General features: G+C 42.2%; 1 protein-coding gene and 1 long non-coding RNA gene across 3 annotated transcripts; both read left to right on the top strand.

Annotated features, from left to right (window-relative positions):
* Window positions 1-205,284: 205,284 nt before the first annotated feature.
* On the top strand, window positions 205,285-537,453 carry nebl (nebulette). 2 transcript variants are annotated; one of them, XM_060825573.1, is made up of 7 exons: window positions 205,285-205,464; window positions 206,204-206,298; window positions 340,800-340,884; window positions 410,051-410,158; window positions 488,070-488,244; window positions 527,296-527,411; window positions 536,270-537,453. In XM_060825573.1, exons 1-7 carry the CDS (start codon window positions 205,396-205,398, stop codon window positions 536,444-536,446), a joined length of 825 nt encoding a protein of 274 aa, XP_060681556.1. In that variant the 5' UTR covers window positions 205,285-205,395; the 3' UTR covers window positions 536,447-537,453. The 2 variants fall into 2 exon arrangements, with proteins under 2 accessions (XP_060681556.1, XP_060681555.1); XM_060825572.1 differs by having other exon boundaries at window positions 527,296-527,420.
* Window positions 450,154-463,438, top strand: LOC132816116 (uncharacterized). The gene is made up of 3 exons (XR_009644747.1): window positions 450,154-450,217; window positions 450,723-450,799; window positions 463,364-463,438. It is a non-coding gene; the product is annotated as an uncharacterized LOC132816116 (long non-coding RNA).
* Window positions 537,454-576,716: the final 39,263 nt, after the last annotated feature.

Below are 576,716 nucleotides of genomic sequence, written 5' to 3'. Positions count from 1 at the left end.
AAGAAGTAATCAATTATAGCAGTAAGGAGGGATGACATTTTAGAAAGATCATCAAACCACACCATAGGGGTAGAAGTGAAAACAAAATACAGGAGAAAATATGCCGGTGGGTTTGTTCTGTCGGCCACTAAACAGGGAGAGATAGAGAATCAAATAAATAATCAAACTTCGAGGAAGTATAAGAATATTAAGGCAGGAATAATAATGGATTTTAACAACCTAAATATTAATCAGGATAGGATAATATAAAGAAATGTAGATGCTGGAGATCTGAAACAAAACAGAAATTTAGCAGTCTGGGAGCATCTGTGGGAAAAAAGCAGAGTTTAATTTTCAAGTCCAGTAACTCTTCAACAGAACATTAACTAGGATAGCTTTTAATGTGCAAGGTAGGGAGGGAACAAAAGTCTTAAATTGTAACCAGGAGAACTTTTTAGCCAGTACATAAAATGCCCAAACATTGATGGGACAGCTCTGGATCTAACATTTGGAAATGAGCCCAGGCAGGTGGCCAGCATATGTTTCAGGGAGTATTTTGGAGATAATGACTATAATTCAGTTAGGTTTAGGAGCATTATCAAAAAGGATAAGGAGGGGCTGGAAATAAAAGTTCTAAACTGGGAAAGGGCTAATTTTAAGATTAAGATATGGTTTAGACCAAGTGAACTGGGAACAGCTACTAGCAGATAAAATTCTGTCAGAGCAAGAGCAGGGATCCAGGGAGGAAATGGTCAGAGTACAGACCAAATGTGTTCCTGTAAAGAGAAAATGTGGGACTGAGATGGAGAACCATAGATGTCAAGGGACATGAAGGTTCAGATTAAGAAAAAAGGTAACACTTATGCCAGATACTGAGGGGTCAGTATGCTGAATCCCTAGAGGAGGATAAAATGTGCAAAAAAGAAAACCAGGAAAGCTAAGAGAGTGCACAAGAAAGCATATGTAAGTAGGTTAAAGGAAAACCTGAAGTATTTTAAAAGTATATAAAGAGCTAGACATTAAATAGGGAAAGTACAGAGCCCATTAGGGATGATAAGGTATTGTAGGGATTGACCCAGAAGAGGTGAGCACAGCCCTGATGAATATGTGGTGTTGATCTTCACAATGGAAAAGCACGATGCAGGTAGATACATCTGGGTGGAGGGCAGTGAAGTGTTAGAGAAGAAATTAGCGGAGAGAGACAGATAGAGAGAGAGAGGAGATATCGAATTCCATGAGCATCAATTACTGCATTGTTTTGGAACTTTGGAGAAAAAAAAGTCAAAACAACAGCACTTTTAAAAGGGAGAGGAACAGACAAAGGAAGCACATGGTGAGGTCAGTGCAGGAGAGAGAGAGAGATCGAGAGAGAAAGAAACCTACACTAACTGACACAGCAGTGAACCTGCACAGTTACTGTGTTTGCTGTTGAATTCATGTATCACTGGACATCGGAGTGCACCTGGGAAAATTAACAAACAGTGAAATTCACAACTAACCTTGGAGGAACCTGTTTGGGAGAGGTCACAGCACTAAGACAGTTAAGTGAATATTTTAAGTGAGGCCTTAGAGTAAGTCTGATGTAGTGAGTAGAGTTGGTTCTTTCTTGACTATATGTTATATTGAGGTATGTCTCTTGATTAAACTTAAAAATATAAGCCATAAGTATTAAGTTAGCCTGGAGCAGTGTTTTGTAGAAGAATAAGAAAGTGCTATTTTATGGGTCTGTAGACTGAAAGAAGTAAAAATGGCCCTTGGTAGAGTGATATGCTCTTCTTGTTGGATGTGGGAGTTTAGGGAGGGTTTACATGTTACTGAGGATTATATCTGCAATAAATGCCATTGGTTGCGAATTCTATCAGATTGAATGGATCAGTTGGAGAGACAGTTAGAGACAATGAGGAATTTACAAGAACAAGGGGTTGTGATGGATGGCAGTTTTTGGAAGGGAGAAAAGTTGCAGATATAGTCACATAGATGGGTTAACTTCAGGAAAGCTAAGAGAGGTAGGCAGGAAGTACAGGAGTCTTCTGTGGCTATCGCCACTTCAAACAAGTATGCTTTTTTAGAAAATGTAGGTGATGAATTCTCAGGGGAATGTGGCACAAACAGCCAAGTTTCTGGTATTGAGACTAGCTCTAACGCAATGAAGGTTACATCGGGTTCCAAGAGATGGATTGTGTTAGGGGACTGTCTAGTGTGAGGTACAGACAGACGTTTCTGTGGCCAGCAGTATAAGATCAGAATGGTGTGTTGTTTCCCTGGTGCCAGGATCAAGGATATCACAGAGATGGTGCAGAATGTTCTCAAGGGGTAGAGGGACCAGCAGGAGGTCATTGTACACATTGCAATCAATGACATGGGAAGGGAAAAGGATGAGATTCTGAAGGGAGAACACAGAGAGTTGGGCAGGAATTTAACAATGAGGTCTTCAAGAGTAGTAATATCTGGATTACTCGCAGTGCTGCGGGCTAGTGAGGGTAAGAACAGGAGGATAGAACGGATGAATGCATGGCTAAGGAGCTGGTGTATGGGAGAAGGATTCACATTTTTGGATCATTGGAATCTCTTCCGAGGTTCGCACCTGAATTAGAAGGGGATTAATACACTGGCAGAGAGATTTGCTAGAGCGCTCAGCACGATTTAAACTAGTAAGGTGGGGGGTTGGGACCCAGGGAGATAGTGAAGAAAGAGACATTGATGTTGGGCAAGTTGTTGGAGGGAATCCTAAGGGACAGGATGTACATGTATTTGGAAAGGCAAGGACTGATTAGGGATAGTAAACATGGTTTTGTGTGGAGGAAATCATGTCTTACAAGATTAATTGAGTTTTTTGAAGAAGTAACAAAGAGGATTGATGAGGACAGAGAGATGGACATGATATATATAGATTTCATTAAGGCGTTCGACTAGGTTCCCCATGGGAGACTGGTTAGCAAGGTTAGATCTCATGGAATACAATGAGAACTAGCCATTTGGATACAGAACTGGCTCAAAGGTAGAAGACAGAGGGTGGTGCTGGAGGGTTGTTTTCAAACTAGAGACCTGTGACCAGTCGAGTGCTACAAGGATTGGTCCTGAGTCCACTACTTTTCATCATTTATATAAGGCTGCAGTAGCGGGTACAGTAGATTCTTTCTTGATTATATGTTTTGGAGATAAGTCTCTTGATTAAATTTAAAATATAAGCCATAGCTATTAATTTAACCTGAAGCAGTGTTTGTAGAGGAATAAGACAGTGTTATTTTCTGGGTCTGTAGATTGTGAAGAAGCAAAAATGGCCTTTGCAGTGATATGTACTTCTTGTCAGATTTGGGAGTTTAAAGAGAGTTTACGGGTTACTGCGGATTATATCTGCCATAAATGCTGTTGGATGCAAATCTTTTCAGATCGAGTGGATCGGTCGGAGAGACAGTTAGAAGCGATGAGGAATTTGCAACAGCAACAGTATGTGATGGATGGCAGTTATAGGAACGGGGGAAAGTCTCAGATACAGTCACATAGATGGGTTAACTCCAGGAACGGTAAGAGAGGTCGTCAGCTAGAGCAGGAGTCTTTTGTGGATATGCCCATTTGAAACAGGTATGCTGTTTTGGAAAATGTACGGGGTGATGGAAGTCATGTGTCAGGTACAGACAGGATAGATCGAGTGAATCCTTAGAAGAGTATAAAGAAAGTAGGAGTATATTTAAGAGGGAAATCAGGAGGGCAAAACGGGGACATGAGATAGCTTTGGCAAATAGAATTAAGGAGAATCCAAAGGGCTTTTACAAATATATTAAGGACAAAAGGGTAACTAGGGAGAGAATAGGGCCCCTCAAAGATCAGCAAGGCGGCCTTTATGTGCAGCCACAGAAAATGGGGGAGATACTAAATGAATATTTTGCATCAGTATTTACTGTGGAAAAAGATGACAAGCAACATGAATTTGACTGGGACAACACCACTATTATAGGGCAAGCCAAACAGAGAACAGCCAGGGAATTCCTAGAGGCATGGCACTCATCTACAGATTCTATCAACAAACACATCTACCTGGACCCAATATACCGGCCACTGCAGTGGACAGCTGGAACTGACAACCGGAAGCGGCAGAGACAAACCATTATAAATGCCGGAGGAAATACCACAGAAGCGCTTCACAGGAGGCTCCCGGGCACTGAAGATGTCACCTAGACAGGGGACGAAACGTTAGCAACACAAATTCCCAGCTCAGCGAAAACAACCACAACAACCATAATTCTATTTGTTTTAAAATAGTGATGGAAAAGGATAGACCTAGATCTAAAAGTTGAAGTTCTAAATTGGAGAAAGGCCAATTTTGACGGTATTAGGCAAGAACTTTCAAAAGCTGATTGGAGGCAGATGTTCACAGGTAAAGGGACGGCTGGAAAATGGGAAGCCTTCAGAAATGAGATAACAAGAATCCAGAGAAAGTATATTCCTGTCAGGGTGAAAGGGAAGGCTGGTAGGTATAGGGAATGCTGGATGACTAAAGAAATTGAGAGTTTGGTTAAGAAAAAGAAGGAAGCGTATGTCAGGTACAGACAGGATAAATCGAGTGAATCCTTAGAAGAGTATAAAGAAAGTAGGAGTATACTTAAGAGGGAAATCAGGAGGGCAAAACGGGGACATGAGATAGCTTTGGCAAATAGAATTAAGGAGAATCCAAAGGGCTTTTACAAATATATTAAGGACAAAAGGGTAACTAGGGAGAGAATAGGGCCCCTCAAAGATCAGCAAGGCGGCCTTTATGTGCAGCCACAGAAAATGGGGGAGATACTAAATGAATATTTTGCATCAGTATTTACTGTGGAAAAAGATATGGAAGATATAGACTGTAGGTAAATAAATGGTGACATCTTGCAAAATGTGCAGATTACAGAGAAAGAAGTGCTGAATGTCTTGAAACGGTTAAAGGTGGATAAATCCCCAGGACCTGATCAGGTGTATCTGAGAACTCTGTGGGAAGCTAGAGAAGTGATTGCTGGGCCTCTTGCTGAGATATTTGTATCATTGATAGTCACAGGTGAGGTGCCAGAAGACTGGAGGTTGGCAAATGTGGTGCCACTGTTTAAGAAGGGCGGTAAAGACAAGCCAGGGAACTATAGACCGGTGAGCCTGACCTCGGTGGTGGGCAAGTTGTTGGAGGGAACCCTGAGGGACAGAATGTACATGTATTTGGAAAGGCAAGGACTGATTCGGGATATTCAACATGGCTTTGTGCATGGGAAGTCATGTCTCACAAACTTGAATAAGTTTTTTGAAGAAGTAACACAGACCATTGATGATGGCAGAGCAGTAGATGTGCTCTATATGGACTTCAGTAAGGCGTTCGACAAGGTTCCCCATGGGAGACTAATTAGCAAGGTTAGATCTCATGGAATACAAGGAGAACTAGCCATTTGGATACAGAACTGGCTCAAAGGTAGAAGACAGAGGGTGGTGGTAGAGGGTTGTTTTTTAGACTGGAACCCTGTGACCAGTGGAATGCCACAAGGATCGGTGCTGGGCCCTCTACTTTTTGTCATTTACATAAATGATTTGGATGCAAGCATAAGTGGTACAGTTAGTAAGTTTGCAGATGACACCAAAATTGGAGGTGTAGTGGACAGCGAAGAGGGTTACCTCAGATTACAACAGGTTCTGGACCAGATGGGCCAATGGGCTGAGAATTGGCAGATGGAGTTTAATTCAGATATAAGTGAGGTGCTGCATTTTGGGAAAGCAAATCTTAGCAGGACTTAATGGTCAGGTCCTAGGGAGTGTTGCTGAAGAAAGATACCTTGGAGTGCAGGTTCACAGCTCCTTGAAAGTGGAGTCGCAAGTAGATAGGATAGCGAAGAAGGCGTTTGGTATGCTTTCCTGTATTGGTCCTAGTATTGAGTACAGGAGCTGGGAGGTTATGTTGCGGCTGTACAGGACATTGGTTAGGCCACTGTTGGAATATTGCGTGCAATTCTGGTCTCCTTTCTATCGAAAAGATGTTGTGATACTCGAAAGGGTTCAGAAAAGATTTATAAGGTTGTTGCCAGGGTTGGAGGATCTGAGCTACAGGGAGAGGCTGAACAGGCTGGTGCTGTTTTCCCTGGAGTGTCGGAGGCTGAGGGGTGACCTTATAAAGGTTTACAAAATTATGAGGGGCATGGATAGGATAAATAGACAAAGTCTTTTCCCTGGGGTCGGGGAGTCCAGAACTAGAGGGCATAGGTTTAGGGTGAGAGGGGTAAGATATAAAAGAGATCTAAGGGCAACCTTTTCACGCAGAGGGTGGTACATGTATGGAATGAGCTGCCAGAGGATGTGATGGAAACTGGTACAATTGCAACATTTAAGAGGCATTTGGATGGGTATATGAATAGGAAAGGTTTGGAGGGATATGGGTCGGGCGCTGGCAGGTGGGACTAGATTGGGTTGGGATATCTGGTCGGCATGGACGAGTTGGACCGAACGGTCTGTTTCCATGCTATACATCTCTATGACTCTATGACTGTAAATGATTTGGATGTGAGAATAAGACATATAGTTAGTAAGTTTGCAGATGACACCAAAATTGGAGGTGTAGTGGATAGCGAAGAAGGTTACCTCAGATTACAATGGGATCTTGATCAGATGGACCAATGGGCTGAGAAGTGGCAGATGGAGTACAATTCAGATAAATGCGAAGTGCTGCATTTTGGGAAAGCAAATCTTAGCAGGACTTATACACTTAATGGAAAGGTTCTAGGGAGTGTTGCTGAACAAAGAGACGTTGGAGTGCAGGTTCATAGCTCCTTGAAAGTGGAGTCGCAGGTAGATAGAATAATGAAAAAGATGTTTGGTATGCTTCCCTTTATTGGTCAGAGTATTGAGTACAGGAGTTGCGGCTGTACAGGACATTGGTTAGGCCACTGTTGGAATATTGCATGCAATTCTGGTCTCCTTCCTATCGGAAAGATGTTGTGAAACTTGAAAGGGTTCAGAAAAGATTTACAAGGCTGTTTCCAGAGTTGGAGGATTTGAGCTAAAGGGAGAGGATGAACAGGCTGGGGTTGTTTTCCCTGGAGCGTCAGAGGCTGAGGTTTGACCTCCCGAACTCCTCTATATTGGTGAGACAGGCCGCTTACTTGCGGAACGCTTCAGAGAACACCTCTGGGCCGCCCGAACTCCTCTATATTGGTGAGACAGGCCGCTTACTTGCGGAACGCTTCAGAGAACACCTCTGGGCCGCCCGAACCAACCAACCCAATCACCCCGTGGCTCAACACTTTAACTCCCCCTCCCACTCCACCGAGGACATGCAGGTCCTTGGACTCCTCCACCGGCAGAACACAACTACACGACGGCTGGAGGAGGAGCGCCTCATCTTCCGCCTGGGAACCCTCCAACCACAAGGTATGAATTCAGATTTCTCCAGCTTCCTCATTTCCCCTCCCCCCACCTTGTCTCAGTCGGTTCCCTCAACTCAGCACCGCCCTCCTAACCTGCAATCCTCTTCCTGACCTCTCCGCCCCCACCCCACTCCGGCCTATCACCCTCACCTTGACCTCCTTCCACCTATCCCACCTCCATCGCCCCTCCCCCTAGTCCCTCCTCCCTACCTTTTATCTCAGCCGGCTTGGCTCTCTCTCTCTTATTCCTGATGAAGGGCTTATGCTCGAAACGTCGAATTCTCTATTCCTGAGATGCTGCCTAACCTGCTGTGCTTTGACCAGCAACACATTTGCAGCTGTGATCTCCAGCATCTGCAGACCTCATTTTTTACTTATCGAGGTTTATAAAATCATGAGGGGCGTGATTAGGATAAATAGACAAAATCTCTTCCCTTGGGTGGGGGAGTCCACAATTAGAGGGCATAGGTTTACAGTGAGAGGAGAAAGATATAAAAGAGACCTAAGGGGCAATATTTTCACGCAGAGGGTGGTATATGTATGGAATGAGCTGCCAGAGGAAGTGGTAGAGTCTAGTACAACTGCAACATTTAAGAGACATCTGGATGGGTATATGAATAGGAAGGGTTTGGAGGGATATAGGCTGGGTTCTGGCAGGTAGGACTGGATTGGGTTGGGATATCTGGTTGGCATGGAGGGGTTGCACTGAAGAGTCTGTTTCTGTGCTGTACATCTCTATGACTCTCTGACTCTAAGTTGGCATGTCTCGCAACTGAATGACTCTCATGTTGTCTTATTATTAATCAAGGGACAAAAGGATAGACCAGGAAATTACAGGCCAGACGTACAAACTCAGTGGTGGGGAGGTTAGTAGAAAGAAATCTAAGGAACAGAATATTGGCTTGAAGAGGGATGCAAGAATCAGAATGGATTTCCAGTCATAGAGGTTTATAGCCTTTCAGTCCAACTTGCCCATGCTGCCCAGTTTTCACAATTAATTTTGTCCCATTTGCCTGTGTTTGGTCCATATCCCTCCACAACTGTTCCATCTGTGCACCTGTCCAAATGTTTCTTAAATGACAAAATTGTAGTTGCCTCCACCAATACCTTTGGGAGACCATTCCAGACACTCGCCACTCTCGGGACCGTTTTGTATCTCTTTCCCCTCACCTTAAACCCTCTAGTTTTAGACTCCCCTACCATGGGAAAAAGCTGTTGGCTATCTATCTTATTTATCCCTCTCATGATTTTAGACCTGTTTAATGCCACCCCTCTCTCTCCTGCACTCCAGGGAGAAAAGTTCCAGCATATCCAGCTTCTCTTTGTAACTCAAACCTTCCGGTCCAGGTAGCATCCTAGTCAATCTTTTCTGCATTCTTTCTAGTTTAGTTATATCCTTTCTATAGTAGGGTGATCAGAACTGCATGCATTACTCCAAATGTGGCCTCACTAGCATCTTATACAGCTGCAACAAGATGTCCCAACTCTTGTACTAAGTGCGCTGTCAGACGAGGCGAGACTGCCATAAGCCTTCTTCATCACCATGTCTACTGGTGACATCACTTTCAAGGAACTATGAACCCATAACTCTAGATCTCCTTGTTTGATAACACTTTCCAGGACCCTACCATTAACTGTGTACGCTCTGCCCTGGTTTGATCTACCAATGCAACACCTTGCATTGAACTAAATTAAGCTCTATTTGCCTCAGCCCACGGACTTAGTTGATCAAGATCTCACTATATTCCCAGATAACCTTCTATTTTGTTTAGAGATGGTCATGTTTTACAGGTTAATTTAAGTTTTTGAGGTGGTAACTAGGAGTTTTGATGAGAGTAATATAGTTGATGTGGTCTACATGAACTTTAGCAAAGCTGTTGGTAAGGTCCTTTATTGCAGACTGGACAAGGAAATAAAAACACATGGGATACAAGGTGGAGTAGTGCCTTCGATCGAAAATTGTTGGTGAGGTATAAAGCAAGGGATGATAATAGAGGGAATTGATTGAAAACCTGTTTCCATTGTGGTTCCACAGGGCTAGGTGCAAGGGCCTATGCAATTTGTGGTGTACATTAATGATTGGACTTAAATATAGGGGGAATGACCAAGAAGTTTGCAGATGACATGGAAATTGGCAGGGTGGTAAATAGTGAGGTGGATAGCTATAACTGTCACATTGACAGTGCTCTGGAAAATGGAATTCAATCAGAAAGTGTGAGCTAATGTACTTGGGAGGGCTAACAAAGCAAGATGCATGGTAGGATCCTGAAATATACTGGATTAGAAGACCTTGCTTATTCATAGATCCCTGAAGGTAGCAGGGCAGGTAGATAAACTGGTTAAGAAGGTATGTGGGATTTAGTTGTTTAGGATCGAATAAAAGAGCAAGCTTTGCTGGAACTGTATAAAACACTGGATAGGTCACCACCAGAGCACTGCATGTAATTCTGGTCACCACATTACAGGAAGGATGTGATTGTATTAGAGAGGGTGCAGAGAGACATGCCAGGATACTGCCTCTGGGCTATGAGGGAAGATTAAATAGGCTGGTTTTCCTTGGAGCAGCAAAGGCTGAGAAGGGATCGGACAGAAGTGTAGAAGATTATAATGGGTATGAGTAGGATAGATAGGAGGACTCATTTTCCATTCAGAGTATGTCAATAGCTGGGAGATTTAAGGTAAGAGATGTTGAAGATGAAGAAGGGAGTTGAGGAGAATGTTTTTCAGCCAGGGGCTGGTGGGGGTCTAAACTCACTGCCTGAAATAGAGTGGTTGAGTCAGAAACCTTCATAACATTTAAGCTGTGTTTAGATATTTACATGTTGTCTTAGCCTCCACGACTATGGACCAAGGGTTTGAAATTGGGATTAGTGGAGGAAGATCTTTGTTGACTAACATGGACCAAATGGCCTCTTTCTATGCTGTAAATGTCTGTGTGTCTATGAGTTTTCTTTATTCAGTCTCTGTTTCTTTTACCTATTTTCATTGAAGCTCAGTAGGAATTCAGTTAGTTCTCTAATTTATGGCAACTTGTAATAATGGATAGAACATTGCATTGACCCTTAACATCACAAAATTCTTATTGTTTCTGGACACTCCAGCCCTCAGCCTTTTATTTCAGTCACTGTATGTTTTATTTGGATTTTAGATTTTGTTTATTTATTTAGCAAATACATATCCCTAGAGCCATGTAATAGCCTTTTTATTTGTCTAGTTTAAGGCAATTAGTGTGTCACTTAGTGTGTAGACTGGACATTTCCCACTTATGTACAGCATTATTTGTTTCTCTACACAAGTGCATAAAGGAGTTTTACTGAGGTGATAGGAGTGGAGGTAGTTGTGTAAGTTCACTGGTTTCTCCTGAACCTGTTTCGCAAGGTCAACTATCACTGAGATTATTCAAAGTCTGTCAGTCAACAGATGGATTTAGGATTATAACGTGTCAAACATATTCTACTCAAAACATTTACTTATTCTCACAGATGCTCCCAGCCTTCTTGTGCATATTTTCCAGAATTCTTTTTTATTAGTTACTCAGAATTCACGGTATTTTGCTTTTACTTCAGTGTGTACTTAGACCACCTTAATCACTCAGAAAACTCATTCTTGTTTATTATTAGGAGCTCTTTAACAATACCAAAAGAAGAAGGAATTGCTTTCATGTATCCTTAACAAAACATCTTCTATCCAACATTCTTGAGTAAGGTTAACTTTATAATATCAAGTTTATGTAATGAAAAACATTTTCACAAAATTTAAACCCTAACAAACTTAATGATAGCGGTATTGCGATAATCTCTCAGAATCTGGATTTTAGCCATAAAACAATAAAGTAATAAAAATCTAAAATGCTACATATTAAATCTTTCATATATTTAGAACCTACATAACTTTTATCCTACCATTCCTGACATACAATATAGAACACTCAGAAAACAGGAAGCAGTATGGACATGATTCATAAGCTTGGTCTCTAGTGTCAGGAGTTTAAGCTAAGAAGAAGATTGGAAAGTAGTGGCAGTGGGTCAGCCATCCCTTTTGTATTTTGCTGCTTTTACTTCTCATTGAGACCACTTGTTTTTATATAGCTCATTGCAGATGCTCACTATCAAACTTCATGATGGCATAATTACCAACAGTGGGAGTTACCAGAAGATGCCACTGAAACTGAGGTCTCCTATTCACTTCTACATGCTGTTTTGCAATGGGCAAGGGAGGCTAAAATCTGGGAGCAGATCAATATCTTCTGGTTGGTCTTTGCTATGACAATGGATCAGACCCTGAAACATTTATAAAATGATTTATTTTAAATTCCAAAATGCATTGTTTTTAGAAAAGAGCTCTGCAATAGAAAAGTTGTGGATTTAACTGTCTGTCAAGGTCCTGTGTGGAGCTCATCAATATTACTCATGTAAATGACCTGGGAACCTTCAAACAAGAGAAAACTTAAGAAGAATCTTAAGAATGATAGAGTGAACTAGCTCTCTTGGCAGAAAACCATTTCTTGTAGGCTTTATCCTGCAGGAATATACAAAAAAAATTAAAAAGCCAGATTCCATTCCACTGGAGTGAACTAGTGGGACTGTACACTCTTGCATTTACCACACAAACTGGAGAAATTACTGGAGAAACTGAGCAGGTCTGGCAACATCTATGGAGAGAAATCAATTAATGTTTCGAGTCTAGTGACCCTTCTTCAGAATTTATTACATGATAATATGTTGCAAACTGGTGAGTTTCTCTAGCAATATCTGATTTTGTTTCAGATCTTTAGATTTGATACGATTCCCTACAGTGTGGAAACAGGTCCCTTGGCCCAACAAGTCCACATCGAGCCTCCGAAAAGTAACCCATCCAGACCCATTCCCCTAACCAATGTACCTAACACTATGGGCAATTTAGCACAGCCAACTAACTTAACCTGCACATCTTTGGATTGGGGGAGGAAACCCACGCAGACACAGGGAGAATGTGCAAACTCCACACAGACAGTCGGCCAAGGCAGGAATTGAACCCAGGTCCCTGGCGCTGTGAGGCAGCAGTGCTAACCACTGAGCCACTGTGCCGCCCTTTACAGCCACTGTCATCTATTATATTACCACAATGTAATATTCTGGATTTGAGTATTATTGTGCTATGAAGGCCACAGTCAATAAACTATCCCATAGTTACCTCTGTGTTTCAGGTAAAGACTCTCCCTAATTCTGAGTGCTGTCAATCAGTTTGAAAAAGAATCAGGGCAAAAGAACTTCAATCAGCCTACAAAACCCAAATCTCAAAAATCATCTGCTTAGCTCCAAACATAAATGCCATATATATATAAGTGTTTATATATCTGCAATTTTTTTTTTAAGATTAGATTAGACTTACAGTGTGGAAACAGGCCCTTCGGCCCAACAAGTCCACACCGACCCGCCGAAGCGCAACCCACCCATACCCCTACATTTACCCCTTACCTAACACTACGGGCAATTTAGCATGGCCAATTCACCTGACCCGCACATCTTTGGACTGTGGGAGGAAACCGGAGCACCCGGAGGAAACCCACGCAGACACGGGGAGAACGTGCAAACTCCACACAGTCAGTCGCCTGAGTTGGGAATTGAACCCGGGTCTCAGGCGCTGTGAGGCAGCAGTGCTAACCACTGTGCCACCGTGCCGCCCACAAATTGATGAACAGTTCTGTGATTGACGTATACATTTTTTAAAATCCTTAATCTTTTTGGACTCACCTCTTAATTCTAATCTGTGTGTATGTGTGGTGTGTTACTAATTCTCTCTGCTGAATCAAATCACTCCGTTAATTCAAGGAAGTCTGGTTAAATTGGCTCCTTTTAAAACACAAGTTTATTTAGATCGGAAAGAAAAGTATCCATGTGTTGCACGGTGGTTTGTCTTGCTGCCTTACAAGGCGAGGAACCCAGGTTTGATTCCACCTTTGGGTAACTGTCTACATTTAGAGTTTGCACAATCTTCCCATGTCTGTGTGGGTTTCCTCCCACAGTCCAGAGATGTATAGGTGGGTGGATTGGCCATGCTAAAACGCCCATAGTCATCCAGGGACATGCAGGCCAGGTGGATTAGCCATGGGAAATGTATGGTTACAGGTAAGGTAAGGGGATGGGTTTGAGCGGGATGCTTTCTGGAGGGTTGGTGTGGACTTAATGGGCTGAATGGCCTGCTTCCACACTGTAGGGATTCTATAATGGAGGGGATACTTTTCAAACTACACTTGTTGCAACCAAATGTAAGGATGGGTGAATAAAGGAGGGGAGCCAGTTCATCCCTCTCACATGGGAGCTTAACAGTTTAGTGTATTCCATCTGAACTACAATGACTTGGGAAACCTTGCCGCAGGACTGGTCATAGTAATTTTAAGGTTAGAATAAAGTGATTTTGTGTAAAATTTGCAATAATAATTTAAATATTACAACACATTTTGTGCATTTGTTAAATACAGATATTATTCCACAACTTTGTTCTGAAAGATGTGATGTCTGTTTATTTTACCAGCATGAAATGTCTAATCAGCCTAATCCAGACCAGAAAGGACATGATAAAAGGGAACTAATTGTATATGTCCATTATGATATCTCAAGTTACAATTTAATAACTGGACCTTGATCTTCCTCTGCTACTTCTTCCTGTAGTGGGTGGAAAATGTATTGAAAACAGCAAGAGGGCAGTGGTGTGGCCTTCTGCTATCTCACCATCCTGATACTGAATGTACTTTGTCCCTGCTGAAGAATGCAGCCATCATCCTCCTCTGCACAGAAGGGAAGTAGGACCCAGCAAGCTGTCCATTTTCCTACTTTCTTCTATGTTTCTATATTTGGAACTGATCCAAGCCCTGTTATGAAACAGCAGTAAAGAATGTATAATGAGCCAGGCCTGAGAACAAAGACATCCATTAGTCTCTTTAAACATCTGCATCCAAGGGAAAACATTGTCTGATTGACAGCTTTTTCATCTGAGGTCTATTCTGTTAGTGGCACAACATGAAGCTTTCACAGTTTCGCCGATTGATATTCTAAATATCTCAAAGATTAACACATTTATAGCAAAGATTTGTTGTGAACTTAATATTTTGTTTCAAAAATTAGAAGTTATGAATCTATGCCTCAATGTTTCTCTAACTGATGAGGTCAGAGCCTTTTTAGGGAGACAAGATCCCATGGTGGGAATATTCCCTAATATTAACCCTCAGTTCCTGATCTTTTTAAGCCTTGTTCTTAGCCAAGGCATAAAATCTATCTTTTTGTTTCATAGTCTTGAATTCTTCTGAATCTCCAACTTTGAGCTCCCTCCTGTTTTGTTGCCGTAGCAACAATCCCACTTCAGTGTGCCAATGGTGGTCTCTAGTCTATTGACACGGCACTGTTCTCATTGTATATTTAATAACTTTTAATATTGGGCTGAGGTCATGGTTGGGTCAAATTCACAGATGTATGATCTGATTCAACATTCTTCAACCAATTCCTAAGATAGCTGCAGATCAGTGATGTCTTACAGCTCAGCAGAGCAGATTATCCAAACTTTGATAGTTTATTGCATTCTGCGGAGCATCTACACATTTTAAAATCACATGTACGATTGTTTGAGCATGAGGGCTGGCTGATTCGGATAGAGTTTTCTTCCCCAAAAGATAACAGCTGATTGCAGACGCATTTCTGCAGCATGCCAGGACACCTGTCTGAGCAGACATCCAAATAGCAAGGAAGGTTACGAAGCCCACCATGATGAAGCCAAACTAGAATTTTAGAGATCAATAATTTTATGGTAAAGTGTAAACATTTTACAAAAGCTCCCAAACTATGTGAAAGGTATCATAGACATCTGATGCAAGTCTTCCTAAAATTAAATGTACTCTATTGTCAATAACTGTTCAGGACTGTGGTCATGCACAGCCTTACTGGAGTGGATGCTTCCACATTTAATGCCATGTCCTTCTTGGCAATAAAATGACAGCTAAATACTTTACAGCTGAAATATCTTACTTCACTTAAAGTCACTTAAAGTAAGACCTGGTGAGATTCTAATTCTGTCAGGTGAGGCTGATTAATGTTGTACTCAGCAAGTTGCTGATCATCTGTGATTTATCTCAAATACTTTATTGGAACATCTTATCTAGATTCCTCAGGCTTGATGTGTCTATTCAGGTAGTTGCTGTAGTTAGACTGATGACACAGAATGCTGTGTACTAATACATTTGTTACACCAGGAGGCTGGTCCTTCAGGTTATCTACAGAAAGCGATGACCAATGTATGTTAGAATTGTTTCCACAGGACATTTCTTTTAGACACTATTTATATAAGTAACATGTGTATTATGATCACAAGCAGGAACATATATAATGGGAGTGAAAAAGAATACTGATTGCTCCAGCCATCAACTTGTCAGTGACTTCGAGCTTCAGCCTGATTCACTGCCTGAGTTTTCCTCTGCCTCAGAATATTCACCATGAGTCTGTTCAAAGAAACACATTTTTTCACTCCCTTCTTCTATTTGTTTCTGTTCACATTGCTGGGCACACACAGAATTATAGAACAGCACACGCAGAAGGCCATTCAGTCTATTGTGCACATGTGCCAGTTCTTTGAAAGAGCGTCTTTCCTTTAAAAATGAGGTAAAGTTGATGCAAGTTTGAAAAGAAATCACCTGCGTACACCCTCTATCTTTTGCTTGTTAGAAAATAAATGACTCACCTTCCAAAATCTTAATTTTACAAGGATCCAGTTTGAAATGACAATGGTAAAATGCTATGGTATAGGATGCATACTTGCCCAGAACAGTTTTCCGAGGGGGAAGCATATAACCTCAGCTCTGGTGTAAACTTTATGGCCTACATACTCTGCCCATGATTTTAGGAAAGACGGCATGTCCTTAATTCGACAGACTTCCTGAGTCTATTAAACTTTATTTCATCTGTTCCTTTGTCCTTTGGGCACTGGACACATCTTTAACTCATTAGGACAGATCTTTCGAAGCTGAGTGTGCACTTCTCCAGAGGGGAAAGTACTATGGAAACCTTTTTTTCCCCTGCCCTTATTTTAGAAGCACCTTCATTTGGGGTATCAGTGACTTGCAACATTTTGCAGATGTCTCATAAGTGTCATTGTTTGCAGCTAAACAAGTAATACACACTCCATTTAGTCAGCAGTCGTTGCACTTTAAGGATTGCCAAAGTGCACAATTTCCTGACCTGACTGCAGGCAGTGAGCTCCTGCTGACAGGCCCAATCCGAGCAGGGAGTTTCCTATTAGTAAATAATGGCAACTTGGGAAATCATGAGAGATTGACCCCCTCCGTGCTTTCACTAAGTGTGGTTTCAACCGCTGTTCTCTCGTCCCAATATTTCAACGCCGGGACATATCAAAAATAACTGTACATCTCTGCAATAAATCAAACCAAGGCAAACCAGGAGTGTAGAAAATTGAATTTTTTAAAAAAGATTGCATATTCAGATATCCAATGAGTTGAAAGGGCTAGATTTTCCTGTGGCAGGATTACCACACTGTGATCTTGTTCTGACCCTGCTTCATTTCCTGGGTCAGCTTAGTTTTAATACGGAGTACAGGCTTGCAGCATTATTTGCATCCTCAACTACAGGCTCACCTCTGTGGGGGAAGAAGAAAATCTAATGCAGATGCAACAGCTTAAAATACAGGCCAGCAAGTTTGAGCGAGCCAAAGGCCTTCATATTAGTATTTTGCTCTTAAAAGGTGACATAGCTTACATTGAAAGAATAAGAACTGCCTGAGATAGTGGACCCAGAATCCACAAATCTCTGACCCATTTCAAGGAAAAGAACCCCGTAACTCTTGGACAAACATGTGAGGAAGCAGGGAAATCGGCAGAGAGGAGTGGGTCGAATTGGCCATGATACACCTACAGTTCCTGTTGCTCAATTAAAACTTCAATTGCAACATATTATAAATGTTTAAGCTTACTCTTTTCTTCTGAAAGTGCATGTATTTATTTAACCCCTCTTCTTTTCTTGTCACAATGGAGTATATCAATTAACATTGGGAACAGGAAGAACTGTTCTGAAGAAAAATCATTGGACTCGAAACATTAACTCTGTTTCTCTTTCTGCAGATGCTGCCAGACTTTTTCCAGCACTGTCTTTATTCTGAGAACTCACCAGTTTCTCCACCTTCTGATACATCCAATTTGCTGATCCAAGTATATGTTTGCTGCGAACATGAATTGCTATGAAATAATAGCCAGAAGTCTCACACAGGCAAGAAACAGTTAGTGAGGAAGTGGGCAACATACCCGGTAAAACATCAATTGAAAAATGAACAAGTGGAGCTGGAGTTGAAAGATGGAGATGCAATTTCTCCTGGCCATTGGCTCAGGAGGCATCAGGACTCAAACATCAGAGTGACGCTCCTACTTCTACAAGAGTAGTTAACTTCAAAGGATCTTTGACTCATATTCCCTGCACTGATCACTTGTTGAAGCCCCTGTCCCCGGGGAGGTATTCATTTGGTCAATGTTACAGATTCTTGGCCCTCTGTCATCACGTACTGGACATTTTCGCTCTGAAATAGCGTTGGAGCTTTCCACTGGAGTGGAAGAACTTTGTTAGAAGACTGATATGACTCTAATTATAATATTGTATACTTAAAGTCAGAAAATCTAGTGAGAAATAGACACAATCCTTCAATATGGCTCCGGAACTCACGTGACTGTCCTTGTAGATTTACTTCATCCAAAACAGCAGACAGGCTGATGTGTTAATTCAGCATCAACCACAAAGGGAGACATTTAGAATCCAATTAACCCTTGTCCAACACAACAAATCCTTAATAAAAGTGTGAAAACTTGAAGTTTGAGAGAGAAAAAAAAAGACCTCAGAGAATTTCAGTATAATTTTCTTTGCTATTTGAATAGGTATCAAAGTAGTCCTGTGATTGTGGAGTATTTTATCAACATCTTTTAAAAGTTCATGTACATGACAACAACATTATCCTCATTAATCCACTGATCTCCTCAGATTACTTAAACACTAATTGGAACTTTATGGGTTTGCAAGTTGGAGAAGAACTTTTTTAGAATCATTGAATGGTTCCAGCACAGATCAAGGCCACTTGTCCTGTCATGTCCTTGCCAACTCTCTGCAATAATAATTCTCTTGTCCTTTCTGCATAGCCCAGCATGTGTTTCTCTTCAGATACTTAAGCAACTATCTTTTGAAAACCACAATGAATCTGCCTCCATCATAACTTTTAAGGTTGTGCATCCCAGATTCCAACCACTCGCTAATTGAATAAGTACTTCCTCGTGCCACTCATTTTTAATTGCCAACCACCTTAAATTAGTCCTCTGGTTCTCCATTAACCCTTCTGCCAATGGAAGCAGGAGTTTTAGCTAACCTGTCTAGATCCTCTATAATCTTGAACATTTCTATCAAATCTCAACTGTCAATAAAGAGAACACTTTTGCTTCTTGAATTTAATGTCACAACTGAAAACTCATACCTGAAACTATTTTCATAAATATTTTCTGTGCTTGCTTGCTTGCTCGCTCTCAAGCCTGCAGAGCCCTGATCAAGTGGCAATGCCCTGAATTGGACAAAATACTTTGAAGATCAAGCCAGTCCAGTGCAGTCTTTTCAAATACTTTCTCAACATGCCCTGCCATCTTTAAAGATTTGTGCACATATGCCATCTCTTCCAGCAACCATTTTGGACTTATATTCTTTACATTACCTTTCCCAATTCTTCCTCCCTAAAATTATCACCTGCACCATTCTGCATTGAAATTAATCTGCTTGGTGTTGTCGCATTAACTGATTCTATAGCCTTTTGAAATCTACCAATATCTTTCCTGCAATTCACAATACTTCCAGGTTTGGCTCTGGTGTGAATTTTGAAGTTGTGCTCTGTATATCCAAGTCTAGCTTATAAATATATATGACAAGAAAAGTGACCAGGTGAATTGGCTATGCTAAATTGCCCATAATGTTAGGTGCATTAGTCACGGGGAATGGGTCTGGATGGGTTACTCTCCGGAGGGTCAGTGTGGATTTGTTGGGCCGAAGGGCCTGTTTCCACACTGTAAATAATCTAATCATAATCTAAAACTAGAGGGCATAGGTTTAGGGTGAGAGGTGAAAGGTTTAAAAGCAACCTAAGGGGCAACTTTTTCATGCAGAGGGTGTTGTGTGTATGGAATGAGCTTCTAGAGGAGGTGGTGAAAGCTGGTGCAATTACATTTAAAAGGCACCTGGATGAGTATATGAATAGGAAGGGTTTAGAGGGATAGAGGCCAAATGCTGGAAAATAGGACCAGAATAATATAGAGTATCTAGCCAGCATGGACGAGTTGGACAGAAGGGTCTGTTTACATGCTATATAACTGTATGACTATGACTCCAATATAGCAGCCATTTCATGTTTGATCTGCATAACCAAAGCAAAAAGTTACCATTTTAGGCAAAACTGCCCAGGAAGGATTCTGAGTTCTCAGCTAAAATGAGAGATCAAGCAAAAAAGATTTCAGAGATTACAAAAAGTTCTGTGAATGAGCCAAGGCCATTCTGTAAATGCCATGACCACAGAGCAAGTGAGGAACTCATAATCCCATAATGAAGAGATCTGAGCACTCTAGCCCTGTCACATCCAAACATGACAAGTGGTGGACAATCAGACAACTTATTGGAGCAGGAGGCTCTACAAATATCTTCAACGCTCAAAGATGAGGGAGCTCAGTAAATACAAATTCTGAAGCATTTGTAATGATGTGGAGGTGCCAATGTTGAACTGGGGCAGGCAAAGTAAAAAATCACATGATTACGGGTCCAACAGGTTTATTTGAAACTGCAAGCTTTTGGAGCTCCTTCTTCAGGCAGCAAGTGAGAGAGAATACATCAGACACAGAATTTATATGTCAAAGATCAAAGGATCATTCAACTCGTGAATGTATTGAGCAAACTTAGATGGCTATTAAGTCTTTAACCAGTTAGAATGCAGGTGCAGGTTTCGATTGATTAATATGTAAATCCCAGGATTTCTTTCAAGTCACTGTCCCAAGATAACTTCAGGTTTTATCAGAATAAAGGTGACACCTCAGATCAGACAATGCATTTTAAGTGTGATGCTTCATGTCTGTTTGAATCTCATCCTGGAGCCAGAGTAGTTTTATTTCCAAAGTAGGAATTCATAAAATGCCACATTGAATGACTGGTTACAGTTTGTGCACTTTTTGAACAAAACAGAAATGTACCCAAATAAAAATCTACAAATGTAAAGATTTATATGTGAGTGAGAGCGTGAGAGTGAGAGTTAGACAGTGCGTGTGAACTTGAGAGAGAGTCTGCACAAGTATGAGGGTGCACGCGCTTATGAGAGAGTGTGAGAGACAGTATTTGAGCAAGAGTGTGTGTGTGTCATGTGTCCACGTGTATGAGTGTATGTGTAAGAGTATATAGTGTAATGGGGTCAACTGTAGTGTGACACGAACCCAAGATCCCAGTTGAGGCCATCCTCATGGGTACCATACTTGGCTATCAGCCTCTGTTCGCCAAATATGCATTTTTGTGAGTCCCAAAGTTCACCATGGAGGACAGTCACCCAAAGATTCGAGGCCAAATGTCCTTAACCACTGAAGTGTTTCCCCACTGAGATTGTTGCATGGTGTCCATTCATCCATTGTCATAGCACCTGCTTGGTGTCACCAATCTACCATGTCTTGGGGCATTCTTGTCTGCAGTGGATGAGATAGACAACGTTGGCTGAATTTTATGAGTACCTGTCTTGCACAGGTTGCCACGACAGGGTTGTACAGTGTTGTGGCCGATGTTGTCCTGAAGGCTGAGTGGTTTGCTGTGAACAATGATCTGTTTAAGGTTTAGCGGTTATTTAAAAGGTGAGAAATGGAGGCGTAGTGAAGGGCTTTGCGAGGTCCTCATCCTCACCGATAAAGCTGGCTGTGAAGATCATAGCATAGTTTCTCTGCTCCCAGGAAGTACTGGACAACGAAGGGTACCCTATTGGTTGCATCCGGTGTCTGTCTTCTGAGGAGGTTGTTATGGCTTTTCACTGTGGCACTTTGGAACTGCTGATCGATGATGGCATCCCTGAACACCTTCAGGTATTTGCTGTGTTCCCCCTCATCCAAGTAGATCCTGTGTTTGCAGAGGGCTTACCTGTAGGGGATGGCTGTTTTAAGTTTAGGGTGGAAGCTAGAGAAGTGCAGCATCGTGAGGTTATCTGTGGGCTTGCAGTAGAGTGAAGTACTGGAGATGCATGTGTCCAATAATGAGACTGATTTTAAAGAGTAGTCCATGGTAAGTCTGGGTGAAACTGGGATTTACATATTAATCAATCGAAACCTCCACCACCATTCTAATTGATTAAAGACTTAATAGTTTGTTCAATATATTTGCATAAATTGTATGACCCTTTGATCTTTTACTTATAAATTCTGTGTCCAATGTATTCTCTCTTATCAGCTGCCTGAGGAAGGAGCAGCCCCTACAAAAGCTTACGTTTTCAAATAAACTTGTTGGACTATAACCCAGCGTTGTGTGATTTTTGACCAAGTATTTGTAATCATCTTCCATCAGAAGTGCTGAGTGAATGTTCCATCTTGGTCTCCTCCAGAGGTCCCGAGCATCACACAGGCCAGTCATCAGGTAATTCTCTTCACTGCACATGATATGAAGAAAAAGTTAATAGCACTGGATAGGTAAAGGCTGTGGGCCTGGCAACATTCCAACAGAACTGAAGATCCGTGCTCCAAAACTGCCCCTAGCCAAGTTGATTCAGTAAAGCGGGAGAAAGTGAGGACTGCAGATGCTGGAGATTAGAATCGAGAGTCTGGTGCTGGAAAAGCACAGCAGGTCAGGCAGCATTCAAGGAGCAGGAAAATTGACATTTCAGGCATAAGCTGTTCATCAGGAAAGGTCCAGTAAATTCAGTAAAGCTACAATGCAAGTATTGACTCAAATGTGGAAATTTGCCCAGGTATGTCCTGAACAGTAAAAATTGAGTCCGCTCTCAATTATCAGGAAAGTGATGGAGGGTTTCATTAACAGAGTTATTACACAGCACTTACTTAGCAATAACCTACTCAGTCACACTCAGTTCGGGTTCCTCCATAGCCACTCAGTTCCTAATCTAATTACAGGGCATGGGTCAAATTGCAGAAGTGAGGTGAGTGACTGCCCTTGACATCAATGCTGTGTTTGACCGTATGTGGCATCAAGGAGCCCTAGCAGAACTGGAGTCAGTGGGAAAACTTTGTGCTTCATATGATGCCAACCAGTAAAGGACAATGACTGTGGCTTTTGGACTCATCTCAGTCCAGAACATCTCTGCAGGAGTTCTTCCAATCAATCTGCTCAGATGTTATTACAGTACACACTACTGGAGCAGGTGGGACTTGAACCGAAGCCTCCTGACGTAGAAGCAGAGACACTATTGCTGCACCACAGAGTGCTGCAGTTCTTTAGATTAGATTAGATTAGATTACAGTGTGGAAACAGGCCCAACAAGTCCACACCGACCCGCCGAAGCGTAAACCAACTATACCCCTATATTTACCCCTTACCTAACACTACAGGCAATTTAGCATGGCCAATTCACCTGAACCTGCACATCTTTGGACTGTGGGAGGAAACCGGAGCACCTGGAGGAAACCCACGCAGACACAGGGAGAACGTGCAAACTCCCCACAGTCAGTCACCTGAGGCAGGAATTGAACCCGGGTCTCTGGCGCTGTGAGGCAGCAGTGCTAACCACTGTGCCACTGTGCCGCCAGTTCTTCTGGATAGTTTTTAGCTGCTTTAATGATTTCTGTCCATCATAAGGTCAGAAATGGATATATATATTTTCTGCTAATTGCATAATGTTCATCATCATTCATGATTCTTCAGATATGGAAGGTCCTCAGATATGGAAGATCATATCAAAATACAGGGCAATATCTTTTTTTTTGGGCTGACCATTAGCAAGTAACATTCACACCACAAAAATGCCAGGCAATGACATCTCCAGCAACAACCTAAACATTGAATATCAAGGGGTATTGGCATTACCATTGCTGAATCCTCCACTATCAACATCCTCCAACTACCATTGACAAGTCAGTGAACTGGATGAGTCATATAAATATCATGACTGCTTGACCAGGTCAGAGTCAAGGAATCCTACAGCAAATAATAATCTTGTATCCAAGATCTGTTCATCATCTACAAGACAAATCATCAGTGTGATGCAAAACTCCACGCTTACCTGGATGAGTGCAGCCCCAACATCACAAGACGCTTGACATCATCCGGGACAAAATAGTCCACCTGATTGGCACCACATCCACAAATATCCACTTCCTCTATCACCGCTTAGCACCACTGTGTACCAACTCCTACATACACTGCACAAATTGCCCAAGGCTCTTTTGACACACTTTCCAAAGTCAAGACCCTTATATCTAGAAGGACAAGGACAGCAGCAATGCGGGAACACCATTACCTGCAAGGTCTTCTCCAAGCCACTCACCATCTTGACTTAGAAATGTATTGCCATTTCTTCAGTTTCACTAGTCACACTCCTGAACCTCCATCCCTAACTACAACAAATGGGCAGCAGCGAATCAAGAGAGTTGCTCACCACCACATCTCTAGAACAACTAGGCTCAGGCAATAAATGCTGGCCCAGCCAACTTATTCAACACCCCAGGAATTAAAAACAAACAATGATTATTCTCTCTCTGCCTCACTATCTTCCAAAGTCTCTTCTCTCAGAAGAATACACCTGTACAAGCAACCAACTGTTTGTTCAGCAACAGATGCCATCACAGTTGCTGAATCTGACTTCAAATTTTCAAAACCTTCACCTCAAAAGAGAAGTCTTATAACAATCTGATCTTTTCATATTTGTCCCTTTTATCTCCAAGTGTAATCTTTATCTATTATAGCTAATTACAACACCTGTTTCCAACTAGTAACATGCAGCAATAAGTATATAATCTAACTTTGTGTTAGAGACCAAACGTTTGCTGCTAGTTATTTTTAAAATGGGAGAACTCAAAAAGCTAAAAAGGGAATTAAACAATTTGTACAAATTCATAATTCATGGACCACTTTGAAGACTCGCAATGTTGTGGTTATGACAAAACCAATGCGCATTCCTAACGACTACGAATGCAAAGTCTGGGGATTCAATTGATAGACACATGCAGGAACTTAACGATCAGAATTTTTCTCGGTTTTGCTGTGTACCTGCTACCTCCAAACAGCAGTTAGAGATAACCTGCCTTCTTAACGAATTAAAGAAAACATAATACTTTGCTATAAATGAAATTATGTCCCAGATAGATTAGATTAAACAAATCCTCAGGTAGATGTTATGAACCCTAAAACAGAGCATGAGAGAACCCATAGTGAACAGCAGATTTTCTCCTGCAAAACCCACATTAACGAGAGTGGGATTTAAACACTCCTTGTTGAGCTGAAGTGTTACACTCAGTGAAAGCAGACAGTCTAGCAAAAATAAATGTGGTTGTAGTCACAGAAACTACGATTAAAACTCTCCATCTTCGTCAGACTGTCAAACACCTCACTTAGGCCCAATGTAGTGTCTACTACCAATGGCTGCTTTTTGCCAATGGCAATGTTCAGTTTCTTTGAGGGATTTGAGCGTAAAGGCAGGTAATCCAAAGCTTGCGCACCATTGACCCTTATTAACACATATTTAAATGACCTAATTTGGATTTGGAAAACTATGAGGCAGTTCAATGAATGAATCCTTGTTTGGTAAATGACTTCTGTCACACTTTCCAGCCTCACTCGCTTACTTGTCCTGATTATATTACTGAAATTATTGTCACATGCAGCGTGACAACTCTCTACCATTCATTGCAAAACTCCAATTTGTCTCCACGTACAAATGTAGGGTACCCTGCTTCTACAACAGCTCCGTATGCACAGCAAAATCATAAAGCAGTTACTACAAAAGGTTAATTAGTGCCTGGGTGAATTTGCAAGATTGTGGTCTTGTCATCTGTCATTCTATACCTTGCAGCATATGAACCAGAGGTACATTAAAAAACAAGTGAGGTATTGAATCTTGAACACTGAGTTTGATATGACTGGGGAGTCTGAACCAATGGGATCAGATTAATCAAACTGGTAGTTATTACTGAAAACCTCATTAGGAGCATGTAAAACTAGCAGTCACTTAATGTATTGCCACTTTTACTCGGGTGGGGAATTATGGATTGTGCACATATCCAGAAAAGGCAAAAGTGAGGACTGCAATTGCTGGAGATCAGAGTGGTATTGGAAAAACACATCAGGTCAGGCAGCATCCAGGAACAGGAAAATTGATGTTTTGGGCAAAAGCCCTTCATCAGGAATGGAGGCGGGGAGCCTCCAGGGTGGAGAGATAATTGGGGTAGCGGGGGGCTGGGGAGAAGGTAGCAAAGAGTATAATAGGTGAATGATGGTGGGGATGGATGTGATAGGTCAGAGGGGAAGGTGGGGGAAGGTAGCAAAGAGTACAATAGGTGAATGTAGGAGAGACTCACTGAGATTCTTGTGGCGAGAGGAGGAGAACTTCTTCAAGGTAGGCATCCTTGCAAGAGATTCTTGATGAAGGGTTTTTGCCCAAAATGTCAATTGTCCTGCTCCTCAGATACTGCCTGACCTGCTGGGCTTTTCCAGTGCCACTCTGATCTAAACTCTGGTTTCCAGCATCTCACTTTGGTTTCCAGCATCCAGAAAAGTTGAGCAGTAATCTTTCCTACTAAAACAGTACTCATACTGTCACCTGTGGTCTTCTCTACATCAGGGAGATCCAATGTAAACTGAGGGAATGGCTTGCTGAGTATGGCAGACAGGCCTATTGGACCTCCCAGTCACCGCCCACTTTAATTCCCCTTCCCACTCCCTTTCTGACATGACCATCCTTGGCCTCTTCCATTACCACAATGAACCAAACCACAAATTGGATGAACAACAACTCATCTTCCGCCTGGGCAGCCTACAGCCCAGATGTCTCAACATCAAGTTCTCCAATTTCAAATAACCCCCTCCCCAGCCCCTCCATTCACTGTTCCCTGCCACCAACTAGATTCACTCCTTCCACTGACCAATCATGTCATACCCCCTACCTGTCTTCACCAATCCCACTTCACCACCTTGCCCCCACCACCCCCTTTATCTGCAGCTCCCCATACCCACCCCCCGTCCTGAAGAAGGGTTATATCTGAAACATTGACTTCTCCACCTCCTGATGCTGCCTGACTTGATGTGTTCTTACAGCCTACTGCTTGTCCAGTGTGGATTCCAGCATCTGCAGGTTTTTTTCATCTCTAACTTTCTTTGTAGTATTGGCTGAGAATCCAGTTGGCTGGTTTTTGCTTATTGGATTGGTTGATATATTTTAAGTGGAGTAAACAATTTGCTACTAGGTAAATAACATCCTGATTTATTCAATACAGGAACTTTTATGCTTAATATTTAAAAAATTCCTTAAAACCTTTGCACTATGTTAGTTGACAGTATGTTTTTGTTCCATCGATTACGCATTCGGCATGGTTGTCTGTAGAACATATTTGTTCTACACTGTCATCCCAGTAGTATAATTTGAGATTTTGTAGCTCTCCTTTTACTTCGCTGCATTCTGACAATTTAACTTCTCACCAGATATAAATGGTGTCATGACCATCAGTCAGAAACCTCAAGATGCTTTTGACATTTTTAATGTATTTCCAAAGCTTCCATGCAATAATCTTCACATTGCAGTTGTTTTATGTTTGGAACCATAACATAGCTGTTACATTAAAAAGAGTGATCTAGATACTTTTCAAATCCAGTGATTTCAAATGCTGCAAAGAGCCCTCTGTTGTTCTGATCCCAGTTGATGTTATTACTAGACAAGTCAGATCCCAGACTGAAATCTATGTAATGGATTTTATTTTTAATGAGGTGATCATTCACAGAAATACAAACAACAAAACTGAAGTTTATCATGCAAAATAAAAGAATAATATGAAATAAACTTTATAAAGCACGAGTTCAAATAGTTTAAAACACACGGTGAAATACTAATTAATACACATTAATCCCAACAATACTCCTTTACAGAAAGGATTCACTTCTCAGTTACATTTGTGGAATTTAACTTCAATGATATTTCAATTCCTGGCTCTGAATCTCTGCTAGCTTCGTCCTTGAGTTTTCATACACCTGACCTTCAGCATTCTCAGCTTTAACCAAATATTTTTAATCTGGAACCTTCAAACTAAACTCCTTACACAGAGTAACTAATTTTATTAATATTTCTAAAGTATCTCCCTTTTTCAGGACTTGCTGCCTTACACATCCAGCTTTAATGAAGATTTCTCCAAATCCAAAAAAATTCAAGCAATGTGTTTTTCCTTTAAACTAAAATAAATTCCATAACTAGCTCCCTGAAACCTAATGCACAACTATTTACTCTGATCACTCAATACTCTGACAAAAGAAACTATACAAATTATTCTCCAGAAAATCTCTCCAGTAATGTTTCCATGGCTGCAAAAATACCAACAAGTTAGTCATTCAACCCCTTCAAAGATACACAAAATCCAAATGCCACAATTTCAAAATCCAGGACAAAGGCCATGCCAAATTATCCATAGTGTCCATAGGTGCATTAGTCAGTGGGAAATGGGTCTGGGTGGGTTACTGGGTGGGTGTGGACTTGTTGGGCCGAAGGGCCTGTTTCCACATTGTAGGGAATCTAATCAACCAAAAAAAAATTAAAATGTTAAAAATCATGGAGTCAATATAAGCTAACTATCTCAAAAGCATTCTCATTACATTTGTAAAGCCCTGCTTCATTGCTATTCATAACAAATCAGTAGTCTGTTTATATCCGCTTGCTTCAGTGCATGTGATATCTTAACATCACACATCTGTGTCCATTCTTTGTAATTGTGAATGAAAATCATTTCAAGATTTCACCAGTATAGCAATAAGCAATGTGTAGTGCATTTGAATATAAATGGTGTAGGAGCACAAGAAGGGCCGCTCTGAAATGTGGCCCAACTTTGTCTCCACAGATGCTGCCAGAGTTTCTCCAGGAACTTCTGCTTTTGTTTTAGGAGCATAAACCAGTTAATAAGAGCATGGTAGATTGAACCTTTGATCTGAACTTCACCTTCCTGTCTGCTACCCATAATCCTCAACTCCCTTGCCCATTAAAAATCTACTTAACTCAATCTTCAATAAACTGGCCAGCTCTCATTGAATCACATGTGATCTAACCTTACTACCCAGCGAGTCTATTACACAGCATCTTGTCAGGAGCCTTGCTAAAATTTCAACATGGGCTTATGGATAAATATTCCAATTTCTCCACAGTTCAAACAATTAAGACAGTGAGTAATAACAACTCTGCCCCTAAAGCCTTCCATACAGTAATAACTGAGAGTGAAAAATGATTTGCTCATCTCAGTCATAAGAGGGAAATATCTCATTCTCAAACTGGTCCTCTCGTTCTTGCCTCTCCCACAAGAGGAAATTTAGAAACATGGAATATAGAAGCAGAAGTATGCTGTTCAGCCTCCAAGTCCTTGACATCTTTAGCCTATTGAAGTCTATTTTATTCCTTAAACATATTCAAGATGATGAGAGGCATAAATAGACTGACGAGTCAGAGGCATTTTCCTAGAGCAGAAATGGCTATGACAAGCAGGCATGATTTTAAGGTGATTGGAGGAAGGTTTAGGGGAGATTTCCAAGTTAAGTTCTTTACACAGAGTGGTGGGTGCATGGAATGCTCTGCCAGCGGTGGTAACAGAGTCAGATACATTAGGGACATTTAAGTGACTCTTGGATAGGTACTAGTAGAGATAGTACAATGGAAGGTATGCAAGTTTGTTTGATCTTCAAGTAGAATAAAAAATCAGCACAGCATGAGGGACTGAAGGGCTATGTACTGTGCTATGTCCTATGTATATTTAGTGACTAGGCCTCCACAGTCCCCTGTTAGAGAACCTTACAGGTTCACCCACTTCTCAGTGAAACAATTTCTCCTTATCTCAGTCTGAACCTTGTCGAAGGAATCGTCCTGTGATTACACTATTGCTTTGAGATATATTTTGTCCTTTTTTTAAAAAGAGAAGTTGAATCAGAGGTTTTGAGGCATCTCTTCCAAGCCAATGAAGTAAACAACTTGTGAGGCCTTGGACTTTTAAAAAAATGTTGGAACAATAGAAGCAGAACAAATGAGTGGGTCACAATTTGAGTAATGCTGCCCAGAGTGTGCCGGGTTTGGACAAAACAGCATAAACGTAAGACTGCACCATCTGATACATCCAGAGACTGCAAAATGGTAAAAAAAAGACAGTTAAGGGCAGCATTTGTAGCACAATGGATGAATTGAATAGCCATCACAAGGTTGCATTCTGATCACTGAACCAACATCTAGGGGCTAGAGTAGAGTGGTGCTGGAAAAACACAGCTGGTCAGGCACCTTCCAAGGAGCAGGAAAATCAAAGTTTCAGGCAAAAGCCCTTCATCAGAACGAACTTTCAGTAGTTGCTGGCATCTTGAGGCTAGATGTGGAAGATGTGATTCCTCTGTTATAGCTAAAAGCTTGAGTTCCCTTCCTACTTTGGGAATTGCACGTGAAACAATCTATTTAACTAAACAGTTACTGCTTAGTAATTTAAAAAATCTATTATTCTGTTAAGTTTGCAATGGAGTTACATTATTCCAAATCTTCCATCTTTTGATTTTAATTTAACTATAGTCTAAGTAGAAGATGTGCTTTGTTTCAAACCTGGTAGTTTGATGAATCCATTTGCTGCCAGAACACAATGCCTTACATTTGCCTTTAAAAATAAGGAAAAGTGGGGTCTAGACAATCCTAACTATTTTGAGGGGTTTGATCTGGTCCATAACACTTGCCAATGTGCTATAGCGAGAAATTTTTGAGAATTGCGTACGATATTGAATGAAGCCTTCCTCATCATCAAGACTGACAAGTTACATTTTCCAGGATTAGTGGTGCTGGAAGAGCACAGCAGTTCAGGCAGCATCTGAGGATCAGTAAAATCGACGTTTCGGGCAAAAGCCCTTCATCAGGAGTACAGGCAGAGAGTCTGAAGGGTGGAGAGATAAGTGAGGGGGGGGGGGGGTGGGTTGGGGAGAAAGTAGCATAGAGTACAATAGGTGGGTGGGGTTATCTACCCACCTTCATAACCAGCACTCCTCAAACATTCCAGTAGATTCCCGCGGCTTCTGGAACTGTTCATACGCCATTAGCCATGCGGCTGGTGCAGCTGCCACCCCCAAGCTGATTGATGTCACTTCCGCCCCCATCATGGCCTTTCCCACAGCCACTTCTGAACCCTCACAATTCCTCATGTACCACATGTGACGTCACTTCCGCCCCTCACATCATCGCTGATATCACATGCTCAGTGACGTCCATCCCCCCACTGCCGTGTTTGTCACCACTTCCGCCCCCACCAACACCACTCACCTGCATTCTGCTGACATGTCCCCCACAGATCCCACTGTCACCATCCCCGACCCCCAGAACCCTGAGGGGAACACCACACCTGCTCATGTCTCCACCCCCATTCCCCCACCACCACACCCATTCCAGTTACAGGCTCCGCCCCCACTGCCAGCTCCACACCCACACCGGGTCCCAGCTCCCAGCCCTGCCGAGTTTTCACCTTCCCTCTGGACCTCCACCTCAGGACGAACGATCAGTCCTCAGCAAAGGACTCACCTTCATCCCCCTCCGTCCACGTATCAATGAATTTTATACACGCCGTGACATCGAACAATTCTCCGCCTCCGCCTCCGAGCTTACTTTACAATCAGGATTCCTGTTCACCTTCCGAGGACCCCTTCGCCCACCTCCAACACACTGCACCCACCTGGACACCCCGTACTGGCCTATTATCCGCCCTCGACCTCTTCATTTCCAACTGCCGCCGGGACATTAACCGCCTCAACCTGTCTACCCCCCTCCCCCACTCCAACCTCTCACCCTCACAACGCGCTGCCCTCCAATCCCTCTGCTCCAGTCCCAACCTCGCCATCAAACCAGCAGATAAAGGGGGCGCAGAGGTAGTCTGGCGCACTGACCTCTACACTGCTGAAGCCAAACGCCAATTCGAAGACACCTCTTCCTTATGCCCCCTCGACCATGACCCCACCCCCCATCACCAAACCATCATCTCCCAAACCATACAGAACCTCATCACCTCAGGAGATCTCCCACCCACAGCTTCCAACCTCATAGTCCGGGAACCCCGCACTGCCCGGTTCTACCTCCTTCCCAAGATCCACAAGCCTGACCACCCTGGCCAACCCATTGTCTCAGCATGCTCCTGCCCCACTGAATTCATCTCTACCTACCTCAACACTGTCCTATCCCTCCTAGTCCAGGAACTCCCCACATATGTTTGAGACACCACCCACGCCCTCCACCTCCTCCAAGACTTCCGTTTCCCTGGCCCCCAACGCCTCATCTTCACCATGGATATCCAGTCCCTCTACACCTCCATCCACCATGACCAGGGCCTCCAAGCCATCTGTTTCTTCCTCTCCAGACGTCCACAACAGTACCTTCCCACTGACACTCTCATTTGTTTGGCCGAACTGGTCCTCACCCTTAATTTCGCCTTTGAATCTTCCCACTTCCTCCAGACCAAAGGGTTAGCCACGGGCACCCGTATGGGCCCCAGCTATGTCTGTCTCTTTGTTGGCTACATAGATCAGCCGATCTTCCGTAATTACACTGGCACCACTCCCCACCTCTTCCTCCGCTACATTGATGACTGCATTGGCGCCACCTCGTGCTCCCGTGAGGAGGTTGAGCAATTCATCAACTTCACCAACACATTCCACTCTGACCTTAAATTTATCTGGACCATCTCTGACACCATCCTCCCCTTCCTGGACCTCTGAATCTCCATTAATGACAACTGACTTGACACTGACATTTTTTACAAACCCACCGACTCTCACAGCTACCTGGATTACACCTCTTCCCACCCTACCTCTGCAAAAATGCTATCCCGTATTCCCAATTCCTCCGTCTCCACCGTATCTGCTGCCAGGAGGACCAGTTCCAACACAGAACACACCAGATGGCTTCCTTCTTTAGAGACCGCAATATCCCTTCACACGTGGTTAAAGATGCCCTCCAACGCATCTCGTCTACATCCTGCACCTCCGCCCTCAGACCCCACCCCTCTAACCGTAACAAGGACAGAACGCCCCTGGTGCTCACCTTCCAACCTACCAACCTTCACATAAACCAAATCATCCGCCGACATTTCCACCACCTCCAAACAGCCCCCACCACCAGGGATATATTTCCCTCCCCACTCCTTTCCTCCTTCCGCAAAGACTGATCCCTCTGTGACTACCTGGTCAGGTCCACGTCCCCCTACAACCCACCCTCCCATCCTGGCACCTTCCCCTGCCAACGCAGGAATTGCAAAACCTGCACCCACACCTCCTCCCTCACCTCCATCCAAGGCCCTAAAAGAGCCTTCCACATCCATCAAGTTTCACCTGCACATCCACCAATATCATTTACTGTATCCGTTGCTCCTGATGCGGTCTCCTCTACATTGGGGAGAGTGGATGCCTCCTAGCAGAGCACCTTAGGGAACATCTCTGGGACACCCGCACCAATCAACCACAGCGCCCTGTGGCCCAACATTTCAACACCCCCCCTCACTCTGCTGAGGACATGGAGGTCCTGAGCCTCCTTCATTACTGCTCCCTCACCACCCGACGCCTGGAGGAAAAATGCCCCATCTTCCGCCTCAGAACACTTCAACCTCAGGGCATCAATGTGGACTTCACCAGTTTCCTCATTTCCCTTCCCCCACCTCACCCCAGTTCCAAACTTCCAGCTCAGCACTGTCCCCGTGACTTGTCCTACCTGCCTATCTTCTTTTCCACCTATCCACTCCACCCTCCTCCCTGACCTATCACCTTCATCCCCACCCCACTCAACTATTGTACTCCTGTCATGTATCTCTCCACCCTTCAGGCTCTCTGCCTTTATTCCTGATGAAGGGATTTTGCCCGAAATGTCGATTTTACTGCTTCTCAGATGCTGCCTGAACTGCTGTGCTCTTCCAGCACCACTAATCCAGAAGCTGGTTTCCAGCATCTGCAGTCATTGTTTTTACCAAGTTACATTTTCCAACCAAATCCCAGATCATAGGAGAGCTACAGTCAGAACTCCAGAGGTGGATGAGAATGAGAGTAGGGATGGGCTGGCCAGGGATATCAGCTAGAAAGGGACAGAGGCTCGGTGGGGTGGGGGGAGGAGGAGGAGGAAATGGGTGGGGGTTACCTGATAACCAGGCTGAACCTGGGAGCCATGGTGCCTGGTGCACCCTGAATTGCCTTCCATGAAATTTGATTCTAAGTGTTCCGTTTGAATGGGAAATGGCTGTGACTATTCCAAGTGGATAGAGTCAGTCCACTTTTTCTTAGGCTCCACTGGTGATGTCCTTCACACCAATCATGCATTTGCAAACAATGGAACACCACAAAAGTACTTCATTCATAGAACTGCGAACAGACAGACGTCACCCACATTTTCCTAGTTTACTGTAATTTCATGTCAAATACCTTTTAAGATTCAGGACCCAGCTTTTGTCAGCCTACAACCACATCTCTGTAATGACTATCAGGTTATGTTTGTTTCTCTGTCCTAACAATTGATCCATTTTGCTACAAATGCTGCCCTTAACTCTATCTTTTTGTCATTTTGCAATCTCTGGCTTTATCGGCTGGTGCAGTCTTAAGTTTAAGCTACTTTGTCCAAACCTGACACGCTCTGGGCATCATTCCTCAAATTGCTGCTCTAATTCCTCACTATTTTTCATGTTTAATTCATAGCCCCCTTTCCCGACTAATTAACGAGGATATCAGAAGGATTTAAAAGGGTGTGCGAGCTGTTTCAGAGATGCTGCTGACCTACTAAGGAGCATAGTCAGTGTGAGGGAGACTTTGCCTCAGTGAGACAGAGACCGAGTGAGTAGATTTGAGAACTTGGTTGAAAATGGACATTTGGGGAGAGAGAGACTTGATGAAAGATTTGTTGCACAGTGTAAACTTTACAGAGAGACATGAAAGGGTTAAGTTAAGCAGCAGAGGTGCAGTATCATGAACTGCAATGTGACATGAGTGCTGGGATAGGAGCTGATTGGTGAATAAGACTGAGTATTTCTAGTCTTTAAAGTAAGAGGCCTTTAATTTGTATTGAGGTCCCTAGGTCTTTCTTTGTCTTGGAAATAGCTTGTTAACTTTAAGATTGATGCTACTGTAAAAGATAATTACAATAAAGTGTAAACAGCAGTGGTACTAGAATAATTAACTAGTAAATAAATTAAAATATGATAAAGAATATTCTATTTTATCATGTGTGCTCAAGTACAAACCATAGGAATACTGGGAAAAGTTTACAATGTCACCTCTTATGGTACAAAGTACTTAGGTACAAATCTTAGATACAAAAAAAGGAATAAAAAGAAAAGAAGTTGCATTATCTTAGTGATTCACAGTACAAGTGAGAAATAAGAGGCATAGATGTACAGCATGGAAACACACCCTTTGGTCCAACTCATCCATGCCAACCAGATATCTAATCTAATCTAGTCCCATTTGCCAGCACTTAGCTCATAGCCCTCCAAACCCTTCCTATTCATATACCCATCCATGTGCCTTTTGAGTGTTGCAATTGTACCAGCCTCCAGCACTGCCTCTGGCAGCTCATTCCACACATGTACCACCCTCTGAGTGAAAAAGTTGTCCCTTTGGTCCCTTTTATAATCTTTCCCCTTTCACCCTAAAACAAGGCCCTCTACTTCTGCAGTCACACACCCCAGGGAAAAGACTGTCTATTTATCCCATCCATGCCCCTCATGGTTTTATATACTTCTATGAGGTCACCCCTCAGTCTCCAATGTTCCAGGGAAAACAGTCCCAGCCTATTCTGCATCTCCCTAAAACTCAAATCCTCCAACCCTGGCAAAATCCTTTTAAATCTTTTCTGAACCCTTTCAAGTTTCACAACATCCTTCCAATAGGAAGGAGACCAAATTTGTCTTTCCAAAATGCTACCCCTCTCATTTATCTGAATTAAACTCCATCTGCCAGTCCTCAGACCATTGGCCCGTCTGATCAAGATCCCATTGTACTCTGGAGGTATCCTTCTTTGTTGTCCACTATGCCTCCAATTTTGATGTCACCTGCAAACTTACTAACTATACTTTTTATGTTCACATCCAAATCATTTATATAAATGAAGAAAAGTAGTGGACCCAGCACCGATCCTTGTGGCACTCCACTGGTCACAGGCCTCCAGTCTGAAAAACAACCCTCCACCACCACCCTGTCTTCTACATTTGAGCCAGTTCTGTATCCAAATGCCTAGTTCTCCCTGTATTCCATGAAATCTAAGCTTGCTAACCAGTCTCCTATGGGGAATTTTGTCAAGCACCTTACGGAAGTCCACATAGATCACATTTATTACTCTACCTTCAGCAATCCTCTTTGTTACTTCTTCATGAACTTGATTGAGTTTTTGAGATATGATTTCCCATGTGCAAAGTTATGCTAACCATCCCTAATTAGTCCTTGCCTTTCCAAATACATGTACATCCTGTCCCTCAGGATTCTCTCCAACAACTTGCCCACCACTGTCAGGGTCACTGATCTATAGTTCCCTGGCTTTTCCTTACCACCTTTCTTAGTTAAAAAGGATAAACATGACTGTGATGGTAGAGTGGGTATGCGTTCCTGCTGCAAGGGTTCAGAGTGGGTCATGCGTTCCTGCTGCAACATGTGGGAACAACTGAGCACTTGGGTGGACACATCTGTAACAAGTATTTGTTGCTGAAGGAACTTTGGATCCAAAGTAAAGAGTTATCGAGTCAGTTATACAGCACAGTACCAAACCCTTCAGTCCAACTCATTCACACTGACCAGATATCCTAAACTGATCTAGTTCCATTTGCCAAATATTGGCCCATATCTCTTAAACCCTTCCTATTCATGTACCTATTTGGATGCCTTTTAAATGCTGTAATTATACCCACCTCCACCACTTCCTCTGGCAGCTTGTTCCATACACACCATCCTGTGAGAAAAATGTTGCCCCTCAGTTCCCTTTTAACTCTTGCCCCTCTCTTTGATCCTATGCCCTCTCGTTCTGGACTCATCCAACCTGGGTAAAAGACCTTAACTATTCATCCTATTCACACCAGTCATGATTTTATAAACCTCTAAAGCCACCCCTCATTCTACGACGATCCAGGGAAAACAGCCCCAGTCTATTCAGCCTCTCCCTAAAGCTCAAATCCTCTAATCCCAGTAACACCCTTGTGAAACATGACAGGGTTGAGAAGAGATTTACAATGTCCTTCCTGTAGTAGAGAGAGACCAAGACTGAACACAGTATTCAAACAAAAAAGTGTCCCCCCATTGTCCTGTATAGCCACAACATGAAATCCCAACTCCTAACCTCATTGCACTGACTAATAAGGGTAACCATATCAAACACCTTCACTATACTGCATCTGCACCCCATCCCAGGTCTCTCTGTTCAGCAACACTCCTCAGAGCTCTACCATTGACTGGTTAAATCCTGTCCTGGTTTATCTTTATAAAATGCAACACCTCACATTTATTTAATTTAAATCTCATCTGCCACTCCTCAGCCCATTGGCTCATCTGATCAAGCTCCTGTCGTACTCAGAGGTAACCTTCTTCATTGTCTACATCACCAATTTTGGTATCATTGTCAAACTTACTAACACTACCTCATATATTCCCATCCAAATTATTTATATAAAAGGAAAAGCAGTGAACCCAGCATTGATCCATGTGGCACACCAGTGGTCACAGGCCTTCAGTTTGAAAAATGACCCTCCATCACCACTGTTTCTTACCTTCAAGAAAATTTTGTATCCATTTGGCTAGCTTACCCTTTATTCAATGAGATCTAGCCTTGCTAAGATGTTTGCCATACAGAATTTTGTTAATTGCCTTGCTGAAGTCCATACAGACAATACCCACCACACTACCTTAATCAACCTTCTTTGTTCCCTCTTCAAAAAAACTCAGTCAAGCTAGTAGACTTGACCTCCCAAGGAAGGTGCCATGTTGACTATCCCTTATCAGTCCTTGCCTTTCCAAACGCATACAAATCTGGTTGTTCAGAGTCCCCTCCAACAACTTACCCACCACTGACATCAGGCTCACTGGTCTGTAGTTCTCTGGTTTTTCCTTACCACTTTTCATTAAAAACAAAATGGCTCATTAGCCACCCTCCAGTCTTCCAGCACCTTATCTGTGAATGTCTATAATACAAACATCTCAGTAACAAGCCCAACAACCTCTTTCCACAACATTCTGGGATATACTTGAACATATTCCAGGTATTAAAACACAATGACAACCAACACCTCCTCTTCTGTAATACTGACTTTTTAAAAAGATAGCAGTGTTTATTCCCATAGCTTCAATGTCCTACTCCAGCGTAGGTACTGCTGCAAAATATTTGTTATTATCTCCCCCATCTCTTGCAGTTCCACACAAAGGCAACCTTTAAGGGGAGCAGGAATTCCTGATGAAGGGAAATGCCCAAAACATCAACTATCTTGCCCCTCTGATGCTACCTGACTACTGTGCTTTTTCAGCACCGCACTTTTCTACTGACTCTCCAGCATCTGTAGTCCACACTTTCTCCTGATCTTTTAAGGGCCCTTTTCTCTCCCGAGTTACTCTTTTGCCCTTAATGTATTTGTAGAATCCTTTTGAATTCTCCTTAACACAATTTATCAAAGCCATCTCACATACCCTTTTTGTCCTTCTGATCTCCCTCTTAAGTCTATTCTTACAGTCTGTACACTCCTCTAGGAATTCATCTCAGTCTCAGTTATCTATATCTGACATATACCTTCTTCTTTTTGACCTTGACCAGAGCCTCAATTTCTCAATTCATCCAGCATTCCCGACACCCGCTAGCCTTGCTGATCTCACAAACAGGAACATACTATCTCTGAACTCTCATAATTTCATTTTTAAAGGCCTCCCACTTGCCAACTGTCCCTTAAACTGAGAACAGCCTCCCCCAATCAACTTTTGAAAGTTTGTTGCCTAATACTGTCCAAGTGCTTTACTCCAAATTAGAATTTGAACTTTTGGATCAGATCCATCTTTTCCATACTGTAATGATTGGAACCAGGTGGACCTAATTAACGGTGAGGTTCTTGATGGGGTTGTTAACCTGGGCCAATTAGGATTGTCCTGGCTGACCAATGTAACCAGATTGGAAGCAAAAAAACAGATTAGAATCTCATTAGTTGAGGATTGATTCTGAGTTGGTTAGCTACAACCAGTGTAGTATACAGTAGTAAATAAAGGGTAGTTTACTAATGGGATATTGCTACCAAAATAACTGTACAAAGGACAATGGGAGAAAACAGGATGTGCTAGAAGAACATTTGGTTGTAACTGTCATCTTGGAGTTGGGCTGAGCACTTCTGGCATCATGTTCTATTTGGGTAGCTTGACTCATTTGGTACTGTGACAAAGACTGGGCCCATACATGGAAAGTATGTGATTATTTTCTTTGGGTAAATAATACTGGAGCAGATGAAAGGTATTGAGCAATTCTTACTGCTTTTGGACCTCCAGCATTTTTGGTTATAAGGGGCTTAACTTTCCCAGAAGCACTAAACATTAAAACCTTTGAAAGGTTGATGGAGTTGATTTAAGGAATGTTATGACCTCCTAATCCTGAGGTGTATTGGTTTGTCTGTTAAAGAACAAGGAAAATCTGGATTGGGATTTTTGAGGTTGTGATGATTGGTAGTGGCATGTCATTTTAGGTTAACCCTAAATGAGATGCTGAGAGAATGTTTGGAATATGGGTTTAATGATGTAGCAATGCAGAAGTGCCTACTAGCTGAAACCTAATTGGACTTCAAACAGGCACTGTAGCTGGCCTTGTCATTAGAAAATGTAAGTGGAGCATGGGAACTACAGAACATTCCAAGTGGACACCCTCCCCTCTGAGCTTGTGGAACACCACTGGAGTGTAGACAATTGCAGAGCCTAGTACAGGGCATATCCTGAGCAGTGGGATCTTAGGCCAACCTACAACAAAGCTGAGCCTCAGCCAAGCAGCTATACAGTTCTTCAGGATCTGAGCTGGCAAGCCATTGTAGTTTCTGCTGGTATGTGGATTCGAGATAGCAAAGTAATCCCACAAGGTCTGCCTTGAGAAAGAAAACTTGTAGGCCACTACCCAGGAGTGTGTGCACCCTGGAAATTCCCTCTACATGTGGGTTGGAACAAACACATAGCTTACGAACACACCCAAATTAGAGGCAATTTAAAATTAATGTTTGGTTAAATGGTCACCCAGTTCCCATAGAGGTCAATACCAGTGCAGCTGTCTGTGGTTTCAGAATCTGTCTTTAATAAGATTTGCTCGGGATACTAACTTTTAATCTTGTGAAAAACCTCAGCCAGACTGAGAATGTATGCAGGATATCATTGCAAATGAAGGGTATGACTTCAATTCTGATCTCTTATGAAAATCAGTTTGGTATAGTTACCACTGATGGTAGTAGGAGGCTTTGGCCTAAACCTATTGGTTGATAAAGATACACCTTGATCAGCTCAACATTTTTCGACTGGAAAACTACTGTGTCAGTGAAGTCCAGGTGAAGCACCCAGGATTTTTCAGGAAGGGCTTGGGACTATCAAAGAGGCTAAAGTTAATTTGCATAGTAATAGAGATATACCACATGGAAGCAGACCCTTTGGTCAAACTCATCCATCCCTACCAGCTATCCTAATCTAGTCCCATTTGCCACCCATTTGGCCTGTATCCCTTGAAACCCTTCTTATTCATATACCCATCAAGATATTTTACAAATGCCATATTGTACCAGCCTCCACCACTTACTCTGGTAGTTCATTCCATATGCACACCACTCTGTGCAGAAAAAGTTGCCCCTTAGGTCCCTTTATATATCTTTCCACTCTCACGCTAAATCTAAGCCCTCTCGTTCTGGACTTCCCCCACCCAAGGGAAAAGACTTTGCCTATTTATCCTATCCATGGAACTCATGATTTTATACACCTCTGAGGTCATCCCTCAGCCTCTGATGCTCCAGGGAAAACACCCTATTCAGCCTCACTCTAAAATTCAATCCTCCAACCCTGGCAACATCCTTGTCAATTTTTTCTGAACCCTTTCAAGTTTCACATCATCTTTCCGATAGGAAGAAGACCAGAATTGCATGCAATATTCCAAAAATGGCCTAACTGATATCCTGTACAGCCGCAACATGACCTCTCAACACCTATACATAATATTCTGACCAATAAAGGAAAGCATACCAAATGCTGTCTTCACTATCCTATCTACTTGTGACTCTACTTTCAAGGAGTTATGAACCTGCACTCCAAGGTTTTTTTGTTCAGTGACAATCCCTAAGACCTTACCATTAAGTGTATAAAGTCCTGCTCTGATTTGATTTTCCAAAATGCAACACTTTGCATTTATCTAAATTAAACTCCATCTACCACTCCTCAGCCCATTGGCCCATCTGATCAAGATCCCATTATAATCTAAGGTGACCTTCTTCGCTGTCCACTACACCTCCAAGTTTGGTGTCATCAGCAAACTTATTAACTAACCTCTTATGCTCACATACAAATCATTTATATAAATGATGAAAAGTAATTGACTCAGCACCGATCCTTGTGGCACAACAAAGGTCACAGGCCTCCAATCTGAAAAGCAACCGTCCACTACCACCCTCTGACTTCTACCTTGGTGCTTGTTCTGTACCCGAATGGCGAATTCTACCTTTATTCCATGAGATCTAACCTTGTTAACCAGTCAAACATCAGCAACCTTGTCAAACATCTTACTGAAGTCGATATAGATCACGTCCACACTCTGCGCGCGTCAATCCTCTTTGTTACTTCTTTTAAAAAACTCAGTTTGTGAGATGTGATTTCCCATGCACAAAGCCATGCTGACTTTCCCTAATCAGTCCTTGTCTTTTCAAATACATGTAAATCTTGTCCCTTAGGATTCCCTCCAACAACTTGCCCACCGCCAATGTCAGTCTCACCGGTGTATAGTTCTTGGCTTTTCCTTACCCCCTTCCTTAATTAGTGGTACCATGTTAGCTAACATCCAGTCTTCTGACATCTCACCTGTGACTGTCGATGATACAAATATCTCAACAAGGGGCCCAACAATCATTCCCCTAGCTTCCCACTGTTCTAGGGTATACCTGATCAGATCCTGGGGATTTATCTACTTTTATGCGTTTTAAGACATCCAGCGCCATCACCTCAGTAATATGGATGTCACCATCTATTTCCCCACATTCTATACCTTTCATGTCCATCTCCACAGTAAACACTGATGCAAAATACTCATTTAGTATTTCCCCATCTCCTGCAGCTCCACAAATAGGCTGCCTTGCTGATCTTTGAGGGGCCCTATTCTCTCTTCCTAGTTACCCTCTTGACCTTAATATATTTGTAAAATCCCTTTGGATTCTCCTTAACCCTATTTGCCAAAGCTAACTCATATCCCCTTTTTGTCCTCCTGATTTCCCTCTTAATTATACTCGTACTGTCTTTATACTCTAAGGATTCACTCGATCTCGCCAGTCTATACCTGACTTATGTTTCCTTCTTTTTATGTTGACTAGAAAGCAATTGGATGATTTTGCAAGGCCTGCCCAGTGCCCATTGCCTTGTGAGCAAAAGCAGAGGTGGAAATCAGGAGGCTGGAGGGCGAAGGAATCATCAAACCAGTGTAGTTTGCAGCATGGGCAGCACTGGTTGTACCGAGTGTGAAGCCTGACAGCTCGGTTCATCTTTTGTGGGGACTTGAAGCAAACAGGAAACCACTTCTCACTGCTGGGTAAATACCTGATCCCTCACAAAGAGGACTTGTACGCAAAGTTGGTGGGGAGAGGCTGTCCTTTACAAAGCTAGCCATGAGCTATACCTACCTGCAATTGCAACTAGATAAGGAGTCCCAGAAAGGTGCTACAATTGACACCTGATTTGGATTTATAACAATATACATGACTGCCATTTGGAGTATCATCATTCTGCACCTTTTTTCCAGCAGACCATGGAGAACATTTTTACAAGGGCTAGCCCAGGTTGCCATTTATCTGGATAACATACTAATGACTAGGAAGATCAATAAAGAGTGCTTGGGGAGCTTAGTGTTTAAACGTTTCTCCCAGATAGGTGTACACCTTTGATGGAAAAAATGCGTGTTGCAGGTATCCCAAGTGACCTACTTGGGTTACAGAGTTGATAAAGTCAAGTTACACCCGTTGGAAGAGAAAGTGAGAGTGATCAGAGGGGCCCTGGCTCCCATGTCTGTACAGGAGTTTAGCTCTTTCCTTGGGTTAGTGAAATATTATGGAAAAGTCATACGAAACCCAGCCTTGCATCTTGGCACCCTTACATCTGCTACTCAAGAAGGGTCAGCCTTGGAAATGGTCCCGAAGCCAAGAAGCAGTCTTTTTGGGAAGTGAAAAAGCAACTATCGTTTATCTAAGGTGTTGGTCCACTCCAACTGGATCTGAAGTGAGAGCTAATACTGACATGCAATGCTTCCCTGCACAGTACTGGGGTATTGTTGGCTCATTGGCGGCCCAACAGAAAGGAATACCTGGTAGTGCATGCTTCCTGGACTTTGGCTGTTGACGAACACAAACATGCCCAAATACAGAAGGAAGGCTTGGTGGTCATTGATTTGTTTGATTTTATTTATTGTTGCATGTACCAAAGTACAGTGGAAAGCTTTGTTTATGAGCAGTACAGGTAGATCATAGGAAGCAAGGCTGTACAGAACAAAAAAAATTAGACTGAGGCGTACAGGTAACACTGAGGAAGTTCCACCAGATGGGATTTTGTTATTGCAACAGATTGCAAATCCCTGCTTGGGCTACTGAAGGAACAAAGGCAGTGCCACCCATAGCTTATGATAGAATTTAGCTTTGGGCTCTTATTCTTGTGTACAAGTTAGAACATGATCCAGGAAGCCAAGCCTTGAGCAACCTCCCATTGGCAGATATTCCACCTATGGTGCCCCCTAGCAGAGAATTTTAGTTTTGAACTTCCTGGATGTGTTTCTTGGGTTACAGAGTTGACAATATCTGACTGTGAACACAAAGATCCTGTCCTAGCAAAATGGAAACATCTGAAGGTAATGGGGGAAACAGAAGATCATTGCAACCAGGACTGAAATCTTTCTGGACCTGGTGAGACCAGATTGTTGGCATATTACTGTGGGGAGCAAGAATGATTGATTGTCCTGAGTAAAGGTCACTACCAGATTCTGGCCAAACTCCACCATGGTCATCTGGAGCAGGAAGCTCTCTGGTGGCCAGGGTTAGATGCTAATATAGCTACATTGATGGGGCAGTACCCAGAGTGCCAACAATGACAAAAATTGCCCACAGCAGGCCCGCATTCATGGGCATGCTGGGCAAACATTGGACTCAGTTATATGTTGAGTATGCTCGTCATTTCATGGGCTCAATGTTCCTGATCAACGTGCACACCCACTCACTGGTTGGACGTGTGTAAAGTTGGTTTGTCAAACTCTGCGATGACAATCAAGAAGCTGTGAGCATTGTTGTCCATACACTGATTCCTGGATGTATTGGTAAGGAACAGTAGGACATCATTTACCAGCAGAAATTTGAATATCTCCTGAAGTCCAATGACATTCAGCACATACTGACAGCTCTTGACCACCCATCATCCAATGTTCTAGTGGAAAGAGTGATCCAAATGTTGAAGGCAGGCTTTTTGAAGCCACCTGATACCAAGCTGTTCTGGTTCCTGTTTGATTTGAAGGACCATCTCGCATGCAACTGAACTGCTGATGTGGAGAAGACTCCGCACCAGGTTAAACCTGATATTCCCAGAGCTGTGGGGCAAGGATGAATGCCAACACTGGTTACGTGCCTTCTCTGAGCCACAGTGACAGTTTAATTCAGGGTTTGAAGTTTGGGGCCAGAATATTAGAAATGGTCCTTTATTGGTAGAAGGAAAGGTTGATGCAAAGTTAGGGTAGGTAAGGTGATCATGAACAAATACAAGGATCACTTGAAAGCTGTTATCTCTCAAATAGGGCAGGAGCAAAACATACCTGGTCCCTTAGAACAGCCCAAAGGCATGGTAGAACCCACAGGTGCTCCCCTTCTGTCTAATGTTGAAGAAATCTGAGTCCAAAATGGATGCAGCCTTGATACTGTTTCCACCAGAAGAGGAGAAGGTGACTCTTTGAGACAGTCTATACATAAGAGATGGGCCACTGTCCAATACATGCCACCTCTGTCTGAATCAGATTATGAGGAGCCAGATGGGAGGTAAGCGTTACAAGACAGCAGGCCAACATGCCTGGATTTGGGTGGTGGGAGGAAAAGAGGGAGGGATGTCGTGAATGGAACTAGGTGGGCTTTGTTAACTGAGGTTCCTGATTTGGGGTTGTTACCCTGAGCTAATCAGGAAAGCCTTGGCTGACCAATGTAACCAGGTGCTTAGAATGTCCTCCTTTTTGAGGACCTACTGAGCTGGCTGGCTGGTTCACAGCCAGTGTATTGCACACTAGTAAATAAAAGGTGACTTGCTGATGGAACAACAGTCTTTGTGTAATTATTTTACAGTCCTGTTCTAAAACTAATAGAATTATGATCGTTTGCCCCAAATTGCTGTCCCACTGATGCCTCAGGTACTTACCCTGCCATATTTCTAAAAGAAGGTCAAGTTATACTCCTCCCCTTGTATGCACATCCACATACACATACACATATCTTTAAATGATTGTGGGAGAAATGGGAGCAGCTCTAATCAGAAGGATTTCATTTGAACCTTGCAGAGACTAGTGTCCTGCTGAATTGAATAATTACAGGTATAGAGAAGCTTTAATCTATGAGAGTGGAGAATGGATACATGGGCTTACTAAGCAAAAGGTGTGGTCTACCTGCACTTAAATACCTTCTTGTTCCATGGGTGCCAGGGTCAGTTCACACACCTCTTTGCAGTCCTCCTGTCATTCATATGAGCAACAAAACCTTTTGGTTAGTAAGCCCATGTATCCACTCTCCAGAACATCCCCCTTATAGATGAAAGCCACATCCATTATGCTCATTATTAATATATGTTCATTATTGATATTAAGATATTAACGATATTAAGAGTGGGCACAGCAAGGGACAGAATCAGCAAATATAAAAAAGTTGCAATGACTTTTACTGATGATTCCACTTGCTGAAGACTCCACTATATCCTAGATGTAACCATTCACCAGAAATTGAACTGGAGCAGCCAAGTAAACACTATAGCTACAAGAGCAGGTCAAAGCCTAGGAATCCTGCAGTAATTAAGTCACCTCCTGACGTCTGTCCATTATCTATGAAGCACAAGTCAGTAATGTAATGGAATGATCTACAGATACGTGTACTTCAATGGATGCAGGTATTCAAGTCCAAAGATGTGGAGGTTAGATAGATTGGCCATGCTAGATTGCCCTGTAATATCCAGGGATGTGCGGGATAAGTGGGTTAAGCCATGGGAAAAATTTAGTTATGGGATGCATGGATCTCAGTGGGATTCTGTGCAGAGGGTTGGTGCAGACTCAATGGACCAAATGGCCTCTTTCTGCACTGTAGGGATTCTAATGCTGCCATTGTTTAACACCAAGAAGCTTAACACCATCTTGGACACCACACACTAATTCAACTTTCACTCCATTCAGCACTGATGTACAGTGCTAACGGTGAGTCATCCACAATGGTGCACTGCTGGTTCTTTCAATAATACCTACCAATCCAGTGATTATGGGCTTTGAAATTCTACTTTTTAAATTTAAACTTAGCTGTTTTACTAGTCCTGTCTTTGTCATTGGTTTCCAAATAGATGTCAAAAACTAGATCCTCACCCTCCCACATCAGGTTTCTCACCAGGTGACGCAACACCTGGCACTGGACAGGTAACATAACCTTTGCATTCCTTCTCCTGGCTATGGAGAAATATGTTTGTTCTTCTGTCCACTACCATTGCTAACTTCCTAGAACAATCATTATAGAATCCCTACAGTGCGGAAGCAGGCCTATCAGCCCATTGAGTTTACACTAACCCTCCAAAGAGCATCCCATCCAGACCCACCTCCTACTCTATCCCCTTAACTTTACATTTCCCATGGCTGAATCACCTAGCCTGCATATCCCTGGACACTACAGGGCAATTTAGTATGGCCAATCCACCTAACTCCCTTTTCTCTACCTGCACTTAAATACCTTCCTGATCCATGGTGCCAGGGTCAGTTCATGCATCCTCTTTGCAATCCTCCCATCATCCATATAAGCTTCAAGAACTTCAAATTTGCTGGACAATAGACAATAGACAATAGGTGCAGGAGTAGGCTATTCAGCCCTTCGATCCTGCACCGCCATTCAATATGATCATGGCTGATCTTTCCTAATCAGTATCCGCTTCCTGCCTTATCTCCATAACCCTTGATTCCACTACCTTGGAGAGCTCTATCCAACTCTTTCTTAAATGAATCCAGAGACCAGGCCTCCACTGCCCTCTGGGATAGAGCATTCCATACAGTCACCACTCTCTGGGTGAAGAAGTTTCTCCTCACCTCTGTCCTAAATGGTCTACCCCGTATTTTTAAGCTGTGTCCTCTGGTTTGGCACTCACCCAGCAGCGGAAACATGTTTCCTGCTGCCAGAGTGTCCAATCCTTTCATAATCTTATATTTCTCAATCATATCCCCTCTCAGTCTTCTAAACTCAAGGGTATACAAGCCCAGTCGCTTCAGTCTTTCAGTGTAAGGTAATCCCTCCATTCCAGGAATTGACCTTGTGAACCTACGCTGCACTCCCTCAATAGCCAGAATGTCTTTCCTCATATTTGGAGACCAGAACTGCACACAGTACTCCAGGTGTGGTCTCACCAGGGCCCTGTACAGCTGCAGAAGCACCTCTTTGCTTCTATACTCAATCCCTCTTGTTATGAAGGCCAGCATGCTATTAGCCTTCTTCACTACCTGCTGTACCTGCATGCTTGCCTTCATTGACTGGTGTACAAGAACACCCAGATCTCTCTGTACTGCCCCTTTACCTAAATTAATTCCATTGAGGTAGTAATCTGCCTTCCTGTTCTTGCCACCAAAGTGGATAACCATACATTTATCCATATTAAACTGCATCTGCCATGCATCTGCCCACTCACCTAACTTGTCCAGGTCACCCTGTAATCTCCTAACATCCTCATCACATTTCACCCTGCCACCCAGCTTTGTATCATCAGCAAATTTGCTAATGTTATTGCTGATACCATCTTCTATATCATTAACATATATTGTAAAAAGCTGCGGTCCCAGCACGGATCCCTGCGGTACCCCACTGGTCACTGGCTGCCATTCCGAAATGGAGCCGTTTATCACTACCCTTTGTTTCCTATCAGCCAACCAATTTTCAATCCAATCTAGTACTTTGCCCCCAATACCATGCGCTCGAAGTTTACTCACTAACCTTCTATGTGGAACTTTATCAAAAGCTTTCTGAAAGTCCAGATACACTACATCTACTGGATCTCCCTCATCCATCTTCAGAGTGACATCCTCAAAAAATTCAAGAAGATTAGTCAAGCACGATTTCCCCTTCATAAATCCATGCTGACTCTGTCCTATCCTGTTACTAGTATCCAGATGTGCCGTAATCTCATCCTTTATAATCGACTTTCTCATCTTTCCCACCACTGAGGTCAGACTAACTGGTCTATAATTTCCTGCTTTCTCTCTCCCATCTTTCTTAAAAAGTGGTATAACATTAGCCACTCTCCAATCCTCAGGAACCGATCCCAAATCTATCGAATTCTGGAAAATAATCACCAACGCATCCACGATTTCCCGAGCCACCTCCTTCAGTACCCTGGGACGTAGACCATCAGGCCCTGGAGACTTATCAACCTTCAGACCTAACAGTCTCTCCAACACCAAATCCTGGCAAATACAGATTCCCTTAAGTTCAGGTCCTTCAGCCACTGATACCTCAGGGAGATTGCTTGTGTCTTCCCCAGTGAACACAGATCTGAAGTATCCATTTAATTCTTCTGCCATTTCTTTGTTCCCCGTAATATATTCCCCTGTTTCTATCTTCAAAGGCCCAATTTTAGTCCTAACCATTTTTTTTGCCTTGCACATACTTGAAAAAGCTTTTACTATCCTCCTTTATATTATTGGCCAGTTTACCTTCGTACCTCATTTTTCCTCTGAGTATTTCCTTCTTAGTAATCCTCTGTTGTTCTTTAAAAGCTTCCCAGTCCTCTGTTTTCCCACTTATCTTTGCTATGCTATACTTTTTCTTTTTTAACTTTATAAGTTTCTTAACTTCCCTCGTCAGCCATAGCCACCCATGCCTCCTCCTGGGATCTTTCTTCCTTTTAGGAATGAACTGATCCTGCAACTTCTGCATTATACACAGAAATATCCGCCATTGTTCCACCACGGTCATTCCTGGTAAGGCATTGCACCATTGAACTTTGGCCAGCTCCTCCCTCATAACTCCATAGTTCCCTTTATTCAACAGAAGTACTGTCACTTCCGAATGTACCCTCTCCCTCTCAAATTGCAGATTGAAACTTAATGAATTATGGTCACTACTTCCCAATGGCTCCTTCACTTCGAGGTCACTGACCAATTCTGGTTCATTACACAATACTAGATCCAGAATTGCCTTCTCCCTGGTCGGCTCCAGCACCAGCTGCTCTAAGAATCCATCTCTGAGGCACTCCACAAAGTCTCTTTCTTGAGGTCCAATACCATCCTGATTCTCCCAGTCTACCTGCACGTTAAAATCCCCCATAACAACTGTAGTAACATCTTTACCACAGGCCAATTTCAGCTCCTGATTCATCTTACATCTGACATCCAGATTACTGTTTGGGGGCCTGTAGATGACTCCCAAGAGGGTCTTTTTACCCTTAGTATTTCGCAGCTCTATCCACACTGACTCTACATCCCCTGACTCTAGGTCCCCCCGCGCAAGGGACTGAATATCCTCCCTTACCAACAAGGCCACTCCACCCCCTCTGCCCGTCAGTCTGTCCTTACGATAGCACGTGTAGCCTTGAATATTCATTTCCCAGGCCCTGTCCACTTGAAGCCACGTCTCAGTTATCCCCACAATATCGTATCTGCCAATTTCCAAAAGAGACTCAAGCTCATCCATCTTATTTCTAATGCTTTGTGCGTTCATATACAGTATTTTTAATTTGTTACTGCTCTCACCCTTCCCATCAATCCCTATTTCACTCAACCTTACAGCATGAACCTTTTCTGAATTTTTTGCCTCATTGATACAGTTGTCTTTCTTGACTTCTCTTGTTCTAACTTTCCCTTCAATTTCCTTTTTATACATCCAGTTTGTCCCCTCCCCCCCTCAGACAACCACTGAGTACTGAGGGTCCTATATGTTTCCATTCTTAATCCCCATATCTGCCTTCCTTATAGTCACATCCTCCTGTTCCTGCCCACTGGACAAATCAGAAGGCCATCTCCTAAGGGGTGTGATTATCATCTGGAATAAAGTATCCAGGGATGAAGGACTTCAGTTAGTTAGAAAGATTGCAGAAGCTGGGCCTATTCTCATTGAAAATGGTTGAAGGAATTTTGATGATTATATATTTAAGATCTATTTTTATATTAATGTTTGTGCTTGAAAATTCTGCTTATTTTTGTAAATTTGTCAAAATGTTAAACTTCTAATAAAAATATCTATTAAAAAAAGAAAATGGTTGAAGGTTGATTTGATAGAGGTATTCTAAATCTTGATGGATCTGGACAGATTGAGTGCAACTGCTCCTATTGGTTAAAAAAAACTGAGAAATAGCGCTGCCTATTTGATGTAATTGGTTTAAGAAACAATTGCAGCATTAGAATCCCTACAGTACAGAAAGAAACCATTTGGTCCATTGAGTCTGCACCAACCCTCTGCACAGAATCCCACTGAGACCCATGCATCCCGTAACTAAATTTTTCCCATGGCTTAACCCACTTATCCTGCACATCCCTGGACATTACAGGACAATCTAGCATGGCCAATCTATCTAACCTCCGCATCTTTAGACTGGGATGAAGTAAAGAAACCAATGCAGACATGGGCAGATTTACAATTTCCACACATAGCCACTCGAGGCTGGTATCAAACCCAAGTCTCTGGTGCTGTGAGGCAGCAGTGCTAACCACTGAGCCACTGTGTTGGCCCTTTTCATTTACATGCAACAAGCCTGAGTGTGGTAGAGTCAGTGTCAATTACATCGTTGAAAAGGGAATTGGATTAATATCAGAAAATGGAAAATATATCCAGTTGCAGGAAAGATCAAGGAAGTAGTACAAGCTAAATTTGTTTTGATGGCCAGCACAGATATGATATGCTAAATGGCCTTTTCCAGCATAAACATTTGAAAATGTTATGATTAAGAAGATTTTGAACAACTTGTAGTTTAGTTGCTGATTACTTTCTCTTGATTCTGTTTAAGTTTGTCAAAGAGGAGTTTGAGGAGTTTGTTGATTGGCAGGTCCATGGAGGGTGATGATTCTGTACAGGGGGACATTTAGATGTAATTGTAAGCACTGTGTCACTCCAATTGTTCTCAGTCCTGAGTGTCACAGTAGTAATCTTCCGCGGGTTGCAGCGAGAGAGAGATGGTGCAGAAGCAGCCAATAAATCAGCAGGCTGCCCACATAGGAGGGGGAGGGGAAAGATAAGCTCATTGTGATGATCTTATCTGCCCAGGGTCTTCCAGGAGCATTTTTCACATCTCCAGATATGGCAAGAACAATATGTTCACCTTATGCAATCCACAAATGTTTACAGAATTCTGCCCAATCTTGAGCGTAGGCTTCTGAACTGGATGGGATTGGCACTGTTATTGCTGTGGCTCTGGTTTGTGGATGAGTATGATGTGGTGAGTATAAGTGTGCAAGCCTATTTGCAAAGAAACGTACAAGAAGTTATAGTCACTGTTGTCACTTGAGCACAGATATTAAACTCTGGCATATTGCAGCCAGTTCGTTTGGACTGTACTGCTGGCATTGAAAGCTGTGGCAAGTTTCTCCTGCCTCTGGGTCTTCTGCTCCACTTAGGGAAGTGGGTTGCTGTGCACATACAACCTGCACCAAGGCCTCCAGCATTCCAGATCACTGAACCTTGTTCCTAACCTCTGGCCTGTAACACCATTTATCAAGGACTTCTCTCTTCTTTATTTCCACTTCTGTCACTTCTGCCCCTGTTCAGCTAGAATGCACCTTGTTTTTAATTAGGGACAGCATGAAGTTGGAGTGCTTCCTCTGTTGTTTTAAATGGACAGGAATTTAGCATGCATTGTAACCCTGGCTTCTAAATTTGGGGGATTTCTAATTTTGTCCAAAGTGCTTCAGTAGGATTTGGAGTCTCTACCAGTTTTTGTTTCAATGTAGGCATGGTACATACTCAATAGTTCAGAGTGTAATTTCTCCAGGTTTTAATGCCTTTTGTCAGGTGAGGCTCAGTGGCAATCCTCTGACACTGACGTCATAAAACCTATGGAGCACAGGCCATGCTATAGAAATTTGAACACATAATTCAAGCTGACATTCCAGTGTAGAACTGAGGGAATGTTAAACAGTAAGAAACGCAGTCTTTCAAATGAAATGTGAAACTAAGGCTTTCCTGTCTAACTTCTGAAAAAAATTCCATGGCATTATTCAAAGAAAAGTAGAATGATTTTTTGATGCACACATTTCCCTTGAACCAAAACAACTGAAATTTGTTATTTGATTCCTTTTTGTCATTACTGTTTGTGGAACTTGGTGTGAAAACTAGCTGTCGTGTTTCTCCAAATTGAGTGTTTACACTTGAAAAATAATTAATTGCCTTCTGAGTGTTCCAGGAATATAGCAGGGTTGTGAAAGGAGCTACCTAAGTGCAAGAACTTCCTTTTGTGAAGATTTTTACAATCAATAACTGCTGACTCAGTGACTCCAAATATGCATTCACCCTTTACTAAGTGTCGATTCAACTCTTCTCCAATTTTAGAGACTTTTTCAGAAATCATTTTTTGAATTTGCACTACTCTGTCTTCTATCAATAGGTTGTCACCAACAAGATGGTCAAATATTATCATGTAGGTGGATTTGTTAGGTATTTCTTCAATAGTCAAGAATTAGAAACAGTACCAAAGGGAAGCCATAAGTATATGTACCTCCCATCAGCAATACTAATTGTCCATCACTCAGGACTGACATACTTAGAAACCCATCATCATACTGCATACAGCAGTGCTAAACTTCCCAATAAATACATTATACTGATTCCCGATATTGTCTTTTGGGAAATGAGCAAATGAGATGAATGGGAAGAATTGTATCCCCATTCCAAACGGTCACTAATTAACCATGCTGGTTGGTCAACCATCGAGCATGCTGGAGTGCACTAAGCTTTCCTGATTAGGTTTTGGATCATAGAGCTCCACCACAGAGGAATATCATCTTGGAACTAACTCCCTCCTGCTCCCACAGTTCTTTATTCTGTTTTTTTAAAAAAATTGGGTCATGGAATCTTACAGCACAGAGACAGACCCTTCGGTTCAACTCATCCATGCCAACCAAGTTTCCCAAACTAAACTCATGCCATTTGGCTAATATCCTTCTAAACCCTTCCTGTACCTGTAAACTGCACTTACCACTTCCTCTGTCATTCCACAGGCAAATCGCCCTCCCTGTGAAAATGTTGCCCCTCAGGACCCTATTAAATCTTCCTCCTCTCAACTTAACATTCAACCTCTCTAGTTTTGAACTCTCAATCCTAGGGAAAATCTTATCCAATAACTGCAAAATATTTTACCAGCTACATTTTACAGTATTCTGAATATATGAGATGAAAATTGCAATTTATTAGTTTTGTCTTACTTATACATTTTTAAGCACTTCTGACACTAGAGCTCAGAATTTTTAATAATATATAAACTCCTCTGGAAAAATAGTATATCTCCTCACAATTCTTGCCCTGACTTTTTTAGGAATTTATAAGGTCAGTTTCATTTGAAACCACCTTCAAATTCCAGTTACCTCCCTCTTAAAAGTCTTAAGTATTTTCAAACCTTAACATGAATATTGATGATATCGTGAGGTGCCATCCTCTGGAAATGTTCCTTCACTCATAATCACATCCACTGACTCCCCCTGATCAATTCCACTTGTTATATCCTTGAAGAAGCCCAGTAGATTTGTCAAGCATGATTTCTCTTCTGTGGATCCATGCTGACTGCGTCTGATTGCACCACCGATTTCTATAAAATCTCTGATGGGCTCCAGCATCTTCCCCATTACTGATGTCAGACACACAGGTCTATATTTCCCTGTTTTCTCTCCATCTCCCTTTATAAATAGTGGGGTTATATTAGGTAATCTTCAATCTGTAGGAACTGATCCAGAGTCTTAAGAATCCTGGAAGATTACCTTCAATGCATCCACTATTTCTAGGACCACTTCCTTTGGAATGTAGATTATCAGGCCCTGCGAATTATAAAACTTCAACCCCATTAATTTCTCTAACACCATTTCTCTGCTTAGAGATTTGTATCTGTTCCCCTCTCTCTCATGAAACCCTGTGTTCCCCATCATTTCTGTTAAGTTATTTGTGTCCTCCTTTATGAAGTCAGAAGTGAATTATAAATTTAGTTTGTCAGCCATTTTCTTTGTTCCCCATTGTAAATTCCCTCATTTCTGACTAAGGGATTTTCGTTTGTTTTTACCAATCTTTTTCTCTTTAAATACAAATGGAAACATTTACAGTCAGTTCTTATATTCCCTCCAAGCTTCCTTTATTTTCTCCTTGATCTATTCCTTGGTCTTCCGTTCTGAGGAAGGGTCACCGCACTGGAAATTTTAACTTTTCTCTCCACAGATGCTGCCAGTCCTGCTGAATCTTCCCAGCAATTTATATTTTTGTTTCTGATTTACAACAACCAAAGTTCTATTGGTTTTTCCTTGGTCCTCCTTTTCTGACCTCTAAACTGTTTCCAATTCTCATATCTATTATGTTATCTTGCAAATTAGTCTGCCTCTCTTTTGTGTCTAGTGCTATCTCTAATTTCACTGGTATTTGGTCACTTTTCTTTTTGCACTCTTGCAAATGATGGGAATAAACAATTTTTGTTGTTTTCCAGTGGCTGTTTAAATTCAGCTAGAAGTTGTATGTGAAATACAGTCCTAAAAATATCATTGTAATTTGTCTGTCTTCATACGATTAACACAAATGGGGAAGGCCATTGGACCCGGCCTAATTTTTCCATTCAGGATGCCCTACAATCCCCATCATTATATTCTAGATTTTAGAATCTATATTACTGTATCCATTTCATACATCGATCACACTTTTTATGACTAAGAATTTATTGATTCATCCTAAATGTGCCTTGAATAATTTTAATCCTAGGTCTTCTTTTTCTACCTTCACAATTTACTTCACAAAAATATTCTGGTTCAACCTTTTCCATATTGGTAACTCTCTGTATACAGTACCTTTATAATATCACTTCTCAGATACTTTATAAGTAGAAGAGTTAAAACGTAGAGTCAGACAGCATGGAAACACATCCCTCGGTCTAACTAGTCCATGCCGAACATGTTCCCAAACTAAACTAATCCCACCTGCCTGCATTTGGCTATATTTTTGCAAACCTTTCCTATTCATGAACTTATTCAAATGTCTTTTAAATGCTGTAATTGTACCCACATCCACCACTTTCTCTGGCAGTTCGTTCAAACATGAACCACTCTGTATAAAAAAAGTTGCCCCTCATGTGCTTTCAAAATCCTTCTACTCTCACCTTAAAACTATGCCCATTAGTTTTGAACTCCTCTACCACAGGGAAAAAACCCATGTCATTAGCTTTATCCATGCCTCTCATGATTTTACAAATCTCAATAAGATCGCCCCTCAATCTCATACTCTCCAGTACAAAACGTCACAGCCTTTCCAGTCTTTTTTTATACCTCAAGCCCTCCGTTCCAAGCAATATTCTGGAAAATCCTTTCTGAACCCTCTCCAGTTTAATAATATCCTTCCTATGACAGGGTGACCCAGAACCACACAGTACTCCAGGAGCGACCTCACCAACATCCTGTACAACCTCAACTCATATTTAGTCAGAGGACTGAGCAGTGAAGGCAAGTGTACCAAACACCTTCTTAAACACCCTATTTATCTGTCACACAAATTTTAAAAAGTTATGTACCCAAACTCCTAGGTCTCTCTATTCTACAAAAATACCCAGGTCCAATCACTATAAGTCCTGTCCTCGATTGTATTACTAGAATGGAAAATCTCACATTTATCCAAATTAAACTCCATCTGCATCTCCTTCGCCCATTGACCCAATTGATCACAACCACTTTGTAATCTTCGATAACCTTCTTCACTGTTCACTATAACAACAATTTTGGTGTCATCTGCAAACTTACTAACCAAACTTATTTTCATCCAATTCATTTATATAAATGGCCCCCAGAACTAGGCCCTCTACTGGTCCCTGGGGAACACTGTTGGTCACAGGCTTTCAGTCTGAGAAACAACCCTCCACACACACCCGTTATTTCCTGTTGTCAGCCACTCTTGTATCCAACTGGCAAGCTCACCCTGAATCCCATGTGATCTAACTTTATTAATTAGTCAAAAGCTTTACCAAAGTCCAAGAAAAGAAAATCTTCTGCTCTGCCCTCATCAATCTTTGTAGATCATTGCATGTAAATCTTTCGGAATCACCTCCAATATTTTATCCACCACTGATGTCAGACTCTCAGGTCTGTAGTTTTCAGCCTTCTCCTTACAGCCTTTCTTAAACAATGGCACGACATTAGTCACCTTCCAGTCACCTGGCATCTCATCTGTAATTATAGATGATAGAAATATTTCTGCTAGGGGCCTTGCAATTTCCTCCCCAACTTCCCACAACATCCTGGGATACACCTGATCAGGTGCTGGAGATTTATCTACCTTTCACATTTTCTAAGACCCTCAGCACTTCCTCTTCTGTAATTTGAACTGTTTTCAAAACATTGATATTTATTTCCCTGAGTTCTCTAGCGTCCATTTTTTTCTCAACACTAAAAGCAGACATGAAACATTCATTTACTATCTCTCCCACCTCCTGAGATTTAACACAAAGACCACTTCGTTGATTTTTAAGGGGTCCTGTTCTCTCTGTAGTTGCTTTCTTGCTCTCAATGTGTATGTAGAATCTTTCTGAATTATCTTTAACCTTATCAGACAAGGTTGTCGCAGATCTCTTCTTTGCCTTCCTAACTTTCTTCTTAAAAAACGCCCCAGCACTCATAGAATCATGCAGCATAGAAACAGACCTTTCAGTCCAACCAGTCCATGCCAACCATAATTCCAAACTAAACTGATCGCACCTGCCTGTGCTTAGTCCACATCCCTCCAAATATGTCTTATTCGTGTACTTATCTAAATGTCTTTTAAACTTTTGTAACTATACCCACATGTACCACTTCCTCTGAAAGTTCATTTCACACATGAACCGCACTGACTTTTCAGAACAATTGCCCGTTGTGTCTTGTTAAAATCTTTCTCCTCTCATCTTAAAAAAATCTGCCTGACAAAAAGTGAGGACTGCAGATGCTGGAGAGTTAGAGTCAAAAAGGGTAGTGCTGGAAAAGCACAGCAGGTCAGGCAGCATCCAAGGAGCGGGAGAGTCGATGATTCGGGCATAAGCCCTTCCAAAACGTTGACTCTCCTGCTCTTTGGATGCTGATTGACCTACTGTGCTTTTCCAGCATTACCCTTTTCAACTTAAAAAAATGTGTTTGTGTCTTTAAATCTATAAATTTATACTCTTCAAGAGATCCAGTTGATCTATATCTAATGTATGATTCTTTTTTATTCTTGACTGTAACCTCAATATCTTTATTAATCCATTGTTTCCTAATCTGATCAGCCTTACCTTCACTCTAATGAGAATATAATGCTTTTGAACACTCATTTTCACACTCTTGAAGGCCTCCCACTTGTCAGTTGTCCCTTCACTTGCTATCAGTCTACTCCAATCAACTTTTGAAAGTTCTTGTTTCATATCCTTAAAATTTGCCTTACCTTAATTAGAACTTTAACTTTTCTGGAAGACTTATTCTTTTCCATAACAGTTTAAACTAATGCTATTATGATCACTAGTCCCAGAGTGTTCCCCTATTAATACTTCAGTCATGTGCCCTGCCTTATTTTGTAAGGGAAGGTCCGGATTTACTTCTTCTCAAGTTGATAAGAAAATTGATAAAAAACATTTTTTTAAACGCATTTAACAAATTCTTCCAAACCTTTAGCACTATGCCTGTCCCAGTCAATATTTCGAAAATGAAAATCACCTACTATTACAATCTTATTTTTACGTATTTTTGAGATCTCTACATATTTGCTTCTCAATTTCCCTCTGATTATTGGGGGCGGGGGGGGGGGGGGGGGGGGGTGGGGGGGTGGGAGGGGGCTACAATACAGTCCCATCGAGGCAATTGTCCCTTTCTTATTTCTAATTTCAACCCACATATTTTCACTAAATGATCCCTCCAAAATAGCTTCTATAGTAATGTTTTCCTTAATCAAATGCCCCTCCTCTCCTCTTTCTATCCTTCCCATAACATTGAAAATCCTGGAACATTGAGCTGCCAGTACTGTCCTTTCCTCTGCCAAGTTTCTCCAATAACGATGATGTCCCAGCCCCGGGTTTCCATTATGCGCTGAGTTTATCAGCTTTACCGGTGTGACCTCTTGCATTGAATTAAATGCAGTTTAATTCTTCAGAGCTATTACATTCTCTGACTTTCCTTTGTATGTCTTTTCTCGTTAACTTGCTCTTTTCTGATTCAGAACCTTCTTCATCTTTCTTTCTACTTTCAATGTTACTTACAAAGCCCCCATCCCCCTCTCTAAAAGTTTACTGGCTCCTGAAGTAGAACTAGCGAATCTCCAGGATTTTGGTCCCTTTCTAGTTCAGGTGAAACCCAACCTTTGAACAGGTCTTTTCTGTCCCAGAAGGGATCTGAATGATACAAGAAGCCCCGCATTACACCACCTCTTCAGCCCTGATTTCTCTCCTATCTTTTTTATTAATCCTCTCATTAGAATTTGGCATCATAATCTCTGGTTTACTTCCTACTTTTGATGTTTTGATATTTAACCTTCTATCAAACCTCTTACATTTACTCTACAATGCTTTAACCCTTTCCTGAACTAGGCCTTTCCTACCAACTTCCTCCTTACACTCCCCATTGACAATATGCTTCAAATGTTTCGAGACATCCTTAAACCTGGCACCATGAAAGCAACATACTACTCACGATTCACGCTCACTGCTGCAAAATGTCCTGCCAGTGCCCCTGACAGGACAGTCCCCTATAACAATTATTCTCTTAAATCTTGACATACCCCATTTAACATAACATTCATTCTTGGTGCCCAAGATCTGACTACCACTTCCGTTTTCCTCTGAGACTATCTCTTTCAACAGTATCCAAAACAGACTAGCTGTTTGAGAGAGGAATAGCCGTAGGAGACTTCTGAACTACCTTCTTACCTTTCCTGATGGTCAATCATCACATCTATCACACTGATCCTGCTGTGTAATCACTTCTCTAACTCTACAAAGTCATCACCTTGTGTCTCTTGTATGCCCTCAGTGACATTAAGTCTAAAAAGAAGATGCACCTCAATAGCACCTCATATATAAAAAAACTATCTTTCCTAACCCACAGATTTAATATTAAGTATGCAAAAAAAATCAATAAATTAAGAATATCAATATCAAAAACAAATCAAACACTGAACTGAACAAACGAAAAAATGAATCCTCTTCAAATAGTTCAACATTCAGCTTTGCTAACCTTTTCTCATAACTCAGAACTCTAATACTAAGGCTTAGTCTCTTGATTGCTGAAAATGTGTTGCTGGAAAAGCGCAGCAGGTCAGGCAGCATCCAAGGAACAGGAAATTCGACGTTTCGGGCATAAGCCCTTCATCAGGAATGATTACTGATTCCCAAATATGTTGCTTCTACTACTTTAAGTGTATCTTGTGTTTATCTTGATATCGGTCACTGCACTCCAGGACAGCTAACTGCAGGATAAGAGAAAGATGTGCATTTATATTGTGCTTTTAATGCCCACCATTTGTCTCAAAGCACTTTACAGCCAATTAAGTGCTTTTCCAGGTGTGTCACTATTGTAAATGCAGAAAACCCAGAGTGATCCCACAGTACTGTAACAGGAGTGCCAGTATTTATATTTGTACTCAAGCCCCAGACTGGGATTTGAATGCTGAATCTTATGACTCAGAGGTAAGAGTGCTACAATTGAGCCACAGTTGTCACAGAACCACAAAATATTTACAGTCCAGGAAGAGGCCATTCAGCCCATTGTGTTTGTACTGGTTTTCCGAGCATTTTAACTTAATGCTGATCTCCAGCCTTTAACCCTCTAACCCTGAACATTGTTTCTATTTAAATAAAAATTAATGCTGTATGTTATTTCATTGTGATCTAAAGGAAGCAGCATAGCAGAAAACAATTGGTGCTTTCGACTGCCATGTGCAATTAAAAAAAGGACAGGTTTGGGAGCATTTCACCCAGAATGAACTCAATGCTAAGATCATCTCACCTCGTAGTCGTTGACAGGATCATATCTGTGCGAGTCCTTAGACGCAGGTCAACTTTGGGTCTTCGGCATGGTGACCCTTTAAATTGAAGCCTCCAAAAAGCACCCTCTGACAAATGGAGGAGGTACGAAAACCTCTGTCTCTACAATCTGGTGAGGCTGGTAATGACTGGTGAACACAGTTTAACCTGCCTGCCCTTCCTCTGTTGATCTTTCAATCTCTTTCTCAAAAAAACACACAAGATTTCCATGGTAACGCTCATTGTGCTATTGTTATGGTGATGACTGAAAAATGGCTGTGCCTGAACAATAGTCCCCAAAGCATCAGAGAATCTGAGTAGCAAAACAGGATAAAATGTATTCAAGCGCTGCAATTCCAAGGAAATCTTGATTTTAATCATTTTACAAAGCTTTTCAGAGCTATTTAGAAGTAATGTTATCTGGCCTAAAACATGAAATAGCACTCAGCCAGCATGTTGTTGGACTTGAGGCTATCTGGAGTCACTGACTTCATTTGTAAGGATTTTCCTGTGAACGGATGAGGCCTTTTTGTTCACCTCAAACTTAAAATGGGACAATATGGCTATCTGCCCCTAATTCTAATTCACTTTACTCACCTGGAATCAATATGTCAAATAAGTTGCTGTTAAGGTATTGAAAATAAACTACCTGAAAGCTGCATTTTTTTTGCTTCTGCATTCAGGACCTCAATGTTAGCATACTAACTTTTTTTCTAGACTGGCTTATTTCTTCAGCCTTGAGTTGAAACATGTATATTCAAAATGCATAGCACTAAATGTCCATTCTGAAACTGATACAGAGTTATATTTGTTACCACCAGATCTGGGTGAGGTTCCAGATGGGGTACCTCAAAATCATCAAACTCCTGGATGAGGAAGGATGAACTGGCTCCCTTCTATATTCATCAGGTCACTTGGTTTGTTGCAACATGGTTAATTTCCAAAAGATTTTCTCCCTTGTGGATACCTTTCTCGCAGGCCACATGAGTTTATTTTAAAATGTGCCAATTTAAGCAAACTTGCTTGAATTAATAAAAAATAACTTATTGCTCACTAAACATGAAAAGAAATAGTAACCCAACACAATAGATTAAGAATAAGTGAGCACAAAAGTATATACATTTTAAAAGGTTATTGAGGCTGCTCCCAGATTCATTTGTGAAAAATATATCATTGTGGCAATTGCAATAGATTTTGTTGGTAGCATTGACATTAATAGTTTAACAGGGAGGAGAAAGTGATGCTGGAGATCAGAGCTGAAAATGTGTTGCTGGAAAAGCGCAGCAGGTCAGGCAGCATCCAAGGAATAGGAAATTCGACGTTTCGGGCATAAGCCATTAATAGTTTAACAGTCAATTTTAAGAGTCTTGACTTTGCAGATTGACTGAAAGTATTTTCTCCCAGTTCCTTTTGACAACGATTGAGTGAGAGCCTTTTCTCTTTCTTTGCTTGCATTGCAGGGGTGTTTAATTTCTGTTCTCAAAACTGTAACCTTCACAGCATGAGGATGTTTGGTCACTAACATACACACAAATCAAGGTTGCTTTTAACCCCTGCTCCTGTGTGTGCTTGGAAGAGGAAACCACAAAGATGTCTCTTACCCAGACTTCTGTCTTTTTAAAAAATGTTCACAGTCTGTGATACTCAAATGTTATTATAGTTAAGTTTACATTGTAGTCCACATTTAAAGTTTTTGTTGAGACTTCAGCTGTAAGAGTCCAGAGTCTCTGTCTCTTCAGATAGTTTTCAATTTGCATCCATTGTTATTTGTTTGACTGTTGCAATCCTCTTTTAAAGTATTAGCTTGGAGCAGAACTTCAACATGTTCATAGGTGATCCAGAGTTATCATCCCTGGCTATGGCATATTGTCTCTCATTGAGTCTCAGACTCTGAAGAATGGAATCTTTTTCTATCCTTTTACCGTCATGGATGAAGTCAGTTCCTGCATTCCAGTTGTGTTTTTAGCTGATTTTATTCAGAAATGTATTTCCACTAGTCGATCTCCCATACCACTGTTCATGGGGAATCAAGATCATGTCAAGTGGGTTGTGGGGCAAGAGATAATTCGACCATGACCATGAATGAAGGTAAGGAGAGAGATGGAATTAGAGCAGAGATCAGAGAAGGATGGGAAGAGGCGGTTGTAGTTTCCAGAATGTGATCAGAAAATCCAGCCAGCAAAATGGAGATGCCAAATTTCAGAACATGGGAGGGATATCAAGGATGAAATAAAACACATTGGGAGGTGGAATGCCCAGAAATAAAAAAATCTGACTGGTGGGAGGTGCTATGCTTTAGGAAGGAAAATCCAAATAGCAGATGCCAAAAGAGAGGAAATTCAGCTAGAGGAACGGGGCAATGCTAAGAACCAAAAATTGATGGTTAATGGGACAATCAAGACTTAAAAATATGAACCAGACGTGCAAGTGTATGGAGGGGAAGGGGGAATCCAGCTAATAGAAGGAGGTATGTGGTACAGAAAGACTCTGGAGTCTTATGGAGATCAAAGCATTGATATTCACTGTTGCACATTTATTGTATGCAAGATGTTTGTCATAGGATCATTGTTTACTGGGAACGATTGTGAAGCAATAATTAATTACCATGACAAAATGCCCATAAATCATCCACTTTCACTTTGAATACATGTAAAAAAATTTGGAATTCTCAAATGGGATACACACACACACACGCACACAAATATATATATAAACTGTTACGATGTTGGTGCATGCGTGGACAATTGCTGGATTGCTGGGAGTTTTTTAGTGCAGACATCAGTGACGTCCTGAAAGCATTATCTTGCTATTTAAAGATAATGACATTTCTGCAGTGACTCAAAGTGTCTCAATAATAGCATTTTAGGTATGCTGCCATATAGCAGAATGGTGGGGGTTGAGGCAGATGCTGAGAGGGCATGTGTGGTTACTCGAGTGGAATGTTGGGAGGATGTGTGCATAGAAATCACACTCTGCAGGAGATTTATATTGCATTGAATGCCCCCTTTGTATTTGATTTAGAAAAATTATAGGTGGGTATACAAATGAAAAAAAAATCAGTTGTATTGCTTTATCCTATAAACCGCAATTGCAATCATAGCTACAATCAGCAGTATAACAACCTGCAAGTAATTGTGTTTCACAAAAAAGCTGAACTTGTTATGAAGACCAGAGAAAGCGAAGTAATATGTTGCTGTTTTAGTTTTTATAGTTCTTCTCATGGAATTCTTACCAGAATTATTTTCAAATGCTAATGCTCAAGATTGGGAAGTAATCATTCTCAAGGACAAAACTAGTAGTTGCCAAAGTACTAATGACCATTTTGTAAGAAATGATCTCAGCAACAAGTGTTCAACAGTCACACCTTTTCAAGGGAATTTTTTTTTGTAAATACAGTAAGTACTGAGGAACAGATTATAAGTGTACTTTGTGTTTACAGGAATTTTAGTAGTTTTTGCTGTCAATCAATAGCGGTTTTGCAACAAAATAGGGACAGTAGCCCGAACTTTCATATGACAATGTATGTTGAAACTTTTAAACAAGTATTGCAAAATCTTAGAGAAATTTTGGTATCTACAGTATCATTTCAAAGCTCAGGCCTTATGAACTATCTGAATCCATTAAACTAATCCTGCAAATGAAATGGGAACTTCTTCCTTTGTACTATTACCTGTAAAAGTGTTCATGAAACTTGTAGAAACAAATAAGACCAAGACATGTGAAGCATCTTTTATCTTCAATTGGAATGTAGTTAAAAGGCAGAATAGTTTCTGCATTTCTCTATATGTAGGAATGCTCCTTTTATTTTCTACCACTTAGCTGGGTCTTTTAACAGAAAACGTTTGGAATTTTCTCTATTCATGGGCAATGAAGTAAAATGCCACTTTACTTTGTTCAATTTCAGCAGATAATAGAATCATGTAAACATGAAGAATTTGTCAACACAGCCTGAAACATATAAATCTGGTTGTATAGGAGCTTCGTAGATGCAGTGGGTCAGCACAATTTCCTTTCATCTCTGTGACAGGCATTTGAATCCAGCTCTCACTAATGGGGCTGAGAAAGTTTCCTCCCCTCTCACTGGCAGAAGGGGTCAAGTTGCAGGATTTCAAGCAGTTTCAAACCAGTGTCTGAGTTCACAGCTAAAATTGGCCATAATTTGTCGTAATTCGTCTCTAATTGGCACTTTCGTGTAGACACCACAATAGTAGCTATGTGGGAGATGAACATTTCAAGCAAGGTAGTTGGAGCATCTACTTTTGGGAGTAAAGAGAAGATAAGGCATATGAGAGAGGATATGTAGCCATGAAGACACTTTAGATACTTTTGGTTTATATGGAATCACGAGCATCTTGTTTTCACCTCACCTGAACATTTCTATTAGATGTAGGCAGAGGCATGTACTATATGCAAACATATACATAACATTCCCTTTGGTAGGCGAATTAGCTTGACTTTAATTTGCCAGTTCAAATGGTTATGTCAACAGAAAGAAGAGTGAGATGGTGATATTTGGTTGCCTATTTTTTCCGTCACTAAAAACCACTAGTGTCTGCCTCTCTACCAGAGTGGCAGCTCCTTTTCGTTTTGCTGCTCCTCCAGCTCTCTGCTCCCTCAGACCACCCACAGCTTCTTGCTGCTCTTCAGCTGTGTTGTAACTTCTTGTGCCCGATAGGTTTCTGGTGGCTGTTCCTGCATTTGAATGGCTACTTACAGTGCTGACCCACAACTTTCAAAAGCTTTTCCAGTCTTCTCATAGCTTCTTGCCACTTATACCTCTCTTCTGATGGCTGCTTGCTTTACAGCATTTCTGTCCAGCCCCATTTCTCCCTGGGCAGCTCATAGCTTGTCAGGGTCTCGAGACTGCTCCTTCCTCATCCCAGCTTTCTCAGAGCTGCTTGGCTTTCTCTCTGCCCTCCTTTGGTTGTTTGCCAGTTGCCAAGCTGCGTGGAGGCTGCTTGAAGGAAAATAAGCCCAGTCTGCTGACTTGGGACAGCGATGAGGACTTTTTAGTTCAGTCAGAGGTTTGTGAGTCTTTGGAATTCCCTTCCTCAAAAGGCAGCGGATGCAGAATTTTAAAATATTTTTAAGGCCGAAGTAGATTCTTGATTACCAGGAAGATGAAAGATTATCGGGGAATTGCAGGAATGTAGAGCTGAAGTTTAAATCAGATCAGCCATGATCTTATTGAGTGGCAGAGCAGGTTCAAAGGGCCGAATGGCCTACTCCTCTTCCTTGTTTGCATGTTCATATGGCATTGACGTGGACACCATAGCGCTCATGACCAAACTTCACAAGTGGTGGATGGTTAGTGGGTGTGATTTGGAGAAATGACAACTAAGAAGGAGTAAAGGAAAGCTGTGTACACTTAAGTTGTAATTGAATAGTATTTTATGGACTTTTCAAATTTGCTGGCAAGTGCATGGGGCTGGAAAGTCCACCAAATTACTAAAGGTTGGTGCAGCTAGGGATTCCAGGCCTGAAGCTGCTTGTGTGCATCCTGCAAAGGCACCCAAAGTCTCCTCCATTACTGGTCAGCAGCCTTTCACCAGCCATTTTGCAGACCCTGCTCTGATACTGAGTGGGAAAGGGAGATCGGTCAAAGAAACACAGCAAACATCCGCTGAGGGAATGGACTAAAGTGATTTATTGACTTTTCTCTGCAATGTGGCATAAATTCATTCGGAACATTTATTTGCTGGTAGGTTTAATTTTTGTACTATAGCCAACTGGACAATGTGATGATCAGCAGCAAGGAGTGGTAGGTTTGGGGCTTCTGGTGAATGGACAATCGGAGTTGTGATTACTGGTATGAGGCTTGAATGACTTCTTCACAGTAAGCATAGACAGAAAGCAAATATCTGGATTGCATTATCTGGTCCAATTCTTCCTCTCACTCTTCCCATGGGTCTGATCTTCTTCCTCCTCATAATTCTGCTTCTCAGCAGTTCAATGTATAATTAATGGCAAGGGGTGCCTCCTGTTGATGTTGATAACACCCAACATCAAAAAAGTGACATGTGTAGTCAATGGCATCCAGGATGATGAAGTAACGTCATGCTCGCTCTGTCCACTTTTCTCTGGGAGGAAATGAAATGCAATTACTGCGCTTTGAACTGGGGGTCTTCTGTAACAGCAGACAGCAACTTACAGTAGGCTGTAAATATCTCGAGTTGCTGCCTGGAGGAAGCTATGGCCATACATGGCTGCAGTCACCTTCAGAGGCACTGGCAATGTGATCCTCACCCTACTCAAGCTGTCTGTCTCAGGTGACATATTTTAATGAGGCTTTCCCTACGGAACCATAAATATCTTACACAATATTCCTCACTGATGTCCAGATATAAGAATTGTTCCCTGAACTCAGTTCTAGCCCCTGCTGAGAGGCCATTATCCACTCTTCCTCTCCCTTTACTAGCAGCTTGTTCTTTTATAATTTCTCACATAAAGAGACCAAAACTGCGAACAGTCTCCAAGTGTAGAGAGTGAGGTGCTGGAAAAACACAGCATAAGCCCTTCATCGAAATGTCGATTCTCCTGCTCCTCGGATGCTGCCTGACCTGCTGTGTTTTCCAGCACCACACTCTGGACTCTGATCTCCAGCATCTGCAATCCTCACTTTCTTCTAATCTCCAAGAGTAGTCTCTCAAAGGTGTTGTAACAGCTTTGGTAAGGTACCCTTACTCCTGTATGCAAACCCTTTTGCAATGAAGGTCAATATGCTCTTTATCTTCCTCATTGTTGGCTGCACCTGCATGTTTGCTTTCAGTAACTGGTTGACAAAGGCAATGGACCCACATTTGTCATTGCAAATCCTTTTCTTTTCACATGCCTATAGAAGGTTTTGCAATCTGCATTTAGATTTCTTACTATTTTTCATTCATATTCTATTCTTTTTGCTTTTGGCCCTCCTTTGGAATTCTAAAATTCTCCCAATCCAAAGGCTTGCAACATTCATGGCAACTTTATGAGTCTCCCCCTTTGATCTAAAACCATCTTTATTTTCTCTTGTTCACCATGACCCTCTTATTTTTTCCTGTTGGGTACTTTTGCTTTAAAGGAATGTATGTTTTTCAAAAATCAAACGTTAATTCATTAATTACAAGCCATTGCCTTTCAATTATCAAACTTTTAAATTTGTTTTTTCAATTCACAGCAGCCATCTTCCTCCATATATCTCAATAATTTCCTCTGTTTAGATTTAACATCCTAGTCTTAGATTGAATAACATTTTTTCAAACGTAATGGAAAATTCTATTATACTAATATCATAATTATCTCAAGTTTATTTTACAATAAGATTATTAGTTAGCCCTTTTTCATTGCATAATACCACTTGGGGAGTCTCCTCGGCACCCTCTGCAGTGCTATCAGATCCCTCCTACAATGTTGATTCCAGAACTGCACACAAAATGCTAGCTGTGGCCAAACCAACATTTTACAAAGTTTTGGCATAACCTCCCTGCTCTTAAATTCCATGTTAAAAACAAGGACTGCAGATGCTGGAAACCAGATTCTAGATTTGAGTGGTGCTGGAAAAGCACAGCAGTTCAGGCAGCATCCGAGGTGCAGGACCAGAGTATCCCATGTGCAGAGGGTGCTGAGGAGACTCATCAAGTTGTTGCTTAGACTAGAGAGTTTTCGGTATGAAGAGAGATTGGATAGACTGGGCTTATTTTCCTTATGTAGACAAGCGGAAGGCTGGAAAAACACAGCAAGCCAGGGAGTTCAGGAGGTAGAGAAATCACTGTTTTGGGTGTAACCCTTCTTCAGGACCCTTTTTCCTTATAGCAGAGGAGATTGAGAGGAGACATCATTGAGATATATATAATTATGTGGGGCATAGATAGTGGAAAGAAACTTTTTCTTTTGATGGAGGAATCAATGACCAGTGAGTATAGATTTAAGGCAAAGGGAAGAAGGTTTAGAGAAAATGTGAGGAAAAGCTTTTTCACCCAGAGGGTGTTGGGAATCCAGGACTCACTGCCTATCAGGGTGATAGGGGCAGGAACCCTCCTAACTTTTAAGAGGAATTTAGATATGCACACAAGGCTATGGGCCAAGAGTTGGAAAATGGGATTCAAATAGTTAAGTGGTCATTTTTGATGAGCTCAGACTTGATTGGTTGAAGGACCTTTTCTCTATGTTATGGACATCCACGACTCGGACTAGCAGATAGAATGCTAGAATCGATTATTAATGGCATGAATACAGGCAAATGGAAAATCATAATACAATTATGCAGTTTATGCAGATTTATGAGAGTGAAATTGTATTTGACAAACTTTAGTTCAATGCTGTAACTAGTAAGATGGATAAGGGGGAACCAGGGAATTTAATGGACTTTTACGCACCAAAAGTTGCCACACAAGAGGTCATTCCACAAAATAAGGACTCAGTGGATTGGGGATAACATATTTGGATGGATTGAGAGTTGAATGCAGGAGACAGCATACACAGTAGGAATAAACAGGAGTATTTAAGAATAGTGTGTTGTAGCTAATGGGTTACCACAAGGTGTTATACTTGGGTTTCAGCTATTTGCAATCTATATTAATGATTTAGATGAGGGGACTGAGTGTAACCTATCCAAATCCATGACACCACCAAGTTAGTTGGGAAAGCAAGTGGTAAGGAGGATGTAGAGAGATTGTAGATGGATTTAGACATTCTGAGTGAATGTACAAGAAGAAGGTAGTTGGGATACAATGTGACAAAACCTGAACTTATTGATTTTTGGAGGAAAAGTTGAATAAAGAATTTTTTTTGATAGTGAGAGACAGGAAAATGTTTTTATTGAGATGGATCATAGGTTTCCATGTACATGAATCACAAAGTTATTGAGCAGCTATAGCAAGCAATCAAGAAGGGAAGCTTGTTACAAATGGGTTACAGTAGGAGGGTAAAATAGTCTTATTAGGTAAAGGGTGGACCACACCAGGGGGACTTGTACTTTTGGTCGCCTTCTCTAAGGAAGGATATACTCTTCCTAGACTGAAGACAATGAAGGTTTAATCAATTGATTTCTGAGATGAGGGCATTTAATTATGTGGAGAAGTGAGTTGACTGGGGGCTATATTCCCTTGAGCTTAGATGAATGAGAGGCGATCTAATTGGTCAGGAGATTGACAGGGTAGCTGCTGAGAATGTTTCACCTGGCAAGGAAAATCTAGAGGATGGGAATGCAGTCTCTGAATAAGGATTCAGCTGCTAGGGAATGACATGAGGAGCAATTTCTTTATTCAGCTGGTTGCAATCTTTTCAATTCTGTACGCCTGAAAACTGTGGATGCCTGGACACTGAGTATGTTCAAAATAGAGTTCAATTGATTTTAGCACCACAAGAAGTAAGGGCTATGAAGAAAATGCATGAAGGTGGAGCTGAGGCAGAAGTTGTCACCATGGTCTTGGTGAACAGTTGGAGAAGACTGAAAGGGCCAAATGGCCTCCACCTGCTTACATTTCTCATGTTTTTGACTTAGGTTATTTTATTGATTTGTATCACTTTGCTATTTGTACTGTATGAATTGTGCTGCTATCACAAGGGTAGAAATTAATTTACCAGTGCACTACCACTACCACATATGCTTCAAAATACATATAATGCAGAGGCTGTGAAAATCTACAGGAAAATGCGATAAGCAAATTGCATTGTTTTCCATTAGCATAAATGTTTGACATGACCAGATACAAATCCAAATCCTGTCAGAATCTCCATGGTGAGAAGTTTCGAACTGAGCATATAAATACAAAGGATTTACCTACAAATAATAGTTTGCAGTGAAAGGTTATTGAAATTAATGGTTACTTTGTGAATCTGATTTTTTTTAAATAGCTCAGCTCAAAGTTTAAATTCATTGCTTCACTTTTCTATTGTTCAAGATCATGAAACTTCTGCCTCAGCTCTACCTTCATGCATTATCTTTGTCAATATTAGCTAATTTTTAAAATTTGATCTGATGGAAAGAAACTAAATGTACAAATATTGTGAATATTTATCAGCGAATTGTTTTTTTTAAAGGTTATATCAGTAAATTAAATAAAATCCTTCCTAAAGTCTTAAAATTGCCATGAGTTTGTGCCATAATCCCATGCTGTCAAATTACCCGTACACTCTGTGGGAGAAAGTCACAAAAGCTTTTAGACAAAATCATCTTGCACAACAGGATTCAAATGCAGCAGTGTTTACTACATTTCAATGGTGATTTAATAGTGATATGTGACAGGAGAAAGAAGTGTTCATTCTCTATAAATAATTTGTCATGCAACTGAGAATATGGGCCAATTTACTTACACAAATATTAACATCTCTCTCTTCCTGAAGAAACCCCTCCTTACATTCAGGGTTAATTAAAATTGATAAATGAATAACACAAAACTGAAAGCAACTCTGCACATTGATGCAGCACCGTTTATGGCCTTCAGCATAGTTTTACATAAGTACCTTGCTGACAGTGTTTGAAAGATGACTGAGTGCTTTTTAATTATCAGCAATATGTGTAAATAACAGTTGAAGGTTTTAAATCTTTTTCAGATGCAATTCTTTTTCTGATCCTGCTACATTGGTTCCCTTCATCTTCGTACTTAACCATTTGTTACAAATACAATTGCAATTATTGGACCATTTCAGGTTAATGGAAAGGATGTTCAACATTTTTGAGCATTATGTTCAATGCTTATGATGCAACAATTTGTGAGTAGCCCATGTCTCGTTTGTAAAGTATTTCCCAGAGACCAACTGTCATATAATATTTAAGAATGTCCTATCCACTGAATTGCAACTGCTAAACAAAATTGGTAATTTATTCAATCCATATGGTGGCACAGTGGCTCAGTGGTTAGCATTGCTGCCTCACAGCAGCAGGGACCCAGGTTTGATTCCCACCTCGGGCGACTGTCTGTATGCAGTTTGCACATTCTGCTCATGTCTGTGCAGGTTTCCTTGGGTGCTCTGGTTTCCTCCTAGAGTCCAGAGATGTGCAGGTCAAGTGAATTGGCCATGCTAAATTACTCATAGTGTTATGTGCATTAGTCAGTGGTAAATAGAGGGTAGGGGAATGGGTCTGGGTGGGTTACTCTTCAGAGAGCTGGTGTGGACTTGTTGGGCCGAAGGGCCTGTTTCCATGCTGTAGGGAATCTAATATAATCTAATATCCCTCCTTCAAGTTGCCTTCAAAAATAATATGTAATTCAATATGAATTGAAATACAAAACAATGTAAATAGCGAAGGGAAATAAACAGAGCAGAAGATTCTAAGTTAAAGTACAACAACTGAGAGAGTTCTGAAGATACTATGGAAACCAAAACGAAAACATTTTAGCAAATGTCATCTCTTTTCAGGAGGCTAAATGGCCTTATATGCCTTTGGTATCTCAAGGAGGAAGCGTAAACTCATTTTGAACCAGTTTTTTTTTTACAAATGCCAGCAAAAAAGCAGGTTTTGAGCACTTTGCATAATCAAATAAGCCTCTTTGAATCTACCTTCACAATATTGGGTTACACTGAATACAGTTGCTGTAGTACAGCTTATTGGATCTGCAAGCTTCTTAAAGGGGCTCTATGGGCTATCACTCAAAAGATAAGTGATCCTTCTAATCTCACATTAAACCCACATCATTCATTTGTCCACACAAATCACAATCTCTACTTCTCTACACCTGGATTGGCATCACTAACCAACCTGGTACATATGTGTTTCCAGGATGGCAGAAAACCTGCTCCTCATCAATCCACATTCAATAAGAAAATAAAACTTAGCTGCTTCATTGACCTCCAATGGTCTCATTCAAGACTGGTTAAGTCACTATAGACCAATATAAATCAAATGTACCACACATGGTTCATACCAAGTGAGTTTTTGATCAACTTGTCTCTGGGACCTTCAACGGGGCACAGATCTCTGTTTAATCTCAAGGGGCTTAATGTGTTTCTTAGTTGAGTTACTTGATCACTTAGAAGTTTAACAATTGGCACGCCTCTGAGGGATTGGAAATGGAAGGTTGTAGCCAGAGGTTTATGTCACAATGTGCATTTTGAAATAAAATGTCCAACAGAGACCAATTTCTCACTGCCAGTTTTGTGATATCTTAGCGAATCAATACCACAACCTCCATTGGCTTTCTATTATTGTTGGGTATTGACCCCAAGTTTGTCATCACTTTGTGCACTGTGACCTTTCTTGGTCTTGAGCTATAAATTCAGGGCGCTGTGAAGTGCCTCTGGAATTTGGACTGAACTTGTGCCTCGTGTTAGTGGCGGATGAAATTCTGGTTGTTGGAGGGGGTTAGCGGGAAGGGGTTCGGGGGGGATGGTGAGGCTGAATAGGTATCTCTGTAGGCAAAGCTGTACACTTTTTTGTATTCATTCATGGGATATGGGCTTCGCTGGCTGGCCAGGATTTATTACCTGTCCCTAATTGAAAAAGTGGTGGTAAGCTGCCTCTTGAACTGCCGTAGTCCATGTGTTGTAAGTTGACCCAGAATGCCCTGAGGGAGGAAATTCCAGGCTTTTGACTCAGTGACAGTGAAGCGATAGTGATATACTTCCAAGTCAGGGTAGTGAGTGGCTTGGAAGGGAACTTGGAGGGGAACATGATGGTGTTCCCATGTATCTGTTGCCCTTGTCCTTCTAAATAGAAATGGTCGATGGTTTGGAAGATGCTGGAGTTAATGTAAGCAAATCCAGATAGAATTTAGCAACTTTATAAAATAGTTTTGTCTGTCTTGGGAGTAGGAATGACAGTGCATTATTCCAATTACTTCACATTTAGGACCAGATCCACCCTTTGCATCTCATTTTTTTCGGGCAGGGAAGGGAGATCGCACTTTCAGCTGCTGTACCTCCAGGTGCAAAACTAAGCAGGTGTCATCTTTGAGTTTTGTGCCATCACAGAAGAATACCTTCTGAGAATTGTGGAATACTCAAACTCAGTTGCTCTGTCATCAAAATGAACATTATGCTGATTTGGAAACACATTCCAACTGTTCATTCAATTTTGCAACTCTTTCAAAGATAAATTTTCTACAATTGAATTTAAACAAATGGACATTCCATTTACACAATGACTTTATGCAATAACTGGCTGTGTTCCGCAGACCAGAAATTGGCTGTCACCTGCTGGCTATAGGAAATTAGCCTCAGCATTCTGGAATCTGGGGAGGGGAACTGACTACTGCTCCCATTGATATATTATTAAAGACAGAACTTGTATCTGTATGGCACCTTGCCACAACTAAGGAAATCCAATGAAATATTTTGTGAAGCTCAGTCACTGCTATATAAATGAATGTAGCAGCCATCATGCACACAGCAAGGTTCCACAGATAACAATGACATGAATGACCAGTTTACAAAAAGCACAGTTTTGGGAAACTCCTTTTAATATTGTGCTTTTTTAAAATTCTAGACTGCTTGCTGAGAATTTGACAATTTATAACTATTCATGACAAGCAATGGTGCAAAAGGGAGAATGGTCAAAGTGAAATACTTGCAACAACAGCAAACTACAATAAAAATACCATCCCAATGCTCACTGACACACATCACTGAAGTGAAGCGACATATATTAACCCTTTTGGGTACTTGATCTCATTTGGAATTTGCACATGCACTCACTGTCAATAATGATTCTTCTGCAAATACCAGAAATATAAAACAAAATAAATGAAACATTCATCTGCCTTTCGTATTAACAGAAGCTGACAAACCTGCTGTGTATTTCCAACATTTTTTATTCCTTAACAGTAATGGGCAGAATATCTGATTATCACATTTCTCTGTGAACTTATTACAATAAGCAACACTAATATAGACATCATATTTCTGCAATGAAATCTTTCTAATCCAGTGCAATTAATTGAAGGGACTAACCTTAAAAGACGTAAAATTGTGTTCAGTTTAACTTGAATCCATTGTTTAAATACTGGGCCTAAACTTGGGTATAGCCCAATGTTTTGTTTTTAAAATTCTCATCCCCATCATAACATACGTAGCTTAATTTAAAGTACTTTGAAAATTTATTGTAGGACAGCAGATACACATATTTTCAACTTTGTCCTTGATGGGAGCACATATATTTATGGACACCAAGAACTGAAAAACATGCATTTAAATGTGACTGGTTTGCGAAGGATTTATTAAGTGATTGCTGGGGACAGCAAAATCAAGATTCAAGAAGACTATTTTCTGTTTTCAAAGAAACAAGTGACTTTGGAAAGCAACACCCAGCAAAGCTTTAGACTGAGATAAGGGTGGTGTGATATTGCTGTCTTCGTTGAGTGAATAAACTGAAACATCATAATGGGCTTATGCTGCTGTCTCCTGGAAACAACCTCTGGACTGAGGTAGAGGATGTATTTTATTCAATGAACACCTTGATGATGTGGGCAGTGACAATACTGTCTCTGTCAGTTTGTAGGACTTAGTGAAGCAGTTTGGAAAGAACTGAAGTTTCAAATAGCGGGAATCTGAACCATTTCTCATTTGATTTTGAAATCTGGTCTGAAGGTTTCCCATCATTCTGTGACCAACAGCACCATGGGCTCATTAACAAAAAAACTAAAGGAACTATTGGAAAGTCACTTCATTCTGCTCTTTTATTAAGATTCTTAATCCGTATGGTTTTCCCTAGTTTCCCACTTGTAATTGCCCCACGAGCTGGTTTATGTATGACCTTGTCAGGTGTCTGTATGAATGTGTGTTGGCAATTAAGTGAGATATAGTTCAATTCACATAGTAGCTTAGTTGATACCCAGTTTGCTATTTGTTTGAAAACCAGGTTTATCTGCAATAATTGTATTATCTTTGAGTTCATTGAAAAGCCTGGGGAAAGTCTTTTGTTCTCATTAACAGAGATAAAGAGAAACAAATTGATCATTTTTGGTGTTTGAAAAAGGTATTAATATTTTGGCACAGCTCATGGTTGAGCAGGGCTTGAGCTGCAGCACAGAGTCATGGTACCCTATTTAGTATGAAGACTGTATAATTAGGAGAGGGTGCATTCATAACTTGTAATTATCTGCTCTCATAGAAGCAAAAACATATAGCATAGAAGAAGGCATTTGGTATATTGCATCCATACTGTTACTAACTCTACAGTTGCACTACTTTCCGTAATTGCACTTTCTTGCCTTTTCCCCTCAACTTTTTTTTAGTAACGTAAAGATAATGTTGCCATCGTCCTACCAGACTATAGGGCTGTTCTCTCAGAGAAAGATGACAAATAGTGGTTTAACATGAAGGTTGCTGCACAGTAAATTTGGTAATATTCATTTGGTTTGCAATGTGGGCAGCACCGTGGTTAGCACTGCTGCCACACAGCACCAGTGACCCAGGTTCAATTCCTGCCTTAGGTGATTGACTGTGTGGAGTTTGCACATTCTCCCAGTGTCTGCGTGGGTTTCCTCCAGGTGCTCCGGTTTCCTCCCACAGTCCAAAGATGTGCAGGTTCAGGTGAATTGGCCATGCTAAATTGCCTGTAGTGTTAGGTGAAGGGATAAATGTAGGGGAATGGGTCTGGGTGGGTTGTGGGTCGGTGTGGACTTTTTGGGCTGAAGGGCCTGTTTCCACACTGTAAGTAATCTAATCTAAAAGTAATCTAATCTAACCTAAAAATCTACCAAAACAAATTAAATGTAATATTGTGACATTCTTATTTCATTAACATTAACTATTCATTCCCTGATAATATCGCAAAATGTTTCTGCTAATAGCAGTTGCAACTTATGATCACAAATATTCAATATCAATATTCTGGGATTATCAGTTATCAGAAACTGAACAAGACTGGCCACATAAATTTCCAAAGATCCTTAGAAAGCACCTTAGAATCCCATGACAACTTCCATCTAGAAGGACAAGGACAGCAGATGCATGGCAAGACCAACAGCAACAAGTACCCCTTGAAGCCACTCATTATCCTGACTTGGAAATATATCACTATTCTTTCAGTGTTGCTGGGATAAAATCCTGGAATTCCCTCCCTAAGGGCATTCTGAGTCAACCTACAGCACATAGACTGCAGCCGTTCAAGAAAACAGCTCACCACCAGCTTCTTAAGTGCAATTATGGATGAGCAATAAATGCTGGCTTAGCCAGTGAAGGCCACATCTCCTGAATATATGTACTTTAACCCATTGTTACAACAATATAAATTGGAAGGCAGGATAACATTATCTAACTCTTCTGGAAATATAGCAGTTTTTCTCCTTCATTTGGATGAGTAGTTTCTAAACTATCCAAACTCTCCAGGATTCTTTCCTTATGTCGGAAATTGGCATTGACTTACTGGGGGTCACTTAAACATGAGGGGTGTTGGGCTAGGTATTCTCTAGGTGAACAATTTCCTTTTTACAAGGTCTTGGTGAGACCTGCCATTGTGTTTGTGCAAGTATTCCTGGTCAGAACAGATGTATTTATAGACCAAATGGTGGACGGGTTGGAGAGGGGGTGGGGGGTTTGGATGTAGGAGATGATCACCAGAATGATATCGCAACATAAATTAGAAGGCCAATTTGCATAAATATGGTTAAAGGTGTTTGATGGTTGATTACATTGAAATCTTGTCAATGATTCAGAGATTCAAGAGACTAGATAATAATAAACATTTTCTTTCTGGTTAGGACCCTCTCAGAATACGGCGTAATCTTAAAAGCAGAACACTTTGACTGTGAAATTAGGAATCAACTTTTCAAAAAATTTATAATGAAGATCTATAGCTCGCACTCCAATGAGCCATTGTGACTAGTCATCTGAAATTTCAAGACTAAGGCTAATTGATTTTTATTTGATAAGGTTATCAGACTATAAAATAAAGATGGATTAATTGGTTTGGGGTACCAGACATGATCTAATTAATTGGGGAAACTGAAGTGTTCATTTGTTCTACCTTTGGTAATGTGTGTCCAATTACAATCAATACTCATGGTGCTTGATTGGATGTGGACTCAGGAAAGTAAAGAAACTGTAGTAAGAGCTGGAAGCTGGAGCTATTGCTGCAGTTTACACTGCATTGATGAAGTCACACCTGGAATATTGTGCGCAGTTTTGATCTTATCTGAGGAATGGCGTACTTGCTAGAAAGGGAGTGTAGTGAAGGTTTACCAAATTGATTTCTGGATTGGCAGGACTGATGCGTGAGGAATTAGAGATTGAATCAATTAGAATTATATTCACAAGAATTTAGAAGAATGAGGGTGATTTCAGAAACCTCTAAAATTCTAACAGAATTAAACAGAATAGATGCAGGAAGGATGTTCCCGATGATAGGGGAGTCCAGAACCAGAGGGTCCTACTATAAGGGTAAGTGTTAAATTTTTTAGGACTATGATGAGAGAAATTTCTTCACCCAGAGAGTGGTCAGTTAAGGAATTCACTACCATAGCAAGTGATTGAGGTTAAAACATTATTCATTTTAAAGAAGGAAGTAGATACAACTCTTGTGGCTAAAGAGACCAAGGGATATGGAGGAAGATGGCATTAGGATATTCAGCTTGATGATCAGCCATGATTTAGAGAGTGAATGGTCTCCTCTGCTCTTATCTTCTGATCTTCCATGTTTCTGTGTAAAAGAATGGAATAGATCTTTAAAGGCACTGTAAATAAAACCTGTTGCACATCTAGAAACACACTGGTAATCAGAATGATGCAGAAGAGTTTATATCTGCTGACTCCTGCGCCCTTCCTTTCTTTATTAGGAGATCCATCTATTCAGCTGGAACAGAGGATTAGGGAGTAAGTGTTCAGCGTATTAAGACTTCCTGCCATTCAATACAGTCAAGCTGATCGATGCCCTTTACTCACTCCATTCCCATAATTGTTTATGCCATTAGCAATCAGCAATTTATCAATTTCTACCCTGAACATACGCAAAATCGGAGCTTTCAAGGACCTTTGTGGCAGAGAATTCCAAAGATTCAAAACCCTCTGAGTTAAAAGAAAAATTCATTTTGCATCAAAGCAAATTTCCCTTATTTGAAATGGTGCCTCCTGGTTCTAGACTCTCCAACTTAGGAAAACATCTTACCTGCACCTACCTTGTAATATTTTGCAGATTTCAAAAACAAAATCACCTTTCATGCTTCTAAACTTAAGGGAATCCTGACCAAGTTTGCCCAATTTCTATTCACAGGACAGTCCCACCGTCTAAGGGACAAGTCTGGTGACTCTTCGGTGCACTCACTGCATGCAGTAATCTCTTTCCCGAGACAAGACGACCAAAATTACACTTGATATGGTCCAATCAAGCTCTTACCAATTCAATTCAAGCAAGTCTGGATTCCACCAGGGTCACTCAGCCTCTGACCTCATTACAGCCTTAGTTCAAACATTTGTGAGGTGAGAATGACAGCCCTTGACATCAAGGTCACATCTGATTGAGTGTAACATCAAGGATTTAGATTTAGATTTAGATTTTAGATTACCTACAGTGTGGAAACAAGTTCACACAAGTTCATAGCCCAACACTTCACACCGATCATCTGAAGAGAAACCAACCCCCCTATACTTACCCCTGAAAGGCTGCCCAGAGGGATGATGAGGTGTTGTTCCTCCAATTTGCAGTTTGGATCATTGTGGCAATATTGGAGGCCAAGGATGGTCATGTCAGAAATGGAGTGGTTGAGGGAACTGAACTGGGCTGCAGGCCTGGCTGAAATGCTTGGTGAACTGTTCCCTAAGTTTATGTTTGGTCCCCCCCTGCCCCCCCCACCTGATGCAGTAAACTAGATTGGACAAAAGGCAGTGAACCTTTGTCTCACTTGGAAGGACTGTTTGGGGCCCAGGATGGAGGTGAGGAGCGTGGTGTAGCAGCGGGTTTTGTATCTTCTCTAGTTGCAGGGGAAAGTACCGGAGGTTCGGGGGGGGTTTGTGGGGAGATTAGCACAAACCAAGGGCTGTCGATGGGAACTGTCCTTGCAGAAGGCAGAGAAGGGTTGGTGGGGAGGGATGGGGGAAAATGTTCTTAGTGGTGGGGTCTATTTCGAGTTGGCAGAAATGTTTAAGGATGATGTGTTGGATGCGGAGACTGATGGGGTGGTAGATGAGAACAAGGGGACTCTGTCTTTATTGCATTGGGGGGGGTTTAGAGTAGTGGAATGGGGAATGGAGGTGGTGCGGTGGAAGGCTGTCTGGATGACAGAGAGGTGAAAAGCACGTTTGAAATAGGTGGATATCTGGGATGCTTGGGGTGGAATGTCTCCTCGTCCAAGCAGATGCAGCAGAGATGGAGGATTTAAGAGAATGGGAGGATATTGGGTGTGAGGGGGAGTAGCCCAGGTAGTTATGGGAGTCTGTGGGTTTGTAGTAAATGTCCATCTGGAGACTGTTGCTGGAAATGGAAATGAAGAGGTCAAGAAAGGGGTGGGTGCTGTCTGAGATTGACCAAGTGAATTTGAGAGCGGGGTGGAAGTTGTGGGTGAAGTTGATGAACGGCTCTAGTTCAGCCCGGGTGCAGGATGCTGCACCAATGCAGTCATCGATCTAACAGCATAAGAGTTGGGGCACGGTGCCTGTGTATGTACTGACGAGGGACTGTTCGACATAGCTAACAAAGAGGCAGGTATAGCTAGGGCCGATCGAGTGCCCTTGGCCACTCCCTAGGTTTGAAGGAAATAGGAGGAGTTAAATGAAAAGTTGTTGAGGTGAGGACCACTTTGGCGAGGCGGAGGAAGGTCAATTGGAGAGGAAGAAGCGGAGGGCCTGGAGGCCATCCTTTTGGGACATGGATGTGTATAAGGACTGCATGTCGAGAGTGAAGAGAAAGCGCAGGGGCCGGTGAATGGGGTGCTGCTGAAGAGATGGAGGGCATGTTGGTGTTGCAGATGTAGATGGGAAGTGCCTGAGGCAAGGGGAGAGGATGGAGTCGAGGTAGGATGAGATGAGTTCGGTGGGGTAGGAGTCTGCCGAGATGATGGGCTGGCCAGGATGCAGATCGAACTGGGCAGTGCGGAGCTGGGGCGATGAGATTTTAGGCAGTGGAGGGGATATCACCAGAGGCAATGAGAGTAAGGACAGTGCATGTGATTTGGGCATGATGGGTCGCAGTGGGGTCATGGGCATGGGGGAGGTAGAACATGATGTTGGAGAGTTGGCGTTCGGCCTCTGCAACATAAAGATACATTCTCCAGACTACCACTGCCCCATCTTCGTCAGCAGTTTTGATGGTAAACTGGTGCGGAGAGAGTGGAACGCTGCACCTTCAGAGGGGGCGATGTTGGAGTCTGCAATGAAAAGGTCAAGGGGAGTTACAAGGTTGGCGGTTGGAGGGATGGTGTGGTGACCAAATGGAGGCAGATGGTTGAAGGTGGGAGAAGGGGTCTTCAGAGGGAGGTTGGGTGTTTTTGTCAAAAAAGGAGTGGAGGTGGTGAAAGATGAGCTCCACATCATGGTGGTGTGGAATGTGTTGAGGTGGGGGTGGAGGGGTACAAATGTGATTCATCAGTATCTGAGGCAGTCATGAATGTCGCTGAACATTGTGCAATCATCAGCAAACATCCTCACGTCTGACCTTATGACGGAAGGAATGCCGTTGATGAAGCAGCTGACGGTGGTTGGCACTAGGAGACTATCTGGAGGGATTCCTGCGGAGATGACCTGGAGCTGAGATGACTGACCTCCAACAATCCCAACCATCTTGCATCATGCCAGGTATAACACCAGCCAGAGAAAAAGTTTGCCCCAGATTCCCATTGATACCAATTTTGCTCAGGCTGGGGGTGGCACGATGGCTCAGTGGTTAGCACTGCTGCCTCACAGTGCCAGGGACCTGGGTTCAATTCCCACCTCGGGCAACTTCTGTGTGGAGTTTGCACATTCTCCCTGTGTCTGCGTGGGTTTCCTCCTGGTGTTCTGGTTTCCTCCCACAGTCCAAAGATGTGCAGCTTAGGAGCTAAATTGCCCATAATGTTAGGTGGATTAGTCAGAGGGAAATGGGTCTGTGTGGGTTATTCTTCAGAGGGTCGGTGTGGACTTGTTGGGCCAGAGGGCCTGCTTCAGCACTGTAGGAAATTCTAATCTAATCAGATAACTGGGATGCATCACCAAGTTGTAATACTGAATGTCAGAGTGTGAGTGACGGATAAGTGAATAAAGAGAAAATGTCCTCATATTGTCCTGTGCCATCTCCAATGCTGCTTGTGCTCTCTCTCTTTCTCTCTCTCTCTGACAAAATCTTCTCCTGTCTGGTATTATCATTCCTGCTGCATGCCTGTTTCTCCTGCAAGAGGAGTTGAAAGTGGTCAACATGTACCAAGTCTAAATAAATTAAAGGTGGATATGTCAAGTTAGCATTCTCTGCTTGATGACAGAAAGGAGTGACAAGCCCAAAAGGGGGAGTAAATGTAAGAGGAGCACCTGCCAAAGAACACCTCCACTGGGAGCACTGACAGAATTCCAGGCAGCGGCTGCTGCTAAGTATTGGTGCCTGCAATCCCCTACTGACAAAAGGCTTCCTCCTGCTAAGCTGACATTCTTTCCGCACATATTGTCACGTTTCTCATGACATAGCAATCCGCTGGTCTAATTTAAATTAAATAAGTGAGGATGCCCTTTGCTTTGGACATGCAGCTCGTGGCCTCCTTACCACTCGCCAGCTAAACTACAAAATCTTTTGCTTTGTTACTTCTTCTGAAATTGCTGTCCTATGTCTTGTTGCTGTTGCTTCTGCCAGCTCAGCTCTTGGCCCGAATGTCTCTGAATGACTGGGAGGGACTGACAAAATTATCAGAAAATCCAGCAAGGCCCAGAGATTCGAATGAAGTTTCTGGCTGGAGTCCAGTAATAACTTGTTGCTCCATGTCTCATGGGTCAGCTGATTGAATGTTAACCCAGCTGGCAGATAGGGTACAGCATCCTGTCCGGAACAGCAGCATAGGACAGCTGATGACCCTTTGGTTGGATGGGGGGAGAGGCCTCAGTCAGGAGGGAGGAGGTCAAAGACTTCCTTCAGGGCCTCTCTGCTACCTCTGGCTGAACAGGATCTCATTATTTGGAAACTGGGGGAGAAGCAATGAAATTCAAACTGGTTCCCAATTGCATTTTGTGAGCTTGTCGTGCCCACTGTAGAGTACTCAGATGTCCCAAGCCTGCTGTTGTAACAATGGGAAGATGTGTGTATTCGAGATATGTTCATCTTAACTTGTAATTCCCTCCACCCTTTAATATTTAATATTTAGGCCAACATACCCTCACAGGTATTTTGTGACAGCATCTCCCCCTGTCCAGATCATAGCTCTGTTGTTTCTGCTGGCCCAGTTCTGCTTGCAGTCTGTCAAAGTTTAACTAAATCACATTGATCATTGGTTAAAATGTTCTAATTTTCATTTCTGATCTATTCTTTACACAGTATCCAACAACACTGAGATAACATTTTATAGTTCACATGACTGTGGGACAGTCTTCAGAGACAATCTTATAAACTCAGAGACAATCTTATAAGCTATAGCAGATAACAAGAAGTTAGCACTTCATTTTCTGATTTGATTGTTGAACACAGAATAAAAAGGCAAAGTGGGAAATACAAAGAATACCAACTCTCAACCAATCATTAAACCCAATCAGTAATTTATGGAAGCTCAATATACTATTTAGTTGGCAAGACTTTCGTTATGATCAGTTTCTGATTAATTTTAACTATCTTGTGATTTATTTTGTAAATCAAAGGGTGAGATGTTATCTGGAGAAATTAATCATTTTCTATTTGAAGCATTGAATATTTGTAGCAAACCCTTCTGGGTAACGTATTAGAATGTTTCAACAAAAATTAAAATATAACCCATGGTGTACTGGCTACTTGATTGCAAATTCATGATTTAGAAATTAAAATTAAAAGTAAAAGACTGTAGATATAGGAACTCCGAACTAAAATTGAGGTAAATAAAACTTACCCACCAGGTTAATCAGCATCTGTAAAGATAAAAGACAGATTATGATACTTCAGGAGTGCACCCTTCATTAGACTGAAGTTAACATTTGTATGATGTTCAGGGCATTCATCTGATATCCTATATCCTCTGCTTTAGCACAGGTGGAATAAGACCTTTTCTTACTGGGAGAAAGAAGAGAAATGCCAGAACAACACATTCCTTTTAGGTTTTCTTTTGCAAATTTTCTTTGAAAAGCTACTACAATTGTTGCCAGGAATACTGGCTACAGAGAATGAAACTAGACAAGGTTTCCTGCTCTTGAGAGTTCAGTGACCCCTGTTGATAAACATGCGCATGGCTGTTTCCTCAACCTCTGTAACTTGTACTCCTTCATTGCATTCCATGTTTACAATCCTTTGTTTCTGGTCTCCTGTGTATCATTTTCTTCATTTGTTAAAAATCACACAACACCAGGTTATAGTCCAACAGGTTTAATTGGAAACACAAGCTTTCGGAGCGCTGCTCCTTCATCAACCACCTGATGAAATAACAGTACTTTGAAAACTAGTGCTTCCAATTAAACCTGTTGGACTATAACCTGGTGTTGTGTGAGTTTTAACTTTGTACACCCAAGTCTAACACCGGCATCTCCAAATCATTTCTTCCTTTGCACCATGTCTGGTCGCATGTCTTCAGTCAGCTTACAGTTTGGAAGTGCTTTCCCACACCCATGTCCCCCTCTCAGTCTTTTCTGACCAAGACTCAGCAGTTTTGAGGATTTACACTGTTAGGATTTACACTGCATGGACCTGACCTCCAGGTAAGGTTGATGCTAGCACCTCAGGAAAATAATGGCGGTTTGCATTGGCTATGTCATTTAAAATCAGCCAGAATCTCTTAAAAGGGACACAAACAGAAAATGCTGCAGAAACAACCAGGTTTGGCAGCATATGTAGAGAGAAAAACAGAGTTACTGTTTCAATTCCTGTGACATCTTCAGAACTCAATGCAATGCGTTCTCCTCAATGTAGGAGCACTAAGATAGATAAACAATCTCAGAGTATATATTCTTATTTTTTCTGTTCAAGTTAGACGCAAGCAGAATTGAGATTTTGTATTTTTAAAACTTTCCTGATTTCATCTTGATAATTTAATATTTGTATTGAAATGAGAGCAAGTCTTATCCAGGGATGTGTTTATGAATGGCAATCAGAGTACTGTTGATTAAACTGTCCTGTGAGGGACCTGCTAGCTAGGGGTACTGGTGGTTGAAGCTGCCCAGTCAGCTCCTTTTCTTCATGTTGTTCCTGCTTCAGCTGCTTCTCCAACTCCACCACTCCACCTCGTGCTCTTCTTGTTGACTAGATAATGGTATAGACTGGGACCTCATGATCACATCAAACAGCAGATGTCAAAACATTTGGATATCTGGATACTAATCCCTTTTTATTTCGACGTGTTAAATTGTTTAAGTCTGGTATGTAAAACCTGTGGGCTGAATCTTAGTTTTTCTTTCACTAAGTCTGAGTTGTATCTAATTTTCTGGACAGTGAGTCACCATGGGGCTAAATGAGTTCTCTTGCTGTATCTTATCAAATCGCCACATTACTTACCTAGCTTTGGTGTCCATCTCATCCAATTTTCACTCTCTCTTTCCAAGTGCTATTCCCAGAACAACTTGCCACTCAATGGATAACAGCTGAAAGACCAGCATCCTTTGCAACTGCATCATCTTTAAACGTCTGTAATGCTCCTGATCAAGCACTGTTAGTCTGGAGGTGACCTGCACATTGGAAAACAGGAAGAAACCTACAACAAACAGCTCTCTGGAGGAATGTCCAGCATTGCAGGAAGAACGTCAATGTCCTTCACTATTCTGCCAACATAAATGCCACTCACACTTATTCGATCTCTGTTTTTGCACCCACCTCCCACCAAAGGCTATACTCTACCAGCCTCACAAATGTCGACAAGGTGTTCCCTCACTTGCTCAAACCCCCACTCATCCTGCATCCTCTCTTGCCAACTGTCATTCAGCTCCTCATCCTTCATGGGAAGAGGACTGTGACTCTGACTGCCCTGAGTAGGTCCTGGACATGTATTGAATACAGACCTTGACTTGACTGAGGTTTGTTGATGACCGTGACTAGTCTCCTTCCTTTGTGTGTCTGCTAAATGGTGGGAAAACCTGAAGGAATATGACCCTCAATAAAACAAAGAGCAAAGGGTCACTGAACTTGAAATGTTAATTCTGTTTTCCTCTCCACAGATGCTACCATACAAAGGTTCTACAACATTTTCTGTCTTTCCTGAAGAAATAAGAGTCTGTCATCTCTGCCTAAGGTGCAAAACAGTGATGACCTGAGCAGGTAGGTTCAGAGTGAGTGAGCACTACGTCACTGAGCAAAGAGCCCAGGGATGGATGCAGCCTGACCCAGTCAATGAGCTGGATATCTATCCCTGAGCACACTGTGTCCTTACTGTAGCATTACAATGATACTCACTTGTGCAGCCTGAGGTGAACCATTTAAATGCAGAAGTATCCTGAAGTGGGTTGGAGATATGTCATGAAGGTTCTCATACACTGGCACATGTTAGATGCCAATGTCATTGGATGTGGGATGCCTGTAGCTGGTGCCAATGCAGTGTGCTGAAAAATGTCGATACCAGGTGTCAAACATAGAGGTCGCTTGGAGAAGCTGGTGAGGTGATACTGCCAGGTGGTTTCATTGTTGAATTTTCTTGAATCCAAGCCTGTTTGGCAAGTATGGGAAGGTGGGATTCTGAATATTAATGTGGTGAGCAGGGCCATTATCAAATCATTTCACAAAGAGTAATCCCCCTTTATTGGTTACTCGCTACTGTAAGTGAGAACCTTGCCTTGTAGCTTGTGAAAAGCATAAAAATCGGCAAGAAATGCTCCCAATGTTGAGGTGGTCCTCACGCACTTGTGACCCAATTCTGCTTCACATCTTGCCATTGCCCACTTTCCTTAGACCCCAATAAGATTCTGCCCAGAGTGGTCAATTGTCATGCTTCTCTCTCCCGCCCCTCACATCATCGCTGATGTCACATGCTCAGTGACTTCCGCCACCTCTACTGCCGTGCCTGCCACCACTTTCGCCCCCACCAACACCACTTACCTGCATTTTGCTGACACGCCCCCCCCCCACCACCACAGATCCCACTGTCACCATTCCCAGCCCCAGAACCCTGAGGGGAACACTACCCCTGCTCATGACTCCACCCCATTCCCCCTACTATCACACCCACTCCAGTTACCGGCACCGCCCCCACTCTCAGCTCCACACCCACACCAGATCCCAGCTCCCAGCCCTGCCGAGTTTTCACCATCCTTCCAGACCTCCCCCTCACTGAGGATGAACGATCAGTCCTCAGCAAAGGACTCACCTTCATCCCCCTCCGTCCACACATCAATGAATTTAATACATGCCGTGATGTCGAACACTTCTGCTGCCTCCGCCTCCAAGCTTACTTTCACAATCAAGACTCCCGCCCACCTTCCGAGGACCCCTTCGCCCACCTCCAACACACTGCATCCACCTGGACAGTCCACGCTGGCCTATTACCTGCCCTTGACCTCTTCATTTCCAACCTGCCACAGGGACATTAACCGTCTCAACCTGTCTAGCCCCCTCCCCCACTCCAACCTCCCACCCTCGCAATGTGCAGCCCTCCAATCCCTCTGCTCCAATCCTGAACTCACCATCAAGCCAGCAGATAAAGGGGGCGCAGTGGTAGTCTGGCACACTGACCTCTACACCGCTGAAGCCAAATGTCCACTCGAGGACACCTCTTCCTACCACCCCCTTGACCATGACCCCACCCCCCCATCACAAACCATCATTTCCCAGACCATACAGAACCTCATCACCTCAGGAGATCTCCCACCCACAACTTCCAACCTCATAGTCCGGGAACCCCGCACTGCCCGGTTCTACTTCCTTCCCAAGATCCACAAGCCTGACCACCCTGGCCGACCGATTGTTTCGGGTAAAAAATGAGGTCTGCAGATGCTGGAGATCACAGTTGAAAATGTGTTGCTGGTTAAAGCACAGCAGGTCAGGCAGCATCCAAGGAATAGGAAATTCGACATTTCGGGCATAAGCCCTTCATCAGGAATGAGGAGAGGGTGCCAGGCAGGCTGGCACCCTCTCCTCATTCCTGATGAAGGGCTTATGCCCGAAATGTCGAATTTCCTATTCCTTGGATGCTGCCTGACCTGCTGTGCTTTAACCAGCAACACATTTTCAACTGTGATCTCCAGCATCTGCAGACCTCATTTTTTACCCGAAGATTTTAACCTACTGCGAATCCTCTTACAAGGATGCCTTCCTTGAAGAAGCTCTCTTCCTCCCTCTACAAGGATTTCAGTGAGTCTCTCTCTCACTGCACCCCCCAGGTCATCTCCTCTGCACAGAAACTCTTCAGCCACGTTCTACCTCCTTCCACCTATCACATCTCCATCGCCCCTCCCCCAAGTCCCTCCTCCCTACCTTTTATCTTAGCCTGCCGCGACCGATTGTTTCAGCATGCTCCTGCCCCACTGAACTCATCTCTACCTACCTCGACATTGTCCTATCCCCCCAGTCCAGGAACTCCCCACATATGTTCGAGACACCACCCATGCCCTCCACCTCCTCCATTTCCCCGGCCCCCAACGCCTCACCTTCACCATGGATATCCAATCCTCTACACCTCCATCCGCCATGATCAGGGCCTCTAAGCCCTCCGTTTTTTCCTCTCCCGACGTCCCCAACAGTATCCTTCCACCGACACTGTCATTCTGGGGGCTGGGAATGTTGACAGTGGGATCTGTGAGGGGGTGTATCAGCAAAGTGCAGGCCGAATTGGTCCTCACTCTTAACAATTTCTCCTTTGAATCCCCACACTTCCTCTAGACCAAAGGGGTAGCCACGGGCACCCGTATGGGCCCCAGCTATGTCTGTCTCTTTGTTGGCTACGTAGAACAGTCGATCTTCCGTAATTACACCGGCACCACTCCCCACCTCTTCCTCCGCTACATTGATGACTGCATTGGCGCCACCTCGTGCTCCCGTGAGGAGGTTGAGCAATTCATCAACTTCACCAACACATTCCACCCTGACCTTAAATTTACCTGGACCATCTCTGACACCTCCCTCCCCTTCCTGGACCTCTCCATCTCCATTAATGATGACCGACTTGACACTGACATTTTTTACAAACCCATCAACTCCCACAGCTACCTGGATTACACCTCTTCCCACCCTATCTCTTGCAAAAATGCCATCCCGTATTCCAAATTCCTCCACCCCCTGCGTAACTGCTCCCATGAGGACCAATTCCACCATAGAACACACCAGATGACCTCCTTCTTTAGAGACCACAATTTCCCTTCTCACGTGGGTAAAGATGCCCTCCAACACATCTCATCCACATCCTGCACCTCCGCCCTCAGACCACACCCCTCCAACTGTAACAAGGACAGAATGCCCCGGTGCTCACCTTCCACCCTACCAACCTTTGCATAACCAAATCATCCGCCGACATTTCCACCGCCTCCAAAAAGACCCCATCACCAGGGATATATTTCCCTCCCCAACCCTTTCCACCTTCCGCTAAGACCGTTCCCTTCGTGACTACCTGGTCAGGTCCACGCCTCCCTACAACCCACCCTCCCATCCTGGCACCTTCCCCTGCCACCGCAAGAACTGTAAAACCTGCGTCCACACCTCCTCCCTCACCTCTATCCAAGGCCCTAAAGGAGCCTTCCACATTCATCAAAGTTTTACCTGTACATCCACCAAATCATTTATTGTATCCATTGCTCCCGATACGGTCTCCCCTACATTGGGGAGGCTGGGCGCCTCCTAGCAGAGCGCTTTAGGGAACATCTCTGGGACAGCCGCACCAATCAACCACACCGCCCTGTGGCCCAACATTTCAACTCCCCCTCCCACTCTGCCGAGGACATGGAGGTCCTGGGCCTCCTTCACCGCCGCTCCCTCACCACCAGACGCCTGGAGGAAGAACGCCTCATCTTCCACCTCGGAACACTTCGACCCTAGGGCATCAATGTGGACTTCAACAGTTTCCTCATTTCCCCTTGCCCACTCACCCTAGTTCCAAACTTCCAGCTCAGCACTGTCCCCGTGACTTATCCTACCTGACTCTCTTCTTTTCCACCTATCCACTCCACCCTCCTCTCTGACCTATCACCTTCATCCCCTCCCCCACTCACCTATTGTACTCTATGCTACTTTCTCCCCACCCCCACCCTCCTCTAGCTTATCTCTCCACCCTTCAGGCTCTCTGTCTTTATTCCTGATGAAGGGCTTTTGCCCAAAACATCGATTTTCCTGTTCCTCGGATGCTGCCTGAACTGCTGTGCTCTTCCAGCACCACTAATCCAGAATGCTTCTTTCTCTGTTTATCTGTGTAGAAATGCAATAGTTCATCCAAGTATAGACAGTCTGGTAGGCTCCCACATACAATGATCGACTGAAAGTGATGTGATACTATTGAGGTTCACATGCTGCAAGAATGTGGAGCTATGGAAGACCAGCAATAATTTCCGTGTTGGTATTTAACCATTCAAATAGGGCAGCTGGAAGATCCCTACTGCCTGTAATGGTCACAAGTTGCTGAGTTAATTCATCATGTGATGAGTTTTTTTAAGATTAGATTACTTACAGTGTGGAAACAGGCCCTTCGGCCCAACAAGTCCACACCGATCCGCCGAAGCGCAATCCACCCATACCCCTTCGTTTACCCCTTAACTAACAGTACGGGCAATTTAGCATGGCCAATTCACCTGACCCGCACATCTTTGGACTGTGGGAGGAAACCGGAGCACCCGGAGGAAACCCACGCAGACACGAGGAGAACGTGCAAACTCCACACAGTCAGTTGCCTGAGTCGGGAACTGAACCCGGGTCTCAGGCGCTGTGAGGCAGCAGTGCTAACCACTGTGCCACCGTGCCGCCCACAGTTGTATGCCAAGGTAGCTGATTTCACAAAAGGATCCGACAACACATTTAAGATTTCTGTTCACGTATTTTAATTACTGTGATGGATATGAACACAATTCTAGTGTGTACTGTGCATGGCTTGGGATGAGTATAGTCTAATTTGAAGGGCAGTGCACATCTTGTGTGAAACAGCGCATGATTGTATTGCTGGCCTCATTGGTGTTTGGCTTCCTATTTACAGGCGTAAACTCTGTAAAACAATTACAGTACTAAAATGTTAGTCAGAGCACAATTTGTTAATCAACATTTCCGCTGCCGAAGTATTGGCTCTTACCATGGCTTGCGGAGAACGTTGGGTCTGCTACGTTAAAAGCACTACACAAATGTAAGTTATTGTTGTCAAGGGAGAAGAAAGGAGAAACAAAGGGATTTTGGTAAAGATATTTAAACAAATAGGTTATGACACATTAGATGTAATTTCACAAAATATCTTGGAGAATTGTGAAGAGAGCTCACAATTCCCAGTACAAACTCCCAGTGGCTGAAACTGCACACTGACGTGCAATTTAATAAAATTACTCCAGTTATGTACACAAACTTTGATCTTGACTGGATTGCTGGAGATGGGCGCTCAACTTTTGCAGAGTTCCCACTGAGCATTGCAATGTAAATGAGAGAAGTGCAACTCTGCATAATGTCATCAAGTGGAATCAGAGCAAGGATACCAGAGTAGCAGCTTCTATCAATATAAACAAGAACCAGTTTGATGTTAAGACTACCTAGTGTGAATAGTATTATTCCTTCTGCTCATGATAACCGGAACAATTATCTTAACTGACTCCCTGGAGAGAATAATGTTTTCGCTCTTTGACTTGATGACAAGAATGATTACTTAGCTGACTGCATTTACAAGCTCAGTTCACCTCTGCCATAAGAAACATGCTGGAGGCAAAAGGGAGGAATCTCTGATCAATTAAACAAAACTACTTGAGATTAAATAAATAAATATAAAAGCTACTTATAATTAAACTCGAAGACATGGTTGTGTTATCTCTAATCGGATCTTTCTGACCCTAAACATGAAATTCTTGGGGAAAATGTGTGACACCCAGGAGAATGGAGGAACACAGCTCACTGAGTTTAAGGGGCCCTTGTTGCTGAAGGTGGAGGAGGGGAAAAGGGCAATCAATTTAGTGTGGACTGCAAATAAGATTACCAGGAGTGCTCGCACTCACAACAGATTTTAATTCTTTCCCACTTACACTGTAGTGGGTGTTAACTGTGAGTCATGAAATAATGAACTTGCTATTGAGATATTTTTTCTTAGGGTTGTCTGGTAAAGATTTGTTATAATTCCAGTTAGGTTAATCCAAACTGTCAAATTCCCAGATGCAGAAGGGTGACTTGGCTTCACTCTCTATTCACCCAGTTGGGCTGCAAAAAGGTGATTGTATAAAGGATCACCATCCTTGCGGATACATCTATGCCAGACCAAGCACATTTATTAAAACAATGTCCATAGCACTATGGGGTTCTGATCCATCAATAAGCCCTGCAAGATGGAAAAATTATATAATCATTTCATTACCAGAGGTGAAAAAGATAATATATAAAACAGCAAACACAGTTATCAATGCACTTAGCTTCAGTCAATTTAATTTAGACCCAGTCTTCATTTCTAACTGGTCTTTGAGTTCTGGAAAGGGCACATGCCATCATATTTAATTTCCCAGCAATGTGAGTAACTGTTAAATAGTATGGTTGAAGAAACAAACTCCAATGTAATAACCTTGCTTTCTGGGCTTTAAACCTCTCTACAAAAGTTCACTAGTAGCTCAGTAATTTAAGAATAATCTATTCTGGGTTCAACTTCCTGAGGAAGGCAGCTCTGAATGCTACATCACTCACATCACCGGCTATATGAAATGCTGATTTAAAGTTTGGAACTGCAGGCACAGGCTCACTTGTTGAAAAGTTGTTTGGCATTTTTTAGTCTATGTTGGCTTTGTTTTTTCTTACACTAGGTTTGTCAACATTACGCTACTGTGTTGAAGTTTGGGAGGAACATTATGTAGAACCTATGTAATCCCAAAAAATCCAAGATTTCCCATTTTGTTGTGGGAATAGGGAGCAGTACAACCTCTGTAGCTGTAGATAGTACTTTCCCTGAACCACTACATGTCCTAGAAAGATCACTTGGGCTTCAGCAGACTAGTTGTTCACAAGGTTGACCACGAGATCAATTGACTGTATTTCTGGAAGATAGTTTTCAGTTGCTCTATATGTGTATCCCAGAAGTTGCTGTACACAGGATGTTGGCTGAAAATGTGTTGCTGGAAAAACGCAGCAGGTCAGGCAGCATCCAAGGAGCAGGAGAATCGACGTTTCGGGCATGAGCCCTTCTTCAGAAATGAGGAAATTGTGTCCAGCAGGCTAAGATAAAAGATAGGGAGGAGTGACTTGGTGGAGGGGTGTTGGAAATGCGATAGGTGGAAGGAGGTAAAGGTGAGGGTGATAGGCCGGGGAGGGGGTGGGGGTGGAGAGGTCAGGAAGAAGATTGCAGGTTAGGAAGGTGGTGCTGAGTTTGAGGGATTTGACTGAGACAAGGTGGGGGGAGGGGAAATGAGGAAACTGGAGAAATCTGAGTTCATCCCTTGTGGTTGGAGGGTTCCCAGGCGGAAGATGAGGCGCTCTTCCTCCAGCCGTCGTGTAGCTATGGTCTGGCGATGGAGGAGTCCAAGGATCTGCATGTCCTTGGTGGAGTGAAAGGGGGAGTTGAAGTGTTGAGCCCACGGGGTGGTTGGGTTGGTTGGTCCGGGTGTCCCAGAGGTGTTCTCTGAAACATTCCGCAAGTAGGCGGCCTCTCTCCCCAATATAGAGGAGGCCACAGTGGGTGCAGCGGATGCAGTAAATGATGTGTGTGGAGGTGCAGGTGAATTTGTGGCGGATATGGAAGGATCCCTTGGGGCCTTGGAGGGAAGTAAGGGAGGAGGTGTGGGCGCAAGTTTTGCATTTCTTGCGGTTGCAAGGGAAGGTGCCAGGAGTGGAGGTTGGGTTGGTGGGGGGTGTGGACCTGACGAGGGAGTCACAGAGGGAGTGGTCTTTTCAGAACGCTGATAGGGGAGGGGAGGGAAATATATCTCTGGTGGGTGGGGTCCATTTGGAGGTGGCGGAAATGATGACGGATGATACGATATATATGGAGGTTGGTGGGGTGGTAGGTAGGGATGGGAGGAGGTGTAGTCTAGGTAGCTTTGGGAGTTCGTTGGTTTATAGTAAATGTCCATGTTGATTCGGTCACCTGAGATAGAAATGGAAAGGTCTAGGAAGGGGAAGGAGGAGTCTGAGACGGTCCAGGTAAATTTGAGGTCGGGGTGGAAGGTGTTGGTAACGTGGATGAACTGTTCAACCTCCTCATGGGAGCATGAGGCAGCGCCGATACAGTCACAGGATGTTGTCAAGTTAAACTATTCTGTTGAAAGGTGGCTGGGCATTTTGGAATCTAAATTGAATGGCTTGACACAGCTATAACCCATCTAGAGTTAGAAAGGTGGAAATTGTCTTTGTGTGGACAGTTGAGGAGACCTGCCTGAAGCTACACGATGTACGAGCAGGTGTAAGTCATTCAGCAAAACTGCCATTTAATGGGACCATGGCTGATCTGATAACCCTTGACGCCACCTCCTTGCCTGTTCCCCATAACCTTTATTGATCAAAAATCATGTCAATATCAACCTTGAATATACTTAATGACTCACCCTCCACAGCCTTCCATGAGAAAGAATTCCAGAGATCCACTAATTCCATCTCTGTTTCAAATGGGCAAACTCTTATTCCGAGATTATACTTTCTGGTCATAGATTCTCCTACTGGGGGGAGCAATCTCTCACCATCTACCAGATCCTGAAAAACATTATGTTTCAATAAGGCGCTGGCCCTATTAAACTTCTTCTCAGAAGAAAATCCCTCCATCCCTCTATTGGCCAGTTGCCAATGCCAGTATATCTTTCCTTCGTCAAGGGAATCAAACTGGTTCCCAGTGTTCTAGTTGTGGTTTAGTTAGTGCATTTATGGTTTTGGCAAGACTTCTCTATTTTTACACTCCTGTTCCTTTGAAATAAAGGGCAACATTCCACATGTCTTTAATATGACCTGCTGAACTTACATTCTAGCTTTTTGTGATCTGTGCATGAGGTCTCCAAATCCCCTTGTCCTAAAGCTTCCTGCAGTCTTTCTCCCTTTAAAAAATATTAATCTCCAGTATTCTTCCCACCTTTTGAGAAAGGGAATTCCAAAGACACACAACCTTCTGAGAGTCATAGAGTCACAGAGATGTACAGCACAGAAACAGATCCTTCGGTCCAACTCTTCCATGCTGACCAGATATCCCAACCTAATCTAGTTCCATTTGCCAGCACTTGAGAAAAAAAGTTTCCTCATCTCTTTCTTAAATGGGCAATCCCTTATTTTTAAACAATGACCTGTGGTTCTAGATTCTCCCACACGAGAAAACATCCTTTCCATCTCCATCTGGTCAAGTCCCCTTAGGATTCTGTATATTTCAAATAAATCACTAAACTCTGGAGGATACAGGTGTAGACTGTCTAGCCTTTCCTCATAAGGTAATCATTCATTCCAGATACTAATCTCATAAACATTTCTGAACCGTTTCCAATAAATTGGTGTTATCTACAAGTATGCTGACCAGCTCTGTACACAATAATCCAGATGCAGTCTCATTAGTGCACTGTATAAATAAAGATTAATGTCGCTATCTTTACATTCAATTCCCCTCGCAATAAAACTTAACATCGTATTAGCTTTCCTGATTGCTTACTGTACCTTCATATTAACCTTCTAAGATTCATGCACTGGGACATCCAGATCTCACTGCATTTCAGAGCTTTGCAACATCTCACTACTTGGACAGTAGGACTTGAGTACAGGAGCAGGAATATCTTGCTGGGATATTACACAGGGCCTGAGTAAGACTAAACCTGGAATATTGTAGCAGTTTTGGTCTCCATATCCGAGGAATGACATTCTTGCTGCAAAGGAAGTGCAGCGAAAGTTTACCAAACTGATTCCTGGGATGCCCGGATTGATGAATGAAGAAAGATTGGATTAATTAGGATTATATTTGTTGGAGTTCTGAAGAATGTAGGGGGGATCTCATTGAAACCTATAAATTCTAACAGAAGTGGACAGGGTAAATGCAGAAAGAATGTTCCCAATAGTGATGATCCAGAACCAGGGGTCATGATTTAAGGATATGGGGTAGATCATTTCGGACTGAGATGAGATTTCTTCAGCCAGAAAGTGGTGAGTGTGTGGGGGGGGTGCTATCACAGAAATCATTCCAGGCCTAAACATTGTATTAATTCAGGAAGGAGTTGGATACAGTAATTGGGACTAAAGAGATCGAAGGGAATGGGGAAAAGTAGGAACAGGCTATGACTCTGATTAAATTTTTTTAAATCGTAAGTACAAAATTAGCCTGGAACACTTGTTTTCAGGGCAAAAAGGCAGTGCTATTTTCTGGGTCTGTAGATTGTGAAGGATCAAAGATGGCCTTTAATAGAGTGATATGCTCTTCCTGTCGGATGTGGGAGTTTAGGGAGAGTTTCCATGTTACTGATGATTATGTCTGCAGTAAAGGTGTTTCGTTGCAAATCCTATCAGATCACATGGATCAGTTGGAGTGACAGTTAGAGGCAGTGAGGAATTTACAAGAGCTAGGGAGTGTGATAGATGGCAGTTATAGGAAGGGAGAAAAGCTGCAGATACACAGTCAGGGAGATGGGTTAACTCCAGGAAAGGTAGGAGAGGTAGGCAGGCAGTACAGGATATCTGTACTGGCTATCCCCTGCTCAAACAAGTGTGGGAAATATAGGGGATGATGGACTCTCAGGGGAATGTAGCATAAACAGCCAAGTTTCTGGTTTTTTAGATTGACTCTAATGCAATGAGGTGTACGTCGGGTTCCAAGAGATCAGTTGTGTAAAGGGGACTCTCTAGTCCAAGGCACAGAAAGATGTTTCTGCAGCCAGCAGTGAAAATCAGAATGGTGTGTTGCATCCCTGGTGTCAGGATCAAGGATATCTCAGAGAGGGTGCAGAATGTTCTCAAAGAAGAGAGGGACCAGCAGGAGGTCATTGTACACATTGGAACTATGACATAGGAAGGGAAAAGGATAAGATTCTGAAGAGAGAATGTAGGAAGTTAGGCAGAAGTTTAAAAAGGAGGTCCTCGAGGTTAGTAATATCTGGATTACTCCTGGTGAAATGAGCTAGTGAAGGTAGGAATAGGAGGATAGAGCAGATGAATGCATGGCTGAGGAGTTGGTGTATGGCGAAGGGTTCACATTTTTGGATCCTTGGAAGCTGTTTTGGTGTAGAAGTGACCTGGATCAATTGCACCTAAATTGGAAGGGGACTAATATACCAACAGGGAGATTTGCTAGAACTGCTCAGGAGGATTTAAACTAATAAGGTCGGGTGGTGGGACCCAGGGAGATAGTGAGGACAGACATCAATCTGAGACTGGTACAGTTGGGAAAAGGAGTGAGTCAAACAGTCAGGGCAGACAGGAACAAAGTAGAAAACAAAGTAGGAATGATAAATTAAACTGCATTTCCTTCAATGCAAGAGGCCAAACAGGGAAGACAGATGAACTCAGGACATGGTCAGGTACATGGGACTGGGATATCATAGCTGTTACAGAAATGTGGCTCAGGGATGGGCAGGACTGGCAGCTTAATGTTCCAGGATACAAATGCTATAGCAAGGATAGAAAGGGGGACAAGAGAGGGGTGGGGGAGTAGGGATTTTGATAAGGGATAGCATTATAGCTGTACTGAGGGAAGATATCCTTGGGAATACATCCGGGGAGGTTATTTGTGTGGAACTGAGAAATAAGAAAGGGATGATCACCTTATTGGGATTGTATCATAGACCCCCTCAATAGTCAGCGGGAAATTGACAAATTTGAAAGGAGATCTCAGTTATCTGTAAGAATAATAAGGTGGTTATAGTACTGTGTTAAAAGTTTAGATGGAGAGGAATTTGTTAAGTGTGTACAAGAAAGTTTTCTGATTCAGTATGTGGATGTACCGACTAGAGATGGTGTAAAACTTGACCTACTCTTGGGAAATAAGGCAGGGCAGGTGACTGAGGTGTCAGTGGGGGAGCACTTTGGGGCCAGCGACCATAATTCTATTAGTTTGAAAATAGTGATGGAAAAGGATAGATCTAAAAAGTTAAAGTTCTAAATTGGAGAAAGGCTAATTTTGACGGTATTAGGCAAGATCTTTCAAAAGCAGATTGGGGGCGGATATTTGCAGGTAAAGGGACAGCTTGAAAATGGGAAGCCTTCAGAAATGAGAGAGTGAGAGTCCAAAGATAGTTTATCCTGTAAGGGTGAAAGGAAAGGCTGGTTGATGTAGGGAATGCTGGACGACTAGACAAATTGAGGTTTTGGTTAAGAAAAAGAAGGAAGCATATGTCACAAATAGACAGGGGAGATTGAGTGAATCCTTAGAAGATTATAAAGGCAGTAGGAGTATACTTAAGAGGGAAATCAGGAGGCCAAAAAGAGATCATGAAATAGCTTTGGCAAATAGGGTTAAGGAGAACCAAAAGGTTTTTACAAATACATTAAGGACAAAAGGGTAACCAGGGAGAGAATAGGGTCCCTCAAAGATCAGCAAGACAGCATATGTGTGGAGCCTCAGGAGATGGGTGAGATTCCAAACGATTATCTTGCATCAGTGTTTACTGTGGAGAAGGACATGGGAGGTATAGAATGTGGGGAAATAGATGGTGACATCTTGAAAAATGTCCATATTACAGAGGAGGAAGTGCCGGATGTCTTGAAATGCGTAAAACAGGATAAATCCCCAGGACCTGATCAGGTGTACCCTAGAACTCTATGGGAAGCCAGGGAAGTGATTGCTGCATTCCTTGCTGAGATATTTGTATCATCGATAGTCACAGGTGAAGTGCTGGAAGACTGAAGGTTGGTGAATGTGGTGCCACTGTTAAAGAAAGGTGGTAAGGAAAATCCAGGGAACTATAGAGCAGGGAGCCTGACGTTGGTGGTGGGGAATTTGTTGGAGGGAGTCCTGAGGGACAGGATGTACATCTATTTGGAAAGACAAGGACTGATTAGGGATAGTCAACATGGCTTTGTGCATGGGAGGTCATGTCTTACAAACCTGATTGAGTTTTTTGAAGAAGTAACAGAGAGGATTGATGAGGGCAGAGCAGTAGATGTGATCTATATGGACTTCAGTAAGGTGTTCGACAAGGTTCCCCATGGGAGACTGGTTAGCAAGGTTAGATCTCATGGAATATAGGGAGAACTAGCCATTTGGATACAGAAGTGGCTCAAAGGTAGAAGACAGAGGGTGGTGGTAGATGGTTGCTTTCAGACTGGAGGCCTGTGACCAAAGGTGTGCCACAAGGTGCTGGGTCCACTGCTTTTCATCACTTATATAAACGATTTGGACATGAACATAGAAGCTATAGTTAGTAAGTTTGCAGATAACACCAAAATTGGAGGTGTAGTGGACAGCAAACAAGGTTACCTCAGATTATAATGGGATCTTGATCTGATTGGCCAATGGGTTGAGGAGGGGTTTAATTTAGAGAAATGTGAGGTGCTACATTTTGAGAAAGCAAATCAGAGCAGGACTTATACACTGAATGGTAAGATCCTACTGAGTGTAGCTGAACAAAGAGACCTTGGAGTGCAGGTTCATAATCCCTTGAAAGTAGAGTTGCAGCAAGATAGGGTAGTGATGAAGGTATTTGATATGCTTTTCTATTGGTCAGAGCATTGAGTATCGGAATTGGGAGTTTGTGCTGCAACTATATAGGACGTTGGTTAGACCACTTTTGGAATATTGTGTGCAGTTTTGGTCTCCTTCCTATCGGAAACATGTTGTGAAACTTGAAAGGGTTTACCAGGATGTTGCTAGAGTTGGAGGATTTGAGCTATATGGGGTGAATAGGTTGAAGCTGTTTTCCTTGAAGTGTCAGAGGCTGAGAGGTGACCTTACAGAGTTTTATAAAATCATGATGGGGAGGGATAGAGTAAATAAACTAGGTCTTTTCCCTTGGGTGGGGAAGTCCAGAACAAGAGGGCATAGGTTCAGAGTGATAGGGGAAAGATATGAAAGGTACTTAAGAAACAACTTTTCACATAGAGAGTGGTGTGTGTATGAAATGAGCTGCCAGAGGAAGTGGTGGAGGCTGATACAATTACAGCATTTGAAAGGCATTTGGATGGGTATATGAATAGGAAGGATTTAGAGGGATATTGGCCAAGTACTGGCAAATGGAACTAGATTAGTTTAGGGTATCTGGTCCAATGGACGAGTTGGAACTGAAGGGTCTATTTCCGTGCTGTAAATTTCTATGTCTCTGACTCTATGGTTGATCAGGCATGATCCTATTGAATAGCAAAGCAGGCTTGAAGGGCTGAATGGCCTACTCCTGCTCCTATTTTTTCTGTTTCTATATTATCATTGTCTTCTGGAAATCTAAGTTCAATACAACCACTGGTTGCCCTTTATACTTCTTCAACGAAATTAGTTAGACACGGTTTTCCTTTGACAAAACTATACTGGGTCTGCCCGATTATCTTGAACTTATCCACATACCTTGCTGTAATGTCTTTAAGAATGGCTTCTAATATTCTTCCAATGACAGACTATTTTCTCAAAAATCTATCATTGATCTACAAAAATAATTTACATCACATATTGACGACTTTGATGAAGAAAGTGAATGTACTGTAGCCAAATTTGTGGATGACACAAAAATAAATTGGAAGGCAAACAGTGACGATGACACAGATGATCTGCAGAGGGCTGTAGACAAGTTATGTAAAAGGGCAAAAACTTGGCAGATGAATATAATAGGGGAATATGATGTTATACACTCTGTTAAAAGGATAGAGGAGGTGAATGTTACTTAAATAGAGAAGGAATGCAGAAAGCTACATTACAGATGGAATTAGAACATAGAACATAGAAAAGTACAGTACAGAATAGCCCTTTGGCCCATGATGTTGTGCTGAGGGTTAATCAATAAAATAACTTAACCTACTCACCCCTCAACTCACTGCTGTCCAGCAGTCGCTTAAATGTCCCTAATGACTCTGCTTCCACCACCACCACTGGCAACGCATTCCATGCATTCACAACTCTCTGCGTAAAGAACTTCCTCTGACATCCCCTCTATACCTTTTTCCTATTATCTTAAAACTATGACCCCTCTAACCAGTCAATCCTGCCCTGGAGAAAAGACTCTGGCTATTGACTCTATTCATTCCTCTCATTATCTTGTATACCTTGATCAGGTCTCCTCTCTTCCTCCTCCTCCCCAGAGAGAAAAGTCCAAGCTTATTCAACCTTTCTTCATAAGGCAAGCCCGCCAGTCCACACATCATCCAGGTAAACCTTCTTTGCACCCTCTCCAAAGCCTCTGTATCTTTCCTATAGTAGGGTGACCAGAACTGGACACAATATTCCAAGTGTGGTCTCACCAGGGACTTGTAGAGCAGTAGCAAAATGTTAAACTTGATTCCCCTGTTAATGAAAGTCAAAACATCATATGCTTTCTTAACATCCCTATCCACTTGGGTGGCAACTTTGAGAGATCTATGTACTTGCACACCCAGATCTCTCTGTTCCTCCACTCTGTCAAGAATCCTGTCTTTAATCGTACATTCAGCATTCACGTTCGACCATCCAAAATGTATCACTTCGCATTTATCCAGGTTGAACTCCATATGCCATTTCTCAGCCCAGCTCTGCATCCTGTCTATGTCGTGCTGCAGCCTGCAGTAGCCCTCTATACTATTGATGACACCTCCAACCTTTTTGTCATGCAAATTTATTAACCTACCCCTCAACCAAGTCATTTATAAAAACTACAAAGAGCAGAGGCCCAAGGACAAAGCCCTGCGGGACCCCACTCAACACTGACCTCCAGGCAGAATACTTTCTTTCTACAACCACTTTCTGCCTCTGTCAGTCAACCAGTTCTGAACCCAGATAACCAAATCTCCATGTATCCCATACGTCCTGACTCTATGAATGAGCCTACCATGGGGAACCTTATCAAATGCCTTGATGATGTCCATATACACCATATCCACTGCTCGACCTTCAACGACCTGTCTTGTCATCTCCTCAAAGAACTCAATAAGATTTGTGAGGCATGACCTGCCCCTCACAAAGCCATGCTGACTGCCTTTAATCACACTATGCTTTGCCAAATAGTCATAAATCCTATCTCTCAGAATTCTTTCCAAAACTTTGCTGACCACAGACGCAAGACTGACTGGTCTGTAATTGCCAGGGATTTCCCTAATACTCTTCTTGAAAAGAGGAACAACATTCGCCTCCTTCCAATCCTCCAGTAAGTTGGATGTCTTTGTCCAAATTCAGTGGGTAATAGGGAAGGCAAATAGAATGTTGGCCTTTATTTCGAAGGGAATTGGAGTTTAAAAGTAGGAAGGTTTTGCCTAAATTACATAAGGCACTAGCTAGACCATAGCTGGAGTACTGTAAACAGGTTTGGGCCCCTCACCTAAGAAAGACATACTGGCATTGGAAGCAGTCCAGAGACAAGTTATTTGACTAATATTCAGTAAGGAGAGACTGTCTTATGAGGAGTGTTTAAGATTGGACCTGTATTTGCTGGAATATGAAAGAATAAGAGGCGACTTTATTAAAGTACATAGATTTTCAGAGGAATTAACTGAGTGGATGTGGAGAGGTTGTTTCCTTTTGTACGAGAATCTAGTACCAGTGGGCATCATCGCAGAATAAGCGGTCACACAGTTTCATGGAGTAATTTCTTCAAGTGGAAAGTTTTAAATCTGTAGAGTTCTTTACCACAGAGGGCTGTAGAGGCTGGATATTTAAGTTTGAGATAGATTTTTAATCAGTAATGGAATCAAGAGTTTTGGGGAAAAGTATGAAAGTGGAGTTGAGAATTATCAGATTAGCAATGTTGAATGACGAAGACCCAGTGGGTTGAATGGCCTATATCTGCTCTACATCCTGGAGTCTTATGGTCTAACTGTCTTTTCTGCTAATCACTTTTCCAAGTCCACTCCAGCCACCTCTTCCTTCATTCCTGTGTTGTTGCCCCTTTTCACCCTCAATTAAATTTTGCACAGTTGTTTCTGATCCACATTTCCCACTCTTAAACTGAATGCTAAATTCTACCCTGTTGTCGTCACTGTTTCCAAGGGCACCTTCCACTGTGAGGTCATTTCTTAAAACTTTCTCATTCCATGTTACCAGTTGTAAATTAACCCTTGAGTAAATCCACCTTGATAGTGAAGGTTGCTTTATTGACCCAACACTATTTTTGTAGTTTTCCAACTGAGCTGTCAGGGAGAAGTCAGCTCAGGTGAGCTGTTCAGAGACTAGCTGATTAAAGCTTATAGGACCTACTTCTATATTCAACCCAGGTAGAGCTGGACTATTGCAGCTTGACTTGTTTCTGCAGAATGCAGTGTGTCATCTCATTGCATCTGCTCTCTGCTCAGACCCTAAGTGGGATGCACCTAGGCCATTTAGGACTAAGACAAGGGGAGATTTCTTTACCCAGGGAGTGGTGAGCCTGTGGAATTCCCAGCTACAGAAAGTGATTGATACCAAAACATTGAATGTTTTCAATTAGCCTCCTTAGGGCTAAAGGGATGGAAAAGTATGAGGTGAAGTCAGCAACAGAGTACTGGATTGAATGATTAGCCATGATCATATTTAATGGTGGACAACACTCAAAGGGATGGACAATATACTCCTGCTCCGACCTTCTACATTTCTAAAATTTTATAAGGAATTTAAGTTTGTTAGTATTTCTATATTGGTTCGTCAGGTAACTGATAATTCATTGTGGGCTTCACCCACATCTCTTTTGCTGCCCATATCCTCTTAGTAAGTGGCAATTGGACTGACTGTTACTTGCTTATCCCATTCTTGACAGTGATATTGTTTTATCATGTGTGCGTGCTGCAGACTTGGCTTTTTCTCCAATCTGAGGTCCCAATCAGATAATTCATAGCCTCAGCTTCTTGGCTACTGTATATGGCCACTGAACTGGGCTTTTAAGGGTACACTTGATATTGAAAAGGGCACGAACACAGGGTCTTCTGGCTGAATGGTTCTGCTGCTGGCATGTTTGCCTTCTTTCATTTCACCACATTCTGGAGATTTCCGAGTGTTGGCTGGTCACTTCACAGACTCTTATGAGAGTAACTCTCATAATATCTCAAAACAAATTCTAACACGGAGACTTCTTTCCTCTGTTTTGAAATCTTCTCCTTGTGTAGATTCAGAGCCTCACTTGGCGCCCATAAACTAATTCAAATGGAGTAAACTCAGTGGATTCACTGGGTGAGGTCCTGAAAAAGAAAATCTACTCCTGTATCCCAGTCGTGGGTGGTATGTGTGTGATAGTATGCCCTGATCAATCTTTTTTGGGCTCTGGCAGTACTGTTCTAGTGCTCCCTGTGACTAGGACTCATGTGCCATAACTGACAACTGGGTCACATATACGTTATGTGTGACTTCTTGGAATATCTTGGACAATATCTGGATATCTTGAGTTTTGATCTGACTCAATATTGGTGGGTGGACCCTATTACAAAATCAAATTTTGTAAGTTTGATTTTCAGGGGTGCAGCCTCTGGCAAAGGGTGGTAAGGAAATATTTGTATCCCCCTTTTGATCTCAGGAAGGGAACCACACAGTTCACTACCACCATCCTGAATGGTTCCCAAAAGCCAGCTTGGGAATCGTAGGAACGAGTCTTATAAGCCATAAGACCAGAAGAAATAGGAATATGAGTAGGCCATTTGGCCCCATAACCCTTCTCTGCTATTCAATAGGATATGGCTGATCCAACATTCCTTACTTCCACTTTCCTGCCCTTTTCCCAAACCCTTCTTCCCCCTGCTGATCAAGAATCTTTCTAACTCAGCCTTAAATATACACAAGAACTTTGCGTCCACAGCTCTCTGTGGCAAGGAGTTCTCGAGACTCTCAACACTCAGAGATAAAATTTCTCCTCATCTCAGTCTTAAAATAATGCCTTTTTATTCTGAGACTATGCTTTCTGGTTCTGGACTCTCCCATGAAGGGAAACACCTCTCAGCATTTACCCTGTCATGCCCCTTAAGTATCCTATATGTTTCAATGAGATCACCTCCCATTCTTCTGAACTCCAGTGGGTAGAGTCACAACCTTATTAGCCTTTGCTCATAGAACAGTCCCTCCATCCCAGGGATCATCCTAATGAAACTTCTCTCCAGTGATATAATATCTTTCCTGAAAAGGGGGACCAAAACTTCTCATAGTACTTCAGAGGTAGACTCACCAGTACCTTGTACAGTTGCAGTAAGACTTCCCTACTCTTACACTCCAGCCCACTTGAAATAAAAGCCAAACTTCCATCAGCCTTCCTGGTCTTATTGCAGATTAGGGATTTCTCAAAAACTCTGCAAAACATTATTACATCAACGTGACCAGTACAAATATGGCTGATGTGGGTTGGGGTTTTGCATATGCCCAGTTCTCGGAAGTTTGTGAGTTTGTCTCAATGTTTCCCTATAGTATCAACGTGGTGGGTCACTGTCCACTTTCACACTTGCAAGTTTGTGAGGCTGCCTGCCTTTCCTCATCAGTTAAAGCTCACACAACACCAGGTTATAATCCACCAGGTTTATTTGGAAGCACTAGCTTTTGGAGCGCTGCTCCTTCATCAGGTGGTTGTGGAGAATAAGATCATGCTCACAGAATTTATAGCCAAAGGAGTCCTGGTCATGGAGATGTGATACAGTAAACAATCCTAGATTAAAATTCTCATCCTTTATAATGGGATATGCTCTTTCAGTTCTTTGATATGTAAATCCCAGAACTTCATCTAAATTACAATACAATTAAATTACAATAGGTGTGAAGTCTGTCTGTGTCCCAATGCTATGTCAGACTGACAAATCTTCTGTACAGGTTTATAGAGTTTTACATGGATTCATGCAGTTTTGAGCAAAATAAAATGTAATTCTACAAAAATTCACCCCATAAGTTTATGTGTGTGCACATGTAGGAGTGACAGATTGTGTGTGTGTGTGTGTTAATGTATGTTTGTGTCTAAGCTTGGTTAAGTGTGTGTGTGAGGTTGCATGTGTCAGTGTGAGTGCAGGGCGTGTATGTGTGTGCATATGCAAGAGAGAGGGTGTGTGTGTGTGTGTGTGTGTGTGTTGTGTGTCACTTGTAGTGTGACATGAATCAAAGGTCCTGTTTGAGGCCTTTCTTGAGAATGCAATTTAGAAGTTCTGGGATTGACATATCAAAGAGCAGAAACCAACATATCCCATTATAAAAAAATGAAAGCTTTAATCTAGGATTGTTTACTGTATCACATCTCCATGACACTGGACTCCTTTGGCTATAAATTCTGTGAGCATGATCTTATTCACCACAACCACCTGATGAAAGAGGGTGCTCTGAAAGCTAGTGCTTCCAAATAAACCTGTTGGACTATAATCTGGTGTGTTGTGTGATTGTTAACTTTGTCCACCCCAGTCAAACATTGGCTCCTCCAAATCATTTCCTTATTAGCATCTCATTTCTAATACAGTAGTGTTTAGGGATTGCTTCTGCCTCAGCCTCATTGTGAGCAGTCTGAAATGATGTTTTTAGCAGTTCAATAGTTTTCATGGTTTTAAACCATTTGATGTACATTATGCAAAATACTAAAATGTCCCCAAAAATGGCTTTCTGTTGGTGAGGGCATAGGGCTGTGGAAATAGTTAGCCCTCTCATTATCTTCCTATTACTTTTCTTTCTCTCTCTGAAGTTTCCCTGACATTCACAGATGCAACGTTCCTTAGGTCCCATGCAGGACTTTGCCAGACAGCACTGAATTTATATCCGCAGTCTTTATCATGTCAGCAGCAGTCCCAGCTTAAAAAAACTCTTCTTGGAATTATAAGTTCAAAATGGTAAAAAAAACTTTAGCATTTTAACCCGTCATCATGGCACTGCTGATACTGGGGAAACTCTGGGTTAAATTTATTAGAAATACTGTGATTTACAGGAGGTAGTTGGCACTCATCTGAGAACAGTCATTAAACAACAATAATATTGAAAATGAGTAATGCTTGAGTGAGGAAAACAGAGATTTAGGATTAGCAGACAAATGTTCAGTAATCATAATGGCAGTCAGGTGCTATACTCTACCCCTACTGTTGTGATGACTAGGCTCAAGGCCACTTATAACTTTTGTGCTCTTTAACCAAACTCCAAGACTTGACCCATTGAGTCCTGGTTGCTGGTAACTGAGGCAATGGCCTTGATTTTCCTCCCTTTTATCACTCGCTTTGTGGTAGGTTTGGATTGGCAGAGAGAGAGCAAAATGAGTTGGGGGAGGCCTGGTGCTGAACACTGCCTCTAAAAAATAATTACCATTTTCTTCCATGCACAATACGGGCAGCCTACAGTGGAGCTGCATTTCGCACCCTGCTTGGAAATTCAGTTTACATGCCTGGCTTCAGTGAAATGTTTCATTTCTCTCCTTTAATGCCTGTGGCCCACCCCTGTGAATGAATACCTGTGTAAAAGAAATACTGGTGGTTGCTAGGCAGTCGTAACCAGGTGGAACCATAGCTAAAGGCCATCTACTGAGGATATTTTTTTAACAGTAAAACATTGCTGCTCAATATACTGCTGCTTTGTGCAACTTCAACCTGCTAATAGATTCAGCATTGCTCCTGGTGCTGTGTCCCCTCAATTTTTTTCATTTGAATACATTCACCACAGGAGACTATGGTGTTTCCTTTGCGCATTTCCTTTTATCCCTGTTATGAGGAGCAAGAAGAGGAGGATTAGGAGGAACAATAGGGAGATGCCAGGTTAATCAAGCAGCATTGCTTGGCTTACTGGCAGCACTCTTGCCTCTGAGTTAGAAGGCCATGGGTTCAAATTCCACTCCAAAGACTTGAGCACATAATCTAGGTTGACACTTAAGCACAGAACTAAGAACGTCATATTGTCACAGTTGCTGTCTTTTGAATGTAAAAGATCGCCTGGTACTATTTGAAGGGAAGTGGGGAGTTCTCCTGGTGTCCTAGCTGACATTTATCCTGCAACAATCAACACGAAAGCAGATTAACTAATAATTCACCCTATTACTGTTTATGGGACCTTGCTGTGTGCAAATTGGATGCTCTGTTAAATCTAGTTAGCAACTGTGACTACACTTGAACATAAAGCATTCATTGTGAAGCACTTCAGAACTACCTAAGGGCAGGAATAGTTTAATATAAATGCAAATTGTTTTGTATAGTCAGCATTTATTCCCCACCCACAGGTAATCACACCTGCAGTGACAGTAAAATTTGCCACAGTGATCAATTTTCATGCATTTTTGTCACGTACGTGCTCTGATTTCAAGCAGCATCAGATGAATTTTATAAAGTGTAACTGAAGCAGAGGGCTGAATTTTAATTTTTTTTGGCTAAGAGTGGGTTATGTTTAGCTTTTTTGGAGGGGATTTTGCTGCAAAGTCTAAAGGATTTCTTGCTGTATCTTACCAAACTGGCTTCATCAATTAGTTACCCACCTCCCATGTTGTCCCTTATATCGGGTGCAGCATTGAAGTCCACAATCGTCCTGTAAATGGTCTGAATATGTGCCATGGAGGTTCTTAGATGCTGGCACATGTTGCATGCCAATGTCTATGGATGTGGGATGCGGGTGGCTGGTGTGCATGGAGCTTTCTTTGAGATGTTGGTGTTCCATTTCCAACATTGGAGGTCCTTCAGAGCAAATAGTGAGTTAAAGTCACCAGGCACACACAGTCACAGTCTAAGGATATGTGGTTAACCCCTTAAAACTGAGATTAGGAGCAATTTTGTCACCCAGACCATGATGAGCCTATGGAATGTACTGCCACAGGAAGCAGTTGAGGCCAAAACATTGTATGATTTCAAGAAGGAGTTAGATGGAGCATTTGGGACAAAAGAGATCAATGGATATGGGGGAGGTGGAGACAGGTTACTGAGTTGGACGATTAAGCATGATCATAATGATTAGTGGAGCTGGCTCAAAGACCTGAAGAGTAAAAAGTGAGGTCTGCAGATGCTGGAGATCAGAGCTGAAAATGTGTTGCGCAGCAGGTCAGGCAACATCCAAGGAACAGGAAATTCGAAATTTCGGGCATTAGCCCTTCATCAGGAATCAGGAAGGGCTTATGCCCGAAACATCAAATTTCCTGTTCCTTGGATGCTGCCTGACCTGCTGCGCTTTAACCAGCAACACATTTTCAGCTCAAAGACCTGAAGGCCTACTGTTGCTCCTATTTTCTATGTTTCTACAATTTCCATGTCTAGGTTTCTCAATCTCTAGCTTGTTTGGCCTGTTTGGTAAAATACGAAGCTGAATATTTACTGAGGCAAATTATGCCATTAACAAGGTGTTTAACAAAAAAATGGTACCCCTTAGTTTACAGCTCACTGTTGCCTAGCGAGAAACTTATCATGCTGCTTGTCATAAGCAGAAAAATGGTGAAGAATTTTTCCAACAGTGAAGTAGATCTCGCAGGTTGTCTTGCACAATTCTGACACAAATCTTTCTACATCCTGTGTCTCTCAGACTCCTATAAGATTCCACCCAGTGTTGTGAAGGCTGCCTTGTTCATTTACTTACATACACATTTTTTTGTGTGATTTTAAAAAATATATACTTTTATTGAAATATTACAAGTACAAAACAATACAATTCAAAACAGTACAAAAAAAGGCAAATAAAAAAAATCCCCGACCCATCCTCATATACAAATGTATAAACATATATAGAAAAATATAGATTAAAAGAAAAACCCAAACTGGCTATTTAAATAAATAACCAACAACAAACTAATAAATAGTAGTAACACAGTCCACCCAATCAAAACGCTCATACGTTCACAGTTCCTCCTCCCTGGATATTGGACTCGTAAACCACAGTCATTACAGCTATATAAAAGCCCTTGTTAGTGTGGCAGATAAATCTGTGTCAAGGTATTCCAAAAAGGGCTGCCATGTCTTGTAAAAATTCGAATATGCTCCATAACAATCTTCTGCCAACCCAACAGGCCTGGAGGTTTTCAGATATCCAACCTCGCAAGATATTCTTTCTTGCACAGAACGTGAGAATATTGAAAGGTTTTTTCTTATGCGAGTCTGCAGGAAATACAATGGATCGGCCCAAAAGGAGAGAAAGGGTCCTTTCCCACCCTTACACCCAAATTCCTCTCCATTGCACCCACCAGAGCATTCCAATATGTTTGAAGCCTATCGCAAGACCAAAGACAATGGGTAAGAGTACCCCTATAGACCTTGCACTTGGGACATGTTGAAGATACCCCTGCTTTAAATTTTGACAAACAGTCCGGAGCCAAGTGAACCCTGTGGAGAATCTTCAACTGTAAAGCATGGGTCCTATTGCAAATTGATATCTTCCTTGCATTCTCCCAAATAGCCTCCCATGCCTCTCAGGAGACTTCAAAATCCAGCTCTCTTTCCCACATCCTGCCGAGTCGATCAAACTCATTTGAGGTGGCACCCCCCAATTGATGATATAAAGTACTAACAGAGAGTGTACTCTTGCACTTAGAGAGGGAGGTGCTATGTCGGATTTGCAGGGATCAGTCAAAAGTGTGGTCCTTTTTTGAATAAAATCCCTAACTTGAAAAAAACAGAAGAGGTCTCTATTAGATAATTCGTCTTTTCGTACTAACTGACCGATGGCCATCATTATGTCTCCTTCAAATAAATCGCCCATGCAAGTCACATCCCTAGCAGCCCAATGTTTAAATCCTGAATCTATCATTCCCAGTTGAAAACCTGGCATACCCACTAAAGGTGTAAGCGAAGATATTTTGCCGATATTACCTTCCCTCTGCCGAATTGCCCTCCATGCTTTAACAGTATTGATGACTATTTGGTTATGGCAATATTCCCTACCTGTCCTCATGTTGTCCAAAAACAGCAAATTGGTAAGGGGGCACCTTGCCTGGGAGGCTTCGATATCTAGCCATACTGAGAAAGGATCTCCACAAACCAATCACTCACATAGGTCAAAGGTGAGCAAATTTGGTAATTTTTAATGTCTGGAAGGTCCACACCCCACAATCTGTGAGGCAGTTACAGTTTGGCTAATTTAATGAGGGGCCACTTATGATGCCAAATAAAGGAGGTAAACCAGCCGTTCAGCCTCCTGAATGCTTATTGAAATCAGGGGGAAGCGTCCATATAGGGTATAGCAAACGAGGGAGAATATTCAATTTAATAAGCGCAATCTGACCTAACCACGAAACTGGAAGTGCCTCGCATGTTTGAAGATCTTGTTTAATTTTTCCAAATAATTGGATAAAGTTGGCTTTGAACAGTTGATCCAGAACTGGAGTAATGAATATTCCTAAATACACAAAATCCCCTTGTGATCACCTAAATGGGAATCTATAGTTGCCCTCAACAGCCAGCTCCTTTGTAAGACCACCCATAGGCATAGAGTCTGATTTAGCAAAATTAATCTTATACCCTGAAAGTGCCAAACGCGTGAATGCGTTGTATTCAGGTGAGGCACTGAAACTGCTCGATTTGTCAAAAAAATTAGGACATTGTCTGCATACAGCGAGATCTTATGTAATTTTGACCCCACTTCTGGAGCTGATATATTGGGCTCCCCATGAATGGCCTCTGCCAATAGTTCACTCACCAACGTATAAAGCAATGGTGAAAGGGGACAGCCCTGCTGGCTGCCCTAAAAAATATTAAAATTGCTTGATCGTACCCCGTTGGTGATGACCACTGCGAGTGGGCCGCCGTAGAGAACCTTCACCCATCTTATGAAGACTTCGCCCAAACCAGACTGCTCCACAGTATAGAAAAGGTACAGCCACTCAACCCAGTCAAATGCCTTCTCTGTATCTAGAGAAATCACCAATCCCTGTATTGACTGCTATTGGCATGCTTGAATTACGTTGAATAGCCTCCTAACATTATTGGAGGATCTGCGACCCTTTATAAAACCCATCCGATCCTCTTTAATAATAAATGGTAACACAGTCTTCAGCCTTAACACGAGAGTCTTAGAGAGGATTTTAAAGTTCACATTTAAGAGCCAGATGGGCCTGTATGAAGCACAGTCTTCAGGGCCCTTCCTTTTTTCGAGGATAAGTGAAATATTGCCCTCTCTCAGAGATGGTGGGAGACAATCATGACTGTATGAATCATTAAACATTTTCAGCACAGGCCTGACAGTATACTTATAAATTCCTTATAGAATTCACTGGAAAGTCCATCAGGACTGGGCACCTTTCCACTCTGAAGCTGCCTCACAGCTTCCTGCACATCTTGCTCTGATAACAGGGCACTAAGAAAGGACTGTTTTTCGGAAGTCACACCCGGGATCTTCAGATCTCTAAGAAAGGATTCCATTTTGGACTGCCCCTCCTCACAATCCTCAGATTGGTATAACTTAGAATAAAATCTCTGGAACGCCATATTAATTTTTTTAGAATCACGTTAGGTTCCCAGATCCTTTCCTAATCCTCGTAATGGTTTGTGGGGCACTTCTCTTTCTGGCAAGATATGCTAAGTATTTGCCTGGCTTGTCACCATGCTCGTATAACCTTTGCTTTGCAAAAGCCAGCTCCTTCTTTGCCGTCTGCGTGAGCACAGAATTTAGTGCAGATTGTAGTGCCATAATCCTCAGTAGTTTGACCAATGAGTGTCTGTCAAAGTCGGCCTTCTCAGCTGCCTTCAACCATGCTTCAAGGAGACGTTGCTGCTCACCCTTCTGCCGCTTCCTACTGGTGGAATATGAAATAACTAACCCCCCAGCATAGGCTTTGGCAGTTTCCCAAACTTATTATCCTTGAGGATAAAGGGATCCATTCGCCAGTACCTCAAACCCACTGTATCGTCTTTAGTCTTAACCATAAGGTACACTGGAGCATGATCAGAGATGGTAATATTATCAATCGTACAAGATACCACCAAATCCAGGGTTACCGCAGGGGTCAGAGAAAAATCAATCCTGGTGTGACGTCTGTGCGGATTGGAGAAAAACATAAAATCCATACCTGTAGGGTGGAGACGCCTCCATATGTCCACCAACCCTAATTTCCCACAAAGACCCTCTAACTGTTTAGTTTGTACAAAGGGTATCGAGGGATATTTGGGCAACCTGTCTACTGTGGGATCCATGAGAGAGTTAAAATCTCCCCCTATAATGATGTGCCAGGACTCAAGACTTATCAGTTTAGAAAAAGGATCTACCAAAAATTTGAGGGGATGAGCTGGATTCATAGAGTCATAGAGATGTACAGCATGGAAACAGACCCTTCGGTCCAACCCGTCCATGCCGACCAGATATCCCAACCCAATCTAGTCCCACCTGCCAGCATCCGGCCCATATCCCTCCAAACCCTTCCTGTTCATATACCCATCCAAATGTCTCTTAAATGCTGCAATTGTACCAGCCTCCACCACTTCCTCTGGCAGCTCATTCCATACATGGACCACCCTCTGCATGAAAAAACTGCCCCTTAGGTCTCTTTTTTTATCTTTCCCCTCTCACCCTAAACCTATGCCCTCTAGTTCTGGACTCCCCAACTCCAGGGAAAAGACTTTGTCTATTAATCCTATCCATGCCCCTCATAATTTTGTAAACCTATATAATGTCACCTTCAGCCTCCGCCGCTCCAGGGAAAACAGCGTCAGTCTGTTCAGCCTCTCCCTATAGCTCAAATCTTCCAACCCTGACAACATCCTTGTAAATTTTTTCTGAACCCTTTCAAGGTTCACAACATCTTTCTGATAGGAAGGAGACCAGAATTGCACGCAATATTCCAACAGTGGCCTAACCAATTTCCCGTACAGCCGCAACATAACCTCCCAACTCCTGTACTCAATACTCTGACCAATAACAGAAAGCATACCAAACACTTTCTTCACTATCCTATCTATCTGTGACTCCACTTTCAAGGAACTATGAACCTGCACTCCAAGGTCTCTTTGTTCAGCAACATTCCCTAGGACCTTACCATTAAGTGTATAAGTCCTGCTAAGATTTGATTTCCCAAAATGCAGCACCTTGCATTTATCTGAATTAAACTCCATCTGCCACTTCTCAGCCCATTGGCCCATCTGGTCCAGATCCTGTTGTAATCTGAGGTAACCCTCTTCGCTGTCCACTATACCTCCAATTTTGGTGTCATCTGCAAACATACTAACTGTACCTCTTATGCTCACATCTAAATCATTTATGTAAATGACAAAAAGTAGAGGACCCAGCACCAATCCTTGTGGCATTCCACTGGTCACAGGCTTCCAGTCTGAAAAACAACCCTCCACCACCACCCTCTGTCTTCTACCTTTGAGCCAGTTCTGTATCCAAATGGCTAGTTCTCCCTGTATTCCATGAGATCTAACCTTGCTAATCAGTCTATTTCCCTACAGTCTATATCTTCCATATCCTTTTCCACAGTAAATACTGATGCAAAATATTCATTTAGTATCTCCCCCAGTTTCTGTGGTCCACACAAAGGCTGCCTTGCTGATCTTTGAGGAGCCTTATTCTCTCCCTAGTTACCCTTTTGTCCTTAATATATTTGTAAAAATCCTTTGGATTCTCCTTAATTCTATTTGCCAGAGCTATATCGTCCCCTTTTTGCCCTCCTGATTTCCCTCTTAAGTAAACTTCCTTTATACTCTTCTAAGGATTCACGTGATCTATCCTATCTATACCTGACATATGCTTCCTTCTTTTCCTTAACCAAACCCTCAATTTCTTTAGTTATTCAGCATTCCCTATAACTACCAGCCTTCCCTTTCACTCTGACAGGAGGGCAATTAACATTTAAAACACCATATTCTTCTCCATTTATCAAGGCTTTAAGAATTACAAACCTCCCGTGTGTGTCTCTAACACATTCCAACAACTTAAATGGGAGATTCTTCCTCCCCAATATGGTCACTCCCCTACTTCTGGTATTAAATGATGAAAAATAAACTCGGTCAAAGCCATTTTGCCGTAATTTCAGATGCTCCTTGTCATCTAAATGTGTCTCCTGTAACAAAGCAATATCCACCTTCTCCTTTCTAAGATTCAAGAGTACCTTCTTCCTCTTAATTGATGAATGATATCCCTTGATATTCCAGGTACACCATTTAATCAAATCATTAGTCATAATCTTCTGCAATAACACTTAAATTCCAGAAAGGAGGAACCCGAACCACAAACTGTTGAGCCTTAGCGTCCCATGAGCCACCAAATATAAAAACTACATAAACTAAAACCACTACATTAAACAAACCTACAAAACTATTGAGAAGTAAAAACAACAAAAACCAAAAAACAAACCAACGTATAATGTGCCAACAATGCTGAGTAGGGGAACTCACCCCCTGCTCAGAGGGGGCAACTACCCATCCCAAACTGCCCATAAGTAGGCATCTAACCATCCCAACCACCTTCACTTCTCCCAGCTAGAGCCGCACCACAAACACAAGCAGAAAAGAATAAACACCCCATAGAATACCAATATGAATAAAAAACATATTTTTTTAACAAAGGGGAATAAATACCCCACCCATCTTTTGATATATCCTAACTTACAAATTGAAAATGTACATCTCAACCGCTGCCAAACATAATTTAAATCAAATTATTATCAATAGAGGGAAAAAAAGAAAAATAAAGCTCCAACTGGACTTTCTCTGTTTCTTTGACAAAGTGATAAACACATATGCAAACCATACTATTTATACATACTGCAATTGTTCACATTAGGTTAGTTTGTCCACAAAGTGGACATATGGCCTTCTCCACCATGTCAAAGAGATGCATGGATCCATCTTAGATGATCTGAAGCACTGCTGGAAGCCTCAGGAGTACTGAATCCCAAACCCCCTCAGTCTTTTCTTGACACTGTTGTAAGACTTTCATTTCTAGTTCACCGCTGCTGAGAAGTCCTGAAAGAACATGATCTTAGTGCCCTCATAAATTAGGGCCTTCGGAACCTTCCCCTGGACTCTGAAAGTCTCATGACTCTCTCCTTATCCCAGTAATGATGGAAGCGTACCAGGAGAGGACGGGGACGTTGACCCAGACCCGATCTCCACGCTGAGACCCAGTGAGCGCTCTCTATCCTCAATCCTCTCAAGCCAGTCTCCAAGTCAAGGAATTTCAGCAGCCAGTCCTCAACAAATTCCGCAGGCCGCTCACCTTCCTTACCCTCAGGCAGACCAATGATCCGAACGTTTTTTCTCTTGTCTCTGTTCTCAAGATCATCCACTTGGTCACACAAATTAAGAACCTGCAAGTCTTCAGGGCTTGGATCTCATCCTTGGATGAACTGGCATCAGCTTCTGCCACTGTGACCCTGTGCTCCACCTCATCCGTCCTCTTCTCCAGGTCTCCCTGCTGCTTCTCATGCTTCTGCAGCATGAGAGAGAGAGATTGGAGCCAGCTTCTCTTCAATCTGTTTCCCCAGCATCTCGCAAGCTTTCGAGAGCTGGTTCACCAAGTCCTGGAGAGTAATCGGCTCCGAGGCCGCTGCAGGCTGAGCTGCCGGCCTGGCCTCAGATGCACCTCCTCCCCTGTTCGGCATCTCTGGACAGCTGGAAACACAGGTAAGTTAATTTTTAGAAGTTTCTTGGGACTCCACAATCTTTCTGGAGTCCCAAGATATTGCGATGGCCTGGGTTGGGCGGGTTAAAGGATCATCCCACCTGTTCTGTGATGCGGAGCTCTGCAGTGCGATCTCTCAGGTCACCGCCATCTTGGAACCCCCCTCACATATGCATTTTAATGCTCGTAGAATATCCTTTACTGTCATGTGTACTCCAATACAGAAGTACAGGATTACAGTGAAAAGGTTTTACAATGGCGGTCTTTTATAGTGCCATCTTAGTACCTGGGTACAAATTTTGGATACAAAAGAGGAATAAAAGGAAAAGTATTAGAAACAAAATAGTTATAACAGAGTTAAAGGAGTGACATTACAGTCTGGTAAAGAATTTCAAATAGCAGCAGCTCAGCATGTGGTCTGACTGTTCGTGCTAGGCCCCAGTCCAACAACTGTTCCGTTCCATTCCAGGTCTTCAGTCCACTCTGCACCAGCACTCAGCTGCACCAAAGGACATTGTGCTGCTCCGGGATCCGGTTTCCTCTCGTGCTACTCCAGGATTTCTAAAAAGAGAATATAGAAAACAAAAGCACAGGCAGAGCACAGGACCTCTAGATGGAGTGACCAATTCTGCTGCCATCTTGCCAGAAGACTTATGTGAAAAGGTTTGCAAATTTATTGAGTGGATGAGGTTCCTCTGTTGAAAGGTACAGTCAACAAAACTCATGGCTTTGTATGGATGCTTTCCACAAAGACAAATGGCTAAAGTGGGAGTGCATTCCCAAACCAGACATATAACAGCCTGAAATAGTCAGGTCCACAGAATTGAACCTTATTGTCTCAGGCTTCTTCACCAGCATTCCTTTGCATGTTCTGTTCCACCAGCAGGACAGACCCACCAAATATGTCACTGTCGCAGTTTACACGTGAGAGGAAGGATACCAGAGGACTGGAAAATAGGTAATGTGACACCTCTGTTAAATAAGGGAGGGAGTCAGAAGATGGGAAATTATAGGCCGGTTAGCTGAACCTCTTTCTTTGGTAAGTTTGTAGAGATCATTTTTAATGAGGTGCTGGTGTTGGACTGGGGTGTAAAAAGGTAAAAAATCACACAACAGCAGGTTATAGTCCAATAGGTTTATTTGGAAGCACTAGTTTTCGGAGCGCTGATCCTTCATCAAGTGGTGGAGCAGTATAAGATTGTAAGACACAGAATTTATAGCAAATGTTTACAATGCGATGTAACTGCAACTTTTCTTGAAAAAGACTGTTTGCTAAGTCTCTTACTTTTAGGATGACCATGTTGGTTCCAGTTCTGAAGAAATTGAAATCAACATGGTCATTCCAAAAGATGACAGACTTAACAAACAATCCAGGTCTTTTTCAATATATAATTTCAGTTACATGACACTGTAAACATTTGCTATAAATTCTGCATCTTACGATCTTATACTCCACAACCACCTGATGAAGGCGCAGCGCTCCAAAAGCTAGTGCTTCCAAATGAACCTGTTGGATTATAAGCTGGTGTTGTGTGATTTTTAACATTATTAAGGATGAAATTGCAGAGCACTTGGAACTGCATGATAAAATAGTCTGTTGGGACCATAACTATCTACATTATACATTAATGGTCTGAATAAAGGAATTGAGGGATTTTTGCTCATTTTGCAGATGGGTTTTGAAATGCATAGAAGTGGATAAATCCCCAGGATCTGATCAGTTGTACCCTAGAACTCTGTGGGAAGCTAGGGAAATGATTGCTGGGCCCACTGCTGAGAAATTTGTATCATCGATAGTCACAGGTGAGGTGCCGGAGAACTGGAGGTTGGCAAACGTGGTGCCACTATTTAAGAAAGGTGATAAGGAAAAGCCAGGGAACTATAGACTGGTAAGCCTGACATCAGTGGTGGGCAAGTTATTGGAGGGAATCCTAAGGGACAGGATTTACATGTTTTTGGAAAGGCAAGGACTGATTAGGGATAGTCAGCATGGCTTTCTTCGTGGGAAATCACATCTCATGAACTGATTAAGTTTTTTGAAGAAGTAACAACGAGGATTGATGAGGCTACAGCAGTAGACGTGATCTATATGGATGTCAGCAAGGTGTTCGACAAAGTTCCTCATGGTAGACTGGTTAGCAAAGTTAGATCGCATGCAATACAGGGAGAACTAGCCTGTTAGGTACAGAGCAGGCTCGAAGGTAGAAGATAGAGGGTAGTGATGGAGGGTTGCTTTTCAGACTGGAGGCCTGTGACCAGTGGTGTACCACAAGGATCGGTGCTGGGTCCACTGCTTTTCGTCATTTATATAAATGATTTGGATGTGAGCATAAAAGGTATAGTTAGTAAGTTTGTAGATGACACCAAAATTGGAGGTGTATTGGACAGGGAAGAAGGTTACCTCAAAGTATAATAGGATCTTGATCAGATGGGCCAATGGGTTGAGGAGTGTCAGATGGAGTTTAATTGAGCTAAATGCGAGGTTTGGAAAGGCAAATCAGAGCAGGACTTAAACACTTAACGGCAAGGTCCTGGGGAGTGTTGCTGAACAAAGACACTTTGGAGTGCAGATTCATAGTTCCTTGAAAGTGGAGTCTCAGGTAGATAGGATAGTGAAGAAGATGTTTGATATGCTTTTCTTTATTGGTCAGAGCATTGAGTATAGGAGTTGGGAAGTCATGTTGTAGCTATGCAGGACATTGGTTAGACCACTGTTGGAATATTGCGTGTAATTCTGGTTTCCCTCGTTTTGGAAGAATGTTATGAAACTTGAAAGGGTTTAGAAAAGATTTACAAGGATGTTGCCAGGGTTGAAGGATTTGAGCTATAGGGAGAGGCTGAATAGGCTAGGGCTACTTTCCCTGGAGCATCGGAGGCTGAGTGGTGATCTTACAGAAGTTTATAAAATCATGATGGGCATGGTTAGTATAAATAGACAAGATCCTTTCCCTGGGGTAGGTGAGTCCAGAACCAGAGGGCATAACTTCAAGGTAAGAGGGGAAAGATATAAAAGGGACCTAAGGGGCAACTTTTTCATGCAGAGGGTGGTGTGTGTATGGAATGAGCTACCAGAGGAAGTGGTGGCGGCTGGTACAATTACAAGATTCAGAAGGCATTTGGAGGGGTATATGAATAGGAAGGGTTTAGAGGGATTATGGGCCGGATGCTGGAAAATGGGACTCGATTTGATTAAGTTATCTGGTCGGTATGGATGGGTTGGACCGAAAGGTCTGTTTCCATGCTGGACATCTCTATGACTCTATGACACAAAGATATGTGGAGGGACTGATAGTGTTGAATAGTGTAAGGTTATGTCCTTTGTTTGGAAAAATAGAGGCATAGACTATTTTTCCAAATAGGGAAAGGCTCTGGAAATCTGAAGCACAAAGGGACTTGGGAGTCATAGTTCAAGACACTGTTAACATTAGCATGTAGGTTCAGTTGGCTATTGGAAAGGCAATTGCAATGGTAGCATTTATTTCAAGTGGGCTGGAATACAATAGCAGAGATGTATTACTGTGACTCTGTAAACTCTGGTCAGAACACATTTGGAATATTATGAGCAGCTATGGGCATTGTATTTGAGGAAGCAAGTTTTGGCATTGGAGGGAATCCAGAGGAAGCTTGCAAGAATGATCCTGGGGATGAAGGGCTTGTCGTATAAGAAGCAGTCAAGAACTTTAGAACTCTGGGTCTATATTCGATGCATTCTATATGGGAGAAGGGGGATCTGATTGAAACATTACAGAATCCTGAGAGGCCTAGATACTGTTGACTTGGAGAAGATGTTTCCATTAGTAGAAGAGAGGACCTGGCCTCAGAGTGAAGGGATGATCCTTTAGAACTGAGATGAGGAGGAATTTCTTGAGCCAGAATCTGTGTTGAATCTGTGGAACTGATTATTGCAGAAGGCTGTGGAGGCCAAGTCATTGAATGTACTTGAGCCAGAGATAGACATAGATAGATCGGTTGAGTGAGTGGTCAAAATCTTGGCAGCTGGAGTTAATGTAAAGTGTAAGGTCAGAGATAGACGGACAGGTTCTTGGTTGGTAAGGGGAACAAGGGTTTTGGGAGAAGGCAGGAGAATGGGATCGAGAATGATGGAACAGACTTGATGGGCCTAATTATCCTCCAATGTCTTCTGGTCTAAACTCTAAAGAATAAAGACTTAATTTGTTTAGCTGTTTTTGATAAGAATATCTTTTCATCACAGGAATCAGCCTAACCTTCTTCACTATCCTATCTACCTGCGACTCAACTTTCAAGGAGCAATGAACCTGCACACCAAGGTCTCTTTGTTCAGCAACACTCCTCAGGACCTTACCATTAAGTGTACAACTGCTGCTAAGATTTGCTTTCCCAAAATGTAGCAACATGCATATATCTAAATTAAACTTCATCTGCCACTCCTCAGCTGATCGAGATCCTGTTGTAATCTGAGGTAACCTTCTTCTCTGTCCACTACACCTCCTTCTTAACACCAGATTATTCTTTTTGAACGTTATGAAATATCAGCTTAAATGTTTGCCTCTGCTCATCTACTGACTTAATCTATTTTCCTAACCACTTTAGACAATTCTTTCTTCATAACTCTGTAATTATCCTTATTTAAGTTGAGGGCATTGGTTTGAAATCTGAGTTGTTCGCTCTCAAACTTAATTTGAAATTCTGCCATGTTATGGTTGTTACTCCCTAGACAATAATTAATTATGAGCTCTCATATAATTCCCATGTCATTACACATTACTAGAGCCTAAAAATGGGTAGGATATTAACATACTGCTCTAAGAAATAATCCCTGATGGACTCTACAAACTTGTCTTCTGTGTTGCCCTTGCCCAGTCAAAATGCAGATTAAAATTACTCTTGACCACTGTTGTGCCCTTCGAACATGCCTTCATTATTTCCTAATGTTTGTTTTGTCCTACAATGAGACAACTCATCAGGGGTCTATAGACTACCCCCCATTTGTGCATTTTTTCCCTTGCAATCCTTTCTTCCACTCAAAATGATTCCACGTAATGGTCTATTGCACCAAGTCACTACTCACCACCAAAATCGTACTTTCCTTTATTATCAACATTACCACAGTTCCTTTTCCTTTTTGCCTATTTTTCTGGAATGACAAGTATCCTTGAACATTGAATTTTCCGTCCTGGTCTCCCTGCACTCACATCTCTGTAATAACTATCAAGTCATATTCATCTATTTCTATTTGTAATGTCAACTCAATTGTCTTATTAAAAATGCTCCAAGAATTCAGATAAAGAGCCTGAAGCTTTGACCTTTGTGGGCGGCACGGTGGCACAGTGGTTAGCACTGCTGCCTCACAGCGCCTGAAGACCCGGGTCAATTCCCGACTCAGGCGACTGACTGTGTGGAGTTTGCACGTTCTCCCCGTGTCTGCGTGGGTTTCCTCCGGGGGCTCCGGTTTCCTCCCACAGTCCAAAGATGTGCGGGTCAGGTGAATTGGCCATGCTAAATTGCCCGTAGTGTTAGGTAAGGGGTAATGTAGGGGTATGGGTGGGTTTCGCTTCGGCGGGTCGGTGTGGACTTGTTGGGCCGAAGGGCCTGTTTCCACACTGTAAGTCTAATCTAAGTCTAATCTAATAAAGATGTGCAGGTTAGGTGGCGTGGATGTGCCAAATTACCCAAACGTCCAGGCACATGCAGGTTATGTGGGATAGCCATACTAAAAGCCCTTCGCAGGGTTATGAGAATGGGGGATGAGGGGAATGGGTCTGGATGGGATGTTCTTCAGAGGTCAATGCAGACTCGATGGGCTCAATGGCCTCTTTCTGCACAGTAGGGAATCTATGTTCTAAGTTTATTACTTATTATTCTGACTAATTTATACTGCACTCTCCTGTTTATATTTTCAGTCCCTTCTTGTGACATTTTAATTGTCCTTTGCTTCTTCACTATCCTGTCCTTCTGCTCTCAGTTCTCTTTGATTCTTTAAACATCCCTTCAATTGAACCCTTACCCTCACTGATTAGTTTAAAGCCCTACTTACAACTTTAGTTCTTTAATTCACCAGGATACTCATCCCAAAATGGTTCATATGAAGTCCATCTTAGTGGAACAGCTCTGTCTTTCCCAATTCTGCTGCCATGGCCTCAAACACCAATCTTTGAACCATGTATTTCCCTCTCTAAACTTATTTACCATATGTCTATTTGTATGCAACTTTCACTTCATTCACTAACGGTGTTTGGTGTGCACTATCCGCAATATGCATCTCATTTACGCACCAAGACTCCTTCAAAAGCACCTTCCTCACTCATGAACTTTATCATTTATTAAGACAAGGACAGCAGATACATGGAAGCACCACCACGTCAGAGTTCCCCTCCAAGTTACACACCATCATGACTTGGAAATACATCATTGTTCCTTCACTGTCACTAGGCCAAAATCCTACAACTCCCCTAACAGCACTTGGGACAAAATGGAGACCTGCATTATGTTCAACAAATACTTCATAACATGATGCCAATTGTGATAATTATGCTCATAATAAATAGTTCAGTGCTCATGTATTTGGTCAAATATGTTTATCATAGCTTCTACACAGACATACTATGTTAGCCTATTGCTGGAAATAATGTTATTTCACCTTGGTTAATACAAAACACTGATTCATGTCTGGCACTCAAGGACAATTTTTCAGTTAGAAAAAAAAGTTCTTAAAAAACTGACCTTGATTTTCATCTCTATTAGTCAATGTGGGCAAGAAGCATATAAGTTCAGAGCTGACATTGTGTTAACACCCACATATCCAACTTCAATTATTTATTTGAATATTTTGTTAAAATAAAGCATTATACTGAAAAATCAGATTAACCAAAGCAAAGGGAGTTATGTTTATGGAAGTAAATGTTGAAATGCTTTATGCATTGTACTGGTTGTCCACTTCTTTAATGATTAACATATAGAATGAATCTCGAACAGTACAAAAATTGCAAAATAATTTAGCATTTCCAAACCCAGCACTGTTAAAAAGGGAACTGCAGTGAATATTTGTAACCATCTAGTTTTCATTATTTAGGTATGCATATTTCTTTCAGGGGTACTGTCATATTGCCTTGTCTATTGTTCATAGCAAAGTTATTATTACAAGTTCACATGAAGACCACATTTACTGTCATGTTAAAAGTAATGAATACAGGACTTCATCTTCTAAAATTTGGAAGATTTATTCTTACAGCTCCAAACTTAACTTTGAAAAATAAGAAATTCCATGTGAAATAGATTTGCCAAGAAAAAGAAGATTGCATTTAATGGATACTGACTGATCTTCTGTACTTTTGTTCATGTGATACTCAATATCTCATTCCAAGATGAAAGCCAGCAAAGCAGGAGGCCATGAGCCAAGCAGTAGTGGTGGGGAACAAAGCGAGTAGTGGGATAGTCTAAAATTAAAACCACTGGTTCTTGAAAGAAGTAAACGTTGGTTTGTTTATAGCACAAGGGGCCTGAAGAGCTCTGATGGCAGTTGAGGGAAAATAATTTGCTCCCAAATCTCATTTTGTAATCAGAAATATGTATGTCAAAGGAAAACTTTTTTTGATTAAGTTGACTTTGTATGGCCAGGCTGATATTCAGCTTTGGCTGAGTTTTGGGCTGACATTCCATTTGCAAGCTGAACTGGAAAACTCACTCAGTGGTACAAAAATCAGGCCTAGGCTACTTTCACTCCCTGAACTCAAGAATAAGAGTTCACTCTCACCCAGAAAAAGTACCCGCTGACATCTGAAAACTCAATTAAGGAGGAGATACATGAAAGGCTCCACAAGAGAGGGAAGGGGGAATATTTCTGCAGCCCTCAGGGGAATTGGATTAAGGGGCCCAGAGGAACATTCTTTATCATCCTGACCCAACAAAAGAATGGCTCAGAGTAGCACCTGGTGAATGAACAACTTGAGCAAACGTAACATCCACCCACTGGGTTTCTGCCAAGCAGGTAGGGATAAATTTGCCTCCTACCTGTCTTCAGGAGAATGAGGTCTAATTCTTTTAAATAGATACCAGCTTCATCTGCTACCAGTGCATATCAGAAATTTCTGTGTACAGCACAAATGGTTTTCTTTCCACTCATTTAATGGATGGAAAATTGTAGCCAATATGCCTATGGCTTGCTAATATATAACTATAACAAATGATGCTACCAACACTATACTTGGAATGTGGCTTACTAGCAATTAACAAGAGGAAACTGGTCTGCTTTTATTCACCTAAGTACCTGCAGCTGGGCTTTCTGCTCTGATTAAAGCTTCCTTAATATCCTCCTGTCTGGGCAGCTGGTGCATTTTTCACAGCATGCCTCTTTATATCAACTGGTGAGGATATATCTTGGTGCACTTTTTCAAATAAACGAGGTGTTTCCAGCTTCAGCAGGTCCAGCACACTGCGTTGACACTGTCACTAACTCTTTCCATGTTTGCTATTTGCAACGTGACATTATCTTCTGGCCGGTCACCTTAAAAATGCATGTTCTGTGCTGCATTACCAAGGATATGAGAGCCTGCAGGGTTTTGACTGTGAAATATGTTTTGAGTTGCTGTTCAACAGCTGCTATTGCCGACAGGTATTGCTCATTGCTCAGCTGTTGTAATGAACTTTCAGCCTTTAAATACCGGTTAAGTGCCTAATAATTGCTACTTAGGAGCACCCATTGTGTAAACATTCGCTGTAGAAAAAGTTCATAAGCAACGCTGGAACGGGTCATGCTGGAAGCACTTCACACAAAAATAGGAAGTAGCTAAAGGTTTATGACTGGAAATAGCATTTTAAGTTAGTTATGGGCTCAATGCATTTCTTGTGTATGGAAAGTAATTTTAATGGCAAATTTATGAAGGTGTTCACTGAGGAGAACAGAAATTGAAATAAACTGAGAGGGATGCAGTCCAGATTTATTGAATGCTGATTGCATTGGCAATGCATTTATTAAATGTGGACTTTGTATGTGGAGAGAACAAATACAAATATATCAAACTTCAATAATGGATGAGAACCAGATAAATTCTGTTCTGGATGACTATTCCTTATCCTCCAGTATTTCTCTACTAGGTTATTATTTAGTGACTCTAAGCAACGTTGACAATTTATTTCAAGAATTCTTCCCCACAAATATCAATTTGTATAAGCAAGACCCAAAAATGTTAATATTGATAAGGATAGGCGCTACCTAAAAATCAGAAACAAAGCTAGGTCAAAAACTGTGAAAGATAAAAACATTTCCCAGTGTTTCCCATTACTATCACTTCTCACAATGGTTTGGATCACTGAACATTCAGAGAGATGAGTCCATGTGGTGGTATCATGCTGTTGGAAATGAAGGAAATTAGAAAGTGTAACACAGATTGATTAAACTTTAAAATGTTAAAATCTTTGAATTGATGTTGAGCATTTTTCAAATTGTTTGATGTTCAAGGGAGAGAAATCCATTTTTTTGCTGCATGTTGATGTTCCTCACATAAAATAAGTTGTAGGGGCTTTTTAACTTCAAATTTAATCTAGTGTGCAATTTTAATGTTGCACTTTACACTTATCGACTAGGCTTACTTTCCTCTTGTTTTGTTGAATTGTGAATGCTCACTGTAGAATTTGTGGGAAGGTTTCTCTTTTTATGACTGGGTCAAAGAGGCTTTTTAGTTTACAATGGTAATAAAGAGTGCTAAAATTTATGCTGACGACCAATATTTAAGACCGGCATGGGTTCATATTTTGTGCTCGTACATGCACTGGAAGTTACATTAGTACATAGGCCTGTTTACAGACAAAAGGAACATGTACATAGACTGCATCTATTTCAATGTAACAAAACAGTTCGTGGCTATTCTCTGATTCATTTTTCAGGGCAATGCCTTGACCAATCAGAGTCAAACAATCTGATTTAAACAATATTTCACAGTTGCCTGTCAGTCATCATCCTCTATGGCAACATCTCTATCAATCATAGTCCACTTGGCAATGTATCAGTGCTCTTTTCTCATACTGTATAAGATATTAAGGACCCCTTAGACTGGTATTTCTTGCGAATTGTCCTGATCAGAAAGAGGAGAAAAGCTTTGACACCATGTGTCTTTTTCGGTAATGTTCAAGTTTTTGCTTGTGCAAACAATATTAGTGAATATTTATACAATCATATACGTAATTACATTTACCATGACCCCAAGTCACTGAACTCTCTGTCTTCAAAAATTCAGGCAGTTTGGAGATTTCATAATTCTCCAGAACATTTTCTCTACAGACTTGGTCTTTAACATGAAGACCTTACCCTTTCCTGGTCTGTACATCATCTTTCCATTGGAGGATCTTTTATCTTTTGGATATCATTCACCCAGGAGGCTGTCCCTGACAAACCAGGTGGCTGGTCTATTACCTTACCTAGAGGATCTTACATTCCTGAATGTCTTTTACAGAGGAACATTTTCTTGCCAAATTAGGTAGTTGCCTCATAACAACAAGAAGAAAATGAAGACTGCTGATGCTGGAGATCAGAGTCGAGAGTGTGGTGCTGGAAAAGCACAACAGGTCAGGCAACATCCGAGGAATGAGGCTCATGCCCAAAATGTCAATTCTCCTGCTCCTCGGATGCTGCCTGACCTACTGTGCTTTTCCAGCACCACACTCTCACCTTATACAACATTTAGGAGACTTTAATCTCATGAGTTTTCATCATGGAAGAAAACTCCTTGATGGGAACAAATAAATTCTTCTTTGCAATAACCTGGATTTCCGAGCCAAGTAACTTATTCTTTTTGATTTCATCCTGTATCTGGTAGCACTGGTCTGCATTACATGCCATTCATATGCACCTCACAGCTATTTTGTATAAGAAGATCTTTATTCTCAGTTTGCTGGTAGATCTGCATTGAAGTATGTAACTCTTCACCTCGACATATTGATTAGGTTGGACATCTTCATTCACCCTCTGTGATTGTTGTACTGATGTACCAGACATTGTCTCTTTGGTAGTCAAGGTATTGGAGAATTGCTGCTCAGTTAGCATTACCTCCGACACTGGTATGGATAATTCCGCTTTGGATGATGGAAAATTCCAATCATTCTGATGAATATGTATTGAATCTTCATTTGACATTAAATTCAAATCTGTCAATAGTTTGCTGCCTGGAAGACATTTGTTAAAAAAAATCCCAATGTGCTTCACTGGGTAGTACAGCTCATTTTTGTTTTCAGTGTTTGGTTCTGCTCACACACTTTGCTGATTTCTATCAACTGAAGGTCCTTCAGAGAGGAGAGGAATGAATTAAGCACTTACACTACTCTTGTATAGTAATAGATTTACCTCCGATGACAGTATGTGACCAGTTTCTTCAGTCAACATTAGTAATCTCGCTTCTTTTGGGCTTCCTCAGTGAGTCTTGGAAGCCCCAATGAAATCGTGTACAGCTAGCCCCCGACTGGTCAGACAACAATGGTTTGTTTCTGATCTAGTTATCCTCTGACTAAAGATTTTTCAAATAGACTTAGCGTAACTTGATTTCTCTCAACCTGTACATTGTCTCTTGGAACTAGTTGAACACCTTTAGCTCTGATGTGGAGGTGCCGGTCTTGGATTTCAAGGAGGTTGATAGAGGCTCAACAGTGAAAAGTGCTGATTGTAAATCTTCCATAAATTCACAACTGTCTTACACCCTTTGTGTGCACCCTTTGTAGCATACTTTCAGCCTGAGAGTTAAGTCGCCTCTACCGAGCAGTTTCAATTGATTCATTGATTTATTGTCACGTGTACTGAACTACAGTGAAAAACTTTGTTTATGAGCAGTACAGGCAGACCATAGTAAGCAATGATGTACAGATTAGAGGTAGTAAAAAGACTTAAACATACAGGTTACATTGCATAGGGTGTGCACTATCTCTCTGGGATGTAACTTCTGTTTCTTCATGTATGGTGGTCAATCTTATAAGATAATGACCTTCACCCCATTTTATGATTAAACTTAATGAGTTAGTTAGATTACCAATTTCCCCTAGCAATGCATTGGGTATTTTCTGTAATCTTGGTGGTTCTACCACATTTATACCTTTGTTTGAGTAGCCATTTGACTTTTTGGTGCTTTCAAACTTTGTCATACTTCTGCATGTGGAAATGACATATAGGATTATAGATATAGAAACTTTCCTTCAACGTAGCTGGGCACCGCTTTTGCTTGTCGGGCATTTTGGTTCCACAGTGATGACATTGACCCTTATTATCTGTTGTCTGGCCAACTCTTTTTGCTGGCTTGTCACATGTAGCTTTAGGAGAGAGTGAGGACTGCAGATGCTGGAGATCAGAATGGAGAGTGCTTTTCCAGCACCACACTCTTGACATGTGTCTTTAGCGTGTTTATAACTTATTGAGTGCATGTTTTCTTTTATTTATTCACAGGATGAGGGCATCACTCACATTTACACATCCATTCCTAATCACCCAGAAGGTATTTAAGAGTCAGCCACATTGCTGTGGCTCTGGAGTCATATCTGGACCAGACCAGGTGAGGATGGCAGTTTCCTTCCCAAAAAGACATTAGAGAAACAGATGGGTTTTCCATGATTGACAATAGATTTATGGTCATCATTAGACACTTTATTCCAAACCTTTATTAATTCAATTTCCACCCTCTCTGTGTTTCTGAGTTTCTGGAATAATAGTCTAGTGAGAATACCACAAGGCTATTGCCTCCCCACATATATGTTCTGTCATTCTCCTTTGATAAGGCTGCTCTCTTCTCTCAGGATGTGTTTGTGATTCTTCTTAGCTTCATCTTCCAGTACAATCTGAATAGCTTTGTCCAAAGTCAATATTCTTTCAACTATAATCACTCTTATCACTAATTCTGATAACAGTTCTGCCTTTTATGAATTCTGACTCAATATATAGATAGGAGAAAGTGGTAGTTTGGCACACCAACCTCAACATCAGGCACCAATTTGCGGACACCTCTTCTTACTGTCCCCTCGACCATGACCTCACCTCCCATCAGCAAACCATCATCTCCCAGACCATTCTCAACCTCATCACCTCAGGGGATCTCTCACCCACACCCTCCAACCTCATAGTCCGGGAACCTAGTACCGCCCAGTTCTACCTCCTACCCAAAATTCACAAACCGATTGGCCCGGTTGACCCATCGTCTCGGCCTGCTCCCGCCCCACCGAACTTATCGCTGCATACATCAACACCATCCTGTCCCCCTTGGTCTAGGAACTCCCACCTATGTTTGGGCCACCACCCATGCCCTCCATCTCCTCCATGACTTTCATTTATCTGGCCCCCCAGTGCTTCTTCCCCATGGACATCCAGTCCCTGTACACATCCATCCGGCATGACGGAGGCCTCCATGCCCTCTGTTTCTTACTCTCATGCCGACCCTATTAGTGCCCTTCCCTTGACGCTCTTATTCAATTGGCTGAACAGGCTATCACCCTCAATAATTTATTCTTTGCATACTCCCACTTCCTCCAGGCCAAAAGTGTAGCCATGGGCACCAGCATGGGCCCCAGCTATGCCTGCCTCTTTGTCGGATACATGGAATGGTCCATCTTTCACAGTTACACCGGCACCATTCCCCACCTTTTCCTCTACTACACCGATGACTGTATCGGCACCACCTCGTGCTCCCACGAGGAGGTTGAACAGTTGATCAACTTCATGAACACCTTCCACATTGACCTCAAGTTCACCTGGGCCATCCTGGGCACCCCCTCCCCTTCCTGGACCTCTCCATCTCCACTTCTGGCGACCAACTCAACATGGACATCTACTTCAAACTCACCGATTCTCACAACTACCTGGACTCCCACCCTGCCTCCTGTAAAAACACTATCCCTTATTTCCAATTCCTCTGCCTCTGCTCCCAGGAGGACCAATTCCACCACAGGGCATCCCAGATGGCCTCCTTCTTCAAAGATTGCAATTTCCCCTCCCATGTGGTCGACGATGCCCTCTAGTGCATCTCCTCCAATTGCCGCACCTCCACCTTTGAACATCACCCCTCCACCACAACAAGGACAATCTACCTTTGAACCCCAGTCCTCCAATTGCAACTCTCTCGTCCTCACCTTCCACCCCACCAACCTCCGTATACATCACATCATCCTCTGCCATTTCTACCACCTACAAACAGACCCCACCACCAGGGATCTATTTCCCACCATACCCCTATCTATGTTCTGGAGAGATCATTCCCTCTGCGACTCCCTTGTCAGGTCCATGCCCCACCAACCCACCCTCTACTCCCGGCACCTTCCCCTGTCACCACAAGAAGTGCAAAACCTGTATCTCCACCTCCCCCCTTACCTCCTTCCAAGGCCCCAAAGGATTCTTCCACATCCGACAGAGATTTACCTGTACTTCCAAACACCTCATCTACTGTGTCCATTGCTCTCAATGTGTTCTCCTCTACATTGGGGATACAGGATGCCAATTTGCAGAATGTTTCAGAGAACATCTCTGGGACACACCCACCAATCAACTCCACCGCCCGGTGGCCGAACACTTCAACTCCCCCTCCTACTCCTTTAAGGATATGCAAATCCTTGGCCTCCTCCACTGCCAAACTCTAGCCACCCGACGCCTAGAAGAAGAACGCCTCATGTTCACCTTTGGGACCCTTCAACCAAACAGGACTAATGTGGATTTCACCAGTTTCCTCATTTCCCCTTTCCCGACGTTATCCCAGATTGAAACCTTCCGACTCAGCACTGCCCTCTTGAACTGTTCTACCTCTCCATCTTCTTTCCCACCTATCCGCTCCACCCTCCTCTCCAACCTATCACCTTCACCCCCACCTTCACCTACCTATTGCGTTCCCAGTTACCTTCTCCCCACAGCCCCACTCCCCTCCTATTTATCTCTCAGTCCCCTTGGGCCACAAGCCTTATTGCTGATGAAGGGCTTATGCTCAAAAAGACGATTCTCCTGCTCCTCGGCTGATGCCTGACCAGCTGTGCTTTTCCAGCACCGCACTCTTTGACTCTCAATATGTAGATAGGCTGACTAGAAGGGAGGCCACATTGGATTTGTTGCCTGGCAACAAACCAGGTCAGGTGTCAAATTTCTCGGTAGGAGAGCATTTTGGTGATATTGATCACAACTCCCTGACCTTTACTATACTCAAGGAGAGGGATAGGAGCAGACGGTATGGGAAAGTATTTAATTGGGAGAGGGGGAATTACAATGCTATTAGGCAGGAACTATAGCACCTAAACTGGGAAGAGATGTTCTCAGGGAAATGCACGACAGAAATGTCAAGGTTGTTTAGGAAGCACCTACTAGTAGTGCTGGACAGGCTTGTCCCACTGAGGCATAACAACCTTGGGTGACAAGGGATGTGGAGAAGGAAAGAAGGGCTTCAGAGGGTTACAAGGTAGCCAGGAAGGAACTGAAGAATGGACTTAGGAGAGCTAGAAAGGGGCATGAAAAAGCTTTAGTGGGTGGGATTAAAGAAAACCCTAAGGCATTCTACGCTTATATGAGGAGCAAGAGGATGGCCAGAGTGAGGGTAGGGCTGATCAGGATTATTGGAGGGAACTTGCACCTGGAGTCAGAGGAGGTAGAGGAGGTTCTTAATGATTACTTTCCTTCAGTATTCAGTACTGAGAAGGACCTTGATATTTCTGAGGACAGTATGAAACAGGCTGATATGCTCGAACAGATTGATGTCAGGAAGGAGGATGTGCTGAAAAATTTGAAAATCATAAGGTTAGATAAATCCCCTTAGCCAGACAGGATATTCTCTAGGTAGGCCAGATGGGATATACTCTAGGTTACTACAGGAAGCAAGGGAAGAGATTGCCACGTCTTTGGCGATGAGCTTTGTGTCCTCATTGTCCACTGGAGTAGTGCCAGATGATTGGAAGGTGGTAAATGTTCTTCCCTTGTTTAAGAAAGGGAATACAAATAATCATGGAAATTACAGACTAGTCAGTCTTACTTTGGTGGGCAAGATATTGGAGAGGATTCTGAGAGACAGGATTTATGATTACTTGGAAAACCATAGTTTGATTAGAGCTAATCAGCATGGCTTTGTGAGGGGCAGGTCATGCCTCACAAGCCTTACTGAATTATTTAAAGATGTGACAAAACACATTGAAGGTAGAGCAGTGGATGTGGTGCACATGGATTTTAGCAAGACTTTTGATAAGGTTTCTCATGGTAGGCTCATTCAGAAAGTAAGGAGGCATGGGATACAGGGAAATCTGGCTGCCTGGATACAGAATTGGCTGCCCCATAGAAGTCTGGCTGTCAGTTCGGAAATGATCTTGATGTATGGTAACGTGACTAGTCCTTTGGGTTGTGGCATGTCCTCATTTCTGTTGTCTTTCCCTTAGGCATCTGTTGATGAAATTGCGAGGATATCTGTTTTTGGCGAATACAATGTAGAGGTGTTCTTCTTCCTCTTTTTGCAGTTCAGGTGAGCTGCAGTGTGTTGTGGCCCTTTTGAACAGTGTCGTAATGCAATTTCTTTAGTGTGTGTTGGGGTGGTTGCTTTTGTAGTTTGACTGCTACGATCACTAGGACTCATAACAGCACACAAACCAACAGCCACTCTCAGACAACAACTCACCAGGACAAAGGACCCGATACCCAGCATGAGCAAAACCAACGTAATGTACAAGATCCCATGCAAGGACTGCAAAAAACACTACATAGGACAAACAGGAAGACAGCTAACGATCTGCATCCATGAACACCAACTAGCCGCGAAACTACATGACCAGCTATCCTTAGTAGTCACACACGCAGATGACAAGCAACATGAATTCGACTGGGACAACACTACTATTATAGGGCAAGCCAAACAAAGAACAGCCAGGGAATTCCTAGAGGCATGGCACTCATCCACAGATTCAATCAACAAATATATCGACCTGGACCCAGTATACCGGCCACTGCAGCGGACAGCTGGAACTGATAACCAGAAGCAGCAGATACAAACCACTATAAATGCCGGAGGAAACATCCCAGAAGTGCTTCACAGGAGGCTCCCAAGCACTGAGGAAGACAGGGGACGAAATGTCTGCAACACAAATTCCCAGCTCGGTGAACAGAACCAGATATTTCTAGTACCTTGTCCCTGTCACCTCTCTGTGATATTACCAGTACCTTGTCCCTGTCACCTCTCTGTGATATTACCAGTACCTTCGGCCTGTCACAGCTCTGTGATATTACCAGTACCTTGTCCCTATCACCTGTCTATGATATTTCCAGTACCTTGTCCCTGTCATCTCGCTGTGATATTACCAGTACCTTCGTCCTCTCACCTCTCTGTAGTATTACCAGAACCTTCGCCCTATCACCTCTCTGTGATATTACCAGTACCTTGTCCCGATCACAGCTCTGTGATATTTCGAGTACCTTCTCCTTGTCACAGCTCTGTGATATTACCAGTACCTTGTCCCTATCACCTCTCTGTGATATTTCCAGTACCTTCTCCCTGTCTCAGCTCTGTGATATCACCAGTACCTTGTCCCTATCACCTCTCTGATATTTCCAGTACCTTCTCCCTGTCTCAGCTCTGTGATATCACCAGTACCTTGTCCCGATCACAGCTCTGTGATATTGCCAGTACCTTGTCCCTATCACCTCTCTGTGATATTAACAGTACCGTTGCCCTATCACAGCACTGTGATATTACCAGTACCTTCAGCCTGTCACCTCTCTGTGGTATTACCAGTACCTTCGTCCTAACACAGCTCTGTTGTATTACCAGTACCTTCGGCCTGTCACAGCTCTGTGATAATACCAGTACCTTCGGCCTGTCACAGCTCTGTGATAATACCAGTACCTTCGGCCTATCACAGCTCTGTGATATTACCTTCTCCCTGCTGCAAATAGAAGCAGGAGCAACTCCAGCAGCAGCAGGTTCACCTCTGGTATCAGAGCACCAGCTGCCTTCTCCTCCACAGGACAGAGGGAATGGCCTTTTCACTGGTTAAAGGAAGCAAGAGCTCTGAAACACTTGGCTCTCCTTCCACATCTGAGCGCCAGTGTCTCAGGAGGTTGAGGCTGCTGATTCCCACTGCCTTCTGGAACTTGGCAATCTTTCTAATGGAGCAGGTGGCCTTCCATTTTCATTGGCTAAGACGACAGCCACTGCCGGTTGTCTACACTTCCCTGTCCTCTCTAGCACACTCTGGGATTCCACCTATTGTCAAGATTGTCTGCTCTCTGCTTGGGGGGACAGGAGGAATTGAGGTGAGAGTGTACGTGTAGAGAGGAGGGAAGGAGAACATTTGATGGGGCAAGGGTGCAAAAGTGAGATCAGTAGGTGTGAGATCTAGAGGTTGTTGTTCTGATCAGGGTACAAGGAGAGAGGGAGACAGACAGAGAGCGCAAGAGAATTGAGTGGAGTTGGAATGTACATTGGCCTGAGTAGTATTGTGCACAAGAATACTGGCCACGTCTGCTTTCCTGCTTTGTGTAGTCCTGCATGCACTGGCTCAGAGTCCCTAGTTCTGCTGCTGACTCCCTTGTGTGTCCTTGGTTGGAGAGGTTTATCTCTTCCTCTTGCACTTGCTCACCTCACTTCAGCCTCGGCCTGGAGAAGAGACATGATTGAGGTATATAAAACTAAGGAAGGAACTTTTCCCCTTGGTGGAAGGATCACTCACTAGAGGCCATGGATTTAAGGTAATGGGCAGCAACTTTAGTGGGGATGTGAGGGAAACTTATTTTAACTCAGAGGATGTTGGGAATCTACACACACTGCATACACTACTTTCAGACACCAATTATTACTATATGCCTTATAAGCACATAAAATATACAATTGCAGTATTCTGCAATGCACATTTAAACTCCAGTGATTTAGATATACAAATGTCAGCAGCAAGTTAACCTGAGGCTCTGAGAGGCTGCAGGAGCAGAGCATGTGTTGTGGATCCAGCTATTGCTTGTGGTAATTATAGCCGGCTCCTGGTGGGTCCTCCAACGTGGTGAGCTGCTTCGGCAACTTCTTCAGCACCGGGGTGGGTTCTGGGTCCACGATTCCTACGGCCCGCGATTCCTTACAGCAGTTTTCGGTGTCATGTTTCCTTGACCTCAGGAGCACTGGAACTGTGAATTGAACTAAGATGGACTTTGTCTTAATTTTTCTTCTTCTATAATATTCATAATTTGTTATTAAAGTGACACTGGAGTGTGGCAACTTAAACTTTATCAAAAAACAATAGGTGACAATACCTTACCATTCTATTCTGTAACAACATTTACAAAGTATTTAGATGTACGCTTGCAATGTGTGGCACGGTGGTTAGCACTGCTGCTTACAGTACCAGAGACCTGGGTTCAATTCCTGCCTCAGGTGACTGACTGACTGTGTGGAGTTTGCATGTTCTCCCTGTGTCTGTGTGGGTTTCCTCCCACAGTCCAAAGATGTGCAGGTTAGGTGAATTGGCCATGCTAAATTGCCTGTAGTGTTAGGAAAGGGGTAAATGTGTAGGGGTATGGGTGGGTGGTGGGTTGGCGTGGACTTGTTGGGCCGAAGGGCCTGTTTCCACACTGTAAGTAATCTAATCTAATGCCAAGGTTCTGAGCCCAGTGCTGGGGAATGGGATTAGAATAGTTAGTGGGTTTATTTTGAAGGTGCATACTCGATGGGCTGAAGAGCCTTGCCTGCAATATACATCTCTAAAGGCTGGAGGTTGGAGCAGCTTTCTTACGTGGGAACAGAATTCAAGGCACTTTGAGAAATGGTCAAGGAGCTGGTCTGATTTGACGGAATGGGAATGCTGCAGCAAAATATTTCATAAAACAGATCACACATTTTCGCTTCAGCATTTCCCGAGCTGACGTCATGATGCCTCCAGCTTCATATCACAGTCCATGACATATCTCCACCAAGTGGTCGGGCTTGCAAATGCGTGGAGAATGAAGGCATTTTCTTTTGCTTTTCCCTTATTTATTCACACTATGTGTAAGTCAATTATGAAACGTTAGTCTGTCACATAGTGTTAGTTTAATCGTTAGTTACTTAATTACCTTGGAAACCTTTTATCTCAGCGCCATCTACAGGTATATTTTTATAATGGGTTTTCTCAGGTGGATTGGAACTGAGATGAACCTGTTCAGGAAGGAGTTTTGGTTTTGTCTGCACATTTCTCAAATGGGACTCTTTAAATATGCACAATGGGTTTCAAAAGGATTCCTGTGGCCTCATATGAGCAGCATGGGAAGTGCCAGAGGAGCTGCAGTGGGGCTGTTGCTGTAATACTCGAAGAGGTGTGCACAGCATTAACGGGGCAGAAACATTTCAGAAGATGGCGACTGCTGCCATCTTGTAGGTCACAGCATAAGCCCTAGGTGCCAAGTTTGAAAGCAAGCAGCAGCTGATCACAACCCTCTCTCCAGTGAACAATTCCAGAACTATGGTCACCGAACTTAGGGTCAAGAGTGTAGTGTTGGAAAAGCACAGCAGGTCAGGCAGCATCCGAGGAGCAGGAGAATCGGCGTTTCGGGCATAAGCCCTTCATCAGGAATAGACTTATGCCTGAAATTTCCAGCACTACACTCTTGACTCTGGTCTCCAGTCCTCACTTCCTCACCATTTCTGAGGGCCAACTATCACCTTCCCTATGTTGGCTCCAAGAAGTAAGACCATAAGACATAGGAGTGGAAGTAAGGCCATTCGGCCCATCGAGTCCACTCCGCTAAAGATTAGATTCCCTACTGTATAGAAACAGGCCCTTCAGCCCTCTGAAGAGTAACCCACCCAAACCCGTTCCCCTACAATTGGATTTTGGGAGGAAACCAGAGCAAACTCCACACAGACTATCAGCTGAGGCTGGAATCGAACCAGGGTCCCTCATACTATGAGATAGCTGTGTTAACCATTGAGCCACCGTACCAACCAAGTAGTGGCGATGATGGTGTTGTAGAAGTGTGTGAGGGTCCGAAAAGGTTAATGCTAAGGATTGCCCAAGCATCATCCACTCTGATGATGTCCTGTCAGCTTAGTATCCCAAGTAGACAGACAAGAGGCTGGAAGAACACAGCAAGCCAGGTAGCATCAGGAAGTGGAGAAGTCGATGTTTTGGGTGTAACCCTTCTTCAAGACTGGGGGTGGGTATAGGGGGAACTGCAATAAAGGAGGTGACAGGAGTAAGGTGGTGAAGGGGGATAGGTGAGGACAGATAGAGGGTACGATCTAGTTGGTCAAAACAAACTTGCTGCTACAGCCATGTGATGTTCCTCAGCTGCTGTTTTCGCAACCATCTCATCCCTCATGGCCTACAGGTACATTTTAAAGCCTTCAAATTTGGATCCACCTTTGATGCTCCATACTTGCCACATACCAAGCAGGTCATGTAGACCCTGACCCCTGATTGAAGATGGTGGCAGCAAATCGACCTCTTAGTGTACACTACCACAGATTACTCATACGACGTGATGAACCATGGTATAGAGCTCAAACAACAACTGAGTGAAGTTGCAAACTTTAAAAAGTTTGTGTGGTGCTATCAGCACACATAATTAAAATGAAATGAAGCAGATGAATCTTTTCAAGTTCTCAGCATCTTTTGGAAGTTGCACATTTGGCAAGTGGGCCTTGCTTTGTGTCACCAGTTGAATGAAGCAGGTACGAATGAAGCAGCAGAGAGTGATGCTAATGGGGTTGGCGGAAGAGTGAAACCAGAATCGCTGTTTGGGTGGTCACTTGATAGGAGATCTTATTTACTATATTTCCCAACATAAGCTTATATGATCTTTTTTGGAATCTAGAAAGTTGGACAAAATCAGCAACATATTCCTTCTGAATTTCTTTTGTGCTTGACCTGTTCAATAAAATGCACATTATCTTTTAATTATATTGCATGGTCATGGTCATGGTCATGCGTGTGCAATAACTTAATAGGAACAACTTGAGGTGACCTATACTATACCTTCTGGACTGCTGTCCAGTATGACGTGGTAATCGTAAGGTGTAATAACCAATCATTCATCAAGGAATGATTAACTCTGTATGTTAGTTCTTTAAAACAGTAAAACACATGTGAAGTTATAAAGCAGATACTGTAGCAAACCAACTGGTCTCATTTTGTATAGTTTGCAGGGCGAAAGCAGACTAATTGGAAGGTAGAATTGCAACATTGTATGAACACAGGGCATGGACGCCTTAAAGCTAAACTCTCTTAAAGACAATTTACATATATGACCATATTTATCAATGCATTTGAACTATGGTAGGAAGGCTAGCAACCAGAAGAAGCAGATTTCAAGCAATTGGCACAATAAGGACAATATTGTTACATGCACAGTCATATGCAAATGACATTCAAGCAGAAGTAGGGCATTTGGACTTTCAAGGCTTCTTACCACAACAATATCATGGCTGATCTGCTAGTGTTCTGAAGTTCACATTTCAATTTATCCCTGAAAATCTTTTATTCCTTGCCCAACAAAAATCTATCCACATCTGCCTTCTGGTAGAAGTTTACAAAATCCAGATGGAAATTTACAAAATTATAAGAGGCATGAATAGAATGGACAGCCAGAGTCTTTCTCTCAGGGTAGAAATAAAATGTCAATTGCTAGAGGATATAGGTTTAAGGTAAAAGGCGAAAAGTTTAAAGGAGATGTGAGTCGCAATTTTTTACATGGAGGGTCAAATGTGCTCCCAAAGGAGGTGGTCAAACCAGATGCAATAGCAATGTTTAAGAGGCATCTTTGCAGATACATGAATAGGCAGGGAGCAGAGGAATGCAGGTCGTGTAGAGACAAAAGGCTTTTGTTTAGAAAGGCATCATACGTACATGCAGGCTTGATGGGGATGAAGGGCCTGTTCCTGTGCTGTACTATTCTTTGTTCTGAAAAATATTTAATGAACCTTCCTCCAGCACCTTCTCAGCAGAGAGTTCAAAAATCAAACAATAATCTGAGAGAAAGAAAAGTTCCCTCAACTCTGTCCTAAAAGGGCCACCTTTCATTTTAAAACAGTGTCCCCTGGTTCTGGACTGACCCAAAAAAAGAAACATTCATTCTACATCCAACTTGACAAGACCATTCAGAATTAAAAAAACTTTAATCAAATTAGCCTCACTCTTCTACATACCAGTGGAAATGTGTTGCTGGTCAAAGCACAGCAGGCCAGGCAGCATCTCAGGAATAGAGAATTCGACGTTTCGAGCATAAGCCCTTCATCATTATTCCTGATGAAGGGCTTATGCTCGAAACGTCGAATTCTCTATTCCTGAGATGCTGCCTGGCCTGCTGTGCTTTGACCAGCAACACATTTGCAGCTGTGATCTCCAGCATCTGCAGACCTCATTTTTTACATACCAGTGGAATCAGCCCTGACTACCCAACCTTTCCTTATAAGACAATCCATTTCATTCCAGGTATCAGTCTAGTAAACTTGATGTACCTCCAGCATACTTAAATCCGCCCGTACATAAGGGGGCAAAACTGCACACAGTGTTTCAGATATTGCTCTTTATAGTGAAATGAAACATATTTAATTTTCTGTTCAATTCATCTCACAAAAAGGATAGCATCCCATTTGTCTTCTTAACTTCTTGCTAAACCTGTCAACTAATGTTTTGTGACTCATGTACTCGAGTAACTACATCCTTCAGCACTTAGGATTTGGCAGTCATTCCTAGTCTTATTGCTGTTTAAATAAGATGTTTTTATTTTTCTGCTAAAGTGATCAATTTCACATTTTCCCATATTATACTCCATGTGCCAGATTTTTTCCCACTCACTCATCTTACCTATATTTGTGGGCATCCTTATTATGCCATCTTTCCCATCTTGCTGGCACTTGCAAATTTAGTTACCATATCTTTGATATACCCACCTAAGTCATTGATATAAATTGTAAGAAGTTCAGAGTCCAGCACAGACCCTTGTGGAACTACACCTGTCATGTTATGCCAATTAAAAAAAAAAATAATGAATTCTCTCTGTTTTATGCCAATTAGCTTCCATTCATGCTGGATAGTCTACTTAAAATGCCTTGCCCTTGACAGGTATCAAGCTAACTGGCCAATTGATCTTGTTACTGCTCCTCTCCTCTTGAGTTAAGAGATTATATTTGTTACTTTGCAGAGTATTGAAACCTTTCCAAAACCAAAAAACCTTTGGAAAATTAACACCACTGTAACTATCAATTAATTAGCCACTTCTCCAAGACCCTTGGATGAGGCGTTTCTGGACATGCGGATTTATTAGCTCTAACAGTTTGCACAGTACCACTTCCCTAGACGATAGGAGCCATTCTTTTAAAACAAGTTCATCAAGTTGTGATTTTGAGGATGCTGTCTGAAAGGATGGTAGAAGCAGTTGTAACAGTTAACTATTCTTAAAGAGCCTGTTCATGCAGAGTGGGCCTAAGGCCCTCGTTCTACATGAAACTTATTTTTAATCAACCTGTTTGAACATACTTCCAGGGCAGGTGGTACTTGAAACTGGACCTTCCGAACAGAGGTAGGGACACCACACTGCATCATAAGCACTCTCCTTTTTGGCTTGCAAGATTCTCTAATAGATAATGAAATTTGATGAGGACCAGTCCAAAGATCAGTAAGACTCCCCTCAGACAATCTTTCATCCAGAAAACTTTGCATTCATTCAAACCTTGTGTTTACCATTTTGTGTTTACTATCAAACACCGTACTGCAACCATATCTGCTCATTTTCCAAGCTAGCTTTCTTTGAGATAACTATTGGAAATCTGACTGAAATCTAACTATTTAACATTTACGTTCTTCCCATGTCTTTTATGAACTTAACAAAAATTCAATTAAATTGCTTTATATAAATTCCCTTTGTAAATCCATGATAAGTTCTACCAAATCGCTTATTGCCCCCAAGTTCTTTGTCGATTCTGCAGAAGAGTCATACTGGATTGGAATATTAACTCGGTTCCTTTCTCCACGGATCCTGCCAGACCTGCTGAGTGTCTTTTGTTTGTTTTATTTCAAGTCACCAGCATCGACAAAATTTTGCTTTTATTTACTATGTTATTATGTTTTTCGTAATTGATTCTATTGGAGGCAATTCATCTCTCTTCCTGTCCTTCCCTCAGATCTCTCTTAAATAAAACACTATAATTGATGTTTTCAAGCGCCCACCCAGTTTTAACAAATCCCAATGTATTTTTGCCACTGTTTAGTCTTGAATTCACTTAGAATCCTAGTATGAGTAACATCTAACACTGGTGTTTTTTTTCTACTTAGAATTCATTCACCTATCCAGACTCTAATTGAATGTTATTAAATATCGCAATCTGCTGGTACTTGAACATCGTTTTGTCCAGAACTAAACATTTGTAGATTCTTTCACTTGCATCTATATATTCTCTAATTGAGAGACCTACTTCAAAAGTTGGGGAGTCTGTGTATTTGTGTTTTTGCCTCTTCTATATTTTCTCCTCTTCCCTAAAGAATTTTGTCAAATCATGTCAGTTGTCATATTCTCCCAAAACTGTTAGTCCCAGTCTCTGCATGCAGTGAAATCAATTTCAGACTGGCTGCTTTACTGCCTGTCCTGCTTTGCTCGAGGGACTGCAAGTAATCTAGGTCTGTAAGCTGATTACAGTTATCAACAAGTGCCTGAATTTTCCAAACTGCAATCTTGATTTCCTTTCCCGTCCTGGGAATTTTTTTTAAATGGTGACCTGTGCAATGTGGAGGTTATGTGATTGTATTTATTGACATGAGGAGAAAGTGAGGACTGCAGATGCTGGAGATCAGAGCTGAAAAATGTGTTGCTGGAAAAGCGCAGCAGGTCAGGCAGCATCCAAGGAGCAGGAGAATCGACGTTTCGGGCATAAGCCCTTCTTCAGGACATCAATGGACAATAATTGTTTGGTTTTGAAATCTTGTGTCTCAACCTGGAAAACCCAACCAGTTAATGACAAATATCTGTGAGTTAAGCAGACTTACAAATATGGTACTACGACATTTATTAATGGAGTATATATGTAGGTACTGATACTATGACAAGTGTTTGAATACACAATAAATTAAGGCATCATTTAAAACTTCTCTCTGCAAAACTTGGCTCCATGGTATTATTGTTGCTACGAAAGGTGGACATTAGAAGATGGCTGCTTTCAGTCACATTTTGCTTGACCTCCTCAACACTCTGTGAGTGGGCATGCAATGTCACGCCATGCCTACATTGGTAGCATTCAGAATGGGCATCAAGTAACTTCTTGTTTTTCTTATTTGTCATCTCTTCTTAATCTGTTTCCACATCCAGCTTTCCATAACTGAGTTCATCCTTCTCTATTGCAATCATAACATCACCACCTAACAGAGCCACCATCTCTTCTCCCACCTCCCCCAGCAACACCCTCTACCCTCCCCAGACCACAGCCAGCTTTTTCCAAGCTTTACTCCATCCTAAATGTCCTGTACCTATTAAGATTCAGGTCCCAATCCATGTCATCCTTCAGCAATGTCTCTGTCAGGCTACCAGATCAAACTTACTTATCACTCTTTGAGCTCTCAGGTCACCTGTTTGTTTAAAATACAATGCACATTCAGATAAAGAGTCTTTAAATTTATCCTTTTATTATTTTTGTTTCCTCAGGTGTATCTGTTGATATAATCTCAGAATTGTACCATCTGTCTTTTCCTGTAAAGGTCTGAATTAATTATTTCCAGAATTAAAATCCTTCCCTTTGCCTTGTTTCTACCCTTTCTTTAAACTATATGTTCTCAAGTTTGATCCCATAACCAACTATTTAGTTTATAGTCCCCACGACTTCCCTATTTATGCAGTTCACAAGAACACTGAACCCAGCATGTTCAGATGGAGATTGGTCCAGTGCCACAGCACCCACTTTGCCTGGTACTGGTGTTAGTGCCCTGTGAACCAGAACCCACTTCTCCCATGCCAGTCTGTGAGCCATCTCCCATCACTCGATCTGATTTCCTCTATTGTCATGATCTGGTGGAACTAGTGAGCTGCAATTCAAGTCTCACTAATTTACAGGTCATCACGAGGGTCAAATATGACACACCAAGTTCATCAGAGCACAAAAAACAAAGCGTTATTTATTATAACAAACTAATCCTCTTAAAAGTGGCAAGAGTAGATTATTAATTGTTGTAGACTGCATGTCTTTTAAGACCTAGCTCTCTCACATTCATTCACACGGAAGGCAGACAGAGCGATGTGATAAACAGTCTTTTTAAAGGCATGATGGATAATAATATAGGCAAAAAACAGAAAGTCTGTAGATTAAAGTCCAAGCCAAATGGGAAAACGAGATGATTTTCTCACAATTTTGTTTTCATTTTTGGAAATGATATCACATTGTTGACTGACGATCCTTGATTTGGCAGCTGGTTAATTGGACTTCGGTTTTTGCTTGAATTAATAGTTTTCTTTCTTTTTGCAAAGTCTTTGAATGATTTCTTCTCAATTACAAAGACTGGTTTAAAGGCTTTCTGGAGGTCTGCTTTCCAAATGCTCCTCCCATGGCGATAAACCGTAGTTCAACCAATCCAAACCATGTTGCTAGGCAGCTATGCATTTCCATCCCAAAGACACCAGGTGCTGGCATGTCACTAAGGTTCACAATCCAACCTTTTCTTTGAGTAACCAGTATGCAACCATACAGTTCCACTTCTCTTAGAGTCATAATAAAACCATTCATTCTCAGCAGTAAAACAGTCCAAGCTCCCATTTTTTTCCCAGTTTATATTTCCAACTAAAATCTGTGTAGCCCATGTTGGAACCATACACTATGTTAATTTGTGCATGCAGGCTCAGATAATAATCCAGGGTTTATGAGCTTAGAGGCTCTGCTTTCTAATTTGGGGCCAAGCTCCTCATTACTGATTATGCAGCACCTCTTTCTGTTTCCTTCGTATATTGTTGATGCTCACACGGACCACAATAACTTAATCCTACCCTCCAAATATAAGTTCCTCTCCTGTCCCGAGCAGATGTTCTTGATCCGAACAGCAGGCTGGAAACACAGGCTGGACTCGTGCTCTTCGCTGTAGAGGATAGTGTCAATCCCCCTCACTGTGTACTGGCCCCTACTGCCTCCACATTCCTTTCCACTCACTCCATTAAGTGACTTCCTATACCATAGTGTGTTTGCTCATCTATTCTATGGTTTTCCCCCTCTCATCTAAACAACTGAAAGAACCTAAAACCTGGACAACTGAGAAGGCTGAAGTTCCTGCTGTCCTCCCCTTGGGGTCCCCTTATATGTCTCACTTACAGTCACACTCTCCAGTCCTTTAACACTGACCAAATTAGAAAACCCTATTCGAATGCTCCTGGCATAAAGAATCCAGCTAACTTTCCCTGTCCCTGAGGAGTCAATGTCTGTCATTCAGTCTCCAGCTAATACACACTGAGCTGAAACTTCAAATATTTAGCATTGACATGCTTGCCTGGATCACAATGCCATGTCAGAGTTCCCATGTGTTGTAGCTGTCACACATCATCTGTCCTGCTATCCCTAACATAACCTGAGGGTGGAATCTGACAGGAGCCTGAAAGATATGGGCAATGCAGGGATTAGTGGCAGAATCTTTGAGAAGTCTGATGAGTTCTATCTCAACATCAGGAGCAACTCGCTGCATATTTAATCCATTTGCAGAACAGTGAAGTGAGATTCTCGTTAGGCAGCCACAAGATGCCAGTTAAGTCTGATTATTGCTTACTCAGCGCCTTTTAATGCTACAACTTGTCTCATTGATATTTAACTTCTGATCTAACCAAATGCACCAAGAAGTTGAGAATTCTCAAGAAGGAAGTCAGCGTGGATACCTCATGACTACTGTTCACCAGTGGCTGCAAGGAGCCACCATGTTGCTCAGTACCAAACAGCATTTCATGGCATTAGCTATGGGCATGAACTGCATGCAACACTTACCCACAGACATTGGCATGTGAGATTTGCCAATCCTGTCTTGATCTTTATGGCACCTCTCCAATCCACTTGCAGGACACTTATGAAACACCAAATAAGAGCACTAGCAACTGGTATTGAAAGCAGTAAGGACAGGCACCAAGCTCATGGATTACTCCAGGCTGCATCTCAAGGTTGCTTGCTATCTTAGTGCCTCCTTACATGCTGACAGCATCCTTGCATCACCTTACCATGCCTGTTAGTGCATTGGTATTTCAGCCAATACTAAAGTTTCTCAGTACTGTCACACATTGCTCTTCTGCATAGATCCAGAGACTTGTTGCTTGTCAGGCTTGTCAGTAGACATCTCTTTTGAGGGGGAAGGATGTCTTGCTTTGTGGTATGCCAAGATGTCAATTCAACATCTACAGCATGTGCCAACTGACTGTACATCAAACTCATTGCACTAATATTTAATGAAGGAAAGTAAATGGGAGCCCGTCCTCAGTCTGACTGAGACGTTGCTGCATTCGGTTGCATTGGGTGGGGGGGGGGGGGGGGGGGGGGGGGGGGGGGGATCCTGGTACCATCCATCATGGACTAGACACAGTCAGTCATCCTCTCATGTTAGGGGATATGTCCAAATACAGTCCAAGGAGAGCACAAAGGTCAGACTGATGGGTCCAGTCCACGTAGTCGCAGGAATTGTACCTTGTCAGTTGGGAAGCTACAACCACAGGGTCCAAGGGCTGGTCAGTCACAACCAAGGAAATATTGCCTCTAATATTATCTTTCAGTGCACAGATCTCCAAATTCTCTGGATGGTATTGACTTCTGTAACCAGAAACCAAGTCTTTGTTGTGGGGATTGGCGTGCAGTGAACTTCGAATGAACCTTGGAGGAGTTTCGGAGGAGCCTTGGAGTGGATTTGTGGCTTAGAGGGAAGTTTGGGCAAGAAGCTGCTCATCAAAGAGGACTGGGCATGTCAATCCTGGGGATTTTGCATTGATAGCTGAGGACAGGTGCCTATATGGGCAGCAGTGGGTTCCAAAAGGGATGGGAGAGTCAAGACTTGGATGTAGCAGGTGCAAGCATATACATAGGTGGGGACAAGGACGGGAAAATCAAGGAGAATGGTGGGTGTGTTGTGCGGAACACCGGCAGAGAGAATGGTAAAATGCAGGGGGAAGGGTGTAGTTATTGGCAGTTATTGGTCTCCAGGCATTGAGGAGCAGGATGGGTATCATCAAAGTGTAATGCTACAGTTCAGGTTGCATAGAGGATGGCTGCAGGTGAGATTCTATGTGGTAATTCTCCACATTGAGGTGAAAGTGGGCTCATGTGGGATAAATGGTGACATGGTGGCTATGAGTCTTGGGAGTACCTGAGGACCCGATGGAACCTAGTGCGAACTACATTCCTTACCCTCCTTTGCCATTCTTTCAAGGTGAAATACAACAAAGCTGCCGACTTCACTGTTTGGAGGTGTGAGTACTATTGCACCGGATATGGTCGATTCCTTGCAAGCTCCTGTGTGCAGATCTAAGTTTCCTATTTCCTACAATTATTGTACACTCTTTAAATTTAATAGACCTATTATTTACTATCTATGCTACTTAACTCTGTGATCTGCCTGTATTGCTCACAAGACAAAACTTTTCACTGTGCCTTGGTACACGTGACAATAAATTCAATTCAATTCAATTCATCGGCAGTATATGGCATCACTTTCTTTCTGAGAGCTAAGAACCTGTTTTGCTCTTTATATTCTCAAATGAAATCATTTCCAGCAAGAGTTTATACCCAGCAGCTATTGGGCTGCTGGTCACTGTAACTAGATTGCTAAAGTAGTGACATGTGGATGCAGCATGATCAAGATGAAGGCAAGCCCAGAACCAGCAGCAAAGGCTGACCTCACACAATGTCCCTCATGATGTGTGGGTTCTGCAGGAGGATCAGAAATTTTTTGCCATAGACTCCATTTCCTGGAGATGAGTGATCCAAATGAATCAGGAGCCTGATGGAACAATGCCAGATGCTGGAGCAGGACCTGAGGGTTGTAGGAAGAGAGGCCATCCTCTACCAGTGACTATGACATTAACAGACACTTTGAACTTCTATGTGACTGGCCTCTTCCAGGGAGTGATAGCTAACTAATGTGGGATCTCTGTAACACATCAAGGCCACACCAGTTTGTTTAGAACCCCTATTACAAGGTCAGTGCTGCAGCCCAGGCAATGGGATTCAGGAACATAACAGTGATTCTCCCAGGTACTGGATGCCATCGACTGCACACAAGTGGCACTGAAAGGGTTGTATCACAATGCAGAGGGAATTCAACAATAGGAGGGGTTCCATTCGAGGTATGTGCCCACTACCCTGGCAACTACCAGGACTCCTATCTCATGGACCTGGTGTGTTGAGTGTCCAAGTACGTTACGAAGATGGTTACAGGGAGGTAAGGGCTATCTGCTTTGTCCGTGGCTCATTGCACCATTGCACAGCCTCCTGACTGATATGGAACATGGATATCATGCTGCCCATTATTTGACCAGGCCCATGGTGGAGCAGACAGTAGGGCTTGGATAAGGCTGATAGGGCCCTTCAGTATAGCCTGGACAGAGTATGCTGCACCACCCTGTTATGCTGTGCTGTGCTCTGCACAATTGGAGCAGGCGAGGTGAGGTGATGTAATAGATGTTGAGCAACTGGGGGAGAGAGATCAGTTTCCTGAAGAGGAGGAGAAGGATAAAGTCACAGGGGAGGAGGTAGCTGTCCTTGTCCATGATAGAGTTGACCTGTGTTAAGGGCTTTAAGCCAGACTCGATCGGATTGACACTTTGTTCCAGTTGATGAGACCTGGGTGCAGAAGACCAATGGAATGTTAATATGTTAAAAACTGAAAGAACTGGGGATACTGTATAAATCAGAAACAAAAACAGAAATTACTAGAAAAGCTCAGCAGGTCTGAGAAAAGTTCACTGGACCCGAAACATTAACTTTAATTTCTCTTTACAGATGCTGCCGGACCTGCTGAGCTTTTCCAGCAATTTCTGTTTTTGTTTCTGAATGTTAACATGTTGTTGGTTATCGTTCAGCATTCGGTTTGCATTGTGGGGGTAAACTGGAGTCTCCAAGGATTTTGTTTCTGTTTGTTTGTGCCAACTGTAATAAAAGCTCATGTTTGGATTTGTCTGATTGTTTTACTGGGTGCAATATTCCCTTGCTGGACAATGACAAGATGGATCGACAGTGGGCATTGATAATTAAGTCACACTGAGTGACTTAGAGAGGGTGTTTAGTCAGGATGTAGTTAAAGGACAGGTACATTGTGTGGCCTAGTTGTAATGTATGAGGGAGTGTTAGCCATGCCAGCTATGTGCCATGAATACTGTGGCTACTTTTCCATTGTGTTGCTGGTGAGTGTCAGTGCCAGATTGCCAATGCTTGTCTGGGTGAACAGCCGCTTCTCAAAAGTGGCATAAGGGATGCTAGTCTTTTAGTTGATATTGCTGAATGGTGAGTTGTTAAGGGAATGATCTGAATTAAGGCGGAGCTAAAGTCCGACAAAAGGATCACCATAACGGGCTGAATTAATAGCTAATGAGGTGGGTTTGGTGAGAAATGTCAAGTAAACTCGCTAACCCCCTGGCCAAAAACTGCAAAAAACCCAACGTGTCTTACATATAGACAACAAAAAATAACGTACAGCCCTATGTAATGACTTAATTTTTTAAAAATGGAATTTTGCTTGCATTTTTATATATTTTATTAACTTTAAGACCAGTTGCTATACAATTCTGAACCTTACAAATAGAATAACTTTGGTTACTTTCCAGCTACTCACCAACTCATGTTTTTCTTCTCCTGGAGTAAGAGCCAAGTCCTGGAGGCTGGAAAAGTTAGAATAAGCCAAAAAACAAAGGAGCTCTTCTTTCCCTTTCTCCCCTAACTCTCTTAATCAGCAGAAGGCTTGCATGTTGCCTACCTCATTTCGATTTTCTTGAAATTTCTTAGCCCAACAATATGTGTAGTCAAATTTTAGCCTCATGTCTTTGAGTCAGAAGAGATAAAAGGTCAGAGAGAGAAGTTAATTTTCACCTTGGGAAAATATTAGATCAATCAGTGAAATAATTAAAATGGATACAGTGCATTTAAAAATTCCAGAATGTGTGTAAACTGCTGGACATAGTAGCTGTCAGTTTGTCAAATATTAAGATTGCACAGCCTCATTTTCTATCAACGTTTTGTTGGCTAGCTTGTAAATTTGGACAGAAAATGTCCCAATCTTGCTCACAAACTGGCCAGCTTCTGCCATTTCATTCTATAGTCTTTTGACTACCTTTCATTCCAAACATCATGTGAATAACCATTACTATAACTTTGAAATGTTTTGTGCAGTTCATTATTGTGTACAAGTATGGATGCATAGATGCTCTAAATAAATGTGCACACATGCTCAAAGGGGATGGGGTTATGAGGGGGCTGGGTCCAGGTGGGATGCTCTTTGGAGGGTTAGTGTTGACTCAATGGGCCAAATGGCTTCTTTTTGTACTGTAGGGATTTAATAATTCTGTGATTCAGTGAATATTGAGGTTGTTCTGCATTCAGTGTACCATTTTCAGATGATGCTTTAAACGGAGATATTAGCCTAAATTTTCTGTCCCAAGGTGGGCAGTGGGAGTCAGGAAAGCCCCCATGTACAATCATGGCCCCATGCCAGGCTACTGGAACTTCCATATCCATTTACCCACTGTATAGAAGCAATAAACCTTCCAGTGTATTAAAAATGCTTCAAAGAATCATTGATGGGCCTTTACTATGTTAAAAAAAACTTTATATTATAGGCCAATAAAAGTGTCAAATATCCAGATTTTTTTAAAGTTACAGGTACTGAAATTGCAAGTACTTGAAACCTCTTAAACCTGTGTAAATGAACATTTTGTTTTTAAATCTTTTTTCTATGCATCCAACTGTCGCTATAGGGTTCATTAGGCAGAATTTTTCCCTCCCTAGAGTGCCTTGAGAAATGGCAAGGAAGTTGAAAAAATGCAGAAACAATGAAAAAAAATCAGATTTTCGATATCAAGCAAATGTTTGCAATTTTCCCCATAAGTCTTAAATGGTGACTTCAAAATCTCACTCTGGGTGGTAACTACCTTATTTATGTATATTTGCATTGCATTAACTCCACAACACATCTTATTCATATGCTACTTCTAATTCTCCTCTCTTTCCCTGAAAAACTAGACAGGGCAAACTCTTTCCATTTAAGTTACAGAGGGTGCCTGATAGCTGCAACTCATTGATTGCTTCTTTTGTCGATACATAGATCGGGTTGACAGTCAGAATCTTGTGTTTAGATCAGAGTGGTGCTGGAAAAGCACAGCAGGTCAGGCAGCATCCGCAGAGCAGGAAAATTGACATTTCGGGTAAAAGCCCTTTATCAGGGCTGTTTCCTGATGAAGGGCTTTTGCCCAAAACATTGATTATCCTGCTCCTCGGTTGCTGCCTGACCTGCTGTGCTTTTCCAGCACCACTCTGATCTAAACTCTGGTTTCCAGCATCTGCAGTCCTCACTTTTGCCTAGTCAGAATCTTGCATAGATAGAATTGACAGTCAAAATCCTTTTCCCATGTTTGGAATGTCTAAAACAGGAGGGCAGGCACTTAAGGTGAGAAGGGGAAAGTTCAAAGGAGACAAGAGGGGCAGGTTTTTACACAAAGGTTGATAGGAGTATGGAACTCGCTGTCAGGGGTGGTAGTGGAGGCACGATAGGGGCATTTAAGAGATTTTTAGATAAGCACATAAACACAGAAGGAATGGAGGGAAAGGGACCAAAGGCAAGCAGAAGGGATTAGTTTAATTTGGCATCATGTTCAGCACAACATCGAGGGCTGAAGGGCCCGTTCCTGTATGATACAGTTCCTTCTTCTACGTTCTACATTTTATGTAACTTCTTGCTCCATGGATGCCATCCTCCTCAACTCTCTATCCGCACAAGTCAGCACTGGCAAGCTACCAGCCTCACCATATCACTGTGCCTTTACTCAGACCAACTTATATGATTTCAGGTCTTCAACACTCTGCTTTGGAATTCAGTGACACCTCCAATATGCATGCTAGTACAAGGTTGCTTTCTACATGGAGGTATACAAGAGTCTCATACATCTGCGCAGGATGGATCTTATGTCTCTAATTTTGCTATCTGAGGGCTCACTCAGCTTGCATTCACTGGGAGGCTGCCAACTGCACATTGCAGTCTTCGTGCACAATCACTGATGTAGCCTTTGTGTAGGTTGCATTTGTTTCAGCACACACAGCCTCCAGTGCTTCTGGGACTTGCATTGCTTTATAGCACTGCAGGAGATGCAGGCAGCTTGCCAGTGTGTGGAGCACTGGATTTGTGGCTGCATGGCACTAAGCGACATCAATGTTATATTTGCAACTTCCACTAGCAGTTTCCACAATAAGCCCACCACATGTGCTTCAAGCAAGTGGGCCAATGTGGAAGTCAAAGAGGAGTAGTATTTAGTGGGGCCATGAGGGACTATGTCAGTCAGGGGGTGCTGCCACAATCCTCAAATGGATATCAATATCAGAGGCTGAAAGTATGTATGAGGCTCTTAGAGAAATGATTGTTTTAGAGGGAATTTAAGTGCCCATTATCTTCCTTAATAAGAATCCATGTTGACAGTTAAAGGGTTGCAACTGCTAGACAGATACCAATAATGGCTGATAATTTTGATCTAATTCACAAAACTGCTTCCATTTTTTACCATCATCCCAGTTAAATTTGAAAGAGATAGGAAATGGGAGAGTGTAAGGATGGGAAGGAGCCAAGTTAAGGACTGGAGAGCATGGAATGCTCCAACTTCTCCTCAGAAGGGAAAGGTTTCTGGGAGAAAGTGAAAGTAGGAAGCCAGAGTTTTACCAAAGTGGAAAGGTGCAGCACATTTCTTTCAGAATGCTAGGAATCTTGAGGAAAACCCATGGGACTTAGTGAAGTTTGGAAGATTCGATCAGAAAAAGAAACCCTCAAGAGAAAGGGCGCAGAGCTGATTGTATCGATACCAACTATTAGGAGACCAGAGAAAAAAAATACTTTGAGTGCAGATGATGTAGATGGGATGGATGAGAGAGATCAAGGGAGTAAAGGGAAGTTAACCCCTTTTTCTTCAAGGAAGTATCCAACTACATAACTACATGAAGGGATTCAAGAGCTACTCAAACTCTCTCATTGGAGAAGAATTTAGATCCTCCCCTAAGAGTTCAATGAAAGCCAAAGAGTAGGTAAAAGGGAAAGATGGGGAGTATGGGAAAGGCAGGTTGTGAGAGGGAGACAACAATTTACAGAGTGATATTGAATGGTTAAGTAAATAACAAAACATTAATTATGTCACCTAATATGTGGAACCTTATCAAACACTTTCTGGAAATCCATATATATGTCTGCTGCTTCTCCTTTATCTGTCCTGCTTGTTATGTCCTCAAATAATTCTATTTAATTTGTCCAGCATGATTTCCCCTTCATGAAGTCATGCTGACTCGACTGGATCATCATATGTATTTCCAAATGTTCTGCTTTTACATCCTTTATAATAGACTCAAAACAAAATTTTAGCAAAACAAAATATTAAGATAATTACCTACAGTTATCGATTGTTTTTAAGCAAAAGTGTTACATTGACTGTTTTCCATTTCCCTTGGATTTTTCCACAATCTTTAGATGATTACCAGTCCATTTACTATCTCTATAGCCATGTTTCTCAGTATCTTAGGAAGCATCCCATCAGGTTCATGGAACTTAACGGTCTCTAGCTCCATTAGTTTCCTTAATACATTTTCCCTAGTGATGGTTATTGTACATATTTCCTCTCCTTTGCCCCTCAATTATTTAGTACACGTAGAATGCTATTTGCATCTTGCACTGTGAACATTAAGGCAAAATATTTATTTACCTCTGCTGTCATTTCCTGGTTCCCCATTATTAGTTCTCTCCCTGCATAGATGTTAGTCTCAGTCATTCCATGAAGAAACCCCTCCATTATGTTCAAGCCCCATTTTCTCCAGAACTGGTTACCCAGAACATTTCCACAGTGCAAGACTAGACTGGGCTGGTTTTACCTAATTAACTAATCAGCTACTCTTCAGTAGTACTTGTTTACCCTGCCTAAGCCTGGAAGAGACTTGCTTTGCTTTCTTGCCTAACTGTAATTCTTAGATTGAAGCAACTATAACAAGGTCAGCCAGGTGGACATCATAGTTAACAGGTTAACAGCTGCAACCTGGGAGGCCTTGGCTGACAGATATAAACTGGAGTGTCAGAGCTTCTCTTCACTGTGAGAGCTGGCTCTGATGAAGCTGGACTAATGTCAAGTACTATGTGTAAGTAAAGGGTGACTTGGTGATGGGATACTGACCTTTGTGAAGTTATTTTATAGCCAATTTAAAAAAAAAATGATCAGATGTCAGCTACAGACCACACCTTCAGAGAGATCTTGACACATCATAACTCACCATGAACTGAATTTCACTTCAAAAATATTTTGTGGACAGTGAAGCACTTTGAGATGCTCTGAGTTCATGAAAGACTTGTAACTGCACATGTTTGTTATTGGAGGCTGGTTCACCCATTCTTAATGCTTGGTTTCATCTCTTTATCTATTAATGAATGGCCTATGATTTACTTTAAAAATGTTTACATTTTTCCCAGAAATGTTTATCTCTAAGAAACCATCCATCTCCTATGATGATTGTTGCAGAGCATGACAAGAGTCTATATTTCTTCAGGATCAGTGGTGCTGGAAGAGCACAGCAGTTCAGGCAGCATCCAATGAGCAGCGAAATCGACGTTTCGGGCAAAAGCTCTTCATCAGGAATAAAGGGCTTTTGCCCGAAACGTCGATTTTGCTGCTCGTTGGATGCTGCCTGAAGTGCTGTGCTCTTCCAGCACCACTGATCCAGAATCTGGTTTCCAGCATCTGCAGTCATTGTTTTTACGTCTATATTTCTTCTTCTAACCTTAGTAGTTTAATTCTCTCCCAAAGACCCACCACTTCACCTCATCTATCCCTCGATAGCTTTACTCCATTCAGGTGCTTAATGCTTCCTGCACTATCAAAGATGGAAATATCAGAAATTGACACAAATTACTTGTCCCAGACTTCAGCATAACTCCAAACACATTGCTCATTAAAAGATTTCCTCTTTCAGGGATGTACAAGAGTTTCAATAATATTAGACAGAACGCAGTCAAACCACAAAATGATGACAAATGACTGTTCAGGTAATGAAATTGTAAAAAGAACTCTAGTTCCCTCAGAAATAAATCTCTAACCTCAAAGTGCAAAAAAATCCCATTTTTAAAATCCCCTGTACAAAATTGATTATGCAATGTTCAAATACGGTAGCAATTTGGTTTTGATTTTATTCACTGGAAATAGCAAACTTTTATATTGCACTCAGCATCAGCCTCACTCATGAAATATATTGAAAACAACTGTTGGTCATTAAATAATTCTTTAGATAAATTATTCAGTCATCCAGTTTTGTCTTTATTGGATTGAGGCTATTCTCTAAGGCACAATAGCAAAGAGACTATGTGTAGACATTTATCTGCAGTCACTACAGTCAAAACATCTGCTAGTAATTGAATATTATATTTCTTTCATATACATTTTTTGCCTGACTCTAATAATGCTGCATTTTTTTCCTAATGAGTACTGTGCAAACTATTAGAATATCATTATGTCCTTCAGTATCTAGCCTTTTAATCTGAATACAATATCAAGCATGTCATGTTATAGGTTTGGTGGTTACTTGCCAAGGGGCAAAATCAAACAGGGCAATTTTCTTAGTTGCTTTTTTGGCATATTGGGTTGAATTTTGTAGGAAATGAAGTGACGTGGCAAGATTAGTGGCAGGATTGGATGGAAGTCTGGCAAGGCCTATCTTGATGTCTGGAGAATCTCACTACATCTTTTATGCTTTTCCAAGCAGCGAGTGAGTTAGTTGTTTGAGAGTGCAAAGTAGCCAGTGAAGGAGCCATTATTGCTTGTTATACACCTTGTAATGGTCCAACTCACCTCATGAGTATTCAGCTTCTTATCTTCCCAAAAGTTTGACATTGAGAAATTTCGACATGGAAATCAGAGTGGGCACATGGAAACTTCAGCTCACTGCTTTCTCTAAAGAACCTCCACACCACTTAGGACCAAACAGCATCTCAGGTCATACCCACAGGCAACAGAAACACAGACTCCTTCATCCATGGACGCTAGTATCTGGGGGCATGGGTTGGGCGAAGGGGGGGGGGGGGGGGGGGGGGGGTTGGAGGTTGGTGGTGTGAGAGGGGGTGTGGGGCAGTGTAAAACTAACATGGTCGGGAGATGTCCAAGTATCAGAAATTGGTCTGGGTACCTCTCATTTGAGGCTGTCCAGTTCAGCCACAGTTACACCAAGTTTGTTTTATGTTGTCAACAGAGGGGTGAGGAAGAGCAAATAGCACAGATTATGAGGCTGCTCAGAGAGCAAAGAACAAAGGCAATGGTAATGATGGTAAAGGAGTGATAAAGATGTAAAATAGGTGCAAATGCTAGCTGTGAAAGGGAGAAGATGGATTCATTTTGTTGAAAAGTCAAGCCAACAAAATGCAAACAAGACACAACCAGTGGAAGGTAGGGGATACAAGAAAAATAGAAATGGAGGTCATAATTTGACGTTGTGGAAATTAATATTGAGTCCTAGAAGTTGTGAAGTGCCTGAGAGAAAAATGAGGCATGGTTCATGTCGCTGATGTTGAGCTTCATTGGAAGACCACAGCAGGCCAAGAATGGATAATGTTAATGTGAGAACAAAGAACTCTTCCTGTTCCTCTACCTCCTTGATCAAGATTTTCAGGCATCTCTCAGAAAAAAATGTGAGAACAAGGAATTCTTCCTGTTCCTCCACCTCCTTGATCAAGATTTTCAGGCATCTCTCAGAGAATTGCAGTGCCATCTTCCCCTTCTCAGACACCTTCAGAAACCATCCCTTTGGGAATCCTCATCTAACTGCAATTGCGAGTACGCATGGCTCATGTCCAGCTTTGTGAGGGATAGCTCCCTTGCCAGCTTTGTGTATAAATCCTCTATCCAAGGAATTGGATATTTATCCAGCTGCAAAAAACAGTTTATCATTTGTTAAAAATCCCGACAGAGGTGAACTGACCAGTTGGACTTCACAATCAGAATAACCAGTGTGTCCCATTCAGCATACTGGATTGGATTGATGGTTCTTTTGCTTTCCAACCTCCTGATTTCTGCTTCTACTTTTTCCCACAAAGCAAATGGCACTGGGCAGGCCTTGCAGAATTGCAGAATTGCTTCTGGTTAATGTGCAGTGTGTCCTTGTTCCCTTTGATAGTCCCTTCACCTTGCTGAAAAATTTCTAAGTATTTGCTTAGGACTTCATTCATTGAGCTAATCTCGGTGAATCTTTCTCAACTAATCTTGCCCCCTCAAAGTTGGGCCAAGCCTTTTTCCACAATCAGTGGTAACTGAACCAACAGCTTCTCATAAGAGACGCGGAAGCAAAGTTGTACTCTTAATCTGTAAAGGATCCCCCAGTACAGGTTCTCAGCCTGACCAAGGTCCTACACATACTTAAGGGTTAGAGTCTGGACTGAATTTTGATATAAACTGATTCTGCCATCATGAAAAGGTTGTGCCAGTATCAAACTCCATTAGACCAGGGTGACCATTTAACCATGCTCTTATTTTGATTGGTTCTGATTTGAATGTTCCTAAGCAATTTAACTGTTCCAGATCAGATATAGGTGGATTTTGAAATATGTGCACTCTTCTGGATACCAGCCTATAAGCTCTCTTACTCAGTTGAGTTCTAGTGGGACTTTTTGCTATCTCAAATCTATATAGTGGCAGCAATTACACTGGGAACTGTACTCCAGTACATCTATATTGCTAAGCATGAGTTCAGACTCATAGATACCTGTAATTGGAGTGTACATATGTAGAGCCCAGGAGCTTAATAAAAGTTCATCAAATTAATGAGTTCTGCTTGACCCAAATTTTATTTATTTCATGGGAATGAATGTAAGAATAATATACATAGGCAGAAGCATAGAAAATAGAAATAAGGGTAGCCCATTTGGCCATTTGAGTTTCTTCTGCCATTTAGTATGATTATGGCTGATCTTCCAACTCTGTACTCTGTTCTCATTTTCTTCCCATAACTTTTGATCCCTTTGTCCCAAAAAACTATATTTAACTCATTCTTGAAAACATTCAATGTTTTGGCCTGAACTGCTTTCTGTGACAGAGAATTCTACAGGTTCCTCACTCTCTGAGTGAAGAGATTTCTCCTCATTTCAGTCCTAAACAATGACCCCTGGTTTCGTACTCCCTGGTCATCAGGAACATCCTTCCTGCATTTAACCTGTCCAGGCCTGTTAGAATTTTATAGGTTTCTATAATATCCTCACTCATCTTTATAAACCTGAGTGAATATAATCCTAACCAATCCCTTCATACATCAGTCCTGCCAAACCAGGAATCAGTCTGGTTAACCAACCTTGCAATCCCTCCAAAGTCAGAGCATCTTTCTTCTGATAAGGAGACTAAAACTGCACACGATACTGCAGATGTTGCCTCACCAAGGTCCTGTACAATTACAGCAAGCCAGCCCTATACTTGAATCTTTTTGCTTTGAAGACCAATATGTCATTCACCTTCATCACCATCTGCTGCATCTGCATTCTTACTATCAGTGACTGGTAAATGAGGACATCAAGTCTCATTGTACCACTTCCTTTTCCAATCTATTGCCATTCTGATAATAATTACCCTTGCTGGTTTCCTACCAAATTGCATAACCTCACATTTATCTACATTATAGATCATCTACCATGGATTTGCCCACTCACTGAACTCAGTGTGCCAAAATCACACCGAAGCATCTCTGTATCCTCATCACCATTCATCCTCCTACCCAGCTTTGTGTTGCATGCAAAAGTGGAACTATTACATTTAGTTTCCTCATCTATAGTGTGGTAGCTTCATAATACCAAGGGCATTGCCTTGCCATCACATTAGTTTAATGTAGAAGATTTTAGCTGTTTGCACAAAAAACTCTGACAAGCAACAATGCAATAATCATCCAGATAATGTGTTTTAGTCATGGCAATTAAGGGGAAAGTAACACCAGTACAATGCTTTGCTGTGTTTTTAATATAGTGTTATGCGGCATTTATTCACCAATCTGAACTAACAGATATCTATTTCAAACAAAAACACTCCTTCACTACTATAGTGAATGTCACCCTGGAATCCATGTTTAACTGAGAGACCTGACCCCATAATTTTTAGTCAGCAAAACTGACACCCACCACTTGTTTTTATTGACTTCTGTAAAGCATTTTTGTCTATTCAGTGCTTGATGTGTTGTTGTCCTTTACACATGCTGAGATATTTGTATCATCGATAGTCACAGGTGAGGTGCCGGAAGACTGTAGGTTGGCAAATGTGGTGCCACCGTTTAAGAAAGGCGGTAAAGACAAGCCAGGGAACTATAGACCGGTGAGCCTGACCTCGCTGATGGGCAAGTTGTTGGAGGGAATCCTGAGGGACAGGATGCATATGTATTTGGAAAGGCATGGACTGATTTGGGATAGTCAGCATGGCATTGTGTGTGGGAAATCATGTCTCACAAACTTGATTGAGTTTTTGAAGAAGTAACAAAGAAGATTGATGAGGGCAGAGGATTGGATGTGATCTATATGGGCTTCAGTAAGGCATTCAACAAGGTTCCCCATAGGAGACTGATTAGCAAGGTTAGATCTCACGGAATACAGAGAGAACTAGCCATTTGGATACAGAACTGGCTCAAAGGTAGAAGACAGATGGTGGTGGAGGGTTGTTTTTTTCAGACTGGAGACCTATGACCAGTGGAGTGCCACAAGGATTGGTGCTGGGTCCTCGACTTTTTGTTATTTACATAGATGATTTGGATGGGAGCATAAGAGGTACAGTTCGTAAGTTTGCAGATGACACCAAAATTGGAGGTGTAGTGGAGGTGTAGTGGACAGGGAAGAGGGTTACCTCAGATTACAACAGGATCTTGACCAGATCCTGGGCTGAAGAGTGGCAGATGGAATTTAATTCAGATAAATGCGAGGTGCTGAATTTTGGGAAAGTAAATCTTAGCAGGACTTATAAACTTAATGGTAAGGTCCTAGGGAATGTTACTGAATAAAGAGACCTTGGAGTGTAGGTTCATAGCTCCTTGAAAGTGGAGTCACAGGTAGATAGGATAGTGAAGGACAAGTTTGGTATGCTTTCCTTTATTGGTCAGAGTATTGAGTACAGGAGTTGGGAGGTCATGTTGCGGCTGTTCAGGATATTGGTTAGGCCACTGTTGGAATACTGCATGCAATTCTGGTCTCCTTCCTATCGGAAAGATGTTGTGAAACTTGAAAGGGTTCAGAAAAGATTTACAAGGATGTTGCCAGGGTTGGAGGATTTGAGCTAAAGGGAGAGGCTGAACAGGCTGGGGCTGTTTTCCCTGGAGTGTCGGAGGCTGAGGGGTGACTTAATAGAGATTTACGAAATTACGAGAGTCATTGATAGGGTAAATAGGGAAAGTCTTTTCCCTGGGTTGTGGGAGTCCAGAACTAGAGGGCATAGATTTAGGGTGAGAGGGGAAAGATATAAAAGAGACCTATGGGCAACGTTTTCACGCAGAGGGTGGTACATGTATGGAATGAGCTGCCAGAGGAAGTAGTGGAGGCTGGTACAACTGCAACATTTAAGAGGCATTCTGAAATAAGAACAGAAACTACTGTAAATATCAGGTCAGGCAGCATCTATGGAGAAGGAAACAAGATTAACGTTTCAATTGATAGTCTTATCAGAACTGAAGAATGGTTGGAGATGTAACTGATTTTAAGCAAATAAAAAAGGGGTGGAGGATAGTTAAAAGACCAAAAGAGAACATCTGCAACAGGGTGGAAGGTCGGAATTAAGTCTTAGTATTATTTTCTGAATCATAGCATTTTTTTTTGTTTATTTCAATGCCTGAAATATGTTTGAACAAAAAACTGCGTAAGCTTTACTTACTGAAGTACAATATTTCAGATTTCTGTCAAAATGTCTTGACGAAAGCATTTTTGAGACATCTTACAATATTTCATGTTAGCCTATTGTCATTCTATGTTTTCTTCCAGAGAGATTTGGAAATGTAAAGCTTATGCTCGCCCAGCAGATGGCATAAAGGAAGCAATGTATTTATATTATAATCACAGTATGGCTGACATCAAGTGAACTACCACTGAGGTCACATCTGTGAGAAAATAACTGGAAGAAGTGAAATCAACAAAATACTGCCCTTCTTGACTTTATACGTTGAAATATCATTTTTCAGTTTCCCTATACCTTTATGAAACAATGTTTCTGGAGTCATTGTACACTATACTGATGCCATGACATTTTGAGAGTGACTGAAGATGAGATGGGTACCTGTATCCTGGAACATCAAATATCATCTGTCCTATCAGTTTAGACCTGTCTGGTCTGGAACCTATGCCATAATGCAATTTATTCATTTCTCCTTGGAAAAAAATTGGAATTCTTTTTATAATAAAAATGTACAAGGATGTATATAGATAATATCCCTATATATTCAATAACTGCCTTGCTATGTTTACGACATGGCTAGGTCTATTCCTTATATAATTATCACAATTTGGTGATGTAGCTTCACTCTGTGGTATACTATTTCTCATTGCAAATGGATGTGTATAATTTCTCATTGAAATGCAATGTCTGGCAGGATATCTTCAGTGATTCAAACAGAAAATGCTGTCAGCATTTGCAGAGAGTGAGGCAGAGTTAATGTTTTGAGTCCAATATGGCTCTTCTTCAGAAGTGATATCTATCGTATTTTCATCATCTGGTGTGATGGGTGATCGACAAGTAGTTCAGATATGTCATCTATTTCTTCACATGACTTGATTATCACTCATTCCACGTCAAATGATCTAGATTAGATGTGCCATCTTTCCACAAACCCAGGAGTCCATATTTTGTCTTGGTTCAAATTGGGATAGCTATCTGCATGCGCATTATAACAATGTGTCCTATGCAGTTGTTGGTTAATGAGAGTGTGGGAGGGAAGAATCATATGAATCTGTCTCCTGAACATGAGACACACTGGTGAGAATAAACTGTTGTATAGAACAGTTAGCTAGAGGAATAGCAAATAGATTTGACATAGCTATCTCAAAGTCTTGGCAAGTCCCTTTGCATAGAATGATCATGGATTTTACAGTATCGAAAGTCAATTCTGTGAGGCTGTTTGACTGGGGATAGTGAAGAGAAGATTCAAGATGTGTTGAGCACCTCAGTTCCTGCACATCTTCAAAGGGACGCTATAGTGTACTGCCAACATAATTTGTTGAGATATGTTGAACACACTGAATATGGTGCACAATATGTCAACTATTTGATTTGTTGCACAGAAGGGAATTTATTGAAATAATCAGTCATTGGAATATAATTTTCTCCTTGAACATTGAACATCCACTTACAGTCAGGACACCGCCCATACTCTCCACCTCTTAGGTTACTTACAGTGTGGAAACAGGCCCTTCGGCCCAACAAGTCCACACTGACCCTCCGAAGAACAACCCACCCAGATACATTCCTCTACATTTACCTTCACCTAACACTACGGTCAATTTAGCATGGCCAATTCACCTAACCTGCACATTTTTGGACTGTGGGAGGGAACCGGAGCACCCAGAGGAAACCCACACAGACACAGAGAGAATGTGTAATCTCCACACAGACAGTTACCTGAGGTGGGAATTGAACCCTGGTATTTGGCGCTGTGAGGCAGCAGTGCTAACCACTGTGCCATCATGCGGCCCATAGGACTTTTGTTTCCCTGGTCCCCAATGCCTCATCTTTGCTTGACCATGGACATCTAGTCACTGTACACATCCATCTGCCAAGCCCTCCATTGCTTCCTCTCACACCAACCCTATCAGTACCCTTTCGCTCATTCATTTGGCTGAACTGGTCCTCACCCTCAACAATTTCTCCTTTGAATCCTCCCACTTCCTCCAGATCAAAGAGGTAACCATGGGTGCCCACGTGGGCCCCGGCTATGCCTGTCTCTTCGCCAGGAATGTGAAACAGTCCATCTTTTGCAACTAACCTGCACCATTTCCTTTTCCTCTGCTACATCAATAACTGCAGCAGTGCCACCTCATGCTCCCACAAGGAGGTTGAACAGTTTATCATCTTCACTAACATCTTCCACCCCAACCTCAAATTCACCTGGACCATCTCGGACACCTCCCTTTCCATCCTGGACCTCTCCATCTCCATTTCCGACAACCGACTCAATACGGACATCTACTACAAACTCACTGACTCCCACATCTACCTGGACTGCAACTCCTTCCAGCCTGCCTTCTGTAAAAATGCTATCCCTTATTTTCAATTCCTCCGCCTCCACTGCATCTGCTCCCAGGAGGACCAGTGGCAATGTGGAGGAACAGAGGGATCTTGGTGTTCAAGTGCATAGGTTCCTCAAAGTTGCCACCCAAGTGAATAGGGTTGTTAAGAAAATATATGGTGTTTTGGCATCCTTCTTCAAAGACCACAAATTCCCCTCCCATGTGGTCGACGATGCCCTCCAGCATGTCTCCTCCACTTCCCACACCTTGAACCTCACCCCTCCAATTGCAACAAGGACAGAACCCCCCCACACCACCTACCCCGCCTCCCCCCCCAGTCCTCACCTTCCACTTCATAAACTCTGGATACATTGCATCACCCTCCGCCATTTCTGCCACCTACAAACAGACCCCACCACCAGGCATATATTTCCCTTCTCACCCCTATCTGTATTTTGGAGAGACCATTCCCTCTGCAACTCCTTGTTAGGTCCACAGCCCCACCCCACTAAATCCATCCTATACTCACGGCACTTTCCCCCACCACCACAAGTTCAAAACCTGCACCCACACCTCCCACCTTATCTCCGTCCAAGGCCCCAAACGATCCTCCCACATCTGACAGCGATTTACCCTGTACTTCCACACATGTCAACTACTGCATCTGTTGCTCCCGGTGTGGTCTCTTCTACATTGGGGAGACGGAACGCCAACTTGCCGAACGTTTCAGAGAACATCTCTGGGACACACCCACAAAACAACTCCACCACCCTGTGGCTGAACACTTTTAACTCCCCCTCCCACTCAGCCAAGACATACAAGTCCTGTGCCTCCTCCACTACCACTCCCGAACCACCCGACACCTGGAGGAAGAACACCTCATCTTCCGCCTTGGGACCCTCCAACCACATGGGATCAATGTGGATTTCACCAGTTTCCTCATTTTCCTTCCCCCACGTTATCCCAGATCCAACCTTCCAACTCGGCACCACCCTCTTGAAGAGCCTACTTGTCCATCTTTCTTCCCACCTATCCGCTCCACCCTTCTCTCTGACCTATCACCTTCACCCCCACCTTCATCTACCAATCACATTCCCAGCTATTTTTCCCCCAGCCCCACCCCTCTTCCCATTTATCTCTCAGCCTCTTTCTGCCACAAGCCTCATCCTGATGAAGCTGAAAATGTGTTGCTGGTTAAAGCACAGCAGGTTAGGCAGCATCCAAGGAACAGGAAATTCAACGTTTTGGGCCAGAGCTCTTCATCAGGAATGAAGGGCTCTGGCCTGAAACGTCGAATTTCCTATTCCTTGGATGCTGCCTAACCTGCTGTGCTTTAACCAGCAACACATTTTCAGCTCTGATCTCCAGCATCTGCAGGCCTCACTTTTTACTCATCCTGATGAAGGGCTTATGCTAAAAATGTTGTTTCTCCTGCACCTCTGATGCTGCCTGACCAGTTGTGCTTTTCCAGCACCACACTCTTCAGCATCTGCAGTCCTCACTTTCTCCATGGGAATTATCAGTCACAATCCCTCACCATGGATCAGAAGAAATCTTGTGTGGAAGATCAATCGTTGAGCTTGATGGAATTGATCGATATCCTTATTAATGTCAAGCCAATATATAAATCCGTGTGCCATTCTGTTTCTTTTACCTATGTGACTGAGACACAGTCTAGACATCTTGACATAGAGCTTCAGGAATTATGACTTGTTCCTCTTTGAATATTACATTTTTGGAAACTCCTAACTCATCTCTGAATGACTAAAGCAATCTTGTGTGGATCTTTTTATGCATTATTCAGTTGTCTTGGATTTAAACATCCAAATATTGTGCCTTCTTTCTACAAAACATAGAAGCTGCACTAATAGGTATGATGCTCAAGGTTTTGAATGATGTTGTTTTGTAACATGGAATCAAGTCTAGGCGGAGGATTCCCTGAACGCGAATGATGCATTTATAAGGAGGGCCAATGCTGGATTGAGGCTTATCTCCCAGTTGTAGCTTATCACCTTTAAATTGATGATCACATCACAGTGATCTGGATAAAGGTTAGTCAGGTCATTGGAGCTGCAGTCAACAGTCTTTGTTGTTACAACTGATGGATTTGTTACCTTGTGGATTGTGATAATATACAGATCAATGTATAATGATACAATAATAAGGGCTTCATCCATTTTGCCAATGTAGAATGTTTTGGGTTACCACCCCAGGAAGTTGTGTTGGCATGTAAAATAAGATCATGCCAAAGTTTGGGATTTCAGAATTATTGTAAGGTGTGAGCATACCTTGTTTAGACTACATTGTTCCAGTTTCCTGGACACATTGCATGCAAAATGCTTTGAGGGATAATATTTACATTGACACCAGTGTCAATTTTATCATATTTTGTGTTGTCCAACACGTTTTGGGTATAACTCTTTGAATATGGGTAAAGGGTTTAGCTTTTCTGAAAGCATCCATATGGTGTGCCAACCTTATTACATGTGCTGTCTGACTGGGACCTGCAAACATATCATTGTAGTACCTACTGGACTTCATTAACGTGTTTACAAGGCAGATGGGTTACCGTCAGGGATGGAAAGGGAACCGGCAGACAGTGCAGGGATCCCCTGTGGCCACTCCTCTCAATAACAAGCATACCATTTGGATGCTGTTGGGGGGGATGAATTACCAAGGGTAAGCCATGGGGTACAGGTTTCTGGCACAGAGTATGTCCCTGTTGCTCAGAAGGGAAGGAGGGAGAGGAGCAGAGCATTAGTCATTGGGGATTCCATAGTTAGGGGACAGATAGGACGTTCTGTGGGAACAAGAGAGATTCAGGTTCCAGGGTTCGTGATGTCTCGGTTTGTGTTTTCAGGATCGTTGAGGGACAACCCCAAGTCATGGTTCACATAGGCACTAACAACATAGGTAGGAAGAGAGATGGGGATTTAAGGCAGAAATTCAGGGAGCTCGAGTGAAAGCTTAGAGCTAGAACAAACAGGGTTGCTTCTGGCAAACTCACACAGACAGTTGCCCAAAGCAGGAATCGAACCCAGGTCCTATGAGGCAGCAGTGCTAACCACTGAGCCACCGTGCCGTCCCGTGGTTGACTCTCTTTCATATGCTGCAGTAGGAGCATTGTGTTGCACTTTGAGTTTCTTTGGACAATTAGACATTCTAAATGTTTAAGCCCAATAACCTCTTTATAGACTAAAGATTGCTTGTCATGAAATCCTGGACACTGTCTTGAGAGGTGAAATAACCCACACTTCATACAATATTTTGGTATTTGCTATCCTTGTTAATTCTGCATTAAAGTCTGGTTGAAGATTTGTAGCTTGGGTGTCCGTTGTTGTGGTTCTGTTCGCCGAGCTGGAAGTTTTTGCTGCAAACGTTTCGTTCCCTGGCTAGGGAACATCATCAGTGCTATTGGAGCCTCCTGTGAAGCGCTGCTTTGATGTTTCTTCCGGTATTTATAGTGGTTTGTTCTTGCCGCTTCCGGGTGTCAGTTTCAGCTGTAGTAGTTTGTATGTGGGGTCCAGGTCGATGTGTCTGTTGATGGATGTTCTTGCCGTTTCCGGGTGTCAGTTTCAGCTGTAGTGGTTTGTATATGGGGTCCAGGTCTATGTGTCTGTTAATGGAGTTTGTGGATGAATGCCATGCCTCTAGGAATTCCCTGGCTGTTCTCTGTCTGTGCCACCCGGAAGCGGCAAGAACAAACCACTATAAATACCGGAAGAAACATCAAAGCAGCGCTTCACAGGAGGCTCCAATAGCACTGATGATGTTCCCTAGCCAGGGAACGAAACGTTTGCAGCAAAAACTTCCAGCTCGGCGAACAGAACCACAACAATTCTGCATTAGTTTTAAGCACTTGCAAATACTGTCAGCCTTCTACAAGTGCTTCAAACTAGTGACCTTCTTGTCACAGTGTCTATGATAAATTCTTTGTGTTGTTCAGAAGTTTTTACTGAAGGATTTGATGAGGATAATGGAAAAGCATAGTCTCTTTTACCTATCATTTATCTTCAGTGAAATTTCACTCCACACCTTTCTGCTCAAGCCCAGAGAGAGAGAAAAACAATTGGGTAGACCAAGGAATGGGTAAACATCAGCCTGGGAGAATCAATAGATGCTCCCGGGGACCATTATTGACTGACAATGGGTTGCTTGTGGTAGCAGCCCATGTGATGACAAGACCAGGTGTATGAACTTGGGGTAACAACATGGGAGAAGATGCTCAGGTCTGAAAATTATTGGATTCCATATTGAGTCCCGAAAGCTGCAGGATTCCCAGAATTTGTTGTTCATCCCAAATTGCTTTTAAGAAGGTAGTGGTGGGCTGTCTTTTACAAGCACTGCAATCCATTTTGTGTAAGAATAGCCATAATACTGCTGTCCAGCATTGACAATTCTTTGTTTTTTTTTCATATTTAGACCTGTCTTATTGAAGATGGTCATTGTTAGTTACATGTGTGGATGAATGTCACTTGCCATATATCAGTCTTGGAGGACATGCTAAAAGAATGGTCATGTCACTCAACTCATAATTCAGAGGTCCAGGCTAATGCTGTTGGGATGTGGGTTCCAATTGCACTATTGCGGCTGGTGAAATGTAAATTAACTTAACGAATCTGGAAGCCTAGTCCCATCAACTATTATAAAAACCCATCTATTTCACCAATGTCCTTTAGGGAAACTGCTGACCTTGTCAATGTGTGACTCCAGACCCACAATATGACTTTTCTGTGACTCTTTGAAATGCTCTAACAAGTCATTTAATTTTTTTTACATGTAACCAAATCTGGTAAGGACAGCAATTTCCTTCCCTGCGGGGCATTTTCCTAATGACAATCAGAAAGGATATTTTCATTCCTCATTTTATAACATTTGCCTCTATATCCTGAGGACTCCCTCACTTTTTAAAAATCTGGCATGGGATGTGAGCGTTGCAACCAAGGCAAGCATTTGTTATGATCCTGATTTGTCCTTGAACTGAGTGGCTTGCTAGACCACTTCAGAAGACAGTTAAGAATCATCCACAATGTTGCAAATTTGTAGTGAGATGCAGGCCAGATTTGGTAAGGATGTCAAATTTCCTTCCCTAAAGGAAATTTCTGAACCAGATGGCTTTTGACAACAATTCACAGTAGTTGCTATGGTTACTGAGACCGTTTTATATATTCCAAAATTTAGATTTCACTTCCTGCCATCATACGATTTGAACCCAAGCTGCACAACCATGAATATTCACTCTTTCCATGACCATTGTACAGGAGCATCTACAAGCTGCACTGGGGAAGGTCACCAGGCTCCTTAGAGAGCACCTTCCAAACCCACAACTACTACTATCTGAATGGACAAGGGCAGCAGGTATGCAAGTACCTCTCCAAACCACACGCCATCCTACTATGGAAATAAATCACTTTTCCTTTACTGCTGCTTGGCCAAAATCATGGAACTCCACCCTTAACAGCATTATGGATGCAGCTACAAAAAATGGACTGCAGTGATTGTAAAAGATACTTCACCACTACCTTCTTAAGGGCAATGAGGGATGAACAATAAACACTGGCCAGCCAGTGAAATCTAAATCCCTGAATAAATATTTAAAAAGTTGTTGAGTTATGGCTGACCACTAGAGTGTTATTTACTTTTAAGAGTCCTGCTGATGATATCATTATATTATGGCATGTGACCTGATGATACAAAGGTATCAGACTCCAGCTTACTGGAGCCACTTACAGCATGAGGAAAGCAGGCAGTAGTTTAATCTGAATTGCTCACTACTGGTCCATGCACAGAAGGGTCTACAATTGTAATGTATGTAAACATCGGCAGTTACAAGAAATGTTTTTGAAGCCTCAACTCCTCTTAGACTTGGATCGTCATACAGTTCTCTTGTATATTCTAGCCTTTACGCAGGAAGTATAAACAAACTGGATGATTTATATCTCAGTTCAAAGTGAAATGAAAATGTCTGGTGCACATGGAAAAAATAAATGAAACCGTTTTACAATAATTTAAAATTAATCTTGGCATATTTTATTTGATTATGCACAATGCTTTTTTGTACAAACTACTATGCACATACTTTGACAGATTAACTTTTCCACTAATGTTATGTATGCACACAGTATACAAAAATAAGGACAAAGAAAATGCCTAGGGCCAGCTTAAAGTTGCCAAGTCCAATTATACAAGGGAATTGACATCAATGGCACTATGCTTGAAGTCAAATTTGTCTTGTTGCACACTTTCCACACAACGAGGAAGAGAAAACAAATTTGTTTAAGTCGAATATAAGAGTTTCCAGGAATGGCCGAATAGAAGCTGAATCGCATGCAAAAACGATTCACATGTTTATCAATAATTGGATGCTTTAAAGAACTGAACATGTGCTTAGTTTCTTTGTATCATCTGCACCATCATTTTGAAAAAAACTTTAAGAATTCCAGAAGTTTCACTTTAATTGAGAAAATAATTGTTTGTTTTTTTTTCCACACGATTTAAATATTTGTTATCTGAAGTATTACCTTGATCACCCCTATATCTTCAGATGCTCAGCGTATCCTTCTTACAATTAATTGATCAAGGTTGCATACAGTTCTGCAGATGCCTGATCAACAACTTATTTGGCAACAATATAATGAATTCGAATTATACACTTGTCATTCCAGTACAGCCCTGTACTTGATTGATATTCTCAGCGATGTTAAATATATGTTGACAGTTTCAAGGAGTTTTCTCAAACCTTTCACTTGATTGTTCTGTAACTTTAAGACACTTTCCTTTTTTTGGCTTCATGGTCTTGCATTGAAGACAAATTTTTCAAACTGTACGAAGGTGCAAGGTTCAAATACCAGCAAAAAATCAATAAGGACCAAGAAGGAAAATGGGATATTGAGACATTTTGAGCACTTTCCACAGGAAGGATAAGAAAAGAGAGGTATGTAAACAATGCGTTTTAAATTGCCATTTTACTCAGACCGTAAGAGATACTGGACATGAGATGTGCAAGAATTTTAGATAGAAATATTTGAACAAAACCTTCAATCATTAGATGTATGGAAACTTTAGGTGACCTTTAATCCAGAAAAAAAACGCATGTTGTGGTCCAGCAAATAAGATAATGGTTTCACAGAGATTTAAAACCTGATATACTGCTCTGATTTAAAGAGGAGTGTTTGTGTTAATGAGCTATGCCTTGAAGATGTGCTTACACAATGACCAGAGATAGTAGTTAATTTGACCTGTCACGGCAGGTTCAAGAATTCAAAGAAAATAAACAAAAACACCCATCTTTTTAAAGCGCCTCTATGATTTCCATATGTTTTTCACTGCAGTCTCCAGGAGATTAATCTTTAATTCCTGTTGACTCCAGGACAATTTTGGAGGGTTAGTAAGCCTAGGTTAGAGTTAACAAAAACAAGATTTATATTCAGGATCAGTGAGGTCACACAATGAAGCCTATCTTACAGGGGCAAAAGTCAATGTGGGCAGAACCAGAAGGCTGAGTTGGAAATGTTCGGCTGTGTGGGATAGAGCAGCTTCTTATTTTTCTGGTTTCAAGAGAAAGTTAAATGGTCTATGTGATTTTGAGTACAGCTGTCAATATACATTCACTCACTTCTGTAGTAACAAGAAATTAAAGATTTATATCTGTCCTCGTTCCTCTTAAACGTTTTGGTTCACCGACTGAAAGATTGAAACAGTGCACATCAGGACATATGTAAAAAACGCAGTTCAGATTACACAAGCACGATTGTTACACCATCAAATTGGTGGCATTTGCCAGTGCATGCAAACTGCTGAAGTTGAGACATTGGGACTGCTTATGGGAACGATCGATCAGCAATCTGGACCTGCGGAAATTCATAGCAGAGTGAATACTTTTGAGATTAATGAAATTTAATAGTGGGAGATGTGGAATTGTCTACTGATTCACAAAGTCAAGATTAGAGTGGTGTTGGAAAAGCATAGCAGGTCAGGCGAGAGAATTGACATTTCGGGCAAATGCCCTTCATCAGGAATGAAGCTGATCAGGTTACCACCCGACGCCTGGAGGAAGAATGCCTCACATTCCGCCCCAGGACACTGCAACCACCAGGTCAGGTCCACGCCCCCTAACAATCCACCCTCCCCTCCTGGCACCTTTCCCTGCCACCGCAGAAATTGCAAAACCTGTGCCCACACCTCCTCCCTCACCTCCATCCAAGGCCCCAAAGGAGCCTTCCACATCCATCAAAGATTCACCTGCACTTCCACACATGCCATTTACTGCATCCGTTGCTCCCGATGCGATCTCCTCTACACTGGGGAGACTGGATGCCCACTCGCAGAGCAATTTAGGGAACATCTCCGGGACACCCGCACCAATCAACCCCAGCGCCCCGTGACCCAACATTTCAACTCCCCCTCCCACTCTGCCGAGGACATGGAGGTCCTGGGCCTCCTTCACCGCCGCTCCCTCACCACCCGATGCCTGGAGGAAGAATGCCTCATCTTCCACCTCGGAACACTTCAACCCCAGGGCATCAATGTGGACTTCACCAGTTTCCTCATTTCACTTTCCCCCATCTTACCCTAGTTCCAACCTTCCAGCTCAGCACCATCCGCATGACCTGTCCCACCTGTCAATCTTCCTTCCCACCTATCCGCTCCACCCTCCTCTCCCACCTATCACCTTCACCCCCACCTCCATCCACTATTGCACTCTCAGCTACCTTCCTCCCAACTCCAATCCACTTCCATTTATCTCTCCACCCCTGAGGCTCCTAGCCTCATTTGTAATGAAGGGCTTTTGCCCAAAATGCCGATTTTCCTGCTCCTCAGATGCTGCCTGACCTGCTGTGTTTTTCCAGCACCACTCTAATCTTGACTCTGATCTCCCGCATCTGCAGTACTTCCTTTCACCTACTGATTCACAAATACTTATTTCACACTATTGCACAAAGTCAAGAGTTAGCTCGGGAGTCTGGGCATAATGATAGGAATTCTCGCAGCCCCTGAACAACATGGGCAATGGTGAGTCAGTTGTGAAGATATGGTGAGATTGGAAAAATGAGATTCTTGAGAGAAAACATAAGTCTGATTTTCCATCTAAGATTTTAACAGTGCAACATGCCTCTTATTAATAAGTGACATGAAGCTTATTTGCATGCATTAACTTCTCATTATTATTATTCCATTCATTTATATGCAATTTGCTAATCTTTAACATGGTGGTGAGAAACCAAATGCCAATAATTCAACAACATGGAATTCAGAGCAGGAACATGGAGGCTCCAACTCACTGGTTGCTCCCTTGGTCCTCCATCATAGCCAGCATCCTTCATCTATCAGCATCAGATACACCAGTCTCAGTACAACATTATGGCACATCTCCAGCTCACTTAGAATATGTTTCTCCACTTCAATAGGTTAAAGGAGAAGACTTATTGTGAAGGCCACATATTTTTATTTTTCTGTACTTGCCCATTCTGAAATGGAAAAGGACTGTTTCAAAACCTAGACCTGTGAAAAAAATTGAAAACAAGTTATTGGAACTCTTTGTGAGTTGTCTTTACACTGCTGCTTTGAAAGCAGGGGGACTGAGATAAGTCAGTAGACCAGGTGATGTATGTGCAAAGACAGATTCAACCAGCAACAGATAGCTGAATGGTTGTTTGCAGTTGGAGATGAAAAAGGTAATCAGCCTAATGACAACCCTGATTGGTTTCTGAACAGCTGAACAGTAAGTATGACCCTGGGAGTGGTGGAGTTTGAGAGTCAGCACACTTTCCCAAATAGTTCTTAACATGAGATTGGGGTGCACGTCCAGGATTATTTTGAAACAGAGACAATGAGGATTTGGTTGTGGCATTAGTAAATGATAAAAGTAAAGAAACACTAGGTTCTGTACTCCAACTAAGAAATGGCACTGGAAATTGCAAATGATTTGCTGTAGCTGACAGAATTGTCCATAAAAATCTAAAGTGAGCTACAAAAAAGCAGGTACTGGTACTGCCCAGCTATCAGAAGGGCATTTTGCAATTAGCACATGTAATTCCTATTGTGAGCATTGGGAAAATGGAAAATGCAAGCATTGATCAACAGATATTTTATATTGCCTAGTCTTCGTAAAAACATAATGCAGTTCTGTAAAACATGCCGTACACAATAGGCAGTAGAAAATTTCAACATGTAATTAAACCAACACATTTGATACCTATAGTAGTCTTTGAAGAGCCATTCACATGACGAATAGTTTGTATAGGACTACACCGAAAATAAAAGCAAGACAACAGTATATCCATAGCATTATGGATATGACAATCCAATTTTTCAGAATTTATTTCTTTCAGGACTATTACATCTAAGCTAGTGGTGAGAAAGTTAATTTAGCTTTTTAAATTTGTCATGGATTACCAATCTAGATACAATCAACTTTATATCATATATCATCAATAAAGTGATGGAAGTACCATCCACAGTGCTATCAAGAAAAATTTCCTCACAATAACCTGCTCAGTGACACCCAGTTTGGATTCTGCCAGGACGTGCCCTTAACTCCTGACCTCATTACAACCTGGTTTCAAAAATGGACAAAAGAGCTGATTTCCAGAGGTGAGGTGAGCGTGACAGCCCTTGACATCAAGGCTGCATCTGACCAATTGTGGGATTAAAAGGCCCTAGAAAACTGGAATCAATAGGAAGCAGGGGGCAAACTCTTTGCTGGTTGGAGTCATATCTGGCATATGGGAAGATGGTTGTGGTTGTTGCAGGTCAGTCATCCCAATGCCAGGACATCTTTGCAGGCATACCTCATAGTGGTCTCCTGGCCCCAACCATCATCAGCTGCTTCATCAATGACTTTCCCTCCATCATAAGGTCAGAAGTACAATTGTACAATATTTGTGACTCCTCAGATACCGACGTAGTTCATATTCAAATAATAAAAGACCTGGACAATATCCAGGCTGAAAATTGACAAGTAACATTCACACCACATAAGTGTTAAGTAGTTACCATCTCCAATAAGAGCAATCTAACAATTGCCTCTTGACATTCAATGCTTCACCATCATTGAACACCCCACAATCAACATCCTGAAGGTTACTATTGACCAGAAGTCAGTAGCGCTTATCACATAAATTCAGTGGCTTCAAAAGCAGGTCAGAGACTAGGAATACCGTGGTAGGTAGCTCACCTCCTGACTCCTCAAAGCCTGTGCATGATTAACACAAGGCATAAGTCAGGAGTGTGATGGAATACACCCCACTTGCCTGGATGAGCGCAGCCCCAACAACGGTCAAGAAACTTGACATGATCCAGGACAAAGCGGCCCGCTTGACTGGCACTACATCCACAAGAATCCACTCCCTCTATCACCAGTGCTCAGTACCAGTAGTGTGTACTGTCCATAAGATGCACTGCTGAAATTTGACAAAGATTCTCTATGCTTTCAGAAGTTATTTCTTTCAGGACTATTACCGCTAAGCTAGTGGTGAGAAAGTTAACTCAGCCTTTGAAATTTGTTATGGATTACTAATTAAGATACAATCAACGTTATATCATATATCATCAATAAAGTGATATAAGTACCATCCACAGCAGCACCTTCTAAACACACAACTACTCCCATCTAGAAAGATAAGAGGCAGAGATAGCATGTAAACTTCAACAGTTCAAGAAGATGGCTTACCACCATCTTAACAAGGGTAACTAGGTTTGGGCAATGAATACTGAAGAATAAATACATGGAAACATCACCACTTGCAAGTTCATCTCCAATCCACTCTCTATCCTGACTTGGAAATCCTGGAAATCCCTCCCTAAGGGCATTGTGTGTCTACATACATTACATGGACTACAGCAGTTCTAGAAGGCAGCTCACCACTATGCAATTGCAACTAGGGGCAGGTGTTAAAAAATGCTGGCCAGCCAGCAATGTCCACCTTCCATGCGTAAATGGAAAACAATCTAATGTTTTATTGAACATAAGGAGCAGTTTGGGTAGAAAACAAATTGAAGTCAACTGTGTATCAAGCGCAAACACAGGAAGCTTTGGAGAGATATGATCAAGCTCTCAAAACCATGATTAAGGCATGTATTGATGTATTCATGAAAATCCACAGGATTGCAAACAAAGGATTAGATCTCTCACTATTTGTTCCAGAGATTCCCCAAATGAATTAACTGAGTTTAGACCTTTTGAATTGAATTATGGCCATGAGATTAGAGGTCGATTAAAATTTATTACAGAAAAGTCGAGTGAATCCTTAGAAGAGTATAAAGGCAGTAGAAGTATGTTTAAGAGGGAAATCAGGAGGGCAAAAAGGGGACATGAGATAGTGTTGGCAAATAGGGCTAAGGTGAATCCAAAGGGATTTTATAAGTACGTTAAGGACAAGAGGGTAACGAGGGAGAGAATAGGACTGCTCAAACATCAGCAAGGCAGCCTTTGTGTGGAACCATAAAAGATGGGGGAGATACTAAATGAGTATTTTGCATCAGTGTTTACTGTGGAGAAGGACATAGAAGGTATAGAATGTAGGGAAATAGATGGTGACATCTTGAAAAATGTCCATATTATAGAGGAGGAGGTGCTGGATGTCTTGAAACACATAAAGGTGAATAAATCCTCAGGACCTGATCAAGTGTACCCTAGAACTCTGTGGGAAGCTAGGGAAGCAATTGTTGGGCCCCTTGCTGAGATATTTAGATCATCGACAGTCACAGGTGAGGTGCTGGAAGACTGGAGTTTGGCTAATGTGGTGCCACTACTTAAGAAAGGTGGTGGGAGATCCAAGATGGCGACTGTCTGAGTGGTCTGTTGTGCTGGGCTCTGTGCCATACCCCTTGGCAAGGTAGACCTTTACCCCACCCTTGTTAACCACTCCTGGGAGAAAAACTGATAATAAAACATTACTGAACATCTGGAGCTGCTAGAATTGTGATTTGACAGCTCTGAGATCAGGATGAAGGCGCATAAAGGAAAAGGGGCGAAAGGAGTACAGCAAGTGGGGCACTCCCCTACTGTGTCGGGGGTGCCCGTAGCCATTGCTCAAATTCCCGGGGCAGCCCCTTTGGACTTAATGGGGCAGCATCATTTACTCTCGGAGAGATTGATGGAGCCAATATCTGCCATGCTGAAAAAGCAGAAGCAGGAGATTCAAACACCGGACTGGAGAGTAGAAGCTGTGGAGCAGAGGACCGCAGCATCAGAGACCATGGCGGAGGTCTCAGGAGCAAGGATCCGCACACTGGAAGACCAGGTTCAGGTCCTTCAAAACAAGTGGATGACCTGGAAAACAAATGTAGAAGAAAATACTTATGGCTTGCAGGTCTCCCAGTGTGCAAGGAAGGCAAGGACCTCAATGGTTTCATGGAGAAGTGGTTCCCGGGGCTAGAGTTGGAGTCGGGCCTGGTGAGTGTGGCGCGGGCCTTCGGATTGCAATGCATGGGTCTGGATTGGATCCGTGCCACCGCCCCCGCCCGGTCCTACTACGACTCCAGCACTATAAAGAAAAACAGTTAGTGATTGAAACAGCAAGAAGACTGGGAAGAGATCCATAGGCTTTAATATACAAAGGCTCAAGAATAATGTTTTTTCAAGACTTCTCAGGAACTCTAATTAAGAAAAGAAAGGAATTTGATGTAGTTAAGAGAAAATTAAGGGATCTGAACATTCAATATTTCTTGAGGTACCCAGCAGCGTTGCGTTTCGCTCACGGAGAGACGATATATAATTTTGATTCAGCAGAAAAGGCAAAGGACTTTGTGAACTCTGAAATAAAGGACTCGGGTCGGGAGTGGGGGAGGGGCACCGTTATGGATAATGGTACAGCTTTTGTTTACTTTTGCTGCCCCTTTTTATCTGCTCTCTCCCCTTTTTGTGGTTATTGGTTTTATAGATTTTGTTCAGCCTTGGTGTAAAACCTGATTAATTTATCATTTCAGTTGGTTGGTTATTGTTTACGGTTTATTTTGCTGCTGTCCTTTTGTTTTTGGATTGGGGGTGGCTGTACCTGTGGTTAAGATGAATGGAGAAGGGGTGTGGAGGGGGGAGGGTGGGCGTCCATTGTTAACTAGGTAAAAACAAGGACCGCAGATGCTGGAAACCAGAGTCTAGATTAGAGTGGTGCTGGAAAAGCACAGCAGGTCAGGCAGCATCCGAGGAGCAGGAAAAGTGACGTTTCAGGCAAAAGCCCTTCATCAAGAATAGAGGCAGGGTGCCTGCAGAGTGGAGAGATAAATGAGAGGGGGGTGGGGATAGGGAGAAAGTAGCATAGAGTACAACAGGTGAGTGGGGGTGGGGATGGAGGTGATAGGCCAGAGAGGTGGGTGGGGGAAGGTAGCAAAGAGTACAATGGGTGAATGGGGGTCAGGAATCCTCTTGCAAGGATGCCTGTCTGAAGAAGGTTTCCTCCTCTCTCTATAAGAATCTCAGTGAATCTCTCTCTCACAGCAAACCCCAATTCACCTCCTCTGCCCTGAAGCTCTTCAACCATGTCCTGAAACAGACTCGCTACCACAGCCACATTTGCTTCATGACCTGTCCTACCTGCCTATCTTCCTTCCCACCTATCCACTCCACCCTCCTCTCTGACCTATCACCTTTATCCCCATCCCCATTCACCCATTGTACTCTTTGCTATCTTCCCCCACCCTCCTCACTGACCTATCACCTCCATTCCCACCCCCAGTCAACTATTGTATTCTGTGCTACTTTCTCCCCACCTCCACCCTCCTCTCATTTATCTCTCCACCTTTCAGGCACCCTCCCTCTATTCCCAATGAAGGGCTTTTGCCCGAAACATTGATTTTCCTGCTCCTCGGATGCTGCCTGACCTGCTGTGCTCAGTCCATTGTTAACTTGCAGGAATGTAAATAACATGTTCTCTTTGTCTGTGAATTGCCTGGGACTGGGGCAGAGCCTCAGCTGGACAGAACCAGGATGGTTGCAAGGATTGGGAGGATTGGCCCCTCTGGGCAAGGGTGGAGATCTCTAGTGAATTGGGGTTTATTTGGGTGTTTGTTTAAGTTAAATGTAGTGGTTAGGTTTTTAAGTTGTAAGTGGTTGTTATAGGGGTAGTTTTTAGATTTTATGGAGTTAATGTCTTTTTTGCTCCCGCACCTCAGATAAGCACCTCTTGGGGAACCACAGGCTGCCCTGGGTGACTGTGGCTAGTTATTTGTTCAGGTGGTGCACCTGGAATATAAAAGGGAGCCATTCCCCCATTAAAAGAAAGAAGATGCTGTCAAGCCTTAGGAAGGAAAGTGTTGACATTGCCCTGCTGCAGGAGATGCATTTAGCTGATAAAGAATATCTGAAGCTGCAGCAGGGAGGTTATGATAGGGTATTCTTCTCCTCCATTAGCTCCAAGTGTAGAGGAGTGGCTGTACTGGTAAGAAGGAACCTCCCATTCCCGGTAACTGAGCAAATTAAGGACAAACATGGATAGTTCATCATTCTTAAAGCTCTAATACACAGAGAAGAGTATCGCGTCCTGAATGTTTATTGTCCCCTGGCGCATCCTCTTAAATTTCTAATTGATGCAGTTGCTAAATTAATGAATCTTTGGGTACGCTGCACGATCATAGGAGGAGATTTTAACCACCTAATGGATCCTGGTGTAGACAGGATGCTAAGGGCCCTGGCAGGTATGCCCGTACAATCTAAACAGTTGGTGGACATGTGTGAGGATTTGGGTTTCATGGATGTGTGGAGGTATGTCCACCCTAATGGAAGAAACTTTACTCTTTATTTCAACTCACACAAGTGCCAAACACAAATTGACATGTTCCTTATGCCATTGGATTGTTTGGACAGAACATTGGCTTGCAAAATTGAGAATATAACTATCTCGGGCCATGCGCCAGTGTAGGAGATGTTAAAACCAAGAGTGGTAGAATGGAAGCACAGGACTGGTGCATTCACCCATTCCTCTTGAGTACATTACAACAGAGTTCAGGACCTTCTAGGACTCAACTCTGGTACGGCCAGTAATCCGGCAATACTTCAGGAGGCCACTAAGGCATACTTACGAGGCCTAATCATTTCATATTCAGTGACTAGAAGGAGGCAGAGGGAGGAGCAGCAACGGATGTTGGACACCCGGCTGAAGGTAGCTGAGTAAGTATATTATAATAGGCCTTCATTGGTCAAGCTGCAGCGGTCATGGCTCCCCGGCTGCTCTTGACTCATTGCACACACAGGTGGCAAAAAAAAGAAGTCTCATTTGCTAAACAAAAATTGTTTGAATTTGGAGATAAGCCAGGTAGATATCTGGCATATTTGGCTAGAAAGAAAAATGCTTCCCAATCCATTAGGTCTGTTACAGAGAAGGCTGGAACAGTTACCCGTGAGTTGATAAAGGTCAATGTTAGATTTAGGGAATACTTTGTAGAGTTATACCGGTTGGAGGGCAGCGAGGATGGTGCAGTGAGAATGCAGTCCTTTTTTAGGAACCAGGACTTCCCCAGTATAAACACAGAACAGGTCTCCCTGTTAAGTGCACCCATGATGATACAAGAGGTGCAGGAAGCAATATAGCATCTCCAGGGTGGCGAAGCACTGGGGCCAGATGGATTCCCAAGTGAGTTTTATAAGGAATTCATAAATGTTTTGGTGGAGCTATTTTTGAGGATGTATAGCTATTCATATACACAGGATTGTCTTCCGCTCCCTCTTAGAGAGGCTAATATCTCCCTCATTTTAAAGAAGGGAAAAGATCCTGAAGAATGTGCTTCATTCAGACCAATTTCATTATTGAATGTAGACTTTAAAATTCTGTTAAAGCTGCTGGCCCTGAGGTAGGAAAACGTATTGTCCCATATTATAAAAGAAGATCTAATGGGTTTTATCAAGGGCCATAGCTCTTATCAAGGGCCATATCAGGAGGGTAAAAAGTGAGTTCTGCAGATGCTGGAGATCAGAGCTGAAAATATGTTGCTGGAAAAGCGCAGCAGGTCAGGCAGCATCCAAGGAACAGGAGAATTGACGTTTCGGGCATAAGTTTCCTGAGATGCAGAAAAGGTGTTTGATTGGATAGCGTGGCTGTACCTGTTTGGGGTCCTAGAGCGCTTTGGTGCCTTTGCCAGATGGGTGGCAGTGTTGTATAATGACCCTAATGCAGCAGTCATCACAAATGACACTAAGTCAGACAACTTTAATATTGGAAGAGGTGGTCAACAGAGGTGTCCTTTATCACTGCTGTTATTTACCTTGGCAACTGAGCAATTAGCCGAGGCTATCAGGAGAGATCCTGAAATAGTGGTGCCAGGGGTGGGAATGGGGTAACATAAGATCACCCTATACACTTTAGTTCTTGGCCAATCTGGAGGAGTCTCTTTCTCAATTCATTCAAACAATCAATTTATTTGGCAGTTTTGGAGGATACAGGATCAACTTCACAAAATCCGAAACCATGCCGGTGGGTGGATTCATGGAGGTGCCTGACCTGAAGAATGGAATGCAGTTCCCATTTAGATGGTCGTCAAAAGGTTTTTGTATTTGGGAATTTTTATTCCCCTTGCCTTCCACCAGCTGTATAAAGCTAACTACGTACAAGTACTGGAGAGGATAAAACAGGATTTGAAGCAGTGGGAGAGATTACCATTATCACGGTTAGGCCAAATAGCCCTGCTTAAAATGATGTTCTTTGTCGCCTTTTGTACCCCATGAGAATGCTCCCGTTGTTGCCACCCAGATGAATGTTACGGAGGCTCAATGGTTGGCTACGGTCCTTTATTTGGTGTTGCAGGCGCCCCCTAATTAAATTTACTGGATTGCAGCTTCCGCAGGATGAGGTCGGGTGGACCTTTCAGACTTGAAGAGGTAACAAATAAGTGCCCTGTTGGCATATGTGGGTGACTGGCTAGTGGGGGAATTGGCATTGATTTGGCTTGATGTTGAAGCCTCGCAATTGAGATGTCCGCTGGTTAATCTATTATTCATGGATGAAATGAAATCTGTGATCGAGCAGTGTAAGAGCCCAATCATTTTAAATATGGTGAAAGCTTGGAGAATAATGAGGCAAGACAAGGGCAATTGGCTGAAGCCCTCGCCGGTTACCCCGTTGGCAGGAGCCCAAGAATTTACATCTAGGGCAATGGGCTCCGACTTTAAGCTATGGGAGAATAAGGGAATCTCTTGTTGAGGAGATTTATTTGAGGGGGAGGTCTTGATGTCATTTAGCCAAATAAGTCAGAAATATGGATTGTCTAACGGGGACCTTTTCCAGTACTTTCAGATAAGGGATTATATACAGAGGAAGAACACGCCCTTGGCTCAGCCTTACAAATAAGACGTGGAGAAAAGAGTTTTCTGGTGCACGGGCGCTCTTTCAGTTAGTAGTCTGTATCATTTACAGAAGGGATGTGCCTTAGGAGATGTGGAGAGACTCTGTAGGACTTAGAGTTGGGAACGAGGAGAGGATAGTTCATTGGAAACATGGGAAGATATATGGGAAAATGTAAAGAAAATCTCAGTATGTGACAAAGCACAGCCATTCAACTGAAGATTTTTCACAGGGCTCAGGTGGCGCCAGAGAGGCAGCTAAGTTCAAGAGAGGAATGTCTCCAGGGTGTCCCAAATGTAAAATTAGTACAGCCACTCTTTCACACTGCTTTTGGTCATGTTGCAAGATCCGGAGATACTGGAGTGCCATGGTAAGGGAGCTGAAGGAAATCGTAGGAATTGAAGCCAACGTGGACCTGGTATTTCTTCTTCTGGGGTTGCCCTCTCTGGGGGAACATGGGAAAATACTGTGTAACATTCTTATCCACTGTGCGAGGAAGAACATTTTAATGAATTGGACGTTGGAAAACCCCCCAGATCTATGGGGTGGTGTAGGCTGGTGATAGAGCATCTCCCCCAAGACTACCTCACAACTATGGTGCACCACAAAATGGAACAGTTTTATAAGATGTAGTGACCCATTCTAAATTATATTGATGCAGACTTATTGGCAATATCAATTAGGGCTGTGGTATATCTGCGGGAATTAGTTTGGGCGCCTGTGGAGCTCTGAGAGGGAGAAGTTGGTGGGAAAAAGAAATACGGGTACAATGACTGGTGCTCCCAGGGGTGGAAGCTTCAATGAAGGTGTGGTGAGTTAAATAGGATAAAGTAATGCGATATAATTTAAATTAAGTTACTTTGAATTCAGCTTAATTTAATTTTTATTTAATTTAATTGTAGTTTTGTTTAAGTAGATATGTTTGTTCTGGTATAAAAGTAAGTAGTTTATTATTAATAGTATTGTGATATGACATTGTTGTACTACCTCCATCTTCTTGTATTTTTTTATATATGTAAAAGATTTGAAAAAGGCTTTAATAAAAATATTTATTTAAAAAGGGTGGTAAGGAAAAGCCAGGGAACTGTTGACCGGTTGAGCCTGATACCTGTGGTGGGCAGGTTGTTATATGATATCCTGAGGGATATGATTTTCATATATTTGGAAAGGCAAGGACTTATTAGTGATAGTCAACATGGCTTTGTCCATGGGACATCATGTCTCACAATCTTGGCTGACCCTTTTGAAGAAATAACGAAGAGAATTGATGAGGGCAAAGTGGTGCACATGATCTCTATGGATTTCAGTAAGGCATTTGGAGTCAAGAATGTGGTACTGGAAAAGATAGCAGGTCAGGCAGCATCCGAGGAGCAGGTCCAAAGCCCTTCAGTAGGAAAGCATTTTGCTTTTGCCCGAAATGTCGATTCTCCTGCTCCTCAGATGCTGCCTGACTTGCTGTGCTTTTCTAGCCCCACACTCTCAACTCTAATCTCCAGCATCTGCAATCCTCACTTTCACCCTTCAGTTAGGCGTTTGACAAGGTTCCTCATGGTAGACTGATTAATAAATTTAGATCACATGGAATATGGGAGAACTAGCCATTTGGATACAAAACTGGATCAAAGGTAGAAGACAGAGAGTGGTGGTAGAGGATTGCTTTTCAGACTGGAGGCCTGTGAGCAGTGGTGTGCCACAAGGATCGGTTTTGGGTCCACTGTTTTTTGTCATTTATATTAATGATTTAAATGTGAACATAGGAGGTATAGTTAATAAGTTTGCAAACGACGCTAAAATTGATGGTGTTCTGGACAGGGAAGAAGGTTACCCAAGAGTATAACAGGGTCTTGATCAGACAGTCCAATGAGCTGAGGAGAGGGAGCTGGAGTTTAATTCAGATAGTTGTGAGATGCTGCATTTTGGAAAAGCAAATCAGGGTCGGACTTATACACTTAATGCAAAGGCAAAAGTGAGGACTGCAGATGTTGGAGATCAGAGACAAGATTAGAGTGGTGTTGGAAAAATGCAGCAGATCAGGCAGCATCCGAGGAGCAGGAAAATTGACGTTTCGGATAGCTAAGGTACTTAATGCTAAAGTCCTAGGGAGTGTTGTTGAACAAAGACACTTTGGAGTGCAGGTTCATAGTTCCTTGAAAGTGGAGTCTCAGGTAGATAGAATAGTGAACAAGGCATTTGGTATGCTTTCCTTTATTGGTCAGTGCATTGAGTCTAAAAGTTGGGAGGTCATATTGCAGCTGTACAGGACACTGGTGAGGCCACTTTTGGAATATTGCGTGCAATACTGGTCTCCCTGCGATAGGAAGGAAGTTGTGAAACTTGACGGGGTTCAGAAAAGACTTACAAGGATGTTGCCAGGGTTGGAGGGTTTGAGCTATAGGGAGAGGCTAAATAGACTGGGGCTATTTTTCCTGGAGCATTGGAGCCTGAAGGGTGACCTTATAAAGGTTTATAAAATCATGAGAAGCATGGATAGAGTAAATAAACAAGGTCTTTACCCCAGGTTGAGGGAGTCCAAAACTAGAGGGCATAGGTTTCAGGTGAGAGGGGAAAGATATAAAAGAGACCTAAGGGACAACATTTTCATGCAGAGTGTGGTGCGTGTATGAAATGAGCTGCCAGAGGAAGTTTCAAGAGTGTTTTGCTGGAAAAGCACAGCAGGTCAGGCTGCATCCGAGGAGTAGGAGAATCGACGTTTCGAGCAAAAGCCCTTCATCAGGAATGAGACTGATTAGGTTACCACCCGGTGGTACAGGGTCCTGGGGCGGAATGTGGGGCGTTCTTCCTCCAGGCGTCGAGTGGTAACCTGATCAGCTTCATTCCTGATGAAGGGCATATGCCCGAAATGTCGATTCTCCTGCTCCTCGGATGCAGCCTGACCTGCTGTGCTTTTCCAGCAAAACACTCCCGACTCTGATCTCCAGCATCTGCAGTCCTCACTTTCTCCTGCCAGACGAAGTGGTGGAGGCTGGTAAAATTACAAGATTTAAGAGGCATCTGGATGGGTATATGAACAGGAAGAGTTCAGGCTGGCAAATGGGACTAGATTAACATAAGATATCTGGTCAGCATGGATGAGTTGGACCGAAGGATCTGTTTCCATGCTGCACATCTCTGTGTCTCAGCAGAGCCAATAAGGGGACCAGTGGACACGGTGTGTTGCAAATTTGTTATGGAAACATGGGCGTTATCAGCAGGATGCCAGACTGCCTTTGAAAAGCTGAAGGCAATCGTAATAAATGAAACTGTGTTTTCCACCCCTGGTTTTTCCCGTCCTTTTAAAATGGTGAATGATGTTCATGAAAACAAAAAAAAACTGTGGCTGCTGGAAATGACAAACAAAAACAGAAATTACTAGAAGACCTCAGCAGGTTCGGCAGCATCTGTGGAGACAAAGCTGAGTTATTATTTTGTGTCTAGAACCCCCTTCTTCAGAATGATGAATCAGCAATAGAGAAGCAGGTGGGGTTCTTTTTTAAGGAATTAAGGCTTTTGATAAAGTTCCACACAAGAAGTTAGAAAACAACATCAAAGCACATGGGATTGGGGATGATATATCAGCATTAGTTGAAGATTGTTTAACAGGCAGGAAGTGGAGAGTAGGGATCAGGTTGGCAGGCTACTACCAATGGACTACCGAAAAGGATTAATCCTTGTTCTCAATCCATATCAACGATTTGAATATTGGAAAATGGAACTGTAATATTTTGAAATTTGCAGATGATATAAAACTGCTGGGAATGTGAATTGGGTGGAAATGCTAAGAAGCTTTAAGGAGATTTCTACAAAGTAGGTGGACTAGGGCATGGTAGATGGACAATAACCTGGATATGCATACAGTTTGATAGATGGAATGTAGATGCAGAGTACTTCCTAAAGAAAGAAAATCAAGTACTAATGTCCAAAGGGACCTGGTATCCTTGTTCTTGTCACTGAAAGTGAACATGCAGGTGCAACAAGAAAGTTGAAAGGTGAATGGCATGTTAAGCTTTATCACAAGAAGATTTAGCATGGCAACAAAGAATTTATGCTTCACTTGTATAGTACATATTGTGTGCTGTTCCGGTTCCCTTGCCTCAGGAAGGAAATACCTGCCATAGAGGGAGTCAGGTTCACCAGGCTGGTTACAGCCTTACAAACTGAAATTGTGAAGACTGGGCCTGTATTCCTGGAGTCTAAAAGAATGAGGGGCTATCTCATAGAAACTTACAAAATATTTCAAGAGATACAGTAGATGCAGAAGGATGTTCCCTTGACTGTGGCTTTTAGATCCTGGGAACACAGTCTCTAAATAAAAGGCAAAACATTTCATGTTGAGATGAGTGGGAACTTGACCAGCTCAGATGGTGATGAATCTTTGGGATTTTTTTATTCCAGGGCGCTGTGCAAGATCAGTCATTAAATATGTTCAGGATAGAGATTGATGAATTTTTAGTTACCAGTGATGTCAAGGAATATACAGGTGGCATGGGAATTTGACATTAAGGTAGATGATCAGCCATGATTTAAAATGGCAGAGCAGAAGAATGGCCTACTCCTCTTCTGAGTGAAAAATGAAAGCTATTTTAAAATCACTATTTTAAGCTGAGAATTTAGATGTTTTTCTACATTTTTCTAAATTTTACTGCTTCATGTTTTTCCTAGGTGCCTGACTGCTAAGATAAAATTAGTAATTAACTGTTGAAAATATGATGATTTTATATCCACCTAACTTTAGGTGAAAAGTTCAACCTGTAATTATGATGCATGCAGCTAGAGGGCATCAGCACAAACAAAATGTAAACTGAGTTCAGTGGCTAAACTGAACATAATTTTCACTGTTTTTCTGCAGCTTATTAATTTTTTTCTGATAGTTTTTATTCAGGTCATACATATTACTTACATGGGTGCGTTGTAATACAGTGCTCTATATCAAGAACAATAGCGAATTCTAGCAGAGTAGGCCATTAGATTCAGCATAACTGCACAAATACCAATTCATTGCTTCTAATGTGTTTTCTCTTTCCTTGCATCCTTTAATATTTCTTGCATTCAAATCAGTTTTCTGTTAAGTAAAGGGTCACTTTCTTGAGCTTTTCACCCTTGACTACATGCAAAGATTAGGAAAATGGATAAAGGTTTAAAGCTCTGGGATCTCTGCCCCTTATTCGTTGCCAGAAGACTTACAGGGCTTTGCTGTTTGGAAGGGTGTGGTGCTCACAAGCTTGGTACAGCAATACCTTTAGTTGGATGGCCCAGGAGAAGACATCCATCAAGGAGATATCGCAGGTCCCTGTCCTTTGATGAGATTCGTAAGGGTTAGGGTCGGGCTACAGATTTACAGTTTATAACAACACTGCATTTAAATTGCATTTCTTATTGGGCCAACTACTGGAAAATGGGTTTAGAATAGTTACGTTATTGTTTTGACTGGCACAGACTCAATTGGCTGAAGGACCTTTTTCTATGCTGTAGACCTCTGTGACTCTATGATTCTAACGTTAGGATCTTCCGATGGTCAACAGTCAACAGGAGTTTGGAAGGGAAATAGTTTGTTAGCCTTTATCACAAGAGCATTTGAGTACAGCAATAAAAAAACTTTGCTTCAGTTGTATTGAACCCCAGTGGACAGCTGTAACCCAGACAGGACTGTAAGCAGACCTAAGTCTTCAGCATCTTTCAACCAATTTGTTTTTGTTTCAGATCTTCAGCATCCGCAGTTCTTTGTTTTACTCTCATGTGGGACTTTCTCAAAAGCTCTTTGAAAATTCAAATAGACAACATCCACTAGCTCTCCCAATCTATTCTACAAGTTATGTCCTTAAGAAACTCCAATAGGTTTGTGAAACACAATTTCCCTTTCAAAAATCCATACTAAGTTTGTGTAATCCTGTTGATATTTTCTAAGTGTCATGTCAGCACATCCTTTGAGCTCAAAGGAGAGACTAGAAAAACTCGGGTGGATTTCTTTGGAGCAGCAGAGGCTGAGGGGAGACTTGATGGAAATCCAGAAAATTATGAGATGTATAATCCAAAGATGTGCAGGTTGGGTGCATTAGTCGGGGTAGGGGAATGGGTCTGGGTGGGTTACTCTTCAGAGAGCTGAAGGGCCTGTTTCCATTCAGTAGTGCGCGGTGGTTCAGTGGTTAGCACTGCAGCCTCACAGCACCAGGGACCCAGCTTCGATTCCAGACTCAGGCGACTGTGTGGAGTTTGCACATTTGCCCTGTGTCTGTGTGGGTCTCCACCGGGTGTTCCAGTTTCCTCTCACAGTCCAAAAATGTGCGGGTCAGGTGAATTGGCCATGCTAAATTGCCCATAGTGTTGGGTGCATTAGTCAGAGGGAAATGCTCTGGGCGGGTTACTCTTTGGAGGGACGGTGTGGACTTGTTGGGCTTGTTTCCACACTGTAGGGAATCTAGTCTAATCTAATAGGTGGGTTGACAGTCAGAATCTTTCAGGCGAAAGTGAGGACTGCAGATGCTGGAAACCAGAGTTTAAATTGGAGTGGTGCTGGAAAAGCACAACAGTTCAGGCAGTATATGAGGAGCAGGAAAATTGACATTTCGGGCAAAAGCCTTTCACCAGGAATGGAGGAAGGGAGCCTCCAGGGTGGAGAGATAAATGGGGGTGAGGGGGTGGGGCTGGGAAGAAGGTAGCAAAGAGTACAGTAGGTGAATAAGGGTGGGGATGAAGGTGATAGGTCAGAGAGAAGGGTCAAGTGGATAGGTGGGAAGGGAGATTGGCAGGTGGGACAGGTCATGTGGATGGTGCTGAGCTGGAAGGTTGGAACAGGGGTAAGATGGGGGGAGGGGAAATGAGGAAATTGATGCCCTGGGGTTGAAGTATATAACATTTTAGATTAGATTACTTACAGTGTGGAAACAGGCCCTTCGGCCCAACAAGTCCACACCGACCTGCCAAAGCGCAACCCACCCATACCCTTACATTTACCTCTTACCTAACACTACGGGCAATTTAGCATGGCCAATTCATCTTTGGACTGTGGGAGGAAACCGGAGCACCCGGAGGAAACCCACACAGACACGGGGAGAACGTGCAAACTCCACACAGTCAGTCGCCTGAGTCGGGAATTGAACCCGAGTCTCAGGCGCTGTGAGGAAGCTGTGCTAGCCCACAAAGTGTTCTGAGGCGGAAGATGAATCGTTCTTCCTCCACATGTCGGGTGGTGAGGGAGCAGCGGTGGAGAAGGCCCAGGTCCTGCATGCCCTCGGCAGAGTGGGTGGGGGTGTTGAAATGTTGGGCCACGGGGCGGTGGGGTTGATTGGTCTGGGTGTCCCAGAGATGTTCCCTAAAGTGCTCTGCGAGGAGGCGCCCAGTCTCCCCAATGTAGAGGAAACCGCATCGGGAGCAACGGATACAATAAATGACATTGGTGGATGTGCAGGTGAAACTTTGATGGATGTGGAAGGCTCATTGGGACCTTGGATGGAGGTGAGGTGGGAGGTGTGGGCACAGGTTTTGCAATTCCTGCGGTGGCAGTGGAAGGTGCCAGGACGGGAGGGTGGGTTGTTGGGGGGCGTGGACCTGACCAGGTAGTCATGGAGGGAACAGTCTTTGCAGAAGGTGGAGAGGGGTGGGGAGGGAAATATATCTCTTTTGGTGGGGTCCATTTGGAGGTGGCGGAAATGTCGCCAGATGATGTGGTTATTGCGAAGGTTGGTAGGGTGGAAAGGGAGGACCAGGGGGGTTCTGTCCTTGTTATGGTTGGAAGGGTGGGGTTTGAGGGCGGAGGTGTGGGATGTGGATGAGATGCATTGGAGGGCATCTTTAACCACGTGGGAAGAGAATTTGCGATCTCTAAAGAAGGAGGCCATCTGGTGTGTTCTGTGGTGGAACTGGTCCTCCTGGGAGCAGATACGGTGGAGGCGGAGGAACTGGGAATACGGGATGGCATTTTTGCAGGAGGTACGGTGGGAAGAGGTGTAATCCAGGTAGCTGTGGGAGTTGGTGGATTTGTAAAAAATGTCAGTGTCAAGTGGAGATGGAGAGGCTCAGGAAGGGGAGGGAAGTGTCAGAGATGGTCCAGGTCCAGTCAGAATCTTTTCCCTAAGAGTTAAAATATCTAATACTAGGGGGCATGCATTTAAGGTGAGAGAGAGCAAATTCAAAGGAGATGTGAGGGGCAAGTTTTACACAGAGAGTGGTAGGAGTCTGAAACATGCTGCCAGGAGTGTAGTGGAGGCAGATGTGACAGGGTCATTTAAGGGACTTTTAGATAAATTTCTCAATCCCGTTCTTCCGCTTTCTCCACGTAACCCTTGATCCTCAAGAACCTATCTGTCTCAGTCTTAAGAATGGAGAAATATGGACCAAGGGTAGGTAGAAAGGATTAGTTTAATTTGGTGTCATGTTTGGCACAAAATCATGGGCCAAATGGCCCATTCCTGTGCTGTACAGTTCTATGTTCTATGTCCTTTATAGTAGACTCCACCATTCCCCTACTGCTGATGGTAGGTGAACTAGTTTGTAATTGCTGAGTTTCTCCCTTGCCTCTTTTTTAAACAGTGGGATTATATTTGCTATTTTCCAATCTGTTAGGAGTGTTCCAGAGTTTTGGAAGATGACAACCAATGTATCCACAATTTCTAAGGCCTCCTCCTTAATACCATAAGATGTTGATGATCGGGCCCTGGGATTTATCAGTTTTCAGTGTCATTAATTTTTCCGGCATATATTTTCACTAATACTAATTTGCTTCAGTTGCTCCTTCCCAATAGACCTTTGCTCCCCCAGCATTCCTGGGAAGTTATTTTGTCTTCTCTGAAGACAAAACTAAAATAGTTGTTTAATTGCTTTATCATTTCCTTATTCTCTATTTTCAATTCTCCTATTTCAGACTGTAAGAGGCTTACATTTGTCTTCCCTAATGTTTTTTATGCATACTTAAAGAAGTGGAAAGTAGGCAATCATATGTTCCTTGAAAGTTTATTCTGATGCTATTATTCCCTTTTTTTTTAAATACTGGGTCCTCCTTTACTCAATTCTAAACTGCTCTTAGTCTTTAGACTTGCTACATTTCTAGCAACTTCATAGAAATTCTCTTTAGATTCAGTACAACCCTTAAGTTCTTTTAATAGGGGTGGTTTGGCCACATTTGCAAGTGTGTTCTTTCACCTGAAAAGAATGTATAACTAATGTAATGAATGCATTCATTCATTCACTAATAGCTATTGCCTGTCCAACATTATGCCTTTTAAAGACGTTACCCAGTGTTCTCACTGAACTCATACCTCACACCTTTGTAGCTTCTTTGATTAAATTTAAGGTCTTAATTCTGGATATACAATTTCACTTTAACTTTCTCTCCCAATGAAGAATTCTATCACGCTATACTTACTTGTTCCTAAAGCACCTCTCACAACAAGATAATTTATTATCGACTTCGCATTGCTCAAAACCAAATTGAGGTTAGCCTGTCCCCTTGTTGATTCTTCCATGAACTAGTCTAAAAAGAGCCATCTTGTACATAAGACCATAAAACCATAAGACAAAGGAGCAGTCTGCTCTGCCATTGAATCATGGCTGATAAGTTTCACAACCCCATTCTCCCATTTTCTCCCTGTAACCCTGGATCCACTTGATACTCAAGAACCTAACAATCTCTGTCTTAAATATATTCAATGACCTGGCCTCCACAGCCTGCTGTGGCAATGAATTCCATAGAATCACCACTCTCTGGCTGAAGAAGTTTCTCCTTATCTCCATTCTGAAGGGTCTTCCTTTTATTCTAAGACTATGCCCTCAGGTCCTAGTTTTTCCTACCAATGGAAACATCCTCCCAATATCTACTCTGTCCAGGCCATTCAGTATTCTGTATGTTTCAATTAGATTCCCCCTCATCTTTCTAAACTTCATTGAGTATTGACCAGAGTCCTCAAGCGTTCCCCATACGGTAAGCTTTTCATTCTTGGGACCATTCTCGTGAGCATTCTTGTACAGTATCCAAAAATTCATCATTGCTAATTGGTTTGTTCATTCTATATGTAGATTAGAATCACTCATGATCACTGTAGCACCTTATTGCATTCATCTCTAATTTCTTGTTTAAAGCCATCCTCTATCTTATTATTACTTTTTGGAGACCTGTAAACAACTTCCACTAATGTTTTCAGTGGCTCTTGTTGGTTCCTTGATCCCCCAGGAGTTATTCAACATCTAGATTTTCTGTGCTAATATCCTTTCTCATTATTCTATTGTTCACTAACAAGATCACCCAATTACCTTTCCTTTTTGCTTGTCCTTCCTAAAGATTGAATAAACTTTAATGTTCAGTTCCCAGTCTTGGTCACCCTGCAACCACATCTCTGTAATCACAATCACACCCTACCAGGGGTTATATTTCAGTTCTGTGGAAGGGTCACCAGACCCGAAATGTTAATTCTGATTTCTCTCATTAGATGCTGCCAAATATGCGTAGCTTTTCCAGCAATTTGTGTTTGTGTTTGTGATTGTATTTCAGCACATGCTTTGCAATCTTTAAATTTATGCTAAATCTAAATAGTTTGGTTTATTCTAGGTTGTGTTCATTTCTTTTATGCAATAAACTCCTGTTTTACTGTTAATGTGAATTGTGTGTTTGTTCTTTGATGAAAGAACAGTTCACTAAGACCAAGTTTCAGTTTGGCATCAGAGTTGTCCAACAATAACATCAGCTGGGATCACAACAAACTGTACAGTAAAGATACTCGCCTTATTTACCAAGGTGGCCACTCATTCTGAACTGCCTCCCTGGCCCACTTAATGGGCTTCTGTTTTCCCCACAATGTCATGTTTCATATGACACAAAAAGCTCAGCCCAATTGCCATTAAAGAACTAAATCAGTACATAATCCAATCAGCATAGAGTAAGCACAGGCATAGAGGTATTGTCAATGTCTTAATAATCTAGCACTCTGTGTCTTGAATTCAAATCTCACCATTTCAATTTATATTTTTTTATAAAATCTAGTCTAATGGTAACCATGAAAGTGTCAGTTGTTGTAAAATCCAATCTAGTTCATCAATGCTCTTTAGGGAAGGATAACCTGCGTGTCCTCATGTGGTTTGAATGGCATGTGACTCTGAGCTCTCAGCAAGTTGGTTGACTCTTAACTACCCACTGAAGTAATGTACAAAGGCACTCAGTTCAAATGCAGTTAAGGACAAATACTGATGAGACTCACCTTCCATGGCAGGGTGTGGACAAATCTTCCAAGTGTGCTGGTGTGTGAGGACCTCCATTTTGGATCCAAGACATACAAATCACAAAATTTTCTTTAAAGCAAGATACAAGGAGCTGTAGAAGAACAAAAGCAGATATACAAACAAAAACACACTGAAAGCTCATGGCACACTCACAAAATGTCATCTGAATAAAGAATGAAAGGGTTGTCTTTATGTCCTCTTGAATTTAAAGTGTTGAGAAACGATCTGACAAAGGCTTTAAAAATGGCAAAAGGAATTCAATCGGATGTTAGACAATTCCTCATAGATAATAAAAACTCTTTCTTCGTGTGAGGATTCCAGAAGAGGAGGGCCTTAAATCTTAAATTGATAGTTGAGTCATTCAGGAGTCAAAGCGGAAATCTGGGATTCTCTCCGCAAAAGCATATGGTTACAGAGTCAATTTAAATTTTCAAAACAGATTGACAGCTTTTAATTAAGATGGGTATCAAGGTATAGGGATTAAAATCTAGCTAATTATATTTATCATATATAGCGTGATCAATTTGAATGGTAGAACAAACTTGGGAAGTGAAAGTGAAAATAAAACTATCCTGCACTTTCTGTTTGGCAAAATGCACAAAAAAGGATTCATCTGCACGTAAATACACCTGCTGCCTGTCTTCCCATGACAAAAATCAAGGGCACAACAATGTCTGCATTCCTTAAAGTTTGGCACTGTGATTTGACATAATCAGCAATTCCAATGTCATTTTTTTTATGCTGAAGTCCAAATCGCAATTAATGAAAAACAAAATAACATCCAACACAGATTCCAAGGGTGTGCATCAATTCAAAATACCCGCTTACTTTTACTTTGATTTTTTTTTCTACGCCCTCTGTCTTATTGTCCAGCTACTTTGGCGTTAATTCCATGTTGTTAATTTTTGCGGTAAACCTGATATGTGGCACTTTATAAGGCAAATTCTGAAGCTCGACAGATAAAATATCTCTTGAAATCCCTTTGTGATCTCATTTTTAAAAATCAATTAACTTTGTCTTCAAAGTTACAGATTAAGTACCAGCAATTTACCTGGATAGATTTCCTTCATAAGTGTTGATTCCCATGATAGAATGCAGGACTGTGAAGCATTATGAAACTACCAGGGCAACTGGAACACTTCTAAAACACCAACTATTTGCAGAATTTCAGTGTCAAAAATAAATGCCAACTAATTCCAAGAAAATAATCCAGGCAACGAACCAAGTTAAATTAATTTGGCAGGATGGTTTCGTGTAATTCAGTAGGAAACATTCTTCCCAGAGCATTTTTAATTCACACCTCCACCCGCTTCCATCACCCAGGATCCTAAACACTTCTTTCAAGTGAAACATATATTTGTATGTACTTCTTTTAATTTGGATAATATAGTCATTGCTAGTGACATCATTTTCTCTAAAATGAAAGCTCCATCTTTGCAAAACTATTCTGCTCACCCAGGCCAGCAGAAGCTGCAACATTTTAATATTGGCTCACCTCTGATCTCTCTGTCTTTGACCTCCTACACAAGTCCTATAAAGCTCAATGTAAGCTTGAGGAATAGGATCTCAACATTTGTTTGGGTACTTGAGTGAAGAGTTTTGGTCGTGGTAATATCACTGGACTAATAATTCTTAGAGTCATAGAGATGTACAGCTCCGAAACAGACCCTTCAATCCAACTCATCCATGCTGTCCAGATATCCTAAATTAATCTAGTCCCACATCCCTCTAAACTCTTTCTATTCATCTACCCATCCTGGTGCCTTTTAAATCTTATAATTGTACCAGCCTCCATCACTTCTTCTGGCAACTCATTCCATACATGCACCACCCTCTGCGTGAAAACATTGCCCCTTAGGTCCCTTTCAAATCTTTCCCTTCTCATCTATGCCCTCTTGTTCAGGACTCCCCCACCCCAGGGAAAAGACTATGTCTATTTATCCTATCCATGCCCCTCATGATTTTGTAAACCTCTGTAAGGTCATCCCTCAGCCTCCGACGCTCCAGGGAAAACAGCCCCAGCCTGTTCAGCCTCTCTCTCTCGCTCAAATCCTCCAAACCTGGCAACATCCTTAAAAATCTTTTCTGAACCCTGTCAGGTTTCACAACATCCTTCTGATAGGAGAGAGACCAAAATTTCACACGATATTACAACCAATGTCACATGACCTCCCAACTCCTATACTTTGAGATAACCTTCTTTGCTGTCCAATACACCTCCAATTTTGGTGTCATTTGTAAACTTACTAACTAAAGCTCCTATATTCACACCCAAATCATTTATATAAATGTTGAAATATAGTGGACCCAGCACTGATCCTTCTGGCACACCACTGGTCACGATCCTTGTGGCACACCACTGGTCACAGGCCTCCAGTCTGAACCCTCCAACACCACGCTCTAACTTTGAGCCAGTTTTATATCCAAATGGCTAGTTCTACCTGAATTCCATGTGATCTAACTGCGCTCACGAATTTACCATGAAGAACCTTGTTGAATGCCTTACTGAAGTCCAATAGATAACGTCCACCACACTGTCCTCATCATCCTCTTCATAACCTCTTCAAAAAACTTCTTCAAGTTAGTTCATGTGCCACAGTATCAAATGTTGTCTCATAACATTTTTGAGAAGTTCCTTTGGGATGTTTTACCATTTTAAAGGTGACCTACAGGGTTGGTATTGCTCTTCCCTCAGATTGTGTTGGATTTCTGACACAACTTGCAACATAAGAACACAAAATTCTCATTCTGCACAGTCTCCCCGTGTTTGTGTAGGTTTCCTCTGGGTCATCAAGTTTCCTTCCAAAGTCCAAAGATGTGCGGGTTAGGTGGATTGGCCATGCTAAATTGTCCCATAGCATCCAGGGATGTGCAGGCTAGGTGGGTTAGACATGGAAAATGCAGGGTGACAGGGATAGCATTGCAGGATGTATCTGGCTAGGATGCTCTTCGTAGAGTGGACTCGCTGGGCTGAATGGCCTGTTTCCACACTTTAGAAAAGAACACAAGACTTAGGAGTAGGTGTAGGCCATCTGGTCAATTGAGCCTGTTCTGCCATTCAATAAACTAGTGTTTTTGTGGACTCAGCACCACTTACCTGCCTGCTCACCCTAACCCTTAATTGCTTTACTGTTCAAAAATCAATCTATCGTTGCATCAAAACGTTTAACGAGATAACCTCAACTGCTTCACTGGGCAGGGAATTCCACTGATTCACAGTCCTTTGGGAGAAGAAGTTCCTCCTCAACTCAGTCCTAAATCTGTTACTCCTCATTTTGAGGCTATGTCCCTTAGTTCTAGTTTTTTTTAAACATGTGTAATGCACCCTAATGCATCTGCAAGACCAAGAAGGTCAACCAACTCATTCACGTACAGTCAGTTTGCTACGACTGCAACCAACCAGGATGCAGCAAGGTCTCACCACCAGTCAACAGCAGGCAGTCACCTTAAGCAATGGGGCAGAGATCAAATATCAGCCAGTCACTTCTCTGCCGATAAAGAGGTGAACAGTAATTCAAACAATTGGAAAGGGTTGGGGGGCAGCACAGGGGAAGGGGAAGGATTTGGGGTTTCTGTTACTCTATTGATGTCTCAGGTCTGGTTGATGCAGACTTTCAGAAGTGCCATTAATTAACAAGCAATACACCTTAAACACCTGGAATAATGCTTAAATGTGCAAAGTGAGACTCCTATGCTGGTTATGGGACATTGACTTCATCTTTTTGTGTACAATCCTAAATGGTCTTGATAGGATACAATGTGGAACCTTTCGGAAGGATGTTGTGAAACTTGAAGGGATTCATAAAAAGATTTTCAAGGATGTTGCCTGGAGGATTTGAACAATGGGAAGAGGTTGAATATGTTGGGGCTGTTTTCCCTGGAGTGTCGGAGGCTGAGGAGTGACCTTACAGAGGTCTATAAAAACATGAGGGGCATGGATAGGATAAATAAACAAAGTCTTTTTCCTGGGGTGTAGCGTTCTCCCGACTCAGTGTGGTGCTCTCTCTGCCTGATGTATTGCTATTTTGGCTTGGTGTGGCACTGTCTTGACTTGATGTAGTGTTTTCCCAGCTCTCTTGGCCCAGTATGATGGTGTCTTGGCAGCCTGGTGTGACAGTCTTTCAGCCCAGCATGGCCTCAATGTGGACTCCAAGTCTTGAGATAGTTTCAGAGGCATCTCCCAACCGTAAGAGCTCGAGGTGAAGCACAGTGCAGTCTGGAGTCAAGGCCCAATATGGACTGAGTTGGAAGGACTGTTATTCTGAACTCCTTATTTCTTTACTTTTCTAATTTTTTTCCCCTAAGAATTTGTACTTAAGAATTTGTGGCTAGGTATTTTTGTATCTAAGGTAAGGCCATAAGTAGCAACTTGTAAACTTTTCACTGTACTCATTTGACTATGTCATAATAAAGCTAATCTTGAAGAAGCCAATTGTGAGACTATAAATGAGGCAGTAAGTCTTGCTTCGGACATACACGGCCAATATGTTCCTTGAAGTGCTTGGAGTAGAAGTCTTGCTTCCCCTGAACCACAAGTAATCTATTAGATTAGATTAGACTTACAGTGTGGAAACAGGCCCTTCGGCCCAACAAGTCCACACCGACCCGCTGAAGCGCAACCCACCCATACCCCTACATTTACCCCTTACCTAACACTACTGGCAATTTAGCCAATTCACCTGACCCGCACATCTTTGGACTGTGGGAGGAAACCGGAGCACCCGGAGGAAACCCTCGTAGACACGGGGAGAGCGTGCAAACTCCACACAGTCTGTCGTCTGAGTCGGGAATTGAACCCGGGTCTCAGGCACTGTGAGGCAGCAGTGCTAACCACTGTGCCACCGTGCCGCCTATTGTTTTAAACTTCCTATACTGGACCTCTTCTGTTCCTCAGTGGTGCCTCTAACAGTCTTTTTTTGTCTGGAGTGCAGGCATACTATACTCTCCTGATCAGGTCTCTGGTTAAAGGAACACATCAGGCCCTGACAACAATCCTGCATCTTCACAGAGAACTCCACCACTTGAGTAGATGAGCATGTTGCAGGCTCTTGGACTGAGTTGGGAATGGAGATGGCTCATTTAAACCATCTGGTGCATTAAACTAAGTTTGGTTCCAGCATTTCTGGTGCTATAGCACTATTTGAATGCTGCACTAAATAATGCATTCACCTCTCTGGAATTCCACAACCTTCTGGTTCAGAGGTAAGACTGTGAAGGCTAATATTTCTCTCAGTTCTCAATTCTTCAAAATGCTTGATGATATACTGTTTCAAAGATTATTAGACTGCTTCTCCCTCTGACTAACCAGTCACTTTACCTTCATGTAATGGGTACTCCTACGAGAACAGTAGGGCAGCCATACAGCTCCCAGATAGTAAGTCAGATGTCAGGATATAAGCACGACTGAAGTGAATTCAGAACAATTATTTGTTATTCATATAACATTAAAATGATAAGGCTGCATAGTTTTAAACAAAAGAGGGAGTTGCTGTAAATTGAACTTGAGCTGAGCTTTAAATGGGTCAATTAATTTAATTTGTGCCACAACAGTCTATAGGAAAAGTATAATCATCATACGAGATGACTAATGTGACAGCAAAATAGAATATTTAACACTGTTGGTACTGGATCTTGATTGATGGTTATCACCACTCTGCACAGATCAGACTCTTGTCTGCAATGAAGCCAAACAGTCAGCAGCAATCTCTTTGTAAGAAGTTAATGATCATTAGAAGGTTGACCAAACGCCAAGCAAAGTGAAGTCTTGATATGGCAAGATGATTTTTTCTTTAAACCAAGCAGCTATCAAATCTCTGCTTCTCAACAGATACTGCTAGACCTGTTGAGCTTATAGCACTTTCTGTTTTTATCTTAGAACTTTAGCATCTACAGTGTTTTGCTTATGGGTTAGCCATCAGCTGCTTATAGCAATTTTGGAAACAGTAAAATACAAAGTCATTCCAGCACCATGCAAAATCATTCTAACAAGCCTAAACCAGTTCTGCAAGCTGTCTGGACTCAAAAGAAAATGCTTTGTCTAATTATCACTTGGGATTATTAAATTATTGGTTTTAAGGAGACTTTAAAAAGATTAACTTCGTTAACCATTCAATTCATTATAAAATGATAACCTTGCTTCAGTCTCTGTGGATTTCATCACATTGATGGATGAAATTTAAAGCAATCTATGAAATCATCGCATCTATTCCATATATTTGCATGTGTAGAAAGAGAGCTCTTGTAATGCAGTGGTGTCCCACCCTCTGGGTCAGAAGGTAGAGGTTCAAGTTTGACCTTCTGAGTTGTGTGTCATTACATGTCTGATCAAGCTGAATAAAACAGCTACAGCTTAAGGAGGAAGAAGTGACATCCACTCTCAGTCCACTCATCATGTCCCAAAGAATGGCAGTGAAATTAAGTCACAACTATTACATAGGCAAACAGTGAAGTCAGCATAGCAGTATTCCAGTAACTACTGGAACTACTACAGAAACTTGAAGAACTACTATTTCCATTAACTGGGTAGCACGGTGGCTCACAGCACCAGGGACCTGGGTTCAATTCTACTCTTGGGTGAATGTCTGTGGAGAGTTTGCTTATTCTCCGTGTCTGAGTTTCCTTCAGGTGGACCAGTTTCTTCCTGTAGTTCAAATATGAGCAGGTTAGGTGGATTGACCATGCTCAATTGTCCTGTGGTGTCTAGGGATGTGCAGAATAGGTGGAGTAGGCACAGGAAATGCAGGATTGGGTCTGGGTGAGATGCTCTTTGGAGGGTTGGTGTGGACTAGATGGGCTGAATGGCCTGCTTCCATACTGTTGGGATTCTACGCAAAATAAAAAGAACATCAGCTAATTGGTGTTTGTGAAAAGACAGTGGCCAGGACAGAGGAGATCAATCAAATAGGCCTTTTTCTACACTGTGTTATTGTCCACTACCTGTGGTGGTGAGAATAATGGCAAGCATGATTGGCCAATTGTTTTTACCAAAATGACATTTTAATTTAAATTTTATAAGTTTAATTTGAATTTATTCATGTGATGTGGTTAACAATGGCTAGGCCAGCCTATATTGCCTATCCTTATGTGCCCAGTGGGCTATAAGCATCAGCCACATAGCTGTTGGTCTAGAGTCACATGTGCGCCAGGCCAGGTAAGGACAAAAGATTTCCATGAGTTCAGAATAAAATATACATAAATCACACCTGAGACAAACTTATTGTGATCTGATTCCAAGATTCCAGAAGCGGCATTAAACTTTTATATTCTGAAATAATGAGCAAAGTGGGTGAGATCATGTCATTCAACAGGGAAGCATACATTTCTACACTGGGGATTGCATGCAAGATTCCACAGAATTTCTGAAGGACAATTAAAGTAAAATTAAGGTCTAGGTGAGGAATCAAGGCCTGTTATGTCCAATTGGTGGACCCCATCTATGAACCTTATTGGAGTTGGTGTGAAACAATTCATGAATCTACACACTCCAAGAGGGAAAAAAATCTGTCACATGTTTTCTGTGCAGTTGGCACTCAGCCATGTGCTTGCTGTATACTACATTTCTTAAATTTTGAATTGTTTTTCTATTTGATTTATCTACTTTTATCTTAAAATGTGCTTCGAATGCATTCATCTTTATGCAGTCAAAACTGTGTGAACAAACCCGATCATGGACCAATGTTATTTGCTAAAGCAGTCACTTCCACCTGCCTGCTGTTTCACTGGCTCTCTCTGCAGCTTGAACATGTCACCTATGGTTGAGCACAGAAGCACAACTTCTGCGTGGGGGTTCAGCTGGTGCCTGGTCTTTGAAAGTCTCTGAGGGATAGAGATGTCAAGCATTTCTTGCTCCATTGGTTGTAGACATAGGCGCTCACCAGATTGTGTCCCTGGATCTAATCTAGACACAGTATCCACTAAGGTTGTCATTGTGCTAGTGGAAGGTGCAGGTGAATGACTTGCCATTCACAATCTTTCTCCTTTGAAGTGATTGGGCAGTCATTTCCCGACTTCTGGGGTTGCCAGTTCTTGACTTGCAGAGGGTAACGGGACATCTAGCTGGTCTTTGAACATGGGAACTCTGACCTCAAAAGGTTCTCAAAGTAGCGAGACATTCTGGCTCACTCATCACATGTGATTCCCCAAAAGACTTGAGCAACATCTTGTTTATATCGAGAAAGCTGAGAAGCATGTGATTATGTGTGCTAACCCTGGGCATTGGTAGATATGACACCATCTGAGATGCTGGCTGCCATACTTTAGTTTCAAAATAGAAATCCTCAGCCTCAGTGGTATGGTCATTAGTATTTTTGTTTATTTTCCCAGTCTTAGCTTACATAGAAATTTATTTCTATCTACTTATGAGACATGGACATCTGGTTCCTATGATTATGTTGTGGCCACTATTTCTTTATTAGTTTCTGATGAACATATTGGTTACCTGCTACTTTCATTTCCTTAAGTCAAGCAATGTTACTTCCCTTGCTTGACTGAAATTGTATGGACCTCAGAACCAGCCCTGGAAGCATTCTAAAATAAACATTTTCAACTCTGAACAGATGCTTTACATTTATTCCGGTTTATCTCATGGATTGTTAAAATCAGGCAAATGATTGCCTTGTCTTCTGAGATAATTTTTTATGTTTTTGCATCTTTCCCCTTCTATCTTATCTGCACAGCTTGGTGATCTGTGCTGTATTCAAAGAATTGCTGTAAATCATGCAAATGCCTTGTAGATTGTAGACAGCCATTAGGGAACAGGCTGAGTCACTCACTGCAGAAAACTCAGCTTCTAACCTGTTTGAGCAGTGACAGTATTTATATGGTTATCCGAGCTGAGTTTAGGATTAAAGCTGAGCCCCAGACAGTTAAAGATGTGGAATGTCATGGTGGTAATGCCATTGAATATCAAGGGTTAGTGGTTTAACCCTCTCTTGTTGGAGATAGTTCTTGTCTGGAAGTTTTGAATGCAAGCATCACTTAGTATTTATTATATCAAAGTCTGGATATTTTCCAGGTCTTACTGCATGCAAGTGTGATCTGTTATGAGAATAAGGAACAGATCAGGCAATTCAGCCCCTCAAGCTTGGTCTGTCATGATCAAGGCTGAGCTAATCTCAGTCTCAACTTCACTTTCCTACTTGCTCTCCATAACACTTTGATCCATTACCAATTAAAAATCTGTCCATCTCCACCTTAAATTTATTCAATGTCCTGGTATCCATGGTACTCTGGGTAGTGGATTCCACTGATTCATGACCCTTTGAGAGAGGTAATTTATCCTCATCTTTATTTTAAGTCTGCTACCTGTTATCCTAAATCTCTAACCTCTTATTATTGATTACCCCACATGAGGAAACATCCTCTTTGTATCTACTTTCTCAGTCCCTTTCAGCATCTAATATGTCTGAAATAAATCTCATCTCATTCTTTTAAATTTCAATGATTAAAGGCCTAAACTGCCCAATCTCTCCATGAGATGGAGATGCCAGTGTTGGACTGGGCGAAGGAGCAACGCTCCAAAAACTAATGCTTCCAAATAAATGTTGGACTATAACCCTTGTATTGCGAAATTTTTAATTCTCTTCATGAGATAAAGCTTTCATCTCTGGAATCAATCTGGTGAACCTCCTCTGAACTGCCTCCAATGCAACTACATTCTTCCTCAAGTAAGAGGTATATAATACTCCAGGTGCAGTCTTACTAATGCTTTGTACAGTTGCAGCAACACTTCCCTGCTCCTTTATTCCATTCGCAATAAATATCAAAATTTCATTTGCTTTCCTTACTACTTGCTGGACTTAGAGTCATAAAGAATGGAAATAGACCCTTCAGTCCACCTTGTCCATGCTTGCACACGTTCCAATATGACCTAATCCCATTTGCCAGCATTTGGCACACATCTCTGTAAGCACTTCTGCTTCATGTACCCATCCAATGCCTTTTAAATATTGTAATTCTAATTCTACCATTTCCTCTGGCAACTCATTCCATACACCACCCTCAATGTGAAAATGTTACCCCTTGAGTCCTTTTTACATTTTTCCCTCTCACTTTAAAGCTATGCTCCCTAGTTTTGGACTCTTTCATCGAGGAGAAAGACTGTGTCTATTTATCCTATTCATGCCCGTCATGATTTTATAAACCTCTATAAGGTCGCCCCTCTGCCTCTGATGCTCCAGGAAAAATAGCCCCAGTCTATTAAACCTCTCCCCACTCAAACCCTCCAACCCTGTCAACATCCTTGTAAATCTTATATGCATTCTCTCAAGTTTCAAAACATCCTTCCTATAGAAGGGTGGCCAGAATTGTACACAGTCTTCTAAAAATGGCCTCACCAACGTCTTGTAGGGCTGCAACTGACATCTCAACTCCCATACTCAAATGAAGGCAAGCATGCCAAAAGCCCTGTCTATATGTGACTCCACCTTCTACAAAATATTCATTTGCACCCCTAGATCTCTTGGTTTGGCAACACTCCCCAGGGCCCCACCAATAACTGTACAAGTTCTGCCCTTGTTTGCCTTACCAAAATGCAACATCTCATATTTATCTAAATTAAACTCCATCTGCCACTCCTACTTGTACACTAGCTTTCTGTGACTCATGGACAAGGCCAACCTGGTCCCTCTGCAATGAAGCACTCTGAAGTTTCTCTCTGTTTCGATTATAAGTTGCTTTTCTATTCTCTGACTAAATGGATAACCTCACTTATCCACATTAAACTCCATCTGCTAAATTTTGGCTCATTCACCCAAACTACCTGTATCCATTTGTAATTTTCTTACTTCTTCATTGCAACTTACTTTCTTACCTATTTTAGAGTCATCTGCAAAATTTGCTATAGAAATCAGATACTGTCTTAACAAGCTTCCACACAACTGAAGCTAGATTTCACAATTCCTATACTGAAATCTTCTTGCAATAAAAGTTAACATTCCATTAGCCCACCTAAAAGCTTGTTGTACCACCTTAAGTGACTTATTAACAAGGGACCTAGATGTCTTTATATATCCACACTTTAGAATCTCTTACCATTTCAGATACACTCCTCATATCTATTCCTCCTACCAATGTGGACAACCTCACATTTTCCACATTATATTCCATCTGCCATGTTTTTGTGCTTCACTAAGCCAGTCTAATCCTTCTAAAGCTGCTTTACATTTTCCTCACAGCACACTCCCACTGAGCTTTGTATCATTCACAAATTGGGAAATGTTACATTTGGTCTCCAACTCTAAATCATTGATAATACATAGCGAACAGCTCTGGCCTAAGTATTGATCCTCACTGTACTCCACAAGTCTCCAGCTTGCCAATGTGGAAATAACTCATTTAGTCCGAAGTATTTAGACAATAGACAATAAACAATAGGTGCAGGAGTAGGCCATTCTGCCCTTCGAGCCTGCACCACCATTCAATATGATCATGGCTGATCATCCTTAATCAGTATCCTGTTCCTGCCTTATCTCCATAACCCTTGATTACACAATCCTTGAGAGCCCTATCCAACTCTTTCTTAAATGAATCCAGAGACTGGGCCTCCACTGCCCTCTGGGACAGAGCATTCCACACAGCCACCACTCCCTGGGTGAAGAAGTTTCTCCTCATCTCTGTCCTAAATGGTCTACCCCGTATTTTTAAGCTATGTCCTCTGGTTCGGCACTCACCCATCAGCGGAAACATGTTTCCTGCCTCCAGAGTGTCCAATCCTTTAATAATCTTATATGTCTCAATCAGATCCCCTCTCAGTCTTCTAAACTCAAGGGTATACAAGCCCAGTCGCTCCAGTCTTTCAGTGTAAGGTAATCCCACCATTCCAGGAATTGACCTCGTGAACCTATGCTGCACTCCCTCAGTAGCCAGAATGTCTTTCCTCAAATTTGGATTCCAGAACTGCACATAGTACTCCAGGTGTGGTCTCACCAAGGCCCTGTACAGCTGCAGAAGCACCTCTTTGCTTCTATACACAATCCCTCTTGCTATGAAGGCCAGCATGCTATTAGCCTTCTTCACTACCTGCTGTACCTGCATGCTTACCTTCATTGACTGGTGTACAAGAACACCCAGATCTCTCTGTACTGCCCTTTAGCTAAATTGATTCCATTTAGGTAGTAATCTGCCTTCCTATTCTTGCCACCAAAGTGGATAACCATACATTTATCCACATTAAACTGCATCTGCCATGCATCTGACCACTCACCTAACTTGTCCAGGTCACCCTGTAATCTCCTAACATCCTCATCACATTTCACCCTGCCACCCAGCTTAGTATCATCAGCAAATTTGTTAATGTTAATACTAATATCATCTTCTATATCATTAACATATATTGTAAAAAGCTGCGGTCCCAGTACTGATCCCTGCAGTAACCCACTGGTCACTGCCTGCCATTCCGAAATGGAGCCGTTTATCACTGCTCTTTGTTTCCTATCAGCCAACCAACTTTCAATCCAAGTTAGTACTTTGCCCCCAATACCATGCGCCCTAATTTTGCTCACTAACCTCCTATGTGGGATTTTATCAAAAGCTTTCTGAAAGTCCAGGTACACTATGGATCTCCATCGTCCATCTTCAGAGTTACATCCTCAGAGTACTCCATTTACTCCAATAACATCCTTGCCTGTATGCTACGTGCTATCCTATGTGTTTTAATTTTCGTAGTAATATCCTATGCGTCGGAGTGTAAATTTCAATCAGATCCACCCCCCAATCCTTCTAAACTCCATTGAATACAGACCCAGAGTCCTAAACCACGCTTCTTGTGACAAGTCCTTTATTTCCAGGATCATTCTTGTAAATCTCTGCTGGACCTCTCCAAAGCCAGCACATCCTTTCTTAGATATGGGGCCCAAAACTGCTCACAGTACTCCAAATGTAGTCTTACCAGAGCTTTGTACAGCCTCAGCAGTACATCTCTGCTCTTGTCGTCTTCTTGAAATGAATGCTAACATTCCATTTACCTTTACAACTGCCAAATTAACCTATATGTTAACCTTAAGAGAACCATGAACTAGGACTCCCAATTCTCTTTGTTTTTCAGATTTCTGAAGCATTTCCCGTTTTAAAATAAACTGCATCTGAATTCTTCCTATCAAAGTGAAAATCTCTTACACTTTCCCACATTGCATTCCATCTGCCCTTTCTTTGTCCACTAAGTCTAACTGCAACTTCCCAGCCTCAACATTACCTGTCCCTTCACCTGCCTTTGTGTCATCTCCAAACTCAGCAACAATTCCTTTTTCCAGATCATACATTTAGACCGACAGAAAGTGGGGTTTTGTATCCCGTAGATATCTCTTTACATTGCACATAAATCATTTGCAATAAAAAATTAGTCATGAAATGTACAAACGAAACAAACATGAGGTTAGAGCAAATAATGCAGAGAAAATCCCAAAATACAGGGGGAAAAAGCCAACAGAAGTGCAGAAATGGAGTCTAATAGCAAATAAAATTTAAAGTTACGAAATACGTGAGAGGTTGTTCACTCATTCAGTGCAAAGTCAGAAACTATTCGGTGTGAGAGGAGCAAAAAGATCAGGAAATAATGGTCTGTTTAAAACGAGCAGCACAAGTTCATACTAGAATCACACGTTGGGGGTTCATAAGCGACACGATAAAGGGGACCCCAGACCCAACTTTTAACATTCAACCACAAGAAGCAGGAACCGACCGTGATGTGATTGACGGCGCGGTCTGAGACGTGCGCGTACTTCGGCGCGCGCGCGGGCACGGCATTCACCCGCTGGGAATCGTGAACGACGGCCGCATCGCGAAGTGGCCGGGGGCGCGCACGCCCGGGCTGGGGGGGCGGGGTCAGGTGAAGAGCGACTGAAGCAAGTGTCAGCAGGACAGGCGGAGGCAGAGGCAGAGGTGGCTGGCTGCGCTCTGAGGGAGCAAGTGGAGTGCTCATCACAGCCTCTCTCTTGCACCAGTCATGAATCCTCAGTGTGCTCGCTGTGGCAAAATTGTTTATCCCACGGAAAAAGTGAACTGCCTGGACAAGGTAATTGACTGATTTCGTGTTTGACACCCCCCCCCCCCCCTCCCCAGCAAAAGACCGTCTGTCCTTGTTAGCGCTGCGGTTCCGTCACTGAGCTCCTGGAAAGTGTTAAATAGACAGACAGACCGGGAATGTGGTTCGGAGACAGGGTGTGAGGGTGGGGGGAATGGCGTTCAGATCAGACCGGCACTGGTGCATTAAAATGGAGTTTCCAGCCCCTGAACTACGCGAAAAGTGTCGTTTGTCAGGTGTCGGAGGCTTCAAACGCTGGCGAGACATCTATTCCACTTCTTCCATGTGTGATGTGACGCATTGCTGAACGATGCGAAGCATCTGACGGGACGGATTCCGGGCAACCTGTCAGTGATCGTGGCTGTACCTGAAGTGAACGAGTTAGCTATTTACTGAAAAATATGTTTTTTCGTGCAGTTGGTTTATGTTCTATCTTATTCACATGCATGTGTACATTTCACCTGATCCTCCTTTTTTTTTATATTCCTTGCATTAAAAATTCAGCGTTTTCGCTCAGGAGATCAACGATCCATAGTTTGACGCAGAATTTATTGTTGAGGTGTGCAGACTGGAACAAATTATTTTGCTCGCGATTTAAGCATGTTTGTTTCATGTTATTCATAAATGTGGTTAATTTCATATATTTTTCTCGACATTGTGATTGTATTGACTTATTAGATAAACCGCCTGAAGAAGAATTGATCGAGTTTTTCTTTTTTTGTTGTTGCAGTATTGGCACAAATCATGTTTCCATTGCGAGATCTGCAGAATGACCCTAAATATGAAAACGTACAAAGGATACGAGAAGAAACCTTATTGCAACGCGTGAGTAAAGGTTGAATTATGTTTGTGTGGATGATGACTGACCTTATCAATAGATTTTCGACGGAGAGATCTGAGCTGCTGTACAAAACCTGAAAGAATTGCAGATACTGTAAATCAGAAACAAAAACAGAAGTTGTTACCAACGCTCAGCAGGTCTGGCAGCATCTGTGCAGAGAAATCAGAGTTAACGTTTCTGGAACTGAAACGTTAACTTTACCATCTCTTCCCAGATGCTGCCAGACTTACTGAGCTCTTCCAGCCACTTCTGTTTTTGTTAGCTGCTGTATTATCATTTTAATCTCTGACAATACAATAATGAGCATAGTTAACTAAGACAATGATTCTCGAAGAAACAAGTTTAGTGACCCTGCCCTAGGGTGTGGCAACTCTACTCACCATTTATCTTTGGCTTTTTAGTATTTAAGATGATTTTTCTATTGTGAGGGAAAGCATTTTTCCATTATTATTCAGTCATTAAAAGTTTTCAATATTAAGGTAGCATACATTTATGGCATTAAAAGTTTCATTGAATGGTCATTGTTGTTGGAATGAATATACTCACTGGAACTTTTTTGATCTTTGAAAATATATAATTAAAAATGTGGCTAATATTGGGGAAATTACTTTGCTTCTGTGCTCAACTGAAATGCAAGTAATGGCTTTGAAATGCTTCAGCAGTAAAGCTGGAGGCAAATCACCATACACTCATCTAAAATGAGATCCTTGAGCCTACTCTGTCATTCAAAAAAATCATAGTTGATCTGATTGTTCCACATTCTACCCCCCCTGATAACCTTTCATTTACCTTTGCCTTAAAAGTATTCAAAGATTCTGCTTCCACTCTTTTAAGGCGAAGAGTTTCAAGGACTCAGTAATCTTCTGTTAGAATATTGACAGTTGTCAATTCAAACAAGGTAATCTTCGACAAACTCCCATAAGTTAGCAGACTGGCTGCTTGAGGAAAAAGGGGCTGTCCTATCACCAAAACGTCATTGACTTCTCTCAGGAACCTGGGTAAATAGTGTGCCATGATCCAAGAAGCATTCTAATTAAGCGAACCATTGGTGTCCTGAATTTGGATAGCTTGTAAAGGTCATTCAGTACCAGTGAGAATGAGAAGATCCATCAGAATGACTCAGAAAGAAAATAGAGAAGTTATATTTGTGCAAGCTTTTATGAAATACAATCTGACACTGTCGTCTGAAATCCATTGGGAAGATTCTTCCTACATACAGCAAAATTGTAAAGCTGTTCATAATTAGCAGGTTTATGATTTAATTAGAAATAGTCTATTTCTTTATGCGCAATAAGGAAACGCATAGTGCCAATATTGGCAGAAACTAGTGAGTAAAATTTAAGAAAAGCCTACCCTGTGATCAACAAAAGAAACCTCTATTCGATTTCTGTAGTTAAGCTTTGTCCAGATATAAAGTCTACCAAAGTCCTTCAATTCTTCAGCATCCAAATATTGACTCACATCTTAGCTAAGGGTCACTGTTGCACAATCATCTCCATTACATAGGCTGAAAAACTGTGAGCTCCATTCTGAACACTTATATAATCTGGGATAGATTTATCAGTTATTTGTCATTAGACACTTTGTTTTTCTCTACTTTTTCTAATCTCCATGCAGATGTCCTTTGTCTCTGTTATTCTGACTTGTTTACAGCACTGTTAGCTCTATACTTTTTGTGCCTGATCATCTCTTACTGTATTGATTAAGGTTGTTCCACTGACTAACAGAGAGATCATTGTTGATTATAATTTTTTAAAAGAATTAATGAGTTATTTAAATAACTGTACTTTCTCCAAGTCCCATTTTGGTAATTGAACATACATTCCTTAATTGATTCTTAATTGGTGATTCAGAATCAACGGAGGATTATTTAAAAAAAAATTAAACATGACATTGACATCAACTGAAAGATTTCTAAATGGCTAATATTTCCTCAACATCATGTATTAGTTTGGCAATGAGTGACTTCAATTTGTCAATATTATAACTGTATCTTTTACGATCATTTATTTGGAAAATCAACCTTAATGAAATCAAGGATATTACAAAGTAAAAATTAAAATGGGGTATAAGGTAAAGGTGAAGTCACCAAAGCCTAACCAGACCAGACAACCTCTTTCTCATTAGAGACAACTGGTGGGCGTTTAACTTGAGGGTCACCTAACTGCAGGTGAGGGGAAAGGTCAAGGAGAGTCCTGCATGGTAACCTCAGCCAATGTGGGAATTGAACTCACTTTTCATCACAAATTATCTATCCAGTTAACTGATTCCTAAAATGGCATATAGTGGCATAATGGACAGTAATCCTGAAGTCTATTGTTCTTCTGAAAAGGAGTTGAAACACTATCTTGACAGTTTATGAATGTGAATTCAATTAATCAAAACAAATGTAAAATATAAATACCCAGTAATGCTGAATATGTAGCTACTGGAATCCCCCCAAAAAACTTTCTGTCCTTTAGGGAAGCAAACACTTGCACTTCCAAGGTATGGCTCATTTATGACAACCAATGCCCTCTGAAATGGCCTAACAAGCTTTTAATGAAAGCACTACAAAATACAATAAGACAAAAAAAAATGAACTATTCGTCTTCAATTTATCCTGACTTCCCAAACCTGTCCACCACCTATGAAGGCACAAATCGGGAGTGTAATGGAATACTCTCCACTTACCTAGATGAGTGCAGTTTAAGAATGCACTCAAGGATTATCTCGAGAGTCAGCGGCTTCCATTTTGCAGCAGCAGTGGGAGTGTTCGAATTGCACTGTGGGAAGGTGACTGAACTGATATATTTGGGCAGTGGCTGAATCCGAGACACTACATGTATAGTGTCTCCCACCCACCCTCCACCTCTAACCAAACAAAAAAGACTGGTGTATTGATAAGGTAAGGCTTTTCTTTTTTTTTATTGTGTGATTTTTAAAAAAATCCTTTTTTTCTTCTTATCTATCATTTGATTATTTGAAAAAAACATAGGAATATTAGAAATTAATTAACTCATTAGTTTATATAAATTAATAAAGTAACTAAGTAGAGAAGGCTGGGCAGGTGATGTGCTGTAGCTGTATGGTGTGGGAACTGGGCGATCCCATTGTGAACTGCAGTGATCACATCAGCAGCAAGTGTTGGCTGTTGGAGGAATTCCGGCTCAGAGTTAATGAGCTGGACTCTGAGCTTCAAGGACTGCAGCACATTCGAGATGGAGTGAGTTACCTGGACGCTTTGTTTCAGGAGGCAGTCTCACTTGGTAGGTTAAATACTTCAAATTCAGTTAGTGATCAGGGACAGCAGGGTGTGACTGCAAGTGAGGCAGGTCGAGGGATCCTGAGTTCAGGAAGGGAGGAGCCTCAGCTCTTGACCTTAACCAACAGATATGAGGTGTTTTCTCCCTGTAGGGATGAGGAAAAGAACAGTAGGGAGGATGAACCAGCTGACCACGGCACCATGGTGCAGAAGGCCATTCAAGAGGGGGACCAAAAAGTCAAGTGATAGTCATAGGGGATTCTATAATTAGGGGAATAGATAGTATCCTTTATAAGCCAGATCGGGAGTCCCGCATGGTGTGTTGCCTGCCTGGTGCCAGGGTGCAGGACATCTCTGACCGACTTGAAACATTATTGGAGTGGGAGAGGGAGGATCCAGTTGTTGTGGTCCACATTGAGACTAACAACATGGGCAAGGCTAGGAAGGAGAACCTGTTTGGGGTTTATCAAGCCCTAGGAACGAAATTAATGAATAGGTCCTCAAGGGTCTTAATCTCTGGATTACTACTTGAGCCACATGCAAGTTGGCTTAGGGATAAGAAAATTATGGAAATAAACACGTGGTGAAAAGGGTGGAGTAGGAAAGAGGGGTTCCACTTCATGGGGCATTGGCATCAGTTTTGGAGCAGGAGGGATCTGTACTAATGAGACAGGCTCCCCTGAACCAATCTGGAACCAGTGTTCTAGTGAAAAGGATAAATAGGGCGGTCACTCGGACTTTAAACTAGTGAGTTGTGGGGGGTGGAGAGACGTGGGTGGGGTAGAGGGTGGGGGTGGTGGGAGGGGAAACAGAAAATAACAGGAAGGATGATGGTAAATAAAAAGGTAAGCTGCAAGTGGACGTGGGCAGGAGGGTTTAAACGCGGCAGAATATGAAAGAAGTAAAAAGGAAGGGTAACTCAAGAGATATTATTAGAGATGTTGGAAATCATGAGGGTAAGAAAGCGAGCATAAGGGCACTTTACCTGAATGCTCGTAGCATTCGTATCAATGTTGTTGAGTTAACAGCACAAATCATCGTGATTGAATGCGATTTAATAGTCATTACAGAGACATGGTTGCAGGATGGTCACAACTGGGAGTTAAATATCCAGGGGTACCAAACTATTCAGAAGGACAGGAATGTAAGGGAGGTGTGTAGCTCTGATATTCAAGGATGACATCAGGATGGTGCTGAGAGATGATATAGGTTCTATGGAGAATACTATTGAATCCATTTGGGTGGAAATTAGAAAGTCTAAGAAGAAAATGACACTGATAGGTGTAGTCCAGCATCACATTTGGGCTGGAAATAAATAAAGCAATAACAAATGCCTGTGAAAATGGAATGGCAATTATCATGGGGGATTTTAATCTACATGTCAATTTGCCAAACCAAATTGAATGCACCCGTGATAGTTTTCTTGAACAGTGTATCATGGAACGGAGGAGGGAGCAAGCTCTCATTGATCTGGCCTGTGTAATGAGACAGGAATAATTAATGATCTCATAGTTAGAGATCCTCTTGGAAGGAGCGATCACAGTATGGTTGAATATAGAATACAGATGGAGAGTGTGAAGATAAAATCCATTAGCAGGTTGTGCTTAAACAAGGAAGACTACAATAAAATGAGTGAGGACTTAGCCAACGTAGACTGAAAACAAGGATTTTATGGTGGGACAATTGACGAGCAGTGGTGGGCTTTGAAAGCAATTTGTCAAAGTGCTCAGCAAAAGTATATTGCAGTAAAAAGGAAGGACTGGAAGAAAATGGTAATCTGCCAAGGGTGTCTAAGGAAATAAGGCAGACTATCAAATTGAAAGAGCTGAAAATGTGTTGCTAGAAAAGCGCAGCAGGTCAGGCAGCATCTAAGGAGCAGGAGAATCGACGTTTCGGGCATGTGTTAGGAGCAAAACAAAAACCTGACCTGCGCTTTTCCAGCAACACCTGACCTGCGCTTTTCCAGCAACACATTTTCAGCTCTGATCTCCAGCATCTGCAGTCCTCACTTTCTCCTATCAAATTGAAAGAGAAGGCATACATAATGGTCAAGAACAGCAGGAAACTAGAAGATTGTGAAAACTTTAAAGGTCAGCAGAAAGTCACAAAGAGCTATAGAGAAAAGTAAGATAGAATGTGAGAAAAAAACGAACACAGAATATAAAGACAGATAGCAAAAGTTTATATAAATATATAAAATGGAAAAGAGTGACTAAAGTAAATGTTGGTCCTTTAGAGGATGAGCAGGGGCATTTGGTTATGGGTTCAGGGCGGAGCAGTAGACGTGATCTATATGGACTGCAGTAAGATGTTCGACAAGGTTCCCCATGAGAGATTGGTGAGCAAGGTTAGATCTCATGGAATACAGGGAGAGCTAGCCATTTGGATACAGAAATGGCTCAAGGGTAGAAGACAGAGGGTAGTGGTGGAGGATTGTTTTTCAGATTGGAGGCCTGTGACCAGTGGAGTGCCACAAGGATCAGTGGGTCCACTACTTTTCTTCATTTACATAAATGATATACCTCTTAATGTGAGCTTAAGAGGTATAGTTAATAAGTTTGCACAAGGCACTAAAATTGGAGATGTAGTGGACAACGATTAGATGAGCCAATGGGCTGAGGAGTGGCAGATGGAGTTTAATTTAGATAAATGGGAGGTGCTGAATTTTGCAGATCTTAGCAGGACTTGTGCACTTAATGGTAAGGTCCTGGGGATTGTCACTGAACAAAGAGACCTGGAGTACAGGTTCATAGCTCCTTGAAAGTAGAGTTGCTAGTGGATACGATAGTGAAGAAGGCGTTTGGTATGCTCTCTTTTATTGGTCAGAGTATTGAGTACAGGAGTTGGGAGGTCATGTTGTGGCTGTACAGGACATTTCTGGAATATTGCATGCAGTTCTGGTCTCCTTCCTATTGGAAAGATGTTGTGAAACTTGAAAGGGTTCAGAAAAGATTTACGAGGATGTTTGAGCTACAGAGAAAGGTTGAACATGCTGGGGCTGTTTTCCCTGAAGTGTTGGAGGCTGAGAGGTGACCTTATAGAGGTTTATAAAATCATGAGGGGCATGGTTAGGGTAAATGGACAAGGTCTTTTCCCTGGGGTGGGGTTGTCCAGATCTATAGGGCATGGATTTAGGGTGAGAGGGGAAAGATATAAAAGAGACCTTGGGGCAACTTTTTCACATAGAGGGTGGTACGTGTATGGAATGGGCTGCCAGTGGAAGTGGTGGAAGCTGGTACAATTGCAACATTTAAAAGGTATTTGGATGGATATATGAATAGGAAGGGTTTGGAGGGATATGGGCTGGGTGCTGGCAGGTGGGACTAGATTGGGATGAACGAGTTGGACCAAAGGTCTGTTTTCATGCTGTACGTCTCTATGGCTCTGTGACTCTTTATGAAGAAATGGCCGAGGCATTGACCAGGTATTTTGTGTTGGTCTTCACAATGGAGGACACAAATAACATGCCAGAAATTGACAAAGAGGTGAAGGTAGGTGAGCACCTGGAAACAATCATTATTATTGAAGTGTTGGTGTTTGGCAAGCTAATTGAACTAAGCATAGACAAGTCTCCTGGCTCTGATGGAATACATCTCAGGGTACTAAAAGAGATGGTGGGTGAAATAGCAACTGCATTAGTGATAACTTTCCAAAATTTGCTGGACTCTGGGGCAGTTCCAGCATATTGGAAAACAGCAAATGTGGTGCCACTGTTTGAAAAGGGAGGGGGACAAAAGATGGGGAATTATAAATCAGTAACCTCTGTAGTGGGGAAGATGCTTGAGTCTGTTATCAAGGAAGAAATAGCAGGGCATCTTGAAAGAAATTGTCCCATTGGGTAGACACAGCACGGGTTCAAGAAGGGCAGGTCATGCTTAACTAATCTTTTGGAATTCTAGGAAGACATAATGAGCATAATAGGGATCCAGTGGATGTGCACTAGATTTCCAAAAGGCTTTTGACAAGGTGCCGGATGAGAGGCTGTTGCATAAAATAAAGATGCATGGCATTATGGGTAAAGTATTAGTATAGATAGAGAATTTGTGCCTTGGTACATGTGACAATATATTCAATTCAATTGACTAATAGGAAGCAGAGAGTGGGGATAAATGAGTCCTATTCTGGTTGGCAATCAGTAACTAGTGGTGTGCCTCAGGGATCAGCACTGCGACCACAATTGTTCACAATTTATATCAATGATTTGGAGTTGGGGACCACGTGTAGTGTGTCAAAGTTTGCAGATGACACTAATATGAGTAGCAGAGCAAAGTGTGCAGAGGACTTTGAAACTTTGCAGAGGAGCAGCGATATTTAAGTTAGTGGGCAAAGGTCTGGCAGATGGAATACTATGTTAAGAAATGTGAAGTCATCCATTTTGGTAGGAGAAACAGTAAAATGGATTATGACTTGAATGGTAAAAAGTTGCAGCGTACTGCTATGCAGAGGGATCTTTTTGCATGAATCACAGAGGGTTGGTCTGCAGATACAACAAGTAATTAGGAAGGCAAATGGAATTTTGTCCTTCATTGCGAAAGGATTGAGCTTAAAAGCAGACAGGTTATATTGCAGCTATACGGGGTGCTGGTGAGACCATACCTGGAGTATTGTGCGCAGTTTTGGTCTCCTTACTTGGGAAAGGATGTACTGGCACTAGAGGGGTTCCAGAGGAGGTTCACCAGGTTAATTTTGGAGTTGAGGGGATTGGCTTATGAGGAGAAACTGAGTAGACTGGAATTGTATTCATTGGAATTTAGAAGAATGAGGTGGGATCTTTTAGAAACATATGAAATTATGAAGGGAATAGATAAGATAGAGGTAGAGAGAAAGTTTCTGCTGAACAGGTGAAACTAAGACAAGAGGGATTAGCCTCAAAATTAGGGCGAGCAGATTTAGGATTCTATTGAGAAAGAACTTCTTCACCCAGAGGGTTGTGAATCAATGGAATTCCTTGCCTAGTGGAGTAGCTGGCGCTACTTCAGTGAACATTTTTTAAAGATAGATTTTTTTTTGAACAATTTAAGGGATACCTTGAGAGGATGGGTAAGTGGAGCTGAGTGCACAAAAAGATCAGCCATGGTCTTATTGAGAGGCAGAGCAGGCTCGAGGGGCCAGATGGCTGACTCCTGTTCCTAGTTCTTATGGTCTTATGTTCAAGTTTTTAATCATTTAATGTCTGTCCTCTACTAATTCATCCCCTAAACAAAGTTGTCTCTAATTTCTCTGCAATAAATTTTGTAGGCATTTTTCTCACCTGTCCATTAACCTATCCATGTTGTTAAATCTGAAAAGTGATTGCACTGTTGATGTGCTATGGAGCCACAGTTTACATCACTTCAGAGTGAAAATGATCTGTTAATGTACTCTATTCAATCCTTTTAACCAGCTTCCTATTTCATGATGTCACACTAGCTTATTGATCAAACTGAAGCACAGTAGTTAAATCTCCTGTAGCAACTCATCAAGATCCTATTGAAATTCTATATACACAACATTTGCTCTGTTTTATTTTATCAACGTGCTGTTATTTTCTCAATTACATTTGTCAGGCATGACTTGTCTTTATTAATTTGTACTGGTTGTTGCTAATTAACTGAAACCTTTCTAGGCAATTATTAAGTTCGTCTTGTATTGTAGTATATAGAAGTCTACTGATGTGAGGCTGACAGTTCCAAGTTACGTGGCTTGTTCTTTTGTTCCCTTTGAAATTGATGTTCTACTGGAAATTTTCCAGTCCTCTGGCTCAACTTCCATATTCAATAAAGTATACATGAAAATGTTTGGTCAAAGCCTTTTATTTTACTCCATTCCCCTCAGCATCAGAGCATGCATGCATGTTGTGAGGACCCAGTTACATTTCTGTGTTGAATTTCACGTTGTCCTTATTTCTGGTTCCTTAGATAGTTGTTCTCTGCCTCCCCTTTTGCCCCTATGTTCTCACTACTATGCTTTTTGGGGGGGGGAAACCTGAGATGAAGTGCTTGGTATCTCTGCTGTTCTTTTACCTTCCCCTAAGATTTCCTTTTCACTTCAAGTGAACCTTTAGAACATAGAACAATACAGTGCAGAACAGGCCCTTCGGCCCTCAATGTTGCGCCGACCTGTGAACTATTCTCCGCTCGTCCCCCAACACCATCTCATCATCATCATCCATGTGCTTATCCAAGGATTGTTTCAATCTCCCTAATGTGGCTGAGTGAACTACACTGGCAGGGAGGGCATTCCACACCTTGACCACTCTGAGTAAAGAACCTGTCTCTGACATCTGTCTTAAATCTATCACCCCTCAATTTGTAGTTATGTCTCTCCTCACAAGCTGACGTCATCATCCTAGGAAAAAGACTTTCACTGTCTACCCTATCTAATCATCTGATCATCTTGTATGTCTCTACCAAATCCCATCTTAGCGCCTTCTTTCCAATGAGAACAGACCCAAGTCTCTCAGCCTTTCCTCATAAGACCTTCCCTCCAGACCAGGCAACATCCTGGTAAATCTCCTTTGCACCTTTTCCAATGCTTACACATCCTTCCCAAAATATGGTGACCAGAACTGTACACAATATTCCAAGTACGGCCGCATTAGCATTTTGTATAGTTGCAGCATGATTTTGTGGTTCCGGAACTCAATCCCTCTACGAATGAAACCTAACGCATCGTATGCCTTCTTCACAGCACTATCCACCTGGGCGACAACTTTCAGGGATCTATGTACATAGACTCCAAGATCCCTCTGCACATCCACACTACCAAGAATCTTTTCATTGACCCAGTATTCGGCCAAACAAGTTCACACTGACCCTCTGAAGAGCAATCCACCCTCCTTGGGAAGTCAGGATGAGTTGAAGATGAATGGTTCATCTGTTTTTTTAGTCTTATTGTACTTTGTAGTGTTTTCATAAAAAAGCTTTTTAGGCCATTTCAGAGGGTGGGTTGAATGTCATAATTAAGCCATACCTTGGAAGTGCATCCATTTTGCTTCCCTAAAGGGCAGGAATTTTTTTTGGGGGATTCCAGTAGCTACATTACTGGATATTTTTATTTTACATTTGTTTTGATTAACCGAGTTCACATTCATGAACTGTCACGATAGTATTTCAACTAATTTTCAGAATAATAATACACTTCAGGATTACTAATCCACCATGCCACTGTATCCTATTTTGGGGATCCATTAGCTCAGTTAACTGGATGGATATTTTGTGATGCAAAGTGACAACAACAAAGCGAGTTCAATTCCCTCACCGGCTGAGGTTACCATGAAGGGATCTCCTCCTTGACCTGCCCCCTCTCCTGCAGTTAGGTGACCCTCACGTTAAACTCCCACCAGTTGTCTGTCTCTAATAAGAAAGCATCTGAATGGTCTGGTTAGACTTTGGTGACTTCACCTTTACTTTGTACCCATTTTAATTTTTACTTTGTCATATTCCTTCATTTCATTAAAGTTGGTCTTTTTGAGCCATTACACTCTGTTTTATTTTGTTCTCTTTCACTGTCTTTCTTATTGAACCTAACTATGTTAATTGTAATGAAGTAATAATCATTGTTTTTGAAGTGTTCTTTTATCCATTAATTTTTAATCTGTCTTTGGTTCAGCAGTATCTTTGCTTGGACTAAAAACATACAGATTTGGAAATGGTGTTGGATACTTTGGAAATAAATTTTCTTGTGACGGCCCTGGAAGTTAGATTCAAGTTACTGAAGAAACACATTTGCTCATTTAATGCTAAATGTCTTTTCGATTCCTATTTTTCAGCAGGTAGTGCTTTCATCAGAAAAGGCTTTATTGCAGCATGAAAATAGAAAATAGGAGCTAATTTAGCCCTTTTCAGATTGTTTAACTCTTGTTGTCTCCCAATACCCCTTGACCCCTTTAGCTCTAAGAACTATATCCATCTCCTTTTTGAAAGTATTCAATGTTTTGGCCTTAACTGCTTTCTGTGGCAGAGAATTCCCCAGGCTCGCCACTCTCCTGTTGAAGAAATTTCTCCTCATTTCAATCCTAAATTGTCAACCCTATATCTTCAGATTGTGATCTCTAGTTCTGGATTCCCCAGTCATCAGGAACTCCCTTCCTGCATTAACCTGTTAAAATTTTATAGATCGCTATGATTCTTCTAAAGTCCAGTGAATATAGTCCTATCTGATCCAGTCTCTCTTCAAATGTCAGTCCCGATATCCAAGGAATCAATCTTTGTTGCACTCCATCCATAGCCAAAATATCCTTCCTCCAATAAGGAGACCAAAACTGCACACAGTACTCCAGGTGTGGCCCAGGATAAAATGCAGCAAGGTATCTGCCACTTCAATCTTCTTGCTATGAAGGCCAACATAGCATTTGCCTTCTTTAATGCCTGCTGCATCTGCGTGCTTACTATCAGTGACTAGTGTCCCAGATCTCATTGCATCTCCCATCTGTCACCATCCAGATAATAATCTGTCATCTTGTTTTTGCTACTAAAGTGGTTAACCCTCAAAATTATATACGTTATGATTCATCTGTCAGGTATTTGCCCACTCACCTTGTCCAACTCACAATGAATATCCCTGCATTTTCCTTATCGCTTTTCTGCTGAACCCCATGCAACTTTGTGTCATCTGCATGGAGATATTATGTTTAGTGCCCTCATCTGAATCATTAACATCTTGTGAAAAGTTGGGGTCGAGGTACCATGCCCTGCAGTATTCCACTAGCTATTGCTTGCTACTTGATAAAATACCCATTTTTCCTATTTTTTGTTTTCTCTCTGCCAACCAGTTCTCATTCCAAAGCAAAAGCAGAATTTTCTGGAGAAACTCAGCAGGTCTGGCAGCATCTGTGGAGAGAAAACAGCTTCTGCTTATATCTATTGACCAACTGAAGGGGTGAAGTGACCTAGACAAACCATTTTTGTATCTACTTGTATTGTTATTGCCCTTCAGCTCTGCCAACAATTTACAGGTGGTGCAAGTTGGGAGTTGACTATTTCCAGTTACATCCAAAAAATTCTGTTTATTTTTAATAGTTTCAGGAGATTGTTTTTCTTTCATTTCATTGTTTTGTTTGGCCACTTAAATATTGGCATGGCTACAAAGAAATTTGAACTCTTAAGTGGATTTAGACAGTTTTTTTTTCTGGTGATTCTTCTCTGAATAGGGGAGGAGGAGGAAACAAGGACAGCTGGTTGAGTATGGAGAGTGAAAGTGAGGTTTGTTAATAGGCCAACATGCCTATAGTTCTCTGAAGAGCTGAGCGTAAGCAGGCTGCACTTCTCAAGGGAGGATAATGTAAAGTTGTCGCCATCTGCATCAGAATCTGCAACCAACTGTCACAGCTAACATAGCATTGCATCTTGCAGTCAAGGTCACTGCAGCCTCTTCAATATAAATGAGTCCCAACTGCATAAATTGATTTGGGCATTTACTGACCTTATCTGACAGAGAGAACAGACATCCCACCCACTGCCTGACTGATGTACACTTCACTGTAAAAATATTTAGCAACTTTGCTGCTTTAATTACTCTTAACCAAGCGTATCTTTAGTAATTAAAGTTGTCCATTATTATAACTGTCTTACTCCTACGGTTCCTGTAATTTGTCCACTTATCTCCTTTTTAATCTCTGCTTTTTAACTGGTCAGAGGCCTATAAAACACTCCCAAAAGAACAAGCAAATCTTAATATTTCTCAACACTATCACCAAATAGATTCAGCTCTTGTATTCTATACTTTCAATAGTGATCCAGTGTTTGATTAGCGATTTCACCCCGCCTTCCTTGTTTGCAGCTAAAACAGCATGTGCTGGAGAATCTCGACAGGTCTGGGAGCATCCATAAAAAGAGAAAAAAGCTAGTGTTTCAAGTCCAGTGATCCCTCGCCAACCCATGCAGTTGAGTCACTCCTAGTGCCATAGACTTGGTTCTTGCTTTATTCCCCAGAGAAACCATGTTACTACCCAGTATCCTGATTTAGGAAATCTGTTGCAGAGAGATATAGCTCGAGGGACTTTCTGCACTACCTGCCTGGTGTTTCTACTCTTTGCCTGATATATACACGCTCTTTTTACGCCCGCACAGTCTTTACTTGCAATCTGATCATCTCACTGGTCATGTTGTCAATGAAGAGCTCAGCCTCCAGGATGCTCCACAGGGACTCCAGCCATTAGTGCAGATCTGAAACATAGATTTCCAGTGGCTGCAGCTGGAGACATGTCCTTCACACGTGGTTCCCTGGATTCTAATTTCCCACATTGGTCAGGAGGCCCTTCTGTTGCCATCACTAGCCTTAAATTATCATCTTTCCATTTACTTCCTCTAGTTTAAAGAAGGTTAAATATATACTAGAGTTCTTGCTTGTTTCCTTTTACTTTGAAAAATTAAAGCATTGATCTTTGGATTAAAGACTGACACACTTGACCTTAGTTACCAAGGCCACCATTTGTCTCATGCTGACTTCTGGTCTTCATTTTGACAGCATTCCAGAGTAACATTATGCGCAAACCATGAACTCATTCCTTTCATGCAGCAGTTCATGTTTTGATCCTTTAGATAAACAGAAACGGGTTAAAAACAACTCTCTGACTTTTCTCCAAGTCTCCCTTTCTCACTGAATTTGCAGCATTTTCATTCTGGTGGTTCTCTACATTGGGGTGGGAGGTGCCTGGGTGGGTTGGGGGATAGGCGGCAAGTAATGAGTGGAAATGACTTATTGGGTTCGTGTGAGGTAAAAGGGGACATGAATGCACGGGGAGGGGTACCTGGTTGGATATGGTGCTGATGGTGTGCATCTCAGGGGGTATTTCTTGCCACCACTTTTCATTCCCTCGTTGCAAGCACTAACAGAAAATGATTGGGGCAATGCTCAGAGTGGGTGGACTCCGTGTCAGTTTGATGGGCAGAAGCACAACATCCACATTTACTAGGTGCCAGGATGTTCTGGCAACAAATACCTGAAACATCCATTTGCAAATCCAGCTAAATTTTAATTAGCAATTATTTCATCGCCCATTTGCTATGCATGCAGAGTGAGGATACTTAGGCGTTCAATGCTGGTCAAAGGTAATTTTCTAAATGCCATTGCTGCTTGCAAATTGAATTTGTATGTCTCAATGATATGGAAGTCAGCAACAATGATGCTAAAAAAGGCCAATTCTAGCCATTTTTTGTGCAGCTTCCAAGGAGGCTTTGAGAGCCACATGCTTACATTTCATCTTTCATTTAGCGTAGCGATGCTCTGTACTGACTGCAGTTAGGAGTTGAATGAGTGTGGATCTGGAATAGGAAGGGTTTCACAGCACAGCAGGCAGTCAGCCATTGTGGCAGCTTTACTAAGTTGCTTTTTATGCTGAGGCTGAAGCTGAATGAACGATGGAGATACTGCCCTTATTACTGAGGTTCTCTATGTCTCACTGTCTGGAGGAGTATGTGCAGCCCTCATCTGCAGGATATTGCCAACACTGACTGTTCAGAGATTCAGGAAACTCTTTCACTCCTTCTGTTCCTATTGTATGTCATTTTCACCTTGAGTCCAGTTCTCAACCCCTACTTGGTCACTGTGGCTGACTACCTAAGAAGGTGGAGGTGGATGTAGGAGGACCAGGGCTGATGGCAGACTCAGAGAAGCAGTAGACTGAGTCCAAAGAGCTCCCATGCCAGGGAGAACTCATTGCCACAGGGCTCCACCCTTCTCCTGCTGTTGGTCCCACATGTGGTGGAGCTGGACCTGAAGGCTGCTGGAGTGGGAGCCATCTTCTCCAGTATCGTCTAGACAGAGTGTGTGGAATCACCTGGATGAGCTGTGCCCTGCTCAGTTGGAGCAGGCGATGAGGCCATGTGCTGAATGTTGGGGAACTGGGCAAATGGGAGTGATCTTCTGAAGAGTAGGACAAGGAACTGAGGAAGGAGAAGCTGTCATTATCCCTGAGAGCACTGAGCTGAGTTGGGCACAAAAAGCCAGATGGAACCTCGCTGACACTTGCTTCTAACAGATGAGAGCTGAGTGCAATAGGTCTTCATGGTCTGTAGCTTCTTCAATGATCATGGTGCCAAAAATCAGGTTTGCATTGTTAGAGCAAACTTAAACCTTTATTGGTTTTGTTTCTGTTCCCTTTTCCTGATTGTAAATAAAAACTCATGTTTGAACTTGTCCATTTGTTTGCCTATATGTGATGTGTGCCTATATTGGACAATAACAACTTGAATGGCTACAGTGGGTGCTGGTGACAGATGAGGGCTGAGTTAGGGAGTCATTTGATAGGATGCAGCTGTGGACAGGTGAAGCATGTGATGGGACTGTTGGAACAGTGATGTGGGTGAGAGAATGGGGCTTTCTGTGTGAGGGAGTGTCAGACATGCCAGTTAGGTACCATGAGCAGTGTGTTTTTATGGATACTGTGCCATGATATTATTGGTGAGGAATAACACTGGGTTTTTCCAATGCTTGTCTGGGTGCATGGTAGCCTTTCAAAAATGGTGCGGGAACTAGGATACCCTTTGAGTGATACCTTGTTCTGGGAACAATACATGGTGAGATGGGGCTGAAATCGGGAATTGAGTGATGCCGTGCAGACAAGGTTGGTTATCAAGCAAGTGTTTTGGTTAGATACAGCTAGAAAATTCACTCCGCCTCAACGATATCCAGCTTTAAAAAAACTTTTGAAACTCAAATATGGCTAAAAAAGTAAGATTCAGCCCTACGTTTTTCTGCAATTGATTCCCTTTTAAAGCTTAAATGATCTGTCTGCTCTGGCAGAGTTGCATACCGTTAGCTTGCTGACATCTCTTAACTATAATACCATGTGAGACATTGCTGTCCATTTTTTCACAAGCTTGTCCACATTTGCATACACTTGGTGGAAAATCCAGAAATTTTAGTAACCATTGTGTTGAGCTTAGAAAATAGTTCCTGTGGATTTTTCTGCCACATCCTACCCGAGATGAGACTGAATTTGGGCAGAATAATAGTTCCTGGCTATGATGACAGAAATGTGGATTTAGTCAAGTGGATTTGCTCATGAGCCCAACAGGTATACCAAACAATGCATCACTGATGTTATCCAACTGAAGGAAACTAATTCCATTCATCAACATTTTGAGATTTTTTTTGGAGATTGGAGGCTTCGTGGATCAATACGCCTGAAACATGAATGTTTTTTTTCTTTCAATTGACAGTCCATTTATCTCTAGTCTCAAAGAAAACAGTTCTTGTAATTAAATTGTTAAACATGTGGGAGACTTCAAAACCAATTCAGTGTGGTACATTTATCAATTGCTGTCATCAACTGTTTTACATGATGGATTGAGTAACTAACTACTTTGAGCGTTAGGTTTTGTTTGGAAAGCAATGCAAAGGGAAAAGTTAACTGAACAATTGCATTCTTTGCATATAAAATCTGAAATTGGGCTTTTGGAAGCAATTAGAGTATCCTGAGGTACTTTAATCCAATTTTACCACATTCACTTTAAAACCATTTCATGTAAAATATCAGTGGTGTTATGGTACAGTATTAAAGCTTTATCAATTATTGCATTTCATGATATTTTAAAATGGAAAAATCATCAGAGTATTTATAGAGTGAAGGTGACTATCTTAACCATGATTAGATTGCTTTTAACAATAAATGTGATGAAACAACATTTACTATTGATGCAAATTTTCATCAGCATTTATGCATTCATTTGCAAAACATTGCTTTTAATTTTTGGATGGTTAATTGGTATCTTATGTAATTAACTGCACTTATGATGAGTAAACATTTTCTATTCCATTTTACTAGCAAGACATACTGTTATATTTTGTATAGTTTATTGAAAAGTATATGTTTTTATTTCTGATTGTTTTAGCTTTTCCTTTGTTTTTAACAAAAATCACGTACAGCCCTTTGTTGGAAAAAGAGCAATGTTTCAATTACATGTCTCTAATTTTTCTCTTTGCCAACAGTGCTCTGTACTGGTTTAATATGGAATCTAATTCCGGACTCAGCAGCTATCAGAGTACGACAGAAGTCTGTACAATAACAAAATTTGTTCAAAATTCAATGATGTGATTACATGCTGTATGATAACTATTACTTTAATTTTTCAAATTTTGACTTTTTAAAAAAGGAGTTAAATGATTTTGGTTAGTCCTTTTATGTTAAGTGGTCAGCAAGTTAATTTGGAACTATTTTGCTAAACGTGTTCGTTCCAGGAAAGCATGTGACTGCATGGAGTGCCTGGGAGAACCACAGTCATGTTAATGGGAAAATGTTTTTACTGCTAGGTTTATGACCGGCAAAGCAACCATATTAAAGCAATTGCTTTAGTTTTTATACCAGATCAGAAGAATCTGGAGTTCAGTTTTGAAGGTGGAGTAGTTGCTTCCGGCATGGTGATCGTCAGTTCAGGTGCATAAGGCAGAATGGTTTCTAGTCTGTGGAAGCCAACAGGGTTTGGATAGAAATATTCAAGTAGTTAGAACTAAGCTTCTCGACAGTCAACATTGTCATGTCATGCGCAACGGATTAATTAAAAGAAAAATCCTGATAATCCAAGGGAAAGAATTTGGAAAGCAGAAAGCATTGTTAAGGAAAGACAAGATTCTGAAGGTGGTATGTGTATGGAATGAGCTATCAGAGGAAGTGGTGGAAACTAGTACAATTGCAACATTTAAAAGGCATCTGGATGGGTATATGAATAGGAAGGGTTTGGAGGGATAAGGGGTGGGTGCTGGAAGTGGGACTAGATTGGGTTAGGATATCTGGTGGGCATGGACAGGTTGGACTGAAGGGTCTGTTTCCATGCTGTACATCTCTATGGACTCTCAGCCTCTGAGGTATGAGTGCTATTCCTCTGGGACTAAATTTCTGTAATGGATAGTGATGAGGAAATTGATGTTTGTATCAAGATCTTTTGACTGCCTATGTATATGACACATAGCAACCATTATACATGACTGCCTTTGCCTTTGACCTCACTAAGGCTGCCTGTGGAAATTCATGACCATTGTCTGTCTGCTATGTTACACACAAGCTGTGACACTCAGGAACAGATCCACCATCGATTCAATATGAGTTTATAGTGGAGATGAGTAACTCTGTCATCTCATAGCTCTTTTTCCTCTTCATTGCAACACTCCACCCATATCCCTGAAGCTCCCTGCTGCAGTGTAGCTTCTGTGTACAATGAGTTCAACTAACATTGCCTGCAGTCCAGAACTGAGATCACCCCATTCTCTGTCATCAGATTGGACTATGCAGCATTTGCATGCTCAGGTCAAATTCCAATCCATTGCTGATGCATTCAATGATGCAAGAATAGGCCTGAGGGCTAACCATCTGGAAAACCCAAGCCTCTGTAATCTATACAAATTTCCTTCCATTGTGTAATGCCGTTTGGACCTTCCTCCACCACCAAATAAACATACGTACACACATGCATTCACAAAACAAACTATCAAACTCCTTGGCACATGGATCAATTCCGCAAGAGTAGAAAGCAGTGAAACTTAAAATTGCCTCTGGAGTGCCAGCACCATCTAAAAATAGTGTCTGATGATGTAGACCTCAAACCTGGTGCCAGGGCCAGGGTCGGCAGGGCAGTAAGCTTACTTGCTTTCCCATATGCATCAGAGGAATGGACAATACACAGCAGACCCCCTGAAGGCCTTAGAGCTGCTGCAAAATTCTGCAAATCCAATGGCAGGCCAGGCACTCCAATATCAGTGCTCTGTCTTTCCAACCAACATCCCAGGCATCTGGTTACAGACCGTCAGCTGTATTAGGTGGGGCACATCATTTGCATGCCTAACAGTTCTCTAAGCATTGTCATAGTATACGGTTACTAGAGGGCAGTGAAAATTGTAATGATGCCCTAAAGCCTTCCTTGATGGAAAAAAAAAGCAGCAACCCTACTGACCATTGAGAATGCCTTGCTGACCATCCAAGCTGGAGAAGAAGCATTCCTAAAGGTGTCAAACATTTGAAACATCGCTGCCAAGCTCAGGTGGATCCAAGCACAAACAGCAAAAGGAGCATGTGAAAACCTATGCATCCTACTGGCCCTTTACTTGTGACAGGGTGTGTGGATCCAGCATTGGACTCTTTAGTCACCTTAAGACCAAACTCTGGGGTGCAAAAAAGTCATTCACAATCCTAAGGACTGACTACGAAGAAGTAGAGGATTTTGTGCATTCTCGATGGTAACAAACACATAAAGAAAACTGACTAGAAGAGAACGTTAGACCTTTTTAGTCTGACCCATTTTCCTAAATCTAGCATTGTTCTCTCTGTTCGGTTCATGGTCTTGCACTATAGCTACCAGATTGCCTCTTCCGGAATTATGTTTCCTCACTTAGCTAAAAAGAAAACCTATGGAGAACCGAGTTAAACTCATCACTGATGAAGGAGCGTTGCTCCGAAAGCTAGTGTGCTTCCAATTAAACCTGTTGGACTATAAACTGGTGTTGTGTGATTTTTAACTTTGTACATCCCAGTCCAACACCGGCATCTCAAATTATGGAGAACAGCTAAGTCTAGAGTTAACCAAAATTTTGAGGCAGCAATATGTAGGCCTGAATCTTTATCAGGCAGCACCTAGCAACTTGGAATAAAATTGATAAAGAATGCCTGAATGCATATGTTATATTTTTTAAAAAAGTTAAATTTGTTAGAAGTACCAGTGGTTGTTGTGTGTACATTTGAGCTTGCTAGAACAATGTCTATGAGCAAAGACGCAACATTATCTTGGCTGGTAGAACTTTGAAAATTTGGGTGATGCTGCATAAACATGAGCACTAGCATATCATAATTTTAAAAATGCGATTAAGAATATGCAGTTCTTCCTGATATCTCTATAGTGTTTGTCCTTTGCACACATTTGAAGAAACAAGATAAACAGAAAACTGCAATGGATCATTATGGCAGTAACAGCATAACGGAGCTGAATGGTATCTGGTTGCCAAGGGAACTGCTGCTGTGCAACCAATATTTTCTTGTTCTTGTGTTTTTCTCTGGTGAAACTACCAGTTCTAAATGAGCAGTAACTTTCTTGGAGGATTACTCTCTGTTTGAAATAATAATTTGAATTAGAATTGAAATGGTCATGCTAGAACCAGTAAGAATTGAATGAGAATTATGGTGCTCAGTACAAAATAATCTCAATGCACTTGATTGCAAGTGACGTTATTTTGAGTGTTTCCTTCACAATTAACCACCATTTGGATGCTGTGTGTTGTTGTCCTTGCTTTTAACTGCACGGCTGCTTTAGTGTGCTGCAGTTGCTGTGGAGCTGTCATGTGTCATTTTGGGACCACCAAAAATCTTTAATATGTTTAGAGATCAAGAGAGTTTGTTGGCTAAACCTCTGATCAGCGATAGTGACAAGTTTAACTGCAAATCATCAAATGATATTAGGGAGAGAAACGAATGACGATATGAGTGTTATGATCTTTACTTGGGCTAAAATGTTCTTACCGAAATTGCAGCACCAAATGGAGTGTTGTTGCTAAGGAAACGCGAGAATAATACCAGGTAAAAACAGGAGTATTTGATTCTCCTGTTTTTGATGCACACATGATGTTTCATATTTCAGTTGCAAATCAGTTCCAATTTTTGAGATGGAAACCATGTTTTTTTTGATATTTGAAGTAAAACATTCCTTTTTCAAGAATTCAGTAAATGTAGAAAATACTTGACAAAGCTAACTTAAAGCAATGAGATATGAAGTTGAAAAATAAATTATATAACATTCTCTGTACACCAAGTGAGTCCCTGAAGCAGCATTGTGCAGAGGTATTAATGCCAACATGATATTACTGAGAGGTAATGCTGCATGTTATAGCTCCCCTATATGAAAGATTAAGAGCTGCACTATTAGAACTTAATGTGTCCCTGAGCTCGGTTTTCTTTCTTGTGACCAACTTCTGTCCATCAAAAACAATGGACAGATTCTTGTCCTTCTAATTGTGTAGAGAAATGGACATTGTATCAGGAGATTTTGTTAATTAATATGACATATCCAATGAGAGAATGCTGTGCCCTTGAAAATGTGTAGGGTTTCCAGTGTACCTTGAATACATATAAAAGGTAGGCACAAATCTGCACGATTTAACATGTAGGAAACTACAGTCAGCTCCGCATGTGCCCTAGTGGCACTATGGCTGTATACTGTGCCATTTGACACTGACTCATAGAATACTTGGCTCTCTTTGCATGGATCAGCATGTCTGTATTGATTCTCCAGTTGCTTTAAATTATAATGCAGAGTCAGTGATCATTTCATTATTGTTTGTGCTAGTCACCATTGCTAAGTTGGCAATGGGTTCGTAGCCATGGTTGCATTATTTTTCTGGTATTATTCAGAACCAAGATAGAAATGCAAACGTGCTCATTTGAGTATTGATCATCCTTTGGTCTTGTCAAAACCTTGTTGACTTCTGCTGATACTAGGAATCCACTGCTGGATAATTCAAAGTCAAAAATCACATGACACTAGGTTATGGTTCAACAGGTTTATTTGAAACTGCAAGCTTTCACTCCTCAGGCGACTAGTGAGACAGAATACATCGGGCAGAGAATTTATAAGTCAATGATCAAAGAGTCATACAAATTTTGCAAATGTATTGAACAAACCTAGATGGCTATTAAGTCTTTAATCATTAGAATGGCGATGCAGGGTTTGATTCATTAGTATGTGAACCCCAGGATTTCTTTCAAGTCACTGCCCCAAGATAACTTCAAGTTTTATCAGAATAAAGGTGACTGCTCAGGTCAGACCATGCATTTAGGTGTGAGGCCATGTTGCACATCTGGCTCCAGGTTGAGATACAAACAGAAATGAAACATGGCCTCACACTTAAATGCATTCTCTGAGCTGAGCTGAGCTGAGCTAATTCTGATAAAACCTGAAGTTATCTTGGGGCAGTGACTTGAAAGAAATTCTGGGATTCACAAGTTAATGAATCAAAACCTGCACCTCCATTCTAACTGATTAAAGACTTAATAGCCATCTAGGTTTGCTCAATACATTCACATAAGTTGTATGACCCTTTGATCTTTGACTTAGAATACATCAGACACTGAATTTATGTCTCACTAACTGCCTCAGGAATGCGCGGGCCTCCAAAAGCTAGTGGTTTAAAAAAAACCTGCTGGACTATAACCCGGTGTCGAGTGATTTTTGACTTGTCCACTCTAATCCAACACCAGCACCTCCCACATCATGGATAATCCAGAGACTGAGGCTGACACTGACCTGACTGATACATGGTACGTTTTTGTCTTCTATGCACTGAAACTTGGCAATTGACTGGCACGAATGTCTCTATTAATAAAGGGTAGATTACAGCACATCTCTAAATGGGTAAGGCTGCATAAAAAGCAATTTAGACACTTGGTTTTATGACAAGGGAAAAATGTAAAATCGGAGAATAATGATGAATATGTTCATAAAAAGGTAGAAAGGTCATATGTAATTTTTTGCAGTTAATGTAGTAACGTGGAATTCCTCTCAAACGGACTCCTCAGCTTTTAAAATCTGCTACCCCTCAGGGCATTATTTGGTACCATTTCAGAATATCCATTTGGGTTTGTCAAAAAATGACTGACTTTGGGGAAGTCTTTTAAAACAGTCTCAGCTGTTCTGCATACAACTGAGAATGAAAATTTGAAGAAATGGAGGATCGGGTCTAATTTCCTTGATAATATACGTTCTACAAAATTAATGCACATTTATCTACTTGAGAAATTTGTAAGAACAATTATTTTGATCACAATTACACAAATAAGATCCCACAATCAGTGGCAACCTTTGGGGGCCATGTTGCGATGATTCATTGTGCTGATTGGCAATAGAGAGATCCCTGAAATGGAGAAAGAGAAGTTAATGATCAATCAAGGCAGGGTATTATATCAATCTCCAACACATTTACTTGAATCTTTTCTATATCTAATTGAGCTGAGGGGCTCGCCAGCACCAAAACAATGATTTATCTTCATGCCTCCTTACCATCATCTGATGATTTCACAGGACTCTTGTGATCACATATAAGCATATTATCACATTGTGACCATGATGAGCAGAGGGGTTACCAAGACTACTAACAACCTTTTGTAGGGAGTGTGATGCTGGAAAAGCACAGCAAGTCAGGAAGCATCCAAGGAGCAGGAAAATCGATGTTTTGGGCAGAAGCCTTTCGTCAGGAATGTTGAAGGGCTTATGCCCGAAACGTTGATTCTCCTGCTCCTTGGATGCTGCCTGACCTGCTGCGCTTTTCCCTGCACCACACTCGCGATTCTGATCTCCAACATCTGCAGTCCTCACTTGCTCCTAGTCGATTTTAACCTTATTGTGAAGCCTCTTCCAAGGATGCCCACCTTGAAGAAGTTCTCCTCCTCTCTGTTTAAGGATCTTAGTGAGTCCCTGTCTCACTGCACCCCCCAGGTCATCTCTTCTGTCCTGAAGCAGACTCGCTACCACAGCCACATCTCCTTCCTCGGTGCCTGCCTACAGAACCGACTCGTCCCACATGGACTCCGAACCACATTCTGACCAATACAATTTGGACCTGAACAGTACGCTCTGCAAATCTGAAAACTTCAGCAATAATTCTTTTTCCGGATCTTTCGCTTCACGCTAGCAGCCATGTGCCACCACCTAATCTACCTGCAGTCAGGCCTGCCTCAGCTCAGGGCCACTCTCTCTCAGACCTGCTACAGACCTCTGCTGTTCTATATCCACAGAAGAATTCACACGCTCAACAAACGGCTTTTCTCCACTATACTGGACATAAAATAAACTTTCATGTACCTCAATACACTGGTTTCCTCAATCATTTCAGAGCCTTTCCCTGGCCTCTGGAACTGCTCAGATGCACGTTAGCCATGCAGCCGCTCCTTCCACGATGGCTGGGGGTGAATGATGACGTCACTTCTGCCCCGCAGCCCCACAGACCGCAGCCACTGCCAGGCACACCACCTCTGTGCTCACCACCCAGCCAACCATCTCCGTGATTGCTGGGAAGATAACCACCTCCCCTACTGTTGCAGGATCTACCACCATCACCAGATTCACAGCCTCCAGCACAGTCGCGATACCTGTTCCGCACGTCACTTACGCCCCAGCATTTGCCGCCGCTGTAGCCACTTCTGCCCCTAAAGACATCAGTCACCTGGATATGGATGACTTCATCGCCACTGTCATGTGTGATGTCATGACCTATGGACACTGCTGTAAGCCCCACTTCCGCCCCGTTTGTAAGCATCACTTCTATTGGTGATGTTACTCCTGACCCTATAATCTCTCACACTCAAGTGACCGTCTCTGCCCTCACACCCAGCTCCAGTCCCACCCCAGGTCCTAGCTTCTACCCCTGTCATATGTTTATTATTTCCCCAAACCTCACCCTCACTGAGGACGAATGTTTAGTCCTCAGCAAAGGCCTCACCTTCATCCCTGTATGCTCCCAGATCAACATGCGTTGCGACCTTGATCATTTCTTCTGCTGCCTCCACCTCCGTGTCTGCTTTTTTAACCAAGACACCCACCCATCCACCAAAGACCCCTTCTCCCGCCTCCAACACACCCCATCCATCTGGACACCCCGTGCTGGCCTGTTACCCGCCCTTGATCTCTTCATTTCAAACTGCTGCCGTGACATTGACCACCTCAAACTGTCCAACTGTCTCACCTACTCCAACCTCTTGCCCTCACAATGCGCAGCTCTCTACTCCCTCTGCTGCATCCTCCACCTCACCATCAAATCTGTTGACAAGGTGGGGTGTAGTAATAGAATGGCGCACTTGACCGCTACACTGCTGAAGCCAGACGACAACTCGCAGACAGCTCCTCCTGTTCCCTCGACCATAACCTCACCTCCCATCATGAAACCATCATCTCCCAGACCATTCATACCCTCCTCACTTCTGGGGATCTCCCATCTAATAGGATTCCTGATGAAGGGCTTCTGCCTGAAACATCGATTCTCCTCCTCAGATGCTGCCTGACCTGCTGTGCTTTTCCAGCACCACACTTTTTACTCTGATCTCCAACATCTGCAGTCCTCACTTTCTCTTACTAACAATCTTTGTATCAGTTGCCAATTCTTGTACAATTTATGAGTTGAAGAGTGTTTTTTATGATTGTTTGGCATGGAAGATCCACTATCCAGAAAATGTAAACGGAACTTGGTAAAATAAAATTCAGTGATCTAATGTTTAAGTAGATTCAGGTTATGATGTGCCCATGTAATCTCCAGGCAGTTGTTGAAATTGAAACCTTACCCAAAATTGTTTTCTGCCTTGAGTATTATTAAATTCAGTATGATGCATTAGTCTTGCTGTAAGCCTGGCAGCAAATTCTAAAGAGCTTCAGCATTTTATTGCACAGCTTGGAGTGGGAGTGTTAAGTATCAATTCTATGAAAGTGACTTTGCTTTGTTGGCATTGGTCAGTTTTGGGGAGCTGGTAAACCAAATGCTAGAATCTCGCAAAGAAAACAGCAGAGTCATAGAGTACTAGAGATGTTCAGCACAGAAACAGACCCTTCGGTCCAACTCATCCATGCCGACCAGATATCGTAAATTAATCTAGTCCTGTTGCCAGCATTTGGCCCGTGTCCCTCTAAACCTTTCCTAATCATATACCCACCCAGATACCTTTTAAATGTTGTGATTGTACCAGCCTCCACCACTTCGTCTGGCAGCTCATTCCTAAAATGCACCACTCTTTGCATGAAAAAGTTGCCCCTTAGCTCCCATTGATTTAATGTTGATTCACGATTTAATTTATCGTTTCATCACCCATGGTATTGAATCATTAGGAAATTATTCATTTTGTATCCAGTTTTATGCAAGCTTTTAGAAAACTATTACTAGTCATACCATTTGTACTATAGATTAGTGTCGCACAATGTAGTGTACTCTATTTGAAACGGAGTGATAACTGAACTTGCTAATACAGAAAGTTGTGGCACTATTTCAAGTGAAATAAACTTCTGAAGCAACCAGGATCAATCTACAGTTTTTACTTCTATTATAGAATTGTTTCTTTATGGACTGATAGTCAAAAGCTTTTAAGTGAATTTAAAGTGCAGTTCAATTTTTCTTGCATGAGGAAGAACTTAATGGAGGATGAAAACTACATCTGCCATGCTGCATTTTTCATCCAAAATGTGAGCTGGTGCTAAAACTAACTCGGTAATTTAATGCAGTGTTGCTACATGAATGAGTTTCTCATAATGTACCTGGGTATCGTACCTTACAGGAAATGGGGGTTTCTTAGAATAGCTGAAATGACTTGATATAGAAACAAAATATATGGGAAAATCTTGGGCGGGGGGGGGGAGCCCTGAAAAAAACATAGAACTGTAGTTGGTGGCAATCTGAAATAAAAACAAAATTTTCTGGAGAAACCAGTCAGGCAGAATCTGTGCAGACAATCAAAATTAGTGTTTCAGGTCATGATGACCTCTCATTGGTTTTTCCAGCATTTTCTGGTTTTATTGTGGATGCTGGAAATCTGAAGCATTTTGCTTTTGAAGTGACTGATATTTTAGCTCTGATGAAAATTCCAAATTTCACACAATTTACCTCCTGGAGTCTTTACAATATTTTCCTAAGTTGCACAGTCACTTTCTAGCATGGTGTTCTGCCACTTCAGTTAAGTTTTTGATTGATTCATCCAGCTGAAAGAAATTCAGACTATGAAAAGATATAAGTTCAGACAAGAACTGTCAGCCCTGTCAGTTTCTTGCTCATAGATACATGGACTTTTACAGGCAATTTAGCTCATCACTTCTGCGCTGGTCAACAATGATCCGACTATATTAATCTTTTTTTCCCTGCCCTTGGCTCATAGTTCAGGAGGCTGTGGCAACACAAATGAATATCTAAATATAGCTTAAATTTTACGAGAGTTTCTGAGTTGACAACTCCTTTTGGCAGAGAATTCCAGACTACCACCTGGGCTACTGACCCTTTTATATTCATGAAAAAAAATCTTTCTATCCATCCCATCAATGGCCCTCATAGTCTTTTGCACTCCTATCAGGTACACTGTCAACTTTTACTGCTCCAGGTGCAGCCTATCCAATCATTTTACCATAGCTGAAACTCTCCTGATCAGGTTGCATTTTGTAAATCTCATCAACACCTTGTTTAGTGCAGTTCTATCATTCTGGTCATATGATAACCAAAACTGCACAAAGTACTCCAGCTGTGGCCTAACTGTGGCATTTTATACAGTTCCAGCATAATTTTCCTACTCTTTTATTCAAGGCCATGAGGGTCCTTATCAAGCCATATTAAATTCCATGTAATCCACATTAAATGCATTGCCCTCATGAAATAAAAAGATGAAAATTGTCTTTGCTAACTAAATACATGCTAACTATCCCCTGATTTAATCCATGTCTCTCCATGTACAGATACATTCTTTCCCTCAATTCTTATAGAGAACTTCCCCACCACCAAGTTCAAACTAGACAAGCCGGAGGCTGGAAGAACACAGCAGGCCAGGCAGCATCAGGAGGTGGAGAAGTCACCGTTTTGGGTGTAACCTTTCTTCAGGCCTGGGGGTGGGCATAGCGAGTGCTGCAGATAAAAGGGTGGGGATGAGGTGGTTGAGTTCTCTACCTCCTGATGCTTGTTCTTTCAGCCTTCAACTTGTCTACCTTATTAGCAGTAGGCACCATGACTTTGTGCAGGAAAGGTCATGTCTCACAAACTTGTTTGATTTTTTGAGGAAATGGCAAAGATGATTGCTGAAGGTAGGGTGGTACATGATGTCTATATGGACTTTTGCAAGGTTTTTGACAAGGTCCCTCATGGCCGGCTGATACTAAAGCTCCCCTTACACCCAGTCTTGAAGAAGGGTTGCACCCAAAATGGTGACTTCTCCACCACCTGATGCTGCCTGGCTTGCTGTCTTCTTCCAGACTCCGGCTTCTCTTCCTTGGATTCCAAAATCTGCAATATTGTAGTCTCTAACCAAGTTCAGACTGACAGCCCTGTAATTTCATGATCTATCCCTTCCTACCAATTTTTTAAAAATAATGAGGCAACATTAGCAGTCCTCCAATCCTCTGGAATCTACCTGTGGTGAGAGGATTTGAAAATTATTGCCAGGGTCCCAAATACTACCACCTCTGACACCCTCAGCAGCTTGGGATACATCTTATCTGGAACTGCAGAATTATTCACTTTTGAGGTTGTTAAACCTGCTAGTTCCTCCACACTCTCTCTCACATGGCGCACACACACAGTTAATTTCTTCAAATAATTTACAGTCTTCCACCCTGACTTTATAGGAGAGCTACTTGTATAGATATAACATGGTAGTTGTGTTCCCATGTGATATCATGTTGTAGAAAATCGTACAATGTAAATAATGTGGCCTATGGGAAAAACAGGATTGGGTGAATAACCAAAAATATCAATAAAAATTGAAACCAAAAATAGCAGTTAGCCTAACACAAATGATAGCACACTCCCAAGTAAATATTTACATAGTTTTTTAATGAAATAATACAGTAAATTTAACACTTTAACACTAAAATCACTGTACCTTTCATGAAGCTCTTCACCAGATGCACACGTCAAATCCCCCTTAATATTCTCCCCCGGTTTGAAATAAAACTCCTTCTACAGTTCCCAGTTTCAAGGCCTGCCGAGCCGAGTGCATTCCTGTTTGAGCTGGATACATTGAAATTGCATTTTGCAGACAGAGGATCTTGAGGCTGGGTTTTGCTGTTCAGCTATGGATTGGAATATCATAGTAGCGAACATGAGTTTGCTTTATCAATAAAAGGTCTGCAATTCGCAAATTGTGTTACAACCAAATAGCATTTAATAAAGACATATTGTAGGAGAACTGCCTGTACCTGCTGTGCTTTTCCATTATATAGATCAATGCAAAGTATTCTTTTAGGCCTGTGCCCATGTCTTCTGTACACATCCCCTAATGGGCCCCACTCTTTCCCCAGTTATTCTTTTGCACTTTATATATTTTAAAAATCTTATTGGGGTTTTCTTTACTTACCCATTTTCTAATGCACTCTCTTAGTGGCACGGTGGCACAGACAAGCAAATCTCCTGCTGATTTGATGAATTGGTACTGTGGGCAGCACGGTGGCACAGTGGTTAGCACTGCTGCCTCACAACGCTAGAGACCCGGGTTCAATTCCCACCTCAGGCGACTGACTGTGTGGAGTTTGCACATTCTCCCAGTGCCTGCGTGGGTTTCCTCTGGGTGCTCTGGTTTCCTCCCACAGCACACAAAGATGTGCAGGTTAGGTGAATTCCATAGTGTTAGGCGAAGGGGTAAGTGTAAGGGAATGGGTCTGAGGGTCGGTATGAGCTTGTTGGGCCGAAGGGCCTGTTTCCACACTAAGTAATCTAAACTCAAACAAAGACCAGCGGATGCTGGAGATCTGAAACACAAACAGAGATTGCTGGAGAAACTCAGCAGGACTGGCAGCATCTTTAGGAAGAAAGCGGAGTAAACTTTTTGAGCCCAGTGACTTTTGATTGGAACATTCTGTTAGCTTTCCTAATGCCCTTTTTTAAAGTCAGCCTTGCTCTCTGGCATTTCTGTTGTATTAAGAACTCAGTATCTCCAGAAGATTCCTCATTGTTTTCTTTCCAAACCCTAATTCTCATTTTTGAAAATTCGCATTTCTTGCTTTTTATTTTTATCTTACGCTTAATGAAATGTTCTGCTAAATTTTTCACATATTCTTTCACTGTGAAGTGATGGGCTAATTTTGGTTATCCCTGTACATCGATGAAAAATATACATGAAACAAAATTATTCACTCATCTCAAATTTGTTTCTTCTCATAGCTCTGCTGTTTACTTTTGAATTAAATATTTTGTGAAGGTGACCAAGCTACACTGTATTTCTGATGCAGTACATCTCTATGACTGGCAATTGTGTAAGGTACCAAACTGTTTTTTAGGTGCTCTAAGCACACATCGCTCACGCCTTGCTGAAATTGTCTTTGTAGCAAATTCCTCAAGACCAGTTTAACTGTGTTGTTAAGTTCTAATGATATTATTTGGGAAGCCATCATTGGAGGTGTTGCACGGGAGTTCTTGGAGTCCTAATACCATGGCTTAAAAATGCGTTGCTGGAAAAGCATAACAGGTCAGGCAGCATCAAAGGAACAGGAGAATCGACGTTTCGGGCATAAGCCCTTCTTCGGGAATGAGGAGGGTGTGCCAAGCAGGCTAAGATAAAAGGTAGGGAGGAGGGACTTGGGGGAGGGGTGTTGGGAATACGATAGGTGGAAGGAGGTTAAGGTGAGAGTGATAGGCCGGGGAGGGGGTGGAGCGGAGAGGTCGGGAAGAAGATTGCAGGTCAAGAAGGCAGTGCGGAGTCTGAGGGGGTTGGGACTAAGAAAAGGTGGGGGGAGGGGAAATGAGAAAGCTGGAGAAATCTGCATTCATCCCTTGTGGTTGGAAGGTTCCTAGGCGGAAGATGAGGCGCTCTTCCTCCAGGCGTCATGTTGCCATGGTCTGGCAATGGAAGAGGCCAAGGACCTGCATGTCCTTGGCAGAGTGGGAGGGGGAGTTAAAGTGTTCAGTCACGGGACGGTTAGGCTGGTTGGTTGGTGCGGGTGTCCCAGAGGTGTTCTCTGAAACGTTCTGCAAGTAGGCGGCCTGTGTCCCCAGTGTTGAGGAGGCCACAACGGGTGCAGCGGATGCAGTAAATGATGTGTGTGGAGGTGCAGGTGAATTTCTGACGGATATGGAAGGATCCCTTGGGGCCTTGGAGGGAAGTGAGGGGGGAGGTGTGGGCGCAAGTTTTGCATTTCCTGCTGTTGCAGGGGAAGGTGCCAGGAATAGAGGTTGGGTTGGTGGGGGGTGTGGATCTGATGAGGGAGTCGCAGAGGGAGTGGTCTTTCTGGAACACTGATAGGGGAGGGGAGGGAAATATGTCCTTGGTGGTGGGGTCTGTTTGGAGGTGGCGGAAATGACGAAGGATGATACGATGTATCTGGAGGTTGGTGGGGTGGTAGATGAGGACCAGTGGGGTTCTGTCCTGGTGGCGATTGGAGGGGCGGGGTTCAAGGGCGGAGGAGGGGGAAGTAGAGGAGATGCAGTGGAGAGCATCATCAACCATGTCTGAGGGGAAATTGCGGTCTTCGAAGAAGGAGGCTATCTGGGTTGTTTGGTATTGGAATTGGTCCTCTGGGAGCAGATGCGACTAAGGTGGAGAAATTGGGAAAATGGGATGGTGTTTTTACAGGGGGCAGGATGGGAGGAGGTGTAATCTAGGTAGCCGTGGGAGTCGGTCGGTTTATAGTAAATGTCCGTGTTGATTCGGTCGCCCGAGATAGAAATGGAGAGATCTTGGAAGGGGAGGGAGGAGTCTGAGATGGTCCAGGTAAATTTGAGGTCGGGGTGGAAGGTATTATTAAAGTGGTTGAACTGTTCAACCTCCTCGTGGGAGCATTAGGTAGCACCGATACAGTCATCGATGTAGCGGAGGAAAAGGTGGGGTGTGGTGCCAGTGTTCTTGTGGAAGATGGACTGTTCCACATATCCGACGAAGAGGCAGGCATAGCTGGGGCCCATGCGGGTGCCCATGGCTACTCCTTTGGTTTGGAGGAAGTGGGAGGATTGGAAAGAGAAGTTGTTCAGAGTGAGGACCAGTTAAGTCAGTCGAAGGAGGGTGTCAGAGGAAGGATACTGGTTGGTTCGGCGGGAAAGGAAGAAGCGGAGGGCTTTGAGGCCTTCATGATGGGGGAATGGAGGTGTATAGGGACTGGATGTCCATGGTGAAGATAAGACGTTGGGGGCCGGGGAAGCGAAAATCATGGAGGAGGTGGAAGGCGCGGGTGGTGTCCTGAATGTAGGTGGGGAGTTCTTGGACTAAGGGGGACAGGACCGTATCAAGGTATGCAGAGATGAGTTCGGTGGGGCAGGAGCAGGCTGAGACAATGGGTCGGCTGGGGCAGTCAGGTTTGTGGATTTTGGGCAGGAGGTAGAAATGGGCGGTGCGGAGTTGTGGGACTATGAGGTTGGAGGCGGTGGATGGGAGATCCCCTGAGGTGATGAGGTTATGGATCGTCTGGGCGATGATGGTTTTTGTGGTGGGAGGTGGGGTCATGGTGAAGGGGGCAGTAGGAGGAGGTGTCCGCGAGCTGGAGCCTCAGCAATATAAAGACCGGTGCGCCAATGACATTGGTTAGGCCACGTTTGGAATATTGCATGCTCTTCTGGTCTCTTTCCTATCGGAAGGATGTTCTGAAACCTGAAAGGATTCAGAAAGGATTTACAGGGATGTTGCCAGGGTTGTAGGATTTGAGCTTTAGGGACAGATTGAATAGGCTGGGGCTGTTTTCTCTGGAGCATTGGAGGCTGAGGGGTTTATAAGATAATGAGAGGCATGAATAGGATAAATAGACAAAGTCTCTTCCCTGGGATGTGGGAGTCCAGAACTAGAGGGCATAGGTTTAGGGTGAGCGGAGAAAGATATAAAAGAGACCTACGGGACAACTTTTTCACGCAGAGGGTGGTATGTGTATGCAATGAGTTGCCAGAGGAAGTGGTGGAGGCTGGTACAATTGCAGCACTTAAAAGGCATCTGGATAGGTATATGAATAGGAAGAGTTTGGAGGGATATGGGCCGGGTGCAGGCAGGTGGGACTAGATTGGGTTGGGATATCTGGTCGGCATTGACCAAAGGGTCTGTTTTTGTGCTGTACATCTCTAGGACTCTATGTCTGTGTTGAATCCAGCTTCTGCTAGATAGCTTCAATTTTAAAATGGACTTTTGCAACTAGCGTTTTCAGCAGCACTTTAGATGTTGATATAGTCCTATGTATGACCAAACAACAGGAGTGTAACTTGCTGGGCAAGTTTACAAGATGAGCAGGAAGTGAGGGCTGCAGATGATGTAGATCTTATGCTTGAACCGTGGACTCTCCAGCACCACAGATGCTGCCTGACCGGCTGTGTTTTTACAGATGCTGCCTGACAGGCTGTGCTTTTCCAGCACCAAGTTTCAGGTTTACAAGACCATTAATTAAACTTTGACTGAAGTTGAACCTTGTATTTTTGCCATTTATAACACCATGGTACAAAAGCAATCCAGGTGTTTGGGACAGAAGTGTTTTTGACCGTACTGCTGTAAGGGGCTCAAACTTATATGGATTTGGTCTCTTGGAACTACTCCTTTTGATTAATCACACAAAATCCAATCGGGAAGATGGCATTGCTGGATCTGATGGTGGGAAATGAGGAATCAAATGTCAGTAGGAAAACATGTAGGAAAAATGATCCAGTATCTACTTTCGATTATTTATAGAGAAAGCATAAAACTAGTAAAAGGATAATTAAAGGATGTATGAGGATGATGAAGGATGAAAAACAGGGACCTATGCATGGAAATAAGGCATGGCAAAGGTATGAATTGAGTTATTTACTTGTCTCTCCCAACAAAGAAGGTGCCAGCATCACAATGAATGTAACTGAGGAAGTGGATGGCTTAAAAATGAAAAAGAGATATTTGATTGGTTCTTCAAAGATAATAAGTCACCCACTCTGTATAAGAAAAATCTATTTGAGGTTGGGGTGGAAATTACGGTGAGACTAGGCAAGATTTTTTAAATCACCTTGGATAGTTTGGTGATGTCAGGGAATTGGAGAATTGCAAATGTGTTCTGTTGTTCAAAAATAGGTGTTAGGGTATATCTTGCAACATTTGAAGATAATGCTAAACCTGGATCTACTGTGAACTGATGGAGTGATTGGACAGGTGACAAAGGAAGTTTTATCTGAAGCCTATTAACTAATACAATTTGATTGAAAGAAAGAGAAGCAACAATGTAATGCACTGGTCAAATTATAAATGCAAGAGGGATGTAGATGAGTGTTAGCCAGTCGTGGAAGGTGGGAGGGCAGGTTGAGAATAGTTAATTAAGGTATATGGTTTTATAAATTGAAGCATAGTGTGCAAAAAGCAAAAGAGTTGTTATAAAACACTGGCTCAGCATCAACTAGATTACTGTGTCCGGACCTGCACTGAATTTAGAGAGATTGCAGGAAAAAAGTTCCAAGAACGGCTGTACATGAATTACGTAGTGAGATTGGAAACATTGGAGCTGTCAAGGCACTGGGTCATGATGTATGGAAAAAAGATTGAGATTTGAAAGAAGGTGCACATGATTATTTTGTCTAAACACAATTGACAGAAATGGCTCCCTTTTAGAGTGGGCTTTGAGAAACGGAAGATAAAAGTTTTAGTGACTGGCAGAACTGTTACCATGTTTGAAGCAACGCTGAATAAGGAGATGATTAGGTGTTCAAACAAGGTAAAGGTGCTATTCTACCAGAGTGAATACAAGGATACTAAAGTGAGCCTGTTCAACACACAAGGTTTTTTTTGCATAGTTACACCCTATTCATGATGTGGAGGTGCCCATGTTGGACTGGGGTGGACAAAGTTAAAAATCACACAACACCAGGTTATAGTCCAACAGGTTTATTTGGAACCACTAGCTTTTGGAACACTGCTCCTTCAGGTGCCTGTGGAACAGGATCATAAGACTCAGAAATTATATCAAAAGATCAGTGTCATGCAATTAAAACAAAGTATTGAACAAACCTGGATTGCTGTTAAGTCTTTCGTCTTTTAGAATGGGTAGCAGATTTCAGTTAATTAATATGCAAATTCCAGACTACTTTTAAGTCACATTCTCAAGATAACTTAAGGTTTCTTAAAAAAAAGGTGACATCTCAGCTCTGACAATGTATTGAAGATGTGACGTTAGAGTTTGTCTGTACACTAATCTTGAGTCAGACTGCTTCTATTTCTAAAGTAGGAATTTATAAAATGTTAACTGCCTGCAGGTTGTGTGCTTTTTGAGTCAAAATAGAATGTATCTGCAAATGCAAATTCACCCCATAGACTTGTATGTCTGTGTGCATACGAGGGAGAAAGTGTGAGTGTGTGCTTGTGAGTGTGAATTTAACCTGGACTATAACCTGGTGTTGTGTGAGTTTTAACTTTGTCCACCCTACAGAGTTATGCTTGTTCTGGATTAGTGGTGCTGGAAGAGCACAACAGTTCAGGCGGCATCCGAGGAGCAAAAGCCCTTCATCTGGAATAAAGGCAATGAGCCTGAAGCGTGGAGAGATAAGCAAGAGGAGGGTGGAGGTGGAGAGAAAGTAGCATAGAGTATAATAGGTGAGTGGGGGAGGGGATGAAGGTGATAGGTCGGGGGCAGGGGGAGGGTGGAGTGGATAGGTGGAAAAGAAGATAGGCAGGTAGGACAAATCATGGGCACAGTGCCAAGCTGAAAGTTTGGAACTAGGGTGAGGTGGGGGAAGGGGAAATGAGGAAACTGTTGAAGTCCAGATTGATGCCCTGGGTTTGAAGTGTTCCGAGGCGGAAAATGAGGCGTTCTTCCTCCAGGCATCTGGTGGTGAGGGGGTGGCGGTGGCTCCTTCTTTAGACACTGCAATTTCCCTTCCCACGTGGTTAAAGATGCCCTCCAAAGCATCTCGTCCACGTCCCGCACCTCTGCCCTCAGACCCCACCCCTCTCATCGTAACAAGGACAGAACACCCCTGGTGCTCACTTTCCACCCTACCAACCTTAGCATAAACCAAATCATCCACTGACATTTCCGTCACCTCCAAAAAACCCCAGCACCAGGGATATATTTCCCTCCCCATCCCTTTCCACTTTCCGCAAAGATCGTTCCCTCCGTGACTACCTGGTCAGGTCCATGCCCCCCCCTTACAACCCTCCCATCCTGGCACCTTCCTCCGCCACCGCAGGAACTGTAAAACCTGTGCCCACACCTCCTCCCTCACCTCTATCCAAGGCCCTAAAGGAGCCTTCCACATCCATCAAAGTTTTACCTGCACATCCACTAATATCATTTATTGTATCCATTGCTCCCGATGCGGTCTCCTTTACATTGGGGAGACTGGATGCCTCCTAGGAGAACGCTTTAGGGAACATCTCTGGGACACCCGAACCAATCAACCACACCGCCCTGTGGCCCAACATTTCAACTCTCCCTCCCACTTTGCCGAGGACTTGGAGGTCCTGGGCCTCCTTCACCGCTGCTCCCTCACCACCAGACACCTGGAAGAAGAATGCCTCATTTTCCGCCTCAAAACACTTCAACCCTAGGGCATCAATGTGAACTTCACCAGTTTCCTCATTTCCCCTTCCCCCACCTCACCCTAGTTCCAAACTTCCAGCTCAGCACCGTCCCCATGACTTATCCTACCTGCCTGTCTTCTTTTCCATCTATCCACTCCACCCTCCTCCCTGACCTATCACCTTCATCCCCTCCCCCACTTACCTATTGTACTCTATACTACCTTCCCCCCACCCCCACCCTCCTCTAGCTTATCTCTCCACCCTTCAAGCTCTCTGCCTTTATTCCTGATGAAGGGCTTTTGCCCGAAACGTCGATTTTACTGTTCCTCGGATGCTGCCTGAACTGCTGTGCTCTTCTAGCACCACTAATCCAGAATCTGGTTTCTAGCATCTGCAGTCATTGTTTTTTCCGAGTTATGCTTGTTGCCAAGGCATACAATTTGTCATGTGACTGTAAACACTGAGACAGTTACAGTATCAATGTCTGTTGGAACGCTAGACCAATCCTCAGTGAGATAAATGCTTTCTATTGTAAGGCTAATCAAGCTCCTACTGTGCCCATATCCCTTGTAAATACAAACAGGTTCCTATTTACAGCAATTAACTCTCTGTAAAGGGTAACGAACAATTTTCTACTTTACATATGTTATCGTGGTATTGCTTCTTTGTGTATCACTAATGTCTCCACAAGATCTGCATAGTTTTGAATTAGGCCTATGTTCAGTATATTTTGTTTTAACACTTAAAATGCCTCAGTAGAGTGTCACTCAACACCAATCCTCCCAGTCTGCTATATACTTACATGGAGAAAATGAGCACTGTAGATGGTGGAGACTAGATTTGAAGGTTATGGTGCTGGAAAAGCACAGCAGATCAGGCAGCATCTGAGGAGCAGGAGAATCGACTTTTCGGGCAAGAGTCCTTCATCAGGAATGAGACTTGTGAGCCGAGGGGATGGTGAGATAAGTGGGAGGGGATGGTGCTGGGGGCAAGGTAGCTGAGAGTGCGATAGTTATGGGGGTAATGGTGATAGGTCAGAGAAGAGCGTGGAGTGGATAAGTGGGAAGGAAGATGGACAGCTAGGACTGGTCATGAAGACTCTGGTTGTGGAAGGCTCCTTTGGGGCCTTGTACAGAGGTGAGGGAGGAGGTATGGGCATAGGTTTTGCAATTCCATAGCCACAACCTAACCACCCAATGCCTGGAGGAAGAACGCCTCATCTTTACTCTTGGGACCGTCCAACCCCATGGCATCAATGTGGATTTCACCAGTTTCCTCATTTTCCCCTCCCCCCTCCCCCCACTTTATCCCAGATCTAACCTTCCAGCTCAGTACTGCCCTAATGACCTGTCCTACCTGTCCATGTTCCTTCCCACCTATCTACTTCACCCTCCTCTCTGACCATTACCCCCATCTCTGTCTACCTATTGCACCCTCAGCTACCTAGCCCTAGCCCCAGCCCCACCCTCACCCCTCCTCCCATTTATCTCTTAGCACCCTTTGCTCACAAATCCCATTCCTGATGAAGGGCTCTTGCCCGAAACGTTGATTTCCCCTGTTCGTTGGATGCTATCTGGCTGGCTGTGCTTTTCTAGCACCCCACTCTCAATTATATACTTATATGACCTATGTATATGTCTAATTGTCTAATTCATTTTTTTTATTCTGGGCACTCTCAGAATCTAAGGTGAAATGTAGAATACAATGTCAATATGCAAACTGGAGGAATAACACCTTGTCTTCTGCCTTGGGAGCTTACAACCAAATGGTCTTCATGTAAAATTCACCAGCTTTCAAGTCTCCCCACCCCCACCTCATCTCAGACTCAGCCCTCCCTCTCCACTCTGCCCCCTTAACCTGACCCGACCCTGTCCATCTTTCTTCCCATCAATCACTCACAGCCACCTCCTACCTACATCTACGTATCACTGACCCGCCACCTTTCCCCCAGCTCCACCCCCCCCTCTCTATTTAGCTTGCAGCACCCTCCCCCTCCCCCAGTCCTGATGGAAGATTCTGACCTGAAGTATCGACTCCCCTTCGACTCTGCTGCTGCTTGACCTGCTGTACATTTTTTAGCTCCACACTTTATCCACTCACGCTGAATGGCCTCCTTCTGACTTGTAACAATGCTGCAAAATCTGACCAGAATTGATGTCAATTAATAAAACCTCATTAAACACCAGGATAATACAGAATGTCTTTCTGAGGTTGAGATGAAGAAATGTGTTGAGGAAGAGCAGAGGAAGGTTAATATTTGCGTCCTGTTTTGCTCCATAGTCCTTTATTGCGGCGTTTGTCTGTGATGGAAGTCCTGTACCAAAGCTACATTTAACTAGGTAACTGTGCTACATACTTAATCTGGTGTCAAATCAGAAGAGCAAACGTGAAATGGAATGTTTGCAATGATATTATAAAAATAGTTGAAAACACAATCAATGATCAATTGTCGCAGTGTCCCTAAACTGAAAAGGCTCGAAGGCCTGTATGTTTGCAAGATAACTGACCTATCTGAAAATGTATCCTTCTTGGACAAGATGCTAACAGTAGACAATAAGATGCAGGAGAAAAAGTAGACTATTCAGCCCATCGAGTATGCTTGGCCAGTAAGTTAGATCATGGCTGATCTGATGATCCTCAACAACGATTTCTTGCTTTATCACAATGACAAATTTGCAGATGACACCAAAATTGGAGGTGTAGTGGACAGCGAAGAAGGTTACCTCAGATTACAACAGGATCTGGACCAGATGGGCCAATGGGCCAATGGGCCAATGGGCTGAGAAGTGGCAGATGGAGTTTAATTCCGATAAATGCGAGGTGCTGCATTTTGGGAAAGCAAATCTTAGCAGGGCTTATACACTTAATGGTAAGGTCCTCGGGAGTGTTGCTGAACAAAGAGACCTTGGAGTGCAGGTCCATAGCTCCTTGAAAGTGGAGTCGCAGGTAGATAGGATAGTGAAGAAGGCATTTGGTATGTTTTTTTTTATTGGTCAGAGTGTTGAGTACAGGAGTTGGGAGGTCATGTTGCATTTGGATGTGTATATGAATAGGAAGGGTTTGGAGGGATATGGGCTGGGTGCTGGCAGATGGGACTAGATTGGGTTGGGATATCTGGTCGTCATGGACGGGTTGGACCGAAGGGTCTGTTTCCATGCTGTACACCTCTATGACTCTTTGACACTTGACTCTAAATATTTAAAAAGAAATCGTGTCTGCCTCAGGCTTGAATATGCTTCATGACCCAGTGCCTTGACATCCTTCTGCAGTAAAGGATTCCACAGGTTGAATAGGCTCAGAAATAAAATCATCCTGTCCTCCTCCTTAACTGCTTAACCCTTTATTCTGAGAGTATGCCCTCTGCTGCTAGATTCTCCCACAATGAAAACAATCTTTACACGCCCACTCTGCCAAGCCCCGCTCATCTTGTATGTTTCAATTAGGTCTTCCGTCATTCTAGTAAGCTCCAACAAGTCTAACTGACACAACCCCTCCTCACATGGAAATCCCTCCAAACCTAATGAACCTTCACTGGGCTGTCTCCTGTCACCATATTTTTCCATACATAATGTGGAGGAGCTGGTTTTGGACTGTGATTCGAAAGTATGTGCTTCCACATAATCCTGTTGGACTATAATGTAGTGTTTTGTGATTTTTAATTTTTTCCATACATAAGGAGATCAAAACAATTCATGATATTCCAGCTGTGATTTAACTAATGCTTTAGCAAGATCATTTTATTTTTATACTCCCTTTGAAATAAAGGCGAGCATTTCTTTCGCCTTCCCTATTATTTGCTGAATTTAGATGCTAGCTTTTTGTGATTCATTCACTAGGATTCCGGATCCCTCTGTGTTGCAGCTTTCAGTAGTCTTTCCCCATTTGAACAATAATCAGCTCTTTCGTTCTTTCTGATAAAGAGCAATAGCACACATTTTCCCACATTTTATTCCATCTGCCAAGTTTTGTCTGCTCTCATAATCTGCCTGTATCTCTTTGTATATTCATGGTGCTATCTCCACTATCTACCTTCTGACCTATTTTTGTGCAAACTTAGCGATAGTACATTCACTCTCCTCACCCAAATCATCAACTATGTTGTAAATAATTGTGGCCCTAGCAATGATCCCTGCGGCACTCCACTGCTTGCAGGTTACTAGCCTGAAAAAGCTCCCATTATCCTAACTCTTTGACTTTTAATATATAACACCAATATCATGGGCTTTTATCTTTATTGCTGAAAATGTGTTGCTGGTTAAAGCACAGCAGTTCAGGCAGCATCCAAGGAATAGGAAATTCGACGTTTCGGGCTGAGTAGGCACACATGCAGTATCTGTTCCTTTTGGAAATCCACATATATTACATCTACCGGCTCCCCTTTATCTATACTGCTTGTTAGCTCCTTGAAGAACTGTAATAAATTTATCAAGCATGACTTTCCCTTTCATGAAGCCATGCTGATTCTGTTTGATCATATCATGTATGTCTAAATGCTCCACTATTACATGCTTGATAATAGACTCTAGGATTTTCCTAAAGACTGTTAAGCCAACTGGTTTATACATTACTGTTATTGTTGTCTCTCTTCCTTTTGAATAAGAGTGTTACATTGGTAATTTACTAATTCTGTGACTTTTCTCAAGTCTAAGGATTCTTGGAATATTACGTATCTACTCTCTCTGAACGGAATTGTTTTAAAATCCTCCATTGTTGTCCATCAAGCCTGGGGATGTATCCGGCAAAAATGAGGACTGTAGATGCTGGAGATCAGAGTTAAGATTAGAGTGGTGCTGGAAAAGCACAGCAGGTCAGGCAGCATATGAGGAGCAAGAAAATCGATGTTTTGGGCAAAAGCCCTTCATCAGGAAATGTCGATATTCCAGTTTCTCAGATGCTGCCTGACCTGCTGTGCTTTTCCAGCACCACTCTAATCTTGACTGGGGACATGTGGCTAAAGGCTGACATTATTATTATACGTTTTCTCTCAAGAAAGTTATTGTATTTATTCACTCCTCTCACTTTAGCCCTATGATTATTTATTATTGTTGAGATTCTATACATGTCCTCCATTATGAAGATTGATGAAAAGTATTTGTTCAATTCCTCTGCCAATTCCTGGTTCCCCATTATTATTCCTCCGCCTCATTCCCTTTATGGCCTCCAGTTCACCTTGACCTCTCTCTATTTAAATAATTAAAGAAGCTCTTACCGTTATTTTTATATTACTTGCTAGTTTGCTCTCTGTTTATTTTCACTTTGTATTTTGATAATTTTTTGTTGGCTTTTAAAATTTTATGAATCCTTTGTTTTAATACTACTATGTGCCAAATGACATGTTTTTTTTCTTTAAATTTGATGCTATCCTTAATTTCCTTGGTTGATCATGCTTGGCTTATTCCCTTCTGAGAAGAATGCTTCTTCACTCGCTGAGTTAGGGTGTGAGTTGATCACTGCAGGATTCCCAGCCTCTTATCTGCTCTTATTTATATGGCTAGTCCAATCCAGTTTCTGGTGCATGGTAACTCCAGGACATTGATAATGGGGTATTCACTGATGGTAATGCTATTGAATGTCAAGGGTCGATGGTAAGATTCTATTTTGTTGGAGATGGCCATTTCCTGGCATTTGTTTGGAGTGAGTTTTGCTTGGCCGTTGTCAGCCCAAACCTGAATTTTGTCCAGGTCTTGCTGCATTTGAACATGGACTGCGTCATTATCTGAGAAGTTGTGAATGGTGCTGAACATTGTGCAACCATTGGCGAACATCTGCACTTCTGACCTTATGATGGAGGGAAGGTCATTGATGCAGCAGCTGAAGGTGGTTAGCCTAGGACATCTTGCTGCAAGACTCATGCAGTGATATTCTGGAATATGGATAATCCCAGCGATGACCATGACAACAGCCATTTATGGTTCCTAAAATCCACCTAATTCTTCATCCTCATTTGGGGAAGGAAATCTTCCATTCTGACTCAATCTGACATTCCAAAACAACAGCAATGTGGTTGACCTAACTCTGTTGTTTTTCTAACACATCTGTAGCAATTGCCCTTTATTGAAAATGATTTTATTGACACCAATCCAAGTTACAAAAACGTTAATCCTTTCAAACACAGCAAAGCAACACCATTTGTTGTAAACTGTCAATTTTTTTCACCAAGTCTTCAGTAAAATTATGACACCTGTTTCAGTTCTGTGACTTTTAATTGGGTTCTGAAAGCTTATCAAACCACTCAGTTCAAGGGCATTAGGGATGAGCAACAAATGCTGACTTGACAAGTGGTCTCCCATCAGTCGTATGAAAAAAATAGTAAAGAGTCTTTACTAACTGACAAAATAGTTGGAGATCTGTTAAAAGTGCTTATATATAACTTAATATTTGTCAACAGGCAAATGTGAACTGTGATCTTATAATGTTGGAAACATACTTACCTAGTTTTGTTCAAATATTTAGCTTCTCAGCAAAAGGAAGAACGAAGTTTTAAAAAAAAAGCAGGATGCCACAGAAAACAATAGGAAGATATCCCTGTCTATTTCCTAACATCTGATAACCCGACTCTGCATTACCTTTTTGGCATTCAGCCCAGTTCCACACTTGCATAATGCATCCAGATGGCAAGTCATGTAAATTAACTATTGATGTACTTGATGGCAGTAGACAATATAGATTATAAATAATTGTCAAAGAACTCTTTCATTATTTGTTCGGTAATATTTTGAAATATTATTGATGAAACCATTCAATAGCAATAATAAGATCATAATATGTGTGCTGTACTTTAGTGAAAAGGCCTTCTCGGCTCTACCAGGTTATTTAGCTGACAGCAGTAGTGTTGATGCCAGATGTGTATGGCTGACGTACTGGGTTAAGTTCAGGCCCAGATGGTGTACTTTTCATCGTGAGGTGCCAGTAATGTGTAATGAAGGGACCATTCAAAGTTCATGGCACAGCCATTCATCCTGGAGATAGAGAAGCAAATGAGTTATCCTTATCCCAAGATTGTAGAATTATTTACAGCCTTGTCCCTCATTTATAACTGTTCCAAGTAGAAAAATACAAATATATGCTTGATGAGCATGTATGCATTTGATTTAAAATATTAACATGTTTGTATTAATTGTTGAGAAATGTTGACATTTTTAGAATTGTGAATAACCATGGAACTAAAATAAGGCCACTTACACACAGATTGTGGATTGAGAACGGGGGATATGTCCCTTCGAGGCAAATGTGCACGTTCTCTCTGCATGAATTAGTTTCACTCGTAGTCTTGAAAACCCTTGCATTTACTGCACAGTGAATGTTGCATTATCGGTGGTATTACCTATTAGAGGGCACATTAAACTGAGGCCTCATGGTACTAATGGAATAGCAAAGTCACTGTTTTTCTGAGTCAGCACCATCAACACTGGTTGAACTGGTCATTCATCTACATGCTTGACACCTTTCCATTTGTGAGTGATGATGGAAATGCAACCTGAGAGGTTAGGTGAGGTCTAATGAGATTATCTGCTTTTTGGTTAATGAAGCACAAGCCAATTCTGTAAAAACAAAGTTTGTTGCAAGTATGGCACATGAAGTTGTTGATGTTAGTATGGAATGACCTCGGCTGACACTTGGTTTGCAGTCTGCTATCTCCTTTGCAGCTTTTGACACCACATCATTACGATGCTGAACTCCTACTGACAGCTGGTGCTGCCATTTGTATTAACCTTCAGCTGGAATTTCCTGTTTGTGATGATCGAGGGCTTTCATGTCTCTCTCAATAGCATCCTTGAATTGGAGCCTTAGAATGTCATCTCTGCATTGTTTCCTCCCAGTATTGCATATCCATGGAGATGTAGTTATCTTTCATTCAGCTTTGCTGGCATGGGCATACAAGCAATCTTTGCTGCCGAGACCATAAGACATAAGAGCAGAATTAGGTCATTTGGCCCACTGAATCTGCTCCACCAGTAAATCATTGCTGATAGGTTTTTCAATTCCATTTTCCTGCTTTCTCTTCATAACCTTTGGTCCCCTTGGCAATCAAGAGCTTATCTATCTCTGTTTTAAATATACACATTGACCTGGCCTCTACAGTCGTCTTTGGCAATGAATTCCACAGATTCACCGCTCTCTGGGTAAAGACGTTTCTCATTATCTGCATTCTCAAAGGTCTTACCTTTTACTCTCAGGCGGTGCCCTCAGGTCCTCATCTCTCCTACAAATGGAAACATCTTCCCAACATCCACTCTGTCTAGGCTGTTCAGTATTCTGTAAGTTTCAATCAGCTACCTCCCCATCCTTCTAAACTCCATCGAGTATAGTCTCACAGTTTCAGATGTTCCTCCTCTGTTAAGCCGTTCATTCCTGGGATCGTTCTTGGGAACCTCCTCTGGACTTGCTCCAGGGCGAATACATCTTTCCTGAAGAATAGGGCCCAGAGTTGCTCACATTACTCTAAATGTGGTCTGACCAGAGACTTTTAAAACCTCAGAAGTACATGTCTGTTTTTATGTTCTAGTTTTCTTAAGATGAATGACACATTGTATGTGCCTTCCTAACTACTGACTCAACCTGCAAGTTTACCTTAAGGTAATCGACATTTCAGGCATAAGCCCTTGATCATTCCTGATGAAAGGCTTATGCTTGAAACGTCGACTCATTCCTGATGAAGAGCTTATGCTCAATGTTGACACTCCTGCTTCTCGGATGCTGCCTGACCGGCTGTGCTTTTCCAGTGCCACACTTTTTGACTCTGATCTTCAGCATCTACAGTCCTCACTTTCTCCCTGTTTCACTGTAGATTTAAGGTAGCAGAATTTGCAGATTGTTTCCACTAGTGTGCTGTTGAATCTGATCTCAGGCTGAGACACACTTTGTTCCAAAAAGTCAGTTTTCTTAACACTTCTGGTGAGGGAAAACATGACGCAGGCGTCGGACAGTTTATCCAGATGTCTTTTGAGCTGGCCTTCTGTGTGGGCGATAAGTGCAGCATCACAGTCCACAGAAGCTCTCTGATCAGGACATGTTCCAGTTTCAGCTTTCAGACTTAAGGAGTTTCCTGTCTGATTGTGTGTGGATGTGCACTCCTTCCATGTAAGCTAGGAAAACATAGCTCTATGTGATAAAGAGAAAGATATCAAACAGAGTAAAACAGAGCTATGCTTTACTCCATTTTTGATACTAAAACTATTACAGGTGGACATGATTTGGATATGCAGGTGGTGCTGTTGTTTTGAGTGGTGCTCCAAATGTTTTTTATTATAACATCCCTACAATGTGGAAACAGGCCATTTTGCCCAATGGATCCACACCGATCATCTGTAGAGCATCCCACCCAGACCCACCCCTCTACCTACCACCCCACTATCCTGCATTTCCCATCATTAACCCACCTGTCCCTGACACTATGGACAATTTAGCATTGCTCAATCCACCTAACTTCCATGTTGTTTGGCTGCAGGAGGAAATCAGAGCACCTGGCAGAAACCCACGCAGACATTAGAAAATGTGCAAACTCCACACAGACAGTTGCCCGAGGGTGGAATCGATCCTGGGTGCCTGGCACTGTGAGGCACCAATGCTTACCATGGAGCCACCATGCTGTCCTGTAATCAGGGAAGGACTGTCTAAGACTGCGCAGCTTGGGAGCAATGCTGATCTCCTGCTTATATGACCTAGAAGTCCATTCTACTCACTGCCACATTTACTTTTATGAGAACCAAAAAAGCAAAGGACGATGATGTTTGCTGCCCTCTGCACCTCCTTTGCGGCCTGAAGTGAATGAATGCTAGATCTCCATGCTCTGAAGTCTCTTTGTATGTGAGAGAACATTCTGTTAACTAGAGTCATAGAGATGTACAGCATGGAAACAAACCGTTCAGTCCATCTCGTCCATATTGACCAGATATCCTAACCTAATCTAGTCCCATTTGCTAGCACTTGGCCCAAATCCCTCTAAACTCTTCCCATTCACATTCCCATCCAGATGCCTTTTAAATGTTGTCTTTGTACCAGCCTCCACCATTTCCTCTGGCAGCTCATTCCGTACACGTACTATCCTCTGTGTGAAAAAGTTGCTCCTTGGGTCCTTTTCAAATCTTTCCCCTCTCATATCCTTGTGGCACTCTACTGGTCACAGGCCTCCAGTCTGAAAAACAACCCTCCACCACCACCCTCTGTCTTCTACATTGAGCCAGTTCTGTATCCAAATGGTTAGTTCTCCCTGTATTCTGTGAGATCTAACCTTGCTAAATGGTTTCCCATGGGGAACCTATGAACATAGGAGACATAGTTAGTAAGCTTGCAGATGAAAATTGGAGATGCAGTGGACAGCGAAGAAGGTTACCTCAGATTACAATGGGATCTTGGTCAGATGGGCCAATGGATTGAGGTGTGGCAGATGGATTTTAATTTAGATAAATGCGAGATGCTGCATTTTGGGAAAGCAAATCTTAGCAGGACTTATATACGTAATGGTAAGGACCTTGGGGGTGTTGCTGAACAAAGAGACCTTGGAGTGCAGGTTCATAGCTCCTTAAAAGTGGAGTCACAGGTGGACAGGATATTGAAAAAGGCATTTGGTATGCTTTCCTTTATTGATCAGAGGACTGAGTATAGGAGTTGGGAGGTCATGTTGCGGCTGTACAGGACGTTGGTTAGGCCACTTTTGGATTATTGCGTGCAATTCTGGTCTCTGTTTCAAAGGATGTTGTGAAACTTGGAAAGGGTTCAGAAAAGATTTACAAGGATGTTGCCAGAGTTAGAGGATTTGAGCTATAGGGAGAGGCTGAATAGGCTGAGGCTGTTTTCCCTGGAGTGTTGAAGGCTGAGGGGTGACCTCATAGAGGTTTATAAAGTCACGAAGGGCATGGATAGGATAAACAGTCAAGGTCTTTTTCCTGGGGTCGGGGAATCTAGAACTTAAGGTTATAGGTTTAGGATGAGAGGGGAAAGATATAAAAGAGACCTAAGGGCAACTTTTCCATAGAGTGTGGTGCTTGTATGGAATGAGCTGCCACAGGCAGTGGTGGAGGCTGGTACAATTGCAATATTTAAAAGGTACCTAGATGGGTATATGAATAGGTAATATTTAGAGGGATATGGACCACATGCTGGCAAATGGGACTAGGTTAGGTTGGGATATCTGTTCGGCATGAATGAGTTGGACCAAAGGGTCTGTTTCCGTGCACATCTCTATGACCCTCTGACTCTATGACTCATCTTAACCAATGAAAGCATTTGACAACGTCCAGCACCACCACCTCTGTAATATGGATATTTTTCAAGATGTCACCATCTATTTCCCCACATTCTATATCTTCCATATCCTTCCCCACAGGAAACACCGGTGCAAAATACTCGTTTAGTATCTCTCCCATCTCCTGCAGCTCCACACGTGGGCTGTCTTTGAGGGGCCCTATTCTCTCCCTAGTTACCTTTTTGTCCTTAACATATTTATAAAATCCCTTTGTATTCTCCTTAACCAGTTTTACCAAAGCTATCCCATGTCCCCTTTTAGCCCTCCTTATTTCCTTAAGTATACTATTACTGCCTTTATAGTCTTCAAAGGATTAATTCGATCTCTGCTGTTTATACGTCACATATGCTTCCTTCATTTTCTTAACCAAAACCTTAATTTCTGCAGTCATCTAGCATTCCATATGCCAACCAGCCTTTCCTTTCACCTTGACAGGAATATATGGTCTCTGGACTCTCGTTATCTCATTTTTGAAGGCTTCCCATTTTCCATCTGTCCGTTTACCTGCGGACATTTAACCCCAGTTGGCTTTCAAAGGTTCTTGCCTCATAACATCAAAATTGGCCTTTCTCTAATTTAGAACTTCAACTTTTAGATCTGGTCTATCCTTTTTCATCAGTATTTTAAGACTAATATAATTATGGTCACTGGCCCCAAAGTGCTCCCCCATTGATACTTCAGTCACTTGCCCTTCCTTATTTCCCAGGAATAGGTCAAGCTTTGCACCTTTTCTAGTTTTTACATCCACGTACTGAATCAGAAGATGTTCTTGTACACCCTTAACCTTTAACACTATGGCAATCCCAGTCTATGTTTGAAAATCCCCTACCATAACCACCCTGTTGGACTTACAGATAACTGAAATCTACTTATAAATTTGTTTCTCAATTTCCCACTGACTACTTAGAATCATAGAGATGTACAGCATGGAAACAGACCCTTCGGTCCAACCCGTCCATGCTGACCAGATATGCCAACCCAATCTAGACCCACCTGCCAGCGCCCGGTCCATATCCCTCCAAACCCTTCTTATTCATACACCCATCCAAATGCCTCTTAAATGTTGCAATTGTACCAGCCTCTACCACATCCTCTGGCAGCTCATCCCATACATGTACCACCCTCTGCGTGAAAAAGTTGCTCCTTTGGTCTCTTTTATATCTTTCCCCTCTCACCCTAAACCTATGACCTCTAGTTCTGGACTCCTTGACCCCAGGAAAAAGACTTTGTCTATTTATCCTATCCATGCCCCTCATAAACCTCTGTAAGGTCACCCCTCAGCCTCCGACGTTCCAGGGAAAACAGCCCCAGCCTGTTCAGCCTCTCCCCGTAGCTCAAATCCTCTAACCCTGGCAACATCCTTGTAAATCTTTTCTGAACCCTTTCAAGTTTCACAACATCTTTTCGATAGGAAGGAGACCAGAATTGCACGCAATATTCCAACAGTGGCCTAACCAATATCCTGCACAGCCACAACATGACCTCCCATTCCTGTGCTCAATACGCTGACAAATAAAGGAAAGCATAGCAAACGCCTTCTTCACTATCCTATCTACCTGCGACTCCACTTTCAAGAAGCTATGAACCTGCACTCCAAGGTATCTTTGTTCAGCAACACTCCCGAGGACCTTACCATTAAGTGAATAAGCCCTGCTAAGATTTGCTTTTCAAAATGTAGCACCTCGCATTTATCTGAATTAAACTCCATCTGCCACTTCTCAGCCCATTGGCCCACCTGGTCGAGATCCTGTTGTAATCTGAAGTAACCCTTTTTGCTGTTCACTACACCTCCAATTTTGGTGTCACCTGCAAAATTACTAACTGTACCTCTTATGCTCACATCCAAATCATTTATGTAAATGACAAAAAGTAGAGGACCCAGCACCGATCCTTGTGGCACTCAGATGACCTATTTAAGCAGCAGCTTTTTTTCTGGTCAGACCAAACCATTTGTCTTGCTACTGAAATGACATCTGTCCATCCTATACCTTTGGCAGTCCACAGATCACAGGCCTCCAGTCTGAAAAACAACCCTCCACCACCACCCTCCATCTTCTACCTTTGAGCCAGGTCTGTATCCAAATGGCTATTTCTCCCTGTATTCCATGAGATCTAACCTTGCTAATCAGTCTCCCATAGGGAACCTTGTTGAACGTCTTACTGAAGTCCATATAGATCACATCTACTGCTCTGCCCTCATCAATCTTCTTTGTTACTTCTTCAAAAAACTTAATCAAGTTTGTGAGACATGATTTCCCATGCACAAAGCCATGTTGACTATCCCGAATCAGTCCTTGCCTTTCCAAATACATGTACATCCTGTCCCTCAGGATTCCCTCCAACAGCTTGCCCACCACCGAGGTCAGGCTCACTGGTCTAGAGTTCCCTGGCTTGTCTTTACCGCCCTTCTTACCGCCCTTCTTACCACCACGTTTGCCAACCTCCAGTCTTCTGGCACCTCACCTGTGACTATCAATGATACAAATATCTAAGCAAGAGGCCCAGCAATCACTTCTCCAGCTTCCCACAGAGTTCTCGGGTGAAACCTGATCAGGTCCTGGGGATTTATCCACCTTTAACCGTTTCATGACGTCCAGCACTTCCTCCTCTGTAATCTGGACATATTGCAAGGTGTCACCGTCCATTTCCCTCCAATCTATATCTTCCATATCCTTTTCCACAGTAAATACTGTTACAAAGTATTCATTTAGTATCTCCCCCATTTTCTGTGGCTCCATACAAAGGCCGCCTTGCTGATCTTTGAGGGGCCCTATTCTCTCCCTAGTTACCCCTTTGTCCTTAATATATTTGTAAAAGTCCTTTGGATTCCCTTTAATTCTATTTGCCAAAGCTATCTCATGCCCCCTCCCAGCTTTGCCCTCCTGATTTCCCTCTTAAGTAGACTCCTACTTTCTGTATACTCTCTAAGGATTCTCTCGGGCTTAGTGGTGCTGGAAGAGCACAACAGTTCAGGCAGCATCTAAGGAGCAGCGAAATGGACGTTTCGGGCAAAAGCCCTTCATCAGAAATAAAGGCAGAGAGCCTGAAGGATGGAGAAAGTAGCATAGAGTACAATAGGTGAGTGGGAGAGGGGATGAAGGTGATAGGTCAGGGAGGAGAAGGTGGAGTGGATTGGTGGAAAAGGAGATAGGCAGGTAGGACAAGTCATGGGGGCGGTGCTGAGCTCGAAGTTTGGAACTAGGGTGAGGTGGGGGAAGGGGAAATGAGGAAACTGGTGAAGTTCACGTTGATGCCCTGGGGTTGAAGTGTTCTGAGGCAGAAGATGAGGCGTTCTTCCTCCAGGCATCTGGTGGTGAGGGAGCGGTGGTGAAGGAGGCCCAGGACCTCCATGTCCTCAGCAGAGTGGGAGGGGGAGTTGAAATGTTGGGCCATGGGGCGGTGTGGTTGATTGGTGCAGGTGTCCCGGAGATGTTGCCTAAAGCACTCTGCTAGGAAGCGTCCAGTCTCCCTGATGTAGAGGAGACTGCATCGGGAGCAACGGATACATTAAATGATATTAGTGGATGTGCAGATAAAACTTTGGATGTGGAAGGCCCCTTTCGGGCCTTGGATGGAGGTGAGTGAGGAGGTGTGGGCGCAGGTTTTACAGTTCCTGCGGTGGCAGGGGAAGGTGCCAGGATGGGAGGGTGGGTTGTGGGGGCGCGTGGACCTGGTCAGGTAGTCGCGGAAGGAACGGTCTTTGTGGAAGGCGGAAAGGTGTGGGGAGGGAAATATATCCCTGGTGGTGGAGTCTTTTTGGAGGTGGTGGAAATGTCGGTGGATGATTTGGTTTATGCGATGGTTGGTAGGTGGAAGGTGAGCACTAGGGGCGTTCTGTCCTTGTTACGGTTGGAGGGGTGGGGTCTGAGGGCGGAGGTGCGGGATGTGGACGAGATGCGTTGGAGGGCATCTTTAACCACATGGGAATGGAAATTGCGGTCTCTAAAGAAGGAGGCCATCTGGTGTGTTCTGTGGTGGAACTGGTCCTCCTGGGAGCAGATACGGCGGAGGCGGAGGAATTGGGAATACATTTTTGCAGGAGGTAGGGAGGGAAGAGGTGTAATCCAGGTAGCTGTGGGAGTCGGTGGGTTTGTAAAGAATGCCAATGTCAAGTCGGTCGTCATTAATGGAGATGGAGAGGTCCAGGAAGGGGAGGGAGGTGTCAGAGATGGTCCAGGTAAATTTAAGGTCAGGGTGGAATGTGTTGGTGAAGTTGATGAATTGCTCAACCTCCTCGCGGGAGCACGAGGTGGCGCCAATGCAGTCATCAAGGATTCACTCGATCTATCCTGTCTATACCTGACGTATGTTTCCTTCTATTTCTTAACCAAACCCTCAGTTTCTTTCGTCATCCAGCATTCCCTATACCTACCAGTCTTCCCTTTCACCCTGACAAGAATATACTTTCTCTGGATTCTTGTTATCTCATTTCTGAAGGTGGGTGGCGTGATGGTGGGGTTGGGGGTGGAGGGATGGGGGTTGGTGGTCTATAATACAATTTCAATAAAGTGATCATCCCTTTCTTATTTCTCAGTTCCACCCAAATAACCTTACTCGATGTATTCCCAGAACAGTTCAGCTGAAATACTATCCCTTATCAAAAACATTACCCCCCGCCGCCTCCCTTTCTTTCCTTCCTTTAGCATTTGTTTCCTGGAACATTAAGGTTCCAGTCCTGTCCACTAGTTCATGGACCTTCAGTAGAATGAGTCTGACAAAGCCCTACCTAATGATTCTGATGAGAGAGATCTCTAGCATTTGTAGCACTCCCTTCGATTGCCTTTGTTCTTGTGATGCTGTTTACTTGACATTTATCCTCTGGCATAGTGCCTTTACTCCAGCAAAGGAAAAGACGTCAGGACAGCAGATGGGGCTTTCCATATTGTCGTATGATATTTTGTCCTTGCCAGGTGTTGTCTGCGCTGCCAGGAAGTCAGTGGCCTTGTCAAACTCTGTAATGAGGGGTCTGAGTCCAACTCTTAAACTGCAGCAGAACTTCAAGCCCAGGGAGAAGTATCAGTGTCACATGGATGTAGCATGGATTAATGCTGTCCAAATTAGGCCAGTTTGTACTTCCCCATCTGCAAACTTCAAAGGAGTATTTATGGTGGTGGCAAGAACAAGTCCATTCTGATATTCTCTTTTGTAGTACAAAGTCAATCGTTGTCACGGGCAGTTTGTATTTCTTCACATTGATTCAATAACTATTGCTACAATACCTTGTTATCTTCTGCACAACGACCTTGGCTTTCCTGACATTGCCACATGCTTTCAGGTTAGGAGATGGATTGTAAGCCAAGTGAGCTGAACTCTTTGCTTCAATGACAGGAGTCACTTCTGCAGATGGGTTTTAAACCAATTTTTGCTTCTCTTTATTCCATTCCCAAATTAGGTTACTCCTGTTCCTTTAAAAGTTCTTGACCCTTCAAATAAGAGGAACGGCTGCTTTCTATCTACCCTGTCCATCTCCCTCAAACTTTTACACCTCTATCAGGTACTTCTTCAATCTTCTGTACTCTAAATAAAACAACCTGAGCTTACCCAGACTCACATCATAGCTGAAAGGCTCCATCGCACGTAATGTCTTTGGAATTGCCATTCAAGTTCGCTGTGTAGATACAGATGCAAGTAAGAGAATGCTGTACTCTCAAAAACAAAGAGATGTGAACTGATCGGAGATTGTGACAGGCATTTCAATTTATTGTCTCAATAATAGTTTAACACAATGTTCATGGTGGTCATTTGCTCTTTACGATGCCAGTAGCTGACAGCAGTGTCACAGTTTGGTCAAGCGTTGGCCGATACAATCTCCAGGAGAAGAGCAATGTCAACAAATGTGTACAGCTCCTGGCCAGTTGATTTGGTGTCAACGAAGTGTCATCTCCATTATTTATTTATGTTGCATAGCCTGGACAGAATTTGGAACTGCACACTTGCGAAACATCTGCATTTCTCTCTCTCAGCCTGGTTTTGATTCCACCTACAAAGACTGAAGATATCCTGCTCAAGATCAATTTCAATGACTGGGACAAAAGCACATTATTCATTCCACCCTTTTGTAGCACTTTTGAAATCTACAGATCCCTTGATCTCATTGTACCATCTCCAATCACTTGCAGTGCAAAGTTCCCGCATGACGGTGGACAGTATCTTCTTCTCGCACTTCCCAAACCAACATCCAGTTTATCTATCACTGCACTATGTCATTGAATTCTTTACTTGTACTCTGGCCTGCCCTGAAGCTCCCAAGAAACAAGCTCTTCAATCTTCTGTCATTGTCATGTTTTGTTGCAGTATCCCAGCCCATTTCAGAAATTCATTGAGGATAATTTACTTCTGTCAGGACTATTTATCTCACGATATTACTCAATTTCTTTTATCTCTACTTTTAATTTCTGTTATCTTTTAAAGAGCGGGCAAGATAAATATTTTACCATGTTCCTTTTTGATCCCCAGTTCACTTTGATGTAAACAAATTGAAGAATGTTGGTGTATTTATTAATGAATGACTGCACTCTAATTTTGCATCTTCTCAGATTTTCAGGCTGGATGCCAATGCTATGGTGCTTCATTCCATGCAAGAGTCATGACTAATCACCATGTCTGTTGTGGTGCTGCCTGCTGCTTTCAACTTGGCTGCCCTTTTACTTTGAATTCTGTCACCTGGGGTGAGAGCCTCCACAATGTTATCTTTGCGATTAGCCCTGATTTGATGTTTTGATCTCAGTCAGCGTTCAGTATGTGCTTAGTACGAATATTTTCCATCATGGGCAGATGCATTGATCCTGGCTGAGACGATGAAAGTTCCAGTGATGGTCAGTTAGTGCCGCTCTGTGTAAAGGTGGCAAGTGTCATCTTTTTGTTCCAGTTTTCACCAGAGAATTGAACATATTTTTACTATCAAAACGGCATTTGTATTCCTCCCTCATTCAGAGCAAACTGAACATTTTATCGAGTAATTTTTAAAAATTTTATACTTCTGTTAAATTTAAGATGAGTAAGTACTCTCTGCACTGCACATGCTGTAATATAATTCCATGTCAACATGAAGTTATGAAAAGAATGAATGTCAAATATGCTTTACAAAGCAAACAATATTCACTGGTTAGTCGTACTGCTGTAGCTCGTAAGGACCTTGTGTAAACATATGAAGATGTATAAAATCTGACAAAACAGTTCCTGTATTGTGTTCAGAAATCTGAGAGTACTTCATAAGCTAACCTAACCCACAGGCTCCAATACAAATCCATGTTTTGGAGAATAGAAACTTCAGAATAGCAGTTTTTAGTGGCAATGCATATCAATTTAAGTCCGAAGGTGCAAATTTCTTTAACTGTGCAGATATGGCAATGTTTGGATCATTGCCTGGACAGAATAAAACTGAAGTTAGCTTGTTTAATTTCAAAAATAAATAGGGAGTTGCCTGGCAAAGTTACTTGCAACCCCACCCACAGGTCAGTGCTTATACAGGAGCAGTGAATGTGTATATTGTAACTTGGTCTTCTGAGTGCTTTTTTCTGTGTTCACAGTTACCGTGTGATTGAAGTCAGTTTCCAGCATAGTACCAAACATTGTCTGGCATCAGGGTGGCAGATGTTTAACTCTGGTGCTTCTCCATGAAACTTGGCACAAAGTCAGTTTCTGTTTCTGCTTCTGCTTACCATGCTGCTCTGCTTGCACCATGTGCAATAGTCAGCCTTCTTTGTTCGCAATTCATTGATTGGAAACATTTTGGAAATGTTGAAAGGCTCATGCCAGTTTACAGAATAGCCAACATCCTTTGGCATGACAATGACAATGACATTGTCCGATGTGGCACAACTACTGCTGCTAAAAATAGATCCCAACCCATCTATAACAGTAATTGAGCAACTTGTTGTCATTTCAGCTTCAAGAAAAGAATCCTGCAATTATATTGACATATCGTTTGGGATCGCCCTTTCACAACTGTTATGGCAGTGGAGAGTCAGTTCTTCAATAATGACAAGACATCACTGCTAGGCTAAACTTTGCCTTTCGTCACTGCTTTGTAGCACTGGGAGCCCACACACCATTCTTAGATGGCAAGTATGCTCCCAGGCCACTAGTCAACAGTGCCAACAAATGTCATGTCAGGCAGCTGCCGTTGGCACCATGGCTGGTGAGGGGCTAAATATTTTCCTGCCATGAGTTTGGCTATTCCAAAGGAATGTTCAATATTTCAGGTTCAAGAAATTCATTGCTTGACGAGGAATCAGTTTTGGTCAGTGAAAGCAGGGGTGATGGGTGAGAGGAACTTGATTATGACATGTACGACAAAACTTTGGATAACGTCCAGTTTAGGGATGTAGAATGTGAGAGATGAGCCAGAGTCCTTTTGGAATAGTTTAGTCTAGAGATAATTGAAGGCATAGATGAGGATTTCGACAAACTTTAGATAGGGTCAAAGTTATGAAGATAGAAATAGCTGACTTAGACTGGATATGTGGCCAACTGCTCATTTTGAAGGTCACATGACAGCAAGATTATGAACAACCTGGTTTAGCTTCAGGCTGTTGCCATGGGGAGGGATGGAGAACGGAGTTTAAAACAAAGCCTGAAGACAAAAGCATACCATAGAAAACAATAGCATACCATAGAAAACATTTAAATTCATTCTGTAAATACTGTTGTGACTTTCACAGGAGCATAAAGGAAGGTGGGATAGACCATCTAGTTAGTTTGAACACACCATATTACTTGTATCTTGAATTGCTCCTATTTGAATTAAGTTTCAAATTACTGTATTGTTTGTATAACTTCCAGTGTAAAACAAAACTGCCTCTTTGTGCAAAAAACCTGTCTGTCATGAAATTGTATGTTCACTTTCATCTGACATCAGGATGATGTTGCCTTTGTAGATTTATTCAGTTGCTGGAGGGTCTGCATATAGTGCTGTCTGAGCCTATAAAAGTGGATGGACAGTGCATTGGTTTGAAATGCTGATAGGGGAATAAAACAGGTATGGAAGGAGTGTTTTGGTTTCTTAACTTTTTCAGCACTGAATATGAAATCCCAAGTATTGTTTCCCACATCACCCAGTTCTGCAATCCCCACATTCTAAGTTGAGTGACTACATTGTAAATTAGGATGAAGTTCTGTTAGTGTATTATATTGAAGGTAAGTCCGGGTGCGAATGGAATTTTCAGAGATTGGCAGTTCAGGTGTTCACTATGGATTTGTTTTGATGTGGTGAAAAGTGATATTGTGAAGTGAAAAGTGCTAAGCGAGATGTGTGAGGACTTGAATTGCATTGGGAAAGCTTTAAGCACTTCAGAGACTGTCAATTTGGTGTCCCTGAAAAGGCAGAAGAGGTATAGGATGGACAGATGTCATTTCAGTAGCAAGACAAATGGTTTGGCCTTACCAGAAAAAAAGCTGCTGCTTAAATAGGTCATCTGAGTGACAATAGCCTTGGGTTTACCAGATGGATATATCTAACTAGTTCAACTGCTTATAATATCTCTTGGCCACAGTCAAACATGATTTCTGCCTCATATTGCTGATCCTTTTATAATCTGGAATGGATTTTGCAAACCAGAGAGTGGAGTTAAGGGCTTCTGGCACTACCTGTCAGCATCCTGTTTTTTTTGCGGCAGTAAATCTGACTCGAGCTCTTTTTTTTCAATTATCTTTTAATTAGTGAGTTGTATCCTTTTTCACTCAAGCTTGGTGCATGATTATTTCAAACTGCTGTGTGTTCTTTTATTGAAGAATGAAAGTTTAGTTCAACTGGGCACCTCCTGTGGACTGATCAGATTGAGTTCCTTTGTTCTTAATTGTGAGAAATGATTTGGTTCAGTTCCTGGAGTTTTCCAAGAGCTGCTGCACCCAGTTCACCACAGTTCTCTGTTGTAAGAAATTTCCTAGTTTTCCAATTATGATGAATAAAAAACCAAGGTACCTATGACTTTTATTTTAAAACCATGGCTGATTGAACTGATGAACATTTTAAGGTTGACCATTTTTCTGTAGCAGTCAGAACGTAAAGAAATCTATGCTCTGCAGGTTTTAAAAACAACAGGAAATGGGTTGCCCATTACTCTGTTCCTTCCAACACACACACCCTCATATCTTAGATATTTTGTAATGACGAGAGCTGTCTGTGGAAATTTGAATCATTTAAAATATGAATAACCACACCCAAAAAAGTACCCATATAGAGTTCACTGACATTTCTGAGTATTGCTGAAAGAACTCACATTTTTGTCCAAGCTTTTCACCTTGCATTCATCAGAACAACTTGCAAGAATACCAATTCGAGGATAAAACCAGCATTCATACTTGGTGCATACAAGAGTTGTGTTATGTTGTGAGCACTACATTATGGGAATGCAGAAGCATTTTACAAGACTTGTTCCAGGAAGAAGAAACTAGATATGTAGGTAGATTGAACTGGAACTGTTCTCCTTGAAGAGAAGGTGGCTGAGAGGTGGTTTGAAAGATGTTTCAAGATCATGAGCAGGCTGGATAGAATGGACAGGGAAGAACCATTCCTACTTCTAAAAGGAAAACGAATGAGAGAGCATAGATTTCAACTGATGGGTAAAGGAAGTGAAGGTGATGTGAGGAAATAATGCTTATCCACACAGTGAGTAGCTAGGGTATGGAATACAGTGCCTTGAAGTATCGTGGAGGCAGGTTCAATTGGGGCATTCAAGAGGGCATTGGATGATGATTTGGATGGAAGTAATGTGCAAGGGAATGTGAAACAAGCAGGAGATTGGCACTGGGTAATGATGCTTGTTTGAAGAGATGGTGTAGGTACAATACGCCGAATGGCGGCTTCCTGCATTGTGACAACTTTGTGATTTTGAGGGTGCTAATTGGTTGGCAAGTGAACTCTTTGATCGAGGCAGTGCTGTGGATTGAATGACTGTCACCAACTTTGTAGAGTTGAAACAGTCACGGTCTGTCTGCAAACAACATGAAGATATTATGTGCATTAATATATGTACCTTTCAGGACACCTGAGCATACAACACTGCAAGTTCAACTAACAATCCTTCATACCTGGAATTATTCAACAAATGTTGCCAATTGCAGAATCACATTTAATGTCAGACGTTGAGTTGTCAAGCACATTGAATATGGTAAGTATTTTGCTTATTGCATATGGCTGATGGAATATACTGTTTGATTTGATCCTCTGGGCTTTGGGACCCAAAACTTGCATACATCATATTGGCTCTGAAATTTGAATCAATCATTCATTAATAAGTACATTCTCCATGACAATGCCTCTACCACTTAGAGTCCACTTGCCAACCAATTAGTACTCCCCTCCCATATACTGTAAATGTCATTTTCCCCTTAAATCGGTATTCTTGTGTATTGTCCTGAAGATTGCAAGAAGAAAATCTTTGACAAAATGTTTTTTCTTCACCTTAACTCAACTTTGGTCTCTAATACCAAACTACTCTTTCTCATTGATTTCATTAGTTAATCAGTAACATTGCAAGCTAGCATCCTCATATTATGGACTATTTTATTCAACTTGGGTAGTCAGTATTCAAGTTTTGAACTGAAACGTCTACACTTAGAGCCTTGAAAATAATTTATAACTGGATGTTGCTGCGATTCACTTCTGTTAAAGCAGTAAGTCAAAGTGACATTTATTGCTTTGATCTGATGTCAGGATCAGTGTTGGATTTTGTGGCTTGTCACTATTTCATAAACATCTGACAGAAATGATCCCAGTAGTATTCCTGAATTTATACATGCAGAATACAGTGAAGCCTCAGCTGCTAATTGAAACATAGAAAACATGTTTACATCAGCTGCTATGTTCTAAAGAAATGTGATTTACTTGCTTATTATATTTACTACCCCATTCCATCCTGTGATACAGAGTGATGCAAGATGCATGTCATGTCAAATTTAATACATTTTAAGACACTGCTGAGATCATTGTAGGTTAACATACCCTTTTGATTCACCTCTGCTCTTGCAACCTAGATAGGAAGTGAAACTTCACAATGTTACATCATCTTCCAAGTGGCCTGTCTGAGATCTCCATGTTTCCCTGCGAAAATCCTGTGTATACACTCATGGTCTACTGTTTTACAACTGAGAGCATTGGTGCATTGACAAGTTATGCCTCAGGACCATCTGTTATTATGTTAAGTGTATTCTGATTATAGCCAATATGAGGATAGCTGATGATATTTAAAGGGGCTTCAATAAAATAATTTACGTTAATAACAGTGGAAAACTATTAATATTGAACATAAATTGCTGTTAGTACAGAAAATGTGTAATGTATTGACAATAAATATATTTTACGTTAGAAATAAGAGGACTTGAGATGATTAAATCCAAAGCAAACTTAAGTAAGTAGCAACATGAGATTCTTAGAGATGTGAAAAGATAGATTGGAACAGGAAGCAAATTCAAGATCAGTTACTGAATAATGAGATAAAACATAACTTTAAGAAAATGAGCAATAATTCTTTCAGGATCAACAATGAAGCATTGAGGAGGATTCGGAACCAGTGGAGCTGTTAAATACATTCATCATCTCTAACTGCACAAATAACAATGGACATTATGGGTCAGTGGAAATTAGTGAAGCATGCGTTATGAATAACCTCCATGAATTAATTATATAGAGTACTTGAACAGATGGCTTACTCCCTGGAATCTCCAAGGAAGTGAAGAGAAAAATGGCTGTAATATTTTAAGAGATTCATAAATAGTTTTAACTTACAATTAATGGTAATACAACAAGAACAAATTACATTTACAAAGCATGTTTAATCTGTATCCCAGGGGTGCTATAAAACAAAAAAAAAATGACTTGGGCCACAAGAGGAGAATGGGAGCAAATCTCCAAAAGCTTGGTCAGACAGAGCGGTCTTAAGGAGTCTCCAAAAAGACTTAGAGAGGTGAAGAAGTTTGGAGAAGAATTCTAGAATGAGGGGTTTAGATTATTGAAGGTGCAGCAACAATGTGGAACACAAAGTTAGCAATTGTAAAACTTCCGTCTCAAATTCATATGCGTGAGAACGTATTAGGAAGAACTCAGAAAAATAAAGAATGATTTATAGATGAAACCAAGTTAAGAGATTGAGTATTGTAGAGCTGGAGTTGTGATGCTTGACTAGTAGTCAAGAGATCGATTTTAAGTCACAACATGGCAAGTTGTGAAGTTGCATTCAATAACTCTGACAATGTATGGGCTGACACCAAATATTCTGACCATGAAAGCAACTGGAAAAACCCAACTGTTGTAAAAAAAATTAAATGACTTCACTCATGTGCTGCAAAGCTGGAAATCTGTCTGCACTACATACTGATTTCTGATGCACCCTGAAGCAGTCGAGCATCTTGCTCAGTCACAAACAGTGTAGTTGGTGATGTAAATAAATGTGACTTCCCTGATGTCAATGTCACCTTTCAGAAAAGCTGAAAGATTCACTGACATTAGGAACGTTTGGGAGGAGTTTCTATCTAACATTTTAAAATGTTGAATGATCGACTAATGTGGGCAGATTCTTTGCCATAACTTGTGATTATGGACCTAACAGAATAGAGGCAACCTTCAAACAAAACTATAAATCTCAAATGTCTTTATCTGTCTCTGTTCTGGTGATAGATGTGTGGAATATGAAATATCATTTAAAAGAAAATTGTTACTGGCATAGAAATTTACTAGTTTTAAGAGGAGCCTGGATCAAAATCTTAAGTATAGGATTCAAGATCAGAGCAGTATACAGCACAGGAGGAGGTCACTCAATTCATCATGTCTCTGTCAGCCTTTGAAAGAGCAATCGAATTAACCCTATACTCTTATTCTTACCCCGTAGTGCTGCAATTTTGCAATACCATGATGGATTCTCATTCAGTAGTATATGGTATTTACAGCAATGAATTGCAAATCTATTGGCTATTTGCACTTGTAATGGTGGTGTTATATAATGATTTTTACTCTATATTACTGCTAATGTTTTATAGTGTAAATGTGGAGTTGGAGTCCAAGTATTTTTACTTCCTTTAGATTTGAGCTGTGGCATGATAAAAGGTGACTTTGTTAAAGATGAAAAATAATTAAGGTATGTTGATCAAATTTAAATGAGAGGGGAACTGAGGAGAACTTAAGAAGTTAAGGTCAAACTGATCAAAAGGCTTTTTGGATACAGTATCAATGACAGCTTCATATCATTATTGATGAGCATCAAATTTAACTTCCATGCCCTTCATAACCCTGGCACTAACTCTAACCCTTAATACTGGGCTTGTCGGGAATATGTAGAAGCTGAAGGAAGCTTTATTATTTTCTAAGTTGATTTCAGGAAGTGGTTGTAGTCTCCCATCTTAACACCAAGTTAGGCTGGCAGGTGTTTTCTTTCATCCGTTTGCTGACTTCAGTAATCTACCACCGGCTGTCTTTACATTGGTGTCGCAGGAGGTCTCCATATTTCCAAGATTGTCGTAACCCTGCAAACTACAATAATTTTATATGTTAAAGAGACTGTGTCGGGGAGATGGAAGTGAAGTTTTGTTTCATTAGCAGCTATTGAACCTTTCTTCAGATGGCCCAAGCCTTGGTGTATTGCCAGAATGTAAGTGTATAGCTTCAACAACTTCCTGTGTATTAAAGGAAAGAAAACACAGCTGGACATGTGTAAGGCAAGCAGTTCTACTGGAGGTAAATACTGCCTGTTGATTAGATATCATTTATGACTAATATGTTGAGAGGAACAGCCACAATGCCCATTGAAAAATTGTGGTTACCAAATTGAGCTGGTAAGGTTGAAATTTGAAGATGCCCAGCTTTAGAAATTTAACTGGGAAGGCCAAGATTACATTGAAATTGGGTCTTGGGCTTTATTTCAATAATCTGGCTAGATCCAATCCAATTCTTATACATGGCTGCCTTGACTGCTGAATTGAATTTGAGGTTGATCAGCCCTCAGGGAATTTACAGGGTTTGGGATAGGGATTATTCTGACAGACCCTCTGTAGAGTGCACCTCGTTCTTGCTCCTGCTTCCATAGGAGACTTTGGAAAATAATGTTGCTCCCTAATATAGCATTGGCCGCTCTGAGGATACCTAAGTAAGTCTGCCCTTTTGTTCTGGTCACTATGGCTCAATTTCTGGAAGGAAACCTAATACAGGAATAAAACCCCTCAATACAATGACTTTACAATACAATGATCTCCCATCCACCGCCTCCAACCTCCTCGTCCCACAACCCCGTTCCGCACGTTTCTACCTCCTGCCCAAAATCCACAAACCTGACTGCCCCGGCCGACCCATTGTCCCAGCCTGCTCCTGCCCCACTGAACTCATCTCTGCATACCTTGACACGGTCCTGTCCCCCTTAGTCCAAGAACTCCCCACCTACGTTCGGGACACCACCCACGCCCTCCACCTCCTCCATGATTTTTGCTTTCCCAGCCCCCAATGTCTTATTTTCACCATGGACATCCAGTCCCTATACACCTCCATTCCCCCATCACGAAGGCCTCAAAGCCCTCCGCTTCTTCCTTTTCCGCCGAACCAACCAGTACCCTTCCACTGACACCCTCCTTCGACTGACTGAACTGGTCCTCACTCTGGACAACTTGTCTTTCCAATCCTCCCACTTCCTCCAAACCAAAGGAGTAGCCATGGGCACCCGCATGGGCCCCAGCTATGCCTGCCTCTTCATCGGATATGTGGAACAGTCCATCTTCCGCAGCTACACTGGCACCACCCTCCACCTTTTCCTCCGCTACATCAATGACTGTATCGGCGCTGCCTCGTGCTCCCACGAGGAGGTTGAACAGTTCATCCACTTTACTAACACCTTCCACCCCAACCTCAAATTTACCTGGACCGTCTCAGACTCCTCCCTCCCCTTTCTAGACCTCCCCATTTCTATCTCGGGCGACCGAATCAACATGGACATTTACTATAAACTGACCGACTCCCACAGCTACCTAGATTATGCCTCCTCCCACCCTGCCCCCTGAAAAAAATGTCATCCCATATTCCCAATTCCTTTGCCTCCGCTGCATCTGCTCCTAGGAGGACCAATTCCAATACCGAAAAACCCAGATGGCCTCCTTCAAAGACCGCAATTTCCCCTCAGACGTGGTTGACAATGCTGTCCACTGCATCTCCTCCCACTTCCCATTCCTCCGCCCTAGAACCCCGTCCCTCCTCACCTACCACCCCACCAACCTCCAGATACATCGTATCATCCTTCGTCATTTCCGCCACCTCCAAACAGACCCCACCACCAAGGATATATTTCCCTCCCCTCCCCTATCAGTGTTTCAGAAAGACCACTCCCTCCGCGACTCCCTCATCAGGTCCACAACCCCCACCAACCCAATCTCCACTCCCGGCACCTTCCCCTGCAACCGCAAGAAATGCAAAACTTGCGCCCACACCTCCCCCCTCACTTTCCTCCAAGGCCCCAAAGGATCCTTCCATATCCGTCAGAAATTCACCTGCACCTCCACCCACACCATTTACTGCATCCGCTACACCTGACGTGGTCTTCTCTACATTGGGGACACAGGCTGCCTACTTGCGGAACGTTTCAGAGAACACCTCTGGAACACCCGCACCAACCAACCCAACCGCCCCGTGGCTGAACATTTTAACTCCCCCTCCCAGTCCACCAAGGACATGCAGGTCCTTGGCCTCCTTCATCGCCAGACCATGGCAACATGACGCCTGGAGGAAGAGCGCCGCCTCTTCCGCCTGGGAACCTTCCAACCACAAGGAATGAATGCAGATTTCTCCAGCTTCCTCATTTCCCCTCCCCCCACCTTATTTCAGTCCCAACCCTCGGACCCAGCACCGCCTTCTTGACCTGCAATCTTCTTCCAGACCTCTCCGCCCCCACCCCCTCCCCGGCCTATCACCCTCACCTTAACCTCCTTCCACCTATCGCATTCCCAACGCCCCTCCCCCAAGTCCCTCCTCCCTACCTTTTAGCCTGCTTGGCACACCTTCCTCATTCCTGAAGAAGGGCTTATGCCCGAAACGTCGATTCTCCTGCCTTTGGATGCTGCCTGACCTGCTGTGCTTTTCCAGCAACACATTTTTCAACAATGACTTTACAGACAGGGATAGAAAGCCGGATAACTTTTCCTCTTCCTCCTCATCTTTTAATTGTCCACAAGATAATGTGCTTCAGATTGAATATTTTGAAATATTTTTAGTGTTGTGACTTTCAGTAATAAATGTAAAAGTGGCTTTTGCATAAGTTTAAATCAAAAGAAAAAATAATGTTTTCACACAACTATACCCTAGCCTTGTCGCTATTTAACGCAGACACAGGCACAGACATACACAAGCAGGCACATAGCCAAACACACAGACACATGCCTGGATTATGTGATTGTGCATTGCAGTACCTTCCATTGTCCACAAAATGGTTAAAGCCTGGGTGACTGGTGATGACTGATAACTGACATGTTAATGGGTGATGATTAGCCCACTTGAAGACTTTGTTTTATAGTCTATTCTCAGGGTCTGGCAACTATGGTCTGTCAAAATTCTTCCATTGAGCTGGTGAGGGTGGGGTCATTTGTCAGCTAGAGAAATCATTTGAATTTTTAAGCAACCTCCCAGCCACACAAGGCAGAATTCTTACCAGAAATTGGCTAAATATGTCACTCTCGGGGAGTGTCACAGAGAGTTTCACTCTGAGAGTTCTAATAAGATCACCTGCACTATTTTCCATTGCTCACTGCATCTGAACCTCCGCTCATTGATAGTGGGACCTCCTGCAATACCTGGCTTTATTTCTAAAGCCGGGCATCAGGCCAAGCACTGCCAGCCAGGAGCTGCCCTTTACAGTGCACATAGTGGGAGGGGAATGAAAAAGGAACGTTGTCCAGGGCACAAAGATGACACAAGTGCCACTTCATTACAAATGCTGGTGCACACTTGCAAATGTTTTGGTATTGTACTTCTTTATGGATAACTGTCATTGTAACTACAGCTATAATGATTTAGAGGTTATACGTCCTTGGCATTATCCCATCTAAGAACCAGTCTAAGGGTGCACTACTCTTTCCCTAGTGCCCAGAATAGCCTAACATCTTCTCGTTGTTCAACATTCACTCTTCTTCAACAACAACACAAGTAAAGAAAAGCAATGAAAGAAAAGTTGCATTTGTTTCTGGTAATACAAGGAACCACTCTGACCAACAGCAAATTTACCGTCAGTGAGGGATCACACCATCCAAGTCCCATTTATTAGAAATCGGCATCAGCTAAGTCCTGAATCAGAAACAGAAAGTGCTGGAGAAACTCAATTTTGGCAGCATCTGTACAATGCCAGATCAGTGACCCTGTCTCAGAACTACTGGGACACTGCATGCCATAGGGAGGATGCAGTGAAACTTGAAAGAGTTCAGAAAACTTTACATGGCTATTGCCAGAATTGGAGGGTTTGAGCTATAGGGAGAAGCTGAATAGGCTGGGGCAGTTTTCCTTCAAGCGTCAGAGGCTGAGAGGTGACCTTATAGAGGTTTATAAAATCATGAGGGTCATGGATAGGATAAATAGACAATGTCTTTGCCCTGGGGTTGCGGAGTCCAAAACTAGAGGACATACCTTAAAGGTGAGGGGCAAAAGATTTAAAAAGGACCAAAGGGGCAACATTTTCATGCAGAGGGTGATGCGTGTACGGAATGTGCTGCTGGAGGAAGTGGTGGAGGCTGGCACAGTCACGACGTTTAAAAAGACATCTGGATAAGTTTATGTAAAGGAAATGTTTAAAGGGATATCGGCCAAATATTGGCAAGTGGGACTAAATTAATTTAGAATATCTGGTCAGCATGGACGAGTTAGACCGAAGGGCTTGTTTCTGTGCTGCATGTCTTTGATTAGATTAGATTCCCTACAGTGTGGAAACAACCCTTCAGCCCAACAAGTCCACACTGACTCTCCAAAGAGTAACTCACCCAGACCCATTTCTCTCTGACTAATGCATCTAACATTATGGGCAACTTAGCATGGCCAATTCACCCGACCTGCACATCTTTGGACTGTGGGAGGAAACCGGAGCACCTGGAGGAAACCCTACTCCACACAGACAGCTGCCTGAGGCTGGAATCGAACCTGGGTCCCTGGTGCTGTGAGGCAGCAGTGCTAACCACTGAGCCACCGTGCTGCCCTAATCTTTGTGACTCTGACTCAAACTGAAAGCAACTTATTCACTAATGACTGCACAATGTTCAGCATCGTTTGCAACTCCTCAGATTCTGAAGCATTCCATGTCCAAATGCAACAAGACCTGGACAATATCCATGTTTTGGGCTGAGACATGGCAAGTATCTTTTGCTCCAAACAAGTGTCAGTCAATAATCACCTGCAGCAAACAGGAATCTAACCATTGTCCCTTTTCATTGAAAGGCATTGCCATCACTGAATTTCCCATGTCAACATCTGGGGTTTAACGTTTCTCAAAAACCCCAACACTCTTTAGACAGCACCTTCCAATCCATAACTAGAATCGTTTAGAAGGACAATGGCAGCAGATACATGGCAATGCCACACCCTGCATGTTTCCTCTCAAACCATTCACCATCCTGACTTGGAAATTTAGATTAGATTAGATTACTTAGTGTGGAAACAGGCCCTTCATCCCACACCGACCCGCCAAAGAGCGGCCCACCCAGACCCATTCCCCTACATTTACCCCGTCACCTAACACTACGGGCAATTTAGCATGGCCAATTCACCTAACCTGCACATTTTTGGATTGTGGGAGGAAACCGGAGCACCCGGAGAAAACCCACTCAGACACGGGGAGAATGTATCGCTCTTTCTTTAGTGTCGTTGGTTGAAGGTGCTGGGACTCCCCCTCATGGCCGTGTGGGTGGATTTCCACCCAATAGGTTGTAGTTCAAGTCAGCAGCTCACCACCACCATCTCAAGGGTAGTTAGAGGCAGGCAGTAAACAGTGGTCTGGCCAATGATGCCCACACCCCATGAGTGAATTTAAAAAGAACCCCTAACAATTGGATGAGGTTGAGAAAATGGGTCTGCATCTTCTAGTGTTTTACAGGTTGGGGGATGTGGATGAGATGGTTTTACAGGTTGGGGGATGTGGTTGAGATGGTTTTACAGGTTGGGGGATGTGGTTGAGATGGTTTTACAGGTTGGGGGATGTAGATGAGATGGTTTTGCTGGCTGTGGACTCCAGAACCAGGAGAACTAATCTTAAGGTAAGGTACAGACCATTTGGCACTGAGGTATTAAGGGATTTTTTTTCATTTGAGGGAAGAATCTGTAGAATTCTTTACCCCACAGGGCTATGACTTGCTGATTATTGAGCTGGTTGTAAACAGAATCTGATGAAGCTTCTGTAAACTGAAATTAAGGAATATGGAAATAATGTGAAAAATGAGAGGAAGAGATGATCATCCATGATCTACGATGGTGGAACACACTCCATGGGTTTTGTTCCTACTTACGTAACTTTTACCATGTTACATTTTGCAAGAAATTGAGGCCTCCCTTCTGAATTAAAGACCATGATTGTGAGAACATTTTAAAAGCCTCCTTCTAACTACTAAATGATTAACTTGGCTGAACAAATATCCTGTTTCCTAACATTATTCATGAATATTTTTCAGAAATCTGAACACTGTGCTGTCTATTTTCGTCAGAGATTGAAGGCTGCATGTTTTGTTCTGCCTGTTCGGTTCCTTGTTTACAGTCTTAGAGTCATAGAGATGTACAGCACGGAAACAGACCCTTCATCCAACCCGTCCATGACGACCAGATTTCCCAACCCAATCCAGTCCCACCTGCCAGCACCCGGCCCATATCCCTCCAAACCCTTCCTGTTCATACACCCGTCCAAATGCCTCTTAAATGTTGCAATTGTACCAGCCTCCACCACTTCCTCTGGCAGTTCATTCCATACACGTACCACCCTCTGCGTGAAAAAGTTGCTCCTTAGGTCTCTTTTATATCTTTCCCCTCTCACCATAAACCTATGCCCTCTAGTTATGGATTCCCCAACCCCAGGAAAAAGACTTTGCCTATTTATCCTATTCATGCCCCTCATAATTTTGTAAACCTCTATAAGGTCACCCCTCAGCCTCCGACGCTCCAGGGAAAACAGCTTCAGCCTCTCTCTGTAGCTCAGATCCTCCAACCCTGGCAACATCCTTGTAGATCTTTTCTGAACCCTTTCAATTTTCGCAACATCTTACCGATAGGAAGGAGACCAGAATTGCACGCAGTATTCCAACGGTGGCCTAACCAATGTTCTGTACAGCTGCAACATGACCTCCCAACTTCTGTACTCAATACTCTGACCAATAAAGGAAAGCATACCAAACACTCTCTTCACTATCCTATCTACCTGCAACTCCACTTTCAAGGAGCTATGAACCTGCACTCCAAGGTCTCTTTGTTCAGCAACACTCCCTAGGACCTTACCATTAAGTGTATAAGTCCTGCTAAGATTTGCTTTCCCAAAATGCAGCACCTCACATTCATCTGAATTAAATTCCATCTGCCACTCCTCAGCCCATTGGCCCATCTGGTCGAGATCCTGTTGTAATCTGAGGTAACCCTCTTCGCTGTCCACTACACCTCCGATTTTGGTGTCATCTGCAAACTTACTAACTGTACTCTTATGCTCGCATCCAAATCATTTATGTAAATGACAAAAAGTAGAGGGCCCAGCACCGATCCTTGTGGCACTCCACTGGTCACAGGCCTCCAGTCTGAAAAACAACCCTCCACCAGCACCCTCTGTCTTCTACCTTTGAGCCAGTTCTGTATCCAAATGGCTTGTTCTTCCTGTATTCCATGAGATCTAACCTTGCTAATCAGTCTGCCATGGGGTACCTTGTCGAACGCCTTACTGAAGTCATATAGATCACATCTACTGCTCTGCCCTCATCAATCTTCTTTGTTACTTCATCAAAAAACTCAATCAAGTTTGTGAGACGTGATTTCCCATGCACAAAGCCATGTTGAATATCCCGAATCAGTCCTTGCCTTTCCAAATACATGTACATCCTGTCCCACAGGATTCCCTCCAACAGCTTGCCCACCACCGAGGTCAGGCTCACCGGTCTATAGTTCCCTGGTTTGTCCTTACCACCCTTCTTAAACAGTGGCACGACGCTTGCCAATCTCCAGTCTTCTGGCACCTCACCTGTGACTATCGATGATACAAATATATCAACAAGAGGCCCAGCAATCACTTCTCTAGCTTCCCACAGAGTTCTAGGGTACACCTGATCAGGTCCTGGGGATTTATCCACCTTTAACCGTTTCGAGACATCCAGCGCTTCCTCTTGTGTAATCTAGGCATTTTGCAAGATGTCACCATCTATTTCCGTCCAGTCTATATCTTCCATATCCTTTTCCACAGTAAATACTGATGCAAAATATTCATTTAGTATCTCCCCCATTTTCTGTGGCTCCACACAAAGGCTGCCTTTCTGATCTTTGAGGGGCCCTATTCTCTCCCTAATTACCATTTTGTCCTTAATATATTTGTAAAGCCCCTTTGGATTCTCCTTAATTCTATTTGCCAAAGCTATCTCATGTCCCCGTCTTGCCTCTGCATTCAGTCCTGTGAAGGGTGGAAAATGGCAAAGTATTCAGCTATATAAGAGTGGCATGTTGTTTGAGCATGTGGACTTGGTCTGTCTGTTTGAGAAGGTGTTACCCTATCTGTGTGGAGTCCCTGTGTTTGCTGAGTGTTCTGAGTTTCTATTGATTGCACATGTATTTAGTGTTCAGAAGAAAATGATGCAAAATCATGATCTTGCTGGCTAAATTAATGGTTTTCCACTTAAATGGTGATGCTTAATGTCTGTGATTAATTCACAACACTAAACATGACTTATCTGTTAATGCCTGAAATCGATCTAGAGCCAAGAAGCAATTTTCCACAGAGCACTAATAAGGCAGTACTGCTGACAAAATCATTGCACATGATGAATCCATACTCATCCATGCTGAACACTACTTTGGAGAAGCACTGAGTGAAACAAAGGAACACAATAGGCTATATGTTACAGGGAGTGAAGGCTGACTACTCAGTTGGTAACAAGTTCAATTGAGTGTTAATTATTTATTTATAAACAATGAGCAGGCTTTCCATATACTTTATTATGGACATTGTGTTGGGGATGGGCAAGATGGTGATGAACTCGACATTCTTGTATTTTGTATGGCCAACAACACCGCTGCCGCCCCCCCACAACCTTTCTCTTTCTCATCATCTCCCATATGTGTTGAAAATACAGTAAGTCTTCTGTATCCACAAAATCAAGAATCGCAAATTCACTGATTAGCGCCAAAATAAAGTATCAGCAAAAATCAACATCCACGGGCACAACCTGTGTATCCATGATTCGTAACCTATTTTTCAGTGAGCTCTGCCGTACTGAATTTTATCATTCGTGGAGGTTCTTTGGAACGGAACCCTCATGGATACGGAGGAATGACTGGTACGTCTGGTGAGGAGATGTAAGTCCAGCCCAATGTCTTTACCATCCAAGACAGTCATTGAGTAGTAAAAGTGGGTAGCTAATAGTTACAATCAGACAATAACCTCTAGAGCACTTCATTTATACATATTCTTATCCTCAAGCGATCTCTATTCTGCTACATTGTGCTCAATCCCAGCTCCTTTAGCAGCAATGTAGTCCAATCCAAAATGTATCATATGTATGCACCATCTAATTTTATAAAAAACACACAACCTTCTTACGACTATTTTGATCTTAGCTGATGATAATGCAGGTCTCATCAGCTCCCAGAATTAAACTGGTTTGATGTACCATACCTTACTTTTCCATTTTGTTTACTATGGTAGTCAGTGGGTTATATTTACAAGAGATTGCCAACATACTTTTCACAACAGACCATTAAAGTTCATTAGATACAAAAGGGAAAAAATGAAATATTTGACACTAAATAAGAATGGTTTGAAATGATCATCTTACAAACATCAGAAATAAAGACACTACCCCAACATGACTCTCTCAACTCAAAATGAAACTAACACTGTGACCTTTTTAACACAGAATAAATCCATCTTAAAGTTAAACTGTCCACACTATAAAGCAATAAGTATTATCAACCTTCATCACAACACAATATTGCAATACAAACTCAATCTTAAATATGTACATTGTTTATTTTCGAATCCAAATTCTAAAGCAATGAACCTTTATCTTGGCAATAATGTGGGGCAATAACCATTTTCAAAAGAAAAGGATTGAAGAATTCACGTCAGGTTCAAGAATCCATTATTGCTGAGTGATCCACCATTTTAAAAAGGCACGTTAATCGGAATCTTGAATGATCAAAGTTTGTGCGAAGATTTGTAGCTCGGGTGCTTGTTGTAGTGGTTCTGTTCGCCGAGCTGGAAGTTTTTGTTGCAAACGTTTCGTCCCCTGGCTAGGAGACATCGTCAGTGCTGTGGACCCTCCTGCGAAGCGCTTCTTTGATGTTTCTTCCGGCATTTATAGTGGTCTGTCCTTGCCGCTTCCGGGTGTCAGTTTCAGCTGTCCGCTGTAGTGATTGGTATATTGGGTCCAGGTCGATGTGTCTGTTGATGGAATTTGTGGATGAATGCCATGCCTCTAGGAATTCCCTGACTGTTCTCTGTCTGGCTTGCCCTATGATAGTAGTGTTTTCCCAGTCGAATTCATGTTGCTTGTTGTCTGAGTGTGTGGCTACTAGGGATAGCTGGTCGTGTCGTTTCGTGGCTAGTTGGTGTTCATGTATGCGGATTGTTAGCTGTCTTCCTGTTTGTCCTATATAGTGTTTTGTGCAGTCCTTGCATGGTATTTTATAAACTACAATAGTTTTGCTCATGTTGGGTATTGGTTCCTTTGTTCTAGTAAGTTGTTGTCTGAGCGTGGCTCAGACAACAACTTACTAGAACAAAGGAACCAATACCCAACATGAGCAAAACTATTGTAGTTTATAAAATACCATGCAAGGACTGCACAAAACACTATATAGGACAAACAGGAAGACAGCTAACAATCCGCATACATGAACACCAACTAGCCACGAAACGACACGACCAGCTATCCCTAGTAGAAACACACTCGGACAACAAGCAACATGAATTCGACTGGGAAAACACTACTATCATAGGGCAAGCCAGACAGAGAACAGCCAGGGAATTCCTAGAGGCATGGCATTCATCCACAAATTCCATCAACAGACACATCGACCTGGACCCAATATACCAATCACTACAGCGGACAGCTGAAACTGACACCCGGAAGCGGCAAGGACAGACCACTATAAATGCTGGAAGAAACATCAAAGAAGCGCTTCGCAGGAGGCTCCACAGCACTGATGATGTCTCCTAGCCAGGGGACGAAACGTTTGCAACAAAAACTTCCAGCTCGGCGAACAGAACCACTACAATCTTGAATGAACTTTGTCATCAGTTTGCAAGGAAAATTTTTTAAAAATTAGATTTGTCTTATAATACCAGTCACTTCTTCAGGATACCTGTAAGTGTTTTGTAATCATTTAAGAACTTGTGAAGTTATTCACCATTGTACTGTACGAATCCAGGCTACAAGTTAAAGGCTGACTGGGCAGAGGTATCTATGTCAAATAATTTCCTTCCTGATTCTTTACAGGTTCTTCACCATCTATACGACTCATGTCAGGGATATAAAGAAATATTCACCATTAAAATGGATGGGTTGACACTATCCAGGACAAAATAATTTGCTCAGTGGATCTATCGACTTCCAGTCTCCTCATCCATCTCCCTCCACTGTGATTGCAGCATGTACTATTTGAAAAAGACCTTCCAGATGAAGGGCTTTTGACTGAAACATCGATTTTTCTGCTCCTCGGATGCTGACTGAACTGCTGTGCTCTTCCAGCACCACTAATCCAGAATCTAGTTTCCAGCATCTGCAGCCATTGTTTTTACCTATTTGAAAAAAGACACTGACTGTTTCTTTTTGTACATAGCAAATGTCATTATGGAAACGGAGCAATCAAAACAAAAGTCCAAGCCTTGTAACTTTCTAGTTGGATATGCATTTTCATTGCTGAATTGTTGTTAAGTCAAAATCTTGGAATCTTCAACAGAGCATTGTGTGCGAGCATTAGTAGTTCAGGAATTGCACTAATTCAAGGAGTAGGCTTACTAGCATCTTGACAGGATAATCTTAGAGGCCTGGAAATGCAATGTATTAGATTGCCCACATCCCCAAAACAAGCTAGAGGTGATGCTGCACTGAATGGTTAGTACTGTAAATACTTGCACTTCTGTTTGCCTAATTTTTTGAAGAACTTCATTAAGTGTGTGTGTGCATATGGGAGCCATCCGAATAAGCATGTGCATTTCCATCGTACTCGGAGGTTCCAAATTTAAAAAAAATGTTAAACATGACTGGGTGGTGATGCACATCAAAAAAAAATGCTGTACAAAAGGAAGGCTGAATTTGTATTTTGTTTCTCCACTGGTTGCAATGTATTATACAATGCTTTGTTCTGGGCTGAAAACAATCATTTTGTTTGGCTTTCTGAAAGACCCATTGTACCTCTGAATTAATTTACAGGAGTTAATTCAAATGCAGTGACATTCTGGAGATGTAGATTTGTGACATGAAGGACATGGCCTTACACCGTGATGAAAAGCTATAAAGAGCAATTATTTTGTGGTTGTAAAAGAAAACCTTCTGAAAAGGTGCTGCTAATTTGAAAGCAGTAATAGATGGAATTAAATTCTGAAATTACAAAAAAAAATCACGTAGCCGGTTTCTAAGCTACAAATTCTGTGGTTGTTTATGCTCCATATGCCAATCCTTAACAGGATAACTTTTTATTCCTTCCTTCCTTATATTTATCTGGTTTCTCCTTTCTTGTATGGAGTTCAATATTATCCACAAGGTGAACAGAGGTATAGAACACATTTCTGCTTAGTGTATGGATGCCATTGCTACACACACATTGGATGTAGAGTAAAGGTTCTTTTAGTTCTTCTATAGTTTGAGTAACTACATGTATTCACTGTCAGCCATGGCTCAGTTGGTAACACTCTTGCCTCTGTGTCAGATAGTGATAGGTTATAAACACCATGTCTTCAGAGATGAGTATACAAATCTAGGTTTAAACTCCAGTAATTAAGCAGAATAAAAATTTGTTTCCTCATTCTTTATTTTCCCAGAAGCAAAAATCAGTAAAAACTGTGAATGATACAAAATGGTCTAACTTGTATACCTCAAAATAGATGTATGACCAGTATGTTCATTTCAAAGTTTCATGGGTTTTTAAAACTGATTTTTTCCCTCTGCATTGATGTTTGCTAGTTGCCTTCCTTCAGGATGGCTGTTTTTGGATGGCTGTTTTTTTTCATTCGGAGCATGGTTACCCACACGTTTTTCCTGTTTAATCGGAGCACAGCAGAAACAGTCTGGTCAGAATAACTCTTCTTTGAATGTCAGCAAGGTAGTTGCCTGTAGTGTGTGTACCTTGGGTCACAGGACTGTGGCTGACCAGAAAGAGCATTTGCACGTGATTGGGTTGAAATGCAAACACTCCCTTTTTCTACAAGGTCATTTTGCATTCATAATCATGCATGTTTCGAGTGATTCAAATTACCCAATTTGTTCTCATGCATTTCGCCATTCATTATCATTGTCATCACTGAATATGCATTGCATTCATAATCCTTAAATCATTTTAGTCTCTTTATTGGTAGAAGTATGTGTTCTTGTGGTTGTTGGCAGTTCACCTGGAAGAATGTTGCTTCATTGGGCAGTGTCATTCCTATCTAATGACTTATTGCTAAAGTCTTGTTGTTCTGGTTGGATTGCTGTGGACCTCTGGTTGATCTGTGGTTTGTGCAATTGTTGAATTCATATTTTCCTGATCGGTTGTCTGCAGTTGAGGAACATCTTCCCCACTTGTGTATGTCATAGAGTTGTATAGCATGGAAACAGACCCTTTAGTCCAACTCATCCACGCCGACCAGATATCCTAAATTAATCTAGTCCCATTTGCCTGCACTTGGCCCATATTCCTCTAAACCATTCCTATTCATGTGTCTATTCAGATGCCTTTTAAATGTTGTAATTGTACCAGCCTCTTCCGCTTTCTCTGGCAACTCGTGCCATACACGCACCACCCTCTGCGTGAAAAGGTTGCCCCTTAGAGCCCTTTTAACTTTTCCACCTTCACCTTAAAACTATGCCCTCTAGTTCTGAGCTCCTCCATCCTAGGAAAAAGACCTGGTCTATTTACCCTATCCATGCCCGTCATGATTTTATAAACCTGCATAAGGTTAACCCTCAGCTTCTGATACTCCAGGGAAAATAGCCCCAGACTATTTAGCCTCTCCCTATAGCTTAAACACTTCAACTCTGGCAACATCCTCTCTGAAATCTTCTCTGAGCCCTTTCAAGTTTCACAGCATCCTTCCGATAGGAGGGAGACCAGAATTGCGTGCAATGTCCCAAAAGTGGCCTAACAATTGTCCTGTACAGCTGCAACATGACCTCCCAACTCCTGTACTCAATGCACTGACTAATAAAGGGACGCGTACCAAGTGCCTCCTTCACTATCCTATCTACCTGCAACTCCACTTTCATGGAACTGTGAACCTGCACGCTAAGGTCACTTTGTTCAGCAACAATCCCCAGGACCTTACCATTCAATGAATGAGTCCTGCCCTGATTTATCCTGCTCAGATTTATCTAAATTAAACTCCATCTGCCACTCCTCAGCCAATTGGCCCATCTGATCAAGATCCCATTATATTCTGAGGTAATGTTCTTTGCTGTCCACTACATCTCCAATTTTGATGTCATCTGCAAGCTTGCTAATTGTATCTCCTATGTTCACATCCAAATCGTTTATATAAATGTCTGAGGTTACGATAATATACCTAGACATTCACACTCACCACAAAATGATTGAGCTGACAGTTGCTCTGGGCACATTGCAAAATGCCATTTGGGCTGACTCTTGTTGAAAGTCAAGATTAGAGTGGTGCTGGAAAAGCACAGCACATCAGGCAGCATCCGAGGAGCAGTAAAATCGACATTTCGGGCAAAAGCCCTTCATCAGGAATGTTGAAGTATCGAAGGTTTCTATTCTGACAGGTTGTCCAGTGCTTCACTCTGGCAATGGTTTAGCAGTCCTGTCTGAATGAAATTTGACTTTGTCATTCCACCTTGATTTTGTCACTGACACTTTTGGAAGTGTACTTCAGGTGCAGCATGACATTTGTCTTTGTGCTCAACTTTCCATGGTTTCAGGAGGTATGTTTGTCCACTTGAGCATTGCCTTGTGTACATTGAGTGGGATTTGATCAATTTCTTTGTTTTGTTTGGGTATTTTCGCTGCCACCTCAGCCTTTCCACAAGATTAGAGATAATGAGGTGATGTATGGTGTTTACTTTCTCAATTGTTTATGAAGTGACTAAATTTTTACATTTATGAATTGAAGGTTATTGTTGCTCATAACAGTGTCAGGAATGCTGTAACATCTGAAGTGTGCTTCAGGCATTCCACAATCTCAGCGTCGTTGAAGTCAGCTGGTCTGCTTCCTAGCAGTCACAGTCGTCATCTTTTGTGATAAGATAATGAATTCTTCAGAATCTCAGCTTCTTCAATGTTCTCTGAAGCTTATGCTCGAAATGTCAACTCTCCTGCTCCTCAGATGCTGCCTGACTGGCTGTGCTTTTCCAGCATCACATTTTTTGACTCCAGCTTGCTAAGCTTAGGACACATTACAAACATTGCACTGGCTGATGTGGCCCCAATTTTATTTCTTGTATTTGGCCACTAGATCACATCTCGATTCCTTGGGTACATTGCCAGCACTTTTAATATTTCTCCACATCACCCCTTACGGATAATGACACTGAATCTTTCATGCAAAATGCCCTCCTGTGCTGTCATTCATCTCTATTTCATTGTGCTGTTAGTACGACAGGATTGTTCCTGATGCTTTCAGGATCCCTTTCATCACTACATGCAATATTTGGAGAGCTACAACGTTTTGGGTATTTTTCTTCATTTGAGCCAGTAGGTATTGATGAAAATGTTCACCAGCAAAGAAAATGGCCAATTATTCTATCTTGGTCTGAGTGTTGGGTCATTCATTGTATTAGCACTCTTGATGCAAATTCAACCTTCTGGTGCTTGCTGTATTTGGGTTGCTCCAAGTTCTGTCTTAGTAGTGTCATATTGGAGGGTGATTTTGTCATAGTATTAGAGCAGTAGCATTGCATCACTATTTGCTTGATATGAGTGAATGCTGCTTAGTGTTTCATGCCATAGTAACACTGGGAGGTTGGTGCAATGGCTTACTTTCCAAAAATATTGTAAACATTTTCCCAAATAGTTGATGAATTCAACAAAGCATCTGTTGATCATTGCTACAATTTTTGGGATCCATACGAAGATCTATCACCATGTCTAAATGGCTGATGGACTTTCGGTTTCTTCAGGTGCAGCTTTTTCTTGTTCAGCTTCAGATTCATTGTTTCAAGTGTCAAGCAATTATGTCGTATTTTGAGTGAGGCTAATTTCTCCCATTATGGCTTTGTATCCATAAATAAGCATGTTGACAGTTGTAGATTCTGCTCTTGGAATAACAATAACTATCTCATCTCTGCATTGAATCATTGAATTCTCACAAAATACATCCAGAATGTAGGGAAAAAACTACTGCTGTCATCCAGATTTGCTTTTTATATCCTTCACATCTAGGAAAATGAAAACTTGCAAATGGAGAAGTTATGGTAAAATTGCTTCCAATTGGTTGGTGTAGAGTAGTGAGATCTCATCAAAAATTTACTTCCGTTCTTTGGCTCAATGTGCACACTCAGCTTTCTGTGTTGTTTCACTGCTGCCCCATCCTAATTCATTCTGTAGTTGGTACGCCCTCGATTTATCTTCCTTTATGCCTCTTCTACCTCATCGTCTAGGCTGGTCTTAGCAGCAGCTGGACTTTTCCTTGGCAAATACTCCATTGGTTTTATTTCAAGATGATAGTCCTTTGGAGATAACCTAACCATGTGAACACATTGCTTTACTCCAGTAGAATCTGATTCACGATCAGTCGTTTAGTGTACCTGGACGTGTTGCATATTTGGCACATTAAGAGTTACCAGTCCAGGCTTTATGCTTGCTTCAGCTGAGGTAAGTGGCTTTTACTTATGGTCTGTGAGCTAGAACTCTACATCTTCACTGATATCATTTCATTAGACTCTCAATGTAATCCGGCCTCTTCGAATCAGTATGGTGCCCATCATATACACTGAAGACATTCATCTTTTGGATTGTCGTATTGAGCCACTCTGTCCAGATCTGTGAAGGACATAATGTTGCATGAGGCATTAGTGAATATCTGGCACATTGTGTTGACTTGATGTTCTCTTTCTGCAGTTATCATTCGCACGGTCACGAACCATGAATCCCCTTTCAACCTGACTGAACCAACTAGTTACATAGTGTAGAGTAATTTGTCAGAATTTTCAGCTGATATCTCTCCACAGTGGCCGCTTATATCTGCTTTTCTTGTGTCCTTCTAGCCACACACTTGCTTTCCCTATACTGGTCGTGCTGCTTTCTCTATTTGCACAATGTCCTCCACAGTATTTGCAACCTGCCCTTTTATACGTGATTGTTCTCCCCTTTTGGAGCTGGAATATCTATCATTATAAAGCAATACCTAGTCTGTTCTGTTATGAATGTGCTTTAGATGCTGATGTACAACTCCTGCACATGTCAAAAATCACACAACACCAGGTTATAGTCCAACAGGTTTAATTGGAAGCACACTAGCTTCCAATTAAACCTGTTGGACTATAACCTGGTGTTGTGTGATTTTTAACTGTGTACACCCCAGTCCAACACCGGCATCTCCAAATCCTGCACGTCAGTTGCTTTCCTGAGAGTGAGCTTCTCGTCTCTCAGTGGTTATGCTATCAGTGCAAGATCTCTTGTATCTGATACAACCCTGTCTTTAATTAGATTGTCTGTCAATTGTGCAAATTCACAGGTTTTCACAAGCCATTTTCTCTTACCATTGAGTGTTTCAGTTGTGAGCTGTTTCGTTGTTATATTTTAGATTCTTTCAGTGGCTTATTGCAGCTTTCACAGCCTGATCACTATGTCACTAGTTATGCTTTTTTATTGCACATTCAATCTTAGCTCTACTTCTGAAACCAGATTCGTAGAACAACAGACAGTAGTCTGATCATAATTAATTCTTTATTGAAGGGCCAGTAAGATGCCTGCTAGTATTGTGGTAGGGTTCAGATGATTCCAACAGCCCAGGAAAGAAGTTTTTACATGATTGCATTTCAGCACAAACAATAAGTGCTAAGAATCATTTTCGACAATGGGAATCAGCTCAACTCATTCCTTCTCCTCATTAACCTTTCTCTAGACTCCTTCAATTTGTTTCATGGCTTTGTCAGTGTTGATTAGTTTTTATCCAAAGTTTTGGAAAATGCTTCTCTGACTGAAGGGTTTGTCATATAAGGAGTAGTTGTGGATGCTGAGTCTGTACTTGATGGAGTTTAGAGGATGGCAGGGAGAGGGTGATCTGATTGAAACTTAGAGGATACTAAGAAGACGTTTCCATCTTCTAGAAGGGAACTTGTAGGAGAGACTGAAACCCAAGGACATAGTCTCAGAGTCAAGGGGTGACCTTTCAGAACTGATTTGAGGAGGAATTTCTTCAGAGTGTGGTTCATCTGTGGAACTCTTTGCAGCACAGGGCTGTGGAGGCCAAGTCATTGAGTGTCTTTAAGACAGAGATAGCTAAGTTCCTAATTGGTAAAGGGATTAAAAGATTACAGGTGGAAGACAAGGTTTGAGAAACCCTATGATCGATTGGTGGAGCAGACGTGATGGGCCGAATGGCTTAATTCTGCTCTATTATCCTATGGTCTTATGGTCTAAAAGCTTTTTATTTCATGAAATGTTACCAATTCAGTGAACTTTTGGTGGCAATGCAGTAAGTATAGGCCGCGTTAGGCATTATAAAACACCAAATGTAATTGTGCATAACAGAACATTGTCATTAAAGGATAGTAGTGAGGAGAGTGAAGTACTGAGGCTTCACTGAAGATAATTGAATTTTTTGGGTTAACAGATTCTGACAGTTCTTCTGATCTACTCTCCACTCCACTCTTCACTATTGCTGCCAACTGCTTTGCCTGCACTATCTGAAGGATTCAGTGTTTACCTGCCTTGTTATATTCCATCCTATGTTCAAAAGTCTTTAAATGCTTTCCTTCGACTGCTGTTTCATCCTTCGACTTGTTTTCTTTTTCTGTTCCTCCTCTTTAGTAAATAAAGTTAAGGAGAATCCAAAGGGTTTTTATAAATACATGAAGGACAAAAGGGTAACCAGGAGAGAATAGGGCCCCTCAAAGATCAGCAAGTCTGTTCATGTGTGGAGCTGCAAGAGACGGGAAGGATACTAACCAAGTATTTTGCATCAGTGTTTACTGTGGAGAAGGACATGATTTCCACGACTTTGTGTCTAAAAATGAAAGTTGCTCCCTTACCCTCTTTCCCTGATATTTTCTCCCCCTATTCATGAATCACCTTTTATGAAGTGCAGAAGTGCAGTTCTGTCTAAAGTTTAAAAAACTTCACTATTGCTGAGTGCTCCACCATCAATAATCTCGGAAATTACCATTGACAGGAATTTTGGGTGAGCTTTGTCATCAATATAAAATGAAAAATATTGGATTTTATTTAGATGCTGTGGTGGTGAAAGGTAATAATTATTTGAGTTTGGATTTTACATTAGTCTATTTTGAAGGGATTTAAATTTTTTAAAAAATTAAGCTTGTAGCTTCACAGAGGCTGGAATAAGCAAGTTCTCTTTGTTTTAGTTTAGTCAGAAGTATTTGAATTCAATTTGAAAGAGATCTGACTGGCATTAGGTGCAATAATAGTTTCTTCTCAATAGAGGAGTTTATTCAGAACAGTTAAGAGACTAAATCATCTCATTGATTCTCGATTCCTAATGAAGAGCTTATGCTCGAAACATCGAGTGTCCTGCTCCTTGGATACTGCCTGACCTGCTTTGCTTTTCCAGAACCACGTTCTCGACCCTAAATTACCTCATTGTAAGGATTTGTGAAAACTTTGAGGCTGTTTTATTTTTGGTAGGAAACTTTGATCGATTATTAAAAGCTGAGAAAGCCTAAGATGACTTGTGAACGTCAAATAAAAAGATTTTGCAGCTCATGTCAGACCACATTTAGAGTTTTCTGAGCAATTTTGGGCTCCATTCCTCAGGAAGGATGTATTGGCCCTGGAGCAGGTCGAGAAGAGTTTCACGAGAATGATTCCAAGGATGAAATCTTAAACATATGAGGAATGTCTGAGGACTGTGGGACTGTACTCAATGGAGTTTAGGAGGAAGGGGGTGGGGTGGGATTTGATTGAAACTTACAGAACACTGAACAGTCTCGACAGAGTGAATGTTGGGAAGATGTTTCCTTTGGCAGGAGAGATGAGGACCTGAGGGAACAGCCTTGAAGTAAAAAGAAGATCCTTTAGAACAGAGATGAGAAGAAACGTCTTTGGCCAGAAAGTGGTGAATCTGTGGAATTCATTGCCACAGAAGGCTGTGGAGGCCAAGTCATTGAGTATATTTAAAACAGAGATTGATAAGTTCTTGATTGCCAAGGAGATCAAAGGTTACAGGATAAAAGCAGAAAATGTGGTGGAGAATCCTGGAAAATGAGTTTGGAAAACCTATCTATCATGCTTGAATGGCAGAGCAGACTCAATGACCAGAATGGCCTAATTTCTGCTCCGATGTCATATGGTCTTATAAGTGCCTGCAACTAGATTTTATCCATGGGATGGATGTTTAAGTTCATGTAAGTGGAGTCCTTTCTTGACCTCTGGCTTTGGTGTACGCTGAATAACGGCTGTCTGCTTTGATCTAACGTAATTTGTTTGATCTCATGGGATATATGCATTTTGATGTAAACTATTTCTGACAGAAGAATAGAGATTGAATTTATTCAACTTGTTAAAACTTTAAAAACTCTTGTTTTAATTGTTTTTCTGTTGTTTCATTTATAATACGCAAGCATGTGGCCTCCTTGCCTTCCTTTGTAGGAGTCTTGCTTTTGCAAGCTTCCATTTCGAGCTTTGGGGTAGATGGTGATATTGAACATAGAACAATATAGCGCAGAACAGGCCCTTCAGCCCTCGATGTTGCGCCGACCTGTGAACTATTCTCAGCTCGTCCCCCTACACTATCCCATCATCATTCATGTGCTTATCTAAGAATTGTTTAAATCTCCCTGATGTGGCTGAGTTAACCACATTGGCAGGCAGGGCATTCCACGCCTTTACCACTCTCTGCGTAAAGAACCTGCCTCTGACATTTGTCTTAAATCTATCACCCCTCAATTTGTAGTTATGCCCCCTCATACAAGCTGATGTCATCTTCCTCAGAAAAAGACTTTCACTGTCTCCCCTATCTAATCCTCTGATCATCTTGTATGTCTCCATCAAATCCCTTCTTAGCCGCCTTCTTTCTAATGAGAATAGACCCAAGTCTCTCAGCCTTTCCTTATAAGACATTCCCTTCAGACCAGGCAACATCCTGGTAAATCTCCTCAGCACCTTTTTCCAATGCTTCCACATCCTTCCTGAAATATGGCAACCAGAACTGTACACAATATTCCAAGTATGGCCGCACCAGCGTTTTGTATAGTTGCAGCATGATATTGCGGCTCCGGAACTCAGTCCCTCTATGAATGAAACCTAACACACCATATGCCTTCTTAACAACACTATCAACCTGGGTGGCAACTTTCAGGGATCTATGTACATGGATTCTAAGATCTGCACATCCACACTACCAAGAATCTTTCCATTGACCCAGTATCTGCCTTCCTGTTATTCTTCCCAAAATGCATCACCTCACATTTAGCTGCATTGAACTCCATTTGCCACCTCTCAGCCCAATTATGTAGTTTATCCAAGTCCTCCTGAAACCTGTAACTTTCATCCAAACTGTCCACTACTCCACCAACTTTATCTCGTCTGCAAATTTACTAATCCATCCACCTATGCCTGTGTCTAAGTCATTTATAAAAATGGCAAACAGCAGTGGTCCCAAAACTGATCCTTGTAACCGGACTCCAGGCTGAATATTTTCCATCAACCACCACTCGTTGCCTTCTTTCAGAAAGCCAGTTTTTAATCCAAACTGCTAAATCACCCTCAATCCCATGCCTCTGCATTTTCTCCAACGGCCTACCGTGTGGAACCTTATCAAAGGCTTTACTGAAGTCCATGTATACCATGTCAACTGCCCTACCCTCATCTACATGCTTGGTCACATTCTCAAAAAACTCAATGAGGTTTGTGAGACACGGCCTGCCCTTGACAAAACCATGTTGACTATCTGAAATCAAATTATTGCTTGCTAGATGATTATAAATCTTGTCTTTTATAATCCTTTCCAAAACCTTTCCTACAACAGGAGTAAGGCTCACTGGTCTATAATTACCTGGGTCGTCTCTACTACCCCTCTTGAACAAGGGCACAACATTAGCAATCCTCCAGTCCTCTGGTACTAAACCTGTAGACAATGGTGATTCAAATATCAAAGCCAAAGGCTCTGCTATCTCCTCCGTAGTTCCCAGAGAATCCTCAAATAAATCCCATCAGGCCCAAGGGACTTGTCTACTTTCACTCCTTCTAGGATTGATAACACCTCTTCGTAACTAACTTCGATCCTTTCTAGTCTAATATTTCGTACCTTATTCTTCTCCCCTACAATATTCTCCTTTTCCTGAGTGAAAACCGATGAGAAATGTTCATTTAGCACCTCTCCGATATCCACAGGATCCACACTGAACTTCCCATTTCTGTCTTTGACTGGCCCTATTCATACCCTAGTCATCCTTTTATTCCTCATATACCTATAGACAGCTTTGGGGTTCTCATTTATTCTGTTTGCTAAAGACTGCTCATGTCTTCTCTTTGCTCTTCCTAACTCTCTCTTTAAATCCTTCCTAGCTGATTCTGTATCTCTCTATCGCCTCATCTGAACCATCTTGCCTCATCAACACATAAGCCTCCTTCTTCTATTTAACAAGAGATGCAATTTCTGTAGTAAACCACGGTTCCCTCACCTTATCACTTCCTCCCTGCCTGGCAGGGACATACTTATCAAGGACACGCAATATCTGTCCCTTAAACCAGCCCCACATTTCCATTGTCTGCATCCCCTGCATTTTATTACCCCTTCTATGCATCCTAATTTTTGCCTAATCTCATTATAATTGCCCTTGCCCCATTAGTAACTCTTGACCTGTGGCATGTACCTATCCCTTTCCATGGCTAAACTAAATGTAACGGAATTATGGTCACACTCTCTTCAAAGTGCTCACCTACAACTAAATCAAACAACTGGCCTGGTTCATTACCAAGCACCAGATCCAGTGTGGCCTCCCCTCTTGTCAGCCCTTTGACATACTGTGTCAGGAAACCTTCCTGTACACATTGGACAAAAACTGATCCTGATGAAGGGCTTTTGCCCGAAACGTCGAATTTCCTGTTCCTTGGATGCTGCCTGACCCGCTGCGCTTTAACCAGCAACACATTTTCGGCTCTGATCTCCAGCATCTGCAGACCTCACTTTTTACTCAAAAAACTGATCCATCCAACATACTAGAGTTATAGCATTTCCAGTCAATGTTGGGGAAGTTAAAGTCCCCCATAAGTTTTGCCAGTCTTCTCTTCCACCTCCCTGGAACACTGTGGAGACATATAAAAAAAACTCCAAGCAGTGTGACCTCTCCTCTCCTCTCCTGTTTCTATCTTCAGCCTACATTACCTCAGTAGACAAGTCCTTGTCAAATGTTTTCTCAACTACTGTTATACTATCCTTGACTAACAAGGCCACGCCTCCCCCTCTTTTACTGCCTTTCCTGTTCCTAATGAAAGATCTAAACCCTGGAACCTGCAACATCCTTTCCTCACCCTGCTCTATACAGTGGGAATGTTGCTGGCTAGAGATCCAGGTATCTGTTCAAATTGTGTAGGTTCAAATACCATCATAGCAACTCTTCAAATTTAAATTGAATTAATAAAACCTGAAAATGAAACCATGGTAGCCATTTCCAGTGATTGATTGTTTGTAAAATCCATCTGATTTAGTAATGTCCTGTATGGAAGGAAATCAGCCATTCTTGACTGGTCTGGCCTATGTGTGACTTCAGACCAACTGCAATTCAGACCAATTGTTAACTGCCATCTGAAGTGGCCACTCAGATGAACAACAAAGGCTGGCCTTCTCAGTGATGCCCATATCCTGTGAGAGAATGAAGAAAGATAAAATTTGTTGTGTGTGCCCTCCCAGTCGTGAACACAGGGATAAAGAACATTGGAGTATCAGTCTAGTTCCCACTTTTGCTTCAATGGATGCAGATGTTTTAAAAAAAATCTGCATTTATATAGCACCTGTTAGAATATTAGAATGTCCCGATGAACATCAAAGAAGTTTTTCTTAAAGTTTTAAAGAGTAATTATAGTCATAATGCAGGTAACAGCAAGATCTTACAAACAATAATGAAACTAATGACAAGATTATCTGTTTTAGGTATTGAATGATGGATTAGTCAGGATGTTGGAGGAATTCATTACTCTACTTCAAAAAGTTAGGACCAACATTTAGAGTCATCGAGATGTACAACACAGAAACAGACTGTCTAGTCTAACCCATCCATGCCAACCAGATATCTGAAATTAATCTAGTCCCATTTGCCAGCAATTAGCCCATATCTCTCTCAACACTTCCCATTCAAATACCCATCCAGATGCCTTTTAAATGTTGTAATTGTACCAGCCTCTTAGATCCCTTTTAAATCTTTCCCCTCTCACCCTAAACCTATGCCCGCCTTTTAGTTCCAGACTCCCCCCACCCCAGGGAAAATACCTTATTCATATACCCTCTCCATGCCCTTAATGAAAAATATCACCTTAGGACAGTGCAACACTGACTGAAATGAGTTACTCTGGAAGATAACTAGTTTAGTTCTAAGTGTATACTTGGCTGGAACATAGTAATTGCTGTTAGACTTGACTGTCCTCCAGCAAATCAGCTCAATGATTGATCTGCAGAAACATTCAATACCTTCTCCTTAAACTTCTCTTTTCTGTTTGTTCCATCCTCAACTTAGAACATTGAATATGGGAGTTGGGATGTCATATTGCAGCTGTACAAGACATTGGTGAGGCTACTTTTAGAATACTGCATTCGGTTCTGGTCTCCCTGCTGTAGGAAGGATGTTGGGAAACTTGAAAGGGTGCCGAAAAGATTTACAAAAATGTTTGCAGGGTTGGAGGGTTTGAGCTATAGGGAGAGGCTGAATAGGCTGGGGCTATTTTCCCTGCAACATTGGAGACTGACCATGTAAAGGTTTATGAAACCATGAGCGGCATGATTAGGCTGAATGTCCAAGGTCTTTTTCCTAGCATGGTGGGGTCCAAAACTTGAGGGCATAGGTTTAAGGTGAGAGGAGGAAGATTTAAAAAGGACCTGAGGTTTTTCATGCAGAGTGTGCTGTGTGTATGGAATGAGCAGCCAGAGGAAGTGGTAGAGGTGGATGCAATTATAATATTTGCAGCGCATATGGATAGGTACATGAATAGGAAGGGTTTAGATGGACATGGGATGAGGTCAGATTGCGATATCTGGTTGGCAGGAGTGAATTGGGTGGAAGGGAATGTTTCCATGCTGTATGACTGTGACTCAATAACTCATGAAAATTCCATGGACTTGTTTGTCACCAGTGATTTGTCATTAACTATTAAACCATCTACTTTTGTTATCTTACTCTTTTTTCACCAATTCGAATTTCCCTACAAATTCCCCATGTTCTCTTCAAGTTTACCTTGTCCATTTGATACAGCTCCTGCTCCACTGTGTCTGGAAGGCCTACCTTTGTTCCTATTTCATAAGTTTGTACAATGTTGAATACTCAACCTTCCTCTTGGTCCAATGGCAGCTTTCACAATAAACTATAACTATACTACTATACTACTACTACTACTACTACTACTACTACCCATTACTACTATAACCATATCTATTCAGAGGCTCTCCCAATCCCTGTCCAAGTTACTACCATTAAACCCTGCTCAAAACCATCCTTCAAATCCTTTGTCTCTGGAAACCATCTCCCAATCTGCTGAGATATTATCCTTTGTAACTTGTTGAAAAACTCTGTCAGTGTTACCCACAACTCCCATGTTTGAAAATCTCCAATCAACTTAATGTCTCTTCCAAAACACCAAAATATCCCAGATCAAAACCTTTTCACATTAATTATTGTGCTATCATGGACAGAGAGTGCACTTGGTGTCCCCACCATTCCTCTGTTGTCCAGCTCAGTGAAAGCTCCTTTGATACCTTCTGCTCCAGTCTCTGTGACAGTAGTCAAAACATTTCCAACAATGGCTTTAGTTCCAACCCCAAACTACTTCCCTCCTGCGTTCTTGCTCTACTCTTAGTGATCTACATTGTACATGTTACTTCAGTGATATAATCCATAGACACAGTTACACTCAATTCTCCACTGTTTGTGTTATCAGTATCTGCAAGTTCCACTGGCTGGTGCAATCACAAGTTCTGTAAAATTGCTGCTAGTTCCATTCTTTCCCTGGCCGTTGCCTCAGGCTAAGTAAGAATACTTCTATCTTTGGCCATCTTATTAAACTCTAAGCCTGTGTCATTATGACTCCACAGTAGTATTCCTTTATACCTTTTCTGATTTGTATTTATCCTTTGCAAATTTATCTATTCTTGTGCTTGTCTGGCTGGTTTCCTAAATTCCATTCTTATAAAGTAGCCCACGCAGAATCCTTCAGTCTGTACCCTACCTTGCAACAAGCTCTGACTCACCTCTCACGACAGAAAATACTGATCTGTATTGATTGTTCATTTCCCATTCACCTGTCGCCCAAATCTCACATTCTTATTCTGACTTTCCAAACTCCTTCACAGCCTCAGTGTTTCTCAAGTTTAAACTTCCTCTAGTGCTCTGGTCATGCGAAAAAATGTTATATTCTTCTAAATCTGCTCATTTATATCTCCTCCTTATATAACTCATTGTTTAGCCTTTTTTTCAGTCATCTAATCCTCTCCATCTTCCTCTCCTTATTTTTGAGTTTGGTTAGAGTTAATTTTAAAATTCACAGCGCATATGGATAGGTACATGAATAGGAAGGGTTTAGATGGACATGGGATGAGGTCAGATTGCGATATCTGGTTGGCAGGAATGAATTGGGTGGAAGGGAATGTTTCCATGCTGTATGACTGTGACTCAATAACTCATGAAAATTCCGTGGACTTGTTTGTCACCAGTGATTTGTCATTAACTATTAAACCATCTACTTTTGTTATCTTACTCTTTTTTTCACCAATTCGAATTTCCCTACAAATTCCCCATGTTCTCTTCAAATTTACCTTGTCCATTTGATACAGCTTCTGCTCCACTGTGTCTGGAAGGCCTACCTTTGTTCCTATTTCATAAGTTTGTACAATGTTGAATACTCAACCTTCCTCTTGGTCCAATGGCAGCTTTCACAATAAACTATAACTATGCTACTATACTGCTACTACTACTACCCATTACTACTATAACCATATCTATTCAGAGGCTCTCCCAATCCCTGTCCAAGTTACTACCATTAGAGTTAATTTTAAAATTCACTTAAAATAGATTATTTTTGGTTATTTCTCCTAATATGATTGTTTAGTTATGCATTTGTTTCTGATTGCACATTTGAGTGAAGTGCCTTAGGATGTTTTTCTATTAAATGCAAATTGAATTATTAGGGCATGAAATGTTTTACACTCGAGTAGTGCATATTTATTATCTTAATACCTGGTTTTCACCTGGATTCATTAACTTTTAAGAGCAATAAAAATTCCCAGGCAATTTTTCAATGCTCAATCCTCAATTATCTTGTGCACCAACTCCACAGGTGCCACAACCTTAAAACTAAGATGGAGTCCACATTCTCAGCCTGCACTCAGGATACAGCAGTGGAGTTAAAGAACTGAAACCAACATATTTATTCTAAAAGATGAGTGACATAACAAACAATCCAGGTCTTTTTCAATATACAATTTCAGTTACGTCACACTGTAAACATTTTCCACAAATTCTCTGTCTTATGATCTTATACTCCACAACCACTTGACAACAGAGCAATGCTCCGAAAGCTAGTACTTCCAAATAAACCTGTTGGACTATAACCTGGTGTTGTGATTTTTAACTTTGTACACCCCAGTACAACACTGGCATCTCCCAATCCTAACTTCAAATGCAATTATGCCTGAGACATTGCGCAAGGCTAACACATTCCTGCATTCTGACGTGAAATAAATGTGAACTGTGACTGACTATAATGGTAAAGAAAGAAATTGGGATGTTCACTTGTGTACTTGAGTGGAAGAGTTATGCTCAACTATTTTTGTATGGAAGTTTTTAGGGGAGGTGTTTAAATCTGATTTTGTCAACACCAGGTGAGACACTGTCATGGTTATCTTTAGTTCTGATACTTTGGTTTCATAGATAATCGAACATTTCTGCTCTTAGCAATTTGTCTTTGTCTAGCCAGTTGTGGCATGATGTACTCATTCATGGCAAGTCATAAACTTAAGGCACAACCTATTGGATGCTGTGCTTCCTTTCAGATCAGCTGCTTTTCTGATTGGCATGTCTGTATAAGAAAGCCTGGAATTGTGCAGTATGTCTTTTGTTCATTTGATTTTAAAGTTTTTGGAATATATGTCCTGGAAGTATTTTGGACATGGTATTTGTGAGAAACATTTGGGGTCTCTGTGAAATTATTAGGAATTATAACTTGAGCAAAAATATAGATTTTTACATTTGCAATAGCATGCAGTGACTGAGCAGATGAAAATAATGGGTCTGTATAGTGAGGAGTGGGAGTCACAAGGGATCATTCCATCAGATTTTAACCTCCGATGGTTGAAACTCCAAACCTGTATTGAATAGCTTGGCCTCTGAGATCCCAGCTGTGGTGATATTCATTTGTTTCTGCCAAAATCGATGTTAATGGGATCCATATGTACAATCACATTGTTATCTGGTATAGAAGGAATTTCCCCTTTTCATTGCAACATCTAAGAATCATTTTTTGTACAATGACATCATTGTATATCATTTGTAACTGAAACTTTTGAATTCGTCCCTAATTTTTGATCTGTTGTGACAATTGTGTTTTTGTCCTGGGAATTCCATTATAATGCAAATGGAATGATGTAAATATGCCATGTTATTTTACAAAGTATCCCAAATGAATCTTTAGCTCTTACGTATTTATTTCAAACAAATTTGCAACAGTAGTAGACTTGCCAACTTTAAGGGCATTTAAATGGTCATTGGATAAACATATGGATAATAATGGAATAGTATAGGTTAGATGCACTTCAGATTTGTTTCACAGGTGAGTGCAACATACAGGGCTGAAGGGCCTATACTGTGCTGTAATGTTCTATGTTTTAAATATTGTTTTCCAAACATTTTCTGGGTTTGTTGATTGACTAGCCTGTGGGCCAATTCTCTCCATTTATGATCAGCATGGGTGGGTTTCTGTTTTAATTACTGATGCTAGGAGGTCTGCTTGGCTTTGTTCCTTTTTATAGACTTTACTGTGGTTTGATACACGTGAATGGCTTTGTAGTGCCGTTTGGATGACAGTTTAAGTGACAACCACGTTGAATCGGCCAGATCATGTAAGGGTAGCAAAATATCTTTGTAAAGAACATGAATGAATCAGATCAGTTTTTATGACAATTGACAATGGTTGCTTGGTAACTGTTATTGAGATTAGCATTTAATAGAAGTATTGATTTAATTGAAATTTCAGCTGTTATCGTGTGGGTTTTTTTTTAACTCTGCCCCTTTTTAGCATTAAGATGAAAGTGAGGACTGCAGACGCTGGAGATCAGAGTCTAGATTAGAGTGGTGCTGGAAAAGCACAGCAGGCCAGGAGCATGAAAATCGGCGTTTCGAGTAAAAACCCTTCATCAGGAATGGCTTTGGTTCAGTGACAATATCACTGCACAACAACCTCCCCTGCCATGTTTATTGAGGGAAAAATATTGACCAGGCCATCTGGGATAACCACTGGCTCTCTATGTGCTGGTGTGCTTGCCTGTGGTTTGAGTTACACTGCAAAAGTGTGCTGTGAAGAGACCCTGTTGACATCTTGTACTGGATCGATAAGGGAGTGAACAGAGTTAGCCAGTACTTCAAACTGTACAAAGTTGGTGCCAGACTTCTCCATGCTTCTGGACATTGATGCAGTCTTCCCAGTATCTTATCTAAAGTTCAATCTGAGTTCTCTGTAGTAGGATCTATGTTTGACCCTGCTCTGGCAAGTTGGTGCTTGGACATTCCTTATCCCTGATCTTGCCTGCAGCTGACTCTTTCCAAATGTGTCTCATCTGTCCTCGAAGATAAATGCTTTGATAGTATCTGACCTGGCGGCTGCAAGTGTCATGTCAATTGACCATGTTTCTACAGTATCACTTTCTCCTTTTTGTTCCTCTGTTGCCTGACCAGGCTACAGACTGTTGAATATTGGAAAGGTAGGAAGAAAAGTTGTGGTGCGGAGAAGGGGTTAACTGAGAGGTACAAGATAACTGAGAGGTACATGATAACTGAGAGGTACATGATAACTGAGAGGTACAAGATTAAAACATCATTTTTTAAATCAAAAAAGAGAGTTGGATAAGGGGAAAGTGAAAAGTACAAATGAGTATTAGGCATGAGTCAATAGTCATCATTGATATCCACTTGGGTCGTTGGCTATAGCCTCTGCATTAATCGTCTCCATAATGGCGAGCACTCCTTCATAAAACATAGAAGATAGAAGCAGAAGGAGACCATTTGTCTCTTTGAGCCTACTCTGCCGTTCATCACGATCAAGGCTGATTGTCCAATTCAATAGCCTAATCCTGCGTTCTCCCTCTAACCTTTGATTCCACTGGTCCCAAGTGCTATAGCGAACCGCTTATTGAATACATTCAATGTTTCGGCATCAACTGCATCCTGTGGCAATGAATTCCATAGGCTCTCCATTCTTTGGGTAAAGAAAGGTCTCCTCATCTTTGTCCTAAATGGTGTATCCTGAATCCTCTGGCTGTGACCCCTGGCACTCGCCATCGGGAACATCCTCCTGCATCTAACCTGTCTAGTCCTTTAAAATTTTATAAGTCTCTGTGCGATTTTCGCCCCTCATTTGTCTGAACTCCAGCAAAAACAATCCTAACCTAGTCAGTCTCTCCTCATATGTCAGTCCTACCATCCCTGGAATCAGTCTGGTAAACCTCTGCTGCACTCCCTCAAGAGCAAGAACATCCTTCCTCAGAAAATGAGACCAAAACTGCACACACTATTCTAGTTATGGACTCACTGAGGCCCTGTATAACTGCAGTAACACATACCTGCTCCTGCACACGCAACATCTCGTAATGAAGGCCAACATACCATTTGCCTTTTTTATCACCTGCTGCACTTGCATGCATTCCTTCAGCAACTGGTACACAAGGACACTCTGCTCCCACTGCACACTCTCCTCTCCCAATTTGCAGTCATCCACTCTTCCATGGATGTGCAGGTAGATATGCCCTGCTCCTGTTGCAGCACTTTTTGCTACAAGAGAGTGGGTGGTGTATCAGGGAACGCTGTGCAATGTGTTTGTCTAATATAGCTGTCTTTATTAAATAGCTAGCAGTGTGTGCAGCCTAAGAGATGTGGATGGAGGTCCAGCTGCAGAGCCAAGTATATGGGGATGAGGTGAACCTTAAGGAGCTTTAGGATCATGATTGCTTGACATATTCATAGATGAGGATATGCCTGCATTGATTTCAGCTGTTGCTAGATATGGCATTTGATGATGCATTCCCTAACCTCTATTAGTAATACAGGGTTATTGAACTCAATGTAGCACTGTGTTCAGGTCCTTTTGGACTTGACTTCTGGCATTTACTTCCCTTGGCTATCTCTTCGCTCTGTCTTTTGACTGTGTTTGCGGGGCACTTCTTTCTGACCCCTTGTAGTTACAGGAAATATCTCTTTCTGTCTACCTGCTTCACCACAGAATCCAGTGCAGTGAGGAAGAGTCTGTGCTGTCCACTGCTGTGCTATCTTTGTTCATTCCCAGCTCAGATTCTTTTCCACTCGAGCACGTGTTCTAGGCACATGGGCCAGGTTTGTGCTGCTGAAGCAGGTAGCTCAAGACAGGAATATTTGGCTTGAAAAGCACTCTGAATCATGCAGTTTTCAAAGCGGGGTGTTGGAGGGGTGTGGTGGTGTTGAAGAGACAAGGAATGAGATGTGGGTGCAATGTAGTGTTTTCACCTGTGGGCAGTGAAGACCAGGATTTGAGTTGCACCAGCTCCAGAGAGATATCATAGGTTGATGAGAGCAGATAAATGAAGGAGAGTGGGGATTTAAAAAAAAATTATGAGAATATTTATGGACCTTATCCAAGTTTTTTTCATTAATTCACAACTCCCATGCTATTGATTGAGGTTTCTGCAACACCAGAAGGGTCTCACTGAATTCTGCCTTCAGTTCAAACGGTTGTGCTCAGTTAGGGTTTCCATACCCCACCCACTCCTTTCTGTTGAGAAAGCGGTACAGGACCTCCTTGCTTGGCCCCCTCCCACCATTTTTGCAGGTCTAAAGAGTAAACCTGACGGTGTGAAGGTCCAGTCTAATGCATTACATTGCTCCCTTCCAGAGGTGTAGGCTACTTTTATGCTCCCCCGTTGCTGCCTTCAGCCAACGAATGGCACTATTCTTCTTGGTAGCTGCACATGTCATTCAAATAAGCACAAAGTTGGCTTATCTGCGTCACAATCTCTGAGCATAGGATAATCCTCACATCCATTTTTAGTGGTTTTGCAATTCTCTTCACCCGTAAATTTTAAAAGTTGCTCATCAGGCTGTAGTAACCCCAGTTAAATACTGTGGGAAATGAATTTGTTGCACTCCCTTAGTAACAAGTGTTGTGGTTACCAGGGATACAGATATTCTGGCCTTCAGCCCGTGTGACCCAAGGGATGAGGCTGAAGTACTGGAAAGTGCTGGCTTTGGTTACATTTGGATTAAGTCTTGAGTGTGATTTCTGGGGACATTATGTTTATGGATGAAATCAACTGGAAGCTATCTTGCCTCTTCCTAAAAGAATGCACTCAGTCAGGAGAACAGTGGATTCTGAACATATGAGTGATAGGAGCAGCTGAAATTGAACCATAAGTCAGATATTACAACACTGACTTTCTGGCTAAGAACATAGCTGAACTCTACTGGGGGGAAAATATACTGAGCTCATTGAGTGTGGAGTCTCCTGAGAAGCGAGGTGAAAAAGCTTTGCATTGAATTTACAGAAACTAGGAAGTCATCTGATGCACCAGGTCTGAGCTACTATTGCCTCCTCAGCAATTGTGAACTTATTTTCCTTTGTCCTTTTATGATATTCCTTTCCAAGGACACACCAAATTCACTGCTAATTGATGTAGACTGCCTCAGTAGCAACTGTGATAAACTGTTTCATAATTGGTGGGAAGACTAGTTCTCTTTGTTTCTTCCAGAGGGGGCCCCTTCAGTCTGCGTCCCTTTATTATCAAATGTTCCACCAGCACAGCCTGTTGTCAGCAAATTATCCTTTCAAAACATTTTCACGATTGTAAAACTTGCTTAGATGCCACCTTTGGTGATCCAATAGGCTAAAACAAAGCCAGAATTTTGAGACCTGTTTTGATATACCTAACATTGCATTTGTTTCTTATGTGCATTCAGTTTAATTTTGATTTGTTTTTATTCACTGCCACAGACGCCCAGTTGCTTTCTTTACAGTCTTTTTCAGTTGAGCTCCTCTCTGATGCATATACATTGACGTAGGAGCAGGAGTTAACTATTTGGCCCTCAACCCTGCTCCATCATTCAGCAAGATAATGGTTAATCTGTTTGTATGATCAATTTTGCAATCCCATATATTTCTTATCAGACTTACAAATAATAAGCATGAGCTTGCTTCGCCTTTCAACAAGATCATGGCTGATTTGATTGTAACTTCTGATTTTGAATGAGTGGCATATGAGCTTTCCATTTGACTGAAAGGATTTAATGAATAACTTGTAGATGGTTATGTAGCCAAGGTGATTTTTCTTTCTTAAAACAGTCTGAGAGAGAGTGGAAGTAAATGGAAATTGGTTTACATTGGGAGAGTTTGAGTGAACAAGTAAACTGTGTAATGCATTAAGCTTTCAGATAGAAGAATCTGGAATTTTCTGTTTGAGTTGAGGAGAAGACCATAAGACATAGGAACAGAAGCAGGCTATTCTGCCTATTGGGTCTGCTGTGCCATTCAATGAGATCATGGCTGATCTAATATTCCTCAACTCCAATTTCTTGCATGTTCCCCATACCTTTTGATTCCCTTACTGTTTAAAACTTTATCTAATTTCACCTTGAATATAGTTAATGATCCAGCCTCAGCTGCCTTCTGTGGTATGAATTCCACACATTTACTACCCTCTTGAGGGAAACCAATTCCTCCTCATCTCTGTCTTAAATGTGTGACCCCGTATTCAGAGATTATGCCCACAAGGGGAAACAACTGTTCTGGATCTACCCTGTCAATTCCTCCAAGAATCTTGTATGTTTCAGTAAGGTCACCTCTCATTCTTCCATCCTCCAATGAATACAGGCCCAATCTATTCAGTCCGTCCTCATCTTCCAACAAACACGGGCCCAATCTATTCAGTCTGTCCTCATCTTCCAACAAACACAGGCCCAATCTATTCGGTCTGTCCTCATAAAACAATCCGTTCATACCTAGGATCAGCTTAGCAAACCTTCTGTGGACTGTCTCCAATGCCAGTTTATCTCTGTGGATAATGGATCCAAAACTATTCCCAGTATTTCAGCTGTGGTCTGACTTGTGCCTTGTATAGTCTTAGCATGATATCCCTCCTTTTATGCTCAATTCCCAATGCAGTAAATGGCAACATCAATTTGCTTCTCCATCACCCGGTGAAGTTGGATACTGTTTTTTTTGTGATTCATGAATGAGGACACCCAGTCTGTAGCTCTTTGCAATCTTTCTGCATTTAAATAATATTCAGCTCCTTTAATAGCCACACACTAAGACTGTCTATAACCCTCTGCAGTCTCTGTGTAATCCTGACCACTTGTCTTCCATCCTATTTTTATGTCATTTGCAAATGAGAGTACATTCACTTTTCTCATCTAAATTATTAATATATATTGTAAATAATCGTGGCCACAGTACTGATCCATGCAGCATATCAGAGATTGCTATCCTGAAAATGCTCCCCTTATCCTAAACCTCTGGCTTCTATGAGTTAGCCAATCCACTATCCATGCTAATATACTACCTCCAACACTGTGCGCTCCAATCTTACTATGTAGCCTAATGTGTAATACCTTTATCAAACGCCTTCTGAAAATCCAAATGTCTAACATCCACTGCTTCTCCTTTATCTATCCTGCTTGTAACCACCTCAAACAATTCTGGTAAAGTTATTGGGCATGATTTCCCTTCATGAAACCATGCTGACTGTGCTAGATCATGTGATGCATTTCTAAATGCTTTCTGTTGTATCCTTTACAGAAGACTCTACATTTGGTGGAAAAAGTGTTTCTAAAATTTTAGTTGGGGACAGCTTACAGAAGGCTTAGCTGATGCTGGATATATGCTGCTCCCATGGGAAGTAATTTGAAGACTGTTCTGAAAGAGATTATCCTAGTGTAAACAGTTTCAAAGAGCCAGGCCAGAAGCATTTAGCCAAAACCCTGGAGAGGTTATAGGAAGCTGAGAAAGCCCAAGCTGTGTTCTATGAAGGTTCCTGAAAGAGGCTATTGGAGTCCCTAGAAGGTGTATTGAAGTCCCAATTAAATTAAGTCATGTGGTGTGTGGTGTGAAATACAAAGGAGCTCTCTGGGCGGCGCGGTGGCACAGTGGTTAGCACTGCTGCCTCATAGCGCCTGAGACCCGGGTTCAATTCCCGACTTAGGCGACTGACTGTGTGGAGTTTGCACGTTCTCCCCGTGTCTGCGTGGGTTTCCTCCGGGTGCTCCGGTTTCCTTCCACAGTCCAAAGATGTGCGGGTCAGATGAATTGGCCATGCTAAGTTGCCCGTAGTGTTAGGTAAGGAGTAAATGTAGGGGTATGGGTGGGTTGTGCTTTGGCGGATCGGTGTGGACTTGTTGGGCCGAAGGGCCTGTTTCCACACTGTAAGTAATCTAATCTAATCTCTCTGGTGTGAGTCATGGAGTCATAGAGATGTATAGCATGGAGACAGACCTCTTGGCCCAACTCATTCATACCAACCAGATATCCTAATCTAGTCCCATCTGCCAGCACTTGGCCCGTATCCCTCTAAACCCTTCCTGATTAGATTACTTAGTGTGGAAACAGACCCTTTGGCTCAAGTCCACACCGACCCTCCGAAGAGCAACCCACCCAGACCCATTCCCCTACATTTATCCCTTCGCCTAACACTATGGGCAATCTAACCCAAAAAATTGGCCAATTTTCACCTCATGTGCACATTTTTGGACTGTGGGAGAAAACTGGAGCACCCGGAGAAAACCCACGCAGACACTGGGGGAATGTGCAAACTCCACACAGACAGTTGCCTGAGGCAGGAATTGAACCCAGTTCTCTAGCGCCGTGAGGCAGCAGTGCTAACCATTGTGCCACTCTGCTGCCCATATCCATCCAGTTGCCTTTTGAATGTTATAATTGTACCAGCCTCCACCACTTCCTCTGGCATCTCATTCCATACACGCACCACCCTCTGTGTGAAAATGTTGCCCCTTAGGTCTCTTTTAAATCTTTCCTCTCTTACCTGAAACCTATGTCCTCTAGTTCTGGACTCCCCCATCCTAAGTAGTGTTTTTGGGAGTAATGGGATTGCATTTTGTGTGTTTTAAAATATTTAAGTTTGTATTATATAGTTTGGTTCATTAAATTTTATCTTCATTTCTTCTGCTTATTAACCTTCTGTTTCACTGTTAAACATAATCTGCAGCATTGCATGTTTTTATTTCTGTGAAAGATCACTTTGGTAAAACAAAAAAAAATCAAAACCTTATTTCTCTAGCAAGGTTTCAGTCTGGGGTCTGACTTGTCCAGGTACTGCATCAGCTCACTATCTCCGTAGAAATGGATGGCAAGAAGACCATGCCAGCATGGTTTTTGTGGAGATTGTCCCAAAGATACAGATCACGTTTTCCCCAGTGCCCTGTCCCACGAAGCAAAAGCACTTCTCCCACCATGTGAACATAGGAATTAGAAGCTGGACAAGGCTGTGCAACCCCTCTAGCCTGATGTGTCATTCAATAGATCATTGCTGACCTCATGTTCTCAAATCCTTATTTTAGTCTATTACTGATAATCTTTTATCCCCTTGCTTAACAAGAGTCTGTCTAGTTCTGCAATCAAAAATTTTCAAGGAGTTTGCTTCCACCACATTTTTAGAAAGACAGTTCCAAAGGCACTCAATCCCCAGAAAGAGTAAAATCACCAGTTCCCTTTATTACATGGATGATTTCTGATTTTAAAACGATGGATCTTAGTTTGAGATTCTCCCTCAAGAGGAAGCATTTCCATATCTATCATGTCAGGGCCTCTGAGTGGGGACCTCAGTCATCTCTTACTCTCCAAAGACACTGCAGACAAAAGCTTAACCTTTCCAACCACCACCCTCCAGGCATTTGACAATTAAGCTTTCTCCCCATAGTAATTTTAAGCCACTTTCAAAGATCATTATAATTTTGCAACAGGATTTCTCAGGCTTTCAGCTCTACTGGGACTCATTGTTTACAGTACTTCCAAATGTATAGCATGGAAATGTCGGCCTTAATTTTATCCTGTAAATTTTAGAATGGGCGTCATCTTCTAACTCAGAGACAATGCTAACAACAGTCTCTAATAAATGTATTAAACTTGACACAAACTGCATGGCTTGTGTTGATAACCTGAAATTTGGGTTCCTGCTGGTACTGTAAATTACTTCACGCAATTTCGAACTTCTGAACATAGTCATGATCATTGGACGGAGATTGTGAGATAAATGCACTTGATTAAAGAGCAATGCACTGGAAAGCTTTGCTGAGAATGGGCCTGGAGGTTTGCTCCTGAGTCAGATACTGGGAGTCAGGATTCCACAAATTGTTCTCAGTGTTAGGCTGTCTCAGCCTCTTAGCATACACCCATTCCTTGCCCAATCCATGCTCATTCCTGCCACCTTAATGTCCAAAGCATGTCCTCATCAACCATCTTTCTGAGATGATAAGAGGATTGATGAGGACCAAACGATGGGCGCAATCTGTGTCGACTTCAGTTAGGCATTCGACAAGGTTCCTCATGGTAGACTAGTTAGCAAGGTTAGATCTCATGGAATACAGGAAGAACCAGCCATTTGGATACAGAACTGGCTTAAAGGTAGGAGACAGAAGGTGGTAATGGAGGGTTGTTTTTCAGATTGGAGGCCTGTGACCAGTGGTGTGCATTAAGGATCGGTGCTGGGTCCACTGCTTTTCTTCTTTTATATAAATGATTTGGATGTGAACATAAGAGGTATAGTTAGTAAGTTTGCAGATGACACCAAAATTGGAGGTGTAGTGGACAGCAAAGACAGTCATCTCAGAGTACAATGGGATGTTGATCAGATGGGCAAACGGGCAGAGGAGTGGCAGATGGAGTTTAATTTAGATAAATGTGAGGTGCTACATTTTGGAAAGGCAAATTAGGGCAGGACTTATATATTTAATGGTAATGTCCTGGGGAATGTTGCTCGACAAAGAGACCTTGGACTATTCATTAGCTCCTTGAAAGTGGAGTCGCAGTTAGATAGGATAATGAAGAAAGTGTTTGGTATGCTTTCCTTTATTGGACAGAGCTTGATTATCGGAGTTGGGAAGTCACATTGGTTAGGCCACTTTTCGAATATTGTGTGCAATTCTGGGTCTCCCTCCTATCAGGAGAGATGTTGTGAAACTTGAAAGAGTTCAGAAAAAAATTCGAAGGATGTTGCCTGGGTTGGAGGATTTGAGCTACAGGGAGAGGCTGAATAGGCTGGGGCTGTTTTCCCTGGAGCATCGGAAGTTGAGGGCTGATCTTTGAGAGATTTCTAAAATCGTGAGGAGCACGGATAGCGTAAATTGACATGGTCTTTTCCCTGGGGTGGGAGAGTACAGAACCAGAGGGCATTGGTTTAAGGTGAGTGGGAAAATTTAAAAGGGACCAAAGGGGCAACTTTTTCATGCAGAGGGTGGTGCATGTATGGAATGAGCTGCCAGAGAAAGTGGTGAAGGATGGTATATTTACAACTTTTAAAAGGTATCTAGATGGGTATATGAATAGGAAGGGTTTAGAGGGATATGTGCCAAGTGCAGGCAAATGGGACTAGATTAGGTTAGCATACCTGGTCGGCATGGACGAATTGGACTGAAACATCTGTTTCCATGCTGTACATCTCTATGACTCTATCTTGGTCCTTACAACCCCCATGTCAACTTTTATCAAATGCGCAAACTTCATTTGTCTTTAAGGATTGAAAGTCCTTGGAGTAATTGAGCGGGAGTCTGTTGTTTATCTATTTTGTGCATTGGACGGAGAAGAGGGAGGGATTTTGCAAAGGCAGAGGGAGAAAGACTGTTTTGGAGCCCCAGATAAGTGAGACAGAAGTACAGCATTGTTTGTGTCTTGATTTCTTTCAATGCCTCTCCACAATTCTTTCCTATTTTAATATAAATCTTAAAACCTACTTCTTTGTCCAAGGTTTTGGTAGTCTGCCTTAGGCCTTGTCTAATTTTGTTTGATAATCCTCCATTAAAGTGCTTTGAAGCACCTTACTATGCTAAAGGTATTGTTCTAGATGTGGAATAGGTATATTGTTTATATTTGCATGTTAATTGTTTCCAGGTTGGAGAACAGTTAAATAAATCAATTGTCATAGTTATATGTGTGTGCAAGTTTCGTGTGTAGGTTTAAGACCGTTTTAAACAAAAAGGAAGAAATAATTGGACTGAAGGGGTAATTGTTGGGGAAATGACAGTAGCGAGTGGAGAGTGGGGTGCTGGAAAAGCATAGCAGGTCAGGCAGCAGCTGAGGAGCAGGAGAATTTGATGTTTTGGGCAAAATCCCTTCATCAGGAATCTGACAGTAGTGAGCCAAGTATTTGAATGCAACAAGAAATCATATTTTTAATTGGAATGCTGCCATCTGAAATATTGTGTGCTAAATAAAGTTTTGGTGTGGCTGTCATTTGGGGTATGAATCTGCCAGTACTTAGTCAAGTATAACTTGACAAAACTAATATTTACTTCTCAAATGTGGGCTAAATGACAAATTTACTTTTCAAACGTGGGCTTAATCGTACATTTTAACTGATTATTAAATTGAAATACTTTAAGCCGTGTTAAATTGGTTAGTACTTTTTGCTATGCTAACTTTAAAACCAGTGCCCTTTTTCTGTCCCTCTGCTTGGATCCATTTCAGTGATTTTTTGGATCAGTGTTATTTTTTTCTGAATTAGTTTTTGACTTAAATATGTATTTTGCAGATTGAGATACGCCCTTCCCAGCTGTTGCAGCTGTTTATCTCAGCTGTAGGAAAAGGACATTTTATTTCTTTGTTTCCATGATGTTTAAATAAGCAATATTTTCTTTTGTTTAGTAACAGGAAGTGGCTAAATTTCCGTCTACAGTAGATTTGACTTCAGATTTTTTAAAAGAAATTCTGCCAAAATTATCCTCATTTATCTACAGGTACACTTGTTCAGCCTTTCATTTTAAAGCTAATCACTCCATATATAATCAATATTAGCACTATTGTTGAAAATTGTCAATACTTTTGAAATCATGATGTGGGAATGAATTGCAGTTTATTTTTGTGAATAACGTGGTGTATTTATTAGATGAATACAGTAAGGATTAGAAAATGAGACGTTGGAAGGTGGGAGATGTCTGAGGAATGGGCTACTGGGCTCACTTTTAAAGTTTCTCTCTCAGTGGGTCTAAGAAAGGTTCTTGTCTCACATCATGCGCTCAGGCCTTTGTTTTTACTGCACTATTGTAAAAGTGGGACTGCAATCCTTACTCTGATTTTGGGGAAGTGGTCAGTAAAAGGTCAGGGGATGAGTGAGTTGGAATATTGGAGGCGAGGGTAGGGAGTGTTGGATTGAGTAGTTGGAATGTGTCTTTGGTTGAAGGTCTTGAGGCAGGGTTGGGGAGAGGTTGGACTGGTTCAGTTTTGACAAGGTAAGTGGGTTGACGAGACTGATGCAATGGATGAAGCAGGGAGATAAAAAGGCACCTACTTCCTAGCTCAAGCGATCAACCTTCTGCTGTAAATTGGTATGTTCGTGTGGATATACATTCACACTTGAAATTATAGGTGTGACTTGATCTCATTTGTTGTATGTGGTACTGTACTTTACTTAGATCACATGGCATTCTGGGAGAGATTACTCATTAGATACAAAATTGACTTGATGGTAGGAGGCAGAGGGTGCAAGAGATTGTTTTTCAGATCAAAGGCTTTGACCAGCATTGTTCCACAGGGAATGGTACTGGGTGCACTGTTATTGGTCATTTATATGAATGATTTAGATGAGAATATGGGAAGCATTGTTAGTAAATTTGCGAATTTTGGTATAGTCAACAGTAAGGAACATTATCTAAGATTACAAAGGGATCTTGATCGATTGGGCCAATGGACCGAAGAGTGGCAGAGGGATTTTAATTTGGATAAATGTAAAGAGTTGCATTTTGGTAAGATGACCAAGGGCAGGACATATGCAGTTAATGGTAGGGACCTGGGGAATGTTGTCAAACAGAGAGACCTAGGGGTTCATGCACATAGTTCATCAAAAGTAGTGTCACACACAGACAGGGTGTTGAGAACACTTTTTGTGTTTGGAACACTTACCTTCATTGCTCAGACCATTGAATATTGGAGTTGGGAAGTCATGCTAAGGTTGTACAGGACACTGATGAGGCTTCTTTTGGAATACTGGATGCGGTTCTGGTTACTGTGCTATATGTAGGATATTACTTAACCAGAGAGGGTGGAGAAAGGATTTACAAGGATTTTACAAGGATTGAAGGGTTTGAGTTATAAGGAGAGGATGGATAGTCTGAGACTTCTTTCACTGGACTGTCGGAGGCTGAAGGATGAATCCAGAGGTTTATAAAATCATGAGGGCCATAGATAAAGTGAATAACTTTTCCCTAGGGTTGGGGAGTTCAAAACTAGGGGCATATTTTTAAGGTGAGAGGAAAAAGATTTAAAAGTGACATGAAGGGCAACTTTTTGTCTTTGTATGTGGACTGAATTGCCAGAGGAAGTGGTAGATGCAGGTACAGTTACAATATTTAAGTGACATTTGGATAGGTACATAAATGGGAAACGTTTAGAAGGATATGGGCCAAGTGCAGGCAGGTTGGACTAATTTAGTTTGGGAAACTTGGTAAGCATGGATGAGTTGGACTGAAAGGTTTGTTTCTGTCCTCTGTGACTCTGAGGTGTGAAGGGATGTAGGCTTGGAGATGAGGTAGATTTCCTCATATTGTTGCCAGATACTTCTAAGAATTTGTGATTATCTCATTTTGTAGATTTTAGGTAAAACACTCTAAAATTGTGTGGAGTAATGTTATTGTACAAAATCTTAATGTACGTGATGTGCTTGTGTCATATTTCCTCTCAGCTATTTTAGCTGAGGCTTGAAGTTTGTTTCAGTAGTGAGTTTGTTTCAATATCAGCTGTATTCAGCATCTGAATGATATGATGGCCCAGCAACTTGCATGCTTAAAATGCATTTGAATGTAAAATTCTTTAACAAGTTCACTCACATTTGTGTAGTGTAGTATTTTATCTCCATCCCTGTTTTCTGTGTTATTTGTTCCTCATTTTAATTGAAACCACTAAAACATTAGAGAGAAAAGGATGTCTAAAAGTTAGTGAAATGTTTCCAAAGGGGTAAATGATTTTGTTGTTGTTCATGTGACAATCACCTTCATGAGAGCATATGAAGATGCAGAACAATCAGCCTGCTGGTAGAGCAGAATTACAGACATCCCGAGTTGGAGAAATAGGGAGAAGTGAAGTTCAGGGTCTGGCTTTTCTGTGGGGTAAAAACAATGACTGCAGATGCTGGAAACCAGATTCTGGATCAGTGGTGCTGGAAGAGCACAGCAGTTCAGGCAGCATCCAAAGTGCAGCGAAATCGACGTTTCGGGCAAAAGCCCTTCATCAGGAATGAAGGCAGTGAGCCTGAAGCATGGACAGATAAGCTAGAGGAGGGTAGGGGTGGGGAGAAAGTAGCAGAGAGTATAATTGGGTGAGTGGGGGAGGGGATGAAGGTGATAGGTCAGGGAGGAGAGGGTGGAGTGGATAGGTGGAAAAGGAGCTCGGCAGGTCGGACAAGTCCGGACAAGTCATGGGGATGGTGCTGAGCTGGAAGTTTGGAACTTGGGTGAGGTGGGGGAAGGGGAAATGAGGAAACTGTTGAAGTCCACATTGATGCCCTGGGGTTGAAGTGTTCCGAGGCGGAAGATGAGGCGTTCTTCCTCCAGGCGTCTGATAGTGAGGGAGCAGCGGTGAAGGAGGCCCAGGACCTCCATGTCCTCGGCAGAGTGGGAGGGAGAGTTGAAATGTTGGGCCACGGGGCGGTGTGGTTGATTGGTGCGGGTGTCTCGGAGATGTTCCTTAAAGCGCTCTGCTAGGAGGCGCCCAGTCTCCCCAATGTAGAGGAGAACCGCATCGGGAGCAACGGATACAATAAATGATATTGGTGGATGTGCAGGTAAAACTTTGATGGATGTGGAAGGCTCCTTTAGGGCCGTGGATAGAGGTGAGGGAGGAGGTGTGGGCACAGGTTTTACAGTTCCTGTGGTGGCAGGGGAAGTGCAAGGATGGGAGGGTGGGTTGTAGGGGGGTGTGGACCTGACCAGGTAGTCACAGAGGGAACGGTCTTTGCGGAAGGCGGAAAGGGGTGGGGAGGGAAATATATCCCTGGTGGTGGGGTCTCCCCCTCCCACTCTGCCGAGGATATGGAGGTCCTGGGCCTCCTTCACCGCCGCTCCCTCACCACCAGACGCCTAGAGGAAGAACACCTCATCTTCTGCCTCGGAACACTTCAACCCCAGGGCATCAATGTGGACTTCACCAGTTTCCTCATTTCCCCTTCCCCCACCTCACCCTAGTTCCAAACTTCCAGCTCAGCACTGTCCCTATGATTTGTCCGGACTTGTCCTACCTGCCTAACTTGTTTTCTACCTATCCACTCCACCCTCTCTTCCCTGACCTATCACCTTCATCCCCTCCCCCACTCACCCATTGTACTCTATGCTACTTTCTCCCCACCCCTACCCTCCTCTAGCTTATCTCTCCATGCTTCAGGCTCACTGCCTTTATTCCTGATGAAGGGCTTTTGCTGCACGTCGATTTTGCTGCACTTTGTCTGAACTGCTGTGCTCTTCCAGCACCACTAATCCAGAATCTGGCTTTTCTGTGTTGACTGATCTCAACCATGGCAGTGTTGGTGAACTTAACTGAAACATCATTGAGCTTATTCCTCTGGTCATGTGTAGTGATCAGCAATGTAAGTGTGCTGTTTGAACAAGACTGAACATGAATGTGGAGAAAGGCTTCCTGAAGAAGGGCTTATGCTCGAAACGTCGATTCTCTTGCTCCTTGGATGCTGCCTGACCAGCAACACATTTTTCAGCTCTGAACATGAATGTGGTCTAGTTCCCAGTTGATGGTCTACAGATACTATAATCACCACTCTCTCAATTCAAGTTCTGTTTTGCTATTAGATTAGATTAGATTAGACTTACAGTGTGGAAACAGGCCCTTCGGCCCAACAAGTCCACACCGATCCGCCGAAGCGAAACCCACCCATACCCCTACATTTACCCCTTACCTAACACTACAGGCAATTTAGCATGGCCAATTCACCTGACCTGCACATCTTTGGACTGTGGGAGGAAACCGGAGCACCCGGAGGAAACCCACGCAGACACGGGGAGAACGTGCAAACTCCACACAGTCAGTCACCTGAGTCGGGAATTGAACCCGGGTCTCAGGTGCTGTGAGGCAGCAGTGCTAACCACTGTGCCACCGTGCCATTTGTTCGGATATGTTTGATTAATGAATTGGACAGATTGTTATGAGATTTTCCAGACCATGTTAATTTTTTATTAAAACACTGCAATGACAGTTTGACAATTCTTTGAATCTGTGGAGTTGGAGGCTGGGTCTCGGAGCTGAAGTAGATCCGAGGAATCCTTTTTCTGTTCAACAATCTAGGATGCACTTAAACTAATCCATCAGGAAGATTGTAAATACTTTTAACAATGGATGTAATGGTAACGTAAACATGGAAGCTCAAAATGTATCACAGCTAAAAGGATAATTGACACCCAACCAGCGCCCAGTCAAACAAAAAGTGACATCATTCACTGTCAATTTAAAATGAAGAGTGAAGAATTTTCTCCAGGTTGTTATGGAAGTGTGGGAGATCCCAAAGAGAAGAATTCTTTCTTTTCTCTTCCACTGATTCCCAGTTCTGATTCATTTGAAATGGATAAAATTTCATGCGAGGGAAATCAGCAAAATTCTGATTTTTCGTATGTTCTGAGAATCTTCCTGGGAGGATTTGAAAATGAGTAACTATCGAGTTTTAAGATGAAATAGATTTTCACAAACTTAAAAGGGAAAATCACAGACTGCAGGCATTTTTCAAAATTTTATTAAGACCACACATTGATACTGTTACTCAGGGTGATTGGGAATAACAAATGAGTTGTTCTTTTCTCCCTAAGGATCTAGAACTCTCATAGGAAAGGTGAATAGAATGTCTTTTCTTGCTGAGTTATACATGGAGCTACCTTCAAAGGAAGGAGACAAGATAGAAAGTTTACTTAGTAGCTCTTCAAAGACCGAGGGATTGGTGAGGAAACCGTATCTTGCTGTGGGGTCGAGAAGTGCATAATGATCCACTAGTGCAATCCAGTTACTTGAAGGAAAAGTTTCAGGGCTTTTACTGGAGAGATTGGAAATGCTGGATGAGAGTTTACATGAGGTAAAATGATCCTTTCATATCGGGAAGTGTGATGTTTTCCTTGTTTTGACTTACTATGTAATGACATTTGCAGCCATTGAAGTGAATCTCATCACAACTTACGTACTGCTTGCTCACTCATTGTGAAATTAAGCTGCAAACGAATCTGTGTCAAGTCTTATTTCACTACTTTTTTCCTGAGAAGAGGTGAAGAAAGATGGGAATATCTGGTTACAGTCGCAAGGGGATGTGATTGTTATGAGTGTAGGTTACACCATTGTGCAAGTAGATATGCAGAAGTGTTGAGTTAGCTCCTGTGAAAAGGAAGAACTGGTGCCACTGTTCTTTTGAATAGGTATGCAGTGGTCCCATTGTTGAATTTGTAACCGGTTCTTAGTTGAGAAGTATCATGCTGCAATTGCAATGAGAGGTGGTGTTCCAGTTGGAATGCGTCAGGTATTTGGCTCCAATGTTTCCGAGCCATGTATTTTGAACAGTGGCAGCTGCAGCTAAGTGGGAGGAGTACAGGATGAAAAATTGGAACATATGGGTTTCTTTGATATCCCATAGTTGCTAACCATAAGACATTTTTAAAAACCAGTTTCTGTAGGTTTTGCTGCCAAACACGCAGCTGGGTTGACAGGCCTAGCTGGCAGTAAGGCAGGAAAGCCTATTCCACAACTATACATTGGAACAGAGCGGTTACGAGGATAGACAGCGATAGTGGTCAGGAGCTAAGTTTCTTGATCTGGTTGATGTTGGGAAAAAGATTGTCCAGCCCTGCCTTCAGTGAGAGGGAGCTGAGATGTAGGTAGACCCCAATTATAGGGCTGGTAAGCATGCAAGCAGCGACTGGAGATGAATCATTTGCGCTTGTCCTGGCCCACATGTAGCACTCTAAAGACACCTATATTTTGGATCCAGTCCTTTTTGCCTCCCAGTGAAATGGGTTATGCGATAAAAGTGCATTAAAACTGGATACACGAAACCTCCTTAAAAGCTGTTTGATACTTGGAGGTAGGATTTGTTGACCCCTTTTTTTGTCATGGTTGAACCCAGAAATTGATGAATTTGATGTGGATTATTTTGAAATGTTAGATATTGATCTCTGTAACTGATCCAAACTCACCCTAACTTGCAGGTTAAAATCACTCCCATTCATTTTCAGTACAGTCCACTAAAAATATACTCAAGACAGTAGTTGATACACTTCACTGGAGCTTTGCAGTGGAACATTATGGTGATACATTGTAAAATGATTCTGTTGAATGTCAGCACTAAGCATTTTGAACACTGATGTACAGATGCATTTATGAATGACGACTGAAAGGAGGAACCTTACATGATATCTGATGGATTGGAGAAATTGTTTCAATAAGGCATCTATAAAAGATTTTAAAAAACTTAAGCTATTTCAAAATCAAAAATTCTGATAAGTGTGAGGTTCTGCAGTTTGGAAAGGCAAATCAGGGCAGGACCTATAAACTTAGGAGTAAGGCCCTGGGGTGTGTTCCTGAACAGATACCTTGGAATGCAGATTCATAGTTCCTTGAAAATGGAGTTACAGGTGGATAGGATAGAGAGGAAGGCATTTGGTATGTTTTTCTTTATTGGTCAGAGCACCGGGTATAGGAGTTGGGAGGTCATGTTGTGGCTGTATAGGATATTGGTTAGGCCACCTTTGGAATACTGTGTGCAATTCTCGTCTCTCTCCCATTGGAAATTCAGAAAAGATTTAGAAGATTGTTGCCAGGGTTAGAGGATTTAAGCTACAGGGAGAGGCTGAATAAGCTTGGGCTGTTTTCCCTGGAGTGTTGGAGGCTGAGGGGTGACCTTATAGAGGTTTATAAAAACATGAGGGGCGTGGATAAGGTAAATAGACAGAGTCTTTTCCCTGGGTGAGAGAGTCCAGAACGAGAAGGCATAGGTTTAGGGTGAGAGACCTAAGGGGCAATTTTTTCATGCAGAGCGTGGTACGTGTATGAAATGAGCTGTTAGAGGAAGTGGTTGAGTCTGGTACAATTACAACATTTAAAAGGCATCTGGATGGGTATATGAATAGGAAGGGTTTAGAGGAATATGGGCCAAGTGCTGGCAAATGGGACTAAATTAGGTTAGGATATCTGGTCGGCATGGATGAGTTGGACTGAAGAATCTATTTCCATACTGTACATCTCTATGGCTCAATATGATGAATATGCATCACCACCCAGGCTCACTGAACGTCTGTTCATGGGATCAATCCTGTTAGCTAAAAATGAGAATCACGTGTGTTCACAAAGCCAAATATATACATAATATATAGGAGTTGTGTACATGGGGTTAAACGTCTTCCCAATTTCTTCAGTAACTTGTCTCCTTTGTGAACAAGCAGTAGTACAGAGTTGTGCAGAGTTGCATTCATATATGTGACTCACCTCTGTCTGTCCTTCTGGTAGCAGCCACCCCTTCCTGGACATGGAGCTGAGCAAAAGGCTGTTGCTTTCTGTTTGTTGAGCACCTCTATTTAATCGAGGAACCACCTCTGCTGTCCTGATTCCAGGACATGCCTGCGCTCACTGGAATATGGTTTGGCTGAATCTCTCGCCAACTTTCCAGCCAACAGGCGAGACTCTAACACCTCAACAGGATTTGCCCCCAGACTCTGTTTTAATTCAAAAATGTCAGCCTTTCCCCTCATCTTTTCAGATGGCAGCTTTCAGTGATAATCCTGCTGTACTTACACCGCTTCTATTTTGTTCCATCACTATGGGTTCAGTGGTTAGCTCCGCTGCCTCACAGCACCAGGGAGCCAGGTTTGATTCTATTCTCGCGAAGCTGTGTGCAGTTTGCAGGTTTTCGCCGTGTCTACATGGGTTTCTTCTGGGTGCTCTGGTTTCCTCCCACAGGCCAAAGGTGTGCAGGTTAGGTAGATTGGTCATGGGAAATTGCTCCATTGTGTCCAGGGATGCAGGAAAGGTAGATTAACCATGGGCGATGTTAGGGTAGGGTAAGAGGATGGGCCTGAGTTGAATGTTCTTTGTGGAGTGGTGTGAATTCGATGGACTGAATGGCCTGCTTCCACACTCTGGGAATTCTGTGAATTTACGTTTACTTTGTAATCTTTTCTGCCTTCCATATAAACTCAGTCTTTGCTTTTGTCCTTGTTCTCTTCTCTGCTGTCCGTGCCCCCCAAAAAAATCCTTTTCCTACCTTTCACTCCTAAGGTATGGTGTCACTTCAATGATTCAACAAAGTGGCTCAAAGGCATTTGGGATAAACAACTAATGCTGGTATTGCAGGCAGAACCTGCCTGTGATGAAAGAATGCTTTTCCAAAACAAAACTCTGAAAGCATCTATATTGCTAACTTTTTCCAATTCTGACATAAATTCTTTCATCTGGAATGTTTGATGTGAATGAACATCATGTACTGCAGTTGTTAGTAACCCCTCAGGAGAGTAAACTTGCTGCGAAATGAGGGAAGGCGGCCGAGACAGAGGTGGGGCTTGCAGATTATAAAATGAAGTCATAAATTATTTCTTACTTGGGGAAGAATGCAGCTAAGTGTCTCTGGAAGGCCTCTGTAAAACAATAGCATTGCAGATTGAGGAAATTTTGGCACAATATCAAAGAGGGCAGATGGGGACCCAGTGGTAATAATCCAAGAAAGGATTAATGACATAAGGAAAAATAACATGGGGTGTTAAAAGCTGCATTTGTGAAAACTGGTTTATCTCTGCAAAAAAGCTGGATGTGTGGATTTTGTACATTAGTATTTTAGAATGGTTCTGAAGGTTAGTAATGGATATTCGCATACTATTTCTCCTATAAGTCAGTCAAGAACATGAAAGACCCTGTTTGACAAGCCTGTTCCATTCACAGAACATGTGTGGGTATGGGTTATCTCATCATGAACTCTACTCAACTTATAACTAATGTGGAAAGGTAATCAAAGATAATGCTACTGCATTATTTTCATCCTTATACATAAACAGTTGCTTCCCGCCTCAGGCAACTGTGTGGCGTTTGCACATTCTCCCACGTCTGTATGGGTTTCCTCCGGGTACTCCGGTTTCCTCCCGCAGGCCAATGATGTGCGGGTTAGGTGGATTGGTCATGGGAAATTGCTCCATTGCACATATATCAATGATTCTTCGCTCTAAGCACCCAAAAGACCTTTCAAAACAGAGGAGGAATTGCTGCCCTGAGGGTAGTGAATCTTTGGAATTTACTGCAAAAGGCTGTAGATGTTGCATCATTCAGTATATTCAAGATAGTGGTAGATTTTTAAACTGTAAGAGAATCAAGGGTTATAGGAAAAGGCAGGAAATTAGAGTTGAGGTTAGCAGATCAGCCACAATCTTTTTGAACAGTGGAGCAGACTAGATGACTGAATGGCCTAATTGTCTTCCTGTATCTTAATGGTCTTACAGATAAAACCATTCTTCTCCCATTCTGTGGTTCACTATTGCTCAATCACAGTCCTTGTCACTCAATAACACTCCTTTTTATGCTCAGCAATACTTTGCCCATCTCTCTCTCTCTCTCTAATTTAATCCTGGGGTTGCATCAATTTTCAAGCATTGAAATAGAGGCATAGAGTAATAGAGATGTACACCATGGACACAGACCCTTAGGTCTAACTTGACCATGCCAAGATATCCTAAATAAGTCCACTCTCATTTGCTAGCATTCGGCCTACATCCACGTAAACCCTGCCTATTAATTGGCCAGATACCTTTCAAATGTTGTACTTGTACCAACCTCCACCACTTCCCCTGGCAGCTGATTGCATACATGCACATCCTCTGTGTGAAAAAAATGCCCCTTGGGTCTCTTTTATATTTTTCCCCTTTCACCCTAAGCCTATGCCCTCTCGTTTTGGACTCCTGGATCCTGGGAAAAAGACCCTAACCATGTCCCTCATAATTTTATAAATCTCTATAAATTCACTCCTCAGGGAAAATAGCCCCAGCCTAGTTGGAAAATGTTTAGGAAGCATTATTCTAAACTATAGAAAGATTTCTCCATTTAACTTTTACAAGGACACAAAATCTTCTGCAGCAGTTATACGTTACATCGTCCTTTAAGTGCACACTTAATTCTCCCAGGCAGAGTCTGAACTTGGTTTCCAAAAGTCTATTTTCTTTTCTATTTCCCAGTCAGGTAATGTCTAACCCTAGAGTTGATTTATGTTCAGAGGGTTATGCTGGAGATTCCTTCATTCTCTTTAGTTAGATGAATCTTTCAGCTTAAATCCTCACATACGCTGCTTCTTCAGTCTCTTCTGCACAGTGACCAGTAGAATCAGCATTATCTTGGTGAAAGGTTGTCTTTATCTTCTGTCCTTTGCCTCTTGGATGGCTCTGGGCTAGCTTGTGTTTGAGAGTTCTGGTGGTCCCATAGAAAGTCTGCAACTCTACATTACAATGGCATTTGATTGGCTTTTCCCTTTGTACAGCTCATATTTATGGCAATGAAAATAACATGGGCCTTCAAGACAAGTCAAAATGCTAGTACTATCCCCAAGATACCCAACTCTCTTCTGTCTTGAAGTTATGTGGATAGTTCAAAAGATAGCTATTTATTAATTTGATATTTGCTTGTGAGACTTGAAGATTAAGAATTTGGAAGTTTGAGGAGTTAGTAAGATTTTACAGATCTTTAAAAATCACAGCAGGAACCGCTGTGGGAGCACTAACCCAATTTCTGACAGATCCAATATTTTGTTTTGGCAAAGGGAAGGAAGCAGGATGTGATTCTCCCAAGGCAGAACTTACTCAGTGTTCAAATGGGTCTCCTTTTGAAAATTGCAGGGGCCTTATCCTGAATTGTGGGAATCCTGAACTGATCAAAACATTAACATTCTTGAAGGGCAGATAAGGTTTGTTTTAAGTGTCATGATTTGAAATCCCCAGTTTGGGAACATTGAGAAGAACAAGATTAAAGTTGATATAGTCTCAGGAAAAAACACCACCTATTAGACTGCATTGATTGCCACGGAGGTTAAAAGTGCATTCATTCGGTTTCACTGGGGTTTTGTGTTGGCATTTACTTAAATGCTTACAATATTGCTATGAATGTTTGGCTGAGTTCTAAAACCTACAATTATCTCAAGCCAGGAAGCACCACATTATAGATCAATTTGAAATCTCGAGGTTCAGAGCATTGCCCCATAAGAGGCTGTGCTCTATAGGCTTGTGATTTCAAATAAACCTGTTGGTCTATAACCTGGTATCGTCTGATTTCTGACCTTGTCCACCCCAGTCCAACACCAGCACCTCCACAACATGGTTACGATGATCTCAGAAGAGGGTTGTGGGTTCACAGTTTAATGGACAGTTTAAGAAGACGATGAAAGGGTTTGTTGTCTTTGTGGGGTGTGGGTAGAGGAATGTTTTCACTATTGAGTGTGTATGAATGAGAACTGTATTAGATTATAAGAATTGTTTTTCATCTGCATATGACTGTTGAGGTCAGACCATGGTGGATACGGTGTGAGTAGATAAGGAGGTGTCATGGGGGTAGGGGGATCATGTAAATTGGCATGGAAGGGCTATGTGCATTGAGGGCAATGGAAAGTTGACACAGAATAACCATGGAAGGATGCTGGATATGTGAGGGGTGAAGATTTGAGGGCCAAATTCTAAAACAACTGGAATTAAGTCCCAGCGAACAAGTGGTCATCCAACCCTACAGATAGTGTGATCAACTTATTGGGTTGGGTCCAATCACTGTCTCCCTGGAACAAACATTGGGTCAAATGGGGCCAACAAACAGGCTTTTCTGCTAAATCAGATGAGCTACCTGCCTCCTTAGATATCCAAACCTAATAGTTTATTCATGGTCAGTATAACTGCCCTTACTATTAACTCGAAATATGAACATTTAGCACCTTCTTCCCCATCAGACAACTAGGCGTCACAACGCCCCCTTAGTTTTTAACAGCAAAGCCACCAAGTTTTCTTGTCAGTTAGAATCAGAACAGGTCTCATGATCAATTTTATTCCTCCTTTTTACTTTAGAGACTACCAAAATATGACAGTCATATAGACCTCCTATTTGTAACAGGAAGCAACAACAATTTAGCTTTATTAGCAAGATGTATGTTACTGCTGATTTTTGTTTGGTTAACATTGGTGTGTATTAACATTTCAGAAAATCATAGTGATTTTATTACATAGGATATTTCAATTACATATGTTCTCTTGTGTTGTACTTGTTTATAATTTGAGAATTTCCATACTTTTTCTAGTGTAGGTTAATATTTGTGATATTTAATCTAAAAAGACACATTTATTTATTTCCTTTAATAGTGAAAAAAAGCAGCTAAATACTTATCTCCATAAAGCATACAGTCAAAAGTTGGTCAGGCTGTGTGACGCCAGCTAATAAGGTCTCTGGCATATTTTTATATATAAGCTTACCACAACTTGGACAACATAAACTTGCATGCTTGTGGCTATTGTGTACTTTTCCATTATTGACTCTGTTTATTTTTGTGCAAATTGAATATTTTGACTGCTGCTTTCTGGTTTGAAACTTTAGAAAAAAAGACCTGTTCTGAAAAAGATGATTGGCTTAAATTTGGTTTTCAGAACATAAAATCAGTGAATGCATTCTCAAAATTATAGATTAGTAGGCAGTGGAAGGTCTGTATGTTTAGGAAGTCCCTACATTACGTCAAGACGTTTAGTAAATTTATTTTCAGGGATGAGCTGGCTGCATGTCTTTCTGCCTTGTCCTGCTTTACCCCATAAAACTAGTGGAAGATCAAAACAGAAGACAGACTTGGGTGACTCTTGCCACAACACCATTTAGTAGTCAGAGTTGTGCAGCTGCAAATTTGTACCAGAGCAGATTTAAAATGTTCTGTTGTTGTGTGTAGCCCTTTCTTTTAGCACACAGTATCTTTGATAGTGTTTTTGGGTGGTTGCCAATGTACTATTAGTTATAGAGCAAGGACAGAACACCACCTTTCAGTTTACTAAAAGTTCAGTTCGGAACAAATGGTTTGGAGACAGTGCCTGAGTGAGATGTGGCCAAAGTGGTGAATTTGATTCATGTGGGAATTCGGTGCATTGGCAGAAACACATGCTCTATCTCAGGTTTGCGGCAAGTAAAAGTATTAGATTTATTGGTTGAAATAATGTTTTATTAATTTTTGGATTTCTTTATATAAGCCCTATTGAGCTTCTCTCCATTCTCCTTGCGCTCAGACCAGCAACTTTGTCTTAATGTCAGATAAGGAGAAATTGAGGACTGCAGATGCTGGAGATCAAAGCTGAAAACGTGTTGCTGGAAAAGCGCAGCAGATCAGGCAGCATCCTAGGAGCAGGAGAGTCGACGTTTCGGGCATGAGCCTGAAGAAGGGCTCATGCCCGAAACGTCGACTCTCCTGCTCCTTGGATGCTGTTTAATCTCAGATAAACCATGGTTCTCAGATAAATTTCAGATAAACCCCTCCTCCAATCCTCAACTTGCCATCCATCATCCTTGGAGGACCATCTGACATTCAGACCCAGCAGTACCAAAATTGCCACCAACTAATCCTGGCAAGAATGACAGGCATGTTGTGTACTTTTGATGTTGCTTATTTTTTGTTAAGTCTGTCATTAGTAGTGTCCTGAAATCCCTTGTGACATTTAGGATCTCAGTTTTTACTCCATGACACCAGTTATAGCCACTCGGGTTGGAAACTAAATCTCAGGTCAGGGAGAACCTGATATTTTTGGGTTACTCCCTGCCCCTCTTCCCATCTTCACAATGCAGAATCTAAACAACTTTTACAATGAATCATTGTGTTAATGCAGTGCAATGAGAATGTGGTCACCTGACTTGGTGTTAGTCACCTGACTAAATTGTGCTGTAAAAATAAATTGCACTCAAAGTACAATGTAGGTACATGGGTTAGGAGATGGGACTATGTGGTTCACTGTATTAATTTTGCTTATTGTCCTATGTGAGGCATCCCTGTGCATTCTACAGGGAAATGTTTAATTGATTCAAGGATAGGAGAATTATTTGTATGTAGACATAACTTCAGCTCTCATGTTGCAACTATTATTTCTGAGTTGGTAAAAGAGGTCTGCATCACCTTGTGGTGTTTAACTAATTTCTGTTTCCACTGTGTATTTTGTAGTTTAGTTGTTTCTTTAAATCATTGTTAATTCAGATGTGATTGGAGTAATTTTAATTAAGTTGTCTCATGAAGAAAAGATTTCTCATGGTTTGTTCATGAAGACTCTGCATTTTAGCCTGTACTTGAATGGTTGTAATTATCAGAGTTGAATTGCTGGAGGAAAATGTGCATCTCTCTTAAAGAGGTAGATTGTTAGATTTTCAATGTGTTCAGTGTCTCAACTTAAAATCAGATGCACTGTCTTAGCAAAAGCAATGTACAGCTAATGCAGGAAATCAAAATAGAAAGTGCTCAAAATATTCAGCAGGGCAGGCAGCAGCTTTGGAGAAAGAATGTTTCTATTTGGTGATCTTTCATCAGGAGATGAAAAGGTATGAGTTTTATTAATTTTTAAACAACTACCAAGGTAAGGATTCGAGTGTGGGTCTGTGGCAGTGTGGAGGTCGGAAAGAAAAGAACAAGGGTTGGTGTGATAGAATGGAAAATGGAATGATTAAATCTCAGAAGTGGGGCAGTATTGGATCAAATAAAGAAACAAAAGATAAGCTGATAGACACACAAAATGGCAACAGCAGAATCATTACTGGTGTGACAATGACATCACAGAATGTTGTAGTATTGATAATACGTGTTTGGATCTCATTCGGTATCTTTTACTTTAGCACATAACCAGCACACCTCAGTTAAACGTCATTGACTGGAAAGCCAATGCCAAACTTCTCTTGAGGAAAAGAATGTTGAGTTTTGTTAGCACTTAAATCCTAGAAAACAAGAAAAAATAACACCCAACTTATACATGCAACATAGTCTCTTCTTTTTCAGTTTATGGACTATGGGGAGGATGTCTGTATAGACAGAAAGGTACAGCTAGTCGTAGGTTAAGGGTCCTTGAGTTGTGAAAGTAAAACCCAAGTCCAAATTATTTAGCTGTTGCATGGTTTCTCAGTGTATGGTTTTTCAAAGTTTTTTTTAACTGGGTGCTGACTTTTGAGGTCAGAAGTGACAATTGATGAAGGTCCTTTCATAAATCCCTGAATCTGTTCATAGCTTTTCCAAGCCATATATTCTGCAGACAAACCTTTCAACTTGAGGTATGACTTTTAGAAAGGAGTGAATAAGATATGAGATTCAGATTTGAGTTTTAGTGCTGTTTATAATTAGGTTAATTTGGGTTATGATTGATCCTTGTTCACTGCTTGTTTCAGGAACTTTTCTCAAAATGAAGTGTTTGTTCTTTTTAAAACCATTGAGAGTTCCTGAAGGTCTAAAGAAATCAGCTGATGGAAGTCAAATATCCATAGTCCATTTTTATTGTGATTACAACATGCCACACACAATGAACTTCACCGTGATAGGTGTACTGGGTAGAGAGGGAGGCAGGGGAGGAACATGGCTTGATGGAGGACTTAGGGAATCATGGGGTTGGTTTTGAGGGTAAAACTCTGGAGAGAATGCTGACTGGATGCATCAGTGCACAACATTCAATGATGTCTTGAGAGTGACGTTAGAGTGGCACTGAGTCATGCAGTTGCAGAGGAACTATCGCAGAAAGTTAGAGGAGCAGCTACAGGCTGTGGACAAGCTAGCAGAATTGTAAGTTCCAGGTAAACAGTGAGGAACATTGGTCAGCAACAGAATCTGCAAATCTCATTGCAGCAATCTCTAACCAACTGAGAACCATCGTGGAAGGTTATTAGAATCATAGAATCCCTCCAGTGTGGGAGAGGTCATTTGGCCTGTTGAGTCCACACCCAACCTCCAAATAGCATCCCATCCAGACCCACCTCACTACCCTATCCTTGTAACCCTGCACTACCCATGGTTAACCTGCACATCTTTGGACTGTGGGAAGAAACTGGAGCACCCAGAGGAAACCCATGCAGACATGGTGAAATGTGCAAACTCCACAAATCGGTCACCTGGGGGTTGAATTAAACCCTGATCCCAGGTGCTGTGAGGTTGCAGTGCTAACCACTGAGCCATCCTACCGTCCAAAGTTTATTTCCCAAATATACCAGTGATTGGACTGGAACTTGATGCCACAGATTAGACTAGACTTACAGTGTGGAAACAGGCCCTTCGGCCCAACAAGTCCACACCGACCCGCCGAAGCGCAACCCACCCATACCCCTACATTTACCCCTTACCTAACACTACGGGCAATTTAGCTTGGCCAATTCACCTGACCCGCACATCTTTGTGACTCCAACAGATAGTTGGAGAGAATTGCATGCTGGTTGTCTTGCAGGTCACAATGCTATTGATTTTGTCACATTGCCATCAGAGTGCTTTGTATTTGTGAATATGAGAGAGATCTTCTCCCTTAATATACAGTGAAAATATGACAGCATAAATCAAATACTCCAATAGGACAGATGCTGGTAAACCTGAAAGGTTGCAGAAAAGTTTTACAGGGATATTGCTGGAATTGAAGGTTTTGAGCAATTAGATGAGGCTGAATAGGCTGGGGCTATTTTCCCTGAAGTAGGGAGGCTGAGGGGTGACCTTATAGAGATTTATAAAATCAGGAGGTACATGGCTAGGGTGAATAGCCAAGGTCTTTTTCCCAGGGTAAAGGAGTCCAAAACTAGAAGACATAGGTTTAAGGTGATTGGGGAAAGATATAAAAGGGACGTGAGGTACAACTTTTTCATGCAGAGGGTGGTGTGTGTATGGAATGAGTTGCCAGAGGAAATAGTGGAAGCTGGTGCAATTATAACATTTAAATGGCATTTGGGTGGGTGTATAAATAGGAAGGGTTTAGAAGGATATGGGACAAGTGCTAGCAAATGGGACTAGATTAATTTAGAATATCTGGTCTGAGAAAAAGATATTTCTGTAGTGTGAGTACTTTAGCGATAACAATGTACAGTTAATTCTGGAAATCAAAAATCAAAACAGAAAATGCTTGAAATAATAATTTAAAAAGTTTAATCAGCAAAAGAAATGATAAAACATAATAGACCAAACTACTTACATGCAATACAAACTTAAGATACACAAGGTGAATATAATCCCATTAATTCCAAAACATTCTTTACAGATCCCAAAAATTCCTTTTCTAGTACATTCTTTCCCCAGCAGCTTTGGAGAAAGAATGTACTGGAAAAGGAATTTTTGGGATCTATAAAGAATGTTTTGGAATTAATGGGATTATATTCACCCTATGTGTCTTAAGTTTGTATTGCATGTAAGTAGTTTGGTCTATTATATTTTATCATTTGCTTAGTAAACTCTTTTAATTGTTAAAATCCTATTTGCAACATTGCGTGTTTCAGTTTCAGTGAGAGACCAGCTCATTAAAACCAAACCAAAACAAAATATGATCTATCAAGGCAGTATTCCTTCCCTAGCAGCATTTTGGGTCAACCCACAGCTGGTGGACTGCAGCAATTCAAGAAGGTAGCTCACCACCACTTTCTCTAGAGTAACTAGGAACATACAATAAATGTTATCCAGCCAATGTTTCCTACATCTCACAAATGAATAAAGAAAATTTCAGTCTGGAAACTGAATAACATCATCTGGATCATGAGTTGCAAAGACAAATGTATCATGCTTCAGGTAGTCCCAGTTGAATTGAGTCTGAGATCTTTTATGTCCTCTAATTATATGCTTTGAGTCAGTGATGACTTTGTCACCTTGAGTCTTAAATGCATGCTGACTACTTACTGTGAGACAGAACAGAACAAATGAAAAGCCATTTGGTGTGTTTTATCTGTGTTGGATCTCTGAAGGAACAATTCACCTGGTACCACTCCCTCACCCTCTTCCCATGGCTTTGCACATTATTCCTTTTCAGATGATCTCATTCATTCTTGACTGCTCCAATTGCACCTGCCTCTCAGATGATGCAGTCAGTTTTCTAACCACTTGCTCCAACCACCATTCCTTCACTATTGCTGGGTCAAAATCCTGGAATTCCTTCCCTAATGGCATTGTAGGTCAACCCACATTCTGTGGACTGCAGCGGTTCAAGAAGGCAGCTCATCACCACCTTTTTCAAGGGCAACTAGTGATGGGCAATAAATGCTGGTCCAGCCAGTGAGGCCTACTTCCCACAAAATGAATAAATTAAGAAAAAAACCTGTTCTGCTGTGGTCAATCATTTATACACCTGTTTGCCCAGGCCTCTGTGCTTGAGTACCCCATGTTGAATTCTATCTTTTGTTTTTATAATGCCTCTACACATTCTTCATGTTAATGTGAATCACTTCACATTTTTCTGCATTGAATTTCGTCAGCCACTTGTCCACCCATTTCATCTCTCCTTTTCAACCTCTACAAAATCCTTCTCACTGTTCAGAATCCTAAGCTTTGTATTGCCTGCAAATGTGGAAATTATTTCCTGTGCACCAAGTCTGGCTGTCTAATATATAGCAGGAGGAGCAGGGCTGTCCCCTGGGGAATTTCCCGATAAACTTCCTCTTAATCCTCCCTGCTCTCCAATTGAAGGGGAAGCCTGGTTATGATCTAAATATACTGAGATCAGTGTCTCAAAGGCTGTGAAGTGCCGTATCAAAAAGGGAGGAGTTTTTCCTCAGACATGCATTGAGTTTTATTGGATCCACATAGGAATCAGAGAATGGAAGTAAGCGTGAGATAAAATAGAATAAGCTAGCAACCGATGTTCCTCAATAGCAATACTCAAAAAGGGCCAGAAAGATGTCATTTTTAAAAATACTTTGCAATGGAAAGAGTCTTAAGCCAAACAATACAGTAGCAAGATATGACAAAAGGAACAGGAGAAGATAGGTTAGGTGGCCAGGATGTATAAGCAACAAAGTGACCACAGTAGGAAACAGCATGGGCTTAGATGTCCATCATTAAGGAATTCTTCCCTTGAAGCTTTCTTTTGGTTACCTGGATATCCTTTGTGTTTTACTTAAGCAAAACATTTGTTATTACTTCTGTTTAACTGGGAATACAAAATTTTAAGCAAAAAGAATATGTGCAAAATTTGAGAGGCTATGTTGTCTTTATTGCAAATAATTGTGACAGTGTAGAATGAAATTAATGTAATCTGTATTCCCTGTATACTTAATTTTAAGATTTTTTCCTCTTTATTGCCTGGCAATAGATACGGATAAGAGATCAGCAGAACCTTGGTGGCATCAGCCAGATGAGCCATCTGAGTTTGTTATAGGTTTTTTTTAAATACCCACTGCAGAAAAATCTGATTCTGTATGTTGGCAAATTGTAATCTCAACAAAAGTGAACTCTTCATGTATAGTAGTCCACTGGTTAACAGCAACAGTAAACCCAGTTTGTACTGTGCTCATCAAGAGGCACATGTTTAGTATACATAACTGTGTTACTGAGATACCTATTACATTCAAAGTTAAACCTTTTTCCTGGCTAGAAATAGAGATTCTCCTGAGCTCTGGAAATGCTACCTAGAAACAACTTGGAGGATCAGAAAAGTTCTCCTTGTTGGTTGAAATGATAAATGAAGTATTCTGTTGAATCTGGTTTTATGTTTCTACATACAGTGATTCTTTCTGCAGAAGAATAGGCTGACAAGGTAAATCCTTGGTTTGGCATTGTATCTTTGCCCCTCAGAGTTACAGTGTGACACTTCAGTTTATTGCCTGGAGATCAGAAACCAGATAACCACAGAAACATCCCTATAAGGGATATAATTGAGGACCGTCCATGTTTTCAAACAAAAGTGAGCCTGTTCAGAAATGGGAACTTGGGCTTTGTAACCCAGAGGTAGGAGCAGTATCACGGAGTCCCAAAAACCTCTTGAAATACCATCCAGGTTAAGATCGCGGGGTTGCCTTCTGAGCTATTCGTGTGGAATTGTGGAAAGATATAATTTCATTTTAGTTCAGAACAGCTACTTTGAGTTCTTGCACATCAAAGAATTCTTGCCATTCGGATAGTGTTTTTTTCCTGAGTATTGAACTTGTCTATTAATTTTTCAATTGGATAACCTTATTGCATATTTCAGAAAAGATAAGGAAATACCTTACAGTACTGTTAATTTTTAAGTTGTCACCTTAAATATAATTTCCCATATCGTTTATATCACTACCATTACAAACAAACTCATTGTTATGCTTGAAAAATAAACATTGTGCATGAGCTTCTCACTTGCAAAAACAAATGAAATAGAAACCAGTCGTCCTCTGTGATTGACTGTGGGTTGCCTTTTTCAAAAGGCCTTTTTGTAACATTTTGGAAACTGTTAGAGATTCATGTTGAGAATTCAGCATCCTCTATCAAAGGGGCCTCTTTGGCTTCTGACTCTGTTCACTGCCAATTTCTTTTGAAAATGGTGAATAGTTATTTTATACTTTAATTGCAGATTAAAGCATTCTGGTTGCCATAAGAACCAGCACCACTGTTAGCATGGCAATCACTTGTGTGAATCATTCAGCCCAGTTTAAAAATTTCCTGCTGTTGAACATGACAATTTTTTGTGACAAACAAGTATGTAGTGGAATGTTTCTTACTGTTTATCTACAAGACTTTAGACTTGAGGTTTATGTATTACAAAATTATATCAGCAAAATATTTTGAGAAATACAACTGCTTACCAAACCATCTTCAGTTCTTCTTTCATGAATTGGCCTCATTGTTTTAATTCAAGTGTTCACTGCTCAGCCTTGTTCCCAAAAATGTAAGACATATTTTAATATTTAAAAATGTTTTACAACTGCCTTTTTATGAATGTTAGCAAATTGATAATGACCTTATGAACAATGAGGAGTTTCGATTCTTGATCCAAAACAGGATGTGCAGATAATTTAGACTATGGATTATAACTCTTTTGGGTTGAATACATGAGCAGGTCAATCCATTCTTCCGTCTGTGCAGTCTGCTGTAATGCTGATCACTAGTACAAAATGAGACACTAAAATAATTTGGTTCTTTACAGAGCAGTCAATGGAATTATTGACAGTGTTTATTAAAGTTTCCAGCTAATTCTTATATAAAAAATATTGCTTTTAGTCTGAGCACCACTCCATGTTGAGAGGAAGGAGCACTTTATATTCCTACATAATGTATTTAAACTCAAAATTGCTATGATATTTTGTTAGGTTCTCGGACAGTTATCCAATCAACCCTGTTCTCTTTTGAGCTTCTACTTAAATGCTGCCTGAACATAGAGTTTAATGCTTTTCTTTCAAGATTTATCTAATTCTGATTGAAGTTTTTTCACTTATTTGCAGTAATGCATTATAATAATGCAAGGTGTGGAAAACCTTTTTGTTCATCTAAGCTTAAAGGTTTGAGCTTTTTAATATTATCAGCAGTGCGAATAAGCTTCCAGTACTTACCCATTTAAGCTCTTGATAAAGTTTGAGCATTTGTATTAGATTCCCCACTAACTGTCCCTGCTCAGTTCAATGCATGCAGTCCTAGTTTTTGATAGCACCTAATAAATTTGATTTTTATAATCTTTTTCTATTGTTGCAATATGCTTCATGTTTCAGGGTGTTCAAACTGCCTACTCTATTCCAACTGTTACCTAAATAATAGTTTGAGCAGATTCGTCCCCACTTCCCCCAATTTTTAAAAACACAGCCTTGCTGAATGTGCCCATGCAACGCTGATGTACAGGTCACCAATATCCTGATGCCTAACCAGACCAGCTTCTCCACTATCTACAAGACTGAAATCGGAGTGATCTTCAATACTCAACTTGATAGATGTAGGAACCCCTCAGACAATTCACCATATCCAGCCCAGAATAACCTGCTTAATTGGTGCCCTTTCCACTTGCCATTCTTTGCTGCTGGGTTTCTTTAATGTATCGGTAAAAACTGACATTATGGTTTCAGATGATTTTGCCTGGGGCAGCATATGGATAAGAAAAAGGAGGGGCTAGGGATACATTCTTCACGTATACGAGTTGTAAAGTGCAGGAGTGGCAGAGTAACCATTGATCATAATTCTCGGAGAGTATAATTTGCTCGTTATTGAATTCGGAGGAACAGCCATATTGAACTTCCAGTAATAACTCTGTTTCTGTCTTCGCAGATGCTTCCAGACCTGCTGAGTTTCTCCAGCACGTTGTTTGCATGTTAGAACTCCAACACCCACAATATTTGGGTACAGATAAGATTAGAACTCAGTGGCTGTAGTCCCTCATGGTTGGACCATAGTGGAGAAATGTTGGAGGAGGATAATCTGGCCAAGCGTGTCAAAGGCTGGAGATCGATCCAGAAGAATGAGGGGGAATGGTTTATCCCAGTTATGGTCATAAAGGATGTCATTTGTGAAATTGATCAGAGCTGCATTGGTGCTGTGATATTTTAAAACATGAAGTTCCAATAAGGATGTGTATGGATGTTGGAGGACACCATATTCAAGGTCTTTTGAGACAAAAGATAGGCTGGTATTTGGGCAATTTGCAAGGATTGAAGGTTTTGCATTTTGATTAGAAATTGAATTGGAAGTGGGAGGGTCAGATCCTGAGGAGAGAGAACCATTAACAATGTCAGCTAACATGGGAGACGAGAAGAGAATAGTTAATAGTTTAAGTTTCATGGGTAAAATGAGAGGAGCTTGGTAATTTTCTTTAATAGTCCTGATTTATGTTGTTGAATCAATTGTCCTTTAAAGATCTATGTCATGTTTAATAGAAGGTATCAATCATCTAGCTTTGTGAGACAAGATAATAAAAAGCTCACTCCTTCAAGAGCGAATTGAAGGCTTGATACAAAACACACATTTGAAAGCTATGATCTAGGGGAGATTGTTAACTTTAAGAAAGAAATTTAACTCCCATTTATTACCTGAAAGACTTATGCCACAAGGTATTACTCTTTAAACAAAACAGTTATTATTCAAAAATTGAACCATGCAATACAACAAACTTAACACTTAAATCTGAATATTTGAATCTGCAGTTCAAGTATGGGCTTCACTTGTTCGTTGGTTAGTGACTTCAAAGTCAGAAACCACCCGTGTTTCCGATTGTCCTTGGCTACTGGCCTCAGCAGTTTTCAAGAACCCACTTCCGGTAGTTTATGCTCTTTCTCCTTGCACAAGTAAACTCAAAACAAAACCCAACCCAAATGTCTCCTGCAACCTATCCTCATGATGACAACGTGAAACTCCCTGTGACGCCCTCTATAGGGTGCAAATCTCAGTTCCTAAACCTGTCCTTTGCTTAGAAAAGCATATCAATACTTTTTAAGATTTTCATTCATTTACCAGTTGCTTTTCAAGTTTTCTTTGAACTGGGAAAGTATGTGGACCTTCACATTTCTAAGGTAAAAACAAGGCCATTGCACTCAAACTTGCTATCTTTAGTAGCCAACCAACAGGGTCCATCTGTTATTTTCTGGCAATTCATGCTTTAAGTCTGACCTTGTAAGCACACATGGAAGGTGTAATGATCCCAGTTAATGGTAATACTAGGCAAGTCTGATCCTGAGTGAAACCTGACTTGATGGACCACGAGTTTCATTTGCATTTTGCTGGAGCTTGGTTGCCATGGTGGTCAATCACTGAACTTATTCACAAGAAGAGGCATCTACCTACATGCCTCCACAGTAAATTTGTTCAAAAGGAATGAAAAAATGCATTTCCTGACTAAATCAAATGTTTGTGGTAGTCTATGGTTTCATGTTGCATGCACAGTATAAATGTAGTCAATACCCATTCCCCTGTGTTTGTTGATGGAGGAGATTGTGGGTTTCAAAGCTCACATTTCAATCCAGTTTCTGTGCTGAATGATTCAGAGGATGTTTCACTGAATAATGCTTCCTTTTTTATAGTTGAATTACTTATTGCTGTCTTAGTTATTTCAGTTTGCGACTTTTGTTAAAAGTGCGTGTGAAGTACTGAAGAAGCTATATATTAACCGATCTCATGGTGGTGTTGTTGATGTTCCAGTGTAGAGTATTAGAGAATGTGAACTGAGGCATGCTATTAGCCACAATGTGTTTCTATTCTATACCAAATGACCAGAACATAGAAAGATGTATCAGAAAATTGAGACAAACCGTAAATCCAGTGTTACTTCATTGTACTTTTAATCGCATTGAGTTGGACATACATTGTCCAAGAATAATGATATTGTCTACTGTTTCCTGATTTTTAAGTTTATTGTAAAATTAACTTGGAGAAACTAAGATACAAAAGGATAAGTATCTGAAACCCCACTGGCTCAATGACAGAATTGCTAGAAGAGCATAGTTCTTGAAATAAGGCCATGGGAAATAGGACCAGGAGTCGGCCATTGGGCTCGAGTCTGTTTTTACCATTCGATAGGATCATGGCTGATCTAACATTCCTTGTATCCACTTTCCTGCCCTTTGATCTTCATGTGATCAATTGATGAAGAATTTCTTTACCCTCTCAGCACTCTGTGGCAAGCTCTTACAAAGACCTCAATTGTCAGAGAAGAAATTCTCCCTCATCTTTGTGGTGAGACTTTGCCCTTTGCTCCTAGATTCTCCTGGGAGGGGAAACATCCTCTCAGCATTTACCATGCCAAGCCCCTTAAGAGTTCTTTATGCTTCAACGAGATCACCTCTTATTCTTCTAAACTCCAGTGAGTACAATTCCAAACTGTTTAGCCGTAGCTCATAAGACAATCTGGTAACACCCACCTCTATAACCAGCACTCCTCAAACATTCCAGAAGATTCCCCCAGCCTCTGGAACTGCTCAGGTGCCATTAGCCATGTGGCTGGTGCAGCTCTATTCCCACGGCGATCGATGATGCCACTTCCGCCCCTCACATTTCCTCATGAACCACACAAGACATCACTTCAGCCCCTCACATCATTGCTGATGTCACACGCTTAGTGACTTCCACCCCCCCTCTTCTACCATGTTCGCCACCACTTCCGTCCCCACCAGCGCCACTCACCTGTATTCTGCCGATACGCGCCCCCCCCTCAAGATCTGACTGTCACCATCCCTGTTCCCCCCCCCCCCACCAGTTACAGGCTCCACCCTCACACCAGGTCCTATCTCCCAGCCCTGCCAAGTTTTCACCATCCCCCCAGGCATCCCCCTTACAGAGGACGAACAATCAGTCCTCTGCAGACACCTTACCTTTATCCCCCTCTGCCCACGCGTCAATGAATTTAATACACATCATGAAGTCGAACACTTCTTCTGCCGCCTCTGTCTCCGAACTTACTTTTACAATCCGGACTCCCACCCACCTTCCGAGGACCCCTTCACCCACCTCCAACACCTGGACATGCCACACTGGCCTATTACTCACCCTTGATCTCTTCATTTCCAACTACCGCCGGACATTAACCACCTTAACCTGTCTACACCCCTCCCCCACTCCAACATCTCACCCTCAACCTGCAGTCCCCCACTCCCTCTGCTCCAATCCCAACCTCACCATTAAGCTAGCGGATAAAGGGGGTGCAGTGGTAGTCTGGTGCACTGACCTCTACACCGCTGAATCCAGACGCCAACTCGAAGACACCTCCTATCACCCCTTCGGCCATGGCCCCACCCCCCCATCACCAAGCCATCATCTCCCAGACCATACAGAACCTCATCACCTCAGGAGATCTCCCACCCACAGCTTCCAACTTCATAGTCTGGGAACCTCGCACCACCCAGTTCCATTTCCTTCCCAAGATCCACAAGCCTGACCACCCTGGCTGACGCATTGTCTCAGCTTGCTCCTGCCCCACTGAACTCATCTCTACCTACCTCGACGCTGTCTTTTCTCCCCAAGTCCAGGAACTCCCCACATACGTTCAAGACACCACCCTCACCCTCCACCTCCTCCAAGGCTTCCATTTCCCCGGGCCCCCACGCCTCATCTTCACCATGGATACCCAATCTCTCTACACCTCCATCCACCATGAACAGTCCCTCCGTTTCTTCCTCTCCCAATGTCCCCAACAGTCCCCTTCCACTGACACACTCATTCATTTGGCTGAACTGGTCCATAACAATTTCTCCTTCGAATCCTCCCACTTCCTCCAGACCAAAGGGATAGCTGTGGGTACCCGTATGGGCCCCAGCTATGCCTGTCTTTGTTGGCTACGTAGAACTGTTGATCTTCCATAGTTACACTGGCACCACTCTCCCACTCTTCCTCTGCTACATTGATGACTGCATCGGCACCACCGCGTGCTCCCACGAGGAGGTTGAGCAATTCATCAACTTCACCAACATATTTCACCCTGACCTTAAATTTACCTGGACCATCTCTGATACCTCCGTCCCCTTCCTGGACCCCTCCATCTCCATTAATGACGACTGACTTGACAGTGACATTTTTTACAAACTCACCAACTCCCACAGCTACTGGATTACACCTTTTCCCACCCTACCTCTTGCAAAAATGCCATCCCGTATTCCCAATTCCTCCGCCTCCACCGTATCTGCTCCCAGGAGGACCAGTTCCACCACAGAACACACCAGATGGCCTCCTTCTTTAGAGATCGCAATTTTCCTTCCCACGTGGTTAAAGATGCCCTCCAATGCATCTCATCCACATCCTGCACCTCTGCCCTCAGACCCCACCCCTCCAACTGTAACAAGGACAGAACCCCCCGGTGCTCATCTTCCATCCTACCAACGTTTGCGTAAACCGTATCATCCGACAACATTTCCGTCACTTTCAAACGGACCTCACCACCAGGGATATATTTCCCTCCCCACCTCTTTCCACTTTCCGCAAAGACCGTTCCCTCTGTGACTACCTGGTCAGGTCCATGCCCATTACAACCCACCCTCCCGTCCTGGCACGTTCCCCTGCCACCGCAGGAATTGCTAAACCTGCGCCCACACCACCTCCCTCACCTCTATCCAAGGCCCTAAAGGAGCCTTCCACATCCATCAAAGTTTTACCTGCACATCCTGCAATGTCACTTATTGTATCTGTTGCTCCCGATGCGGTCTCCTCTACATTGGGGAAACTAGGTGCCTCCCCGCAGAGTGCTTTAGGGAACATCTCTGGGACACCCGCACCAATCAACCCCACCGCCCTGTAGACCAACATTTCAACTCCCCCTCCCACTCTGCCGAGGACATGCTGGTCCTGGGCCGCCTCCACCGCCGCTCTCTCATCACCCGACACCTGGAGGAAGAACGCCTCATCTTCTGCCTCGGAAAGCTTCAACCGCAGGGCATCAATGCGGACTTCACCAGTTTCCTCATTTCCCTTCACTCCAGTTCCAACCTTCCAGCTCAGCACTGTCCTCATGATCTGTCCTACCTGCCAATCTTCCTTTCCACCTGTCCAGTCCACCCTTCTCTCTGACCTATCACATTTATCCCCACCCCCATTCACCTATTGTATTCTTTGCTACCTTCTCCCCAGCCCCACCCCCCTCTCATTTATCTCTCCACCCTGCAGGCTTCCTGCCTGTATTCCTGATGAAGGGCTTTTGCCCGAAACGTCGATTTTCCTGCTCCTCGGATGCTGCCTGACCTGCTGTGCTTTTCCAGCACCATTCTAATCCAGACTCTGGTTTCCAGCAGCTGCAGTCCTCGTTTTTACCTCCTAAGACAATCTGTCATACTAAGGAGCATCTAGTGAGCATCCTCTGAATTGCCTCCAATGAAATTATATTTTTCCTTTCATAAGAAGAGCAAAACTACTCTCAGTACTCCAGATGTGGTCTCACCAGCATGTTGTACTGCTGCGCTAAGATTTCCCTAGCTTTCGTGTTAACTTGCTGCACCGGTGTGCTAGTTTTTTGTGTTTCATGCATAAGTACACCCAAATCTCTTTGTGTTGCAACTTTCTGCAATTTTGCTCTGTTTAAATAATGTTCTGTTCTCTTGTTCTCCCTTCCAAAATGCACAACTTTGCATTTTCCTGTATTTTAACCCATTTGTCAACTTTTTGCCCACTTATTTAACCTATTAATATCTTTCTGTAAGCTATTTATTTCTCATAACCTCCCTTTCCACCTATTCTTGTGTCATCAGAATATTTGGATCCAGTTTGTTTACTTACTTCCTCCAAGTCATATATAGAGTAAACGATTGCAGTCCTAGCATTGATTTCTGTGCAATGCCACTGTTTAAGGTTGCCATCTTGAAAAAGAACCCCTCATCCCCACTCGTTGTTTCCTGCCCATGAGCCAATTCTTTATCCATGCCAACATCAACAACAACATTTTTGTGAGGTACCTTGTCAAATTCCTTCTGGAAGTCCAAATGCAACACACCCACTGGCTCCCCTCTAATCATTCTGATTGAGGCTTCCTCATAAAGCCTTAATAAATTAGTCAGACATGATTTTCCTTTCATTAATCCATGGTGACTGATTAGATTATGATTTTCTAAATGTTTGACTATTACTTTCTTGAGAATTGTTTAAGGAAGTAATAGTCTAGCAATAGAAATTATGCTGCTGACCTATAGTTTCCTGCTTTTTGCCTCCCTCCTTTTCTGAATAGAGTGTCACATTGGCCATTTTCCAATTTTCCAGTGCTCCAGAATCCAAGGATTTTTGGAAAATTACAACCAATGCAACCACTATCTCTGTAGCTACCTCGTTTAGGATTTTAGGATGCAAGCCATCAGGGCCAGGGGACTGGTCTACGTTTAGTTCCATTAATTTGGCTAATACTACTTGTTTAGTGACAGTGATGGTACTTTATTTCTCCCTCATATTCTTCAGTATTAATGGAATGTTTTAAGTATAATCTATGGTAAAGACTGATGCAAAATATATGTTTGATTTCTCTCCCATTTCCTTGTTCCCCAAAACCATCTCCCAAGATTCATTTTCTAGGAGACCAGTGTATGTGTTGACCTCTCTCTTATATTTTTAAAGAAGTTCTTGTCAGTTTTATATTCCTCACCAGCTTGCCATCATAGTTTATTTTCTTTGTCTTTTTTAAAGCCTTTATTTGCTGGATTCTGAATTCATCCCAGTCTTCAGGGCTGTCACTGTCTTTGGCCACTCTTGAATGTTTTATCCTTCCATCTCCTTAATTTCCTTGGTTAGCCATGGCTGGTTTATACCTCTCTCTGAATCTTTCCTCCTTACTGGAGTGCACTTTCACTGAGAGTCATGAATTCTCTCCTTGAATATCTGCCACTTACTGCTTACTGTCATTCCTGTTAATCTATCTGCTAAGTTCACTTTGGCTAATTTTATCCTCATTTCATTGTAATTCCTTTCAATAATGTTAAACACAGTTGTTTGTCACCCAACTTGCTCACTCTCAAACTCCAATGTGGGCGGCACGGTGGCACAGTGGTTAGCACTGCTGCCTCACAGTGCCTGAGACCCGGGTTCAATTCCCGACTCAGGTGACTGACTGTGTGGAGTTTGCACGTTCTCCCCGTGTCTGCGTAGGTTTCCTTCGGGTGCTCCGGTTTCCTCCCACAGTCCAAAGATGTGCGCGTCAGGTGAATTGGCCATGCTAAATTGTCCGTAGTGTTAGGTAAGGGGTAAATGTAGGGGTATGGGTGGGTTGCGCTTCGGCGGGTTGGTGTGGACTTGTTGGGCCGAAGGGCCTGTTTCCACACTGTAAGTAATCCAATCTAATCTAATCTGAATATAATGCTGTTATGTTCTGTCATGTTGTAATCATAATTTATTGGGGATCTTTTACTTGGAGGTTATTTACTAAACCTGCCCTATTGCCCATTACCAGATCCACGATAGCCTGCTCCTTAGTTGGCTCCAATATACAGTTCTTGGAAACTATTCTGAATGCACTCTATAAATTTATTGTCATAGTTACCCTTTTACTCTTCTTTGTTCTAATCAAATTGTGAAGTCATGCATAATTATTGCTCTATTCCTTTAAAATGTTCTTATTATTTGTTGATTTATAGCCTTTCCCACAGAGTGGCTACTGTTTGTACATCAGTCCTACCAATGTAATTTTTCCTTGTATCTTTGTACCTCCACACAAATGGACTGTACATCATTCAAGCCTCAATCTCTTACAAATGTCCTCATTTTATTTCTTGTTCACAGTGCTATCCCCAACACCTTTTCTAACCCTTCTGTGTCTCTGATAGGTCAAATGTCAAGTTCCAAGTTTTGATCTCCTTGTAACCATGAATTTCCCATTTAACTGACCCCCCCCCCCCCCCCAATCCACAGCCCTAGTTATGCGATTTACCACCATGACTCAGGCGGAGCCTATCTCACTGGAACAGCTCCCTCCTTCTCTAGTAATGGTGCCAGTGATCTACGAATTTGAGCCCATTTCTCCCACAACACTATTTGAGCTGTATTTTCACCTCTCTAATGTTGTTGTTCCTGTGCCAGTTTTCTTATAGCGCAGGTAGTAATACAGAAATTATTACCTTTTTGTTCTGGATTTTAATTCAGCTCCTAGCCGCTCGTGTTCCCTCAGCAGAATTTCCTTCCTCCTGCTACCTATATCTTTGGTACCATTGTGGACCATGACAGTTGATTTTTCCCCTCCTACTCCAAGTTCCTCTGCTCCAGATGAGAGCTCCTGAATGTGGGCACCAGGCAGACAACACAGCCTTTGAGCCACAGAGAACAGTGTCTATTCCCCTGACTATATTATCTCTGTTTTCAACTAGTTTCTCTTTTTTATTCTCTGTCTTGATTTGGCTCTGTGACCGTTGAAGAGGAGAAAGATTAGAATGCTGTGATTGTACTTGGCTTTGGTGAGATCTCATCTGGAATACTGAGTGTGGTTTTGGTCTCCAGAAGGAACAATATATTTGCATTGGAAATGCTATAGTGAATGTTCACTAATTTGGTTCCTGGGGTGAATGGATTGTTCTATGGTGAAGGGCTGAGTAAATGATGCCTGTAATCTCTGGGACTTAGACAAATGAGAGGTGATTCATTGAAAATACAAGTCGCTGAGTGGGCATCATGGGGTAAATGCTGAGAGGTTGTTTCCTCTGCTTGCAGAATCTAGAACAAAGGCATGCAGCTTCTCTCAGGGGAGGTGATGGCCTATTGGTGTAAAAAAGCTGGGCTAATAATTTAGAGAAGGGCCGTAGGTCAGGCAGCATCAAAGGAGCAGGAAAATCGGCGTTTCGGGCATAAGCCCTTCTTCAGGAATTATGCCCGAAACGTCGATTCTCCTGCTCCTTTGCTGCTGCCTGACCTGCTGCATTTTTCCAGCAACACATTTTTCAGCTCTGATCTCCAGCATCTGCAGTCCTCACTTTCTCCTAATAATTTAGAGACCCTGGGACATGGCGGATGGTGAGATTTGAATACAATAAAATCGGGAATTAAGAGTCTAATGACAACTGATTGTCATTGTCGATTGTTGGAAAAAATCATCAGGTTCACTAATTTCCGCTAGGGAAGGAAACTGCCATCCTTTCCTGGTCTGGCCTACATGTGGCTCCAGACTCCCAGCATTGTGGTTGACTCTGAACTGCTGTTTGGGCAATGAATGCTGGCCTCGCCAACAATGGCTACATCCCATGAATGAATTTAAAAAGTGATAAATGATCAAACAGTACATAAGAAGTCATCATTCCTCTAAACCCCAGATGTTATAGGTGCCATTTATTCAGCCTCTCATCATAGAATAATCCACTCACCCTCTGAACCAAATGAGTAATTTGGTAGTTTTGTTCTGCAGTATCACTTTGAATTGGTGTGATGTTAAAATCAATTTAAATAGGACATAACAATGCAATATAAATGTTGAAGTACACATCTTATTTTCGTATTTAACTTATTTATTGATATGTATTGATTCTGATTGCCACTGTCTTGTTTTCCAGGCATTACCCAAAGCAGCAATTCACCATCGTTGCTGATACACCAGAAAACCTCCGCCTGAAGCAACAGAGTGAATTGCAGAGTCAGGTAACTGTGCCAAGTTAAACTCTGATCTCTCCTTACAGGGGTAATTCCAATGTTTCAGTATTGTAAATCTGTATTTAATTTTTTTTTATGACTGACTCAGCATAAACTGATCCTAGGTTTGAAGTAGTATGAGCCAGCTGCAAAGCTGTCTGCAAAGTGATCCAACCCAAAAAGATAAAGCTTAACCCAACTTCAAATGTATCATTTGTTGTCTAAATGTTAATTATTAAATTTTCCACAACTATCATTCATGTCGATTTGGAGTAGGGTTGTCAACTTGTTCTAAGGCCCAGGATGTAATGGAGACTTGTGCCTAAACTGAGGCAAATCAAATTGGTGAGACTGCTGCAGTCAACACAGAAATGATTTTCATCACAAAAGAGTGAGTTGAATTCGAACCCTGTTTACTTCACAGTTGAAAGGATGGCTTGTTCAATAAGAATGCCATCCTGTTTTTCCTTTCCTGTTTAAATTCACTGATTCTTTATTCAATTTATGTTGGGTTAGGTCAATTTGTTGTGTTTATATTTTTGTTCCTGATTGATAGAAAAAGCAACAAATAGAGAATAACAACAATGAACAATAAATATGCAATTTGCAAATATTATGTTTGATTAGACAAGAAATAAACGCCCTGTAGAAAGCTAGTCTAACTGCAGCTAATGAGAAGTTTTAAAGGCTCTGCCAGATTGGAGATGCTAGACCATAGCTGACCTGATAATCTTCAACTCCACTTTCCTGCATTTTCCCTACAACTCTTGATTCCCTGATGGATTAAAAAATCTGTCCACCTCTGCCTTGAAAATATATGATGTTCTGTAGTCTCTACAGTCCTCTGAGAGAAGAAATTCCTCCTAAATCTGTTTTAAAAGGTCAAGCCCTTACTCTGAGCTTATTCCCACTTGTCCTAGACTCTTCCACATTTCTGTATTTTCCTTGTTACATCTTGTGTGAATCTTGCATGTTTCAATAGGTTGATTCTCATTCTTATAAACTTAAGAGTACAGGCCCAGTTATAGAGTCATAGATCTGTACAGCACAGAAACAGATCCTTTAGTCCAACTCGTCCATGTTGACCAGATATCCTAAATTAATCTAGTCCCATTTGCTAGCATTTGGCTCATATCCCTGTAAACCATTCCTATTCATAAACCCGTACAAATGCTGTAATTGTATCAGCCTCCACTACTTCCTTTGCCAGCACATTCCATATATTCAATCTCTCCTCATAAAACAGTCCTTCCATACCTTGTATCAGCCTAGTGGACTGCCTCCAGTATTAGCACATCTTAATTAGATAAAGGGCTTAAAAGTATTCCAACTGTGGGTCTGAGTAGTGTCTTATATAGTTCTAACAAAGCCTTCCTACTTTTATACTCCATTCTGTTTGAGATAAAAGGTAATGTTCCACTTGCCTTCCCTTTTATCTGCTGAACTTGGATGTGATCGATGAACAGGGACCCCCAAATGCCATTGATCTGTGGCTTTCTTCAGTCTTTCTGGATTTAAATAATATTCAGTTTTTCAAAGAGTTCTAATCAAATTATCAGGCATGGTTTCTCTTCATGTAAGCATGCTAACTGTACACATTATATTCTTCTAAATGCTCTGAAATGACATCCTTTATAATGGACTCTAGCATTTTCCCAATTACAGATGTTAAGCTAACTGGCCTGTAGTTACCTGTTTATTGTCTCTGTCCCTTTTCAAATAAAGGTATTATTTTGATAGTTTTCCAATTCCCTGGGACTTTTTTGTAGAATCTCAGGATATTTGGAGAGTTACTACCAGTGCATCCACTATCTCTCTAGCTACTTCTTTTAATATCCTATGATGCATCCCATAGGTCGAGGGAGCCTATTGGTCTTTAGCCCTATGAATTTCCTTAGCCCTGTTTCTCTAATAATAGTTGTATTTATATCCTCACTTTTTGCTTCTTGATTATTTAATAATTTTGGAATGCTGTTAGTGTGTTCTCCTGTGAAGACTGATGCTCAGTATTTATTCAGATCCTCTCCATTGCCTGGTTCCCATTATTATTTCCCAACCTTGTTCTCAGTGGGGCCTATATTTACTTTGGCCTGTTGTTTATTGTCCTGCTTATATTCTAAACAGCTCTTGCTGTCCATCTTGATATTACTTGTAAATTTATTCCTGAAGTTTATCATCATCTTTATTATTTTTTAGTCATCTTTTGTTGGTTTTTTAGACTTAACCAGTCCTCTGGTTTGCCACTAATGCTTGCTGCAATGTATGTTTTTTTTTCTTTTAATGAGATGCTATTCTCCAATTATTTGTTTAACCATGGTTGGTTTATCTCTTTGTAAAATCCCCTCCTTTCTCACTGGGATCTACTTTTACTGTGAGCCATGAACTATTTTCTTAAAAGTCTACCATTGTTTCTCAACTACTTTTTCTGCTAAGCTCCTCCTCTAGTCTACACAAGATTCCTCTGCTCTCATTCCTTTGTAGTTAACCCTTATTTAAGCTTAAAAATCTCACAACACTAGATTATTGTCCAACAGGTTTGATTGGAAGCACTAACTCATTTTTTAAGATTAGAATCGGTCTAAACATTATGGCACAGACAACAGCATACAGGAGGTGAACACCTTCAATACATTATCTGGGCTGACACCAATTGTTAAAGTTAACCTGAGAATGTAATTTTTAAAAAATGTTTTGTGATTTACGTATGTAAGAAGTGAAACTATCATGGTGTTCTTACAGATGAGAGACTTAACAAACAATCAAGGTATTTTTCAATGTATAATTTCAGTTACATCACACTGTAAACTTTTGCTATAAATTCTGTGTCTTACAATTGTGTCCTCCACAACCACCTGATGAAGGAGTGGTGTTCCGAAAACTAGTGCTTCCAATTAAACCTATTGGACTATAACCTGGTGTTGAGAGATTTTTAACTTTGCACACCCCAGTCCAACACCAGCACCTCCAAATCATATTCAAGCTTAGCACCATAGTTTTTGATCCTATTTCCTCCCTTTCATACTGAATGTTAAATTTTCCCTTTGTTTTAGCAACACCTTATCAACTGGCACTCTTGATTAAACCAACAAAAATCATATACTCAAATACTGTAATCTGCAAAGAAGTCTGGATACTTATGCTGTAAATAAAGTTTTTAGCAGTGATGTGTATACTTCCTGCATTACATTTCTATAACTTACTATGTTTTTACGTTGATTTTAGAAAGTGTGTTGATGTTTTTACATAAATGTTTAGAGTGATGTTGATGTGTTGAAGCTTTGTTTGGTCAGGGTTTACTGTGTTTACTCATACCTCTTGATTATCCAGAATCTTTGATCTGCCAGCGCATTCCTGGTCCCATAGGTACCGGTTAATAAAGAGTTTGTTGTAACAGTATTTGTGATGTTAATTAATTTATTGTGTTCTGAATACAATATTCAAGTAAAGAGCCATAATAATGTCTTTCTGCCATTGACTCTACTTGCTGATTTTGTTCTGTTTGTATACTCTGCCCAATCTGGGTATCCATAACTTTGTTGCCTATATCCACCTCCCCTGTGCTAGCTGGCCTACATTAGTTCCTGGTCTGGCTGTCCCTCTATGTAAATTTTTCTCTCCATATTTTCAAAATCTCCAAGAAGACGTGGTGGCTCACAGTATCAGGAACCTGGGTTCAATTCCACCCTTGAGCAACTGTCTGTGTGATGTTTGCACATTCTTTCCGTGTCTGTGTGGATTTCCTCCCAAGTGCTCCACTTTACTCCCACAGTCCAAAGATGTGCGGGTTAGATGGATTGGCTGTGCTAAATTGCCTGTAGTATCCAAGGATGTACATGCTAGATGAGTTAGCCATGGGAACTGCAGAATGGATGCTGTTTGGAGGATTGGTGTGGACTTAATGGGTCGAATGGTTTGCTTTCGCACCGTATAGATTCTATGACATCCCTCCCTCTCCCTGTAGTATCCACCATTCCTACATCCTCGGATATTTGCTTTCTCGTTGTGGCCTTTTGTGCATCTGAGTGTTAATTGTCTCACCATTGATGGCCATATGTTTGGCTCGAAGCCCTCCCTCAACTGCTGTACCCCTCCCCTCCTTTATGACAGTTCTAACAAGCTGTTTCTCTTTTATCCTTGTATCACCTTAAGTGGCTTCATGATAAATGTTTGTTAATACTCTGGTGAAGCACGTTGGGATACTTCATCACATTAAAGCGCTCCTTGAAACAGGTTGTTGTTTGGTCAACCTGCATTTTCAGAAATCAGTCAAATGTTTTGCCACGAGGTGTAAAGGGAAACTTTAAAGATCTGAAATCCCAGAGAAGAAACATGATGTATATGGTATTTTTGTTATAACATTCGATGAGGGAATTGCTGGCAAAGCAGTCAGTGTTGAGAGGATGCATGCCAGCTTGTGTGAGGTGGAAACAGAAATGAGGCTCAGTGAGAGGGCCTTTGTCACCAGCTTCCTGCTTGCCTTTCCTTCCCTGCCAAGCCCATGTTCAGATCAGTTTGTGCATTTAAATTCAAGTTTAACAAACTAAGTAAATCTAGAATAAAATACTGGCATTAGTAAAAGTGATTAGAAAAACAACGTAACCACATAATGCAGTAGTCTTGCTCAGCCATTGCAGTTGTCACACTGCTGCAGAAAAAGATAAGATTAAAACTGAACAAACAACTTGACTTCAACCCACATGCATTTGACCTTGTGGAGTCCTCCTCTCTGACATCTGTGTACAGGTGCAGAAGTTGGAGAACTGTTCTCGCAGACAAATCAAGCAACAGCTTTACAATTTACATTTCTAGAATCAAACCAGTCACCCACTGTCCAGGTTCCTTGATCACCATCCCTGGATATGTCCCACTAGCCGGGCAGTTGGACTAAAACTGGGTCATAGTGCTACACTGACAAGTAGGAGCCCCCTTGGGCATTCTCAATGTCAATTTGGATTGCCTGATCAAGGAGACCTTGTGATAACCACTTAGCATCCTCCCTGTTGATTCGGCACTCGTCCATGTTAAAAAAACAATTCAGGAAGCTATTCTCACTTGCTATCTGTTTGGATTCCCTGATCCGTGATCCTGTTCTTTAATTCTCTCCTTCACCGACCCCATCCCAAACCCCCAAAACTCCCTGCCAATTCATTGAAATGGAAAGTGTTTTGTTTTAAAACTGTGAAAACCTGTATAAACTGCAAGTTACTGATGATTGGTCAAAGTTAGTGGATTCTTGTGTCTTTGAAGGCATTCATTGATCTCTATTTACAGCAATGGATTTCTTCTGATGCACTTGATATATGAATCTTGTTGCTTCCCTAGATATTCAGGTTATGTTGCTGGCATGGTGCTGGACATCTCAAATTCATTTAACAGTACATGGCTATTTTTTGTTGTTAAGTGTTTGGAGAAAAGTTGTGCCTTGTGAATTTGTTTGCCTGATGTAATTGTTGTTACCCACATAGAGTAGTTTTCTTGAACTTTATTTTCTATTTGATACATTTGCCATGTGACAAAGCCAATTCCCCATGTGCTGCAGTTACAGATGGATTTAAATTCACAAAGTGACTCTGGTATTGTTTTTCCTTTGGTACAGTGGAACAAAGGCATAAACAATGCATAGAGGCCATGCCAGCTCGCCAACTGGAGCTTTTTACTATAATCCTATGTCTACTTTAGATTCTTCCACTTAATCCAGTTCCCTTTTAAAAATGCTCTAATCTGTGCCTCTGCAGTAAATAGTAGCAAAACATTCTATGTGCCAATAATCACTTTAATCTTCTGCAAAGTTGAATTAAGGGAAATAAAGGGAGTGGCTGCCATCCAGTTCCATTATTTTCACTTCTTGCAGCTGCTGATAAACATGGAAGTTAAGATCATTTCATTGCTATTCTGGCTTTCTGTAAACCAATTGTCTTCCTCTAAACCTTATTCTGTGTTCCAGTTTGTAATCACACCATATCAACAAATAGAATAATTTTCACGTTAAGGATTTATCCATTCTCTCCTGTGAGTACAAATGTCTGCCTTGGACATTCTGTTGTGCAGAAGAAAAATAATGGTCCGTGAGAAGTTGGGTCTGTAACTTGCAAGTAAGGTGTTCTCTACTGTAGGCTAAATAATGGCTAGTTATTTTCTCATTACCTATATTGCTTTCACCAACACATCCTGCATCGGTTTTAGGGTGAGGAACCTCCCGAAGTGATGTATTGAAAAACCTTTGTTGATCAGACTTTTAAAAACAGGCAGTAGATCTTCATCTGCCTAATAGATGTTTCAGTTAAGATCACAAACTTGCTGTCTCAAAAAAAAAGCCAATGTGTGAATCCTTATTTTAACATCCTGTTTATTTGATTTTGCTTCTAAAAGCACTTGCCTTGGAAACATCTCAATGCTTCATTGGTATTGTTTTAAAAAATGAAAATTCCATATTTTCCAGCATTACACAATATTACTGTAAGATCTGCAATGACAATATTGAGAATGATCTCATTTAGTGTGGATAAGGATATGTTCCAGGGTGCCAGGAGTTGGGGCAGTGGTTAGAAAGGGATAGTTTGATCTGTAAAATAGGGGAGTAGTATGGAATTTATGCTGGAATGAACAGAGTCAATAACCAATTGAGGAAGATAGACCAATTCCTGCTTCCTACTTGTGAGATGAATATCAATCACATTAACATGCAATTCAATGAAAATAGCTGTCAATGGATACCAATATCACAAATTACTGAACCACACATATCATATAGTTCCCACATATTATTTACAGTCTTTGCTAAGTTAGGTCATCTCAGCAGTGACTGTGGTTTTATGCCTCAAAAAGGCTCGACTTCTCTTGGGTAGTGGGGAATAACTATCTTTGGTTCCCATTTCTGATTTTTGTCCAGTGATCTTCGCTGGAGTTGGCTCTTTTAAGGTTAAATGGACTGCCGACAGCTGCTGTCTTGGCAATGGGCTCCTCTTTGAAGTGATAAAGGGTGCCTTGTTTTGTAGAATTGTACTCTGTCAGACATCACTGGTTCTATTTAGGAGGATTGAGAAAAATGAAATAGATAGGGGAAAGTTGTGGAAATAAACAAAGAAAATAATAAATGTTCAATATTTTGTGATGTAAATTACTCAAGTTTATTCGATTCAGTCCAAATGTGGACTGGATTACAATTAGGGAAAAGCCACCGATTGATAAAATGTATTTATATATGAAATTCTCTACAGATAACCTTGGGGTGGTTTGAACAACTGAATTTGTGAATTATTCTTTGTAGAAATTCGCTGTTTCACAGCTTTAATAAATTGCAACATGGGATATTTTAAGGCTTCAGAAGTTTTAAAAGTTAAATTTTCTTTGAAAGAAGTACACATTTCCTGCAGCTTATAATTTTGAAAAAAAAGTTGAACTTATGAGGCTACCACTAATACCACAATTTGTTGAAAAGATGTTTCAGAAGCAGGAATGTAGGTACGTAGGCTTTGAGAAATGGCCATTCCATTCTTTTGTACAGTTTGTTGGATGAAAAATATATTTTCTTCAGGAAGGAGCATGAAACTTGAGCCTTTGGGCATGTGCTAGCTAATGGAATATTGAACTGAGTGGAACTCACTCAATGTAAGTGAACAAAATGATATTTTCAAGGTGTACTTGAACAAGGCAAAATAATAGAGTAAAAAATGAGGTCTGCAGATGCTGGAGATCACAGCTGCAAATGTGTTGCTGGTCAAAGCACAGCAGGCCAGGCAGCATCTCAGGAATAGAGAATTCGACGTTTCGAGCATAAGCCCTTCATCAGGAATAAGAGAGAGAGCCAAGCAGGCTAAGATAAAAGGTAGGGAGGAGGGACTAGGGGGAGGGGCGATGGAGGTGGGATAGGTGGAAGGAGGTCAAAGTGAGGGTGATAGGCCGGAGTGGGGTGGGGGCGGAGAGGTCAGGAAGAGGATTGCAGGTTAGGAGGGCGGTGCTGAGTTGAGGGAACCGACTGAGACAAGGTGGGGGGAGGGGAAATGAGGAAACTGGAGAAATCTGAATTCATACCTTGTGGTTGGAGGGTTCCCAGGCGGAAGATGAGGCGCTCCTCCTCCAGCCGTCGTGTTGTTGTGTTCTGCCGGTGGAGGAGTCCAAGGACCTGCATGTCCTCAGTGGAGTGGGAGGGAGAGTTAAAGTGTTGAGCCACGGGGTGATTGGGTTGGTTGGTTCGGGCGGCCCGGAGGTGTTCTCTGAAGCGTTCCGCAAGTAAGCGGCCTGTCTCACCAATATAGAGGAGGCCACATCGGGTGCAGCGGATGCAGTAGATGATGTGTGTGGAGGTACAGGTGAACTTGTGGCGGATATGGAAGGATCCCTTGGTGCCTTGGAGGGAAGTGAGTGTGGAGGTGTGGGCGCAAGTTTTACATTTCCTGCGGTTGCAGGGGAAGGTGCCGGGGGTGGAGGTTGGGTTGGTGGGGGGTGTGGACCTGACGAGGGAGTCACGAAGGGAGTGGTCCTTGCGGAACGCTGATAGGGGAGGGGAGGGAAATATATCCTTGGTGGTGGGGTCCGTTTGGAGGTGGCGGAAATGGCGGCGGATGATACGTTGTATGCGGAGGTTGGTGGGGTGGTAGGTGAGAACCAGTGGGGTTCTGTCTTGGTGGCGGTTGGAGGAGCGGGGCTCAAGGGCGGAGGAGCGGGAAGTGGAGGAGATGCGGTGGAGGGCATCGTCGATCACGTCTGGGGGGAATCTGCGGTCCTTGAAGTTAAATCCACACAGTCAGTCGCCTGAGGCGGGAATTGAACCTGGGTCTCTGGCGCTGTGAGGCAGCAGTGCTAACCACTGTGCCACCCTCACCTTACGCAATCCACACAGTCAGTCGCCTGAGGCGGGAATTGAACCCGGGTCTCTGGTGCTGTGAGGCAGCAGTGCTAACCACTGTGCCACCCACACCTTACGCTAATCCACACAGTCAGTCGCCTGAGGCGGGAATTGAACCCGGGTCTCTGGCGCTGTGAGGCAGCAGTCGCATTGACCTGTATACCGCTGAAGTGGCGCCCAGACCTGTATACCGCTGAAGGCCCTCCACTCCCTCCGCTCCAATCCCAACCTCACCATCAAACTCGCAGACAAGGGAGGCGCGGTGGTAGTTTGGCGCACTGACCTGTATACCGCTGAAGCCAAACGCCAGCTCGCGGACGCCTCCTCTTATCGCCCCCTCGACCACGACCCCACCTCCCACCACCAAACCATCATCTCCGAGACCATCCAGGACCTCATCACCTCAGGGGATCTCCCATTCACCGCCTCCAACCTCATAGTCCCACAACCCCGCACCGCCCGTTTCTACCTCCTGCCCAAAATCCACAAACCTGCCTGCCCCGGCCGACCCATTGTCTCAGCCTGCTCCTGCCCCACCGAACTCATCTTCCAAAACCTCGACACGGTCCTGTCCCCTTTAGTCCAAGAACTCCCCACCTACGTTCGGGACACCACCCACGCCCTCCACCTCCTCCAGGATTTTCGCTTCCCCGGTCCCCAACGCCTTATTTTCACTATGGACATCCAGTCCCTGTACACCTCCATCCCCCATCACGAAGGACTCAAAGCCCTCCGCTTCTTCCTTTCCCGCTGCACCAACCAGTACCCTTCCACTGACACCCTCCTTCGACTGACTGAACTGGTCCTCGCCCTGAATAACTTCTCTTTTCAATCCTCCCACTTCCTCCAAACTAAAGGAGTTGCCATGGGCACCCGCATAGGCCCCAGCTCTGCCTGCCTCTTCGTAGGATATGTGGAACAGTCCATCTTCCGCAACTACACTGGCACCACCCCCCACCCTTTCCTCCGCTACATCGATGACTGTATCGGCGCTGCCTCGTGCTCCCACGAGGAGGTTGAACAGTTCATCAACTTTACTAACACCTTCCATCCCGACCTGAAATTCACCTGGACTGTCTCAGACTCCTCCCTCCCCTTCCTAGACCTTTCCATTTCTATCTCGGGCGACCGACTCAACACAGACATCTATTATAAACCGACTGACTCCCACAGCTACCTGGACTACACCTCCTCCCACCCTGCCCCCTGTAAAAACGCCATCCCATATTCCCAATTCCTTCGTCTCCGCCGCATCTGCTCCCAGGAGGACCAATTCCAACACCGCACAGCCCAGATGGCCTCCTCCTTCAAGGACCGCAGATTCCCCCCAGACGTGATCGACGATGCCCTCCACCGCATCTCCTCCACTTCCCGCTCCTCCGCCCTTGAGCCCCGCTCCTCCAACCGCCACCAAGACAGAACCCCACTGGTTCTCACCTACCACCCCACCAACCTCCGCATACAACGTATCATCCGCCGCCATTTCCGCCACCTCCAAACGGACCCCACCACCAAGGATATATTTCCCTCCCCTCCCCTATCAGCGTTCCGCAAGGACCACTCCCTTCGTGACTCCCTCGTCAGATCCACACTCCCCACCAACCCAACCTCCACCCCCGGCACCTTCCCCTGCAACCGCAGGAAATGTAAAACTTGCGCCCACACCTCCACACTCACTTCCCTCCAAGGCACCAAGGGATCCTTCCATATCCGCCACAAGTTCACCTGTACCTCCACACACATCATCTACTGCATCCGCTGCACCCGATGTGGCCTCCTCTATATTGGTGAGACAGGCCGCTTACTTGCGGAACGCTTCAGAGAACACCTCCGGGCCGCCCGAACCAACCAACCCAATCACCCCGTGGCTCAACACTTTAACTCTCCCTCCCACTCCACTGAGGACATGCAGGTCCTTGGACTCCTCCACCGGCAGAACACAACAACACGACGGCTGGAGGAGGAGCGCCTCATCTTCCGCCTGGGAACCCTCCAACCACAAGGTATGAATTCAGATTTCTCCAGTTTCCTCATTTCCCCTCCCCCCACCTTGTCTCAGTCGGTTCCCTCAACTCAGCACCGCCCTCCTAACCTGCAATCCTCTTCCTGACCTCTCCGCCCCCACCCCACTCCGGCCTATCACCCTCACTTTGACCTCCTTCCACCTATCCCACCTCCATCGCCCCTCCCCCTAATCCCTCCTCCCTACCTTTTATCTTAGCCTGCTTGGCTCTCTCTCTTATTCCTGATGAAGGGCTTATGCTCAAAACGTCGAATTCTCTATTCCTGAGATGCTGCCTGGCCTGCTGTGCTTTGACCAGCAACACATTTGCAGCAAGGCAAAATAATAGCCTAAATTGCAGCCCTGCATTTATTTGTTTACCCTCTGTGTTACATTGCTATGATGAAAATGATCAGAGGCTATTCTGACTCTTGGCACAAAAGTAACATGCATTTCCTGGCATGTTTCTTATGGTCATGTGTTATCATTTTTGTACTACTTAAAGTACATCTTCTTTATCTCTGTAGACTTGGGCAATTTCAGCATTACATTGCACAAGTACTCAACTCTACCTCTCCATTACTCTATCCTTTGATGCTATTAACCAACTGCATGGTATCAAGTATAGCATAAATTCATACATTAGTCATAACTTCTTCCAACCCAATTTTGCAATACCTCAATCCATTTTTTTTCCAACTTTTCTGTAAACTATGTTCCTTTGTCATTAGCTGCACTCCTCTCCATGGCAACTATTTCAGTCTCAGCCAGACACTCTCTGACAGTATATCTTGTTAGACCACGAGCTGAGCTTTAATTTTTTATTCTAGCTGGATTATCAATACCACATTTTCACTTATGCAACATTGTCCTGCTGCTTGCCCAAACCACTTTAATGTTGAAACCCTTATTTATGTTCTTGTTGCACCCAGAATTGACTTCATTGTGCCTTCTGCTAGGTTTACTGCTGTGAACCCCATGCAATCTCAAGTGTCTAAAGATTTCTTACATATTTTACATCCCGCTCATCACTATGCTTTATTCACTGGCCTCCAGGAAGGTGTCCTTGTCCCTCAATATTTTAATTTGAAAATGTTTAATTTTATTAACAAGGCTCTCCGTGACTTGGATGAGAAAATCCCATTCATTGTAGCTATTCTGCAGATTGAATATGAAAATGAACTCCTCATGTCATGTATTCATCAAACTTTGTATTAATGAGCCCATATTTTAGCAAACTGAACAATGTTCACTTTTGCCGCCTTATGTCTGTCACTGAATTTTTAAAAGAGAAATGTGAGATGCTGACAATTTGGTGAAATTTATTAACAATTGCAATTCACTCCGGTCTTGTGGCCAGTATAAACATAACTTATAAGTCTGGCTGTCAGCAGTCCACATGCATGATTGATCATAGCAATCTGGAACTTTTAGGGAGATCAATTTTGATGATAACCGGGCAGATGGGACAAATAGCTAAATTCCAGGCATGCTGAATTTTTTGCATTTTTAAGCAATTTTGTCAAAAAGCTCTGTTCCCACCACAATGAGAACAAACCCCACTTTTCCAAAGTGTGATTTTTGTAATATGATTCCATGCATTTTGGTATTGTATTAACCATTAGTGGAAATTTTTAAGGGTATTAAAAATACTTACATTGCTGATGAGTTTTATTACTAAATTGTTAAAAAAAGAAGAGATAATGATTTAGTCATGAGTGAGATGTCTGTGGTTACATTTCATTGGCAAGCATGTCGATTCGTGGAATCCCAATTTGATGACCTTAACATCCCAGCAGTGAGATATGTCCCACTGGTTGAGAAACGCCAGCATGATGGATGCATTGTCCCTCCTTGACTTTTCCGCTGATTTTGACACAGCTGAGCACTCCTGTCCGTATGCAACTCTTCTGTAGTCTCTTGTGAGCAATTGTGGGCCCCATACCTCAGGAAGGATGTATTGGACCTGGAGCGGATCCAGAGGAGGTTCACCAGAATAGTCCCAGAAATGGAAGGCTTAACATATGAGGAACTTTGAGGAAGCTAGGGCTATACTCGATTGAGTTCAGAAGGATGAGGGGGAATCTGATTGAAACTTACAGAATACTGAACAGCCTGGACAGAGTGGACGTTGGGAAGATATTTTCATTGGTAGGAGAGATGAGGACCTTAGAGTAAAGGGAAGACCCATTAGAATAGAGGTAAGGAGAAACTTCTTTAGCCGGAGAATAGTGAATTTGTGGAATTCATTTTCACAGAATGCTGTGGAGACCAGGTCATTGAATATACTTAAAACAGAAATCAATAAATTCTTGATTGCCAAAGGGACCAAAGGTTACAGGGAGAAAACAAGTAAATGGGGTTGAAAAACCTATCAGCAATGATTGAATGGCAGAGCAGACTTGATGTGCTGAATGGCCTACTTTCTGCTCCTGTAGTCTTATCTTGTTAGCCATGCCACTTGTTTGGTTCCATCTTATACATGTTACCAAAAATGTATTACATTGCTATGAGCAATTTATTCAACTTGGATAATTTTTTCAACTCCAGTGGAGTCCAAAGCTTTTCCCTTAGTGCTGTAATCATCAATTATAAGCTATCTGTGTTCCAATAAGGCAGAATGGAGTCAGTTTCTATGTATGTCTTTATGAGATTAAGCTTTATCATCTGTTTCCTGCATCAATTCTATGGCTGTTATTTCAATCTGCAATTGTTTTAGACACTATGGCTGATCTTTCTTCGTCCTGGGAAATGACAGGGAAGGTGGTGGTAAGGGCAAGAAGACAGGAAGAAATAGAAACATGAGTAGGCCATTCAGCCCCTTTATCTTGCTACCAATTCAATAGCATATGGCTGATCTGACCATCTTGATAGCTACTTTCCTGCCCTTTTCCCATAACTCTTGATTTTTCTTACTGATCAAGAATTTATCTCAGCCTTAAATATGCACAAGGACTCTACCCCATAGCGCTCTGTGGCAAACAATTTCAAAGACACTCGATCCTCTGAGAGAAGAAATTCCTCCTCATTTCAGTCTTAAATTGGTGCCCCTTCATTCTCAAAATGTGTCCTCTGGTCCTACACTTTCCCAGGGGAGAAAACATTTACCCTGTCAAGCTCCTTAAGCATCCTACATGTTTCCATCAGATCACCTCTCATTCTTCTAAACTCCAGTGAGTAGGGTCCCAGCCTGATTAGTCTTTGCTCATGAGACAATCCCTCCAGGCCAGGGATCATCCTAGTGAACCTTCTCTGAACTGCCTCCAATGAAGTAATCTTTCCTTCAGTAAGGGGATCAAAACTGCTCACAGTACTTCAGATGTAGTCTCACTAGCACCTTGTACAGTTGCAGTAAGACTTCCTAACAAATACTCCAACCTCCTTGAAATAAGAGACAACATTCCATTAGCCTTCCTGATTATTGGCTGCATTAATGTGCTAACTTTCTGTTTCATGCACAATTGTTCACAAGTCCCTTTGTGTTGCAGCTTTCTGCAGTTTATCTCAATTTAAATAATACCCTTTTTTTGTTCTTCCTTTCAAAATGAACTTCACATTTTCCCACATTATACCCCATTTACCAACTTCTTCCCACTTACTTTACCTAACGACATCTCTCTGTAAACTGTTTGTAACCCTTACACAACCTGTTTTTGCCTATTTTAGAATCATTTTCAAAAATTGCTACATTTATGCTTTTTCCTCCAAGTCATTAATGTATAATGTAAACAGTTGTGGTGCCAGTACTGATCCCTGTGGAACTGTACTGGTTACAGAATGCCAACCTGAAAAAAGAACCCCTTAGCCCCAGTTGCTATTCCCTGCCCATGAACCAATTCTCTATCCATGCCAATATATTACATTCAACACTGTGGGCGTGACTTAACATTTTGTGAGGTACCATGTTGAATGTCTTCTGGAAGTCCAAATGCAACATATCTCCCACTTCCCTTCTATCCATTCTGGTTGAGACTTCCTCAAAAAGTTCTAAGAAATTAGTCAGATATGATTTCTCTTTAATGAAATCATGGTGACTTTCCTTGATCAGATTATGATATTTGAAATGTTCAGCTATTACCTCCCTGAAAATTGATTCCAACACTTTTCTAAGAATTGATGTTAGGCGAATTGGCCAATAGTTGCCTGCTTTTTGCCTCCCTCTGCTTTAGGAAAGGTGTGTCACATGGGCAGTTTTCCAATCTTCCAGTATTTCCTCAGAACCTGATGATTTTTGGAAAATTACAACTAGTGCATCCACTATCACTGTTGCCACCACTTTTAGGATTTTAGGATACAAGCCACCAGGACAAGGTGACTTATCTATCTTTGATCCCATTAGTTTATTGAATATTCCTCCTTAGTGATGCTATTGGCACTTAATTGCTCCCCTGTATTTCTTAGTATAAATGGGATGTTTGAAGTATATTCCACAGTAGAACTGGTGCAGAAGTAAATCAGGCAGGATGGTGCTGGAGTGATAACAAGCAAGAACGCAGGTATCAACACACTGCCAATCCACTTGGTTACATGTCCTTCCTGTCAGTCAACGATCAAGTTCTGGGCGGCCTGGTTTTAACTTGCTTTCCTGACTGGGAAATCAAGGCGACTTGTCAGTTGGTTTTGGGGTAAAGTGGTGGGGGAGGAGCAGCTTCATGTGTCTCAATCTGAGGATAATCAAGAACATGAGGGACAGTGCTGGTTCTTGAAAGTCACTTACTGCTTTTGTCTTCAATGTTCCCATCCTTATCACACCCCACTGCACTGAAAGAAAAGAAAGTTCCCTTGCGCTCACGCTCTCCTGTTATTTTATTTTACTGTTCAGCCAGCAGCCTGGGCCTTCCACAGCTCACTGTGACCATATGCATGTCCAGTAGTCTCTTAAATGTCCCCAGTGACCTTGCTTCCACAACTGCTGCTGGCAACGCATTCCATGCTCTCAACTCTCCGTGTAAAGGGATGCCTCTGACATCCCCTCTATACTTTCCTCCAACCAGCTCAAAACTATGACCCCTCGTGTTAGTCATTTCTGCCCTGGGAAATAGTCTCTGGCTATCGACTCTATCTATGCTTCTCATTGTCTTGTATACCTCAATTAGGTCTCCTCTCCTCCTCCTTTTCTCCAATGAAAAAATCCGAGCTCAGTCAACCTCTCTTCATAAGATAAGCCCTCCAGTCCAGGCAGCATCCTGGTAACCCTCCTCTGAACCCTCTGGCTGTTCGCCCTCCCCTTTTAGAACCTTACACACCCAATCGGAGATGCCCCGGACCCTGGCACCAGGGAGGCAACATACCTTCCGGGAATCCCAATCCTGACCACAAAATCTCCTGTCGATTCCCCTAACTATCGAGTCTCCTAACATGAGTACTTTTCTATTCTACCCCCTTCCCTTCTTTGCCACAGTGTCAGGCTCAGTGCCAGAGAACTGACTGCTATGGCTTTCCTCTAGTAGGTCATCCCCTCCAGCAGTATCCAAAACGGTATACTTATTGCTGAGGGGAATGTCTGCAAGGGATCTCTGTACTGTCTGTCTGTCCCCTTTCCTCCCCCTGACTGTAACCCATCTATCCTTGTCCTGAGCCTTAGGAGTGACCAACTCCCAGTAACTCCTCTCAATTACCCCCCTCAGCCTCCCGACTGATCCGTAGTTCATCCAGCTCCAGCTCCAATTCCCTAACACGGTTTTCAAGGAGCTGTGGTTGGATGCACCTCCTGCAGATGTAGCCAGTGGAGACGTTTGCCATGTCTCCCACCTGCCACATTCTGCAGGAGGAGTAAGCAACTGCCCTAACATCCGTACCCGACTTATCTGATCACCCACTGAGCACTAAAGTAGAAAGCTTAGTTCAAGTTGCTATAAGATTAATAACAAACTTCTCCCATCTTTACTGCCAAAATTCACACCTTTATTCTCTCGTGGTTCAACTTTCTTTCACTTAATGTCTAATTAACTGGTTCTTGACTTCTGGGAGCTATAGAAAAAGTGAGGACTGCAGATGCTGGAGATCAGAGCTGAAAAATGTGTCGCTGGAAAAGCGCAGCAGGTCAGGCAGCCTCAAAGGAGCAGGAGAATCAACATTTCGGGCATAAGCCCTTCTTCAGGAATGAGGGTGTGCCAAGCAGGCTAAGATAAAAGGTAGGGAGGAGGGACTTTGGGGAGGGGCGTTGGGAATGCGATAGGTGGAAGGTGGTTAAGGTGAGGGTGATAGGCCGGAGAGGAGGTGGGGGCGGAGAGGTCGGGAAGAAGATTGCAGGTCAAGAAGGCAGTGCGGTGTCCGAGAGTTGGGACTGAGATAAGATGGGGGGGAGGGGAAATGAGGAAGCTAGAGAAATCTACATTCATCCCTTGTGGTTGGAGGGTTCCTAGAAACCATAAATTATAAATCCTATATTTCCATCACCTGCCTAACTTTTCATATAAAATTAACTTCAAAATCCTTGTTTATAGATTAGATTACTTACAGTGTGGAAACAGGCCCTTCGGCCCAACAAGTCCACACCGACCCGCCAAAGCGCAATCCACCCATACCCCTACATTTACCCCTTACCTAACACTACAGGCAATTTAGCATGGCCAATTCACCTGGCCCGCACATCTTTGTGATTGTGGGAGGAAACCGGAGCACCCGGAGGAAACCCACACAGATGCAGGGAGAACGTGCAAACTCCACACAGTCAGTCACCTGAGGCAGGAATTGAACCCAGGTCTCTGGTGCTGTGAGGCAGCAGTGCTAACCACTGAGCCACCATGCCTTCCACAATCCCTCAATCCCTCAATCACTTGAAAGCTTTGTGCTACAGTAATTTGGATCTTGCCTCTACCATATATTTTTCAGTCACTGCTCTCCTTTTTATACAATTTCCCTATTCCCTGCCCATGAGTTCTCTCTCCAAATTTCTCATTCTTGTTACTAACCTTCCATTCATCGAAAACTGTTTAAAGCTCTTTACCGAAACCTGCTCCTCTTTGCAGGCTTTAGGTCTTCCTTTTTACCTCTTGTTCAGTCTTGTTCTTGCCTTTATCTGATGGCTTATACATCATTTTGTGTACATGTATTAAGAAATTATCAGAAACCTTATCACACCTGTCACATAACCTGTTGCCTTTTTAAATAACAGCAACACTGTGGATGTTGGAAATTTGAAACAAAAGCAGATAATACTGGAGCAACTTGGCAGGTCTGGCAGCATCTGTGAAAGAGAAACAGTTAAAGTTTCTACCTGAACAAGAGTCACAGACTTGAAATGTTAACTTTGCATTCTCCTACAGATGCTGCCAGACCTGCTGCGTTTTTCCAGCAATTTTTGTTTTTGTTTCAGATTTCCAGCATTCACAGTTCTTTGCTTTATCATCTTCCGATGCTTCATTGATGACCATTCTTATTTGTAAGATCAGATTGCAAAACCATAAGTTTCCTACACAGTTCCATGGAAAATTTAAGCAGTCCGTATTCACATGCTCACACTAAACAACATTCAGACTAGAATTGACAAAATTGACAAGCAATGAGCATCTCCAATTAATGCGAGTCTAACCACCGCTTCTTGAGACTTAGCTGCTTTACTGTTGCTGAGATCCATGTCAGCAATATGGGGACAGAAAATTAAACTGGATCAATGGCATTAATATTGTGGTGAATTATAAGTTTGAGTATGACTCAACCCCTGACATCTCTGTCCACTATCAGCAAGGCATACATCAAAAGTGATAGAGTTTTCTCTACACGAGCAACATTTGGGAAGTTTGACACCATTCAGGTCAAAGCAACCTGCTTGATTGACACCCCATGTATAGTTGTTCATGTACCATTGCTGCACTCTTTACCACCTGCAGGATGCACTACAATAACTTATATGGTCTCCTCTAATAGAGCATGTGACTTTTAATGCCGAGAACAAGACTGCAATCACATGGCAACACGACACCAAGTCACGTGACAACTTGATCTAGACAAGCATCAGTGTTTCTTCATCTTCACTGGCAGATTCCTGCCTGTCTATTTAGTGAGAGCACCTTCACGTAGATTGTATCAGCAATGAAAGGTAGCACATCAGTACCTTCATAAAACCACTTATAGATGAGCAGTAAATGCTGGCCTTGTCAATAACACCCACATTACAGGAGTTAAAAAATGGATATTGTTCATTTTTCATTCAGAAAAACTTAATAATGATGTTGCACTCATAAGTCATATTAGTAACATATGGCTGAAATCCAGACTTGATACAGAGTGTAAGTGCTGAAGACTGCCAGATGGTACCTCCCTCTCCACTTCTCTATGATTTAACAGTGTTACATTCAGCTGATTATCTTGTCTTTCTGTAATGAACCTGAAAATATTATAGTAAATCTCAGTTTCTGTTTAAAATGGCATACGTTGAATAATACTGTAAGATGATCTTTGGGAGCTAACAGAACTGAGGTTACAGAAGTCATCATTTTTGACCAAATAACTGGTTTATTTCGTTTTTCTTCATTCTTGGTTATTTCACCATTGGCGGCTTCCTATTTGTGAAACAGTTTGCTGCTAATCTCTTGTGACAGCTGTCTCTCAGCTTGTTGGTTGCATTCTTGAATGTGCTTCTGTGCTCTTTGTTAATTCATGTCACTCTACACCGATCCCTATTTACCTTTAGTTTACATCCTGGCTTGTTTATTCATCTTGCAGCTGATTTTTATTTTCTCTCCATCTTTGTTTGCTCAGTAGTCTCTATGTATTCCGTGGTAGTTACGGGATGCCGGGGTGTTCTAGCAATCAAGTGCCAGCATGATGATCAGAATAATAGCAGCTCTGTTGTGTATCTAGAAGAAATGATTGTATCTTTTCTAGAACAACATAGAAAAGGAGTTGCCCTTACATTCACTTCAGGACGTGCTATCATTTTGCAGACAAAAATCTTGAAACACAAACTACTGGAAAATCATTCCATGCAGCTGATGATTTGCCCAATCTGTTATATAAAGCTTTGCTCTGATCAGCACTATTTTAGTAAAAATTAACTTTGGCTTATTTGTAAATGTCAGACACTACTTTGAGCCTTTCTGGTGAATATCATAACTGATCCTTAGTAAATGCCGTCTGTGAAAGCTGTTTGTACTGAATGTAGTTGTGTGTATGCAACCCATATCTCAGTTTTTTGGCTCTTTGGTGAGGCAAGAGGGGGAGTTTCAACAAACCATTTGACTCCTAGGCCATCACAGTTTATATATTATGCACATGTGTTTTCTATAAGAGACCATTGACCAGCAGTGAGAGGTTAATTGAAACTGAGAACAACTGTAGCTGCCTTACTGGCTTCCCAGCTTGGATTTGTTTGTTGGATAGAAACCATGGCCTTGTTTTTCAAAAAGATTGAGGTTGGATTTGATTAGGGCTGCCATGTATTTAGCACTGTCAGCCTTTATGCTGGTTCCCCACCAAGATCCTGACCTGGAAAGCAGAGTTGGGGTCAGATCAGTTACCTGCTGACTCTCATGGGCACTAGTTAATGTCAGTGATGGCTCAATTTTTTTCCATGCTTACAGGAATCCATATGAAAGTCTCCCAATTGAACTCCTAGACTTGTAACAACTGCTGGATCTCTGATGGCTCACTGACTGCATTGGAGTAAAATTGACCTTCCAGGATTGTGCCTAGCACCAAAAAGGAAAATGATTTCTCTCCACTTATCCCTGACTGTCTCCATATTTGCATCAGTGGGGTAGCAGAGTGCTGTGTGGTCTTCCATTTGACTCCCAGTTTCAGTAGCTCACCAGTTTCCCTGATTGTCTGCTGATTCCACTTGCTAGCCTTTTATTGGCTGGGACATTGAAAATTACATCGGCCTGTGATGCGAGACTGGGACCCAGGACTAAACCCGTTTCCAATGCTGAGCCCTGATTAAAACTTAAGAACCGTATTTGGGGTTATCTTCAGTCCTTAAACTCCAACTATTTACAATCTACATTAATTATCTGGATACAGGAATAGAAGATACTATAACCAGATTTACAGTTGACACTAAAAGAGGTGGGAAGGTAAGTTGCAATAAAGAAATTTACAAATGGCTATGGATAGGTTAGGTGAATGGGCGAAAACTTCAGAGTCTAATGTGGATAAGTATGAGATTATCCATTTTAGTTGGAGATGTAGAAAGGCAACTTATTATTGAAGCAAAGAGAAACTTCAGAGGGATCAGGATGTCCTTGTGCATGAATCACAAAAAATTAATATGCAGGTATAACAATTAATAAGGAAGGCAAATGGAATTTTGGCGTTTATCGCTGAAGGAATAGAGCATAAAGTGGGAAAGTGTTATGGCAATTGTACAAGGATTAGTGAGACCACACCTGGAGAATCCCGTATTGTCTGGTTCACTAAATTGATTCCAGAGATGAGGGTAATTGCCTTATGAAAAGTGATTGAGTAGCTTGGGCCAATACTCGCTGGCATTTAGAAGAATAAGAGGCATTCTAACTGAGGTGGATATACGATGATAAAGCTGATTGACAAAGTATGTCTCTCGTGGAGCAATCTAGAATAAGTGGTCATTGTTATAGGATAAAGGGTAGCAGATTTAAAACAGATGAGGAGAAATTGTTTCTCTCATAGGGCCGTGCATCTGTGGAATTCATTACCGCAGAATACAGTTGGAACTGGGACGTTGAGTAAGTTTAAAGAGGAGATAGACAGATTTTTAATTAGTAATGGGTTGTAGGGTTATGGGGAGCATGCTGGGAAGTGGAGATGAGGCCGAGATGAGATGGTCTATGATCATATTAAATGGCACAGAGGCTGAATTGCCTACTTCTGCTTGTAATACGTAGGTTCTTATTGCAAATAGTTGTCAGAAATTTAGTTAAAATTTTATTAAGAGGTAAATAAAAACCTGTGAGCGTTTTTGGAATGTTTTCTATGACTCAGGCTATTTCTAAATCCTGTTAAGTACAGGCTTTTCTCATAGTCAACTTGGTCATTTTACACATGAATATTTTTGTTGCATTTCTTGAACCAAAATCCTTTGGCTGCTTAGTGTGGCAGTACCGTTCCTTTAATGGTTGGTTACCAAATTTAGGGCATTGGTAGCATAATAACTTTGACAAACCAATAAGTAATGCCATGAACGACCAGAGACCATCTGAGCAATTGGAAACAAATTTGGATGCAATGTCATCACTTTGCAACAAAAAGTATTTCCTTAGAGTCAAAGAGATGTACAGAACAGAAACAAACCCTTTGGTTCAACTCGTCCGTGCCATCCAGATATTCTAACCTAATCTAGTCCCATTTGCCAGCACTTGGCCCATATCTCTCTCAACCCTTCCTATCCATATACCCATCAAGATGCCTTTTAAATGTTGTAATTATACCAACCTCCGTTACTTCCTCTGGAAGCTCATTCCATGCCCGCACCACCCTCTGCATGAAAAGTTGCCCTTTGCGTCCCTTTTAAATCCTTCCCCCCTCACTCTAAATCTATGCCCTCTAGTTTTGGACTCCCCCACTCCAGGGAAAAGACATTGTCTATTTATCCTATCCATGCCTCTCATGAACTCTATTAGTTCATCCCTCAGCCTCTGACGCTCCAGGGAAAACAGCCTCGACCTATTCAGCCTCAACCTGTTCAACCTCTCCCTGTAGCTCAAATCCTCCAACCCTGGCAACTCATTTATGTTTACCAGATATCCCAAGTTAATCTAGTCCCATTTGCCAGCATTTGGCCCACATCCCTCTAAATCCTTCCCCTTCATATATCCATCCAGATGACTTTAAATGTTGTAAATGCACCAGTCTCAATCACTTCCTTTGGCAGCTCATTTTATGTGTGTACCACCGTCTGTGTGAAAAAGTTGACCCTTAGGTCTCCTTTAAATCTTTCCCCTCTCACCTTAAACCTATGCCTTGTAGTTCTGGAGTCCCCCACCCTGGGGAAAATACCTTGTCTATGCACCCTCTCATACTCCTCGTGATTTTCTAAACTTCGATAAGGTCACTCCTCAGCCTCTGATGCTCCGGGGAAACAGCCTCAGCCTCTGGGTGGCACGGTGGCACAGTGGTTAGCACTGCTGCCTCACAGCGCCAGAGACCCGGGTTCAATTCCCGACTCAGGCGACTGACTGTGTGGAGTTTGCACATTCTCCCCGTGGGTTTCCTCCCACAGTTCAAAGATATGTAGGTTAGGTGAATTGGCCATGCTAAATTGCCCGTAGTGTTAGGTGAAGGGGTAAATGTAGGGGTGGGTTGCGCTTCGGCGGGTCGGTGTGGACCTGTTGGGCCGAAGGGCCTGTTTCCACACTGTAAGTAATCTAATCTAATCTAATCCGCCTCTTCTCTAGTTCAAAGCCTCCAATCCTGGCAACATCCTTGTAAATCTTTTCTGAACCCTTTCAAGTTCTACAGTATCCATCCAATAATAGGGAGACCAGAATGGTGTGCAATATTCCAAAAGTTTTTTGAATACTTTACATCAGTCTTAATGTCAGAGGCAAGTTCTTTACACAGAGTGGTAAGGGTGTGGAATGCCCTACCTGCTAAGGTAGTCAATTTAGCCACATTAGGGAGATTTAAACAATCCTTAGATAAGCTCATGAATGACTTTGGGATAGTGTAGGGGGGGTGAGCTGAGGAAAGTCCAGCTGAGGTTGGCGCAACATCAAGGGCCGAAGGACCTGTTCTGCACTGTATTGTTCTGTGTTCTATGTTCTGAGATACAGATTTTTAATCAGTAATGGAATCAAATGTTATGGGGATAAGGCAGGAACTGGAGTTGAGGATTATCAGATAAGCCATGATCTTTGAATGGCAGAATAAATCCCCTTACCCTTTTATGCTTTTGATAACCATCACATCATCAAGTCTACTTTAAATATACTCAAAGATTGAGCTTCTGCAGCCCTCTGCAGTAGAGAATATCGAAGATTCACAACCATCTGAATAAAAGAAATTCACCTCATCTCTGTCCGAAATCACATCCTTCTGCTTTTATAAACTATACTCCCAGTTCGGGATTCTGTAACCAGGGGAAGCATCTGACCTGCATCTACCCTGACTGTCCCCCTCAGTATTTTGTATGGACTTGAAGAGGATCTTGTCATGATCTCCATGTGGCAGATATCAGAAATCTCTGAACATGCTTGTACCAATCGAATTTACCTCCCTTCTTGAATATAGTTATAGTCACAGGTTATTGTGATCCTCTGAAATGCAATCTCTATCTCAGCTGAGTTGTATGTAGTAGGTCAGCAGGTAATGCCTGGTTATGAGAAGCCAATGTTTGTCATCTTATTATTTGAAGCCCGCAAAAGAAGGAGAAAGTATCTGCTTGATTTTAAACATTTGGGTAAGAGAAAGTAATTACAAAGTACTGTGCAAACTTTGATACCTCATTGGGGTGAACAATCCATGCTATAAGTGTCAACATCTCTCCAATTGAAAAATCATGTATCCTGTCTCCAGTGTTCTGATATCTAAATAATAATTCTGCTGCAAATTAAAATGCATGAAATAATAATTGTTTGATCTGGCATTATTTGTAATGGAAGGATTAGCATTCTAATGTTAGTTGTGCACATGATGGGAGACTTTGGTTTGCAACACGGTTTGCAAAGTATTGATCAGCTTTGTGTTCAGCATTATCCAGTCTGAGTCAGGAGTCCCTCTCTAGTACGGAAGTCTTTGCTGCACTTGCTGCTGAAGAAGATAGTTATGAAGTGTACCTGAATTTATGCCTCATACGTATTATTTGTAACTACACTGGAAAGTGGTTGGTACAGAAATTCCTATCAGTCTCTTAACCAGTTCCATGGAATTGAGGGAGACTTGCTTCCACTCTACTGCAGTGGGTTCTGAGCTGTCTAAGTCTTGTGTGCATGTGATGCTTGAAGGGTTAGATAATTTGGGAAGCTCCAATCCCTTGGCTTTTCCCTTATGTCCCTAACAGTCTACCATTGTTTGGTACCTCTCTGAATAAGCTTATCCTTAAGGCATGACGTCAATGGGTTGGCAAGTGTTTTAGGCTTCTTCAAGGATACTTTGAGGACTCCTGGAGGTGTTTCTAATGTTGCCCTAGCAGTCTCCGGCTGTGACAGGGTTCTGAGTAGAGCAGCTACTTTGAATTGAATGGAATTAGCTTTATTGTCACATATATTCAAATCATCGCAACCACCTGATGAAGGAGCAGTGCTCCAAAATCTAGTGCTTCTAATTAAACCTGTTGGACTATAACCTGGTATTGTGTGATTTTTAACTTTGTCCACCCCAGTCCAACACTAGCATCTCTAAATCATACTCAAATTAGTACAGTGAAAAGTTTATAACTCTCCACTTAGTGCACCATTTTAGGTACAATGCTTAGTGATAGAATAGAAAAATGGAGAAAAAGAAGTTCCATAACAACTATACACAGTATAACCTTAGGTCAGAAAAACAAGCGTTAAAAAGACAAACATCATAGTCTCTCTCCAAGGGCTCTATGCAGCAGACCATACAGGGAGCCTGCACATGGTCTGACGACTGGCTGCCACAATGCTCAGCTCTGTGCTGGGCCGCTGTATCCACGCTCTGCTCTGCACTGGGCCTTTGCAACCACACTCCGCTCACTGCTGGGCCTCTGTATCCACACACTGCTCTTCTCTGGGTCTCTGTACCCATGCTCTGCTCTGTGCTTGGCCTCTGTATCCTTGCTCCGTGCTGGGTCACTTTACCGACGTTCCGCTCCGTGCTGGGCCGCTGTATCCAGGCTCCGTTACTTGCTGGGCCGCAGTATCCAAGCCCCTCTCCATGCTAGGCCGCAGTATCCAGGCCCCTCTCCGTGCTAGGCCGCAGTATCCAGGCCCCTCTCCGTGCTAGGCCACAGTATCCAGGCCCCTCTCCGTGCTAGGCCGCAGTATCCAGGCTCCGCTCCGTGCTGGGCCGCAGTATCCAGGCCGCTCTCCGTGCTAGGCCGCTGTATCCAGGCTCCGTGCTGGGCCGCTGTATCCAGGCTCCGCTCCGTGCTGGGCCGCTGTATCCAGGCTCCGCTCCGTGCTGGGCCGCTGTATCCAGGCTCCGTGCTGGGCCGCTGTATCCAGGCTCCGCGCCGTGCTGGGCCGCTGTATCCAGGCTCCGCTCCGTGCTGGGCCGCTGTATCCAGGCTCCGCTCCGTGCTGGGCCGCTGTATCCAGGACCCTCTCCGTGCTGGGTCGCTGTATCCACACTCCGCTCCGTGCTGGGCCGCAGTATCCAGGCCCCTCTCCGTGCTAGGCCGCTGTATCCAGGCTCCGCTCCGTGCTGGGTCGCAGTATCCAGGCTCCACTCCGTGCTGGGCCGCTGTATCCAGGCTCCGCTCCGTGCTGGGCCGCTGTATCCAGGCTCCGCTCCGTGCTGGGCCGCTGTATCCAGGACCCTCTCCGTGCTGGGTCGCTGTATCCAGGCCCCTCTCCGTGCTAGGCCGCAGTATCCAGGCTCCGCTCCGTGCTGGGTCGCAGTATCCAGGCTCCGCTCCGTGCTGGGCCGCAGTATCCAGGCCCCTCTCCGTGCTGGGCCGCAGTATCCAGGCCCCTCTCCGTGCTGGGCCGCAGTATCCAGGCTCTGCTCCGTGCTGGGCCACTGTATCCAGGCCCCTCTCCGTGCTAGGCCGCAGTATCCAGGACCCTCTCCGTGCTAGGCCGCTGTATCCAGGACCCTGTCCATGCTGGGCCGCAGTATCCATGCCGCTCTCCGTGCTGGGCCGCTGTATCCACGCTCTGCTCCATGCTGGGCCGCAGTATCCAGGCTCCGCTCCGTGCTGGGCCGCAGTATCCAGGCTCCGTGCTGGGCCGCTGTATCCAGGCTCCGCTCCGTGCTGGGCCGCTGTATCCAGGCTCCGCTCCGTGCTGGGCCGCTGTATCCACGCTCTGCTCCGTGCTGGGCCGCAGTATCCAGGCTCCGCTCCGTGCTGGGCCGCTGTATCCAGGCTCCGCTCCGTGCTGGGCCGCAGTATCCAGGCTCCGCTCCGTGCTGGGCCGCTGTATCCACGCTCCGCTCCGTGCTGGGCCGCAGTATCCAGGCCGCTCTCCGTGCTAGGCCGCTGTATCCAGGCTCCGTGCTGGGCCGCTGTATCCAGGCTCCGTGCTGGGCCGCTGTATCCAGGCTCCGCGCCGTGCTGGGCCGCTGTATCCAGGCTCCGCTCCGTGCTGGGCCGCTGTATCCAGGCTCCGGTCCGTGCTGGGCCGCTGTATCCAGGACCCTCTCTGTGCTGGGTCGCTGTATCCACACTCCGCTCCGTGCTGGGCCGCAGTATCCAGGCCCCTCTCCGTGCTAGGCCGCTGTATCCAGGCTCCGCTCCGTGCTGGGTCGCAGTATCCAGGCTCCGCTCCGTGCTGGGTCGCAGTATCCAGGCTCCACTCCGTGCTGGGCCGCTGTATCCAGGCCCCTCTCCGTGCTAGGCCGCTGTATCCAGGCTCCGCTCCATGCTGCGTCGCAGTATCCAGGCTCCGCTCCGTGCTGGGCCGCTGTATCCAGGCTCCGCTCCGTGCTGGGCCGCTGTATCCAGGACCCTCTCCGTGCTAGGCCGCAGTATCCAGGCTCCGCTCCGTGCTGGGTCGCAGTATCCAGGCTCCGCTCCGTGCTGGGCCGCAGTATCCAGGCCCCTCTCCGTGCTAGGCCGCAGTATCCAGGCCCCTCTCCGTGCTAGGCCGCAGTATCCAGGCCCCTCTCCGTGCTGGGCCGCAGTATCCAGGCTCCGCTCCGTGCTGGGCCGCTGTATCCAGGACCCTCTCCGTGCTGGGCCGCAGTATCCATGCCGCTCTCCGTGCTGGGCCGCTGTATCCACGCTCCGCTCCATGCTGGGCCGCAGTATCCAGGCTCCGCTCCGTGCTGGGCCGCAGTATCCAGGCTCCGTGCTGGGCCGCTGTATCCACGCTCCGCTCCGTGCTGGGCCGCAGTATCCAGGCTCCGCTCCGTGCTGGGCCGCAGTATCCAGGCTCCGCTCCGTGCTGGGCCGCAGTATCCAGGCTCCGCTCCGTGCTGGGCCGCAGTATCCAGGCTCCGCTCCGTGCTGGGCCGCTGTATCCAGGCTCCGCTCCGTGCTGGGCCGCAGTATCCAGGCTCCGCTCCGTGCTGGGCCGCAGTATCCAGGCTCCGTGCTGGGCCGCTGTATCCAGGCTCCGCTCCGTGCTGGGCCGCTGTATCCAGGTTCCGCTCCGTGCTGGGCCGATGTATCCAGGCTCCGCTCCGTGCTGGGCCGCAGTATCCAGGCTCCGCTCCGTGCTGGGCCGCAGTATCCAGGCCGCTCTCCGTGCTAGGCCGCTGTATCCAGGCTCCGTGCTGGGCCGCTGTATCCAGGCTCCGCTCCGTGCTGGGCTGCTGTATCCAGGCTCCGCTCCGTGCTGGGCCGCAGTATCCAGGCCCCTCTCCGTGCTAGGCCGCAGTATCCAGGCTCCGCTCCGTGCTGGGTCGCAGTATCCAGGCCCCTCTCCGTGCTAGGCCGCAGTATCCAGGCCCCTCTCCGTGCTAGGCCGCAGTATCCAGGACCCTCTCCGTGCTAGGCCGCTGTATCCAGGACCCTGTCCGTGCTGGGCCGCAGTATCCATGCCGCTCTCCGTGCTGGGCCGCTGTATCCACGCTCCGCTCCATGCTGGGCCGCAGTATCCAGGCTCCGCTCCGTGCTGGGCCGCAGTATCCAGGCTCCGTGCTGGGCCGCTGTATCCACGCTCTGCTCCGTGCTGGGCCGCAGTATCCAGGCTCCGCTCCGTGCTGGGCCGCTGTATCCAGGCTCCGCTCCGTGCTGGGCCGCAGTATCCAGGCTCCGCTCCGTGCTGGGCCGCAGTATCCAGGCTCCGTGCTGGGCCGCAGTATCCAGGCTCCGCTCCATGCTGGGCCGCAGTATCCAGGCTCCGTGCTGGGCCGCTGTACCCACGCTCCGCTCCGTGCTGGGCCGCAGTATCCAGGCTCCGCTCCGTGCTGGGCCGCAGTATCCAGGCTCCGCTCCGTGCTGGGCCGCAGTATCCAGGCTCCGCTCCGTGCTGGGCCGCAGTATCCAGGCTCCGCTCCGTGCTGGGCCGCTGTATCCACGCTCCGCTCCGTGCTGGGCCGCTGTATCCACGCTCCGCTCCGTGCTGGGCCGCTGTATCCAGGCTCCGCTCCGTGCTGGGCCGCTGTATCCAGGCTCCGCTCCATGCTGGGCCGCAGTATCCTGGCCCTCTCCGTGCTGGGCCGCAGTATCCAGGCCCTCTCCGTGCTGGGCCGCTGTATCCAGGCTCCGGTCCGTGCTGGGTTGCTGTATCCAGGCTCCGTGCTGGGCCACTGTACCCACGCTCCGCTCCGTGCTGGGCCGCAGTATCCAGGCTCCGCTCCGTGCTGGGCCGCTGTATCCACGCTCTGCTCCGTGCTGGGCCGCAGTATCCAGGCTCCGCTCCGTGCTGGGCCGCTGTATCCAGGCTCCGCTCCGTGCTGGGCCGCAGTATCCAGGCTCCGCTCCGTGCTGGGCCGCAGTATCCAGGCTCCGTGCTGGGCCGCTGTATCCACGCTCCGCTCCGTGCTGGGCCGCAGTATCCAGGCTCCGCTCCGTGCTGGGCCGCAGTATCCAGGCTCCGTGCTGGGCCGCTGTATCCAGGCTCCGCTCCGTGCTGGGCCGCTGTATCCAGGCTCCGCTCCGTGCTGGGCCGCAGTATCCAGGCTCCGCTCCGTGCTGGGCCGCAGTATCCAGGCTCCGTGCTGGGCCGCAGTATCCAGGCTCCGCTCCGTGCTGGGCCGCAGTATCCAGGCTCCGCTCCGTGCTGGGCCGCAGTATCCAGGCTCCGCTCCGTGCTGGGCCGCAGTATCCAGGCTCCGTGCTGGGCCGCTGTATCCAGGCTCCGCTCCGTGCTGGGCTGCAGTATCCAGGCTCCGCTCCGTGCTGGGCCGCAGTATCCAGGCTCCGCTCCGTGCTGGGCCGCAGTATCCAGGCCCTCTCCGTGCTGGGCCGCTGTATCCAGGCTCCGCTCCGTGCTGGGTTGCTGTATCCAGGCTCCGTGCTGGGCCGCTGTACCCACGCTCCGCTCCGTGCTGGGCCGCAGTATCCAGGCTCCGCTCCGTGCTGGGCCGCTGTATCCACGCTCTGCTCCGTGCTGGGCCGCAGTATCCAGGCTCCGCTCCGTGCTGGGCCGCAGTATCCAGGCTCCGCTCCGTGCTGGGCCGCAGTATCCAGGCTCCGCTCCGTGCTGGGCCGCAGTATCCAGGCTCCGTGCTGGGCCGCTGTATCCACGCTCCGCTCCGTGCTGGGCCGCTGTATCCAGGCTCCGCTCCGTGCTGGGCCGCTGTATCCAGGCTCCGCTCCATGCTGGGCCGCAGTATCCTGGCCCTCTCCGTGCTGGGCCGCAGTATCCAGGCCCTCTCCGTGCTGGGCCGCTGTATCCAGGCTCCGCTCCGTGCTGGGTTGCTGTATCCAGGCTCCGTGCTGGGCCACTGTACCCACGCTCCGCTCCGTGCTGGGCCGCAGTATCCAGGCTCCGCTCCGTGCTGGGCCGCTGTATCCACGCTCTGCTCCGTGCTGGGCCGCAGTATCCAGGCTCCGCTCCGTGCTGGGCCGCTGTATCCAGGCTCCGCTCCGTGCTGGGCCGCAGTATCCAGGCTCCGCTCCGTGCTGGGCCGCAGTATCCAGGCTCTGCTCCGTGCTGGGCCGCAGTATCCAGGCTCCGTGCTGGGCCGCTGTATCCAGGCTCCGCTCCGTGCTGGGCCGCTGTATCCAGGCTCCGCTCCGTGCTGGGCCGCAGTATCCAGGCTCCGCTCCGTGCTGGGCCGCAGTATCCAGGCTCCGTGCTGGGCCGCAGTATCCAGGCTCCGCTCCGTGCTGGGCCGCAGTATCCAGGCTCCGCTCCGTGCTGGGCCGCAGTATCCAGGCTCCGTGCTGGGCCGCTGTATCCAGGCTCCGCTCCGTGCTGGGCCGCAGTATCCAGGCTCCGCTCCGTGCTGGGCCGCAGTATCCAGGCTCCGCTCCGTGCTGGGCCGCAGTATCCAGGCTCCGCTCCGTGCTGGGCCGCAGTATCCAGGCTCCGCTCCGTGCTGGGCCGCAGTATCCAGGCTCCGCTCCGTGCTGGGCCGCAGTATCCAGGCTCCGCTCCGTGCTGGGTTGCTGTATCCAGGCTCCGTGCTGGGCCGCTGTACCCACGCTCCGCTCCGTGCTGGGCCGCAGTATCCAGGCTCCGCTCCGTGCTGGGCCGCTGTATCCACGCTCTGCTCCGTGCTGGGCCGCAGTATCCAGGCTCCGCTCCGTGCTGGGCCGCTGTATCCAGGCTCCGCTCCGTGCTGGGCCGCAGTATCCAGGCTCCGCTCCGTGCTGGGCCGCAGTATCCAGGCTCCGTGCTGGGCCGCTGTATCCAGACTCCGCTCCGTGCTGGGCCGCTGTATCCAGGCTCCGCTCCGTGCTGGGCCGCAGTATCCAGGCTCCGCTCCGTGCTGGGCCGCAGTATCCAGGCTCCGCTCCGTGCTGGGCCGCAGTATCCAGGCTCCGCTCCGTGCTGGGCCGCTGTATCCAGGCTCCGCTCCGTGCTGGGCAGCTGTATCCAGGCTCCGCTCCGTGCTGGGCCGCAGTATCCTGGCCCTCTCCGTGCTGGGCCGCAGTATCCAGGCCCTCTCCGTGCTGGGCCGCTGTATCCAGGCTCCGCTCCGTGCTGGGTTGCTGTATCCAGGCTCCGCTTCATGCTGGTTTTGCTGTAGACACGCTCCGCTCCATGCTGGGCCGCTGGCATCCCTGTTCCAGAGGCATGTGTTGGTGGCCAGTGCCGCATGTATGAGCATGAGAGAAGGGAAGAGAGAGGGATGGAAAACAAAAGAAAAAGCCCGAAACGCAAAGGCAGAGTGGAGAGTGATGTCATGTTTATGAAGGACAGTCAATTTTGAATGATTAGTACCTTGATACTGGACTTTGGAGGGAATGCTGTTTGACCACCTTGTTTGCCATGCGATTTGGATGATCTTGTGAAGACACCACTGGTGCGAATCCCCAATACTTTGAGGTGCCTAGTTAAGTCGTGCAGGTTTCTGAAACACTCCGGAGCGTGCGTATTATTAGTGAAAGTAATAGCCCATGAGAGCTAAGGAAATTGGCAAATTGGACCCAGAATTACCTGAGTGGCAGGAAGCAGATGATGACGTTTGCGGAGTGTTTTGTTCCTGGAAGTCTGTGTCCAGTGGGGTTCCATAGGAATCAGTGTTGGGGCCTTTGTTATTTGTGGTGTATATAAATCATTTAGACTTGAATGTCGGAGGGTTGATCATTAAGTTTACGTGTGATATGAAAATTGAGTGGTAAACAGTGAGGAAGATAGCGTGAGATTACAGGTGGGTGTAGATGGGCTGGTCAGATGGAATGATCACTGGTAAATCGAACTTAATTTGGATAAGTGTAAGGTGATGGGCTTGGAGAGGACAAACGGGGCAAGGAATTATATGATGAATGGTAGAATCCTTGGAAGCACCGAGAATCAGAGGGAACTCAGTGTGCATGTACACTAGTCCCTTAAGGTAGTAGGATGGGTGGAAAAAATGGTTAAGGAAACATATAGGATACTTCATTAGCCAAAGTGTAGAGTTAAAGAGCAGAGTAGGGCATGGTGTTGAAACTGTGTAAAATGTTGGTTGGGCTAAAACTGGAGTGTTGTGTGCAGTTCTGGAATCCATGTTGTGGGAGAGATGTGATTGCACTGGAGAGGATGCAGAGGAAATTTATTCAGATGTTGCCTGGGCTGGAGAGTTTTGGTTATGAAGAGAGATTGGACAGACTGGGATTGTTTTCATTGGAGCAGAGGAGATTGAGGTGGGACCTGATTGAGATGTATAAGATTGAGAGAGGCGCAGATAGGAAGAAACTTTTCCCCTTTGTGGAGGGATCAGGAAGCAAAGACTTAAGGAAAGGGACAGGAGGTTTGGAAGGGATTTAAGGATTTGTTTTCCACCTGAAGGTGATAGAATCTGTAAATCATTTCCCTTAAGGGTGGGAGAGGTAGAAACTCGCATAACATAACATTTAAGAAATATTTAGTATGCTAGGACTTTCAAGGCTTTGGATTAGAATAGTTAGGTGGTTATTTTTGACCAGCACAGACATGATCATTTTCAGTGCTGTAGATCTCTAGGACTCTATATTGAGTGTATTGCAGACAAAGTATGTGTAATCTCAACTAAAGTTTATGGTGGATTTACATAGCCTCCATCCGGAGATACTGAAATGCATGTGTTATTGATGTAACTATGCCTTGGTCCCAACCTGTGGAATATTCAAGTGAATATTGAGGTGACTGAACAACTTTGGGTGGTGGAGGGAGTGAATATTTATAGATGTGATTAAATCAGATACTTTGACCTGGATGGTGTCAAGTTTGTGGAGTGTTGTTGGAGTTGCACTCTTCCAGGCAAGTCGGGATTTTCCAATAGAATTCTTGTTTTGGTGTCTTGGAGATGATAAACAGACTTAGTATCGAGTCAGGAGGTAAAGTACACATTGCAGGATTCCTGGCCACTGATCTGCTTTTGGAACAATTGTGTTTATATGGCTGGTTCAGTTCAGCTTTTGATGAACGGTAACCCCCAAGACGTTGATGGGATGTATTCAGTGATGGAATTGCCATTAAGTGTGCAAGTGAGAAGATTAGATTCTCCCTTGTAGAGTCATTACCTGACACCAATGTAACATGAATGTTACTTGCTACTAGTGAGTCCAAGTCTGGATACTCTCTGAATCTTACTGCCTTGAATGTGGACTGATCAGTATCTGAGCAGTTACAAATGGTGCAATGTTCAATATTCACATTGTGCAATCATCAGCGAGCATCCCCACTTGTGACCTGATGACAGAGGGAAGGTCATTGATGAAGCAGCTGAGGATGCTTGGACCTAGGACACTACCCTGAGGAACTCCTGCAGAGATGTCCTGGAAATGAGAGACTGACCTCCCAATATACAACGATGTACTTATGTGCCAGGTATGTTTCCAAATAGTGGAGAGTTTGTCCCCGACACTCATTGAGTCCAGTTTTGTTGGGCTCCTTGATGGCACACTTGGTCAAATGCTGCCCCTCACCTCTGGAATTGAGCTCTTTTGCCCATATTTGATTCAAGGTGAGTAGCTGGCAGAACCCAACTGGGCATCAGTGAGCAGGTTGTTGATCAGTAAAAGTGCTGTTTAATAGCACTGTTGATACCACCCATCACTTTCTTGATAATAAAGAGTAGACTGATGGGGCGGTAATTGGCCAGGTTGGATTTGTCTTGCATTTTTTGTACAGGCTATGCCTCGGTAACTTTCCACATTACTGGGTAGATGCCAGTGTTCTAGCTGTACTGGAACAGCTTAGCTAGGGTTTAGCAATATTGGAGCGCAAGCTTTGAGTATTATTGCTGGAATGTTGTCAGGGTCCACAGCTTTTCACACCCTGTGCCTCCAACTATTTCTTGACACCACCTATAATGAACTGAATTAGCCGAAAGTGGCATGTGATGCTTGGGGACTTATGGGTAAAGACAAGATGGATATTAAGTGCACAATTCTGGCTGAAGATTGTTGCCAGTGATTTATTATTGTCTTTTGGGCTCCCCTATCATTGAGAGTTTTGTGGAGCTACCTCCTCCAGTGAGTTGCTTAGTGTCCACCATGATTCACGACTGAATATGGTTGGACTGCAGAATTTAAGTCTGATCCATTGGTTGTGGAAGCTTAGCTCTCATCACTTGCTGCTGATGCTGTTTGGAACACAAGTCTTGTTAGGAATTCCGTTAGCTTTGTTGAACAGCTGGTTTGAGAGGCAGAATGGCATTAACAGTGTAGGTTCAACCCTAGCCCCAGCTGAGATTACCATGACGGTCCTGTTTGCTCAGCCTCATCCCTCTGTTGAGGCGTGGAGACTGTCAAGTTAAACACAGCACTGGATATCTCCCTCCCTCCCTCTTCCCCCTCTCTCCCTCTCTTTCTCTCCTGCTTCCCCCTCCCCCCCCCCCCCCCCTCCACCTCCCCTATGCAGTCTCCTCTGCTCTCTTTCCCTGTGCTCTCTCCTCCTCTCTGGCTCATGAGGGAACAGCCCTGTGGTCCTTTGGGACTATGGCGACTTTGTCTTTTAGTCTTGTGTTGTAGGTTCACAAAGTTGCCACCTCATTTTTAGGTAGGTCTGGTGCTGGGCACTCTTCCTTGAAGCAGAGTTGCACCCTGGCTTAATGGTAATGGTCGAGTGTTGGATGAGCTGAGCCATAGGTTACAGATTCTGGTGGAGTACAATTCTGCTGCTGCCAGTGGCCCTCAGCATCTCATGGACACCAATCTTGTGTTGCTAGATCTATCTGAAACCTATCCCATATAGCACAGTGATAATGCCACACAACACGATGGAGGGCATCCTCAGTATGAAGATGGGTCTGTGTGATTGTTATTCCAGCTGATACTGTCATAGACAGATGTATATCAGCAGGAGGTTTCCTTGCTTGACCTGATGCCATAGGAATTCATGAAGTCTGGAGTAATATTGATGCGTCCCATGGCAACTCCCTCTTGCCCTTCCATATACCACCGTGTCACCAGTCCCATCAATGGAACAGGACAACAGGGATGGGGAAGGTGTTGTTTGGGACATTGTCTGTAAGGTATGATTCTGAGAGTATGAATATGTAAAGCTAATGCTTGACTAGTCTGTGAGACAGTACTCCCAATTTTGAACTAGCCCCAGGGTGTTAGTAAGGAAGACTTTGCAAAATTAAATATCAAAGGGTTGCATTTAGTGTTATCATTTCCAGTGCATAGGTCAATGACACAATTATTAATTCAGTAACAATATCACAATGGCACTGCATCTATTTTGGTGGATTTCTCTATCTATGCTTGGAGATATGTTTCATTCAGACGGTCTTTCTAGAGGCTGTTCTGTAGTGTCTGCCGGTGATACCAACTCCTGGGCTGAGTTCAGTTGTTTGAGAATTGGCCGTTTTGACTTGCTGGCAGAATTCTGAATATTTTGTGGAATGCAAGTTTTCACCCTTCATTCCCTCCATATTGAAAAGCATCAGTAACAGTGAACTCATTTCACATAAAGCTTTGAAATTTAGTGCAATTCTGTTGGAAATGGGGAACATTTAAGTTCTCATTGTGAATTTGGTTGTTTAGGTTATCTAATAATGGTAGTGATATATTATAACCAGATTTCGGCTCTGGGATTCCCTCGTTCGTGGTCTATAATAGAAAGCAAAATATTCTCATCTGAAAGATGTATTTTTATTTGGCAAAATGGTAGTGGCAATTCAAGCAAAATGTGTTCTATGGTATGAGTGCACTTCAGTCTTCCACTTATGTTTTTGACTTTAAATTAAGTGACCAATTAATTTAGCTATTCACTTGATTCAGTTATTGCAAATGCTTGAGGGAAACAGATTACACAGTTTTAGCATCTTTCCAGAGAATAATGTTTTTATTCTTTACCAGAAATTAGGCAAAAAATTCTATTTTTCTGATGCTAAAAAAGTATTAACACAATGGTAATGTTCACAGTGATCTTCATTAGCAAACTAATGACTAAGATTTTCTGATTTTGAAGCCACTTAGGGATATAAGTAGTGGAATTTTAATTTTGTTTGTAGGAAGACTATTCCTTCTGTACATTTATATTTGAATATGACATTTAAATATTTAATGTACATCTTTGATGATATGATGTCAGTTGACATATGAGCTATCTTAGTGAATTTCATAGTTCAGTTATTCAATAATAACTGTAGAAGAGCTGAATGATTCTGCACTGTTCACTGTTCAGTGTTCTTTGCTTCTATTTGACTTGTATTCCCTTTTCTCACTGCAAGGTTCCAGGCTTCCTGCTGTCTTTTCCCAAACTCCTCTCTCCAGCTACTGATGTTGCTCTCACCTGTCTTAAGTCACTGATCTGTGAACAGCAATGCAGTGAGACAGTTAAAAGACATTAAAGTTACATTTTTCGATCACTGGGGCGGTGCTTTGATTAATGGGACGCATTGAGTCTTGGTGAAGGTTTTACAAATTTCTTTTGATATTGGATTTCAGAGTTGTTACTTTGTGCATAGATCACCATTTATGAGAGTGTGTTTTGTAATGGCTGCACATTCTTTGCTGTGTCCATACTGCACATATGTCTCCCCCATAACCTATTTCTAATTTTAAGTCTTGCAATATACTGAGTAATGTTTTCTCCTTTTACTTCACAAAAGCATTACACATTTCTTTGGTATGTTAATTTTGATGGAAAGTTGAAAGGAACAGCATAAACTGCTGTTTTTAATAATTTCCTTTAGCATCACTGCTGATCTTCCAATGAAGTTACAGTGGGAAGTTGGGATTAATTCAAAAATCCAAAACCTAACTTTACATCAGGGGAATAAGATGGTGCCTGAATTGATACATGCATATATGTAATGTGCATCCAGTCACCACCCAGTGGTCATGCCCACAACTACAGGGAGCTTGAAAGTTCTAAACTCTCATGACATGGTCTGTCACAGCAGTGGAGAAATTCCCTTTCAAAGCCTTGAAACTGTTTCCTCCTTAAGCCCATGCTCTGTTTGTACTAACACTAAATTCCATCTGCCATTTTTTCAGTTTGAACTTCTCTGTTTCAATAGTGGCTCAAATCTTCTGGAGCTGCCTGGGATTTATAGGAGGACGGGTTAGGAAACCTAAGTGGCCAGGAAGCTAAATATTTATTTACCAACAGCAGGAAAAATCTTTCAGTATGAGCGTCGACACGTGTTGGCTTTGCTCACAGTTATTGTAAGGAACCTCTTTTGCATTTATTAGCATGTCATGAATGTTCATTAAAAGTCCAATCCGTTGGATTTACATTCATGGTTACAATTCTCTTATTTGAAAAAGGGGAAAGTGAGTTATAAAACTCAAGTATATGTGCTGGATGTATATTTGAAAGGGTAGACAGTATCCCCCCAGATTAGATGAGTATTTGAGCTTCTGAAACTTGTTGATTCATCACATAAATAACACTGTTCAGGGTGAGCTCTTCCATGCTCAGTTTCTCAAGAATGAGATTCACTGTTGATCATTTTAACTCATTGCAGTGCCTGTGGTGAAGGCTAGCTTGCCACATTGATGTCACTGGCTCGCTCCAGCAGAGTGGATTTTGAGGATATAAGACAAATGTTACGGGATGGGATTGTAAGGCGCAGTGGAGGCGTTCAGGGGATGGAGGAAGATGATTGATTTTCCACTGTGAGACTCAAAATTAAAGGGGCAGTGAGGATATTGAAGGGTAGAATCTGGATATGAAGTATGGGATTTGGAATGGGGTAACTTAAAACATAGAACAGTACAGCACAGAACAGGCCCTTCAGCCCACGATGTTGTGCTGACCACTGATCCTCATGTATGCACCCTCAAATTTCTGTGACCATATGCATGTCCAGTAGTCTCTTAAATGTCCCCAATGACCTTACTTCCACAACTGCTGCTGGCAATGCATTCCATGCTCTCACAACTCTCTGTGTAAAGAACCCGCCTCTGACATCCCCTCTATACTTTCCTCCAACCAGCTTAAAACTATGACCCCTCATGTTAGTCATAGTTTCTAACATGACTGCCCTGGGAAATAGTCTCTGGCTATCGACTCTCATTATCTTGTGTACCTCAATTACGTCCCCTCTCCTCCTCCTCTTCTCCAGTGAAAAAAGTCTGAGTCCAGTCAACCTCTCTTCATAAGATAAGCCCTCCAGCCCTGGCAGCATCCTGGTAAACCTCCTCTGAACCGTCTCCAAAGCATCCACATCTTTCCTATAATAGAGCGACAAGAACTGGATGCAGTATTCTAAGTGCAGTCTAACCAAAGTTTTATAGACCTGCAACAAGATCTCACGACTCTTAAACTCAATCCCCCCGTTAATGAAAGCCAAAACACCATATGCTTTCTTAACAACCCTGTCCACCTGGGTGGCCATTTTAAGGGATCTATGTACCTGCACACCAAGATTCTGCTGTTCCTCCACACTGCCAAGAATCCTATCCTTAATCCTGTACTCAGCTTTCAAATTCGACCTTCCAAAATGCATCACCTCGCATTTATCCAGGTTGAACTCCATTTGCCACCTCTCAACCCATCTCTGCATCCTGTCAATGTCCCGCTGCAGCCTACAACAGCCCTCTAAACTGTCAATGACACCTCCAACCTTTGTGTCATCTGCAAACTTGCTGACCCATCCTTCAATCCCTTCATTCAAGTCATTAATAAAAAATTACAAACAGTAGAGGCCCAAGGACAGAGCCCTGTGGAACACCACTCACAACACACTTCCAGGCAGAATATTTTCCTTCTACTACCACTTGCTGTCTTCTGTTGGCCAGCCAATTCTGTATCCAGACAGCTAAGTTCCCCTGTATCCCATTCCTTCTGACCTTCTGAATGAGCCTACCATGGGGAACCTTATCAAATGCCTTGCTGAAGTTCATGTACACCACATCTACAGCTCGACCCTCATCAACTTTTCTAGTCACATCCTCAAAGAACTCGATAAGATTTGTGAGGCATGACCTGCCCCTCTCAACGCCGTGTTGACTTCATTTAATCAAGCCATGCTCTTCCAGACGGTCATAAATCCTAACTTGCAGGAAGAGGGAGAGGGAGATAAAGTAGTGAAGCTAAATTGTAGAGGATGTAAGGGTCAGGCTGGGTATTGCAGCCACAAGTTCATGGGAAACGTAACAAACACCTCGGAATGTGCTGAGGAGGATTAATAGGGCTGATTGAAGGAGGACAGAGAGGAAGGGGGAGGACAGAACCAAGCCAGCTTACGTAAAATGGAGGTGAGGCAGGCGGGGATGGGGGAGATATATACGTGAAAGGGAGAAGGTCGAAGGGAAAACCATCAAAACCAAACCTAATGACTATCATGTTATCGCAACTCTGGTCTCTTTCAAAACAGGAATGTGAGAATGTGCAGTGCAGAATTGAGGCTCCTCTGATCTGTTTGTATGTTACATACTTGCAACGGGCAATCAAAAACGATATGCAAAATCTGATTGCATGAGTAGTCTTACATAGAGTCATAGAGATGTACAGCATGGAAACAGACCCTTCGGTCCAACCCGTCCATGCCGGCCAGATATCCCAACCCAATCTAGTCCCACCTGCCAGCACCTGGCCCATATCCCTCCAAACCCTTCCTATTCATATACCCATCTAGATGCCTCTTAAATGTTGCAATTGTACCAGCCTCCTCCATGTCCTCTGGCAGCTCATTCCATACACGTACCACCCTATGCATGGAAATGTTGGCCCTTAGGTCTCTTTTATATCTTTCCCTTCTCACCCTAAACCTATGCCCTCTAGTTCTGGACTCCCTGACCCCAGGGAAAAGACTTTGTCTATTTATTCTATCCATGTCCCTCATAATTTTGTAAACCTCTATAAAGTCACCCCTCAGCCTCCGACGCTCCAGGGAAAACAGCCCCAGCTTGTTCAGCCTGTCCCTGTAGCTCAGATCCTCCAACCCTGGCAACATCCTTGTAAATCTTTTCTGAACCCTTTCAAGTTTCACAACATCTTTCCGATAGGAAGGAGACCAGAATTGCACGCAATATTCCAACGGTGGCCTAACCAATGTCCTGCACAGCCACAACATGACCTCCCAAAACACTTGAACTCAAATGTCTGACCAATAAAGGAAAGCATACCAAATGCCTTCTTCACTATCCTATCTACCTGTGACTCCACTTTCAAGGAGCTTTGAACCTGCACTCCAAGGTCTCTTTGTTCAGCAACACTCCCTAGGACCTTGCCATTAAGTGTATAAGTCCTGTTAAGATTTGCTTTCCCAACATGCAGCACCTCGCATTTATCTGAATTAAACTCCATCTATCACTTCTCAGCCCATTGGCCCATCTGGTCGAGATCCTGTTGTAATCTGAGGTAACCTTCTTCACTGTCCACTACACCTCCAATTTTGGTATTATCTGCAAACTTACTAACTGTACCTCTTGTGCTCGCATCCAGATCATTTATGTAAATGACGAAAAGTAGAGGGCTCAGCACCGATCCTTGTGGCACTCCACTGGTCACAGGCCTCCAGTCTGAAAAACAACCCTTCACCAGCACCCTCTGTCTTCTACCTTTGAGCCAGTTCTGTGTCCAAATGGCTAGTTCTCCCTGTATTCCATGAGATCTAACCTTGCTCATCAGTCTCCCATGGGGAACCTTGTCGACCGCCTTAATGAAGTCCATATAGATCACATCTACTGCTCTGCCCTCGTCAATCTTCTTTGTTACTTCATCAAAAAACTCAATCAAGTTTGTGAGACATGATTTCCCACGCACAAAGCCATGTTGACTATCCCGAATCAGTCCTTGCCTTTCCAAATACATGTACATCCTGTCCCTCAGGATTCCCTACAACAACTTGCCCACCACCGAGGTCAGGCTCACCGGTCTAGAGTTCCCTGACTTGTCTTTACCGCCCTTCTTAAACAGTGGCACCGCGTTTGCCAACCTCCAGTCTTTCGGCACCTCACCTGTGACTATCAATGGTCCAAATATCTCAGCAAGAGGCCCAGCAATTACTTCTCTAGCTTCCCATAGAGTTCTTGGGTACTCCTGATCAGGTCCTGGGGATTTATCCACTTTTAACTGTTTCAAGACATCCAGCACTTCCTTCTCTATAAACTGGACATTTTGTAAGATGTCATCATCTATTTCCCTCCAGTCTATATCTTCCATATCCTTTTCCACAGTAAATACTGATGCAAAGTATTCGTTTAGTATCTCCCCCATTTTCTGTGGCTCCACACAAAGGCCGCCTTGCTGATCTTTGAGGGGCCCTATTCTCTCCCTTGTTACCCTTTTGTCCTTAATATATTTGTAAAACCCCTTTGGATTCTCCTTAATTCTATTTGCCAAAACTTTCTCATGTCCCCGTTTTGCCCTCCTGATTTCCCTGTTAAGTACCTTTAAAGTTTGTACAGCGAAGAGAAATAATAATGAGAAATTCAATATCACTGATGTCTGAAAGCTTAGAAAGACTCTCCATCAGCCACTTTGTGTTAATCAGCTTTCGTGATAAGGGCAGCTCACACTTACCAACACTGCTGATGTTGGGTGGATGTTAATGCATTACCAGTTGCTGCAGCTTTACATTAACAAGATGGGATCAATTTGGGAAGTTCCACCTTTAGAACAATGTGCACGAGCTGAAGCACTTCACTTTATTTGGTGCAGCACTGGTTACATGAAATATTATCCACATTCTTCATAGAAATGATGTTGACTTAAACAGCAGAGATGTCACACCCATAAAGCAGCTGGAACGAGGAAGATGTGTCCTGGGTTGCAGATGAAGGAGCTGTACGTGTATTGGGGTGGGGGGCATAGGGCAGTCTTCAACCCAATGTAGGATTATCGTGAGAAGGCCTGCAGAGTACATTCACCATGTCAAGATCTCAAATGAAAAGCATACACTTGTTCCACATCTCTCTTCATAGATCTGGGTTTCTGTGCCAGATGTTGTGAGCACTGAACCCTGAACCAGTCTTGGCATTGATAAGACTGAGATGATGAAAAAGGAGAAGGGAACAAGAGCAGCAGCAGATCTCAGAGCATAGGCTGGGGGTACAAGCAGTAAGAGAAGGAGGAAATCACCATCAACCACTCTTCTGCAATGGGCTTTGCAAATGCTTCCAAATGAGTGAACTATAGGTGTCTTTGCAAGAGTAAGGAAGCTGTGATGTACATTAAGCTCTTCCTGCAGGCAGACCTGCGGTCTCTCGGTTTGGGAGGTGGGGCAGTACCTGTGACTGCACTGAACTTCTGAGACACAAGCTCCTTTCAAAGTTTTACGTAGGGCCTGAGTGGAGTCTACCAATCAGCAACTCACAATTACTTTTATGCGAAATCACAGATGGTCTTTATAGGGAAGCAATACTGTTGTTTTTCAGTTCACCATTAACCCAGAGAGCCAAGCTGCCAATGCTGTTGAATTTGCAGCTGTCACTGGCTTCCCTCCAGTACCAGAATCCATTGACTGCACACACGTGGTGCTCAGAGCTCCTGAGTATCATCCAGCTAGATTCCTGAATGGGAAGGGATCTCACTTCCTTAAGGTCCAGCATTTTTGTGACCTTGGGCCCCAATTCCTGGACGTGTGCACCCGATATCTGTGGAACCATCCTAGCCCCTACATCCTGTGCAGCTCCCAGGTTCCTCTTGTCCTAGGCTCATCTGTAGCAAGATCTGTTTCTGTTACCAGGAGCACAGAGTAGGAGTAGTCCGTTACTTGCTGGATTGGATTGCTAGAATAGTAATTGGTTGCTGCATCCTTTGCAATGTAGCTCAGTGATGGATAAGAATGTGGAAGAGGGTTTGATGGACGAGTGATCTGTCTCTATGGATGAAGAGGAAGGAGAATCTGATGAAGTTGCTGAGGAAGGTGGCATTGCTGCTGGGGATGCTGATGAAGCCAGGGCAGTCCTGTGAAGAGGCAGGCAAAAACCTTGTAGCAGCTGGATTTGAGATTGAATTAATTTCCTTGACTATTAATTAGCACTCTGAAGCAGTGACCAATTGTCACTCACGTGCCTGCCCTAAAGGAAATGCTTGTTTCTGACATGTAATATTGTGCCTTGCTCTAGTCATACATTGTTCATCTCATATTTTCTCCTTCTCACCAAAACACTTGGGTGAAAATGCTGCACGGCACATCAAACAGTTACCAAAACAGAAGTTGCTGGAAAAGCACAGCAGGTCTGGCAGCAACTATGGAGAGAAATCAGAATTAATGTTTCTGGTCTGGGTGACCCTTCCTCAGAACTAATGGTAGCTAGGAAAATGTCAGTTTATATGCACAGGATAGGGTGGGGGAAGGTGGTAAGATGTAAACAATAGTTAGAGTTAGAGCCCAAAGAGAGAGAAGAATACTTGCATGGTCAAAGGACTGGATAACGATCTGGCTGGGAGGGTGGATAGCTATTAACGGAGACTGTTGGTGGCTAACAATGGATTGTGTGAAAGACAGACTATGTGATAACAAGGCCTGGTGTGTGGGGTAGGGGGCTAGGACATGGGGGAGTTCAGGCCCTAAAATTAGGGCTGCAAGGTCCACAAGCGGAAAATGAGGTGGTGTTCTTCTGGCTTGCACTGAGCTTCACCTGAAGCACTGCAGCAAGCCTGAGACAGAGATGTTAGCCAGGGAACAGGCTGGTGTCTTAAAGTAGCAGGCAACTGGAAGCTCAGTCTTTTTGTGGGCAGAACAGAGGTGTTCGACAAAGTGGTCACCCAGTCTGTACTTTGTTTCCCCAGTACAGAGGAAACCACATTGTCAGCAGGGAATGCAGTGGATTGTGCTTCTTCACCTGGAAGGGATGTTTGGGCCCTTGGATACTGAGGAGGGAGGAGGTAAATGAACAGGTGTTACACCTTTGACAGTTTCAGGGAAAGGTGCCGTGAGAGGGTATTGGGAGTGCAGGAAGACTGGACCAGGGTGTCTTGAGGGGACAGTCCCTTTGGAAAGTGGACACAGAGGGGAGGCGAATATGTTTCTGGTGATGGCATCTTGCTGGAGGTGGCAAAAATGGCAGCTGATGATCTTCTAGATGTAGATGCTGGTGAGATGGTGGATAAAGAGGACCCTATCCCTGTTAGAGGAAGAAAGAGAAGGGGTGAGGGTGGAAATGCGAGAGAATGGGGTGAGCCTATTAAGAGCCCTGTTGACGATGCTGGGGAATCCTCAGTTGAGGAAGAAGGTGGACATTTCACAGGCTCCCTTGTTATAGTTGGCATAATCAGAACAGATGTGACTCAGACGGAAGAACCAAGAGAATAGAATGGAAGGAAGCAGAATGCAAGGATGTATAGTCCTTGTAGCTGTGGGGGTTGGTTGGTTATAGTGGATATTAATGGCCAGTTTATTCTCAAAAATAGAGACAGATGTCGAGGAAGGGAAGGGAGGAGTTAAAGGTAGATCAGGTGAAAGTGAGGGCACGGTGGAAATTGTAAGAGAAATCAATGAATTTTTCCAATTCCCGACAAGAGAGAGAAGCAACACTGATGATATCATCGATATATCAGAGAGAGAATTGTGGGTGGGGACCAGAATAGGACTGGAACAAGGAATGTTCCATGTGCACCCCTTGCTTATCAACAAGAATTAGACTGCCTACAACATAACAAAACCTCTTTAAAGTCAACCAGCTAGCTTACATTCACACCTGCACACAGGTTTCAGCCTCCCAGATGTTACATTTGAATAAGAGCTTTAATGCGCCTGATGTGCTGAGATCTCTCATTGCACCTCATGTTGTTCTTGAAAGAACATTCAAATTGTTCGATGTTGTTACAGGATTTAGTACAAGTGTAGCTGTGTGTATACTTACAAGACAGTGGTTCATTGAAGGTTCACATGCTTGCACCCAAAACGACTTCAGTCTTTGTCAGTCTTTCTCTTCCTACCTCTACATCTTTGTACCACCTCCAGCCACAGCTGAATTGTTACAGTGTTGCTGACTGCTTTACTGCTTTCCCACAGATACGTTTGATGGACACCCTCTGTGGAGGGATCTCTTTCCCCTGAGCTGATGAAGTCTGGGACAATGAAAAAGGAGAGCTTGAATTCCACTCGAAGCGTTGACTTCTCCACCTCCTGATGCTGCCTGGCTTGCTGTGTTCTTCCAGCTTCCTGCCTGTCTACCTTGGCTTCCAGCATCTGCAGAGTTTTGTCTCTATTCAAGCTCTGCTGGCAGGGTCAAGCTCTGCTGGCAGGGACTAGGCTGCATCACCAGCAGTTGTGTGCCGTCCAGAGCCATGAGAGAGGGGCTTGTGGTCTTGTGGGTCTGTGATTGTGATCCAGAGGCTGCAGAGAAAAACAGATGTGCAATATTGCAAGGAGCCAGTTTTCCCGAAGATTGCTGTAAGTCCTCAGTGCTTGTTTCGCAGAGCTGGGAGGCTGCTGAAAAGATGACCAGGTGCTGTCTGAATGAGCCTGCTCCCCATACTGTCCTGGATAGAGACAAAAAATACTGTAGGTGCTGGAATCCAAAGTAGACAGGCATGATGCTGGAAGAACACAGCAAGCCAGGCAGCACCAGGAGGTGGAGAAGTTGACGTTTCGGATATAACACTTCTTCAGGACTGGGGTTGGGTACAGGTGGGGCAGAGTGGTGCAGTGGGGATAGATGAAGACAGGTAGAGGGTACGACCTGGTTGGTCATTGGGAGGAATGAATCCAGTTGGTGGCAGGGAGCAGTGGCAGGGAGGGGGAGGGGCTGGGCAGGGAATCAGGAGATGGGGAGCGAGGTTATTTGAAATTGAAGAACTCAATGTTGAGTCCTCCAGGCTGGAGACTACCAAGGTGAAAGATAAGGTCCTGCCAGCTCAGCAACTTGCTCCCTGGGTATGGTCAAACCTGGCATTTGGCCTTGCTGCCCCTGTCTTGGAACACTGTCTCAAGTTCTCGTGCAAATTCTCATTCTGATTGAAGGGTATAGACATTGGGAAACGAAACTGTAGATACATGAGGGGACAGATGTGAAACTGCAGAACTGAGATTGTCTCTTTGTGCTCCAAGTAGAAAGTGTTTTGGAGGAAATTGTGATTGAGTGGGTCCTGGAGGAGAAATGGCTAGGGTGTGAGGTATCAGTTGGAGTTGGAATATCCTTCTCTGTGTGAACCATGGCAGATCTGAGAGAAACAGTCCAACCTCTGGAGGCGCAATAAAGTGCGAGGCACTGATTAGCCATGAGGCACATAACATAGAATCACAGAATGGTGGAATAGGCCATTTGACCCCTCGATCTTGTTTTGCCATTCACTACCATATCTCCCTCCTTGAAAGCACACAATATTTGGCCTCAAGCACTTTGTGTCAGTGAATTCCATCGGATAACTACTCTCTGGGTGAAGAAATGTCTCCTTACCTAAGTCCTGAAAGGTTTACCACTTGTCCTCAAATTATGACCCATGGTTAGGGACTTCGTAACCATTCGGAATATTGTTCCTGCATCTAATACCTTGTCCTGTTAGAATCTTACTGGTTTCCATAAGTCTCCCCTCATTTGTCTAAACACCAGTGAATATAATTCTTATTCTCTCCTCCTATGTCAGATCTACCATCTCAGGAATCAATTTGGTAAACTTTCACTACACTCCCTCTAGAGTAAGAACATCCTTCCTCTGATAAGGAGACCAAAACTGTGCACGATATTCCACATGTGGCTTCTTCAATGCCCTGTAAAATTGCATCAAGCCATCCTTGTTCCAGTATTTGAATCTTGCTGTGTGATCAAGATGTTTGTCATCTATCTTACTATGGTAAGAGGTCTTTTGTCGTGTGCTTTTCAGGTCTGTCTCTGAATGAATTGGCACTTGCTAACTGTGTTGCATGCTGGATACCTGTGCAAATGAGTTTGTTGCCAAAACAATTGCTAACGTGTCTCTCATGAGTAGCCTGCCTTCCTTCCTGCTTTCACCATGCAACTGTTACCTTTTTACATTCTCATGAACTCTTTAAAAACAAAAATGTTTTTGGCTAGAGCGCTGGACTAGCTTCATATGATTTTAAAGCACTTCGTTCTCATCACTTTCTGTGCAATCCATTGATTGCAAATGGCTTCCATTCTTGAGTCCAGTTGCAACTTGATGTATACGCAAGTTGGAACACTGTACGGGGCAATATGAAATAGCTGTTCATAAATAGGAGGAAATGTTTGCATATCAGATCTTTAAAATGAATATGAATGTGCCCTTTTATGGAATTATGCTTCTAAGCATGAGCATTCACATGACAAATTTGTAAGAATTGTTTGAGGAGAGCCAGTGGATGTGATCTGTTTAAATTTCCAGAAGGCCATTACTAAAGTGCTGTACTGGAGGATGCTACGTAAGGTAAGAGCTCATGGTGTTAGGGGCAAGGTACTGTTATGGACAGAGCATTGGCTGACTGCAGAAAGTAGAGTTGAGGTAAAGGGGTCTTTTTCAGGTTGGCAGCTGGTGACCAACAAAGTTCTGTATGGGTTAGTGTTGGGATCACAACTATTCACGTTATACATTAATGATCTAGGTGAAGGAACTGAGGGCATTGTTGCTATATTTGCAGATGAAACAAAGATTGGTGGAAGGTCAGGAAGTGTTGAAGTGGGCGAGGGGTGCAGAAGACTTCCTGTTCACATAACCATCCAGTACCAGCCTCCACCACTTCCTCTGGCTGCTCATTCCATACACATACCACCCTCTGCGTGAAAATGTTGCCCCTGAGATGTCTTTTATATGTTTCCCCTCTTGCCCCAAACTGATGCCCTATAGTTCTGGACTCCCCCACCTCAGGGAAAAGACTGTTGATTTATCCTATCCATGCCCCTCATGATTCTGCAAACCTCCATAAGGTCACCCCTCGGCCTCCGATGCTCCAGGGAAAACAGCCCTAGTTTATTCAACCTCTCTCCATCTTCCAACCCCGGCAACATCCCTGCAAATCTCCTTTAAACCCTCCCTAAATTTCACAATATCTTTCCGATAGGAAGGCTAGTATTGGATGGCTATGTGAACAGGAAGGATTTGGGCCAGGTGCTGGGAGGTGGGAGTAGATTGGGTTGGGATATCTGGTTGGTATGGACGAGTTGGACCGAAGGATCTGTTTCCATGCTGTACATCTCTAAGTCTTGGATAGACTGGGTGACTGTGTAAAGACGTTGCAGATGGAATAAAATGTGGGAAAGATTAGAGATGTGGTCAATTTTCTAAATGGGGAAAGGCTTCCAGAAATCTCAAGCACAAAAGGTAGTTCGGAATTCTACTTCAGGATTCTCTTATGAGTAGCATGCAGGTTCAGTTGGCAGTTAGGAAAACAAATGTAATGTTATCACTCATTTCAAGAGGGCTAGAATACAAGAGCAGCAATGTACTATTAAAGCTCTGGTCAGACCACATTTGCAATATTGAGAGTTTTGGGAGCCGTATTGAGGGAAAAATGTTTTGGCTTTGCAGGAGGTCCAGAGGAGGGTTACAAGAATGACTGCAACCACAAGGGCTTGTCATATGAGTAGTTGAGAACACAGTGTCCGTACTTGATGGAGTTTAGATGGATGTAATTGGGGGGGGGGGGGGGCTGCGGGGTGGGGTTCATGATAGGCGACAAGGAGGTGGAATCTGTTTGAAACTTACAGAATACTGAGAGGTCTGGATAGAGCAGACGTGGAGAAGATGCTTCCACTAGTAGGAGAGATTAGGACTCCAGGGTGCAGCCACAGAGTGAAAAAATGATCCTTTAGAACTGAGATTCTTCAGGCAAACTGTGGTTAATTTGTGGAACGCATTGCTGCAGAAGGCTATGGGGCCAAATCATTGACTGTATTTAAGACAGTGATAGATAGATTGTTGATTGATAAGGTGATCAAAGGTTATATGAAGAAGGCAGGAGAACGAGGTTGAGAAACAGCAGCTGTCATCGAACGATGGAGCAGACTCGATGGGCTGAGAGGCCCAATTCTGCTCCTATTCTTTATGATCTTTTCATAAATCGGGGATCCCCTTTATTGATCTTTTGTCAGGGTACAGAGTGCACTTTGACGGGATGAAGCCCAACATTGCATCAACACTAAGAATGTAGCAAACACTGAGATTGGATTTCTATGTGACATTTGATTAGTGATAAGCCCTTTTGTAAAATTAATTTGAAGTAGTTTTTACGCTTAGTTGAAAACTATAACCATGAGCACCTTAAATAACTAAGATAGGCCTTCCAGCAATATAGCATCTCCCTGAAATTCTGGTCAGATCTTTTAGGTAATCCTCCATTTAAGGATGTAGAACACTATAACACAAGGAGGGTTCCACCTTGAGATGGGTGTAAGAAAATTTGCATGTGAAGTGTGACAGCAACATAATGGAGACTGTAATCTTTGGAAACTGGAACAGGTTAAAAGGAAGAGATTGAGTTGCATCATTTACCATTGAATGTGCATTTATGTTGTGACGGGAAGGCATTCTAAAACTGTCCACTTAAATTTTAAATGCCAACCTGAGGTTCTACCAATGCCAGGTTCCAGGAGTGGCTGTCCTTTGTCCCAGCTTTGTTAAATGATGAAGCAATGCCTTTTGTTATTTAACACTCCCTCTTCCAACAGGATTTTGAAAGAGGATTTTGAAGGAGGATAGTAAAAGCTTTTTTAGGTATGTGAAAGGCAAAAAAATGGCTAAGACTAAAATTGGGCCCTTGAAGACAGAAACAGGGGAATATATTACGGGGAACAAAGAAATGACAGAATTGAATTAGTATTTCAGATCTGTGTTCACTGGGGAAGACACAAACAATCTCCCTGAGGTAAAAGTGGCTGAAGGACCTGAACTTAAGGGAATTTATATTTGCCAGGAATTGGTGTTGGAGAGACTATTAGGTCTGAAGGTTGATAAGTCCCCGGGGCCTGATGGTCTACATCCCAGGGTACTGAAGGAGGTGGCTCGAGAAATCGCGGATGCGTTGGTGATTATTTTCCAGAGTTCGATAGATTCATGATCAGTTCCTACAGATTGGAGGGTGGCTAATGTTGTACAACTTTTTAAGAAAGGTGTGAGAGAGAAAGCAGGAAATTATAGACCAGTTAGTCTGACCTCAGTGGTGGGAAAGATGCTGGAGTCTATTATAAAGGATGAAATTATGACACATCTGGATAGTAATAACAGGATAGGTCAGAGTCAGCATGGATTTATGAAGGGGAAATCATGCTTGACTAATCTTCTGGAATTTTTTGAGGATGTAACTCTCCTCATGAAGATGGATGAGGGAGATCCAGTAGATGTAGTATACCTGGGCTTTCAGAAAGCGTTTGATAAAGTCCCACATAAGAGGTTAGTGAGCAAAATTAGGGCGCATAGTATTGGGGGCAAGGTACTAACTTGGATTGAAAGTTGGTTGGCTGATAGGAAACAAAGAGTAGTGATAAACGGCTCCATTTTGGAATGGCAGGCAGTGACCAGTGGGGTACCGCAGGGATCAGTGCTGGGACCGCAGCTTTTTACAATATATGTTAATGATACAGAAGATGGTATTGGCATAGCATTAGCAAATTTGCTGATGATACTGAGCTGGGTGGCAGGGTGAAACGTGAGGAGGATGTTAGGAGATTACAGGGTGACCCGGACAGGTTAGGTGAGTGGTCAGATGCATGGCAGATGCAGTTTAATGTGGATAAATGTATGGTTTGGTGGCAAGAACAGGAAGGCAGATTACTACCTAAATGGAATCAATTTAGGTAAAGGGGCAGTACAAAGAGATCTGGGTATTCTTGTACACCAGTCAATGAAGGTAAGCATGCAGGTACAGCAGGTAGTGAAGAAGGCTAATAGCATGCTGGCCTTCATAACAAGAGGGATTGAGTATAGAAGCAAAGAGGTTCTTCTGCAGCTGTACAGGGCCCTGGTGAGACCGCACCTGGAGTACTGTGTGCAGTTCTGGTCTCCAAATCTGAGTAAAGACATTCTGGCTATTGAGGGAATGCAGCGCAGGTTCACGAGGTCAATTCCTGGAATGGCGGGACTACCTTACGCTGAAAGACTGGAGCGACTGGGCTTGTATACCCTTGAGTTTAGAAGGCTGAGAGGTGATCTGATTAAGACATATAAGATTATTAAAGGATTGGACACTCTGGAGGCAGGAAACATGTTTCCGCTGATGGGTGAGAGCTGAACCAGAGGACGCAGCTTAAAGGTACGAGGTAGACCATTTAGGACAGAGATGAGGAGAAACTTCTTCACCCAGAGAGTGGTGGCTGTGTGGAATGCTCTGCCCCAGAGGGCAGTGGAGGCCCAATCTCTGGATTCATTTAAGAAAGAGTTGGATAGAGCTCTCAAGGTTAGTGGAATCAAGGGTTATGGAGATAAGGCAGGAACAGGATACTGATTGAGGATGATCAGCCATGATCATAATGAATGGTGGGGTGCAGGCTCGAAGGGTAGAATGGCCTACTCCTACACCTATTGTCTATTGTCCAATCTAGTCCCATCTGCCAGTACCCGGCCCATATCCCTCCAAACCCTTCCTATTCATATAGGTAAAAACAATGACTGCAGATGCTGGAAACCAGATTCTGGATTAGCGGTGCTGGAAGAGCACAGCAGTTCAGGCAGCATCCAAAGTGCAGCGAAATCGACGTTTCGGGCAAAAGCCCTTCATCTTACTATTCATATACCCATTCAAATGCCTCTTAAATGTTGCAATTGAATGGTGGTGCAGGCTGGAAGGGCAGAATGGCCTACTCCTGCACCTAATTTCTATTGTCTATTGTCTATCAATGCAGGAATGAGGACATGACAGTCAGATTCTGCCCCCAGTAACTCGGATTGCAGCAGATGTCTATGACAGAGACCCTGTGGGACTTAGTTTTGTTTGCTGCCTCACCTTTTTCTAATGATGCCTTAATGAAATCCCACTTGCCTTCTCAAATTTTAATGCACAAAACTCTTCTCTACTCAGCGCCATTCAATTCTCAGGAATGCTTAATTCTCCTGCTCACTTTTGGCACGCAGTTCCAACTTTATCTTTTGTCCACTTGGTTCCCACTAACTTTGTAGCGGCATTGTCCTTTGCATCCTCCCTTACAAATTCGTGGTAAATCCTCCCAAACCTCAAACCTGCTTAACTCTGCTGCCTTTTTCAGTTGCATGCATTCCTTCTTTAAGCTTCCTGAAGTTCAGCTCACCATCATTTTTCTTGTGCCTTGCAGCATACTTTTAGAGAAAAAGAATGTACAGGAAAACAATGTTAAAAATCACACAACGCCAGATTATAGTCCAACAGGTTTATTTGGAAGCACTAGCTTTCAGAGTGCTGCTCTTTCATCAAATGGTTGTGGAGTATATATTCCTGATGAATGGCGTTTGCCTGAAATGTTGGTTGTCCTGCTCCTTGGATGCTGCTTGACTTGCTGTGTTTTTCCAGCATCACACTCTCGACTCTAATCTGCAGCATCTGCAGTCATCACTTTCTCCTAACCATGTACAGCACAGAAACAGACCCTCTGTCCAACTCGTCCAGGCCGACCAGATATCCCAACCCAATCTAGCCCCACCTGTCACCACTTGGCCCATATCTCTCCAAACCCTTCCTATTCATATACCCATCCAGATGCATTTTAAATGTTGCAATAGTATCAGCCTCCACCACTTCCTCTGGCAGCTCATTCCATATACACACCACCCTCTATGTGAAAAAGTTGCCCCTTAGGTCCCTTTTATACCCAAAACCTTGCCCTCTAGTTCTAGACTCTCACACCCCAGGGAAAAGACCTTATCTATTTACCCTATCCATGCCCATCATGATTTTATAAACCCCTATAAGGTCACCCCTCAGCCTTCAACACTCCAGGGAAAACAGCCCCACCCTATTCAGCCTCTCCCTATAGCTCAAAACCTGGCAACATCCTTGTAAATCTTCTCTGAACCCTTTCAAGTTTCACAACATCCTTCCGATAGGAAGGAGATCAGAATTGCATGCAATATTCCAACAGTGGCCTAACCAATGTCCTGTACAGCCGCAACATGACCTCCCAACTTGTATACTCAGTGCTCTGACCAATAAAGGCAAGATAGTCTTCTTCACTATCCTATCTACTTGCGACTCCACTTTCAAGGAGCTATGAACCTGCACTCCAAGGTCTCTTTGTTCAATAACACTCCCCAGGACATTACCATTAAGTGTATAAGTCCTGGTAAGATTTGCTTTCCCAAAATGCAGCATCTTGCATTTATCTAAATTAAACTCCATCTGCCACTCCTCAGCCCATTGGTCCATCTGATCAAGATCCTGTTGTAATCTGAGGTAACCTTCGTTGCTGTCCACTACATCTCCAGTTTTGCTATCATTTGCAAATTTACTAACTAGACATCCTATGTTCATATCCACATCATTTATGTAAATGATGAAAAGCAGTGGACCCAACATTGATCCTTGTGGCACTCCACTGGTCACAGGCCTCCAGTCTGAAAAGCAACACTCCACCACCACCCTCTGTCTTCTACCTTTGAGCCAGTTCTGTATCCAAATGGCTAGTTCTCCTTTTATTCTATGAGATCTAACCTTGCTAACCAGTCTCCCATGGAGAACCTTGTCAAATGCCTTACTGAAGTCCATATGGATCACATCCACTGCTCTGCCCTCATCAATCCTCTTTGTTACTTTTTAAGAAAGCTCAATCAAGTTCATGAGACATGATTTCCCACGCACAAAGGCATGCTGACTATCCCTAATCAGTCCCTGCCTTTCCAAATATGTGTAAATCCTGTCCCTCAAGATTCCCTCCAAAAACATGCCCATCGCTGATGTTAGTCTCATCGGTCTATAGTTCCCTGGCTTGTCCTTAAACAGTGGCACCACATTAGCCAGCCTCCAGTCTTCTGGCACCTCACCTGTGACTATCGGTGATACAAATACCTCAACGAGGGGTCCAGCAATCACTTCCCTTGCTTCCCACAGAGTTCTAGGATACCCCTGATCAGGCCCTGGGGAGTTATCCACCTTCATGCGTTTCCAGACATCCAGCACTCCCTCCTTTGTAGTATGGGCATTTTTCAAGATGTCTGACATCAAATGCTCTAAGGATGAGGCATTTGATGTGATGTCTTTAAAATGCTTGATTTTATTTTATTCAGCAACTATTATATGCATTTGTCAAGGCTACAGACATGCTTTTAATCTTATAGGGTATTTATTTCTGTTGTGAAGTAATTCCGTAATGGGTATTGTTACTTGTGTCCAGCGTCAAATTTACCTCAGCTCATTCAAATTTTATGTCAAAAGGTACAATGCTGATCATGATTTATGAATTGTTAGAGTTTATATTTGAAACAGTTCGTACTTTTTTGAATCCCATCTGACCTTGATCACATCTACTGAAAATTTTTTAAAAGTTTCTTTCTGCCACTAAGAAATAAATAACTATATTTCTGCTTTCACCTTTTGTTCCAAGGCTGAATGTTTCCTGATGCTCACTATTTTTAGTCTATTAAATTTTGCATTGTTAATAAATTAAATAACCTTTGTTCTGCTATTTCCAATTCCTTTTATTAAGTTGCTTTTGTTGAAGAGTTTGTGTTGTTTTCTGAACTGTATGTAATGGAAAAAATGTCAATATTTTAAATTATTAAAAAAGAAAAATATATTGGAGGTATATATTTAATCCCTGAAATACAAGCTGAAAAACCTTCAGCTGGCTTTCTGGATGTACAAGTTATAAATTTGCCAGCTGTTTCTCCACCACTTTCTACTATTAATCTGCCATCACTCATCCATTTCCATGCTGCGATTCCTATAGTTCCATGTGCTAGAAGATTTACCTCACTGGCAACTATATAATTTGGGTGATTTGTAGACCACTGAACTTTGATGCAGCATCAAAGACATTCTATAAAATAATGGTTACCCTGATTGGATCATTTCTCACTGTGTTGTGTGGAAGCTCATGAATGGGCCTAAGGCATCAGTTTCGATCTTGAAAAGTACCCAGCTTACCTCATGGAATCACAGTGTTGCAGAATCACAGATCTGTTAGAGTGCATAAGGATACCTACAGTGCCTGCACTGGTTCAATTCCCTAGTACCAGTTGCCTGACTTTTCCCCTATCCTCGCACATTTTTCGATCCAAGTAATCATCCAATGCCCTCATGAATGGTTTAATTGAACATGCCTCCGCCACATGTCTAGGATTGCGGTATCTCAGACAAAACAACTGAAAGTTTTGAACGTCAGGTGACATCAGCTGTCTCACATTACTACGATGCAGTAGTCTCAAGAGTAGCATTCACTACCAACAGCATTCTGTCTTCCAGCCACAAAAGATATTCTAATTATCACTCAAATGAAGAATGTGCGCTATGATTTTCAGTGCTGGTTCAATGCTCAGTATGTGGGCTCAGTGTCCCAAAGACTGGCAGATCATGTGCTTATCCAGATATCTTTCAAATGTTGTAGCTGTATTTGCATCCACCACTTTCTCTGGCAGTTCAGTCTACACACAAATTACTCTTTGTAAAAATGTTGCCCTTGTGTACTTTCTAAATCTTTCTGCTTTCACTTTAAAAATATACCTCCTAGTTTTGAACTCTTCCCACATGGGAAAAAGACCCTTGCTACTCACTTTATGTATGCCCACACGGTTTCATAAATCCTTATAAGTTCACCCCTCAACCTCATACTTTGGAGTGAAATAAGTCCCAGCCTATCCAGCATATTTTTATAACTCAAGCCCTGCATTCCTGGAATATTCTGGTAAATTTTTTCTGAACCCTCTCCAATTTAATAATATCCTTCCTATAGATGGTGGCCAGAACTGCACACATTACTCCAGAACAGGCCTCACCAATGACTTGTACAACCTCAACATGAGATGCCAACTCTTGTACTCAAAGTTCTGAGCAATGAAGGCAAGCTTTCTTAACATCCTGAATGCCTGTGATACAAATTTCAAAAAATTATGTACCGGAACCCCTCGGCCTGTTTATTTTCTAACACTACCTCGGACCTTGCTATGAATTGTATAAGTCCTGCCCTTGTTCGTTTTACCGAAATGCATTACCCAGCATTTATTAAACTCCATTGTCACTCCTTAGCCCATTGACCTAATTGATCAAGACTTCCTTGTACTCTATGATAACTTTCTTCACTGTCCACTGTACCACCAATTTTGACAATACCTGTAAATTTACAAAATCCTGAGCCTCCCTCCCAGAGAACTGTGGGGTATGTGGACACCCCAGAGGCTTCATTGGCTTAAGAAAACAACTTGCCATCACTTCCTCCAGGGTAATTAGCATATGGATAACTGCTGGCCTAGCTGGTGATGGCCCACAACATGTCAATGAAGAAAAAAAGACAGAAGGAATACTAAACAGATGTACAAAAATGGTGCCAGAAATGAAAACCTTAAGTGTCAGGATCAATTGGAGAAACTGTGGCTGTTCTCTTTTTAAAAAAAAGAGAAAATTTGAGAGGCGATTTGCCAGAGAGATTCAACATCATGAGCAGTCTGGATAGAGTAGATGGGGAGAAACTTCCATTTTAGACGTGTTGACACCTACAACAAACCCAATTTAAGGTTACTTGGCACAGAAGGAGAGAGACTTGATATCTTTCCATACACCTTTTCATGATTTATGTTACAAAAACAGAGATTGGTGGAAAAGCTGAGCAGGTGTGGCAGGGTCTGTGAAGAGAAATTGCAGGTAAGGTTTCAGGTATGGTGACCCTTTGTCAAAACTGATGATAACTAGGATAATGTTGGTTTTTATGCAGAGGATTGCATGGAGGAGAGTGTAACAAGTAAATGATAGGTAAGGATAGAGCCCAAAGATAGAGAAGAACAGTTGAACAGAAGAGTGCCATTTACAATTTGACCAGGAGGGTTAATAGCTGTAAATGAAGATTGTTAGTGGTGACAATGCATACCAGATAATGTAATCACAAAACCTGGTGTGCTTGGGTGGGGACTGGAACATAGGGTTCAATCCGTAAAGCTATTGAACTCAATATTAAGTCCAGAAGACTGCAGGGTCCACAAGTAGAGAATTAAGTGCTGTTCTTCCAGTTTATGTTGAGCTTCAATGGAGTACGGTGGCACAGTGGTTAGCACTGCTGCCTCACAGCACTAGAGACCCGGATTCAATTCCCACCTCAGGCGACTGAGTGTGTAGAGTTTGCTCATTCTCCCCGTGTCTGCGTGGGTTTCCTCTGAGTGCTCCGGTTTCCTCCCACAGTCCAAACATGGGCGGGTTAGGTGAATTGGCCATGCTAAATTACCCATAGTGTTAGGTGAAGGGGTAAATGTAGGAGAATGGGTTTGAGTGGGTTGTGCTTCGGTGGGTCGGTGTGGACTTGTTGGGCCAGAGGCCCTGTTTCCACACTATAAGTAATCTAATCTAATCTAATCACTGTAGCAATCTTGAGACAGATGTCAGCCAGGGAAACGGGGTGGTGTTTTGAAGTGGCAGGTAACTGGAAGCTCAGGGTCTTTTTTGCGGGCAAAAGTTGGGTGTTCTGCGCAGTAGTCACCAAGTCTGCGTTTTGTTTCCCCAGTGTAGAGGAGATTACGTTGTGAACAGTGAATACAGGAGATCAAATTGTGTGAAGTGCAGGTAAAAAAAATTGCTTCACCTGGAAGGTTTGTTTGGGCCCTTGGATACTGAGGTAGGAGGTGGTAAATGGTAAAGTGTTACACCTTTCGCAATTGCATGGGAAGGCGATGTGGGGGTGGGTGTATTGGGAGTGAACAAAGTGGACATGATGGCACAGAGAGAACAATCCCTGTGGAAAGCAGACAAGGGAGTAGAGGGGAATATTTGTCTGGTGGTGGCGGAAATAGTAGCTGATGATTTTCTGGATGTGAATGCTAGTGGGATCGTAGGTAAGGACAAATGAGAACCCTGATGCTGTTGTATTATAGTATGGAAGGGAGCAGATGAAGTCCGAGGTGTGGGAGATGGGTCGGACCTGGTTGAGGGTCCAGTCAACAACAGTGTGGGGGATCCTTGGTTGAGGAAGAAGATGGATGTTTTGGAGACTCCCTTGTTGAATTTGGCATCATCGGAACATATGTGAAGGAAATGGAGGAACTGGGAGAATGGAATGGAGTCTTTACAAGAAACAGGGTGCGAGATGAATTGTCCAGGTAGCTGTGGAAATCGGCCAGTTTGTAATGGATGTCATGTCCTGTCTTTTCACAAATGGAAACAGATGTCGAGGAAGGGAGGAGTCAGCGATGGATCAGGTAAAATGAGAGCAAGTTGGAAGCGAAATCAATGATTTTTTCCAATTCCCAATGAGAGAGGGAAGCAGCACTGATGATATTGATATATTGGAGAAAGAGTTGTTGGTGGGGGTCGGAATAGGACCGGAATAAGGAATGTTTTATGTTTACCAGAAAAAGACAGGCATGACTTGGGCCATGTGCACCTTGATTTACGATTTTACCTACCTGGACTTTCACTGTTTCTGACATAAAACCATAGTGATAAAATGTTTGAGATTTAGATCTCTGTCAATTTCGATTTTTCTTAGAGTTTTGATTTTCAACTAGTGACATATGCAAGTTGGCTTATTTGTGGAAGGGGTTTAAAAATTAATTAGGCCAGTCCTTGTGGAATCATGACTTAAAAACCAGCAAGTATCAGAGAGATCAAATGATTCAAAGGCCCTTGGTATCAGAGTTTGATTACAATCATAGAGATGTACAGCATGGAAACAGACCCTTCGGTCCAACCTGTTCATGCCGACCAGATATCCCAACCCAGTCTAGTCCCACCTGCCAGCATATCCCCTCCAAACTCTTCCTATTCATATACCCATCCAAATGCCTTTTAAATGTTTCAATTGTACCAGCTTCCACCACTTCCTCTGACAGCTCATTCCATACACGTACCACCCTCTGTGTGAAAAAGTTGCCCCTAAGGTCTCTTTCATATCTTTTCCCTCTCACCCTAAACCTATGACCTCTAGTTCTGGACTCCCAGACCCCAGGGAAAGGACTTTGTCTATTTATTCTATCCATGCCCCTCGTTATTTTGTAAACCTCTATAAGATCACCCCTCAGCCTCCGACGCTCCAGGGAAAACAGCCCCAGCCTGTTCAGCCTCTCCCTATAGCTCAAATCCTCCAACCCTGGCAACATCCTTGTAAATCTTTTCTGAACCCTTTCAAGTTTCACATTTTTCCCATAGGAAGGAGACCAGAGTTGCATGCAATATTCCAACAGTGGCCTAACTAATGTCCTGTACAGCCACAACATGACCTCCCAGCTCCTGTACTCAATACTCTGACCAATAAAGGAAAGCATACCAAATACCTTCTTCACTATCCTATCTACCTGTGACTCCATTTTCAAGGAGCTTTGAACCAGCATTCTAAGGTATCTTTGTTCATTTCTAACGTGAGGCTTGATGACAAGGGAGACAAAACATTAAGCTGTAGCAAAATCTAAATGAACATGTTTTAAAAATTGAATTCCGATCTTTTTAGGTTCACTTTGAAAAAGACAGTACTGAAGTTATAAGCAAAAAGAGATTGTTCAGAACAGTTCAGGGAATACGTAACCTCTAAGAGTTTCAGTTTGTGAAAACTTTCAGGCCAACAGTGTTTGGTTAGTATACCTCTGACTATTAAAAGATTGACAAAGTTTAAAATGTAGATTGTGTGAATATTCAAGGAAAAGACTTCACTGCTCACGTGACAGGAAATGAGAAGTCAAACCTACAGATCCAATAGGGAATGAAAATTTCTTTGGATTTTGGATTTCATGAAACTGTGGAGGAGTTGTGATTCCACAGGCTCACCACTCTCTGGGTGAAGGAATTACTTATCATCTCAGTTTGAAATTACCTACCCTGTACTCTTAGTCTGTAAATCCTCGTTCGGGGTTCCCTGGTCTTCAGGGACCTACCTCCCATGTATATCTGATTGAGTTCTGTTGGAATAGATTTCTATAAGATACCCCATACTCTTCTAAACTCCAGAAGTTATGTTATATATGTTCCTGACTGATCCAGTCTCTCTTCATATGTAAGTTCTTCCAACCCAGCCTAAATAGTATTCATTGCACTCCATGCATAGCCCCAACATTCTTTTTCCGGTAAGGAGACAAAGTACCTACAATACACTGGGTGTGGACTCACTTAAGGCACTGTCCAATTGCACCATGACATCCCTGCTCCTGCACTTGAATCCTCTCAGTACACAGGCCAACAAACCATTTGCCTTCTTCACTGCCAGCTGCATTAGCAAGCTTGCTTTCAGTGACTGGTGTACAAAGACACACTTAATTTCATTGCATATCCCTCTTTTCCGGTCTGCAGATCATCTTCCTTCCTGTTTTTGCTACCAAAGTGGATAACCTCCTATTTAATGCACATTATACTTCGTCTGTCGTGCATAAATCACTCACTCAATTTAAGACCATAAGACATAGGAGTGGAAGTAAGGCCATTCGGCCCATTGAGTCCACTCCGCCATTCAATCATGGCTGATGGGCATTTCAACTCCACTTACCAGCGTTCTCCCCGTAGCCATTAATTTCTCGAGACAACAAGAATCTATCAATCTCTTGAAGACATTTAGCATCCCGGCCTCCACTGCACTCCATGGCAATGAATTCCACAGGCCCGCCACCCTCTGGCTGAAGAAATGTCTCCGCATTTCTGTTCTGAATTGACCCCTCTAATTCTAAGCCTGTGTCCACGGGTCCTAGTCTCCTCGCCTAATGGAAACAATTTCCTAGCGTCCACCCTTTCCACGCCATGTATTATCTTGTACGTCTCTATTAAATCTCCCCTTAATCTTCTAAACTCCAATGAATACAATCCCAGGATCCTCAGCCGTTCCTCATATGTTAGATCTGCCATTCCAGGGATCATCCGTGTGAATCTCCGCTGGACACATTCCAGTGCCAGTATGTCCTTCCTGAGGTGTGGGGACCAAAGCTGGACACAGTACTCCAAATGGGGCCTAACCAGAGCTTTATAAAGTCTCATTAGCACATCTCTGCTTTTATATTCCAACCCTCTTGTGATAAGAGACAACATTGCATTCGCTTTCTTAATCACGGACTCAACCTGCATGTTTACCTTTAGAGAATCATCGACTAGCACTCCCAGATCCCTTTGTACTTTGGCTTTACTAATTTTCTCACCATTTAGAAAGTAGTCTATGCTTTTATTCTTTTTGCCAAAGTGCAAGACCTCACACTTGCTCATGTTAAATTCCATCAGCCATTTCCTGGACCACTCTCCCAAACTGTCTAGATCCTTCTGTAGCCTCCCCACTTCCTCAGTACTACCTGCCTGTCCACCTAACTGCGTATCATCGGCAAACATCACTAGAATGCCCCCAGTCTCTTCATCCAAATCATTAATATATAATGCGAACAGCTGTGGCCTCAACACTGAACCCTGCGGGACACCACTAGTCACCGGCTGCCATTCCGGAAAAGAACCTTTTATCCCAACTCTCTGCCTTCTGTTAGACAGCCAATTCTCAATCCATCCCAGCAGCTCACTTCGAACACCATGGGCCCTCACCTTGCTCAGCAGCCTCCCGTGTGGCACCTTATCAAAGGCCTTTCGGAAGTCTAGATAGACCACATCCACTGGGTTTCCCTGGTCCAACCTACTTGTCACCTCTTCAAAGAATTCCAACAGGTTTGTCAGGCATGACCTCCCCTTACTAAATCCATGTTGACTTGTTCTAATCAGATTCTGCTCTTCCAAGAATTTAGAAACCTCATCCTTAATGATGGATTCTAGAATTTTACCAACAACCGAGGTTAAGCTAATTGGCCTATAATTTACCATCTTTTGTCTTGATCCTTTCTTGAACAAGGGGGTTACAACAGCCATCTTCCAATCATCCGGGACCTTTCCTGACTCCAGTGACTCTTGAAAGGTCTGAACCAATGCCTCCACTATTTCCTCAGCCACCTCTCTCAGAACTCTAGGGTGTATCCCATCGGGGCCAGGAGATTTATCAATTTTAAGACTTTTTAACTTTTCTAGCACTATCTCTTTCGTAACGGCAACCATACTCAACTCAGCCCTGTGACTCCCTTTAATTGTTGGGATATCACTCATGTCTTCCACTGTGAAAACTGACGCAAAGTACTTGTTAAGTTCTCCTGCTATTTCCTTATCTCCCATCACTAGGCTTCCTGCATCAGTTTGAAGTGGCCCAATGTCTACTTTTGCCTGTCGTTTGTTTTTTATGTATTGAAAGAAACTTGTACTACCATTTCTAATATTACTGGCTAGCCTACCTTCATATTTGATCCCCTCATTTCTTATTACACTCTTTGTTATCCTCTGTTTGTTTTTGTAGCCTTCCCAATCTTCTGATTTCCCACTGTTCTTAGCCACTTTATAGGATCTCTCTTTTCCTTTAATACATTTCCAAATCACACTGAAGCATCTTTGTATCATCCTCACAATTTACCTTCTCACCCAGCTTTGTGTCATCTTCACCTTTGAAATATTGCATTTTGTTCCCTCATCTAAATCATTAAATGCATTATGAATAATTGGATTCCATGAACTGATCTGACAATAATCAATTAAACACTGGCTTCCATTGAGGAAAATAAACCCGTTTTTCCCAGGCTTTGTTTCCTGTCTGCCAACCCATTCTCTCTTCATGCCCACACATCACTGACGCACCCCATTCAGGGCTAATTCTTGTGTTTGGAGCTTCCTATTCCCATGTACTTCCCCTGCAGCTCAAACCAATGACCTTTGATTCCATTGAAACCAGAATCCATCTAGCTCCAAGTTGATATAAATTGTAAAAAGGTGAGACTACAACAGGCCCCTAAGGGACTCCACTTATGGCATTCCGCTGATCACAAAGACTCCGTTATGTACTCCTTGCTTCCTGCTTGACAGCCTGTTCATGCTGATCCCCTTCACTGAACATTTATTTTCTGCAGTAACCTTTGGTGTGGCATTATATCAAATATTTCTGGAAATCTATGCACAGTATATCTACGACCTCCCTTTTATCTAGAATATGTGCTACTCCTTCAGAGAATCCTACTAAATCAGTTCAACATGATAAAATCAAAGTACCTTTGACCTTTACTGATTACCTTATGTTTTTCTACGTGGGGAGCTATAATCTCTCCATTGATCAATTTATGCCTTTCCCACACCAAAAGCTTTTTGTTTGCTGCCTCCATCCCTTTTTGAACAGCGGGGTCATGTTTGCTACTTTACAGTTTGATGGTAGCTGAAAAATTTTGGAAAAGCCGTGCAAACACATTTTCAAGTTCATTAGTCAGTTCTTTTACAACCAATGTATGAGTTCCATCTAGACGCAGAGATTTGTCAGCTCACAGCTCCATCAGTTACTTTGTAATTGTACTTCTGTACATTCCTTCTCTGTCTTCCACCACCCGACTTAAAGCCTTTACTATTTCTTTTGTAGTTTGTAGTGAAGACAGAAGTAAAATATTTGAAACAAAAACAGAAATTGCTGGAAAATCTTATTATATCTGGCAGCATCTGTGGAGAAAGATCAGAGTTTACCTTGCAGATCCAGTGACCCTTCTTCAGAAGCATTTGTTAATTTCATCTGCCATTTCCTTATTATCGACTATTAACTCCCTACTGACACTCTCCAGAGGACCATTGTTTACTTTTTTCCTTTTTAAATACCTGTGGAAACACTTGCTTTCTGTTTTGACAATCCTACCTAGTTTTGTCACATATTCTAATTTCTTTCTCCTGGTTTATATATTAGTCATTCTCTGCCATTCTTTATATTCTGATCTGAACTGCAACTCATCATTGTGTATTTACCTCTGCAAAAAAAATTAAATTCCAATTCCTCAGGCACGCCCTGACTTCTGCAAATTCATGTTGGCTTTCTCTGATCAGCTGAAAAAATTCAGTGTTCAGTCACCCTATCCTCAATTATAGACTTGAATAATTTACTGACAGCAGATGTCAAAATAATTGGTCTATAGTTCCCTAGTTTCCCTTTATTACCCTTTTGTAAGTAGCAGACTGACAGGCTCAATTTTCCAATTTAAACAAACAGTTTCCAAATTGAGAGAACTTTGGAAGATAATAATTAGGGCATTGCAATATTCTTGCCTACTTCCTTTAAAGCTGCATGATATAAACTCTTTTCGACCTTGAAACCATTGATTTCTTCATTACTGTTATTTTGCTTAATACTAACTTTGTTGAATTCCTGTTCTTGTTCATTACAAGCTTCCTTGGGATGTTTGACAGTTTTCCTGTGCTGGCTACAAGTAGTTTTCTTTAGCACATTCACCATTTCCTTATTTTCATTGACAGTATCGTTGTTAATATTGCTCCAGATCATCCCCCCTTTCCCTAGTGCAACCACTATTTCTTTTGTTCTGACATCTGTTTCTTTTCACACTCCCTTTTCATAGAGTAGAATTGCGACAGTGCAGAAAGAAGCCATTTGGCCCATTGAGTCCACACGGACCCCCCAAATAGTATCCCACTCAACACTAGCTCCCCACCCTATCCCAGTAAACACACATTTACCATGGCTAATCAATCCAGCCTGCACATCCCTGGACACTATGGGGTGGCACGGTGGCACAGGGGGTGGCACGGTGGCACATTTGGGGCGGCATGGTGGCACAGTGGTTAGCACTGCTGCCTCACAGCGCCAGAGACCCGGGTTCAATTCCCACCTCAGGCGACTAACTGTGTGGAGTTTGCACGTTCTCCCCGTGTCTGCGTGGGTTTCCTCGGGTGCTCTGGTTTCCTCCTACAGTCCAAAGATGTGCGGGTCAGGTAAATGGACAATTTAGCGTAGCCAATAGTGTTAGGTAAGGGGTAAATGTAGGAGTATGGGTGGGTTGTGCTTCGGCGGGTCGGTGTGGACTTGTTGGGCCGAAGGGCCTGTTTCCACACTGTAAGTAATCTAATCTAATCTAATCTAATTTACCAAAACTAGTCCACATAATCTTCACTTTTTGAATTGTGGGAGAAGACCAGAGCTCTCACAGACATGGGGAGAACATGCAGTCTCCACATAGACACTCACCCAAGTGTGTGCCTTGAACCCAAGCTCCTGGTGCTGTGAGGCAGCAATGCTAACCACTGAGCCACTGTGCTGCCCATTTTGTAATGGAATATCTTTTTGTCATCCTTCGTTCTTTGCGGCTTTGCAATTCTCCTCCATCTGTGTTAGTTTTTACATTTTGTTATGCTTTTGATTTTAACTTATTTTTGATAATTATCTCTCGTATGTGGCTTACATTTTTGTGCAAGTAGAGTTCTTGTCTCTTGTGGTGTTAACAGGTTCTGTATCATGAATTAATTTTTGAAAGGTTCTTGCAGATTTTCTGTCATTTTGCCCATTAACAGATTGCCCAGTTACTGTCTTATTCCATTGATGTCAGCCATTTCTAAATCTACAATCCTGTTGTGGTCCAGCATTAACTCTGTTTCTGTGAATAGGCTTTAAGCGTGTTATAATCAGGCCCTTCAGCAAATTGCATTTCTTGCTTTTGAGCTCTGTGTTAAACTCGATCCTCCTGTGATCACGTTTAGTTTTTAGCTTACACGTCATTAAGATGCTAACTAAATCTCATTTATTACTCATTAGTAAATCGAATGGAATGTGCCCTCTTATTGATTCTTGGGCATACTATTGTACATACTGACATTCACCATTTTCTAACGTGTGCTTAGCTGCTATCCCAAGCTAGAATGCCTGCAGATTGTTCTCCAAGTCTTGCCATCTTGACCTACATTAGCTCAAGGTTTCCCAGTTCCTCCAGTTTAGATAACTCGCCTTTGTCTTTACATCTGGGAAGGGCTTAAAACATAATGCTCTAAAATGGATAATTTGTGAAAATTATGAAATCAATAATAGCTATCTGACAATAGGGCATAAAGGAATCTTCAGATTTATCCCAGGGATCAATGAGCAGGTTTTTTTTTGTATGAAGTCATTGAAATATTTGACGTATGCAGAGAAACTTTGATTATCCGAAGGACACAAACTGGGAGTATTTCCGTCGGTTGATCAAACGCTGGATAACATAGTTAGCCAAGCATCAGAACCTTGCGATCGTGTTCGGATAATCCAAAATTCAATTAATTGAATGCTGGATAATTGAGGTTCCTCTGAATGGATTTGTTGAAGACAGTTGACAAAGGTACACGCAAAAGACCTGTTAGCAAAATGAAAGCCTGCTGGATCAAAAACAGCATGTCAGTGAAATTTTGTCAGGGGCTGCAGTTGGGATCACTTCTGTTTTTAAATTATATTAATGAACTAGACTTGGATATGCAAGGCCATAATTTCAATGTTTGCAAATGGGATAGTGTATGTTGAAATATTATAATGCGATGGATGTTAGGAGACTCCAAGAGGACAGAGACAACTGTAAAAAAATAGGATTAGGGCTTAGTCATATTCCTGGCAGATGAAACTTTATACAAAGTGCAAGTGAAGAGCTACGTTTTGGGAAGAGGAATGAATATAGAAATAATTAGTTCAATTTTAAAGAAGGTGCAGGAACGAGGAGGCCTGGAGCGAATGTTCAGTAATCCTTGAGCATGGCACGACACCATGAGAAAACTGTTTAAAATCTTGTGGAATCTTAGGCTTTGTAATTTGAGGCAAATGGAATATGAAGGTAGACAGGCAGGAAACTTGAAGAACACAGTAGGCCAGGCAGCGTCAGGCACTGGAGAAGTCGACATTTTGGGTGTAACCCTTTAGGACTGGGTGTGGGTGTAAGGGGAACTGCAGAGAAAGGGGGTAGCGGTGCAGGATGGTGAAGTGGAGATAGGTAGAGGGTACGACCTGGTTGGTCAATGGGAGGAATGAATCCAGTTGATGGCAGGAAGCAGTGTCAGTGAGAGATAGGGGCTGCGAAGGGGGTCAGGGTAAGGGAAAGGAGGTTATTCGAAATGGAAGAGTCCTCAATGTTGAGTCCTCTGGGCTGTGGGCTACCGAGGCAGAAGGTGTTCCTCCAGTTTGCGGTTTGATTCATTGTGGCAAAGGAGGAGACCAAGATGGTCGTGTCGGAAAAGGAGTGGGAAGGGCAATTAAAAATGGGTGGTGACTGGGAGGTCTGGTTGGCCCTTCAGGCCTGGCTGAGATGCTCGGTGAACCGTTCTCTAAGTTTACGTTTGGTTTTCCCGATATAGAGAAGACCACATCGGGAGCACTGTATACTGTAAACTAGGTTGGAAGAGAGGCAGGTGAACCTCTGTCTCACCTGGACAGACTGTTTGGGGCCCTGAATGGAGGTGAGGGGGGTGGTGTATCAGCAGGTTTTGCATCTTTTCTGGTTGCAGGGGAAGGTACCGGAGGTTGGGTGGGGGGATGTAGTAGGGAGAATGGTGCAAACCAAGGATTGGTGAAGGGAATGATCCTTGTTGGAAGGCAGAGAGGGATGGGGAGGGGAAGAAGTTCTTGGTGGTGGGGTCTAGTTGGAGTTGGCAAAAATGCTTAAGGATGATGCATTGGGTGTGGAGACTGGTGGGATGGTTGGTGAGGACAAGGGGGACTCTATTGCTTTTGGGGGGGCCTTTAGAACAGTGGAACGTGGAATGGATGTTGTGCGGTGGAGGGCTGTATGGATGACAGAGGGAGCAAAAGATCAAAGTAGATGGACATCTGGGATGTTTGGGAGTGGAATGTTTCCAGATCTGAGCAGATGTGGTGTAGGTGGACGAATTTGCAGAACGGGATGGAGTTCTTGCAGGGTATTGGGTGAGAGGAGGCGTAGTCCAGATAATTGAGAGAGTCTGTGGGTTACTTATAAATGTCCACTGGAGACTGTCACCAGAGATGGAAATGGAGAGGTCAAGAAAGGGGAGGGAGGTGTCAGAGATGAACCATATGAATTTGAGGGTAGGGTGGAAGTTGTGGGCGAAGTTGATGAACTGCTCCAGTTCAGCCTGGGTGCAGGACACTGCACCGATGCAGTCATCGATGTAATGGCGAAAGGGTTGTCTTTGAAAGCAAGAAAGCAATGCTAAACCTTTAAAAATTGGCTGGACCTCATCTGAAGACCATTTTATTAATAACGTTTTAATACTATATTAATTTTGGATACTATACTTTAGGATTTATATTCAACCTTGAGAGTAGATGCAGAAAATAACTACTAAAGTTGTACTTCAGGGAATAAGAACTTCAGTTACGTGGAGGTATTGGAATACTGAATAGCAATTCAGCACCCAGGCTGAACTGGAGCAGTTCATCAACTTCGCCCACAACTTTCACCCCACCCTCAAATTCACATTGTCCATTTCTGACACCTCCCTCCCCTTTCTTGACCTCTCCATTTCCATCTCCGGTGACAGTCTCCAGATGGAGGGCTTTTGCCTGAAATGTTGATTTTCCTGCTCTTCGGATGCTGCCTGACCTATTCTTTTCCAGCACCACACTCTTGATTTTAATCTCCAGCATCTGCAGTACTCACTTCTGCCGTATTGGAATAGCTAGCTGTTCTCCTAAGGGAAATATATGTTTCAGAGGAAATTTGATAGAAGTATTCAAAATGAAGTAGGACAAATTGTTCTAGTTTGCAAAAGGGTGGGTAATCAGAACATACACTTAAGATATTTGATTTAAAGGAATCAGAGACAACATAAGGAAGGTTTTTTTAACATGATGAATTATGACGACCAAGAATGCAGTGGTCAAAAGGATGGTGGAAGCAAAGGTGCTAAGTCTTAAAATGTAATTGATTAAACACTTAAGGCAAAATATTTACAGGGTTAAGGGGAAAGAACAGGGAAATAGGATTGAACTGATAGTTTAAATCATGGAAGACTGAAAGGCCTCTTTCATTGCAGTATAATTTTCTGTTCGAAAAGAGGTATAGAAATAAAAAAATAAAGTCATTAAATTTGATATGCTCCTTTTAAGTTACATTTTCTTTACCTTCCAGGCCAAGTATAAAGAAGACTTTGAAAAGAACCGGGGAAGAGGATTTAGTATTGTGACTGACACTCCTGAACTGCAAAGATTAAAAAGAACTCAAGAGCAAATTAGTAATGTATGTAATGTTCTGTGTGAGAACATGCATGAGGACAATTTTTATTTCTTGTTTCGTGCATTAATTGTAGACAATGAAAATAGTATAGCTGTGTTAGGAGAGAATGATTGTATATATGTGTGTGCCTGTGTGTGGTGAAAATAGAATGCCTGGATATAGAATATGGAGTGAAATGGAGTGATTTTTTTTCCCAAACCCCCTCATTTTGTTTTTGTTGCAATGTACAATTTGCTCCACTAGAAACAAATGTGTTAATGTGTTCTTAGAAAGTGGGAATTGTTTTATTTCACATGGATTCTAGAAGCGCATGTGAGGCTGTGTGAATGTTTTGTGACATACACATGGACATGCACAAAAGTACACCATGCATCATATGAATGTGACCATCACAACTTTATTCAAATCAGAAAATGTTTAAAACTGCAATAATCTTGCCTTTTTTCAAAAGTTGTATTTACTCGTTTTCCCATCTCTTAATCTCTGAAGGTCTGTGCAGACTGAGGGGATGTTAGGCTTTCTTGATCTTCTACTTCCTGAATTAATTCAAGTTCAATACATCTTATGTTAAGTAAAGGTACTGATACACAATCTGTTCCTCTGTCTGTGCATTGTCTGTTGAAGACCACATGAATCATTGGAAATTTATTTCACCAAATTTTATTTTTAAATAATGTATTTGTATTTTTGAAAAACGTGAAATTCCAGTTGAGTTATTTTGCTTCCAAGTTTAAAAAATTGTCTTAAGATCAGATCAGAATTCTTGTGGTCTTTAAGAATTGTGTAAATGCAGTGGATCACTTAACTTAAGCTGCATGAACTAATAACATTAACATGGAAATGTTTGGCTGAGCACAATGGATTTTTCTGGTGTTTGCTATTACCAAGAATTGTTTTCACACCAACCTCAGGATCATAAAGGTACATTGACGGCACAATTAATCATTTTGAGTTGAACATTTTGAGTTTCACCAGTTAATTTTCAGTGCTTCTACAAAGACTAATGGACAGTGAAGAATATTGTGAAAAAGGTAGGCCTGTTTAAATTTGACCTTTTAAAAAGTTACATTATTTTCTACTTTAGACTAATTAGCAACCAAATACATCAAAAAATATTTTCTGCATCTCGAGTAAATAGTTTTATTTTCCTGGTTTGTTAACCAAAAAGCAACAAACCCCGAAGGCACAATTTGTGAAATATACTCTTAAAGTGATTTAATGTGTACTGAACATGGTGTGTACACAGAGCAAGGTAATCAATCATGTGAATAAACTTACATCTGCTTACCATTAAACCTCAGAAAATCTTTACAGTGTGGATTATGTTAGCACTTGTTAGTTGATCTTTGGTGAGTTAACTGAGTGAATAACCTATATTTGAAGGCTATAAAATGACATTAGCTGGACTTGGTAGTGTAAAGTGAATGTTGTATTTAGTGAGTTAATATGAGCAATTTCCTAATTCTTTTAAAGATATCAAAACTGCTGATTAAATTTGACACACTATTGCTGTTAGATGGTATAGCATGTTTTTTTGATAGTTTTTTTGCTTATTCACAGGATGAGGGCAATAAAATAATTTGTTTGATTTGAATGCACATGATTAATGTTCCTTGTAATGTGAAACTGGTTGTTTAGAAAGTCCATCATCTGTCTGCTGAGTATGGTAATATCTCAATATTTTCCTAATTTTACTTGCTTAAACTTAAAGTTCCTTCCCATAATTAGACCTATTTTGCATTATTTCAACAATGACTTAAGTTTATCTGAAATTATGCTCAACGTATTTAATAGGTGACTTTCTCTCAGCTTCCTCTGTGCTTCTTCCAAATAATGGGTAAGTTAAGAATTATGATTACCCTATTTTGGCTTTAATATATGTATTTTTGTGAGCTATTTTTCATCCATGATGGATTTCAGTGTTTTGAAATGAACTTTTTCCATGCATGTCAGTAGCAGGTATTTCAAGGCGCAATGTAGTATGGTTGTAATTTCTAGTCCTTTAGTATTATGTAAAGGTCAAAGAACAGCATATATCACCATTACAGATGTCTTGAAATATGACGGGCAGTGAACATAGAGTTATGATCAGTTTTATGTTGTAAATTGGTACCTGTGGAGATGGAAACAGAGTAAATGTTTCAAATTAATGTTTTTTTTTGTCAGAGCTGAGTGTTGCATTGAGTCCTCTCAGAGTATTTCATTGAGTTACCTACAGTCAATTAGGATTGAAAGAGGTGGAGTCATTGCATTAATCTGGAATCCAAACTCAGAGTGCAGAACTGAAAGGGAAAGTACTGTACATAAACTATTGGTACTGTATCAAGTGAGCTAGTATTCAGTCAATTATTTTGTATCAGCTATTATCTCTACCACAATAAATAACTTTAATTCTCCTTTGTATTTATGTGCCAATGCAATCCTGTAATTATTTTTCTTCATTGATGATGATACAGAAAGCGACTTTGTTTTGAATAGGAGAAAGCTGTAATCAGTAGACACCTAGTGAAAAGAAAAATGATAGTGCTACATGCATAACCTTTAAATTACTGGCAAGCTGCTGTGTCAAAATGTGTGCATCATTGAAATGCATTTGCCCTTCCATCCATCCCAAGACAGAATCTGTTTCAGATTTTCGAATGGGGACAGCATGAAGGTGAAATCATCTGTGGTGTTAATCCTGGATTGTTAACCTCTTGTAGACTAAGGAATTTAGCACTGGAAGCCATTTTGACCAGAGAAGTCCTTATTTTAGTAGAATCCTCAAAATTTGCAGTATTCCTGTTGGAATCACTTCATAAACAGAAAGTGATGGAATTGCACAACAGATTGAGTAACGTTTATGGAAAGAGAAATAATGGCTAATGTTTCAGGTTGATGCCCTTTTTATCAGAACTGTGAAAAGTTAGAGATATAATAGATTCTCAGCAAGGGGTGCGTGGAAAAAGGTCAGAGGAAGGCTTGTGATAGGGTGGAATATGGGAGAGATTGAATTTACCTATCTGCAGCCTGAGTAGGCAGGGTAAAAATGGCCCAATGGCCCATCGTTACATGAAGATAAAAACCAAACAGGAGTTACTTTTCTCCCACTTGAAGCTTTTGTTAAAGGTCTTTCTCTTTTAATACTAGCCAATGTTCACAAATTATTGGTACCTCGTAATAACATTAATCTAGGAAGCAATCATCAGAAACAACCTGAACCATCTGTTCTTCATTAGAATAACTTGTAAACCTGCCACAATATTTTGCTCCAGCTGTTTTTCCCCGGAAGTACTGCATACACCCCATCTCATAATTCAAGTGAAAACATTTGGCTGTTACATTAGAACAAAAGGACTGTATTAAGTTTGGAAATATATTTACTTAATGTAAATAAAACCATGGGGATGCCAGCTCAACAGTAGTGATCGCTAATTCTTTTTCCCATTAAGTTTTTGCATTTTGTTTTGCAGAAGAAATGCTTTTATTACTAATTTAACAGAGAGGATTGAAGAACTGAGCCGTACTGAATACCGTCATCTAAAGGAAAGATATCAGTGAGTTTATTGGTAATCTCTAATTCCAGTTGGTCAGACTTTGAGCATAATCATAACTGTATTTCATGATTGCACCAAAATAAACTTTGCATATACAGTATTTTTTATAAATGATTTTTGATACAAAAGTGTCAATTTATTCTAATAACGTTTTATAGAAAAATCTCAGTGAAATGTTACTGAGGTAAAGCAATGTCAAATTATTTATGTTGCAAAATCAATTGGTCAGTTCTCCAATCAACACATATGACTTAGCTTATGCATAAGTGTAAAAGTGTGAGCATACTGGGCCTTGATGCTGAACTTCATGTTCGAGGTGCTGTATGAGGAGTAACATAGAAGTTTTGTTTCAGTAACCAACTGGCAAATTATCTTTGGCCTGAGGGCAAATACAGGAGATTGGGGGTAGGAGGGGGTATTCTGCAATGTGGGATGTGACAGTTAGGCTTGTGGTGCATTCATAAATGATTGGGAGTTTGGGTTGGAGATGGGTTATGGAGCTTTTGTACTTACATGTGCACACAGTCAAATGGTGCTGGAGTTATTGGTAAAGGACATTTCTTGTTTGCCCTTTTAAATGTTCATAGGTTGCATTAGGAATTGGAAGCTGGCTTTTACTGTTGCAGGTTACTGTTCTTTTGGCAATAAAACACTACCTGAATAGAGTTATAGAGTCATAAAGATGTACAGCATGGAAACAGACCCTTCGGTCCAACCCGTCCATGCTATCCCAACCCAATCTAGTCCCACCTGCCAGCACCGGCCCGTATCCCTCCAAACTCTTCCTATTCATATATCCATCCAGATGCCTCTTAAATGTTGCAATTGTACCAACCTCCACCACATCCTCTGGCAGCTCATTCCATTCACGTACCACCCTCTGTGTGAAAGAGTTGTCCCTGAGATCTCTATTATATCTTTCCCCTCTCACCCTAAACCTATGACCTCTAGTTCTGGACTCCCAGACCCCAGGGAAAAGACTTTGCCTATTTATCATATCCATGCCCCTCATAATTTTGTAAATCTCTATAAGGTCTCCCCTCAGCCTCTGACGCTCCAGGGAAAATGGCCTCAGCCCGTTCAGCCTCTATCTATAGCACAAATCCTCCAACCCTGGCAACATCCTTGTAAATCTTTTCTGAACCCTTTCAAGTTTCACAACATCTTTCCGATAGGAAGGAGACCAGAATTGCATGCAATATTCCAACAGTGGTCTAACCAATGTCCTGTACAGCTGCAACATGACTTCCCAACTCCTGTACTCAATACTCTGACCAATAAAGGAAAGCATACCAAATGCCACCTTCACTATCCTATCTACCTGCGTCTCCACTTTCAAGGAGCTATGAATCTGCACTCCAAGGTGTCTTTGTTTAGCAACACTCCCTAGGACCTTGCCATTAAGTGTATAAGTCCTGCTAAGATTTACTTTCCCAAAATGCAGCACCTCGCATTTATCTGAATTAAACTCCATCTGCCACTTCTCAGCCCATTGGCCCATCTGGTCAAGATCCTGTTTTAATCTGAGGTAACCATCTCCTCATTCCTGATGAAGGGCTCTGGCCCGAAACGTCGAATTTTCTGTTCCTTGGATGCTGCCTAACCTGCTGTGCTTTAACCAGCAACACATTTTCAGCTCTAATCCTCCTCGCTGTCCACTACACCTCCAATTTTGGTGTCATCTGCAAACTTACTAACTGCATCTCTTATGCTCACATCCAAATCATTTATGAAAATGACAAAAAGTAGAGGGCCCAGCACCAATTCTTGTGGCACTCCACTGGTCACAGGCCTCCAGTCTGGAAAACAACCTTCCACCAGCACCCTCTGTCTTCTACCTTTGAGCCAGTTCTGTATCCAAATGACTAGTTCTCCCAGTATTCCATGAGATCTAACCTTGCTAATCAGTCTCCCATGGGGAACCTTGTTGAACGCCTTACTGAAGTCCATATAGATCACATCTACTGCTCTGCCCTCATCAATCTTCTTTGTTACTTCTTCAAAAAACTCAATCAATCAGCTTGCTGAGAAAGTGAATAGTGAACATTATTTTCCCCACTATTTATCTTGTGGGTTGTAATTGTAAGTTGTCTTTTTCAACAGACCAGAGGAACTCTTGATGCAAGACACAAGGATTTTTTTTTCAAATATGCAGATTCATTTTTGAAGACATTAGATTCGTCTAAGTGTTTATACTGGATCATATGAGGTTGTGGGTTGCTATCAGCCCAGTCAGGCAGTAAAAAAAAAGCTGAGGCCAGTTTGCTTGTTTCCTCACTGAGCAGGAGGAACTTCAGAAACGGATGACATTACCGATAGTAATACACAAAGGACAAGGTGATATGCAAAGGCAGATGTGCATTCTTACTGGAGGAGGGTTACCCACCAACTAGTGCAAACTATATAAAACCTGGTCAGGGCAACATCTCCTAGGAGTACAGAATACCTTTCTGAGTAGCTAACATTAGCACTGATACTTGGGAGCTTACATCAGTAGGAAGGCGAACATGTGGAACAATTCTTTTGATCAAAAATGAACTGGAATCAGAAAGTCATTTTGCCTTGAAGTGAATTCGTATGGAAATTAGAGGGAACAATTCTTTCTAATAAAAATAATACTTAATGTATTTTAAATTCCATTTCTATAATGCCCATTTAATTCAAATCCACATCGTGTTAATATCTAGTTTTGTGACAAATTGTGCTATGTGAGCTGGCAGCTGGTTGATTATAATTAATAAACAGAAGGTGTTTCAATACTGTTTATGTCTGATCATTTCAAACAACAAGGTTGGGGCTTATTCCTCTTTAACAGATCAAACTAGTTTAAGGCTATGTGAGCAGCAGTCACAGATCAGTAAGTTTTGAAAAATGGGAGTTAGAGAAGATGCTGCGAAAGGGATGCTATTGTCTAGCTTCACGTACTTGGAGCCATGTAGACTGTGTGCAATCGGGTTCTGCCTAGTACACCTGGAGAGCTCAAAATGTGCCAGTGATTAGATGCTGGAGTGCAGCCATGTGAAGCTTCAGTGAGATGTTGTATTGGGAAAAACAATCGAGTAACTGGGAGGTGAGGCACATCCCTAATTAGCAAATGGATTATTAGACTAATACCATTAAGGTGAATTGTGGTGGCTGTGGAAAACTTTGCTGATGAGGCCTATCATGCCTGAACAGCCAACGAACAAACTAATCTGTATATGGCACATGTGACTGACAGTCTTAGAGTGCTAAAATGCATGAGAAAACCCTTGAAGTCTTTGTGTTAAAAAGTGTTGAAAATGCAGCTTTCTGGTAAGCAGACAATTCCATATCAAGAGGTCAGTTTGACTTGAAAAGGACAAGTGATCAGGGTGTAGGCGGGATTCCGAAAGAAAAGTGAAAAGAATATCATAAGAATGCTAAGAAAATGCCTAATTTAAGTTGGGACACAACCGATCTCTGAATTGAATTTAAAATGTTTCAACAGCATTGAGAGCTATCATTTGTAGATTTAGGTACGTCCAATGTGGAAAAACAGCCAATAAGACTTGCTTGGCAACTGGAATCTAAGGACATTCAATTCTGCTCTCCCTCCTATAGGAAGGATGTTGTAAAACTTGAAACAGTTCAGAAAAGATTTACAAAATTGGAGGGTTTGAGCTGTATGGAGAGGCTGAATAGACTGGTGCTATTTTCCCTGGAGCGTCAAAGGCTGAGGGGTGACCTTATGAGGTTTATAAAATCATGAGGGGCATGGATAGGGTGAATAGCCAAGATCTTTTCACAGTGTTGGGGGGATTTAAAAACAAGAGGGCATAATGTGAGAGGTTTAATGTGAGAGGTGAAAGATTTAAAAGGGACCTGATGGGCAAATTTGTTCCGCAAAGGGTGTGTGTATCTGGAATATGCTGCCAGAGGAAGTGGTGGAGGCTAGTAACATTACAACATTTAAAAGGCACCTGGATGGGTAGATGAATAGGAATGGTTTTGAGGAATATTGGCCAAATGCTGGCAAATGGGACAAGTTGAACCAAAGGGTCTGTTTCCTTGCTGTACAGCTCTGTAACTACACAGACTTAACACATCAGGATTAACATGATTATCAACACGATCCCCAAATGAAGTAAACCACAGTTGAAGACCAAATTTGGTTAAGTATCAGTACATATTGTCTATAATTCATGTCATTTATTTAGAGGCTGATAGAACTCATAGATCACTTTGAAATCGATGCAGAGTAAAGGACTCATAACGTGAATTTTTGGATGGGGAGTTAGCAACCAGAATTGTTGAAATGGGTATTCCATCCAGTTCTGTGGAAGTTTTCCATAAAGATTGGTTAGCCAAACCAAAAGCTCATAGCTTGGTAGAGCTACTGAAAGACAACACAAGTACAAAGTAATTCCTGAATAACACAAGATGAAAGAACTGCAGATAGAATCATAGAGTAATAGAAAATGGAAACAGACCCCTTAGGTCCAACTAATTCATGCCAACCATCATTCCAACCTAAACTAGTCTATTATCCCCCCAAACCTTTTCTATTCATGTACTTATGCAAATGTCTTTTATATGTTGTAACTGCGCCTGGGAGTTCATTTTATACACTAATCAGTCTGAGTAAAATAGTTGCTCCTCATGACCCTTTTAAAACGTTCTCCTCTCTCATCTTAAAAATATGCCCCTAATTTTGAACTCCTCCACCCAAGAGAAAAGACCATCGCCATTCATCTTTTCTATGCCCCTCATGATTTTATAAACCTCTATAAGACACCTTTCTCCTCCTATGCTTCAGTGAAAACGTCCCAGTCTATTTTTATAACACAAACCCTCCAATCCCAGCCACATCCTGATAAATCTTGTCTGAATCCTTTCCAGTTTAATAATATCCTTCCCTTAGCAAAGTGATCAGAACTGTAAATAGTATTCCAGAAGAGCCTCACCAATGTCTTGTAGAACGGTCAATATAATGTCCTGAGTCCGATCATCAAAAGTCTGAACAATGAAGGCAAGCATGCTAAATATCTTCTGAATCATCCTGGTTACCTGTGATGTGAATTTTAAAGAATTGTGTTCCTGAATCCTGAGAGATCACTGTTCTTCAACACTGTGTTTGGCCCTACCGTCAATTGTATAAGTATTATCGTTGTTTGTTTTAGCAAAATGCAACAACTCACATTTATGCAAATTAAACTCCATCTGTTATCCCTCAGCCCATTGACTCAGTTGATCAAGATAGAATCGTAGAGTCATAGAGATGTACAGAACAGAAACAAACCCTTCAGTCCAATCTATGGGCCAGCGCCTGACCCATATCCCTCCAAAACCTTCATATTCATATACCCATCCAGATGCCTTTTAAATATTGCAATTGTACCAACCTCCACCACTTTCTCTGGCAGCCCATTCCACACACGCACCATCCGCTGTGTGGAAAAGCTGCCGCATAGGTCCCTTTTATATCTTTCCCTTCTCACCCTAAACCTATGCCCTCTAGTTCTGGACTTACTGACCCCAGTAAAAAAAAACTTGTCAATTTACCCGATCAAGCCCCTCATTTGATAAACCTCTATGAGGTCACCCCTCAGCCTCTGACGCTCCAGGGAAAACTGCCTTAGACTATTCAACCTCTCCCTATAACTCAAATCCTTCTACCCTGGCAATATCCTTGTAAATCCTTTCTGAACCCTTTCAGGTTTTACAACAACTTTCTGATAGTAAGGAAACCATAATTGCATGCAATATTCCAAATATGGCCTAATCAATGTCCTGTACAGCTACAACATGACCTCCCAATTTCTGTACTCAATACTCTGACAAATAAAGGAAAGCATACCAAACACCACCTTCACTATCCTATCTACTTGCAACACTACTTACAAGGAGCTATGAATCAGCACTCCAGGGTCTCATTGTTCAGCAATGCTCTCCGGGACCTTACCACAAAGTGTATAAGTCCTGCTAAGATTTGCTTTCTTAAAATGCAGCACCTCGCATTTACCTAAATTAAATTCTATCTGCTACTCCTTACCCCATTGGCCCATCTGATCAAGATCCCGTTGTCATCTGAGGCAACCTTCTTTGCTATCTACTACACCTCCAATTTTGGTGTCATCTATAAACTTACTAACTATACCTCTTATGTTCACATCCAAATCATTTATATACATGACGAAAAGTAGTGGACTCAGCACTGATCCTTGTGACACTCCACTGGTCACAGGCCTCCAGTCTGAAAAATAACCCTCCACCACCAACCTCTGTCTTCTACCTTTGAGCTCTGTATCCAAATGGCTAGTTCTCCTTACTTTCCATGAGATCTAACCTTGCTAACTAGTTTCTCATAGGGAACCTTGTTGAACGCCTTACTGAAGTCCATATAGATCACATCTACCACTCTGCCCTCATCAATCCTCTTTGTTGCTTCTTCAAAAAATTCAATCACGTTTGTGAGACATGATTTCCGACACACAAAGCCAAGTTGACTATCCGTAATCAGTCCTTACATTCCCAAATACATGTACATCCTGTCCCTTAGGATTCCCTCTGACACGGGTGGCACGGTGGCACAGTGGTTAGCACTGCTGCCTCACAGCGCCTGAAGACCCGGGTTCAATTCCCGACTCAGGCGACTGACTGTGTGGAGTTTGCACGTTCTCCCCGTGTCTGCGTGGGTTTCCTCCGGGGCTCCGGTTTCCTCCCACAGTCCAAAGATGTGCGGGTCAGGTGAATTGGCCATGCTAAATTGCCCGTAGTGTTAGGTAAGGGGTAATGTAGGGGTATGGGTGGGTTGCGCTTCGGCGGGTCGGTGTGGACTTGTTGGGCCGAAGGGCCTGTTTCCACACTGTAAGTCTAATCTAACATGCCCACCACTGACTTCAGACCTTATTTCCCAAGGGTAGGTCAAGTTTTGCACCCTTTCGAGTAGGTACATTCACATACTGAATCAGCAATTTTTTCTTGTACACTCTTTACAAATTCCTCTCCATCTAAACCCTAAACACTATGGCAGTCCCAGTCCATGTTTGGAAATTTAAAATCGCCCACCAAACACACTATTATTCTTACAGATAACTGAGGTCTCCACACAAGTTTGTTTCTCAATTTCCCTCTGACTATTAGGGGGTCTATAATACAATCTCAATAAGGTGATCATCCCTTTCTTATTTCTCAGTTCCACCCAACTAACTTCCCTGGATGTATTTCTGGGAATATTCTCCCTCAGCACAGCTGTAATGCTATCCCTTATCAAAAACGCCATTCCCCCTCCTCTCTTGCCTCCCTTTCTGTCCTTCCTGTAGTAATCCAAAGGATGTGCAGGATAGGTGAATTGGCCATGCTAAATTGCCAAATTGGGTAAATGTAGGGTAGGGGAATGGATCTGGATGGGCTACACTTTGAAGAGTCGGTGTGGACATGTTGGGTCAAATGGCCTGTTTCCATACTGTAAGGAAACTAATCTAATCTAAAAAATTGTATCTTGGAGCATTAAGCTGCAAGTCCTGTCCATCCCTGAGCCATGTTTCTGTAATTGCTATGATATCCTAGTCCCATCTTCCTAACCATGTCCTGAGTTCATCTGCCTTCCCAGTTAGGCCTCTTGCATTGAAATAAATGCAGTTTAATTTATCAGTCCTACCTTGTTCTCTGCTTTGTCCCTGCCTGTCCTCACTGTTTGACTCACTTCTTTTCTCACTGTACCAGTCTCAGATTGATCTCTTTCCTCACTATCGGCTGGGTCCCAGCCCCTCGCCTTACTAGTTTAAATCCTCCCTAGCAGCTCTAGCAAATCCCTGCCAGTATATTAGTCCCCTTCCAATTTAAGTGCAATCCTGTCCTCCTTGTACAGGTCACTTCTACCCCAAAAGAGATTCCAATGATCCAAAAATGTGAATCCTTCTCCCATTCACCAGCTCCTCAGCCATGCATTCATCTGCTCTATCCTCCTATTCCTGCCCTCACTAGCTCGTAGCACTGGGAGTAATCCAGATATTACTATTCTCGAGGACCTCTTTTTAAAATTCTTGCCTAACTCTCTATATTCTCCCATCAGAATCTCAACCTTTTCCCTTCCTATTTCGTTGGTTCCAATGTGTACATTGACCTCCTGCTGGTCCCTCTCCCCCTTGAGAACATTCTGCGCCCTCTCTGAGACATCCTTGATCCTGGCAGCAGGGAAGCAACACATTCTGATTTTCAGCTGCTGATCACAGAAACGTTTGTCTGTACCTCGGACTAGAGAATCCCCAAATACAATCGATCACTTGGAATCTTGCATTAGAGCCAGTCTCAATACCAGAAACTTGGCTGTTTGTGCTCAGTTTCCTCTGAGAATCCTTTGCCCCCTACATTGTCTAAAACAGCATACTTGTTTGAAATGGGGATAGCCGCAGAACATTCCGGCACTAACTGCCTACCCCTCTTAACCTTTCCTGGAGCTAACCCATCCGTCACATCCCCTTGCTCTTGTAAATTCCTCATTGCCTCTTACTGTCACTTCAACCGATCCATTCAATCTGATAGGATTCACAACCAGTTGTATTTATTGCAATATCATCCTCAGTAACACTTAAACTCTCCCTGAACACCCACATCTGACCAGAAGAGCATATCACTCTATGGAAGGCCATTTTTGCTTCTTCCAATCTGCCGACCTAGTACGTTGCACTGTCTTATTCCCCTCCAAAACACTGCTCCAGGCTAACTTAATACTTGTGGCCGATATTTTTAAGTTTAATCAAGAGACATATCTCAGTAAAACATATAATCAAGAAAGAACTCACTCGAATCACGACTGCAGACTTACAGTAAAGCCACACTTAAAACTATTCACTGATCTGTTTCTGTGCTGTAACCTCTCCCAAATGGGTTCCTCCAAGGTTAGTTGTGAATTTCACTATTTGTTCATTTTCCCAGATGCACTCCGATGTCCAGCGATACATGAATTCAAACAGCAAAGACAGTAACTGTGCAGACTCTCTGCTGTGTCAGGGAGCAGTGTGGGTTTCTTTTTCTCTCTCCCTCCTTGTAATGTTAGATAACCTTCTTTACTATTGACTATTATATTTTGGCATCATCTACAAACTTACTTTTTTCATCCAAAACATTTCTATCAATGACAAACAAAAGTGGACCCAGTACCGATCCCTGTGAAACACCGCAGGTCACAGGCCTCCAGTCCGTCAAAGAACATTCCACTGCCACCTTATGCCTATTACTGTCAAGCCAATTTTCTATCAAATTAGCAAGCTCACCTTGAACCCCTGTGATCTCATGTTACTAATTAGTCTACCATATTGCCATGCAGTAGTCTACTTGTCTACCACTCTGCCCACATCAATCATTTTGTTTACCTCAAAACAATCAAGTTTGTGAAACACTATTTCCCTTACATAAAACCATGCTGACAATCTCTAATCATTTCTTGCTTCTCCAAGTTCATGTATAACATCCCTTTCAGAATCACCTCCAACAACTTACCTACCACTGATGTCAGTCTCACCGGTCTACAGTTCCCAAGCTCTTCCTTACAGCGTTCCTTAAAGGCATAATATTAGATGCTGAATCAGGAGCAAAAACAAATTTCTGGAAAAACTCAGTAGGTCCAGCAGCAGCTGTGGAGACAGAGCTGTAATGTTTCAGCTGTAGTGACCATTCTTCAGAACTGACAATAGCTAGGAATAGGTTAGTATTTATGCAGAATATTGGATGCGGGGAGTGGATGGAATAACTGATAGGTGGAGATTGAGGCCAAAGAGAGAGAAAATCCATTGGATGGACAAAGGATTGTGTAAAGGTCAGCCGGCGAAAATGGATAGCTGATAGTGGGGACTATTAGCAGCTGACAGTGGGGTTGTATGTGGTAGCAGCCATGTGATGACAAGATCTGGGGTGTTGGGATTGGAGTAAGGACATGACAGAAGGGGCTCAAGCCTAAAATTATAGAATTCAGTATTGTGTCCGGAAGGTGCAGGATGCCCAAGTGGAAAATGAGGTGCTGAGCTTCAGTGGAATACTGCAGCAATCTTGAGACAGATGTTGCACAGGGAACATGGTATGTTTTGAAGTGCCAGGCACCTGGAAGCTCAGGGTCATTTTTGCAGACAGAACTTAGGTATTCTGCGAAGTCGTCACCCAGTCTGCGCTTTTTCTCCCCCAATGTAGAGGAGATCATATTGTGAGTAGTGAATGCAGTAGACTAGATTGAGTGAAATGTAGGTTAATCCCTGCTTTTACCTGTCAGGTGTATAGGAGGCCTTGGATACTGCGGAAGGAGAAGAGAAAAGGGCAGGTATTACATCTTTGGCAGGGGAAGGTGTGGGGTGTGTGGGGTTGTTGGGAGTGAAGGAGGAGTGAACCAGGGTGTCATTGGAGGGAACGGCCTCTGTGGAAAGCTATAGACAATAGGTGCAGGAGTAGACCATTCTGCCCTTCGAGCCTGCACCACCATTCAATATGATCATGGCTGATCATCCTTAATCAGTATCCTGTTCCTGTCTTATCTCCATGACCCTTGATCCCACTATCCTTGAGAGCTCTATCCAACTCTTTCTTAAATGAATCCAGAGACTGGGCCTCCACTGCCCTCTGGGGCAGAGCATTCCACATACCCACCACACTCTGGGTGAAGAAGTTTCTCCTCATCTCTGTCCTAAATGGTCTACCCCGTATTTTTAAGCTGTGTCCTCTGGTTCAGGACTCCCCCATCAGTGGAAACATGTTTCCTGCCTCCAGAGTATCCAATTCTTTAATAATCATATGTCTCAATCTGATCCCCACTGAGTCTTCTGAACTCAAGGGTATACATGCCCAGTCTTTCAGCATAAGGTAGTCCCACCATTCCAGGAATTGACCTCGTGAACCTACGCTGCACTCCCTCAATAGCCAGAATGTCTTTCCTCAAATTTGGAGACCAGGACTGCACACAGTACTCCAGGTGTGGTCTCACCAGGGCCCTGTACAGCTGACAAAGGAGGGGATGGGAATATGAGACGGATGGTGGCATCCTGCTGGAGGTTGCGGAAATGATGACTAATGATCGCTATGGTTGCTGGTGGAATGGTAGATAAAGACAAGGGAACCATACCGCTGTTGCGGAAGGGAAGAGACGGGGTCAGACCAAAGTGGGAAACACAGGTTGGACCCAGCTGAGCGCTGTGTGAACTGTGGCGCTAGGGAATCCTCGTTTGATGAAGAAAGTGGACCTTTTGGAGGCTGTCTTGTCAAAGTTGGCATTATCAGAACACGTGGTGGAGATGGAGGAACTGGGAGAATGGAATGAAGTCTTTACAGGAGCAGGGCGTGAGGATGTATAATCAAGGTAACTGTGGGGGTTGTGTGTTTGTACTGGATGTTGATGCTCAGCCTATCTCCAGAATTGGATCCAGATGTTGGGGAAGGGAAGCTTGAGAGATGGACCAGGTTGCACTTGAGAGTGGGATGGAAATTGGAAGTAAAATAGATACTTTTCCAATTCTAAACAAGAGAGGGAAGCAAAACTGATGATGTAATTGCTATACTAGTGAAAAGGTTGTGGGTGGGGGCTGGAGAAGGACTGGAACAAGGAATTTTCCACGAACTGAACAAAGAGGCAGGCATAACTGGGGCCCATGCGGGTAACCATAACGACCCCTTTGACCTGAAGGAAATGGAAGCAGTTAAAGGAATTGTTCAGGGTGAGGATGAGTTGGCCAGGCAGAGAGACAGGTGGTGAGTGACTCAGGCCTCTTTTCCAGGAAGAAGCGGAGAAGTCATGAGACCATCCTGATGGGGGATCGAAAGCTAGTGCTTCCAAATGAACTGGACTATAACCTGGTGTTGTGTCATCTTCAATGAGGGATGGATGTGTGAACGGATTACATGTCTGTGGTTGAGAGGAGACAGCAGGAGCCTGTGAACTGGAAATTCTGAAACTGATGTAAACCATCAAAGGAATTGTGGATGTAAGTGGAAGGGACTGGTCAGGAGGGAGAAAAACTCGAATTGACATTGGACGAGATGGGTTCTGTGGGGCAGGAGCAAGCAGAAACAATGGGTTTGCCCAGCCAGTCCTGCTTGTGGATTTTGGGAAGGAGGGAGAAGTGGGCTGAGAGGCTGTGAGACTAGTAGCTTGGAGGCAGTGGAGGAAAGATCACTAGATGAAATGAGGTCAGTGACTGTTGTGGAAACAGTAGTCAGATCAAACAGTACTTGACTGCACATCACCCAATCTAGTCAACTGTATTTGCTGCTCACAATGTGGTCTCCTCTACAGTGAGGAAACAAAGCGCAGACTGGGCGACCACTTCACAAAACACTTAAGTTCTGCCTGCAAAAAAGACCCTAAGCCTGCCACTTCAACACATCATCCTGTTCCCTGTGAAACCTCTCTGGCTCAGGCTTGCTGCAGTACTCCAGCAAACCTCCGTGCAAGCTGAAAAAACAACACCTCATTTTCAGCTTGGCAACCCTGCATTCTGCTGGACTCAACGTAGAGTTCAACAATTTTTGGGCTTGATAAACTTCTTCCAGGTCCTTAGCCCAACCCCCCCATACACAAGGTCTTGTCAATACATGGGCTGCTACCACATACAACCCATTGTCAACCACTAACAGTCCCCATTAGCAAGGCGAAAGTGAGGAGTGTGGATGCTGGAGATTAGAGCTGAGTGTGTGGTGCTGGAAAAACACAGCAGGTCAGGCAGCATCCAAGGTGCAGAAGAGTTGACGTTTCAGTCAAAAGCCCTTCATCAGGAATTCCCGAAACATGGACTTCCCTGCTCCTCGGATGCTGCTTGACCGGCTGTGCTTTTCCAGCACCACACTCTTGACTTTCATCCCCATTAGCAGCGATACATTGTGCCAAGCTGACCTTTACCCAGTCTTTTGTCCAACTGTTTTCTCTCTCTCTAGGCTACATTGCCACTGATTGTTTACTCCCCCCACCCCTTCCCCTCCCCCTTTTGTTTGCTGCCACCAGTTGTGAAAAAGGCTTATTGGACCTGAAACATTAACTCTACTTTCTCTCCAAATGCTGCAAGATTTTGTGAGTTTTTCCAGCGTTTTCTGTTTTTATTGTGCAGCAATTTTGGTTTGGTCAACAAAACTTACAGGCCTTGATTACAAACTCGACAATTGATGTAATTACTTAAACATCCAATAATAGCAAGACATGATGAAGATTTGTCCTTTTGCATGCACCATGGAAATCCCCAGCTTTGAATAAATTTTGTAAAGCCTGTGGCAGAAAAGATTATTGGCAGAGGCATTGTAATAGAATGAAGTCTGATACAGCTGCGATGAACTATGCACTGACCCAATCACATTACCCACAAGGGCTATTTACAATCTGCACAGAGACCATCTAATAACCCATCAAAGGCATATACAACAAGTAACTAACTAACCAGAATCTGATGATGTACATGACTATACAGTGAGTGGTGAATTTCAGTACAGATTCCAGCATCTGCAGTAATTTGTTCCAACTTATGTTTCATATTGGCAATCTAGTGGAAACCATTAATGTCATAACATCATCCAAATAATTTGCAAATTTGAAATTATCTATCTTCAGAAAACATGTGACTATTTGATATTGGCTAAGCTTGACACTGGCAAGTGCCAATGTATGATGTTTGCAAATTTACAACAAAACATCCACACAAGCATGGGAAGCCATGATGAAACCTAGGATATAAAATTTTCATCATACAACCATTAACTAGTTCCTGATGAAAGGTTTGTGCCTGAAATGTTGATTCGTCTGTTCTTCAAATGTTGCTTGACCTGCTGTGCTTTTCCAGCATCATACTCTTGACTCTGATCTCCAGCATCTGCAGTCCTCACTTTCTCCTAACCATTAACCAATTCCATGGCCAGGTTCTATTCCACTGTCACCACCATGAGCCTTTGTTGTTACAATAAGGAACAGTTTGCAGAATCAACAGCGTCATGTTTGTCATTGTTGTTTCCAATACCTATTTCAATGTCAATGGTGTGTTCAGTTTAAATCCTTCCTTTAAAATTTATTGTGGCTTCATCCATTCATTGAGTTTTTTGACTAAGTAACAAAGAGGATTGATGAGGACAGAGCAGTGGATGTGATCTATATGGGCTTCAGTAAGGCGTTCGACAAGATCCCCATGGGAGACCAGTGAGCAAGGTTACATCTCATGGAATACAGGGAGAACTCACCATTTGGATACAGAACTGGCTCAAAAGTAGAAGACAGAGGGTGATAATGGAGGGTTATTTTTCAGACTGGAGGCCTGTGACCAGTGGAGTGCCACAAGGATCGGTGCTGAGTCCACTACTTTTTATCATTTATATAAATGATTTGGATGTGAGCATAAGAGATATAGTTAGTAAGTTTGCAAATGACACCAAAATTGGAGGTGTAGTGGACATCGAAGAAGGTCACCTGAGATTATAATGGGATCTTGATCAGGTGGGCCAATGGGGTAAGAAGTGACAGATGGAGTTTAATCCAGATAAATGTGAGGTGCTGCATTTTGGGAAAGCAAATCTTAGCAGAACTTTATATATTTAGTGGTAAGCTCCTAGGGAGTGTCTCTGAAAAAAAGAGACCCTGGAGTGCAGGTTCATAGCTCCTTGAAAGTGGAGTCGCGGGTAGATAGGATAGTGAAGAAGGCGTTTGGTATGCTTTCCTTTGTTGGTCAGAGTATTGAGTAGAGGTGTTGGGAAGTCATGTTGCTGCTGTACAGGACATTGAATATTCCAACAGTGCAATTCTGGTCTCCTTCCAATTGGAAAGATGTTGTGAAACTTGAAAGGGTCCAGAAAAGATTTACAAGAATGTTGCCAGGGTTGGAGGATTTGAGCTATAGGGAGTGGTTGAATGGGCTTATGATGTTTTCCCTAGAGCGTTGGAGGCTGAGGGGTGACCTTAGAGATTTATAAAATCATGAGCATGGATTGGATAAATAGACAAAGTCTTTTCCCTGGGGTCGAGGAGTCCAGAACTAGAGGGCATAGGTTTAGGGTGAGTGGGGAAAGATATAAAAGAGACCCAAGAGTCAACTTTTTCACTCAGAGGGTGGTACATGTATGGAATGAGCTACCTGATGAAGTGATGGAGGCTAGTACAATTGCAACATTTAAGAGGCATCTGGATGGGTATATGAATAGGAAGGGTTTGGAAGGATATGGGCCAGGCTCTGGCAGGTGGGACTAGATTGGGTTGGGATATCTGATCGGCATGGACGGGTTGGACCGAAGCATCTGTTTCTGTGCTGTACATCTCTATGACTCTGTAACTGCATGGTTTGTTATACTGCTCTTGAACATAATAATGGCAATTTCCTTCCCTAAAGGACTCGAGTGAACTTGGTGAGATTTTATTAATGAACAATTACATTGTCACCATTAGGGTAGCTTTTTATTCCAGATTTTCCAAAATTTAATTTTCAGTTTTCCACCATTTACCATGGTAGGAATTTAACCCTTGTCCAGTGACATTGCCATTATGCTACTGTCTCCAAAAAATGTACCTGAAGTTTAAAAGGATGTCTGATTAAATGTGTCACAATCTAGCTAGGGCTTTTCAAATTCTTTACTGTTGTGATTCAAAGTACAACTCCGTTCTCATGCTTCGCAATTGGTGCAAACCCAAGTGAAAGTTGAAAGGTGTGGCTGGTGAAGAGAGAAGCATTGTTCACTGGGGACAAGGAAGGGCGGCCAGAGTTGTTGAGTGGAAGTGGTATGTGCTGTGAGCTTGTGACTCCAATTACTTGTCCCTGATTGTGACCTACTGTTCAGGATTTGGAGATGCCAATGTTGGACTAGGATATACAAAGTTAAAAATCACACAACACCAGGTTATAGTCCAGCAGGATTAATTGGAAGCACTAGCTTTCAGAGTGCCGCTCCTTCATCAGGTGATAGTGGAGGACACAATTGTAAGGCATAGAAGTTATAGCAAGAATTTACAGTGTGATGTAACTGAAATTATACATTGAAAAATACCTTAATATTAAAACAGCCATCCCCAATAGACAGGCCTTACGCGTACACCGGATCTGCTCCGACAAGGAGGAACATGACAGGTACCTGGAAATACTCAGGGATGCCCTCACAAGAACGGGGTACAATGCTCAACTCATTGACTGCCAGTTCTGACGTGCCACAGTAAGGAACTGTAATGACCTCCTCAGGAGACAGATACGTGCTGCAACTGACAGGGTACCCTTCGTTGTTCAGTACTTCCCAGGAGCTGAAAAACTACGCCATGTTCTTCGTGACCTGCAACACATTATCAATGAGGATGAGCACTTCGCCAAGACATTCCCCACACCTCCACTGCTTGCCTTTAAGTAACCGCCAAACCTCAAACAGATAATTGTTTGTAGCAAACTGCCCAGCTCTCAGGCCAACTCCATACAACCCTGTCACGGTAGGCACTGCAAGACGTGTCAGTGTGGACATGGATACCACCATTACGCGTTGGAACACCTCCCACCATGTACAGAGCAGATATTCATGTGACTCAGCCAATGCTGTCTATCTTATACATTGCAGGCAAGGATGCCCTGCAGCATGGTACATTGGGGAAATCGAGAGCAAAGGCTACGACAACGGATGAATGTGCACCGCACAACAATCGACAGACAGGAGTGTTTCCTCCCAATTGGGGAACACTTCAGTGGTCCAGGACATTTGACCTCGGACCTTCGGGTGACCATTCTCCAAGGCGGAACTTCAGGACGCAGCAGCGAAAGGTGGCCGAGCAGAAGCTGATAGCTAAGTTCGGTACCCATGGGGAGGGCCTCAACCAAGACCATGGGTTCATGTCACATTACAGCTGACCACCATTGCACTATACACACGTACAGACACTCCAACACACACACACACACACACACACTCTCACACTCTCTGTCTCTGTCTCTCTCTCTCTCTTAAGGCACTCTTCACACACATATGCACTCTCTCTCACACTCACAACTCCCAACCCAGACATACACACATATATTTTGTGGAGTGAATTTATACTTCCAGAGTTACAGTGTACTTTGCTCAAAAACTGCATGAATTTATGTAAAACTCTGTTATCTCACTTTTTAGATTAGAATCAATCTAAACATTAGGTCATAGACAGAGAACACAGGGGCTAACACCTTCAACATATTGTCTAGCTAACACTAATTGTTACAGCTAACCTGAGAATGCAACTTTAAAAAAACAGGTTTTGTGATTTACACATGAAAGAAGTGAAACTATCATAGTATTCGAACAGATGAAAGACTCAACTGACAATCAAGGTATTTTTCAATGTATAATTTCAGTTACATCACACTGTAAATTTTTTCAAAAAATTTTATGCCTTACAATTGTGTCGTCCGCTATTACCTGATGAAGGAGCGTCGCTCCAAAAGCTAGTATGCTTCCGATTAAACCTGTTGGACTATAACCTGGTGTTGTGTGATTTTTAACTTTGTACTGTTTATGAAGTCTTGTTGTAGGTCCTACCAATGGCACTGCGGAATGCGTTTTATGTGCAATTCTACCACTGAGCAGCATAGACAAGTAGTAGCATACGGATGCAGTCATTCTGTAAAACTCTGTACAAATAGAATGGAGCATTGAGACAATTTAAGTGTAATGGCATAACCATTACTGTTCCTTTAAATTCTTGCAATATTCCATCTGCTTTCTTTTGTGCAAATCAATATGTTTGTTATTTAGTTTATTAACTGCATAATTACCAGGACAGGCAATCTTGATTAAAACTGAGCATAACGAGGGTATATTAGGGTTCTTTTTAAGTTATTCATTTTGTGGGATGTAGGCATCACTGGCTGGGCCAGCATTTATTGCCTGTTCCTAGTTACCTTTGGTGGTTGTGAGCTGCCTTCTTGAACCCACCTGCTGTGGGTTGACCCACAATGTCATTAGGGAGGGAATTTCAGGATTTTGACCCAGTGACAGTGAAGAAATGGTGATTTTTTTCCAAGTCAGAATGATGAATGATGATTTTGAATGTGGTGGTGTTCCCATGCATTTGCTGCCCTTGTGCTTCAAGTTGGAAGTGGTGATGAGTTTGGAAGGTGGTATCTGAGGATCTTTGGTGAATTGCTGCAGTACAACTTGCATATAGTACACACTGCTGTTAGAGTATTGGCGGTAGAGGGAGTGGATGCTTGTGGAAATGGTGCCAATCAAGCGGGCTGCTTTTTTTGGATGGTGTCAAACTTCCTGAGTGTTGTTGGGGCTTCATTCATCCAGGCAAGTGGGGATTATTCGATCACACTCTTGACCTGTGCTTTGTAGGTGATGGAAAGGCTTTGGGAAGTCAGGAAGTGAGTTACTCGCTGCAGTATTCCTAGCTTCTGACCAGCTCTTGTAGCAACTGCATTTATGTGGTGAGTCCTGTTGAGTTTCTGACCAATGATAACTCCCAGGATGTTGATAGTAGGGGATTCAATAATGGTAACACTGTTAAATGTCAAGAGGTGGTTGTTAGATTGTCTCTTGTTGGTGATGGTCATAGCCTGGCATTTGTGTGGCACAAATGTCACTTGCCACTTGTTAGTTCAAGCCTGGATATTGTCCAGATTTTGTTGTATTTGAGCACAGACTCCTTCAGTATCTGAGGAGTTGTGAAATATCCTGAACATTGTGCAGTCATTGGCGAACATCCCCACTTCCTAATGATGGAGGGAAGGTCATTGATGAAGCAGCTGCAGATGGTTGGGCCTAGGACACTACGCTGAGGAACTCCTGCAGAGATGTCTTGGAGCTGCGGTGACTGACGTCCAACAACCCCACAAACATCTTCCTATGTGTCAGATGTGACTCTCATTAGAGAGTTTTCCACTTGATATGCATTGATTCCAGTTTTGCTCAGGCTCCATGATGCCACACTCAGTCGAATGCGGCCTTGATGTGAAAGGCTGCCACTCTCACCTCACCTCTGGAATTTAACTCATGTCCATGTTTGGACCAAGGCTGCCATAAGAGCAGGAGCTCAGGCTGAACCCAAACTGGGTGTCGCTGAGCAGTGTGCTGCTTGATAGCTCTGTAGATGACCCTTTCTGTCAATTTACTGATGATTGGGAGTAGACTGGTGGGGCTGTAATTGGCTAGGTTGGACATTTAGGACATACTTGGGCAATTTTGCACGTTGTCGGGAAGATGCCAATGTTGTAACTTTACTGGAGCAGCTTGGCTAGGGGAATGGCAAGTTCTGGAGCACAAGTCTTTAGTATTATTGCTAGAATGTTGTCAGTGCCCATACCCTTTGCTGTATCCGGTGCCTCTAACCATTTCTTGATATCACGTGGAGTGAAGTGAATTGATTGAAGACTGATAACTTTAATGCTGATGACCAATGAAGGAGTCTGAGATAGATCATCCCCTCAGCGCTTCTGGCTGAAATTGCTGCAAATGTTTCAGCCGTATCTTTTGCACTGATGTGCTGGGCTCTTCTATCATTGAGGGTGGGGATATTTGAGGAGCCTTCTCTTCCAGTGATATTAAGCCATTTATTTCAGTTTTATTTGAAGGAGTTACATGCTCCATATGGGATTATACTGACATTTGAAGTTATAATTCCCAATTAAGTTATAATTCCAATGTATTGGAAGATGTTTTTTGCAGATATAATGAAGTATTTTTTCCATTAGTGCCAAGATAATTAGTCAGTTAGACTTTGTCCAAGTTTAGATCTTCTATGATTTCATCTCAAAATACCTTCTCATTTTAGTTTCCTGCACTTTATCTGACGCTGCCACAATGCTAGTTAACTATCCTTTTCCATCTCCTCAGTTACCCATTCTCTTCCAATTTCTGAGTTTGCCCCTCACCAGAGCAACTTTTCATCTGGATCTAGGCTGCCTTCTTGCTCCAGGCAGTCACATCTCTATTATTCTCATGACCACCCGTCCATTCTTACTGCACAGCAGATGTCCATGTGATTTCAGTCTCCTCTCACCAACATTCTTCAATGTTTCCAAAGTCTTCATTGACTCCCTGATGTAGTTGTTCCAGATCTTGTTTTTTTCTGGTCAGTCCACCATCCATTTTGTCATCTTCAAATATCATTAGAAGAAAGGTATTTCATTTTTTCTTTAATAGTGGTTTACGGTATGATTCTATATGAATGTATACATGTACTTTTTTTGCTTAACACAACTTTGGAATAGTAAAATATTTTCATGACTTTTAGTTGTCAATATAAAACCTGGGCTATTGAGTTCATAATGTCGGCAACAAAATCCATATTCGTTCTTATTACTCCAGTGGAATTGTCAGAAACTTTGGTTTTCTGCGCATGTGCAGAATAACACAAATTTTACACTTCTTCAGAGGGTGCAGTGTTGAGTTCCTTTGGAACTCACTGAAGTGTTGAAAATTCCATTGTTACTATCTCTTGAAATAGTTGAAACTGGAATGAGCTATCCTATGAATTTTTCATAATTGCTGCTGAATTCTGACTGAATATTGTACAACAATAGAGAATCAGTTTTTCAAAGTTTCCTGCTATATTTATAAAAATATCATATTTTAATTGTATTTCATTTTATGCTGTTTTGGTTCTATCTTAATAAACTTTAGTAATTTGTCTCACTGTCTGAAATGTTGAATTATATAAAAAGGCCATTTAGTGCTTTTACCTTCCTGGTTTGCTAGTCAGCAGAACCTTCCAATGTGATTGGATGCATCTAAGCTTCATTATATCACTGCTAATAGATGCCTGGAGATCCCCTAACCTGGGGCTAGAGTTGAACTGCCAACGGGAAAGGGGAAATCCACACATTAGAATTGACCTAAATATTTATGCATATATTTTTTCAACTTCAGCAGAGAGCGCCATTGCTTTACCACTGACAGGAACATCCAGCATTGTGATATTTTCATTATAGGAATAAAACTGTTGCTGTCAGAAGAGAACCATTAGACTTTGAAGTATATTATGACAAAATATGCCTGTTTTTATTTTATTTTGATAAGCAAGGTTAACATCAAATATGGAATGCAGGAAGTTAGGCACTGAACTGTATGAAAATGCAATTTGTGCATCATATTAAATAGAACTGAAAAAAAATCACATTCATAATTTATAGGTGGTAGAGCATATAGATACAATTCCTAGTTTATTCACTTGGCATTCAGTATATGTAACGTTTTAAATAGATATGATTCTGATGGGAGGAGTGCATTTGAAATCAAACTCCACTAGTCATACGAAATGTAAATGTTTTATTTAATCACCAAACTGGTCAATTTGTTTTCCAGCAGGTTTCTTCAAAAATAATGTGTTTGATCAGACAAATCCCACTCTTAAAACAATTTAAACAATTAACTTGAGAAAAAACATTTTTATGCAGAGGGAGGTGGGTGTCTTGAATTTGCTGCCTGAGTTGCTGGTGGAGGAGGCAGATACACTAAACTCTTTCTGTAAAAAAAAATACCTTGACCTGCATCTTAAGTGCTGAAAGCTGCAGCTGCGGGGATATGGGCTGTGTGCAGGAAGATGGAATTAGAAAAGGGCATCTGGGTATCTTTGGGTCAGCATGGACAAGATGGGCAAATGATCCTCCTCTGTTCTGTATTATTTCTATAGTTCTTGGTTCTAGCAAGATGGATCATTAACTAAACTACTATGCAGGGTGAAACTATGTCTGCTTAACCTAAACACACTCACATTAATATACAGACAGGATGAGACAACAGCTCTGCAGAGCATTATGATTGGAAAATCAGGGCGAAACCCTGTTAATCAATAGTACAAGCTGAAAGGGTAGAATGAAATGATTCTCTCACAGTTTTTTTTGTCAACAGGACCATGTTGTGATCAGCTCAAAGTGACGGTAGACCCTAATTTCAAGGGTCAGTTGGACATGGCTCTCATGACTGAGTTAGCAGTTTACCTTTCAGCATTTATGAGGATATCAGAGATATTGATTCCTGCAGCTTTCTCTTATTCCCAGGATATATATCACTGAGCTATTTCTCCAACTGTTTTTCTCTGAGAATCCTATTGTTACTTGCTGAGAAAGGGGACAGTTTTCCCTCTTGCCAATTTAATCCAACTGCTCACAGCTGCAAGGCAGTGACAAGACACAAAGTACCTCAGGCAAGGACTGTTGCTAGGAAACAAAGCACACATCCAGGATGGTTTTCCAAATATATTTGCCCAACCATTAAAGTAATATGACTCCACCCTTATATCTTCTGTAAAAAAAAAGCCTATGTTCACTACGAAGCCATTTGACTTTTGTAAACAGCAGATAATTCGTAGTTCTTTTGACCTTTTAACTACCCTACAAAAAAATCGCATAGTAATTCCTTTGCATTACAGGAATTCACCTCTCATAATCCACAAATACAAGGATACACCAAAAGTGTATTTTCACTGTCAAATGTGCATGGACTGTCCAGAACCTCTCCTTTCACCTGAAGCATGGTGACCTTCAAGATAAGCCACCTCCTCTAATCAAAGAGTAGCCCTATGGTCTGGTAAGACAATGGTGACTATCTTAATTAGGAATATGGTAAATGGCAGTTATACAATTTTATTTTAGTTGTCCATGTAATGTGGACATCACTGGCTAGGTGGATATTTATTGCCCATCCATAATTGCAAGAGTGCAGTTAAGAGTCAAACACATTGTTGTGAGACTGGAGTCACATGTAAGCCAGACCAGATAAGGATGAATGCTTCCTCTCAGAAATATATTAGTGAACTTGTTGGGTATTTAGAACAATTGGTACATATTTGCTATTAGACTAGCTTTTATTAAATTTCAGATTTTGTTCTTTTGAATAGTATTTGGTTTATCCTGTTGTTCATAATGCTCAGTAAATGCGAACTGTGATTTAAGCTTTGTCTACTCATTAAGAAAGGAGCAGGCAGGACTTTAAAATGGTGGTCACATGCTGTTTTTCCCCAGCTGTTCAGCCCCTGCATTTTTAATTTTGTTTTCAAGAGTATGAAGGCTGCTATCATAGCCATGTAGAGGGTCAAGTTAATACTAAAATAGTGGTACGGCCCACCTAATTTTGCATCTGAACATAATTTTCCTATTGCAAGGCATGCTTTGTCAAATAGTATCAGGCTAGCAGAGACTCTGGTATGAATTTTATCTTCATTTCTAAAAGATTCTGTCCGAATTAGAGCAGGTGTTGCCTGGTCTGCATAGAGAACCTTGCATTCCTCACTCCTGGCTATCTCCTTCAGTCTGCTCCACCATGATCTGCCCAACCTGCTTTTAATGCACTACTTTCTTTGCTTGGGATTGTTTTCAAATATCTGTCCTATGGATTGGCATTCAATGGCCATAAAGCCATTCCAATCAGTTCTGCACAGGTGTCAGACCAGATCAATTAAAATAAGCCACAGACGTTAAGTGCTTAGGGCCCTCAAGCTGAAGAATCTGTGGAGATTTTCCTCCTGCCCATGGGTAAGACTCAGGCAGTGATATTAGTTTTTAAAACTGTCTTCGTGAAATATTCTTATTTCTAATCAATCATACACATAAACCTGGACACAGTGCATGCACTGCTAATGTGGAAAGTGAATACAAACCAGGTGCATCTACGTAACCAAATCTACAAACTCAGCTGGCCCTGAACATAAGATTACGATATTTAGTTGCAATGTTGAGTACGATAGGGTGTATATTTGCAGATGAAACCAGTATGTGGCTGAAGATCATGGCAAAAACTGTCAACCTTTGCCTTCTGTTGCAGGTTAATATGAATATATATTCTTTACTGATGGATCTGTTCAATGTCTTTATGGCTGTGACAATTTACAGACAAATGAGCTCTTCCTAGTCTTTATATTGCACTGTATCCCCTCTTCCCAAGTTCTTAGAGTCATGAGGCAATACGGCATGGAAACAGGCCCTTTGGCCCAAACTGGCCCGTGGTGCACACTCAGCTAGTTCCAATTGCCTGCATATCCCTCTAAACCTTTCCCATCCATGTAGTTATCCAAACTTTATTTTAAATGTTGGTATTGTACTTTTCTCAACACTTTTTCTGGCAGCCCATTCGATATGCACGCCACTTTCTGTTTGAAGAAGTTGCCCCTCAGTTCCTCCTTAAATCTTTCTCCTCTTACTTTAAAACTATGTCTTCCAGTTTTCAATTCACCATCTTTGGGAAAAAGACTTGGCATCTTTTGTTCCTTCCCTTTTCTAGTTCATACTGCCAGCCTTTTTCCCTTCTTCCTCCTTCACCATAGTACTCTTCTTTCCTGCTCTTCATTCAGATTTCACACTGGCATTCCTGTCTGCCCATAGAAATGGGATAGAATTTCCGGTGATTTGCGGACATTTCCTTCTCCATTTCTGGACAACTTGTCTGCCCGAGGATAAAGGGCATGTTGGAAACATTCTCCCTGACATTTCCAAAGTAGTTGGGTGAGGAAACTGATTCCTACAATATCAGTGGAGAATTAAGGAATCAAATAATATGAAAAACATTTTTGTTCTGAGGACTGGTGAACATCCACTTGAGAGTGATTGCACAGATCCATCTGTGGAGAAACTTTAACGACTGAATGTAGTTGTCTAACAATAATGTGGAGTGTGCTGGCAGCTGTACTGAGATCAGCTGCTGACACAGAAAGGAAGTTCATTTTAATAACTGTACTTCATAAAATTAACAGAATGTATAAATAGATCCCAGAGATTACAAGGCAATAATGTAATCAGGCTTTAAAAGATGGTTGTAAAACCATCTAATTCAGTTTATAATGCAACCTAAACAGCTTGATTAGATTGTTGTTTTCCAATTACAACACATTTGTGACACAAAAAAAAGGAAATGAAGGTACAGCACAGACGGATTTGGGGGTCTTTATGTATAAATCGCAAGTAGCTAGCATACAAATTTAGTTGCAAATAGGGAAGGCAAATGAAAAGGGAATAGAGTATAAAAGTAGACAAATCTTGCTAAAGCATACAAGGCACTAGTTAGACTACAATTGGGCTACAGTTTTGGGTCCCTTGTCTAAGGAAAGATATATTGGTATTGGAGGCAGTCCAGAGAAGGTCAATTAAGCTGATGCTAGGTATGAAGGCACTGTCTTTTGAGGAGATTTCAGTAGGTTGGGTGTGTACTCATTGAAATTTAACAGTGACCTTATTGAAGCATATAAGATTCTTAGGGGATGTGACAGGGTAGATGTGGAAAGGTTGTTTCCCCTGGTGGGAAAGTCTAGGACCAGAGAGCATAATCTCAGAATCACGGATTGCACATTTAAGAACAAGACAAGGAGGAATTTCTTTTCTGTGGGTAGTGAACCTGTGGAATTCTTCACTACAAAGAACTGTAGAAACTGGTTTGTTAAATATATTCAAAGCTGAGATAAACAGCTCCTTTTTAGCCAGCACGGGAATTCAAGGTTATGGGGAAATAGCAGGAAAGTGGACCAAAAATGAAATTGCTGGAAAAACTCAGTAGCTCTTGCAGCATGTGTGGGGAGAAAGCAGAGTTATGTTTTGGATCCACTGACCCTTCAGAACTGAGACAAAAACAATGGAGTTGAGGATTATCAGATTAGCAATGATCACATTGATAGGAAAAGCAGACTTGGGCTGAATGGCCTACTTCTACTGCTGTATCTTGTGGTCCTTTGATATTTTCTTTCACGATAAAAGTAACCAATACTTACAGTTGTGGTCTGTGAATGACCCAGCAGAGGTGGTGGAACAATGGTATACATCTGGAGGAAGGTACTGTGGGAGTCCTCACTGATGCAGCGCTTCAACTGAGGCTGAACTAGTGCCTATACAAGTTCAACATAAATTCCTTGCTGTTGAACTCCTTGTCCTTCTTAACATTTATAAACTTCTCTGGACCTACTCCAAGGCCAGCATATCTTCCAAAACTGCTCAGAGTATTCTGATTTCAGGCTGACTATAGCCTTATACAGCTTCAGCAGTATATCCCTGCTCTTGTATTCTAACCCTGTTGAAATCAATGCTAACATTGCATTTGTCTTCCTAACTACAAACTGAACTTGCATGTTAACCATAAGAGACTCCTGAACTAACCACCTAAGTCCCTTTTGTGTTTCAGATTTCTGAAGCCTTTCCTATTTAGAAAATAGTCTGTTTCTAGTCTTCTCGCCAAAGCGCATAACTTCACACTTTCCCACATTGTATTCCATCTGCCACTTCTTTGCTCATTCTCCTCGCCGATCTGAGTTCTTCCGCAGTCTCCCCACTCCCTCAATGCTACTTGTTCCTTCACCTATCTTTGTGTCATCTGCAAAGTTAGCAACAATGCCCTTAGTTCCTTCAACCAGATCATTAATGTCTAACATGAATAGCTGTGACCCTAACACTGAACCAGGCCAATTCCCCGGTCATTGGCAACCATCTGGAAAAAGACCCCTTTGTCACTACTGTCTACTTTCTGCCAGTTAGCTAATCCTTTATCCTTGTCCCTAACATCATGGATTCATATCTTATTTATTAACCACCTGAATGGCACCTTTTCAGAGGTCTTCTGGAAATTAAAATATATCACATCCAATGGCTATCCTTTGTCTAACTTGCTCATTATCTCCTCAAAGAATTCTAACAGATTTGTCAGGCATGACCTACCCTTGATGAAGCTGTGATACCCCAGGCCTATTTTTCATACACTTCCAAGGACTCTGCAATCTCATCCTCGATAATGGTCTCTAAAATGTTACCAATGACCAAGATCAGGCTAACTGGCTGATAGTTTCCTGTCTTCTGCCTCCCTCCCTTCTTAAAAAGGAATATTACATTAGCCATTTTCCAATCCTTTGGGACCCTCCCTGACTCCAGTGTTTCTTGAAAGATCACTGCCATTGCCCCCACAATCTCCTTAGCTGTCTCCTTTTGAACTCTGTGGTGTAGTCCATATAATCTAGATATTTATCCACCTTCAGACCTTTCAGCTTCTACTTAGTGATGGCCATAACACTGACTTCTGCCCCTGCGTCTCTTGAAGTTGAGGTGTACTACTGGTGTCTTCCATTGTGAAAACTGATGGAATGTACCTATTCAGTTTCTCCACTGTTCCTCCATCTCCAGCCTCATTTTCCAGTCGTCCAATGTCCACTCTAGTCTCTGTTTCCTTTTATATATCTAAACACTTCTGGCAGTTTTCTTTTATGTTACTAGCTAACATATTCTTACTTCACCTTCTCCACCCCTTGATGGTTTTTTTTGTTACCCTCTACTGGTTTTTAAAGGGTGCTCAACCCTCTGGATTCCTATTAATTTTTATCACATAGAATGCTTTTTCTTTTGCTGTGTTGGTGTACCTGATTTTTCTTGTCAGCCATGGTTGCCTCTTCATCCTCTTAGTATGTTGTTGTCAAAGGATGCATCAGCTGAGCTTTTGAACTCCAAAAGACCAATATTTTGTGTTGATTGACTTTGTGATTTGCCCACTCTGCATATTACTGGCAGGTGTTCCTTGGGTGTATGCTAAAAATAGCATGGCTCAAAGTATGTGCATATGTGTTTTCAATGCTATTGTGGAACCAAAATGGAATATAGTGTTCAATATGGATGAGAACAAATGTAATATTGTGACCTTCAAATGTTCCTCGCGTGTCCCCTCGTCTTTTAACATGAGGTGATTTTTGAATCAGCTGCTGTGTCCTAGTTTTCCTGTGGCATTGCTTTCTCTGACCAGTGTTTCTCTAAGCCTTCATTAAAATCCAATGGTCATCCTGTTGTAAAATGATTAAGGAACCATGGATTCTAGAGATCTGAAACAAACAAAAAAAAGCAAATTACTGGAGAAACTCAGCACCTGTGGAGATAAAATAGAGTTAACATTTTGGGTTCAGTAACCTGCCATTCTCCCTATGACCTTTGTAAATCCTTTTCATATCTTTCTGTGCATTTTAGAATATAGTTGCTCTGAAAGTCATGCTTAATTAGATCAAAAATCTGCCAGCAAGATTCCTTTTATATTACATGGTGAAAAGAGGTTTGCATCATCTTACATTGTAATGTTAATTTCTCTTACTGCGATGGATCAAAAGTCTCATGCTTTCAACAGAGAAGCTAGTTTTTATTTTTTTTTCCCTGGAATTTTTGTAGTTATTCTAACTGGGGACTATTTAAATTTGTTCACTGTTGCCTGGAAACAGACTGGCTGAGGGAATTTCTAGAAAATATTTTTCTGTACATAATGTTATGTCAAAGGGGGAGATGAATCATCTCTGTGTGGGCAAATTATAATGTTGAATATTCAAGCAGAGAGAACCAAAATACCATTACCTCTTTCTAGGTTTTTGCAGATCTACTACTTCACCATGCCATTGCTGAATGGGGTCTAGGGGGAGCACTGTTAATTGTGCATATAAATTCCTCAATCCATAATTGATGTAAGTTAAAAATTACCATGATGAACCTGAGCCAGTGAGTCTTTTGAAATGTATTTTGGATCAATAACTGCACTTTGTAGTAAAATTTATTAACCTGCTTGTTTTCTATTGCTTCTGTTAATTTTACATGATAAATGTATGAACGTAATTCATGGTTTATAGTCCGAGTTACAATATATTGTTAACAATTTCTTCCAACCTCAAAACGTCTAAGCTTAAGTTATGTGAATTTATTATAGTAGAGGTATATTGTTCACCCTAACTATGTAGCTTTCAGGTCACTTTGTGTTTACAAGGTCATGTTTTGGCTCATAGGAAAAGTGGTTGTCTATGTTCTGGGGTTTTTTTGTGCATGAAGTAAATGAGGAATGTCTGGAAAGTGTCTGAACCATAGTATTTCCTAAGGTGTTTTATTGACTTTTACTGTTTGACTTTCTAAACAAAAAAGTGGCATAAACTTCAGGGTTTTAATCCAAATAAAGACATATGGTCATTACTTTAAGTCTAGGTGACCCTCCCCCCTTGTGATAGCTAGAGATATGATTAGTTAGATATCTATTTCAGCTGTGCTGTGTGGTGACATTTCAGTTTATCTGCATTTTTAATTAGGATAAAAGCATCCTTCAAGGCAGCAATATTGCTTTTTGAATTGAAAAAAGCTATAAAGGAACATGGAAATAGATGTGAAAGTAAATCAAAACAGCCGGATTAAAGATGTAATTAAAAACCTGCAAGTGATGATTAATTTCAGACTGTGAAAAGCAAAGTGCCTGTCAATTCACCACCTCCAGCAGGATACTACCACAAAACATATCATTCCCTCCCTTCCACTACTGGCATACCACCATTCCCTCCCTGACACCCTGGTCCACTCTTTCATTGCTCCTAACATTTCATCAAAGCCCCCTCCCAAGTTTTATGGCACCCTCCCATGCGACCGTAGAAAGCATAAAACTAGACCCTTTATCTTCCTTTTCCTCACTGTCTGTGGCCCCAAACATCACTTCTATTTTTCCTACATTCCCCCACTGCCCAACCATGTTTTATGTGTGCCTTGTTGACTTTGCTCTCAGCAGAGCAGATCCATTTTTTCCTTTTCCCATCTATCACTCTACATCTCTATCACTCCTTTTACTGTCATTACCACTCCCCATGCCTTTTATTTTGGCAGTACCCTCGCAATCTGTTCCATTCACCCCTCCTACCCCACTGTGTACAACATGAAAACCACCATTTTTCAGTCCTGTTCTGATGAAGACTCAAATTGGTCTTGAAATGTTAACCCTGTTTCTGTCTCCAAGGATGCTGCCAAACCTGCTGAGTTTTTAATCCAGTCGATATGGATGAGTTGGACCGAAGGGTCTGTTTCTGTGCTGTACATCTCTATGACTCTATTTGCTTTCATCAGTAAATTCATTGAGAAATTAAATATCCTCTCAGCCTGCTGTGTAAGTACCTTTCTCCTACTATGTCCTAAATCTCTTAATTTATTTAGACACCTGGAACTCAGAACTGCATACACTGCCTAAAATCTACTGGTTGTTTAGTATTGTTTTAACTTTTGCTTTCCGTAAGACTCGATTCTGGATGAGATTTTTTTTAATAGTCTTATCAACATAAGGTGTAGCCCTTTAAAATTTTGTGAAACTGATGTCCAAAATCATTGAACATTCCCACTTCTGAACTTATGATAGAGGGAAGCAGCTGTAGACAGTTGGACTGAGGACACTACCTTGAGGGAGCCATGCAAAGATGTCCTGGAGCAGAGAACATGCATATAAACAAGACAATATTCAATAATAATGAGGTTAATGTATACAAATAGACTTCTCACTAGTGAGATCCTCATCTGGTCTTTAAAATTTTAACTGAAATATTGAACTTGTGAGATTCTCAACATTGAGAAAATTGTCTCCATTCTAGTATATTTTCCTAACTGACTCGCTATTGCCCAAACCAGGATCATTAAATCTTTGGATATAAGAGCAGAAGTAGGCCATTCAGCCCATCACATCTGCTTTGCCATTCAGTGAGATAATGGCTGAGCTGATAAATCTTCAACTCTACTTTCCTGCCTTTTCCCTATAACCTTTGATTCCCTTACTGATTAAAAATGTCTATCCCAGTCTTGAATATATTAATGACCTATAGAGTTCTGAGGTAAAGAATTCTAAGAGAAAAAAATCCTCCTCATCTCTGTTCCAATTGTATTATTCCCTGCTCTGAGATTATGCCCTTTCATCCTATACCCTTCCACAAGGGGAAACGACCTTAATGTGCTAATATATGTCTTCAAAAACTCATTGTTTCAGTAAGCTTTCTCTCATTCTTCTTGTCTGCTGTGAGATATTAAATATTTAGACCCATTGGAAAAGAGTTTCTCTCTTCTAAAATGCATAAAAACATGGATGCATGGTAATCAGGATTGGGAAGTGAATGTTCAAAGATATTCAATGTTTGGACAAGTTAAAAGGGTGGAATTGTGTTGATAATAAGAATGGGATCAGTATACTAGCAAGAAAGGATCTCAATCAGAAAAGCATTGTGAAATGTATTTGGGTGGAGCTAAGAAACAGCAAGGGCTGACAGACATTGGCTGGAGTTATTTATGTGTCAGTGGGGCATGGTACAAAACAGGAGATGAGAGAAGCTTTTAGCACAGGCAACATAGTAACCATAGGTGACTTAAACCTGCATATAGATTACAGAAACCAACTGAGCACTGAAGCTGAATTTCTAGAGTGTATTAGGGATGAATTTCTAGAGCAGTATGTTCAGGAACCAATGAGAGGACATGCATTATGTAATTAATATAAAATAACTGGTTAGGTTGATTGACTATAATATGATAGGATTTCACCCTTATGTTTGAAGTGAGGTAGATCAATCTGAAACAAGGGTGTTAAATATGATTAAGGGAAATTATGAAGGCACGGGGGTAATGTTCCCTCTCAGCTGTGCTTGCGGCTACTCCAAGGTTTTTACACATTGATCAGTATCAGGGTGCTGCTCGTAGCATTGACTTCTGGTTCCAGAATTGCTTGTATGGAGGCCTGCACAGTTAGTTTAAAAAGAAATTAGTGGGAATGCTGCATGAGGCACAAATAGACTGAGGTGATCTGAGAAAATAACATACATCGGTAACGGATTTTCTTTAAATAACTAGTACATAACTTACAAAAACTGGTTTAACAAGTCAGTAAACTATGGCTGTCAATGAAAGTTAAAGATTGCATATGATTAAAAGAAAAGTCCTAAATGGTTACCAGGAAATGCAGTAATTCTGAGGACAGGGAGATTAAAAGAATACAGCAAAAGGGGACCAAGAAACTCATTAGCTAAGGGAGAAAAGAATAAGAATGAAATCTAGCAAGAACATAAAAATGGACCGTAAAAGCTTCAATAGGCAGTTCAAAGAAAATGGTCAGCTAAAACTAATATAGGTCTGTTGCATGAAGAGTTGAGAGAATTTATAATGGGAAATAAATTCAAATGATTACTTTGTGTTGTTTTAATGAGCAAAATACAAGAAATGTCCCAGTACCGGAGGTCCAAGCAACTAGGGAGGCTGAAGAGCTGAAGGAAGTTAACATTAATAAGAAGGCAGCAATGGAGAACTAAATGGGGCTGAAAGTTACTGAATCTCCAGGTCTGACAGTCTTCATTCTGGAGTATTGAAGAAGGTGGCTTTAGTGATGGTTAGATGCATTTATGATTATCTTCAAAAATGCACAGATATTGGGAATGATTCCTGTGAATTAGAAGTTAGCAAATGTCACCGTATTATTTAAGAAGGGAATGAAAGTGAACCCTTACATCTGTGTTAGGGAAAATGCTAGAATACATTACACCGTTTGGGGTAAATGGACACTTGATAATGATCTGATTGGGCAGAACCGGCTTGAAATTGTGAGGCAAACTTGTCTTTTTGAATATGTTACAAATAAAATTTATAAAGACATGCTGATGGAAGTAGTTTACATTGATTTTCAGAAGGATCTTGAAAAAATCCTTTGCAGGAGGTTGATTAAAAAAATTAAAGCACATGAGACAGGAGGTAATGTACTGGAAAGGGACCTTGATATTCTTGTCCATCAGTCACTGAAGGGTAGCATTAGGTGAATCAAGCTTTTTGGAAAGCTAAAGGAATGTTAGCCTTTATTGTAAAAAGTATTGAGTACAGGCGTAATTATGCCTTGCTTCAATTGTATAAGAACTTGGTTACACTGCACCTGGAGTAGTGTGTGTCGACTTGGTTTCCTTCCCTCAGGAAAGTTATTGTCATAGAGGGAGTGCAATGAAGGTTCACCAGACATGTTCCATGGATGAATCGATTTGATTATCAGGAGAGATTGGGCAAATTGGGCCTGTATTGTCTAGAATTTTGAAGAATGAGAACTGATCTCATTGGAATTGACAATATACCTGCAAGGATACACAGGGCTGATGCAGGTAAGATGTTTCCATGGTTTGGGGGTCGAGAACCAAGAGGCACAGTTTAACAATAAAAGGAATACTACTTTAATCTGAGAGAAAGACAAATATTTGAACCTTTGAAATTCTGTACCATAGAAGGCTGTAGAAGCTCAGTCTTTGAGGATATTTAAGGCAGCCGTTGACTGAATTCTGATTAGCAGTGGCACACGAGGTAATGGGGAGGAGGTGGGTAAAATGTTTTACTCCGATTTTAAAAAGGTAGAAGTGTTTGATTTGCTGTTACTATGTTGAATGGCAGAGCTGCCTCATCTTACTGTAGAGTCTACTCATGTTCCTATGATCCTGTGATATTTCTTAACATTTAGTGGCATATTGGGGAGGACTATATATATTTTGGTCTGTTAGAATCAAGTAGGACAGCTTAAATTTTGAAACGGAAGAACAATAACTTGCATTTATGTAGTGGTTTTTATGACCGTTGCTATCGCCAAGTGCTTTACACCAATGAATTATTTTTTTGAAATGTGGTCACTACTGTATTGCAGAAAACACTGCTTCCAGTATGCACACAGCGAACTCCCACAAACAGCAGTGTGACCTTGATGAGATAATCATGTTTATTGTGATATTAACTGAGGCATAGATACTGACCAGAACACTGAGGTTAACCCTCCTATTCTATTTCAAATTCCTGTCATGGGATCTTGTACTGGAATATGAGGTGATAAACTTTGCATGAAGGAACAAGAAAAATGAGTACTTAATGAATGGTAAACAGTATGTAACTCAAAGGAACAGCAGGGTCTTGGGTGCTTGTCCTCCAATCCCACAGGCAGGACAGGTTAATAGGGTGGTTAAAGGACCATACAAGATATCTGCCTTTATCAGTTATGGCATTAATTTTAAGAATAGGGAACTCATGTTGGACCTGTACAGAACTATGGTTAGGCCACAGCTGGAGTACTGTGTGCAGTCTGGTCTCTGTACTGTAGGAAGGATGTAATTGTGCTGTAGGGGGTGCAGAAAGGAGATTCCCCAGGATGTTGCCTAGCATGGAGCTTTTCATTATGATAAGATAAGCTGGATAAGCTTGAGTTGTTTCCTTTAGAGCAGAGAAGGTTGAGGAGGGACCTGATAGAGTTGTTTAAGATGATGAGGGGCATGGACAGGTGGATAGAAAGCAGCTGTTCGCCTTTGCTGAAGGGTCAGTAACACGGGGGCATAGTTTTAAAGTGAAAGGTAGGAGGTTTAAAGGGGATTTGAAATTCCTTTTCACCCAGAGGATGGTCAGGTCTGGAATCCACTGCCTCAGGGAGTTGTTGAAGCTGGAAATTTCACAACCATTAAAAAAAAGTACTCGAGCAATTGAAATACCATAACATTCAAAGCTACGAGCGTAGTACGGGACAGTGGGACTAGTGTAGGTAGTAAATTTTTTTTGTAATATATACTTATGGACCAAAGACATCTTCTGTAATATATCATTTTATAAGGCTGATGGGGCATCTGTTTGTTGTCTCATGCCAAAGGGATTTCAGTACAGCCCCCTCTAAATATCACACTGAAGATTTTTTTCGACAAGCCTTGAACCCAGGATGGTGTAACTCGGAGGTTGAGTGTCACTAACTCAGCTACCACAGTGTCAGAGTTTAACAACATAGAAAGAGGCACATCATCCCATTGTGTCTGTTCTTCTCATCAAATTATACTGTTGCATATGGTTAAATAAAGGCACATTTGTTGCCTACCATGCAAGATCTCTAGCGACTATAAAATATTTATTGTTGGTATGTAAGCTGGGTATTCTGCTCCCATTTAGTATGGATAGGACATTCAACATCACCAAATGATTAAACAGAGCACAGATGTACGACACATATTCCTGAGTAACAAAATTCCTTCATAGTCATTCTGACTGCAAAATACTCAGCTAGGAGTGAATTTAAACTATTCAGATTTCCTCAACATTAACTAAATTCTTAACTCATACAAGCATAGTTTATGTTGGGTCTAAAAATAAGTTTTTATCTTTTAAAAATTATTAGCTTCAAAGGGCAATTGGACACAGGGTCATCTGTGAAGTTTTTGTATTCACCCCATTGAACTCTTGAGATAAAGACCATCAAGTGCTTGCTAAATTAGGATGTGGTCTTAAACTGTATTCTTCATAGTGGATGTTAGAATAGGCTACTGCAAAGTGGTTGCAGCTCCCGAAAGATTTGCTGATAGACTTTTTAATTTGTTAAAAATAAGGAGGGTCAATAATAACAACAAAGGAGATGGCGAAGAAGTACTGGAAGTTCAGACTTGCTCTGTTATATATCAGTAACTTTTAATGAAAAGATATTCTAGTAATGTTGGTTTTTCTTCTCACACTCTGTATAAACTCATTGTGAAAGGCAGGAATATTGAGTTTGTCCAGAAATGTAGTGATCGGATAAGTGATGTAAGTACTTATGTTGAAACATTATCTTGATGAATTTCACATGATCAATACTCCTTAAAACCCACAAGGAAGTTCTAGGTTCTCACTTTGCATGTTGTGTCAATGGTGTGCTCAGTTGATTGGTGTTAAATTATTTAGACTGTTTTAAACTTTCTTTATCATGTTCAGCATTTTCTTAAAGTCTCAGCAGTTTCAATACTAGTGGAATGTAATAAATGGAATGACTTGCATGGTTAAATGGAACAGTGCATTTGTTAAAGTGGAGGTATAAGTTTGCTTACAACTTACTGAGTGAGTGGTTTTTGTTAGTGACATTGACTTTCTTTTTAAGATTAAATACAAAGAAGAATATGTAAAGTCAAAGGAAAGTATACTTTTGTGCCCGATACACCCGAACAGCAGTGTTTGAAAAATGCATCTTTCCTTGTTTCTAAGGTAAATTGTAAAGAAGTTTACTTTTAATAGGTGCAAGATTATTGTCTGTGTTGTTAAGCTTCATGTCATTACTTTAATTAACATATACCATATTAGAACAAATGGGTAAATATTATGGGTTGAAAATTTGCAAAACATAATCCTAACATGTTGGTCTATGGAATTTGTGGGTTAAAAAAGAGGGAATCAATTGCATGTGGCTGGTCAGCATCAATAAGGTTTTATTTTTGACACTTTCCCATCAAACCGTTGGCTGTAGTCTGCCTCAAGGCAGTTAACAAGCTCTTCCTTCTCTGTTCCAAACCCAGCAATGTTTCCCTCAGCCCTTAAGTAGGAAGGTCAAACTTCTAACTGGTCTGGGGCAAACATTGGAGAATAAACTGTTTGAAACAAAGAATTCTGTAAACCTGTAGCATATCATCCATAATTGGTCAATGGTAAAATAAGTATTCTATCATTTTATGGTAAATGAAATGTTCGGTCATGAGAAAAACCATTCAGAAATAACCGTAGAGCAGAAGAAGCATAACTGATTTGTTTCAAAAATAAGAGTTTAGTAACCAGATGAACCATTTAGTTTTATGAAATATAAGTGATTTAACTCTAATTAATAAAACCAAAGAGTTTCTTTTTGTTAATATTTTGTGAAAATTACTTGATGTTAGAAATTTTGAAAAAGATAAAATTTGGCAATTTATACAATGTTACAAAAGTTAATTTCATGAATATCTATTAATCCTGGCAAAAGTATTTGACTGTAATAAACTGTTCTCTAATTTCAGACTAAGTACAAAGAAGTTGTGAAAAAAGAAAGTTCTAAGTGCTTGTACACGCAGATGCCAGCCACCATAGATACTGTGTTTACGAAAGAAGTGACACGGATTTAGAGTGAGGTATAATGATGTAATCTGTTGTTACTAATATAGTATGCCAAATAAGTTCTGCGTGCAATACAAGGAGCGTGTTGAGAAAGCACCAAGAGTGCAATATTAATACTATACTCAGCATTGTGAATATCTTTAGGTGATGTGCTTGCTGTCAGTAATTTAATTCTTTATTGCTAGATTCACATTAAGTGCAGTAAGTTCACATTGTGCCACTTGTATCAGAAAGAACTAAGAGCTTTCAATCACTTACCACAACCCCTCCCGGTTTTTGAGGATTATTCAATATTACATACATTCAAGTTGTGGTGTAATTTTATCATTTTGTGTCCCAATTTTTTTCATTATTTTACTCTATCAAAATAAATTATAACATTGTGAGAAACTGAATACGATTTAAAATGTCTGCAATCCAAAATGGGGAAAAAGGGGAGTTTTTAATAGATATAAACATTAGTGTGTTATTTTTATCCCTGTTTAATTTCTACTAATGTGTATTTTTTTTTCTTATTAGAAACAATATCAGCAGAAATATGATGCAGAGAAAGGAAAATCACACTATTCTATCATGAAAGAACCACCGGATGTTAAGTATGCAATGGAAGTCCGTAAACATCAAAGTGGTGTGAATGGGTCTGCATTTTGTTCATACATACGTTCAAGTAACACTTTGACAGAAGAATTGCATTTTGATAAACAAGTTAAGTTACTGTCTACTTAACCTACTCTTGGGAAATAAGGCAGGTCAGGTGACTGAGGTGTCAGTGGGGGAACACTTTGGGGCCCAGCAACCATAATTCTATTAGTTTTAAAATAGTGATAGGAAAGGATAGACCAGATCTAAAAGTTAAAGTTCTAAATTGGAGAAAGGGCAATTTTGACAGTATTAGGCAAGAATTTTCAAAAGCTGATTGGGGGCAAAAGTTCGCAGGTAAAGAGACGGCTGGAAAATGGGAACCCTTCAGAAATGAGAGAATGAGTGTCCAGAGAAAGTATATTCCTGTCAGGTGAAAGGCAAGGCTGGTAGGTAATAGGGAATGCTGGATGACCAAAGAAATAGAGGGATTGTTTAAGAAAAAGAAGGAAGCATATGTCAGGTATAGACAGGACAGATTGAGTGAATCCTTAGAAGAGTATAAAAGCAGTAGGAGTATACTTCAGGAAAATCACGAGTGCAAAAAAAGGACATGAGATAGCTTTGGCAAATAGAGTTAAAGAGAATCCAAAGGGTTTTTACGAATATATTAAGGACAAAAGTGGGGGAGAATAAGGCCCCTCTATAATCAGCAAGGCGGCCTTTGTGTGGAGCCGCAGGAGATGGGCCAGACACTAAATGAGTATTTTGCATCCATGTTTACTGTAGAAAAGGACATGGAAGATCTAGAATGTAAGGAAATAGATGGCGACATCTTGAAAAATGACCATAGTACAGATGAGGAAGTGCTGGATGTCTTGAAATGCATAAAAGTGGAAAAATCTCCAAGACCTAATTAGGTGTACCCTAGAACCCTGTGGGAAATTAGGGAAGTGATTGCTGGGCCTCTTGCTGAGATACTTGTATCATTGATAGGCACAGGTGAGGTGCCAGATGATTGAAGGTTGGTTAATGTGGTGCCACTGTTTAAGAAGGGCGGTAAGGACAAGCCAGGGAACTATAGAGCAGTGAGCCTGATGTCAGTGGTGGACAAGTTGTTGTGTGGAGAATCCTAAGGGACAGGATGTACATGTATTTGGAAAGGCAAGGACTGATTTAGGGATAGTCAGCATGGCTTTGTGCAGGGGAAATCATGTCTCACAAACTTGATTGAGCTTCTTGAAGAAATAACAAAGAGGATTGATGAGGGCAGAGTGGTAGATGTGATCTATATGGACTTCAGTAAGGCATTCGTCAAGGTTTCCCATGAGAGACTGGTTAGCAAGGTTAGATCTGATGAAATACAGGGAGAACTAGCCATATGGATACAGAGGGTGCTGGTGGAGGGTTGCTTTTCAGACTGGAGGTCTGTGACCAGTGGAGTGCCACAAGGATCGATGTTGGGTCCACTACTTTTCATCATTTGTATAAATGATTTGGATGTGAGCATAAGAGGTATACTTAGTAAGTTTGCAGATGACACCAAAATTGGAGGTGCAGTGGACAGCGAAGAAGGCTACTTCAGATGACAACTGGATCTTGACCAGATGGGCCAATGAGCTGAGAAGTTGCAGATGGAGTTTAATTTAGATAAATGTGTGGTGCTGCATTTTGGGAAAGCAAATCTTAGCAGGACTTATAGACCTAATGGTAAGGTCCTGGGGGTGTTGCTGAACAAAGAGACCTTGGAGTGCAGGTTCATAGCTCCTTGAAAGTGGAGTCGCAGGTAGATAGGATAGTGAATAAAGCGTTTGGTATGGTTTCCTTTATTGGTCAGAGTATTGAGTACAGGAGTTGGGAGGTCTGTTGTGACTGTACAGGACATTGGCTAGGCCACTGTTGTAATATTGCATGCAATTCTGGTCTCCTTCCTATCAGAAGGATGTTGTGAAACTTGAAAGGGTTCAGAAAAGATCTACAAGGATGTTGCCAGGATTGGAGGATTTGAACTATAGGGAGAGGCTGAAAAGGCTGGGGCTGTTTTCCCTGGAGCATTGGAAGCTGACAGGTGACCATATAGAAGTTTATAAAGTAATGAGGGCATGTATAGGGTAAATAGGCAAAGTCTTTTCCCTGGGGTGGAGAAGTCCAGAACTAGAAGGCATAGGTTTAGGGTGAGAGGGGAAAGATATAAAAGAAACCTAAGAGGCAGCTTTTTTATGCAGAGGGTGGTACGTGTATGGGATGAGCTGCCAGAGGAAGTGGTGGAGGCTGGTACGATTGCAGCATTTAAAAGGAATCTGAATAGGTATATGAATAGGAAGGGTTTGGAGGGATATGGGCCGGGTGCTGGCAGGTGAGACTAGATTGGATTGAGATATCTTTTCGGCATGGACAAGTTGGACCGAAGGGTCTGTTTCCATGCTATACATCTCGATGACTCTAATCCTGACAGTCTGCCCTGGCCCTCTGAAGAGCATCCCACCCAGAACAGCTTCCTACCCAGTCCTGTAACTCTACATTTCCCATGACTAATCCACCTACCCTGCATATATCTGGACATTGGGCAATTTAGCATGGCCAGTCCATGAAACCTGCACATCTTTGGTCTATGGGAGGAAACTGGAGCAGCCAGAGGAAACCCACACAGGCATGGGGTGAACGTGCAGACTCCTGGTATGTGACACAACAGTGCTAACCATTGAGCCACTGTGCTGCCTTCAACATCTTACTTATAGAAGTAAAAAGAGTGGTTTGAACTGACTGCATGTTTGAAACATTCCAAAAAATAGACATGTAATGGAGAATTTGGATGTAGTAAGTTGCCAGAAATAGTCTTCAATAAATAAATAAATGTCTATTGATTGTAGATGAAACATTCTCTTTCCCATTAGGTTATTTGATAGGATTTTCAGTGATGACCAGATGTAACAGAACAATTAAACTGGTTTCAACTTAAAATCTAATCCAAAGGATAAAATCATAGTTATGTTTTCAGCAGAGCATGGAAGTATCAGATTTGATTGCATACCAACACCTAAGCAGATCTTGTAAATAAATTGTAAAAGGTTAACATAGAGGTACAGCAAGAAATAGGTTTGGTCACATTCCTAGAACTCCCTGTAGAATGGCACTGTAGGTCTATCTACAGCAAATGGACTGCAGCGCTTCAAGAAGGCAGATCACTATCACCTTCTCCAGGGCAACTAGGGATGGGCAAGAAATGCTGGCCCACATCCCATGAGCCAATTAAAAAAGGCACATGATATATTGCATTTAAACAAGGAGATGGATTGTGAGAAGTTGCACTATGATTAGACTGGGCAGTAATCAACTGGAGAACTGAGTGTTGTTTAGCCACCTTACCCAAGGGCAGATCTGCTTAGGTCAGAGGAAGTGCAGCAGAGATTCACTAAGTTCGTTCCTGGGATGGGATAGATCCCCACAAGGTTTCTATTAAATTGAATCTAAAATATCTACTAGTAGTTTGTGTGCCTCATGGTGGAGGCAACATGGTTACGACAGATGAGGGAAGACATTTACACATGATTGGAACCCAACCCAAAAAAGGAGATTACTCTATGAAGAGTAATTTTGTAAGAAAGGCCTGTACTCTGGGAGTTTAGAAGAATCTGAAGTAATCTAACTGAAAGACATAGAACTGAAATTTCTGGAAGAATTCAGATCCAACCTGTAGGGCAGAAAGTGAATTGAACATGTTTTCCTGGGGCAGCATCCTGCGGTCATGATACCTCTGCAGGACAGTGGCCATCCTCCAACAACTGCTGCCCAAGCTAAAAGATGGATCCCAAAGCTTGACAGCGAATGAGGAGATGGCCATTGTGCACCAGCAGTGCTGTTGTCATGGGGAGCTACTCTGTTCTCCTGTAGTCCATCTCCAATGGGCCAGCAAAGCTCAGCCCGTGGACCTCTTCAGGTTCTTTACAAACTAAATGCTGTTAAATCTAAAACTTGGAGTTCCAGTCTTGCAGTAAGGCTCAGCCATTCAGGACTGAGATGAGAGGAAATTTCATATATCTGAGGATTATGCACCTCGAATTCTTTACCACAGAGAGCAGTGGATACTTAGTCATTGAGAACAAATCAGTGTGTATTTGGATGCAAAGTGATATAGGAATAGTGTGGAAAGGTGACATGGTGATAGATCAGTTATGATCCTGTTGAGTAATAGAACAAGCTTGAAGATTTCTGATTTCTTGCATTTCTCTGATTTCTTGCATTCTTATGAGTGTGATCCCTGAGTCATACAAATCTTTTCTATTTTCACAATGGCTAGATAAAAAAAATCCTTTCTTTAACACGCACATGGGCATATTCAAAGGAAATATAGGCTGGATATTTGCCAGCCTTGTAGAGACATCTTCAGGAGCTGTGGCCATGGGTTGGTATTGACTTGGAACTTTAGAATGTACTGCAATGCGATGAAACCCCGATATGTTCCTGCCTGTGTCGACTTCCAGGTGAGGTGAGCTTCCAGAATCAGTGGCTTGTGCAGGTGGCCAAGTTAGGCAACTGAAGGGACAATTAACACACATTCTGATAGGGCAGTGAAATTTTACAGCACACAGGCCTCCCACTGTCTTGGGAACCTAGCAATGTAACAAAAATGGCTTCACACTTGGTGATTCGAGCACAAAAATATGATTTTGAAATTTGAGTTTTCATAATCAGAAAGATTGCAATCAGCATATTCATAGGTTGTCGTAACTGTTTCCCTTCCATACCGATCTCTGAGAAGATTCAGGCTATTGATGTAATTTTGACCTTTAGATGAGTGCCTTTAATTCAACGTTTGTGAAAAGATTTGTAGCTCGGGTGCTCGTTGTTGTGGTTCTGTTTGCTGAGCTGGGAATTTGCGTTGTAGACGTATCATCCCCTAGGTGACATCCTCAGTGCTTGGGAGCCCCTGTGAAGCGCTTCTGTGATCTTTCCTCTGGCATTTGTAGTGGTTTGAATCTGCCGCTTCCAGTTGTCAGTTCCAGCTGTCGGTTGCAGTGGTCGGTATATTGGGTCCAGGTCGATGTGCTTATTGATTGAATCTGTGGATGAGTGCCGTGCCTCTAGGAATTCCCTGGCTGTTCTCTGTTTGGCTTGTCCTATAATAGTAGTGTTGTCCCAGTTGAATTCATGTTGCTTGTCATCTGCGTGTGTGGCTACTAAGGATAGCTGGTCGTGTTGTTTGCAATACAAATTCCCAATTAGCCACGAAACGATACGACCAGCTATCCTTAGTAGCCACACATGCAGATGACAGCAACATGAATTCGACTGGGACAACCCTACTATTATAGGACAAGCCAAACAGAGAACAGCCAGGGAATTCCTAGAGGCACGGCACTCATCCACAGATTAAATCAATAAGCACATCGACCTGGACCCAATATACCGACCACTGCAACCGACAGCTGGAACTGACAACTGGAAGTGGCAGATTTTAACCACTACAAATGTCAGAGGAAAGATCACAGAAGTGCTTCACAGGAGGCTCCCAAGCACTGAGGATGTCACCTAGACAGGGGACGATACGTCTACAACGCAAATTCCCAGTTCGGCGAACAGAACCACAACAACGAGTGCATTTACTCTCTGGTGCCTGCTTTCTGACTGTTGTACAATGCCTTTGCCTTTCTGAGTGGTGCTGTTTACTGTCCCTCAGGTTCTGCATCCATGTACTACATATCATCTCTAATTGTGCAGGGAAGACCGAGGCGGCTGACTAATTGACAGTAAAATTAAAAATCATTGGGTATGTTACCGAACCCCACAAACTTAGGATATGCACATGGCCCTGATGTTCGGTTCCCATAATCCACAGGAGAACTCAGTCTACGACTGTTTCATACTTGGAAAGAATTTGTAAGCTTCATATGCATTTCTAAGTAATTCTCATTATTCGGTAGTACAGAACTTGAGAATTGATGAAAAAGCCACATTTATGTCAAAATGTTTTGGCTTGCACTCATTCAGACAATTGACAAGAATATCATTGGAAAGGGATTCTTGCAGATTGTCTTGATAAGTGCAAGATGTAAAGATTCCACGAAATGTGTGCGTTTTTATTTGTGAATAATTACTTGGAGATGGATCAGGACTAAATTCAAGAGAGGGAGGAGCAACGTTATTTCATGTTCATTATCATCTGGAATTTTTCAAAACACCTTGTAGCTAATGACTAACTTTTCAAATAATGCAGCAGTGACACATTGTTTTCCTGTCTTCACGTTGACAGGAAACAATCCTAGCAAACATTGTTTAAGATGATAAATGTATTCATTAATATGGGTGTCACTATTAATAGAATAGCACAAAGTCTTTGTTTATCTTGAACTGTTTGCCACTTCAGCTTTTTGTGTTAATGAAATGAACCTTCAGCTAGTTATCACAATGTCAGCATCAATGTCTTCAGCAAACATGTGCACCATGGGAAAATAGAAGGTGACATCTTGAAATGTGTCCATATTACAGAGCAGGAGGTGCTGGATGTCTTGAAGTGCATAAAAGTGGATAAGTCCCCAGCACCTGAACAGATATACCCTAGAACTCTATAGAAAGTTAGGGAAGTGATTGCTGGGCCCCTTGCTAAGATATTTGTATCATCGATAGTTACAAATGAGGTGCCGGAAAACTGGAGGTGGCCAAACGTGGTGTCACTATTTAAGCAAGGTGGTAAGGAAAAGCCAGGGAACTATAGACCGGTGAGCTTGACATCAGTGGTGGGCATGGTGTTGGAGGGAATCCTGAGGGACAGGATTTACATGTATTTGGAAAGGCAAGGACTGATTAGGGATAGTCAGCATGGCTTTGTTCATGGGATATCATGGTTCACTAACTTGATTGAATTTTTTGAAGAAGTAACAATGAGGATTGATGAGGGCAGAGCGGTGAATGTGATCTATATGGACTTCAGTAAGACATTTGACGAGATTCCCCATGGGAGACTGGTTAGCATGGTTAGACCTCAGTGAGCAGTGGTGCTGGGTCCACTACTTTTCATCATAAATATAAATGATTTAGATATAAACATAGGAGGCATAGTTAGTAAGTTTGCAGATGACACCAAAACTGGAGGTTGTTTTGGACAGCGAAGGTGGTTACATCAGCATATAATATGGGATCTTGATCAGATGGATCAATGCTCTGAGAAATGGCAGATGGAGTTTAATTTAGATAAATATTGCATTTTAGAAAAGCAAGTCTATACACTTAATGACAAGGTCCAGGGGAGTGTTGCTGAACAAAGAGACCTTGGAATGAGTGATGGTTCATCGTTCCTTGAAAGTAGATTTGCAGGTAGATAGAATAGTGAAGAAGGCGTTTGGTATGCTTTCTTTTATTGGTCAGAGTATTGAGTACAGGAGTGAGGTGGTCATGTTGTGGCTGTATGTGACATTGGTTAGGCCAGTTTTGGAATATTGGGTGTAAATCTGGTCTCCTTCCTATTGGAAGGATATTCTGAAAGGATTCAGAAAAGATTTACAAGGATGTTGCCAGGGCTGGCGGATTTGTGTTATAGGGAGAGGCTGAACAGGCTGCGGCTTTTTTGCAGTGTGTCAGAGGCTGAGGAGTGACCTTATAGAGATTTATAAAATCATGAGAGGCATGGATAGGATAAATATACACGGTCTTTTCCTTGGGGTGGGAAGTCCAGAACTAGAGGGCATAGGTTTAGAGTGAGAGGGGAAAGATATAAAAGAGACCTACGGGGCAACTTTTTCACACAGAGGGTGGTACGTGTATGGAATGAGCTGCCAGAGGATGTGGTGGAGGCTGGTACAATTACAGCATTTGTGGATATATGATTAGAAAGGGTTTAGAGGGTTATGGGCCAAGTGCTGCCTAATGGGACTAGATTAGTTTAGGTATCTGGTCAGCATGGATGAGTTGGACTGAAGGGTCTGTTACCATGCTTTACATCTCTATGACTTCGTGACTGTACACTTGAGGTATATCCAAATGGATGTGGCGGCTACATCCTGGAGCTGGGGAGGATAGAAAAGAGCAAATGGACATACCCTTTGGCAAAACGTTATTAGATGCAGGGAGCTTGTTGGTTATTAATGAATGGAACGCCTTGAAAGATTCAGATAAAGTCAACAAACAAATATATTTTGCGTGATTCCATGAGTTGATTTATAGAAGAATTTATGGTAAGGTAATGATTTGGATTATGTAGAATTTATAGTCCGTAGTTTATCTTGCCTTGCCTGATTGCATAAGACATGACTCTGAAGGGGTTATTGTTCATGTTACATTGGCTCTGTTGATTTGATTGATGTTGCACCCAGCCTGGGTGAGTAGAGGTAAGGAGTTCTGCTGAAGCTTGCAGAGGGAGCAGATATATCTGCAGCAGTTCCTTAAGGTCCTATTAATTATACCTGACCAAATGTAGTTGCGTTTATTGTTGTCCTGCAGTAAATCTTTGTGTTATGTATGAATAGTGTCTCTTCTGTAGACACTTCTCTACCACTAATCACTAGATAGGCCCAAAACACTGTAAAAGCAAAGGACTTGTGGCAGCAAACCACCTCAAACCACATACTGGTAGAGGTGGCAAGCACCACAAGGTGCCAGCAGTGATGATCTGAGAAAATGTCAGAAGGTTGGTGTGGTGCAGATCAGACCCTGAGACTCTTAAATATAATGCAAACTTGGCACTTTTATTACTAAACATGGATTCCCAAAACTCATGACTTCCATAACCTTTCAGGATGTTTTCTGCTCTGACAACTTCACAACCTTCTGCTTCTGGCCCCTTTATTTCTGTGATTTCTAAGATTCTCAGGACTTCTGCACAGCCCTGACTGTTTGGAGACTGCTACTAGCAATACCCCTGCTATTATGGAACTACTCACTCTGCATTAACTTGTTTACAGCACCTTTGCTCTCTCTTTCTGTTGGTCAGAAAACTCAAGTCAATAAACACCCTCGCAATTATTTTCCCAGGTGGCTTGCTAGTTGCTTAGTTAAAATCACATGACTTATTGTAAATATTGTTTTGAACTTACTATTCAAAATGACTTTCTGATGTTTGAAACATACAAGTCTAACCTTCACAGAACTGCAAACTCAAATTCAATTTTCCTCAGCTTGAAACCCTCATATCTGAAAGACTGTGCATTACGAACTTTTTTCACATCATGCAGCTAATCCTGTCGGACTTCCTGGAATGTTCTAATATAAAACTGCCATAGTGAAGGAAGCTATTGATTTCACTGTTGAAGATTTTGCTTGGCTTAGCATCCACTGCATTTTGGGAGAGATTTCCAGATTTCTAGAACCCATTTTGTAGAATAAAGCATGGTGTTATTGAAAAGAGAATGCACTGCTGAAGCATTTTCACTTGCACTCATCAGTCAGATACAAAAATGTCAAATTTCAAGATAAGCAATAATTTGGACTGCAGGGAAATGAATGTTGATTGATTGGCTGACATCTCAATTCTGGGTGCTATGTTCCCATAGCGAATGCTTTGGGGAGCTATTGTCCCCTGTGCTTCAGTTTAATTCAGAAAAGTTGCAAATCTTGTCATGTTCCTGTTTCCTAAAAAGGACCGGTCATTACACGCAATTAGCAGTATGTGTAAATGAGCTACGTTGCAAGCCTGACTGATAATCTTGAATTGGTGCTAGTATAATTCTCGTCACACTTGGTTATTCAGCAATTGCTATCCAGTCATGGAAACACACAAAACATTAAGCATTATCTTCTGAGTTTTACAAGCACAGGCTGTTTGAGCACAGTTAGTATTAAAACAAAAAGCCTGTGCCCTTAGCTCTGTCCAAGGCCCCAAAGGATCCTTCCCCATCTGACATAAATTTACCTGTACTTCCACACACATTATTCACTGTATTCATTGCAGCAGCTGTGGCTTCTTCTACATTACAGAGACAGGACACCAACTTGTGGATTGTTTCAGAGAACATCTCTGCAACAACTGTACTAACCAACCCCACCGCCCTGTGGCTGAACACTTTAAGTGCTCCTCCCACTCTGCCGAGGACATGCAGGTCCTGGGGCTCCTCCATTGCCAAACCCTAACCATCCAATGCCTGGAGGAAGAATGCGTCATCCTCTGCCTTGGGTCCTCAAACCACATGGGATCAACATGGATTTCACCAGTTTCCCCATTTTCCCCGCCACCCACCTTATCCCAGTCCCAACTTTGCAACTCAGCATCACCCTCTTGAATGGCCCTACCTGTTCATCTTTCTTCTCATCTATTTGCTCCACCCTCCTCTCTAATCGATCACCTTTCTCCCCCCCCCACCACCTTCATCTACCTATCACATTCCCAGCTACATTTCCCCCAAACCCCTCCCATTTATCTCTCAGCCCACTTGGGCCACCAGTCTCATTCCTGATGAAGTGCATATGCCTAAAACGTCGACTTTCCTGCTCCTTGGATGCTGCCTGACCTGCTGTACATTTCCAGCACCACACTCTTCAAGTCAAAAGAACTTGCTGATTGCTACAATCTTCAAAATTGTTGGAATATACTGTCTATATAGTTGGCATCACCCTGGCACTCAGATTCATATACCACATTGCTTATTTATGTGATAGGCATAATGACTTTTTAGCTTGACGAGCACCAGCTGGTGTATCAGTTCTTCCTAACCTCTACTTTGCTCAACCTCTCTAATATTTGTTTAAATTATCAGATTATTTATCTTTCAACCATCATTGGATGAGAAGAACTTTTAACAGATGATAACAGATTTCAGTGAGGATAGGCCTGATAGCTGATAGGAGCTTACAAAAGACAGCTAGAATATGAAGATATGTTGGAGGTTTATATTCAGTGTAACTGATGTGGCCACAATAGAAGCTCCTGAAGAAATCAGTTTGATGTGGATGAGAATTTTTGCAGCTTGCGAATAAGTTAGCAGTATTAGCAGACATGACACTGCTAGACATGACACTCTTTAGCACAATCATCATATTAGATCATAATCGCATAAGCAAAGACTACTGTGTGAGGCTCTTAGTCTGATTTGTGAATATCATACATAGACTGAAAGCCAGAAATAATAGCAAGACTTTTATGGAATCATAGTAGCCCCTTTCATTGGCCAGAAAGCCGGGGGAAAACCAACGCAGTTTTTCTTTGGAGCCCTGGGCATCATTTCATATGCACAGGCAATTAAGAGACAATCTTGACGCAATTATTTGTGATAGAATTTGTAGTTATGTGGAAAAAAGTGGGTTGATTAGGAAGAATGCCGCTCACCAGAGCTGTGAGAAAAGTACTGAGACACTTGATTTTCCTTGTAGAGATTAATGATCTGGATCATGGTGTGCAGGGGAATTTTGAGGTCAGAACTCCAGATGGATGTAGACAAGTTGGTGGAGTGACTGGATAGGTGGCAGATGATGTTCAGTGCAAGGAAAAGTGTCAGGTGATGCATTTTGGTAGGAAGAACATTGAAAGACAACATAAAATAGTGGGTTCAATTTAAAAAAAAGGTGCAGGAGTAGTAATAACAGATCATTAAAGTAGGTCGGAAAGATGGAGAGAGCAGTTAATAAAAGCTTAGTGTCCTTAGCTTTATTAATTGGGGCATAGAGTACAAGAGCAAGAAGTTGATCTTAAACTCGTATGAGATGTTTGTTCAACATCATTTGGAGTATTGTGTACAGTTGTAGGTTCCACTTTGGTGGAAAGATATGAATGCATTCAGGGGATGTAGAAAGGGTTTACAAGAATAGTTCTCTGGATGACAAATCTCAGTTATGAGGATAGATTGAAGAAATCATAATCGTTCTCCTTGAAGAGAAGAAGGTAAGAGGTGATCTGATAGAGGGTTGTTAATAATGCAAGGGCTGGGTAGAGTAGATAGATTGTGACTGTTCCCATGTCTGCAAGGAGCAAGAACAAGAGGGCATAGATTTGAAATAATCCAAAAAAGATGCCAGGATGAGGTGAGGGAAACCTTTTTCACTCAGTGGGCAGTTAAAATCTGCTATCATCCCACTTGGTTTTTATTTTCCCCACCATCTTCCAGCTCCATCTCCCAGCCTGTTCCCGGGGGCCCTATTAAATCCTGGCCAATGAGTTGCTTGATTTCTGATTTGCGCTGAGATCTATTGATAGCTGATATCATCAAAATGTTGAACATTTCTGACCTTTTCACCTCAGTTATTTTCTGCCTTGTTCATGAAGTAACAGCATCTTAATATAATAAGTAAAGACCATTTAGCTTTCAAGACTTAGCAATCAAGGAGGGTTTGGAGGGATATGGGCTGGGTGCTGGCAGGTGGGACAAGATTGGTTGGGATATCTGGTTGGCATGGACGGGTTGAAACGAAGGGTGTTTCCATGCTGTACATCTCTATGACTCTCATTATTTCTGCTGATTAAATTTACATATTTACAGGAACCTCTGCTGATAATACTGAACTATATTGTGATGTGTGAATGGTACCAAGAGTATTAGGTCCACATATATGTAAGAACAATGTAGGATATTTTTAAGTTTCAATCTACATTAGCTTTTGTAAGGTTAAAATATAAATTTTGTTAGGAGTAAACTGAGTAATCATTTTCTTTTTCTGAGTAGGTATTGTACAAGAGAGATGCTCAACAAATGCACAGTTATACACAAATTGTCGACAGGCCAGACATCAAAAAAGCGACACAAACTGCCAAGCTGGTTAGCAATGTAAGGAATTGTTTTTGAACTTGTACTTAACATTCCTTTTTTTTTGGTTTGGGTGGGGCTGAAAGAAAACTGACTGCAAAAGTTTGTCATTGAGGAGGACTTTAATATATTATTGTGCTGTCCTGGATTTTCTTTAAGCAGCATTGGCACAGCACTGAGGCTGTAGTCCAGTTAGCCACAATGATGGCTTACCACTCGGCCAACCTCCGTGCTGTCTGTGCTCATTCTATTTTTTTTGATACCTGCATTATAAAGTGCTGCACCTAGAAAAACTTAACTATAATTTTAGATTTCACATTATCTTTCTCCATTAATAAAAATATAACCAAATGTTTCATTGTGACCCAAGCTGCTGGCGTAATTATTTATTTGGTCCATAAGTGTGTCTCTGTAAAATTCATTTATTACTGTTTTTGAGCTGCAGTTAACAGCATCAATAAGGTTGAATGGCTGTTTATGATGTATTTGGATTTGCAGAAGGCTTTCATTAAGGTCTGCATGGAATGCTTTTCAGAAATTTGGTGCAGAATCAATGGGCCAAATGGCTTCTTTCCATGTTGTAGGGATTGTGTAATTCTATGATTTTATGATAAGGTTAAAACAATATACATGCCTGAGCCCATACAGATGTTCAGTGAGATTGTGAGGTGGGGATGGGGGTTGAAAGGCATTCAAAGGAGCTTTTCATTGGCAGCTCACCTTAGGTTGTGATGAGCTCCTGTCAATTCCACTACTGGTAAAATGCAGCAATAGAGTCAGATTGTCAGGATGCCAATTCTGTGTGACTCCCTGGTATTTGCTGCATAACACACACAGCACCCCTCCTGCCTCTCACTGGTCTGTAACATCAGAAACATGCATAGTGTCATCTTAACCTGCACTATGACGTCTTGTGTAATATTGGCACTGAGACTCCATTGGAAAACTCCTCTGATAGAAACAGTGTACTACAGCAGCAATCACTCGCCAGCAGAGCTGAGGGAGGGATAATAATATTCTCCGTCCAGGCCACTTGTTGCTTCCATAGGGGACATTCAACTGAATTAAGTGTCTCTTGGTGAATTATTTGGCCAGTGTTCAAACTTCTTGACATTTGGAGCTCCAGTGATGAAATCCATCCTGTTGAGAGTTGCTGGCCAATCAGAGGCAGACATTTAGACCATAGAATACAGCTCACAACCTCCCTTCAGCCATCTGACATTGTCAATATTCAGGAGAATGAGGAATCAGAAAGAGACAGGGATGAAGCTCTTTCTCGTTTATGGTGCCAACTACAGAATTGCTAATTTCTCACTTTCATTGAAGAGGTTTAATCAAGTTTATTTGAACATTTTTTATTAGTTTTTTAACATCTTATTTAATCTTTTTTTAATAAACTTGACATAATACATTCTGCTTTATAAATATGGCATGAGTATACATCTTCTATTTGGATTATTTCTGCTTGTTAAAAATGAGCACAAATTCCAAAAAAATAGGGCAGTAATATTTGTGAGAGATGAATTTTGCATTCTCCACTGGATAATTTGTGCATCAGCTATCAGTAACTTCTTCAATATCTCTAATGAGAGGAAGCCTAGATTATGGATCATGTGATGTTCATAAGATGGAGCTTAATGTTGATGGGAAAGGATAATGCCATTAAATGTGATACGTATTCCAATCAAACTTATAAGGCAAATCATTTAGTCATCCATAATGTTTATTTTGTACTTTGTTTAGCATTTATTAATTCATTAGATATTAAACAAGAGAAAAAGATTGGATCTATATTGCATGCCATGTTACATGCACTTAACAACCATGATATTGCTTTTGAAGTGTATTTGCCATCATACAAATAAGAAAATGTTGACAAAATGACAAAAGAGAAAGGACAAATGGCCAAATAACTTATTTTGGTGAGTTTGGGGAAAACTGTTGACCTAGAGACCATGCAAACTCTGTGCCTCCTTGATAGATTCCAAAACACTATTTGGATCCATCTGTGAAGATAGATGGAGTCTCAGCTTACAGTCTCATCTCAAAATTGAGATACTGTGACACAGTATCATCTGCCTTAGCTATATGCATGACACTTTGAACCAGTAACCTTACAAACCAGAATTAAGAGTGCTATCAAGCTGGTAAGCTACTTTTGAAAAAAAAATCAAACATTATTAGAAATGAGTTTTTTTCACATTCTGATCTTTTTTCTTGCTCAGAGGTTTTGGTTTCCAAAGTCAAATACTTAAATGTTTCTGAATGGCGAAAGAAATTATAGTAAACTAGATCCAATATAATTTTCACATACAATTTATGAAATTTGCTCAGAGAATTACTATTATAATGATTTTTAAAAATCCATTATATTAATTAACTGCAATGTTTAATGCATTTTGTGCAGTAATAAAATCAATAATCAGCTTGAAGAGAACATGATGGAATATAGTCCCAGTGGAATGTGAAAATAGACTTCAGCTGTTAGTCTGTTGTATAATTATTAAAGTATTGCAGTTTCATTACTTAATTTATAAAGCCATGAACTCATAGACATAGGCCAAAGTCATAGCTGCCTTATTCTCTCATAGTTTATCATCTAGTCTGTCGTCTTAATGTGACAATATGTCAGTGAAGTGAAAATCTGTAAAAAAGATTGTTACTACTCTCATGCTTTTTGTACTAATCCTAGGAAAATTGTTGTATCTGTGAAGCATAATGTAGTCACAAGCTGTAGTGCACCATGAAGTCAATTTTACTTGAATGTGAAAATTAGATTGGTTAGCATATTATGGTGGATGTTCACACTGAAGTTTCAATGCTGTGTGGAAATTCTTTATCAGGGTTACAGAATTAGTTCAGTGCAAGTAATCATTCATGTCCATTCATTGCAGAGACAAGGAAATGTCACCCTAAATCTATAATTCCATCAGTGGGCAAACAGGATATTGTTGTGACTAAATATAATAAGTATTGATTTTAGATAAGTAAACAACTGAAGAGATTTCAATTAAATGCAAATTTACATTTACGTCTTAAATGATTTATTTATAGATTTATATATCTTTGCAGATTACATATAAAAACCATGCTAAAGCAGCAGCATCTAGAAAAACATCTGTCTTAGGTAAACCAGATACTGAGCTTGCAAAGGAGGTTTCCAAAGTTACTAGCCAGGTAAGTCCTTCAAATTGAAATGATTCTTCTGTTAGAAGCAATCACTGATTCTGTTTTATGACCACCACACAATTTATCAAAGTTTATTAAAGTGAAAGTCCGTTTTAATTATTGGATGTGCAAATCATAATCTGCAATAACTATTACAGTTAATATTTTGTAAACATTAAAACAGCTTTCTTCACATCAGTATCTGAAACATAATCAGGAGTATACTGGGTTACATTCTTAATTAAAATAAATCAAAATTTAACCACATCAAGTCACTAAGATTAATATCCCAGTACGATTTTGAGAGAATAATTTTTGGAAGCAGCATTTGGAAATGGGGAAATAAAAACACAAAGCTGGAAGTAGTTGGTCAGTTGCATGTTTAAGGGAAAACTACACATTGTAACAAATTTGATTTTTGCATTTCCCACCATCACCTGAAGTAATTCAACATGTTGTGGTGCCTAGGAGTGTACATTGTTTCAAAGTAGGTAGTTGTAAGTACTTGTTCTAATGCATGCTATTAGGAGAAATTATGTATTAATTGTGAGGCAGTGAAAATAAAAAGGTTGCTCACAGCGTAGTTGTTTGCTTTTTTCAGGATACAGAAAATAGCTTGGTCAAAGGCATTTTAAAGGTGTGTGCACAACAGGAAGTGCTTTTGTAAAAGTGTTAATGCTGGCAAGGCTTTAATCATTTGCACTGAAGGGCTTCAGCCATGCCCATTGAGAGACTGCAGTTCTTCATTGAGGGTGCTGACAGCTTGACAGCCAAGCTCTTAGGTTCTTCACCTGTCTTGGACATTGCTCACCCTGAGCTGCATGTCCCCTCTGGGAACCTTTACCATAGTCCCAGAGCAGCTTTGGCAGCACTGCCTTCCAGTAATGATTGGCAAGAGCTGAAGCTGTGACACTGCTATCATTGGCACCAGCTGCCTTCCCTCATCAGCCACATGCCCCTTTAAAGGACAGAGGGAATAGACTCCAAGGCTCAGCTAAAAGGAGGTGAGATGTTGCAACACGGCCTACAAGCAGAAGACCAAACCCTTCAGTATGTTTGAGCACTCATGTCTTTTTTAAATTCGTTCATGACATTAGACATTGCAGGCTGGCCATTGAGATAATGGTTGTGAGCTGCCATTTTAAACCGCTGCAGTTCTGAAACGTCGACTCTCCTGCACCTTGGTTGCTGTCTGACCAGCTGCGCTTTTCCAGCAACACATTTTCAGCTCTGATCTCCAGCATCTGCAGTCCTCACTTTCTCCTATTAGTAAATTGGACTCTTGATCTGAAAATGGGCCTACCATTCCCGCAGGAACTAAATACAAATGGTTCTGTCTTGCACCTCCCATGGAATGGCCTGATATCGGATTTCTGTTTACTCGTGTGAGTTTCCAACAAGGTGTTTTTACCTGCTGGTGTGTTATCTCCTGTAACACAAGAAACTGAGTACATTACTGAAGAATCCAACTGATATTGATTGTAAGTGACTATTATGTGTAAAGATTGCATTTCTCAAGCACATTAGTCTGATATTAAGCTTTTACTTTACAACAGAGGAGTATGTTTCCAGTTAAATGTCATGCTTTAAATGATTGAGGTAAAACCATGTATAAAATCTTCATACACTCAGGTCACATGTAAAGATATAGTGATGATAACATCAATATGACACTTAAAGACATACTGACCATGAGATTTTTTTTTGCATCGCTATATTTGATCAAAATTGTGTAAAATTTGCAACTTGATTATATCAAATTATCGGTAACTTACTTTGTTCTAGGTTAACTACAAAGATAAATTTAATGAAGAGATTAAAGAAAAGAGGCATCACTTCAGTCCCCAGGAGAGTGTTTTCTTCAAACAATTACAAGCTGCATCTGTTCTTGCAAGTGATGTAAGCATGATTTGTAGAAGATTCTTGGTCATTCCCCCCTCTTGCATGACAAACTTGGACATGTTCTATATTTGTCATATTATTAGTTGTTAAATAGCTTCTTTGGCTCATTTGATGAATTGAATATATGACAATCCAGGAGCCTGGAAGTTTAAAATATGAAGCTTCTGGAAGTAGAGCTGCTGACTAGTTCCCTACATTTAAGAATTACATATGAATACCATTGTCCAGTTGGGATATCCATCTCCATCTATCAAGAATTTGAACAATCTTAAGGTTGGGGAAATACGAGAGTAGTTTAAGTAAATGCTCAGAGACTCCTTCTGAAGTCCATCGAGAGAACATTCCAATCCTAGAGAAGTTGAGAAGAATGGCAAGTGGAGAATCTAATTTAAGCAAGAGTCGCAACATCAACATTTTAACATCTGGATAAAATTTAGTGATTAAGTTGCTGTCTGACAGGATAGATTGACTTCCTCATTTGCATGAACATTTGCAGTTGCACTGAGCAGAAATTCTCCAAAGATCCTCAGGCAGCACCTTCCAGACTACGACCACTTCAATCTAGCAGGATAAAGGCAGCAGGTACTTGGGAACACCACCTGTATATTCCCTCCCAAAGCCACGCTCCATCCTGACCTGGAAGTATGTCACCATTCCTTCACTGTCGCTGCTTTGAAATCCTGGAAATACTCCCAAGGGCATTGTAGGTCAATTTACAGCACATGGATTGCAGCAGTTCAAGAAGGCAGCTCACAACTACCTTCTGAAGAGCAACTAGAGATGGGCAATAAATGTTGGCCCACCCAGTGACGCCCTCATCCCATGACCCACTAGTGCAGCTGTTGTGAAGTACGTGTGGATGCCTTTTTTATATTTTATAGCAAACACATTCACTGAATTATATGCACGCTCCCAAATAAGTTTGTTACAATTGAGAGAAATCTGTTCCTGCAGATTTCAGGCTGCATACAGAAGATCTTTTTTGGCAAACTTGACTTCTTCAATCACTTTGGAAGAAATAGCTGCTTTGTCCTTGTAACAATAAACTTCAAATCAAAGTTTGATTGAGTTGCGATAGAAGATTTCTAAGTGCAGCACAAGGGAGCAGAGTGCTTGGGGCTGCAGGAAAGCAGGCGCAATGTCTAGGCAGTGGTGGAAGGGTTGCTATCTCCCCTGTTCTGGTTTGTTTGGATTGTTGCCAAGGAAGGATGCATCGTACAAAACTGGTTCTCCAGGACATGGTAGTTAAAGAATGTTTCTATATGGGCGTCTGTCATTTGGTGCTGCACAACAGAGAATATATTCACAGTCACTGTGAGGAGATAGATAGTGTAGGGTGGGAGTTGCAGAATCGTGGGTGGGGAATGTATGGTCTTGTGGGGAGGGATGACAAAAGGTGAGAATGCAGGTGTCTTCAAGCGTGAGGGACCGGAGTCAGGAAAGGCATTGGATTCTGAATATTTAGGGGTTCACGAGATAGAGTAAAGAAATCAACGTAAATATTGAGCCCATCTTTGGAAATGGGAAGAGGTTCAAAGGTAATGTGATAATGGGAATGACAAGATGATATGGGTGAAATACAATGGGGGTTGAGGGGGTGGGGGGATGGAATTCCTGTTGAATGACCGAAGACGGTCGAAAATATTCACAATAATTATGAATTGCACCATGACATCACAAAGAGGTCACAGGGGTTGGTGAAAGGACATTGCCCAAAGTGGGCAGACGATTTTTTGGATGGGCAGGGCCACAGTGCATTGTGGGCTGATTAGCATTGCGTCTTGGCTGAGAAATGGACATCACCATTGGTGAAGGGACAAAGATTTGATTCTTAGCTCAATCCAGAAGGCTTTGAGTACTGCCGGCAATACAAAATGATTGTAAGGAGCTCAACTTTGGGCCTGTGACAACCAGGTGAGGAGGGAAGACTGTCTGTCCTGTTTTTAATTCCCATTCTTGGTTGTTCAGAACAAATATGCAGGATTTTTTTAGCACATAACCAGCACGCCTCAGTTAAACGTCATTGACTGGAGAGCCAATGCCAAACTTCTCTTGAGTAAAAGAACGTTGAGTTTTGTTAGCACTTAAATCCTAGAAAACAAGAAAAAGTAACACCCAACTTATACATGCAACATAGTCCATAAATTGAAAAAGAAGAGGCTGTGAGGAGGATGTCTGTATAGACAGAAAGGTACAGCTAGTTGTAGGTTAAGGGTCCTTGAACTGTGAAAGTAAAACCCAAGTCCAAATGATTTAGCTGTTGCATGGTTTCTCAGTGTATGAGTTTTTTTTTAACTGGATGCTGACTTTTGAGGTCAGAAGTAGCAATTGATGAAGGTCCTTTCATAAATCCCTGAATCTGTTCATTGCTTTTCCAAGCCATATATTCTGCAGACAACCTTTCAACTTGAGGTATGACTTTTAGAAAGGAGTGAATAAGATATGAGATTCAGATTTGAGTTTTAGTGCTGTTTATAATTAGGTTAATTTGGGTTATGATTGATCCTTGTTCACTGCTTGTTTCAGGAACTTTTCTCAAAATGGACAGGTGATCATACTAACCATTTTATCCTTTATTCCAGTTATTAGTGTTTGTTCTTTTTAAAACCATTGAGAGTTTATGAAGGTCTAAAGAAATCAGCTGATGGAAGTCGAATATCCATAGTCCATTTTTATTGTGATTACAACATGCCACACACAATGAACTTCACCGTGATAGGTGTACTGGGTAGAGAGGGAGGCAGGGGAGGAACATGGCTTGATGGAGGACTTAGGGAATCATGGGGTTGGTTTTGAGGGTAAAACTCTGGAGAGAATGCTGACTGGATGCATCAGTGCACAACATTCAATGATGTCTTGAGAGTGACGTTAGAATGGCACTGAGTCATGCAGTTGCAGAGGAACTATCGCAGAAAGTTAGAGGAGCAGCTACAGGCTGTGGACAAGCTAGCAGAATTGTAAGTTCCAGGTAAACAGTGAGGAACATTGGTCAGCAACAGAATCTGCAAATCTCATTGCAGCAATCTCTAACCAACTGAGAACCATCGTGGAAGGTTATTAGAATCATAGAATCCCTCCAGTGTGGGAGAGGTCATTTGGCCTGTTGAGTCCACACCCAACCTCCAAATAGCATCCCATCCAGCCCCACCTCACTACCCTATCCTTGTAACCCTGCACTACCCATGGTTAACCTGCACATCTTTGGACTGTGGGAAGAAACTGGAGCACCCAGAGGAAACCCATGCAGACATGGTGAAATGTGCAAACTCCACAAATCAGTCACCTGGGGGTTGAATTAAACCCTGATCCCAGGTGCTGTGAGGTTGCCGTGCTAACCACTGAGCCATCATGCTGTCCAAAGTTTATTTCCCAAATATACCAGTGATTGGACTGGAACTTGATGCCACAGACAGTTGGAGAGAATTGCATGCTGGTTGTCTTGCAGGTCACAGATGCTATTGATTTTGTCACATTGCCATCAGAGTGCTTTGTATTTGTGAATATGAGAGAGATCCACTTCCTTAATATACAGTGAAAATATGACAGCATAAATCAAATACTCCAATAGGACAGATGCTGGTAAACCTGAAAGGTTGCAGAAAAGTTTTACAGGGATATTGCTGGAATTGAAGGTTTTGAGCAATTAGGTGAGGCTGAATAGGCTGGGGCTATTTTCCCTGAAGTAGGGAGGCTGAGGGGTGACCTTATAGAGATTTATAAAATCAGGAGGTACATGGCTAGGGTGAATAGCCAAGGTCTTTTTCCCAGGGTAAAGGAGTCCAAAACTAGAAGACATAGGTTTAAGGTGATTGGGGAAAGATATAAAAGGGACGTGAGGTACAACTTTTTCATGCAGAGGGTGGTGTGTGTATGGAATGAGCTGCCAGAGGAAATAGTGGAAGCTGGTGTAATTACAGCATTTAAATGGCATTTGTGTGGGTATATAAATAGGAAGGGTTTAGAGGGATATGGGACAAGTGCTAGCAAATGGGACTAGATTAATTTAGAATATCTGGTCGGCGCGGTCAAGTTGGACTGAAGGGTCTGTTTCTGGACTGTACAGCTCTATGACTCTATAAATGCAAATGCTACAGAGAATACTGGAGAAACTCAGCATGTCTGGCACCATCTGTGAGGAGAGAAACAGAGTTAAAGTTTGAATCCGGTAAGAATCTGCTTCAGAACATTTCAAGACACTGTTGGTCACAGAAACATAAGAAACCAGATCTGAAATTTCCTTTTACATTTAAGTTTTGCTTCATACTTTCAGGTGAAATACAAAACTGATCATACAAAAATGGACCATACAGCATCAAATTACCCCAAAGTATTGCATCTAGAGCACGTATTGGCAGCTAGTAAGTTGCAAAGTGATGTGAGTTTTGTTTTTCGATCTCCTATACTTTTATGAAGTTATGTCCAATTATTGTAAAAGATGGAGATAACCAAGTTTGAGAAAGGCTGAAGTAAACATTGTGAGAGGGGGTTAGCAAAGTTGGCAGAGTTGTTAATATGGGCATACTAGATACAAGCATTGGGCACAGCAATGTTCTGTTCTCCAAAGTTTGCATCTCTCACATGAGCATTAAAAGATCAAGTTTGTTTTGGAAAAAAAGGGACAAAATCAACAAATGCTATTCATTTATGAATTTTTTAGGATAGAAAGGTATGACTCATTAATTTACACTTTGCATCAAGTAGAACTTGATTTTTGGAACTGAAGTGTGGGAGGATGAAATTAGTGAATTGCCTGCCGAGTTCCTATGAAGTTTGTTTTTGGTAAGCAACTAACAAACAAATCTATCGTTGAGTGAAATGACAACTTTTGGAATGTGTGTTTTCTGGAATGTTCATAAATTACTCTATTATCTTAACTGAAATCATAGTATTCCAAAGTTACTTTATACGAAATACCCCAAATTAATAAATTTTGTTTGAGTTTTCTACATCATATTATGTTGTGTTAACAAACATATTAAACAATGGATTGAAATAACATAACATTTTAAATTGGACTGGTATTATCTAAGATCACTTCTTAGACTTGATATATGCAAAATCATTTTTACAACATTACTCTCACTGTGTTGAATTGACCATATTTGATAACTGTTGCATTTATGACTCCTTTTTAATGCCAAATGTAACAGTTGACAGATTTTGCTGAAGCAACCCTCCTGTGGCTTCTAAATCTGTCAATATAATGTTTTAAACTCACCTTCCCCTACACCATGCACCCTCCCACATGGAAAGGGCAATTAACCAGCACTTAAGTGACCTAGCAATGTAAGTCAGAAACTCTGCACGGTAGCTATTAACTTCAGTCTCCCTATCCTCTATTTTTTCTTTATTGCCTCTGGAAGTATTAGTCTGCTGTTTTTACTGGCCCATTGTGTTACAGCCTGTGAATACCAACAGGCCACTGCTGCAAACTTCAGGCATCAATTCCTGACGTTCTTCTTTGTAACATTATTAAATCAAATTTGAGAAGAGAATATCTTAGCAGAAATAATTTAGTGGCAGCTGCCAACACTGAATTGTTTTGACTTCAACATGTGGAAAATGAACTCATAACTTGTTGGCAAATAGGTTGGATTTGACATTATCATGATCCCCATTTTCTTCACAGCATGAATACAAGAAAGAGTTTGAAAAAAGCAAAGGATGTTACCATTTGGCAATAGATACTTCAGGACAGCTTCATCATAAGGAGAATGCGATACTCCAGAGTCAGGTATTATAAGCTGTACATTCTAATAAATCAAACACCAGAAAAATGTTCATTTCCCCTCAGGCCTTTCTCCTGAATACTCTTGCATATTGCAGATCAAATACAGAGAAGCATATGAAAAAACTAAAGGGAAGTCAGTGATGGAATTTACTGAGACTCCAAGTTATGAAGTTGCAAAACAGGCACAATCCATCCGAAGTGGGGTAAAGAAATAGTTTTTTTGGTTACTTGTTCACTGCTTTTTATAATGCTGTTTGTTATCATTACGTCAAAAGGAAATCAGGCCTTGCCATGAATGGGTGATGAGAATCGACCTATTCTTATCAATGAGATCATTTTGTTGAGCCTAATGTGGTATAACCTTTCCTATTACAGGACAATACCATGAGTGAGCAATTCAGTTAAGGGCAGAGATGGATAAAGTTAGGGTTGTCCTCCTCAGAACAGAGAATGTTAAGAGATGACCAAATGGAGATTATCATGAGAATGACATTTTTTGATAGACAAAGAAAAATTGTCCACTCTGGCTAATGAGCCAATAACCAGAGATACAAATTTGAAATCATTAACAAAAGATATGGGACAAAAGGGAAGATGAAGATTTTTTTCACTAACCATTCTTGGCACCTGGACAATTTTATCTGAGGAGATGGTGCATGATGATTCCTAATTTTAAGAGATGGACAGATACTTGAAGGTGAGGACCTTACAAGATTCCAAGTGAAGGTATGTGTGTGAGACTAAGCATGACTACACTTCAAAGAATCAGCACAAGTAGGATGAGTCGAAAGCTTTCCATTGTGCTGTAATTTCTGACGTGGCTGTAAATCGAAAATTTGATTATCATTGTCATCTATTTATCTGTTTACAAAATAAAGAGTAAACGTTTTTCTTTAACCTGAATCAGGCCTCGTGAATGTGAAAATTCTGACATACTTGCTCTTCTGCCAATTAGAAAGAGTACAAAAAAGATTTTGATGAATGGATCAAAGTGCCAGTGGACCTTGATATGACTCCAGGTTACTTGCATGCTAAACATGTCACCAGCCTCCTTAATGAGGTAAGATTCACTCTTTAATATCTGTAGATAGTGCAGCTACAACAAATGCAGGTATTTCTCACCCTACAGATGACAAGTACAGGATTGATGTAACTGGAATCTAATAAATGTTAAAAATGTTTAAAGTTGTATTATAAAGTATTTTTCATTTAAATCTCAGAAATAAACACATTTATTTAAGGATTTTGGTTGCTCTTTCCAGTTCATTATCTTTAATAAACAATTTGATTTGATCAATTGTTTTGTGTACACAGCACTGGCACTTTTTAAAAGGGTTTTATTCACTTCTGGGATGTGCTTGTTGCAGGCTGGCCCAGCATTTTTGCCCCTCCCTTGTTGAATTTGAGAAAATGGTGATTTGCTTTCAGTGAATTTGTGTTTTTCCGCTTTATTTTCCTCTACCCTCAACTTGCAAGACAATGGTTCCATTATGTGGCCTAGAACAAACTGACAGTATATCCAAACTGGAATAACGTTTGACACAGGATTCAGAAGTTTTTTCCAAATGGGAGTCCAGGGTTACGAGACCATCCAGTCATACCTTTTGAAGTATGAAGTAACTGAAGGACTGGGTAACACACCTGTTGTCTAGCTAAATTAAATCTTCTGGCAACGACCACTGGCATCATGTTGAAAGAGCCAGACTTGCATCTACTATCCTTTCCTTAAATTCACTATCATGGTACATTGGCTTCACTGGTTGGTCAGCATTTATTGCTTGTCCTACTTGCCCTTGACAAGGTGATGGTGAGCTGTCGTCTTGAACTGCTGCAGTCCACGTGCTGTAGGTTGACCCACAATGCCCTTAAGGAGGGAATTCCAGGATTTTAACTCGATGACACCGAAGGAATGATGATGTACTTCCAAGTCAGGATGGTGAATGACTTGGAGGGGAACTTGCAGCTGATGGTGTTCCCATGTGTCAGCTGCCCTTGTCCTTTTAGGTGGAAGTGGTCATGGTTTAGAAGGGCTGTCTGAGGATCTTTGATGAACTTCAGCTCAGTGCAAACGTTCATACAATTGAGAAAGTCAATACAGCCTTTAAGATGGAGAAAACTATTGAATTTTGTCCTGCCGTTGAAATTTGTATTTTTTGACTCTGGTTTAGTTAGGTTTCTCCTTTTGCCATTTTTCTCACCTCCTCTAGGATTGGAAAGTTCTATTTGTTGACTTTAGAAGGATTCCCTGAGCAGACAGTTAAAATACACTGGTATCTCCTTAACTTTAGTTGGTTAAAAGTCTTGCTAGAGGTGGTTAAATCTGCTAGGGGGACATAGATCTTCCAATTGAACATTGGTTAGCAGCATTCATATATAACTATTAAATATGTGAAACCAGGCAGCAGCTCTACTTCCAGAAGCTTCAGATATTAAAACAATTCAGGAGCCTGGAATTTTATATATTCAATTCAGCAAATGAGCCGAAGAAACTATTTGACAGCCAAGAAAAGGACAAATGTGGAAGATGTCAAGTTTTGTCACGTAAGGGAGAGGTTAGTCATGAATCTTTTACAAATCCTGCTTACATCACTTGCAAGAGCAGATGTAGCTTGTAATTGTTTGAAGGAAATACTCCTGGGGATTGATGTAAAGCCTCCTTTTATTAACCTCTTTAATAAATTTATCTTTGTAGTTAACCTAGAACAAAGTAAGTTACAGATAATCCAATATAATCAAGTTGAAATGTTTACATTTTTTTAGGTGGTGATCTAAATGAGTCTGCTTTGTCTAGTGCAGTAGAGAAAAAAATTACTTGGTAATACAATGTGAAGATGCTGTTGTCTTAAACAGGATAGGGTTTATTTAGTGATAACAATCAAGTACAAGTTACATGGACAAGAAAGACTGAGAAAGACCTAGATGGTAGGTCTATCTCCTTTGCGATTCAGAGCTAGCCTGCCTTTTGGTGGAGTTTATAGCTATCTTCAGCATTAACCCTGTCAGAACCATTACCTTAGATAACAATACTTTTCTAAAGTGAAATGTAAATCTAAAGAGAAATGGGACATCAAATGTAAATGATAAGAAACATCCGATGGTGATAAATGTTTTAATAGTGGGTTCGGAAACAATTGTCATTTACTCAAGCATCTCGCAATCACTAGCCATTGTAGGGGCCCCAGTCCCTTTAAAGGGTGGGAACCCATGCTCAGATGCAGTCACTTAGAGCTGCTAACTCAACAGTCTCAACAGCACCCTGCCTGCCATAGTCAATAACCTCTGGCTCTAAAAGTGATTATCTTGCTGTTGGAAGTAATACCTTTCTAGGCCAGTGCCTTTTTCACATACTGCTAGTGATGATATTAGTATTGCCTCATTTATTTCACCTTCTTGCGGAAGACTTGGGACTTGTAGCAGGGATACAGCAATCAATGGGTTCCAACTGAATGGAAAGATTAATATGCTTTGATTGACACAGTTTTAGGTCATGCAGTCAACGTGGTTAAAAAGCTTTTTGAGAAAATTGACCTTTATTCTTTGGAAAATTTAAATAATTAAGTTAAAATGCAAAATCCTGAAAATATTTATAGAAGTGATCTTTATATGAGCCAAATTTACTCAGTTATATTTTCAGAAAGAATATAGAAAAGACTGGGAAGAAAACATGAAAGGAAAAGGACTAACTTTAGTGGAAGACACACCTGACATGACACAGATTAAACATGCATCCCAGATATTAGATGAGGTAATTGCATCTAATTTTGAAATTATTGAATTCGGAATGTGTCTCTGATTATAACTTGCTCCCTTTGAAGTGAAATCTGAATAAATAGTTGAAATATTAGCCTTCATTTTGCACACATTTTGCTTTCAGAAAGATGGCTTAAACAAACACCAGTGTTTCCTTCAGAGAGAATATAGAAGAAATGTGTAAAGGGAAAGGACTCAGTCAGTTTGAAGATACACCTGACCTGATTCGAGTGAAAAAATGCAGTTCAGATATTAAATGAGATACATTCGCTTAATCATAATGTGATTTGGTCGTTCAGGAAATCAACATGTTCTCTGCAAAGTCTCTTCTCATTATGGTTAAGGATTATTTAAGGTTTAATAAATCCCAGATATTAATTTTAAATAACGCAGAAAGAATACAGAAAGGATCTGGTGGTCAAAATCAAAGGCAAAGGGATGGAACTGAGTTCTGGTATTCTCGACATGAAACGTGCGAAGAAAGCTTCTGAAATTGTCAATCAGGTAAATATAGATTTTGAGCTAGTGATGTGTCCAGTTAATTTTTTTAGTCAATGCCAGTGCTTTCCTGTACCACATTTTCTGATCCTGAGTTTGTGTTTTAAACCTGTAATTATTAATATAATTGGCATAATTTTCACTTAATTTCATTTAGTCTATAAATTGGCTGTTGTAATATTGTGTTACACAAATCAAAATTACTGACTAATTGTCTTCTAAACATGTGTTCAAACTTAAATGTAGGTTGATACTGATTAAAGCACTAATACTCTTATAAGTATGCAATACTAAAATTACTAATAACAACTTGACGGGTTTTGGAAGTGTGTGCATAAAATGAAAAGTATATATTTCCTGTCCATCCCCCAGTCATAGACAGACTGAGGGCCCTGTGAAAGGATGGGAGGAAGGTCACCAGGGCAATTTTATGGGACATCTCAGCCTGCAAACCTGCTGGCTGAAGTCTGTTAAATTCTGTCCCACATACCCACCTTCACCCCATGTCCCATAATTCCATTGATTGACAAAATTCTACTAATCTCAGATGTAAATTAATAATTTACCTTTGTATAATTTCTGAATTTTTACCAGAACATAAACTGCTGTGGTCAGTGTGAACATAGACTCTATTCTGAGACATCGAATTGTGGGTTCTTTGTCTACTCTGGAGACTTGAATGTGTACCTTTACCTGGTACTTGGTAAAGCAATGAGGTCCTTCTCTGTTGTCTGAGGTGCCATTGTTCAGATGAAGTGTTGAATTGATGTCCTGTTTGCCTGTTCAGGAGACATATCAGGTCCTACAGCACTATTCGAATAAGAGTACCTGTGTTGCCCAATATTTCCTCTAAAATCATTAAAACAAATACATCTTTGATCACATAACTACTGGCACCTGTGGAACCTTGTAGTGCACAAATTGTGGATATCTTTATCTGCCTAATGTACAAAGATTTTATAACGTTCCAATGTTCTGAAGAAGAGTTGTATTGGACTTGAAATGCTAACTCTGATTCTTTCTCCACAGATGCTGTCAGACCTTCTAAGTTTCTCCAGCACCTTCTGGTTCTTTTTATGCATGACATAACTAATTGACTACAAATGTGTCAGGCACAGTATGAAATTAAGATTAAAATATTGAATTCTCTTTTCTAATTTAGTAAGCTATAATTGATTTTTATTGCAGGTAATGCATAAGCAAGTGTTGAACTTGGGACAAAACAAGTATGCTACCATTACAGATACATCAGAGTTGGTGCATGCTGCTCATGTAAAAGATAATTACAGCCAGGTGAGTAGCAGCCAGTATGAATTCTGATTGAAAGTCGAGAACTAGATTGTAGATCATGTTTGGCAATATATATTTCAAAAAGATTTAAATAAAGAATGATTAAAAATCTTAAAATGAAAGAATGAAAAAGAAAACCAAATGAAAGAATATATCAGTAAATAGAAAAAAGAGTTAAGCAAAGTAGATTTCCAAGATCTTTTATTTTAAAAAAAACTGCTTTTTTTTTGCTCATGCAGTTTGTTTAAAATAAATGTAGGCATGCACAGTTGTCATTCATCACAGAACATCATTGGTGTCAAAAGCTTTGAAGCCAGTCTTTACAGTAATAAAAAAAGCAGAAAAATACACTGCAAATCATCAGTTAATGAATGTACAGCATGTATAGTGAATGTATAGTTAAGATTTAGATATGCACCTTTAATAGTTCTGAAATTAAGGTATAATCATAATTTGATTATCCCACAGAAAAAATACAAAGATGAAGCAGAAAAGATGCTAAGTATGTACACAGCTATAGCTGATTCTCCAGAAATAGAGAGTTAAGAAAAACCAACAAAATCTTAGTGTAGTAAGTATGAATAGTATTTTGTTTTTTGAAAATACATGTCACAACTTTAAGGATCTTTTAATGAAAGGGTGAAAAGGCGTGCAAAATGCAGTAAACCGAAGAACTGCAGAAGCTGGAGATCTGAAACAAAAACAGAAATTGCTAGAGAAACTCAGAATAGAAAGCTGCTGTCCATAATAGCGGCCATGGAAGTATTGTCAAATGTGACAAGAACCCATCTGATTCTCTCATGTTTTTCAGACATGAGATCGCCCACACTTACCTGGTCTGGCCCACATGTGACACCAGATCCACATCCATGTACTGTCGTTGTTTCTTCACTGACCTCTGAAATGACCAAGCAAGCCCCTCAGTTCAAGGGCACTGAGGGATATGCAATGAATGCAACCCCCACTGTGGAAGAATAAATTGTTAAAAAGAAAGCTGCATGAATATGTAAATCAGAGTCTTGTGTATTTCTGAAAGTGCATCACATTTCCTCTGAACTTCAGCTTCCTAAGATTCTGACTTCATTTTAGAGTCATAGAGATGTACAGCATGGAAACAGACCCTTCGGTCCAACCCGTCCATGCCGACCAGATATCCCAACCCAATCTATCCCACCTGCCAGCACCAGCCCATATCCCTCCAAACCCTTCCTATTCAAATACCCATCCAAATGCCTCTTAAATGTTGCAATTGTACCAGCCTCCACCACATCCTCTGGCAGCTCATTCCATACACGTACCACCCTCTGCATGAAAAAGTTGCCCCTTAGGTCTCCTTTATATCTTTCCCCCCTCACCATAAACCTATGCCCTCTAGTTCTGGACTCCCTGACCCCAGGGAAAAGACTTTGTCTATTTATCCTATCCATGCCCCTCATAATTTTGTAAACCTCTATAAGGTCTCCCCTCAGCCTCCGACGCTCCAGGGATAACAGCCCCAGCCTGTTCAGCTCAGATCCTCCAACCCTGGCAACATGGTTGTAAATCTTTTCTGCACCCTTTCAAGTTTCGCAACATCTTTCCGATAGGAAGGAGACCAGAATTGCACGCAATATTCCAACAGTGGTGTAAAACCAATGTCCTGTATAGCCACAACATGACCTCCCAACTCCTGTACTCAATACTCTGACCAATAAAGGAAAGCATACCAAACACCTTCTTCACTATCCTATCTACCTGTGACTCCACTTTCAAGGAGCTATGAACCTGCACTCCAAGGTCTCTTTGTTCAGCAACACTCCCTGGGACCTTACCATTAAGTGTATCAGTCCTGCTAAGATTTGCTTTCCCAAAATGCAGCACATCGCATTTATCTGAATTAAACTCCATCTGCCACTTCTCAGCCCATTGGCCCATCTGGTCCAGATCCTGTTGTAATCTGAGGTAATCCTCTTCATTGTCCACTACACCTCCAATTTTGGTGTCATCAGCAAACTTACTAACTGTACCTCTTATGCTCACATCCAAATCATTTATGTAAATGACAAAAGGTAGAGGGCCCAGCACCGATCCTTGTGGCACTCCACTGGTCACAGGCCTCCAGTCTGAAAAACAACCCTCCACCACGACCCTCTGTCTTCTACCTTTGAGCCAGTTTTGTATCCAAATGGCTAGTTCTCCCTGTATTCCATGAGATCTAACCTTGCTAGTTAGTCTCCCATGGGGAACCTTGTCGAGCGTCTTACTGAAGTCCATATAGATCACATCTACTGCTCTGCCCTCATCAATCTTCTTTGTTACTTCTTCAAAAAACTCAATCAAGTTCGTGAGGCATGATTTCCCATGCACAAAGCCATGTTGACTATCCCGACTCAGTCCTTGCCTTTCCAAATACATGTGCATCCTGTCCCTCAGGATTCCCTCCAACAACTTGCCTACCACTGAGGTCAGGCTCACTGGTCTATAGTTCCCTGGCTTGTCTTTACCACCCTTCTTAAACAGTGGCACCACATTTGCCAACCTCCAGTCTTCCGGCACCTCACCTGTGACTATCGATGATACAGCAATCACTTCTCTAGCTTCCCACAGAGTTCTCGGGTATTCCTGATCAGGTCCTGGGGATTTATCCACTTTTAACCATTTCAAGACATCCAGCACTTCCTCCTCTGTAATCGGGACGTTTTGCAAGATGTCACTATCTATTTTCCTACAGTCTATATCTTAACAGAATCCTAAATTGTTGAAGGTTAAATCCCCAAACACCGGAGTTTAGTAGTATAAACCAAGTAAGGTTTCCACCATGTATCCAATTAAGATCACTTTGCAGGTGAGAGCATTGAATTTAAAGGTTTTCAAAAGCAAAGTGGGATGAATCCTATGTATAGAGTCAGATAATACTAGTCTAGGTCATAGAGGCCAGTTGGTCGGTCAGTCAGCAGTACTTGGGCATATTGCATTAGTGTCCTCTTTCTGAATTTCCCCACAAATTAACACTTTACACATCTAATATGCACACTGCCATTGCTAGAAGCCTTGAAAGACTTGAAAGAAGTTCTGGGATTTGCATATTAATGAATCAATATCTACAATCCATTCTAAAAAATGAAAGTGTTCAATATATTGTATCAGTTACATGGCACTGTGATCTTTTGCTCTACATTCTGTGTCTTATGATACTGCCCCACTAGTTACTTGATGAAGGAGTAGCACTCTGAAAGCTAGTACATCCAAATAAACCTGTTGGACTATAACCTGGTATTGTGTGATTCTTAACTTTGTCCACCCCAGTCCAACACCAGCACCTCCACATCATAGAATCCTTGAGGCATTGCTTCAAATGTGAAGACAACGTGAAGGAGAGAGCAATCATCAAGAAGAAAAGAAATAACCTCCAGAGGGAGTAACAGCATGTGAAGATCCCGAAGGAGATAAGGAAATTATGCAACTTGACATTTGTGGACCTCGCTGCCATTGTTTCTAGTTCTCAGCAACAAGGTAGATTCAGAATGTCCTGATCCATCAAGTCATAGCTGCCCTGATGTTTTATGTCAAAGCTTGTTTTAAGAAGCAATTGGGACCTATTTGGCATCTCCCAATCCTCAATACAGCCCAGGCATTGGGATTCTTATTCATTGCTGCCTTCCCCTAGGTTCAAGAAAGCTTCAGCTCCACTAACTGCAGCTATGTTGCTTTGAGAGTGCCCTATCACCAACCTGCAAAGATTGTGAACAGAAAAAACTTACATTTCATCAGTGTCCACATTGTATGTGGCCATCAATTCTAGACGTTGGAGGTCTGTGCCAGGTATCCTGGAGCTGCTATGACGTGTATATACTGGACAGCTCACAGATTATTTAATTTCACCTTTGTTTTAGTTGGAGTACACAGTAGACTTATAGTTGGTTAATAAGAAGGTGTTAACATTAAATGAAGCACCAGAAATCTGTTTCACTACAGAAAACTGAAAGGGCTTTAGCAATGTAAAGTATTTTTACTCCAGATTACTTGTGATCACCCTCCAAGCCATCTCACTTCTCCCACAGCTAGGCTCAAACTGACAAGTATTTTTTTTTGTTTCTTGGATGAACTATTTGTGACAGGTTGTTGATCTGTGGCCTGGTTCCCTAATATGTGCAGATCCCCAGGTTGGCCGTGCTCTTTTTGATTCACCTTTGGTTAGGGGTCTGGGAAAGGACGATGACCGATTTCCCTTTAAATGTGAGTAACAGCTGGGTTAAAAGGAATATTAAGTACAAATAAAAATAAATGCTGATCCTGATACCAGCAGTCTTGTACCACCTCCTTTATTCAGAACAATCTTAGATATTGTTGGTCAATCCCAACATTTTCTGGAGGTTAACATTATTAGACAGGTACGTAGATGGTATAGGTATGGAGGGATAAGGGCCAAAGTCAAAAAGCTTGGTGGAAAAGCATAGCCAATCAGGCAGCATCCAATGAGCAGGAGAGTTGACATTTCAGGCATAAGCTCTTCATGAGGAAAGTTTGGGGGTGGGGGAGTGGGGGGTGGGGAGGTGGCGCCCAAGGGGCTGAGAGATAAATGAGAGGTGCGAGTGGTGTAGGGGGGCAAGTAGCTGGGAATGCAATAGGTAGATGAAGGTGGGAGGGTGATGGTGATAGGGTGGAATGGAGAAGTGGGAAAGAAGATGGACAGGCCGGAGAGTTGAAGAGGGCACTGCCGAGTTGGAGGGTTGGATCTGAGATAAGGCCCTCCAACTCAGCACTGCCCTCTTGACCTGTCCTACCTGTTCATCTTCTTTCCCACCTATCTGCTTCACCCTCCTCTCCGATCTACCACCATCACCCCCCACCTTCATCCACCCATCGCTTTCCCAGTTACCTTCCCCCACCCCCCCCCAACCGTAATCCCCCTCCCATTTCTCTCTCAGCCCACTGGGCCCCCACCAACATTCCTGATTAAGAACTTAATATCAAAACGTTGACTCTCCTGCTCCTTGGATGCTGCCTGACTAGCTGTGCTTTTCAAGTGCCACACTTTTTGACTCTGAATCTCCAGCATCCCCAGTCTTTACTTTCTCCCAGGATAAGAACCAAACACAAGCAAATAGGACTATTTTAATTGTAAAAAGTGGCCGACTTGGACAGGATGGGCCAAAGAACCTGTTTCCATGCTGCAGGTCTCTATGACTATTATTTCTCAAATCACATGATTGAATTGGAGGAACTTGTTGGCAGTGTTACATCACGTAAATTGATCTCCATCACTATGTTGCTGTGCATCTATTCATGAATAGAGCCTGCAGTGTGTCCAAGTTAGTCATTCCTCTTTGTTTCTAATAAACTCTCAGGTTGTCATGGGTTACAGTATCATTTCAATCCTTGGCGTGCCAGTAGCACAGAACATGCTGCATGTTCTGAGGTGTTGTCTTATCTATCTTCCCAGCATATCTCTAAAATCAAAGGTATTGAATAAAATGAAATGTTTTCATTTTCAGATTTTGTTTAGATAATAACATTTAATAAAAAGCTGGTGTAGTGTGTGTGCGCAAGAAGGTTTTTGCTCAATGAGCAAACCGTTAATAAATATGCGTAAAGCCCCAGCAAGTGCGCACTAACTGCCTATATTCTACAATACTGGTGATTTTGTTGAAATACATATATTTATGATAAAGGTGCTGTATAAGGAGGAGTTAGAGCCTGGTACAGCAGTAAAAGAAACTGCAGAAATTAAACCTGTTAAAATCAGCAGAATATTAGTACGGTGAATTAGTTTAATAACTGTTTTTCCTTCACTTTCTTTTCCCTCCCACCTGTGCTTCTCTTTATGCTTTGTTGTTGTCATGGATAGTGTGTCAAATTAAGTATCAACTCAAATTATTGATATAAGTAATGGCATGAAGAATAATAGGCAGAAAATCATGCTATTTTAATTATACACTTTTTGTTATTAGTGCGCAGAGTTAGTGGTAGGAAATTCAGGGGATTCTGCTCAAACGAGGAGAGGGTATGGTGACCCAAGCTGGCTCCTTAAAGAATCCAGAACAGATCACTCTGATGGATCCCTTCTCACATTTTAGCAAACGTTATATACCATTTATTTTAACTGTTCTGTGCAATCACAGCTCCAAGACATATCAAACAGCTGTCACCCTTCTCCACAGTAGACTGAGGGACAATTCCAGTCAGCTCCAGTGAAGCTCCCTCCATCTCTGACTGATAGAATAGTCGTCATCCCTCCTTTCCACCAATGCTCCAAGATTTGGAAAATTTCCTGTTTGGAATTTTCCATTTTGCTGCTAATGCATAAATTTCAGTTATTACGAATAGGATCAGCATTGCTGAGTTTGGATGTCCCTTGGATTGCTGGCTCTTGGAAGATACTAACTGATCATCTGGTTGTCCTGCAGAAAGGTGTGCTTATTGTGTGTAGTAGGCCTCACTTGCTTTGGCTGGCAGGCTGTTGCGCAATCTGTTGTGGAAGGAGGAGAGAGCATGACAATGCCCCAAACTGGGGATGTAAAACATTAAGGAATACTCGAGGGAATTATTTCTGATCTAAGGTCATCAAGCTAAAATGCTAACTCTCTTTTCTTTGCATCTGCTGCCTTACCTGTTGAATGTTTCAAAGATTTTATGGTTTTAGCTTTAAGGTGAAGCATGTCATTTTTAATGATCAGCTATTACAGTACTTATTTATTTTCGCCTGCTTTGATATTCCTTCAGAAATAAAAAGTGTTCAAATACGGATTTAGTTTTCTACTTAACATTACTAAATCAACATTAATGAATTGAAGATGCTGGTGTTGGACTGGGGTGTACAACGTTAAAAATCTCACAACACCAGGTTATAGTCCGACAGGTTTATTTGGAAGCACTAGCTTTCGGAGCACTGCTCCTTCATCGGGTGCACTGAAAGCTAGTGCTTCCAAATAAACATGTTGGACTATCCCCGGGTGTTGGGATTTTTAACATTAATGAATGTGGCAGAATTCTTGCTCTTATTTAAATATAAGAGCTTTTTGTTTTATTTTAATGAGATAAAATACAGAGAAGAAATTGGACAAGGAACAGCAGTTGCTGAGCTTTACAATTTAGAATGAATAAAAGGGAATCAGAAGAACATCAGCTTAGTTTGTTTTTATAATAAAATTCATTTTTAAGTGGAAAGTTTCAGATCAGGAATTGCTAAAGATAGCAGAAATAATCCCTGAATAAAAAAAAATTATTGAACAATTATAATGATTTATTACCGTTGTCATGATTGGTTATTTGAACCTTACGAAAGTAGGAAATATTAATGATTTATGTACTTATGTACAAGGTTAAATATAAAGAACAGGTTGGCAAAAAGGCACTGCTGTAGTGTTACTCTTAAGATGGAACGGGCCAAGAGGAATCGATCAATTCTCATCTCGGCAAGTTTTGTTTTTGTTTTTAATTGACTTGTTCTGCACATATACTCTTGATAAAAATTAGGATTTCTCAAAACAATATAGTGCAGTGATGATTGGAAATGGGGCGATATAATCGTGTAAAATTATACATCATTAAATAATGTTTTAGTTAACATGTTCTTACAGTTCCTTATTCAGGTGTAATTGCATGTAATTGACTTTTTTTGCTTGATTTTGCTTCTTTGTTTGGTAGAGTGTATTGCACATCACAGGACTGTGCTCCCATTTTGTGAACTTATTATTTTTAATTTGTTACCTGTAGGTGCAGTACAGTCATGACCTGAAGGAAATGAAAGGCAGACCAGTTCAGCTTTCACAGACTCCAGAAATGAGATGTGTCCGTGAATCACAGAATGATATCTCCCTGGTATAGTGGAGCAAGCTCTCTAACAGCTTGTGTTTTACAGCTGGGAATGAGCTTTGGGAAACTAATCAACACCGTGTACTAAAACTATGTTGGCACATGAACACATGAAATGAGTTGCTCTTTCTTTTTAACCCTTCTTAATGGATATTATATTGAAAAAAAGTGTCTGAATAAAAAAACAGAAATGAAAACCTAGCTTCTTGTGTCTTCATGTAACACAAACACCTCAGATAATATTCACATAACTGATCCACTGAACACAGTTTGAGTGATTTCATGCATGAAGCAATTTGATGGCAGTATGTGTGGGTAGGGAACTGTGTGTGGCTGTGTAATAGAATGTGTGATTGCATGATTGATTTTGAGTTGGTAGTAAAAATTAGAATACATTGAATGCTTTTATGAAGTGACCTTGATGAGAACTGCTATTTTTTTTGGTTTATAAAACAAAAAAACCCAAGAAACTCTAATATGTTTTGTTGATAGATTAAATACCATGAGGACTTTGAACGGACAAGAGGCAAGGGCTTCACTTCAGTATCTGATGACCTGGTAACAGAGCAAGCAAGAAAGAACACTCAGTTTGTGAGTGATGCAATGTACAAGGGAGTGCATCCCCATGTGGTGGAGATGGAGAAAGGCAGATCTAGCATTATGGGAGGTAATTTTATAGTTCTTTAAAACTTAATTTTTGTGGTGAGCTTTGTATTCATAAAATATATTGCACTTTTGACAGGTAAACACATGGAATGCAAATTTAAAAGTTTAAAAACTTGAATGATGGAACATTAAATATTATTGTTTCTGTAAATGAAAATTGTGTGTCATTATGTTTTAAGGTTCAGTCAGTACTGCGTATTTATAAGTAAAATCATCAGATCATAGTGACAGAATGGCATAGACAAGGGCCAGTTGGGCCAATATGTCCAAGCTATTCCACGTAGAGCAATCCAATCACATTCCCCTTCTCCGTTCCCGGTGTACAAGTTTATTTTCCTCATGTGTCCATCCATTTTCCCTTTGAACTTATTGTTTCCACTTGCATTATCCTTGTAGTTATTCAATTCCATGTCTTTTTTACCCACTGTCTAAAAAGCTTATTCTTCACATCCCTTTTATATGTTTTGACCAAAATGTTAGATCTGTCTCCCCAAATATTTGTACTGTCAGTTAACTCAAACAATTTTCTTTGTCTTCATTTAAACTGATTAAAATCTTATTCACTCTCTTAAATCCACCCTCAATTTCCTCTGCACTAAGAAGAACGGTTTCAACTTTATCATCCTGACCTTCAGGCTATTATCTCTTATCCTGTGAACCATTCTGGTAAATCTCCTTTCCATCCTCGTAAAGATCCTTGCATCCTTTTGAAAGGGTGGCAACTAGAACTAGATGCAATACTCTCTATGTGAAAGCTAATCAGAGTTTTATAAAGGTACTCACTGGGCCAATTTCCATCATGGAGGTGGGAATCAAGAGTTGGAGAGTTTTCCCAATGTTACCATCCTGCCTCTGTCAGACAATGCTAACAGGGAAGGTGAGACAGCCTGGAGTCAGAGCAGAGATAGAAGCAAGATGATATCAAGGCAGCCTGGATAAAAGGTCCAATAGCAGCTTGGTAATCCAGATCAGTATAAAGCCTCATTCACCTTCAGCCCTTTAACCCAGCTACCCCTTCAAGCCGCTTGTCCCCTCTAATACACCTTTACATCCCTCTCTCCCAAATCCAGTTCCCCCATTATCCATTTCATGAATAGAGCTTGTAAACTCTGATAAAATTTAGAAGTCTTTGTAGAACTCAAATTTATCGTAGTAAACAAGCATGACTTGAATAGTCACTTATGACATTGTTTTCTTCAGAAGCTCATAAATCTGCCAAAACTACCAAACTTTTCAGTTTCCAGCTTTGTGTTACAGAGTCCATTAGTGCTTTGGAAGGTAACCAAGCCATCCAAATCTCATTCCCCAGATCAGCTGTATAAATCAACACTGCAGTACAGAATCCACTGAAGTCAGCCAAAAGATTATAAATTTATTAGAGCTTACCTATTGTTAGAGAAATAGGTAATTGAACTGATCTTCAAAGAGTGAATGAAGGTCACTTGGAGAATGAAAACACAGTGCCAGCGTTTCAAAATTACAGAATATGGATAGCATTTTATCTGATAAATATCTATTCTAATGGAGCATCTGAAAACTCTTCCTCTTTTACAATGTTATTCCTTTACTTTGAGAGCTTGCCAGTTGTCAGAGGTAACAACCTTGCAACCCAGGGCAGTCATTCAACTGGCTTCTGCAGTTCAGCCTTTATGTCCATGTTTGGACTGAGCTGCAGTGTGGTCAGGAATTGGCAGAACCAAATTGAATACCAGTGTCTAGGTTTATTGCTAAGTAAATGCTACTTGATTGCCCTGTTGAAGATGACCAAGAATAATCTGATAGGGTGGTAATTGACTGTTCAGCTTATCGTTGGTAGGAAATGCCTGGATAATGCAGATAATTTGGAACAGTATGGTTCAGGGCATAGCTAATTCTGGAGAAAATGTCTTCAGTACTATTGCCAGAATAAACTCAGGGGCCACCACCTTTGCATTGTCCAGTACCTTGGAGTGCTTTGGAGTGAATCAAATTGACTGAAGATGAGAATCTACGATTCTGAAGATCTTAGCGGAGGCGAGGGAGGATCATCTATTCGGCATTTCAGGCTGAGGAAGGTTAAAATTGCTTCAGTCATTTGGTTTGCACTGAGATGCTGGGTTCTTCCCTCATTGAAGATGGTGATGTTCATGGAGACTTCTCTGTTTGGTTGTTTAATTGAATACTACTCTTCATGATTGGAAGTGGCAGGACTACAGAGCTTAGATCTGATCCGTTGGTTATGGGATTGGTTAGCTCTGTATACCACTTGCTCATGCTGTTTGTCACACAGGTCATCCTGTATTGTTTTTTCATCAGGTTGACACCTCAGTTTTAGGTGTGCTGGTTTTGTTTCTGCACCCTTCACCAAACCAGGTGTTTGAGTTTGTAGATTTGTTTGATAACTATCCCATTCAACACAATGGTGCCACACAGCATGTGGGAGGGTGTCCTTAATATGAAGGGCTGTGCAGTATTCACTCCTGCTCATACTGGAAAGATTTATCGGGGACATGTTAATTGTGGAGAATGAGGCCAAGTATATTTTGGCGGCTTGTTCCTTCATCACTTGTTGGTGACCCAATCAAGCAGAAACATCCCTTAGATGGTTCATATTTCATTCTTTTCTTTCAGCTTCATTGTAGTTTGATACAACAAAGTCTACATCAGCCATTTCAGAAGGCTTTTAAAAACAAAGGTATTGTTCTGGTCCTGGAGTCACATGTAGGCCTGACCAGTAAATGTCCCAAATGGTTCTGTGAACTTTGTGTTTTAAACACATCAACGTGAGTTTGATGGTCATCTTTGCTGAGCTTAACTTTGAAATCAAGATTAAATTTAATTCCTATCTATTGTGTTGCCAGGATTTGGATCCATGTTCCCAGAGCATTAGCCTAGGCCTCTGAGTTATTAGTTTAGTGCCTGACCACAATGCCACTGCCTCCCCTAATTACTTTTGCTACTATTTGTGCTTCAGATAATCTTTTTTGTAGTCTAGACTGACACTGATCCTCTTATGCCATGAACCGTAATTTAGCCAGCCAGCCTTGGATGTAGTACTTGTCAAACTTTTCCTTAACATCCACACACAGATGAATCCTTGGTAAAATGGGCAGTTATAAAAATGAACATTTGCAAGCTTGCCAGTGGTCTTCAATGCTGTTATAATTTCTACTGTAACAAGAATGATAGTTTATATTCATATGGCATACATAATGGAATAAAATATGCCAAGTACTTTAGAGGAGCATTAAAAACAACATGTGACATTCAGGAGTTGTTAGCACAAATGAACAAAAGACACTTATGGAGCAGTGATTAAAATCAGGATGCTCGAGAGGTCAGAATTACAAGATTGAAAATATCTTCAAAAGCTGTGTGCTTGAAGGAGATTGTGGAGATGGTAAGGGGTTAGACACAGCATAATTTAATGATGAGGAATTTAAAATCCAAGCATTGCTCGGCTGGAAGCCAGCAAGAATCATAGAGCATGTGATAGGAAGCTTATTTAGAATGAGAATTGACCCCAGGGTCTGCTTCAACTCTGGATAGGTGCCAGGAAGTGGGACATAATTACTGGAAAGGGAATTGAGTTCACTGGGGAACAGAGGGCATGACATCAACTGGCTGACCATAATTTTACAGCAATTTGATCAATGTTTTATATGAAGGATTAATATTGAGAAGTTCCTTAAGCATCGTCCATTATGATTCCATATGATCTTTTACTTTCAAAGGTTCTAACATCAGGTTCTCCTCCTAGTCTCTCTATCTATCATATCAATGTAATGTTTAACTTATTGCTAACATGCAATGAGTTATGTCTTATTAAATCAAGTTAGACCAGGAAATGGTCTTCCTATACAATAGCAGGTCAAGTCTGGAGACTTCGAGTGATGACAGTAACCCTCAATGTGACAGAAGCTCCCACAGTGTACTGAGCTTCTATTTCGTGAAGCCCAGAAGTTAGTTCTGGTGACAACCACTCCATCTATATGTTTATGTGATTCCAAGTGTGCCAGACTCTGATGCAGATTTGTACTATTCAAAATAATGACTATATTGAACCAGTTTTGGGGAGAGAGATTTTTTTCTACATTTCCTTTGACCTTGCTTAACATGGTGTAATCTGCTCGTGTTGTACAATAGTTTCAACTAAATATCATAATTTTGATGAGTGAACTCTTGGATAAGTGGAGCCATATTGGATTATGTAGGTTGGAGGGAAAATCACTTGTGTACAATTGAAATTTTCTTGCCGTGAAAAGTAAAATTGATTCTGTGTTTGTTTAATAGCTAATTGATGGCAGTTCAACCATTCTGAAAGCCATAGAGGTTTTGACTCAACTTATAATATCCTGATGATACCACTGGTGCACCACTAGATTATGCACTTTGTCTATAATCAGAATTGAAGTTATGGAGAAGTTGATCTCATTTATATCTCTCTGAGAAGGATCCTCATGGGAGACTGGTTAGCAAGGTTAGATCTCATGGAATATGGGGCGAACTAGCCATTTAGATAGAGAACTAGCTCGAAAGTAGAAGACAGAGGATGCTGATGGAGAGTTGCTTTTCAGAATGGAGGCCCGTGACCAGTGGAGTTCCACAAGGATCGGTGCTGGGTCCACTACTTTTCGTCACTTATATAAAACAATTTGGATGTGAGCATAGAAAGTATTGCTAGTAAGTTTGCAGATGACACCAAAATTGGAGGTGTAGTGGACAGTGAAGAAGGTTACCTCAGAGTACAATAGGATCTTGATCAGATGGGCCAATGGGCTGAGGAGTGGTAGATAGAGTTTAATTTAGATAAATGTGAGGGGCTGCATTTTGGAAAAGCAAATCATAGCAGTACTTATAGACTTAATGGTCTATAATAATAGACCATTAAGATAATAGTCTTAGGGAGTGTTGCTGAACAAAGAGACCTTGGAGTGCACATTCATTGTTCCTTCATAGTAGAGTTTCAAGGAGATAGGATAGTGAAGAAAGTATTTGATATGCTTTCCTTTATTGGTCAGAGTATTGAGTATAGAGGTTGGGACATCCTGTTGTGGCTGTACAGGACATTGGGTAGGCCACTTTTGGAATATTGCGTGCAATTCTGGTCTCCTTCCTATTGGAAAGATCTTGTGAAACTTGAAAGGGTTCAGAAAAGATTTACAAGGATGTTACCAGGGTTGGAGGATTTGAGCTATCGGGAGAGGCTGAATAGGCTGGAGCTGTTTTCCCTGGAGTATCGGAGGCTGAGGGGTGACTTTTTAGAGGTTTATATAATCATGAGGGGCAGGGATAAGATAAATAGACAAAGTTTTATTCCCTGGGATGGGGTGTCCAGAACTAGAGTGCATAGGTTTAGGATAAGAGGGGAAAGATATAAAAGGGACTTAAGGGGCAACATTTTCAGCTAGCGGGTGGTGCATGTTTGGAATGAGCTGCCAGAGGAAGTGGTGGAGGCTGGTACAATTGCAACATTTAAAAGGCATCTGGATGGTATATAAATAGGAAGCATTTAGAGAAATATTGACCAGATCCTAGCAAATGGGACTAGATTGGGTTGGGATATCTGGTCGGCATGGACGAATTGGACTGAAGGCTCTGTTTCCATGCTGTACCTCTCTATGACTGTGACTTTAAGTTTTCTCTGAGCCACTGCAGTAATATCGCCTCTCATTACTCCAGCAATACTCATCAAAGCTTAGTCAACTTTAAATAAATAAAAATAAAATTTCTGCTACTTGTTATCAACTGTATTCCTCAGTGAATTTTGCAAGAAGATACTTCCTCCTCGTTTTGAGAGGGAGGTTTGTTGCGATTTCATGTTTATCATTTAAACCACACAGTTAAAATACCTACAGATAAGAACTTAGCTCAGACACTTGTGCCTCTGTTTTTGTTGAAGTATTTTTAAGAAAACACAGTACATGTGAGACTGATTGTGAATTAGATGCTGCATTGCATTATTTTACTCTAGGAGAAAGTGAGGACTGCAGATGCTGGAGATCAGAGCTGAAAATGTGTTGCTGGAAAAGCGCAGCAGGTCAGGCAGCATCCAAGGAGCAGGAGAACTTCCTGAAGAAGGGCTCATGCTCGAAAAGTTGATTCTCCTGCTCCTTGGATGCTGCCTGACTTGCTGCGCTTTTCCAGCATTACTTTACTCTAACAGACCACATAAAATATGGAGGAGGCATCATGCAAATATAGGGGAAGGTGATGAATATTAAAATGTAAATGATACAGCTGCAGGCCACAGCGTGCTGACTATAAATGAAAATAGTAGCTTTGAATTGTCAGCTTTGTTTAGCTTTTCTATATACCGTTGTTTACACCTTATTAATTTTACAAAGGCCGGACTGACTCAGATAAAGTTCGTGTACATTGACTTCAATAAAGTGACTGACAAAGAAAATAATGAAAAGCTCTGTTTGATGAATAAATGAATAATTTGCAATCACAGAATTGATAGGCTAACAAAGGGCATTAAATGTGATTTCAAAATGCAGTTTAAATAATATATATGTACTCTATTAAAAACTTCATACTTTTTGTATGTAAATTGCACAATGTTTAGTTCTATCTGTGGCTCAGGCATTTAATACCAAAGCATACTGGAAGTATACACCTCATGTGGAGAGAATCAGAACTGAAAAACGAAATAAGTGTTGAAGGAAGGGATGGCATACAAGAATAACAAAAGAGAAACTCTGTTAAAGTCATGAAGAATGGTAAAGATTAAATAACAAACGATTTCAAGGTGCAACAGTCAAAAATAGTAGTAATGACAATGATACATCATCAGTAGATGTGCCCAAATGAGGTATGAATGGCTACATTGTTGTCATCTGAACACATCATGAAAGGATCAAGAAAGAAATAAGGTGGGGTTATTTTGTCAATTGAGTAAATGAACCATACAGATCGAGGTCTTAGTCTGAATCTCTGAACTCTACTGATAGCAAGTTACTAGCGACGCTACAACTGACATTCAGTGCCTTGGTATAGGGAAAGGGCAATGACCTTGCCCCGATTATGTCCAGTGATTGCAGTATGTGTATTAACATTGAGCAAAGATGGAATCAGCTGTCATTATGATTTTCCTTATGATTAAGAGCGTGCCAACATTAACAGAAAAAAGATGGTGCATGAGTGTTGACCTAATATGGTAAAATATCAGAGTCTGTGTGACATCTATAGGAAAATATTGTCTTGATTTTTAAAAAAAGTGTGAATGTTGTTAACACCACAATATGATAATGGTGCATTGTCTATTTAAACAGCTATTTATAAATTTCTTGAGGCTCGGACTTCACTGTCGAACCTGTTAGCAACTCTCATATGCTTTCTTTTCCTACTAAAAGATTGTAAAGTATGGCACACAGATCCTGGCTCCATCTTTGACTTTGATCCTCTTAAAGACAACATCCAATCCAGGAGTCTCAATGTGCTCTCTGGTATACTTCCTATCTGCTTTTACACATTTTTTCTGATCTTTCTAATGTTTTAATGTACTAGAAGTATAGAAGTGCAGATCCAGGTGGATCTGATGTATACCATCTTTTTCTGATGCAAAACGTATTTGAGTTGGTATAGCATCAATGCGTTTTATGTACATTATATGTTGAAGATATTAAATGTCATAAAGGACAAATGATTGAAATATTAATATCATAGTCCAATTAGTCACTAATTGAAAATTCTGACAGGAAATTATTGACTGAGAGATGATGGGTAAAAGTTCCTTATTCATTCTTAGAGTGAGATTTAATAGAATATTGTGGTCAAACAATAATGATAGCATATGACAAAATGAAGGTCAAAACTTTCATTAGTTGTCGAATATCTTCTTCATGAGATCCCTGCCTAGAGACAGGTTTGTGGTGAATATTTGCCAAACCACAATGAAGTGCTGTAATGTTGTTATTGGTAGGGTAAGGTGTCAGACATCATGTCTATCTCAGTTAGAATGGAAGTCAAGCCTCATGCTGTTAGTGTGAATCTGATTTACATCTTAGCTAACTGAACTTCTTGACCTGCTCCCCCTACATAACCTCCATAATGTACGATGGAGATTAAAAGTCTCAAATCTGTATTGTACCAGGCCGTGCATCTTTCTGGTTTTAGTAGAAACAGGATGAGGAGTTGTGAACAATTTGTTCTCAGAATGTGGTTAGCTCATTCAAATATAATAATGAGAGTTAGTGTCTCAGATTTATTTTCCATTTGAAGGTCAATTCTGTCCACTCAGATTTCCTCAGCCACAAGCTAATCAAATTTAAAGGGAGATGAAAAATGCTGTATCCAGCTTTTCCACTTGTCCATTAAATCCCGTCAACTCCAAACCAACTGAACCAATTTGGACCCCACTTAGCCACAAACCTCTCCACTTTAGGTCCAGCATACTTCAATAATATTTGGAGAAAGTCAGTCTCTGTATGTAAAATTGGTGAAATCCTTTATAACCTTTTGTTAATATAATTTATTTGCACTATCATTTCACTCTCCATCAATTTCCCTTTATACTTTTCATGTTCTTGAAAAGGCAAAACGCTATAGTAAAAAGTCTCAGTCTGCAGGTGTGGGTAGTTTAAGTGTTGGAGATGAGAGGTTAATGATGCCTGAGCTTAACCCCAGTATTTCCAGCTACAGTGAAAATGCGGTGGAGCTATCAGAAGAAGGAGGTACATCATGAATGATCTTAATACTAACACTGCATAGCTTTGCATATGAAACACAATAATCTGTCTTGATATATAGGGAATAGTATTAATATTCTTTTGGTCTAACCCAGCCATCATAAGATTGACTATGATATTAGCTGTTTGTTTTACACTCTGCCTGACCTTACTTTCTACTTACTTGAGTTGGAAGTAAAGTAAGGCAGGATGTAAATACTTCCTTTCTGAGCCATGTTGGCTAAAATTGCTCCTAAATCCCTTTGGTCATATATTCTTTTTAAAAATTGGCTAAATGTGATTTGAAGAATGGTGGTTAAGCTTATTTTCTGAAAGAAAAGAGTACAAGAATTGATTAGTTAACACTATACAATTTTAACACCCCATATCTTAAATTCAACTCTGCTTAAATCCACTCTCTTTTAACCTTAATGAAGGCAGAACAAGGTGCAGTCAATCACCTTGATCCAGGCAAGAATATAATCCTCAAATTTAACCACTGTGTTTAGGCACACCACCTCTAGGTGGTGCAAGGCACACACATTTGCAGAAACTCCACTGTGCTACATCACTGTGAGGCAATGGACATAGCTGCCTGTCAAACAGAAGGCCAGCCTTCTGGCATTCGGTGAAACAGCCATTGCTGAGTTGGTGCTTTCAGCGCTCACCCCGAAGTTCAAATTGAGCACAGAGCTTCTGTCCCCCTCTCACCCACCATGAGGAGCTGCCTGGTTGCACTGCTCAACAGCTCGTACTACTGTATTGACCTTTTGCCCCACTCCCAGATTCTTTGTCCTAGGCGTCCCTGGATATGTGGAAAGTTGGCTTCAGTAGAGGTATCTGAGAGTGTTCAGATGCCAGTGTTATTATGCAAGGCACATGGTGTCATTAACCTCAGGGATGTCTGTTGCCATACCAATCATTGTACCATTTCCACGTGCACAGACAGCCACTCTGACAGCCACTTTTGTGTTTGGATGAATTACTCCATTAAACCCCATTGTAAATGTAAACCTGGCTGGCCTGGATTTCTGGGCCGTGGGGAAGCTGGCAGCTAAAGGGAGGCAAGGAAAGCTGCAAGTACCAGCCAGGTACAGATATGTAAAAACTGAATCAACTGCAGATGCTGGAAATCAGAAACAAAATCAGATGTTGCTGGAAAAACTTGGCAGGTTTGGCAGCATCAGTGGAGAGAAATCAAAATTAACATTTCAGGCCTGCTGAGTCTTCCTCAGAGCTCTGAATTCTGATGAAAGGTCACCTGACCTGAAACATTAACTCTGATTTCTCTTGGCAAATGCTGCCAGATCTACTGAGCTCTTCCAGCAACTTCGGGTTTTGTTTCTGAAGTACAGATATACCCTTCCCCTGCCCCAATACTGCCTGCACATGCCACAATTTACCATCTCTTTGCTCTTAATCCATGTTTCTGATCACTCTGTCCATTTATTGTGATGCACTATTGTGGTCTCTAATCATCCATGATAATTTTGTTGACTTGCATCAGGGAAAAGGGTTATATTCTGCAAATAAATTAGTTATTAGCTAATCTTCACCATCCATGTACAGAGTCTTTCTAGGGACTGATTTCCGAAATATCGAAATATACAATATAAGAGCGAATATACACTATTTGGCCATTGTGATTGTTCTATCTTTCAATATGATTTCTCCCCTTAACTGTTGACACCATTCTTACCTAGAAAACTGCACACACATAGGCACCTGCACACAAGTACATAGGCGTGCACACACATGCATACACAATCTCTTCGTATCTGGTATCAGTTTAGTAAATTTTCTCTGAACTGGCTCCAATGCTCGTATTATCTTTCCTTAGTTAAGAACTGTACAAAGTTTTCTAGCTGTGGTCTGACTCATGCCACGTATAGTTTTAGTAAAGCCTTCCTATTCCTTCGATACAAAGGCCAACATTCTATTTGCTTTTTTATTACCCGCTGGATTTGGACCAACTTCTTGTGATTCATGGACAAGGATTCCCAAATTCCTCTATTCCATAGCTTTCTCCAATTAAGTAATATTTGACTCCTTTATTCTTTCTGCCAAAGTGCATAACCTCACTTTTCCCCAGGTTATATTCCACCTGCCATTTTTTTGCCCACTAACTTAACCTGTATATCTTAGATCTTAGAATCCCAACAGTGTGGAAACAGGCCCTTCGGTCCAACAAGTCCACGTCAATCCTCCAAAGAGTGTCCCACCCAAAATCATTACTCTATATTTATCCCTGACTAATGAGCCTAAGCTACACATCCTGAACACTATGGGCAATTTAGCATGGCCAATTCACCTAACCTACACATCTTCCTCCGGAGCACCTGGAGGAAACCCATGCAGACATGGGAGAATATGCAAACTCGACACAGACAGTCGCCCAAGGCTGGAATTGAACCCGGGTCCCTGGGTGGCAGCCATGCTAGCCACTGTGGCACCCTCTCTAAGCGATCAAGGAAAAGTTATATGTCCCTCTACAGACTTTCTCGCTACTTGTCTTCACACCTATTTTTGTGTCTTCCATAAATTTGGCTATAGTACAATTTCCTTATCTGAGTCATTAATATATATTGTAAATAATGGCTCCACCATTGATCTCTGTTGCACGCCATTAGTTACAGGTTGCCAACCTGAAAATGTCTCTCTTATTCCAACTCTCTGTCTTCTATTAGTTTGCTAATCCTTTACCCATGCTAATGTAATACCTCTAAATTGATAGAATCTTAATAAGCAGCTTCATGTATGGTATCTCATCAAGCATCTTCTGAAAATCCAAAACATCTGCTGCATCCTCTTTGTCTGTCCTCTTCAAAGAATCTTAATAAATTTGTCAGGCATGATTTCCCCTTCAGAAAGGCATCCTAACTCTGCTTAATCATATTATGTATTTTTAAATGCTGTGTTATTACATCCTTTGTAATAGACTCCCAATAACAGACATTAAGCTAACTAGCGTGTAGCAACCTGATTTTTTTTATAATTCCCTTTTAAATAAACCTGTGTCCTAAGTACCTGTAGCAAGCCAGGAGTGTATTGGAATACTCCCCACTTGCCTGGATTGGTGCAGCTCCAAAAACATTCAGTGAGCTTGTAACTATCCAGGTCAAAGCAGCCGTTGGACTGGCACCCATCCACCAGCTTCCACATTCAGTTCTTTACCTGCTGTACTACTAATACTACTAATGAGAGGTCAGCAATGACTGAGTTTAACCCCAGCATTTCCAGCTACAGTGAATGTACATTGGGATTACCTGAAGAAGCAGGCACATAAGTAACAACTTCCTGGCCCAAAATTACATGCCTGTTATAAGGTGGAATTGGTTAGCATACCTGTAGTGGGCAGAACAGAACTCATCAGGAGAGAGCGAAAGGGTTCAACAACAGCAGAGGAGAATTCCAGGAGCTGCAGAGCTCATCAGTTGATAGCACTCTTGCTACATAATTGAAAGATTCTGTGTTTAAGTCCCAGACCAAGGCTTGAGCATAGAAATCAAGGTGGCACTCCATTGCAAAACTGAGTACTGTATTGATAGAGTGTCATCTTTGACTGGGATGTTAAACCGAAGCTTCCCTGTGGTGCAGATGCTGTGGCACTATTACTGGAGAGAAGGCGAGTTACTCCTGGTGCCCTAGCCAATAATTATCTTTCACTCAAAACACAAAAATAGAAGATTATCTAGTCATTATCACTTTACTGTTTGCACAAATTGGCTTTTGCATTTCCTGTATTATAACAGTGACTTCACTTCAAAAAGCACTTCATTGACCCGAACGTGCTTTAAGAAATCTGATGGTAGTGAAAAGTGCTGTATACTTAGGAGTCTTTCTCATTCTCTTATATGACATGTAAGTCTAATGAGATTTAGCCTTACCCTGAGAGAAAGTTAAAGCTGGAAATATGGTTTTACTGTGTTTCTGCTAGTAATATGATCACATAGTATCTGGCATCTGGGATATCTTTAGGACCAGGAACTACCATGCTGTGCAATTAGCTAAGTGCCTGAAGAGATGGCTTATTGTGTAAGTAAACTGAAACATCTGCTGTTAGGTTTAGCTAGAATTGAAAGCTGTGTTTTTCTAATTCTGACTATGGTCATGTTATTTGTATGTGTTTAGCTGTGTTATTTCTCTATTCAGAATGATTATTTCTTAACATTGTTGACCATTTGGGATCAGGAATAGTCTAAGTCATACAATTTTAATAAGAATTAAATGCTTGATTTAGAACTTATAACATAAAGATGTTTGTGCTATTCACATTTTTAACATGATATCCCAGATTTTTCATGACAAATGATTCATCAAAGACATGGGATGGGATGGAATGTAAGTGTCATGGGATGGGAGCTTGTGAACAATAACTAATGTTGGTTTGGTCTAAAGCTCAGTGATTATTATTCCTGGTTACAAGGTGTTCAGAAAGCTAGGAAAACAGAGGAGGCGCTGCAGTATTGTTTTGGAGGAGGAGTGCTGTAGAAAGAGGATGTTTCAAAGGTTCAAGGACATAATCGATTTGGCTACACCTGAAGGTGGAGAAGGGTGCAATGACATTACTTGGTGTAATCTGTAGACTAATGGGAAGGATGTAGAGGAAGAAATATGAAAGTAAATTATGCAGAGGTACAAATATCATAGTGTAATAAAGGGGACTTCAATTACAGTATATGGACTGAAACAGTGGTAGTGTAAGGGCCTGAATGAGTCAAGCACACCTAGGTTATGTTCAGGAAAATTTCCTATAACAGTATGTGTTCAGTTGAACAAGAAAGGAGTTACTGCTAGATCTGAGTTTTGGAAATGAGGTGGGCTGAGTCATTCTTGTATCACAAGGTATGGGATGAGAATGACCAAGTGTAAGAATAATCAGCCAGCAGAGAATTGACTTCAGTGGGCCAAGAACAGAGTTAGCGTTAGGCCAGATAGACCTGAACTGAACAATGACCAATCTTCAAAAAAGGATGGTTCAGGAGCAGTTGAGGTTATGTTCCCTCAAAAGATAGAGGCAGGACAAACAAACTCAAAGCTCCCTGGATGAAGAAGGAGATAGAGATCAAAATAGAGTGGAAAAGATGTGCTTTTTATAAGTATGGGGAAGAAATATAGTTGAGATCTAAGCTGAACTCAGAAGGTAGATGAGAAGGAAGTAAGGGCAGCAAAGAGAGATTATGAAATTATGAGTCCACCAAAAGACTGGCAGCTGAGATTTGTAGAGGCAGTGGCATAAGGGTAGTGCTGCTGGACAAGCTATCCACAATGTGAAGTTACTTTTCTGAGGATACGTGTTTCAATCCCAACCATGGCAGCTGATGTAATTTAAATTCAAGATTTTAAAAAAAGATTAGGAGTTAAAATGCTTGACTACTGATGATCAAGTAACTACTGCCAATTGTCATAGATATCGATCAGGTTCCCTAATGTCCTTTCGGGAAGGAAATATGCTGTCCTTACCTGCTCTGGTCTACGTGCAACTCCAGACCAACAACAATTTGGCTGACTCTTAACTGCCTTTTGGCCAAACAGGGAGGGCAGCAACTGCAGGCCCAGCCAGTGAATCCCATGTATGAATTTTAAAACAGATGTCATAAAAGTGGAATCCTGAAGTCTTCTATTGGCACAGTAAAGGAGGTGTAGGATGGATTAAAGATTAGAAGGCAATTTTTAACATAAGATTAGGGGAAATAACTGAGGTGTTAAATGTGTACTTTGTGTCTGTCTTCACCTAGATGGAGATGAGGCCCATGTCATTGTGACTAGAGGGGAAAACCCAATCATTAGAAGGGTTTACAATTGATAAGGAAGGGTTATGGGAAATGCTGTTTAGTGCTTTATGGTGATAAAGCACCAGGACCAAAAGAGATGCTCCCAAGGATATTGAAAGAAGTGAAAGTAGAAATCAGATGCATTGCCAATTATCCAGGTGTGTTGCCAGAGGACAGGAGAACTGCTCAAGAAAGTTTATAAGGTTAAGCCCAGTAATTGCAAACCGATCAGTTTACCTTCTGTGGTGGGGAAACATCTTGAAACGATTATTTGGAACAGTATTAATAGCCACATGGAAAAATATAGGTTAATTAGGAAGAGCCAGCACATATTTCTTGAGGGAATATGGTGTTTCACTAACATGCTGGAGATTTTTGAAGAGATAGAACAAAGCATTGATGAGGACAATGCTGCAGATGTGGTGACTGTGTACTTCCAAATATGTTCGTTATAATGCAACACCACACAACATAGTTGTAGCTTATTGAATTAAAAGGTCAGGAGCAACATAAGGACAAAATTGGCTGAGTAATATGAAACAGACTAATGGATAATTAGTATCTTTTGGGCTGGAGAAGGTTTCTGGCGGAGTGCCCAGGGGTCTGTTTTGGCACTGTTGACTTTCCCGATCTGAATTAATAATCTTCGTCTTGATATGCAATGAACAATTTCAAAGATTGTGAATGATACAAAATTTGGAAGCATTATAAACCATAGAGAAGAATAATGTCAGGTTCCAAAAGGATGTTGAAAAGACAGTTAGTGGACTGATATGTGACAGATGAATTTCATTGTGGAGAAATGTGAAGTGGCACATCTTGGCATGACATAGAGTTACAGCAAAAAATAAAGGATACCTTTTTATTCATTCTTGGAATGTGGACTTTGCTGTCAAAGTAAGCATTTATTGCCCATTCTTAATATTTTTAAGATGCACAGCTGTACTTAGGGAGGATATTCCTGAAAATACATCCGGGAAAATTGTTTGGGTGGAACTGAGAAATAAGAAAGGAATGATCACCTTATTGGAATTGTATTGTAGACCTCCTAATAGTCAGTGGGAAATCGAGAAACAAATTTGTAAGGAGATTTCAGTTATCTGTAAGAATAATAGGGTGATTATGGTAGGGGATCTTAACTTTCCAAATATGGACTGGGACTGCCACAGTGTTAAGGGTTTAGATGGAGAGGAATTTGTTAAGTGTGTAAAAGAAAATGTTCTGATTCAGCATGTGGATGTATCTACTAGAAAAGGTGCAAAACTTCATCTACTCTTGGGAAATAAGGCAGAGCAGGTCACTGAGGTGTCACTGGGGGAGCACTTTGGGGCCAGTGACCAGGATTCTGTTAGCTGTAAAATAGTGATGGAAAAGGATAGACCAGATCTAAAAGTTGAAGTTCTAAATTGGAGGAATGCTAATTTTGACAGTATTAAGCAAAAACTTTTAAAAGCTGATTGGGGGCAGATATTCACAGGTAAAGGGATGGCTGGAAAATGGGACGCCTTCAGAAATGAGATAACGAGAATCCAGAGAAAGTATATTCCTGTTAGGATGAAAGGAAAGGCTGGTAGGTATAGGAAATGCTGAATGACTAAAGAAATTGAGAGTTTGGTTAAGAAAAAGAAGGAAGCATATGCAAGTTATAGACAGGATAGATCGAGTGAATCCTTAGAGTATAAAAGAATTAGGAGTATACTTAAAAGGGAAATCAGGAGGGCAAAGAGGGGACATGAGATAGCTTTGGCAAATAGAATTAAGGAGAATCCAAAGGGTTTTCACAAATACATTTAAAGACATAAGGATAACAAGGGAGAGAATAGGGCCCCTCAAAGATCAGCAAGGCAGCCTATGCGTGGAGGCGCAGGATTTGGGGAGATACTAAACAAGTATTTTGCATCAGTGTTTACTGTGGAGAAGGACATAGAATACATAGAATGTGGGGAAATAGATGATGACATCTTGAAAAATGTCCATATTACAGAGGAGGAGGTGCTGGGTGTCTTCAAATGCATAAAATGGATAAATCCCTGGGACTTCATCAGGAGTATCCTATAACTCTGAGAATCTAGGGAAATGATTGTTGGGGCCCTTGCTGAGACTATCGATAGTCACAGCTGAGTTGCCACAAGACTGGAGGTTGGTTAATGTGGTATCACTATTTAAGAAAGGTGGTAAGGACATGCCAGGGAACTACAGACCGGTGAGCCTGACACATGTGGTGGGCAAGTTGTTGGAGGGAATCCGGAGGGACAAAATTTACGTATATTTGGAAAGGCAAGGACTGATTAGCAATAGTCAACGTGGCTTTGTGTGTGGGAAATCATGTCTCATGACACTGATTTAGTTTTTTGAAGAAGCAGCAAAGAGGTTTGATGAGGGCAGAGTGGTGGGCGTGATATATATCAGAAAGATGTTCGACAAGGTTCCCCATGGGAGACTAATTACCAAGGTTGGATCTCATGGAATACAGGGAGAACTAGCCATTTCGATACAGACTGGTTCGAAGGTAGAAGATGGGGTGGTGATGGAAGGTTGCTTTTCAGACTGAATCCTGTGACCAGTAGAGTGCCACAGGGATTGGTGCTGGGTTGACTACTTTTCATCATTTATATAAACAACTTGGATGTGAACATAGGAGGTATAATTAGTAAATTTGCAGATGACACCAAAATTGGAGGTGTAGTGGACAGTGAAGAAGGTTACCTCAGAGTACAACAGGATCTTGATCAGATGGACCAATGGGCTGAGGAGTGGTAGATGGAGTTTAATTTAGATAAATGTGAGGTGCTGCATTTTAAAAAGGCAAATCAGAGCAGAACTTACACAGTTAATCGTAAGATTCTGGGGAGTGTTGCTGAGCAAAGAGACCTTGGAGTGCAGGTTCATAACTCCTTGAAAGTAGAATTGCAGGTAGATAGGATAGTGAAGAAAGCATTTGGTATGTTTTCCTTTATTGGTCAGAGTATTGAGTACAGGAGTTGGGAGGTCATGTTGCGGCTGTACAGGACATTGATTAGGCCACTGTTGGAATATTGCGTGCAATTCTGGTCTCCTTCCTATCGGAAAGATGTTGTGGCACTTGAAAGAGCTCAGAAAAGATTTACAAGGATGTTGCGAGGGTTGGAGGATTTGAGCTATCGGGAGAGGCTGTATAGTCTGGGGCTGTTTTCTCTGGAGTATCAGAGGCTGAGGGGTGACTTTATAGATGTTTATAATATCATGAAGGGCATGGATAGGATAAATAGACAACGTCTTTTCTCTGGGGTAGGGGTGTCCAGAACTAGAGGACATTGGTTTAGGGTGAAAGGAGAAAGATATAAAAGAGACCTAAGGGGCAATCTTTTCATGCAGAGGGTGGTGCATGTATGGAATGAGCTACAAGAGGAAATGGTGGAGGCTGGTACAATTCCAGCAATTAAAAGGCATCGATATATGATTAGGAAAGTTTTAGAAAGATATGAGTCAAGTGCTGGCAAATGGGACAAGATTAGGTTGGGATATCTTGTCGGCCTGGGTGAGTTGGACCAAAGGGTCTGTTTCTGTGCTGTACATCTCTGTGACTCTGTGGTGGTCAGCTACTTTGTAGGTAGACCACAACTCGGTCAGAAAGAGTGATACTGGATTTTGATCCAGAGATATTGAAGCATCCATAATATATATTCTAGTCACATAGTGAGTGGCTTGAAAGGGTCTTGCAGGTAGTGGAATTTGAGTGTATCAGCTGCCTTTTGCCTTTGTGCTTCTAGATGCTAATGGTCATGAGTTTGGCAGGTGCTGTCTCAAGAGCCTTACTGAATTTGTGCAATGCATGTTGTAGATGGTGCACAGTGCTGTACTGAGCGCTGGTAGTGGATGGAGTGAATGTTTCTGGGTGTGGTGCCAATCAAGCAGGCTACTTTGTTCTGGATTGTGTCAAGCTTCTGGAGTGTTTTTGGAGCTACAGTAAGTGGAGAGTGGAGAGTATTATATCACACTCCTAATTTGTGCCTTTTAGATGATTGGGGAATCAAGAAGTGAGTTACTTGCTGTCCTAGCCTATGAGCTGCTCTTGCAGCCATAATATTGTATGGTCAGTCCAGTTCAGTTTCAGGTCAATAGTAACCCCCAGTGTGGCTTCAATGTTGGAATCAGCATTAAATATCAATGAATGATAGTTAGATTTCTTGTTGTTGGAGATGGTCATTGCCTAGTGTTTCTGTGCTGCCCAAACCCAGATATTGGTCAACAATTGCTGAATTTGAACATGGATAGCTTCAGTATCTGAAGAGTCATGAATGTTGTTGAATGTTATGCATTTATCTGCAAACATTCCTGAATCTGGTCTTATGGCAGAGGGAAGGTTGTTTGTGAAGCAGCTGAAGGTAGTTGGGTATCGGACAATACCCCAAGGAGCTCCTGCAGACATGTCCAGGAACTGAGATGACTAACCTCCAACTAGCACAACCACCTTGCTTTCTGTTAGGTATGACTCCAACAACAGAGAGTTTATGCCCAGTGCACAGTGACTTTCTTTTCTGCCGGAGCTCTTGATGCCACACATGGTCAAATGTGGCCTCAGTGTCAATGGCTGTCATGTTGATCTCATCCTTTGGAAATCAGCTGTTATGATCCAGTTTGAATGAAAACTTTAATTTGGTGAGGAACTGAGTGGCCCTGGTAGCATCAAAACTTAGTGTCAATAAGCAGGTTATTGCTAAGTAAGTGCTGTTTGATAACCCAACTGATGAAATCCTCCATCACTTTACTGATGATTGACAATAGCCAGATCAGTAATTGACCAGTTTGAATTTGGCCTGCTTTTGGTGTACAGAGCACAACTGGGCAATTTTTCACCTTGTCATATAGATGATGGTGTTGGGATTGCACTAGGAAGATCTTTGTTTGAGGCATACCAAGTTGTGGAGTAGATATTTTCATACTCTTGCTCTAATCTTGTCGGGGGCCGTATCCAGTAGCTCTGACTGACTGGTTTTTCACTTCTTGCTGAGTGAATTGAATTAACTGAAAACTGGCATTTGTGATGCTGGGGACTCAGTGAAGGTTGCATATACTTCAGCCTTATCTTTTGCACTGATATCCTGGGCTCCTCCATCATTGAGATTTATTTGTGGAGCTGCCTCTTCCGGTGACTTTCTTAATTGTTCACCACCATTCACAACAGGATATGATGTGAATGGAGAGCTATGATTTGATCTGTTGATTATGAAATCTCTTTATTACTTGTCATGGGCCAGACCAAACCCCCTGAAAATAGGTTAATAAAATAGCCTAGACACCAACTTTTTCTTATTTTTAAAGGCAAGTGGAAGGCATTGTATTCCGGCTGCAATTCAGTTGGTCAAACTACCAGACTTGAAGCAAAACACGCTTTATTCTTACACTATAATTAAAATGCAAACAAAAGAAAGAAGAATTGAAGTAATAACTCTATTGGAAAACTCAATAGAATAATAGAATAACAGTAACTGTTCCAATATAGTAATATCCTATAACACACTTGGCAAAGGCAAATTCAGTAAAATAGATTGTCTCATGTGCAATTCTAGTAGCAGGAAGAGAACCCAAGCTTTCAGCTACAACAAAGTGAGCATTAACAACTTTCACATCCAGCTTCAAGAACCCAGCAATTGCTGACAGCTAAAACTAAAACCCTGGTTTAGTGGGAGCCTGACTGCACCCCATTTAGGCTGCTTGAATGATTTCAACTAAAAAACAACCCAAGGCCTCACAAAATGTTTACTAATTCACTTGGTACAGACTGCTTGGTAACTCAGTCTCAATATCTCTTCATTTTATAAAAAAGAACAAAATTCTCTTCTTAAAGCCATAGTATTGTCACACTGCATATGCGTTTTAGCCCACAAGTAGTCCTGGTTGGTAGCTTCATTTTTAGGTATGCCTGGTGCTACTCCTGGCATGCCCTTCTGCACTTGCCATTGAACCAGGGTTGATCCCCGACTTGATGGTAATGGTTGGGGTGGGGTTGTTGATTGTGTTGGAGTATGATTCGGCAGCTGTTAATAGCCCAGAGCTCCTCGTGCATACCAAGTCTTTGTAGGTCTATTTGAAATTTATCCCATTTAGCAGGATGAAACTGCCACACAACATGTTGGAGGGGGTTCTCCATATGAAGATATTGTAAAAATGTTCAAGTTCAGAGAGATGTAGACGCATATATTGCCAACAACTACAGGACTGGTGGAATGAGTGGTTAATAAAGCACCCTGAATTGTTGGCTTTGTTTAATAGTTGTGTAGAGTACAGGAGATAAATGGTTGCGCTGAACTTGTATAAAACACTAATTAGGCCTTGTGACAATGCTTCAAACTAGTATTGTATACCGTTTCACCCTCCAAGAAGGAGGTGAATGCATTGGAGTAAATGTAGAAGGAGTTTATGGGATTGGTTCCAAGGATCAAAAACTTTAGGGATAACAAAGACATGTTGGAGAAGTAGGGATGAGGAGAAGGCTTAGAGGAGACTTGACCAAAGTTTCCAAAATCAAAAGAGGACTGAATAAAGCAGTTAGAAAGAATATGTTTCCCCTTCCTAAAAGAATTGAGAATGAGAGTACACAGATATATGATAACTTGCAAAAGAAGCAAGTGTGATTTGAGCAAAATGTTTTCATACAGTGAGTAGGTGGGGTCTGGAATTGTGTTGGAGGCATGTTCAGTTAAGGCATTCACAAAGGCGTTCAATGCTCATTTCGGTAGATATAGTGTGCAGAGTTATAGGGAAACGATGGGAGAATGGTGCTTAATCATAATGCTCATTCTGAAAGCCAGTGCAGACACAGTGGGCTGTAACAATTCTGCAATTCTTTGGTCAAATTGTCAATAAGAAAGAATATTTCAAAACCTTTTGTAGGAAGCTAATGCTGCTAAGGCGAAGAGAAAAGATAATGAAATGGAAAAATTGGTGAGAAAAGGGAAAATAATTACCATCTCATGTGCACATTTATAAATGCAAAGTGGGAATTGTGAATAAAAAGAAGACATTATACCAGTTAGAATGTTCCTAATCTTTACTTTTGCTCCTTTTAATGTCAACATGAATTGGCAAAGCAAAAGAAAAGTGACAAAACTACTATTTAAGCTGTTGTTCCCAGCCCATTATGCATTAATTGTGGCAAGTTTCTATAGTGCGACTGCAAGTATCAAGGCAAATAAATGTATTTTTACGTTTTGTAGCAGCATGTTCCCCAGTATTTCTGTCTTTTTCATTTCTTTGTTTAAGTATATAAGTCTCCCTTTTGATTTCTCTCTCTCTCTCTCTCTCTCTCTCTCTATATCTGTGTCTCTGTCTCTATCTGTCTCTCTGTCTTGCTCCCTCTCTCACACACATGCATAGGAGTCAGCTTATGTACGTTAAGACTGAATTTCATAAACGAGCAGGGATACAGGGGCTGGGTTTGTTTACAGGTCAAAAACCCCCCACTGGTGGGAAATCTTGTGATGTTTGCATATGGAATGGATTTCCTGTCTACCTCGAGCCAGTGGGACAGGAACAGAGAGGGGTCAGATGAAGTGAGGGATTAATTTCGATTCTTCCTGCAGCCACCACTGATGCTGACGTCATCGTGTGAGATGTTTATCATTCCAGAGCCTTTCACTGGATGAGAGGGAAATGAAGTATTCCAGGTTGCTGGAGACCTGGTATCTTGGACAAGGTTGTTCCTTGCTTTGTCAATGATGTGGAGGTTTCGGTGTTGGACTGGGATGGACAAATTCAGAAGTCACATGACATCAAGTTATAGTCCAACAGGTTTATTTGAAATCACAAACTTCAGGGAGCGCCGCTGCTTTGACAGGTGATGAATACTTTACTTGATGAAGGAGGAGCAAAAGCTTGTGATTTCAAATAAACCTGTTGGTCTATAACTTGATGTTGTTTGACTTCTGACTTGCTTCATCAATGCCGACTTGGATCTAATACTGTAGGCAAAGAGTAAGAGTGGCAGGAAGAGTCACCTCGTCATGCAGCACCTTTCTGTTTAGTGTTAACACATTCCATTTCATTTCCTTCCTCCACTCACCTTCAGCTCCTCCCTCAACAAGCAAGAACCCTCCAGGACCTTGTGCTCAACTCCACATCTCTCTGGCCAACAATGAACAGAGAGTGCTGTAGACTTCCACACTGACCGAACCCTTACAGGAGAGCATAGGAGGGCACATATGACTGCTCCAGGGTCTGGACTTGAAACTTCAGAGCAAGTGCTTTCTTATTGAGCAAGTGACATTGGCAGTTGTGATCTTGTTGGATATTGAGGGGTTGAAGCCTTTCCTAGGGATTTATCTTGCTGCCTGGTCACCCAGTGCTCTGATGGTTATATACTTGCAATTGACAATGTCCTGTATACAGCCAAGTCCAGCAAATCCCATTGATCTCCCTGACCAGGTGTGAATAAACAGAGGAACCTGTCCATCAGTAAAATGATGTGTTTACAGTGTTGACAAAGAAGGCATCAGTGACCAATGAGATACAATGGTGTGTAGTTATTCATAAGTTGCCACTGAGGTGCACATCTGTTCTTTCAATGGCATCCGAATTGATGAAGTTGAGGATACCAAAACAAAATCTGTAAATATTAGAAATCTGAAATGAGAATAAAATGCTGGAATCATTGAGTAGGTTGTGCAGCATCTATGGAGAGAGAAACAATGAATGTTTCAGGTTAATGATGACTTTTCATCAGAATGTTCCTGGTAAAAGGCCATCAGCTTGAAACATTGAGCTGAATTTTCCCTTTTTTTGGCAGTATTTGTTATGAATGAGATTCATGGCACATCATGTTGACCTTTGTCACACAGTTGGCTGCTCTTCGTCTCTTCAAATATGTAGTTGAACTCTTCTGTGCTCATCTTATGGAATCAAGCAACGGGAGAAGTCAAAGTGTTCGCTGCTGCTGAAACTTTGACATTCATACCACTGTCTCCATATTTCAGCCCACATCCATAGAACATCAGATGCTGCAAGCCAAGGACTGTCCTTCACACAGTGTTGTTCCAGCATTACATCCAAGAACATGGTCCAGAGAGACAAATTAGCTCCCCATTGTGTGAGCAACGACCTGGAGATTCAGAGCAATGTGTGTACTGTCTGTAGTTCCCTTCACTTGGTGAAGCCATTGATTGTGGATTCCTAGGCACAGAGGAAGGAGTTAAAAGGGTGTTCTGGAGAAAGTGACATCAGTATCATCTGAGATGCGTCGAGGATTGGCAGATGCCTTACTGGTTCCCCGTTACCCTGCAGAACAAGCCACTAATGTAAAAGCTCAGAGCAGCTGTAAAATGTGACCGCCTCTGGGACAGAAGGATCACCCAGACCCTCTGAGAGTGAATCTTGCTCGAGCATGTGACACCATTTGTTGACGTCGGTTTGGGACCTCTTTAATCTGTGTGCTGTAGAAAATGACAGTGTGGTCGGCTCTTTCTCCCTGGAGATCTTCATCTGCTATTTTCTGATTCTCTGGAGGCTGTGTGGCAGCTGTTGGAGGTTGCTGTTGTTCCTACTGATGACATTTTAATTGTTCTCTCGTCCTTGTTTGAAGCATTGTCACAAGGACTCTAGTCATAGTGATGTCCGTGTCAGATATGTGACCAGACAACCTGTGAGAAATATCAGAAAGAGAACATCATTTCACTAATTGTGCTTCTGAGCTCTCCCATCAATCACAATGAAATGTCATGTTAAGCCACAGCACAGTGTGGCATGGAGACATTGCAAGATCAATGTCAATAAGGTGCTTTGTCATATATAACCTTTTCCAAATGTATCTTGCACAACCATAGTGTTTATACTTCATTGATGGAGTGAAATTCTGGCAGTAAATCACCACAGTCACACCTCGGTTAACATTGAAATGGATCTGCTTATCTGATGTGGCAAGGAAGCAATTAATACAGCTATGTAGTTTCTAATGTTCATTCTTGCAAAAAGAATGACCTGCCCATAAAGTGCAATTTGATAGCAGATGGGTGACATCACTATAATCAGTGGAGTATGATTAATGCAAATGCCCTTAGCAGGGCCTCAAATTCAAGTAGTTATCCTCCATCCCTGAAGATAGAAGCAGTAAGACGGAAGAAATAGGAAGGGGAACAGACCATTTGACCCCCTCCAGCCTGGTCCTCTGTTCAATAGGATCATGGCTGATCTGAACTTGCTCCCCTACACTTTCTTGCTCTTTCCCCATAATACTAGATTCCTCTGTTGATCAAGAATCTATCTAGCTTGGCCTTAAATATGCATAAAGACTGCCCCTGCTCTATGTGCAAGGTGTTACAAAGACACTCAATCCTCAGTAAAGAAATTTCTCCTCATGTCCGTCTTAAATTGCACCCCTTTACTCTGAGAATATGGCCTTTTGTTTGAGACTCTTCTGTGGGGTGAAGCATTCTCTCAGCATTTACCCTGTCAAGCCCCTTAAATATCCTATACGTTTCAATGAGATCACCTCTCATTCTTCTAAACTCCAGTGAGTAGGGCCCCAACTTTCTGCATCGGGACCCTCCAACCGCACAGCATCAACGTAGATTTCATCAGTTACGTTATTTCTCTCCCCACCATCTTATCCCAGTTCCAACCTTCCAACTTGGCATCTCCCTCAAGATCTGTCCGACCTATCCATCCTCCTTCTCACCTCTCTGCTTCACCCTCCTCTCCAACCTATCACCCCACCTCCATCTACCTATTGCACTCTTGGCTAACTCCCCCACACCTCACCCCCTCCCATTTACCTCTCCACCCCTTGGCTCACAGCCCCGTTCCTAATGAAGGACTTTTGCCCGAAATGTTGATGCTCCTGCTCCTTGGATGCTGCTTGACCTGATTTTCCAGCACCACACTCTTGATTTCCAACCAGATTAGCCTTTGCTCATGAGGCAATCCCTCCAAACCAGGGATCTCCCAGTGAACCTTCTCCAAACTGCCTCTAACGAAATGAAATTTTGTCTTAAATAAATGGAGCAAAACTACTCACAGTACTCCAGATGTGGTGTCACCAGCAGTTGCAGTAAGACTTCACTATCCCAGCTGTGTGCTAGCTTTGTGTTTCATGTACCCCTAAGTTCCTTTATGTTGCAACTTTCTTCAATTTTTCTCCATTTAAATAATACTCTGCTCTTTTGTTCACCCTTCCAAAATGAATAACTTCACATTTTCCCACTTAATATTCCACTTGCCAACTGTTTGCACACTACATAACCTATCAATATCTCTCTGTAAACTGTTTGTATTCCTCTTACAATGTTCCTTTCCATTTTTGTCATCTGCAAATTTGGCTCCGGTTCATTCACTTACTTCAAATCATGAATATATATTGTAAACAGTTGTAGTCCCAGCACTGATCTCTGTCGAACCCAGTGGTCACAGGTAAACAAGAACCCTTCATCCCCACTTGCTGTTGCCTTCCATATGAGCGAATTCTCCATCCGTCCCATTATCCTAACTCCAACACCATGGGCTCTTATCACTTGACTTAACCTTTTGTGAGGTACCTTGTTGAAAATGGATTCTGGAAGTCCAAATACAGCACATCTACTGGTTCCCCTCTCTCCACTCTGGTTGAAGCTTGCTCAAAAAACTCAAATAAACTAGTCAGACATAATTTTTCTTTCATAAAGATCTCCCAAATGTTTTACTATTAATTTTCTCCATCTGTTTTGTTTTTCATTGAAGATGGCAAAGCTTTGGCTTCATGTCCTTATGGGAAAATTGTGGGCTATGCCTGAGATACAGATTGATTCCCCCATCCTTCAAGTTCCTTTTTATGTTGTCCCTGTGCCCTCAATGGCTTTCCATTGTCCCCTTATTATCGTTTATTTTGTTTATAAAACTCCTTTACAAATATATTAAGGACAAAAGGGTAACTAGGGAGAGAATGGGGCCCATCAAAGATCAGCAACACGGTCTTTGTGTAGAGCTGCAGAGATACTAAATGAGTATTTTGCATCAGTGTTTACTGTGGAAAAGGACATGGAAGATATGGAATGTTGGGAAATAGATGGTGACACCTTGAAAAATATCCATATTACAGAGGAGGAAGTGCTTGACACATATAAAAGTGGATAAATCCCCAGGACCTGATCAGGTGTACCTCAGGTGTACTCTGTGGGAGGCTCGGCAAGTGATTGCTGGGTCTCTTGCTGAGATATTTGTAACATTGATTGTCACAGGTGAGGTGCCCGAAGACTGGACGTTGGCTAACGTGGTGCCACTGCTTAAGAAAGGTGGTAAGGGCAAGCCAGGGAATTATAGACCAGTGAGCTTGACGTCGGTGGTGGGCAAGTTGTTGGAGGGAATCCAGACAGACAGAGTTTATTTGTATTTGGAAAGGCAAGGACTGATTAGGCTTAGTCAACATGGCTTTGTGCGTGGGAATCTTGATTGAGCTTTTTGAAGAAGTAGCAAAGAGGATTGATGAGAGCAGAGTGGTAGACATGATCTATATGGACTTCACTAAGACATTCGACAAGGTTCCCCATGGGAGACTGGTGAGCAAGGTTAGATCTCATGGAATATAGGGAGAATTAGCCATTTGGATACAGAACTGACTCAAACTTAGAAGACAGAGGGTGATGGTGGAGGGTTGTTTTTCAGACTGGAGGCCTGTGACCAGTGGAGTGTCACAAAAATCTGTGCTGGGTCCTCTACTTTTTTTCCATTTACATAAATGATTTGGATGTGAGCATAAGAGGTACAGTTAGTAAGTTTGCAGATGATTCCAAATTGGAGGTGCAGTAGATAGTGAAGAAGGTTACCTCAGTTTCCAACAGGATCTTGATAAGAGAGCCAATGGGCTGAGAAGTGGCAGATGGATGTTAATTTAGAAAATTGCGAGATGCTGCATTTTGGGAAAGCAAATCTTAGCAGGACTTATACACTTAATGGTGAGGTCTAGGGAGTGTTGCTGAACATAGAGACCTTGGAGCGCAGGTTCATAGCTCCTTGAAAATGGAGTCACAGATAGATAGGATAGTGAAGAAGGCGTTTGATATGCTTTTCTTTATTGGTCAGAATATTGAGTCCAGGAGTTAGGAGGTCTTGTTGCAGCTGTAAGGACATTGGTTAGGTCACTTCTGGAATATTGCATACAATTCTGGTCTCCTTCCTATCGGAATGATGTTGTGAAACTTGAAAGGGTTCAGAAAAGATTGACAAGTATGTTGCCGGGTTGGAGGATTTGACCTATACTGAGAGGTTGTTTAGGCTGGGGCTGTTTTCCTTGGAGCGTCGAAAGCCGAGGGGTGACCTTATAGAGGTTTATAAAATCATGAGGGCCATGGATAGGATAAATGGACCAAGTTCATTCCCTGGGGTGGGGAAGTCCAGAACTAGAGGGCATAGATTTAGGGTGAGAGGGGAAAGCTATAAAGGAGACCTAAGGAGCAACTTTTTCACGCAGGGGATGGTACGTGTATGGAATGAGCTGCCAGAGGTAGTGCTGGAGGCTGGTACAATTGCAACATTTAAAAGGCATCTGGATGGGTATATCAATAGGAAGGGTTTGGAGGGATATGTGACAGGTGCTGGCAGGTGGGACTAAATTGGGTCAGGATATCTGGTCAGCATGGATGAGTTGGACCGAAGGGTCTGTTTCCATGCTGTACATCTCTGACTCTCTGACTCTATAATCCCAATTATTGCAAAGCCTAGGGCATTATAAATTGCCATGACTTTGTTGACTGTACATTCTCACCCTGTTGATGCCAGACTGTTTCTCACTTATGATAACTCTTCCTTTCTCAGCTCACTGTCCCCTCCTGTGTTCTGTTAGATCCCACCCCTCAGTCATGAATTGTTCCCTTCCACTGTAATCAACCCCACAGTGGCACAGTCTAATGAATCCCAACCCTATACTTTTGCTTCCCACTTTCTCCAGGACACGACAGACTGGGCCACTGCCTGTTAGTGCCCAAAGCCCCAGGACTGACTAGCGTCTCTCTTCCCTAAACACTCTCCCTCTCCCATCCCACCCCCCACCTCCCTGACTGCCTTTGCAGGACAGCAGGCAGCAGCCTGATTGATATCTCCACGCATGCTGTCTGATGTACCTGTAATCCTCAGAATGACTGCACTTGGCCTGGGAGAGGGACTCTTGGTGGGAAAAGTTAATAGTTTGAGAGGATGAGGTGGATATGAGCCATAGATTGGATATGATGCATGTATTAGTGAAAGTTGTCTTGCATGTGTCATGGTGAGAGGCCTATGCAGTAGCAGAGTTAGAGTGAGTGTGATGGAAGAGAGAGAAATTAATGGTACTTAATCTTGTGGGAAGGAGAAGATTATAGAACTTTTCTCGACACTGCTGTCACCCTCTAACCTGGGCCATTATCTGGGGCCAAGCTGGCTGTGTCTGGTGTGTAATGAGATAAGGAATGGAAGATTGCTTGGAGAAAATTAACTTGGGCCATTGTGAATCCGGCACCATGAATCTCTGTGAAAAAGAAACACTTTGTTCAAAAAATGGGAAAATTCAGCCCACACGCTTTGTACATTAATATTCTGCCCTAAACATGCATTATTGTTTTTGTCATGTGCAGCTTTCACAGTCAACAGCAAAGTGATGACCACTGACCTTACAGAGTTGAGTCAATTCTTTTATATTTCTGTGACATGTATTTCACTGCACCGAAAGTTAATTTCAGTCTAGCACAAGCCATAGGGGATTTCTGGTAGCCAATAATAAAAATGTCAGCAGCCTATTATGGTGAACAATTTTCACAGATGGCTGACCATTATTTTCATTTTATTCATATTACTGAGAGTAAAATAAACTTTGTCATAGAGTGAAATTAAGATAAAAATTGAAATGCCTGGAGCAAACTCATCTTTTAAGTAATTTCAGAATCTATATTTTTAATATGGCATTAAAAATCCAGTTACGTTTCATTCAAAGTACATGCAACCCTTTCAAGGGTTTTTACAGCAAGTTCAAGAGTGTAATGAATGGAATCTCTCACAAAGCCAAGTGATTTCATGGATTTTCATCTGCGAGTACTCATAATGCCTCTGGATTTCTGCTTTTAACTGTGTGTAAGACACCAGAGGTTGCTTTCAATTCAAAACAATGGTTGCCAGTGCTAATGATTTTGCCATCATTGCAAATTGCTGTTATGGACTAGATCAGACCACTCAAAACATTCTTAAGCATGCAACCCCAGACCATAACTTTGCAATTTGTTTCGGTAAGTGTACAGTGAAAATTAACCGGAGTAAGTTAGCTAGGTTGACTACTAGATTTTAAAACAGACAGAAATTTATTCACAAAATTACACAATGAAACACAAAGCACAGAATAAAGAATCCCTACAGAACTCACCCTATCGAATTAGACTTAATTATGCTGTTCCGAATATGCACAACAGTCCCGATAAGCAAACTCCCTTTAAAACCCGGTATAAATGGAACACATGCATACAGGTTGAAATTGAAGGGCAGAAAACAGAGAGAGCTTGTTTCCACACAGCTCCCTGTTGAACTTCCAACCAGCTCAAGACTGAACTAAAACTGGTCAGATCAGCTAGCTAAAGAGCTGACCACTCCCCTTTCTTTGTATAGGTCACTTCTAAAGCATGACCACTTTGGCCTGTTTACATATAAACAAAAGGCCTCTCAAAATCCTTTTCATCTTGGTACCAGACCAGACTGATTGGAGCCTGGCCCGGTTCATTGCTCCTCTGAAAAAAATATCAATGACAGAGGCTCCTTGAGATAAGGTACAGCTTTTAGAAAACAAAAGGAGGAGCTTTGTGACACGGCGAAGTCATGACAAATTGTAAATATTGACTGTCAGGGAGATCAAATTTGGTAGCTCCCATCTACAATTTTGAATTATCTGCTTTTTTGTACAGTTTGATTACTCATTTAGTAGTATGGAACTTGAGTACTGCTGTAAAAAGGACACATTTCGTCAAAGATTTTTGTCTTGCACTCAGCAAGAAAATTGCAAGAATATCAATGTAAAGTGTCAAAACAGAGGCCTGATTGGTAGGTAAGTAAACTCTGATAGAGGCAACGCTGTGGTGAGTGTACTAGTTTGATATTAATTGTCAGTTAACATCTAAGTTAAAACTAAACCAGACTGGTTAAGGTGATTACCCCAAGGAGACAATACCCTACCACTCAGGTTGCAACTACACTTGTTCAGGAAATTTCTGAGATACCTAATAGGAAGTTGCTGTCAAGCCAAAAAGATAAAATAATACCAATGTATCGTGCTGAATGGTACAGTAAACTTGTTGCATTAAGTGATCTACTCCTGTCCCTATACTTATGTTCTTATGAATATTCAGCTACAGAACTCAGCTGAAACCCTGATTGAACTGTGTAAGACCATGAGATATAGGAACAGGATCAAGCAATTTGGTCCATCAATCCTGCTCTGCCATGTGATCATGGCGGATCCATTTCTCAATTCCATTCTCCTGTCTTCTCCCTGTAACCCTTGATCCCCTTGCCAATCAAGAACATTTCTATCTCTCTTAAATACACTCAATAACTTGGCCTCCACTGCCTTCTGCAGCAATGAGTTCCACAGATTATCCACCCTCTGACTGAAGAAGTTCTTCCTCGTCTCCGTTCTAAAGGATCGTTCCTTCATTCTGAGGGTATGCCTTTGAGACCTAGGTCAGTCCCATTTGTGGAAACATCTTCTCTGCGTGCACTCTGTCCAGCCGTCTCAGTATTTCATTAGTACAGACACAGAATCTTCAACACTCCCCAGGATCATTCTTGTAAAGCTCCTCTGGACCTATTCTAATGTCAGCGCATACTTAGAGTCGTAGAGATGTACAGCATGGAAACAGGGCCTTTGGTCCAACCTGTTCATGCCAACCAGATATCCCAACCCAATCTAGTCCCACCTGCCAGCACCCGGCCAATATCGCTCTAAACCCTTTCTATTCATATATACATCTAAATGCCTCTTAAATGTTGCAATTGTACCAGCCTCCATCACATCCTCTGGCAGCTCATTCCATACATGTACCGCCCTCTGTGTGAAAAAGTTGCCCCTTAGGTCTCTTTTATATCTTTCCCCTATCACCCTAAACCCTTCTAATTCTGGACTCCCCGACCCTGGGGAAAATACTTTGTCTATTTATCCTATCCATGCCCCTCATAATTTTGTAAACCTCTATAAGATCACCCCTCAGCCTTCGACACCCCAGGGAAAGCAGCCCCAGCCTGTTCAGCCTCTCCCCAGAGCCCAAATCCTCCAACCCTGGCAACATCCTTGTAAATCTTTTCTGAACCTTTTCAAGTTTCACAACATCTTTCCCATAGGAAGGAGACTGGAATTGCACGCAATATTCCAACAGGGGCCTAACCAATGTCCTGTACTGCTGCAACATGACCTCCCAAATCCTGTACTCAACAATCTGACCAACAACAAAGAGCATACCTAATGCCTTCTTCACTATCCTATCTACCTGTGAATCCACTTTCAAGGAGCTATGAACCAGCACTCCAACGTCTCTTTATTTAGCAACAATCCCCAGGACCTTACCATTAAGTGTATAAGTCCTGCTAAGATTTGCTTTCCTAAAATGCAGCACCTCACATTTATCTGAATTAAACTCCCTCTGCCACTTCTCAGCCCATTGGCCCATCTGGTCAAGATCCTGTTGTAATCTGAGGTAACCCTCTTCGCTCTCCACAACACCTCCAATTTTGGTGTCATCTGCAAACTTACTAACCGTTCCTCTTGTGTTTGCATCCAAATCATTTCTGTAAATGACAAAAAGTAGAGGGCCCAGCACCGATCCTTGTGGCACTCCACTAGTCACAAGCCTCCAGTCTGAAAAGCACCACCCTCTGTCTACTACCTTTAAGCCAGTTCTGTATCCAAATGGCTCGTTCTCCCTGTATTCCATGAGATCTAACCTTGCTAATCAGTCTCCCATGGGGAACCTTGTTGAACGCCTTACTGAAGTCCATATAGATCACATCTACTGCTCTGCCCTCATCAATCTTCTTTGTTACTTCTTCAAAAAAACTCAATCAAGCTTGTGAGACATGATTTCCCATGCACAAAGCCATGTTGACTATCCCGAATCAGTCCTTGCCTTTCCAAATACATGTACATCCTGTCGGGATTCCTTCCAACAACTTGCCCACCACCGAGGTCAGGCTCACTGGTCTGTAGTTCCCTGCTTGTCCTTGCCACCCTTCTTAAACAGTGGCACCACATTAGCCAACCTCCAGTCTTCTGGCACCTTACCTGTGACTATCCGTGATAAAAATATCTCAGCAAGAGGCCCAGCAATCACTTTTCTAGCCTCCCACAGAGTTCTAGGGTACACCTGATCAGTTCCTGGGGATTTATCCACCTTTATGCATTTCAAGACATCCAGCACTTCCTCCTGTGTAACATGGACATTTTGCAAGGTGTCACCATCTATTTCACTACAGTCTATATCTTCCATAACCATTTCCACAGTAAATACTGATGAAAAATACTCATTTAGTATCGCCCATTTTCTGTGGCTCCACACAAAGGCTGCCTTGCTGATCTTTGAGGGACCCTATTCTCTCCCTAGTTGCCCTTTTGTCCTTAATGTATTTGTAAAAATCCTTTGGATTCTCCTTAATTTTATTTGCCAAAGCTATCTCATGCCTCCTTTTTGCCCTCCTGATATCCCTCTTAAGTAGACTCCCTAGTGCCTTTATACTCTTCTAAGGATTCACTCGATCTATCAACTTTTAGATCTGGTCTATCCTTTTCCATCACTATTTTAAATCTAATAGAATTATGGTCGCTGGTCCCAAAGTGCTCCCCCACTGACATCTCAATCAGCTGCCCTGCCTTAATTCCCAAGAGTAGGTCAAGTTTTGCACTTTCTCTGGTAGGTACATCTACTTACTGAATCAGAAAATTTTCTTGTACACATTTTACAAATTCCTCTCCATCTAAAGCTTTAACACCAAGGCAGTCCCAGTCGATGTTTGGAAAGTTAAAATCCCTTACCATAACTACCCTATCATTCTTACAGATAGCTGAGATCACCTTACAAGTTGGTTTCTCAATTTCCCTCTGACTATTAGGAGGTCTATAATACAATCCCAATAAGGTGAACATCCCTTTCTTATTTCTCAGTTCCACCCAAATAACTTCCCTGGATGTATTTCCGGGAATATCCTCCCTCAGTACAGCTGTAATACTATCCCTTATCAAAAATGCCACTCCCCCTCTTCTCTTGCCTCCCTTTCTATCCTTCCTATAGCATTTGTATCCTGGAACATTAAGCTGCCAGTCCCGCCCATCCCTGAGCCATGTTTCTGTAATTGCTATGATATCCCATTCCCCATGTTCCTAACCATGCCCTGAGTTCATCTGCCTTCCCAGTTAGGCCCCTTGCATTGAAATAAATGCAGTTTAATTTATTAGTCCTACCTTGTCCCTGCTTGCCCTGACTGTTTGATTCTCTTCTGTTCTCAAGTGTACCAGTCTCAGAGTGACCTCTATCGTTATCTCCCTGCCCCCCCCCCCCTCACTTTACTAGTTTAAATCTTCCCGAACAGCTCCAGCAATATTCCCTGCCAGTATATTAGTCCCCTTTCAATTTAGGTGCAATCTGTCCTTCTTGGACAGGTCACTTCTACCCCAAAAGAGATTCCAATGATCCAAAAATGTGAATCCTTCGCCCGTACACCAGCTCCTCAGCCATGCATTCACCTGCCCTATCCTCCTATTCCTGCCCTCACTAGCTTGTAGCACCGGGAGTAATCCAGATATTACTACTCTCGAGGACCTCCCTTTTAAATTTCAGCCTGACTCCCTGTAATCTCCCTTCAGAATCTCAACCTTTTCCCTTTCTATGTCATTGGTTCCAATGTGGACAATGACCTGTTGCTGGCCCCTCTCCTCATGAGAACATTCTGCACCCTCTCTGAGACATCCTTGATCCTGGCACCAGGGAAGCAACACACCATTCTGTTTTTTTTCACTGCTGGCCACAGAAACGTCTGTCTGTACCTCGGACTAGAGAATCCCTTAACACAATTGATTTCTTGGAACCCATGTACCCCTCATTGCATTAGAGCCAGTCTCAATACCAGAACCTTGGCTGTTCGTGCTACGCTCCCCTGAGAATCCATCACCCCCTACATTTTCCAAAACAGCACACCTGTTTGAAATACGTATAGCCACAAAAGACTCCTGCATTAGCTGCCTACCTCTCTTACCTTTCTTGGAGTTAACCCATCTATGTGACTGTATCTGAGACTTTTCCCTCCTTCCTATAACTGCCATCCATCACATACTGTTGCTGTTGCAAACTCCTCATTGCTTCTAACTGTCTCTCCAACTGATCCACTTGATCTGATAAGATTCGTAACCAACAGCATTTATGCAGATATAGTCTGCAGTAACCCTTAAACTCTCTTGAAACTCCCACATCTGACAAGAAGCATATATCGGGCGGCACGGTGGCACAGTGGTTAGCACTGCTGCCTCACAGCGCCTGTAGATCCAGGTTCAATTCCCGACTCAGGCGACTGACTGTGTGGAGTTTGCACGTTCTCCCCGTGTCTGCGTGGGTTTCCTCCGGGTGCTCCGGTTTCCTCCCACAGTCCAAAGATGTGCGGGTCAGGTGAATTGGCCAAGCTAAATTGCCCGTAGTGTTAGGTAAGGGGTAAATGTAGGGGTATGTGTGGGTTGCGCTTCGGCGGGTCGGTGTGGACTTGTTGGGCCGAAGGGCCTGTTTCCACACTGTAAGTCTAATCTAAGTAAGTCTAATCGCTCTACTAAAGACCATTTTTGCTCCTTTACAATCTACAGACCCAGAAGACAACACCGTCTTATTCCTCTACAAACACTGCCTCAGGTTAAATTAATAGTTATGGTTTATATTTTAAGTTTAATCAAGAGACCTATCTCCAAAAACATATAATCAAGAAAGAACCCACTCTACCCACTACTGCAGACTTTCTGTAGTCCACTTAAAACAATTAACTTAGCTGATTCTGTGCTGTGAACTTCGCCTGACAGTTCCTCCAAGGTCAGTTGTGAATTTCACTGTTTGTTAATTTTCACAGATGCACTCTGATGTCCAGTGACACATGAATTCAAACAGCAAAGGCAGTGTCAGTTTTTTTCTTTCTTTCTCTCTCTTTCTCCTGCACTGACATCACCACAGACACAGATCCTAAAACTGCTCACAATATTCGAAATGCAGTCTAACCAGAACCTAACACAGCCTCAGCATTGCCTTTCTTGTATTCAAGCCATTGCACTTTGAATACATTGACCCATTCTGAACATGGAGATAAAAGGAAGGCACTGAAGGAAGTGCAGCGAAAACATGCAAGATTGATTGATCCCTATTGTCAATTAGACGGAAGCGAGGACTGCAAATGCTGGAGGTTAGAGTCAAGAGTGTGGTGCTGGAAATGCACAGCAGGTCAGGCAGCAACCGAGGAACCTGGCCTGCTGTGCTTTTCCAGCACCATACTCTCAACTCTAATCTCCAGCATTTGCAGTCCTCACTTTTGTCTAGTTGATTTTAATGTTACTGTGAAGCCTTTTCCAAGAATGCCTACCTTGAAGAAGTTCTCCTCCTCTCTCTACAAGCTTCCCAATTTATCTCACCACCCCCTTGGCTGACAGCCTCATTCCTGATGAAGGGCTTTTGCCCAAAATGTTGACTCTCCTGTTCCTCGGATGCTGCCTGACCTGCTGTGCCTTTCCAGCACTAAACTCTCGACTCTGATCCCTGTTGTCAGTGGCTAGATCTTAATTGAATACTGGATGCATATGAACTTTTCTACCAAGAAAGACAATATTTTAGGTAATTTTATAGAGCTTTACAAAATCAATATAGCAATGCAAATGTAAACTACAGTGAGGTAAGTTACATTGGGAACAAACTCAGAAATTGTTAGAAGAACTCAGCATGTCTGGCAGAATTTGTAGAGATAAAGCAGAGCTAATATTTCAAGTCCAGTGGCCCTCCTTTAGACCTGACAGTAGCTAGGAAAGGATTGGTATATAGGTTAAAGACGAAGTGAGGAAAGGAGTAAATGATAGGTGGTGATGGAACTCTGAGAGAGAGAAACACAGTCAGGCAAACAAAGGAGGGGTTTGTGGTCAACTTGGCTAAATGAATAGCTGTTAAAGGGGACTGTTAGTAGCTGACAATGGGTTGTTTGTGGTAGCAGCCCATGTGATGACAAGGCCTGGTGTGGGAGGGTTAGGATAAGGACATGGGAGAAGGTATTCAGCCCTAAAATTATTAAACTCTATATCGAGTCCAGAGGTTGCAGGGCTCTAAGCAGAAAATGAGATGTTGTTTTTCTAACTTGTACTGAACTTTGCTGGAGCACTGTAGCAAGCCTGAGACAGAGAACACAATGATGTGTTAAAATGGCAGGCAACTGGGAGCTCAGGATCAGTGTTGTGGACAGTGCAGGTGATCTGCTAATTGGTCACCCAGTCTGTGCTTCATTTCCTCAGTGCAGAGTAGACCACATTGTGAGCAGCAACTGAGCTTCCACAGACACTGTCAGACCTGAGTTTTTCCAGCAATTTCCACTTCTGTTTCTGACTTCCAGCATCTTTAGTTTCTTTTTGGGAACAAACTGTTTACCCTGAGGCAGAAGAGGCATGTAATCAGTGGAAAGGTTAGAGAGGTTTAAAATCAGCACTTTAATCTGACCTGGGGAAAGTTTCGGTTCTTCAAAGACTAGATAACAAACAGTCTGACAATGGCTAATGTGAAAGTGTTATCATTTTCAGGGGCTGGTGTAGAATGAGCTGAACGTGATTATGGAGTTGAGGCATGTGAGGGATACAAAGTAGTGGTCCGATATGGTTTCTCTAGAGATCAGAGGAGTAGGCAAACCACAGATAACGGAGAAGTCTGATCTCTTTTGGCTTATCTTTTAATTAAGAGGTTTTTATCTCCCAGAGAGAGTAGTTGAGGCCAGTGGCACAGAAGCAGTTCAGAGAATGTAAGATAAATATGAGGGGCAAAACACTCTAAGGTTATGCAAGGAGACTGGAGACTGAATGGACTCTTTGTTATAATTTCCACATAATATTACTCCTTTTGGTGACTGTGATGACTCTTTTTATTGGCTTGACCTGAGAGCAATATTAATCAATACAGTTCTCCTTGGGAGAATGTTGGTGGCTTGGTAGGTAACAATAATTTTTAAAGAGGACGGGTGAACTTATAAATGTTCAATAAGATTGTTTCTGATCTGATAGCTCTGAATTCATGCTTACTCATGTATACGTTTTATTCCCTTGCTTATCATGAATCTATTTACATCTGCCTTAAGCATATTGGTCACCTTATTTAAAGAATGCAAATATATTAGAAGGTTTACTAGACTGATACTTGGGAATAGGCAGGTTGTCGTATCAGGAAAAGTTTACAAAATGTAGACTTGTATCTGTTGGAATTTAGAAGAGTTTAAAAAAACTTGATTAAGTATAAAGTCTTGATGATCATGACAGGTTGGAGGTGGATAAGAAATCATGCTTGATAAATCTACTGGAATTTTTCTAGGATATAACTAATCACACTGAAGAAGGAGAACTGTTGGATGCATTTTATTTGAACTTTCAGAAGACTTTTGAGAATGTCCTACATAAGACATCAGCATGTATAAACTGTGAAAATTAGACGCATGAATGGGTAAATGGATTTGTTCTTATGAAAGAATGGCTTGAGAAGTACCTCAATGTTGTATTTCTTGAGAAAAACATGAACAACACATGGAATTGATTTCCAGACAGAATGAAAGACTTGGGCTCATTCAGGAAGCAATAAATGTGATGTGTCAAGCTCCTTTTACATTTTCGACTTCATCTGACTTCCATGGATCATTCAGGAAGTACAAGTTACTTGGACACACTAAGGTAGAAATGAGTTTGCATTTTACCCAGGCTTCCTGCGTTAGTCAAGCGTTTGCATCTAATCTCCTTCAGTACCATGGAGCTGTATTAGATTTTACTAATTTTATGCCCAGCTAGGAACTCCGTGAAAAAAACATTGGATCAATGTGAATGTACATTAAATAATCCTACATCTGTTTCTGAATGATATGTAAAAATTGTATTATCTTAAATCTGGAGTTCTGAAACTTGGCTAGCAAGCTGGGAATTTATTTTACTCCTGAACAATCATGGTGTACCTTAGCCTTCGAGTCCGTGTAGAGCACTCAAATTTGAGCATCAAAATCCATTTATTATTTAATGTGGCTGATTCCAAAACGAGTGAGCTTCCTGCCGGCAAGTTTCACTAATCAATATAAATGGATATGCTGGGAATTTGAAGAGAATGTGGAGAAGGTAGCAAAGCTCTCAAAGACAAATGTTTTTTTTAAAAAAAATCCTTAATGGGGGTCTGGATGAGAATCTGGGCATTTGGTTTATTCCCACCTTGGGCTTAGTCAGAATTTCAAGTCTTTGATGTAGAACAAAATTGCTCTCAAGGTTTTAATTTAGTTTTATCCTAAGAGCTAACTGGTATTTTGAGCAGGGCATTTGAATCTTAATCAGAAAACAGATTTTACAATATGTGCAGATACATGCAAAACCAGAATTAAATAAGATATATAAATTGCAGTGTTTTAGTTTAGGTCTTGACTCTTTGTTTTATTATCAATTAGCTGCTGTGCTTCCTGGAGCTTACCAGCAAATGCATTCCCCTCATTCTACTGGATATGGCTACATGCATCAGTCCAGCATTGGTTCTGTGAGGCCGCAGCAATCTCTTCCTCATGCCGTTAATATGGTGAGTAGATCACAGTATTTCCACTGACTAGTGAGTCATAAGGACACAAAGCAGGCTCATACTGTGGGTTTTGTCTTACACTTTATTTATCGTTAGCTTGATCATTTGTTCCTTTTAATTTGATTAACTATGGATGCTGGAGATCTGACAATCAAAAACTGAAATGGCAGGAGAAACTCAGCAGATCCAGCAGCATCCATAGCATAAAAACAGAGTTAATCTTTCGAGTTCGGCAGCCCTTTCCTGAACCACCCCTTCATTAAAGGGGAGCAAGATTGTAAACCTGTCTGTATCCTCATGGCTGAAAAATGTTTTGCTGGAAAAGCGCAGCAAGTCAGGCAGCATCCAAGGAGCAAGAGAATCAACGTTTCGGGCATAAGCCCTTCTTCAGGAATGAAGAAGGGCTTATGCCCGAAACGTCGATTCTCCTGCTCCTTGGATGCTGACTGGCCTGCTGCGCTTTTCCAGCAACACATTTTTCAGCTCTGATCTCCAGCATCTGCAGTCCTCACTTTCTCCTATATCCTCATGGCAGTGTCCAAACAAAATACAAATGTGGTCGACCATTAATCTTGGCTTGTTGGAATTCTGTTTTTATGCTAAGAAGGATATGGCCAATTGTTCAGAGACTTTCAACAAACAGAAAAAGCAAAAGAGGGTGGACTGCTAATAGAATATCCATGTCGCTGAAGTGCTCCCTCTCTTTAGAGCCAAAGTGATATACACTATATTTAAAATTATTGATTTTGAAAAATGATTAAAAAGCAAATACATGCAATCCTGCAATGAAAATGACATCTGATTTTTGAAATTATTTTATTGCTTTGAAATCCCAACAGTAACCTAAGCTTTAGACCTGAGAAATGGGCGGCATGGTGGCACAGTGGTTAGCACTGCTGCCTCACAGTGCCAGAGACATGGGTTCAATTCCTGCCTCAGACGACTCTCTGTGTGGAGTTTGCACATTCTCCCCGTGTCTGCGTGGGTTTCCTCCGAGTGCTCTGGTTTCCTCCCACAATCCACATGAAATTCCGAATAGTTCGCCAGTGGCTGAAGCTTACAGCATCTTTCTGGGCCTTCACGTTGCAGTCTGCAGCATCTCAGGCCACATTCCATGGGCAGAGACTGTCTGCCTCCTCCATCCAGAGAAATTGACGTTGGACATGCACCAACCTCACCAGTTCATCAAAATGGCACCCCATACTTGCTTTGAATACAGTTCACCTCTTCAATACTGCACTCTGAAGGTCACCAACACCTTTTATTGTAACCTTGCACATAATGGCATCTACACATCTCATGAAAAGAGCCATGTGCACCTCTGAGCTAGCTTTCTTTGTGCTCACTCCACTTTACGCATCCTGGATGCTCGTCGCATCTGAACATCGCTTTGTCTTTTTGTGCATAGCTATTTAATTCAGAACTTAAAGGCTGACAGTATTTTTGTGTTGTCTTGCCTTTTAGTGCACTGGGCCATGCCAGTGTCACACCTGCACCACGTGGCACCAGCTTACAAAGTGAACACACGGGATGTGCTTCAACCAAGTGGCCATGTCTCAATATCTAAAGGGATTCATCCTCAGTCAGGTCCAGAGGACTATCATCAGTTAGGAGATCCAACTACAGCCAGTCAAGGGCATTGTCTGATCTCAGATACAGTCAGTGTCATGTGGTCTGTCTTGCTACAGTCTGGGGAGTGAGGCACTATCACAAACAAGCCTTGTTGATTTGCAGTAAGTCAGTTGGGGATCTGATCAGATGTTGTCTCACCCTCGAAGGCTTGAACATTTGCTAGCTTGGGGGTCACAGGCAGGTTGGAAGTGGCTGAGCACCTGTAGTATGTCACAAGAGGTGGTGTCTTCAGGGGTGTTGGGCAGCTGATGCAGGGCTGGGCTGTGTGTGGATTGCCTATGTCTGATTGCCTACTGTCATTGCCCTGTCGCCTTGTCGGGAAAAGGGGCATCTGACGTGAGGCCATGGTCACTCATTCCCTGTTGCCTTGCTGTTGGTCTGAGCACCAGTGAATACAATGGTGGAGTGGAGGTCTTTGTGCATGGAAACATAGGAGTAGGCCATTTGGCCCATTGAGCCTGCTCCATCATTCATTGTGACCATGGCTGATCATTCAACTCATGCTTTTCCTCCATATCCTTTGATCCCTTTCACCCCAATCGCTGCATCTAGCTCTTTTCCTGACGTCATATAATATTTTGGCCTCAACTGTCTTCTGTTGGCAGGATAGGGTATCCCACAGGCTCACCACTCTCCAGGTATATAGATTTCTCCTCATCAACATTCTAAATCGCTTACCCTGTATACTTACATGGTGACCAGCCTGTTCTGGACTCCCCTGTCATTGGGAACATCCTGCGTCTAGTCCTGTTATAATTTTATAGGTTTCTATGAGATCCTTTCTCATTCTTCTGAACTCCTGTGAATAGAATCCTAACTGATTCAGCCTCTCCTCATACATAGCCTTGCCATCGCAGGTGTCTCTCCCTGCCATACTAACATTCATTTCTTTGTCTGCCTGTTTATTGTCCTCTCTCTCTCTGTCTGGCCTGCTCTGCTAGCATCACTAATCCAGAATCTGGTTTCCAGCATCTGCAGTCATTGTTTTTACCTCGTTGATTTTAATCCTACTGCGAATCCTCTTGCAAGGATGCCTGCCTTGAAGAAGATTTCCTCCTCTCTCTACAAAAGTGTCAGGAAGTCCCTCTCTCACTGCAACTCCCGGTCATTTCCTCTGCCCTGAAGCTCTTCAACCATGTCGTGAAACAAACTCGGTACCACAGCCACATTTGCTTCCTCAGTGCCTGCCTCCGTAACCAATTCATCCCACACGGACTCCGAACCACCTTTAAACCAGCAGAGTTCGGACCTGAACAGGACAAACAGTACAGACTACATATTCAAAAACACCAGCAACAGTTCTCCTTCAAGATGTTCCGCTCCACGCTTGCAGCAATGCGCTGGCACCTAACCTCTCTACAGTCAGCCCTGCCTCAGCTGAGGGCTACACTTTCTCAGAATTGCAAAGGACCCACTCTGTACTACATCCTCAGGAGAATTCATACTCTCAACAAAAAGTATTTCAACTCCATCTCAAACATCAAAAACTGTAAGTACAACAAACTTTTATCTACCCACCTCCATAACCAGCGCTCCTCAAACATTCCAGAAGATTCCCACTGCCTCTGCAACTATTTGGACTCCATTAGCCATGCGGCCGATGCAGCTGCCACCCCCACGCTGATTGATGATGTCACTTCCGCCCCCATCATGGCCACTCCCACAACCACTTCTGTCCCTCACAATTCCTCATGCATCACATGTGACATCACTTCCGCCCATCACATCATCGCTGATGCCACATGCTCAGTGACTTCCGCCATCCCTACTGCCGTGTCTGCCACCACTTCCGCCCCCACCAGCGCCATTCACCTGCATTTTGCTGACATGCCCCCCCCCCCACAGACCCCACTGTCACTATCCACCCCCAGAACCCCGAGGGGAACACTACCCCTGCTCATGACTCTACCCCTATTCCCCCTACCATCACACCCACTCCAGTTACAGGTTCCGCCCCCACTCCCAGCTCCACACCCACACCAGATCCCAGCTCCCAGCCCTGCTGAGTTTTCACCATCCCTCCAGACCTTCCCTTCACTGAGGACGAATGATCAGTCCTCAGCAAAGGACTCACCTTCATCCCCCTCCGTCTATGCATCAATAAATTTAATACACGCCGCGACGTCGAACAATTCTTCTGTCGCCTCCGCCTCCGAGCTTACTTTCACAATCAGGATTCCCGCCCACCTTCCAAGGACCCCTCGCCCACCTTCAACACACTGCATCCACCTGGACACCCCGCGCTGGCCTATTACCTGCCCTCGACCTCTTCATTTCCAACTGCCGCCAGGACATTAACCGCCTCAACCTGTCTACCCCCCTCCCCCACTCTAACCTCTCACCCTCACAACGCACAGTTCTCCAAGCCCCCTGCTCCAATCCCAACCTCACCATCAAGCCAGCAGATAAAAGGGGCACAGCGGTAGTCTGGCGCACTGGCCTCTACACCGCTGAAGCCAAACGCCAACTCGAGGACACCTCTTCCTGTCATCTCCCAGACCATACAGAACCTCATCACCACAGAGATCTCCCACCCACAGCTTCAAACCTCATAGTCCGGGAACCCCGCACTGCCCGGTTCTACCTCCTTCCCAAGATTCACAAGCCTGACCACCCTGGCCGACCCATTGTCTCAGCATGCTCCTGCCCCACTGAACTCATCTCTACCTACCTCGACACTGTCCTATCCCTCCTAGTCCAGGATCCCCCCCCAAAAACGTTCGAGACACCACCCACGCCCTCCACCTCCTCCAAGACTTCCGTTTCCCCAGCCCCCAATGCCTCATCTTCACCATGGATATCCAATCCCTGTACAACTCCATCCGCCATGACCAGGGCCTCCAAGCCCTCCATTTTTTCCTCTCCAGACATCCCCAACAGTACCCTTCCACCCACACTCTCATTCGTTTGGCCGACCTGGTCCTCACCCTTAACAATTTCTCCTTTGAATCCTCCCACTTCCTCCAGATCAATGGTGCAGCCATGGGCACCCGTATGGGCCCCAGCTATGCTTATCTCTTTGTTGGCTACGTAGAACAGTTGATCTTCCGTAATTACACCGGCACCACTCCCCACCTCTTCCTCCGCTACATTGATGACTGCATTGGCGCCACCTCGTGCTCCCGCGAGGAGGTTGAGCAATTCATCACCTTCACTAACACATTCCACCCTGACCTCAAATTTGCCTGGACCATCTCTGACACCTCCCTCCCCTTCCTGGACCGACTTGACACTGACATTTTTTACAAACCCACTGACTCCCACAGCTACTTGGATTACACCTCTTCCCACCCTACCTCTTGCAAAAATGCCATCCCGTATTCCCAATTCCTCTGCCTCTGCTGTATCTGCCTCCAGGAGGACCATTTCCACCACAGAAGACACCAGATAGCTTCCTTCTTTAGAGACCGCAATTTCCCTTCCCACGTGGTTAAAGATGCCCTCCAACGCATTTCGTCCACATCCCGTACCTCCGCCCTCAGACCCCACCCCTCTAACCATAACAAGGACAGGACGCCCCTGATGCTCACCTTCCCCCCCTACCAACCTTCGCATAAACCAAATCATCCGCCGACATTTCCGTCATCTCTAAAAAGACCCCACCACCTGGGAAATATTTCACTCCCCACCCCTTTCCGCCTTCCGCAAAGACCGTTCCCTCTGTGACTACCTGGTCAGGTCCATGCCCCCCTACAACCCACCCTCCCATCCTGGCACCTTCCCCTGCCACTGCAGGAACTGTAAAACCTGTGCCCACACCTCCTCCCTCACCTCCATCCAAGGTCCTAAAGGAGCCTTCCACATCCATCAAAGTTTTACCTGCACATCCACTAATATCATTTATTGTATCTGTTGCTCCCGATGCGATCTCCTCTACATTGGGGAGACTGAGCGCTTCCTAGCAGAGCGCTTTAGGGAACATCTCTGGGACACCCGCACCAATCAACCACACCACCCCGTAGCCCAACATTTCAACTTCCCCTCCCAGTCTGCCGAGGACATGGAGGTCCTGGGCCTCCTTCACCGCCACTCCCTCACCACCAGACACCTGGAGGAAGAACGCCTCATCTTCCGCCTCGGAACACTTCAACTCCAGGGCATCAATGTGGACTTCAACAGTTTCCTCATTTCCCCTTCCCCCACCTCACCCTAGTTCCAAACTTCCAGCTCAGCACCGTCCCCATGACTTGTCTGGACTTGTCCTACCTGCCTATCTCCTTTTCCACTCCACCCTCTCCTCCCTGACCTATCACCTTCATCCCCTCCCCACTCACCTATTGTACTCTATGCTACTTTCTCCCCACCCCCACCCTCCTCTAGCTTAGCTCTCCATGCTTCAGGCTCTCTGCCCTTATTCCTGATGAAGGACTTTTGCCCAAAACGTCGAATTCGCTGCTCCTTGGATGCTGCCTGAACTGCTGTGCTCTTCCAGCACCACTGATCCAGAATATGGTTTCCAGCATCTGCAATCATTATTTTTACCTCTGTGTCTCCACCTATCCACTTATACCTTCACCACCGCTCCACACCCTACATCCGCTATCTTCACCATGTGTAACATCTTTTCCTAACCACTATCAACTCTGATGAAGGTTCACTGGGCTCAGAACGTTAACTCTGCTTTCTCTCCACAGATCTGCCAGACTTCCTAAGTTTCTTGTGCAATTTCTGTTTTTGTTACCATTTACCACCTTGAGTGTCTGCAGAACCTGAACTTACCTTCAGCGACTTGTGTACATGGACACCCAGGTCTCATTGTACATTCTGATTGCTACCAAAGTGCATAATGTTTTATTTAACTAATAATGCTACACTCTGCCATGCACTTGCCAGCTCTCTTAGCATATCCAAATCACAGTGAAACATCTCTGCATCCTCCTCAGTTTACTCTCCCACCCAGCTTTGTGCCATCTACACTTCTGGCAGACCAGCCTGTCTATAGATCCAGCTACACGGACACATGCTGGAGGTAGCTCAGTATGAACAATTCAACCAGCATTCAGGTTCTTGAGTGTCTCTGTTAAACTTGTGCAATTTGACAAAGTTAGCACCGGCCAAATGGCAAGGGATCCTCTCTTGCTTTGGGCTGAGCAGGGCATGGTCTCCATCAGGCCTAGGAATGTTTCATCCTCTGCCAGCTGTGGAGATGTGCCATTGATGTGCTCACCAGATTGTGCTCCTGACTCTAATCTAGTTAAAGTGCCTACCAAGGTGCCTGGATTAGAGCTAGTGAAGGGTGCAGGAAACAGCCTTCTTTGTGCAGCCTCTGGGTGCCTGTAGCTTCTTCCTCTGGGGTGGCGGAGGTGATGATGCCCAGAGGGGCTGCTTTCTTCAGGGTGGTGCAATGTAGATGTCACTTGTGCTGTGTAGGAGACTAGAGAGGGAGGAATTGTGAAACTGGCACTTGACAATGGCGATCAATTATTTGCTGAGACGTGGTGGCCTCAGTAGCACAATGTTAGTGATGCTGTTCCTCTCCCACTAAGGCAAGGGCTCGCACCTTATAGGGCTTGACCAGATGCATCCTGGGCACCCTGCTATTTCAAGCATGCCCTACCTGACCCATAATGGACCACTTCCTCCTGGAATTAGACAAGACCGAGGGATTGAGTGAGATGGAAGTGGCTAGTACTGCTGGTGTAATCAGAGGAATGGTGACAGAGTCCTGAGTAGGAAGCACAGTGGACATGTAGGTTAGTAGTTTGGGAGGAATGAGGTTGGTGAAAGTGATTGACCATGAGGGAGCGGTAGACCATGAGCTTTGGTGGGAGATGTGTGCAGTGGCAGAGTGAGAGTGAGGCTGAGGTGGCAGGGAGAAGATGGAAGCACTGACTCTTGTGCAATGCAGCAGTTCATCAACCTTCTTGCAGCCTTGTTGGATGCTCCTCCACACTGTAGATACCACATTGACACAGGTCAGACCAGACTGCAGGGTCTGGGGTCATGTTCACCTCAGGTGGTCCTGAGAAACGAGGAAGGCCCTTCTGTTTGCCATTGCATATACCAGCACTTCCAGGTCCCTTTCCGTAAAGTGGGATGTCACCTCACCTCTATCAATGATCTCTGGGGCAATTCTTAATGCGCTGCACCTGTGGGAGGCAGTTCTTGTTGCCTACAGCGTTTGAACTGGTGTATCATTGGGATGTAGATATGGGGCTCGTGGTAGGAATGCATCTGGAAGCAGTGAGCACTTTAGCTGCTGCTGAGTGCAGGATATTGCAGCAGCAATACTTAGTTAAGTATGCTCTGTAAAATTACGTGAGAAAATACTCTAGAGCTCAAAGTAAAACCCTCCATAAAATTACCTGAAATTGCCACTTAGCCAAGTTCTAGGAAAGTTCAACCCGTTGTTTTGCTGTGTTTTTCCAAATATATTTAGGTAGTGTGGTTTCAGGTTTCTTTTCCTTTTGTGTAATAAACTTCAGTTATAAAAGACTGGCTGCAGCCTCTTGTGAGTACATACATCTCTAATGTGCTGGCTCACCAGACAAAACAAAGCATATGATCTCTCAAGCTAGGTTTTGATCTAGCATCTTGACTTGTTCAGTATTACCTCAGTGGGATGAAACTATAATTGTTTTCTTCACATAATTTGATAATTTTGCTTAACTTTGTTTTTCATTGTTAGAGCTAATAGTGACTCATGGAATTTTTGAAAAATATGATATGAATCCATTTTATTTTTCTAATACATTTTTTCCTGTTTTTGATTCAACTGAACTCATAATGCTATTCACTGCATAATGAAATATAAAATCAATAATATATCATAGCTAAGAACAGGACATAATTCTAACTATGTGAAAAATGTAGAAATATTCATGTTTTTATATGGAACTCTTTATAAATAATAATCATGGATTTTCTATATAAATTTACACTTTACATTTAATCACGCTATTGTAAGAAGTAGAGCAATCCGTTTGAGACCTTTTGCGAAGTATGTAAATAAATGCCTTTACCAATCATTGTTCTATTCACTGATTCTAAGTCCAGCTGCTGCTACACACCACTTTACAAAATTTGATTTGGGTAAGTTTATATTCATTATTGTCTCCGTCATTGAGACTTTGAAACTCCTTCTTGTCACCTTGAACCATTTAATTTAAAGTGTCTTTAACATGTTTGTTTACCTGAAGTGTAATTGCTAGCTATATCTAAAAGAGAGTCTGCATGGGATAAATCCTTGCAATAATGATGTGCCTTTTCATTCACAGAGGACGTTCCGAGCGATGTATGATTACACTGCGGCTGACGAGGATGAGGTTTCCTTCAAGGATGGTGACTACATCATCAATGTACAAGCAATTGATGAAGGCTGGATGTACGGCACTGTCCAGAGAACTGGAAAAACTGGAATGCTTCCAGCAAACTATGTTGAATCCCTTCACTGAATCCAGTTTCTCACCATTCGTGCTTAATCCTTTATTTTTATTACACTAAATGGTAATTAAAATGTCAAGAGAGAGAAATGAATCTGTTAAGTATATTAAAATCCTATTTACTATCTAAGTAGCTTTTCATTATTGTATTACTGATGTATTCTTAGGACTTTCTAAGGGACTGTTCTTCCAAACTGACCAATCTTATTCAGTAGGAAGACAATATAATAGACCAAGGTTTCCTGCAGTCAGTAAGGCTCTTAATAATGTTGACATATCAACATTGATTGTGCTAGTCTCTAACAGTGAAACTGAAACATTGTCAGCTGTTGGATTTGTGTTACAACTTATGATCAGCTCTGATCATTTACTGTATCACAAGTGTGATAGAATCAATTGCTGTGTGCAATTTTGCTTAGTTTGCTTCTAAAGTATTTGCAGATTTCTGTTTTGCAGTGTTTTAAGTTCAAAATACTTAACCTGGAGGTAATGTGTGTTACAACTGGTTGTGGGTTAATATTGGAGAGATTTAATACTAACTAGTGCACATTTGTATTTTGCCTGTGAGATGCACAAGATTACTAATGTCAGCTGTATAACTTGAAGTATTTCCTTAGTGGAACTCTGTCTTTCTTCCTATGCACTGTGGATATTTCAAGCACTTTCTTAACACTGAGATGAATTGTCCCTGTACAGGTCGCTCTGTGATGTTTTATTCCAGAAAAAATTATTGCCTTTTTAACTTTGGAGTTAATTGCATTATTAGAAACTTAGGTCCTAATATACAAGTGTCATCTAGTTTGGTTCAGTTTGTTTTGTTTTGCTTTGCTTTGCTTGATTTAATTATTGGTTATGCATGCTTTGTCTAAAATGTTCATTAGCCAATAAAGACAGTTTACTGAATTGGTTATAAGGTAACTCTCATTAACTTTTATCTGGGTGAACGAACAGTTCTGTACGACTGGCACAACAATGCAGTGATTAGTGCCATAAAGGGTTAAATAAAGAAACTGAAGTATGTTCTTTTGACTGGTGGTCAATATTTATTTCAAAGCAAGAAAGCTGTTGCACTTTACATAAAATAAAACAAAAAATCCTGGAGAAACTCAGCAGATGGGCAGCATTGTGGGTACTGAGCACATGTATTGAGCTGGCATTTTTGTGCAGATGTCTACAGTGTATAATTCTGAGATGTTAGCTATTGCTACTTAATTAAAGTTGAGTGAGAAATCAGAAAATCATAGATCTGCTGATGTAAGGAAATGATTGAAATCTACAATTAAGGCCTGAGCTCTCAGAAATGTGAGCTGATTTGAGAGAGCTAACATGCATTTGTAAAGTATAGCTCATGTCTAACATACTAATTGATTTTTTTGAGGAAATGCCTAAAATTGTAGACAGGGGACAGAATTTGTTAAAGTTAGGTATAATTGACTTAACTAAAAATATAAACAAAAAAAACCATTAGAATCAAAGGTGAATTACTGATTTATTTAGGCGATTGTTTAGCTGGTAGAAGACTGTCTGGATAATAGCTATATGCTTGAATAGTAACTAGTGGTTCATGATCACAACCGTTCACAATATTCATTAATTACTTGGGTAATGTAATAGAGAGTCATTTGAATGAGTTTGCCAATGCTGTGAAGGTAATTGACATAGTAAGTAGTGTGGATAGGCGAATACAATCCTGTATTCCTGATGAAGGGCTTTTGCCTGAAACATCAATTTTACTGCTCCTCAGATGCTGCCTGAACTGCTGTGCTTTTCCAGCACCACTCTAATCTAAACTCTGGTTTCAAGCATCTGCAGTCATTGTTTTTACTTAGGCGAATACAATCGCAATGAAAATTGATGGATTAAAGAAATGGACAAATTGTGGTTGACAAATTCCAGCACGTTTAGGGAGACAATGGTGTAAAATGGCAGATAATAGAATAAAAATCTGGAATTAAAGTTCATCTCCACAATGGTAACCACCAAACAATCACTGTTTGTTGTAAAATCCTAACCAGTAGGGATGGCCTTTAATGACTTTTAACAAAGGAAATTTGCCATCCTTACCTGGTCTGGCGACATGTGAATCCAGACTGACAGAATGTAGATAACTCTTAACTGCTCTCCGACATGGCCTAGCAAACCATTCAGTTCAAGGGCAATTAGGGATGGACAACAAATCTTGCTTTGCCAATGACACCCACATTCCATGAAAGAAAAAAAAGGTGATGTCATTCAATTTGGTTCAAGAGGTTAGATCCAAGAATTTTTAAAATAGTCAACAGTACTGTCAAAAGACATTTATAGATGTGCATGCACAAATCATTAAAGTACAGTAGATTAAAAAAAGTATCAAAATGCTTTTGGAATGTCAGCCTTTGAGAGAGCTAATACATAAAGGAGAGAAAGATTTAACCAAGTGCTGGTTAGGTCCCATCTGGAGTCTTTTGGAATACTGTATACAGTTCTGGAGTCTACAATCTAAGCCTTCGAAGGAGTGCTAGTGCAAATTCACCAGAAGTATGACATTTTCTTCAATAAAAGGTAGTAAATGTTAACTCATTTACTCATTTTGAATTAGAAATAGTCATTTTTCTTACCCGCCATGGATATTGAAGGCTATTTGGCTGAGGTGGGAGTTGGGATAACATTATATGATATCATTAAATGGCAGTATTAGGTTGAAGAGTTGAATGGCCTACTTTGGTTTCCTACATTGGATACCCTTTTATTTTACAGTCATAGAGTCATGCAGCTTGGAAACAGACCCTTCTGTTGAACCTGTCCATGCTGACATGACATCCTAAACTGATCTCGACCCATTTGCCAGCATTTGGCCAATATCCATCTAAACCCTTGCTATTCAAATATCTATCCAGATGCCTTTCAAATATTGCAATTGTACCAGCCTCCAGCACTACTTCTGGCAGTCGTTTCCACATCTGAACCACCCTCTATGCCCATTACATCCATTTTAAATCTTTCCCTCTCAACTTAAAACCTATGACCTCCAGTTCTGGACTCCCCTACCCTGGGGAAACAAACATTAGCTGTTCACCCTGTTGACGCTGCCGTGATTTTATAAGCCTCTATAAGGTCACCCCTCAGCCTCTGATACTCCAGGGAAAAATGGCCCAGCCTGTTCAGCCTCTCCCTATAGCTAAAACCCTCCCAACCCAGCAACATCCTTGTAAATCTTTTCTGAACCCTTTCAAGGTTAACAACATCTTTCTTAAAGCAGGAAGACCAGACTGAATGCAGTATTTAAGAGTGGCCTCACCGATGCTCTTTACAACTGCAACATGATGTCCCAATTCCTGTACTCAATGCTCTTGACCAATGAAGGCCAGTGTATCATATGCTTCATCATCATCCTGTCGACATGTGCCTGCACTTTCAAGGATATATGGACCTGCACTCTAAGGTCTCTTTGTTTGACAACACTCTCCAGAGCTCTACCATTAACTGTATAAGTCTTGGTTTACCTTCCCAAAATGCAATGCCTCACACTTATCCCCCCTCTAAATTTAACTTCATGGAACATTACCTCCAGGTTCCCTGCCAAACGACTCACCATCCTGACTTGGAAATAGATCGCTGTCTCTTCGCTGTTGCTGAGTCAAAATCCTGGAATTTCCTCCCTAATTGCATTGTGGGTCAATCCACAGCAGGTGGATTCAAGAATGCAGTTCAGCACCACCACCTCAAGGGTAACAGGGGATGGGCAATAAATGCTGACCAGCCAGCGATGCATACATCCCACAAATAAATTATTTTTAAAGCTCTGCCTCTCTGTGGCCCATTGGCCCATATGATCAAGGTCCCATTGTACTCTGAGATAACCTTCTTGGTCATCAGGGATATCCTTCTTGCATTTATCCTATCTAGTTCTGTTGGAATTTTTACAGGTTTCTATGGGATCTCCTCTCATTCTTCTAAATTATAGTGAATAGGGTCTGAACTGATCCAGTCTGTCTTCATGTATCAGTTCTTCCATTCCATGAATCAACCTGGTAAACCTTTGTTGAACTCCCTGTGTAGCCAGAAACTCCTCCTCCGAATAAGCAGACCAAAACCGCACACAATACTCCAGGTGTGGTCTCACCAAGGTCCTGTACAATTACTGATTCCTGCATTCAAATCCTGTCACTAAGAAGATGAACATTCAATTTGTGGTATATAATAACTATATGTAATGACATGGACATGCTAACTATGTAATCATCATATTCTAACTTTAGAAATAAATCACAACTGCAATATTAAGTATAAAAGAGAGGCATTCCCAACTGTTCCTCTTCCAGTTTGTTCTTTGGAGTTTAAATTCAGTTACGCTTAATTTTCATCAATTTTGGCTGTCTTTGAGTTCAAAGGCCAAAATTTTGATGGTGTACGTACCACCCTTTAATCTAAGTTGTTGTGACTTTATAACATTCTGCATGTTTGTGCTGCATGAGGAAGACAGAAGCTTCCCAATCTTCCATAATAATTGCGTAGGACGGCAAGAAGGAATTTAGCTATTTAATTAGTTAGTTTAACAATTATTGTCATCCAGCTCCTTCTTTAAGATTATACAATATACAGGGTTGTTTGTTTAGTGTGGTTAGTTAAGTCCAAATTAGACCAATTTGACGTTGAGGTTGGTGAGGAAGTGGGAATGTTTGTGGGAGAGGGGGGGCCTTTGGGTGGCACGGCGAAGGAGGAAATGGCACTTTGAATTCTGAGGTTTGCGATGCTGGTGAAAATGCATCACATTCTGAATAACTTCAAAATTACTACAGATTGGTAAATGGGTTTTTTTAAGAAAAATTTTAAAATCAAAGCTGCAAATGTCCCTCTCTGTCATCAAATATATATGAATAAAATCGCAACTGTGATCTCTTTGGATACAATCTACAATATCATTCATTTTACAAAAGGTCTATATCGAGAATCTGTATCCCATGGACCTTGCTGATTATTATGGTTTCAAACTTCCAGAGCAAATTGTTCCTGGTTCATTTGCAGGACTGATGCAGGAAGCTTTGGTGAAGGTTTGATGAAGCAAGTAGCCATTACGTACTATCAATCTGTTACAAAATCCAACTTTTAGACTTATAACACTGAAGCAGGAAATCAAAATGACTTTTGAAACATATAAATGAAGCATTGCAAATGTGTAGGATTATGTTATAACTCAGAAAACAATGTTCAGCATTTGAGATGCATGAAGTACTCAATTGCTATATAGCCTGAACTATTACTGTATAATTGTATTGGTGTAAGAGTAAACCAGTAACCAAGTTACAAAAAAGCTTTTGCTACAGTTAAAAGTCTAAGATTACTTCATTTCTTCTCCCTTATTTTGAAATTCTGGCCCAGATATTCTGATCAGGATCAGAAACCCTGTTAGGCTGCCACATTGAAGGTTCCCGAACAAAGGCCTCCTGTTATGAACTTGACCAGGAATTCTTGAACATTATAGCAGATTGTCAGAGAAACCGTGCTCCCTATTATGGCAATAACTAGCTTCATTATGTTGTTGAAATATCCAGCAAATCCTTTGACAGCTGATGTGGAAGAAGAATGTTGTCAAGTAACTGAGAAGGCAAGTTTGTGGAGTGCTGCGGAAGTGGAGGGTGCAAGGGGTAGTTCAGGAGGTTGGATTGTTTGGGGCTGGGGTGGAGGAGGAACTGGTGGTGTCGACCAGGGGTTTATGGGAGAGTGTGTTCTGCTGGTATTGTGTAAGAGTGTGGTATCTTGCCGAGGCTGGGGTGAGGTGTAAGATTTGCCATGATCAGGTTAAAGGGCGGGGTGTGCCTGTTATTGAACATAGAACAATACAGCACAGAACAGGCCTTTCAGCCCTCGACGTTGCGCTGACCTGTGGCCTATTCTCAGCTCATCCCCCTACACTATCCCCAAATCATCTATGTGCTTATCTAAGGATTGTTTAAATCTCCCTAATGTGGCTGAGTTGACTACATTAGCAGGTAGGGCATTCCACGTCCTTATCACTCTCTGCGTAAAGAATCTGTCTCTGACATCTGTCTTAAATCTATCACCCCTCAATCTGTAGTTATGCCCCTTTGTACAAGCTGACGTCACCATCCTAGGAAAAAGACTTTCACTGTCTACCCTATCTAATCCTCTGATAATCTTGTATGTCTCCATCAAATCCCCTCTTAGCCTTCTTCTTTCCAATGAGAACCGACTCAAGTCTCTCAGCCTTTCCTCATAAGACCTCCAGACCAGGCAACATCCTGGTAAATCTCCTCTGCACCTTTTCCAATGCTTCCACATCCTTCCCAAAATATGGGGACCAGAACTGTACCCAACATTCCAAGTGTGGCCGCACTAACGTTTTGTATAGTTGCAGCATGATATTGCGGTTGCGGAACTCAATCCCTCTACCGATGAAAGCTAACACCCCTGCATTTTGCTACCCCATTCTATGCATCCTAATTCTTGCCTAATCGCATTATAATTGCCCTTGCCCCATTGATAACTCTTGACCTGTGGCATGTACCTATCCTTTTCCATCACTAAACTAAACGTTACTGAATAATGGTCACTCTCTGCAAAGTGCTCACCTACAACTAAATCGTACATCTGGCCTGGTTCATTACCAAACACCAGATCCAGTGTGGCCTCCCCTCTTGTCGGCCCTTTGACATACTGTACACATTGGATAAAAACTGATCCATCCAACATACTTGAGTTATAGCATTCCTAGTTAATGTTGAGGAAGTTAAAATCCCTCGTAATGACCACCCTATTCCTTTCACTCCTACCCAGAATAATTTTGCTGATCCTCCCTTCCACCTTCCTGGAACTCTGCAGAGGTATATATAAAAAAAACTCCAAGCAGTGTCACCTCTCCACTCCTGTTTCTAACCTCAGCCCATACTACCTCAGTAGATGAGTCCTCATCAAAAATTCTCTCAGCCACTGTTACGCTATCCTTGACTAACAAGGCCACACCTCCCCCTCTTTTACCATCTTGCCTGTTCTTAATGAATGATCTAAACCCTGCAATATCCATTCCTGACCCTGCTCTATCGATGTCTCCGAAATGGCTACAACATCGAAGTCCCAGATGCTGCAAGCTCACCTACCTTATTTCAGATACTTCTGGCGTTGAAGTAGACACACTTCAAACCAGTTTGCTGTCTGCCAGCACATTCCTGTGACCCTGAAATCCTGTCCCTGTCCTTCCTACTCTCATCCTCCTGTGCACTGCAACTACACCTCCGGTTCCCATCCCCCTGCTGAGCTAGTTTAAACCCACCCGAATATCACCAGCAAATTTCACACCCAGGATATTAGTACCCCTCTTGTTCAAGTGAAGACCATCCTGTTTGTAGAGGTCCTATCTTCCCCAGAATGAGCCCTATTTATCCAAGACCCTGAAACCTTCCCTCCTGCACCATCCTTGCAGCCACGTGTTCGCTGATATATCTCCCTATTCCTTGCCTCGCTACCACATGGCACAGGTAACAAACCAGAGATAACAACTCTGTTTGTTCTAGCTCTCAGCTTCCACCCTAGCTCCCTGAAATCCTACCTTGCATCCCTATCCCTCTTTCTACCTATGCCGTTGGTACCTAAGTGGACAACGACTTGAGGCTGGTCACCCTCTCCCTTCAGGACCCCAAAAATACAATCCAAGACATCACTGACCCTGGCACCTGTGAGGCAACACACCAACCGTGAGTCTTGTACATTCCCAACAAACCTTCTATCTGAGCCTCTAACTATTGAATCACCAATGACTAACACTCTCCTCCTTTCCCTCCTTCCCTTCTGCGCAACTGGGACAGGCTCTGTGCCAGAGACCTGGGCCCCACTGCATATGCTGGTAAGTTGTTCTCCTCAACAGTATCTAAAACAGTATACATGTTTTTCAGGGGAACGACCACAAGGGATCCCTCCACTGACTGTTTTCTCCCCCTTCGAACAGTCACTGAGCTTTCTTCATGCCTAGGAGTAACGACTTCTCTGTAACTCTTATCTATCACAGCCTCTGCCTCCCGAATGATCCAAAGTTCATCCAGTTCCCGCTCTAGTTCCCTAACACTGTCTAAGAGGAGCGAGAGTTGGGTGCACTTCCTGCAGATGTACTGGATGGGACACTAATGGCGTCCCTCACCTCAAACATCATGCAGGAGGAACATTGCTCTCCCTGCACTGCCATCCCTGCTAGTCCCCTTACCACAAAGTAAAAAAGAAGAGACGCTTACCTGATAAGGCCCTGGTCTTTAAGGTTAGAGGAGTTGGTTGGGTGGAAGGCCCTACAAAGGTAGGGTCTCGGGTTGAGAAAACACTGACTTATGTAGCTGGACGGAAATAAAAATAAGAAGTCCCTCCTTTCTCAGAAACCTCTGTTCTCTGACTTCAAATTTAAAAGCACAAATCAGTGACTCACTGCTCCTGGCAGGCCCCTGGTGCAAGCTCCCGCCCTTCGAGTTGCTGCTGCCGCTGCCGGTGGTGTTGGGGAGAGTGTCAGCTCAGGGCTTGAGGTTGCAACTGGGGGAGTAAGAGCAGAGGAGGAGTAGGGGAGACAGATTGAGTGTTGAGTCATAGTTTCAGTTTAATAGTTATCCAGGAGTCAGTGTAGGTTTTAATTCTTTAACCTTTCCAAGGTACCTATTCAACGTAGGGAAGTTTGGAACCCTCATAAAGGAGTTTTTTGCCGAGCTGTCCACCATAAGTTTTAATATCCTGGGCAATTCTTTTGGAGTCAGCCGCTTTGAGAACTCCATGTGGAATGTACAAATGTATATTTTTTACAGTGCAAACTAACCAGAAATAAATAACATCAGTCTTTCATTAATGGCATTGTATGCCCAACAGCTTTGTGTTTTGTTTTTCTAGCAGGTACTGGATTGAAATGTAGATTTTGATGGTAAACTTTCTATGCTCACCATTCAAATTTTTCCTTTTATTGTAGGATGTAAGGACTTGATATATTTCAATGTTCTTCAAATAGATTCCAATTTCTAAGATACCTTACATCGCTCTTGTATTTTGATTTATCTTACCCTAACCTCATTTCTATGGTTTTCACTGGGGAAGTCTTCACAACAAAATTGGAAATGTATAATAATGCAGTTCCATGTTTCCATCAGTGCTCAAAAGAGAGAGGTCAAAACCCAGTGGAAGTTGTTTGTTAAGATATAATAGAACAAAATAATGCATGCCAAGCATTGTAATAATGACAGGCCTGGGTATGATGACTGAATACTGGCAGCAATGTTTCTGGAGGATAAACCATCAATGAACCTCAGTGGAAGATGTAGGAAACAAGATGAGTTTTGTTATCATAGTTGCATCAAAATATCAGTTATGTTAACTGAGGTTTATTAACTATTACCAACAAGAAGCAGACAGGGCTTAGGCACCTCCTGCTGTTTGTCTGAGACTGCCCACTGCTCCACTCAGTATCTACTTTATACAACAAAAGGGGAGCTTCAGCTTAGATCAGATTAACCCTTTCGTATCCCTTACCTGATCCAACACAAAGCAGAGTATTCAAAATCAGCATTTCTAACATTTATCATTGACATTAATGGGAAGTTCATGTTCAGCTATGAGGGTGCCTGAACAGTAACTGCTTTCTCATTTTGATAATATATGAAAAGTCACAAGAGAACCTGGTAAAGTAAAATTATCTTCAGTGTCAGTTGCTACATATATCATAAGTCAATGGTATGACATTACTTTTAGTTAATTTGTGGTTAAAACAGTTTGTTGAAGGCGTGGTTGTTTATGGCGCAATGGATAAGGAATCCATCCTTTAACACATCAACTCAGGAAACACCTATTACATATCTAGCTGTTTCTGAAAGGATTTGGGATTTTTAACCAATGCTACCTCTCCGGACCCATTTCTTGTATTGGTGATTCACATGAAGAAAACTATCTTGATAACCTAAAGGTGGGGTGGGGGAGTTCAGAACCAGAGGGAATAGGTTTAGGGTGAGAGGGGAAAGATATAAAAGGGACCTAAGGGGCAATTTTTTCACACACAGGGTAGTGCATGTATGGAATGAGCTGCCAGAGGAAATGGTGGAGGCTGGTACAATTACAGCATTTAAAAAACATCTGGATGTGTATATGAATCGGAAGGGTTTGGAGGGATATAGGCCAGGTGCTGGCAAATGGACTAGATTAGGTTGGGATATCTGGTTGGCATGGACCAGTCTATCACTCTATGACTGTATGACTTCAGAAAGAAAGAAGGAGGACACACTCCCATCTACATCAATGGAGCTGAGATGGAGAGGGTCGAGAGCATCATGTTGCTAGGAGTGACGATCACTAACCATCTGTCTTGGATCTCCCACGTAAATGCGACGGTCACGAAGGCACAACAACGTCTCTTCTTCTTCAGGAGGCTTCAGGAATTTGGCATGTCCATAAAGGCTCTCACAAAATCTTTTAGATGTATCATAGAAAGCATTCTATCTGGGTGCACAACGGCCTGGTACAGCAACTGCTCTGTCCAGGATCATAAAAAAACTACAGAAGATTATGTGCACAGGCCAGATCATCATGGAAGCCAACCTCTCACCCAAGGACTCCAGTTTACTTCTTGTTGCTGTGGAAAAGTTGCCAACATCATCAAAGACCTCTCTACAGGATGGGCTGAAGGGCTAACATTGTTGGTGATATTCAACAGCCCTGCTGTATGTCCTTCAAGAGAGGTTAGAATCCCAGAGATTAGGTCGCACTGTGATTTGGTGATATGCCTGCCACAGCTGAATAGCTAATTGCATTGAGGGTAGGTCTTGAAGTTCTCCTGATCTCCTGCGAAACTTTGACTTCTCTCTTCCTGCCCGCCTGCACCACCAGTGCCACATCCATCATCTACATTCCTCTGTTATGGACTGGACCAGACCAGATCCCCTCAAAATATTTTACAATGGTAGCCTAGACCCTAACTTTTCTTTATTGTAAAGGCAAATATAAATACATTGTGCTTTGCATGACATTGAGTAGTTTGACCAATTGCATTGCAACTCGAACAGGCAAATTGTCTGTTCCAGATGCAATGTGGTTAGTCAAACTACTCAATGTCATGCAAAACATAATTTACTTAAATACTGTAGTTAAAATAGCATCCAAAGAAAGAGGAATTTAGAATAACATAATTCTATTGGAAAAACTTAACAGAATAATAGATACAGTAACTATTACAAATTAACTGTTCCAATATAATAGTGTCCTATATACACAGCCCTTGGCAAAAGGCAAATTCAGACACAGATTGTCACATGGAGTTCTCCAATCCAGGACAGAAAAATATCAAGAGAAAATTCAGAGAGAGTAACAGCCAGGAGACATTCCCTGAGGCTTCCAACTCTGTTAAGACCCCAATATTTTTTGATGTTACTGAAGAACCAAAATTCCAGAAATCGGGACTTGTGAGAGCTGGCCACACCCATTCAGGCTGTTTAACAGAAAACCCCAAGGCCTCCCAAGCTGTTTACTCAGCTGGTCATAACTATCCAGCTCATGTCTCCCATTCAATTTCTGTCTTCAAAGAAACCAGAACAAGTGACTTCTTAAAGACACAGCGTCATCACACCACTATCTACCCTGATATTGGTTTGCAAGAACTTCCATTGCTGAAATATTTCTGGGTAACCTCCTGTGATAGGCAGCCTGCCTTTACAAAAGAGGGAGGTGCTTGCACCACATGGTCAGTAAGTGTGGCCACTGCCTTTTGCTGTGTGCAGAGTTCACCAGCAGCATTGGGAAAGGGAGCTGTGCTAGAGTTGTCAAGGCAGCCCTGAAATTATTCAATGATTCCTTTAATGAATTGCCACATCAATCTAAATTGATAATCAAGGCTTCTTCATCCAAAGAAGGGAGGCTGAATTTTGTGTCCTTGGACAACTTGGATGAGTAATTTATCCACACAGCATTGAATTCAGAACCAGAAAACAGCATGGGGCTACTTAGCCCCAATAAAAGTTATTCAGCCATGGGAAATAAAATAAAAGAATGGTTCATTTTGCTGTTGGTTCATGAATCCGTACGTCAGCTTATGGAATGATCCATTGAAAGCCATATTGAGTGCCATATTGTATATTATAAGACACAATAAACTTGTTATCTCCAGTGTACAAGATTATTTGATTTTTTTAAACTTTTCGTCAGTAGGTGGCAGTGAACTCCATCTGAGCTGCTCTCCACTGAATTTCAGCTGCTTCAGAGTTATCAACAGAATACTGAATAATTTTACAAACAAGCAGCATAAAATTCGAGCTGTGGAAGATTGCACAATGAGATTAATAACTGTTAATGTATCACATAAGGAATGCCATTTGCAAAGGATAAAGTATTACTCAAACAGTTACTTTGCTTAAAATATGAATGAACAAATAATGCGAATAAAGTACAGTTTAACTGGAATATAAGTGAGGGTACAAACTCAGTATTAATGAATGTGAACAGTTGAATCATAAAGTACTATAGAAACCCTTCGGCCCATCTGTGCTGCCAAAAATATACTAGTATTTACAGTAGTGCTACTTTCCTGCACTTGGCCCATAGTTTTGAATATTATATCAAATTCTGTGATCTAGAATTGATCTGACTTAAAGTGTTTAGTCAAAAGTCATATGACATCAGACTATAATCCAAAAGGTTTATTTGAAATCACAAGCTTCCCTGACAAAGGATTAGCTCTCCAAAAGATTGTGATTTCAAATAAACTTGTTGGACCATAGTCTGATGTCATGTGATTTCTGACTTGTCCACCTCAGTCCAACACCAACACCTCCATATCATGCCTACCCTTAAAGTATTTAAGGCTCCATTTAAGCTAAGCCTTGTTGATACTGTTGTTTCACACAGATGAAACAATAGTGTGAACAATATCCCACCACAATTCCTCATCTTCATTTCTGACATTGATTTCCCCTCATTCAAGGTTTCCTGCTCTTTCACTCCAGAGTGGAATTTCTAGATCAAATGACCACAAAATTATCTAGTAAATAGATCATGTGACACCAGGACAATATGATGCCCCGAGGAAAGGTCTCCAGTTCTGAGGAAGGGTCACTGGACCCAAAATGTTAACTTTGATTTCTCTGCACAGATGCTGCCAAAACCTGCTGAGATTTTCCAGCAACTTCTGTTTTTGTTCCTGATTTACAGCATCCGCAGTTCTTTCAGTATTTATTTAGCAATACAATGTGCTGGTTATTAATACGAATGAAGAGCTTCTCTAATCTTTTACAATTTGAGAAAGGCTAACATCGACACAGCAAGTACAAAATAAAATATATGCATGCATTACTGAAAGTTCTCTAAGTTGAGAAGAAAGGAAATTATAAGTAAAAACAAAAAACGTGGTGCCCAAATGTGTCCAGAGAAAAGTATGGGCATAAAAGAGATTGTCATCCAGTATTGGAAAAAATGATCAATTTTGCTTGTAATCTCTAATCTGCTCTCACCTTCACCTGGTCCATCTCTGACTCCTCCTTTCCCTTCATTAATTTCTGTTTCTGTTTCTGGGGATTGACTGGCCATCAATATCCACGAAAGCCCCACTGACACCCACAGTTACCTTGAATAAACATCCTCACAACCAGTTTCCTGTAAGGATCCCATTCCATTCTCCCAGTTTCTATGTCTTCATTACATCTATTCTGTTGATGCCACCTTCTGCAAAGGAGCTTCAGAAATGCTCATGTTTTTCCTTAACCGAGGTTTCCCCACTACCATTGTCAACAAGGCTCTCAGCCATGTTCAACCCATCTCCTGCTCTTCTGCCCTTGCATCTTCCCTCTTCTCCTACTGTACAATGGAGTTCCAGTCATCCTCATTCTCCAGTTTTACTAACCTCCGACTCCAAAGGATCATTAGCTGCTATTTCTGCCACCTCCAATGAGATGCCACCACCAGACACATATTCCCCTTCCCTCTCTTGTCAGCCTTCCACAGGGACCATTCCCTTCAGGGCAGTCTGTTCCAGTCCTCTTTCAATCCCCAGACCTTCCTGCACCCCATGGCATCTTCCCATGCAATTGTAGAAGGTGTAAAACTGGCCTTTCACTTCCTCCCTCCTTACTATCCAAGACCCCAGCTGTACCTTCCAAGTGAAGTATTCAATTATTCAATCTAGTTGACTCACAATGTGATCTCCTCTGCACTGAAGAGGTGAAATGCAGGCTAAGTGACTACTTTGTTGAACACCTCCAACCTATCCATTAAAATTACCCTGTATTATCTGTCTCTTCAACATAGCACCATATTTTCTGACAATTTTTTTCAGTTTCAGGCCTGTTGCAGTGCTCCAATGGGGCTCAGCACAAGCCGGAGGAACAACACCTCATTTTGGTATCTTACAGCTTTCAGGACTGTTGCAAGTATGGCTAAGACAAGAGTATCTATCTAACACAAAAGAAGAAGTTGCTGGAAAAGCTCAGCAGGGCTGTCGGCATCTATAGAAAGAAAGCAGAGTTAACATTTCAGGTCCACTGATCCTTTATCAGAACTGGTTAACTCAGTTTCCCTCCGCAGATGCTGCAAGACCTTCTGAATTTCTTCAGCAATTTCTGTCTTTGTTTCAGATTTCTAGCACCAGCAGCTCTTCACTGTATTTCAGCATCTACATGACAATATAGAAGATTGCCTCGGGATTTCCTGTCCACTAAAGCAGGACAGATCTAATCCGGCCAATTATCGCTTCATCTGTCGTGATCTTCAATAAAAGTGATAGAAGGTGTCATTGACGAAGCTATCAAGCAGTAATTCTTCACTAATATTCACTTTGCACTACAGAAGGCCCCTCAGCTGCTAAGCTTAATGCAGTTTTCTTCCAAACATAAAGAGCTGAACCCGAAACGTGACATCAAGACATCATTTGACCAAAAATGACATTGAGGGAACCTTGCAGGAATGAAGTAAATGGATATAGGAGGAGTACTTTCCACTGGTTAGAGTAATACCGAGCATAGAGCATGACGCTTATGGATGTTGGAGGCCAATCATCTCCAATGCCCATGGGCCAACCATCTTAGTTACTTCATCAATGTCCTTCCCTCCATCATAAAATCAGGAAAAGGATGTTCACTGATGATTGTGCAGCACTCAGCACCAGTAATGACTCCTGTGATGCTAAAGCAGTCTGCATTTTCCTGCAGCAAGATGTGGACAACGGTTAGACATGGACTGGTAAGTGGCAAGTAGCATTTGTACAGCACAAATATGAGGCAACAGCCATACAAGTCTTCCTCCAGTTTTTCAACTGTGGGGACATTTGGAAAATTACTGTTTCAGTTATCCGTCTTATATTTGATTTCATTTTCACCTGGATACTGGAAAGCAAGTATTTTTACACAAATTGGAAAATGAATTCCTCTTATTTCTGATCTTAATGTCCTGGCAATGGCGACAAGTAGCTCACTGTAGCTTTCTGGTTCTTTATTAACTGCACAAGGTGGCAGCAGAGGAACATTCATTACAATTTTTGTGTGATATGAGATTTAAATATTTTGGTTTTGCTGTGGTTGGTTTAGCATCTTGTTTGAATTAGTATTGTCTTGTAAAGGATTATTGATTTTTAAGTTTTAGAACAACAACCCTATAAGTATTTATTTCTAGAATTAAGCTGATTAAAATAATATTTTCCAAGACTGATTTAAAATACTGCTAGTTTTAACTATAAATGATGTCTAATGTATTCTGGACACACATCACAGAAAGGATGGATTGGGTACTGCAATGCACTGCTGCTTGATCCCAATAACACTATTTCACGCTAATGTTAGAATTATAGAATCCCTACAGTGCAGAAAGAGGCTATTCAGCCCATTGAGTCTGGACTGACTCTCTGAAGAGCATCCCACCATGCCCAGCTCTGCACCGTAAAGAATATAAAAAACATGTTGGAAATGAACTAACCACTTAAAGAAGAAAACACTACAGAGATAATGGGAAAGAGCAGGAGAGTGAAGTAATTGAGATTGTTCATTGAAGAGCTGCTAGAGAGTTAGTGGGCCAAATGACATCCTTATGTGCTGCACTATTCTGTCTGTAAGCAATATCTGTTTTGAATTGTATTAATACCACCCAGAGAGCCTAAACTATACCAAAGGAATGTCAAGACAAATGCTAAGGTATAATAACCCAATTAAAGTGCAATGGGAAGACTGAATGTCTTCTAGGATTTGACTTTCCATCTCAATTTACTGCTACCTAATTCTACTAGTCACAAATTAAGGAAGATTAGTAACTGAGAGATGCTGCTCACCACTAAAAGTAATGTGTGTATTTAAATGACTGTTAATAATATGTTAGTTAATTCCTGGCTAGGGACGTAATTGAAGATTCTAAACATGAGTACAGTACAGAGGAGAAAATGTTTTATACTTCTTGGTGGTCTTGGGAAAATGGGAGTACTATGCAGGAAAGCAAAAACTACAGTTTTGAGATTAGTAACTATATTCCAGCTTTTCTTAACACTTCCTCGGTAGTTACAGAAACATGTTTTCGCCCTCCAATTGGCTGGGGGGGGGGGGGAAGATGAAATTACACAAGTGCCATTCATTAAGGCAAATGCTCATGGTTTTGAGGAAGAAAAGCTTTCATCATGATCTGTGCATTTTTACTTTCTTACATGGCATAATGGGGATAATAATTATTCAACTGGAGCCAGCATCAGCATTCAATCCAAATCTTAACGGCTCTTTCGATAAAAAAAATTCTTTCCAATTTCAGAGATTCTTTTTCCAATGATCTTAAATCTCTGCCTTCTTGTCAGTGATCCTTTAATGATTGGAAACAGGTTCTTTTTATTTACTCTGTAATCACACTTCATGCCTTTCTGACAACAGCTTTGTAAATCTTCTTTGTAATTGCTCCAGTAAGTTTATATCCTTTTTATAATAATGACCAGAAATGATTGCATTACCCAAAGTATTGCAGAACCAATGTTAAATATAGGTTTACTGTTAACTCCCATCCCCTTTTCAATGTTACCTCTGTAGAGCTAAAGCTCACTGCTTGCTTCGTCTTGCTAACTTGTGGTGCAGAGTTAATTGATTGATGCTTTTGTACTTTGAGATCCCATTTGTTCCTATACACCACCTAAACTCAACCTCCCTAATGATTTCTCCATTCCTCTAGTAGGAATAATGGGAAGTCACTAGGAAGGTTTGAGTCTAGGCGGTGTGTACATTTAGTTGTGATGAATGCCATTTTCTAATTATTTGTCTGTGCTGCAAGTTTATTTTTATCCATCTCTGGAGTCCTCTTCCTCCAATTTGGTTTTTGCTGCAAAGTTAGAAATTATGTTTTTGATTCCAGAGTTCAAAGTTTTAATGCCAGTTCTGAAGACCAGTTGTCTCAGGATCGATCCATGTGGAACATCATTCCTCACTTTCCCTCACCTGTATAACAACCCTTTACTCCCACTTTCTGCTTTTCATCTTAAAGTTGCTGAGCAACATATTCTTCCACTTGTCCCAGATCCTATTCATTTGTCTGTTCAGGGACATCTTATAATGTCTTTCAAAAGTACACATAAATAATGTCTACTACATTACCATGGTCGACTATGTCTGTTTTCTCCTTAAATGAATTAGGTCAAGCAATATTTTCCATTTTGAAACGATCATATATTGTTGTATTGCGAGATGTTCTTCTCTTCTTTCCTTTAGGAAGGATAGCATTATTTCTTCTACCGCTGGTATTAATGTGACTTTTCTATTTTTCAACGGGCATGTCCTTTCCCTCTTCTTAAATATATGAATTCCATTAATTATCCACCAGTCCTCTGGCACTGCACCTTTTTCAAACAAATTGTTAAATGATAGGAGCTTTTACTGCTCCTCAGATGCTGCCTGAATTGCTGTGCTCTTCCATCAACACTAATCCAGAATCTGGTTTCCAGCAGCTGCAGTCATTGTTTTTACCTGTTTGATTTTAACCCTACTGCGAATCCTCTTGCAAGGATGCCTGCCTTGAAGACGTTTTCCTCCTCTCTCTACAAGAATCTCAGGGAGTCCCTCTCCCACTGCAACTCCCAGGTCATTTTCTCTGCCCTGAAGCTCTTCACCTATTGTACTCTATGCTACTTTCTCCCCACCCCCACCCTCCTCTCACTTATCTCTCCACCCTTCAGGCTCTCTGCCTGTATTCCTGATGAAGGGCTTTTGCCCAAAATATCGATTTTACTGCTCCTTGGATGCTGCCTGAACTGCTGTGCTTTTCCAGCACCACTAATCCAGAATCTGGTTTCCAGCATCTGCAGTCATTGGTTTTACCTTGTATCAGCATCGTTGAGCGTTTGTCAGGGATCGTTTTTGTGCCCTCTCTAATTCTTCACATCCTCTTTAAAGTGTGGCGTGCCCAATTAGGTTATGCCAAACCGGTATCTTATATAGGTTTAACATAACAAACTTACTTTAAGATGTATACCCCTACAGATAAAACTCAGGATGTTGACTAATTTATGAACCACGTTCTTGACAATCCTGCTACCTTCAATGATATGTGCACATACACACTCAGGTCTCTTTACTCCTGCACACCCTTCTTTTATATGCCTCTCTTCCCATTTGTCTGACTAAAATGAATCATTTCACACTTCTCTACATGTAATTGTACCTGCTACGAATCCATCCCTTCCACTGACCTGCCCAAAAGGGTTTCAAAGTTCTATCCTACCTTCTTCAAGTTCCATAATATCTGCAGATTTTTAAATTTGAATGTGCTGTAGGTCAGAACAGGATGAAGACATTGATTCCTGATTAATAAGCTTTCTTATAGTCCATAGAATAATGCGTTTATGGGATATAGGCATTGCTGGCTGGACAGCAGTGATTACTGTCTTTAACTGCCCTTGAGAAAGTGGTGGTCAGCTAACTTTCTGAACCACTGCATTCCATATGTTGTAGATAGACCCACAATGCAGTCAGGGAGAAAGTTTCATGATTTTAATCTAGCAACAATGAAGGAAGAGCACTTTATTTCCAAGACAGAATGGTGAGTGACTTATGAGGCGATCTTGCAGGCCATACCTTATTCCTTCTCTGGTAGGAACATGATACTTCTCCATGATGCTTCTTCATTCTTCTACCAGTCATTATATTCACACTCAGAGAACAACAGCCAGTAGTCATGTCCTGCTAATTTACACTTTCTGTTAACTGATCTTCACAAAAGATACTTGGATTTGTACAGACCATATGTTTTTAATTTTCTGTATTCTTTGATTGTGGACTGAAATGGAAAACGGACTCAATTAACATTGTGGTAGGGATTGCTGCAGATTTTAAAAACAAGTTGCTGAAAGTCATTGTAAATGGCATGTACAATGGTGAGCGAGGTTGGTTGTGAATGAACTGGCATAAGAGGCTTGATACAAAATGAGATTTGACTGCAGCAAGTAGCTAAATAGTTTGTGAAATTGTGACCAGCTGTGGAAGACAAGACAATCTGCTTGTCAACAATTATGTGGTTAGCTTCTATTAAGTTAACAGCTTGTGGGTGTGAACAATTTAGCCAGGAGCATTTGGATCAATGGAAAGGGATGTGGTATGTTATAGGGAAGGCCTAAAGCCTAAAGTTATTTCCTACCATCAGTTGCTGTGAGCTGTTGCTTTTAATTAACAGGTCAGATACTTCATCACTTTTCATCTCATCACTCTGTGACTGCTGTAAAGAAGTGAGAAGTATCGGGTGAAGATATTGGAGGACAGCAAGTCCTGGCAAGCAAAAGGATCATTTCAGTGAACCCTGTGGACAGGGGGCATTATTCTGCCTTCTCACATTTACTTCCCATGTTTACTCACATAGGTCTTTTGTCTGACTGTGATTGGGTGTGTGTGGGAGTTTTATAAGAGGGCTAAACTTTTAACTCAAAGGCATAAATGTTGGTAGTTCTTGGATTCTAGCTACAGGTAAACAACCATTTCTTTGTAATAAATAGTATTCCTTGTTAAGTATAGAAACATACTCGGTGTTTCCTGTTAATCTACAAATCACTGGCTCTCTGATTAGGCCGACAGTTTGTCAAGGGTGTTTTGAGCCAATTCTCGACTGGCTACCACTGCAGAGTTCCATCTTACAGCTCTCAGGTTTGGGTCTGACTTTCGATCCCAGCAGTGCAATAAATCAGAAATTGTTAACGTTCCAGTCTCTATCTTGCAAACTCCTATTTTATGAAATGGACTTTTGAGGATGTTTCAGCAGTTTGTGTGACTGCTCTTATGTACTCACTGTCTATCAGTCCATTGTAGGTCTCTCATGTTTACGGGATCATAGCCTGCAAATTGAGAGTTGACAGCGTCTGCTTATTTTGGAACATTTGAGAGTACTTGGGAGACTATTTAGACTATAAAAAAATAATTGTTAACATGCAGAAAGAAAACAGACACAAGTTTCTGCAAATAATAAAGGATTTAATGCAGATAAGACATAAAGCACAGACTGTTAGAGCAGAATGGCACATGCTCAGTATTATCATAAGGTTATTTGAAGTTTAGGTGAATTTGATACCTTAAGATCAGCAGCTTTTTTGGCTTTTAATTATGGGAATAGTCATAGTGTCGCACAACAAATAAACAGAATCTTCGGTCCAACCAGACCATGCTGAAAACTAATCCCAAACTAAACTAGTCCCACTTGTCTGCTCCTGGCCCATATCTCCAAACCTCTCCTATCCACACTGTTATCCAAACGTCTCTTAAATGTTTTAATTCTACCCATGTCCACCACTTCCTCAGGGAGCTCATTCCACACTCGAATGACCTTCTGTGTAAAAATTTGCCCCTCATGACTTTTTAAAATCTCTCTCCTTATAACTGTGCTGTCTAGCCTTGAAATCCCCTAACCTTGGGAAAAGACAACCACCATTAACTCTATCTATACCCTTCATTATTCTATAAATTTCTATAAGCTCTCTCTTCAACCTCCTTTGCTCCAGTGAAAAAAAGTCCCAGCTTATCCAGTCTTTCTTTATAACTTAAACCTTCCATATCTAGCAACATCCTGAGCCCTCTCCAGCTTAATAATATCCTTCCTATAACTGAGCGAGCAGAACTGGACACAATATTTGAGAAAAGGCTTCACCAATGTCATCTACAACCTCAACATGACATCCCAACTCCAATACTCAAAGGACTGAGCAACGTAGGCAAGCATGCCAAACACCCTTTTTAACCACGCTGTCTACATATGTTGCAAACTTCAAAGAATTATGTACCTGAACCTTTAAGTCCCTCTGTTCTACAACACTGACCAAGGCCCTACATTAGATATAGTCTAAATATTTAACACTTTTACTTCTCTGTTGTAGTTCCTTTATTAATAATTATGAATATGGGACAGAATCTTTCATGGTTTGAAAATTTTCAGACATTCAGATCATTTTTGGGTCTCAACACTGAATGAGTCACAGGTGCATTGACTGGTGGCGTCTTAACAAACTAGCCCAGTGTTTGCAATTTCTTGAAGGGCAGTGGATAGGATCCTGAGCCAATTGGAGAGCCAATGGCACTGCTTAGGTGGTAGCCCTGCTGGCAGAAGTAGGCACTGATCATGCAGGTCAGAGAGTGTTGAGACCTACCCAACATGGCAGATGGGAGGAAATGACTCAGGGTAATGCAAGGATCAGTGCACCAGCTGTGCACCATGTATAACAGTAATTTGACGTGGTGACCAAATGCTATAAATGGGGGCCAAAAGTACTGTCTACAAATGTGAGTATGATACAAAGCTCAGTAGAAATCTGTGTTGCGATAAAGATATAACGTTGCTTAAGGAGGTTTGAACAGGCTTAGTGAATGGGCAAGAACATAACAGATAAAATATAAAAATGTGAGGTTATTCAATTTGAAAGGAAGAAAAGATGTGCAGAGTATTTATTCAATGATGAGAGGTTGGAAAGTGTAATTGTGCAAAGGGACGTGGATGTCTTTGTCAATAAGTCATTGAAGACTAACATGCAGGTGCAGTCAGCTATGAGAAAGGCTAATATAATATTAGTCTTTCTTGCAAGAGGATTTGAGAACAGGACTAGTAAGGTATTGCTTCAAGGTTAGACACCCCTGGAGTGCTGTGTGCAGTTTTGTTTTCCTTATGTCAGACTTGAATGAGATGATGGGACAGAAGAAAGATTGGACAAACTAGGCCTGTAGGCTCTAGACTTTTGTAGAATGAGAGGTGATTTCATTGAAATTTATAAAAGGGTGAGAGTGGGTAGATGCAGGTAAGTTGTTTCTTTTGGCTCAGGAGTCTAGAACAAATGGACAAATTTAAGAATAGGAGGGAAGCCACTTGTTTGAGTTTAAGAGAATTTTTTTCACTCAGAGGGTTGTGAACCTTTGGAATTCTCAGAGGGCTCTGGAGCTTAGCTATTGAGTATACTTACGGAATAGATTGATGGATTTTGGATTACCAATGGTATAAGAGTTATGAGGATGGGGTGGATAAAAGACACTGAAATGTTCGATCAGCTATGATTGTTGTGGCACAACAGTGGGACCAGTGAGAGGAGGCACTGAGGTCTTTCCTTTACACAGCTCTGATGAGCAGTTGTCAATAATGGACAAAATCCAGAAGTGAGTGACCATAGTCATTCATCTGAATGTTCACTTAAACTGAAATTTAGAACCTAAGGGATAGTCACACTCCATCAATCTACCTTTTCCTCTTTTATCTCATTCTCTTTGGCTTCTTTCTCACCTCTATTTTCACATTCCTTCAGTTTTCTTTTGTTTTCATCTCCATAGTTCTCTTGGCTTCAGCATTGGCAAGAAGTTTGGTTTGCTTTGACTCATTGAGAAGCTAGAGGGAAAGAAAGAAATATTCTGCAGGGAGAGTTATTGCAGAAGAGAGCCTCCAATATAATTAACACCCTTAGTGATGTCATGCAAGGATTCTGTTCCCATTCCACACAGACAGTCGGCTACACTACACACACAGAGGGCTTTTTTCATCTGGATCCCAAAACCATGCGGGACAGAAAAAGGAGTGCAGAGAAAAAGAAATGATAAAGGTAGCAAAGAAATAAAGAGGAAGAGATTAATACAGGATAATCATTAGAATATATTAATAACCTTTGGCTAAGACACTGTTTACAGCTTTTAACAGTAACTTTTGGATGAATCAGGTCTCAGATATACAGCTGAAAATGCTGCATCGCACACCTGGGCTAGTCCACCATTCTGGTTCCAATCACACTTAAAAAAATAGTTTTTAATAACAAATTTATCCATCTTTGAATTGGAAGCACATGCTGCTTGATGAGATTTTCATTTAAACGACAGCATGAATGAATAACATCAAATGTTGCGTTTAATGTATAGGAATAGTACAAAGAATCCACTTCAAGTGAATTATGAAATAACTAATATTGAGCTACAGAACTGCAAACACAAGGTAACTATTTGGCCCATCAGTTCTGCAGCAGTTCTGCAGTCAGTCCTATTTTCTCACTCTGTTAAATCTCTGTTTAACACATATTAGCTTTCATATCTGGATTTAGCTTCTACCACTATTTCTAGTTTGATATGTTGGGCTAAAGATTCAAGAAGGCCTATTTTTTGAGCATGGGACCATGATATATGATGATGTGGAGGTACTGGTGTTGGTCTGGGGTGTTGGTCAGAGTATTGAGTACAGGAGTTGGGAGGTCATGTTGCGACTGTAGAGGACATTGGTTAGGCCACTGTTGGAATATTGTGTGCAATTCTGGTCTCCTTCCTATCGGAAAGATGTTGTGAAACTCGAAAGGGTTCAGAAAAGATGTACAAGGATGTTGCCAGGGTTAGAGGATTTGAGCTATAGGGAGAGGCTGAACAGGTTGGGGCTGTTTTCCCTGGAGTGTCGGAGGCTGAGGGGTGACCTTATAGAGGTTTACAAAATTATGAGAGACATGGACAGGATAAACAGACAAGGTCTTTTTCCTGCAGTGGTGGAGTCCAGAACTAGAGGGCATAGGTTTAGGGTGAGAGGGGAAAGATATAAAAGGGACCTAAAGGGCAACTTTTTCACGCAGAGGGTTGTATGTGTCTGGAATGAGCTGCCAGAGGATGTGCTGGAGGCTGGTACAATTGCAACATTTAAGAAGCATTTGGATGTGTATATGAATAGGAAGGGTTTGGAGGGATATGGGCTGGGTGCTGGCAGGTGGGACTAAATTGGGTTGGGATATCTGGTCGGCATGGAAGGGTTGGATCAAAGGGTCTGTTTCCATACTGTACATCTCTATGACTCTAAGTCACACAACACCAGGTTAGAGTCCAACCAGTTTCTTTGAAATCACAAGCTTTTGGACCAGTTCCCCTCCACTTGTGGAGATGGAAGTGAGCTGAAAGGATGCTACTTCATGGGACCAGGAGGCTCTGAAGGCAGATCCTGAAAACATTCTGAAAAGGGATAGGTGGCCATAGAATCATACAATGGTTACAACACAGAAGGAGGTCATTCAGCCCCTCACATCCGTGCCAGATCTCTGCAAGAAGCATTCAGCCAGTCCTACATTTCCCCATAGCTTTGCAAACATCTTAAGGAAGCCAACTCCTGGAATTTGGTCCCTAGGAAATGGCAGGGACCTCACACAGTGATGAAAGTCAGTGAAAGCATCTGCACTTGATGTTTCCTCCCCACTGCTCTGCCAATCTTTCCTGCTGTAATCACTCACCCAGCAGAAATCGTAAGTAATCAGGACTCTGTGCGGTATTCAGTTCCTTCTCCTTACCCTCATGTACCTCACAAACACCCTGCATTTCCACAAACTCAAACAAGGTCAGTAATAAATAAAGACCCATGAAACTTTCAGATGTGCGTGATTTCTTTAAATAGCTAAAGTGGAAGTCCCACTATGTTGCTGAATGCATCTTGGTGCATGTTGATAACACACTCACAAAGCTGGTGTTTGGCAGGGGGTTTTGCCAGAAATGGGTGATATTTTTGCTTCTAAACCAACAGCTGGAATGCTGAAACTACTAATCCATTTTCTGTACTTATTGAAAATAAAAGGGTGATCCATAGCAGTCGACTACTTGGATCCAGAGTACTTTTCCGATGACTTTAAGACTTGTGTGTATCCCAGTGCTTTCACATATGGATGATCAGTCGAGACTCCTGCTGTCTTTGTGCAAAGTGAACAGAGGCATACAAACTAGAACAATTTGTTAGAAGAAGGAGGAGAAAGTGGAAGACAAATGCTTTCAACAGTAGACCATATCTGCAGAGGGTAATTACGGAACAGGTTTTGGGAACCATTTTGAAGAAGTGCTGAAACAACTTGGAAAACCTTTTACACGCGTTTCCAGAGATAGTTTAGTAGTTGCGTGAGCTTCCATGGCAGAGAGTGGATGCTGATGTTGATATTTGTGCCTCAATCGAAGTTGAAACAACATCGGTCAGACACTGCATCGTGGTTAGGTCGAAAGTGCATTGATGTGGATTGCCACCTTTCCATTTTGGCAAGGATGGATGCCAAGCTCTGTACAAAGTTCGCTGCCAAGACGATGCAGAGCCCTTTATGCCTCTGCATATTGTTTACAGGCCTCTGAAAAGAATTTGCATTGTGCCAAGCATTTGCTTTCCTTAATCATCAATTGTAACCTAGTTAGTCCACCAAAGCCTTAATCTGAGCAGTCTGCAACAATCCAGGATGTGATCTTCTCCTCAGACTAATATGCTCTTGCGTTACACTTTCCCCTATCCTGCTCCTTGTTTCACCATATGCTGCTGCTACTATGCTTTCCTTTAAATCACAGATATCATCAGTATCTTTGTTTGTTGCTGTGGGGGTGAAACTGAAGATCTACAACCCCTCAAGAGGGGCCTCTTGGTTCAAGATAGGTCAAAAGACTCAACAAATGCGGTCTATTCAAAAAGCAAGGGTCATTAGTTTATTGAATTAAGGTACCTTGACGTAATTCTATCCAGCCACACAGGGATTGAGGATTCTGTGTTCCATGGTGAAGTTGCACAAGTACATTTGAAAATTGCACATTATTTATATGTTTTTAAAGAAATAGTACAGCCTTAATTACAAGAAAGATCAATCACATATAATAAGATGACATGATTTACAGCAAGTTAATCCAATGATATTTCCTGGGAAAGGGTTCTTAATCGCAGCTGAAAATGTTTTGCTGGAAAAGCGCAGCAGGTCAGGCAGCATCCAAGGAACAGGAGAATTGACGTTTCGGCATAAGCCCTTCTTCAAGAATGAGGAAAGTGTGTCCAGCAGGCTAAAATAAAAGGTAGGGAGGAGGGACTTGGGGGAGGGGCGTTGGAGATGCGATAGGTGGAAGGAGGTCAAGGTGAGGGTGATAGGCCGGAGTGGGGTGGGGGCGGTGAGGTCAGGAAGAAGATTGCAGGTTAGGAAGGTGGTGCTGAGTTCGAGGGATTTGACTGAGACAAGGTGGGGGAGGGGAAATGAGGAAACTGAAGAAATCTGAGTTTATCCCTTGTGGTTGGAGGGTTCCTAGGTGGAAGATGAGGCGCTCTTCCTCCAACCGTCGTGTTGCTATGGTCTGGCGACGGAGGAGTCCAAGGACCTGCATGTCCTTGGCGGAGTGGGAGGGGAGTTGAAGTGTTGAGCCACGTGGTGGTTGGGTTGGTTGGTCCGGGTGTCGCAGAGGTGTTTCCTGAAACGTTCCGCAAGTAGGTGGCCTGTCTCCCCAATATAGAGGAGGCCACATCGTGTGCAGCGGATGCAGTAAATGATGTGTGTGGAGATGCAGGTGAATTTGTGGCGGATATGGAAGGATCCCTTGGGGCCTTGGAGGGAAGTAAGGGAGGAGGTGTGGACGCAAGTTTTGCATTTCTTGTGGTTGCAGGGGAAGGTGCCGGGAGTGGAGGTTGGGTTGGTGGGGGTGTGTGGACCTGACGAGGGAGTCACGGAGGGAGTGGTTTTTTTCGGAATGCCGATAGGGGAAGGGAGGGAAATATATCCCTGATGGTGTGGTCCGTTTGGAGGTGGCGGAAATGACGGCGGATGATACGCTGTATATGGAGGTTGGTGGGGTGGTAGGTGAGAACCAGTGGGGTTTTGTCCTGGTGGCGGCTGGAGGGGTGGGGCTCAAGGGCGGAGGAGCAGTAAGTTGAGGAAATGTGGTGGAGAGCATCGTCGATCACGTGTGGGGGGAAATTGCAGTCTTTGAAGAAGGAGGCCATCTGGGTTGTACAGTATTGGAACTGGTCCTCCTGGGAGCAGATGCAGTGGAGACGAAGGAATTGGGAATATGGAATGGCGTTTTTACAGGGGGCAGAGTGGGAGGAGGTGTAGTCTAGGTAGCTGTGGGAGTCGGTCGGTTTATAGTAAATGTCCGTGTTGATTCGGTTGCCCGAGATAGAAATGGAAAGGTCTAGGAAGGGGAGGGAGGAGTCTGAGATGGTTCAGGTGAATTTGAGGTCGGGGTGGAAGGTGTTGATAAAGTGGATGAACTGTTCAACCTCCTCACGGGAGCACGAGGCAGTGCCGATACAGTCATCGATGTAGCAGAGGAAAAGGTGGGGGGTAGTGCCAGTGTAGCTGCGGAAGATGGACTGTTCCACATATCCTACAAAGAAACAGGCATAACTGGGGCCCATGCGGGTGCCCATGGCTACTCCTTTGGTTTGGAGGAAGTGGGAGGATTGGAAAGAGAAGTTGTTCAGGGTGAGGACCAGACTGACCAGGGTCAGTCGAAGGAGGGTGTCAGTGGAAGGGTACTGATTGGTACGGCGGGAAAGGAAGAAGCGGAGGGCTTTGAGTCCTTCGTGATGGGGTTGGAGGTGTACAGGGACTGGATGTCCATGGTGAAGATAAGGCGTTGGGGACCGGGGAAGCGAAAATCATGGAGGAGGTGGAGGGTGTGGGTGGTGTCCCAAATATAGGAGGGGAGTTCTTGGACTAAGGGGGACAGGACCGTGTCGAGGTATGCAGAGATGAGTTCGGTGGGGCAGGAGCAGGCTGAGACAATGGGTCGGCCGGGGCAGTCAGGTTTGTGGATTTTGGGCAGGAGGTAGAAGCGGGCGGTGCAGGGTTGTGGGACTATGAGGTTGGAGGCGGTGGATGGGAGATCCCCTGAGGTGATGAGGTTATGGATGGTCTGGGAGATAGTGGTTTGGAGGTGGGAGATGGGGTCATGGTGAAGGGGGCAGTAGGAGGAGGTGTCCGCGAGCTGGCGTTTAGCCTCAGTGGTGTAAAGGTTGGTGCGCCAAACTACTACCGTGCCTCCCTTGTCTGCCGGTTTGATGGTGAGATTGGGATTGGAACAGAGGGAGTGGAGGGCTGCGCGTTCCGAGGGTGAGAAGTTGGAGTGGGTGAGAGGGGTGGAGAAGTGAGGCGGTTAATGTCGCGGCGGCAGTTGGCTATGAAGAGATCAAGGGCGGGTAAGAGGCCAGCGCGGGGTGTCCAGGTGGGTGGGTGTGATCGACGATGCCCTCCACCGCAACGTGATCGACGATGCCCTTCACCACATCTCCTCCATTTCCCCCTCCTCCGCCCTTGAGCCCCGCCCCTCCAACCGCCACCAGGACAGAACCCCACTGGTCCTCACCTATCACCCCACTAAAAAATGAGGTCTGCAGATGCTGGAGATCACAGCTGCAAATGTGTTGCTGGTCAAAGCACAGCAGGCCAGGCAGCATCTCAGGAATAGAAAATATTCCTGATGAAGGGCTTATGCTCGAAACGTCGAATTCTCTATTCCTGAGATGCTGCCTGGCCTGCTGTGCTTTGACCAGCAACACATTTGCAGCTCACCTATCACCCCACCAACCTCCATATACAGCGTATCATCTGCCGTCATTTCCGCCACCTCCAAACGGACCACACCACCGGGAATATATTTCCCTTCCCTCCCCTATCGGTATTCCAAAAAGACCACTCCCTCCGTGACTCCCTCGTCAGGTCCACACCCCCCACCAACCCAACCTCCACTCCCGGCACCTTCCCCTGCAACCGCAAAAAATGCAAAACTTGCGCCCACACCTCCCCCCTCACTTCCCTCCAAGCCTCAAGGGATCCTTCCATATCCGCCACAAATTCACCTGCACCTCCACACACATCATTTACTGCATCCACTACACCCGATGTGGCCTCCTCTATATTGGGGAGACAGGCCACCTACTTGTGGAACGTTTCAGAGAACACCTCTGGGACACCCGAACCAACCAACCCAACCACCCCGTGGCTCAACACTTCAACTCCCCCTCCCACTCCGCCAAGGACATGCAGGTCCTTGGATTCCTCCATCGCCAGACCATAGAAACACGACGGCTGGAGGAAGAGCGCCTCATCTTCCGCCTAGGAACCCTCCAACCACAAGGGATGAACTCAGATTTCTCCAGTTTCCTCATTTCTCCTCCCCCACCTTGTCTCATTCCAACCCTCGAACTTAGCACTGCCTCCTAACCTGCAATCTTCTTCCTGACCTCTCCGCCCCCACCCCACTCCGGCCTATCACCCTCACCTTCACCTCCTTCCACCTGTCGCATCTCCAATGCCCCTTCCCCGAGTCCCTCCTCCCCAAGTCCCTGCTGGACACACTTTCCTCATTCCTGAAAAAGGGCTTATGCCCGAAATGTAGATTCTCCTGCTCCTTGGATGCTGCCTGACCTGCTGCGCTTTTCCAGCAAAACATTTTCAGCTCTGATCCCCAGCATCTGCAGTCCTCACTTTCTCCTCAAAGAGTACTTAATTACAAGAAAGGTCCAATCAACTGTTATAAGGTAACACGATTGAAGACAGGCTAATCCAATGGTATTCTATGCTGAAAGATATCTTATTTACGTAAATTTTCATGCCATGTACTGGTTCAAGGTTAGTTCAAATGGTCAATTAATGTGTCCGTATTCAGCTTTTGAAAACTCTATTGTCATCTTGTCTTTAAACGGCAACTTAATTCTGCAAATCAGCAGTATGTTCACAGGCCGTTTTATAGTATTCTTTTAAATTGAGAAACCATTTTGTTATAATAAAAATCTACATATTTTTGTTGCCTAAATTCAAATTTTAGATCCTCAAAACTTCATTCCCACAGTGCTGTTCCTCCATTAACAGGGCAAACTGTCAGCCTTGAGTACATGGAAATAAAGACGAGTCACAGGTAGATATGATAACAAAGAAGGTGTTTGATATGCTTGCCTTTATTGATCAGTGCATTGAGTATAGAAGTTGGGAGGTCATGCTGTGGCTGTACACGATATTGGTTAGGTCCAAAAATAGAAGGCATTGGTTGAAAATGAGAGGGGAAAGATATAAAAGGGACCTGAGGGGCAATTTTTTCACACCTGTATAGAATGAGCTGCCAGAGGATTAGGAGGAAGCTGCTACAATTACAACACTTAAAATGTATCTGGATGGGTAAATGAATAGGAATGGTTTTGAGGAACATGGGCCAAATGGGACTAGATTAATTCAGGATATCAGGATGAGTTGGACCAAAAGCTGTGTTTTTGTGCTGTGTATCTCTATGACTCTTTGACCCACAGTGAGGGGAAAGAAGAAGGTAAATAGTATATTCTTATTCCATATGTAGCTGCTAAATTAAGAGAAATTAAAGAATGAGAGAGAAGTTGGATGTGAAAACAGAGATTGGATATTGTGATCAAAATCCTGAAATTTATATATACATGTAGTCCCTGGATTGTGAATGGGGTTCATTCTGGAGTCTGTTTGCAAATAAATTTGTACACAAGTTGGATCACAATGCAGGACAATGTAAAGCAGCTGTTTGTAAGTATAAGAAATTGCCATGTGTTGGGTTTTTAAAATTACACCCCTTTTTGGGGTCACATTCGGAAGTATGAGTATTTGTACATTGGGGAACACCTGTACTTTCAATGTTAAATTTGCATGTTTAAGTAATCATAGATACATTTCTCTATTCATCTGAAAGAATTAATAATTGTAAGTATTTCAATGGCCATGGTGCTTTTTAAAAAGAGTTTGTGATAGTTAGTTTTCAAAACTAACTGGGTTTTGTGTACTTATGAGATGTTAAACAGTTAGTATGGTAAACACTTATGCTTCAGAGTTTCTGTTAGAAGCTTCAGGACTTTTTGTTTAGCTTAGGAGAAATACCCATTGCTTAAAGAAAAATAGAGAGAGACTTCTTCAATTTTTACTTCCAGTTCTGGGCAGTTTTGCAGAGTCCTTCAATAAAGACAGTTGTGCTCTGAGAAGGGGAAAGGTTAGTAAAGCAAAATTACCTTTGAGTAAGCAGATAGTTGATAGTCCTAGACCAGAAATGCTTGAATAAAACCCTGAAGAGTTTATTCAGTGTGCAGTATATTTCAGCTCAGGTGTTTGATAGTTCCAAGATCAAGCTCAAAATGTTTAGAATCTGGAAGTTAAAGCTTATATTTAAATTAAACCTCTCAAGGTGTTAGAGAAAGGGTCTCTGGTACATGTTAATATAAGAGGTACCTTAGGGTTTTGGACAAGAGATTCTTTTGGGATCAGTGAAGAATTATTTTGGGATTGATGGTACTTTACTTTTACCATATTTTTATAAATATTTAAATTTGTCTTATATGTAAATAGATTAGTTTATTCCTTTTAAAAATCTGTTCTTACTTAATAAACTTCTGTTTAATGTTAAAACAAAACCTACAAAATTGCACACTTATGTTTCAGTGTGAGACCATCTTGTTAAGACCAAAGCAAACCAAATTATAATCTATCAAGATGGATTTCATTCTGGGATATGCTTTGTTAAGTAATATCATCAGCCTTGTAATAATATCAGGGGTTGGAACATAACAGAATGCAGAAATCCTCATCTACAACTGCTTCCACAATGACCTTTCCCAAAATGTTCAACCCTCTCTCTGTCACAGGGATTGAAATATCACGGAATCATAGAATCATAGGCTTGGCTATGGGCTAGTGGTCCAGTAGTACAGTACTGGGATTTAGTGTAATACTGAGAATTTTGTTTACAGACTAATTTATTTAGTATTTTGGTGACAATCCTACACGAGGGACCATCTAGGTAGTTATAAATTAATAGAAATTTACTTTTAATTAGAGAGTTGCTAAGGGGTCAAAATGGCAGTCAGCAGTGTGGTATGTTTCGCCCACAGAATATGGGAAATCAGACACCGTTCAGATCTCCCTGACAACTCCAACTGAAGGAAATGTGTCCAACTGCAATTCCTGACAGAATGCGTGGATCAGTCGGAGGGGCATTTGGACACTCTTAGGAGCATACAGAAAGCATCATAGACAGGAGTTTTAGATTTGTGGTCACACACAAGGTTCAGGCAGATAGATGGGCGATCACTAGAAGGGCAGGCAGACAGTGCAGAAGTGCCCTGTAGTTATCCCCCTCTCTAACATGTATACTACTTTGGAGACTGTGGGGATGGGTTGCCCAAGAGGAGGTGGTGACAGTAGCAGCCAGAGCAGTGGCACCACTGGTGGCTCTGTATATAACAGGGAGGGTCAAAGTTCAGTGGAGCACTAGTAATATATTAGAACTCCATAGTCAAGGACACCATGATGGTGTGTTGCCTCCTTGGTTAAAAAATGAGGTCTGCAGATGCTGGAGATCACAGCTGAAAATGTGTTGCTGGTTAAAGCACAGCAGGTCAGGCAGCATCCAAGGAACAGGAAATTCGACGTTTCAGGCACAAGCCCTTCTTCAGGAATGAGGAGAGTGTGCCAAGCAGGCTAAGATAAAAGGTAGGGAGGAGGGACTAGGGGGAGGGGCGATGGAGATGTGATAGGTGGAAGGAAGTCAAGGTGAGGGTGATAGGTCGGAGTGGGGTGGGGGCGGAGAGGTCAGGAAGAAGATTGCAGGTTAGGAGGGCAGTGCTGAGTTGAGGGAACCGATTGAGACAAGGTGGGGGGAGGGGAAATGAGGAAACTGGAGAAATCTGAGTTCATTCCTTGTGGTTGGAGGGTTCCCAGGCGGAAGATGAGACGCTCCTCCTCCAGCCGTCGTGTTGTTATGTTCTGCCGGTGGAGGAGTCCAAGGACCTGCATGTCCTCGGTGGAGTGGGAGGGAGAGTTAAAGTGTTGAGCCACGGGGTGGTTGGGTTGGTTGGTCTGGGCGTCCCAGAGGTGTTCTCTGAAGCATTCCGCACCAACCAACCCAACCACCCCGTGGCTCAACACTTTAACTCTCCCTCCCACTCCACCGAGGACATGCAGGTAATTCCATTCCAGGCACCTTCCCCTGCAACCACAGGAAATGTAAAACTTGCGCCCACACCTCCTCCCTCACTTCCCTCCAAGGCCCCAAGGGATCCTTCCATATCCGCCACAAGTTCACCTGTACCTCCACACACATCATCTATTGCATCCGCTGCACCCGATGTGGCCTCCTCTATATTGGGGAGACGGGCCGCTTACTTGCGGAACGCTTCAGAGAACACCTCTGGGCCGCCCGGACCAACCAACCCAACCACCCCATGGCTCAACACTTTAACTCTCCCTCCCACTCCACCGAGGACATGCAGGTCCTTGGACTCCTCCACCGGCAGAACATAACAACACGACGGCTGGAGGAGGAGCGTCTCATCTTCCGCCTGGGAACCCTCCAACCACAAGGAATGAACTCAGATTTCTCCAGTTTCCTCATTTCCCCTCCCCCACCTTGTCTCAGTCGGTTCCCTCAACTCAGCACTGCCCTCCTAACCTGCAATCCTCTTCCTGACCTCTCCGTCCCCACCCCACTGCGACCTATCACCCTCACCTTGACCTCCTTCCACCTATCACATCTCCATCGCCCCTCCCCCTAGTCCCTCCTCCCTACCTTTTATCTTAGCCTACTTGGCACACTCTCCTCATTCCTGAAGAAGGGCTTGTGCCCGAAACGTCGAATTTCCTGTTCCTTGGATGCTGCCTGACCTGCTATGCTTTAACCAGCAACACATTTTCAGCTGTTGCCTCCTTGGTGCCAAGGTCAGGGATGTCTCTGAGCAGGAGCAGGATATTCTTAAAAGGGAGGGTGAACAGCCAGAGGCAATCACATCCTTCCTGTAGTGTGGTGGCCAGAACTGCACATAATACTCCAGCTATGGCCTCACCAAACTTCTGTACAGCTCCAACATATTTAACTTCCCTGCTCTTCTAATCTATATTATGACTGGTAAAGCCAAACATTTGAATGCCTTTTTAATGATCCTACTAATCTATCCTGCTACTTTCAGGGTGAAAAATCCAAGATCTCTCTGTTCTCTGAGCTTCCTAGTGTTTTGTCATTCATTGAGTACCTGTACTCGCTTGTCTTGTTCAATCTTCCCAAGTGTATCACCTCACACTTATCACTGCTCTGCCCATCCGACCAACTAGTTTATATTCTCCTGTAACTTGAGACCTTGTCACTGGCAACCATTCGGTTAATCTTTCTGTCATTTGCAAACTTATTTATCATCTCTCTCACATTCTCATCTACACTGTTTATGAATATCAGAAAGCAGTCTCCCCCTTTGGCCAAAGACCTGAAATATCACGCTTGGTTTCCTGATGGTGATGGGTGTTCTGCCAGTGGGGTAGTAAATACCAGGTCATCAATGGGCCACATTACTCCAGTGTGACTAATCAGAAGGAGAGCAGCTCAGCAGCCTCAGAAACACTGTTGTTAGCAGTTACCATTATTTAGGCTGCTCATGCAAGTCAAGTGTATAATAATGTTTGTACACTTGCATAGTTCAGACCACACTGCTGACTGCCATTTTGACCCTCTGCAGGCTCCCAGGCCAGCTGGGCACGCCCTGTCAAGCGGGCACTTCTTGCTACAGACATGTGATACATTGGTGGGGTAGGATCATAGCTGTCAGCGTGTGCTTCAATGACCCAAAAGGGCACTAAATTATAAACTCCATCACCTGCAGAGCCTTATATCTGCTGGTAAAACTGAAGTCATTGGAAATCAAGATATCCACTGGTGGGAGATATGAAACTGGAGTTAATGGGAATTGGAAGTCATACCTCGCAAATCAGAAGATGGTGATAGTTGTTGGAGGTCAGTCATCTCAACTCCAGGACATATGTGCAGGAGATGTCCTTGCCACAGATGGCATAATGGCACTGTGGTTAGCACTGCTGCCTCACAGCGCCATAGACCCAGGTTCGACTCCAGATGTGGGTCAGTGTCTGTGTGGAGTTTGCACAATCTTCCTGTGTCTGTGTGGGTTTCCTCTCATAGCTCAACGATGTGTGGATAAAGTGGACCAGCCATGCTAAATTGCCTTGTAGTGTTGAGGGATGTATAGACTAGGTGGGTTAGCTATAGTAAATGTGTGATTAGATAGTTAAGGTGGGAGGCTGAGTTTGGGTGGGATCTGTTCAGAGGGTCAGTGCAGACCTGATAGACCAAATGACCTCTTTTGTACTGTCGGCATTCTATGACTCTGTGAATTCCTCAGTGTAGTAGCCTAGACCCAATTTACTTCAGCTGCTTCCTCAATGATCTTTCCTCCATCAGAATTGGGGATGCTTGCCAATGATTGCATAATGTTCAGCAGCAGTCACTGGAAAGTGGCTCATATCCATATGCAGCAGGATGAATAATATCAAGAGCTGTGGTCAGTGGTAAGTATTTCTAACAAGAGAGAAGCTAACCATTTTCCCTCAACATTCAATAGCATTACCATCACTGAATTCCCTACTGTCAATTGCCTGGTTAGTGACGACTTCTGCAGACTCACCAAAGACTGACCTAGTCATGAGTGTGATGGAACCAATTACTTGAATGAGTGTAGTTCTAACAACACTAAGGAAGCTCAACACCATCCAGGTCAAGGTAACCCACCTGGTAAAAACAATGACTGCAGATGCTGGATTAGTGGTGCTGGAAGAGCACAGCAGTTCATAGATTAGATTACTTACAATGTGGAAACAGGCCCTTCAGCCCAACATGTCCACACCGACACGCCGAAGCGCAACCCACCCATACCCCTACATATATCCCATACCTAACACTGTGGGCAATTTAGCATGGCCAATTCACCTGACCCGCACATCTTTGGACTGTGGGAGGAAACCGGAGCACCCGGAGGAAACCCACGCAGACACGGGGAGAACGTGCAAACTCCACACAGTCAGTCACCTGAGGCGGGAATTGAACCCAGATCCCTGGCGCTGTGAGGCAGCAGTGCTAACCACTGTGCCACTGTGCCATCCTGCACTGTGCCACCCTCCACTGTGCCACCGTGCCACCCTGCAGCATCCGAGGAGCAGCGATATCATTTTTTGATGTTTCGGGCAAAAGTCCTTCATCAGGAATAAAGGCAGTGAGCCTGAAGCATGGATGAGCTTTCCTTCCTGCTGATACACAACGGCAGCAAGGTACAAGATGCATGGCAGCAATTTACCAAAACATCTACCAAACCTGAAATGTCATTCATGTAGAAGTGCAAAGGCAGTAGGTGCAGGAGGACAACACCACCTGTAAGTTTCCTTCCAAACCGTACACCATCCTGACATTGAAATATATCACTGTTCTTTTACTAGTAGGAATAAAATCCTAGGATTCACTTTTAAACACCATTTTAAGTGAACCTACAGCACATGGACTACAAGGCATATCTCCCCACTACCTTTGCCAGAATAGTAAGATTATAAACAACGCTGGATTTGCCACTGATACTGACTTCCCATTAAACAAAAGCTGCCTGCAGGCACAGGAAGAGGCCCTTAATTGACCTTTTAAGTAGCTCATTTAGGTCCCAAGCAGATGTGCCATCTGCAACCTTCCTGCTACTGGCAGTGATAAGCAGATGTGATCTCTTGGGAAAGCACAGCAGGTCAGGCAGCATCCTAAAGGGCTTTTTCTCAAAACGTCAATATTCCTGCTCCTCGGATGTTGCCTGACTTTCTGTGCTTTTCCAACGCCATTCTAATCTAGACTCTGATTTCCAGCATTTACAGTCCTCACTTTTGCCAAGATATGATGTCCTGCCAATTTTCCAGTATTCCCATTTCCATTGTATCCAGAGAGGGTTTATAAAATGAATCTCATTGACACTTCCAGGCTGGCTGCAAGGTTCCACCCAATTTTATTAAGAAGTCTCCTCCTTGTTTCTATCATCTCTTCTCTCCTTATTTGTCTCCTCCAGCCCTGTCGCCCTTGAAACCTCAATGTCTGACCTTCTGGGGGATGACTCACCAAGTTTGCTTGGAGCTGTGCTTCAGTCATCTCGACTCCAAAGTCAAGAAATCCTTTGTCATTCTGAGCCTTGTCGCCATGAAGCCTCCTTTCCCCATAGAGACCCCCTTTCCTATAGAGAGGATTCATTCATCAGCACCAACTGCTCTGCCTCCCCGGCACCATCTTTAGCTGGAAGGAATTCCCTCCCTAAAACGTTCCGCTCCATTTCCTCTCTGACCTCCTTTAAAATTCTTCTTAATGCCAACTTCTTTACCCAACGTATTGTTCCAGTAACTCCATCAGTACCTCAGCATCAAATCTGATAATTGGGAAGCAAATTGAGGCTTTAACATTGATGATTAAAGGCACTACTTAAATTGTTATTGTGGTCACATGAAATAAAGAACTAAGGAACAAAGTAGTAATTTGTAATTGTGATTATGTCAAATCACATTGATGATTCTGTTGGCTGTAAAATGAGGTTCAGGGTCAGACTTTCTACTGTAGGCTGTTTCTATTTGTCAGGTGCTATGGCCTTGTGGTATGATTATGCAAGTGCAGTGAGTTTTGTTTTAATACTTAAAACAGAGTCTTTTGACATAGCATAGTCATTTATTACTTATGGCCAACTAGATTTCACCAAATGCTCTAAGTCAAAATATTATAATTAATCTGCTTATTTGTTTATCTTATGCCTCTTTCTGAATATATTTATTCATTGAAAAACCATATTGCACAAAGGGAAACTGAATCACAAGGATAGAACATTAAATGCAAAGGTGTAATTGGTTAATTCATCATTGTGTCAGGAGCACTGGTGATAAACAATGCTGAAAAACTGATATAGATTTATATTATATATTAACAATAATGCAATTTAAATGGTTTCTTCCCAGTAACTCAACCAAGGGTATGAGCATTTCTCTTTCTAATCAGAGGAAAGCTATTTGTTGCTGCAGAATAAAGCTATACTATGATTAGAACAAATGTTCTAATTATTCCACTTTTCATACTGACAGCAACTGATATTTAAGTCCTGACTATTATCTACATTTGTGTGCTGAATAAAATGGTTTAGCAGATGGGTCATTTATCATGGAGGTATCCTGCTCAAATGAACTCATAGTATACTTCTCCAATGCTCAATGAATTAACTTAAAAGGACAACCTCAGATCAGTTTCATATCATTTGATGATTTAATAACAATTAATGCCATATTAAACACCACTTTATATGTTGGCAGATGTAGGTGCTGCAGATGCTGGAAATCAGAGTCTAGATTAGAGTGGTGCTGGAAAAGCACAGCAGGTTAGGCAGCATCCGATGAGCAGGAAAATCAATGTTTTGGTCAAAAGCCCTTCATCGGGAATGAAGACAAGGAGCCTCTGGAGTGGACAGATAAATAGGAGGGGGGTGAGGCTGGGGAGAAGGTAGCCAAGAGTACAATAGGTGGATGGAGGTGGGGATGAAGGTGATAGGTCAGAGAGGAGAGTGGAGGGGATAGGTGGGAAGGGAGATAGGCAGGTAGGACAGGTCATGGGGATGGTGCTGTGCTGGAAGGTTGGAACTTACCCAGGTGAGGGAAGGGGAAATGAGGAAACTGGTGAAGTCCACATTGATGCCCTGATTACACATTGACTCCTTTTGTAGTGATCCACAAGGGCAGCAATGCATACCATATATAGGATGCACCACAGAAAATTGTCAAACCTCCTTCAACAGCATCTTCCAAACCTGTGAACTCTAACGTCTAGAAAGACAAAGACAGCAGTACTGGGAACAGCATTGTCTGCAAGTTCCTCTCCAGGTCATACCTCATCTTGACTTGGAAATATATCACTATTTCATCAGTCTCACTGGGTCAAAGTCTTGGAACTCCCTCCCTCACAGCACTGTGAGTATATCTACAGAGACTGCAACAATTCAGAAACACAGCTAACCACCACCCTCTTCAGGTCAAATAAACAATGGACACTAAATATGACCTTGTATATACATGCATCCTCAGAATGAAAAAGGAAATGTTGAGAAAAAGGAGGGTGAAAACAAATGAAAAGTCTTATCAAAGTACTGGTAAAGACAATCAGCATTATGCAGTCCATCTATTGAGATGTTGGAAACATTTTACTCGACATGTTTATTCTATTTCTGCAATGTTGTTAAATGGAAAAGTTTCATGAGCTCCCATGTTCATGAATTTTGCTAGAGTATTTTGGCAAGGAAATCAGATCTAATATTATTCAATATATTGTCTTATACCTAATTGCTAATCCCACTGTTTGCAAGTTTTGATTAAAAGATTGCTTGCAGCAAGTTGAAATTTTCTCATAATCGATGGAATTTGAAGAAAAACCCTTATCTATTTTTTTACTGACACAAAAATGGAAATTGCTGGAAAAGCTCAGCAGGTCAGGCAGCATTTATGGAAAGAAATCAGAGTTAATATTTCAGGTCGAGTGACCCTTCCTCAGAACTGATGGTAGTTAGGAAAATGTCATTTCTTTTGCAGAAGAGAGGGTGAGGGGAAGGGGTAAGGAGTAAATGGCAGGTGGGGATAGAGTGCAAAGAAAGTGAAGAACATTTCAACAGACAAAGGATTGGAATATTTTTACTGGCTCTGTTAAAAGAGAGTAATGGAAGCTCCAGCCACAGATAGTGATAAGGAGAAAGAGCAGTCGGTGCTGTTAAATGAGCCCTCTTTGAAGGATAGCATGTCTTTGGGAGAAGGATTAGTCCGATAAAGCATTTTCTCAATGAGATGTAAGTGACAAACTGAATTCCACACAAATACTGTGACTTCCTTATGTAACCTTAATTTCCCTTCGTGTTTATAATGATCTAATACCAGTGGAATGAATAATACATGATACTTTGTGTGTGTGTGTGTGAGAGAGAGAGAGACAGACAGACAGAGGCTTGGTTGTCCTCTTGTCTGCACAATCTTTTACCAAAACATTGAATGATTTACCTTATGGGAAGCAGCTCGAAGGTATGCCACAGATGCTCACTAAGACTAATCTAGTTGCTCGCATCAAAGCAGGGACTGCACGAATTGTTTGTACTTGTTTGAACATGCGATGGAGTGGGTAATAATTTGAAATTAGGATGTATGGCAAAATTAAGCAATTATGAATATTCATCTAAATGTTATGGGGTGAATGTTCATATTATAATAATTAGAACAATCAGATAGCAGTTACTTTAGGTCCCAACAAGAACAAGAATATCAATG

This window comes from Hemiscyllium ocellatum, chromosome 5, assembly GCF_020745735.1.
Source record: "Hemiscyllium ocellatum isolate sHemOce1 chromosome 5, sHemOce1.pat.X.cur, whole genome shotgun sequence".
In the NCBI taxonomy this organism is placed as follows: domain Eukaryota; kingdom Metazoa; phylum Chordata; class Chondrichthyes; order Orectolobiformes; family Hemiscylliidae; genus Hemiscyllium; species Hemiscyllium ocellatum.
This window is presented reverse-complemented; position numbering and strand designations above follow the sequence as displayed.

Coding starts and splice junctions, on each gene's coding strand:
- nebl (XM_060825572.1), top strand. CDS start 205,396: ATGAATCCTCAGTGTGCTCGCTGTGGCAAAATTGTTTATCCCACGGAA. Junction 340,885..410,050: donor AGAGTGAATTGCAGAGTCAG/GTAACTGTGCCA, acceptor TTTACCTTCCAG/GCCAAGTATAAAGAAGACTT. Junction 527,421..536,269: donor TTCCTCATGCCGTTAATATG/GTGAGTAGATCA, acceptor TTTCATTCACAG/AGGACGTTCCGAGCGATGTA.